The sequence below is a fragment of the Rattus norvegicus genome, chromosome 11 (genome assembly GCF_036323735.1).
Source record: "Rattus norvegicus strain BN/NHsdMcwi chromosome 11, GRCr8, whole genome shotgun sequence".
Lineage (NCBI taxonomy): Eukaryota > Metazoa > Chordata > Mammalia > Rodentia > Muridae > Rattus > Rattus norvegicus.
In genome coordinates this window covers 82,848,480-83,336,356 of record NC_086029.1, presented here as the reverse complement: position 1 = coordinate 83,336,356, position 487,877 = coordinate 82,848,480, and the positions used below count along the sequence as shown (strand labels likewise).

The 487,877-nt window shown below is 46.5% G+C and overlaps 4 protein-coding genes, 5 long non-coding RNA genes and 1 pseudogene across 21 annotated transcripts in view; 3 read left to right on the top strand and 7 right to left on the bottom strand.

Annotated features, from left to right (window-relative positions):
* LOC102553680 (uncharacterized) overlaps positions 1 to 25,912 on the bottom strand; it is a 29,502-nt gene extending 3,590 nt beyond the window's left edge. The window contains exons 1-6 of one of the 6 annotated variants that reach the window (XR_005491397.2): positions 25,563 to 25,911; positions 21,623 to 21,653; positions 21,279 to 21,424; positions 18,481 to 18,659; positions 17,636 to 17,781; positions 171 to 264 (exon numbers count right to left, since the gene is read on the bottom strand). This is a non-coding gene — a long non-coding RNA (uncharacterized LOC102553680). The other 5 variants (XR_005491396.2, XR_005491402.2, XR_010056317.1 and 2 more) reach the window with 5 other exon arrangements.
* A 14,565-nt stretch (positions 25,913 to 40,477) lies between these two features.
* Xxylt1 (xyloside xylosyltransferase 1) lies at positions 40,478 to 172,925 on the bottom strand. Of its 2 annotated transcripts, none has more exons than XM_344027.10 (4): positions 172,322 to 172,925; positions 143,656 to 143,803; positions 100,531 to 100,663; positions 40,478 to 42,473 (listed from the first exon to the last, which is right to left on the bottom strand). In XM_344027.10, the coding sequence occupies exons 1-4, from the start codon at positions 172,820 to 172,822 to the stop codon at positions 42,077 to 42,079; spliced, it is 1,179 nt and encodes a 392-aa protein (XP_344028.5). In that variant the 5' UTR covers positions 172,823 to 172,925; the 3' UTR covers positions 40,478 to 42,076. The 2 variants fall into 2 exon arrangements, with proteins under 2 accessions (XP_344028.5, XP_063127010.1); XM_063270940.1 differs by lacking the exon at positions 40,478 to 42,473 and adding an exon at positions 44,632 to 44,697.
* LOC120095677 (uncharacterized) lies at positions 48,549 to 51,973 on the top strand. Its single transcript, XR_005491394.2, has 3 exons — positions 48,549 to 48,817; positions 49,668 to 49,828; positions 51,461 to 51,973. It is a non-coding gene; the product is annotated as an uncharacterized LOC120095677 (long non-coding RNA).
* LOC120095678 (uncharacterized) lies at positions 71,595 to 77,782 on the top strand. The gene is made up of 3 exons (XR_005491395.2): positions 71,595 to 71,812; positions 72,194 to 72,409; positions 77,606 to 77,782. It is a non-coding gene; the product is annotated as an uncharacterized LOC120095678 (long non-coding RNA).
* A 4,326-nt stretch (positions 172,926 to 177,251) lies between the features above and the next one.
* Acap2 (ArfGAP with coiled-coil, ankyrin repeat and PH domains 2) lies at positions 177,252 to 292,915 on the bottom strand. 4 transcript variants are annotated; one of them, XM_006248487.4, is made up of 25 exons: positions 292,517 to 292,913; positions 244,824 to 244,881; positions 241,925 to 242,044; positions 240,845 to 240,898; positions 229,687 to 229,745; positions 227,254 to 227,437; positions 222,519 to 222,563; positions 219,253 to 219,348; positions 217,013 to 217,087; positions 213,209 to 213,321; positions 208,622 to 208,642; positions 205,292 to 205,343; positions 202,832 to 202,932; positions 201,589 to 201,694; positions 196,248 to 196,456; positions 195,668 to 195,737; positions 194,235 to 194,326; positions 193,278 to 193,438; positions 192,774 to 192,878; positions 192,305 to 192,397; positions 190,735 to 190,922; positions 189,863 to 189,972; positions 188,566 to 188,676; positions 186,556 to 186,617; positions 177,252 to 181,295 (listed from the first exon to the last, which is right to left on the bottom strand). In XM_006248487.4, the coding sequence occupies exons 1-25, from the start codon at positions 292,567 to 292,569 to the stop codon at positions 181,195 to 181,197; spliced, it is 2,439 nt and encodes an 812-aa protein (XP_006248549.1). In that variant the 5' UTR covers positions 292,570 to 292,913; the 3' UTR covers positions 177,252 to 181,194. The 4 variants fall into 4 exon arrangements, with proteins under 4 accessions (XP_006248549.1, XP_006248551.1, XP_006248553.1 ...); XM_006248489.5 differs by lacking the exon at positions 208,622 to 208,642 and having other exon boundaries at positions 292,517 to 292,915; XM_006248491.5 differs by lacking the exon at positions 192,774 to 192,878.
* A 20,649-nt stretch (positions 292,916 to 313,564) lies between these two features.
* Positions 313,565 to 316,966, top strand: LOC134481096 (uncharacterized). Its single transcript, XR_010056318.1, has 2 exons — positions 313,565 to 314,135; positions 316,159 to 316,966. It is a non-coding gene; the product is annotated as an uncharacterized LOC134481096 (long non-coding RNA).
* Positions 316,967 to 336,930: 19,964 nt separating this feature from the next.
* On the bottom strand, positions 336,931 to 358,723 carry Ppp1r2 (protein phosphatase 1, regulatory (inhibitor) subunit 2). The gene is made up of 6 exons (NM_138823.3): positions 358,468 to 358,723; positions 349,442 to 349,549; positions 345,923 to 346,000; positions 345,288 to 345,382; positions 341,365 to 341,532; positions 336,931 to 338,460 (listed from the first exon to the last, which is right to left on the bottom strand). Exons 1-6 carry the CDS (start codon positions 358,587 to 358,589, stop codon positions 338,414 to 338,416), a joined length of 618 nt encoding a protein of 205 aa, NP_620178.1. The 5' UTR covers positions 358,590 to 358,723; the 3' UTR covers positions 336,931 to 338,413.
* Positions 350,244 to 350,700, bottom strand: Chchd2l2-ps3 (coiled-coil-helix-coiled-coil-helix domain containing protein 2-like 2, pseudogene 3; annotated as a pseudogene).
* Positions 358,724 to 379,092: 20,369 nt separating the features above from the next.
* Positions 379,093 to 400,141, bottom strand: Apod (apolipoprotein D). Of its 3 annotated transcripts, none has more exons than XM_039087998.2 (6): positions 400,094 to 400,141; positions 397,648 to 397,746; positions 396,091 to 396,240; positions 387,671 to 387,792; positions 383,297 to 383,385; positions 379,093 to 379,536 (listed from the first exon to the last, which is right to left on the bottom strand). In XM_039087998.2, the coding sequence occupies exons 2-6, from the start codon at positions 397,663 to 397,665 to the stop codon at positions 379,301 to 379,303; spliced, it is 615 nt and encodes a 204-aa protein (XP_038943926.1). In that variant the 5' UTR covers positions 397,666 to 397,746; positions 400,094 to 400,141; the 3' UTR covers positions 379,093 to 379,300. The 3 variants fall into 3 exon arrangements, with proteins under 3 accessions (XP_038943926.1, XP_038943927.1, NP_036909.2); XM_039087999.2 differs by lacking the exon at positions 400,094 to 400,141 and adding an exon at positions 399,940 to 400,005; NM_012777.2 differs by lacking the exon at positions 397,648 to 397,746 and having other exon boundaries at positions 379,094 to 379,536; positions 400,094 to 400,137.
* A 61,286-nt stretch (positions 400,142 to 461,427) lies between these two features.
* Positions 461,428 to 481,855, bottom strand: LOC134481094 (uncharacterized). 2 transcript variants are annotated; one of them, XR_010056314.1, is made up of 2 exons: positions 481,346 to 481,855; positions 461,428 to 467,782 (listed from the first exon to the last, which is right to left on the bottom strand). It is a non-coding gene; the product is annotated as an uncharacterized LOC134481094 (long non-coding RNA). The 2 variants fall into 2 exon arrangements; XR_010056315.1 differs by lacking the exon at positions 461,428 to 467,782 and adding an exon at positions 473,139 to 476,301.
* Positions 481,856 to 487,877: the final 6,022 nt, after the last annotated feature.

The window sequence follows — 487,877 nt, the reverse complement described above, 5'->3', positions numbered from 1 at the left end:
ATGAGCAAGATGCAGGTCCCCAGACATTGACCTTACCAAGCTCTAGCACGGTAATAAATAAACCTCTACAATTTATAAAGAACCCAGTCTTGGACACTTCGTTACAGTATCTCATTATGGTTCTCTCTCTATTTCTCTCATTAGGGACACTGAGCTTTTTTTTAATGTACCTTTGGCCATTCATGTGTCTTCTTTGGGGACTGCAATGATCCTCAGTCTGTCATCAAATTTCACATTCATTTTGCTTAGCTCTGGAGAGATGGCCTGAGTCAAACCATAGAGAAATGCAAGAAGTAGTTCAGAATGGAAATAATTGGTGCTCTGGAACAGGCTGTGCTAAGTGTGGCTAGCCTTTCAGCTTTAATATCCTGACATTCTTACAACAGAACCCCTTTCTTTAAAGTGGGAGCCTCTTCCACAGGGATATAGCCTTCCATACAGGCTGTATACAGGATCCAGGTCTAGCTCAGACAAGGTTCCCCACACCCTACAGAAGTAGCCACGGAGAACACAAAGTAGAAAGTACAAGTGCCTGGAAATTTGAATCCAATCAGCTAACAATGTGCAGTCCTGCAAAGCAGCGGCTTGCTTTTCTAGACAGAACCTTAACTTAGCAAACATAATTAATTCCACCCATTGGCCACAATGTTCCTTTCCAGTTCACTTCAATCCAGGGGTCCTCCACCTTGGATACTTATTAAAGCCATTTGAAACACTGTTTTAAAAACATGGCCCAGGGGTTGGGGATTTAGCTCAGCGGTAGAGCACTTGCCTAGCAAGCACAAGGCCCTGGGTTCGGTCCTCAGCTCCGAAAAAAAGAAAAGAAAAAAAAAAAAAAAAAAACATGGCCCAATCTGAATAAAAATGGGTGGGGGAAGGAGTACAGGTTTCTCCGCAGAGCTAGGAACCATACTTAGGCTACCTAGAGGACTCCTGCTCCAATCCTGTGCCCGCAGCATGGATTCCTCTCCCCAAGCAAGATAAGTCAGAGGCTTTCACTGTGTGTTTAAATGTAATCTTCCCTAGCCTTCTCTTTCCCACACCAACCCAAGGGGAGAAGTGCAGAGATGAGAGAGCAGGGGAACCTGGGAGTCAGAAGGAGGTGGAGGTGGGATTCTGGCAAGCAGAGAAGGCATAATACCAACCCGAGAACTATAAACTAGGGTGCAGCTACCAAATTACCGAAGTGGAACATTTTTGTTACAAGGTTTATGTTAACTTTGCTTGGGATTATTTAAAAACAAAAACAGGGGTTGGGGATTTAGCTCAGTGGTAGAGCGCTTGCCTAGGAAGCACAAGGCCCTGGGTTCGGTCCCCAGCTCCAAAAAAAAAAAAAAAAGAACCAAAAAAATAAAAAAATAACAACAAAAACAAAGACCAGCATGTTAATGGTTTTACAAATCCTGAGAAAACAATGTTTACATTTCAGAAAAGTTTCAAAGAGAGTAAACAAAAACAAGAAAAAGGAGTGGTATTCAGAGAGCAAAGCGAGCCCTGTGATTACATCATTAACTTCTATTGAAAATAGTTTACCTCTTAGCTGTTCTTAAGCACAGTGTCTTTTCCTGGGCAATTCGGTTTTGTTCTCTTTCTCCCTATCACAGACTCAGGTGGCCAGCCTGACTCAAAACAGAGGTTTTGGATAAAACCTTTAGACCAGTGGTTCTTGTAACCCCTTTGACAAACCCCTATCTCCAAAAATATTTCCATTGTGATTCATAACAGGAACAAAATTACAGTTATGAAGTAACAACAAAAATAATTTTATGGTTGTGGGTCACCACAACATGAGGAACTGTATTAAAGGGTCACAGCATTAGTAAGGCTGAGAACCACTGCTTTAGCCAAACATGCTTGGGTCATGTAGGCAGGCCAAATCCCATTTCCAGGGCCAGCTTTTTAGTAGAGTAAAACCTCACATGACCATTTCCCCAACATTACTAAGTCCCCAAAGACATTTGGATCTCTGTAAGACTGAACCCAGAAATCTGAGTGGGGGGACAAGACAGTAAAGAAAGCTTAGTCATAAGGGAGTTTTAGGAGAGGAGAGTGAGCAGAGCTTAGAGATAAGAGATTTTTAGTTCGTTTGCTTGTGCTGTGGTAGAAGTTGTCACAGTATGTGAAGATTGGGAAATCAATGTCCCATTTCTTGGCCATTAAGACTGAATATCAAGCTTATACCAAGGCCAAGCCATAATACAGTGAGAAACCAGACAGTGAGACTCAATGTTATTGGAGTTTGAGGAGGGCAAAATATTTAAGAAGGCAGGTGGGAGAAGACTATAAGTCTAATTTTGAATGGGAAAAGCCCATGATTCATTTGAAGTAGGGGTAAAAAGCCTAGATGGAGCCCTGGGAAGAGAAGGGGTATGATGTGGGGCACAGTGTAACCCAGGATGTCCCCAAAGGGTGAAAGGCTTGTCGGGGAGATGCCCCAAATCACAGTGAAGAGACTTCCTTTTCAACGCGATGGGCACCCAGGAGGGCATAGGGAGGCTTCCTTGTAAGACTGGAAGTAAGTCTTAACTACCAGGAGACTCCCCCAAGTGAGACACGAGAACGGAGTTCGATGCAAACACAAGAGGTTTATTTTCCGACGTGTCAGAGTCGACTTTCAATCAGTCCTTTGTGGCTAGTGACTAGAAGGTGACCCCAAGTGGCTATAACAAGCAGCTCTTATACTTTTTAGGGGTACAGGTTGCATCAGCAAGGTTACAGTTTAAACTGATTGGCTAAGCACATTGACCTTTGAATCTATAGGCTAGCAAGCACATGACATACATTTGAACTCTATCTGGGACCAGAGGGTCAGGTGACTATCGGTCAGTACATTCTGTGGTTTTTCAAGAATGTCCCTGCTCCTCCCGAGAACTGTGGGTGGAGAATGGTACTTGGCCTAATCTTGACCCGAGGTGGTGGGTGTAAAGCTGGCGAAAAGCCCTTAGGGTCCTTCACAGGAACTCCATAACCTATCTTACACTTCGGTAAGAACTAGGGTCCCTCAGCCTGACACACCAGTGTGACTTTTGTGGAGCAGGCTCCATTGAACCAGTGAGGGACGTAGAGAGAGACAGAGCAGGCATCTCTGAGAGAACACTTACGTGTGCAGGCAAGGAGAGACAAGAGGGTAGAGCATGTAGAGGAGAGAACTGGCCGGAGAGGCCATCTCTAAACTTTAGAGTCAGTATGGTAGTGGCAGGAACCAGCACCGGCAATGATCTCTGCCCAGGAAGATCAAAAGGCTTACATTAGGTGGGGCAGAGCCCATGGGTTCCCAGTGTTTTCCTCCCAGTTTTTGGCACCAGATATAAATGAGGGTGCAGCAAAACCACCAAATTGGACCACCCTGTGGGTAGAAAGGTTTATTGGGGATTAAACTGATGAGCCTATCTCTCAGGGGACAGAGAGAAGCAAAGGGGCAGAAAAACAAGCTGGTTTTGTATGGCTGTCAGCAGGGGAGGGGTCTTCGAGCTATTACAGACTGATTGGATTACCCAGGAACTAGATTCCCTTGCCCAGGGTACTGCCCTTCAGGAGGTCCTGGTAAACAGAAACCTACCATGTAAGATTCCCGTTGAAACCTGGTCAGGCTTCTCTTTGTCCAATTCCAGACCTTCTGTTTACCTGGTCAGAGTCTTTCTCTTTAAGATATTGTCACCAACAATACCATTCTAGGAGCCCACTTTGGACTTAATAGGGACATGTCCTGGCAGCAAGGTCCGTCCCTGTGTCAGACTGACACTTGTGAGAAGAGACTAGCCTCGGCTCTCCCAAAGAACTCAGAAGATCAGCCATCAATAGGTAAGCCAGACGGAGTGTGCACAGAGCTCAGGACGGGAGCATGTCAGCAGCTGGCAGACTGGACCCCACCGGCATCTAGACCCCCATCTCTCATACAGAATAGAAAATGAGAAACTTGCCTCAGCAAAACAGAGAATTGCTGGGCATGGGGACACGGGCCTAGAATTCCAGCTACTGTGAAAACAGACAGGGAAATCACTATTCCAAGGGTATTAGGGATACAGTATGAGGTCAAGGCCAGCCAGAGGCACCTGGTAAGACCCTGTCTCAAAAATAAAATAAAATATTGAAATGGCTGAGGTGCAGCTCACAATGGGAGGGGGTTTGCTTAGCACATCTACGGTTCTGATCCCCAGAACCACAAAAAGGGAGAGGTCTCTCCAGCCCATAGACTAGTCCTGCCTCCCCAACAAACACTGGTCTGGGAAGCACAACTATGAAACCATAGCTACAGAAGGAGCCCTAGACTGGACTCAAGGCTGACCTGACCCCTACTCTGGTTCCCTCCAGGTCAGGCCTGGCCTCCCAGCCCTCTAGCTTTCCTCATCTATAGGGCAAGAACTGAACTTCCCTAACTCCAAGGTCTTGCTCTCTGCCCTAGGGCCTTTTCTCTCCAGTCCTCTCTCTCTCATTCTAGAACAAGCAGCTATTTCAGGGATAACTCCCAGAACTAAATACCAGAATCCTGAGGGAGATGGATGCTCTCTATAGGGCAAGTTCACCTTCCATCCCCAGACAGCCCCAGGGATGGGCTGAGCCCTAGTGAGTTCTTTCCTCCTGGCTGCTGAGTGTCTGGACTCCCTCCCCAGACTGAAGCTCCACTTCTTGCCTCACTCAGGAAGCAAGAAGTGCCCTGAGAATTAAGCTAACAAGCATCCACCCCTACTGGCTTAAAACACAGAGAGCATGAAGCACAAAAGAGTATTCAGATTACAGGAGAGTTCTAGAATTCCACTCTCCTCACCCAGGTTCCTTCACATGTTTCCACCTCCTGTGACCACACCCACCCACCCAGCAACAGGGACATCCTACCATCCCTTGTCTGCTCCAGTACCCAGTTCAGGATACCACATTGTTAGGGCACCTTGTGTGCCTCCATCACAACAGTCTTTCAGTGCTGTCATCCTCCATTAGGGCTCTTTAGCATGAGTGTCCACTGGAACTGCCTGGTCAGTCAAGTTGCCAGGGCCAGGGCCAGGGCCAGTGCTAATTGCACCAGACCCAGCCCCAATCTGCTGTGATGGGACCAGCTGTTATTTTCTAAGGCCATTCCGAATCTGATGCTCAGCCACCCAGAGTTGAGAGGGGCAGCTCTTAAAATTCCCATGTGCCCACTCACTCTGTCATGTGTGTCTCTCCGTATGGGGAAGCGGCTATTCGTAAATTAATCTTTAATGACTCATGAATATTGTATACATTTCTTACATCCAGCTCACTGCTTCTTTATCAGTATTTCACCAGAACTCAACAGCATGGCTAAAGGCTAGGCCCCTTTGTAATTAATCCCTCAGTATTACGCTTTCCCCCTTCTCCAGAGCTACAGACGTCTCTTCCTAGAAACATTAGACAATGGGACAGTGTCTGTTGATGATGTCATGGAATGTATGACACTAAGCAGTAAGTTGTTTCTTTAAAGATCTTAAACTGTTTCTTCAGTGACTTGCTAAGCCTCACTTGAATATTTCAGTAGCCTCAAGGTGTCTTATGGAATGGAAATACATGAACTTAGTTACCTATGGTCACATAGGATATTTCAAAGTTTTTGTTCTTGAAAGTCTGGGTCATGTCTATCTTGAGTACAGCCTAGTTAAGCCTCACAAGATAGGCTTTCCATTAATAAACATAGCTCGTTTTTTTTTTCTAGCACATTTTTATATTTAAAAGCGAATGCATTTGAGTGGAAGTAGTCCGTCTCCAAGTGGGAGTGGAGATGTTAGGTTTCATTTTGGTTCACTCTTGTATGCTCATCCCGGACAGCTCCCCTAAGTGGTTCTTCAGACACTCCCCGGCAGCGGGTATGAGGGGACCCATTTCCCTGCATCACTGTCAAAGCCTGACTCACTAAACCTCTGTCTGCCCCTAGAAGTGATGACTGTGGTTTCATTCTTTTCCTTTGTAGTCACATGACAATCTTAATAGAACAGGACATCAAAGTTCAAAGAGATTCCAGCAGTCATGTGCTCTAACCTTGCTGCTTTAAGAATGTTTCTGCTACACAATTTACATGACGTCGTCACAAAAATGTTTTCGTTATGTGTCATCTCTATAGTAATACAGTGAACAGAAGTTAAAATTCCTTTTTTGCATTCTTTTACTTCTCTCTTGCTGAGAGAAGAACTAGGGTTAATAGTTGGCCCATGTAGTAGTATGTGTTCTCATCATGTTACCCCAAATCTGGTTGCAGTGTCCCACACCTAGGACTAAAGGATGCCTGTTCCAGTTGGTTTTTGACTGATCAAATAAAGTTACCATTGGCCAATGGCTGGACAAAGAGACAGAGGCAGGACTTTTAGGATTCCTAGGAAGGGACCAAGAGACCGAGGAAGGAGAAAGAGGGCATAGGAGACAGACCAGGCTGGAAAGGTGCAGGAGGGAGAGACAGTGGACATGTAGGTGCAGGGGGGAAAGTGGCCCCAGGAGGGGCTGCCCATCAGGGTTCAGGGCAGCAAAGAGAAAATATAGATTTAGAGTATTAACTCAGGAATATCAGAGGGGAATGTGTGTTGGCCATGTGGAGTTAGGGAGTGGCCAAGTCACTGAGCTGTTTAAGGTATTTAAAACATAAGGCTGTGTATGTGTGTCTTCCTTTCGGAAATCCAGAGCATTGGGTGTTAGTGAGAGGTGTGCAGGCACCCGCCAGGAAGTTGAGAGCAGATTAATCCAATACCACACCAGACACAGCCAAAGGAGCTATTTACCACAGATTCCTGTATGTAAATACATGAGTACAGTAAGCGGTGGTTTTAAGGTTATTAAATATTTATTTTTAAGGCTTACTTTATGTGCAGGAGAGTTCTGCCTGCATGTATGTCTGGGCACCCCATACATGTTTGGTGCCTGAGAAGGCATAAGGAAGATGTTGAATCCCCTGGAACTGAGTTACAGGGAGCCATGAGCTGCCACAAAGGTGCTAGGAATGGAACCCAGGCCTTCTGGGAGAGAAGCTCTTAACCACTGAGCCACCTCCCTCTGGCAGTAATGGAGTTTTAGATTATTAAGAGATACCTGTGTTTTCCTGAACTTTGTATTTATTTTCTCTTAACAACATGTTTTAGTACCTGCTCCTTATCAGCACACACAGACTTATCCTCTGCTCACACTACTGCATAATTTATAGCCTGAGAGTATTAGTCATCTATCCTGCGTAACAAACTCCCCTCCTGTCTCCAAATTTAGGGGCATGTACAAAAAGAAACAAACCAATGAAAACTCCCTTACCTCACCTAGCTTCGGAAATTGGGAATCCTGGACCAGCTTGTACTGGTCGTTGTGGTCAGGGGCTCTGCAACATTGTAGCTGAGCTGTGAGCAATGGCTACTGTCATCTGAGGCTTCACTGGGGCTAGAGATTGACGTATGAGATAGGATGGCTCACTTGCATGGCTGCAGGCAGTCATCTAAGTTCTGCAGCATGCAGACCCCTTCGGGGCTGCTCAAAGAAAGTTCCCCTACAGCAAGTGACAAGGGAGGGAGATGGAGACAAAGAAAAAAAAAAGAGGAAGCCCCTATCTTTGTGTAACCTAGACCCAGGAATGACCTGTTACTCCCGCCACACACTACTGGTCATGCATAGCAGCTCTGGTTTAGGGTATGAGGGGACCAGGCCTGGGAACACCCTGAGGTGAATGACACTAGAGTCTGCTTGGATGCACACAGGGACTCTGTGCTCTTCTCTCCTTCTCATGGCCGCCTTCAGGCTCTTGTGCTCACAGGCGGCATCACTGTGAGCTCTTGGGCATGTGCCTTGATGCCAGGTTCTTGTAGTACAACTGGTAGGATTGCTGTGAGAAGGGTGACAAGGTCACCCTACTCACTTCCACAAGACCAGGATGGTAACATCAATCACTAGACTTCCAACCTGGTTCAGTTCCAGAGCCACTCCTGTTTGTGGTAAGATAAACAGGAAGTAGATTGTTAGGCTCCCAAACCCAGGATAAGCAGCTGGGGTACCTGTTTAACATATCAAAGCAGACCTAGCTGCCAGGTTTTCCCAGAACCCACCAGTTTCTACCAGTTACAGGGTCCTCCTGGCTGGCATACTGCAATCCATTCCCTGAATGGCTGGGTTGCCCACCCTTCTGTAATCCAGCCATTTCAGTTACTCTGTCTCCCCACCCCTTTTTTAAACCTTTTTTAACCCTTCTTATTTCTTGGTCCCCTGGTCTCCCCTCCCCTCTCTCCTCACATGGCAGGCCCAGGGTGATGTTCGCTCTGGACTCAGATGCCTCTGTCTCTGCCTTTTGCTCGCTCTCTCTCTCTCTCTCTCTCTCTCTCTCTCTCTCTCTCTCTCTCTCTTTCTCTCTCTCTCATCTACCATGAGCTTTCTCCTCCACCTTGGAGCAGTCACGCCCTTCTCTTTAATATCTTTTCTTCATTCAGTGATCTTAACAAGTATCTTAATATGTAGCTGCCAGAAATCCCAATGGTTGGTTCCTAGGCAGGAACTGGCATCAGACAGACTGGGTTCAGCCCCGTGACCATGTGTAAGCCACACCTCTCCTAACACTGTTTCAGCTGTGACACAGAGGCTGCAGACACTCCTGGTGATGTATGCGATCTGGCCAGGGGAGTGCTACTGCTTTTAGTCTCCCTATTGAACACATATTAATAGTTCTTCAAGCTCCTCGAGTGAATGAACTCCATTTTCTAAAAATATATTGTGCCCGCTGAGCTCATTTTGCCCCATTTTACCACATTCCCAGAGCTCTGCTTTTTATGCCAGCCATTATTTTGTGGCCTGGGTTTCTTGTTGTGAATGGTTCAGATGTTTGCTGTGTAGGGTGAAGTGTGAAAGTCTTGTGAGACTGCAGCCCTGCCTAGCCCACCTCCTGTGGCAGGTGTGGGGCTAGTCATAAAGGCTACTGTCCCCGTAGACACAGCTTGAATCCTCTTTATGTCACAATACACAGCTTCAAAGGGATCTGGGATGGCGGGATGGGTGGATGGTGGGATGGTAGATGCATGGTTGGTAGAATGCATGAAAGACAAGGGATCAGTTTAACTGTATCAAATGAAATAGCTTCTTCACAAAGAACATTTCTGGAACATTAGAGAATTGCCTGGTCAGACTCGGATAAGAATCCTCAAAGGCCCATGTGTTAAAGGATTGTCCTTAAGGGGACACTTTTGAGGGATGGTGGGATCTTTAGGAAGTGAGGTCTACTGGGATATCATTGGGTCACTGTGTGTGCCTCAGTGTGGCTTATGGGCCCTCTGCATCTTCTATTTTCCATCTTGCTTCCTGGCTCATAGTGTAAGGAGTTTGCTATGCCCAGTGCTCCCACTATTTCCAGCACCTCCGTCAGAGACCTAAATAACGAGGCCACTCATTTATTGACTGGAGCCTCAAAGCATGAGCCAAAGCAGTTTCTCTCCTCTTTAAGTTCACCGTGTGGTTTTGTTGAGGTGGTTAATATGGTCAGATTGTGATATCCAGGTCGGGAGCTCTGGCCTGAATATCTGTGCCAATCCAAAGTTCATGGGCTAAACCTAACTCTCATTATTCTTGTCTATGACCAAGTGGTGCCTTGGGAGGTGACCGGTTATGAGAGAGGAGCCAGCTCTTGCCAGACAGCCCATCTACTAACTCGTTGTTCTTGAACTCGCAGACCTAGAAGAGTGAGCAATGTGTTGCAGTAAATATTAAAAAACTTGCTAAACCTTTTATCCCGCGCCAGTGCCGGCACCCGTGGGGCTGCATGGCACTGTGGGGTACCTCTCTCTCTGTGGCTCCACACTGCCCCCAAGTACTCGCAGACCCAGGCGGTCCTCGAGCCGTTCCAGCGTGGCACCTTGCCACACTGCTTTCACTCACAGTTCCCTTGGCGGGTTGTTACCACATAGAAGAATTTTGTTACAGCAGCCAACCAGACAGACATAGGTGAGCTGTGCATGATTTGGACATCCAGTAGAAGAAAGGCTGGGGGTGTGGGGCAGCAAAGAGAAGTGGGTTAGTGAGCAAATCAGGGCTCGTCGTGATGAGCTTAAGGTGCCCGGGAGAGCCTCAGAGGAAGTGTCTACTCTTACTAGCTGGCTAGCGCATGCTTTTCCCAAATAGCGTTGGGGTTCCTGAGCTTCCTAAGAGAATGTCTGGGACCTCTGCTGTCCTCTAGAGTCCAAAGGCCAGACAAGAACAAAGACATAAAAGGGCTGTGACAAGCATCTCAGGGAAGAGATGTTTCCCTTTCAAACCTGAAGAGGACTGGCATCCGTTACCCACCTCAAGCTTCCGAGAAGGCAGGGAACACAGCACAGAAGCAGCAAATGTGGGTACCCCTGCACAGCCCCACCGCACGCTGGCCAACAGGTCTAAGAAAGATCGTGCCTCCTGGATAGGGGGAACTTGCTGGCCTCACTAGCCATGATCACTTTCTTCTAAACTTGGGGAGCTGGAGAAAGCTTGGACCTTTGATAGTCCAGAGGGTGGTATAGACCTGGAAGGTCTCGGGGAGAAGGGTAGGGCCCTGGGGTGCCCAGCCTGGCCCAGCGTTGTCCACCATGTGGCTTAGCTTGGGGTTCCATACAGCGTAGCCACACTGATGCAGCAGTCTGTCATTCCAAAGTACTTCACTGCGCTTCCTCAGGAAGCGTCTTGCTGAAAGATAAATGTTGTGTGTGTGTGATCAAACAGAATCATATTTATTTACTTTACTTTCGTCTAGGACCGAGCCAGGCCAGACAGGTCAAAGGGCAAGATTATGAGTATTAAGATGGTCTCCAGAGAAGCCTGGAATTTCCTGTAGGCACAAATCTGATAGAAGAAGTTGGGGTCTCCTGAGGGCTATGACAGGGGTTAGGTACATGGCAGCCTTGGGCCCCTTGGCAGGAGGGGGAACCTCCCACAGTGGGGAGGGCCCTCCAGCTGTTTGGGAAACCTGACCATAATTAAGATCACTTTCAGGGAGCAAAAGTACAAACCCAGGGGCATCCAAATACACTTTACCTGTAGACTGTGCCCAGGAGGAGGTAAGGGGAGGAGAAGGTAAGCCTGTGATTTAGCTATGTCAGAGCCACACTTAGCAGGGTCCTCAGGCTTCCCTTGATATATCTTGAAGAAGAGCGCCTTACAAAGCTGCTGAAAACCCCATAACAGGCACCACTGGGGGAGCAAGAGCATCCATGTAGGGACAATTGGAGACCTTTATTTATTGGAGTGACTTAAATGATTTAGACATAAGACTTTCTACAACTCACAGTGTGTCCAGCCTGGGGTTTTTTGAACAACTCAGTACTAATATCTTGACACTCGGGTTGTACTTGACTTTTCTTTTTGCTTGAAACCGACTTCTTTCTGCCTCCATCTGGTTTTGAGTAGGCCCCAGAAGCCGGACCACCCTCAGAAGACAGTAAGTTGGGCCATTTCTGGTGCTTCAAAATAAATCTACCCAGCATTACACAGCTGAGTCACAGGCTCCTAAATCCATCCACATACGCTGGAACCACCACCATGGTGCCAAGAGCACACATCTTGGATTTGAACTTCTCATTTAGTGGGAGGTCCAGAGTTGGGATAACCTTTGTTCATCGGTGTTCCTTCAGAATATCCCAAGGGATACCTGCTCTGGGCTAGGTCCTCACTGAGGGAAGATGTAAAGATGGCTCCTATGCCTCCAGAGTTTCAGCCCAAATGCAAAAGGGGTTGCAAACACCTACCATGAGGTCTGCCTTAGCGGAGAGGGGAGCTTCATGCACTGGGCTATTTCAGCCCTGCTCACAGGAGCACAGCTCAAGCAAAGTCTGAAGGAGAGATGTGTCCCTTGTGCCCAACAGCCCAGTGCAAGGAGCAATCCCAGGAGTCTAGAAAAGAGAAACTCAGGCAGCAACAGGAACTGAGCTCTGCCTTGGGAACTGTGTGAATCAGCACCTGGACAAAGCAGGTCCTTCCCAGGAAAAGCAAACCTAGAGCGTGAACAACTTCCAGCTGGAGGATAAGCAAGGATCAAAGGCCATCCAGTCCACAGCATCAGCATCATACACCATGTCCCTGTGCCCTGGGGGTCACCATCAGATGAGTTGACTTCCAAGAGAGTGGTTAATGGTTAGACATGTACCATTCCCCAACTCTTAGCCCCTGCACTCAGTGCATAGCCTTCTCCATAGACCCACACTACTGGCAGCCACTCTTTGCTGGCATCCAATATTAGTCCTCCCTATCTTCTACAGAACAGTTAGCTGACCTCATAGTCATTCTGGGCTTTGATTGCCCAGAATTTCCTTCAGCAGATGTGGCTATGTGAGTAAGTTCTAAGCAAGAGATAAGTACAATGAAATGGGAGCTTCTGGTTTCTTTGGGAAGCCAGTTATGTCAAATGATGTTTTGCTGGGGCACAGAGGCAAAAGGATGTTTTGCTAGAGCAGACACAAGAAAGGACATGTGATGTTCAGAAGGAATATAAATATGACCCCATAGACAGTGGGGGTTCGAGAAGTGGTTTGCCTTGCTCCAACTCCCTAGTCTTCAATGACTCATGTATTGGTTCGCCTTACATCACATTGCTTAGCTTCACTTGTGGTGACTTCATAGAGAGGAACTCGCCAACGAACTTCTCGTGAGGTTCCTGAAGCTTCTCCAGATTTGGGCCAGTTGGCTAGCCTCCAGGTTTCTTCTAGATTAAACTGCCCTTGCTGGTTCCTGTGTAGTGTCTGCCAAGTGGACTGGACTGCAGCCGCGGACTCACGTTTGGTGTTTGCTAACGATCTGGGTTGAGAACGAAGAGAGGAATCTCCCAAAGAACTATTTCTAAACCGTTCCACTTCTCCCATATTCTAACAATCTTTCTTTTCTACTACCTCTGGTGAACGGTGGGCTAGAAAGGAGGTTGAACCCCTATTAAAGTAAGCTGATAAAAATAAATGCCTACAATACAAACTCAGGCATTTTCTTGTATATTTTTATAGCCTATATGTGGAGGTTAGGGGACCACACAAAGAAGTCAGTTCTCTTCCTGCTATGGTGTGGTTTCTAGGGATTGAACTCCGGTTTTCAGGTTTGGTGACAAACACCTATACCCACTAAGACATCTTGACAGGCCCTGGGGACATTTTCTTAAAGAGAATTGATGTATCTTTCTCTTTCCTTTTTACTCTTACTGATATTGGAATGACTAAAACTGGGGGAAAACATTTGGGTCATAGAGTAGTCTTGGAGATGAAGTCCTATTTAGAAGAGAAAGAAGACAAATGGCAATTATGTGTCCCTGACCCCACGGAGACAAAGACTTGGTCTGTCTTCTGATATTTCCTTAGGAAGATAGTCTCCTGTCTCATTTGAAAACATTTGTTCCTTGGGACTTCTCTAGTACTTATAGTCAAACTTCTTATACATGGTATCATTTCCCCAGGTATCAAACCTAATTAGCCTGCAGGCGACATGTCCAGAGCACCTCAGTGCAAACCAACCTTCCTGTCCCCTGCACTATCACCACCTCGGTGTGAAGTGCAGTAAGGCTGTGCTAGCTGAGCTCCACACAGGTGTTCCCAAGTGAGGCTGTGCGATCTGAGTGTCTCACAGGTATTCACAGGGGAGGCAGGAACAGCAACTTGGTAGCACAATCGTTCTTGTGCTCATTACTTCTGCAGAACAACCCTAAGACTGCACAAACCACGCAGAGGGGATGCCTCCTAGGGCATGACTAGCTGTATCTGAACTGTGCAGGGATACACGTCCCCTCCTGGATGCATCCCCTCCTGTCAACGTTCTGCTGCACCAGAATTTGCTAATGCACCCTGCTTTCCTCCAGAGCTGAGCTCCACAATAAATGCTTGTGGAATCCTTCGGCTGTTAATGCCTGGAGCTCTTTGCCAGAGGGATCGAACTGAATCTCTGCCGCTGGACATTCTGTAATGCAGAGGCATCACAGAGAAAGAGAGGAGCTTGGCAAGGTCCTTCCAGGGAAGTCGTGGCCTGCAGAGGGCATCAGACCAGGGTGGATAGCACAGAAAGGACCTGTCAGAATCTAGGCTCTACACATTCAGTAGGACATGGAGCTTTAGCAGGACAGGGGATAGGGAAAGCTTTGCAGCCCAAGAGCCTTGGCAGGGAAGCCAGGACTAAGAAGGTACAGGGAAAATTCCTGGCCAGCATTCAGTTCCCACCCCACCCAGAAGCCCAGGCAGTCATCCCAGGGAGTGACTTCAAGGCCCCACTACTCTGCCAGCATTACTCCATTAAGTCTCACAGCACTCCCTTGGGTAAGCAGCAATCTCATTTTTTTTTTTATGATGGAGATGGAGGAGAATTAAAATGATTTCTTGGCTCCCTGCTAGGTAGGAGGAAACCTCATTGCCCCAGATCTACAGGATCCCAGCAGAGAGTGAGGGAAGGATTCTCTTTTGGCTCTAAGATGGCCGTTCTCACTCCCCACATTCACCCAACAGCTTTGCACTGGATTCAAAGGCCACACACGGCGCCTCACGGAGAACAATGGCAGCATTGCCTCTTTCAACTGATGAGGAGCTGGATGACCAGAGAAGGGAAGCAATCTGCCCAGGGTCAGTCAGCATTACAGCTCGAGACCCACATCCTTCCTTCTAGAGCCTGCAGTTCATCGGGACCTTACAGTGATGGGCACATGACTGGTCTCCTATGCTCAGCAGCCCCTTGTTTGTGATGTGTCCAAAAGGGACAAAGAGAGATGGTAACAGGCAGAGTGCTGAGCCAGCCACGGGTGAGACCAGAGCAACAGATGTTGGTATTCTGTCTAAGCTCCAACCCCACAGCTACCTGGGAACAGCCAGGTATGCTCTGCCCCACAGTTGCCTAGCAACAGCCAGCTGTGCCTAACTATAAAGGGGGCTACTTGCCCCCTCCTCTCTCTCTTACCCCCTCTTACTCTTTGTTCTTCTCTGTTCTTGCCCCCTTCCCCCTTCCCACCACGTGCTCATGGCCTTTCCTCTCTTCTCTTCTTCTCTCATTAAACCTCTCCATGTGGAACCCTGTTGTCTGGGTGTGCTCTGTCCAGGCACAGGCTGAGATTTAAAGCCTAACAACAGACCTAACAGGAAAGGAAGACAACTTGGCAGGCAGAGATAGAACTTGACTACAGTCACACAGCCAGAGGAGGAACAGACTATGACATACTTTGAGATTGGAGAAGGTGCTTCCGTAACAGATCTGGGAACTCTGCTCCCCTTCGGCCATCTTCCTTTTGGCAAGGAGTCCCTTTAGGGGGTGGCTTCTTGTAGGACAGTGCTGTTCTTGGCCCCTGAAGGTCCTGGCTGATTTTTCAAGGCACCAAACCTTGATCTAGATTCATCCAATGATGTCCATCTCCACCCCCATCCTACTCAGGCCCTCTGAGGGTCCCTCTGACATCTGTGTCACCTGACTGAACATCACAGAGTCACACAGAATAAATGACTTGTGTCTCATTGGACATAATCTCCAGGGCAGGGGCCATGTCCATGTCCCTGGAGCTCCCTGGGTTGGTTAGAGCAGTAAGAAGCTGGGCTAGAGGGCTCTGTGGGCTGAGCATCTATAGTGATGTGCGTAGTCTTGGGTTCTGGTCCCTGCTAGGCTACCTGCTACCAAGGTCCCTGCCACCCCTTGGATAGCAGATCCAGAGGGGTGTAAGAGTGGGCAGATCCCACCAAAGATTCAGTCTGTGCTATTCCTAAGGGTGAAGTGGGCTTTAAGGAGAGGCTCCTGAAGCAACTTCCAGGCCAGCCTTGGACTGTGGGTCCATAAAAGGCCCTCCCATCCCTTTTCAGGAAGACCAGGTAGGTGCCTGACCCTGCCCAGCCCAGCACTCCTAGATTCCTGAATGGCTCTGGCTGTCGCGGTATGGCTCACTGAAGCCGTCTTGTACGCGGCGCGCTCAGTCTCACAGCCCACACACTCTGCCTGTACTTTCCCAACCCAATTCCCACTCCTACCTCCTAGTCAGAATTCGAGGTCCTTTGGGCCTCCGCCTGCCCACTGTTCTTGACAGATGTGTATTTACGTTATTCAAACAAGAATAAAGCCAGCCACAATAGTAATCCTAAAACCAATGAGACTCACAAGTCACGGAGCGTGGTCTCCCAGCTCCGGTCCTAAACAAGGCTCTTTGCAGGGATAATAGACACGGGCTACATAGCCACAGGGGACCCGGAGAGGGACAAGCCAGAGGCAGTGGGGTGTATGTACCACCTCTGCCCCTGGCCTCTTTCCTTGCTTTCTATTCTTTCTGTCTTCCCAATGTTCCGAAGTGTGGGTCGGGAGGGAAAAGAACCGCTCAGAGCAGTGAGCTGTATCACATACATGAAAGAGATCTCTTATTACTTTTTAATTAACTTCAGCCCACAACTTCCTCAAAAGACAGCTCCCAGGACTCCAGAATCTAAGTGCTTTTGAACATGAAATCTGATTTCTCAGATTTCCTCCTCCTCAGGAAAATAAAATGGCAGCAACAGTAAGCCCGCTGTTCTGCCTCCCCAACCCAGCTCTGCTTGTCTGGAAAGCATCATCGTCTTTATCCCTCCATCCCCGAGCTCTTTAGAGACTCCAGAAAGCTGCCGGTGGCTCACAGATCAGTACAATGTCTATGCAACAGAATCAGGAGCTTTAAACACACTCAAGCTTCACCCAAACCAACAACTCAGCCTGGGGCAGGTACAGCCTTTATACAGCCCTCCTCAGTAATTAACGGTGCAGCCGGGTGGGGTCCAAAAGTCCGAGGGGTAAAGGTGGGAGAAGGAAGTCCTTCTTACAGGAAAGTACCTAGCTGATGGCCCAGAAGGACCCAGAGACCTAGCACCCTACCACATGGCAACCACAGGTGGGGGTAGGGGTGGGGTGTCAACTCATCAAGGATGCTAAAGCCACCAGGAAAGGGGTTACCAGGGAACCAGATATCCACACCAACTCAAACATCCTCCCTTGATTTACAAGACAAAGGGAACTTTTTTTTTTTTTTGTAAGAGAGCTGTGGCCATCTGCCTTGGGTTATTAAATCCAGTACCGCAGAGAAAGGCTGCCTCAAGCCAGCTGCCTCTTGCACTGATCCTATGAAAAGGAGGAGGGTCTCACCATCGAGGTAAAATCCTTGCCTAAATCTTCCACTGGATGAAGTATCTGAGCTGTCAGCCATCCTACAGAGGAGCTGGGGCACAGGGCATGTGAGGAAAGGGTCTCAAAAGTGCCCCTGGGCTTGCAGAAGTGTCATCTTATGGGAAGCATTGGGACCCCGGGGGCTCTCAGGAGTCACAGGCAAAAAGACAATGTTCCCCTGCCCTCGAGGTTGCAGCAGAGGTTTTGGGGATGGGAGTGTGGGGTGTGGAGGAGGGTTGCTAGTGATGTCTATCACTTCCTAGGGCGGTCTCAGGGTTTTCCTATGGGGTGAACAGGGTGAAGAGGGGTGTCTCTGGGCTACTTGGCTCTGCCCTTTGAAACTAGCAGTTTCAGAGACCATCTTGAGTTCCTGAGCAATCATGGGCTCCTCACTTCTCCCTACTCTCCTCAGAGTGGCCAGTCAACCCAGACCCAAGAATTCCAAGGCAAGCCCGCCCACTTGCTGGTATGCTCTAGCTGTCGTTGGAAGTTTCCAGAGCCACCCTTGGTCCCTCCTTCCATCTCCTTGCATTCCTTGCCCCATCTTCATGCCCACACTTTGGGAAGAGCAACAGTCCACACTCACATCCAAGTCAGAAGTACTAGGCCTGCAAGCTTCCTTCTCTGCTCATTCTCGCAGAAGCCTTGGATCGCTTGGGAAGCTTGGAACTTTTCCTATGTGTAGAAGCATGCTAGGTACTTTTCTTATGTTGGAGGGACTTCACGTCATGGCTGTGGACACAGGTGCAGACAAAGGAAAAGGGCTGCTTGAGGAGAATATCGTTAGGAGGCCCTCTTCTAGGACTGGAGAGATGGCTCAGCGATGACTCAGTGGTTAGGAGCACTGGCCATTCTTCCAGAGGTCCTGAGTTCAATTCCCAGAATCCACATGGTGGCTCATGACCATATATAATGGGATTTGATGCCCTCTTCTGCCATACAGGAGTATATGCATATAACAAAGAAGTTTATGTATGTGACAGAGCACTCATATACATAATAAATCTTTAAAAACCTCAATATCCTAAAACCTCAATTATGCCTGACTACCCAGGAAGTGAGGGTCTTCCAGGTCCAAGCAGCTCTGCATTTCCCTCTGAGACCCAGGGAGAGGAAGGATCCTATGGCTGGAAGGAGCCTGCCCATTGACAGGAAGACAAGGAAATGATCCCCAAAAAGCTTCTGAAGTGTCTCCTCATCCCTTGGTCCTCCAAGCCTCACAAGGGGCCAGGGTCAAGCCTACTCTCTCCTCCCTATGATCTCCCCCTGCCTCCCACTGTGCCAGGAGCTCCTGGGTCTGTCTTTCCTCAGGATGACTGGTATCTAGAGTACACAGCGGGGACCTGGAAAGCTGCACCTACAATCAGGGACAGAGACAAGGCTTGGGGACTGAGTCATTCATACTTAACACTCAAAACAGAAAAGTCCTACCTGATGCCGTCTCAGGTGAGAGGTGGGGAGATGGTCTTCCACAGAGGAGGGGTTTCAGGTTAGTTCATCTTTGCCAGTTCACCCCTGACTGCTGGGGCTTTAATTACTCCGTAGGTCTGGCCTCTCTCTGGGTGGTGCTGACCTCTGACCATCTGTGACCTCACCACATGTTTTGCCACCTGCAGAGTGTGAGGGAATTAGTGTAGGACAATCTGTCTCACAGCAGCACCTGGGAACCTATTAGGCACATTTTCAGGCCCACCTGGGACCACGGAACCAGTAACCCTAGAGATCGGGGTCCAACAATCTCTATATCTACACCCCTTCAGAGGACTCCAGCTTGGGTCACACTGTACTAGGCCTCAGACTAGGGCCGTGGTAAGCATTTAGACTCCATCTCACAGTGCTACTGGATATCAGGCCTCTGGTCTCACAATCTTTCTGGGCACTGGAAGGCATGGAGAGACTGTCTTGGGCAAGGCTTCATCTCCTGGTAATTCCTGGAGCATTTGGTAGCTGGCAGCAGGTAAATGTTCTCCTGGGTGTTCACCACGTCACCATATCCCAGGACCACACTGGAAGGTGCTCCAACTGTAGGACTCCTGGGGTGACTGTGTCTCTGACATCCTGTACTCAGGATACATTTGTAGCCCAGAAAAATCAGAGTGGATGATTAAGCTGATGGGGGCTCCATTTCTGGAGAGCAGCTCTCCTTAAAAGTTCTGTAGTCAGAGGATTTTGAGTATGCTAGGAAAAGAAGGAGGAGGGGTTGGAGAAGGAGAGGGAGAGGAAGAGAAGAAGAAGAAAAAGAAGGAGGAGGAGGAAAAGGAGAAGGAAGAGGATCGGCAAAGCACTTAGCAACCTTGGACAAGCTGCACACATACCCCTCTCCCAGGAGGCAATCAGGCCCCTCAAAGCAATGGCTCCCTAGCAAATTAGTCACGCCCGCTTTTCGGCCTGTAATGTCTGACTGAGAACTAGGCATAGTGAACAGAAAGAAAACTGTGTTCTCAAAAATGAACTTTTAGGTGAAAAATCTTATTGGTCACCTTATGACTATGCATAATTGGGTGTGCAAATGATTAAAAGCAGATGCATTCTGGGGAAGGACATTTACAGTAAACAAAGGCTTATATAACTCAAGCCTGTCAATCAAAAAAGGAAACTACCTGTCCCCTGTCCCTTAGCAACCAACTCTTCCTCCTCTTCTTAGCCCAATAAAATAAATTCCCAAATGGTCACCTGGTGCTGGTCACCCAGAGCCCACTCTCTCCTGGGGTTTGTGGCCTATACGTTTGCATTGCTTCTGAGAAAAAAATTCTGCTTGCTTTTAAGTATTTGTGTGTGTGCATGTGTGTGTATGTGGGTTTTCAGTTCTTTAAACAAGACACCAGGCAAGAATCTGGAAACATCTGGCCCCAACAGAGACTAACCGCACCACCACCATGCAGATATAAATTTAACCCCAAGTGCCTGAATAAGCACAAACTATAGTAAATAACTAAAAATAGGTAGGTTTCAAATATTATCTTTGCTTTAAAGGTAAACAGAGGGCAAGGTCTAAGGAAGCAGCACAGTGTAGAACACGCCTAACATCACTGAGACCCAGGACGCGAGCCCCAATACTACATATGTAAGCGATGTGAAGAGACTTAATTGAAGATTTATGCGATTTAATTTTTAATGATGTCGTATCCAGTAAAGAGATGACAAAATTCCTGGGCAAGACACATTTCTCCCTGACAAGAGAACACCCAGGCCACACACCAGAAGGCTCTTCTCCACCGGGGGCAGGAGTTGAAAGGCCACAAGTAACACAATGACAGTCACCCACGGTAAATCCACTCTGCGTGGAAAGGTCAGGGTGGCAAGCTATGTCTAAAGGATATAAAGTTCTATCACATTCATGGCCCCCAAATAATTTCAGTTTTAGTACTTTTGCAGGGTCCACAGTATTAGCTGAGCGCTCCTTCCTGCTTGAACCACAGTCCTCTGGGCTCTTCTGAGCCCCTCTTTCGAGTCCCTGTTAACTAAAGATCAGTACAGAGGTCAGAGGAAATAGCATCTATCCTGAAAACAAAGACTTGCAGTTCCTGTGCATTGAATCAGCTCGACCAAGATCAGTGGCCCATGCTGCAGATGCTGGGGGAGGGCTTTTGTTTTGTTTTGTTGTTTAAACGGGGGATTTCCAAAGCAGATGTTTTTGTAAGCAGCACATTGCCTGGGCAGAAATCCTACATTGTAAACTCATCTGGGAATGGGTTAACAAGCGTATTCCAGCTGTCAATGTTAAGGGCCAAGGCCGCTGACCCAAGGCTCCTGATTCAGCAGTTCATGCTAGCAGGTGTGAGAGCCTTCTGCTCTGAAGCTTCCTGCCTCCTTGAAACTCTTAGCCTGAGTTACTTTCCTCTCACATCCTCTACAATGGTCTCATCCTCAGATCAGCACATCTAAGTGTTGGGGAAGCTGGGACCCGGGACTGATTCTCACTGTTTGCACTCTCTGCTTAGGAACGTTAATCAGTCCTGAAACTTTAAATATCAGTGACTTCTTTTGTCAAATATTTAGTATAAATAGTTTTATTTAAGCCAAAGAGAGAGGCAGGAGGAAGAGAGGGAGGAGGAGGAGAAGAGATAGATAGATAGATAGATAGATAGATAGATAGATAGATAGATAGATAGATACATACATACATACATACATACATACATACATACATAGACTAGATACAGAGATACATAGATAGATAGACACACACACAGACAGACAGATATAGGGAACATAGTTGCAGTACTCACATTGGCCAGTAGAGGGTATCAGCTCCCCTGGAGCTGGAGTTCGACGCAGTTGTGATCCACCTGATATGAGTGCTGGGAACAGAATTCAGGTCCTCTGCATGGGTGGTGCATGCATATTCTTAGCCTCTGAGCCTTTTCTCTAGTCCCTAAATGAGGAATGTCATATATTACCTATTAATTACTTACTGTAGGAAATATGCTATATTATGTATTCATTTATTTGTGTTTGCGTATGTGCATGTGTGTATGTACATGTATGTGTGTTGCACATGCGTGTATGTATATGTGTGTGCACCTGTGTATGTATGCCATAGTATACATGCAGAGAACAGAGGACAACTTACCAATATTGTTCTCTACTTCCGCCGTGTAGTCCTGGGGGATAGAGCATAGGTTATTAACCTTGGTGGCAAAGGCCTCAGTATTTTATTGATATGATTATGTTAATATCTTTCACTCATAGCAAACATCTTTTCTTTCCCTAGTGTTAATGATTCCAGTTTGCTTAGCTTGCTCTTACCATCTGGCTAGGTCAACCCATACCCTGAAAGTCTGTCACCGGAAGGAAGGTTTTGCATGGTTGAACTCATCACTAAACTTTGCCAGTTTTAGTCTCCAGGACTGTCATGCCCAGCTTCCTCCCCCTCCTTCTTCAGCCTTTGCTGCTGTTCTGTCTGCCTGGGAAGCCCCCTTCAGTCTGCCATGACCTCCTGCCCCCTGGACACCCCCTTCAGTTCGCGGTGGCCTCCTGTCTCCTGGGCGCCCCCTTCAGTCCGCAGTGGCCTCCTGTCTCCTGGGCGCCCCCTTCAGTCCGCGGTGGCCTCCTGGGCGCCCCCTTCAGTCCGCAGTGGCCTCCTGCCTCCTGGGCGCCCCCTTCAGTCCGCGGTGGCCTCCTGCCTCCTGGGCGCCCCCTTCAGTCCGCGGTGGCCTCCTGCCTCCTGGGCGCCCCCTTCAGTTCGCAGTGGCCTCCTGTCTCCTGGGCGCCCCCTTCAGTCCGCGGTGGCCTCCTGTCTCCTGGGCGCCCCCTTCAGTCCGCAGTGGCCTCCTGTCTCCTGGGCGCCCCCTTCAGTCCGCGGTGGCCTCCTGTCTCCTGGGCGCCCCCTTCAGTCCGCAGTGGCCTCCTGTCTCCTGGGCGCCCCCTTCAGTCCGCGGTGGCCTCCTGCCTCCTGGGCACCCCCTTCAGTCCGCGGTGGCCTCCTGGGCGCCCCCTTCAGTCCGCGGTGGCCTCCTGCCTCCTGGGCGCCCCCTTCAGTTCGCAGTGGCCTCCTGTCTCCTGGGCGCCCCCTTCAGTCCGCGGTGGCCTCCTGTCTCCTGGGCGCCCCCTTCAGTCCGCAGTGGCCTCCTGCCTCCTGGGCGCCCCCTTCAGTCCGCAGTGGCCTCCTGCCTCTCAGCCCCCCATGCATCCTTTTGTTTTCCTTCCTCATAGGAGCAGTTTCCCTCCAGAAGTTTCCCTGAGATAGCTAATAGGAAACTAATACCCTGGTATTTTCGTCTCTGAAGATGTCTCTAGTCTCTGTTCACCTTCCGTATTCTGAAAGATACTCAACATCCCCTCTCTGGTAGTCTAGTATTTCACGTTAATTTCACGCATGTCATCGTTCCCTGCAAAGCAGGTTCGGCCTCCAGCACTGGGAACTTCTTGTTATTAGTTCTTTGGTAATCGCTTTCCTACTTTCTCGTGTTTCGTTTTCTAGAGTTCCCATTGGACAGAATGTGGAACTCTTTCTTGTCTGGTTTTCAACCGTTGCTTCCCTCTGAATGCTTTCTTGGGGGCCAGGGAGGGTTTCCTTAAACACACTGCCTGATGACCCTTATTTTCTGCCCACTGGATTTTCCATCTCAGCCATCGGTTCTAATTCCCAGGAACCCTTCATGAATCTGACTGTTCTTCATAGGTCCCATTTGTCCCTAATCTTCTTGAGGAAGCCATTCATTCGACATTCTCTTTCCCCTTGTGCATTCTCTTTCCACTTGAGTGAGTTCTCCTCTGACTGTTTGGATCTCTGTCTTCTGTGTGGAAGGTTTTTTCTTGGGTGTCTGATGAACCTTGACCATCCCGTGATGGCCAAATGCTAACAGGAAACCTGGTTGCAAAGACGGCAGGAGACTTGCGGGCCTCTTTGTAGGATGCTAAGTGGGTCCCCTGGTATTTCCACTCAGACCTCCAAATGTCAATCACTACAGGTTTTTCTGGGTGGCTCAGTTCCTACAGAAGGGTGCTTTGAAATACCTGTCAGGGTAAAAGCTTGGCTGTAGTCAAGCTGGACCCCCAGGCGGGACAGCTCTGGTCTTCAGTGTTCATCCTGCGCCAGCTTCTTGCTTAGTCTGACTTCCCTATTCCTATCCAGCTCTCCAACCTCCCAGGGTCATCTTCTTCAGAGAATAAAGTCCCAGTTCCCGGCCTGAGTGGGGACCTCTTCTGTTTGGGGGTGACTTCTAAAGGGTGAAGGGGAAGCCGCGTGGCCTCAGTTCCTGAACCCGACCATACAATTGACTCCCAGAATTAACACATCTTCTGAAGCCTCCCCAGAACCAAGCTTGTTGGGGAGCTGTTTGTACTTGTTCAACAGACACCTCTAATCCCCTCGTCGGTAACAGGACACTCACGAGGCATAGTCACATGTGCCTTTAGTCACAGAACATGAGAGACTGAGGCAGAAGCATCTCAACTTTGAAGCCACCCTGAGCTACATAGTGGGAACCTGTGTCAAAGGGACAGACAGACCAAACCAAAACAGGACACTTGATTTCTTCCCTCCCTCAACATTACTCTTATTCTATTCTTTTCTCTCTTGATAAAGTCACCCTCCAAACTGTCCTAGCCAAAAGCATAAGAGGAGGGGGATGTAGAGAGCCTGGAAGAGCTTCCTCTTCCTGCTTCTATTAGTCAGGGCTAATGGGCTGGGCCCCCCCTTGTCAACACTAATTAAGAAAATACCTACAGACTGCCCTCAGCCCAATCTTCTGGAAACATTTTCTCAATTGAGGTGTCCTTCTCTCAGGTGACTATAGTTTGTGTCAAATTGACAAGTCTAGCCAGCACGATGCTCATCCCAACCCTGCCTACAGCTCTGATCCCAAAAGGCCTGATGCTCCCCTCCAAAATTCTTTCTGCTTTTTCTCTTCCCATCCACCTTAGTCTACCTCTAACCCAAGCCCCTAGCACCTTGACCTAAACTGTTTTATGCCTGCTACCTGGTCTCCATGATGACACTCTCACATTTCCCCTACATAATGACCAGGTCCTTCCTTCCTGCAGCTGAAGAAGCCCTCCAGAACTCAGCTGGGGTGCCCTTCTCTTTATGCCTTGAGCACGCTGGCCTTCTGGTCACCCCCGCAGTATGCTGGAGTTCCTTGTTTTTGTGTCCCTTCTGCCTGTACCCCTCAGACTTGCCAGAACTATCTCCTGTTCATTGCCAGTCCTAAAAAGGCCAGCCCTGACAAGACCATCTAGAACTTTCCAGAACTATCTGTCAAATTGCATTTGGTGTCCTTTGCCACTTCCTGAGATGATCAGTCACCTGCTTCCTTCCTCGTTGTCTCTTCCCAGGAGAGGAAAAGTTGCTGACTGAGCACCATCTCTGCCTTCATGCAGAAGACGTCCATCATGGATGTGGGGGCTGGAGGCAAAGCCACACCCAGAGCCATCCATGTTCGTTTCTCTGTTTACTTTTACTTTTAGAGACAGGGTCTTACTATGTAGTCATTGCTGGCCTGGAACTTGCAGTGTAGACCAGGCTGGCCTCAAACTCATAGGGATCTGCCCTCCTCTGCCTCCTTCCTGAGTGCTGGGATTAAAGAGGCACCCCTCCATGCGTGGCAATGTTTGGTTCTTTTGTTTGGATTTAAACAAAAGGAATGAACATTTCATGTATCTCTAAGTATTTAACATTAGTATCAAAGCATTAGGCTTTGCCAAGGCGTCTTCACACACACATGCCAGGGCTCTCACAGGGCCAGCAGAGCTGGGACTCGGAAGTCCTCTGGCCTAGTGCCAGTTCTACATACGGTGTGAATAACTGCGCCATGGTGAGCCTCAGTTTCCCCTACATGTGCAATGGTGTTAATCATTCCTTTCCTTTCCCTTTTCTTGAGGGACACGGCTGTGAGGCAAAGCGAGGTTAAGAAAATAAAGGGCCCCACCTCCACCAGTGCTTGTTTGTGAATTGTGAGATCCTATGACCCCCGGGGTCAGGAGAAGTTCTCTTCACCATCACCACCCCCACACCAGGAAGGGAACAGGAAGTTTGAAAGGCAGGAGAGCAGTGAGAGTGACCCGCTCACCTCCGTAGTACAAGAAGCAGCCCGGCAGCCTAGAGAGGGCTCGTTCACGGTCACAGATGACATTCTTGGTTTCAAGGAAAGGAAATCACAGCGTGTTCTGGTGCTGGCCCGTGCTGTCACAGCCCCACGGCGACAGCTCCTCCTTTACTTTGCTAAGGTCATAGTCTTCTTCCTCTTTAACAACATCAGCTATAATTTCCCTTTATTTGCTTTCTAAAGCTTTTGTTGATCCCTCAGGATTTTGCCTAACCATGACCACGTGGGAACTGACCAGCACACAAAGCAAACCAGCAGGACTGCCCCTGCGAAGTGTGTCTTCATGGCGCTATTATCTGCTGCTAGCATTGCCAGCATCAGCACAGACCCAGAGGATGCCCCTCCCCAGTCACCTCCCCCTTCCTGGGATGCCCCTCCCTAGTCACCTCCCCCTTCCTGGGATGCCCCTCCCCAGTCACCTCCCCCTTCCGGGATGCCCCTCCCCAGTCACCTTCCCCTTCCTGGGTCTCTGCTCATCTCCATGCTCCACGTGGTCTTCTGTGGTGCTTTCTGTAGGAATCAAGATCACCGGGGTTGGGGATTTAGCTCAGTGGTAGAGCGCTTGCCTAGGAAGCTTCAAGGCCCTGGGTTTGGTCCCCAGCTCCGGAAAAAAAAAAAAAAAGGAATCAAGATCACCATGTGGAAAGGAGAAAGAAGGGCATGGTGGGAGGTCAGAAGCTTTTCCTGACAGCCCAGTCCCCCTCCCAGAAGTGGGCCAGGTACTGGGGCTCAGGAATGGGAGCTGTATGTGAAGGAAAGGCCTGTAGTTCCAGAATCTTGGGACTGTCAGGGGTAAGCAATTGCAGCCAGCACAGGTCCTACCTACTGGTCGTTTCCACCTCATTTCTACTGGCAGGCACCCCACAGCCTTTGCCATGACTTCCCTAGATGGTTCTTCTGCCTTGAATGTATCTCCCCTCGACCGACACTTCAAGATCACCTGTTGCTGTAAAATTATAAAAAATAAAATGCTGTCTTTTACCCCCACTAGGTCCGGCACCGCAGTGCCCCGACATATCTGGTAGATGTCTTCATCTCAGTCAGCAAAGCGTCTCACCTGCTCTGCTCTATCCCCCATCACACTGCCGAAGGCTTCCCTCTGAGCCTGGCAACAATCCCTTTATCCATCCAGTTCCCAAGGCAGGTTGCCGCCATGCCAGACATATATATCTCAATTCTGTGGTGGCCTAGTGTCCCAGCTGCCACATAACTCTCTTAAACTTAATCCGCCACAAGAAAGAACACACAACACAATAACCTCTGATCCCATTGATAAGATATAATTGCCCACCTAGATGTACAAAGCCCTGAACACATCCATCCCTTAAGAACATTCGTAACAACCTGTAAATGTGCAGAGTGGAATCTTAACGTCAGCCTCCATGTTCTCTCGGCCACTTCCTCTCCAGTCTCCTCCTCTTCCCTCAAACTTTTCTCCCGCCCATCCTTCCTTCTCGTCCAATGACAGGCTTTGTTCTATCTTGTACCTGCCTTCACCTGTAGGACATTCTACAACCACCCATTGCCCCAGCAGGGATAATAGAGCATCTTCTAGGTGTGACGGTTTGCATATGCTCGGCCCAGGGAGTGGCACTATTAAAAGGTGTGGCCTTAGGGGCTGGGGATTTAGCTCAGTGGTAGAGCGCTTGCCTAGGAAGTGCAAGGCCCTGGGTTCGGTCCCCAGCTCCGAAAAAAAGAACCAAAAAAAAAAAAAAAAAAAAAGGTGTGGCCTTGTTGGAGGAAGTGTGTCACTATGGAGGTGGACTTGGAGACCCTCCTCCTGGCTGCCGAAGGATGCTCAGTCTGTTCCTGGCTTCCTTCAGGTGAAGATGTAGAGCTCAGCTCCTCCTGCACTGTGCCTGCCTGGATGCTGCCATACTCCCGCCTTGATGATAATGGACTGAACCTCTGAACCTGTAAGCCAGCCCCAATTAAATGTTATCCTTTATTAAACTTACATGGGTCATGGTGTCTGTTCACAGCAATAAGACCCTAACTAAAATACTAGGAATCATAGAACAAATCAATCACTTCATGAAAATAAGTCACTAAGCTTGATGAGAGGACAAATGTGAACAGAGATTCAGCAATGGCCGGGGAACTTGTCTCTCATGGGTGTAGGTTCCTGAGTCTCCCTGGTTGCTCAGACACTCCTATGTCTTCCTCTTCTGCTCCTCACTGGGACCCTCTAGGGCAGGTGGCTTCGGGCCCCCACCAGCTCTTCACACTGTGTTCCACAAATCCATGACTGCCGTTTTCCTCCTAGGAGTGTGTTACGGTTTCCCCTTATTCTTGTGGTCGAACATTTAATCAGCATCCACAGCGTGCCAGGCAGTGTGGTCCAGACACACTATTCCTGCCTTCAAGGTGCCCAAGTGAAGGCAGGCACTGTGGTTGAGGGGAAGGGGGAGAGTTGCCAGTCTCTGTGCAATACTAGATGCCAGTCATGCATCACAACAGTAAGAGAGCACTGGAGAATAAGGCGGACCTCTTTGTGCTGAAAAAAAGTGCAGGTTCCACAGATCATCCTGCTAGCCTCACCTTCCCACACTCCTCCTGTGGCATTTCCAGGGGACACGCCAGGTTAGGATCCCAGTTTAGACAAGGCCCACTTCATCTCTTTGCTTCTCTGCCATTCAGGTTCCACACCTTCTGCAGGGCATACCCAGGACCACAGGACACTGCGAGCCTCCTTCCCAGCCCTCAGGACACGTTCTCCACCACCTACGATAGCTACTTCTTCTTCTTCTTCTTCTTCTTCTTCTTCTTCTTCTTCTTCTTCTTCTTCTTCTTCTTCTTCTTCTTCTTCTTCTTCTTCCAAAATCTGTAAGAAGGCATCCGATACTAACTGGGGTCTAAATAAGCCTTCTTCCACCTCCAGCTGGGGAAGAGGAATGAATATATATATATATATATATATATATATATATATATATATATATATATAGTGGTGAGGCAGGGGAGGAGAGACAGGCCTGTTGCTCTTGACACAAAGGCATGGAGGCACATCCAGGGGAGCCCTCAGACCAGGCCATAAAAGCAGCTTGGAAGATAGCTGTCTCCATGAAAGTATTCCCACCCACTGTGTGGTACCAGGAGCTGTGGGAAGCTGTGACACATGGTGCTTTGGGTGCCAGGAGACTGTGAGATCACCACCCGGGACATTTCAAAGCGTGGGATGACAGAAAGGGGGTGGTGCCTTGGAGGGAGGTTGGGAAGAAAGGTAGGAGAGCCACAGAAACCCAGAAAGAGGGAAGACTAACGTAACAAGCTGTCATGGCTTCCCGGCTTAGAGATAAGGAGAATTTTCCCAGAAGGTTAGAAAGGATGAGATGGATCCACGTTTGCCACAAAGCTGTCTGCCTGGGACCACGAGCGAGCCCCTTCCTATTCCAAAGCCTGTGTTCACTTAGCCTTGGGAGATAACCAACCCTGTTGCCACTGTCTGTTGCCTGAACAAAAGACTACTAACTACCTCCCAACAGCACCCATGTCCTGAAAGCACAGACGTTTTAGTCACCCTGTAGGGACCCAGTCTTCAGCTTTGTGCCTCTGTAAAACCATCCTTACCTGGGCTGGCTGGGGAGTAGTCTCATCCTTTGGAAGACTCCGCTATGATGATGACCCACCTCTGTCTCTACACAAAGACACATGTAAACATGCAGAGGCGTGTAGAGAAGGTAGGGATCCTGCTGGAGAGGGTGAGGGGATTGGAAGGCAACCATGGCCACTGGGTCAAGAATGAAGGTATTGGTGTTGAGGCAATGCTCGGAAGTTAAGAGCACCAGCTGCTCTTTCAGAGAACTGGAGTTCCACTCCTAGCACCCGTGCTGGGCAGCTCGCAACCACCTGCAACTCTAGTGGATTCACCAGTACCCGCATGTGTGCATGCATGCACGTGCACGCACAAGTACATTTCCTTTTTCTTTTTTTAATTGCAAGACCACCGAGGTCTGACGTATCAGCTCTTCCTGATGTGGGGGCTGGGAGTCAAACTCAGGTCCTCTGGAAGCATGTACTCTTTACCACTGAACGTCTCCCCAGCACTCCTAAATGAACACATTTTAAGAAATAAAAGCCTCCTGGGTTTGGTCCCCAGCTCCGAAAAAAAGAACCTAAATAAATAAATAAATAAATAAATAAATAAATAAATAAATAAATGCCTCTGTCTACCTCGTGGTCCCTCCTGGTTTGGTTCCTGGATCTACAACCCAAAGAACTGCTCCCCTGGCCCTCGGGGAACAAGGACAGGGAGGCTGACACAGGCGACTGGATGAGTGTGTGAGATGACACTACACGGGAGTTCCTCAGGGGAAGCACTGTGGGGAGTGAGGAGCAGTGTGTTCAGGGCTGGTGGCAGGCAGACAATCTTCACGTGACTCTGTGGGGTGACAGCAGTGTAGTCATCCTTATTAAACGTTTCCCTCCAGGAAACCCTGCTAATGTTGCAGCACCGGTGGATCTTTGAAGACATTCTGTGGTGAGGAAGCCACCCACAGAGAGGTGACTACAGTAAGATGTCACTTTTGTGGGCGTTTCTAAAGTCATCAAGTTCATAGACACAGGAAGTTATAGTGGTGGTTACCAGGAGTTTCAGGGAGGAGGAGATAGGACGCCATTGAACGGGAATAGAGTTTCCGTTTTGCTAGTTGGTAAGGCTACAGAGAGCGGCACATCATGTGAGAAATGTTTACACCTGCTGAGCTGTGTACTTAAAACTGGCTAAGACGATAAATTTTGCATTCTATTTTTTTTGAGACGGTGGTGTTTTTAATTAATTTAATTAAAAAAGTTTCTTCTAAATTGAAGCATTCCTCCCCAGAGAGAGAAGTTTGGTCCGCTCTGGGCTGTCTCTGGAGACTTGAGAGTCAACACACTTTGTAGGCTCGGAGAGCGGAACCTTTCCAGATGCACATGGAATGGAGGCAGTGAGGTCCTCAGGAGGAAGGCAGAGACTTGGCTCAGCAGCCTGGAGGAGACTCTCCCATCTTGTCTGCAAGTTGTGCTCAACCTTGGTTGCAGCTGTTGTGAGGCTCTCACCCAGGCAGTGTGGGGTTTGTAGCGATGCAGCTTCCTCTGGGTTGTGTGCGCTCCTGGTATGTGCTCTCACCCATACTCCATAAATAACCAATATACTCACCAAGCTGGACGTAGGTTGAATTGTTTCTTTGGTCTGTCATTGGCTTTCTATATACATCTGTCTATTAGAAGTCTCACGCAACATGGAGTGGTGAAAGAGAGGCAGCTATTTCAATTAAGGCCATAGATGCCAAACAAGACGGCCACATCGTGATATCAGAGACACACAGGAAACACTTTGGGATGACTGTCTGTTGGGGAACAGGAGTAGGATATGGTGGTAAAAAAGAGTAAAGCTGAGAAGCCCTACCGGGGCAAGAATGGGTATGGGGCATGAACTGAAGTGTTGGTAACTTGTTTCCTCTGGGTCCTCAGAGAGGCTCCCTGCCATCACGGCCTCACATAGGCTACAGCCAGACATGTTGAGCCCAGGGAGGGCTGGAGCAAACCTTGCACTTCAGCAGGAAGTCTCAGAGGAGCAACTGGCCTTGGTGGTATATGAATCTGACTACCTACCCGGGCTGCCTCTGAGGGTGCAGGGCATTTAGCAAGGTGTGTGTGTGGTGGCACCTTTCCCTCAGGACAGGGTTCAAGATGCTCTGGGATCTGAGACACCCCTCTCCCCCACCACAGCAGCCTTCTTTCTGTGCCCTAGTCTCAGGAAACACCTCACAGCAATAGTTAGGTCTGCCTAGAGTGTCCCCAAGGCAGCTCATCCTGGTCACCTAAGCCGGAACTGAAGCCTCTGTGCTTCCCTCAAGTGTAGGACTAATCTGCTCTATTCCCTAGTGGCAGCTGCGTGATTTCCTCACTGCCTATCCAAATATTCTGGATCCTCAAATGACAGACAGACAGACAGACAGACACACAGAGAGAGAGAGAGAGAGAGACAGACAGACAGACAGACACACACACACACACACACACAGAGAGAGAGAGAGAGAGAGAGAGAGAGAGAGAGAGACTTCTGTTTTAATATGTCTTAAACAGCACAATGGCTGTTTAATGGCTCTCAAACTTCCATGTAGCTAACACCTCCCCTCCCCTCTAATACTCCTGAATTTTTACTTACTAAAATCTATACTCTTCTAAAATCTAAAATCTATATATTGCTACTCAGACCCAATCAGGGGAGTAGTCCCTGGGGTCAATCTTACCTGGATCTTACCTGGCTCTTACAGAGTTCTCTGTCTTCCATAGCTCTCGAGCCTGCATCCTATTACTTTCCTTGTATGGTGATTCTAAATTCTTCTTCTTCCTGTGGTTCCCTCACCCAGGAAATCTAAAGTCCCACCTGTCCAGTCATTGGCCACTGGCAACTTTATTTACTAATCAGCTTGGGGAAGGGACCCTCAGCATCTCACATGCAGACATATGAATTCCTGTGTAATTTTAAGACCCAATTAACATAAGCAATAAACCAAATCTACAACATTTCACCCTTTTCGTCCATTAATAAGGCCTTTTCTCTCAGATATACATTGCATACAGTTATAACAATTATGTAAACTATAAGGTATGATATATACTAATAATGACCAGTCCGTCAATTTTTTCAATTTAGGGATGTTACTGTAACATCTATCCTAACTTAAGAAGTTTACAGTTCTATACCTGAATTTTGTTTTGATTTTAACTGGCATTACCACCTGAAACCCATCCTTTGGAATCTACATCATCTTCCTCAATGCTAATTCCCTGGAGCATCTGTCTTCAGCTTTCTGGCCCAGAACCATCTGACAGACCTTAATTGAAGCAGGAATTATGAAGGACTAGCTTACTCTGTCTTGGCAGAGCTAAGCTGTTGACTATCCAATTGCGTATTCTTTCCTGGACAGTATTTTTTGTCTGTAGATGAATTAGGGCAATTCTTGCCCAGTGGCTACCTTGTCACAACTGGAGCCACTCTTTATGGAGGTTACGATGTTTAGTATCTTCTTTGAACTATGAAGGGGGAACTGTCAGGAGCTGATGTGTCTCTTAGTCAAAAATCTAATAATAATGAAATGATATAAATGTCATATTCTGTGGATTTCTGATGTTTTTGAAGACTATCTATATAAAGTGTATCTGAACTGTTAAACTTTGACTACTCTTAGCTATTTCTATTTGAATAATATTAAAAAAACCTTATTATAATTAAATTGAATCTAATATAACCATGAGTTTAATATCTGGCAAGTTTAATAACTTGCATTACTTAATCATCCCAAACAAAGCTGTAATCGCAGCTACAGAAGGACTGGTTCAAACTTGTATTCTTAAATGAGTTGTATAGGCACAATGCCTATCTTAGAGTAACAATTTTAATTTCAAAATTTATATCATATATAAAGATTTATATCAACAAAAACCTTGAATCTGTATCAGTACATAAGCTCTGTACCAGTGTCAGAAATTATAACTTAAATTTTGTATCATGTATAAAGATTTCTACCAAGGTAAGATTATGACTATACAATGTTTTGTTTAAGAATAAATTTAGTAATCGATTCCATATATTTCCTCCCTGTTCAAAATTATGACGACTTCCAAATTATCCCTTAAAAGGACTACCTATCTATAATTTGTAAAATAGCCATAACCAGACACCCAAACCCAAGGGATTGCGATAATGAGTCTTTATAACTTCTTCCTGCTGAATAGGGGTGACAAAAACATTTTTAAAAGGGGTGGAGAGGTGTTGTGGGAAATAATAAAAAACACACCATCCCACACTACGCCAGGCACCAGTGGGCCACATGGCAGTGGCAACGTGTTCTCATCTCCACAGACTCTCTGACCCTTTCCTCTGAAATCTTTCCACCCAATTCGCTAAGTTCCCATGGATGGTCACTACCATGCCAGCTCCACCCATCTAAAATCCAAAGCTGGCTGGAGTGCCGTGTACTTTCTCTGAAACTCAGTTGAGTCGCCACAAGAAGAAAAACACCACACAATCTTAGTTTAGAATCAACAGGTAACATAATCGCTGGGCACAACAACTAACATCCCAATTAGTAAGCATTCTAAATCAAATCCTCTGGTAGTGGATTCCAGCGGGTCCACCATCTAACAGGGGCTTCTAGTTCATGACAACTTGTACCGCAAGATCACCCTGTTCAAACATCCGCGAGTCCTTTTTTCCTCCCCTCTTCCCGCCTCTGACCTGGAAGTCCCACCTACTCCTCACCCAGTGATTGGTCCTCTGAAATCTTTATTCATTAGGGGAAGGTCCTTGCCACATTTCACTCTTTCTGTCCAATTAAAAAGGAACTTATCTTTCAAATGTAAGCTGAACAGAAACATTACCATTCTGTAATTTATGACGTACACAAAATATACCTAACACCCAGTCCATCATTTTTGTCAATCAAATAGAACACTCTGCTATCTATCCCAACTTAAGAAAGGCTTAAAACCTATATGCTATGTCCTGGCTAGCTTGTATACTATCTGAAAACTATCCAATTAAGTATGTTTTCTCAATGTTAAATAGCCTGGGTAGGCTATGAGACTATAATTAGCCTTCAACCCCGTCAGAAATCCGAGAGTGACTAATATTAACTGACAATAAAGGAAACCTAACACAGCTTCTAGAACTGAGGCACGTTGTAGAGACAGCTGCTTACCTGTACAGTCCCCTGTTAGCAACAGTTGGAGCATCAGTCTTCAGCCTTCTGGCCAGGATCATCAGACAGACATTGTGAAACAGGAATTATTAAGGACTGGCTTATTCTGTCTCAGCAGAACTAAGCTGTCCTATCCCGGAACTTGTGTTCTCTCATGAACAGTATAGGTCTGTAGAAGAAATAGGCAATTTCTGCCCAGTGGCTACCTTGCCACAATGTATAACCTCACCTGGAGGCAGATGATCAGTTTCTTCTTTGAATCCACAAAAGGGGAGCAATTAGGAGCAGATATGTTTCAATAAATGATAAATAACATTAAATGTCACATTTTGCGAATGTCTGATATTTTTGAAAACTATCTATGTAAAGTAATCTGGACTGTTGTTCGTTAACTATTCTCAGCTGTTTTAAATAAAAGATCTAGCAAGCACCCTAGCAATTAACCCAGGGCCAAGAACTTGCTATCTGTCCCTTAACTCATCTTGCTTAATCGTCTAAAGACAGATTGTAATGGCATGAATAGAAGGACTGGGTCCAAGCCTTGTACTTTTAAATTTTTGTAACAGTAGAGGAAATTTATACCAATGAAAACCCTGATTCTGAATCAAAACAAATTCTGTACCAATGTGAGAAATGATAACTTCAACTCAGTCACAATTATAAGGATTTCTACCAAATGAGATTATGGCTGCAAATCAATTCTAGCTAATTCCTCCCTGTTAAATCATGACCGTTTCTAAATTCCCCAGAAAGACAACCGTAGAACAACACCTCCAGACCCCCAAAGTCCAGGGAACCGGGGCGAAGGCACTTCAAAGCTACTTTCAGTTGTATATGGGTGTTGAGATATCTTTGGGGGAGCATAGGGAAATGGGGGAGTTGCTTGGCCTTGAGAAGGCCACACCAACGGTTGTTGCAGTCTCCAATGTCTGTGTCCTGACTGGCTCCCACTGAAAGTCCCTGAGATCATGAGGTCAAGCAGGTCAGTTCAGAGTGTCTGACGATGAGACTCACCAAGGCCGTATGTCCTGTGATATATGAATCTCGACACAAAACAAGATATGCTTTGTTTGAGTCTCTGGAATCTAGTCTTTGGTGGGGGGTCTTCCTTCATCCATATCTGATCCATATAACTCTGGAAAGTGTATAGACCCTATCCCCTTTTCTAAAAATGGAAAACATTTCTCCCAAAATAGCATTCCTTGAGCCAGTAAACAGAAAAACCTTTAGCTTGACCTCTCTCCCAGAGAAACAATATAACCACAAAACTCAAAATCACCCATTTTGAAAATTAAAACAAATCTAAAACAAACGAGGTAAACTGAAACACTGTATAAAACTATTCTTAGGCTTTTCTGATTTGTCATGTCAGGAAATTAACCCAAAATTCCTGTGGAGCACACAAACAAAGAATGAGTTTCCTGCAGAAGTTAATATACCATCTATCTGTCACGCTTTCTATCTGGAGCTATAGAATTCTATTTATTAATAACTTTTTTTGTCTTTTTTTTTTTTTCCGGAGCTGGGAACCGAACCCAGGGCCTTGCGCTTGCTAGGCAAGCGCTCTACCACTGAGCTAAATCCCTAACTTTTATAACAGGCAAATATCACTGCTCTCTACTTGGAGTCAGTGACTAATTTTCCCTATCCTACTTCTGAACTGCAGGCAAAATTCCCCATATGATACGGGCAAAATCTGTCTATAAATCTATCCTAAAAGGAAACAAACCAGCCTTTGAATAAATCATACTCCAATCAACATCTGCTAAGGAAGCAGGCAGCGTCCATTCTCGGCTCTCTGACTTAGAGCAGCCATCTTTTTTTCACAGTAGGTGACCTCAGAGCCTGCAACCAGAGAATCCCCCTTAAGTTTCTTTGTTTAAAGGTTCCCCCTGCTTGAGTCCACTTGACTTGCCTCTCACTTAGAAAATAAAACTCTCTCAGGCTGATAATCTTAAATTTCTAGCGAATTCTTGCCTAACATATTGCATCACCACCTGTTGTGGGAAATAATAAGAAACACACCATCCCACACTACTTAGACAGAAAAGGTGAAATGTGACAAGGACCTTCCCCTAATGAATAAAGATTTCAGGGGACCAATCACTGAGCGAGGAGTAGGTGGGACTTCCAGATCAGAGTAGGAAAGAGAGGAGAAAAGGGACACGGGACTTTTTGGACAGGGTAAGCCTGATATACAATGTAACGAACTAGAAGCCCCTATGTCCACTACCAGAGGATTTAATTTAGAATGGTGGAGAGATTTCAGGGCAAAGGGTCAGAGTCTGCCGAGATGAGAACACACTGCTAGTGCCATCTGTACCACCAGTGACCGGTGCACTGTGGGATGGTGCCTCCGTTTTTTTATTATTTCCCACAACAGGGAGGGGTAGGAAAATTAGAAAACAGATGCTTTAGCATCTGTTATCCAGTCTCTGTATGTTTAGAAGGCTCAGGACTTGACTGAAGTTCTGGCAGGATCTGTCTGAAAAGCTGAACTGAGATCGGGAATCAGCAGCTTTTCCTGAAGCAAGTCTCTGGAAACAGCATCAGGAAGCAGGGAGCTAGAACAGCAGGTCCTTTTAGCATCCCCGCAGATGAATCTTGTCAGAGCTGTATATTCTGCATCCTGTAATATATGAATCTTACAACCAAAGTTTTAGTACTATTAAAATATTTGTATGGGTTGTGCAAGGTGCACAGATCAGCTAAGGATTTTTGTTCCTTGTTTGAGCAGATGAAAGAGGACTGTCATTTTATGAGTTAGTATGATCAGTAGCCAATTGCGATAAATCTTTATTTATTTATTATATGTTGTCTAATTTTAGCTGAAGTTTTGGCTAGAGACATTTTTATGTCTAAGCCAGTTTTGGGACTGTTCCCATGTGGAAGAATCAGCAAATCAAGTTACCTGTCCTGTTCGATCTTCTCGAATTCTTCATTTCTGTAGCGAAGATCTTCAGGGGGTCTTCCCCTGTCATATCTGATCCATGTCATTTAAAGAGGGGTCCAAAGCATTTTCTTCTTTCCTATCATCACAAATACAGAGCCTCTCTCCCAAACTCGCATGGCCTTGGTCCAGTAACCCGAAATCATCAAAGGTATAGATTGATTTAACTTAGCAGCCTCTTTTTTCTTTTTAAAAGGCTTGCCCTATTTTGACCTCTCTCCCAGAGGATTTTTAATATCATGACCACAGCATGCATTTTGAAAATTAAAACAATTGAAGGTAATTAAAGCAATCTAAACGAATATTTGTATCCACTAAGACAGTGCTCTTTAACTATCCCCTGTCCTGTTCTTATACAATTACTTTTTAATAGTGAGATCAAGGCCTAAATTTATTTATTCATCTATGTATAAATTCTCCCTTCTATGGAGATTAGTATCTGTGGGTATATATGTCCCCTTTCTCTTTATATAGCTTGAGTTAACATCCTTTCCTATGTATTTAACTTCAATTAAATTTTCTTCTACTTACCGTATAAGCTTCTTACTTTGTCATACCACGCTTAGCAATCTCAGAATTCCTGTGTAGACCATGTTCTACAAACCCGAGTGCTGCCCTGGTGTAGACTTTTTCAAATTTCTTGTAAAGAATTTTTCTCATTTATTTTATTCGACCTCTGTGCCTTTGTTTCCTACATTTGAGATCAAAGGCCTGGATTTCGCTATCCCATGTTTATTTAAAAACACTTAAATACCTGTGACCTGTCTGTAAAAAGTTGGGCCAGGGAGGCCCTTTGGTAGCTGGGCTCAGAAGCTAAAGACAAAATCTCTTCTGGCACAGCGGTGGGAGAGCACAAGCAGGGGCCTGCGGGCAATTCTTTCTTGATGGCAAACAGCCCTCCACCCTTTGCCTGCATACAGCAGGGATGGAGGAGGACTTTTCTCAGAGATGTGAGTTGTTTGCGTGATAAATGGCTGGGGAAGTCTGCCTTGCACGTGTTAAGCACCGCTGCTCCACACGTGGCTGGGGGCTGAGGTGCTCCTTAGACGCCCTGTGATTTTACACAGGAAGAAATTGAGGCCTGGGTAGAGGTTTATCTGAATGTCGACCAGCAAGTTACCTGTGAGCTGAGGCAGCCCTGGACCGCAGGGTGACGGGAATAACTGAAAGGGGGGCCACCCGCAGCACATGTGACCAACTCCAAACAGCTGGAGTTTATTATGTTCACGAGAATATTTAAGAACTACCAGGCTTTCCTTGTACCGTGTTATGTCACACTTTATCGAATCCTAACACGTCTCTCTCCTGCAAACATCTGTTGCAGACCTCTAGCCCCTGGGTTTAGAAATGAGGGCAGGGGTGGCCTTATTTATCCAAGGTGGTCCAGGGAATGAGGACAACTGTAGTTTCAAGCAGACAGACCTCTCAGTGAAGTTCTCACCACTGTCCCTCCCTACCGACCTCTAGATCCAGGGTTAGCCTTTCCGACTAGCCAGTTACTGTTAAAATGAGAGGTTTGGGTAGGTACCTGCTTACCCGTGGTGTGCTCCGGGCTGAGCACTGCCGAACCGACCTCTCTCTCCTGTGGCTTGGTGATGCGGTGCTGTGGGGGGTGTTCGGTCTGACACACATACAAGACTGAATCTCATCAGTAAGCCGGCGAGCTTTCCGAATGCGAATGCTATCAGCACATGTGGAGTGGGCTTTGTGTGTACACAAGGGCGGCACTGTGCAGGAAATGGAAGCAAGGCTAGCGCTGCTTTTACTAGATTACATTTCTTTAGAGAAGGGGACAGCCATGGGAGAGGTGAGGACCAGAACCCACTTAGCCCAGACTGCTCTCCTATGGAGACATCCATCATGGCTATCCACGAGGTATAAAACGGGAGGATACTTCCTGGCCGCTGCAAAGGAGAGTGGTTAAAAAAATGTATGTCAGGCTGGAGAGGAGGCTCAGCGGGTCCAGGCGCTCGCTGTCAAGGCTAACAATGCAGGTCTCATTGCCGGCACACGCTCGGTGGGTGAGAACTGTCTCCCACAAGTCCTCTGACCCCTACACTGTAGCACAAGGCAATGTGGTGTGTGTGTGTGTGTGTGTGTGTGTGTGTGTGTGTGTGTGTGTATACTGAATAAATGAATATAATTAAAATTATTAAATTTATAGCATATCATGTATGTTGTAAAATAATCAAGGAAATAAGGAATTAACATAAATGAAGATAAAGTTTTTATATTCAGAAATGCTGTCTGGATTTCCACCCTAATTATATGAACAGATGTTCTAGACAGTGAAGGTTCTGTGTACCACATGAAGCGCAGAAATTTAACTCTGTATGCAGAACACAGACCACAGCAGGGCCCTGATCAGAAGGCTCTCCAACATCTGTCAAAGACCACTTGGGGTAAGGAAGGAATTCCCCTGGCTTTTGCCAGTCTGGCTGGGTTTCCTATTGTCTATGATTCTACCATTAGGTCAAAGCTGCTGGTGACAGAGGAGTGGGAACTCCTGAGGGGTGATCTCAAAGTAAATGGCGGGGGTAGAGGGAGATGAGATGGTACAATGGGGTTGTAAGGTAGAAGTGTTGGGGAACCAACTTCACAAACTTGCACTTGTGTTGTCCCACAATAACACATGCACACATACATGTGTGCACAAGTGGGAGAGTCTGTTGTGCTGGGTACCTACCTGGTTTACTGTTTTTCTTGAGTAACAGAAGACACTGTAGCTCTGGAAACACTTTAATTCTTTCTTTCTTTCATCTATCTATCTATCTATCTATCTATCTATCTATCTATCTATCTATTTATTGTATTGTATGTGAGTACACCGACACTCTCTTCAGACACACCAGAAGAGGGCATTGGATCCCATTACAGATGGTTGTGAGCCACCATGTGGTTGTTGGGAATTGAACTCAGGACCTCTGGAAGAGCAGTCAGTGCTCTTAACTGCTGAGTCATCTCTCCAGCTCAAGAAACACTTTAATTCTTGATGAAAAATTCATCTGTTATTGTGAGTTTTAAAAGCTTCCTGTCTCTTAATCCCCTCCCCCATTGGGATAGCTGTCTTGTGACTGGCTGAAGCATGGTCTATGAGGAGTTGAATAAAATACAGAATAGGCCTGTTCTTAACTCTTTCTCTTTTCAGACATACATATGCATTTCATGTATGTACCTGTTTGTACACAAATACATAGAGATGCACACATACATGTGATTAAAAAATAGAAGGACACATATACAATCTTATATTGTGTATTCTTTACTCACTAGCATAAGTATTTCCTGGTACATGAAATATTCCTTCAAATGATTTCTAATATATCCCACCATATGACTGCATTATTTATCTGCTTCCCTAGCAACAGTTTCCAACATTTCTGTAAATAAAAAGCTTCAGTAAACGACACAACAGAGGGCCCGTCCATGTCTGTTTTCATAGCTCAGTTTTAGAGCTGGGGATGAACTTGTTGAGGTTTTCATGATTATTATCCAGGGCACACAGAAATCCTTAAGCCAACGCCTGGTGCACAGCAGGCATCTAAGAACAGACGCTATAAATAGGACGCCAAGTAGCTGGGAGAACAGATGACCTGGGCCCAGCAGAGGGCTGGTGAAGGAGTGTGCCACCTCACCAGGCATGAATGGAACTGGGAGGTCTGGGCTAAGGAGCCAGCGACATCCGGGCTTCTTCCCGGCAGCAGATGAGCCTGCCAAGAGCTAGAATGAGATAGTTCTGCATCTGGAACCAAACAGGACAGTACCACCCAACTGGCAGCCACAGGCAGGCCTTCCGGTTGGTCCTTTTAGGTCTTCTGGTTGATACTGACTCTATTCTTCTTTCAGAGCCCTGTGCCCTGAACACTGCAGCCAGAGAGCAAATGCCATGACTCAAGTGTTCTCAAAGACTAGTGTCTCTCATGGTAATTACAGACTATATAGTAAGAACCTCCCATTTCTTGCCTGAGGGTGCAGACATGGCCTGTGGGGATTTCCTGTGGGCAGTTGACTTACAGAGTCCATCTCAAGCGTACATAGAGAAATGGTACTCACTTCTGGGAAGGGAAATTAGGAGTTTGTTTTCTTTCCTCTCCAGGGACTATGATGAGACTAGGAGGCCACCTCTTCCCAAGCTCACCCAGTTGTACCTGAGACCTGGTTGGCTGCTCCTTGGAGTGAATCTAGTGCACGCCGTGGCATGGGCAATCTCTGTCCTTTGATGATAGATTTGATTCCTTAGTGGTCAGTCCCTGGGGCAGGTAGACGGTTCTGGGATACAGTAGGGGTAGAGCTGCGAGTGGGACAGTAAGCAGATTCTTACATGCTCAGGCCTTATCCAAAAGGGGCTGCCAGTGTAGCCTGCACCAGGCAACATGAATGCCTGGAGGAGGTGCAAAGCCTCCTGGGAAAGGATGTGAGACCATGGCATTCCTTTGGAGGCTTCTGCCCTGGGCTGCTTGTTAAAACTCTCACTCGGCATTCAGTGCTCACTGGGAGCCCAGCAGTCTGTTCTCTCACAAAGCATTAGAGTTTGCTGCTCGGGATGCTTATTCAGTCTAGCAAAGCCAGACCTTTACAAGGATTCTGATTCTATGTAGACAAGGGGCAATTTCCCTTCCTTCCGGATCTTCAACCGCCCGTGTGTGTCCCAGGATGCCCGGAGCGAAACAGTCTGAGTGCCAGGAGGGCTCAGCTGAGCCTCTCTGGATGGCGACCGGCTGGACAGGAACCAGCCAGCTGGGGCATCTGCAGCACCTGGCCCCTGGAGGGCATCCGAGCCGAGTCTCTCTCTCTTCCCAGGCCCGGGAGCCCCACTGGCATAGCGGGCGAGCTGGTGCCTAGTCCTCTGGGATAGGAGTGTTGCAGTTCCCATGGTAGATCTTGACGTGGCCCTCACAGTGAAAGTATGCCGGGAAGACGTCGCTGTAGCCATGGTCCCTCCACCAGGTGCACAGCTGCCGGTTCCAGGTGCAGTCCAGCACGTGGAAGAGTTCCGGGTGCTCCATGCCGATCATGGTGAAGAAGTCCTGGTCCCCCAGGTGGCCCCGGAAGTGGTACTTGTCAGCAAGCTGCTGCACCCAGGCAGGTTCCAGCAGATGGCCGTAGAGCGGAGACTGGCGCATGGCCTCCAGGTTCAGCAGCATCACTCCACTGTTGAAGCCAGGGAGTCCTTCAGGAGGAGGGTCCCCAACTCTGGTCTTGGGGTTCTCGTGGCGGAACTGCCAGAATGTGTGCCTGTGAAGGGAAAGGACACAGAGTTATCCCAGTCTGGGGTGAGTGAGCCGTGGCCCCTGGGCCTTCACAATGACCACTCCTCCCTCGGTCTCTCAGAAACAAAAGCGGGGGGGGGGGGGTTCCGAGGTTCAGAATCTACAGCACCTCGCCAGCCTGAATCCAGGCCCCTAACTCCAGGTCTCGGGCTCTCACGTCCTCGATGACCTCAGGGAGACCATGTTGATGAGATCATCACTGTCACTGTCACTGCCACTGTGTTAGGGTCTGCAGAGATGGCAGGTCCCGGACCACATGCTGAATGGGGGCTACTCCTCCTCAAGTCTGGAGCTCTGTGAGATGACCCGCCACAGAGCTAGGAAAACACTGCCCGGGGAGACTGTGTAACTTGCCCAAAGTCACACAGCTGGTGTGGAGCAGAAGCAGAGACTGAACCCCGGCCTGTGGCTCAAAGTTCACATCCTCCAGACGGCAGCAAGGTAAAATCCTCACCCTGTCTTATGGCCTTGAAGAGGACATGACACGGGGAGGTGGGGGGTTGAGTGACAGATGACGAAGTCATAGGCAGCCAAACTCAGACTGACCCCAGCAGGCTTTCCCCTTTACAACAAGCTTCTTTCATGACCCTATGCCTAGCATTTCTGAGGAGCTAAGAAGAGGCTGGGGTCCAGAGACAGCTCTCAGCAGATGACTGCAAGTTAGGGTGAGAAGCAGCTGTGTGGAACCACGTGGGAATACGGCATTTAGGAGGGAACGCCACCACAGTTTCCACATTTCTCCAGCAGATTCAGAAAAGTCAACCTAGGTTCATGTACTGCGACAGCTGGAGGGACCCTCCTTGGCCTTTATCCAAATACTTGCACTTGGAGGTAGAAGGAAACATCTGGAAATCTTCCTATGGTTGACATGCTTAGAGCGCTGGTCGTTCTGCATTCTAGCCTTGAGCATCAAGATCTTAGGTGCTGTAGCATCTGGGGGATGGGCCCCCAAACCTGTGCTCAAAGACAAGGCCCAGCAGCAGTGCCCGGGCCAGGTTGGGCGAGCCTGGGCCCTCAGGGTAGGGAATACACTGTGGCTACACTGGCTAGAGATGCCTCATAGAGATGCTCACCAAATCAGATGCAGGGGAAGTGTAAGTTGTGGTCCAAAGCAAACCAGAGCCCCGGCATGCAGGAGCTGCACCAGGCCCATCCTCAGTTCTAGCACCTGACTCCAGTAAGGGACAGACAAGCCTTCTTTGTGCTCTCACGTGTCAGAAAGGCAGCCGACAGTTTGATCTTGGTAAGGGAAAAGCATGCCCGTGGGACACCAACCAATGCAGCACACAGGCCCATTGTTAGAGTCCGGTCAGGAATGGCTTGAGAAGAGCTGAGAGCAGGCTTTGATCTGGCGCCTGCCTGCTGATAACAACCTTGGCAAAGATAAGCTTCGAGAGCAAGCTGAGAGGCTGTGGCCCTTCCGGCCACAGAGCCGGCCATGATGGGTTGCTAGCACGTCAACACGTTGCCATCCAACCCTACTGTCAAGTGGTTAATTTCAGAGTCAGGTTACAAGCCAACTACCTCTTCCAATGGTGGGGACAGGACATTTAGCAGGGAGGAAGAGAGATCAATGGAGGCTCCATGCTGCCCGCTGCTTCCTCCCTTCTCTTGCAGGAGACCCCAAAGAGATCAGGGTCTGGCAGGAGGGACGGGGTCCTCAGGCGATTCTACCCCATATGGGCTGCCCAGACGACAGGAACTCGGGAAGGAAGAAAGGACTATGAAAAAGGGAGGAGTGAGTCTTGCCGCCTTTGGTGGTGGGTGGCAGGAGGAGGCAGGCTGAGGTAAGGCTACTGAGTCACTACCCTGAGCAATCTATCCACCATGGATAAGCCTCTGGTGTGCTGAAGGGGTTTTCCCCCTCAGCAAGTAGTCATCGGTCAGGGCTGTGTGGGGTACACCCTTGCTTTGAAGCCCCCAGACCTTCCCTCTCATATCAAGAGTGACAAAAATGAGGCCTGCAAGAGGAAGAGAAGACATGTCCAGGTGGAAACTATAACCCAGGTGGCTCCCTAGGAACACCCACCATAGCACCCACCACAGCGCCTACCACAGCACAGCGCCCACCACAGCACCCACCACAGCGCCTACCACAGCACAGTGCCCACCACAGCACTCACCCCAGCACCATGCAGGAATGGTATCAGGTAGGCAAGCACCAGGCAGAGAAATTCTATAACGAAGAGCTAGAAAGAACCAGATCAACACATTTTTGATATATCATGGGCAAAAAGGGATGGAAACTAGAAATGCAAGTTTCCCAGTGTGTCTGCTGAAGCAGAACCAGCCTGAAAGGGAACTGAACTCCCCCCAACCCAGCCAAGCACAAAATGACCTTTTGTGTGCCCTGGTCAAAGTGCTCCCAATCTCCTAGATGAAGCCAGCACACAGAGGACGCTGGATTGGCTGGTTTCACCCGCCTCCACGGCAACTTCACCAAGATGAGAACCGTACAGGGATGTGGCAAGTTGAGCTCTCTCGTGGGTGCTGGTGGCCCCAGATCTCCCCACCCACCATGAAGGCGGGGTTGGGGGTGGACTGCATGACCCTCTCCTATTCTCCCTACACACTGGGGTCTCTTGTTCTCCTGGGACACCGAGGTCTTTGGTCAGTTAGGCGGAGGCTTCTGACCTCTGCAGTTCCTTTATCTCTGACTTCCTCAGATTCCACAGGCTAATGTTCCAAGGAATGGCACCTGAATTCCAAACTCATTTCTGAATTTGGCCAACACACCTGAAGCCAAGAGCCCTGGAGACCAGACATTGAGACGCAGAGTCACTGCTGTCATGATACTGGCTGTGAGGGCAGACCTAAGAACCACTCTGAATCAGCTCAGTACACAGCCTCAAACCTGCCCTTTCCTCACAGGGGCCTGGGCTGGCTATGTCTGTCCCCGGGACTCCTGATGAATCCAGTTATGTGGTTCTGAGTCCTATCTTCCAGAAGTTTCTTGGGCAGGCTGCCCATGTTCACACCCATCCAATCTGCCCTCTGTGCTCTCGTCCCGTTCCCCATGATAGCTGGGTCCCATGATAGCAGGGATTAGGTTTTCCTTCTCTTGGGAACTCGTTTTCAACTGGAACAAGCCTTGCACGTACAGTCGTTGTAAATAACGAGGCCTTCCAGAAGTCAGCGAGGCCTCTGGAAAAGTACAAATGAAGCCCCTTCCAGAAGTCAGCGAGGCCTCTGGAAAAGTACAAATGAAGCCCCTTCCAGAAGTCAGCGAGGCCTCTGGAAAAGTACGAATGAAGCCCCTTCAAGCCCTTTCTTTCTGATGGTACATTCCCTGGAAGGGGCTGGGTTATCCAAAAGCCAAAACCTTGCATGGGCCATGGAAGGAAAGGAAGCAGGTAGGACACACACCTGCCCTTATTTGGAGGCCCTCGTGGGTTACAAACACCAGCTCTGTTTGTAGGCCAGTAACTGAGTTAGCAAACGCCATAGCATGAGGCAAGGTTGAGCCCTCAGTTTCTCAAGCTAAAGGCCTAAGGGTAGGGGTGGGCCAGTCCTCAGTGGTGGAACCAGGCTACCTGATAGAAGAGGAGGAAGGGACTCCACGGGAAGGAGGCCCAGCAGACCCCGTAGGAGACACAAATGCAGAGCTCTCCTTGAGGAGCAGCAAGTCCTGACATTCCTGCCTCCCCTCCCCAAAGAATAGCCTCCGCTCAGCCCCTCTGGCCAGCATGTTCTGTAGACTTATGGTACCTGTGTCCCTGGCTCAGCCGAGGAGGGTAAGAAAAGCCCTCAGGGACAGAGGGCCTCACAAAAGAAGACCAGGAAGGCGATCTTGGCGAGAAGGCAGGGAGAAGGGAGGTGCTTGCTGGGGGAGCAGCTACCGCATTCCTTATTCTATGGATCAGGACCACTGCTCATCCACTGAGCAGGGGACAGAGCAGACCACATCCAGACTAGGCATCGGCGTGGTTTGAACTTTCATCACTGAAGCCTTCAGCTTGGGAGGGGGGGTCATGCAGGGCACTGGGGTGTTGTTGTAAGAACCATGCCTTCTAGAGACTCGCTTCTGCCACCACCTGCAAAGTGGACCTTTCACTTTCCCTCTGTGTCCCTGAAAATAGGAACACCAGGCAGTGCACCCGCCAGAGACTCAGTCAGTCGGGACTGTTTGTTGAATGTAGGATGTGGTGTAGCGCTGCCTCTGCAGGCTGTGAGGAAGAACATCCTCCATGCTGCCCTGGCTTCTGAAATGTCTTCAGCCCAATATTGACTTTCACCTTCAGGGGTGATCTGTGTGTGCAGCTATCTCTGGAGAGCTACCCTACTCCACCACAAGTCCTTCTTCACAACAGTTACATCTGATGCCTCCATTGGTGGCATTCAACAGTGCTGAGAGCCACACCTCAGCAGATGGAGTTCGGGGGACGCAATCCTGTAGAAGTGAAGATGGGGAACCGATCAGCGCTTGTCCTCATCTCACCCGATCTTCTCCAGGCTCAAAACAGGGGGGAGGGGGGACCTGGAACTCCCAGGTCCCTGATTTTGCTGTTGCCAAGGGGCTGAGAAAATGTTGTCATGGAAGGCTGGAGAGTGGCAAGAGGCTGTTGCCAGTGACTAGACAGTGACAAACGGGAGTCCAGCAATGTGAGTGCTGAGGGCCTGTAGGGACAGACAAAGTCCCAAGTCAAGGAAGTCTTGAGTGTGTCCTGTTGACATGGGCACTGCCATTTCAAAGAGGCCAATGCTTCACCCCACAGTGGCAAAGACTTACTGGGTGAGGTTCAGGAGGGATGGCTGTTTCCCCTGGGAGACTGAGTGCAAACGAGGGACCAGTGTGTGTAGACTGGTAAGTAAAGCTTTGGCCTCCTCCTGGATGTTCACAGAGTCTGCATGTAAGGATAGCCAACCCTCTACCTAATAACCACACTGAGGTTCCGGGTTGCTGGTGTGGGAGCTGTGGCTCTCCCAGTGTGTATGAACCTCACCAGATCCCTGCATTCCTCTATGAGTGTCTGTCCTTTGTTCCCTGGTCGGGGCTTGTGGACTCATAGGACGAGATAAGCAGCAGCATGTGTTAGTCAGCAGGAGACGTCCAAAGCCCCCATTCTCACTGAGATACACTGGGTACCAGAGGATACCCGAGGGCAGCAGCTAGTTATCACTTAAGGAGCATCTACTGAGCTCAGGAGAAGTGAGCAGAACACCCCACACCAAGGCGGAAGCCAACTGTGGGCCACTGTGCTGCTCAGGTTGTGGCCTGCTGGGCAATGACCTAGGCTGGGGACAGGGATAAGTCTCTTGCACGGGACTTCTGGTGGGCTCTGGGAGCAGAGGGGTAAACAGATGGTGCCCAGCAGTGTGCCCAGGAGAAATGGCTTTGTCTGCCAGTGTAGGCACTCAGCCACAGGAGGGCTGACTCTGCAGATGTCTCTCCCTGCCTGCCCAGCTTGCTAGGGGTGTGTACCTCAGCAACCAGCCCTTGTCCACCCAGCCATCTGGGAGTTTCTGTTTCGACATGGCTTCCTGTGCCAGACCTGGGTGTGCTAAAGGTGACCTACATTGCTGTCTGGTCCCCACAGCTGCACAGGCTAAGACCAGTCAATCTCTGTGGGTTACAGAAACAGGTGCCTGCATCCTGGGGGATTCTGATGGCAAGGCCTGGTAAGCCATGAGACAGTTCTCCACACAGCCATAGTCCTCTCAGAGCCCCGAAGAATTACATCACCAGTCTAAGGTTTCCCTTCCTGGCCAGGCCCTGTAGCTCTGACCCCTGAGGCGCTGTGGAGCGCCCACCCACCGCATTGCAGGCTTCGGGTCATGCCACCCGGGAGTGGGTTCTTCAACCTGCACACACCTGCCTGAGCACAATCTCAGTCACCAGGCCTTTCTCCCACACCTGCAGCACTGGAGCTGTGAAGACAGGGGGCGGGGTTAGGAGACGGCCACCAGTCCATCCTACAAAACAACCGCGGAGCATGGCGGATGTGCTCCAGTAGGGCTGGAAGAGCTGCGTGAGGGCCTAGAAAAGGGGAAGGGCAAGCCAGGGAGGTGGGGCCAGTAGCAGCAGTGCAGGCTGGGAGGGGCGGGGATATAAGGAGAGGATACGAAGTTGTATGCAGAGAAGCCCAGCAGGTGGCTGAAGAAGGCACCTCAGACTCCTGAAGATGGCGGCCTAGGAGAACCCCAGCCACCTGTCCCCTACACGAAACCTGAGCCGCTGATACTAACTCAGGCCGTGGGGCTCCTCCTCTGCTGCAGAGATCTCCGAGGAGCCACAGGGCCATACAGCCTCGCTGGGTCTGCACCCACTCTGCCCCTACCAACCACTCATCAGCCAGCCCTGTGACCCAGGTAGGCAGTCCAGGTGTCCCCAGCAGGCCTTCCTTCCATGTCCTCTCCTCACCGCCAGGTCTTCCTCTAGGTTTATCTCCCCATGTGGTGCCTTCCACACTCAAGCCATCATCAGCATCGGGCTCTCATCTTTTTAATTAAAAAAGGGTTTTTTTGTGTGCAGTCACAGAGATATAAAGTCTCAGGGCCTGTTTTCTTTGAGTCTGAGATGTCCCTAAAAGTCTCGTGTGCTTGAACCCTTGGTTTCTAGCTACTGTGCTGTGCTGGGCGGCTGTGTAACCTTTAACGCACAGGGTTGGAGGAGGAAATGGGCCACCTGCGGTGGGCCTTGGGGATAGAGCTTGACCAGTTTCTGACCCTGATCCTTGATGTCTGGTCTGCTGAGATGTGAGCAAGTCTCCTGCTCCTGCTGCCTCAGACAGGAGCCACCCCAGACAGAGATGTTCCTCCATGCCATGTCCTGCCCACCCTGAGACTGAGCCAAAGCCAATCCTTCTCCGAGTTGTTTCACTGGGCACTGTGTGGCAGAGATGAGGGTGCCCATTCTGCCTGTCACTCAGACATGCTGACCTGAATATCATCAGGCCAAGCACCTCGGCGCTCACACCAAAACCCCAGTCTTGCTGCCTCCCGCCTTGGTCCTTCCCGGGACTCATCCTCCACCTCCCACAGCTGCCCCGTCATCATCACAGCCTCGGGCACCTCCTTGCTCATCACTGCTACCACCATCGTCCTTTCTGCTCTACCACTGGGGTACCCTCTGCCCTTCCTCACCTTGGCCATTTGACCTACACACATTACCCTCCACCAACCTTGCCCCGGTGACACTCTGCTCTAATTACTGAAACAGGTCCCTCTATGGAGGCAACACCCTGCTCTTACCGTCCGTCCGGTGCTCTCTGGAACAAGCTATTCACATCCCTGATCAGTAGTCTCTCCGGGCTCTGCCGGGACAGCTCCTCCCCTTTTGAAGCTGGCCCCTGTGTCTCTTAGGGTTGAAAGCTACAGAAGGTAAGAGCTTGACAGTGCACAGGAGGGGACAGTGACCTTTGGGACAAGTGAATGAATACAGGATACCAAGGAGCAGGGCATGCTGGACTGGAGAGGATACAAATGGAACAGACAGAGGGGAGGCAGACGGCGTCTTGTCAGAGAGGTTAGAGGGAGGACAGGAAAGCCAGAGCGAGCCAGACTGAAGGGAGAGGGCAGGGATGAGAAGAGCTTACTGTGTGCTAGACTGTTGAAGCGTTACTAACACTCACACTAGTATCTACATGACTGAGTGAGGAGAGGCTGTCGGCTCCAGCTTCTAGTGAGGGAAGCTGAAGTAGAGACAGGGGGACTAGGCTTGGGGATTTGCCATGAAGAGGGGAGCCCTGGGGCCTATCTAAGGCCAAGGCTATGGGGAAAGTTGAGGAGGGTGGAAGATGAAGTAACCTATAGAGAAGGAGGGGCTGGAGTGAGAACAATTTGATGTCAGCACTAGTTTCCAAGGATCCTTGGGCATTCCTCTCTGGGATACGTAACAGACAGATAAAATGGCTTGCTGGCCTGGAGGGTGTGATTGGAACCAAGCAGGCAGAGGGAGCCTGGACACAGCTCACTGGTGTTTGTGTGGACAGTCACAGAGGCGCTGGCTGAGATGCTGGCCTCAAATGGATGAAGTAATTGGAGGAGGGGAAATCAGACTCTAAAACCCAGTGGCAGGAGTGCACAGCATGCGAGAAGATACTGGAGGCAGAGTTCAGGAAGAGAGGAGACATCTTGGACCACTGAGCTGACAGCTGTGAGGTCTCCCTCCCCCAAGGTTTAGAGGGAGAATGAGTGGGGCTGGACCAAGAGCCAAGGAATCCACGTCAGTCTTGAGATGTCCAGGGACAAAGGTTAGGCAGGCAGAGTCCAGAGAGGCCTGGCCCTCTAGGCCAGGCCCTTCCTACTACTGGCCCAGAAGAGGCCTCACTGATGGCTGGGCACCTCTGTCAGGGATTGGCTCAATTCTGGAGAGAGTTCTGGGACTCCAGTGACCACGAAGATGCAGACTGGACCTTGTGAGCATCCGACTCCTGCTCCCCCACCCCCACCCCTCCCACACACACACACAACACATGGCCTGGTCTAGGCTGTGGCCTTAGCTTAGAACACTAATCTTACCCATTCCCCAAATTTATGCCAAGGGGAGGGATGTTTATCATAGGGGTTGAGGGAATGAGCCAGTGTCACCTTTGGAATTGGCTCACTGCTCCCAATAGCCCCACGGCATTGGAGGTCACAAGAGAAAGGGCCAGGGACACACGATGGGGTGTTTTCCAGGACAGTGAGCAGAATGTGGGTGTGTGTGTGGTAGGACCAGGGGTATGTGTGGAATTTGACCTTGTGTCTCCAGTTAAACTCCCAGCTACAGCAATGCCCTTCACTGAAGGGAGTTCTGATCCAAAAGCCAGAGGTGCAGGGACTGGCCTCACTTAGATGCGAGGGCACAGGTATCAGGGCCTTAGGAGCCTCGACTTGTTAAACCCAGGAGAAATGAGGGCACCTTTCCCACCCACCTAAGCAGACTCCGTCCCGCTCACGTATCTGTGTGTGGGTTTGGTCAAGGTACCAGACAGTGGCAGCACACTGACACGAACACTGGTCACCTCACAGGTCATGCTCAGAGCAAGGCCACTGTGGACTAGAGCCTGTCACAGAGTGGTCCTGCTTAGATACCCTGTGTGGAAGTGGGCTCATCTGATACCCCATTGAGACGCAAGTTCCCCCTCAGAAGCTGTATCACTGACAAGCTCCCAGGGAACGCTGCTGCTGCTGCTGTCACTGCTGCTGGCCCAGGGTCTACTCAGAAGAAAAAGGAGCTGGCTTCTGATTGGTTGGTTTGGGTTTGTTCGTTGTTCTTTTTCTTTTTTTAAAGATTCATTTATTTTTATGTGTATGAATGTTTTACCAGTACATATATCTATGTGCCATGTGTCTGCAGTGGCCACGGAGGCCAGAAGAAACTGTCAGATCCCCGGGAACTGGAGTTACAAATGGCTGTGAGCCACCATGAGGGTGTTGGGAATTGAACCCAGGTCTCATGGAAGAGCAGCCTGTGCTCTTGACCAATGAGACATCTCTCCAGCCACCTTGATCCCTTTGTAATTAAAACATTTTCTTATCGAATGTGTACATGCATGTGTGTATGTGCATGTGTGTGTGCGCGCATGCGTGTGTATGTGTGTGTGGTGTAGTGTATAGAGGCAAGCAGACAGCTCTGTGCAGTTTCCTCCTTCCATGTTCATGTGTTTCCAGGACAGAAGTTGGTGGTCACGTTTGTATGGTATACACTTTACCAGCTGTGCCACCTTACTAGCCCTTTTAAAATTGTTTTTCTAGAGATGAAGACTATAATAGTATCAACATCACTATTTTTTTAATGGCCATAAAATAGACAATATGACAAATTGAAATGTTTTACAAATTCTATATTAACACTTGTTACACCCTCTTACTCTGCTACAGCCTTGCGGGGAGGGGGATCCCAGGAAATGAGTCCTGGAAGGAACAAGCTTATGGCCATGGAACAGATGTGAGTTCAGGGGATATCACCTCCTTCTATGGCCAGCGCATGACCGAGTCAAGAAAGCAGGGCTGGCTGTAGGAGCAGCTGGTCTCAGCTTGGACCTCATTCAAATCCTGGCCCTCTGCTCATCACCCTGGAAAAGGCACGCTATTCTCCACCTCCTGGCTTCTATACAGAAGCCCCTGGCTTCCTGACTATATGCAAGGATGGTGGGAGGACGTCATGGGATAATGCAGGCAGTATTCGACATGTCTGATGAGATCACAGAAGCACAGGTGCAAGTCAAGCTCGCCGAGCAGTGTGGTTGCCAGGCCTACCCCCTTTCTGCGGTTGTCTGCGCTGGTGTGGGCTCTGCACCCATCAGCGGGTGACCTTGGCCGAGCCACTGCCTGTGCTGGGTGGGGGTCTCAATTCCCAGTCTGTTCAGTGGACTCATCAGCTGAAGCCTGGGTGCCGGGCCAAGATTGGGGTCTATGGGCCATGAAGCTTGCAGAAATGAAAGCCACTGCTCTGAGACAATCATCTGTCCTTGGGTGTCGCCAGCTGCGTGTGCTATGGGTTTGGTTACTTGCTTTGCTTCAAACCTGATTCCCATTGGCAGCAAAGCCCCTGGCATGTTCAGGATTGGGGTATGGGTGGTCTCCAGTGGGCAGCATCTCACTGCTTACTGTTTCCCAGGTGTGGCACATGAGGCGGTCACTGACTGGATACACTTCTGCCCAGTCCTTACTTTTCCTTCTTAGTGTCTGTAAGAACAGTGTTCTGGAAACAGGGCGGGGAAGCGACCAGTTTTCTGCCCCCTTCCTTCTCTTCCGGATGGTCTTATGAGATGGTGCTTGGCCTACCTAACCTCCCTTAGGGCCACTGTGTGAGGAGAAGGACTGGGGCAGGAGGAACAGTCAGGGAGGGAGCATTCTCTGTCCCCTGGAACCTCTTCCTTCTTTCATTTTGGTATAGAAACATGGAGTCTTATGGTAGTGGAGTCTTCCCTGAAGGCACCCTTTCCCAACCTAATGGCCTAGTCACAACCAAGGAGCTCAGCGCCCTCTCCCCTAACACGGTCTACAAGGCCTCTACATGGCTCCCTCAACCTGAGTCTGTTTTTTGACCAGCTCTTCAGACTGCAGGATCATGGTCTGAGGTCTGAATGGTGTGACACTCATCACTAGGGGCCATCTCGGTGGCACCCTCATGTGCTCTCCAGCCACTGTACGTGTTCCCAGTCTCAGGACCGGGCAGCTGGTGATGCTGGCCTACAGGGCCCTTTTTTCTAGATGGCCCAAAGGCAAACATGCCTATGCTCTTTCCTGACCGTGGCCAACCTCGCTTCGCCCACGCTCACAGGCTTAGAGGTTCTCTTTGCCGCTTCCCTATGGCCGACTTTCCAGGGAGATGCTTCTCCTTTTAAACCGAGATGTGTTCCTTGGCTCCTCGGTAGCAGTGTTCTGCCCGACTCCATCTGGGCTTCCAGATGATGCTCCTGCGTCTCTGCTGGGTCTGGGGGCCCCACGAAGGTGGAGGAGACTCTGGTGGCTCTCCCAGCCTGCTCCCACCTGTGCTGGAGTCAGGTGTCTACACAGGTGCCAGCCACCGTCTGGAACTGCAGAGCGCATGGGGGACGAAGAATGTGGCCTGGGCTCACCCAGACTAGACAATGATGACGAGTGTGTGAGTGACTGTGAAGTGTGGAACTTAAAACCCAGATCAAAACTGGCAGGAAAATTAGATACCAGCTCCAGCCACTGCCCAAGGAAGGCAGTTCTTCAAAAACAGCCTGTCTTCCTGGACATGAGTCTCCTAACCTTTCTTCTGGAACTCTGTGCCTGTGTAGACCTTTCCTCTTGGGGCCCAGCTGCCCCTTACCTTCTTCCCTGTAGTAATGCAGGCTGCTGAACTGCTGATCAAGGAGAGAGTGTCATCATCAAGCCACGTCCACGTCAGCTGGGCATGCGTCTGCATCTAGCCCACACTGTGGAGACGGCTATAGACCACACACCCGGCTAGAGGAGAGTACAAGCTGCCCCCTCAGGAAGGGCAGCTCTTCACCCACCCCAGAGAAGTTACAGAGCCATCTGGCTGGAAGGCTGTACAACAGAAGGACAGAGTTCTCAATACTGGCTTCCTCTCTGAGGTCTCCATTAGTGGGAGATGTATGAAGAAACCTGGGCTGTGGACACAGCTTGGAAAAGAAGCATTGAAGGAAAAGCCAGCACACCCAGCATGGCCAGGCCAGGCCCCGTAGAAGCCCGGAGCCTCCAGAAGACCCTGACCGGCTGCACGGCTGAATCTATAAGCCCTCAGCTAGCTAGCATCCTCCACTGGTCTCTTCTCCCTGGTTTCTCACTAACCTCCCAGAGATCCCCTGGCCCTTGTCCAAGACCGAGAGATGCCCGCCTCGGGCACAGGACTCTGTTGGGCGCTGCCAGGCCTCCCGGCCTCGCCTGCTGGGGCCAGGGTCAGCCCCCATCTCCCACACAGGTGGGCACCTGTGGGATCCTGGAAATTTTCTGCTGAGCCAAGTTCACAATCCTCTACAGAAGGACAAAGCTCTCATTGAGGGTGCTCCCTGCTGGCCATGAGCCTCACCGTTTTGGGATCCTGGTCTAGATGGGGTGGGGGTCATGGTCCCTGCAGAGGCCAGCTCTTCCCATCTTCAGGTCATCCTTCTTAAGCCCACCACCTGTTCCACCCAGGAAGGAACTAAGTGTGCACGGTGGGGCCCCTCAGCTACCCTGACTATAAAGTGTTTCTCCTTCCCCAACACTCCCCGAGACTCCTCCCTCAAGTCCTCTATCTTAGCAATGTGTACTCGCAGCCTCCCCTGGGCCTCCCCTCCCCTCTCAGGTCCTCTTACATAAGAGCTCCTCTGGTTTCACTGTGCTTGTGAAATGTGTGTCTGGGGAATAGGCTAAATGAGACGCGATCAGCAGTGTTGGCACAGAGTCACGTGACCACACGTTTGCACAGTGGAGGAGCAGAGAGAGGACTCTGAGCAAGTCAAAGTGTGTCCTGCTCCGGCTCCACAAGAACTCAACGTTCTATCCCTGAGGGCTGTGAGGGCTGTGAGGGCTGTGTGTGGGCTGTGAGGGCTGTGTGTGGGATGTGCTGACACCTGGGTACCTACGAGTGCAATCTCTCTTCCTTTAGCTTCAGACGGCTCCCCAGAACAAGAGGAGGTGTAAGGTATTAGAAGACTGGAGAAGGAGATGAAACATCACATGACTCAGCTGCGATGGAGGATGGCCTGCTTCCTTCCTTCACTGGCCAGCACTGGGTGAGACAGAGAGCCAGTTAGCGGTGAGTGGGAAAAGCCTGAGGCCTGGCCTTGGATTCCCAGCACCCGGAGTGCTTTCAGGGATGGATCACCCTGCTAGGTAAATCTTCAAGTGTCCTTGTTACCAGCTCACTGAAGCGTGCACTAGGACCACTGCCAACTCTTGCAGAGAAAAGATCTGCAGAAGGCTGAGGCACCCAGGCATGGCAGCCTTCATTGCAGGGACACGGGGTGCCCAGTGAGTCTGGTTCTCAGGGCAGGCTGGCAGCGCAACAGAAACAAGCCAGGTGCGTCCAGAAGCCACTCACTCAGCTCTGGAAGGAAAAGACACTTGGACAAGCTTCTTCTCTGGAGTATAAAGCTCCATCGGCTTCAGTGAGGGCCTTGCTTGTTGAAGGATGTGGCCCGGTGAGAGTCTAGCTTAACAGGTGACATTCAGCAGAGTTCCTTCTAGGAGCTGAGGCAGAGGTGGGAGAGATGAGCAGCTTCAGCAAACACTCACTCCCCTGAGCCTCTCCTACACCAAGCAGAAGCAGAAGCAACCAATCCCTTCAACCTTAGCCGGAAGCTCAGGCTAATCTCAGATAGGTTCAGAAAGTACCCATGAGTTCATGGTGAGTAGGGGACTAGAGGAGAGCTGTGCTTAGCTGAGTGGGAAGAAATAACACGTTCCTCAGAAGCCACATTCTGTTCTAGTGCATCCTGGCACACGCATATGCACACCTGGCTGCCACACATCTGTGCACACGTATGACACACATGAGTATGCATGCACACTCACAAGGGACACACGCATATAACACTTTCCCTGTAGTCTGAGTCAGTGTCTTTCCCTGGGGCCAGCCATCCCCTCCAGCTTCAACTTGGTAACACTTCCCACCGCTCTTTACCTCCTGTGCAGTTCCTTTCAGCTGGCAACTGAAATTAGGACAAGGAGACAAGTTTGGTAAAGCTCGGTTTTCAATCAGGATACTTTTCCTCTGTGGGTTTAAAATGAATTAATTCTGACTGAAACTATAGGGACCCACACAACAGGAAGGCCACTGACTCATCTGATCTCTGACGGAATGGGATGATATTTTGCTGGAGGTTAGAAAGACTGATCCCAGAAGGAACTGTCTCCAAACTTCAAAAAGAAGGGGTGAAAGCACTAAGGCTGGGCTGTGAAGGCCCCACACCTTCCTCACATTCAGTGCTTCTGATTTTGACTTTGCTATGGTCCTAAATGAACTTCTGCAGTCGGCCGGCCTCCACACCTGGGACTCCTCATTTCTCTGTTGCTTGGAAAGAAAATAGGAAAGGACTGTGGGTCTGCGTGGGGTGGAGCTATCTGCTGTCGGACGAGCATTGACTCTCAGTTGGGAACAGTCACTGAGGCCAGTCTAAGCCTTGCAGGTCGTTGCTTTACAAAGTGATTTTTACTTATGTGCTGCTTTGCTTGTGTGCGTCCTATGCCTTTGCCTGGTGCCTTTGGAAGCCAGAATAGAGCACTGGATGCCCTGGAACTGGAGTAAAGATGGTTGTAGGCCACCATGTGGGTGCTGGGAATTAAAACCACGTTCTCTGGAAGAGCAGCCAATGCTCTTAACCACTGAGACATCTCTCCACCCCCTCATGCTAGTTTTTCTGTAATAACACATGGCATGCATGCACATGGGGAGCTGGCACTTCCTTCAATAATTATTATCTGCCAGGTACTTCATGAAAATAAGCTATTTCACTTAGTCATTATGAAACTTGGAGGCATAGGTTACAAATATGGCAGTGATTTTGACAAACCTGTACATAAGCACCATTTTACACATTTACATATTTGAACTCTGTCTGTGCAAGCTTTGGAGGAGCATATTATTAAACCCCTTTTCTAGATGAGGAACCTAAGGCTTACAGGATGTAAGGATGTCAGTCAAAAATGTCTTCTAGTAATACTGAGACCTCTTCTCAATGCTTCACTGCCTCTCAGGGTACGGACAGGGCCAGGCCACAGCCCTATTCTGAGACAGCATAGCTACCTCTAATTGGCCAGGGGATTGTGTGTGGGGGTAGGTGGTGGGAGAAGGCTCTTCCACACATTAATCACACAAGGAAACCTGAACCCAAAAGCCCTAGATCAGATATTCCAGACAAAGGGCCCTTGGATGGGACATTGGTGATGGGATTTCCCCGCTGGCTCTGGATGGGAGCTGGGGACAGCATGAGTCAGAGGCTTCTAATGGCAACAGAGTGACAGGAGACAGGTATATAACTCCACATGCATGGACTGTGTAAACCAGGCAGATTTATGAGGCAGAGGTAGATGAGAGCTTACCACAGGCTGAGGAGAAAGAATGAAGGGCAGCCAGTACGGAGGATGAGTTCTGCTTTGGAAACAGAGAATAGCGGTGGTGGAACATTGCAGCAGAATTAATGCTACGGACTTAAAGATGTTCCAAATGGCGACTTTTATGCTGCATATATTTTAGCAATTTAAAAATGTGCCAGAGGAAGGCAGGTGTGACTTTAATCCCACCACTAGGGTGGCAGAGGCAGGTGGATCTCTGTTGAGTTTGGAAAAAAAAAAATCTGACAGAAGAGAACAAGACACAGGATGCAGAGAGAGGACCAGATCTCCTGTTACTGTTCCATGGTTGAGATCTCCCTCAGGTCTATAGTCCTTTTCCAGCACAGAATCTTGGATGGCGGCTTCCTCTCATCCTCTGTCCTAGTGCCACACGGGTTCCTCTACAAGCCACTGTCAGCTGTGTTCCTTCGGGATGACTGGGCCTGGTGTGCAGCAGGAACACAGTGTCCTCACCTGAAGCTGACCCCCTTCAGCTCTACTGCAGCCCGCTGTAGGCACAGATGGCCACCAGTTTCCATGTTTTCCGGAGCCGTGGACACCAACAGGAAGCTGTGGCAGCAGCAGCTTGTGTAATTAGCATAGAATGTTCTGAGGCAGGCAAGAGCACGTGGGGTAGAGACAAGGTCTCAAACATGCTCTCTGTGGAAATGGTTGTTTTTCCTCTCTTTGCCCTTCTCAGGAGACGGAAATAACAAACCCTGAGAGGAAACCAAGCATTCTGCACAGCTCCACATGCACAAAGCGGCCTGCAGCAGGTGCATGCGACAGCCGGGCATGCTCCCCGTGTCGTCATCACTTGGCAGCTCTTCCCAGAGACACAGAGGTGTCTCATCACAGAGACTGCCCCAGGGCTGTCCAACTGGGGCCCACACTGTCAGCCCAGGTGCAGTGACTCTGCCGAGGTGACACCCAGTGCTGGCAAGAGTCCGGCACAAACCCCAGGTTACTGAGCCAAGCCACTGCCAGATGATGCACAACCTGATCCCACAGCTGCAGCACTGGGAATCCTCCTCAGTGTAAACGCTGCTTTTTGAAAAAGCTGCTTTTAAGTGTTCCTTGGGTAAATATTTGAGATTTCTTTCTTAAAAAAAAAAGATTTATTTACTTATTTTATGTATATGAGTACACTGTAGCTGTCTTCAGACACACCAGAAGAGGGCATCAGATCCCACTATAGATGGTTGTGAGCCACCGTGTGGTTGCTGGGACTCGGGACCTCTGGAAGAGCAGTCAGTGCTCTTAACCACTGAGCCATCTCTAGCCCTGAGATTTACTTCTTGCTGGGCATAACAAGGAGAGGAAAACAGATGTAAGCTACAGGAATGGACATTGTAGGAGGATCTTAGATGGTGAAAAAAAAAAAGTCCCCGCACTGTTGCTCCCACCAGGTCACGCTGGAGGCCATGCTCTAGCGGTGATGCCCACACTGTCCTGACCTCACCTGGAATTCTGATGGCCACACGGTCAGGGCTGGACCTCCTGTCTACACACCTAGCACCGGTCTTGTCTCCAATGGTGTGACCTACTGGGAATGATGTAGTTGTGACTGTTTTGACTGCCAAGACAACCAGTGTGACCTAGCCGAGAGGCAGGTGTTTGCTGTCCATTTGTCCTGACATCACAGTGACGCTGTACCCCCCCCCCCCACTTTCTGAAGACCCCATCCCAACTTCTTAGCCCAGGCCATGAGAAGCTGGGCAGTCTGGCCACGCCCTGCCCACCTCAGGCTCCTCTGCTCCATCGTCTCACTCATGCTCCACCCACACTGAAGTCCCTGATGACTCTGCATACGCCATTCTCACCAGGGCCTTAGTTGCTGTGCCCTCCTCCCTCCCCACCCACACAACCACCTTTTAACTAAACCACAGCCTAGAGGCCAATTCCTTTGTGGGGTCTGCCAGGACTCCATATGCCACTCTGACCCATTGAGTTATCAGACCATTGGGGATAGAGATGGTGTCGTCGTTCTATATCTGAATCCCTGCTGTTAGCTCAGTGCCTGGCACAAGGCAGGGACCCAGTCTGCACTCACTGAAGTGAGTTCAAGTAGATACACTTTCACCAGCAAAGCAAGGAGTGAACTTGACTTTCCCAAGAAAGGTCTACATTGTATCTACACAGCCAGGACTCCCGCCAGCATCTGTGAAGAGCTGGCACAATGCCAGGAGTGCCCATGACACAGCACATGGCCACCAGGCCTTGACTAGGGAGCAGCATGCTATCTTCAAAGTCGGTTGGGTCACTGCCAGAGCCACACAGGCCTGGCCACCCTGCCACACTGTACATCCTCGGCCTAATCAATTCACAGTCCAGAAATAACAATGGCTCACAGTGCCTTCATTAACCTCCCACATCACACTGGAAAACAGCCTGAGGAGCGCCTCAGGGAACTGCAAAACATCGCCTGCTGCCCAGCCTGCCTGGCCTACGGGGGTTTATTTTATTTGTTTTGTTTTGTTTTTTATTTTGTTTTTTCCTTCAAGAAATGTATACAATTTCTATCTATGTGCGTAGGTAAATATTTAAAAACATTAATTAGTCCCAGTTGTATACTATAGATTTCAGTGCAATCTGAGTAAAGTATGGTGGTTAGAAATGCATCTCTGATTATCATGTTTCCTGACTAGAAATGAGAACATCTGGCCCCTTACTAAGATAAATATATGAAGTTGGGATACATCAAAAAGTGTGTCCTGCATGTCTTAGTTTTTCAACAGTTAGCAAAGAACTGATTTCTAAATTGTATGTGTTTAATGTCTACAGTGTGGCATTTTATATATGCAGAAATGGTTATCATAGTTAAACAATTAACTTTACCCACATTTCTTTCTTCTATTTGGTAACAGTGTGATTGAGAAGGAAGGCTTTTTGATTTGTCTGCTTTTTAAGCATCTGTAGAACTGAAACAATCCCACTGTACTCCCAGGTTGCCTGACGGGGGCTGGCACCCGGACAGTGCTGTGGGAGGTAGGGAGGAGAGAGGGGACACCTGACATGGGAAGGATATCAGACTGGGGTTGGGGACACCAGGCCATGCCTAGCTTCCACATCAAGTGGTTTTATTGGGAGGAAAGGGGAATGCAGAAACATTACCACACCCCAGTGGCCAGCACTGATTGTTTCTGGATCCTTCTGAAGCTGTACAGGGCTGAGTCCTGGGAGCTCAGAGTCCAGAGGACCCTAAGAAAGGTCAGACAGGAACTACATTTAAATCAACAACCAAGCCTGTGCCTTTAGAATGGCTGACTGTGCCTGTGCTTCCAACTTGACTCAAGGGGAAGAGGAAGAGGCCACATTTTGTGTGACCTTTAAAATCTCTCAGGACAGCCAGCCAGAAAGCACTGTGGCATAGGACTTGGGCAATCAAACAAAAAAGGGGAAGAAACAGTAATATTCTGTCAAGCAAGCAATACAAATGGTGCCCAGAATAAACCTGTCCCCAGGCTGCTTAAGAAGACAGGAGCTGACCGACTACCTCCATTCTGGTGGCTGGACAGGCTAACATGCTCATACCTAAGGGTCTTACTCAGCCATGTGACCTTATGTTCTAAGCACTCACTGGTCAAGTGAACGAAGACTAGTATTCCTACAAACTTATCTCCTACTGGTATTTACCTTTTATATATTATTATATGTGTGCTATTTCATATACCACTACATGTGTGTTATTTCATACACTACTACATGTGTGCTATTTCATACATTACTACATGTGTGCTATTTCATGTACTACATGTGTGCTATTTTATACATTACTACATGTGTGCTATTTTATACACTACTACATGTGTGCTATTTTATACATTACTACATGTATGCTATTTTATACACTACTACATGTATGCTATTTCATACATTACTACATGTGTGCTATTTTATACACTACTACATGTGTGCTATTTTATACACTACTATATGTGTGCTATTTTATACACTACTACATGTGTGCTATTTTATACACTACTACATGTATGCTATTTTATACACTACTACATGTATGCTATTTTATACATTACTACATGCGTGCTATTTTATACATTACTACATGTGTGCTATTTTATACATTACTACATGTGTGCTATTTTATACATTACTACATGTGTGCTATTTTATACATTACTACATGTGTGCTATTTTATACATTACTACATGTATGCTATTTTATACATTACTACATGCGTGCTATTTTATACATTACTACCTGTATGCTATAACTATGTCACACCTTAGATTAGTCCTTCTTCTCAATGCTATGGTAAGTAAGTGACAAGGAAGAGCTTAAGGACGGTTACTTGGCTCACGGTCTGAAGGAAAGTCAGTAATGAGGAGGAAGGACTGAGTCCAGTGGTTGAGCTTCCGCACAGCCAGCGGGTCAGAGAGCAGAGAGCGGTGATACTGGCACTAGACTCACTCCCATCTTCTCCCCTCTTCCTGTTTGGTTGGATCCATGGACTGGCACTGCCCACATTCAGGGAGATCATCTTCCCTAACCCTCCAGGACACCTTTACAGGGGGTGTCTCCTAACCTAACCAAGGTGAAATGGCAAGCAAGCACCACAGACAAGCTCACGGATTGAGTGAAGGAAGGCTCATGGTGAATGGACGAGAGGAGCTAGGACCCGGTACTCACCACAGCACCATTCTGGGTATACGGTGCCACTGTGTGTGACGACCTTGAGGAACCATGGTGTGTGAGTGGGATGCAGGGATGCTAGACCAGGGGCCATGGGACTTCAGAACTAGAGGAAGTCACAGCAGGATGCAGCAACTCAGTAGTAAGTGTTACATGGAGTCACAGTGGAGGCACGCATGTCTGTGCGCACTAGAGGTGTGTGAGCCAGGGAGTGACGGGTGACATGAAAGCATTGTCACTTAACAGCTTTAAATGACAATGACGAAAGTGCTCAGTATACCCTTTATGTAACACAGCAGGAAATAGGAAATAGGTTCCCACGTTACACTAGGCCTGCTCTGGGTCGCAAGGGCTACTTCTGCAGGGCCTGACTGCTCTGTGGGGGACGCTGCTGGACGTTTCCAGAAACCAGAGTCTACACAGCAATGGACTGGAGACCTACTTCAGCTGGGGAATGGCAGGATGCACGTGTGCTATTAGACCAGCACCCCAGGGTCATCCTGCTGAGACTTACAGTGTCCCCAGCGACTTGGGCTCACCTTTCCTTTCTTCCTGACACTTGTCACAGCGTTTAAGGGCTTACTGCCTCCCATTTCCTGGCTTTCCTTTACGGTGACAGCATCCCTTTTAGAGGTAGTGTTTGCATGCTCCATAGGAGATTTCTGATGAACACCAGGCAGCACTGCCCCGCTATCGATGTCGTCTTTAGCTGTAGGATAGAACCACACGGGTACCGATTCTAGAGGGGGAAAGAATGCTGTAAGCTAAATATGAGCTCTTTACATCCAGTGTCCAGCCTGTCGTTATTAAATAAAGTGACAGAAAATAACCACGAGCTAATCACTGATAACTCCAAAAGGTAAGAAGGCTTTGGTGGAGACCAAAAAGACCTTCATTTGTTATCCACTAGTGTTCTCTTAGAGAACTGTGATTCAGTGTGCACTCCTTCCCCTCTGCCTCTCCCAGGCGATTAACCATCGATTAACCATCTCCAGTTTGCTGAGCCTCAGAGTGGCATCCAAGTCTGTAGGCTGAACATTTACAGAGCACAGCCAATCAGTCTGTGGTGGGGGGAGGAGCCCATACAAGGTCTGCATAACGACCCAGTGCAACTCAGGAGAGACCCCTGCTGGCAGGGAGTGACACTGCAGTCCTGCTGTGCATAGCCCAGGACGATTAGGGAGGGTTGTCTAAGAAGCTGCTGCAGGGCAGGTGAGCAGCAACCCAGTTTTAATAGAAGCCTCACTTATCTCCCCACTGTTCAGCTACCTCCAAATCAGGACCCAAGTATATGGCCCCCATCCTGAGCTCCCAAGAGAAGGATCCTCTTTGCATTCGCTCTCCTGGGTCAGGTTAGAACCTCCAGGTTCTCCTTTGGAAGGACAGAGAGAATAGTAAGAAGATGCTCAGAGCCCTGGACATCTGGCCAAGCAGCCCACAGACAACGGATAAATGGCTCCAGGATGGTAATAAAGTTAGAGACTCCTTAGGGTCCTTGTCTGTTGGTAACAGGATTAGGGAATAAACAATGGGGGATTCTGCCCTATGCCTTGAGGAACACAGCGCTCTGGTTCTGTCTGCCTAGCCGGGCCTTGAACTTCAGCTTCACTTTAGCAAGACAGCAAGCTGTCTCCTCCAAACTTCAGAGGAGATAAAGTCTATTTATCAAGGGCAGTCAGAACTAAACCTCACCAGTCTTTCTGAGCCTCCCACTTCAGGCTGACCACCAAGGCTTCATAATCTCATGTCCTCATGAGGCACGCATGGTGGGAACACCACCTAGCTTCTTAAATGGGAGAATTTGAACTCTGAAGTGAAAAAATTACCTGCTTCAGCTTCCACAGTGGCTCCCTTCTCCAGTGGGTGCTAGCCAGTGCTGGAGTGGGGGAGACTCCGTGTGCAGCAAATAAAACTAATGCCACATAGCTTTACACACTGAATCACATCAACTTTAATACAAGTTTTAAGGAAGATGGCTCTAAGGGCACTCTGCACACCACTCCCCACGGGGACTCCATAGACACCACTGTCAGGAGATCCTGGAGACCCAGAGGCAGCCCTGGATAGCCAGACATACAAGTGCATCGTCACAGGCCTCTTCTGTCAGTGCGTTTCCCTTCACTAAATGTAATCATGTATTGAAGACAGTTCTACAGAGATGGTAACTGGAAATGCAAAAACTGCAACCAGATTATAGAAATATACAACCAGATATACCCAAGGATTTGGCACGACTGGCGCCTTCCTCAAGTACAACCAGGCTAAATCTCTTTCCCTCCCATCATTTGCAATTTAGCAAAATATTTCTTTGTTTAAAAAAAGAAATATATCTCCTGTTTGTAAAACATATTCAAAGTGAAACTCAATCTCTTCTCCCAGTTCTCTCTATCTGTTCCTGATAAATGCCTAGGCGTGTGTGCCTACAGGAGATGCATGCACACATGCACACACCCATACACACACACACACACACACACACACACACACACACACACACGCGCGCGCGCGCGCGCGCGGCAAAAGTGCTATACCTCGCCCTAGTGATGATATAGAGCTGTGCTACAGCCGGCCCGGCACTGTGACAAGGCTCCTCTGCAGTGGACTCACCACAACCCCTAAGTATATTTCCAAAATACTGACCAGGCAGTGAAGTCTTAACTAAAAATGGGCAGACCTAGAATTAGAAACCGCCCTTGTCCGGTTACTCCCCTAATCCATGTCTGCATTACAGCAGACGCTGCAGTGTTGTAGATCTCGGTCCTGGACAGCAGCCCCATGCAAAAGGCATGTACTCTCTGTGCGCAGAGCAGGGGGACATGTAGGACTCCCTAGGGCTGCAGGACCGAGTGTTACCTGCTGGATGGTTTAAACAATGGAAATCCCTCATTCTCCAGCTCAGGCTCCTCCTGGGATTCTGCTCCAGGTCTCTGGATGTGCCTGCTGGCAATCTTTGCCCTTTCTTTTTTGATAGAGCACTGACCTCTGCCTTCATTTCCACGTGGCATTCTCTCCATGTGAGTGTCTGCTGTAACCTCCTCTCTCTGTGAGGGCAACCGCAGTACTGGATCATGATCTGCCCCACTGATCTCACCTCAGCCAACGGCACTGTCGATGAGCCTGTCCTCCAATAAAGTCACGTTCTGAGGCAGGACATCAACATAGAAGCCATTGGGAGCTGAGGGGGCCGGAAAGGGAGAGAGGAAGAGAGAGAAATGGAAGGCGGGAGAGACAGGCTGGGACTCGACTAACCTTTGGCTGCTGACTGCCACCCAGCTAGCCTAGTTCTCTGGTGGTAGAGGCTTGATGGTAGCAGCATTTCCTATCAGGGGTGCAGCTGCTGTGGAGACTGCCTGGATTTCAGGGAAGAGACATAGTAGTAGTGACCACTCAGGATATTCCTGTATCATTCCCTCCTTACCCGTCCACTGCTTTGGCTGCCAACTTCATAATGATACATTTTTCTGTGTATCATTATGTGTTCGGGCTGGTAAGGTTGACGGACAAGACTAATATATGCTGTCCCCGGAGAGCAGTGGAACTGTATTATCTCAGTTACGACAGAATAGAGTTCTCCAAAATATAGACTCAATTTAAAGTAGAAGTGCAGTGGCCTGACTGCTGCCCCCTGAGGGAAATGTGTAAATGTGGATATTGTTTACCTGCCTACTTGTGTGATTTCTGTTCAAACAGATTGCGCCTGCTACATATGCAGAGAAGCCGCTGGGACTGGCTAGAAATAACTCAGGAACTGACTTCTTGTACATGGACTTGGCATTACAGTTGCTGCAGATGTGTTGTGCAAATGCTCGGTGCTAAGGTGGATCAATAATAAGTACACAGCTCGGCCGGTGTGCAGGAGGAAGCAGTGTGTCTTAACGCCAACGAGACTAGTTCTCACTGAGCAGCGGACGGGAGCTCAAGGTCATCTGGGTGCAACCTGGAAAAAGACTTCCGTGATCTCCTGTAGCTGAACACTGGGCAAACATGGGGTGAGGCTAATTGGATGCTTCAGAGTCTTGGACCGTCAGCCCATACTCCTCAAGCAAGACAAAGCCAGTCCATGGAGCCCGCCCACTTGCCAGGAACACACACACAGGCACGCATGAATGCACGCACGTATGCACCTCTAAGCTCCATTAAGCAGATCATGAGTTTGGGAGTCTGATCCATCATCCTGGAAGAGGGGCTGGTCGCTTTTGGGCCTTGCTTCCGGTATGATGAGAACATATCTAGCGGTGCTGAGAAAAAGCATTTTGCATCAGTATCCCTCACGCAAGGCCTGGCCAAAGCTGGCTCTCGGGCCATGGGACTTCCTGACATTTTCTTTTGCCATAGTAAGGGCAGAATCTTCTCAGGAAAACCTCTGCCTCATTGGCTCACAGGATTTAAACAGAGGTGAATTTACAGCGAGGTCTCTGACGGCTCCACTTCTGGATCACTTCTGAAAAGTATGTAAGAAGTCAACGTAATTTTTCCTGGAGCAGCTGGTCTGCTAGAGACATTAACACTTGCTATGTGCTGGGGCTTGTTCAGAGGAGTTTACACATTTTAATTTTTACTGTAGCTCTACAAGAGGGTACCATCCTGAATTTTACTTGACAGATGTGGAAACTAAGGCACAAAGACCTCCGTCAAGGTCTCAAAGCTACATGGCAGTGGAGTAAGGACTCACGGCCAGGCTGTGACGACCCAGCACCCATGTCTTATCCACGCCACTGTGATGCTGTATTTGTGAAACTCCTCTCTCTTACACTGATTTGGATTCCTGCCACATATGCACTTACCTTTTATTTAGCTTTCTGCTTCACTTTCTAATCATTTACTCAACACACTACAGACCTAGAGTTTCCTTAGAAGACTACACTATGTCCCCAAGACCCAATGACAAGGCAGGAAGGGACCCAGTGATGACCACGTACACTTGAAGAGGACAAGAGGAGCACATGCAGCCCTGAATGCATTCTGAGCTTCCATGAAAGGCAGCCAAGAGCCAGTAAGGAGCCTCAGTGGCAAGAATAGCACAAGCAAAGATAGTAACATGAACACTGGGCACAGCCTAGAAACAGTGAGCGTTTGTCCAACTTGGCTCCAGAGTGCAGAGCCTACGCCAGGCCATGAGGCCTCGAGAGCCAGGCCCAGGGGAGTGAAATTCCACGAACACTCCAAGAGCCAATTAACAGTGAGATAAAAATCTGCTGGGGCTCTCTGCATTCCGTCCTGTAACGGTGGCAACTTATCCTGAAGCAATACCCCCCACCCTAGTTTGAACCTCTCAAGGAAAGCTTTATAGTGGACCCCAGTGCCAGTGGACCCCAGAACTCAGCTGGCCAGACTGGTTCTCCCTAAAATCAGAGCCACATTTGTGCACTCATGATGGAGGGAGGGCCTGAGGTCTCAAGGATGACCTCTGCTTGGAGAGCTGGGAAAGATTCCCGAGTCTCCTGATATCAGATTCAAGTTCTCTTCATATCCTGCATATCATAAACGTGCCAGTGTGGGGCATCTGCTCTGCACACAGTGCTGACTGGGATCTGAGGGAAGGAAGTGGATGGGGCACTCAGCACTGAGCACTCTGTATGAGGCACTCAGCAGTAAGCACTCTGGATGAGGCACTCAGCAGTGAGCACTCTGGGATGGGGCACTCAGCACTGAGCACTCTGGATGGGGCACTCAGCACTGAGCACTCTGGATGGGCACTCAGCATCGAGCACTCTGGATGGGGCACTCAGCAGTGTATTACCCACGGATGAGGTCTCTACTGATGTCTGTTTCAAAATGCTCCCTTCTACCCCCTCTCTATTTCAAAACCAATTCTTGCCCCCAGGCTCTACTCCCCCACCCCAAATGCTGACTCCCCCACCCCAAATGCTGACTAGCAATACCCAAATCATCATTAATTCTCTAGCACTTGAAATGCATTTGTCTCCCAAAGCCCATGTGTTACACACCCATGTCAGAAGCAAGAAACATGTCTGTTAATTACAGTGCTGGGAGAACTTTGCATGCTCATGCATGGAGATGAGATGACAAAACTAGACACAAATCTCAGTGAGTTCAAACAAATGTCACAGGCCCTTAAGGCAGAACAGTATAGAACCTCACATCTGTCACTACACGAGACATAGATTTGTATCTTGACTACATGTTCTTGACTACACACCTTCCTAAGGCTTCTTCTCACCTTAGGAATACCGGGATCTGGAAATCTACAGAGCAATGAGGGATTACTGCCCACACATCAGGCCGGCACAACCAGAAAATGACAGCTGAGCAGGAAAGAGGTGGTTGCATAGACTGCTAATAAAAATGAAAATTATTATGGGCTATGGGCTGAACAATCTGGAAACATCTATCAAAATTATAAATCTTCCTACCCTTCAGCTCAATATCCCTACTCTATGGAATCTACCCCTGGGAAATAAAAACAGTAATTCACAAAGACACACAAACACATTTATAAATAATGGCATTACTTATACATTAAATAAAAAACCGGAGGCGAAGTGAATGCCCACGGAAATAAGAATGACTGAATAAAATATCGACTACCATACTCTAGAATAAATAAGAATGAAATACGAAGTGTACCAGCTGACTCCAGAGATGTTTTATGAAGTATCGATGAGCCGGAAAAGCACCCTCAGGGAAGGTGACTGATGTGGTCCCAGCTGTGTCATTTTAAAGGCGCGTGTGCACGTATGTTGTGTGTATTTAAATAATTGACTGTAGATGGTTTTTATAAGAATAAATAATTGGAGATATTACGATGAGTTATGTGGAAGGGAAGAAGGGAAGGGACTCCAGGCAACAGGAGGCTGAGGCTTCTGCTCCCCATCCCCTCACATTCCACTCACAAAGCTCTTTGCCAACTGTTCCCACTGTCTGCAAGGTTCTCCTGAATCTAGACACGAGATGTCACCCCTCCTTCGTTCTCTCCTCTCTCACATGAGCATCTGGAAGGAACAGCCACGCCCCGACGGAGCAGATGTCCTCAGTCAGCAGTTCCCTTCCAACAGCAACCATTGCACTCCTACATCAGCAGCCTCTGCACATGGAGGACGGCTGAGGCCAAAGCAGCAAACACAGGGGTCCCTCCTTCTTCCGCTCTGAGGTTTCTGCTGGGCCCAGTTCTCCTGGGCAGCCACTGCTGCTGGTCCGAGGGAAAGCACTAATCACAGGCTTCAGTGTATAAGGATGGCCACCCCAGGCACAGGACTCAGGCAGATGCTCTCTAGCCCCTGTCTCCCAAGAGTGTCACTGGGAAATGTCTGTGGGGAGGAGTTTTCTCCAACTGTGCCCTCAAGAGAGTTCCTTCTCTCACTGCTAAACTCCCTCCCCTGATGCCTACTCACGGGGAGTGCTTGCAATGCACCCCACTCTCCCCCCACCCCAACACCAGGCACAGACCCTACTACCTGGGCTTTCTGTCTTAGCCCTACTCTTCCCACAGGCAGGTGCTGGGCGCCTCCTCCTGCGTCTCCTGGTGGCAGGGCAGCTCCTTAGAGAAACAGCAGTTTGGACAGGATGCAGGCAAACTCCCCAAGGAGCTCCTGTCACCCCGAGAAGTGTGCAGGAGTCATGGGACAGTGTGGGGTGAGGCGAGGACAGTCCTAAAGGCCTGTCTGAAACCTCAAGGGAAAAGTCCATCCTTTAAAGAAAGCTGACTGTCCCCCTGCCCCACAACTGCTATCACAGAACATGGATGGACGCAGTTGCATCTAGCCTGGGTTCCCCTCCTACCCTTCTCTGGCACCCAGGACCAAGGCTGTTTTCATCCACAACACAACTCTTCCTAGAGAAATATTAATGCTTTATGGTCCGTGCTACACCGTAACACCACTGAGTCTGCACAGCCTTGGCTTACACAGGAAAGACACATGGAGGAACGGTTTGATGCAAGCATGCTGTCCCCCAGAAGACAAGCAGAACACAGTTTCTTTATAATCACTGCTGAGGCACTGCAGGCCAGCACCAGTACTGGGCAGATGAGTACCTTCATGGACTGGCCTAGGCCTCAGGCCTACTATACTCTGGAGGCTGGGAAGGGAGTTGGGAACCACAGTGACCTAAGCCTCCGAGTGTAACCTGCCCATTCAGAAGTCAAGAGGCCGGGCCTGGAGACTTTCCTAGAGAAAGCTTTCACAGACAAAGACAACAGTGGGTCCCTGGTGGTTCCCAAAGAGGTGGAGATGAGGTGTCTAGTTTTGGTTCCCTCACTTCAGTGGTGTCTGAGGAGTGTAGCTTTTCCTTAAGGTTCTGCTGGCAGCCCCACAATGTCAGTTCCCAGTTCGAGCCTCCAGTTTGTTTTGGTAAAATAGAGACAACTCCTATGTAATAAAAAGAAACAACTGATCCAGCAAGGAGAGACACATCATCACTAGTGGAACCATAGGATTCTCTATAAATCTGATCTCATTATTTCTGCTGAACACAGGCGATGGAAGGTATTCCGTGAGAGCTGGGAGGCTGGAATCAAACAGCTGGGACTGGGCAATGGCATTGACTCTTTCTAGTGAGATGAAGAGAGGGAGGGAGCTGGAAACTGAGGATTAAAGGCATTGAGATGGAAGCCAGTTCCAGCCCTCTCTCCCTGGTAGGTGCCAGGCACCGGGGAAGACAAGCAGTGTCTCTAGCTGCGGTCCACCATCAGCTGGACACTGTGGAGCAAAGCCCATGAGAGGACCTCAAAGGGCTGCTTCATCCTCACTACCCCAGAACAGTGCTGAGTCTCGCAAATGCCTCTTTTGTTCTGTGAGCACAGAACTCACAAACATTTTTTAACTCTCCTGTGTTTTCCTAGCTGTTTGTTCTTTTCTCAAAGGTCCCAAGAGCCCGGGGAAGGTTCCAAGAACAACAGCTGGGGAGACCCTCTGCAGTTGCAACAACAAGGCAAGGGCTGGGCTGGAGGAGAAAAGACAGGAGGGGTCAGTGGGCTGCTTAGGGGCAGCTGTGGCAGCAGGCTCTGTCCCTGGATTGGCAGGCCCTCAGATTGGGAAGTTCCTGCTGTGCCTGCAGGACCCCTGCTGGATGACTGGGGTGTTGGCAGCCTCTCTAGGCTCATGTTCCAGTCAACACTCACATGGTCAGTCTCTCTCCTTTCAGAAAGTGAAAAGTTTAGAGTTCTAAAGCAAACATCGAGGCCGAGGACAGGATGATCTGCTCATAGGAGGACTGAGCCACATCCAGCAAAGGTCAGTCCCATACTCCTGGGGAAGGGAGTCCCAACATCTGCCCCTCTCTGCTGCTCCAGGGCCTCTACCCAGCCTGACGAAAGCTTGGTCCAGAGTTCTGGTCCTGCATGGAGTCCCAGCTCTACCTTATCAGGGTGTATGAATAACCCATGTCTTTATTTTCTCATCAGGAAAATGGGTCGATATTAATATCAGTTCTGTACTAAGTGACATAAGCATGTGACGTGTTGAGCACTGACACCTAATAATGTTACAGATGCTATAGGCATCTGTCACACTACAACCACTATCCCAACAGCATTTCTCCTAATGGGCCTGAGTCCACATGCGGTGCCCATGAAAGCAAACTTGACAGCTACTGCATCATTCTTACTTCCTCAGGACCCTTTGGCTACGCTCGGATCCCCTTGTCTAGGCTCTGGGTACTGAGGGGCAGGATGAAGGCGGTTCTGAACAGCTCTTGTGCTAGGAGAACGTGGAGGGTCAAGCCTCACAGCTCCTACATGCCTCCCTAGCTGAGCTCTGTGAACTAAGAGATCCAGCACTCACCTCTGACCTGCGAATAGACTACAAGCTCCTGTCTGCCGCTGCTCCTAGGTAAGAGCCTGTGGATTTCAGGCAGGTGTGGGGGCTGGGTCACAGCTTTACAGCCTGTGAACTGTTCTTCCTCTGTTGTTGCCTTAGCTCTGAGCTGCTCCTTCAGGGTCTAAAGGCCTAGAGAGCACAGCATCCCAGCTCAGGCCACTTGTGCCTCTTTTATGTTTGTTTGTTTGTTTATTCATGCATTCATTTATTCAAGTGTGTGTGTGTGTGTGTGTGTGTGTGTGTGTGTGTGTGTGTGTGTGTGTGTGTGTGTAGCTGTGTCATAGCACGTGTCCAGAGGTCAGAGATCTTACAAGAGCTGGTTTTGCTCTTCTGCCATGTGGTCCTAGGAATTGAGTTCAAGTTGTCCTTCAGGCTTGGTCATGGGTGTCTTTGTCCACTGAGCCATCGACCTGGCCCCTACCTTTACTTCCAGACTGCTTATATAAGAAGCTCTCCTGGGCCACCAAGGGTCGCCCCTGCTAGGCTCTGAACTGGCCCCATGTGTCTTTCTACCGGCGGATGTAGTCTTCTTGGAGTACAACCTGGGCCTGTGCATTGCAGTTGTGCTGCTGAAGCCTTTTGGACAGAAATACAGCCAAAGACCACCACACTCAGAATTCAAGGACAGCCTAAAGGTAGGGACACGTTCTGCCTGATCAGATGGAACCAGAGAGGCCTGAATCTCTGCATCCAGGGTGGAAGGGAACACACCCATGATCCTGACTGACTCCCACTCCGACATGTGCTTCACGGCTCTCCGTGTTCCTTTTCACACCTCCAGACTGTCAGGAAACAGTCACCCTGAACAGTCTGGTCCTCTGCCACAGGGCTGGCCTTCCCACCCTGCCTGTCTCTGTGCCCACGGTGAAGCTGCAGAGCTCCTCAGTGAAGCTCCAAAGTGAAGCGTCCCCAGAGCACCTTCACCTCTCGTGCTTGCGGAATCCATCCTGTCCCAAAGAACAGTGTCCCAAACTGAAGCAGTGGAGGGCCTGCAGCTGAGCCATCAGCGGGGAGAAGCGAGCTGCATACACAACGGCTCTGCTGTCAACTGGCCCTCTGATGCTGGGCTCTCTAGGCTTGAATCACTCACCAATGAAGAGAGAGTGACCACCAAGGTTGTCCTTCAGTCTTGGAAGCCACCAAGTTCCAGAAGCCAGCTCTGGTAGCGTCAGTATCTGGTGAGGGCCCCTTGCTATGTCCTCAAAGTAGGAAAGTGAGGGAGTTGCCGGGTCTCTTTTCTAAATGCAAATCTCATTGATAAGTGTTCCACCTTATGGCTCAGACTGTCCTCTCAAAAGTTAGGATTTCAACATGAATTGGGGGAGGGGAGCTCAGTCTATTTCCTGTGTTTAAGGAAGCACAAAGGACTGAAACTAAAATGCAGATGAGTTAAGTAAAGCTCTACCCTTTGCTCCCGGGTTCCAGAGAATGGCTGATCCCAGCTCAGTGACTACCCAGAGGCTGCCCCACGCTCAGCACCCTGTAACAGGGGGTGTGATGGCTACAGAGGGAGGAGAAGGGTTGGTTCTACAGTCCTTCCCTAAGGACCAGGCTCAATTCCACAGCGAGGTCAGGAGAGTTTGAAGAGGCAACTGGTACCAAACACCACAAGGTAGCAGGGAACGCTTGAGGAGGGAGTCTCTCTTCCATTACTGACTACTGACAGAGCGTGAGGAGCCTGACTAGCTGCCCCATCGGCATGCTGCCCCATCGGCATGCTGACCCAGGGCAGGCATGCTAACCCGGGGCAGGCATGCTCCCCTGGCATCATGGGGCCATAAGAACAGTCGGTGTCCCGACACCAGTGTATCCAGAAACATTCAGGAATTCAGAAGCAGGGAACCAGGGCTGAGTCGGGAGCCCAGCATCTCCCTAGCTCTACAAAAGACCATGGAGGAAGAGGAGGTGACCTTGTCTTTTTTCTCACTTTTCTCACTCTCGTCTATTGAAAAAGGAGCTGGGTTGGATGTTGTCTATATTCTCGTTTAGAGGTGACGTCCATCATTCTACTGGATGGGAATGAGGGCCAGATCCAGTCAGCTCAAATGAATTCCACCGATAATTTTAGGTATCTTTAATATGTAAGACTCAAACTTTAAAAGCCCTTTCTCAGCAATGCTAAAGAGTACAAGCCTCTACTCTCTAGAACAAAGGCTGGTCTGAAGCTGGCCATGGGCCTCTCCCCAGGACCGCCTCAGTTGAAGGTAGACAAAGGAAGCTAAGATGTTACACATTCAACCATAGACAGGTCACTGGCTGACCAGCTCTCCAAACCCACCATCTTCCAAAGTGGCTAATGCAATTAGAGCGGGACTAGTCTCCATCAGCCATTCCTCTTCCAACTGCCGAGTTTAGGGGACTCTGGGAGAGCAGGGTATATTCCTGCCTGGATCATTAGCGTCTCTGTAACAGAGAACTTTCGCTGTGACTTCTCTGGAGGCAGAGGACGCTGAGTGAGTGCAGAGGCTGGAAGGGCTGTGTCTGAATACACTCGTCCGCTCAATTATTAATGGACTTGCAGCACTGCTCAAGCTTCCAGGGACAGATGGCTTGGCGAGCTAATAGTTCTGAGACCAATTAAGCATGCTAGTAGACTTCAGGGCAGTGCTGCAACTGTGTCTCAAAACACCAGAACCCACAGTAGGAAACCCACAGCCTGGCATGCTCCTTGCTGGAGAGTAAGACGTCTATGTGCTGGTTGCTGGTCTGGACGTAACTAGCAGCACACAGATCAGACAGTCCTTCAAAAGCCTGTGGCCCTTGGACTCCACGGTCCTTGAGTCTTAAGTGTCATGGGCCAGAAGTGATCTATGTCTAAAAATCAATGCATTCCCTACTTTTATGTTACTGTGGTAAAACACATGACCAAAAGGAACTATGGAAGAAAGTGTTGGTTTAAGGCTCCATGGGGATGAGTCTGTCACAGCTGTGGGAGCCATGGCAACCACTGACGAAGACGGTGCCAGAAGCAGGAAGCTGTGAGAAGATCAGTCACATCTTCGACCACAAACATCAAACAGAGAAAATTAGGCCACAGGTTCACCAGATTGTGAACTCTCAAAACACACCCCTACCATGTGCTTCCTCCGGCAAGGCTGCACTACCTCACCAAGTATTCAAATGTCTAAGCCTCTGGGGGACATTCTCTCTCAAACCACCATAGTTCAGAAAAAGGTTATCCTCAATAAATCTAGGCAGGACTGTGTACTTAAGGTTTTCACACACACACACACCACACACACTCACACACAACACACATACACACACACCACACACACCCACACACACATGCCACACACACACACACACACACCACACATACACACACACCACACACACACACACACTACACACATAAACACACCACACACACACAAACAACACACACACAACACACACATACACACACCACACACACATACACACACACAACACACACTCTCACACACACACACTACGCACACGCACACAGACTTCCATGTTCATAGGTTCCACATCTATAGATTCATTTGACTACAGACTAAAAATAGAAAAAACAGCTGTACCTGTATTGAATGCATGAATTTTGCTGTCTTTACTCTGAACAATCTAATAGCAACTACAGACAGAACACTGCTCCCACCTGAGTATTATGTTTCTTCAGATGACTCAGTACGTGGGTGGGGTGGGAGTGGACAGTCACAGGCTTTAGCACTCCTGTGTGTGGTGTGGGGGTAACTGTACACAACCCAAGCCTCCCAGGCTTGTTTGATCAGGAAATTCTATTTTTCTCCCCACAGCAGGATCTGTAATCGGGGTTCCTTGGAACTCACTTCGAGAAGTGTAGGTGTAGACCACAGACTTGTTTGCAGACAGAGAGAGGGCCAAGTACAACACAGACCCTCTCCTAAGTGACAGGGAGAGCAGAAAAGTTGCTTCCTCCTGCATCGATGTGGGGACAGAGCGTGGGGCTGGTGTGTGTCAAGGCTAAGGCCACTGTTGGAACACTCTTGCTGCACCATGGGCGGCCTTCATCCGGCACCTGTACACTGAATGGGTGTCTTAGTCAGGGTTTTACTGCTTTGAAGAGACACCATGACCAGCAACTCTTATAAAGGAAAAAATTTACAGCTTCAGAGGTTCAGTCCTTTACTATCACGGAGGAAGCACGGCAGCATCCAGGCAGATGGTGCTAGGGAGGTCGCTGCGAGTTCTGTCTTGACCCACAGGCAGTAGTAGGTGACCGTGTGCCACACTGGGCCTAGCCTGAGCAAAGGACCTCAAAGGCCCCACCCCTGAAGGGACACACTTCCTCCAACAAGGCCACACCTCCTGACAGTGCCACTCCCTATGGCCAAGCATTCACACACTTGGATCTATGGGGGCCATTCCTAGTCAAACCACCACCGTGGATCACTAGGTACCAGATGTCCTCTGCAGGCTCACAGGTTGAGTATTTGACCCCCCGGCTTGTGTGTGACACTATTTTGAAGGCTGTGGGACCATTACAGGTAGGGACTGGCTGGCAGAAGTCAGGCACTAGGGGTAGGTCATACCTGCCACTGCTTCAGCCTGTTTCCTCTGCTTTCCATCCACCTCAACGTAAACAAGCTGCTAACACTCCTGCAACACAGGGGTTACCTCTGCCATCTTGCCCTCTGTGGAGTGGACTGAAAGCCCTCTGAAGCTGTAAGCCTGTCCTCCCCCGAGTGCTCCTGACAGGTACAGTGTCAGCATGGAGGAAGGCAGACCTAGAAGAGTCTCTGCCTGGGACCAAGGTGGCCAGGGTCTGAAGGCCTGGGTAGTTTTGGGGTCTTTGAACGAGAGCACACTAAGCTGGCTGGTGATTTCATCCTTCTCTAAGCAAATTTCCATCCCCCCCACCATCGATCTTTCTATATTAAAGATGGCCTCCCAGGAGCTGCAGGGTAACAGCCAAATGCCTCTGGCTAGAGGCCTCTGTGCCTGCCTTTTCTAGCCAACCCTCGGACCTGCACATCTGACCCCTGACCTGAACTCTCACAGTTCCAGAATCCCACACTGCCCCCTTTACCCAATATGGCCTTTCTTCCCGACCAACTCTTACCTGCCTTCTAGTTAATCACCTCTCCCTGGTCCTCTCCATCAGCTGTGGCTCAGTGCAAGGTCTTTCCTATGGGCTTAGAGACCTTTACCACACACAGCAGCAGACTGATTTGCTCCTTCATTAATCTCTATCTGCCTCTTCAGGTTAAACCCCGGCACACGATAAACGTTCGTGTGGAAGAATGATTGAATGAACAAATGTACAACACTGAAGGGCTGGTGTGCACCCAGTAGAAGGCCAAGTGCCGGCAGTCATTTCAAGTTCCTTGGGAAGTAAGAAGGCACCTGAATCATAAAAATGGAATAAAAAACTTTAAATGATGGCTTTGTACAGCTCTCTTGGCATTTATGTTCATTCACTCCTGGAGAGAACACTGCGTTGGAAAGGCTCTGACCCCGGGCAGAGAGAAGTAGCATTAAAGCCCATCTCCTTCCATGGACAGCAGAGTTGGGATATGCAGTGAAGGCCTACACTGCACAGCGTATCACCCCTGCCCTTCTTTCTGTTAGAATCTGGGGCTGTTGTTACAGTTTTACTGATGTATAATTCACCTGTGTAAAATGTTTACCTCTGCATCCATGTTGGCCCCTTCTAGGTGGTCCAGAGAGGAAACACAGCCTGGTCCTTCGTGTCTGGCTTAAGGCATCTTAATGATTCCAAGGTTTATCCACGTTGTAAAATGGATTGACTTTCGTGGTCAAATAGTATTCCATTATATGACTCCATCACATTTTGCTTAATTAATTTAAAAAAAACAAGCTTGTTTATTTATTTGTTTTTTGAGACAGTCTCACTGTGTAGCCCTGGCTGTCCTTACTCCTTATGTAAACCATGCTGGCCTTGAACTCACAGAGATCTGCCTGCCTCTGCCTCCTGAGCAGAGATTAAGGAGTGAGCCACTACACCCAGCACACTGTCTCTGTCTAGTCACTGACAGATACAGGACTATTTATTGTTTTGGCTATTATCATGACACGAGTATGAAGGGTTGTGTATGGGCATGTGTTTTTCAGTTCTCTTGGGAGTACACTGTAGGAGAGCAATGGGCCATTCAACAATTCCATGCTTGGGTTTGAGACGTGTAGACTGCTCTCCACAGGAACCCATCTGTACTCCCTCTGCAGTGAGTGGGAGCATCAGTGCCCCACACCCGCACCACACTCACTGTTGCCGTTTCATCACAGCTGTTTGAGGGGTGGAGTTGGCCTCACACAGATTTGATTGACATTTCTCTGGTGACTAATGATGTACCTCTAGCCATGAGCTTTCAGCCATTTGGATGTCTCTCCCGACATCTCTAAACATTCAGTGTAATGTACTCCAGCCCGAGACTTCCATAGATAGATGTATTCTTTCTGAGGGCGCTAGGCACCTGTAGAGACCACTCGATAGCTGACTGAGATGATGGCAACCTCATCAAAGAGGGTGTGTGTGTGTGTGTGTGTGTGTGTGTGTGTGTGTGTGTGTGTATGTGTATGTATGTGTGTGTGTGCGCGCGCAGCCTGTTGTGGTCTGTAAGCTCCCGGCTGCCAGTGAGGCAGAAGACAGAGGAAGCAGTGCAGACAGCAGGTGGGATCAAATGATTGCTTTTTCCGTCAGGAGCAAAGTGCTTCAGGAACTGAGGGCAGGAAAGATGGGCCTGCATCTGAGGGGTGAAGTGCCCGTAATCTGGAGCTGGTGGAGGACATGCCTGGCTAGGAATCCCTGGAGGCAGGAAGATGTGGTACCTCAGGCTGCCTGAAGGAAACATGAAGGTCCGCACCACTGGGAATGTGGACAGATACAATTGTATCCATCACAGCTCTCAGTGAGCACCCTTTCAGGCTGTGGAGAACGGAAATGCAGGGAGAGAAGATGGAGAGACCAGGGCGAAACCAGGCACAGGGGCTTCCACGCTGTGCCAGGTGTGGCTCTGTCCTCCATGCTGCAAGGGTGAGGCAGCATAGAGTCAAATGGCGGCAGAACTGCCGAGGTTTGCTCAACTCAAGAGCCTCCAAATCCAACACCATAGCCACGGTCACGAGGCTGTGTGGGGCCCTCCCTCAGTGTGTGCCTCTACCTGGTTCCCTTAACTACAGCCTAAGTTCAGATGGACAAAGGAACCCCTCCCATTCGGTAACCTGTTACTTCTCCGTGGATCGCTGCGAGACAATGACTGCATATACAGGCATTTAATGCTAACATTGCTCAGTCACCCCAGAACTGGAAACAGGCTAAGAAGATCTTGTAACCGTGCTCCTATTTCTAGCCAGTCCTCTGTGTCACCAAGTGTCTTGCCTTAGTGTCTGCAGGATGGTGGGCAGTTTCAGTCAGTCCTGGCTCCGTATCGTCACTAATACCTCAGAAGCTTGGACAGCTGTGGCGCTGCAGCCAGCTGCCCTGAGCGGAGAGATACACAGCATTTGGCTATTGATAGCACGGCTATTTCTGCAGCAAAACTCACAAATCAGCAGTCACAGAAATGGCTTTGGAATCTGCTGCAGCAGGAAAATGCATCCCTGTGAGCTCCACTCCACACATAAGATTCTCCAGTCATTACCATGCTCTGCCCTCGGCTGTAGCCACACATCAATCATGCAAGGGAGAGATGGGCGCCTCCTCTTTAAAAGGCAGGTGCCCCACCCTGTGAGTGTGAGAATTCTCTATACTGAGTGTTACTAGTGAGCCCTGCACACCCAAACGAGTTTTACCATAAAAGATGTTAACAGGACATCATCGTAGTGGAGAGGAAATGAACTGTGCTGGATGCATGGCCCTCCTTCTAGATTGATGATTTTGAACAAATTCTGTAAAATGGGGACACTATCTCTCCTGCCCATCCTCCATGGGCCTCAGCAAACAGAGGCAGCAATGAAGGACGCCCAGGGAGGGGTCAGCATCAAGCAGGGCCAGGGACATGCTGCTGGAAGCTGGTGGGGTGTGGAAATGCCGCTGCCAGGCTGAGGGCCTCACTCATAAGAAAGCAGGGATCCGGGGGCCAAATGTGCAACCTGCTACAGGGGGTGTGGGGTGGCAGCAGAGGGACAAGGAGAGCAAGGGACAAGAACACGGCTCTGGTCAGAGGGCAACAGGTTCAACCCTGGACACACATTTAGAGGCTGAGACACGTGGATGCCTTATTCTTGTCTTTCTGTATCTCTGCTTCCTCATCTGTGATATGGGGATCGGAACACTGTTGACCTCATGGAGTTGGGCTAACACTGAGTGCTTGGGACAGTGCCTGTCCTGTGTGATGCAGTCATTAAGTACAAGTCGTCATTGCTACAAAGTAGGTTCTGCTCACCATTAGTCTAAGCTGAGCCAGGGAACAGAGGGCTTTGGGGGCACTAATGACATCAGCCTTCACTGGGATGATGCTGTGAGCCTTCTCAAAATAAAAAAGAGCCGAGAGCCAGGGTACTGCCATGTTCTCATTCTTTCTCTACTTAGAGGCTTGGAACTGATACCACCCTGGAAGCCTGGTGGAGTAAGCTCCTTAGACACTACTACTACCAACAGCAATGGTGTTGGGGGAATCCAACGCGGGGATGCAGCACAGAGGCATATGCAAGGTTTATGCAGGTCTGTTCATCACCAAAGGCCAATCGCCAATAGACACAGCAATTAAGAGACTTCTGGGCAGGTGGTGAGCATCAGCTGGGTTTGTTTTATATCCCAACAGTCCTGAAACATACAATAAACCATGACTCTCATCTTACCAAGGAGGAACATAAATGGAGACTCTTTGGTTAGTCTGATTGGTGCAGGACATGATGTCAATCTCGACTGTCAAACTGCTTGGATTGCAGAGCACCTAGGACGCCGGCTATGCACACCTTAGGATGTATAGAGAAGGCCTGCCCCAGATGTGGGCACCACCATCCCACAGGCTGGGGCCCCAGCAGTGTCAGGATCTTTTCCCTCGGCTTCCCAGCCACAGACTAACTTGGCCCCACCCCCTCCCTGATGCGACATGCTGAAGACATGAGCCAGAATAATTCTCTCCTCCCCTAAGTTGCTTCTCTCAGTATTTCGTCACATGCACTACCCTCTTCCTGTCAAAGCTGGGTTTCTCGTCAATGAATGCAGAAGCAGCTACACCCTGCAAACTGAACCTTTCCTTTGAGTTCTAGTGAAAATAATTTTACACTATGTCATCCCAAAGCCCTGCCTGCGGTAAAGAGGAATGCAGATGGCGGTGTGGCACTGTCCCTGGGCCCTGGTAGAACCAGGCAGCTCCCAGAGGAGGAATGTAAGGCAGAGAGCGGAAGCCGGGGCCCTTCCTGCTGAGCTGGCAGACGGCTGCTGGGACAAAAAGGAAAATTAATTTTCCTGAATGGCACAGAGTTACAGCAGCTGACATCTGCAGGAAGAAGGCTTGGCCAGCCCTGGGGAGGGAAGAGGGGCCCTGTGAAGGGCCTTTTCCCCCTACTTAAGAATTCTGTAGGCATCAAAAGATCTGGAAATGCTGTAGGCAAGCATGTGACCAATGCCATCAGGAAAGAGTTTCTTCAGTGGCAGCACCTAGTGGGCTCTAAAACACATCTGTACCAAGAAAGCCGGTTGTTCAGCCTCTGGCGTTAAAGCACTCGTGTGTAAGCAGTAGACAGTGATCACAGCCAATGGCTGCTGTCTTAAAGGCCGGTAGGGATTACAGACAGGCCATCAAGTTGCATTGGCTCTTCTCCAGTACTCATCCAGCATTCATGCCTTTACACACATGACAGATATTAATTCAGCCCAGCATCCTCATGAGAAACCTCCCGGTACAGATAATGTCCAGAGCACACTTGGCTTAAATGGCTAGGGCAAAGCATGCATGTAGATGAGTGGATGGGCTGGGATTCAAGTCCAGGCAGTCTGGCTCCAGCTTCTGCCGTGACTTTTCCACTGGGCTCAGAGCATCCCCTCAGCAGAAGTCTGAGAAAAGAGAGGGAGTAACCCAGCTTCCAAAATGGCAGCCAGGCTCTTCCCCCTATAAATGCCAAGAGGTCTCTCCCTGCCCCAACTCCTAGAACCTCCCAGCAGGCCAGGCTCTGCAAGGCTACTGTAGAACAAAGCCACACCAGAATTCTGTGCAACCAAGTCCAAGGTTTTCAAGATTTGTGTAGATTAGTCTAGACTGGTGGTTCTAACCTTCCCAGAGCTGAAACAGTTCCACATGCTGTGGTGACCCCCAATCATAAAATTATTTTATTGGGGTTGGGGATTTAGCTCAGTGGTAGAGCGCTTGCCTAGCAAGCGCAAGGCCCTGGGTTTGGTCCCCAGCTCCTAAAAAAAAAAAAAAAAAAGAAAGAAAAAGAAAAAAAAACAAATAAACTTATTTTATTGGTACTCCATAACTGTAATTTGGCTACCACTATGAATCATAATGTAAATATATGATATTCGGGATATCTGATATCTAATCTCCGTGAAAGGTGTTTGACCCCAAAGGGGCCCTGACTCACAGGTTGAGAATCACTGGTCTAGACACTCAGGTATCTAGGGTTTTAGTTCATTTCTGTTCCAATATAAAATTCAAGTTAAATGACAGCTGAGGCACTTAGTTGGTCTCAGAGCAGCCACAGCAAACAGGAAGCCCTGGAAGGTACACCAAGTACGCCATGGCCTTGAGTCCCAGCAGTCAGGAAGCTCTGGGGAGCAGAGCGCTGAGAATCAGCACCAATCCGAAGGCACTGCTCATACCTGGTGGGAAACCCAGATGGTGTCTGTCCTGCACAGACAGCGGGGAGGGGAGGAGGCGACACGCTGGGGTTGATGGCTTGGGGAAAGGTGACAGGACTTGCTTTATGGTTCTATGGGGATGGCCAAGTCAGTCATCAACTAGAGAAATGACAGAACCATAGGAAATCTGGTTCTATTTTATCTTTCCAACAGAAAAGAGAATACAAGTGAGGAATGGAAAACAGGAGCTTTGCAGTGGGCATTGGTGTCTTTGTGAGCCTTGACACATCCAAACCTCTCTTCTAATACTGCCAACCTGATGCTTCTTTCCTCTGCCCCTTTCTCCTGACAGCAGCTGACATCATGAAGTCCTTGCTGATCCTTGCACCCAGCACAAGTGCATGACCCTGGCTGCCCACCAGGACCGTGGGTGAGCGACCTTCTCTGGCCAGCAGGGCTCAAGCACAGGCCCATGGAGATGAGCGCTGCTGTGAATGTGTGCACACATTTGTGGGTCAGGAACTGAGCAGGTCAGCCTCCAGGAAGCCAGGACAGGAAATAAACTCAGAGGAGTGGCTATGGGAAGAAGACGATCAACCTGGGAGAGGAGAACCCAGAGAAAGCCTCTCCAGGGAGGAGTGCAGACATGACCCATGTGGCCTTAAGAGAACACAAGAGGACGAAGAGCAGCAGACACAGGAAAGCACACTTCAGGTTTAACAGAGAAATGCATTCCCATGAACTTGTCCAGCAATAAGATAATGGGCTGCTTCAGAAGGGACAGGTCCCCATAGTGGCAGGTCATTAAGCACAGGCCTGATAAATCATGGATGTTGCAGGGAAGTTCTAACATGAGAAACAATGTTCTTAGGTATCCATTCCCAAGACTGTAATTCTATGGAGAGAAGCAGTTAGGCCTGGTGCTCACACTTATAATCCTAGTGCTGAGGCAGGAGAATTGCTGCAAGTTTGAGGCCATCCAGGGATACATAATGAGTTCTTGACTGGCTGTACTACAGAACCTGGGCTACACGCTCTCAAAAGCAATGAGATCCATCAATTCATTTTCTCATTCTAGGAAAAAGGAAAGGAGGCTGAATAGGAAGGAAATTACTTGAGTCACTCTACCCAAATCTACTCCCCACCTCCTCCTCCAACAGCCAGGGAGGAGCATCAGACAGCTCAGTGACAGGAGGGCGGCAGGAAGGCAAAGCACCATCAGTTGCCATCTCCAGAGACGGTGACACACTGGCACCCCCTCCACGGGAAAACCCACGCTGGGTCTGAGCGTACAACCAAACTCAGCACCAGGAGGGAAAGATACAGAAAAGATATTTCACTTTTGGGGAAAACAAGAGAGTCAAGTGGGGTTTCTGAGAGAGGCTTCCTTTCACCTTGGAAGATTGAGGATGGGAGGACAGGCAGATGAAGGGACAGACAGATGGATAAGAAGCAGGTGGATAGACAGACAGACATGTAGATGAGGGGACAATCAGGTAATAATGTGGTGAATGGACAGACAGACAAGTGGATGAAGGGACAAACAAATGTCTAAGACGTGGGTGGATGGACAGACAGATGAGTGGATGGATGTTGGATAAGTTGCAAGCAGAAATTATTATAATGCATCTATTATGCTAAGAGCTGTTTTAATCCAAGGCACACTGCCCTCTGGCAAGACGTACTGTATGCCTACCTGGATACAGTTCTTATTCAAGCCCTCGACACTGAGATTTCTTGATGTTCTGACTCCCAGGAATAAGCGAGACCAGCCATGTACAACTGATCACGACATCACCAGAGAGCAGAGTGAGCTGTGAGGGAAAGCAATCAAAACTGTTTTGCTGTAGAGACATGGGAAGGCTGGAGCAGAAATCTGGCTCTCCCAAATGACCAAGGACAGAGGTGTGAGGTCATTACACAAGGCTCAGACACCAGGGCAAAGGCTAGAATGCTATTAGTCGTTCTAATGAAAGGCCATTACCCTTGCATGTAGCTACATACTACAAATCCCAGAAGGGGCTCACTTCCCCAGGATGCAAGATAACTGGACATGGGGCATCAGGCCTCTCAACTCTAGTCTCCTTGCTCAGGAAACACAGAGAAGAGCCTAGGAATGTCCTCTGCCTAGAGGTCGGGGGCCTAGGACACTCTCAGAGTCAGAGCTGAGCTGGCCCATGTCAGTATACATGTTGGGCATCAATGGCCCAGGCCTGCACGGGCGTCTTTGCGTCAGTGGACGGGAGGGGATGAGAAGCGGAGAGCATATGGCCGCTGCCTTGCTGCACCTGCACTGTGTCTCTCCCCTACATTCTGATCGGATCCCCTCCCTCCCTTCCCATCAGACCCTCAGCGTTCCCAAAGCATCTCCAGACCTCAAGCACAATTGGAAGTGCTCACAGAAGACTAACACAGGCAAGCTCCAACATATGGAGGGTCTGGTGACTTACCCTTTATTTTCTTCTAGAATTATATTCCTGGAAAGGAATTTTGCTTAGTCTGGTGCTTTCTTATTAGTTAAGTCTGAGGTTACTTGGAAAAACATCTAATGAAATATTTAAAACTTATCAATCAGAATCAACAACTATTTCAAGAAATGGGAGAAAACATCTGAAAAGCCAAAACAAGTCAGTATGGCCTCAGAAACCATCAGCATAGAAACTGAGATCAGCTAACTGAGGCTTCCAGGAGCCCAGGCCAAGCGTGGCAGCAAGAGCCAGGTTTATACTAGATCCGCCTGGCAGCGGCCAGGCTCCATCTGGCACACCAGTATGATGTTTGGCTAGTAAATCGCTTGCTTAATTGTTAATATTTAAACATTCCCAACAGAGATTTCTAATCTCCTTAAAAGAAGAATCAGATGTGACAACACTGGGCTAATATTCATGTAAAAATCAAACAACAACAACAACAACTTACTCCAAAATAACACCCAAACAAAAAAAACTTTCATCAACCAGGTCATAGAAAGACTTTCAATCAATTTCTTTCCTCTCCTTCTCCTTTTTTTTTTTTCTTATATCTTCAAAAACCTGCATTACTTCCTGGAGGTATTTTCCTGAAATTACACTGTTCCAGGCTGTATCCTGAGCTATGATTCACAGAAGGCCCCTCCTGCACGTTACAATAAGTTACACTCACCAGATTATCATTTGTTTGGTTTTTGTTTTTTTCTTTGTCTTTTATTTTTTTAATCATGGGCATGAATCAGGTATGCTCTCATTTTATAGCAAGAGCAATAGTTCATGCCCTCTGACCTCTGTGAGGGACTACCTGTGGACTGGGGCCTGGGGATCTTGCAGCCTGGTCTGTGCAGGTGGCCGGGAGGTACCTGTACTCTACAGCCAGTCACACATAGTCCTGCTCTGTGTCCCCACAGAGCTCCCTGGGTTCTGACGAGCAAGGCTGTTCCCAGACATGTCTTCTCCTTGTATGAACAGCACATCGCTCGATCCTATATGATGCTTAAACCTTGGACAAAGGAACATGAGCAATGTCTGGGGTGATGGCTGTAGACGGATCACACTCTAGTCCTCCCAAGCCCTACGAACATCTTGGCACGAGAAACAGTTCAAAGAAATGTGGGTGCCCCTCCTCCGCTATGGTTTTTATTCCTTCTAAACAGTCAGATTCATTTTTAAACCTCTGCCTTGTATCTACCAGTTCTCTGAAGGCTGAATACCAATGAACTACAATTATATCACTATGAACACGAAATTCTCGTTCATTGACAGCCTGAGCAGAGTGCTGGCGCCATGTTGCCTTCCTTATGGTTCCGAGTTCATGAGACTTGGGCCAGTGAGGATAGCGTGGTTCTGGCAGTGGAGAAAGGATTTCCATGCAGACACTGGGCTTCATTTTATTAAGGGAGGCAGTAACTATTTTCACAGGGCCAAGGGGACTGAAGTGGAGGCAGAGAAGCAGTCACATGCACAGCACCTTTCTCCATGGTGACTGACATTAACGAGGTCCCATGAGCGTCTCTGAACTGAGTCCATCAGGATGGGTTCTCATAATGAGGGCTCGTCTGCTAGGCAGGGACACAGCAAGCATCCAGGCCGGATATGCTAAGCAACCCTAGCTCCAGCATGCGGTCCTTCTCTTACATACAGTGACCCAAAAGTTCCAAGGGTGGGGACAGCTGCGAGAGCCAGGTTCCCCCATGAATGCTCTCATATACTCAGCTTCTACATAGGAGGGGAGGGCATGGTGAACTCAGCCTCCTTCAAACACAGGAGGGGCCAGGGACTCTGCGTAATCCATCGTAAAAGGCTTATAGACAGGAGTCACGAGGCACTCAATCAAAACGAAGCGCAGTCTGAACACTCAATGTCACTGCAGTAGCCAATTCTGCTGCTAACCTGGAGGTATAGGGGCTTAGAACTGATCTCCATGTTATTTTGTCACCTGAAGAAACCTGTGTTTGAGGTGGCCATGAAGCCACCAAGAGGCACCTTTTGTACATAGCCCATCACATTGAACTCAGTCCTTTATGCATGCTGTCTGCCACAGGTTTCTTTTACACACAAGACACCGGGATTCAAGTATGTTATCTGCCCCCCTTGGGAGTAGCGACACACACACACACACACACACACACACACACACACACACACACACACACACACACACACACCTCTCTGACCATGTATGCTGCCTAGGTTGCTAATACAGTTCATTCAGTGAGATATTTATTTGACAAATGAAAACAGGCCCTAAGTCAGCTTCTGCTATGCAGAAGTTGTAGCATTTGTCCAGCCCCCTTCCTAGTGAAGCAACCTGGAGAAGGACTTCCCCGCATGGCTATAAGCCTCTGGAGGGCAGGGCCTAATAGCTTTGCCTAGCCAGACCTTCCACAAATGCCTAATAAGTTTTCTATTTGAGCTCAGAGCCCAGCTCTGTAAGTGCATTTCTTGGCTGATACAACCAGCGGAAAGACAGAGGGAGGAAGGAAGAAGTTCACCCAGTTCTTTGCTTTGTGGAAGCAGACTACACAACTGACGGCCACTTGGCAAAGTTTATAGACTCTACAGCAGACTGTCTTTGTGGCTCACCAAGGCACACCTCTGACTCTGGTTCTGACATGCCATAGACACTTGTTTCTGTCTGTTTCTCGAAGCTTTAGCGGGAGATCCGAGGTTGGGTCACACCATAAAGCTTATTTACCTCATGGTACTGGAAACTTAAATCTGGTGAGGGCCTCGTGACAGACAGCATCACAGTAGAGGGTGTGTGTGTGTGTGTGTGTGTGTGTGTGTGTGTGTGTGTGTGTGACATTCCAAAACAGCCAACCAAAGGGGAGGGTCCAAGTCTGTTCATATGTCAGGCACCTCATGAGAACTAAGCACAGAGTCCCACTAGAAGCATTCCAATTTCTTGGCAGGGAGGCACATTAATGAGCTGAAGGCCTCCCTCGAGGCCCTACCTCTAGGTGCCCACTCCCACTCATAAGACCACAGTGGAGAGGGACCAAGGACAGCCTATGAACCCTTAGGGACAAGTCCTATCTAAGCAGCAGGTGGTTGTCCTTTCTTACATTTACCTGCCCTGCCCTCCCTACAATATCACCTAGAAAACCTCAGAATTCCTAATAGCGCTGGCTCCTGTGGCACAAACACATGGGGCCAAAAGAGAAATCGAGAAGAGTGTGTCCCATAGGTGGTCTTTAAAAAGAAAATCTCATGAGAGCGCCATTTCTATAAGAAGACCATGGTGGGACCGGAGAGCCACACAATGGCCAGCCATGCATTGGGTGGCGTCCTCATTACTCAGCACACGTCTTCTGTGGAGCTGGCACTTACTTCCCTGCATAGCAGGACAGAGCATGGACCGCCCATCACTCACTACATTGATCTCAACCTTTGGGCGGTGACTCCTTTCGGGGGGGGGGGGTGTCTCATATCAGACATCCTGCATCTCAGATATTTACATTATGATCCATAACGGTAGCAAGATTATAGTTATGAAGTAGCAACATAAATAATTTTATGGTTGGGGGGGTCAGCACAACATGAGGAGCTGTATTAAAGGATTACAGCTCTAGGAAGCTTGAGGAACACTGGCTTAGAATGTGGTAGATCTTATTTTAGGATTCAGCAAGGCCAAAGCCCTGGTGACCTGATGGGAGAGGACCTTAGGGGCTGTGTCTTCAGACACAGGAAGCCTTCGCATTCTACCCATGCTCACCTCTCAGCAGCACACGCAGACGCCATACTTCCCAGGTCCTGTGACTTTGGATGGCATCTGGATGCTCCCAGCTTACACGGTGGACTCAGGAACCACAGGGTAACAAGCACATCAACAACAGCTTTCACTTGGGTTCTCTTAGATACTACTTTTTCCTTTTAAAATTCCTCTTCCTTAACAACAAAAAATAGCCTCACAATAGATGCAATAGACTTTCAACCTCTCCCGAGACACCTCTATCCCGACCTTACGAAAGTCCTTCCTATAGAACTGCCTCCAGGCAAGATGGGTTGCAAACCAGTTTTCTTTAGAAAGATCTCCATGGAAAAAGACGACAGGTCCCTACTCTTTCACTCAGACTTAATTCTACCAGAAATTGGTTGTGTCATAGAATATCTTGGTTTCTCCATCTATGTTCCATAACAAAACCAAATTTACATAATATCTTTCTATAAATCCAGCCCTACAAAGGATAATAGATGGAAAACTCCAACACAAGGAGAGAAACTACACTGTACAGAAAGCAAGAATATAATCTCCTTACAACAAAAACAAAAGAAGAGAGACACACAAATATAATTCCACCTCTAACAACAAAAATAACAGGAAACAACAATCACTATTACTTAATATCTCTCAACATCAATGGACTCAATTCCCCAATAAAAAGACACAGACTAACAGACTGGATACATAAAGAGGACCCAACATTTTTGCTACATGCAGGAAACACACTTCAGAGACAAAGACAGACACTATTTCAGAGTAGTAGACACACCTTCTCAGCACCTCATGGTACCTTCTCCAAAACTGACCATATAATCTGTCACAAAACAGGCCTCAGCAGATACAAGAAGACTGACATAATCCCATGCATCCTATCAGATCGCCATGAACTAAGGCTGGTCTTCAATAACAACAATAATGACAGAAAATCCACATATACATGGAAGTTGAACAACATTTTACTCAATGATAACTTGGTCAAGGAAGAAAGAAAGAAAGAATTTAAAGACTCCATACAATTTAATGAAAGAAATGTTGGCACAACATACCCAAACTTATGAAATAAAATGAAAGCAGTGCTAAAAGGAATAGTTGTAGCTTTGAGTGCCTGCAAAAATAAATTGAAGAGAGCATTCTCTAACAGCTTGACAGCACATCTGAAAGCTCTAGAACAAAAAGAAGCAAATTCACCCAAGAGGAGTAGAAGGCAGGAAACAATCAAACTCAGGGCTGAAATCAACCAAGTAGAAACAAAAAGGACTATACAAAGAATTAACAAAACCAGGAGCTGGTTCTTGGAGAAAAATCAACAAGATAGATAAACCCTTAGCCACACTAACCAGAGGACACAGAGAGTATATTCAAATTAACAAAATCAGAAATGAAAAGTGAGACATAACAACAGAATCTGAGGAAATAAAAAAATTATCAGATCCAATTACAAAAGCCTATATTCAACAAAACTGGAAAAAGTGAATGAAATGGACAATTTTCTAGACAGATACCAGGTACCAAAGTTAAATCAGAATCAGATAAACCATCTGAAAACAGTCCCATAACTCCTAAAGAAATAGAAGCAGTTATTAAAAGTCTCCCAACCAAAAACAGCCCAGGACCAGATGGGTTTAATGCAGGGTTCTATCAGACCTTCATAGAAGAACTCATACCAATACTGTTCAAACTATTCCACAAAATAGACAGAAGGAACACTGACTAATTCCATCTATGAAGCCACAATTAAGCTTATACCTAAACCACACAAAGACACAACAAAGAAAGAGGACTTCAGACCAACTTCCCTTATGAATATCGATGCAAAAATATTCAGTAAAATTCTCACAAACCAAATCCAAGAACACATCAAAACGATCATCCATCATGATCAAGTAGGCTTCATCCCAGGGACGCAGGGATGATTCAATATACGGAAATCCATCAACGTAATCCACTATGTAAACAAAAAAGAATAAAACCACATGATCATCTCATTAGATGCTGAGACAAAATTCAACACCCCTTCATGTTAAAAGTCTTAGAAAGATTAGGAATTCAAGACCCATACTTAAACATAGTAAAAGCAATATACAGCAAACCAGTAGCCAACATCAAACTAAATGGAGAGAAACTTGAAGCAATCCCACTAAAATCGGGGACTAGACAAGGCTCCACCCTCTCTCCCTACTTATTCAATACAGTACTGGAAGTCCAAGCCAGAGCAATCAGACAACAAAAGGAGGTCAAAGGAATACAAATTGGAAAGGAAGAAGTCAAAATATCATTATTAGCAAACGATATGATAGTATACTTAAGTGACCCCAAAAGTTCCACAAGAGAACTACTAAGCTTGAAAAACAACTTCAGCAAAGTGGCTGGATATAAAATTAACTCAAACAAATCTTCCTCTACTCAAAGGATAAAGAGGCTGAGAAAGAAATTAGGGAAATGACGCCCTTCACAATAATCACAAATAACACAAAATACCTCAGTGTGATTCTGGGGGAATCCCCATCCTTGACCTCAAGCTGGATTAGAGAGCAACAGTGGTAAAAACTGTATGGTATTGGTACAGAGACAGGCAGGTAGATCAGTGGAATAGAACTGAAGACCCAGAAATGAACCCACATAAATAGCAGCCTTATTTATAATAGCCAGAAGCTGGAAAGAACCCAGATGCCCTTCAACAGAGGAATGGATACAGAAAATGTGGTACATGTACACAATGGAGTATTACTCAGCTATCAAAAACATGACTTCATGAAATTCATAGGCAAATGGATTTAACACCTATGGTCACTTGATCTTTGACCAAAGAGTTAAAACCATCATCCAGTGGAAAAAAGATAGCAAATGGTGCTGGTTCAACTGGAGATCAGCATGTAGAAGAATGCAAATTGACCCATTCTTATCACCCTGTACAAAGCTTAAGTCCAAGTGGATCAAGGACCTCCACATCAAACCATAAAACCATAAAACCAGATACACTCAAACTAATAGAAGAAAATGTGGGGAAAAGCCTTGAACACATGGGCACTGGGGAAATTTTCCTGAACAAAATTGCTCATGCTCTAAGATCAAGAATCGACAAATGGGGCTTCTTTTTTTTTTTTTGGAGCTGGGGACCGAACCCAGGGCCTTGCACTTCCTAGGTAAGTGCTCTACCACTGAGCTAAATCCCCAGCCCCGACAAATGGGACTTCTTAAAACTACAAAGCTTCTGTAAGGCAAAAGACACTGTCATTAGGAGAAAATGGCAACCAAGAGGTTGGGAAAAGATCTTTACCAATCCTACATCCGACAGAGGGCTAATATCCAAAATATACAAAGAACTCAAGAAGTTAGACTCCAGAGAGTCAAATAACCCTACTAAAAATGGGGTACAGAGCTAAATAAAGAATTCTTAGCTGAGGAATATCAAATGGCTGAGAAGCACCTAAAGAAATGTTCAGCATCCTTAGTCATCAGGGATATGCAAATCAAAACAACCCTGAGATTCTACCTCACACCAGTCAGAATGGCTAGATCAAAAGCTCAAATGACAGCAGATGCTGGCGAGGATGTGGAGAAAGAGGAACACTCCTCCATTGTTGATGGGATTGCAAGCTGGTACAACAACTCTGGAAATCAGTCTGGCAGTTACTCAGAAAACTGGACACTGCACTACCTGAGGATCCAGCTATACGTCTCCTGTGCATATACCCAAAAGATGCTCCAACTACAACAAGGACACATGCTCCACTATGTTCATAGAAGCCTTATTTATAATAGCCAGAAGCTGGAAAGAACCCAGATGCCCTTCAACAGAGGAATGGATACAGAAAATGTGGTACATGTACACAATGGAGTATTACTCAGCTATCAAAAACATGACTTCATGAAATTCATAGGCAAATGGATTTAACTAGAAACTATTATCTTGAGTGAGGTAATCCAATCACAGAAAAACACATATGGTATGCACTCACTGATAAGTGGTTATTACCCCAAAAGCTCGGATTACCCAAGATACAATCCACAGACCACATGAAGCTCAAGAAACATGACCAAGGTACGGATCCTTCAGTCCTTCTTAAAAGGGGGAACAAAAATATTCGTAGGAGGGAGCACGGCCACATCCTAGGGAACATTAATGTACGTCAGTCAGGAGGCTTCCTGGGAGAAGTGCCAGTCACATTCGTAGGATATGGAGACAAAGTTTGGAGCAGAAACTGAAGGAATGGCCATTCAGACCCTGCCCCACCTGTGGATCCAGCCCATATATATACAGACACCAAAACTAGACAATATTGATGAAGCCAAGAAGTGCATGCTGACAGGAGCCTGATATAGCTAATTCCTGAGAGGCTCAGCAAGAGTGTAACAAATACAGAGGTGAATGCTAGTGGCCAGCCATTGAATTGAGAATGGCATCCCCATTGGAGGAGCTAGAGAAAGTATTGAAGGAGCTAAAGGGATTTGTAACCCCATAAGAACAACAATACCAATACCAAGCAACCAGAGCTCCCAGGGACTAAACTAGACCCATGGCTCCAGCTGCATATGTAGCAGAGGACGGCCTTGTTGGGCACCAATGGAAGGAGAAGCCCTGGGTCCTGCTAAAGCTGGACCCCCCTCCCCGCCCAGTGTAGAGGGATGTCAGGGAGGGGAGGTAGGAAGAAGTGGTTGGGGAGGGGGAACACCCTTATAGAAGAAAGGGAGGGGGATGGGATGGGGGCTTATGGACGGGAAACCAGGAAAGGGAATAACATTTGAAATATAAATAAAAAGTATCCAATTAAAAAAAGAAGAAGAAGAAATTGGTTGGTTCAGGGGCTGGGGATTTAGCTCAGTGGTAGAGCGCTTACCTAGGAAGCGCAAGGCCCTGGGTTCGGTCCCCAGCTCCAAAAAAAAGAACCAAAAAAAAAAAAAAAAAAAAAAAAGAAATTGGTTGGTTCAATCTCGGCTTATTTCTGAAAGACACACAAGGACAAGGGCCCAGAAACTCATCTGCAGGTGTCAGGTAGGGTGTCGAGGACAGGGGAGAACTGGTCTTTATCTTCGTGTCCTAGATTACAAATGCTAAGGAAAGGGGTGAATGGCTGATAGAAAGCACGACCACATCCTAGGGACCATTAATGTACGTCAGTCAGGAGGCTTCCTAGGAGAAGTGCCAGTCACATTAGCATCCCGATACAAGACGATGTAGAGACACAGAGAAGGCCAGCAAGTGAGATGTCTCTTGTCAACTGAGGAACTGGCAGACTGAATGAATGACAGGGAACACGTAACTGCTCTGCTCTAAGCCAGCATAAGCAGGTAACTCTTACAAAGAAAGAGACTGACAATGATATTTTCAGACTCAACAGTATGGTGCCTGGGACTGACTTCGGAAGCCTCTGTGGGAGAAGAAAGTGTGCACAGAAGAGAAGAAACAGGACCAGCTATCATTCTTCATACCTGAGACCCTGTGGTAACCGATGGACTAAGATGTAGTCCATGTCTCTATGTGTTCAAAGTTCACCATGATAAAAAGTGAAAGGGAAAAAAAGAATTGTTCAGGAAATTAGCAATGTTTGATGAACAAAGACTGAGTCTGGCCCAGGGTGCTCATAACACTGCTGTGTGGACACACCTTATTCACAAGAATGTATAAAGCAGGGGTTGGCTGGGTTTGGCTACACATGTCTGTAATGGCAGCACTGGAGAGGCTGAAGCAGGAGGATTACAATTTTGAGGCTAGGATGGGTTTTCTCAAGACTCTGTCTCAAAAAAATAAAATAAAAAAAGAAGAAAGTTCATTTACCCATTGATAAATTTACAGATTAAACAAAGAAAAAGCCAACAACACGATCCTTGTATAAGTAACAAAATGTATTTTATTTCTTTTTAATAATTACCTTTGTTTGTCTGTTGTTTGGTTGGCTTGACCAGAGTCTGTCTACATAACCCAAGCTCACCTCAAACTTGCTTTGTAGCCTTGGCCAGAAATGGACCCACCTTCCTCCGGCCTCAGCCATCCAGGTTCTGAGATAGGCATGCACCACTACAGCACACCAACTTACTCGACTTAGTCCAGGGGGAAGGCGCAGTGTGGTTCAAATCGGAAACTAACATCTCTGTAGGCCAGAGACGGAACCAGGAAAGAGCCATGCTCTGAGCTCTGGAAGCAAGCAGGGTAGCAGCTCATCCACCACAGGGAAACAGGACAGGCATCCAGGCACAGGCAGCAGATGGACGGCAGGCTGGTGTGTGGAGGCAGGGGCTTGCTAGAGTTCCCTTCTCTCCTCCCAGTCTCCTCCACAGAGACCACCCAGGACACTGCCTATTCTATATGCTCTGGGTTTCTGCTCCCCTCTTGGGATATTAAAACTTTTGTGTCCCTGTAGACTGGTCAGTAACATGGTAGGCTTCTGTTCTGCAAATTCCTTGCCTTGTTTAAGGTGTGTAGTAAAGGTGTGTGCAGATGCTACACTGAGAGTGATTGCTTTGGGGAGGAAGGAAAGGGAGGATACAGAATCTACACAATGTCAGTGACCAGGAAGCTAGGAGTCACAGCTTCTCAGTTTCCCTAACGAGGCAGACAGGCTCTTACGGCAGGTAAGAGCTTCCTCAACCCCAGAGGTGTGCACCACTAACATTACCCTGGCCCTACATACATACAAGGAAACAAGGGCTTGGGTGCTAAGTGACTGCTGGCACCGCAGGACTCTCCAGGGGCTCTGCTAGGACTCGGGTGGCTCTAACACTACATTACTGCCACTTCTTATTTGTTCTGTGCCAGGAAGTATAAACACATCATCTAATTTGACCTTCCCTCAAGTGTGCTATGACAGTGTTATAATCAGCTAGAGAACCTAGTTTCAGAGAACGTACCTAACTGTCAAGATCACAGAGTGGAAGAAGTGAGATCTCCACGTCCTCCTCCTACCTAGCAATGCCCCCGACAGCCCTGTACCAGTCTTAGGAAGGGAATAAGGCAAGTGCAGAGAAGCTGGACAGACATGTTCATCCCAGCATCTGGAAGGAGGTGAGGCCGGCACAGGGCTGCTGAGAGAGCAGCCATGCTGCTCTGGCCATGGCTTCATGGTGGGCCTGGGCTTATTCAAGGATGCTAGCCTGAGGGCTGGAGACAAAGCTACATGCCGAGGCTCCTCAGGCAGGCAGCTCCAGGGCAAAGTGACCTTCACTGGCTGCTGCCACTCAGGCTCCAGCCTTCTCTCCCACAACCGCTAGAGTTAGGAGGAGCCCAAGACCTGAAGCTAAGTCATTGCCAGGCTGCCTGGCACTGTGGCCTTCTCAATGAGCTGGGCCAGCTTAGCTCCTAGCTCCGGCAGGGTGGTCTTCTCTGGGCTATGCATTCTGGGGAGGAGCCCACACTCACTCTAGCCCTTGGTACCCTGCATGTTCCCACCCAGGCTCTTGAAGGAAAGCCAGGTCACTCTCTTCTGCTAAAAAAGATCTCTAACTGGGGTGGAGGGCTGGGAATGGGTTACCAGATTTAGGAAAAACAGAATATTCTGTTGAGTGTAACTTTCCAAACTAACAACAAAACAAACTAAACAAATGGTTTAGGTTTGTCCATCTAGAGCACATTTATCATGCAAACCAGTATCTGTTGCTAATGTGAAGGTCCACATCACTGGTGTCCTGTTGTAGGTGGTACCTGATAGAGTCAGGGGTCAGACAGGAGTTCATGAGACACAGATGACAGATGGATGAATGGATGGATGGATGGATGGATGGATGGATGGATGGATGGATGGATGGATGGATGGATGGACGGACAGACGGACGGATGGGTGGATGGATGGGTGGATGGGTGGATGGATAGATAAATAGATGGACGGATGGGTGGACAGATAGACAGACAGATGGACGGATAGACAGACAGGCAGAGCGAGCTCCCTGAGCTCACATGGAAGACCCAGAGGACCCTGTGACTTGCAGCACAGTTAAGGCTTCTGAGCCCAGCCTGAGGCCATCGTGGCCTCTACATCAGCTGCTTTAGCTGTTCTATGACCTCATACTAAATTCTACAGGAAGCACATAAAGAAAGGAGGCCCAACTGCTTCCTGGACTTCTAATGCACTACAGGAAGCCATCCCACATAGCCATGTTTGTAAACTTCAAGTGTGGGTTTGCAGCGCAGGCCTTAGGGCTCTGTTGTTTGATCACTCACCCCAGTCACACAGAGCACCAGAGACGCTCGCCAGGGGTCCAGTTCCTAGCAGAGATGCACAGAAAATCAAAGGGTGGAAGGGCAGTACTCTACCCAAGACGATGGGGTCTCTGACTTTCAGATGAAGAAAGTCATGGTTGGCTTGACCAAACAGTAGCGGGCACCCAGGGAGAAAAGCTGTTTTCTATGTGTACCCCAATACTCCCTGGCCTACAGCACTGTCCAGAAAGTAGTCAGTTTGATGTGTTTGTAGGGAAAAATTGTGAAAAAGCCATTCATCAAATGCATGGTGGGAAATACTCCCCACCCTCTGTAAGCCTGAGACATTTCACAACTCACAATAGAGGGGAAGTCACCATAAAAATGACTTGCTGTGCGTCCTTTGAAGTACAATACTGTGGGACAAGTGACTATAAAACTTACACAGCTGGAGGACTGGAGCCCATTCCTGCCCAGTGAATTTCCAGACCCCAGTATGCTTGCTTAACTAGTCACGGCGTGTCCAGCTACAGCATTTGTTAGCGGATTCCTTCTCCTCATGGACGCTATCAGACTCCACTGACAAGTCCCTGCCACATCGGGATACTTGGGGAGGCCTCTGAGCACCAGCTGCTGGGGAGGGACTCTGTCTGAGCTGTAGGTCCCCCATAAACTGCATGCCTGTGTCTAAAGAGCAGGGGCCATGCCCACTCGGAAGAGCCCAGCTTCACCTGACCTTGTGTCGGTGCCATTAACTAGACTCCTCTTCTTCCCACCTTCTCTTCTATCATCCAACCCTGGCCCCCTCCATGACCCCCAGACAGGTAAGGACTCCAAAGCAGGGATCAACTAGCAACGATCTTTCAGGTCCTTGGGCTTTCCAGTTCCCACATGTCTGAAGTCTATGTGCACACCCCACCCCCAGCCCAGTACACACATGCCATAGTCATTGTCTGCCACCAGCCAGACAGTTCTCAGGCCCAGCAAATACTGAAAGCGCACAGTGTAACAGGTGACCCCTGGATGCAGAGCAGTTCAAGACACTCATTTGCAACCTTATTTATGACGTCTTTAGTGACATTTACGGGGTGTGTGTGTGTGTGTGTGTGTGTGTGTGTGTGTGTGTGTGTGTGTGTGTGTGTGTGTGTAAATGTCTGGTTACTGAGTGGTGTTTTTAAGCCTGCCAGTAGCAGGCTCTCCTGATCCTCATTACACACAATGATAAAGATTCAGAAAGTGAGGGAAACTTCATCAGAATTACCACCTTTCATCTGTTTCCTTTAGGAAAGCCACGTAGTGATTTAAGGTCTACCACTGTAAAAGCCGAGTTTTGCAGAAAACAAAGTTTTGGCCACGATTCTCTGTCACGGACGCGATGCGGTTTTCGTGGATTACGACGAGAAGCTCCAACCCTGTCTCGCAGGTGTTGGTATCTGCTCACCAAGGTCCAAACGTCCTAAGGCCTGAGTCTGAGCAGGAGGGACCTCGTCGTCGCATACAACAGCGGGAAGAGAAGCAGGGGAGAGGAGCTATGAGCACCAAACCTGAGGAGACAAAGTCTGGAGCTCCTCTGCTCTATCTTAAGGGGCGCCAAGGTGACAGGTACGGTGTCAGCTGACTGAAACCCAGGACTTTACACTGAATGCTGCCTGCCCTGGGAGCAGTCTTTGTAGTCAACATTGCAGGTTTCCCCTATCCATCCACAACCCCACTGCCCGTGCAAGTAGAAGGCTGCCCAAGGCTCCAGGAGCAGGGTCAGTATTATGTAATGGGAGCAGCCCACAAAGCCCCAGGAGCTATCGCCCATTCAAGGCCTCCAGGAATTTCCTGTTATGTGATTTGCAAAGAGCCACCACCAAACCCAGCCTGTCTCTTCCCCTCCTTTGTGGGGGGAAACTCATGCTCTGAGTCACTAGATGCCAGGGCCAGCAGCTCTCTGATGACTTCTAGCTTCTCCAGGATTTCCGAAGCACGGGTGGGAGGAGGGTGCGGGGAGGGGGGAGGGCACAGAACAAAGGGCCCCAGGAGCCCAAGGAAGGAGAATTCTAGGTCTTCCAGAGCAAACTTGATCAGCTGGCTTGGGGGAGGATGTCAATCTGTCAGAGGTGGGGGTGGGGAGGGGTGAGTCAGCAACATGGCACACTAGAGCCTCTGCAATGAGACAAGTTTTGAACCAAAACCTACTTCTGCTATTCTTACCTCCTCCTCTCTCTAGACACAATGTATGTGCAACACGCACATAAATCACTTCAGAGGACAAGAACATAAAGCATTACCCCCTTTCTGTCCCCAAGATCTGTGCTGGCTTTGGAGAACTCTCCTTGGTTGTCCCTGTGACTTTTAGCTTGCCTTTGTGCTTGCCTCAGTAAAGACTCATTTTGTTCTGCCTATCAGCATATACAACTACAGTGAGCTTTTGTTTGTTTGTTTAGGGTGTGTGTGTGTGTGTGTGTGTGTGCGCGCGCGCGCGCGCGCGCGCGCGCTCTCGCGCACTATATAGTACTTAATTGGGTAGGTACATTTATTTAACATTCTGATGTCAAGAACATTTCAGGGGCACAGAGAGCAGGAGCCTATCTCCTGGCTTCAAGTACAGGAGCTTCTCTGTGCTATACACTTGACAAGGAAGTGCTGCCTCGGGAACAAAGTGCCGGTCCGCCATGACCAGCACATACCACTTGGGTCTGGAGCTGCTGTGGCTCCTTCTGCACCACTGCCGCCCACTCTCCTTCTGTGTGACGGCACCATGATGACATGAAGTAACAAAGCCCAGAGCTCTGCTCGGGAGGGTCGATCCTAACACTGCTGCCCGCTGAAGCCCAGGGTCTTAATCGTTGGAGCTAAGCCAGAGCCCACAACATGAATAACTGGGCTTCTGGAGGAAGACGTCTCAGAGTCCCCCACTCTAGGGGCAGCCTCTCCTGCTCCAGACCACACCCGCTCCCTGCCCGTGACATCACCTGTCAGCTGTAACATGTTTCCAAGGAGTAAGTGCAGAGAGACCACCACACGGTTCCATCCAAGCGGCCGTGAGTGGCAGAAGAGAGGACAGGATGGGAGGGAGCCCTCAAGCATCCTCCAACAGCCAGCGCCTACCTGTACACAGGCTGCATCTCTCTGGCTATGCCGATAACAGCACCGGGCAGGAAGTTATCAAACTCCTCAAACAGCTCTCGGATGTTGGTCTTATACTTCAGATCAAGGTCCAGCTGAATGATCCTCAGGATCTCTGCAGGAATAAATTAAAAAAAAAAAAAAAGAGGTAAGACTAGGTAGGTATGGCACCGTACCAAAGAGGTAAGACTAGAAGGTATGGCACCGTACCTCACTGGGATCTGGGACAGTCTGCGCTACATAATCACACACACACACACACACACACACACACACACACACACACACACACACACACACACACACACACACAATAAAAATGACATCCTGGGAGGCTTGGCACCTAACACAGTAAAGACAAGAACATAAGACCACCAGCTTCCTGAATCACGTTCAGTGAACAGCAGCTCTAGCTAACTGCAGAATCCATTCTGCTCAAAACCAAGGCCCATACTCATGTCTAGCCTGGGGTCCACAGACCTCTCTGCTGACTGCAGAACCCACTTGGTTCAAATCCAGGTGCCCTGTCTAGATGGCTGGCCATGTGTGGTTCACTCCAAAGTGCCTGTCCTGAATGACCTGCAACATGGAAACCCTAGGTAAAGTTAAGATTCCTAGGTGGGACACAAGTATCAAACAAAGGCTGCCAGAAGAGAGGGGTAAAAGATACTATCCTATCTGGATATATATGTCCTGCAAACCTCTGGAAGACTTCTTGGAGGAGGGCAATTCGGGCTGGGCTCAGTGTGGACAGGAATGGGTGGGTGAGGTAATTATCCGTGCCCCACTGTAGAGTATGGGGTGCTCCCCGCTGCTCTCGGCCATCCTTCCTTGGCTGCTCAGCTGCAGGTGTCACAGCTCTGGAGGCCGTTGTCCCTAGAAGCCCTCTGAGGACAAGACCATCTTGTCCTCTATCAGTGGTGCAGGATTTGGCATTTGGCAAACACTCGGGGGTGTTCAAGGAAGCAATTGGCATTCTCCAAGTCAGTTTATGAAGAAATCACAGCTTACAACGTAAGGGAAACTGATTCATCTGTTCCTTGTCCTAGTTTCCTTTGTGGTGCAGGAACAAAGCCTAAGTTCACATTCTATGTGACTTTTCTACAGCAAAAAAGAGCAAAAGTTACATCAGTGAGTCCAGCTGCTCAGGACACAGCACAGCAGAGTGGCCAGCTGCTCTGCCCTCCTGGGCAGAGGGTTTGGAAAGAGCGGACTGCCCTGGCCAATGAGCACCCATGGCAGTCAGCATCTTACCGCCACCTCCACAACAGGAGCTCAGAGGCTGCCCCCACCAACCCCTCATCCATAAACAATGAGAAAACCAAAGCCCAGCAGTCAGGCCTGACTGCTGACAACCCAGTTTCCTGTGTCTCAAGATCGAAAGCAGACTCAGGCCACAAGGCAGAGACCCTGGTGCTGGCCCCTACGGAAAGGCAATGTTTGCCAGGAAAGAATGTCCTAAGGTGAAAGTTACAGCCCCAGGTTCTTGCACTGAGCTTTCAATGGTTGGCCATCAGGGCCTGGGGAAACCCCACAACACAAACATTTTGCCCAGCCATCTCTCTTTCTCTTGGTTCATTGCCTGTGGCATGAACATTCATACCCAGATCTCAGGTGTCCCTTAAATACAGCAAAGCAGAGCCCTAGTGACACAGGGACAGGACACACCACCATCTCTAGCAGTAAAACCATGTCACCCTGGTTCTGCAAATAAGAGCATTTGGCCCGTGATGCTGACGGTCTGTGAAGGTAGGGAAGGCATCATCTTTGTGGCCCCAAAGAGCACTTCTGTCAACCTCACATTTCATCTGCCCTCCAATGGAAGAATTATTCCCATTTTTACATCCAGAAATACTGCCTTAGAAAGATTGAAAACAAGGGGCTGGGGAGAGTGGTTAATAGCACAGGCTGCTCTTTCAGAAGACACAGGTTCAATTCCCAGCACCCACATGATAGCTCACAGCCATATATAACTCCAGTTCCAGGGGATCTGACCTTTTCTGGACTCTGTGAGCCCCACATGCACATGGCATGCATATATTCATACATACATACATACATACATACAGCCAAAAACATTCATAAAATAAAAATAAATTCGAACAGTAAAACAGACAAGCCAGGCATGGTGGCAGACACCTATAATTCCAACACTTGAAAGGCAGGAAGATCAGGGGCTCACAGCTAGCCTCAGCTACACAGCAAGTTTGAGTCCAGCCTGGGCTACACGAGACCTCTGAAAAATAAAACAAAAGGCTAAAAAGCAGGAGCCCAAGGGCACAGAAGGTGAGTGGTGGAGTGGAAATGGAACTTCGACTTGACTCAGAAGCCCAATACCCCAAGCCCCTTCCAGCCCGAGTCTCCTTCTGACCAGAGGGTCTCAGATGCAGATTCTTGCTCCACTATTCACCTCCCAAGGAGCGTACAGAAGGGCCAAAGACACTGAGAAACGGAAAGAATCCTAGGACAGCTGCCTGGCCAAATGCAGATGTCAATGGAAGACATTAAAGACATTTTCACTTTCTTTTTTTTTTTTTTTTTTTTTGGTTCTTTTTTTCCGGAGCTGGGGACCGAACCCAGGGCCTTGCGCTTCCTAGGCAAGCGCTCTGCCACTGAGCTAAATCCCCAGCCCCACATTTTCACTTTCGATTCCTCGATACTGAAGCCATCGGTATGTCAATGCATAGGAAAGCCAGTCTCCCACAGGATCCTCTGGGTGCCCGGGCAGCACAGTCTGCAGCAGCTCTGGGGAGGTCCTGGTGGGCTATCATGGTCTCATCTGTTCCGCATTGCCAACACCGCCAACCATCCATCACTGCCTCGGCACAGACGTACACTCCTGAAGGACATGTGCACCGGAGGGCAGACCAGACGTGGCTGCTTCTTTGATCAGAAGCTGACTAGCCTTCTGTCTCGGTCCAACTTTAATATTTACATCAGTCAGGGAGCCCTGGAGAGACTTCCTGAAGAGCCCCTTCCCTGTCCCTGGTAGAGCCTCTCTTAATGAGCCCTTCCATGACTTGAGTGCTTTCCCTGCTAGGAGGGGTCCAATATCCCCCACAACACAGGAATCTGAGAGGCCTGAGCACTACTTATAACTCACTCCATCTCAGAGAGGTAGAGCTAGCCATGTCAGCCCTGCATTCAAGCGCAGTAACTAGCTGAAAAGGAAGCAGGTGCAGCTCACCACGGCACCCAGGTGCAGGACACCTGGCTAGGGCTGGGCAAAGGACACCCCCCATCTGCTCAGGGTCGTCCACAGCCCTGGACAGCCCGCACTGTCACATGGGCACCTGACCAAAGGTCTCATTATAAAATGAGGAAACAAGAAGCCAAGGCCTAAATGTCACCGCTGAAAAGAGGCTGATGCTTGGGGTGGGTGGGGGAGGGGGGGGACGGACACTGCAGCTCACCTGCTGATGCTGGGGGGGAGGGGGCATTGCAGCTCACCAGCTGATGCTTAGGGGGGCACTGCAGTTCACCAGCAAGGGCAGCTTTAAGGACCTACTTCCCGGACTCTGGTCTTGGCAGAACTATCCCTCTGTAGGAACTACATCTGGGTGGTTGTATAAAAATGTAAGAAGACACTGCAGGGAAAGAGGTTTCTATGTGGGGACAACCACAGTGACAATCTCAGGCAGTATCCTCACCAGGGATACTGATGAGGACTGGTGACAAAGCCACACAAAACTAAGGACTAAATGAGATGATGGTCCCCAAGGCAAAGAGTAGACAACAGCGGTAATGCACAGGGAAGACCTGGGGAGAAAAAAGCTGAAAGGATGTCTTAAAAGGAAGGGTACCGGTCAGACTGGTTAGACATCTTCCTCCAAACTCTGTGAGAAGACGGCAAAAGAGGAGGGCAGAATAATCTGAGACAACAGTTCTGGAAAGAACTACCCTGAAACACTATTACAGTCCTAGTAATAATGGAGGCCAGCCTACCCATTTTACAGATCAGAAAACTGAGGGTCAAGGGATGTATTAGGACACTCAAACAAGCTAAGAAGCAAGGCTGATTCCAGAAACCCTGACCTCCCTAACTGATGCTCTGGGGATTCAACCTCATCCATGCTCTCCTAACGTGGATAGAGATGCCAAGTGCCACGAGCTCTCTGGTTTGGAGCTTGGTGTTCACTGGGATATCCTGCTCACCTTTACTCTCTTGACTCCAGTGTCAGGCCAAAGACACTGCTCTAACCAGAACTTGGCTCTACTAAGCTTGGAAAAAGGGCAGATGGAACACGCTGGCTATAGCTGTGGCTTTCTAGACCTCTGTGTCCCCGCCACTACCACCACAGCTGGTCCTAGCAGCCCTCTCCGGGGTTTCTGACTGTCTCTGGACTGTGGAAGCCAGCACCTGCTACTAGGGTTCAAGGCCAAGCCAGGCAAGGTGGGACTGTGCCACAGAAGGTCACAGTCATGACATCCAGACTGGCTGGGACAGTCCCAACTCAACATTCCCCTGTGGAAACAGGCTGGGAGCAGGCCATCATCAGTTTCCAATTAAGGCAGCCTCAAGCATGTCATCTGACTGGGGATGGAATTACAAGCCAGACTGAATGCTTAATGGCACCCCAAAACAAACAAGAGAAAAGGTCCCAGAAGGGGTTTTTAAAACAGTCGGAGTTCATGCCTTTCCCTACCCCTGCCTTCCCCTGTCCTCAGAAACAGCTTCTGGTAGACACAAGCTAGCACACACAATCCGTAGCACAATGGGTGGGAAGGGATGAGAAGTGGAGGTGAGCATAATCACCGTGGTAGGAAACACCATGAGAGGAGAGACAGGCCCTCCCAGGGAGCTCTCACTGGCCATGGCTCCAACTGGCTTCCTAGTGCCCACTGACTGTCTGCAGTGAAGGGGAATGATGTCCTGCTCCATGACTCCAGCGTTCGATGGTTCTGGAAGAGGATGTCTGGAGAGTGGCTTGTTTTCCCTGTCCTGAAATACTGTAGCAATTTGCCACCTTATCAGACCTGCTGCTTTTTAGCTGCTGTGGGCAGAACTTCTGACCTGTAGGAGCTAGAGAGCAACTAAAGGGGCAGAGATCCCCCACTGATGAGAAGTCATGAGCCCAGAGGGGAGGTTTGGAGCACAGTCCTTCTGTGTCTTATCAGCCTGGCTTCTCCCTTTGCGGGTGCTGTCCAGGCCTAAGAGAGATGTGTCCCTAGTGGGTTGAGTTAGCACTGCTAGTTTTCACATCCAGTAGGAAACTTGGGTCCTTCCCAACTGGCTCTGGCCCTGACTCTCGGAGCACCCTTCACGATTCCCTCTGCAATGAAAGCCCTAGCTGCAGGGTGGCTAGCTGGCAATGGGAATGGATTCTCTGAAGAAATGCAGCAGAATATGCCAAGCGTCCAGGGCCTTGGACAGATTCCTGGAGCTCCTCCGGCTTGGTCAGATACGCACTTCCTCTGTAGAAACAGGGAGAAGGCCCTGGTGCTACGCCCATGCTGCGGTTCCTACCTTTGCCAACTCCGCTAAGGCACCACATTATTGCAAGGGAGCATCAGTAGCTTCCACTTCCTGAGATGGAAACACAGGCTCAGTGGGATGTGGCGACTTAGCTAAGACAACCCACAAGGAAGCAACTGCACAGGGCCTCCCTTGGCCTCTCAGAAAGGCCTCTATTTCAACCCTATTATTTAAACAAGCAAAGCTCCCATAAAAAGGGTGAGCAGAGGACACCTCCAAGTGACCGAGACTTCTACAGACGAACAGGGTCTGCACTTCCTACAACAGCTCCATCATCACCCTCCTCCCTGAGGACTCCGAAGGCTGGGAATATCCCTTCACTGAGCAGAGACCAGTGGAGAAGCTCCTGGAAAAGGGGACTAATGCTGGCAAAGTTGGAAATCTCCATGGCAACAGACAAGTGCAACTGGAGTGACGGGACATCCAAATGCAGGGGGAGGTTGACAGTATCACTTCTACCTGACAACTGGAGGGGAGGTTGAGTCATGTAACTGAGCTGTAGAGCTAGGAAGTGAATTCACACCAAACACATGGGGCTCCAATGTCTTCCCCCGCCCCAAATCCACATTCGGTCTTCCAGGCCTCTGGATGCCAGGGAAAGGCCAACTCTCAGAAATGCAGGTCTGTGGAAGGCCCAGCCTTTTGAACCTGAATCTATGACTTCCACATTAACAGCTGCTGCTTACACTTCCCAGGAGGGGCACCTAAGAATGATCTATGCACCCTGTGACCATCTCCGGGAAAGGCTTGGGGGCTGAAATTAATGTCCTTAGTCAACTTGATCCATTAGCTTCACAAAACATTCTTCCTCCTAGCCATACTCAGCCTTCTTAGAACCAGGCATGGAAATCTGAGTGCTGCAGCTCAGCCAAGACATGGTCTATAGCTCTCAGCTCCTGATGTGTAGGTCAAACAAGCTTCTACAGAGAGACACAGGGTGTGGTCCTGCATCAGGACCACAAGAGTCTCTCTCCTCAACCCCAGCACTCAAACTGGGTGGAAATCACTGCTTTAGTAAACAACAGAATTGTCTCTGGATTTAGCCAAACAATGCAGACACAGTACCCAGTCTCAGATTTCTTTCACTTCTATCGCTCATATAAAACTATAGCTCACACCCATATTTTGTGATCTGTAAAGCTACCATTTCTATAGTGTGGAGCCCCCATGATACCTGTGAGTCTTTCCATATAGATAGCTTTGTGGTACCTGCCAGAGACACTGGGTGAGTGTAACTGAGTGTGAGTGTGAGTGTGAGTGTGTGTGTGTGTGTGTGTGTGTGTGTGTGTGTGTGTGCATGCTCACAAAAGCTGGAGCTCTCCTTATGTGAGGTGGGAGCACATTTCCCTTGGCTCACAGGGGTTGATGGATTGAGGCCTAGTCTTGCTCTTTGCTACCAAGAGGGTTTTTCATGGACCCTCTGGAGGCAGAAACTATAGAATCCAGTCCTCTTTGGATAGACTTAGCAAATGTTTTCTGAACACAATACCATTGGCTTGCCCAAATCAGCACTGTTTGACTTCCCAGGCTTCTCCTGCCAAGGTTCTCAGAGTCCTGGGACCCTTGTTTCTAACCTGAGCTTTCTTTCTTTCCCTGCCCTGACCACGTCCTCCTCGCTGGCAATGGGGCCTTCGGCACTTTAAAGACTTAGTTTAGACTCGGGAAGCCAGTTAGCAAAGCCTCGCTCTGTCAGCTGCAGCTCCTCACCCTCCCTGGCAGCTGACTTTCTCATGCCTCTGCCCGGGCCATCAGGGTCTGTCTACCTGGCGTGGCTATTTGTTCACGTGACAAAGACAAGCTCTCAGTATTTGCTGTAGCGAGTTGCAATTCTCAAAGTGCAATCCCAGTTCACAAAACTTCCCCTGTGCTTTGGCTGGTTTGCTCCTTACAACAACCCTGGATCAGTGCACCACGGTGACAGGCTCAGAAACATAAACAGAGCGTGTAAGTTACAGTGGTCTGAACACACAGAAGACTCAAGGACGTATGTATGTCAGGCCCGGGCCTTCTCTCTCCCATTCCACTGTCCCAGACATGGCTGCCCCACATTCTGTACACTGCTTGACTGTGCTGGACACAGATGCTTACCCACACAGGCCCCTTACTATGGTGCCAGGGCCTGACACAGTTTGCGTCCCACGTTTTAGCACCTCTGCCTTGCCTGCACCTCTGGTAGCTCTGAGCCTGGGCAGCAGTTCTCCCCGGTGAGCGACCCAGGAGATTCACCCTCCTCCAAGTGTTGCTCCAAGCCCTTACCACTGTCGCCCTCAAGGTGAGAACGGCCAACAGGGCACGCAGACGACTGAGGTATGTCCACCAGAGAAGGACTGGATCAACACGAGCCATTTCTCACCAGTGAACAAGGCGGACTGTTTCTGGCAGTCCTTGACTACTGAGGGGTCCACTCCCTCACTTTCTAAAGCAGGAGAAAACCAGTTTTCATTAGTAAGACGTAAGAACCCGAGGTAGAGAGCTGACCAAGGAGTAGCTACTGGATATAATTCCATACTGTCCACTAAAGCGACAGCTGGGATGAAGTCCTTATGTGCTGGGATCTCGTTCATCCCTCACACAGGGCTTCCTGGCCCATCTCTGTCTCCTCCTCCTCCACTCAGTGATGCCCTGCTGTTTTTGCACTCTCCGTGTCCAACAGGAATGGCGCAGAAGGTAGAAGAGTTCCAGGAATCAATCTTCATTTAAAAATAACTGCTGTCCTCTGAAGCAGGAGCCACACCGGTTTCCGCCGAGAAACCCCATTTACCACTTCCTTTAACACTGTCCATAACTGGAAAGATTCGATGGAACTGTGCTTAAGCATAACGTCATTCATTCCCTGGTTGTAATTAAATTTTAGCTTAGTTTAATTAATTTGGTTTTATTTTACTTTAATTAAAATCTAAGTTACTTGTTTTAATTTTAATGAAGGACTTAATACACAATGCCGAATTGACAAAAGCACAGTTGAAAACGAGAACAAAACAGAAACAAAAAGGATTTGAACTCTTAACTCTTTCGGCACACACTCTAAGAACAAGACACCCAGGCCACAGAGCCGCTGAACTACAGGGATTGACACTGGCAGCGCAGGGCCATCAAGTCCGCCTTTGTCAGCTGTCAAAAAACAAAATAACACTTCTATCAGGGACTGCCGGCAAACAGTCGTCAGAGCTCCATACTCCTTTGGTCTTCCCTTGTCTTTCATGACCTGGAATAACTTAAGGGGTGACTTCCTGAGAGATCCCTGGGTTCAGGACGGCTAAGGCTTCCTTGTGATCAGGACTGGCTTCTGCACCTATGTTGGGAACACTCAGAAGCCACACTGGGTCCCTGCCACTGGGCCTTGTTGTGTCCATTTGTCTCAGCATTAGTGGTGTTACCTTGGATCTCTGAAATGTTACCTTCCTTGTCTTTACAAAAACAGCATTGTGTAGGAGAACACGTTGAGACTGTGATGGGGCTTGTCTAGATACAGCGTTACTCTACAGAGCAGTGGCCTTCTGCCGCCTGCCTCCCTCCCTCCCGCCCTTCTTGGCTGACATTCTCGAGCAGGAGCTAGCCTGTGAGGATGCAGGCTTAGGGCGCCTGTCCTTTCTCTCAGCAGCAGTGTCAGTGTGGGGAAGGTGTGTCGGAAGCACTTTACAAACTAGAGACCATTTTCTTCCCAAGCTTGTCTTTTAAAGACACTATACAGTGAGTTCTGCCTTATTCAGTGAAACAGATACAACGTTGGGAAGAACTACATTGTAGTGTCCTCACTGATGGCCAGCCAAGGCCACAAAGTCACACAGTGTGCTAAGCACTGTGCGGAGCGCAAGGCTCAGAAATGACCAGCGCTATGTCTAACCTCAAGAAACGCAAACCCAAGATTTCTACAACACATTCTCCATCTTGTCCTGGCCTGAAGAGTCATGGCCATCCTCACAACACCCAGCAAGCATGGCACGTGGCTGGTCCTGTTGCTAGGCTGTATGGCAGCCCACTGAAGGGTAATCATGGCCAAGATCAGCCTGCATCCTCTTTATAACTGAGGGGACAGGGTGTGTTCTTGTCACCATACTTCGTGACCATTTAATATCACCAAGTGACAGCTAATATGAACTTAGGACCAACTATGTGCCAGACTGGAATGTTTTTCAAAGTCTCCCTTTCCATTTTACTAATGCTTGAAAACTAAGGTTCACAGCAACCAAGAACCTGCCTATGGCCGCAGAGCAAAACCCCCGGCTCTGCCTAGAGGCCTTTTCTGCCTTGAGCATTCCTTTCACCTGGGCTGTGTCTATCCACGCACGTTTGCTAGGTATCTGTTGCTGTGTAGTGAGCCTCTGACTGAGACGAGAAGAGCAGTGGCTCCAGAGAGCCGTAAGCCGTGTAGATCAACAACAAGGCTTTGCTGTGGATGGTCCTCATGCGATCTCGGTGACTGTGAACAACGGCAGCAGGGCTGGGCCATCAACAGGGTGGCTAGGCTAGGCATCCAAGACAACCATGCATGTTGCCAGAAGTTGATTCAGGGCTCAGTTGTGGCTATGAACCCTAAGTGCTCTTGTGTGGGTTCTCCCAGAGTTCCAGCTTTATCTGGTATGGCTGCTGTGTTCTAAGAGGGGCTTTGTCAAGGACAGGTGTTCCAAGAGACCCAGGTTTAACCACAAGGTCTTACTGCCCTGGGAGTTAAGGAGCACACTTCCACTATATCCTGTTTGTCACAAACAAGTGAGAGGCATCTCAATTCCAAGACTGAGGATAGGGGGTGAACGCTGGGAGGTGCAGATCATGAGGTCATCTGTAGCAACTATCCTTGGCCATAACAGAATATTACATTACTTTAAATTTACCTATTACACTTTTCCAAGTTTCCTACCATATATACTCCCCTCAGTTATAAAAAGGATGCAGGCTGATTTGTTTCTGTGACTTCAATATCAAAAGTAATATACTGTAACACATGATTATCAGCATGTAAAAACATGTTAATATATGTATAATGTGTGGATACATATATTATTCATGCAGCTAAAACATTAGAGTAGAAATGTCTAATTACTTTGTAAATACATTTTCAAGGTGGTTGTATGTTGCCTTTGAATTAGAACATTTTAAAAGACAGTAATTAACTACCACAAAGAAATTTCTGTTTTAGGACATGCTTAACAGATTTGAGGTTTTGACATGACCAGGACTTTATGATTTTGTCTTCAAGTGGCCAGAACTTCTAAAATCATTTTCCTAAGCTAAGACCAGCTAGACGCTCCTGCCTGCTTCAGCTCCGGTTGATGACTGTGATTCTAAAAGCACTTTCTCAGAGCAAATGCCAACATCAGGTGGGAGTGCCTCTCACTGTATTCTTCTCCTGTTGTTGATTTAACCGTGCCCCTTCCACCTCCTGCCACCTCAGCTCCCTGACTGGCACATCTTGAAGTTCAAGGCAATGGCAGCATATTAGGTCTCAGAGCTGGGAAAACGCACATCTGTTAAAACAAGTCTTTCTGGGAAGTGTGAGCTTGTGTCCTCGGTCGGAACTCTGATAAGAGCCCAACACTGAGGAAGCAACCTCAGAGGCAGTGAGAACGCCAGGCCATGACTGAGAAGTTCAGCCAGTTCCTGTGAGGGAGGTCACAGGCCAAGCAACCCGTCCATGAGATGTCAATGAGTTGCCAAGCTCACTTCAGACACGATGGCTGAAGGTGAGAACTAAAGTTGCCACTGTGTAAACATAGACTGACTTAAGTTTAGACACAGCATCTAAAGCAGGCACTGTGAGCCCTGGTCAGATTGTTAAGAGCCAAGCAAGGAGAGAAACTATGCCTGGGCAGGAGATGCCAGGCCATGCCAGCCTTCCCAGAGGAGGGCAGCCTCTAGCCCAGTCTGGTCTCCTCCTGCAGTCCACACACCCATGCTCTGGGAACCCAAGGGGGCAGACGTGGAGCTGGTCCATGCTATTTTTATCCAGTCACTTTCCAACCATAAACCCACACTTCACATTTCATTGTTTTGGGTGGATTAAGAAATTCCACTTGGCCTTTCTTGTGGTTTAATTTCCTGCATGCCTGTCTGAAGGAAAAACTCTGCATTCCTATGGAAACAAACATTTAACCTGTTCTTAGCAGCTGGTGTGTGGTTAATGGTGGCGTTTCTAAGTCTATACTACTCTGATGGGACCCCCCTACCCCCACCCCACTTCTCTTCACACCAAAGCAGGAAGATTCCCACAGGTCTGCATTTAAGGTCTGGCTCCTGAATACAGGGCAGGGCAATTTTGAGACATTCTAGACTTGAGAAGATGGCTCAGCAGGTAAAGTACAAAGCCAAGTACCACATACACCTATGAAACCAGCACGGAGCGGGGAGACAGGCAGATCCTGGGGAACTGCCAGCCAGCATACTGTATGTAGCTAAGACCTGAGTTCTAGGTCATGAAGAGAACATCTCTCAAAAAATAAGATACCTTCCCGATGACCTTCACAGATTAGTGTATTCACACACATATCTACACACACGCGCACACACACACAGGTGTGAACTACTCAAGTGCACAATCACACAAGAGGTCTCTGCGGTGCTGCTGGAGTGAGTGCTCATGGCAGTGCTCAGGTGCAGAGGGTGAGCCTGGTTACGGAGAGCCGCCCATCTTGAAGGCATTCCCTAATGACTGCAGTGACGAGCCAGGAGTACCCTGCGAACACACGACACACTGGACAGACGGACAGGAGGAAAAAAGAGCTGTCTCTCACGGTCACGGGCAGCCTGAGTTTTGTTTTCTCTTTGAAACGCTCACCTCTTTCCTATCTTGCACAGCTAGATGGATACACTGTATTCCTGTAACGTAACCTATCAAAGACTCTGTTCATGCTGAACTGGGATTTTCTGCCCAAGGACAAGCCTTTCCCTTTTCTTTAAGACAAACCCAGAGCTGTGCCCTCCTTCCCTCTGCACCTCATGGGGGGCTCACAATATAATAATGAGCACAGAGAGGAAAGTTAGCAGGAAAATCAGTCTGCTCAGGAAGAAAACCACTCCGTCAGGAAGCTGAGAGCTGGCTGAACCCCTGAGGGGTGGGTAAGTCCATGATTGCCTGGGTGGGGGTGGGGGTCTGGGTTAGACCCTTTGAGTGCACCAACAGCTGCAGTAAGCAGCATGTCTCATGAGACTAGGACACAGAATGCCTTTCCTGGTTAACACTGGGAACTTTGCATTCTTGCAATCAGATAGCATTTATAAACCCTCTCTGTCTGCTTCCTCCGCAGGAAGAAGAGCTGGTGCTCAGGGAAGGGTGGCACTTACTCCAGTGCTGGTGCTGAGAGGCAGCAGAGAGAAGGAAGGTGGCAAACTGCAGGCTCACCACACCCCTACTTGGAAGACCCGATGTCTCCCTACCTGGGTGTAATTCTGGCAGCCTCCCCGGGCACTCTGGCTCTCCAGACTGTCCCCCATTGGTAAGACGAGCAATGTGAGGGATGGGACAGAGCACCCCTACTCAGAGAGCAGCATCTCCATGAATTTTAGGCCAGGACCCAACCTCTCTGCTTAAGGAAGAGCGCTGTCTCCATGCCGACGGCTCGTGCCCTCAGCATTTGTCTGGCGCCACTGCCCTACTTTGTGTTACTAACACACTCTCACCGACAGGGCTGAGCACAGCTGCACACTCAGGCAAACCAGGCATAATGAGGGTAGACAAAGACCACTGGAGCCGCTCTCCACCTCCACCCCACCCACACGCCTATACCCAGCTGGGGTGAGGATGAACAGCCATCTTGAGCAGTGGTAACAGACAAGTGGCCATGGGGTGCCCTTTGCAGCCTCTCAGCCAGCTGGAGAAGAGAGAAGACTGGAGAGGTGGAGACCGGGAAGGACGGGGGAATTACTGAATCAGGTGACAACACATACACTATCCTGCGCTCGACCGTGTGGCATGAAGAGATGAACTGGTTATACACAGTGGGGATTATGAAATGGTAACAATAGCAGGATAATCTGAGAAAGTCTGAATTGAGGCCCAGAGAGGACCAAGCAGTCATGAGCAGTGATGGCAGGCAACCCAGTCAGCCTGGCTGCACTTTGTTCCGGGCTCAAGAAACTCCATTTACCACACGCAGGTGGAAATCCCGGGCACAGCAGGGTTGCAGGTAGGACTGTCACACATGCTGCGCTCTCCTGTCATGTCAGTCATGCACACAGGAGTAGTGCCTGGCTACTGGATGGTGAGCAGAAGCAGTGGGTGCAACTTCTGCAGTGAGGCTCTAAGTTCCATGTTCTAGATGGTGTGGACTGGACTCTGGTTTTGAAAGGTTTTTGAAAGGTACCTAGAAAGTCACTACACCAGAGTAAAATTTGCTTGGAAAAATGCACACATGTACGTGTGCACGCTTATACTCACATATGTATGCATGCACGCATGTGCACACACATAAACATGAACACATGCAATACGTATGTATTTATTAAGGCATTGAGATTTTAGAACTTATTTATCAGTTCAGCACAGCACAGCCTCCCCAATATAGAAATTATTAGCTTATGGTTAGAAGCAAAAATCAAAAAGACCCTTCACCTGCCCACATGCTTAAAAGACGGTATAATTTTAACAGGAACCCCTGTCCTGGAATGATCTGTAAGGGAGGATACATGCCACTGCCCACCCTGGGGTGTGCCTCATAACCTTGGTTAGAAGGGGGCTATGTCAAAGGTTTAAATCCCCTCTGGCAATTCCGATGGCTGTATGTTCCCGTCTAAGCCTACAATCTGGGAATAAGTGGCACAAAATCAGACACAGAGTTGATCTTGATCATAAACTCTATGTCTGTTACCCTATGCGTGTTACACAAACATAACAATTACACTTGTGCTATCAGTAGGCATTGCGTCCCTGACATGCAGTGTTCTTTGATTAATTCCTCTAGGATAGTAAGCTCCCTCTGCTTGTGTAGCTCCTCATGTTCTGATGATGGGCTGCAGAATAGAGAGTATCACATTAATTTACATCTAGACATAGCCTCGCTCTCTGATATGCTGCAGAAGGCTGAAGATTAGGTTGGAGCTGATAGTGGTAATATTTTAATAGATGGGCATAGAAGCCACTCCTCTCACGGAGGGTGGTAGGTCTCACCTGTAATCCTAGCATTGGGGAGACTGAGGCCGGAGAACTGCCACAAACTTGAGGCTGATCCAGGCTACCTAGTGAGTTCCACTAAAGAATAATGTTATCTATTTAAGAAGAGGCACGGTTACCATAGCAACACATCTTACACAGAGCACACGCACCCAGGAGCAGATGGAAATAGAATTTAAGATGAGGACCGGGCCAACTATTCAAAACCAATGCGAGTTTAGAACTCTCATCAGCAGACTCTAACACATTTCATCAAGGAACTGATAAAAGAGAGAGAAACGCATCGCCTAAATGGATCACAAAGCAGAAATGCAGGGTGGTACAGGAGTTTGTCACTGACACAACCTGGTGAGACAGGTCAGGGCCAGACCAAACTTGGTGATGCTTTAATGGGGTGACCAAGGAGCTTTGCTGTGGCACTGTGCTAACCAGCCACACAAATCCAAGGCGAAGAGATCCTCTCCTGTGGCAGGCTCAACAGTAAGGAGATGGGAACCGGACTAGTTCAGTAACCAGAACTAGTTACAGAAATATGAACACACACGCACACACACGCATGTCAAAATTAATTGAACTACACACTTAAGAATCTAGGAATTTCACGTCAGAAGAAAACATGAACAGTCAGTGTTGGCAGTCTGACTCCACCGTTGACACAGGACTGCTTATAGCTTCTAAGGCCTCCCCTGCCTCTTCCTCTTGGACCTACATCCAGGTGCGTGGAAAAGAAAATCTAGATAGTCTCCTCTTTGGTGAAAGCTGTAGATTGAAACCATTCAACCCCAGCTTCTGCAGTACCATTAGCCCAGCCACAAACTCTGCCCCTAAAATCCCTCCTTCCTCTTCTTTCCCTTTTTCTTCTTTTCAGACCAGTGTGAGAGGCCCATCCTGCTTTCCCCAGAAAGCCCACTCCATGGCCTCTACATTCAACCCATAGTCATGAAGAGACCTGCATTAGATCAGCTGGGGAGCATGTTCTTCACACAGGGGGACAATGCTACTACTGCGCTCTCCCAGTGTTCACCCCACATGCAGTGGCAAACCTGGACCTTACATTTTAGGGGGAACAGGACCAAACGACGCAGGCTTCCAGACAGTGAGCGGTCTGGAGAACTTCCAGTGGAGAACACACGGGGAAAATGGAGCTGCTTCTCCTGACTGGATGCTGGTTTTGGATCTAGGAACAAAGGAGCAGGCTTCTCTGCTGAGGTCAGCAGTTGGTATAAGCATCAACATACAAAAGCAGGTTTTAGACAAATAAGAAGAAACTGTCAAAGGTCAAAACATGTGCAAAGATGGAAGGCCCTGCCTCCGGTGGCCTCTGGTGGCCTCTGGTGGCCTCTGGTGGCAGCAGTGACTTGTCTTCAGGACACTGAACGTCCCCTCTCTGAGATCAAAGGTCTTAGAGATGGCACCGCACTCTCCTATGCCTAAAATTCTCTGACCCAACTGCACTCTCCTACGCCTAAAATTCTCTGACCCAATTCAGCAGCCCCCCACCTCTCCACTACAAGTGCAGTACTCAGCCCTGACAGCAGAGCTCGGGGGTCGCAGGCTCGGCTGGGCACGATCTAAACTCGACCCTAATCCCGACTGAAGGAAGAGTCATTAGCAGGAGGGCTCTGTGGACTGTGGGCACCGTGTAAGGTGTACCCATTGGACAGTGAGTAGCTGGGAGAGGTCAGGGATGGAGATGAGAATCAACCCTCAGGATGACGCATTTTTAAGATTATAAATTCATAACAACCACAACAGTTCTGGGAACTAACAGCCCAGTCTATACCTAAGAAGTTTCACCCTTCCTGAAAGGGAAGCAAAAATGGTGATTTTTTTTTCCTCTAAATTTCACATCAACATGTAGCACAGATTTGAAAACAAGCCACAACTCCCAAAAGATTCCCTAGGGGTGTGTGTGGCTTTTGTCAAAAGACCCCTGCAGCTGCACTCCTACAGGGGGGCCTGTGTGAAGCCTTCTCTTCTGCCTTCCCCTTGCTCCCCACCACACAGAGGTAGGCTCCAGGTTGGGAAAGGTGGAGTTAGGTGAAAAGAATATGCAGAGAGAGACAGGAGGAGCTGGGACAACACCAAGCAGTGAGTGAGAGGCCAGGAGGCAGCAGGAAAGGCAGCAGAGGCTACACCTGAGTTACTTGAGCTTTGTGACGCATGCAGCTGCCATTCTAACTCCAGAGCCTTCAAGAAGCCGAGGGTGGGAGGCCACCCACAGTCCTTCAGTAAGAGCAAGGACCGTAGCCTGGCTTCCGGAAGACCAGGAAGAACTGTCAGAGGTTTGCAGGGATGTTCTGTCCTTTAGCCTGCCTGGTTCTCAGGACGGTCCACGCTGCGCCTCCCCCACTGCGCCTCCCCCACTGCAGAGCCACTTCCTGTTTTTTCTCATTTCATCAATTCCTTGAACAATTTCCTGTTTCTTTTTTCCCCCTGCACTGGCCCTGGAGATAAGCAGGCATACGATGATGGTCAGACTTTTTGTGGTCCTGTCTGGCCAAGATCCCCAGCCACTGTCACCAGTGTGGCCAGGCTCGAAAGACCTACAGCATGGTTGCCACTCCAAAGGTCCAGTGGACAGGTGTGCGCACTGGACAGGTGTGCACACTGGACAGGTGTGCTCAGCCTCCTTAGCCAGGGAACAGCCACGGCTACACTCCTCGGGGGACTATAACAACCCTAGCCCATCACAAGATTCTCAAAGCCAAGGGCATTTAAGACTTGAGCTATGAAAAAATAAAATGCTATGGTTCATTCCTACTTGAAAATGAAGGCAGCCCCCAGACAAAATCCTAAAATGCCAAGTGATTTCAATAAAGACACCATGGACAACACTCTTGAGGGTGGAACTCAGGTTCAAGAGAGGAGAAAGAAACAGCATGCTCAGCCATCTGTGGGAGGGGCACATTTTATTCTACAAGTCAACACATTTTGGAAGCTTGCCCCTCCTGAGGGTGCACTGTTTCTTTTCTCAGCTACAGACAGGGGCTAAGTGATGACACCGTTCCCAGCTGGGGTGGTCTGCACAGGAATGGCCGCACAGGTCCTGTGCTGGAATGCCCGGCTTACAGGGAGTGGTGCTATTAGGAGGTGTGGCCTTGTTGGAGGAAGTGTGTAATGTAGGGCGGGCTTTAAGGTCTCCTATGCTCAAGGTCCACCAGGTGTGGTACAGTCTCCTCTTGCTGCCTGTGGATCAAGATGTGGTACTTCAGTTCCTTCTCCAGCACCATGTCTGCCTGTACACTGCCATGTTTCCCACCATGACAATAATGGACCGAACCTCTGAAACTGTTTTCCTTCATAAGAACTGCCCTGGTCATGGTGTCTCTTCACAGCAGTAAAACCCTAACTAAGACACGAGCCAAAGAGCGTCCTTCACGACCGTATGTACTCAAGTGTCTTTTCCTCCCCTGACCTAGTCTCTGCGTGCTGGTTGGTTTGGTTAACTCTGTGTTATTCTAGTGAACGTCTCAGGATTAAGGATGAAAACCAGATGATGAAATAGTGAGTGTTCTATGAGTTCCGTTTGCCTGTTTTCCATGGGCCACCGACCTAGCAGAAGCTTTCTCTACACCCAAGCTCACTTGGTGATCCTGACAGCCTTGAGCTGCTATGCTACTATTGGCCTAATTCCTCCAGGAGGAGGCTGGGGCCCAGTGAGTCAACACCAGAAGTTTAACCCAGTCTGACCTCATAGTCCATTTGTCCTCCCCAGTCTGATGTCATTGTCTATCTGTCCTCCCCAGTCTGACCTCATAGTCCATCTGTCCTCCCCAGTCTGATGTCATTGTCTATTTGTCTTCCTCAGTCTGACCTCATAGTCTATCTGTCCTCGCAGGGCTGGTATCATAGTCTATCTGTCCTCCTCAGTCTGACCTCAGCTGACCTCACAATCTATCTGTCTCCCCTAACTACTGCACCATACACAGCAGCCAGAGGGAGGGCACTACACTCAAAGCATCTAATTAACTCACAGGTACTCAGGCTAAAGTTAGGTCCAAAAGGATGTTAGGGTTTGTCCTGGGAGCCCTGCTTTCACCAAGAGCACCCATAAACGCTATAACATACTATAAGTATATAGTACATAATATATACTTTCCATTTCAAGAGATATCCCACATCTTCTGTCAGGAACTGTGACTATCACATTTGATTAGCTAATTAACTAGTGTCCCTGAAACCTATCCATCATCTTCCCACATAGCCAGATGTGCGCAGGGCAAGCCACTTAGGCTCTTCGTGCTGCTTTTCTCAACTTCCAGATGGGAAAACTCTGAGCCCCTGAAGTCCCACCTTAACTGGGAACAAGTACACAGAAAACAGTACACTGGCTAGCAACACGTGTCAACTGTCATGAGGCTGGCATGGCTTGTCACTGATGGCAACCTGCTCACTGACAAGGTGCTGGTGTGTAGCACTTCCATTCTGAAAGTTCTGAGTCAGTCTCTAGAGAAATCAAGTAACCAATTAATTGAGCAAGTCAATTAGTCAATGCAGCAGTCAAGTCTACAAAGTCAGACTCTAGGTGAGTGCAGGGTACTCCGCCCACTGCCAGTGGTCTCCATTAGTCCTGAGGGGTTCCAGTCTTGTAAACCTGGCAAGAAGCCAAGTCTGCTTTCCCCATCAGGACTGTGAAGAACGCAACCCCCAAAGTCACCAGGAAGGGAAGGAAATGTAAACAAAAGAACAACAGTCGGCCTTGCATTTCACACCCCTTTATGTTAAATATACTTTTTAGACAACAACAACAACTGTTTTTTGACAGACAGCAACAACTACTTCTCCTTAAAAGGTTAGAAGAAAACTGCCAGGGTAGAGCCTGCAAGACAATGCTCTGGACCAGAGAGATGGTGTTTACTGAGAACATACCCATGTGCTAAATGTGCTTCAAGAATGAGGGTTTCAACCTCTGCACATAAAGCAGAAAACAGCAATCATGTTGATGTATGTATAAACATAAAATGTTGATACACACATGCACACGCGCGCACACACGCACACATGCACATGCAGTATTTCCATTTACTGTCTATAAAACTCAATGAAATTCTGATATTGTTTGTGTAAAGTACATAGTCTCGCCTTACAAAGAAACTAGAACCAGGGTAGAACAATGGCTGATGGAGTTCACATAGTCAGTCAGTGGTGAAGCTACCTTCACGTCTGGGAACTCTAGATTCATTTCTCTGTCCTGCTCACCAGGTATCCCCACTCAAGTCTTGTGCTCTCCCAGTGCTGGACTCCCCCAGCGCTGACTTCCATGAATTGTGGCCACTGTATAAAGTCCTGATTCTAGGAATTCAAATAAGACAGATTGTTTCCAGAATCCAGAGAGTTCAGGTCTCTCTAGCCTGGGGTTTGCCAACAAGACAAAGTATCATTGTCAAGGGACCCAGAGCCCAGTCACTACTCACCCTAGACCCAGAAGAGAGTAAGCGCTGGTCAACGTAGACCCTAGGCTCTCCAGACCCAAACACCAGGCAGGAATCAGTATGAGGGTTGGATAGCTAGAAAAAGCTGGAAAGCCCGAGACCTCCCATGGCTGTGGACCTGGGTCATCAGTGAGACATCTTGATTTGGGAGGAGAACGCCATCTTAAATTCTAGAATAAAAAGAATCTTCTATTTAAAAACAGGTTGCATTTATAATCTAGAAAGGAGGGGAAGAAACCCAACAGAAACCTCCAGAGCCCCTTGGGGTGTGTAGCACTTCCCAGTTCCACGAAGCAGTGGGTCTGCAGCTTTGTCCTCTGAGGTCCACCAGGAGCGTCAGAGCAAGAGCTGAAGTGGAGCTCATGTGAAACCTCCCTCACAGAGCTCAGCGGGGGTCCTTCAAGAATGTGTCTCACTGTACCCAACATCCTCCTCTGGCCTCTGTACGTGCATGCATGTGCATAGTCCCTGCCACACATGTGTACACGCCCCACTACACACAACACACACAGGGTGTGTCCGTTCAATGTGAAGGAACAGTCAATGTGGCAACCCCTTTACTCTCACACTGAGTCTCTTCACGTTTCAGATCCTGCTTTCCAAAGCGCTACGAACAGAACGAACGATGGCCTTTACTGCAGTGTGCGCTCCGTTCCACACCTTTGTTTACTCTGCTTTGGATCCAACTTGGTAAGATCAGAAAAGCACAGCCAGAGCTGGGCAAATGGCAGCAGACTTAACTCAGTGAGCAGAAGATGCTTCTTCCTGGCTGCAGCCACAACTGAGGCCTCTTAATAGACCCCCTCCTGATCCTGAAAGTCTAAGAAAATCCTGAAAATGGTTCCAGGTACACACACGCGTGTGCGCGTGCACACACACACACACACACACACACACACACACACACACACACAACCTGTAAATCTCTTCAGTAACAAGGCCACTCCCTCTTCAGACTTCCCCTCTCAATCCTGCAGCAGGTAACCAACCGTCAAGTACCTGGATCTATCCTAGGCAGTCTGAGTGGAGAAAGCGTCCTGAAGCAAGTGTTTACTGCACATGAAGAGATCTGAAGTTTCGTTTCTCTTCAGTCAGAGCACTCTCATTGTCATCAATAAAATGGTCTATGCTAAAGAGACAAGCTTGTCATTTTATCCCAGTGCTAAATCCTTCCAGCACGGTATCCCTGAGAGGCAGAGCTCTATTTTTTATGGTACTTTTCCCCAGACTGTAGAGGTCAGAAGTCCAGGCAACTCTGTGAATAGCTCCCTTTGCAGAGATAGTTTCTCAAATGACCTTTTGGTTACTGATGTAAAAGAGGATTGGTGGGGAAGGAAGAGGAGGAAGAGGGCAAGGAAGCTGTGCCTGGTGGAGCAGGCCTGTGACCCTGGCTGCACTGGAGCTGACATGGCAGTGTCACAAGTCCAGGGTCTGTATGGGTCAGGGAGTGGATTTCAAGTTGGCCTGGGTAACTCAGAACTTGTTCCAACAAGGAAAACAAGAGGTGGGGTACACACGGAGTCCATGCCTGGCTTAAGAGGCACTGGTTCAGTCCCCAGTTCTGTACCAGGGGCAGTGGAAATCCACCCTGTAACCCATAGTGGGTGTACAGGGGCAGGGTATACAGGAATACTGCAGAGAAGGTCTGTTCTGGAAAAAGGAGAGTGGTCAGGGTTTGGAACGGCAGTGTCTTTGACCTTAGAAGAATGAATGGAAAAAGAGCCCAGCTGGGGAACATTCTCCCATGATAATCTGATTAGTGGACGATGAAGCTCCACATCTGCAGTGCAGTGGGGAGGGAACAGATGATGCAGGGCCATGGCCCTCACCAACACCAGGACAGTGGCCAGGGCAGGAGCCACGCCTCTAGTATTTCTGGGTCCTGCTCACAGAGATCTGTTTTTTCCTGTTAGTATCTGAGGACACTCAATGACCATGATAATGAGGTCATTTATGCTACTTGATAAAAATAAGCTTCTGACTTCTGATGCCCTTGGAGCTGAAGGTCTGCTTCGAGGTCTGGTGGTTAGGGGGGCCAGGCCAGCCCAGTCTCCAGGTACTGAGGGAGGCAAAAGAAGAGTTTGGTGTTTCTTCACTCTTGACATTTTCTAACTCTTGCTTCCCTAAGAAGCGCTCACACATTCACCAGGATGACGCTCATGCTCCAAGGCCAAGAGCCCTTCTTGTCCATTTTCTTGCTCTGAGCTTATACTCAGACCCCAATCTCGGCCTCCCTACCAAGTGTAAGGACTCACGGGTCTGTGCTTCCTCCCCAGGCTACCTCAGCTGCCTTCTGCCAAGTGCTCCAGAATTTAAAGTTACTACAGGCTGTTCCCGGGCTACCCACAATTCCGTTCTTCAGGCCCCCCTGACCGCCATCCCACAAATACAACTTACTGAGCTCTGACACATGTCTGGAGATCCTGACAGCCAGAACATCCTTTCAGCTGCAGCCACCACAGGGATGTATGAAAAGCACTACATCCACTATAAATACAAACCACGTCACTCCTTGGGTCCAAATCCATTGAAAGAGGCAAACCCCAGTGTCCCCAGCCCTTAACCTGGTCTCCAGGCCCTGCGTAGTCTACTACACAGCTCCTTCCATCTGCCCCACAGCCCCAGTCTGCAGTTCTCTGTGCTCCGATCGTACTGGTAGGCCTTCTACACTCCCGCAGTTGCAAGCTGCACCTTCCTCCTTCCACTGCCTCCTGGCCCATAGAAGTCACCTCCTCTCTTCCTCTCCCTTAACACCTCCTGCCCGCTTAGGCAGCACTTGCAGCTCTCCCCATTGTTTTCCCCTGGTTACCCACCACCACCTGCTCCAGTCCTTGGATGAGGTCTCTCTTGGTTGCACATGAGGCCCCATCTGTCTCTTTGACCCAGGTGTCCCTAGCACCTCAGCAGAATTTAGCTCCCTGTTGGAACTGAGGACCCGTGCGCGTGCATGGGGTGGGACAACAGGGAGCACTCTGTCACGCACCCGAGTTTTCTCACTGGCAACAGCAACTGCAGTCTGTTCTCCATTTTGGCCTGTTCACTGTCTTAGGAGACTTCAATTTATCCAGAGAGTGAGAAGGAGCCATGAGCACACTGAACCACGCCAACAGTCTCCTAATGACCCGTGTTGGGCTTACTGCTGTAACTCACAAGCTGAAGTAAACAGGAGACAAACATTGGAAGCTTCCCTAGGGATTGTCTAAGCTTCTCTGCTTTTAGCTGCTTTGCTGGTGCACTGAGGTAGAGTCCTGTTGATTTCAACTTTTCATTTGCATCCAGGAACTCATGATGCAGGCTACATTCCAGTGAACATGTTTTTATTAATCTGGAAAGATCTGGAACTGAAGGCATGCCTAGACATGGCTAACAAACGTTGTATCTTAGTAAGATGGGTGTCAGAAAACAGTTAAACATCACTTCCGCTCCGGGCACTTCGAGAGGACTCCTGGTGCAATATCAAACTCTAACTTCCAACTACAATTCTTTCTGCCTGACAATGAAGAAAGCCACTGTGATAGTTCTGGCCAGGAGGGGAAAAGCTACCCAGAGGCAGTGCATTCCAGTGGCAGCTACATCTAATTTGTAAACTTTCTTCTGCTGTCTTATCTCTTCTCCAAAGCAGGGCAAACCGGGACCCAGGTACTATTTCCCCTCAGAAGCCTTCAGAAATGCAAAGTCCTACAGTAGCCTTGCCAGGCACTTTTCAGATCAAGAGCCACTGGCTGCACCCCCAGGCCCCACCGTTACATCCCCAGGAACTGGAAACCCAGTTATCACAAAGGGCCTTTCCAGCTCAGGGTTTAATAGCTCTCACAGTTCTGTGCATCATGTGCGATCTCTGAACCGCAGTCTTAGGCCTGGAAGGACACAAAGTCTTTCAGTGCCCAATGCCATGTTTCATTTGCCTCACAGCACAGCCATCAGTCCATGAGTTAACTTGACAAAGACATATCACTGCCATTAGGTAAGCCCTGTAGAGTAGCACAGGCTGGTCCTGCTGAAATAGAGCGCTTTAGAGTCACTGCATTTCTTTGAGTCTTACCCTCCTCACATCATCACAATAAATGTTATCCTATGGGTCACTATGTTGACTAGGCTGAGCATACTGGTCAGTGTATTCAATCCTCTGAAACCTTTTATATGAGCAAACCTAGTCCAGAGACTTGTGTGGCATTGCCCAATAAGCTGCACAGACACTGACAACTGCTCAGACACCAGGCTGAGAACACAAAACAAAATTAACACTGAACAAAAGCATCTGTGTCCACACACTATAGGCAATACTTTGTAGACCAATAGCATTAAGAGTTGCATACTAGGGCCAGCCAAATGGTTCAATGGGTAAGGGTGTGTGCTGCTAAGTCTGGGACTCAAAACAGTGGGGACTCCCTAAACTGTCCTTTAATGTCCACACACTCGCCGTGGAATGTACATCACACAAACACACATGCACACACACATGTGTACACACGCACACACATGTGTACACACACACACGCATGTACACACCAACACACACACATGCATGTGTACACACACACACACACACGCACGCACGCACGCACGCACGCGCAGCTTCACTGCTTTAACATGGATACTAGGGACAGAACTCGGATACGCATCCTTGTGCAGCAGTACTTCACCAACTGAGTTATCTCCCAACCTGAAATTCATTTTAAATGAAAACTACAGCAGCTGCTGTGACAATGGTCCCAGGTTTGTGGGGAACCAACCCTCTGAGAACAAACTGTTAGCACTTCTCATGAGCATTTCTGGGTTTATTTCTACTGCTCTTCTCGATGTCCTGTTGGCATTATGATTCGAGACGTCCACGCCTTGACATTTTCTGTAAAGATGGCTCTGGGTGCCCACCTCCTCGGGTGGGTGGTAGCCATTATGGACTCCTCCCTGGCTGGACTCTCTCAGGCAGCTACAATTGTTCCCGCTAGGAATCCCACTGAGACATGACCGGATTTTTTCCAAGGACAATGCCTCTTTCAGCTTTTAAACATGAAAACCCATCTTTTTCCTATTTGTTCCTTTTTTTTCCCCCTTAAAAAAGGTCCAGATCCCAGGGAAAGGGCACTTTGTGTGGTAATAAAAGGGATTCACTGAATGACTCTTCTCCTGCCAACCTTCTCAATTCAACACAGAGCTCTCCAGAGCAGCTGTGTAGCAGGGTAACCTGTACTAGGACCCTGTCCTCCCTGCACAGCTAACTCAACCTCTCAGACAGCCATGCCTGCCAGGGCCCAGACTGAGTCCTGATGTTCAGACCACACCCAGAGAGCTTCTAGGAGCCTGGGGCTTGGGAGTTCTAGTTTGTGTTACTTTTGCAGGGGTAAAAACCTCAAACAAAAGCAACTCAGGAAGGAAAGGGCTTATTTCAGCTTGCAGGCAACAGCCCATCATGAGGAGAAGCTAATACAGGAACTGAGGCAGAGACCATGAAGGAACACGGCGGTGGCTTACTGGCTTATTCTCCATAATCTACTCAGTTGCTTCCTTATAGAACCCAGGACTCCTGCCTAGCATGGTACTGCCCACAGAGGGCAGAGGCCTCTCACATCAATTAAGAAGATGCCCACAGGCCAATCTGATGGAGGCATTTCCTCAGCTAACATTCCCAAGTGACTCTGGTCTGTGTCACCAGCACACTAGGCACGATTGCCAGGCTACAGGCCCTCCTTGCCCACCAGGCTACTCTGGAATGTGTCTAAAACCTGTCTGTGTCCTTGCTTGGTACTGCCGTTTCCTCAAGGCTGCCCAGGGCTGTAACCTGTTTGTCTTCCTCGCTTCCTGACTTCAGTCAACAGTCTAGTGGAAGTGCCGGGAGGGGCACCTAAGTGCTGGCTTCTGACACCATCCAGGAAGCCCCCACAGCCCTCCAACAGCACTGTGCAGAGATGGCCTGCCCAGCATCTAAACCATCCAGGGCAGCCGCCAGTAGTCACACACGACCCTCATCCTCTGGGTGCTGAGGGGTCAGACTTGTTTCCTTTACTTTTGATTAAATGGATGTAAATCCACCTGAGGCTAGGGAGTACCTTACCAGACGGCAGCACAGCCATAGAAACTAGCAATCCCTCAGGTGCTGGGGACAGCAGAGAGTGCTCAATGGTCACTGGCCACTCACTGGTCCCATAGCTAAGCTCACAAGGGCCCTAGCTTCCTCTCCATCCCCACAGTACTGCCCTAGATCAGCAATGCTAACACCCAGAGATCCCTCTGAGGGCTCTTCCCTCACATAACGGCAGCAGCTTTTAGTGGGGCACAGCAATGAAGGGCAGGCAGAGACCATATGAAGCAAGTTCTGTGGAAAGGACGAAGCTTTTGTCTTCCGTTTGTGACTCTACACAAACGATATGCTTGAGTCTGTTATATAATTTTATCATTACACTAAAAGTTTTCCCGTACAGAATGGCAATTTTTGGCTTATTATATAGCCGAACTACATACAAAAAAATTAAATTAAACAGACATATCAGACAAGAAAATGAGGATTATTAAAAAGTGCTTTGCAGAAACTAAAATGCCGAAGTAATGAGGAATACTGGGTAAGAGGAGACTAAACAGTCTATAATTGCCGGCTAAGCAAGACATTAACTGTCACTTCATGGAGAAGACGTTTTTAAAGTAGCGTAATTGAAGACAGAGTTAGCAGGGGAAGTGTCTGGTGTAGGGACTGGTATGTCCCTCTTCAGGCCAGTGCTGGTCAACCCTCTCACAGCAGAACCACCTGAGTGGGGACTGTGCAGCACAGCAGTTACTCCCAGGACATCCTGGCCTGGAGCTCGCTCTCAGTCCAATTAGCTTTTAAGTTGAAGCAATAAAGCTCGCTTCCATTTTCTGTTGGAATATGAAAATGCAGTGTTCTATCTGACTGCTTAGAGAGTCTTCGAAGGAAAACAGCACTCGGGAGTCACACGTGTGCAGCTGAAGACGGCCACCAGCACACTGCATCTCAAGACACATCCTTGACACTCCAGGAAGCCGCTGGTCCGTCCACCCTCTACCTGCCAAGTACAGTTCTCACCCCGCCTACCCAGTGTCAGCAACGGCCTGGCTTACGCTATCTCCAAAGAGGCTCAAATCCTCTGCCCAAACCAAGGAGCCGCAGGAAAACAGGCCTGGACTGTGCTCCAGTTTCCTAGTCTGGGGTCTTAGGTTCAATCTTCAGTCCATTTTGATTTGATTTCCATAGGAGATGAGAGGGTGGGTCTAGTTGTCTTCAGTGTGTGTGTCAACAGTGTGAAGCACCATGTATGAAGCAACTGTCTTCACTGAGAAGAGTCGGATGTGTGTGCACTGACTGCTCTGGGCGCCCTCCTGCCCACTGCTCGGTGTCTGGTCCCGGCTATCACTTGGTACTATGCTGTAGAGCCAGGCAGGACAGTGGCCCTGCTTTGTGGCTTTTCATTGTCTGCTTGGTTGGCTTGAGGGCTTTTTGCTCAAGATTAATTTGGCTATTTGTGGTCTTTTGAAGTTCCACACAAATTTTATAACAACATTTGCTTCTGTGGGGAAAAACGGTTTATGTAAGTTCTCCTGCCCCTTGTGTTTCGTCAAGCCCCATAGCCTATGCGCTGCACGCTGTGTCAGGACCTACACAAAGCTCATCAGTATAAGAACAATGGGCTCTGACAATAATCATTTAATCTCTGTATTTTTGAGATATGCATAAGTAAAAAGCATTTTGTGACTAAGGTCATTTGTACCCTCTTCTGATCAGCAGGCACACTGTTTAAATACATTTGAAAGTGGCCAGATAGTTGTGGTGCACACCTTTAATCCCAACACTTGGGAGGTAGAAGCAGGAGGATCTGAGTTTGAGGCCAGCCTGGTCTACAGAGGGAGTTCCAAGACAATCAAGGCTATACAGAAAACAAAACAAAATTGTCTCAAAAAACAAAATTGAAAGTTCTTAATATAGTTCTCCATTTCCCACCACCTTGCCTGTTGACTAACAGGCTTCTATCATGCCAGGACCAGACCAAGACTTTGTTTAGAGATGGTATTTTGATATAGCATTATATTTTTTAATTGCTTTGAATAGTATGGCATCTTAGTAACAGCAACTCTTCCAATCTATGGCTACATTTCTATTTATTTAATATCTCATTGACTTTCATCATAGATATATTTCACCTCCTACATTAGTTAACTTTCTATCACTGTAACAAAATACCAGAAGCAGACTAACTATACAGAACAATAAAGTTTATCTGACCTATAGTTTTAGAGTTGGCTATTGAAATACCATATTATAGATACTTGTGAGCCACCTCCAGCCTCCTTCCCCCTCTCCCTTATTGAGGTTTTGTCTGTTATTGTCTACTGTAATGCTAAGTGCTAGCCCCCACTACCTGGAGTCTGCAACCCTGACCCCATGTCAATTCTGATTGTTGAATAAAGAGGCCAACAGCCAATACTGGGGAGAAAAGACATAGGCAGGGTTGAGATTTTGCTGGCTTGCAGAAGAGAGGATGTTGCATGAGGAAGGAGGAGAGAGAAGCCATCATGGGATAGAAGAAAGTGCAGGAGGGAGGAGGAGAGCCACAATGGGCTAACGTCCAAAAGGACGTGGCCCAGAGGGATGACCACTTGGGTTAGGAGCAGCCCAGATAGAACATAGTAAACAGTAAGTGGTAACTCGGGGTTATCAGTAGGAAAGCAGACTCTAACAGCATGGAGGGTAGACAGCTGCCAAGCTACTGTGTTACCTAAGGCTATTCAAAACTAAAGGCTGTGTGTGTGTTTCATCTGGGAACATAAATGGTCTAAGGTGGGGAAGAAGTCCCAGGCTGGGATTTTTACTACACTCGCCTTCTTTTCCTCTCCACCCAGATACCTCACGTCATTACAGGTACATGTATGGGATCTCAGTTTGTGGTCTCTCTCCCTCTCCTTTTTAAAATCACTCGTATTCAGCCATGGAAGTTTCACCATAATGACCAAGTCTGATCATTTCCACATGCCCCGTACCCTAAACACTGTTACTAGACTGAATTTCTGCCCTTTTAATATCATCAGCAGAAAGCTTTGGTTATTAAATGTCGATGTTAATTTAGAGAGTGTGGTGGTCTGAATAAAAATGGCTCCCATATTCTTGAAGGCTTAGAGAGTGGCACTATTTGAAAGGGTTAGGAGGCGTGGCCTTGTTGGAAGTGTGTCACTGGGGGTGGGCTTTGAGGTTTCGAAAGCCTTAGGCAGGCCCAGTGGATTTCTCTGCCCTTGTTGCCTGTAGATCTAGATGTAGACCTCTCAGGTCCTTCCTTAGCACCATGTCTGCCTGTGAGCTGCCGTGCTTCCTACCCCAGTTAAATGCTTTCCCAATACAAGCCCTAGTCAAACACTTTACTTTATAAGAATTGTCATGGTCATGGTGTCTTTTTACAGCAATAGAACATTGATTAAGACAGGGAGACAGACCATAGTCTAACCATAGCAATTCTTTAGTATTCCATAAAAACTAGACGATTTTTTAATTCTTTACTAGAAAGAAATGATAATTGTATTAAATTATAGGTATGCCAATGACTGAAGTGATCACTACCTAAAAAAACGATGGACCAAATCAACACATCTGTTCCATAAGTAAGTAAGTAAGTTACCATGTGTTAATAACAAACAAAGAAAACAAACTCGGCTCTCCTCCATTGGCCCTCAGAGCAATGCTGGGAGGGCCCCATGCCAGACCCACCCACCATTATCTAGATAATGGAGAGACTGATTTTAGATGGATCACAGGCTTGACTCTCTGCTTCCCCTTATCCATAACATCTGATCGCAGAAGGATGACTAACTCATGACAGAAGATAATCCAGTAACTACTCAACTGAGGTTTGGGAAGATAGTGTGTATCAGATTTACCCAATTCTGCCTGCATTTCCTGAGTGTGGAATAACTGTTGATTAAAACAACAACAACAAAACACCCTGGAAGAACTTTTGGGAAGGAAGGGAGACAAATTCAGGAGTCACAAACTTGCAACAGCAATTCATAAAATGGATAAGTTGGTGGGAGTAGTGGGTAGACCCAAAGGACAATGGTCACGCAAACAGAGCTCTTGCTGTTCATCCTTCTTGGCATTCAAAGAGTTGAAGAGGAGCAAGCTTCCCAGGCTGGAAAGGCCAAGGGCACAAGAAGCTATTGCAGGCCATGCTATACTCAAGAGTAGGAAAGGTTGCTAGGTGTCTGGAGTAGGGACACTAGATGCAGGGAAGTTTCACCTGGACCACATTAGCAAGAGCAATACAAGCATGCACTTACATAGTATCAAACACTTATGTGTCAGATATCATCTAAACCACACACATATGTGTGTGCACACACACAGAAAAACAACCATACACATAGACACACTCACAGACAAGCACAAACACACACTCTTACATAGGCACATACACACAGGCAGACACAGACACACTCACAGACAAGACATATACATATACATACACACACATTCACATACATACACACACTCATAGATAGACACACACTCATAAACAGGCATACACACATTCTTAGACAGGCACACACTCACTGACAGACAGCAGTCTCTCCTTCTCTTTCTGTCTCTCTCTCTCTCTCTCTCTCTCTCTCTCTCTCTCTCTCTCCCCCCCTATCTCTCTCTCTCTCACACACACACACACACATACAGTCTCTTGCACAGACACTCTCTATCTCACATCCACACTCTCTCACACACACACACTCTCTCACACATACACACTCTCTCTCACACACACACACATTCTCTCTCGAACACACACTCTCTCTCTCTCCCTCTCACACACACACACACTCTCTCACACATACACACTCTCTCTCACACACACACTCTCTCTCTCACACACACACATACATACACATACACACACACACACACTCTCTCACACATACACACTCTCTCTCACACACACACTCTCTCTCACACACACACACATACATACACATACACACACACATACACACACACACACTCTCTCACACATACACACTCTCTCTCACACACACACTCTCTCTCTCACACACACACATACATACACATACACACACACACATACACACACACACACACTCTCTCACACATACACACTCTCTCTCACACACACACACATTCTCTCTCGCACACACACTCTCTCTCTCTCCCTCTCACACACACACACACACACTCTCTCACACATACACACTCTCTCTCACACACACACTCTCTCTCTCTCACACACACACATACATACACATACACACACACACATACACACACACACACACTCTCTCACACATACACACTCTCTCTCACACACACACACTCTCTCTCTCACACACACACACATACATACACATACACACACACACACACATACACACACACACACACACACTCTCACACATACACACTCTCTCTCACACACACACTCTCTCTCTCACACACACACACACATACATACACATACACACACACACACACATACACACACACACACACACACACACACACACACACTCCCCAAATTCAAAGTACTATTTTAAGCAGCTCCATGACAAAGTTGCATTAAACACTGGGCTTGCTGCTCCCTTGTTCTCAATCATCGGGCAACACATAGCAGAATCTTAGACACCCGTCACAGGAGCAACAAAGCTCATGTTGTTCACAAGGACGCTGTACCCACAGCTCTTGGTAGTTAACTCGGGTACTGAAGCTTTCACCACGAGGAACAAAACGTTCCCACCCTTGCCTCTAAAAATTGCTCGCCACAGAAAATACAGACAAAATCTACAAAGTCCTCAGATAGCAAGAAAAGAAGAAACACTTCAGGTTAGGAAGTAAATATTGTTTGGCATTTTGCCAAGTACACAGGACAGAACAAACCTCTATCAGAACCAATTGCTACAGACTGGCTGCTGGGAGATGAATTCTATCTGCTTCATTACCAGGGACTGAAATAATGAATATAATGAATTGTTCTGGGAATAATGAAGGGCTGGGAGGTCTGAGTGCTCGGACCAGGCCTGGGCAGTCCACAACACACACTAGGAAGGAGCCTAAAAAGGTCTACAGTTTCAGAGGTTCAGTCCCTTATCTCAGCAGTGTGCAGGCAGGCATGGCACTGGAACAGCCAACAGTTTTATATCTTCATTCAAAGGCAGCCACAGGAGGAGGACGCTCGTCTGCACTGGGCAAAGCTTGAGCACTAGGAGACCTCAAAGCCCACCTACACAGTGACACGTCTTCAAACGAGGTCACACTTAGTCTAACAAGGCCACACCTCCTAATAGTGCCACCTCCCATGGGCCAAGCATTCAAACTACTACAGCATCGTTTAAAAGTAAATCCTGGGCTAGAGAGATGTGCAGCTCAGAGGCAAGAACCTGACTGTCCTTCCAGAGGACCCAAGTTTGATTCCCAGCAACTATGTCAGATGACCCACAACTGCCTGCAACCCCAACTCCTGAGGGATCTTCTCCATTCTCCAGCCTCCGGACACCTGGATTCGTGTGAACAAATGTGTGTGGTCTGACACACCCGCAATTCCCGCACGTGGGAGGTACAGGCTGAAGGAGTTCAGGGCCAATTTGTACCAGGACAGCCTCGCTCAAACAAAAAAACAAACAGACAAAAGCCAAACTGGATATGCTTGACTTGGGGCAATGCTCGTGGCCTGCTGCCCTGAAGAACAGCCCCGCCAGGGAAGGTGGGGCAGAGTTACTAAGTGCCTGCCTCCAGTACTTTTCTGTAGGACTCTGCAACACTATCTCAAATACACCCACAGAAAGGAATCAAACACACGGCCTGGCTGTTGCCAAATAGTTCACACGTGTCACTCATGAGAAGATCAAGACACAGTCCTATCGCCAGCAGTGGGTCAGAGACGGCAGCAGTCCAAGAACCTATAGATGAAAAGAAAGGGAGAACTCATACACTGTGAGGCCAGGGTGCAAACAGTAAGCTACCCTGGGGAAAACTGTTGACTTCCGACAGACATGTAAGTACCACAGAGCCCAGCAAATGCAGTCCTGATCATATGTGCCAAGAAAATAAAACTTATGTTCACACAAAGACCTGTACACAGATGTGTACATAACCACTGAAAGCTGAAGACAGCCGGGTGTTCTTTGGTGGATGAATGGTTAGGCAAACTAAGCTACATCACAGCAGGAAATACTACTAAGCATGGATTACTGAACCATGCACTAACTTGAGAGAATTCTCTGTGTAGTACGTTGAAAGAAAAGAGACCACTCCCCAGAGATGACACAATCCGGCCTCTATAGCACTCTTGCCGTCACAAGAGCCTAGAAATAGTAAAGTCGAATAGTGGATACGGTGAGTTGAAAGACTACCAAGGGGAACAGAAAGTCCCCACCCCACCCCCCGCCCCCAGATCCACCTGTGGTAAGGAAATGCCCCATGCTTGAGGACACCAATGTCTGTATCCTGCTTGTCATGTCTACTGTAGTCTTGCAAGATGCTCCCTCTGGGGTAAGATTCGAGAGCTCAGCTGGATGCTCCAGCCCATAAGCTATATACAGTCAGTCTCAGCCATGACTAAGTGAGGACCCGAGCCCATCAGCCTAGCAACTGTTGCCCTAAGATGCTCTCCGACCATTGACCAGAAACATCAGCTCCTTAGGACCCTCCCTCCACATTTCACTGGACAGCATCTAGTCCTCTGAAGTGCTCCTAGGGAGAAAGGAAAGCCAGGATGGAAGCCGCTGTCTTCAATAAAAACCATGGAATCAATGTCTGTTACACTTGTCATATTCTACTCATCAGAGCCAAACCAAGAAGCCCAGCTCAACACAAAGGAAACGGATGTCACCAGAGGCCAAATACAGGGGTGACAATGACAGGGGCTATCTCAGAGGTTGCCTGTAACACCCTCAAGGAGGGCATTTTTCAGGTAGCCCCTCCTTCCTCCCTCTCCTTATAAACATCTGTATAAACATCTAATGTTCTCACTAGAAATGGAAGTCACGAGGGCAAAACCTACATCTGGTCCACATCTTTCCCCTCCCTGTTCTTCCCATGCCTAGCATGGCATCCAGTCCCATGGCTGCTTTGTGCCAGAGAATGAGTGGTGGCCACTCCCCACATTCTTGCTGGAGAAGCAGCCACACATGGGTGGGTTTGGACCACATGGTCCACCTCCTCTGTCCCACCAACAAAACATAATAAATAAAAGTAAATATGCACTTTGGGACCTAAATAGGCTGGCCAAATGGTTCTCTACCAGGATCTGAACTGAAAATACGGAGAAGTGAGGCTTGCTAAGGGAATGGCACAATGAACCAAAGCCCCCACTCCACTTCTGTTTCACAGAAACAGAAAAATGTTTTAAGCAGAAAGGAAAAATAGAGACATGTGGGTGGAAATAATGTCACAGGGGGCAGGGGAACCACATACCCAAACAGTCAGGTCCCCCGGTGCTCCAGTTACAGCCCCTCCCATAACAATCCTCTTTCTCAGTGACTTTGAAGTTCCTGAGGTGTCAGAGGAGTGCCTGAGCACTTGGGCAGAAGACAGAAGAAGGCATTTCCTTGACACTAACACCAAATCAGCTCCGTGAACATGCATACTCATCACAGGGCCTGTCAATGCGCTCATTTCACAGCTCTGTGATTAAAGCCTACAATGGACAAACCTTACCACATAAATAAAATGTTTTGTTTTGTTTTGCTTTAAAGCAGGGAATAGGCTGGGTGTGATGGTTCATGTCTTTAATCCCAGCACTCCAGAGACAGAGGCCGGTGTATACCTGTGAATTCAAGGCCAGCCCAGTCTGTAAAACAAGTTCCAGGACAACCAGGGTTAACGAGACCCTGCCTCAAACAATCCATCTATCCATCCATCTGTCTGTCCGTCCATCTGTCAATCAGTCAATCAATCAATCAATCAATCAATCAGAGGATAGGAGAATAGCTCAGTCAGTAAAGTGCTTGTTGCATAAGCATGAAGACCTGAATATGATCCCCAGAATTCATGTAAAAAGCCAAGAATGTCGCTTTCATAGCACTAGAAGGTAGGCAAAGGCTGTTAGGGAGAAAAGTGGCCGAAGTCTTCCCAGCTGTGAACCCTGTGGACTGCAATAATGATTAGCATGGCAAAATCTTTACATGGGCGCAATCAGGGCACAGACGTAACGGGCGTAACCGCCTGCTTTCTGGCTGGCTTTAAGGCCCACTCCCCAGGAGGAAACATCTGATAAGGCAAATCTGAGCAAGATCCCATGGCCAAGATGACAGCCCTACTGTGAAAGTACTACTACCACTGTGTTAAGCAGACAAAGCATTGCCTGCCCTCTGTACTCCGAGCACATTGCTGCAGCTCTCAGATTCAGGCATCAGGAAGGTCCTCTGTGCAGTGGGTAGCTAATGTATAAATTTACAACAGGTCGAAGCACAGAGAGCAAATGACTGTCATCTGTATCAAAGCCCTCCCCAGCAGCCAGGGATCACTGTGGAAGTGGGGGCAGAAAATCCAAGAAAGTCAGAGGTCAGAGAGGGCCAGAGCAAACCAGTCCTCTGAAGCCAGAACCAGCACTCACATACTCATAGCAGCTCTGGTTGCCTGGACAACATCTTCACAAGACCAAGCCAATCAACATTCTAGCATGGAGCTGGGATGAGTTCATAGCCTCTACCCCTAACTGAGGAGCCATGACACTCAGTGGCTTTTGGGGGGAGGCAGATCGTGGTCTTACAACCATGACTAATGTGAGCAGCATAAATTGGACTCAAGGGGTCACCCCAGAGGTCAACTACCTCAAGGAAGAACATCTAGTTTCTGGGTCTCAATCCAAACAGCCTACATCAGCTCAAAGACCTCACCCTGTTGAGTCCTCTGAGATCCACTTGCTTTTCTGCCACTTTGCTTCCTCTGTCCCCATCCCCTAAGAGACAGCTTTAGTTTAAACCCCAATAAACTATTCTTGCTACCCATGGAGTGGTCCAACCTTGCTTACACTCATTATTGTACCCAACTCCCCAGCTCAGTGCAGTAGTGAAGACATTTCCCTTTTCCTCTCAAGGCTAAGGTGACTCCCGCACTAAGCAGGCAGGCAGACAGAGGAGATCAAGATAGTATGGCAGACAGAAGGGACCCAGCGAAAAGGAAAAGATGAGTCGGCCTGGAAAGAGGGACAGCAAAGTGTACAGGTGACTAGACTCTATCTTAAGAAGCTACTTTGAAGACGGAGACCATGATGAACGTGGGAAGGTAGAAAGGAACAAACCTGAGGGAAAGGGGCCAGAGCAGAGCAGCTGAGGTACCACATTGCTGCAACGCTCTCCCCGTGTGACCCATGTTTCCAAAATGCATAGAGACCAAGAGAATACACACAGCAAACAATTCCAGAGGTGTGTGGTGACCACACTTGGCAGACTGGAGTTCATCACCACCCCGTTAGAAATAAGTTTGAATGGAGTGTCTGGACAAGGCAGACTTTACTCTGGACCAACAAAGTGTGCTTGAAGAGCTAGCACACGGAGGCAAGGAGTGCACTGGGTTTTCATTGTAAGGAAGGTGGTTATCTGCCTTTTCCCCACCGCCTGGGGTCTGACCTGACAATCTACATCAGCTGGGTAGTTGAGAAAGAACTGGCACACAGGAAATGAAGCAGGAACGGGAAGGACAGCGCTCCAAGGCCACTACATCTGGCCACTGAATTCCTGGATTAGAGCGAAGGTTTCCCTGGGTGGGAGCAGAATATTTGCAAGTCTTACAAGGTGGAGAGGTAAAAGCATCGTAACTCCTTGTCCTAAACACAGTTTATAGCTCTTAACAGAAGAAATTAGGATTTGACATTGCTCACTGTCTGAGGAGGCCATGTGGGGGTAAGCCCAGGCTGCCCATCCAGCACCATGCCCCGGAAGGCCTGCTGTGCAGTCTCTCAGCCTTGTCCTCCCCACTCCTCAAAGCTTGCCTTCAGACTAACTGAACTGGCAGTGTCTGGTCTTGTTCTCCATGAAAATAAGCCCATAGCTTCCTCCAAAGTCCTCCAGGGCAGAGGCTGCTCATGTGACCTCTTGCTGTGACCACACTCACTTGGGTTCTCCTCCGTCCCCACCCCAAGGGCACTCAGTAGCACTGGCCTCCGTGTCCTGCACACCACCAACTGGTTAACCTCAAGTCGATAAAAACAAAATGCTAGCTGGAGCCTTGGAAAGTTAAAAGCAGAAGCCTGTGGAGGAACTAAGGGTGAGAGTCTCCACTCGCCAAGAGTCAGCTTCCAGCCCTGACACAAGAGGACTGGGCCACATCACTATTTTTAGTATTTATGAAAATCTGCTCAGCTGTGCCCCATCAGAGTAAGAGGCACCAAATGGCTCTGCTTTGCTGCAGAGCGGCTGCCAGCAAACAGCGGACACGAGTTCACGCCTCTGCTGTGATCCACACAGATGTTTTCACTCAGGCTGGGGCCCAGTGTCTGTTGTTCCTTTGTCCTCTCCAACGTGAGAATGTCCTCCCTCACGCTATGTTCAACACTGACAGTCGAGGCTCCCCAACTTCACCAGAATCCAGAGTCCAGAGTGTTTCCTCCTGTGGGGCCTCACAGAACCGTGGTCTGAGACATTCAAATCCTGCAGGTGCCCCACCTGCAAGGGCCACCCAGATTGCACAGCTTGCATGTCCAGGTGTGTCTACGGTGGCTCAGGAGACACCCGAGGCTACTGACTGGCCCCTTATCAAAGTATTTCCCAATGTATACCTAACGTAAGTTTACTTCACTTAATTGGCAAGTACCTACTGGGTGCCTACTCTACATCTGGATTGTTCTCAACACTGGAAACACACACGTCCCTGCCCTGGCGGAGCTTCCATATGGGCAGGGCAGACAGATGGTCCAAACAGGGCAACACATATTCCCATAGATTCCTGCCAAGAGGCACGGCACAGCCAGGTAGAAGTGCTCACCCAGGGATGAGCTCTCCAACATACCACTGCTGAGGCAAATCAAGTCAGGAGAGTGGAGAGAGAGAGGCAGAGAGGGATTGAAAGGGAGAGTAGTCACAATGAAGGAATGAGAAAAGCTGGGGTGGCTAGTGTAGGTGATGGCAGGTACCCCAAGAAGTAGAAAGGCCCAGAGATCAGACCCTAATGACTCTAAGGGACTTGACAGGCAACACAAGACAAACCATGAGAACAGAAATCAGGAACACTGCCTAGGGAGACCAGTGCCCCAAATGGCTTCTCATTATCAAGTCAGTGAAATGCAAGGCTATGGTTTGCAGCTAGCCCTACCAGATTCAGAGTCTGAACTAGACAATCTGTGACATGAGCTCCCTTTCCAGCCACTTAGATGCCTAGCTCAGTCCTCCTCACAGACGTGGGGCACAGAAAGCAAAGGAACCCAGATATATCATGGGTTCAACCCATAGGACCACACCATAGGGACACATGTATACAGCCCTTAAGCCTCCGAGCTTCTATCCCACAGCTGGTGGGATTCAAAGCCATACATATATCAGGATACAGGCAGAAGAAACAAGGCTGTCACCATTCATTAACAAGACACACACAGTAACTTCCTTCCTCAGCAGCACATCTAGGAAGCATATGTGCATGCAGGTGCATGGCCTGACTATGCAGAAGTGAGGCAGGCATCCCTGAGGCCTGCTAGTCCCTCCCCGGATTATAGGTTGTTTCTACTGAAGCCACAGTTAGAGGCCGTGGTTAGAGGTAGCAGATTATTGGCTACCATAGAAACAGTAACTCACTTGTAGTTTTTAAAGTGCTCTGTGAGTTCAAAGCCAGGGGCAGGGGACTTGGGGGACTCCTGAGCAGCTGCTTTTGACACAATCAGGATTTTAATCCTCTCAGGAGGTGCTTTCACTGGCATGTCACCCAGAGCTGATGGTTCCTCATAGCCATGTCATGCAGGACAGTGACGACAGCGAGCCCAAAGGAGCTGATCTTCTCTCCCTGCAGCTCCAGTTAGGCACACGTTTTATTTGTTATGGCATAAGGTGTTTTTTAACGGTGACAAAACTAACACGGGAACAGAAAGAAAGAGAGAAAAACAGAGAGTGGCCACAGGTCTGTGGAGGGATAGCAGACATGAACAGCAGGATGGGCTAGCTAGCCACATGTGACCGCTGGAGCAAGCAAAAGCAAAGCATGGGCTGAAAAGAACTGAAGGCAGCATGCACGCCTGGCCTGACTTTTGTTCCTCTGCGGGCACTGCAGGGTCTTAGGACACTGCTTCAAAGGGACAGTTAGTGCACAGAACACGGGGTTGCTTTCCCCGCCCCTATCCCAACCAGACCATTTTGCAGAGTTATAGCAGAGGAAAGGGTGGAATTGAGGGAAGCTTCAAGGAACTGTGCAGAGAGATGTACTAGAACTCAGGTCTGGACAGGAAAATAAAAGTTCAGAAGAGACCCAGCTCACCCAAGCCTCTGTAGGTCTTCCTTGCCAAGTGGGGGAGCAGCTGCCTAGAAGTCTACAGAGCTCCACAAAAAGTCAGCAACTTGGGCTAGAAAGCAGCACAGAAACTACTCATGCCAGGCCACAGTGGGGGCTCTAGAGAGCTGACACACATGGCTTTGTAAAGATCACCTTTGGCTTGGTAATTCCACCCTTGGGAAGACAGTGAAACAATCTTAAAGAAAGAAGATAATCTTTCTGCACGTGCATGTCCGCCATAGTCTAATTTACAATATTAAAAAGCCAGTGGAATGCACTGAGCCAGCCCAGGAGAGGAGACTAACCGGTAAAGTGAGCTAAGCTTCATTTGGTTAACAGACACTCAGGAAGCCTTCACACACAGCATGGGGAGGTGCGACGGTGTGACATTAGTGGCTTTGCTGATATCCTCGAGTGCTTGCGTGTTCTCTGAGTTGAAATGAAATCAGGTTCACGTCCTGACACGCAAGAAGAGGAGTCTGAATGCCAAGTCCAAATCCTTAAAACACACGTAAACACACGTCAGAGACAGAAGAAGAAGAGAGCAGTGACTGGGGAGGCTGATCTTACGTGGTGTAAATACATAACCTTTCCTACTTATTATTGTTCTCAGATATCTTATGAATCCTTTAAAATGGAAGAAGCAGAGACAGGTGTAACTGGAGTGGCAGAGCACTTACGTAGCACACATGAGGACCTGGTTAGGTCACGAGGACAAACACGTTTTTAAAGTTCTTTATGTACTTGGGGTGACCTTATGCTACAAGCATTAAGGAGCGCACACAGTTCACAGAAACGTAACTGGAGTCTCTGGAACTCTGGTCACCAAGTCCGTTCACATGGCTCTGGGGTCACAAGCTTAATCCTGCCTCCCAGGCCCCACCCACTCACTCCCACTGTCCCGAAGGAGGAGGAAACAAACTAAATAACCAAAACAGCAAGAAAGCAGCAGTTAAACAGGAATGAAGCACAGAAGTAACGTCTACGGTGCACACATAAGCACAAAGAAAGCACAGAGGTAAGGAACCAACTCAGGACAGCATCCGTGATGTCCGAAAACCAAGTGTCCCTTGGAGGAGTGCAGGCCTTCCGAACCGCCTGCTCCAGGGGACCGCACAGTGGTATATGGCCACCCTTTCATGCAGCTCCCGACCTCCCGGCAGAGCACAGCCCAGACGCTGCAGGAAGCACAGTGCTGCTTGCTCTCTGTGACCACAGAGATTTAGTAACTCCTAGTAACTGTTCTTGGTGAGTACATCCTGGGTATATGAACGAATAAACCTCTGGAAGCACATTAACACTTAGCTAAAGAAGGCAAGAAAACCCTGGGTATGTGGGTTAAAGGAGCTCCTTCCACTTCCTGTAGGTCCCAGATGGCCTATGTTACCATGAGCCATGTATACAGCTGGCGGCAGAGCAGGGGCCAGCGTGTGACCTTGGAACAGGAGCCACGTCTGTACTGGGCATTCCCATAAAGCTCTCCTCTGGGTCATGAAGAGACAGAAAGCTATCTGGAGAGGCAGGGTTCTAAACCAGACAGCCACGACTTCAACCTCTAGCTCTACCGCTTGAGGGACTATGTAAGCCATAGTAGAAGACAAAGTCTTAGTTTGTGTGTCACTCACAGGACTAGGAGATCAAGCAAGGGGATGTACTGGTTAGTTCCGTGTGTCAACCTGACACAAGCTGGAGCTATCACAGAGAAAGGAGCCTCCCTTGAGGAAATGCCTCCATAAGCCCCAGCTGTAAGGCATTTTCTCAACTAGTGATCAAGGTGGGAAGGCCCAGCCCCTTGTGGGTGGTGCCATCCCTGGGCTGGTAGTCTTGGGTTCTATAAGAGAACAAGCTGAGCAATCCAGGGGAAGCAAACCAGTAAGAAATATCCCTCGATGGCCTCTGCTTCAGCTCCTGCTTCCTGACCTACTTGAGTTCCAGTCCTGACTTCCTTTGGTGATGAACAGCAATGTGGAAGTGTAAGCTGAATAAACCCTTTCCTCCCCAACTTGCTTCTTAGTCATGATGTTTGTGTAGTAATAGAAACCCTGACTAAGACAAATTGGTACCAGGAGTGGGATATTCCTGTGACAACCTGACCATGTTTAGAGGAGGACTGTGGGAAGGACTTTGGAACTTTGAGCTAGAAGAGCTCTGTGGGATGTCCTGTAGGAGCTTGGAAGATAATATTGAGAACAGTGCAGAAGATGGAGGACTGGCTTGTGAAATTTCTGAGGGAAGATAAGGACTCACTTCAGGGCTGTTGCTGTTTGATTGTGAAGATTCTGTGGTTTTGGTTAGCTGGAGCTGAAGAATCAGCTGTAATTAACAAGATACCAGAACTACTAAAGCGAACCTTTGAGTTACTGGGACTGTTGATGCTGGTCAGCTGGAGCTAAGAAATTAGAATTTAGAAGAGACCAGCATCATTGAGGTGAATCTTCTGGGAAGTGTTTCTGAGAGCACAAAGAGGCTGTGTTCCAGAGATAGCCAAGGTTGTACCTTGTGCTGTGGCTGGACTTGTGTAAGAGTTACCCAAGTGGTACTGGTTTTGAAGACATGAAGGGGTCATGAAGAACAGCTGAAGCTGGGCACTGTGAGAGGCCATGGAAGGCCACTGGTGAAGGTGCACCCTCAGTTACAATTGATTGCCCCGGACAGAAGGGATCATGCAAAGGAGTTGAGATTTGGCACCATGAAGAGAGCCTGTGAGAGGCTATTGGTGAAGCCTAGCTGCAGTAGAAGACAGCAGAGTTTTGGAGATGCCAGTACCATGAGATGATCACCAAGAACAGCAGTAGTGGAGTACAGGCATCTGGAGCCTAGAAGACAGGATGTGTGCTACAAAAGGAAGAGCTGGAAAAGTGACCCAAGCCCTTGGAGACAGACATTGGATGGGTAGAGTTTGATTTCACTTTTGATTGTGACTGTGCCCTGATATGTTTTCCTCTCAAAGTAAGAAAGTATTTTAGTGGAGTCCACAGTTAAGAAACTTTGAATTTTAAAAGATATTGGATATTTTAAATGGATTGAACTTTTAGTATGTAAAGACTATGTGACTCTTAAGTTATTTAGATCTTGGGGATGAATAAGAAAATAAGGGTTGAGGCTTAATGTGATGTGTTTGTGTGTCAAGTTGACAAGGGGTCAATTGTACTGGCTGGTTTTATGTATCAACTTGACACAAGCTGGAGTCATCACAGAAAAGGAGCCTCAGTTGCAGAAATGCCTTCATGAGACCCAACTGTAAGGCATTTTCTCAACTAGAGGTCAAGGGGGGAGGACCCAGCCCATTGTGGGTGGTGCTGACCCTGGGCTGGTGGTCTTGGGTTCTATAAGAAAGCAGGCTGAGCAAGCCAGGGGAAGCAAGCCAGTAAGTAACATCCCTCCATGGCCTCTGCTTCAGCTCCTGCTTCCTGACCTGCTTGAGTTCCAGTCCTGACTTCCTTTGGTGATGAACAGCACTGTGGAAGTGTAAGCTGAATAAACCCTTTCCTCCCCAACTTGCTTCTTAGTCATGATATTTGTGCAGAAATACAAACCCTGACTAAGACGGGACAAAGCTGTACCTGGCTCTTTGGAGGCACCTAGCCCGTCTCCCTCAGAAATAGGGGGTTAACCATACTGAGCCCAGAGTGTATATAGAGCCTGACACCACAGGGCCATTGCTCTTGGCCATCCAGGTTACCTTTGGGCATGATCTGATGCATAGCAACCGAGAGGAAGAAGATGGAGTCGCTGTAGTAGGTCCCTGAGCCAGCACTGAAGTACTTCTGCATGGCCTCCACGACAGGGAAGAGCTTGTCTGTCAGCACAGCAACATCATGGAAGATGACCTATAGAGGGAAGCAGGGAAATCCCAACAGTCAGCCAATCGTCTCTCTCTGAGCTCCAAACATCTGACACACACTCGAGCCCAGGAGACAGAAACCGACAGGGTGGAGCTAAGAGGGTGCTGGGAGTGACTGAGGACAAAGGAAGTAGGGAAGGACACTAAAGAGCAGAGCCCAGGCTGGTAAGGACACTTTGGGGATGGGGTAGTGGACATGTGGAAGGAGAGACAAGGAGTGGGCCCAGCTCTCGGGTTGCTTTCTAGTTTCAAACTTCACGACAAAAAGTCTGGCTCCCATGCCAGCAGGAGACAGGGCAGGCGTGGGCAAGCAAGTGAGCTCCACTCCTCACCTTCTCACTGTCCATGACTGCCCAGGTTTATCACACCCTGGACCTCCAGAGCCTGTGGTCATCGTGCCCAGCCTACGTCACTGGCTCCCCACCCAGGGGCTTCTGCTTTTCCGATTTTGCTCTAGATTTCCCATGTTCTTATTTCTCTCCAAACTACCTCTTTTCGTTCATGCTTATGTCTGTCCTTGGTCACTTCCATTTCTAAGCTACTGAGCTTAGTTTAGCCAGGAGTGGTGGCTCACTCCTCTGAGTTCTAACACCCCAGAGGAATAGAACCTTGTCTCCAAACAGCAGGAAACGCAAGGTCTTTACCACCGAGGCTCATTTTGCTCCCTGAAGTCGGCATTCTTCTCTTTAAAGCCACACAGCCCGCAGGCTTTGCTCTTTCCTGACCTTTTGCTCCCAAAGTGCTGCTCTCCTTCATCCCTGTTCAGGCCATTCTTTTTCCTCCGGCCTTCTCTTTCTGTGGCTTGCTATTTCTCAACACCAACCCAAATTACATCTCTCCCACTCCTCTGTAGCCTCTGGCCCTGTCCTGTGGTTTCCCTGACAGTAAACCTCATCCTGAGTGTCCTCTGTCGGACCTCACAGTCACTTTCCAAACACTCAGATTTATATTTTTCTTCTTAGCTTCTAAACCCCCAAAGCTCACTACCGTCAGGTCCAAACCCCCCAGCAGGGACGGGACTGGTGGCTAGAAGTTCCTTCCCCACATGCATGCATGGCTAGAAAAGGGTGAACCTTCACCCTCACCTGTCCCATCGGCTGCCCCTTTATGACCTGTAACCTTGTAAACCTCCACTTGCTCTTCCCATGTGTGGAACTCCCTCTCCAGCCTTCCTTCCAGCTTTCACACCACCTCCCATGATCCTCCAGGCCCCTCCTACTCCCCATCCTTGCATGGGGCTTCACTGGCTATGACTGTCCCCTGCCCTGTAACAGCTGGCTACATCTGTGCCAGGCCATGTACACGGGTCTGTAACCTGAAGAAACGACACTTTGGGCAAGAGCCCGACCCCTTCCTGGGTGACACAGGAATGGCAACACTTACCCTGGTGGTGGCCACGGGGATGACTGAGGATACGCACCCAGCTCATGGCTGCTAAGCTGCTCTCACTCCTTAGCCTCACATCCTACCCCTGCCTGTGTTCTGGCCCCCTCAGTCTCTCTCCTCACAGATCAGCCATCACTTGTGTGATAGCCTTCCCAGCACACCCACATCACACCTCCAAACCATCACCAAGGGCTGGAATAGACATGGCGCTAAAAGCACAGGAGGGTTCTCAGGGGCCAGACATCTCCACATTCATTAAAGAGGAAAGGGAAGGGGTGTGTGCATGTGTGCCTGAGTGTGTGTGCACGCTCAAGTGCGAGTGTGTGTGAGGGGGATGGGCTATACATGAGGGCAGGGCCTGCCTCAGCCACAGCCAAGCCCATAGAAGCAAAGTACTGTCAGCGGCCTGCCTACCCCGCCCCAGCCTCATACCACCCAAGCTTCCCCAGTGACAACTGTAGCCAGTCCGAATTAACAGACTTAGTGAGGACAAACGGACTGTCAGTACATTTGTTCCAATGGCTGTTTAGCCAGCTCCCGTGAATATTTCAGGTAATGAATCTACTTAAAGAAAAATGAATATATCCCAAGGATATATCCATACAGCAGGAAGCAAGCCACAGACACCAAGTGTGAATCAAAATGCCCAGTCTCCAGAGCAGGAAGCCGGCTGGCCTGCAGACTATGACCCCTCCAGCATCATCAAGGCTAGACACCATGGCCCCCAGCCCAGCCCAGGCTCCAGCCTGGCTGCGGGCTGCAGAGCCCCACCTCATGAGCTACAGGAAGAGCTGCCATAGAACCTAGGAAGCCAGCTATAAAGTAGCTGGTTACTGAAGGCAGCCAGCAGTGAGTGGGCCAGAACAGTGTCTTATGCAAACGTAAGAGTGTGATTTACAGGGATACAGACAATAAAATCAGGTCACGACTTGTAACACATCTTAAAACCTTAAAACCTATTACTTATAAAGCATTACCCACACTCAACCTAAGATCTTCCTCCTCAAACCCTTCACACTGACTGAGTCACTAGAGCATCCATCTGTCACATGCAGGACAGAGCCCATTCTGAGCTCATGAAGAAGCTTCTGGAAGTGTACGCCACACGACGCCCTCCCCCACCCCCGCTCCCGCCATGACTTACCAAGCATACAGCAAGACAGTTGGTTTTCTAATCAGCTTATAATCAGACATTTGTAAGCATTCACTAATTTCCTCTTATCAGTGACACTTAAAGGACTTGTTCATAACAGTATTTCATGCCAATGATTACACAGTCTATCAGGGATATTAACTAAGTCTGTAAATCCCTTTGCCTCCTTTTATTTTAAAAGTCTAAATTCGGTAAAGACAAAGTATTCGTATTCTAAGTATCCTCAAAGAGTTTGCTGTTCAAAATAAAGTATGCGCGGAGGACGCTCTGTGCACCATAAAGACAACTAGAAAGGGCGGTTCTCAAGGGGAGGAGGCATCTGGCTTCGTCTCACCAGGCACAACACATTCTTAACTTCAGCCTTAGACACTGGTGCAACCAATCAGAGCTGATCCTGTGCCATGCGGGGGTGGACACTCAGTGGCACAGAGAGGCTGGGAGAGTCTCTGAGGAGCTAAGGCACCCCCAGAGCCCCGCCCCAAGCCCTTAGCTCAGAGTGAGCAAAACTCATTTGTCAAATGACAAGCCCATGGGGAACCAGACATGACCACGCTCCAGGAGCCAAGGCGGCAGGTAATGAGCTGGCTCTGGGCACAGGAAGACACGGTTTCCAGGAAACCCTGAGGCTGCCAGGAGAGCTGCAGCTCCTGCCAGTCAGCCAGGGGGAGGACTGGGGAGGCCATCCTCAACCAAAGGAGAGAAGAACACTGCCAGTACAACCATCTCTGGTGCAGGGATGGCATCCGTCTCCCCAGGAACGACAAACGTTCCTCCGCTTTCCACAGGGTTCATATCCAGCATGGAAGGATGTTGCAGCAACACCCAGACTCAGCCGACAAGCTCACCATCAACAGAACTGTCCAGCGATGGGGACAAGCAAACATCCCTGCCCTCGTTTGCTTCTTGTTGCTGTAATGACACGTGACCAAAAGCAATGTGGGGAGGAGGGTTCCTTCATCTCATAGGTTCTAGTCCATCATCAAGGGAAACCAAGGCAGGAACTCCAGACGGGAGCCTGGAGCAGCGACCGCAGAGGAACGTCCACTTCCGGCTCCCCGTGGGCTGCTCAGCTGCATCTCTGATATGGCCCAGGCCCACAGGCCCTTAGTTACCTTCCTCAGTGGGCTAGGACCTCCTCTATTAATCACCAACCAAGAAGCTGCTCCCACAGACATGCCAATCAGCCAACCAAATGGAGGCAGTTCCTCAACTGAGATTGGTTCTTACCGGGTATGGATAGGTTTATGTTAAGTTGATTAAAAAAAAAAAAAAAAAAAAAACAACAACCACTAACCATTGCAAGTCATTACCATTCATAGGCACCAAGTCTGGCTGGAATCCCTCCAGTGACATGGGATCAACGCCTCCAGAGACTCAGGTATCTGTAAGTCCTGGCCTTAACGGCACGGTGTGCTAGGTGCTGACTTCCCATCTCAGGTGGGCACACAGTCGTGCCCGAGGCGTACAGACAGCCACTGGCACTTTTAGTAAGTTAGAGTGCTTTCCCTTTCGGGATCTCCAGACACAGGATATCTCTAGATATCAGAGCCACACGGCCCTTCTGTGTCCTAGCTGGACTGAAAGAAATTACAGATGCCGTCCTGCATGCTTAGCCACTCAACTGCCAGGCACAGCCAGGAGCCGAGCGCTTATGTGGAGGACTCCTGGGGTTACCGACCACCAACCTAGCAAATCAGTGAGTCTGGGTTCTGTGACTAACCTGGTCTAAAAACAAGGTGAAGTGCCCGAGGAAAACCCCTGACAGCAACCTTGGGTCTTCACACACATGCACACAGATGTGCATATGCCCATGTTGCTCTCTCACACACACACAGAGCAAGAGAGACAGGGACAGGGAGAGAACCAACTCTTTTTTTTTTTAAGATTTATTTATTTATTTCATGTATATGAGTACACTGTTCAGATACATAGGAAGAGGTCATCAGATCCCATTACAGATGGTTGTGAGCCACCATGTGGTTGCTGGGAATTGAACTCAGGACCTCTGGAGGAGCAGTCAGTGCTCTAACCACTGACCCATCTCTCCAGCCCGAGAACCAACTCTTAAAGAGGTCTTAATGGATCAGAAAGTCACTAGAAGGGACATGGACCTCAGCCTGGGAGCTGATTTTCTCCAACCCAGTCCCTGGTCACAGCCTCCCCGTTAAGGCCACCTGGGAAGGCATGGAATAGCAGGTAGGCCTTTCCTGGTGACAAACACTGGACACATTCCCAAAGAGGGGCTGCTCTCCCTCTGAGTGTTAACTTCTCCCGTGGGGAGGTGAGCACCTACTCACCTGATTCGGGTATCAACAACAGACCAAAGTACCGATCTGACCCAAGCTAGTTTGCTGAGCCAGTCACTGTGCTTACTGATGAGAGCACGGTGAGGAGCTACTTAAAGGAGCACGTGCCCTAAAGCAGCCAATTTCCCCAAAGCCAGTATGAAGATGTCCTATAGCTGCATAAACGGGAGTCACGGCAGCACGATGTTTTGTGCATGTGTAAAGGTTATCCTTGTGTTATTCAATGCTGATTTCTCTGCCCTCACATCTGCTTACAACCCAGACCTGGCATTATATATAATGCTTATTCCAAGTATCTCCTGTTTCAAGTTTGTGTAAATAGTGCTTACCTTTATCCTCTGCCTTGTCAATAAAAGCTGACCAACCAATGGCTGGGCAGAAGAGAGAATAGGCAGGACTTCTGCCGGCCAGGTGAGGGAATAGAGAGAAGAGTTGGGAGGATTCAGTCACGAGGAGGTGGAGAGGAGACAGCATAGGAAAATATATCTAAAGCCCAGAGAGCCAGACCAATACTAAAATGTAGTATCTCGTGGATTTTGGCTGGAAGGTTCAGAGGATTAAAATAGATCAATGACTGCCCAGGTATTGTGGAATAAAGCTTGACTAAATAAATCTATCTCATTCATTCGAGAGCCAGCCGGGAGTAGAGAAAAACTAGACAGTTTTAAAAACACCACCACAGAGTCCCCCTTTCAGTCAGCCTTCCACACGAAATAGACTAACAAACACTTTTCCAAACCACTGTGGCAGAACACCCACAGCTGGGAGGGAGGTGCCAGCAAGAGGCTAAAGCTCAGGTAATAGTCTAGGGACCCTCCCCACCGCCACTTCTATAAGGGAATGTCAACAGGCCTGACTTTGAGGGCCGCCTGCAAGTAGTCACAGCTGTTTCTGGTGGAGATGGTAGCGGCCATTATGATGGGGCTGGGCGGGTAAACAGAAGCACTCTACACTAAGAAAAGCAGGGTCTCCATTATCGTCCCGACCCAAAAATACTCTTCAGGACAACTGGGAGGATAAGTAGAGCAAACTGAGTTGTTCTGAGGGTTGTGGGTGAGGAGTGGGCTCCAACATGGGCTGGAGTCCACCCAAGGCTGGCTGGTTTCACAGACACACCACTAACCTGTGAGCTCAGCCATCAAGTCCAACAATTCCCAGGAGGAAAGGTGGCTCCTGAGGAAGCATCCATCTGCGTGACGGATGTGATGCCTGCCTCTGTGCGGAAAGACAAGTAGCAAAGCCTCAACCCTACAGACACGACACACCGCACACCGCAGGGTCTCCCACTGGCTATCTTTCTTTCCATTTAGGTTCCAGGGCACAAGATGTACAGCTAAGAGCCCCAGCCCAGGAACACAGAAGCAAAACACACATTTACACACCACATGCATACAATCTGTTCTGGCCGCCACATCAGCAGCTTCAGTGTTGTCTGTGACACCTCTCTCTCACCAGCTGACACAGAATGTTTTGACATGTTTAGTCAGTCGTTCTCGGCCTGTCTCCAGCTCTTGGCTGGCTGTGAGGTACAGTGAAGGCAGGACCTTGTCTGTCCGCTCGTCACTGCTACACGTGCACCTGTCAGCAGAGCGCATCAAGGCCAGAGGGACTCAGCAACCACTGAGATTCGCTCACAGAGTGCAGAAGACGAGCAGAGTGGGCAGAACTCACCAGTCCAGAAGGGAGTCTGCAGGACCTGCTCCCAGGAGAACCCAAGAAATAATCTAGGAATCCCTCTGGCCCTGAAAGTACCTAAAAACAGAAATTTCTAGTTCACGGGACTTATTCTAAACCTGCAGGAACACAGCCCTTCTTTTACCTTTAACCTACTAGTTAGGGTGCTATAAACATCCAACCAGGAGCTGCTTCACAGTAACCATGTCTGGTTCTTCAAGGTTACTTCTAACATCGTGTCAGAGAAGTCTTCCTAGACCAGGGAGCGACAGACAGACCTGTGAGTGACAGACGGACAGGACAAGAGACCACTGGCCTCTCGGTTTAAACTCTAATGCGTCCCCACAGCAGCACCAGCAATGGGTAGCACATGCTGTCCTCTCCGCTAACTTGAACTTTGGAAAGAACGGCCTCCTGGGATGAGAGGACAAAGCTCCGCCTTGTTAGTTTTAAGTGGAAAAGGTAAAAGTGAGATCTTAGGAGAAAAGAAACTGTGAACACTCCCCACAGCCCCCTGTGTGACTTTTACCACTTTGCAAGATGTCCTTCATGACTGGAACTCAGCCTGACAGAAGTGCAAGCAGCTAGAGAGGAACCAGAGCCCACCCGTCTAATTCCTAAAGGCATTTCAAAGAGCTGCTCTCACAGCTGCTTCGCTCACATTCAGAAGAGAGAGTCCTGTGCCTGGTCCTCACTGTGTTGATTGGGACAGCACACCCTGCCCCTCCACCCATTTCCACAGCTCACCCCGCCCCTCCACCCATCTCCACTCACACTATGCACCATCTGCCACTCCCAGGTACTCCCGTAGGAGTCCCCAGCATTCTAGCTTTTATCACCATTTAGGTTTTATCCTCAAACTCAGAAACCTCTTTTGACAGAGGTAAGGAGAAATACACCCCAAATGAGATGGGCCTCAGGGAGAGTGCATAATGGAAGGCAAAACCAGCACCAGGGGACCTATGCCTCCAGCACGCCTGCCAGCTTCAAATGCTGCCCCAGGGAGTCTTCAGCTTCAGTAGGCACAGGCTCTCACAAAGGAGCCTGGTTAGCCAATAAATGGTGTGCACTGACCCCAGGGAGTCAGAATCAGGATCTGGAATGAGGCTGGGAGTATGGTACGAGGACCTCAGTCACCCTGAGAAGGAAGTGGCAGCTGAGCCTCTCTACTGGATGCCGGGCACAAACCTCCAGGAATCACCCTGCAGGGAGAGCACCCAAAGTCAAGAACGAGGTATCAAAGAGGTCCAGAAACCATTTCCCGTGAGGAGTGCCAGCACCCCGCATCACCCCGCATCTAGCCGTGAGGTCAGATCCTTCCCTCTGCTCAGTGCCATCTCTCAGGAGGCTCCTCTGCTACCCTGCATCCCTTCCTGACCTGCTGGCACTGTGTTGCTCAGCCATTCGCTTTCCCTAGGGCAGTCATAAAGTAAAAGCTAAGCCTTTAGAGCCCCTACCTTGTTCACTTCTCCAGGAAGCAATGTGGACAGCTTTCAGTAGCTCATTAAATCTGCACAGAACGTAAGCTCCACCAGGGCAGGCCACAGTCTTTGTCTGTCTGCCTCTTCCCTTCTCTGAGGAACCCAAGCTCCTTCACAGTACCCGGCACGCCCAGAACCCACAGTAAATACAGGCTGTTGAGTTTTAGAGAGCAGAAAACTCGGCATAGCGCACACTGATCAAGGAAAACAGCGTTTCTTTGTCACGAGTTGGTTGCAGCCCCAGGCTATAAACCTGAGTTCAGCTAATGACAAGGGACTCTGAGCTCACCTCGCAAGCTGCAGGAAAGCAGACCATTTGGCTGAGCACAGGAGTTTAGTAGCTGAGGAGGAGAGAGCTGGTCACAGGGGCCCTCGATACTGCCTCCCCTAGACCAGCTAGCCTCTGAAGGCTCATTCCCAGAAGCCGTGGCTAAATGGAACGGCAAGAAGCAACATGTACACAGCACATCACACGTCACACACAGCACATCACACGTGCCACTGCTGAGATTGGTTCAGGGAGGGCTTGGCGATGCTGCCCTTCAGAAATGAGCTTTACTAGGAGAGAAGGCCTCGTGATCAGGGAAGCAGTCATCAGGCCTTGAGACGCCAAAGTATTAAGGAAAGGTCAGTCCATCACATCAGGGACCATATGACAGAGCCTTCAAGGAAAAACACGTCTCCTCTAAGAAAACCTTAAGGGGAACTTCATTAAGAGGGATAGCAGTCATGTGACAGTCATGTCAGACAGGATGTCACAGGGAGACCTGGAGAAGAATCTTCTTTTACGTTGTCTCTGCAGTGACAAGAAGTTCTAAATTGTGTATTAGTCGGGACAGTCAATGTGACAAGGAGCACAGAGGAGCCAGCAACTGGGTTAGATCAATGGCTATGAAGCCACAGCACAAACAGCGTCGTAACTGCAGGAACCTGTGCTAGCCTGCTTTCGTGTTCCCGTTGAAGGGTTTCTCTCATCTTACAGCTCACAGTCCAACCTGAAGGGAAGCCAGGGCAGGACCTGAAGCAGAGACTCTGGAAGAAGATGGCTTACTGGCTTGCTCACCATGATTTGTTCACCTGCTTTCTTAAATAACTCAGGGCCATCCACACAGGGTGGCACCTCCCACAACAACCATTAATCAAGAAAATGCCCCCACAGAATGGCCCACCGGTCAATCTGACTTCTTCAGGCCATAGGATCAGGCTGCTTGACTCAGCTGGCATCTTAAAGGGGAGGCTTGTGGTTTAACGACACCTTAAAGGGGAGGCCTTTGATTTCACACCACCAATTCGACCCTCTGGATTAAGACAAAAAAACTGGATCCAGTGAAGTGGGCAAGTCAGGTCAAAGGAGGGCCAAAGCCAGGCCCAGGGCCTTTACACCCAGCCCTGGGAGGTGAACAGATAAGGCCCAAGTGAAAGGCTTTGCCCACTAAGACTGGGCACCCCTCTCAATAGGAGAAAATTACACCAAGTGTCTACCCAAAGCCTGCCAGCCATAGTGAACAGCTGTCTCCTACATATGCTGAAGCAAGGTTTGGGTGGCAAAGCGAAAGCCATCTTCTAGGGGAAATGGTAAAGCCAGGTCTGCCCATAATGAACCACTACGTAGCAGCCTAAATGGCCAATGAGACCCACATGTATCCACAGCAGCAGTGAATTTTAACTCCATCAAGTTGAGGGAAAACAAGTATCAAAATGATATATAGGAGCATCTCTATAATTGCTTGGTAACACAAAGCATAACCCCTGGTTTGCTCTCTACTGCAGTGATAAATGCCATGACCCAAAGCAGCCTGGGCTGAGAAGGGTTAATTTCACTTCCACTTCCACATCACAGCCCATCATCCAAGGAAGCCAGGGCAGGAGCTCAAGGCAGGAACTGAAGCAGAGACTAGGGAGGAGCACCGTAGACTGACTTGCTTTCCCGCTGGCTCAGCTGCCTTTCTTACACACACCAGAACCACTTGCCCAGGAATGGCACCACCCACAATGGGCCAACCCTTTCCCTTCACTGTTAATCCAGAAAATGTCCCCATAGACTTGCCCTCAGGTCAATCAGATAGGGGTATTATCTCAACTGAAATCCCCTCTTCCCAAAAAACTCTAGCTTGTGTCAAGTTGACATAAAAACTGACCAGCACACACAGTGAGTATATACCACAAATGTATATGTGAAATGAAAAGTAAAAGTAGACAAATTTACAAGACATGCGACTTCTTTCTCATCTAGGACAAGGAATACCCTACAGGAGCGGGTTGGAAGACACAGGGTGAGATCCAGCTACAACTGTCTTCTACTTCTGTAAAGAGAATCTGACTCACATACGACAAGCGTTGGCGCCCACAGCAGGGCTGTCCTCGGCATCTGGGAAATGTCCCCAGCATTAGTTCTCCTACATCACAGCTGAGCTCTGCCCGGCTGGGCTCCCAACTTGAGTGACGAGTAAATGATCAAAGGTGAGCTGGGAGAGCCTATGGGAGACGTTCTCATCCAAAGCCTGATACATCCTGAGATCCTGTCTCAAAAGGTCAGAAACTCACAGAACAGCTTATAAAATAAAGGTGACAGCATACTACGCGAACACTAAGTCTGAAGCACACAGTGAGATCAGAAGCACCATGACCTGACCTACACATGACATATCGGTCCCATAAGTGAAGTGAACAGAGATTAACTCCACAACCCCAGCCATACCAAAATTACACCAGCAAGTGTCAAAGGGGGACATGGGAATGTGAGGAGGGTTTCTGAGAACATGGCTCTTAGCTTCCTAACCTCTGGGGAGGCAGTCAGGAAGGCTCTCGGGGTCCGCTGCCCACCTCTCTCTAGGCATCCTCTCACATCCTCACAGCCCTTTCTCACCCTGGGCCTGGGGCCAGCCAGGCCTCAGAGCAGAACATTCTCACGGGCCAGCAAGATGTTCCCTCATACTTCCGGCTGTAACAAATCCCTCCACAGTTGTGTGAATCAAGACCACGTGTCACACAAGAAGACGAGAAACCAGCAGTTGTAGAAACCAGGAGGTTAAACAGCAAGAGCTTCCAAATTTAACAAAAGAAACCATTTTGTTTCGCTTGCTCTAAGAAATCTTCCAGCTCTGAGAAAGCCCTGAGAGTGAACAGTTACATTGCTGGTGCTTCTGGTCAGAGCCAAGATTCTGTGAGCCTAGAGGACCAGAAAGGAGGCAAGCCCAACCGGCTTTAGGCCCTTGGCAAGGACTGCTCCCGAAACTTAACTCACCGTTTGGTTATTTACACTTTGCTGGGGTCCAAGGCCCCGGCCAGGTTGAGTTTCCAGCTGTGACAGAGGAAAAGGCTGTCCTCCAAGATGTGCCAGGGATTCCAAGGACAGGCTCTACCCAGGAGGCAGAGACAGGCCACAGGGTGGACAGTGCCCCGGCTGGACTGTGTCTTGTTACCCAGGGACTCTCCACCTTCCATGAGTTCCAGCAAGCATTCCCACAGGGATGCCCTAGTAGATGATGGAGACCCAGGCCTTGGCACACACGTCAACAGTGACCAGCACCACCAGTAACTAGGGAGCAAAGCCCACTGTACACTGCCATCTGTTGGGTATACAAGGAGGGTCATCTCCTAACATAGCCAGCGTCTCGCCTCCCCCAGCGTCTTCTCAACTGCTCCAGAGCCATATCCCACACCTTCAAGCTTGTTCCTTTTCCACTGACAAACTTGTGGACCACAGGGTATGACACTACTCAGATGGCCCCTGGGCTCAGGCAGTCATTCTTTAGCCAGGACACAACTGAACATAGTGTGTGGCTCCGGCTTTCTCTGCACACACGGCCAGGCTTAGGCACAGTGCCTGCTACAGAGCTCGGCTGATGCAGATAAGCCAGTGGCAACCTGGCGGGCAAGGCCATGTGAAGGCATGCCAGGGACAAGCATGGCTACCCCAACACAGGACACGGACTCGAGAGACCTCTCAGGAAACAGGGTAGCCTTACCTATGGGCCCTGCCAAACACCTACTGGGTGCTAGACATGGACAGTCCTTTCCCCACACTACTCATTCACTTGATCTATGTGTCCCTTATGCAGCTGAGGAAGTCACTCATAGAAGGAAAATAACTACCTAAGGCCCCTGGGAGGATGAGGGACAGTCAGAAGCTGAACCACACCCACCTGTGCCAACACCAGAGTTGTTCAGCAAATCCACCCCACTCCCACACAAGGCCACACAGGAGGGAGGAAGAAGCTGACATGGTCTCTACCCCCAAGTCCCCGCATCTGGCACTCTCCCAGTGTGGCAGGCAGAGAGACAGCAGGGTGACAGCAGCGTCAGTCTAAGCATTAGAGGAGCAGGTATTTGAGAGGGCTGTGTGGATGCTCCAGGCGGGTGTTTGAACTGGATAGGAAGCCAGGTTTCATCCTGTTGCTGTGATAAAATAACCTGAAAACCCCAGTGTAGGAGAGAAAGGGTTCATTCGGCATCACAAGTCCAGGTTACCATCCACCACAGCAGGGCAACGGACGTGCCGGCCACAGCTGATCTCATCACAGCCAGGCAAGGGCAGAAAGAGCGACTGCACTCCTAGGACGTTGAGATGTCAAATCCTCCACTTCCTCACTCAGCACCTGGTAAGTTAACTTCACCCTAAAGGGCCTGGGCCTGTGCCTCCAGCTCTGCCACCCACAAACACAGCTGCAGCTCCCCTTATCATCTCCACAGTCCTGGCATCTCCATCTCCTGGGGCCTCCACTGTCACATGGTTCCTCACCTTGGCTGCTCTCCATGACTCCCTCAGTCCTGTGTCTTTCATGTCTTCCAAACCAGTACATTGTGAAGGACACTTACGACGTTGCCAGTCCTGCTGCCAGCCTGAGAGGGAGACCGGCATCCTTGACTACAGCTACGTCGGTTCCAGTGTGGAGAAATACTCTTCTACCTACCAGCAGGGCAGAAGGCCTCCTTACAGTGGTGCTGAACGCTCCATCGACCAGGACATCTGACCTTTGACCAAGCAGCCTAACACCATCCCTCCTCAGCCAAGCAAATCAGTCCATTATCTTTACACTTAACTTCCCTCAGACTCTTGGGACATGAGCAAAATGAAGGTAGGTTCCTAATCAAACAGCATACAATGGCCCCTAGCCCTGTGCCCAGTGGAGTCCTTGCTCCCCTCTGAAACCTAACAAGCTGGACCCCAGTGTCTGTTTCTCTCAGCACCCTCCCAAGCTCCCTACTAGAACGCCTCATTAAGCTCTGCTCCTAGCTTTCAGTGTCTGTCCTAGCCAAATGTACCAAATGTCTCCACGTCACCCTTCCCCCAAACAGTTCTAATTTCTCCACCAATTCACCTCTGTTCTGGGATAAAATACTCTGACTCCAGCTCAGCTCACAGGTTACAGAGTCTCCACCACAGCAGGGAAGTCTTGATGCCGGGGACTTCCCACAGCAGCCATGTCTGGTCAGCAGCAGAGAAAGACGCCCTCATGCCGACTATTCGTCTTTTTTTTTTTTTTAATTTTATTTATTTAGTATATATGAGTATATTGTAGCTGTCTTCAGATGAATCTGTTATAGATGGTTGTGAGCCACCATGTGGTTGCTGGGAATTGAACTCAGGACCTCTGGAAGAGCAGTCGGTGCTCTTAACCACTGAGCCATCTCTCCAGCCCTTTTTAAATGTGTGTGTATCTCTATGAGTGCGTGCTATGTGTTCAGGTGCCCATGGAGGCCAGAAGAGAGTGTCAGAGTCAGAATTACAGCTGATTATAGGCCATGATGTGGGTGCTGGGAACTGAACCTAGGTCTCCTGTAAGAGCAACTGCTGAACCCTCTCTCCACCCCACCTCCATTTTGATACAGTCCAGGACCCAAACCCAGTCCCAGTGCCAGCCACAGTGGGTGAGTTCGCATATCAGTTCATGTAATCAAGCTTGTCTGTCCCCCCCAGTCATACCCAGAGGCCAATCAGATCTAGACAATCCCTCACTCACCAAGACTCCCTTCCCAGGCAGTTCAAGATTGTCTTACGTTGACAGTTTAACCCTCACACCACCAGAGAAGGAAATATCTAGAAATTTCTGGGTGCCATGTGGATCTGCTCACCAGGCCCAGAGACCATGGAAAAGGCACAATGGGACTGCAGCGGACATGCAGGACCAGGCAGGAGGTAGCAATGGATTCTTAGTCCACACAGCTATGCACCACCGGACTCCCCACCTCAGGACCCACAGAGGCCCAGAGCCAGGCAAAAGACATCAGCGCTTGGAGTGGGAAGAGGACAGAACGGCTGAGCCTGCACCTGAGGCAGCCCTGATGGGAGCCACTCCAGGGCACATGTCACAGCTGTCACCTCACACAGAGCACATGAAGAATGGCCACAGGAAAGTGAGATTAAGCAAATGCATCCCACCAGGAAAGAAAACTGAAGATGTAAAGACCTAAAAGTCTGGGAACAAACCAGAGAGAGGGTAGGCAGGGAGACAGGGAACCCACGCAGTCCTGGATCCCCTTGTCCCACAGTGTGATTGCTGTGATTTGATAACAATGGCTACTGTAGGCCCCTGTCTGAATGCTTGGTCCCTAGCTGGTAGAACTGTTTGGGAAGGAGTAGGAGGGATGTGGCCTTGTTTGAGGAGTTGTCAGTGAAATCACTGGGAATGAGGTTACAAAAGATTGTGATTCCCAATGCACCCTGCCCCAGGAACAAAACAAAGAGAAGGTGGGCAGGGGGACATGGATACCCAAGACATACTTCCTATTTGCTGATCCGAAGTGAGCTCTCAGCTATTGGTATTGTCTAAGCTCCACCCCCACAGCTACCTGGGAACAGCCCAGTATGCTCCGCCCCACAGTTGCCTGGCAACAGCCAGCTGTGCCTGACTATAAAATGGGGGCTGCTTGCTCCCTCCTCTCCTTCTTGCTCTCTCTTGCCCTTTGTCTTCCCTGCTCTCTTCCCCTCTTCCCTGTCCCTTCTCTCCCCATCTCCCCCTCCCCCTCCATGTGTCATGGCCCGCTACCTTTCCACTTTTCTACTCTTCTCTCATTAAACCTCTCCACGTGGAACCATGCTGGTTTGGTGCGTTCTGTCTGGTCTTGAGTGGAGACAAACCCCAGCACTAGCTCCCTGCCTCTGCTCTGCCATCTCGGACTCTAACCCTCTGAAACAATAAATGCTTTCTCTTGTTAAGTTAATTTGGTTATGGTGTTTTTATCACAGCAAAGAGAAGTGACTAAAAATGCCTTATGCTAGCCACTTGGATTTTCCTGGGCCCCAGTTTCCTCACAGGTAACTTGAAGGCACTAGACTTCTTCCTGCGACCCAGGGCCAAGTAAACACAGGAGGTACGAGAAGAGGCTCCCCCGCTCCACAGCGCACAGGCTGGCGCAGGAAGGAGGGTACCATGCCCTGGCCCTGGGCCAAGTGTCCTGCTTTTCATAAATCACTTGAGAACGCTCCCCCAACTGGTGAGGGGACGAAGTCACGTGTGTAAGCCCCTGAACAATACAGAGAGCACCCTGGTCACCATTCCCTGGGGCTCCAGATCTCACAGGCCATCCCCTGCTTCAGAAGGGTAAGAAGGAACCACCCAAAGCAACAGCCATTAAGGCTGCAGTGTTCCAAGGTCAGAAGGTCAGAGGTCCAGTCCAGTTCAGGTGCTCATGGCCATTCAGCTCAGGACTCTGCCCTGGGCCAGGGGCAGCTGTAAACTTCTTTTAAGAGAAAAGCATTCTGCAGACCATGGGCAAGACCAAGGCAGGCTCCAATATGATGCCTGCTCCTTGGGGGCTTTCACCTGAGGCCACTGCTGTAATCCTTGCAGGAGAGAGCTGGGGAGTCCACTCCCCTTATCTCCTCAGGAGTGAGGCCAGGAAATCAACCAAATCTCCCCCAAAGAACTGACTGACTCTCTGAAGCTCATTGCAGGAACTACCCCAGGAAAAGCTAAACAATGGCCTCTTCCCTCATCTCCTAGCCTCTGTTCAAAACAAATTCTAGAACATGAGCTTGCAACTTCCTGGTACCCATTTTAGACCCACCAGTAAGAGAACCTCTCATGTGACTCAGGGCTGGAGAGTGCCCACCATTCTGCCAACGTCAGCCTGTAGCACTACAGGGAAGTGACAGGAAGTTTAAGGGCAATGGGAGTTGTGTGTGAGATTTGTACAGGCAGCAGAGGCCAGATTACCACCTGAAGTCATCCACTCCCCAGCCTGACTAGCAACCAGGGGACACTCCTGTCTCTCCGTCCCCAGCACCAGGGGTAAAGGCAAGGACCACACGTTGGTTTTACAGGGCTGTGGGGGACATGGAGTCAGGTCTTCATGTTTGCCCAGTAAACATTTTACCAAATGAGCCATCTCTAGCCCACGTGGGAGTTCTTACGAAGTGGAGGGGAGCCCCTGAAGGGAACACTGACCTTTCTTTTCCTTTCTTTCAATTCCCAACCAAGTGACCTGGGGTCTCCACTGTGTGTTCCTGCTGCTGCCATCTGACGCCCCACCAGAGGCCTATACAATGCCTTTGTTTGACTATGGCTGTTACCTAAAATAACCCTTGGTGGGCTAAGACTATACCTTGATGGTAGAGCATTTGCCTAGTATGCGAGAGGCCCTAGACTCAATTCCAGCACAAACAAACAACCTGACTTTATAGACTGAGAATCGTTAGTGACTGTGATGGAGAGGATACATTGTTACTGTGATGGAGAAGTATCTAACCCATCACTTATGGTGAGAAGCTAAAGCTCAGACACTGAGAAAGCCATGAACTCAGCAGGAGCATCCTGGGCCGACCCTGTCCACCATGTCTGGGGCCAGGGCAGGGGCTGAAGACAGGAACGTGCCAGCAGACGCTCTGGGCAGATTAGGAACGCCTTAGCTCGTACAGTGAGAGAAACAATAGGAGTCTTTCCCAATAGCACTGGGGTTCCTTCACAATGATACAAGGAGGGGCAGTGGTGTTCAAAACCTTAGAAAGACCATCCTGGCTGGTCTCAGGTGGGGCAACCCCTACTGGAGAGCCGATGTCAACTGGGAGCCCTTCTCATTAGCATGATCCCACAGGCCTAGGAACTCCTGGGAGGGGGCACCCTGCAGTCCGCTCACTTCCTGTAGCTGCAGGCCACTGCTCACCCTTACTACCCACATCTACTCCTGCACCCATTCCACCTGCACTGAGCCTCACACTCCACCAGAGCTCGCGCCCGCCATGGAGACAGACAGAAGAGCCGGTCCTGCACTCTAGCAGCTGGTAAAGAGGCCAGAGTCAACACACCAGGGGTAGGCGAAAGGACGGATGGATATGGGGTGCGTAACACAATAAAAAAAAAGCAGCCTGCTGGGGAGTGTAGGACTACAGAGGGCAAAGGGGTGACAGATTCAGGAGAGGAAGTCCCAAGCACACACATGGGTGTGAGGTGAGCCCTCCAGAAGCTGGGCAGGCAAACTGAATGCAAGCCAGGCACCTAGGGCGCAGTCGTGCCTCCCTGTTGCTGGAGGATTTGCTAATCCAGGCAGCAAACATTCCCTCAACCAGGCTCCCCCGCCCCCTGCCTGCTCCACTCTGCCAGGCAGAAGAGTCAGGGGCCTACCATCCCAGTGGCCTCTGTCTCTTTTTTTCCAAATTACTATCAATGTCGTCCTCAAAGGTCCTCGCTCCCCCAGGCAGCCTCTGCATCCTCCTAGGCAGCCCCAAGCACTCCAGGAACCCCCTGCTTTGTCTTCTGGTCCCTCAGACAAGAGGTAGCCTCAGACAAGACGTGAGCATCACGTCTAATCCTGAGCAAGTGTCCAGTGAGTCCCTTCTCGGATTACATCTTGATCAGGACCCCACAAAACTGCCCATTTAAGGCAGGTCTCACTGACCCCCTCCCAACACACACACACACACACACACACACACACACACACACACACACACACTGAAGTGGCAGGAGCTGAGAATGTGAGCCTGCCAGCAAGCTTATGAGAAGTGTGGGTCTTTTGGTGACATGACCTTCTAAGTCACTGGCAGTTTACACTTATCCAATCCTTCAGTATCACAGTCTGTGTGCAATCTGACCAAGAAAACAACCTGAAAGATACTGACAAGAGGTAACCATCACCTGTCAACTGTTAGTTCCCGAGAGTTCCAATGGAGCTCCTAGAAGCTAATCACTCAAGCCTGCCAACTAGGCCTTCGAGTCACAGTAAGCACAGACTCGGGCTCTCCCACTGACTGCAGAATAGCCGGCAGGCATCCACAGAGCCTGCACCCAGGACCAAGTGGACAGCTGCGGGCTCCAAGGGAATGAGGGGAGCGTAATGATTAGAGCCTCTTCCTTCCCACAGCAAAGACACATGTCTATGGCACAGATACAATCTATGGCCTCTCCTCCCCCTCCCCCATCTCTGATCTCATCAGCCTGATTAGTGCTTACAGGAGAAGGCAAGGATACAACAGAGTACCCAGTAAAGCACCGAGTTCCTGCTTCCAGGACAAGCAATCGATGCACTGGAATGGGGGTAGGGAGCAGACCAGGAAGGAACACTGTAGCTTAGAGAACTGTGGACAGCACAGGGGCTCCCTGAGGTAAACCTGGGCAAACACTATTACTGCAAGCTCGCTGCACCACCCTCCCGGTGGGTGAGCCTTCTAGGATGCTGAGAAGGAACCCGCTCTCACACACCTACTCAGGAACGGGAAGCAGCAGCCTCCGACGATGCATTACTCACTCACTCGCTGAGAGCCAGGTGGGCCCTGTGCTATCAGGGCAGCTTTCTCTCACAGACAGCTTGGAAGACCATGAGGGGAAGGGAGTCAAGAGTGGAGGCTCACAAGTGTTACACCCAGGGCAGCCGCTCCCAAATGTCACATACTGGACTGACTTGAACCCAGGTCCCAGGCTCCAAGCCACACATTCTTGCCCTGGGCATTTCCCTGGAGGACCCAGGGCAGACTGTTAGAGGCAGGAAGGGCAGTGAGCAAATGTGAGAAACAGAGTGTTCCCAGCCACAGGACCTGAGAAGACCAAGAAGGGGAGGAGGGGACAGATGGGGGCACCTCTTCTCCCAGCCTGAGGCCTCCCGTGCAGGGTAACAGGTGCCAGACTCCGTGACACTTCATTCCACCAGAGAGGATTGCTTAATTGGGGCTTCTAAACAATAATCACCCCCAATAAATGAAACAAATGGCTTTAATTTGGAGCACATTAAGTTAACAACAAACATGACACCAGCTGACATGGCCTGGCTCAACCGTTCAAAACAGGTAGAGCTGCTTTCTGTGCTGGGCCCTCTAGGTTAAGGACTCTGCAGCCTGAGAGGTGGAATCCCAACACTGTCAGCCAACAACCTGAGTAGGCCACCCAGGGCTACGGGCAGGCCCAGCTCCAGTCACAGTTCCCACATCTGAAGCAGGATCCAGGCTCAGGTGACAAGGAAAGGGTATGTCGGGGGCGGGGGGGGGGGGAGGATACTACAAGGCCTGCTGAACAGCATCACCTAAGCTCCCAGACTTTCTCCCTATCTGCACTCCTACCAGAGAACTGGATCCAGCTGCCCTGGAGGCCCATTAGCCACATTCAGTCAGTCTCATCAACACTGTTTACACTGGACAGGAAGGAAAAGACCCCTCCGAGTTGCCACTTGGCAACCTTTCTTTGGTCCCTCTTTCTAAAGCCGCGTAGTGGGGCCAGTGAAAGCGTACATTCATTGGAGACCCAAAGGCCAGGCGCCGAGCAAACTAACACAGTGCGGCAGCGCCCTCCAGCGGCCAACTAGAGACAGTGGCCCTCCACTACCCAGGCTTTCCAGAAGCTTGTGTGATTGATGTGCCTGGGCTCCTCCTCATGCAGGCCTGGGAGACAGTTTTCCCAAAAGACTGTAGACCCCAAAGTTACACAGAGGTCTCCCCCAGTGTACGTCTCGAAGCAGAAAACAAAAACGTAGGCCACCCAAGGCATAAACGCCCCAGTACTGACCCAGGCACAGAAGAGCAGGAATGCTAGCCCGGGGTAGATAAGGTATCTAAGAGACCAGAGGCCTTCCCAACCCAGAGAGTCAGACACAGAAAAGCCAAAAGCAAGGACTGTGAGGTCCACTAACAATGTTCTTCCAATTACACAGGTTTCTACAGATGCTCTAAAGGTAGGCAGGGGAGAGTCAGAGGAGCTGGGAGGTTGTGTCTGTAAGAGGAGCTTGGGTTGTTATGGTTCGAATATGAAATGCCCCTGACACTCAGCAAAGGAGAATCGTGTTGAATGCTCAATACCTGAAGTGTTGTCCTGAGGCAGGGCTTTTAGGGAGGGAGCACATCTCAGGAGCCCCGAACACTGCACTAACCTTTCGATGGACTCACAGTCTGGTGGCATTATAGGGATGTGGTGGGGACTAGAGCAGAGGTCACTGGGCGGTCGGTGCCCTCCGTGTCTCAATCGGCTGTAAGCAGCCTGGCTACACCCTCCTGTCGTTATGATGTCCCACCTCACCTCAGACTCCAGCGATGGAACTGATGGCCATTAACTACGCCCCACTTGGGCGCTTTGCCAGAGTGACAAAATGTGGCTAAAGGAGAATCAGCACTGAAAATTAGCTGGTGTTGCCCCTGCACTGACCACCAGGCCCACAGGTCTTTGGAAGTGGCTTGTGGGAGAAACTTGAGACTGTCTGGGAGAAGCCCTGGGGCACTGAGAGCAGAGCTTACTGGTGATTCCATGGTCTCATAGCCTGTAGCAAGGCCCCCCAGCTAAGTCCAGAGGCTTCAGACAGGAAAGATGCCCCCAGCCCACCCAAGAGTGAGAGGCGCTACCCCTTACCTTTAGGCCACTCACGGTACACTCTAGAAAAGAATCGCTACATTTTGTCCACGCCCAGAGATTTTTAGTAAAGCTTAACTTTAAAATGGCATAACAATCCAGTGAATGGAGTGACAGACAAAGCAGGGTGTTCTGGGTGCTTTACGGCACCAACTGGAGCAAAAGGCAAGCTTGCTTCTGAAAGAGTTGCCGTTTGGCAATAGATTAAAAGTGTGTAGTAGCCAAAGAAATAAGAACCATTAAAAACAAACAAACAAACAAACAAAAGCAGGGCAGCAAGACGGCTCAGCAGTAAATGAACTAGCTTTCATGGCTGAGTGTGTGATCCCTGAGCTCCACATGGTAAAGAGAATGGATTTCCCAAAGTTGTCCTCTGACTTCCACACAGGCTGCTGTGACGTGTATACACCCAGACCCACACCCCCCACACACAATAAATAAGTTTTCATTTTGTGTGTGTGTGTGTTTGTGAAGAAGCTAACTAAGTCCATCAGGACAACAGGAGAGCTACCTTGAAGGACTCTCGGAAAGCGCCAACCCTATCCTGGGGTTTGAAGGTCTAAGAATACGAAGGACCAGGTGATTGTTTCCCCAAGTTCAGCCGTCCAGAGTCTCAGAAGCGTCTGTGACCTAAGGGGAGAGCCACTATTCCAGCTGAAGGCAAACGCTGGCATACTCCATGTAATGCTAGTTTTGTATACACACCAAATATACAAGTTATAGATTTGGAGGCTGGCAGCCCTTGAGGATCATACATGAAACTGTAAGCTCCAATGGAGACTACAATGGTCCTCAACCTTCCTAACGCTGTAACCCTTTAATACAGTTCCTCATGTTATAATGACCCTCAACCATAAATTATTTTGTTGCTACTTCACAATTATAATTTTGCTACTACTATGAATTAGAATATAAATAGCTGATATGCAAGAAATCTGACATGTGACCCCTGCGAAAACGTCATTGGGCCCCCCAAAGAGATAGAGACCCACAGGTTGAGAACCACTGCTCTAGGACCTTGAGGCTAAAAATCATGAACCATTTGCCAGGCAAAGTCACAGGTAACAGGCACAGGCTGGCCAGGAGAGAGGTCATGTGGCCTGGAGGGTCCCAGGCACTTCCTGCTCACTCTATGCCATGAGCCTAACCTGCTTGAGATGGAAAGGCATGGGTCCTGTGGTCCTGTCCCCCCTGCCCTGTCCACTGTCCTTTCAGAACGGGAACGTTTGCCCTATTCCACAGTATGTTGGAGTATGTAACTTGCTTTTTAATTTTACGGGGGCTCTCAGCTAAGAGTTTGCCTTCAATCTCAGAGAAGACTTTGACACACACACCCTTTTTTTTTCTTTATCAATACTGGAACTGTGCCTATAAAGACTCTTATGGACCGAATGCATTTATTCTGTAGTACGAGCCCACAAGCCTTTGGGGGCTAGGAAGGGAATGCTGGGGGCTGGATATGAAATGCCTCCTCTAAAGCTGGAGGAGGGGGAGGGAAACGTCTAGAATTCCAGCACTCAAGAAGTGGAGGCAGGAGAACCAGTTCAAGGCGTCCTGACTACATAGTGAGTCTGGGGCCAACCTGGTCTGCATGAGATAGAAAGGACGAGAGAAAGGAGCAGAGGGGGAGGGAGGAAATGAGGGAGAAAGAAAGGGAAAAAGAAAAACACTCCTACAGTGGAATATTACTAGGTGCCAAGGTGTCAGGGAAGTGTCAGGGTTCTGACCTAACCAATGGGGCAACGCATAAAGTGTGGGCACTACTGTTAAGTGCGGGGAAACTGGGAGGTGGGACCTAGCTGGAAGAAGTAGATCCCCAGGGATGTGACCTTGAGGGGCTTCCTCTCTGTCTCTGTGCTTCTCTTGTCTCTGTCTCTCCTCTTCCTCTTCTCCTTCCTCCTCCTCCTCCTCTTCCTCTTCTTCCTCTTCCTTCCTCTTCCTTCCTCTTCCTCTTCCTCTTCTTCCTCTTCCCCTCTCCCTTCTCCGTACTCCCTTTCTAACTACCAGAAGAGGAACCACCATACCTCTACAGCATAAAGCTCTCTCTCTTCATGGGCCCACAGGAACAGGGCCAAACAACCATGGGCTGAAACCCCTGGAACTATGAGCCAAAGTAAAGCCTTCTTTCTCCCCACATACCTCTCTTTTCCTGCCTCAGGCATTGTGCCACCATGGAAACACTAACTAGCACACTGAGTGTGCAATCCTGCCAAATGCATTTATCCAACGGCCCTTACCAGCACATGATCACCTCACAGTAACTAAGAAAATGCAAGTCAAAACCAAATCAAACCAAAAGACCAAGATCAAAACCACAGACGAGTGAGAGTGCAGAGCCAGGCCCCACACTGTGCCTGCAGCGGTGAGCGATACGGCTGCCCTGAAACCAACCTGGCAGTTCTGAAGACCTACGTTCTACGCCTAGGTTATATCCAAGACATCTAAAAGCTGGTCCACCCCAAACTTAGAAGCAAGCTTAGCATAACTGCCCCAAAGGGGAAACCAAGAGAACTCATCAAGCTGATCCATACCGTGGAATACCATCCAAGTACAAAAAGGGATGAAGTACTGGTGTGGTACAATGTGGACCTCAAGAACGTTAGGCTCATCCCTGTCGCCCGGTGCCATGTGGAAGAGACCCAGAGACCCCAGGCGCCGCTGAGAGGAGCAAGTGGGAAACGGAAGAGAAACAGAAGATGTGGGCACAGTGGAGAGGCAGAACTGGAGACTGGAGGGCAGTGAGGAATGGCCTGGTGTGAGGGGAGGGCTGTCTGTGTCAGCGTCCTGGCCCGTCCATGTAGGAAGGTAGTGGTTGTTCTCCTTATGTAGCACACGAAGGGGCAGTGGTCATTTCAGACTCAGGAACAGAGGGTGGGTTCCCAAAACCTGACAGATGAAGGTCATATCTGCCTTCCAGGGACATTCTGGATGGGAGAAAAAGACTTCAAACAAGTCCACAGGTCAGTTACGTTCTCAGACATCTGGGCACACTAATAACTCAGTCCCGGGGCTGGGGATTTAGCTCAGTGGTAGAGCGCTTACCTAGGAAGCGCAAGGCCCTGGGTTCGGTCCCCAGCTCCGGGAAAAAAAAAAAACTCAGTCCCCTCTCCTCATCCTCTCTGAAGAAGCTGCTCCTGCAGGGATTTCCTTCTCCCCTCCCCTCAGACTCTGCTCCCTCACCTCCTTACCAGCGAGCCTTCCCAGGCCACCTACACAGGGCAGCCAAGTCCTCACCCAGAACATTTGCACACCCCCAGCTCCTTGTCTTGCTTTGCTTCTCTTCATGGAACCTGCTCTGTTACTTATTTAAAACGTAGCTTCTCACACATATTTCCATGGCGGCCGAGTGTGAGCCCCCAGAGGGCTGTCCTGTGGCTATGGTTCACGGGAACCCAGGGCAGCGCTTATCCAGGGTAAGCATTCAACACCTGCTGGGTGGATAGACGCGAAAATGAGTACGGGCCACAAAAGACATACGCAGGGGACTATGGGAAAGATAGGGCTCAGGACGGAAATGGTGATACCTGAGCAGACAGAATGGTGACAACACAGGACCAGCGGAGGTGACAACACAGGACCAACGGAGGTGTCAACACAGGACCAGCAGAGGTGTCAACAGTGGCTGTGCGGGACTGGGGCTGCTTCTGAGGGCCACTCACTGAACTTAGTTTATCAAGGAGACAGGGGAGGAGGGCCACATTTGATTTTGGACAAAGTCAAAGCCACAGAAACACTGGGCTGAACTACAAGCAACACAGATCTGTTGGTTCGAGCTACAGCAGCCATCCTGGGCCATGACAAGGGCTTACCCTGGGGAGGGTGAGACAGTGATCTAGAAAGAGCCTCCTGGCTGCATGGGGCTCTCACGCCAGCCAGAAATGCTTCCCTCCAGACCATTTAAATGAGAAACCAGTCCAAACGAACGTGTGACATCAGCTTCTTGTCGGGCTTTCTGGGTACACCCTGTTGGATCTGACACAGTAAGAAAAGCTGACGGAAGAGCTAATCTCAGGAAGGCATGAGGGCGCACACTTATAACCCAGCACCAGGATTTCGAGGTCCAGGCCATCCTGGGCTACAAAGCAAAACCATACAGAGGTAGAGGTCAGAGAGTCTACTTGACACAGGGACAAAGGAGGAGCTCGGAAGTGAATCTGCAGAAAGGGACACCCAATCTCAAGCTCTAGGATGACAAGCTAGAGAAGGAAAGCAAGGCTGGATGTGCCAGGAAACACAGGAGACCTAACTGGAAATCATGTGGTACGGTGACAACGGCACCCTCCCAAGTTGGCTGAGACAGAAAGAGAGCCATCACGGGCAGCAGAGGCCAGGGAGCCTGAGCTGGCTCCAGGAGGTCAGTAGGAAAGTCTCAGGCTCATCCCAGAAATGCCTGTGCCTCTCCATCTAAATGCACATCCTAGGCACCACCAGGACAGTGTGGACCAGAGACCGGGGCATGACCCAGGAGGTTTTTAGTATTATTAGGGAGCATGTGATTGGAGTGGAAAGATGGACTATCCAAGCAGCTCCTACATTGGTAACTGGGACACAGCAGGTTCAGACGTTTGGTTACAAAGTACTCCCACGGTCAGGACATAACAAGCTAACACATTTCGAAATTTTCTCTCTAAGAGTCAAAATGAGACTTTTTTCTGGTTCCCTGAATGTTTCTTCTAATATTTAATTAACCGTAACATAACCCAAGGTTACTAAAACGTTCTCTATTTATTTCCGGTGTTTATCACTTGAAGGTGACTTGGGAATGCGACTGTGAGCACAGACACAGTCCTGTGCCAGCTCTATATCTTGTGGACATGACAGAGTGCCAGGCTCTCCCTGGAACAAGCCCCAGGCTGTCTCTAGAAGGCTGGGTACCGAGGAGCCACCTCCAGAGACAGACAGACAGACAGATAGACAGACAGAGACAGAGACACACAGAGAGGTAATCTTCAAAAGGGAGAAACTGTAGTCTGGATGCTGTTTCACCTTGGGTCACCTCGGAGGCAGCCACTCCCCGGTGGCCTTGCAGAGTCTGTTCCTGAAGGTCTTCACGGTGCTTTGACCTGTTCGAGAAGTTCTGATTTCCTAATCAGTGCTGAAAGAAATAAGTTCTTGAACAAAAGATGCTCATACACCAAGAGTGTGGTGTCAGGGGCAGACAGGGCAGCTAAGAGATGCCAGGGGCAGGAGTGTGGTCAGCGTCACAGCACTTTCCTAACCCTGCAGGCAGGACAGAGCTGGAGCACATTCTAGGAAGACTGAAGGCACCGGTGAATGGCTTGTGGTATAGGGACCTTTACAAAGCCCAGCAAGAATCAAATGACAGCAAGTGAAGCAAGCCTTCTTTGGGGAGCAGGGGTACCTTTTACCACAGAAACAGCTTCACAAAATACAAATTTATAATCAAGGGGAGCAATGTGACCCCAAGATTGATAAGCCTTTAGCTGCCTGCTGCTAAAGGTTAGAGAAGTGGTTAGAGAAGTGGTTAGAGAAGTGGCTCTCAACCTTCCTGATGCTGTGACCCTTTAATAATAGTTCCTCATGTTGTGGTGACCTCCAACCATAACATTATTTTTGTTGCTACTTAACTGTAATTTTGCTACCGTTTGTAATGTAAGTATCTGTGTTTTCTGCTGGTCCTGGGTGACCCCTGTGTGAAAGAGTCAGTCAACTCCCAAAAGGGTCTCAACCCACAGGTTAACAACTGTTGAGTTAGAACCACTAGCTTACACCTCAACAGGAAAGGTGACAGTCTCTTCAGGTCATTTGCAGCTGCCACCAAGCTTTGTGTGAGGGCTTGTAGCTGTCAGAGATGGGCTCCACGGAGCAGGAAACACATACTCCAAGACAGCAGTCTGACCTTCAGGCCAACTACAGGGCAGGAACTGTGTAGAGGCAGGTGATATGGCAAAGCACCACAGCGGGAAATTATCAATGGGAAAAACACAGACTCTTCAGCCGTGGGTCCGTCCCCTGCACGCCTCCAAGGAGCTGACGGCATTGGAAGAGCAGCAGGATTTGGGATGGAGACAGTATCCAACACAGGGAATGACATGAGCTTAGTTAGGCACACAGGCTAGGCTACAGTGTGCATACCTGATGAAGGGCAGGAATCTGGAAATGCAGAGCAGGCCCCAGCTGCTCTCCCTGCTGCAGCAGAGCATGCTGGTCTTCAAGGTGACCTGGTGAAACCCAAGACCTGCCTAGACTGGCCCTATGTCTTCTCCCTGGAATAGTAAGGTTTCTCCAATGTTAGAATGCTGGGATCAAACAGGGACAGGCTGAGTTACCTCTGGAGACTGCAGATAAGCAAAGCAGGATAGGCTCTGGAACAAACCCCTGGTGAAAGACACTTCTAGATCCTACAGGGTGAAATTCCAGTCCAGGTACCCTTTCCTGACCATAGCGGTTGTCCTATCTTCAGTGCTATGAGGGGAGCAGGAATGGAAAGGTCCTTCAGGCTACGGTGGGTCAGGCTTGGAAGGTTCCCGAACATAAGGACGTACTCGATATAGTCTGGGAGCCAGGTGTGGTGGCGCACAAAGAGTGGAGCACTCAGGAGCGCTGGCACAAGTTCGAAGCCAGCCTGAGCTACACAATGAGTTCCCAGGTTAGTTTAGACTACAGAGTGAGATCCTTTTAAAATAATAATAATAGTCAATCCAATCAGGGCTATGCATACCTGTGATCCAACACTCGGAGACAAAGGCAGAAAAAGACTGGTCAAGGCCAGTGTGGTCTGGATAGCAAGCCCAAAAAACAAAAGAAACTGAGGGCATAGCCATGAGTCCAGGAAGGAGAGTCAAGGAAGAGCTCTACCAAGCAACAGGGACATCACTCTAGTCAACACAAAACTGCCTTGGACCCCTGAACACAGCATGGTCCCTGGCACCAAGCTAGGTACAGGGACAAGGAATTCTGCTCTTGATTCAATATCTTCCACCAACATCAGATTCCATCCTTAAAGACCATCGGCCCCTCTTTCCCAATAATCAGACTCTGAACCCCCTCCGGACAACCAATGCATCAAAATAGATAGGGCAAGCAAGTTGATGAGAGTAACAAGCTCGTAGGTCAAGAACCCAATCCTGGACAAACAGAGGCAGGTGATAAATCAGAGGCCAGAAGAGGTGGGAGCTGCTGGGAAGTCAGGCTGGTGGGTTCAAATCTGTATCCCTTGGAGCTTTTCCTCTGGAGGAGGAACTTGTGGCTTATCTAACTGGTTCACGTTCTTAAGGGCAAGAGGGAAAAGGACACAGAGAGGACATGAGATCCTCCCCCCCCCCCGCCCCCAGAATACTACTGAGGAATTCCAGTTTAACCCTGATACTTCTAGAGGCCTCCCCAAGATCCTGACTAGAAGACAGCTCAGAGTGATGACTATTGTGTGCCTTCAAAAGGGACAATTCCATTCTCAGAAGTCAAAGAATATGAGGAGTGTAGACTGTAAAGGCACTTCTTATGAATGAACTCTGGGAAACTAGCAAAATAGGGCGGGCTGATCTTTCAGGAAACGGTGCCGGATGAAGCGGGAGAGGGACTAGTTAACGCTGCCGATCCATCCCAGTTAGTCTGACTCTAGGACACGCCCCCAGACCAGATCTCCAGGACGCTGGACAAGCATGTGCAGGACAGGGTAGAGGATATTAGACAGGCTACAGGCACAGGAATCGAACACCGCTCACTGGAGCTACCAGTGACAGCTCAGAGAACAGACGTGGGCCATCCACCTCTCACCTTGCACTTGAAACCGGCGGCGGGCGGCAGGAGCTCCCGCAGCAGGGCCTTGGCCACCTCGCGGCTGGCCTCTTCGCTCACGAAGTGGAGGTTAAGCACCTCGTGCGGCTCGAACTTGGCGAGGCGCAGCAGGGAGCGCAGCGCCACTCGAGCCTTGGCCTGCAGCGCCGCGTTGTGCTCCGCCTTGGTGAACATCATGAGCAGGTGGTAGTCCACCGGGACCGCCAAGCCGCCCTCCAGGTTCTTGGCCTTGGCACCGGAGGCCGGCGCCGCGGAGCCCCGGGCCAGCTCGGGCACGGGCGGCGTGGGCGCGGCGGCCCCGGCGCGGGCCTCCTTCAGCCTCTTGGTGGCGCTGGAGAAGGTCTCCCGGCCCGAGCCCAGGTAGTAGAAGGCGCACACTGCCAGCGCCGCGGCCAGCAGCAGTGCGCAGTAGTGCGAGCGCACCGCGCCCAGGCGCGCCATGGCCCGAGCGCACGCGGCCCCGCCTCGGAGGAGGTCCATGCGCCGGAGCCGGCGGCCCAGCAGCCGGGCCCACTCAAAGCAGCACTCCAGGGCCCGGAGCCCGGCAGCGGGCGGCGGCCATAGCGGGGGCGGGACCGCGCTGCCGGGAGCCAATCGTGACCGTGGACACCTAAAGGGCGGGGCCATCGCAGCCGCTAGGTCCTAGGTTCCGACGGGTTAGACGCCAGCTCTCCTTTGCAGATTTTGGCTGCCAGACTTGAGAGGCTGACACCAGACCCTAGACTGGGTCGGCCTGCTAGAGGGGGAATCTTGGTCTTGAAATAACAAACGCTTCAATATAAGACTTATGTAGATAAAGCTACCTTTTCTGTCTCCACATTTGTCTTCTCTCTCTCCTCCCTCTTCCTCTCCTTCTCCCTGACCTTCTCCCTCCCTCTCCACTAGTTAGGAAACTACCTAGAGTTGAAACATTTAAACCAGAAGGTCCTTCTTGTTTCACACATAGGTTTATTAACACCCCAAATGAAAATGGCTTTCCCCATCTCCCTTCACACCTCTGGGATAACCCGGAGAATATCCATGGCCAGCAGGGGGACTTTACTGTCCAAAACTGTAGTCCCTGCAGAGAGCTCCCAAGAAACACCAAAATTGTTTAATTGGCTTGCAAGACTTGAGGGAAAACATGAGATGTCCCAGAAAGTTTTGAAAAATCTTAACTGGGGCATACTGAAGTGACTTAACAAAGCACTAGCCTGCAGCCATTTAACCATCATCAGTCAACAATGCCAGGCAGACAAAAATTCATTAACTTCAGGTTTTTAAGACTTGGCGATATAACAAAAGTTCTGAAGGAAATTGGTCTGCATGCTTCAAAGCGGTGGAGGTAAGAATGCTCAAATGTTCCCGAGTATACAACGGGCTAGCCTTGCCCCCGAGGATGGCATTCACCTGCCCCAGCATCACGTGCTTCCAACTCTGTCCTTTTCCACGGGAACAACAAATCTGAAAAGCAGCCAACCTCTGAAACAGGCCCGGCGGGTTCAACACATACTACTCACCACCGGCAGGGGGACCCCAAGAGGGCAGAATGATCACAGTTGGTAAAGTCATCTGATCCTTACAATTCCATGATATGCAGATATTTGCAACAGGCCAAAGCATGTGATTTCCAAAGCACAACTCATATTCAGTGAGTAATTCAAGTTCTGAGTTGTATTTTCCATGGACACATGGGACAGGAAGTCCAGGCCAGCTCTACCGCTGCCAACTATTACACACCCAGTGGTTACGTGCTTACTCTGAGAACAATTATGCCCAGATGTAAAAGAAAGGCAACATCACCATCGCAGATAGGAAAGACAATAAGGTGCCTGACATTGAATAACTTAAATCCAGGAGACATTAAACTTACCAAAATAAGTGTAAATATCCAATAGCTATAAAAAAAAATTAGTAACCGCAACTTTTCTGAGGTGTTTATAAATACTACCCCAAATCTCTAAATAATTCTGCAACTTGTACCTTTTAGTCCCCACCCATAACATCGATCAAGTGATCTGTCTCTGTTTCTCTCTCTCTCTCTCTCATTATTCAACAATTTTTCAACTAATGACTTATTTTCAGACATTTAGCCCTTTAATTCATGCCAAAGAAATAAAGCAACTTAAACCAAGGTCAAGAAAATACTCAAATAATTCTCAAAATAATCTGCCTGATGCCTGATATAAAGAATAAACCTCGACCAAACCAGCATTTTTATTTCCAGAATTTAACCCTAAGTTGTAGCTTACCTTGCCTTATTCGCTGCCCGTGGGGAAATTTAATGTTGTGGCTTAAGTATACCACTACGGAAACTGCAGCGGTGGGTTCGTGGCAGCCCCTGAGTACTAAGCTGACCAGGAGCACCTACTGATCCCAAGCACAAGGATACCCAGGACATAGTGAAGAAAGAGAGGCCCTGCTCTTGTCTGGCATGTATTCTCACGGGGAAATCAGCAAGTGAAAACTCAGGTGCGGGTAGGTGACCTTTTCTCAGCTTAAAATCCACATACTTGGGTGTATCACAATATGGCTATGTAGACAAAATCCTGATGTGTACCATTTAGGAATAAGTTTAACTTTGGCCAAAGTATATCATTCCTGACCAGGTATCAGGTTTTTTTCCTGTGGCATGCTTTCCGTATCTACTTCAGACCATGGCTCATGACCTCTAAACTCCTTCCCATATAGTGTGGGGGCTTGAACCATCCCTAGTGATTCTATGACATCCGCCTATATACCACCTAGTCCGTGTTTCCTTGTTGAATAGACTCCAAGAGAACGGTGGATATTTTCTATTTTTTTTTTCATCAAAAATATTTCCAATACTGAACACAGCATCTGATCCACTGAGAAAGCTTCAGAATTCTTACCTATCAAACCAGCATTTCACGTCTAAGAATTTATCCTTGTCCTGAAGAAATAACAATATACCAAAATACTTAGCCCTAACAGATAAAAACGTGGGAGCCTGAGATCACAGCAACTTGGCAAGCTGAAGCAGCACCGTGCTCAGCTCAGAGCGAGCTGGCAGCTTAAGCTACCTATGGCCTGTGTGACTAAGGTCCTGGCTCCTGAAGCTCCATCTCTTGGAGCTCGACCTCTGAGAGCAAAAAGATTGCTATGAAGTAATCACCAGTGAGCTGCTTAAGCAAGCACAGTGCCATCCTTAAAGTGATGATATTCAGAGGCGGGCAGATCTCTGATTTCAAGGCCGGGCTGGTCTGTACAACAAGTTCCAGGCCTGCCAAGGCTAGCGTAAGACCATGTCTCAAAAACAAGAAGACCTGGCTGTTCAGCAACTGCACACAGACAATTGTTTAATGTAGAGAAAACCTATACATTTAAGAGACACATTAGCCAACTGCAGTGTGTGTACATTTGTGGACTGACTTGGGAAAACCGTATTTGAAACAAGTGAAAAAAAATCTGATAATTTTCAGCAGTTTAAGGTGCTGAATCATTACACGCGATCCTTTCAAAGATTCACACTAAATGATCTGGAATTTGGTCCCAAGGGCCTTGGCTTGGTGGGTATGGGGTCCAAGGAAAGAAAAATGTTGCCATGAGCCTGTGACTATGAAAATTACTTTGGTACATCTGAAAATTCTCACGTTTTACAACTATTCCCCCCATCTAAGGAAAAGAAGGTCACAGAGCAACAGTCTGCTATTTTCAGTGCATCCAGACCCAAGGCTCTAGAAGGCCTTCCATACCAAGGCAAGGCAAGCTTCCTACCGGGCATTGGTCAAAAAGAACTTAATCTGTAATCCACCCTCCCTAGAACAAGTCACTAAGTACATGTGGCTACTGAGCTCTCACAGTGTGGATTATGCCTAAAACCTGAACTCACCACTGCCTAGTGTTGATTTTGGACTTGTGCAGACTGGGCAAAAAGCTCAGACTGCCACAAGGCATAAAGAGGATCCACAGGTGGCATCAGAACCCAAGTCAACGTCTGGCACTTTGGCACATACTTATAAACCTGGAATGGCCACTAGGGAGGCAGAGGTAGGATCCTTCGGGCTCACTGGTCATCTGGCCGAACTGACAAGTGCCAAGCCATGGAGAGACCTTTCCTCAAATCAACAGTATAAACTGCCTGAGGAGCGATGCGGAAGGAAGCACACGCACATGTTCACCTGCATGTGAGCATACATGCACCCACAAACACATAAGCATGCACACACGTGCACGTGAAATAAACAAGCAACTCTGTAGCTAGTGGGTTTGATTTTAGACGGCACAGGTAAGTGACAGAATTACAGATGACTTTCTTGATACTCGAGTCTTGTTTTCTGGGTGAGGTTTCTGAGTGCTTGTTTGTTTGTTTGCAGCAGGCTCACGTTATCTAAAACTGCCCTGCCTCTAACTCCTGGAACGCTGAGAGTACAAGCACACACCATCATACGTAGCCCTTTTCTGTGACCCAGACTTTCTTTTGGCAGTGATGATGTACTGTGTTTGCAAAACAAAACAAAAAGAATAAGAAAGAAAAGCAGGCTGTTTGCCTCCATTTGAAACACTTGCTGCAGGTTCTCCTTAGAGACTACTCTGAAATGAAATGCAGGGCTTAAGACTGGTCACTCAGGGTATGGGCCGACTTTGTAGCCTCCGCTGTGGGTCTGCTTTTCAGCCCTCCAATCCTTCCATCCCATTCACACAGAAGCGGGGTCTGTTTACTAAAAGGACGGAGTGTGGCTGGGCTGCAAGATTCAAACTCCAAGAGATGTATCAGCTATTATGGGAGAAACAGAAGAAGAGTCCAAAGTCTCTTTAAAAACCAAAGTCTGTGTTCTTTAGTGCATGAAGTAGGGGCTGCAACGTCTCTGAAATCAGGAAGAACATATTTTAAGTATCAATGTGGATTTCTGAACTGAAGTGATCGAATGCAACATTGTTCGAAAGAAGTTGGAGCATTTACAGTAACTGTGCCAGAAGTGAGATATTTTTATTGACTTAATATTGTAAATTTTCAGCATACAAAGTAGTCAATATATTTACAATTCTTACATAATGTACATTTTAGAATAACTATAAAGATAATGTACTTTGCTTCATTTACAATGACAAACTACAGTAAAACTACATTCATGAATTAGATACAAATCCCCTACATACTAATAAAAAGTAATGGAGTGTTGGTTATACATTCTTAAAATCCTTTCTCAGGTAGCATGAAATAGTACAGATGATCAGCCTTGGCGACCGGAATGATCCAGAAACTTCACAGAGCACAAGTAAACATCTATTTTAAAAGGCGCCCATCATTTCTAAAAGCTAACCTTTAGCCTTCGTGTAAAATGGTGCTAAAACCTTGGAACACAGCAAGCTTTCCCTGTAAGAATTAATTAATACCCAAAATGAGGCTGATGAATGAGACAGAACTAGAAAATAATAGTGGGAAGACCAACTCGAAGAAAAATTGTATTCAATTGAATCTTTCTCTGTGCACATGAGGCCCCCCCCCCCCCCCCCCCCCCCCCGCCACAGCAATCACTCGGAGGTGGCAGGACTCTGCCAGGCAGAACCTAGGTCTCATTAGAAAACATTACAAAAGTAATGAGTGGTGAGTTTAACTTTCTAAGACTTCCCTTTGTTAATGCTTTCCATTGTAAAAAATGTAGACTTTTCTACAATTGATGCTTTCAAATTCCAATCTGTTCCTCTAAACTTCACAAGGAGGTTCTCCACAGTATTGCAAGTTCCTGTCAGACACAGGGAAAGCTCCTGTTTTACAGTGATACTGGATCCATTCACACACACATGCTTTTGAAGCACATGTCAGACCTTGTCACGGGTCGGCTTAGCCTCCAACTAGCAAAGCAAGTGACCATCTCTGCAAAACAAGAGCAGCTGCCTAGGAATGGAGACATGGACAAGGCTGACAGCGACCATGGTCTCAGAAGTCCTCCAAGTGCTCCCGTGACACCAGGAGAGAAAGGGTGATGTGAAAGCCCAGCTGAGTCATAAAGCGTACAAAGGGAGGTTTACGGCTCCCTTTGCTTCATCAATCACTTTGTGTGTCAGAAGCCCTGGGTCCAAGGAAATGAACTCGGTTCTTATGGGTATAGGACATCATTGTAAAAACCACACAGCCCTGGCTAATGGTCAAATCGCAACCACACAAAGAGTTCATTTAAATGGGCAACCTAGGAATGTCTAATTACTCAAAGTGGGTAGCAGTTTAGTTTTAAACACAGCTTGGCTTATAATCATATCTAATATAAAAATAATTTTATTTTTAAATACTCCTAACATGATCACAAATTAAAATTCTGTAAAGTGTGAGTGTATATTTTTTCCCCAAAAATGCACCTTTGCTGTACTAACGTACAAGTCGCAAGCTGTGTTACTTTGGGGGAAGGAAGTACCAGAGTTCAGTAAACTACGGTGGACACCAGCATCAATCAACTAAGCACACTGCAGGGCTGGAATTGACTTTTGAGGGCTGGAAATCTCAGGAATCTTCAGCATGGGTTGCAATGGAGCCTGGTGAACTCATCAGCTCCATCACCGATGTCTACATCCACACTGAAGTTGTGCCTAGGAACCCTTCAGAGCGCCTCTACTGTTCTGGCAGTAACCCAGTTTTCACATCAATGAGAGCATGAAAAAGAACTAAGAATGATGAAGAATGACACCATTACCAGCATGCCTGTCCTGGAGAGACAGCAGGGCATCAGGAGGAGCAGGCTGGGTGTCTGGCCGGCACCGTGTGCGCTCATCTAATGCTCGGAATGCTCCACACACCACAGAAAGCTGTTAGCGAGCACAGCACGACTCCTCTAAGGGGCAGCCGGCCTCCTTATAACTCTCCATTAAAAGCCTCGCTACACTCCAGCCCTTTCTCTCAGCCAGTTTGTCAGTACATTGAGACAATGAAGTAAGCCACAGCAATACAGTTTTGTGGCCAGCCTTTCCACAGTACTAAATGATGGAGCTGAATCTGAACTCTAAAGATATTCAGAACCATGATAATCTTTAAGGCATTACACTTGAATCTTTAAGGCTTTTTTTTTTTTCTTTTCAAAAAACACGCTAGTCATTAAAGGGCAGCAGATACTACTGAGGGCCACAGCCAGGAAGGCAGCGGGTCCAGAGGAACTGCCCCAAGCAGCGGAACCAAAGGGAGCCCCACCTGCACCTTCACAAACAAGGCAGGAGCTCCAGGAGCGGCCAAGGGGCGCTGTGGAGGAGAGGCAGCCGGCTTTCTTCCCTATCCTTAGCCTATTTCTCTTCCTTGAACATGTTTTAGGACAATAAATTTCAAAATACATACCAATTAAAATATCACACACCAGTCCTTTTACTTTATCAAAATGCCTACAAGACCAGATGACCTGAAAGCCTGAGGTGAGACAGCAAGGACAAAATCCTTTCACCCTGTGGGAGTTTACATTTCCCCAGAAACAAATCACAACAGATTCTTAGCCTTGGTGTGATGGCTTACTAAGTACTGCATGTTTGCAAGTTGGCCGAACCAGGGGACCTTATCTGGGTGGCAAATTTATTTCAATAGAATCTCTCCTTAGATTTGATTTTATATTTAATTAAAATAAAGCTCTATATACTGTGGGGAAAATGTTAAAGTGTTTACTTAATTAACTATAATTTTACATACATTTCAAAATGTTCCTGTGACACTGAGTATTGATGCTACTTACAAATACCTTGTAAAGGGTTAAGCGCAGTCAACAGTGCTGGCAATGAGCTACAAGGCGGTTACTCCATCCCGTCCTTCGACAAGACACATCGAGCAGAGCTGGGACCAGACAAACTCACATGTGCATAATTTTGGAACTCTAAAGGACTTATTTTACTTAATTCTAAAGCTATATACAAGATACGATTTAAAAGAATGTATACTGTTGTATAGTACACAAGATAAATGTAGAAAAAAATAAAAGGACTTTATTGCTGGTAAGTTTTAGTATAAACAGGAAAAAAATTAGCTTTCTCTTCCATTACATGGAGATTTTTCTTTCACCAAGAGTAACACTAAAAAATATGTATCTTAAAATGGATTAATTCCAAATATAAAAATGCCCTAAAATATTATCTTTGACATCACCGTGTTTGGATGAAAGCCCGATTTTGCAATAGTCAATTTCTGAAATCCGGTTTTGTTGCACTGATGATCTGTCAAGGTTTCAGGAAGTCAACCTGACAACAGAAGCTGAGCTAGGATTCTTTGGGTGATGGAAGAAAGAAAACAGTAAAAGCTTCTCTTCACTATGAGACAAAATAAATCTAAAGAGTGAAGTGTGGTCTACTCACGCGGCAACCGTGTTGCTGGGGCCTGGAGGACAATGACACCTCTGAACAAACACGGTGCGAACCCACTGGTCATGGCAACTGCACTGCACACTGTGGGTGCCACGGCTAAGCTACCAGAAAGCACGCAGACCTACTTCTGAACCACCAACGATTATGAGGACAGCACATCCTCCAAGCAGGTGAGATAACTGGTTCCACCTGACGCAGACACAATGACTGAATGTTCCCAGGGGAACCAGAGTACCACCATGCATGGCAAAGGATGGAGGGGTCTCCAGTGTAGCACCTCAGAACTTAGAGATGCTTAGATCTGGATACAACTTTATATAAAAGCGCAACCCAGTTTAAAAAAAAAAAAAAAAGGCTTTTCTCTTCTCAAATCAAAGAGGAACTACAGTGGATTTCTCCCTTTCCCAGTTATGAGAGATCGTGTTTTCATTTACAAAAATCCAAAATGAATGGGTACCATTTTTTTCCAAACGATTCAATGCCTACCAAAACTAAGTGGAATTAAAGTAGTAAAAAATGTGTGAGTTTCTGGTTGCACACATTAAGAATTCACCAAATTTCATAGTTTCCCCCTTTTAAAAGGATCAGAACTTCTGTGAATCTTGCTGGAAACGATTGAGTTTCTCTGGATTATTGGATGCCATTTGAGAAAAATCACGGAAGATATCCTGGTAAGTTTCATCACCTGTGTAAAAGGAAAATAAAGAGACTTTTAAATTCTATACAGTTTAGATATTAATAAAACAACATTCACTTCTACTCATACTACTTTAAGATTCATTACACTTCCAGTATCGTTTTTTTTTTTTTCTTTTTTTTGGAGGAAAAAGGCCAGCTAACAATAACACCAGAAAAGTGTGTAGGAAAGGGGAGGCTATACCTGAGAGAAGGGTCTCAGACGCACCGCAGAGGGAAGCTCAGAGTTAGAGAGGAGCGAGACGCAAGCGGTTGAAAGCAAGGTGAAGAAACACAGTCGTTAGCACTCGAAAGAAGGGAGGATACTTGAAATGAAGTAAACAGCACATTTTTATAAGCAAATACTTTCTTGGATAAAAGTTAAAAGAAATGAGTAAAGCCAGATACTGGTGACGGTTCTGATGGCACCCATTACGACGGGCTGCTGACAGGCTGGCTAGACATCAGGTGGGAAAGCTTCGTACACTATCACCAACTAGAAGCACCCGCGCTGAAACAGTTTGTAAAAGGTAGCTCACACACATTTTGAGGTTTAGAACTAATGTATCTCATCTCCTGTTCACTGAACTCAGTAAACAGAAGGCCATAAAGTTGCTATGAAATCAGAGCTCCACAGCGTCTCCTGACTTCTGAGCAAGAATACTATGCAGAACGGAAAAGGAAACAAGAATTTGCTCACACTGTGTGTGCTCAATACTCTTGTGGAGGTGGAGCATATAGACAAAGACAGTATAGCGAGCTGGACGCGGTCCTTTTGCTGAGGAACTATGTACACAAGTGCAGATTAACCCCTTGAAGGAGAAATCTTATTCTGGGACGCTGCACTCATGATAACTTCCTGCTCAGCACTACCTTGGTACAGACTCCTGGCACACTTCTGGTCACTTGAGCATGAGGTACAGTTTGGTGTGATTCTTGTCACCATGCTGTTTTAGTGTTCCCCTACGACACCATGCGTCCTATTTTATGACAATCTTGTTATTAAGTTATTGTTAACAGTAAACTCTGCAAGTCTTTGAAAGCAAGATTGTGGGAGACACAGGCGTCATACTGAAAGCTAGAGAATTAGAAAATGACTGAGGAGCAGATAGAAGTCTAGTAAAAAAGTCTAAAAACATAACAAAGATTTTAATAAAAAGATGTTAGTGCTCTTAACATTTAGTGCTTTTTAACATTTAGTCTCTGTATGAAGCAATTTATTAAAATCCTGGAAATTTAATCATTACATGAAACAATCGCCTGAACCCAATCAATCTACTTTACAAGGGAAGTACAGTGGGAAGAGTCTCGAGGGCTGGCTGGAGGTGGTCATGGCTCACACCATCAGGACTCAGGCACACACACTAAAGGGTACTCCACTGCCCAGTTATACACAGGACAAACTAACCACCCATTTCTGTGCTTGGCCATCCTACTGGACACAAAATAACTGAGAGCAGCGCAACATTAAATAACAATTAACAAACCATACAAAATACTTTAATTTTTTTCTCTTTTTAGATGTTGAATTAAAATATGTAAAATATTTATTGTAAACATTATAAATATTTTAAAATACTATTCAGATAGTCTAGAATTTTACTTTCCAAGAAAGTGTAAAGTGCAGATTATAATACAAAAATACCACATCGATTTTACCAGTCAACACCAGAAATAACATAAAAGGCACACATTACATATTCGGGAAGAAACAGGAGAAGGATCTAGCAGACGCTAACGCCAAGTCGTTCACAGATAGCACCAGATGAGCATTCTCAAGTATTACAACAGTACAATGGCAATATATGGCTTCTACATTCAGTGATGCATATTCTGTATAACGAGCTGTTTTTCTTTATGATTTTCTAGTGTTTGATTTTAAATCACCTAGTATATATTATACAAGTACGTTTTTAGTAAAACCATTGTACCATGCAAAACTAATTCTAAGACCTTTCATTCACTGGAGTAAACACGTCCTTGGAGGAGAGTGTGGTGCTGTAATCATTGGTTTCACAGACTGCAAACATTTAAGAGTTTCATACAATACAAAAGGAAGTTTCTAGTTCCACACACAAAACTCGGTAAATTCAGTTTTTAAAGTTACTAATGCTCTATTAGTATGCTAACTTCCTTAGACCTCAAACTGTGTTGTCAAAAGCAACAACTGTGACTCACTTAAAATATCCAACACAAGGTGAACTTCATTAGCTAAACTTTAAGGGGAATTTTAATCATTTGAAAATTTTCCCGAGGCAAATCTGATTTGTCTGAACTAGAATACATAAACAAGATTCTGGGATACATTATCCTAGACTCTTCCTATTAATACACTGAACAGTTCACTACAAAAATCAGCTAAGCATATTATCTAAGTTACTTAACCACATTTTTTCCTATTCAGAACGTTCGAGTGTTGTATGTGCCTGAACAATTCTGAAGTTTCAATGTATACACTCCTATGTCCCACTGACAAGTGTCAGCTCACTTCTGTTTCCCGTATCCAGAATATTCATCTCAGCAGCAGTTAGCATGACTGAAAGGGTTCAGTGACCTCATTCCTGAGGTGATGTGACACCCACCCTCTGTGACCGCAGCCATCATCCTACTCCACCAGTTGGGAGTATTTTCCTTCTACAAATGATTGGGCAGGTTCCAGAAGCTCCAAGTTCACATGACCAGAAATGGCTCCCTAATGCAGTGATGCCCCACTGGTTGAGAACCTGCTGACCCTGACCCTCGGGAAGGCCCAGAACTGGAACTAGGAAGCACCTAACTGATTCCCACCACTGAGACCAATGTGCGCTATCCCTCACCTGGCCAGGCCTCCTAAGAGTTCTAAGGCTGCTGAAAGAGAAGCCACCTTCCTTTCAGAAGCCGTGTGCTCTTACTACTGCCTTCCATGAAAATGGGAGTCCATGGGGCTGTAAATACTAAAGTTGAGATGGAATTTCTTAGAGGTAAGTCCATGAGTGCCAAGCATCGTAACTGGGTCCTTTAAACAGTAGGCCCGGCACTGTCAAAGGACGGACAATTCCTGTGCCTCCGAACTGCACAGAGTTCTGATGTTTCCTTCCCATGGCTCCGAAGCCGCCAGGCAAAGAGCTGTGGTGGAGCCAAGCACACCTGACGCACCAGGAAGGACAGAGAAGGGAAAGCACCAGGAGCGCAGGCGCTCGCCACATCACACCAAGTGTTCGCCTTCAAACACTGGGCCCTAAAACTGGGCTTAAAAATCTAATTATTTTCAAGATACTTCTCAAATAGTTTCTTTTAATCTTATTTTTTACCTGGCATCGTTGGCAGAGTTAATACTTTTCAACTTCTAAATTAAAATTTAAAGATGGTTCAAAAATGTTTTAAAGTGAGGCCTGTTTTCAGGTTTTCATTAAATTGAAAGAACAATCTTTTCCTACCGATTCCTGGAAGTTCCTACACTTACACACAACTGCACATGGACAATAGTGAAAGGGACATCTGAGCACTTCAGGGTGACACAGAAGAAATTCAAGCAGAACCAGAAGTGAAGCCAACAGGGAGGTCCTGTCCTGGCAAGTCCCCAACTGCAGAGCGAGGGCGCACTGACTGCTGGCCTCTGCCATCTGACTCGCCAGCTGGGCAGGCATAGTTAAGCAACTTAAGGAAGGTGCAGCTGGCTTAACGGTTACCTTTACAATCTCAGGAAAATACAAACGTAACAACTTACAACCTGCAGTTCACTGCTACCTCACAAATGTCAGCTCATCTCTTTGATCAACTTTTATTCAAAGTGCTTAAACTTACAAAGGCCTCAGAAGTGACCTTGTAATACTATCATTTAAAGATATGTTACAAAATTAGAACTTATTTAAGAGCTAACATTCAACTCTGAAACAAATGGGTGAAATCCAGAGTTAATGCTGAGTCTGACCCGTATTAGCGCACTCACCACATATCGGAGTATCCTGACCTGGTGGTACACTGAGCCATAGGACTAAAGTGAAACACCCTAGATAAGCAGTATCTATCTGATCCAGGCCCCTTCTTGTTCCTTATTATATCAGGCCAAAAATAAATAGTAAATACAGTCTCTGAATAGAAAAACCTGGCCTCACACTGACAGATTCCTATATCGGTACTGACACAGTTAGAGATTACTGTAGTTAAACTAAGTGGCTGAAGATAACAGAAAATACAGAAATTTCAGAATATGCTTCAGCAGCGATAAGAGATGCTATCAGCAGGCCACTTCAAAAATAATAATATAAATATTCATTTTCATAAAACAAATATATTTTTATAAAACAAATAGACTCATTGCAAAGTGAATGTCTTTCTGTGGGTACTTCAATCATGAGTTCCTGACATGGTTAGTACTCTGTGTCTGACTGTAAAGCAAATTAGAAACTCATACACTCAAATCCATGAACTGGAATGCGTGTCACTTCCTGTGCAGATGGCTAGCCAGCATGTGTCCATCAGACGGAAGAGTTGTATTAACTCCTCTCCCTTTCCTTATGCCAGGACCCACAGGTGATAAGCACTGAGGTGACCATAAATTGACATTTTTCTAGTAAGTCTACCTCGCCATCAGGTTTACAAAACACTGCTCTAAATATATCTACTGACCCCAAAAAATAGGACACGATTGCCTGGGGCAAAGCTACCATAAACTTTTGCCTTTGAAACTAATTCTATACCCACTGTGGGCGTTTAACTTACTCATAAGTTTTTACTTTAAATCTTCAACTCATTCTCAGACTGGAATGCAAAACGCATCAATAAACCTTTCTTGGCATTTTCTATACTAACTTTTTATGTACAAAACACATGGTGATTTGTTCTTGTTCCCTGAACACAATGTATAGAAATTCCCTGAATAACAAAAAGAAAAGCATTTTGTTATCTTCACTGGACAGCTAACGAGAATCCTTCGGGAAGCTGCTCTCTGCACATTAGAGCCTGTTGGTCAGCGCACTCCCTGTGGAAGGCTCGTGGAAGACATCTATCTGTACAGCAGCCAGGGGCTCTGCAGCCAGAGCTGACTGAATACAGTACAAGTGTACTGAAATAGAAACAGGAGTCTGTGGGAAGGCCCGGGACTAGCCACCCAGGCATTCGGTAAGTACAGTACAGAAGCTAACAGCTCACAATTTACAAGTACATTTTAAAAGCTCTAGAACACCACACCAGTTAGCTAAGGAACTATGAGTCTTCCAATTGTAAACTGATAAATTCCTGAATGCACTTTTTATACTGCATTTCAGTATGATTGTTAGTAGAATATTGACCTGGCTGTCCATAAAGTCCTTCGGATTCCCGCATTTCCTCATTCATTCTTGCTAAGCGTAACCTGGAAGGGAAGAAGAGAGCTCTTAGAGGCAGTCACACAAGTACTCGTGGACAAATGAGCAGATACACAAGCATTAGTACATGTGGGCAGGCACTGGCTCAACTATTCCTGTACTGGCGTCTTTACTGACAGAGAACTCAGGGTGCTGGACCAGCATCTGCAGAACAAAAACAACTGCATCTCGCCTGCCCTCCTATGACCCTCATGAGGGAATAGTGAGTGACCCGTACTTCAGCCGTGTGCCTACAAGACCTTAGGTTGCCTCCTCTGGGCTTCAGGATTCCTGGCTGCTACAGCAACCTGATGAGCATATTGCTTCTACGGTGGGGAGCACAAGCCTGCACGGTTCACTGGCTTACCCTGAGTGAGAGAGTCTCCGGCACATGGGAAACCTGCTCCTTCTAAATATTGGGAATATATTTTGATATACAAGTACTGTAGTGAATAGCTAAGGATTACTAAAATTTTCCTAAGGTTACCATACTGGTCATACACTCTTTGGAGGTTACTAACCCTCAAAATGGAAGACAGGTAACACTGGATTAAAAAACAAGCATTTCTTCTTTTTCTGAAAACAAAACTCTGCTACATGGAAGGTGTTCTCTGTGGTGCCTGCCTGGCCCTAGAGGCTACCACGCCATCTGCAGCCTTGCCAGAGCCTTTGCGCTCTCTTCTGAAAGCTCCATCTGGTGAAAACAGCGTCTGACACTGGCCTTTCAATTCACCTCCTCTAGTAACCGTGTGAACTAAGGATGGCTCCTACGTATTCCCCTGCTACGTGGTTTCTCTGAAAAGGCTCTTGACTACTTGGCTTCAATTATCAACTTAGTATGGGCCAGAGTTATCTGGGGGAATCTCAAATCAGAGGTTGTCTGGAACAGACTAGCCTGCATACATGTTTGTGGGCATTTTCTTGATTGCCAATCAATACAGGCAGCAACAACCTTCACAGTAACAATAACTCCTCCCTGATGGGAGTCTCATTGGCTAGAGGTTGGGTGAGGGGAAACATCACAAGTCCAAATCTCTCAATGTAAGCTTAAAGCAGCCACAGGGTTCTCTGAACTGAGAGCGTCATGGACGGGCATGTTTCTACTCAAGACCAGAGGGATCACCAAGCCTGTTTCCTTTAGCCCAGAATGGAAAGATCACATGACTTAAAACCTGCTTCCATTAGCCTCATGAAATGAAGTACAGCTGACAATATCTCATTTCTAGGTTCTAAGTATAACACACTACTTTGATCTAACATTGCAAACCAACTGAAAATCACCAGACTCTCTATTAGATCATGGTAAAAATAATTCAAATATTCAAAAAGACGCATTTTGTGTTAAAAATAATCATGTGTCCATGTGAACAATTTGTTTAAAAGACTGCTGTCCCTCCAGCTTAATGAGCCTCTATTTCTCAAAGCAATAGAGTCTAATTACCCATTGCTCCACCCGTCCCAAGCCCAGCTCTGTACTCTAAAGAGAGCAGTGGGGGCAATCCTGGCTTCTGTTTCTGCTGCTCTGCAGTGCAGCAGAAGTGGCTGAGAGTCCAGCATTAGAGCAAACACTCCGGTGCAAAGTTGTAGCTTTAACAGTTATTAATTCCTCGAACTGTCGGAGCTGAGCCTCCTTGTCTTGAGAGTGAGGGTGCTAAGAAAACCGCCTGTCAGAGTTACTGTGAGGAACAAAGGAGCCTGTGTGTTTTAGAGGGCGTACACACCCAGTGTACCCAGCAGAGCAGCACAGACAGAACAGGGAGCTGAAAGCTCCCAGAGCTTGGTGTAATGGTGCACGCCTTTAATCTCAAGCACTTGGGAGGCAGAGGCAGGAGGATCTCTGTATTTCAAGGCCAGTATTTCAAGCTTTAGCCAACATACTGAGCTCTAGGACAACCCTGGCATGTACATGAACAAGCAACAGGTAGCACAGGAAGTACGTATGAAGGGGACACTTACAGCGTTACTATGTCAGCATTGGCTGCTTCCACAGCTATACTCAGAGGGTCCTTCCCCTCTTCATCAGTGGCATGTTGATTGGCACCTCGCTTTAGGAATAAACATACCTGCCTGTTTAAAGAAACAGCATTTCTCAGACAGTATGAAGATGAAAAAGATCCTTTTCACCTCCGAACCTAAAACGTTCTACCTAACTTAAACAATGCTGTTAGAAAATTCTTCAAGCGGCCTACAACAGTCAATGAAAGACTTCAATAAAAAATGAGTGAGGTCTTTACAAACCCAAGATAAACTGCTTAGTTCATCTCGTACACTAGCCATACTGGTTAGTTATAAGTATATACTAGCTATTATGGTTAGCTTATAACTGTACACTAGCTATACTGGTTAGTTACATCTGTACACTAGCTAACTGGTTAGATTATAACTACACTAGCTATACTGGCTAGTTATAACTATATACTAGCTCTACTAGTTAGTTGTATCTGTACACTAGCTATACTGGTTAGTTATATCTGTATACTAGCTATACTAGTTAGTTACATGTATACACTAGCTATACTGGTTAGTTTATAACTATGCATTAACTATACTGGCTAGTTGTATCTGTACATTAACTACAGTTGTTAGTTATTATTGTCAACTTGACATAAACTAGAGTCCTGGAATGTGGGAACCTTGGTTGAAACATCACCTCTCTCAGACTGGCCCTGGTTGTTGACTGACATGGAGGAGGCCCGCCCCCTGTGGATGACATTACCATAGGCAGGTAGGCCTGGGCCACAGGAGAAGAAAGCAGCTGAGGGCTTGCTTTAAGAACGCACAATGCTCGTACATCCAGCCCCAGGGGACCTGACACTGTCAGCCTCCTCAGACACTGCACTGGTGCACACACACCCACACACAGACACACAGTAATTAAAAATAAACTAGCTGATTAAGCCGGTAAGCAGCAGTCCTCAGTGGTCTCTGCTTCAGTTCCTACGTCCACATTCCTCCTCAAGTTCCTTCCCTGATTTCCCTCCATAATGAACTGAATGGAAGAATGAGCCAAACGAACCCTTTCCTTGCCCACAGCACTTATGGTCATGCTGTTTATCACCACAGCAAGCGAGAATGCAGATCGTAGTCTCCCTTTTGAATGAGAACCTGTAACTTTCAGATTTCACCATGACATAAGAATGCACTCTTTTTACAAATTCCATATAATAACCTTAACCTGAGAAAAAATAAAAACATATTTTGATGTAGTTCCTAAAGATGAGAGCTTCCTGCCTATCTAAGCGCTACTGCCTACCCTGTGTGTCCTAAGACGGTGGCGTGGTGCAGCGGTCCCCGCCCTTGGACATCTCTTTGGTTCACATTAGCACCATTCTGCAACAGGAACTCACATGTCACCAAAGAGCCCTTGAAGGGAAGAAGATGACAGTGTATAAATACAAACAGGAAAGAGTACATCTGTACGTAAGAAACAGAGAAAGAAGTTAGACTTGTTTCTTCCAATAACTAAGTAATACAAAATTGTTTACAGTTTCAAGTCCAGCAAAACACACTACTCCCCGGCATCATCAGAATTCTCTTCCAACTTCCCCTCCCAGGTCAGAAACAACCACATGATGCTTGGGATTCGCTAGTGAGAGAATTCTTTATTTCTAACCCCTTTAGAACAGTAACATTAATGAAGCTTGGTTTAGAATTTATGCTATTTTCTACTTTGCCAGATCAATGAAAACTTCAATGCATTAATTCATACCCCTCATGCAAACTAAATACATTAATTCACACCCCTGATATAGATTGAATGCATTAATTCATACCCCTAATATAGCCTTAATGTATTGATTCACACCCCTAATACAGCCTGAATGCATTAATTCACACCCCTGATACAGCCTGAATGCATTAACTCACACCCCTAATACAGCCTGAATGCATTAATCCATACCCCTAATACAGCCTGGATGTATTGATTCACACCCCTGATACAGCCTGAATGTATTGATTCACACCCCTGATACAGCCTGAATGCATTGATTCACACCCCTGATACAGCCTGAATGCATTGATTCACACCCCTGATACAGCCTGAATGCATTGATTCACACCCCTGATACAGCCTGAATGCATTGATTCACACCCCTGATACAGCCTGAATGCATTAATCCATACCCCTAATACAGCCTGAATGAGTGGTGTTGCTTGGTTTTCATCTGAATTAGCCCAGTTCACATCTGCACCATGAGCCAAAGCCTCGGCCATTTTGGGAAGGTTTTTTTCATACGAAGCCCTATAAAGCTGAAGTCCTGGATTAAGATGTTTAGAGTCGAGAAACACAGAAGATTCTTGCCTTTCTCCTTCTGGAAAGCAAAGCACAAATACAGTAATAAGAATGTGCTCACACCACAGGATGCTAATAGTGTAAGAAGCATAGAAAGAGCTTGCGAGAAGGAAGGGTTCTGCGGAGTGAACGACAGTGACTGGAAAAGCAAAGTGAAGATGAACTTAGAGATAACTTCGGGACAGTAAGTGACTACTAGGATTCCGTATAGTGTGTGCGTGTGTGTGTGCATGCCTGTGTGCGTGTGTGCCTGTGTGTGCCTGTGCGTGCGTGTGTGTGCCTGTGTGCCTGTGTGTGCCTGTGTGTGCGTGTGTGTACACGTGTGTGTGTGCGCGTGTATGCGTGTGTGTGTGTGTGCGTGTGATGCTCAATTTTGAAAGAGAACTCTTCAGCTCATGATGTCAACATTGTGACATAAGAAATGATGAATGGTTATTCATCTGTACCAATGAGCATATGAGAGATTCATTATTTCTTACAGACTAATCATTATAGTGTTATCTACACTCTGAAGTCACAATTAATTAGACTTGAAACTGGACATGTAGGAGAAATTTTATTACATTTAGCATCCTTGTTTCAGGGTGGGTAGATGTGAGTGTGGAGGTCATCAGACAACCATTGGGACTTGGTTCTCCCCTTCCACCAAGTGGGTCTCTGGCTTGAACTCAGGTCACAAGGACTGGCAGCAGGGACCTTTGCCTGCCGGGCCATCTCACCAGTACATTTTTAAGTATTTGAGAAATTCTTAATGCCTGCTGTGTTCTATTAGGGACTGCTGTGAAATATAATTCCAGACACAGTTCCTCTTATAATTGCAATGCTGCAGGAAATGTTGTGACATTTCTACACATGTAATTCCTTCCCCTGTGTTTCACTCTTATGTTGCCCGGCGCCATTAATATCTCAGAAATTTTCCTTTAGTAGGTCTAAATCTTATAGTAAAAGTTTGGGAAAGGACAATAAAAACACTGGAGAAGTTGATGTAGGAAAATATAATAGCAGAGTTGTTCTTCAAATGAATACAAGAGAAGACAAACCCAGTCCTCTCAACTAAACAAATGCTGCCTTTTGTCATCTGACGGGAGGCAGAGTGGTGGTCAGGGACTGAGATTCTGATGGTCAGGAGAGGCCAGTTACAGAGGTAAGGAGACTGGGTGATGGGAACACCAACACTCCCATGGGCCACAACTCATGCATCAGCCATGTTCTAATATATCAACTACGCTTCCTCCCCTCCCCAACAGGAAGGTGGACAGCACAGAGGAACGACCCCGGATATCGACCTCTGGCCCTCGTGTGAGCACACAGAGGCAAACACACCCGCAGAAGAACTGACATTTGCCACATGCATCTGATGACAAACTCCACCAATCAACACAGGCTTTCATCAGGACTCACCGGGCTCGTATAAGCTATTGGCTGACACGGTGGAAGGTAAAGACTCCCGTCCATCATCAGAGCATTGCTGGATCCCACTGTCATTACTTTTGACTGTGTTTAAAAAAGAAAAAAAAGGCTAGAGATTAAAGTTCCCATCACTTAGAAAAACGTCTCCCACAAGCAGCAAGTTACAAAATGAGCTGGTAAATGGAAACATGGACTTATCGCCACCAGCAACGAACTTACTACAAGCCTAATCCTTTGGTAACTTAGCTAATTGGAACATAAAGAAGTCACAAGGCCTGAAAAGAAACTAACTTTCAGAGTTCTAACACATCTCATTACCCCACAAATGCTGGGAGTAGCGAGGCGCTTAATTTACTGTATGACTGTGGTGATGTCCTGAGACAATGGCAACATTAGAGAAATGGCCACACCGCACAATGACCACTGGCACAGACTGGGAATGCTCCACGACAGTACTTACTACTACGCAGTTTTGAAGAAGTATCAAAGTAGGAGAAGAGTGAATCTAGCTCATCAGGACAGAACAGAGACTCCCGCCTGGCCTCGTCGCTATTTACAGCAGCCACTGGGGACATGCAAGTTAGCAAAGCACAAAGCAGGCCGTAAGAAGGGGAGGCAGGAAAAAACGTTACTGGGGAAGTGTAGGGAGAACATAGGAGGGAAAACAGTAGTTAACCAGATACCCAGGCTTTAGGCGTAATCACCCAAAATCCCATCTCCCCTGGCTACGAAGCAGCCGTACTCTGCAGAGCACAGACTGTACCTAGAAATTCAAACCACGGGACTATCTCAGGTGACAGTCTTAAAGACAAAGAAATCCAGTTTTCCCTTAGAAAGCACAGAAGGAAACAGGCCGCTAGTATTTGTAAAACAAAACAAAAACAAAAACAAAAACCCTACAATGGCCATAACCATGAGATTTAAAAAGTGGTTTCAGCTCAGGGTAATATCACAGGTAAAATACCTGGGGTGTGGACAGACACTCTGGTGTGGCTCAGTCTCTGGTCCTCACAGCTCTTGGAGATGATCCTTTTCTCCTGCTCGGAAGGTGACAGCAATGTAGAGTATTTATCCACGAATTTCCTCTCCACATATTTTGCTCTGATATATGCCTCCTTCTCCTGTCTGGGAAACAGAAGAGAGACAAAATGTTCTATTTAGCCCCTTAGCAGACTTCTACATGTAGGACTAAAAGTCTCATTTCACAGTCAGTCTGCCTTTCTCGTCTTCGGAAGCTGCACAGAGTGTGTGATTAACACTTGCTGAACTAAGTCAAATCATGCAAAACAATTCACAGTAGATGGTAGAAACTTTATCTTTGAGAAATTAATGAACAGACTACTTCTGTGTGGGGGTGTGTGCACGCTCGTGTGTGCACATGTGTGTAAGCTGGCGCGCACACAGGCACATAAGAGCCCAGAGTTCAACACCAGGCACCGTCTTCAATCACTAGCTTTTTTTTTTTTTTTTTTGATATGGCCTTTCATTGAACCTGGAACTGTCTAAGCCATTGAGATTAGCTGGCAGGCAAGCCCAGCAGCTGGGCTCTGCCTCCCCAGCACTGGGGCTACAGGCAAGCTCTGACACACGCCATGCCTTTAACATAAGTGCTAAGTAAGGAACCAAACCAAAGCCTGGGCCTGAGGAGTGCTGTCTCTTAAATGCCTACCACTGACAGGACTCGGAACCACCTGAATGGCAAAGAGCTTTGAGGTTCCTGTGTAGAGTGATTTTATGATTCGTTGTCACCTGAAGACTACAAATGATTGACTGCCCGTAAGGCACATGGATCGAATGAGCACACTGCAGACAGACAGTCACGTGGAAACAGAAGTGACGACTTCTAAACACTCCGCCACAAGGTTTGAAGTCACACTGGATTTCTGACTATTGAGGAAACAGCACATTAAGATAATCATACCTTTGTCCTGGCTGTGGTTTCTTTACTCCCATTTTTTCCAGTTTAGCTTCATAAACACGATTTATAACATCGTTCCCCAGTTCACACATAAGCTATTTGGCAGGAAAACAAAAGCACAAGCTAAATATTCAAACTCCTACAAATAAGTTAAACTTTTAAATTCCTTTAAGAGGGAACGACTAATTCCTCTTTACAGACTGCAACTGTGCATTCCACAGAGGAAGGTTAAAGTTAAAATGAGCCAAAGGCCAAAGTTGGTTAAATAGTTCTTCATCAGAATACTGTAACTCCTATAACAGATAGCATCCAGCCATCCAGCCATCCAGCCATCCAGCCATCCAGCCATCCAGCCATTCATCCATCCATCCATCCAGACATCCAGACATCCATCCAGCCATTCATCCATCCATCCATCCAGCCATCCATCCAGACATCCAGCCATCCAGCCATCCAGCCACCAGCCATCCAGCCATCTATCCATCCATCCATCCAGCCAGCCAGCCAGCCAGCCAGCCATTCATCCATTCATCCATCCATCCATCCAGACATCCATCCATCCAGCCAGCCAGCCAGCCAGCCATCCATCCATCCAGACATCCAGCCATCCAGCCAGACATCCAGCCATCCATCCAGACATCCAGCCATCCAGCCACCAGCCATCCAGCCATCTATCCAGCCATACAGCCATCTATCCAGCCATACAGCCACCAGCCATACAGCCATCTATCCAGCCATACAGCCACCAGCCAGCCAGCCATCTATCCAGCCAGCCAGCCAGCCAGCCAGCCAGCCAGCCAGCCAGCCAGCCAGCCAGCCAGCCATCTAGCCAGCCAGCCAGCCAGCCAGCCAGCCAGCCAGCCAGCCAGTCAGCCAGCCAGCCAGCCAGCCAGCGAGCAAGAGAGCCCACACCTCTGGAGGCACCTGCACTTAGTGTGCACATCCACACAGAGACTCAAACACATACACATAATTAAAAACAGTAACAGTAAACCTCTCAATAAAGCCACATTTATCACATGTCTATCTATATGTCACTGTATATCACAGACTACTGACTGTGCTATGCCCATGCTCGGGCAGGATGTCGGACAGCAGAGCATCACACGCAGTTAGGTGAAGGTTAGCTACTGCCAACTCAAGGACGGTGAATTAAAATGAGACGGGTTTTAAGACGTCCCTCACTCCTACTTTATAGGAATATTAAGATTTACCTGACGGAGTTCGCTGACCTTGCTTACAGACTCACTGGGTATTTGAGTCCCACCACCCAGCAACCACTCACTCCTTGTGCACTGCTACAGAGCTCTTCAGACTCTTCCCCCTGGGCCATCTCCTTCTCTACTTCAGTCTTGACTTCCCCACGGTTAGCTCATCTCAGGGACATGAGATCTACCATCACCCGTGAAATGTTTTCATGCAAATATTTATCTCACCTTTAAGAGCTCAGGCTCCCAAGTGTCTAAAGTTAAAGATCTCACTTTCGAAAAATGAACCCCGAGACTCCTACATAGGAAACAAGATAGCATTATTCTTTTTTTTATTTAAAGATTTATTTATTATATATAAGTACACTGTCTTCAGACACACCAGAAGAGGGCGTCAGATCTCATTACAGATGGTTGTGAGCCACCATGTGGTTGCTGGGATTTGAACTCAGGACCTCTGGAAGACCAGTCAGTGCTCTTAACCGCTGAGCCATCTCTCCAGCCCAAGACAGCATTATTCTTAATATGAAATGATTAAGCCACTCTTTGTGCATTTACCCCCACACACAGATGGCACTCACATATAAATACGGATGGACCCTCTGGTCATTAATGAATGAACCAAAGTCATCAAAACATGTTACAAACTAAAATTACCCACTGTATAAAATGTGCAACTATAAACTAATAAACTAGGGAACTGGGAAAAAGGCCCACTAACAAAAACAGCAACAACAAAAGTACCCACAATAATTTGCAGCAAGTATTTAAGCCAAAGGAACGGTCCACTTTGAGCGATCATACCCACCGATGAATCCCAGAGCACTCAATACACAAGGTAATGCCCAGGTTGATGCTGGCCCAGCGGGGGTCTGCGAGACCACAGTCGCAGCAGCTGGTGTTGCCAGGGATACACTGCACACGCTGCAGAGCACTTTCTCCTTTCAGTAATTTCTCTTTAGACTCACTTCCAGAATCTAGGCTTCCTGTCGATGGAGACGATTTCTTATCCAGTTTCTAAAAGAATCAACAGTTATTTGATCTTTTATTGCTTTTTGTAAAGGACCATAAGAACTTGCTGCATGTTTAATACTACAAACAAAAGCTTCTAGCCCATAAATTAAGCATCTATTTCCACAGGCATTATTCTAGGCACTAGAGACACAGGTTTTATGAACAGACTTCCTCAATGAGGGGGAAATACACACATTTACAGTTGGGTGATGACTGACAGTGAACACATGAACAAGACATGAGGGCAGAGAGAGGGAAAGGCAGGGTGGGAGACGTGCTATTATTAAAACCCAATAATAAGATATAATCCCGGCACTTGCAGACTGAGGCAGGACGATCATAAGCTAAGCCGTAGCTGCCCAGGGCAGCCCTCTCAAAAGAATGAAGCAAGCAAAAGGAAGAGAGTACTCTATGCCTCAGTCCCCCAAAGTGTTAACTACAAGCAAGTTACTCTAATTACCACAGTTAATAAATAGAAAAATTATGCTATGACACAGTAAAATGCTATAAAATGTATCATTTTCATAGTGAACCAAAAACAAAACACGATATGCAGAAAACTAATTTTTGTAAGTACACATCAATAATAAAGACTCTTTAATAAGCAATGGGCTTCACGCAATAATCACCAGCCAGATGTCAAGATGTAGCTCTTGATTTTGAGCACCTAAAGATACAGTCTGAAGACTTCATGCTTAGAACCGCCCCACCGTGTACAAGCCAGTGTGCTAGCCAGAATCACTGGAGACAGAATTTGATTGTCTTTTCTGAAAACAACACAGCATTAGGGAGGCTGAGCAAACATGTAATATGGGGATGTGGAATTCCCGAGGCATGAGAGGAGAGAAAGGAGAGCACCCACTTCAAGAACACAGCCTTGTGCAGGCCGCTGGACCCTACACAGGGTCCACACACTTGCTTGCCTGCGTGGGACACACGTGAGTCGATTTCAGACACAAAAACAATGGCAATAAAGGATTATGACATGCTGAATAAAAGAAAAGAACACAGGAACACAGCTAAAAATTTGTCACAAATTCAAATTCAACTGGGCAAGGAACCGAATATTTACAATTTCAAAGTACTTCCCCCACAAAATACCTATTCCCCACAGGTCAGAAGAGCCTCACAATGGAAAGATGGGACAGATAAAACTATGTGCCACTTCAAAGGGTGGCCTGAGAACACAGTGTTTACATACAATGTTCTTCCCAAATATGTAAAACCCAGCTAAATAATGAGTCTGTGATTTTTCAAAACTTTTGAGGTCAAAGGTCAGACTAACCCTGAAGCCCTAACTACACCCAACTGAGGGAGTCGTGAGGACTACCACACAGTTTTGCTGTAAAGAGCATTACTGAGGCAATCCTTAAACACGATGCTTTTGGGGACTGAACAGTGGAGACGTATCAAGGACAACGTCTCCACTGTGATGTCTGTACCACAACTGTGCAAGAGATCTCATCCTAGGCTCGTGCAAAGTGCTAGCAACTTACTCTCGAGCAGTGAAGGGGAAGGAGTTATCTGTACTGTATGCGGAAATTCTACACATTTGAGGTTTCAAAAATTTTTAAAATACATCTGGTTATCAGAAGATGTTTGAAATGTAAAATTAACAAACAGAATTATCATCTATGGAAAAGGTACCAGTATTTAAAGCATATTGGTTCATTCCCAATTTCTTTGCTAATGTTTCTGTTCCCAATAAGAGAGGCTGAGAGCTAAAAAAGGCATGCTTGCTCTGGAAGCAGAGACGTCCCAGGGTTCTCTCTCTAACCCCAGGCCAGTAAGGGACTAACTCTCACATAACTAAGAACGAATGGAAGCTCTTTCTCTAAAGGAGAAATCAGCTGGGAGGTCAAAGGCAGGAGACAAATGCACACACATTCAGTGCTAAGAGCCCAGCATCCACTTCTCCCAGCCCATTCCTTGTGCCTGTGGAAGAGATCAGGGAATTTTCCTTTGGGAAAGGCACTTTTGCTCAACACATAGTCCAAATTTAAAAAAAAAAAAAAAAAAAAACAAAAACCTTATATTCAACAAAATCTTAGCTATGTGTTCAGTGTACACTCTCAACTTACAACAATTAGCACATTACAAGAAAGCCAAGAAAAACCTCTTATAAAACAATTCTTAATCTAGTTGTTTACAGGATTACCTAAGAAAAAGGTTTTTTGTTTGTTCGTTTGTTTGTTTTTTAATTCATGACTCAGGATACCTCCCTACGAGTCAGGGTGGCCTGGAGGCCCAAATCCCACAGGCTGTGGCCACTGCTCTTGTTTACCCACGGTAACTAGAGGGTTGCTGAAGACATCACTCGCTTTGGATGCAGAACAGAGAGATTAGCCTCAAACTGACCAGGAACCTCTCTCCTTGCGGGCCGCCTTACAGAAATCCAGAAGCTGCTGAGGAGAGAGAAGACTTCACTAGCCTCATCCAGCCCTGGACCCTACATGCTAACAACACCGACCTGCTAGAAAGATGAACCCTCAGGTACAGTAGTGCTGTCATGGTTTGGTGTTCACCAACTGCTTTCTGTAGGAATCTCAGGGCTGTTCCACAGAAGGGATTTTGTGCTTGGTCAGGAGCCTATAACATGGGAGATCATAGGCCGTAGGGGGAGACCATCCTTACTGTACTGCTAAATGGCCGACCGTCAAACTACTCTAAAGGTTTATGCTTGGACTCATGTTTTGTGCTACTCTCAACTTGGTTCGCTAAGTTTCTTTTTGCACAGAGCAGGGGTTAATGCAGAGACTCACAACTGATCAGGTGCAGAATATAAACAACTTTGAGCACTCAACTGTGGATGGCTCATCTGATTCAACCTCCCACCATCCAAGGTTCAGGGGAGAAGAGAGGGCTGAGATAATATCAGAGCTGGCAGACGGGGAGGAGAGCTGCGAAACCCTCAGATTTGGACGGCACATGGTCATTGAAAGCATCACAAGGTCAAGCCAATCAAAGTCCTCCCATGGATGACAGGTGAGACCACGAGGTCCCACCCCTTCCAGAGGACCTACTGGCAGGTGACGGTTGCTAAGGGAACTTCCCTCCTGTGAGGATGTGGCTCATGGTATGTTGTTGCTCATGCCTCAGGAGTCAGCCGCACACCCACATACTCACGGACAGTACTAAATGAACTCAGAATGATGAACAACAAAAACGTGAAAAGATGAGAGAGGTGGGAGCAGGGACACTATGGAGGGCTTGAGGAAGTCCCGGCAGGTGAATGTGATCAATGTACATTATAAAAATGTACAGGATTTCTAAAGAACATGAAAACGATCACTTTCAAAGACAAAGTAAATAATTTTAGGCATGGATGGCACTTAGCAAATGAGAAGTGAAGGTTCAGTACTACCACCATGAGAAAATAACAGAGTCAAGAAACAATGATCAAAAAGGAATTCTTGAAAATTAAATAGGTTCCAGCAGAATGGCAACATGCAAGGAAAAACAATGACACCAGTTCAGAAGTTCCAGAGAGAGAGTTGGAGGAAAGAAATAGGAAAGATGGGTAATAAGAAAAGTGGCCCTGAAAACTAAAAACCAAAAGAGCAGAAGAAACAACGTAACGCTGTCTCCCTCGGCTCCACCCCTGGTAACCACAGGGTTTCTCTATGTAGAGCAGGCTGTTCTGGAACCCTCTCTCTCTCTGTGTAGACCAGGCTAGCCTTGTCTTCCGAGAGTTGGGACTAAAGGAGCACCACCATAAAGCTGTTTCTTAAGAACTGTTTCCAACCTAAGAATTTTATACCTAGCCAAACTACCAAACAAATGTAAAGATGAAAACTCTCTGCTCTGGAGAATGTGAAATCACAAATGCCTCACTTTCTGGAAACTACTGAAGGAAGTCCTCAAGCTTTTAATTCAATAAGGAGAAACATGTGGGTCAACAGAAAGAAAGGAACATTAAAAAAATGACTGTGTAAGAAAGCTGCAGGGTAATAGCTATACTACGCTGAAAGTTTGGGGGTACCTGGCCCAGAGATGATTCAGGTAATAGAAAACACTGAGGGCCTCTTCACTAACGTGTCTTTTTGTCTCATCATCTGTCCAGGTAAGCTGTAGACTGAAGAAATCTCTTCTCTGAGAATGATCAGAACAGTGGTTTTCAACCTGTGGGTCACAACCTCTTTGGGAGTTGAATGACCCTTTCACAGGTCACCTGAGACTATCAAAAAACATGGATATTTACATTATGATCCATAACAGTAGCAAAATTACAGTTAAATAAAGTAGCAGCAAAGACAATTTTATGGTTAGGGGTCACAACTACACAAGGAACTGTATTAAAGGGTCACAGCATTAGGAAAGTTGAGAACCACTAGCTTAGAACAAATTGTTCCATCAATGCCTGCTTAGGAAGTTTCTAGTTTGATCTACTGGGAGCCCCAGGTTTGCCCACAATAACCTTTAAACACTCCTGTTAGCTATCTGTCACTAAGCATATGCCTCAGCCCAAACCTAATGACCCAAGAATGGGTCCATTCCTCAAGGCTTTTCTTCATGGACAACAGGGGCTTTCCTTTTTTTTTTTTTTTTAACTTTTTATTTAGTATTGATTTAAAACTAAAAAACTAAACTCACAAAGTACTCACTATTGACCAAAAAAAAAAAAAAATCAAAATATTCAGGAGAAAAACCGCTAGCATGGGAACACTTTATTTCAATCTGGAATACACACTCAAATATTAAAATAAAGATATATCTAGATACCAAAAGAGAACAGTAGGTAAGGGCTGGAGATGCAGTTCAGGTAGAAGAGTGCTTGTCTATCATGCATCAAGCCCACAGCTTGATCTCAAACAGCCTGAAATCCAGTGTGGAAGTGAACGCCTGTAATCCCAGCCTTCAGGAAGCACAAACAGGAGGATCACAAATTCAATGTCACCTTCACTACACAGTGAGTCCCACGTCAGCCTGTGCTACATGAACCATCAAGAAAGGAAGAATTAAAGAGAGGATGTAAGAAATGGGAAAAGTGAGTAGGGAAAGGAGGGGCACACAGAAAGATAAACAGAACTGAAATCTAAAAACATCTCCATTTATAAAATCATGTTCTCTTAAAAGGGATGCCATAGCCATACATTACAAGTGAGATCTAAAACACTCACGATGCCTCTACTAACCTCTGATTCATCGCCTTTCTCTCTGTAAGCAGTTGCAATACTGGTCTGAACAGCCTTAATCCAGGCCTGGCGAAGCTTTTCGGAATCTGCTTGGAGCATGCAACTTCTAAAAGGAAACAGCATCATTTTGTCAGACAATAAATAACAAGGGGAAATCCGCACACTTCTCCTCACTGTTCAGCACATTTTAAAGGCAGAATGTCTGTGTACTGGTGTCTTCCTGAATGTAAGTCTGTGTACCACTGTGTATGTGACATCCCTGAAGGCCAGAAGACGGTGTAGACCCCAGGCCTGTAGTTACGGACAGGTGTGCCACCACCGTGTGTTCTGGACGTGAACCCTGGTCCTTGGGAAGAGCGGCTCGTGCTCTTAACCCATGAGCCAGCTCTCGAGCTGCCCCGTAATAATTTTTAGCAAAAAGTCACTTTAGTTGAAAGAAGGGTTTCAACGTTCATCTATCTTTTAGGCAAGTATGATTGTGACAAAATCAAGATATAAATAAAAACATTACCTCTTAAAAACAAATTACCTATCCCAAAACTTAAAACATTATAAATAATCCAAATGCAGTGGCACACCTGGACCTCCGCGTCTCAGGGCTGGAAGTGCTGAGTTCCAGGCCTGCCTGGGCTATGACAGAGCAGACTGGACTGTATAAGGAAACGCTCACAAAGGGTGTGTGTGCATACACATGTGCTACGCGTGTGAATGTGTATGTGTATGTGTAAGTGTGTGTGTTCTCTCACATTTTCTCCCCGTCTCTCCCCACAACGTAAGCAGAACATTCCTTTTAAAAAATGGGTATAAATCCCATTTGTCATATGCTCTCAATTCAACATAATATCACAAAAGTTTCCCATGGACCAGGCTTGGTGCTACAGACTTGTAATCTCAGCTACTCAAGAGGCTGACGCAGGAGAATGACAAGTTCAGGTCTTGCTATCATCAAGATATAAACAGTAAAACTTACCAGTTTAAAAGGGCATATAAATGATGCTTACAGAGGGGCAGAGCTCAGTACTCGGTGCTTGCCTAACAGCTCACAGCCCACTGAGTAAATAAGTAAACCCTGCAGGTTTCAAAGAAGACGACTCATGAAGAAAAGCCGGATAAACACGGATAGAACATCTGTATTTGCTACTGGAAGTCATGTTCAAAACATTAATTCTATTGCACTGAAACTGTAAATCAGATTTCTCACAGAAACATAAAAACAGTTCTCAAATTCTTGCCAACATCGTACTTTGTGGGAGAGACGACCTCAAAGCAGAACCGTCGCTCGATGTCTTCACAGTGCTTCACTGTGCAGAGCCTGAGGTCTTCCACCACCACAGTGGGGCTGTCCTGCAGCAAAGAGACAGACCCAGGGTCACCGGCTCAGCCTTCTGCACCACCAGCAGCAACCACAAACTTCAAGCACAGTCCCGGAGACGGTCTCTAATGGATCTCCATTTTATCCTACAGTTGCTGTGCAGAGGTTATTATGCAGCTAAGGGAGGCGACTCCACATCATTCAGTTAATCTGTCTTATCAAAATCTACATGTAAGTTGCGTGCAATCATTCACAGAAGGGACTGGCCTGCAGCGGGCACGTGTAAGTACTCAGGCCTCTCCTTGTAGGTCCTCTGCCCACCCATGCCCACTACACCGCAAGCTACTTTCTCCCCCAGGGAGAAACCTTTCATGAATCCTGTGTTTAACGGCCTGGAGAGAAACAAGATATTGATACATTCTTCTTAAAATCCTTACAAGAAAGAGAAAAGATTTTATCGTTTTCTAATTAAAATACTAGTACAAAAATCAGAAGAAAGCACCCAGGGCAACTTGAGCCTGTGCTTACTGCAGCCGTCTCACAAGTGCTGGGTCCCTGCCGTCTCACAAGTGGTGGGTCCCTGCCGTCTCACAAGTGCTGGGTGCCTGCCGTCTCACAAGTGCTGGGTGCCTGCCGTCTCACAAGTGCTGGGTGCCTGCCGTCTCACAAGTGCTGGGTGCCTGCCGTCTCACAAGTGCTGGGTGCCTGCCGTCTCACAAGTGCTGGGTCCCTGCCGTCTCACAAGTGCTGGGTCCCTGCCGTCTCACAAGTGCTGGCTCAGACCACCGCTCCAAGGCTAACTGTGCAAAGCAAGCTAGCAATAGCAAATGTGCCATTACTCACAGTGTCCAGCATTCTCACAAGCCGTCCCAGTACAGCTCTCCAGTACATAAAATCCCTTCCTCGGAGTAAGGCTCCAGCAAACACACACACAAGCACAGCAGTAACAGAGTGCAGGGTTCCCGTTTACCTTATTAACATATGTATTTTGATTTATGTCACTTTAAGGTGTTCTATACTGTCACCACCTGACCTTAGATAATGTGTATGAAAGACTTACTGTCTGCAGCCTCAGAATAGTACCATAGGACATCAGGTTACCCCTGCTGCCATCTCTGGCTCAGACCACAGCTCCAAGGCTAACTGTGTAATGGAATTAGTAAAATAAAGGGAATTATCGAGCTACACAAAACATCTCAAGTCTAGGAATTAAAATTTCACAGTTGGAGCGGGAAAGATGGCTCAGTGGTTAAGGGTGCGCACAGCCCTTGCAGCAGACACAGGTTTGGTTCAGGCAGCTCACAGCTACCTATTCGATTCCAGCAGACCTGATGCCTGCCCTCTTCTCACCTCCACAGGAACTGCACTCGAGTGTACACATCTACACTCAAGACACACAAATACATGTCATAATTCAGAATAAAAATAAAATCCTAATGAAAAGGGGTGGAGAGATATCGCAGCAGTTAGGGGCACGAGCTGCTCCTTCAGAGGACCCAGGTTTGATTCCCAGCATCTGTAAATCTAGTTTTGGGGGATCAGAGGGCCACTTCTGGCCTTTGTGGACACTGTATACATGATACAAAGACATACATGAAGGCAAAATACTCCTACACATTCAAAGAAGTAAAAAGAAAAAAATGTTTGAAAAGAATTCATGATTGGAGAACTAAAAAGATGGCTCAACCTGGAAGGGCACTTAGTGCACTGAGGACCAGAGCCGGCTCACGGCACTCACATCAGGCGCCCTACAACCATCTGTGACGCCCAGTCAGGTCTCTGTGAGCACCTGCACGCACATGCTGAGATACATACGTACACATAATTAAAACATGACAATGACACACACAGGGCTCAGTGACGAAGGCCTTAATCCTGCATTCTGGAGGCAGAGGCTGCCAGATCTCTGAGTGAGGCCGGGCCAGCGTAATCAGTGAGTTCCAGGCCTGCCAGGGGTGCAGAGGCAGACTGTGCCTTAAAATAATAATCTGGGGGTTGGGGATTTGGCTCAGTGGTAGAGCGCTTGCCTAGGAAGCGCAAGGTCCTGGGTTTAATCCCCAGCCCTGAAAAAAAGAAAAGGAAAAAAAAAAAATAATCTGGTGCCTCTGGGGGAAACTGCAGCCGCACGTACAAACCTGCAGTCAGACATACATGTACACACAGATGAAAATGAATCTATTTTCAAAAAGAATTTAGAATTCAAATCACTATGAAAGTTCGAGGGTTACCAGCTCCCACTCCACTTGTAATATAAACCCAAACATAAAACCAAAAAGCAGTCACTTCAAGAGTTTTGCATGTGGATATTTATGGACTTCAGTGTTCACAGAAACAAAGAGCTAAAACCAGAACTCACCGGCTTTCTGCTTTACTGCTTAACAAAGCACCTACCTTAAACTTTTTCTGGTAAACCAGCTGATTGTTCTGTATGGAGAACCAGCGTCTAGACAGAGAGGAGACAGTGACGATCACACAATCACACACGTGCGGTTGGTTACTCTGAGCTGGGGACGTTTGGAGAACCACTTTGCTGTCACGACTGAGGTGTCTAACTACCGAAAGCTCGGAATACACATCTTAACCTCACGGGTTAGGGAGGCGGACTCGCTGTTTGGGTTCATTTTATGTCATAACTTTATATCATCACAAAAGCTTCTATTTTTCCCTGCTAAGACCATAAAACTGTCTTTAAGGTTCAAACATGATAGTTTTATTTTTGAGGTGTTCAAAATAATTACAATCTTTTTCCTCAAGTATCAACACTGATGATATAGAAAACAGCACTGTGAATAAAATGACCAATTATAAAAGTAAAACATTAAGATAAATGGTAATTTACTTTCAAACCTTCAGAAGTTCAGCAAATGTTTGACTTGATCAGCAAAACAAGAGACTAATACTTTGAACTTTATCAAAGAGGAGATGATCACAAACTTCATTTCAAAATACTTCTCAGGAAAATAATGTCACCACATACAATCCTCCCAACTGCCTAAATGCCTCTCCTCATTGCTATAAAGTTATTTGGAAAACAATTTGCTCACTATGTTCTTTAGAAAAAAAGCTAGGCAACGTAAGCCACAGCCACTAACTCAGTAAAGTAATAAAGGGAACTAAAGACATACCAGATAAAACCAGTCAAAAGCCATTCACAAAGGAAGCGAACTTCTCACCAAGCACGAAGAGTGAACAATATCTGAGCAGTTATTTTTAAATTAGTTTCATATGAGATGATTTTTAATTAGTTATTAATCTATTAGCAGACAGAGATTCTACCTTTTCATTGATACTAATACAAATTACTAGAAATTGTATTTTGGTGTTTTGATTTTCTATTTTAAAACTTTTGGTCATTTCTCCAAAGCTGAGAGACCAGAAGACGCCTCGGCGGTTTTTCGGCCTTGTACGGGGCGGGGGTAGGTTTTCTTGCCACTTGAAGACACAACAAACCTTTTTCATCGAATGAGAGTTTTGTTAAATAAGCATCTAAATAAAACAAGGTAGGGTGCTGCTGAACGCAAATCAACAGACCAGAAAAGGGAGAACTTCCAGGGTCTTGCTCAGGGGTAGGCAGGGGTTAGAGACGTTAGAGAAAACTCCTACATACAGAGCGGATGGCGCAGCCTGGCACATGGATAACGTGCAATGGAAACAATCTCTCCATCTGATCCAGTCTTGTTCTTAGAGCCCACTGAGGAAGGTGACCTACATCAATAACATCTGTACATCACAGGAGTCCTCTTACACAGTTTGGGGAAAACTATTTTTATTGAACAATGGGATGATGTCACATCATCATTGTAAACTTTTCATGCTTCTGAGGGCCACAAAATTATTTTTTCTTTTAACCTTGTCCATATTAGGGCAGTATTTCCTAGAAATAGGAATAATAATAATAATAATAATAATAATAATAATAATAATAATCTAGATTAAACTGTCTCTGTTCCATCAGGAACTATCCCTTCAATTATTAACCTTGTGGAACATGTGTATTTCTGAAGTTCAGTTTCCCTGACATTTATGTGCTTCTGGGTAACATTCTTATAGCATCGGGTTTTGTAACATACTTAGAAAAGGAAGGGGTTGGGGATTTAGCTCAGTGGTAGAGCGCTTGACTAGGAAGCGCAAGGCCCTGGGTTCGGTCCCCAGCTCCGAAAAAAAGAACCAAAAAAAAAAAAAAAAAAGAAAGAAAAGGCAATACAAAGTTCTCTTCATTTGTGACCTCCTTAAAGAAAACATACTATACCCTAGGTAGGGAAGAATGGAATTACAAAGCTGTATCTGTCTGACACAATCCTCCTTTGACCACCACTAAAAACACACATCTGACATCAACCAGAACTCTAGTTAGGTACATAAAGGGCATTCAGTTTATGTGACATGCATGTAATATAGGTATCTGGGCAGTGTAGGCATGTGCTCTGGTGTGCATGCACATGTATGCACATGCACATGGAGTCCAGAGGACAACCCTGGGAGACTGCCTAACTTCTTTGAGACAGTGTCTCTCATGTTCACAAACTGGGCTACACCTGCTGGCCATCAAGCCCGGGGATCTATACATCTCTCCCTTTCAGTGCTGGGATTATGAGCACAGGCCAAACGTGGCAGCCGCACGTGAGTTATAGGAGATCAAATTCAGGTGTCACATTTACAAAGCAAGTATTTTACTGACTGAGCTTCTCTCTAACCCCTGGAATAGAGGTTTTAATTGTTCTATAAAATAATCCTAGTGACTCTGATATTGCTAAGAAAGAAAAAGTGTGGTAAAAAGCTCATAGCCTATGAATTATACACACACGAACACTTAGCACCCAAAGCACTTAGTATAGAAAATCTTACTACAAAACGTGCGACCAGCGCTCAGAGACCAGTTATGGGAATCACCTTGCTATCATAGTGCACCGTCCTCAAGACCAAAACGGGAAGCATAAAGTGTAAGACAGTCTCTGACTTCCTCTGTAAGAAAGACAGACACATTGTGGATCTATATCAAACTGAACTAATTTTGTATAATTTAGACCAACATGTTACATTTATTTTTAAAAAATTAAATACTATCACCTACCAAGGAAAACCTCTAGGTGACAAAATCTGCATCAAAGGGAAAAATATATTTGTAAAAGTCAAATATATTTTACCATGTTTGATCTCAATATCAAAAATATCAGTAAAAGTCACAGTTTGAAAGCAGCTTTATAAATGACCTGACATGAATCCCGGGTTCATGTATATACTCAGGTGCCTGACAGAAAACATGTAATCAGTGCACAGGCCAATGCACTGCTTCATCTTCAACTCAATTTGCTGCTTTCACAGGAAGAACGTGATAGAACAAAGAAGACCCAGGCCGTGACAACAAACTCTTTCAACACAATCAGTGGCTACCTCAGGACTCCTCACAGTTTGCTACTCTGTGTTCCTCATAAAAAACAGAAGCCAGCCATAGTGTGTTCCGACCACTGAGGCTGCATCTATGGGGGTAAATGTAAGCATATCAACTGTCTGTTCCCAGTTCAATCAACTAAGGACATGGGCCATTAAAAGGTGCAATTCTCTTCCTCAAATAAATACTCATACTTCCTTTCCAATTTAGAGTATGAAGAGATGGTTTTATCCATTGCAAGTAATCCAACTGAACGCAGGTTAATTAGGCACTTTCTCGTGCTTACAGAAGAGACTGGGTAAGAAGAGGAAGGGCAGGAAGCCATTTGGTACCTGATGTGATCGGGCTTTTTCCTGTCATGTGAAAAAATGGGGCAGGGTTAAAACAAAAGGGAAAGGCGTAAAAGAAAGAAAACGCAAATGTGCAAATAAGCAAAGGACCAGCATGGTACAAAAATAAGACAAAACTTAAAGAAACCAGCTCAGCTAATACTCAGAATGCGGTCACAAGGACCCACGCGTTCGATTTACTAACATAAAAATATGCAGTTTGTAGTGCTTTGATTCTTAAGAAATGGAAATACTTTGAAAATATCTGAATTATTATATTACTATTACCTTATACATCTATTTGGTTCTCTACCTCTACGGTCCTGACTAGAAAACACAGATGGCATATGCCACACCTGAGCAAGCTGTGCTTGGGGTAAGAGGAAGATCTCTACACGCTTATCACAGAAGCCCTAGGCGAAGACAGACATTTTGGAAGGAAAGCAGGGTTATTAATTAAGAATTTCAATGCCCACCCATCTTCATCAAATGATAACAGAGACTCTAAGGCCACAGATAAATATGATTCTCTGATAGCTTTTAGGGGAGGGTGGGGAGCAGGAAGATGGAGGCAGGCCTGGGCTACACAGTCCAGGCTAACCTTGCCCCCCACAATTCTCCTACCTCCCCACCCCAGGAGCTGGGGCCACTCACCTTTGGTGCATGCACACTCTTCACACTCTTACCCACGCCGGCACTATCCAGAACATTCTGCTTTAAACTCTATGTGATGCATTTTTTGCACTGAACTATATTTTCTGGGCCAGCAAAGGAGTCTGCTTCTTTATTAGCCTTTCTACCTTAGTGCTCAACTATTTTTAAATTATTTTCCTTGTTATTCTTTTCCAAATTCATTATGAAAAGCAAAAAGAGAAACATAGATTCCACTGTTTAAAACCTGAATCGGCACTACCAGAAAAAATTACTTAATAAAAAGCTCAGTGTGCCAGACACTGTGGTTCCTGACTTTAATCCCAGTATTCAGAAGGCAGAGGCAGGAGGATTTCTGAATTTAAGGCCATCCTGGTCTCCCGGTCTAGAGTGAGTTCCAGGCCAGCAAAGACTACACAGAGAAATCCTATCTCGAAATTCTTCATGGTGGCAGACCTTAATGCACCCAAAGAAAACTTAAGCCAGCCCTTCGTGTTAGTGTAGCACTTGGTTCTTGGACCCAATCACACATATTCAGATCTGTAGGTGCTCAAGTTCTCTAAGATAAAATGCAGCGTTTGCACAGAATCATAATGTGTGAGTGTGTGAGTGTGCTAGGAAGACACAGACGAAAGGAAGAAAGGGAAAGGGAAAGGGGGGAGGGGGAAGGAGGAGAGAGGGGAAAGGCAGAAGAGGAGAGACTGTGTGTGTGTGTGTGTGTGTGTGTGTGTGTGTGTGTGTATACGCACATGTGCGGGTGCATATGTGCATGTAACAGAAAGACTCTTCCCGTGCTACCCTCCTCTGGGCTCAGGCGGTTTCCCCCCCTAGGCCTCTTGAATTAACTGAGACAATAAGCCTACATCCAGCTCCATCACCTTACAATTGCTATTATAATGTAAGTGCTAAGTAAATAGTATCATTGCATTGTTTAATCATTACAATAAAAAAAAATCTCTATGTGTTACCTACAGAGTTGCTTTACCCCAATTCTGATTCTCAGTCGGGTGCGTCCGAGGTATAGGACAGAGGCCGGCACTAGAGCGCACGTGTGTGTACAGATGCCTCAGAGGGGACAGGGTGACTGAGCAGGACGGAAAGGGACGTGAACTTCCCACCCTCTTGCCACCTGCTCTCACACAGAAAACAAAAGCTTCATGCTACACTGCGCAATACCAGGCACTGCTTCTAAAGCCGGACTGTGAGTTACGAAGCACAAGGGAGGATTTTTTACTATTTAGGAATTCCTAGTCACTCATCCCTCAGGATGGCGACCCTTAATAGCTGATGGTGAAAATATGACACAACCTCATGAAATTACAGGTAAGATCAAATGCACAGTGCTGTGATTGTGCCTTAGGGTAGCTACAAAAAAGGGAACTTTTCTTGAAAACAATCAAACACTATTTTTGAAAAATCCTTAAGTTGTGAGCAGAAAAGCTTAGCGTCTGCAGAGGCAGCTTCTGAGACGCTTGATTGATTGATTGATTGATTGATTGATTTAATGCATGTGCATACATGGTCACTGTCTTCAGACACCAGAAGAGGGCATCAGATCTCATTACAGATGGTTGTGAGCCACCATGTGGTTGCTGGGAATTGAACTCAGGACCTCTGGAGGAGCAGTCAGTGCTCTTAACCTCTGAGCCATCTCTCTAGTCCCATATTTGCAATTTTTAACATTAACACCACCACAGGAAAGCTCTCACTAATAAAGAACTACTGTTCTTTCTTCTCCCATTTACACGATTCCCTTCTGCTATATTTTGTATATGATCTGTCCCCCAAAGGCTTCACGCTAGATCCGGCTCAGTGTGGGCGTGGTGGCACTCAGGGTGGTGGGACCCTTAGGAGGCAGCCCTTATGCTGGGTGACAACATCATTGAGGCCATGGCCTGTGCAAGGTGCCAGTGTCCTGCAGTAAGTCTATCCCATGAACTGGTCATTTAAAAAGGAGAAGAGACCCTCTCCTGATCTTTGGCTTCCTGTCTCAAGGCCTCAGCCACATACCTCTCCTACTGAAACACTGTCCCTCAACCCAAGCTCCCTCAATGGAGTCTCCCAGTCTGTAATCTCCAGACTATAAATGATGAGAAAAGTAAACCTCTTTCTTTCAGTCGTCTTGGTAAGCCTCTCCCTCCCTGCTGAAGAGGAAGCGTGACCTACGGTAGGTGATTGTACTGGTCCAGGCGGCTCCTCTGAACAGCAGCCTCCTTTCTGAGGGGATGCCTTTCACGCTGCAGACCCTGGCACACCTACCACAGGATCTGCAGCTGGATTTACAGCTCCTCCCTTCTTGATTTTCCCTTTGTTGTAGCATCCATGCCAGTTAATACGGCTCCAAAGACAAATAATAAAAATCCGAAGTTCCTCATCTGATCAGCTACTGATTTTACTCCAGTGCTCTGAGGAGCAATGGAATTCTCCACTAAGACTCGCGTGCTTCAGTACATCTCACACTCCTAGGGATTCACTGCATTTTCATTTTCTTAGACTTTCAGGAGGTAGTTTGTAAGTCTGAAGGTTAAGTCTCAATTCTAACATTATACTATAAACCTATGTTGGCTAAATAACCTTATAAAATCCACTGCATACTAGCCATTTCCACTTTCCTATGCTAACGACAGAGTTTGTAAGGACGGACGTAAAGGGGCGATTAGTTTACATTTTAGCTCATAAACACAATTTTGAGTTTTCATTTTCACAGTATGATAACTGGAAGCATTATTGATAACCTGATCGCTATAGCTGGTCTTCTAGTAGTTATGTCTTAGTCAAAAGTTCTACATAACTCAGAGCGTAATGATAAACATCATTATTGCTTCCAGTGTATACTGACTCTCAGAGAAAGATAAAATATTTCAAATAAAACTACAATATCAAATACTAGAGAAATGCTCAACAAACCGCTGACATTCAGAAATGTCAGGGGATTTTTTTGAACTTCAACACCAAGAGACCTAAGCAGGAAGGACCAGGCCCACTTCCCACGACGCTAAGGTCCCACTTAAGTGAACGAAGTGGGCACCAGATGGACTTAAGAGAAGACCCTCTTCAAGTTGGTAACATCCATCTTAAAGAACAGCCCCTTCCATTATTACAAAATTATCCTTTTTTTACTAAAAAAGGGGAAAAAAGAAAAGGCTTCCTTGAACAGATCAATCACTAAGGTGCAGAAGGAACCCTGCGCCAAGCAGCCCTTCAATGCCATTTGCTATGAAGTTGCTTTGCCTCTCATATTTATATGGTAAAATGTTTTAGATATTCTTTTTTACTATGCAACCCAGGGTGGCTATGAACTCAAATTTCTCCTGCTTCACCTCTGAAAGGATCACAGGTGTCTCCATGACACCTGGCTATAATTCCAGTCTTCTAAGACATCCAATGGCTTTATAGTTTATAAAAATTAATTCAGCAAAAATTCAAAACTTTTCTAGCCCTCGCATTTACAAAAATGAAATAATGGTGGCTGTGACTTACCACGTTCTACGTTAAGTGTGCTATACAGTCAGAGTAGTCAGTGGGTTTAAGACTCACACGTAAAGTCTGTTCTTCCTTCCCTCCTTCCTTCCTTTATTTCTTTCTTTGTTTTTCTTTGTTTTCTGTGTAGCCCTGGCTGTCCTGGAGCTCACAGAGACCCACCCGCCTCTGCCTCCCCAGTGCTGGGAGGTGGCATTGCTGCCACCACACCGACCTGGCCACAAGGAAATTCTTAATAAAAGATGGGACAGACTTCAGTCGTTATAGCCCAAGCATTATAAGGGCTGGCTTTCTCCTTTAAGCCTTAAGTTTCAAATCTAAAAATTTGTGTTTTCATTTTTCACCTGGCCATTTTGTAGAGTTTAGATAGTTCTGAAGGAGAAAACCATGGGTAATTACAGGGAGAGGCCAAAAGTGGCCAACATGTTAGCATCAAGACTAGTGTTGGAAATCCATTACCTGTTCCACGTTTTGAAGGCGTTGCTGGCTCGTTTGAACAGATACCCTTCCATGACAATGCCGTTTGCAGCGTCTACGTTATACTCTAACTTGGAATCATCACTGGAGAAATCCTAGACAAAAATAGCACAGGAGTTCAGATGACTGTGTTCCCAGAAAGAGAAATTTATCTAAGGAAAAGAACTTTTAAAAAAGTTTGGACTAAGCCTTCCGTAAGAAAGGGAAGGAGGTGTGATAATGGAGACATGCCTCGGCACCTTAACGGTTCAGCCACTGCGGTAGAGCGGCTAAGACGATGACAGAGACACACTTACATAAAACATGGCGCAGGAGAGAGACTGTAAGAAAAGACCCCCCCCACACACACACAGACACACACAGACACATAGACACACACAGACACACAGACACACACACACACAGAGCAGCTGGTAATACTGGGTACAGCACTGTTGCTAGAATCTATGTGAGCATCTTCATGACCTGTCTGTCAATTAGGAAGGACACTCAAAGGACACTGGAGAAGAAGAAAACTGGAACTGAAAGGTGGACAGAGCCAGGGCATGTGGTGCTCAGGAAAACCTGTGCTTTACTGCCGACCCCAGACCACTCAGCTAAGCTTGGTGAGTGGCAGGAGCTAAGGAAAGGCCTCCCCACTGAAACTGCAAGTGAGACCAGAACCGTTATCACTACCACCATTCAAGACTGCTCTAAAGGTCCCCGTGGACGAGATAATCTAAAAAGGTGAGGGGCTGGAGGAAAAAGCACACTGCCCTGCTGTTAATCGTGGAGAGGACTCTGTACACAGAATGTTCTGAAGAACTCAGAAAGAAATCACTATCAAGAGCACTAACAAGACTGTTAGGATAAAATCAACCCTAATGTACCAGAGACAGGCAATGACTTTCTAAAGGGAGCATTTACAGAAGCATTTGCCATATAAGTGTCTAGGAATAAACCCAAACACGGATATGTAAGAAAATCACAAAATCTTATGCAGATCATTAAAGGAAATACAAACAGCAGGTAGGATGAGAGTGCGATGTTGTACACAGTATTATAAACCAAGCACCTGCTTTCTCACAGGTCCAACATAACCTCGAAATTAAAAAAAAAAATTACTACTGTGTGTATCTGAGGGGAAGATTAGCAAACCCCATGGTACTCATTGAGGTCCAAGGATAGGCTTGTTTCGGTGACTGAACCAGGCTCCAGGTTTATGTACTGAGCACTTTACCTACTGGGCCATCTTCCCAGTGCCTCAAAAGCTCGTTACAAACAAACTTGCTCCTGACGTTTGTACGTCTACAAAGCTCAGTCTGCGAAAGGAGAAAACAGAGATGGAAGCCTCGCTTCCCAGGCACGTGGAGCTGGAAAGCTGGGGACAATTAGACAACAATGTGTGACATAATTAAGCCAAGAGGACAGTGGGGTAGAAAAGACAGCCCAGAGGCTGGGACAGAAGGTGTCATACGACATCAGAGGAAGAGGCCTATATTAACTTAAAGATAACACGATACTGACACAAGGAAAGTAACTCTCTACCTAGTACCTCACAGGAACCCAGCTACACATGAATTAAAGGGCTAAGGCCTGCCTGTCAGACAGGATGCCTGAGCTCAGTCTCCAGCAAAGACAAGCGTGAGAAGCAAACGTACGTGGGAGAGGTAGTTGTGATCTTGTACTGGGGGAAAAAAGCACCAGACACAGGGCTGAAAACCATGAAAATCTAAACCACACATATCTATGATATATGAAGAACTTGGTCACCAATTAGAAGGCCTGGCAGTAGGAACATGAAAAGCAAATAAACATTAAACAAGTCATGTATAGACACGATTCACTAGTCACTAGTGGTGCATAATTTAAACCAGTGAGATGTCCATGTCCACAGTGTAACAGTGAGGACAACAAGAACCCTTACTGCTGCCCACCAGCATGCTCGCCTCGCAGGGCACGCGCGCACACACACACACACACACACACACACACACACACACACACACACACACACACACTCTGGTACCGAAGCTCGACCCCATTAGCGTGTACATATATCTAAAGACAAGATATGTGAAGGCACAGGCAGGACATAGAGGGGTGCTCATAGCAGCACTGTTCCTCACATTGATCAATGTAATTGTTAGAACACCTTAAAACATATAACAGAAAAGCTTTCCCTTAAACTTTAGTTGACTAGATTTTTTTTTTTTTTTTTTTTTTTTTTACCTGTAATGCAGCCTGGGTCAGCATTTAGGGGCAGAGAAAGTATTTACAATAAGCAAAAACAGCATTATTTTCTTAAAGAAAAACAGTTGTATATTATTTAAAGTCAAATAATCTCAGATTTAATAATTTAGCAGTCTGAGGCTAAATATATATTGAATTTAACCAACAACATATTTCTTTAAGTATAATTTGTCATTTTACCAAAAAATGATTGAATCTACTTTTATCATTCGATAGTAATGCCATTAAAACAAGCTCGTCATCAAAATACTGTGCTGTAGACCCTAAACAGAAAGGGCTAGCTGACACAAAGCAAGACTCTTGGGGAGAGAGAGGGACAGCAGGAGAAAAGAAGCAGGTCATGAAGACCTGAAGCTGGGAAGGTGGCCCACGGGGGTAATCCTAGGCACACAGAGGCAGGGGTGGAAGGGCCATGGGCTGGAAGCTAGGCTGGGCAGTACAAAGAGCATGTCTTTGTTTTAGACAGGGTCTCTCTGTGTAGCCCTGGATGTCTTAGAACTCCTCTGAAGATCAGGCTGGCCTCGAACTCATAGACCTGTCTGCCTCTGCCTCCTGAGTGCTGGGACTAAATGCCTGTGCCACCACTGCGGGCTTGAAAGGACGCATGGCAGTGGCTTCATCCTATAATAACTAAAAGTAACTGATTTAAAGATGGCTGAAGAGCAACTCTTTCCTTTTCTAAATGTTATTTCTCTTTGAGAATGAATAATCCATTAATTATGGTTTTATATACTTGCAACTGATTTTGCTTTCATTTTTTTCCCCATCTTCTATGTCAGATCCAATCTGAGTAATCTGTAATCAAAGATGCCTGGATTCCTTATCATCAGGGGGGCAGATTCTCGCAGCACGCACAAGTTTTATATGAGTATATTCCGTTCCTAATGCGCCTTTCATGCTCGATTACAGCACGGATACACCTCAGACTATCTAAGATAAAATACTATTATCAGGCTATGCTCTGGACATACAAGCTCAACTCCTGCATGAAGAAATGAATACAAATTCACTATTGAATTCTCATTTTAAAAACATTTGTCAAAAAATAGTCTAGCTAGGCTTAGGCAATTCAACAAGCAATGAGGGTTCAAAAGTAAGTGCTGAGCAGCCCTGGAGTGGCTGCAGCAGGGGGTCAGTGAGAGAGAGAGAGACAGACAGACAGAGACAGACAGAAAGAGAGACAGAGGGAGGGAGAAAGAAGAGGAAGGAGAAGGATATGCACGCATTCTCTACATCTCTCTGTCTCTCCCTCTTACTCACACACACGCATACATGTGCAAACACTTTGGCAGGAGGCTGTCAGTATCCTAAGTGAAACCAGGAATAATATTTAAAATGTTAATGGCGCAACCTTTAGTTAAGCTCCTGACAGGTTAAGAATACTTATAAACTGGTTCAGGACCGCAGCCTGCTAATGTTTTGGTCTGAAGACATAATGGAGTGCACACATTAACATCTGAACCACTTCACGGGAGGGAGGGTGCTGGGTAACAAGGCTGGCTGGCCCACACTGCTGTCCCTGCGAGTGGAAATCAATCTATTGCTCTCACGTACCTTCTGCTGGATCGTAGAATGTTTTTGCTCCATTTCTCTTTTCTCCTTTGCTGCATCCACAACCAGTCGATCCAACTAAGGGAAGAAAAAAATTATAGGCTTAAAATTTAAAAAAAAAAAAACAAGGGATTTTTTTTAAACCATATTCCAAGGCATTTTAGAGATAAGCATAAATCACTTGATTAAAGCTAACCTAAAACAGCATTTTAACTAAACCTTCTAGTAGAAGTTCACAGTTTTCTATACTAACTCTTTTTTGAGAAAGCCCGTATCTTAGGGAGAAAAGGCTTCCAAGCAAAAGGCTCGCCTTGAGCATTCCAAGGGTGCGTGTGCCATCCTTGAAGGACTTGAGCCTACAGAGACTATGATCTACTCACAAGATGCTGGCTGCTGCGGACAAGGCAAAAACAAAACAGAAGAACACACACATAAAAACAGGACTTCCCCCTTCTCAACAATACCAAAAGGCAGTGCGGCTGGCTACACTAAACAAGGCGAGGGTCACAAGTGCACATCAACAGCGGCACCCACCAGTAGCCACACATCATGTTTCCAACTTGCCTTCCCTGTGTTATAATCTAATCTAAGAGGTAGACTGAGAAACTGGCCAAATAAGTAAAACACAGCGGGAGCGAGGGAGGTAGCAAGCTTGTTTGAGCCCAGGAATTAAGACCAGACAGGTCAACACAGTGAGGCCCTGCTTATAAAGGTTAAATTAAGAAAAATAATAAAAGAATATCAATCCCACGGTTCTGGAGTGTTTACCTACTAACTCAGCTACTAAGATCATCCTACTTGGCCACAGACTCGTAAGAGAGTAAAGAGGGTCTGACCCTCCCATCAGGCCTGGGTCGCAGGTCTTGGCTGCATGTTTCCACACCATCCTGCCCTCCTGGGGTACAAAAACTTGGCTCCTCCCATTATCTATTTCCTCCTCTTCCCTGACACCTAGTTCTACCAGATCACTTTCTGACACCCAGCCTTGCCATGAGTGAGCAGCTCAGACGGACACGGGATGTGCCTGCCATTCCTAGGGACTGTCGTGCAGCGGACAAGCTGTGTCCTTCTCCTCCCTCTCTTCCTTCTGCTGGCTGGGGTCTGAGATGATGGAAAGTCACCTGGGAGGACACAGCGGGCCCAGGCACGAGGTGCAAATGGCCTAAGACCACGCTTCCGACCTTACGTATGTGTCCTCAGTGTGAGTTGCACACAGATCCAACCTCAACTGACATACACACAGAGCCATCTGGCACAGAGATGAACAGCGGCCCAGTGCAAGGGACAGGAAATCACTGTGCGTGTCATCCCTAGAGCATGCTGCACAGAACCCCACCTTCCATCCCTCTCCTGCCCTCCCCAGACACTTTGATCACTGGATGGTATTCCCAATCCACTCTTACCCTTTCCATCCCCTAAAGTCTGTTTTTTCTTTATCCCTCACCTCAAAACAATTACTGGCCAAGAAAAACTTCCAGATTAATCCTATTGTTTCTAAAGTGAGGTGGTTCATCACTCAGTAAAAAGCAGTCTGGAGGAACCCAGACCACGTTATGGTAAGGCACATGGCACAGCATGTACAGGTCTCTGGGTCTGAGACACAGTTCCACAAAGAGAGGGGGACGGGGAAGACGCCTTTGTGAAATAATGATACCAAATGGTCTTGGGGGCTCCAGGATCCTAAGACACTAGACTTTCATCACCCTAGGAGTCAATAAAAAAAAATTTTTTTTTTGGTTCTTTTTTCCGGAGCTGGGGACCGAACCCAAGGCCTTGCACTTCCTAGGTAAGCGCTCTACCACTGAGCTAAATCCCCAGCCCCATAAATTTTTTGAAAATAAAAAAGAGCAAAGTCCTAAATAAAAGGAGGACAGTGACTCCATTACTCAAGTTTAAAAAGTAAAGGACTAAGTCCTGCTACTTGGACTATAAAAAGCAGATGCGTGTATCTCAGTGTGCCTCAGTGCCCTCCCCGACCCCAGTGCCAGGATCTCAGGTGCGCACCGCTCCTGACAGGAGAGCTGTTTTAAGCCTCTTTCTCAGCTCCCTCACGCTCACTGCGAGCAGCATTTTTACCTTTAAGTTCATTTTTGGTTGAACATTCAATCCACATGTAAATGTCCTGCAGTGTCGAGGTCCTTATGAAGTAAGTGAGAAGCTGGATTCCCGATATGTTAAACATCCTCCAAGACACAAATGTCAGCAAACAGTACAGAACTGAGAGACCCAGGTCGAGAGATTACCTGTGCGCCAAGATCTTTCATGTAGGGCCCAAGCTCACTGAACAGGTCATACCCTTGATGGAAGAAGGCCAGATGTGCATACATGAAGGACAGCATCTAGGGGAGAGAGGGGCTTCAGATCCACTGCAAGAAGCTTCAGAAAGCTTGCATCCACGCCTTTAAAGGCCACTCCACAAGAACCCAAAGCATCAAACCTACTTAAAACTGAGTTTCTTGAGGCCTTCACTAATATTTGCAAAGACAAAGAGAAAACAGTGTCTGTAAGAGAAATGCCCAGTGGTCTCACATTTACACCTAACTTAAGATTACACAGGGAATTTAAGTAATATTCTCAGGGGTATCACTGTCTTACGAGAAATCCTTAAGTCCCTTAGGAAATGTCAGTGTGGTCTTCCCTAAGCATAAAAAGAGGTGAAAAGAGAAAATGTGGAGTCCCCAACAGTAGCAAACACAGCCTGCTGGGGTCCCCAGGCCCCAGTGAGCTGCGGGAACTCTCAGTTGTTCATTTTCCTAAGAAATATAAACCAGTGTGGTCAACATAGACTTTCCTCTTGTTAAAAACATATTTATTTGCTGGTTTATGTGCTGTGTGTGCACATATTTGCAGACGCCTGGGGGCAGGTGGAGGTGGGAGGGCGGCCTGCGGGAAGGATCCGTTCTCTGAGACTGGACTCAGGACACCAGGCTCAGCCAGGGTCTTCATCCGCCGAGACACCTCGCCGGCCCTGGAAATTCTTCACATCTATTCCACAATCCAAAGCTGACATAAGGACTGGGGTGGGTCCCCAACTATATTTTATTAATTCCCAAAAGAAAAGGCACCCTTGCCTTTTTTATTAGTTACATTTTACATGAGAAGGAATTATATAATTAAGTGCGTGCAAAGACTCTCCTAAGACCTGTTTTATTTTTAGCAAGAACAGACATCTGTTTAATATTCTGAAAACTAAAGTAGGCCATAAGACTGTTAACACCAAAGAATCCTCTAAAAAAATTGTTATCAAAATAGAAACCAGTTAAATAAAATTCAAAGATTAATGATTAAAAACTCACTCAGATAAAAATTACTACAGCATTAGAAAACGGTAGTAGTTATACAACTGTGGCAAAGATTTTAAACCACTGAATTATAAGAAGGAAGAAATAGTGATTATATAAAAATGTAAAACATATGGACACATCAAATGCACATCTGGCTTATCAAGGACCAAGTGATAAACAGTAAAGGGTCAGTGATCTGAACCTGTAAACGATACCACAAACCAGTATAAAAATGAAGGCTCCCGAAGTGGCCCGGAAAATTCATGGGGAAATGATCAAACTCCTCACTAACAAAATGCAAATTCAACGAAGAAATCCCATTTTTGCCTATCAGACCACTGGGCAAGTGAGGAGACCGGACAGTAGGGCTCACATCTGTAGAGAACGGCTATTCTCACACACTGTCGATGAGAACGGTCGATAGGCCTTGAAACGTGGTATTGTTTTTAAAAAGCCTTTTCCACATTTGAGAACTTTGATGGGGATGGCAAGACAGCTCAGTAAAGATGGCCACTAGTCCTGACATGCTGAGTTCAAGCCTCTTCTCCCACAGTGGAAAGGAGAACCTACTTCCACAAGTTGTCCTCTGACCCCTACATGTCCACCATAGGGGACACACACACACACACAAAAAAGTAAATAATACCTCTTTAACTAAGTAGTATCTTGTCTATAAACGCAAATAAAGCAATAATCAGGTCATTAGGACAATCATCACTACAAGGAGATGTTTTTAATGTGAAAAACATGAAGAACTGCTTAAATATCCATTAAGGATGATAAACTATAGTATATTCAAGGCCAGCCAGCTTGGACCTGCAAATTTTACACCTCTTTATAGATGGCTCATGAGCCAAGAATCGCTTTCAACTTTTTAAAGAATTGCTTTTAATCTTTTAGATGATGGAATAAAAATTTTAAAACAAAAAAGTAAAAATTATATGAAATTCAAACTTCTGTGCTCGCACATCAAGCCCAGTCATTTGCTTACAGGCAGGCGGGCAGGTTCAGTACAAAGACACGGTGAGTATGACAGGCCACAGGGCTGCAGACCCCCCGCATTCACCAGCAGCGCCCTTTCTTTCTTGTCTATGCAAACGGCAGAGTTCTGGCTGCCCACAGAGGCCATGGTAAGCCATACCAGAAGTCTCCATTACTGGCTGTCTGGAAAACATGGCTGGGGAGAGGTGCCCTCTGCTATAAAACGGGTGCATGATACCACAGAGTAGAATGCAGTGTTAGGACAGGGCAAGGTGGAGACAAGGCCTGGGCAGCTTGAACAGCAACTGAGAACAAAACTGCTCCAGCCAAATGAAGAGAAATCCCCCTGAAGCTTCTCACTGAGAAAGGGCACAAAGTACAGCCTACCCTCCTCAGAGAGCAAGCAAAATCTCACTGTCACCATAGATCAAAAGGTCCGAGGAAGGGCTGGAAAGATGGCTGCACAGTTTAGAGCAGAGGACTTGGCTTAGCTCTCAGCACCCACCTGTTACTCACAAGTGTCCAACAGCACCTTCAGTTCCAGAGGATCTGACGCCCTCGTCTGACCTCCGTGGGCACCAGGCATACACATTATACATATGCATGTGTGTAAAAGGTTCATGTATATAATAAATAAATCTTAAAAAAATATTTTTATAAAAGAAACTTGGGGCCAGACAGATGGCTCAGTGGTTAAAAGCATCACTGCTCTTCTGAAGGTCCTGAGTTCAAATCCCAGCACCTACATGGCAGCTCACAACCGTTTGATGCCATCTTCTGGTGTACAGATGTATATGCAAGCAAAGTACCCATATACATTAAATAAGTAAATAAATCTTTAAAGAAGAAACTTTCAAAAAGCAAATACAATTAAAGAGAAAATTCAAACTGGTAATCATATTTCCTAAGTTTCAAAATAATCCTGAAATATTCTTACTGGTTCCAGCCACCACTTCCACCTACTTTCAAAAAGCAGTAGGTATCTAGAGGTATCTAGTAGGTATCCAGTAGGTATCGATGAAATATTACATTGGAATAACAGAGAGTGGGGAGCACACAGTGGGCATATCTTTGGGAAGCAGGCCATAGGTTAGCAGAACAGACACAGAAAGGGCTGTACCTTGAAGCAGATGGCACAGGAAAGAGAAATGCTAAGAACAAGAGCCCCTGGACAGGGTGTTATACTATGGGGGCTACACGCGCACACAGACAGTCACAGGTAGCAGCATTCATTAACTTCTTACTGATTTCAGGATTTCCGATCTCCTTTTTGATTGAAGCACGTTAATCTGAGGGAAAATACACTTGGTTAGTCATTCACGGATTACACTAATGCAGAATACGAGATTCTAAACACGCTTGTCCTAGCGATCCCAATACAAAGGAAATCAGAGCTGGTGTTTGTCTTCTGGCTTAAAGGAGCTAGGACAAGCAAAGCAGTGAGCACTCAGCCACACTCACGCTCAGTGAATAAACACTGAGCGCTCAGATTACAGCATCCTCACGGAGCGGCTCTGACACCTGAGTGTGCGACACGGCCTCTTCCTCCACCCTCCTCAGCTACTTGAAGATCAAGGTCAACCACAGCGTTGGTGCGAATCCTCACCATTTGCCACTTTCCATCTTCTCTGGACTGCCTCTGCTTCCCTTCCTGGCTTCCTACAGTCCCTTCTCCACACAGGTACCAGAGTGATTTATGGCTAGGGTTAAATTCTGCAACCTCCTACCATTTCCAACACAGGCCCACTGTGCCGCCCTCCGGCAGAAGTCTAGTCTTCTGCTGCTCTGCCCTGAACGTTTTCCCAACAGCACCCATCACTACCCCGCAGATGTCTCTGTATGGCTGGTCCACCTCCATGCGAGGGCTCTGCCCTCACGGCTTAAGACTACCCTTCAGTACTTAGGTCTTCCACTGACGAACACCTTCTTTTACCTGACTCACTATCCAGTGTATCAGTCCTACCTACTGATAGTATTTATAACTACTTCTCTTGGTTTGTTTATTCGTTTAGACAGGGTTTCACCATGTAGCCTGGGTGTCCTGGAACTCACTTTGTAGACCAGGCTCCCTGGAACTCACCAGATCCCCCTGCCTCTGCCTCCCAGCACTTACTTTGTGTTTTCTTCCTCTGCCTTTCCCCCAGCTGAAGCGTAGGCCCTGTGAGACTGGGAGCTTATTCTCAGTCCCCGCCCCAAAGCAGAACACAGACAGCAAACCATAAGTGTATGTAAAGTAAAGCATTTAAGTAGTTTAATTATGATTGACTTATCAAAACAGCAGCGCATTCTGAGATTTCCCAGGAGTAGGGTTGAAGCTCAGTGAGCAGTGTTTGTCTGCAAGCTCAGAGCCCTGCATTCGGTTCCTCCCATTGCCCAAACCAGGGGTCAACAGAGGCAGGAGGATGGGGTGTAAAGTTATCCTTGGCCACGCAGTGAGTTGGAGGTAGGAGGGCAGGCCCTTAACTGTATCTTTTGCAACTGTAGAAATTCCTGACAAGTATTTTCATCGGTTCTTAAAAACAGCTTATTTGCATAAAATGGTGATGCAAAAGAGTCTCTTCATGACTCGTTAAGATTGCCAAAAGATTACAGAACATTTTCCAAATGTCTTCCTCACTGAACTCTTGGTCTACTGTAAGGGAATTTTAAAACGCAGTCTTAAAATCAAGAACAGACCCAGAAAAATCTAAATCCAACTCTCTGGTTTCTTCTGCTGTCCGCTCAGCTCTGAAGAGCACGGGGAACCCCACCCTTGTCCCTCCCTCTTCCCCTCCCCCACTCACGCTCAGACTTAGGCTCATGCTGCCTTCTGTATTTGGAAATTTAAAGAAAATAAAAGTTCACATTCAAGGAGAAGGGTAAATCCAAATACACACAGGAGCCGAAATGCCTTATGCTTTTGGGTAGCTGTTACCTATTATTCTCTAACACAGCCACGTTTGCAAAAAAAAATAAATAAAATGATCCAAGAATTCCCATGAGACATACAAACTCATAGTTAGAAGGGAGTGAGCACAGAAGCCATCTTAGTACTGTCAGATGACCTCTCAGGAAATACATAATTACTATGTTTAAGTTTGAAAATAATGGATATTTTAGCTAAACACCATTACACATAAAATCCATAGCATTACATCATTCACTCTTCAAAAAAACAAAAATCGTGTACCACCTATTGTCCAACCACCGGATAAAAGCTAGAGACATATTCTGTTGTAGAAATAGAGGACTCAGATTACGAGCGTGTGGCGTGCAAGCATGAGGACTTGAGTTCAATCCCCAGAACCCTGGTGGAAAAAGCTAGTATGTTGGCACGTGATTAAAATCTCTGCCCTGGAGGAGGAAAGAGAGCAAGGTCCCTGGGCTTGCCAGTTAGCAGACCTACCCTAGCTCCAGGCACGTGTCAAAGAAAAAAGAAAAGATAGATAGATACGGACATCTCCATGGCAACCAAGTTTGACCTCTTTCTGCCTTCATATGTGCACCTGTGCTGTCCTTCTAGGCACAAGCAGCAGAGCTCAATCCGAGATCTTACACCAGAAATGCATGGTAAGGAGTGTTTGCAATCCCAAAGACAGACAGAAATAAGATCACAGGACCCTGCTGGACAGCCAGGCTGGACCAGCTGGTGAGCTGCAGGACAATGGGGACCCTGTCAGAAGCAGGTGAAGAGCATCCCTGAGGATGACATCTGAGGTCCCCAGCCAGCCTCACACACATGCACACCAACAGCTAAGTAACACATTTACAGGAAATGAGTGTGGTGTTCAGAAGTAAGCGATGGCAGCACAGACATGGGAGAGGAGATGATGATCCGTCCGTCTGTCTGTCTGGAGACAGAAAATGACCTGGTATTGGGGTCAAGAACAGACAGTGTTGAACACCTTGGATAGAGGTAAGGACGGGAGAGGCGGTGTAGGGAGGACAGACTTCAGACACAGGTCAAGAGGGATTCCCCAGATGTCCTGTTGGCTAAACACAACCACTTAAAACGAGGAGACTATCTCAACAGAACTCACATTTTAAGCTGCCACAGACGTGAAGAGATGAGGTCACACAGACAAGGGGCAAAAAGACAGAAACCATTTTGGAGAATGATGTGTGCCTATGTGTGACACGCGACAGTGAGGAATTTCTGTGGAAAACAGGTTCTGTCAAAGGACATGAAGGGAACCGAGCCGAGCACAGCCTGTGAGGGAGTCAGAGAGGAGCAAAGGTGGAGGGACAAGACAACCAAGGGGGAGCCATGGCGGCGGGCATCCCAGGGGGACGGGAAAGGCGTGGGACGGGAAAGGCGTGCAGGCTAACACCTAAACCACAGAGCTGTGTGTGAGCCACTCCAGCGCGGCTCACAGAGGGCTGTGGGCTCACTGCAGTAGGAGGGGGCAGGAACGGGAACAGCAGGGTGCAGGAAACAGAGGACACCATCATGGAAGCCTGAAGAGGGGCAGAGGGAGCATTACTTCTATAGAAAAGGAAAAAAGAAAGAAAGAAAGAAACTTTTTACTTACAACATGAATGTACTTAAAACCAAGACTTCAAATTAACTTCCTGTTCTGCTCGGATCATTTTTAATCACTAATATACGCATTCCATATGCATTATCATGAAGTCAATAATCGCTCAGTGGGACAAGGCACCTGCCTCCCTGGGGATGACATGGTAAAAGAACAAGTTCCCGAAAGCTGTCCTTGGACATCCACACACCCACACACACCCGCACACACACACACACGCACACGCACTCTTACACAAAGAGCAGATAAGTAATACTATTATTATTTGCATCTCTTAAAAGTCCCACTCTCACTTTTTCTGTAGGTCTACCACATGTGTCTAAGCCATGAGACCCCTGTCCCACAGCACTCATGGGAGGCTCTGGTCGTTGGTTGACAGCTGAAATGCTGGCAATGGACTCTGAAGAAAGACGGAATGAATGTTAGGCTTAGGGATCTTCATGACAAATTTCTGTGCAGTTTTAGCTGTGGCTTCTGACTCAATAGCTAGGTCCTTCTAACAAGGACCAGGGCCCTCAGAGGACAATCCAGCACTGGGAGCAGTGGTGTCAGTGGAACCAGCACAGCCTTGTCACTGTGCTTTTGTCTCCAGCCTCCAAAGGCAGTCACCCCTCCAAGGGACTCTGAATTTCACCTTCAAAAGCAGCCGACAAACTCCAGAAACTCACTAACTTGGACAGTTAGTGAGGCAGATACCACTAAAGACAAGTGGAGCACACACGTTCACATTGCCAGGAAAAACTAGCACCATGTAAACCTGATGCTCAGATAGCAACTAAAGAGAAACAGGAACAACGCTTCAGAGTAAGATATGGGAAGATAAGACATCTAAATATACACAGTGTGTGTGCGTGTGTGTGTGTGTGTGTGTGTGTGTGTGTGTGTGTGTGCGCACGCGCGCGCATGTGTACTGCATATGTGCGCTCGCATGGCACCCACAAAAACAGACAGGTGAAAGTGTTCCATAAAATGTCATGTTTCCCACTGGAGGTAAAAACATATACCCAGCACTCTGAAGATTGAGGCAGGAAGATGGTATCAAGTTGAGAGTAGGACAGGCTACACAGTGAGTCTGAAGCTACCCTGGGTCACACAGTGAGTCTGAGGCTCCCTGGGCTACACAGTGAGTCTGAGGCTACCCTGGGCTACACAGTGAGTCTGAGGCTACCCTGGGCTACACAGTGAGTCTGAGGCTACCCTGGGCTACACAGTGAGTCTGAGGCTACCCTGGGCTACACAGTGAGCCTGAGGCTACCCTGGGCTACACAGTGAGTCTGAGGCTAACCTGGGCTACATACATACTGAAGACCAGCAAAGACTACCCAATGAGTTTAAAGGCCAGCCTAAGCTACCTCAAAAAAACATTAAATCAAAGAAAAAGCATACTTTACTCGTTCTAGTACGACCACCCAAAGGAGCCTGCCAGAAAGCAGCCGCCGGAAGCTGTGAGGAGACGGGGTACCTGCAGGACATAGTCGAGCGCTATGTGCCGGAAGCACTTCCGCGTGGCCGTGAGAATGTTTGCAGCCTCTTCAACCTCGTGCTGCTTGTTTCTTTGAACTTGGGCGTTTTTTACTAGAGCGTTTTCCTTTTCTTCACTGACTTTTTCAAATTGTTTCTTGGCATCTTTGAATTTTCTAAGATCTCTAAAATATAAAAATTTAGTGAAATTTTTTTCAAAATAATCTTAGAATTTAACCACGGCCGCTTCCCCTTCCGTGCTCCATCAGACACTGGCAGTCACCGCTAACCCATCCTTCCGAAAGTCCTAGGTGTCACTTACCTGAAAAGTCTGGGCAAAGGAAGTTCAGAGCTAGGATTGTGACTTGGGAATATTTATATAGACTTTGAGTTTCCACCTTAATCCAAAACTCAAAGATAAAAGCTCAAAAGCTTTCAGATTTGGACTATTTTAGACCCTTTTTTTTTTTTTTTTTTTTTTGAGACAGGGTCTCCCTGTTTAGCCTAGGCTGTCCTGGAACTTACTCTGTGGACCAGGTTGGCCTTGAACTCACAGAGATCCATCCTCCTGCTTCTGCCTCTCAGGCACTAGGATTAGAGGTGTACACCACTAGAGCCAGGATGTTTTAGATTTCTAATTTTTGGCTTATAGGACTGATCATTCTGTGTATATAAATCCTTATAAAGTGAGTTAATGTTTCATTATGTAAATCTGTATGACTCAAAATGGAAATAATGATAAAATTAATCTAACAGAAAGATAATTTTCTAAAGATAGATTCAAAACATGCACATGGTTTAACCATGATACTGTTTTTTTTTTTAACACCAGTGGGTATGTGTGTGTGTGACTTCCTACAGAGAAATACAGATTTGAATGGCCTTTCCCGAAGATTAAAATTCATTTACCTTCCAAATAAATCCTACGGCCCTGAGAGGTATTTTAAAACATACTTTTGATTTTAAAAACTCAGCCCACCTCAGGGGCAGCACACCTACACCATAACTCTAGGAGGGAGGGCTGTTAGCGCCAGGCCAGCTGGGCTATAGAGCAGGATTCTGTCTCAAAACACAGATAGATAGATAGATAGATAGATAGATAGATAGATAGATAGATAGATAGAAAGAAAGAAAGAAAGAAAGAAAGAAAGAAAGAAAGAAAGAGAGAGAAAGAAAGAAATGGGAAGAGAAGAGAGGAGAGGAGAGGAGATAAAAGAAGGAAGGAGAAATGATCTCTTGTTAAATGGAATTTGTCAAAACACAAAGAATAAAAATGAAGTCTTTGAGCCCAGTGGAGGCAGAGACAGGCCTTGTCTGAGAAGATGGAGCCCTGGCTCTCGCATCCCCGATCATGTGACACCTCTCTGCCACTCCTTCTACAGGAAGCTCACGAAATAAGCTCAAGACAGAAGGTTTTAATTATAACAGATACATCTTTAAAAACTATAATTTCTAAAACATTCCAAAGTTTTTAATGTGTGTATCTAAGAGTTGAAGCATTGTGAAGTACCTTGTAAAAGCTGCTGGGACACATCTTGTGGGGCAGTCTAACATATGGGCAGGACTGCGGATCCGAAGCAGAGCCCTTGCTTAACACGGAAGGATGGGAGGGGCGGGGAGGGGGATCCACCCACAGTGCTGTCTGAAAAACCCCAAACCCAAAAAACTACCCACAGCAACAGATAATGTGTGACCCTGCTCCTGGTAGTCTAATGCCCTCATTTATCTTTAATATTGTGTCTGAAGTAACCTGATACTTGCATAAACTCTCAGCTGCAACCTGTAGGAGAAAGGCTAGATTACTAACGTGGAAAAGAAGTTTTCCTTAACTTGTCAGGTTTGAACTTAATTTTTTTTTTCAATTTTATTTCATATGTAAACAGGAGGCATCTCTTCCAAAGCATCGCAGGTAGGAACACACTCTCTTATCTATTATACTATCTTCCTTCAAAGAAAACACCACATCGAGACTAGACAACCAAGCTTCAAATACACTAAGTATTTCAACCACCCTTGGGGCTTTCTTTTTTTTTTTTTTTTTTTGGTTCTTTTTTTTTCGGAGCTGGGGACCGAACCCAGGGCCTTGCGCTTCCTAGGTAAGCGCTCTACCACTGAGCTAAATCCCCAGCCCCGGGGCTTTCAAATTACATTTTTATCTGCACTGAGAAAACTTTCTGGACTCCCATATGCTCAAGGTGAATCCGATTCCCTTACAGACGCAGAAATGAAACACGTTTTACGAAGCAAACATGCCAGTATTTCAGAAATTTGAGACCCATAATTTTCTTTTAGCATCTTTAGCCATAGCCGGGCCACGCCCCCACCCTGCCCCATCCCCGCCCCATCCCCGCCCCCCCATCCACGCCCCCCACAGCAGCCGGCTCGTTATTCCCCACCCACCAACCACAGCACCTCTTAATGACAGCTGACTTACTCTTTGACAAAGTTCTGAAGCTGGGCCTTAATTGATCTCTGAGTTTGGTCAAACAGAATCTATAAAGTAAAACACAACAGTGAATGTTAGAGAGGAAATGGAAGGTAAAAACCACATCGCCAAGCCAACACCCCTATTCCGATGACACCTTGTTTCTTATTGACAACCAGGAAACAAAGTGACAACGAACTTGAAGCCAGTTTTAAGCCAATTCTACAAGCCTCAAAAATAACTTGCTTTTCCTCACTACAGAAAAAAAAAACAATTTCAATTCTTCAGACTTTGGGAGACAGCCCAACGGCGATGCAAACTCCTCTCTCTCCACGCCAGCTGAGGACAGCAGCACTGCCAGAGCCCAGCCAAGAGTTTCCACTGGGAAGACTTGGGAACATAAACAATGGATGTATTGAGTTCCAGTCAGCACTACTCAGTCCTGCCGGTCAAAGCACAGCTTTGAGTAGAGAGAAGAAAAAAATCTCATTCCTCAGAACCGCTTCGCCCAGGTGTTACGGTACCCAGCACTGATGCTTCACCACAGAAATTCTTTCAGAGCTCCAAGTGCTTTCAGAATTTTCAGAATGACTTCAAATTCTGGGTTTGAAAATGAGGTTGGGGAAACAATACACAAAACAGACACACACACACACACACACACACACACACACACACACACACAACCTTATGAATAATTCTAATTTAAAACACTACCACACCTGCCTAATTTGCTTCCAGAAGATGTTTTTTTTCCTTGCATCCTATTAAACATAAGCAAAAGAAAAAGACTATAGAAATCAAAATGGAGCTAAATAGACAATTGCTAAAGAAAAAGAAACCAATAAAATGGAAACACGGTTCTTTGAGATTATAAAATGGGAGTGCAGAGCGAAGGCTGGGACCAGAAGATAGAAAGGGAGCGGCCCGTCGGGCGGTTTCCAGACTGCTCAGTAAAGTGTCCCTAAAGCGAGGCAGGTGCAACTGCAGGAGGAGGCCGGGCGCAGTGACTGGATGCAGTCAGTTATCTGACCAGTAGCTGCTGCCCTGAGAGCCCAGGTTCTGCTGGCAACCAAATGCCACCCATGCGGCTTTACAGGGAAGGGATGCTATGATGGAACCTGCAGGTGGCCATTGTCTCAGACCCAGTTCTCTTCAGTGACACGTATGACGCTGTGGCAGGCTCAGAACTCTCTCGTTTCCCTCCGTCTGAAGGAAGAGGGCTGTACAAACAGCTATCCAGCCAACGTGATGAAGGGAAACAAAAAGTCACAGTGCTGGCCACTTAGGAGGCAGGGGATGGCCTTACCATAGGTAGATATTAAAAGGATAGCGTGTGTGATGAGGAACTAATTATACGCCTAAACTCAACAGAAAAAGGAGCACTCTTGCTTTTGAAACATAAAATCCACCAAAGCTCACTAAAAAGAAACCGATAACTAGCAGACTTAGGACATAAAATCTATGATTTAAAATCTTCATTTCTCATAAGGTCCAGCTGGGCTTGGATGGTGTCCAGCAATCCAAACCAATAACAACCGCTTCCTATTTACCTGGACAGGACCTGGGCTTGCAGAAACACCCAGAGGTGAGTTCCTACAGCAGCTGTGCTCACCACTGCTGAAAATGCAAACAACCTGAACGCCCCTCACCATGAAATGGAAAAACATTAAGACAGCAATAAAAGGGAACATCTCGTAATGCACACAAACAAAGAGGAATCTCGGCAACCTTGGCTAGGTAAATAAATCCTACTCACGACACCTCACAGGCTACGGTTTATACGGTGTTTAGGGAAAAGCAAAACTATAGGTATAGAAAAGAGGTCAGCCATTTCCAGTGGAGATGAGAGAGGGCAGCTGACAGGAGCTGGGGAGGGGCTGACAGGGGCTGCAATTATCCTCACCTTAGTGGCAAAACACAAACACACACAGTCAAGACCTCTAAAGCTCTATGCCACAAGAGATCAGCTTTCATACATGTAAATTTAAAATAACAAAACATGGACAGTGTGCCTTCTTAACAACTCAGTGCAATTTCTATAGGTACAAAAGATGCATCTTAACAAAAAAACAAAAAAAAATTAAAGAAAAGCAACTTAAAACTACTGCATTCATACCCGATCTTAGCCCAAAGGCCCAGAAGTGCTGCCTCCAGCAATCTTAAAGAACACACAGACCAAGTGTGTAACATAACTCCAGCTCACGCATACTGGTGGAGACAGGTATGATCAACTTTGGAAAACTGTCTCCAAGTTTTGAAGGTTTTGCTCTCTAATGATAGCCAATTTTTAAAGAATGTCATATTTAAAGGAAATTTTAATATTTAAAATGAACATTTATATTTGCTCAAATTCTTTTTCTATATTTTTCTCTTAGCGCACAACTCCTTTACTATGTAAGTACAAATTCACACACCATCCTGAAATGAGCCTCAAACATTTCTATACACACGACGTTTATCTACAGATATGTGTGTTATATATGTATCATGTGTGTATTTAGCCAGCAACTCTATCAATAATAGCCAAACCTTAAAAAAAAATACCATGGCCCATTGTGATGAACAAAATAGGTCCACAATTTTTTCAAAGATTTTTTTTTTCCTTTTGAGACAGGGTTTCACTGTGTTGCTCCAATGTCCTGGAACTCACTACGTAGATCAGGTTTGCTTCCAAATCAGAGATATGCCAGCCTCTGCCCCCCAAGTGCTGGGATTAGAGTACCACCACACCGTGCACTTTCTTTTTTCTTTCCTGAGATCTGCTGCCCAGGCCTCCAACTGCATGATAACACTCCAACCCTCTGGTTCACCCAAGCAGCTATGACTCAAAGGCCACACTACTTAACCTAGACCATCCACAATCTCTGGCAATCCTTGCTTCAAAAGCAGACCTCCATTCTTTTTTCGGGTGGGAGCTGTCGCCTGCGTCTTTAAACAGTAACAGAGACTTGACAGAGGGACTTCTGGGATTGGGTCACAGCAGGCACCAGCGTCCCCTTTGCCGTTGTCTTGGGTCACATTTGGAGAGTAACAGAGTGTGCCATCAGGACACTCATGTAGCCCTGCAAAGACGGTCCCTGGAAGACGGCAGTGGTGGCACACGACTTTGATCCCAGCACTCAGGAGGCAGAAGCAGGCGGATCTCTGAGTTTGAGGCCAGCCTGGTCTACAGAGTGAGTTCCAGGGCAGCCAGGGCTACACAGAGGAACTGTCTTGAAAAACCAAAAAGAGAGGTGTGGGAGGGTGTGGAGAGGGGTCCTAGGTAAGGAACTTGGGCCCATGTGAGGACTTGAAATGACTACGGTCCCAGCCCCAGTACTTAGGCAGTGTCCAGTGAAAGCCATCAAGCCAGAGCCACCCAAGTGAGTCTCTCCCCAACTCCTAACTCAGAAAACTCTAAGATGCTTGTTATCCTCAGCCTCTAAGTTCAGGCTGAAATACAGGGATAGATGATACAGTCATCGACAAGTGAGCGCTACAGGAAGGGTGGCGTAGTCATACGATGCAATGTCACCGAGTAATTGTACACACTATTTCAATAACTGAGTGAAACTTACTAGGACACCCAAAATCAATCAGACTGCAGATCAGGAACTGACTACGAATGTGGGCTGAGGACAGAGAAGGAATTACAAAGAGTAAAAGAAAACTATGGGTGCACAAAATATGCCAAAGCTTACCACAATGTGTAATTATGCAATATGTATACTGGCCACTGTAAAAAGTGAGTGTATACCAAAGGAAAATGTATTTTGAAACTGTAACATATCATCCACGCCCTCTAAAACACTGCACTTCCAAAATAAAAGTGTATACGCATTTGAACAGCAAGAGAAGTATTTTAAGAAAGTCATTAGTCTTACTGTGTCTTTCTGAAACATGACGCCACTATGTAGTCCAGGCTGGCTGGACACTGGTTATGTTGCCCAGGCTGCCTTCAAGCGTGCGGTCTGCTGCCTCAGCCTCCCAGGCACGCACCACTGCACGTGGCCAGCCTAGGTATCTGTGAGCACGAGGCTACTGACGCATGGGCAACGGAACACAAGCTGTCCCCAGGCCGACGTCAGGTCATACAATTACCCAACGACAAACTTGCCCAGTTCTCAGCTGCTGCACAGAACTGTTTCAACTCGTTCTAGAGGTTCATCTCATTTCCTGGTCTCGGATGTATACCTGCTAAGGTATGCACTTCTTTCCATATGCTGAAAGTAAACAGCTACGACAGCCATCGAGGGAAAGCTAAGGCTCACTTCCATTTCTAGAGATGTAACACAATTGCTGTGAGTAACCACATACGACAAATAACCAACAAAGGTTTCCTGCTAATGAAACCTTGAGCTCAGTCTCACTAAACTGCAGAACAGAGCTCAGGACTGGAGAGCCAGTGCTCACCTCAAGCCATTTCCCCTTCGGGCGTGGGCCTCATCAAAGCAACATTCTCTCTGAGATGCCGAGATGCACATCATAGATGGCAGGCAAACCACTTCAGAAAGTCATCAGGGGAAAGCCAGACAGACAGACAAGACAAACCGGCTACCGATCTACTGTAACACCGGCCCTGCTTCCCATCCCTGCCATTATTTAGGGTTCAATGACTGAGACAATGTGTTGTAAAATCTTGACTGTAGAGAACACATAATCATGCTTTCCAGAACTGAGTAGGGACAACGCGACATTCTGAGTCTGCGGGGGTCACTGGGTCTTTTGAACAATCTCATTAGGTTCGTAATAGAGCTAAAATAACCAGCAGGCGTCTCCGTGACCCTCAGTAGTGACAGTCCTGGTAGTCACTGTCGTTCTTGTGATAAAGAAACTGACAAAGCCAGCTTAAGCAGAGTTTACTTGACTCCAGCACGGCGGGAAAGGCATGGTAGTGGGGGAGGACGTGGCTGTGACAGCAGGAGCTCGAGACAGTTGGTCACACTGCATCTGCAGTCAAGAAGCAGAAAACATAAGCCCCAGTGCTCGCTCCATCCCCCTCTGCCTTTTGTATTATTCTGGACCCCAGCCCATGGGTGGTGCTGTCCACACTCAAGGTGGATCTTCACTCCTTAGTTAAACCAGCCCACAGACATGCCTGCAAGACTGCCTCCTATGTGACTGCATCCTGTGAACGGCACCAAACACAACACTTCTAAGTATAACATTCCACCCTCGCTTCCTAATTCATCTAACTTCCAAAGTCCCCTCAGACTTACCAGATCCAACACTGTTGGAAAGCCCCATGTCACTCATAAGACTCGGAGCATTTCTTAATTTTGAGGCATAAAAATTAATAAACAAGTTAACTATTTCTAATATGTAATGAGACAAAGTAAGTGTTCTCACTCCAAAATGGAGAACTGGGGACCTGGCAAGGATCAGACCAAAACCCCCTTGGAGAAACATAAAATTCTGTGCTGCATGTCTAGGGCTCTGGGCACCGCTGAGGCTCGAATGGCCTTGGGTAGCCCTGCTTCTCCAACTCTCGGTCAGGTTGGCTCCACTTGTCCCTGTGACTTTCTTCTACTGATATACCAGAGTCCTGGCATCTCCAACCTCTGAGGGTCTCAACTGTAACTTAGGGTTCATCTTCAAAGAACCTCCTTGAATGGACTCCAACCTTGCTTCAGCAGTTTTCTAGAATCTTGTAAGATACCACAACCCCAAAACTGATACCACATGAACAGTGCTGGCAGGTTCTGATGTGGTGCCCTCTACCACATCTGGACCTCTATGTACCTTGGCGGCTGAAGCTGGAGAAACAAACACTCCCCTAGAAGATTGTTTCCACACAAGGAAATCCTTCCCAGGCATTCTCAGTTCTTTCTCCTTTTCACATGCTGTATGGTGCCTTTCATGGTGGGGTCTCACCCTTACAGCGCTTCAGCTCTTGTCCCAGGATGAAATGTCAGGACACCCTTAACTGTGCTTATCTCTGTAACAATCATGGGGCTTTCTCTACACTCTGCTCGTCCAGGACTTTAAACTTGCCACTCTGCTCATGTTTTTCCTACTCTTCATTCTATATGTGCCCCTCTAGGTGTACACTTGGCTGAGAGCAATGAGCAGTAGCCATGGCACCGCCTGAACGCTCTGCTGCCTTGAAATGTCTCCAGTCCAGTTAGTTCCCTGCTCCGGCTGTCTCAGGACACAGGCAGAGAATGAATAGACCGTTTCCCGGAATGTAACACGACTGGCTTCTAGCTCAACTCCTAAGACTCCTGAAGAGGGAGTGGGGGGAGCCTACAGACAGATTAGAATGGGCAGAGGATGTAGAAAAAGTGGAACAGGCAAATGTCTGTTTGCCTGTAGAAACTTGTAATTCTCTGAACTCGTATGAGCAGTCCTCAGCGTCCACATTCCCCGCAGTACTCTGAATGCCTATTAAGTTCTCCTTGCAGGGCTTCTGCAGCCTGAAGTTCTAGTTCTAAAACCTACCAACCACATGAACAGGTTTACCACAGCAACAGTCCTGCTTCTTAGAACCAGATTTCTGTCTTTGTAACTTTTCTTATCACTGTGACTGAGGTGACTGAGGAAGGAAAGGTTTATATTTGTCCACAGCGGGAGGCAAGCCACAGCAAGGAGAGTGGCTCTCACAGGTGGCAGGGTTGTGGCTCTCACAGGTGGCAGGGCTGTGGCTCTCACAGGTGGCTGGGCTGTGGGGCACAGGTGGCAGGGCTGTGGGGCACAGGTGGCAGGGCTGGGGCACAGGTGGCAGGGCTGTGGGGCACAGGTGGCTGGGCTGTGGGAAAGTGGAGGACAGATGCTGGTGCATCTGCCTCTTTATTCTGTCCGTGAGAGAGCTGCACCTATACCCGGGGTGCGCCCTCCTTCCTTGGTTAAATCTAGAAATGCCTTTACAGACTCTCCAACAGATTTTACTCAAAATCCAATCGACTGACAATGAAGAGTCGCTACTACAAGTTTCAACAGGCAAACAAATGTCTATTCGCTGTACATCCTCCGCCATGCCAACCTGTCTACAGACCTCTTCTGTCCCTCTGCAGTCAATGGTTCTCTGCTGGACTAGGCATTAATATCAAATTGCTATCAGAAATCAAATTGCGCACACCTGAAATTCCAGCATCTGAAAGGCTGAGACAGAAGGGCCATGAGTTCTAGGCCAGCCTGATCTGCCCGAGAGCTCACCAAACACCTCAGACTAGGAATGCAGAGTCACTGTCCAGCAGGCAGCAGCACACCTGTGGGCAGACAGTGACCAGGAAGCAGAAGTAGGAAGATCACAAACACAGGACAGCCAGGGAATGCAGTGAGCTCTGAGCCAGCCTGGACCATGTGAGACCCTGTCAGGAACAGAGGGAAGGGAAAATGAGATTAGAGGGGAAAGGAAGGAAGAAAAGGGAAAGGCAAGGGAGGGGAGAAGTGAGGAGAGAAGCAGGGAGGGAGGGAAAGAGGAGTGGGAGAGGATCAAAATCCATGTTTACACAAGTCTTCAGGCAGCTTGTTTCTACAGTTACATTAAACTGCAGGTAAGGATGACCTGAGGTGATTTACAGAAAAAGAGGAAAGACAGACAGACAGACAGACAGACAGACAGACAGACAGACAGACAGACAGACCCACCGACCGACCAGCCACGCATTTCTGGATTCCTCATCCTTGTTACCAAAGATTCTGACCTTAATTAGGTCAGTTTACAAAATTGGCTCATACACGTCTGACCACATTGAGAAGAATCTGCCTGCAGCAGCTAAATCACTGACTCACGTCCACTAACTCAGAAAGTAGCCCGTAGTGGCTCTCACAGTCCCCAAAAGAGGCAAACAATTAAGAGGAGCAGAAGTCAGCACACTTCTAGGCGGTAAGGAGAGCCTTACTCCCGAGATATGCACTGACCACCACAATCACGCACCCTTGTCATGAGTACAACACTCAAATGAGTAAAGCTATGTTCCAATAAAATTTGAAATGGAAATAAATGAAAAATAAAAGCAAGGGACTAAATCTGGCCTGTGAGCCATAATGGGCTCTAAGGGTGACTTTCAGACTGGCCGCTGGCCTCTCTGATGATCCTGGGGCTGAGACCCTGCAGGGCCGACAGGTTTACAGCTGATCTGGCGGTGCTGATGTTCCTGGGTCAGGAACCACCATTTAAGCAGCAGACTCTGATGTACACATAAACTCAGAGACTCTTGGCAGCACACCCAGGTCCAAGCCAGATGGGGTCCCAGCACTAAATAAGAGGGGGAAGTGAACCCAAGCTCCCCGTGCTAACCAAGAAGCTAGCTCCAACTGCCCACCACCTGCGGAGGAAAGCTTAGTTCCTCCAGTGGATTCTCCCTGGGCATGCAAACCTTACTTGTGGGCAGGCCCCATGCCCAGCAGTTGAGGGGCGACACAGAACCAACTCAGTGTTATTTCTGTACATTTCTCATCTTAGTGGTCTTTTTCTTGTATATTGTATGGTTTCTAACTGTGTACGTGTGCATGCATGTGTGAGTGTGTACGCGTGTGTGTGCGCGTGCGCCCACATGCACACACACACGCAGGCATCTTTATATACTGTGTTGCTTGTTTGTCTTTGCATTTTTGTTTTCTAAAGAGAGAAAGAGAAGGTGAGGGGTTGGAAGGGTAGGGAGGTGGAGAGGTGGGGAGGGTCTGGAAGGAGATGAGGGAGAGGAACCATGATCAGAATATGCTGCAAGGGAAAAATATTTCCAATTCAAACAAACAAACAAACAAACAAATAAATAAATAAATAAATAAAATCAGAATCTCAAACTTCACTAGTGATTCTCAAAACTGCCCTACGTCAGAATCACCTAGGGTACTTTACAGCGGCCTAAGGTCAGAGTTCTGACATGGGCATCATAAACGCCGGACAGTTTAGTACAGGAAGTTTCCCAGCATACATACAACTAAGCACTATATATTAGTGTTTAAAACTGTGATCAGCGTGAACTGACAGCCACCACAATTCTCCCAAGTCTGCAGAAGCATGTCATTGTACGACCAAGAGTTAAGAGTTAATTCTCTTATCTTCAATTTGACATGACTGTGACTCTTGCTTTGATCAAAAGATTGTAGCCCAGGGGGAAGCAATGTGTCTTCTGGACCTTGGTCTTTAGGAATAAGAGGTGCTAGACACCCAGCCGACTCCAGCCGGCCTTAGCACCAGACACGCTGACAAGCCACCCAGGCAGAACCAAGAGCAAAGGCAGGCTAGCCTCCTCACATCCTCCCAATAAACGGGAGTGGATGTCAAACACTGTAAGACACTGACGGTTATGGTTTGCAAACATTTTAAAGGTGTAAACCAGTCGATACGACTGTGGTTTCGGCTGCTGGGCCCTACTTAGATGCTATGAGATGACTTCCTCTGCTAACTTTCAGTTACAGACGGAATTATTCTTTTGGCAAAGCTATAAACCTCATCCCTTTTTGTCTCCATTTTGAATTACCCAAAACTATCAAGGATTTTAGTCCCACCTTAGGACCACTGCTTGTATTATTCCTAGAACCATCTCTAAGAATGAAAGTGTGCACAGCCAGTGTGACCTTCAGCACAATCATACTGCAGGAGACTGACCTCTGTACCAGTTGTTGCTTCTTGGCAGTTTTACCTGGCTTGTGGTGATGGTTAATCAAAGCCTTTCCCAACAAAATGTTATTCTTCCTTATTTTTAGCTATTTTTTGTTTTATGGGTTTTTTTTTTAAGATTTATTTATTATATATGAGTACACTGAAACTGTCTTCAGACACACCAGAAGAGGGCATGAGATCTCATTACAGATGGTTGAGCCACCATGTGGTTGCTGGGATTTGAACTCAGGACCTCTGGAAGAGCAGTCAGTGCTCTTAACCACTGAGCCACCTCTCCAGCCCCTATTTTTTGTTATTGAAAAGTTATGTATGCAAATGGAACGAAATGCACAGATCTAATTTTTTAGAAAGAGTACAGGTCTACAGAGACTCAAAGTCTCTTTTGAAAAATCCACTTTCTAATCATAAACCTAAGTAACACTAAACTAAAGTGAGCTAGTACTTTGCTTTATTTACTAATTAATTTTAATATATCGATATAATTTAAAATATCATACACAGTATGCACATCCACACAAAAACTATCCCCAACCTCTAAGACTTACAGCATGTACTCATGTGTTTCATTGCTAAGCAGATCTACCTCACCACTGATTTCTGCACATTGAACAATTTTTCATTAATTATACCCAAAAGACAAATATAGTAGTTCAAAATTATCTCCCTCAACCTAAATCTTTTTATCTCAAAAATTATAAATTAATGGTAATAATGACTCACAACACTTAAATCCAAGTGATCATTTCCTACCCAAAAACCACGCGCTCTAAGTCTCGGCAGCATAACAACAACCTCCTTCCACAGGACTGCACGCATCAGAGCAGGTGACCGCTATGTGGTTGCTAACTGCAAGCTAAGGCCAAAATAACCCTTAGGACTGCAGAAATCACACATGAAATCACACTATGTTATGATAATGTTTCCAGGGCCTAGAGAAACGGCTTGGCGGTTAAGAGCACTGGCTGCCTCTCCAGAGGACCCAGGTTTGATTCCCAGCACTCACACAGTGATTTACAACCATTGTAACCCAGTCCTAGGCGGATCTGATGCTTTCTTCTGGCCTTGGTAGGTACCAGGCACATACATGGAGGCAAAACACTAGTACACATAAAATACATATAAAAATAAACACATCTTTTTCAAGGCAGAAGATTATACATGCCAGTTTTTGAAAAAGCTAACTAGAACTAAAAATAAATACTGATATGTAGCTTCAGTTACAATATAACCAGCCCAACCCTCACCTCATCCCCCAAAAATGACACAGAGTCAAAGTGGGAAAATAACTTTAATGGGTATTAATTTATAATACTAAGTTTATTACGGAAAATAGAGTATCATTTTATTTAGTGGAGTAACCATGGGCAAACTATCCATAAAATAAATAAACTGTCCAGGAAATAACCCTTTGACCCACGGCTCAAACACATAAGGTCTATTCTACTAGAACTGGAAATAAAGCCAATCTCTTTCCTTGTTCCCTGCCATCCACACCTATGGAGTATTTTATATCCACCCCAACATAAAACCGATCAGGTCACCAAATGAGTCGTGTCCTAAGACTGATGCTTGAGTTGCCACCAGTCCCAGCATCCCCCACTCACACATACTTACTGTGTGGAAATTGATCATTTCCTGAAGACTGTCAGAAAACTTGGTCAAACTCGTCTGTAGGAAAGAAACCAAAGAAAAAGTAAATCATTTAACAGTTATTAAAGTAAGTCACAAAAATATTACATTAGCATTTCTGACAGAAAATTCAAATTATCCTGTAAGCAGTAACATTTACTTGCAAGGACAATCTCAATGGCTCACTGGACATGCTCTGCAGGGATCATGCCTACTATAAGTCTACATGTGACAACATGTGTCTACATGTGACAACATGTGTCTACATGTGACAACATGTGTCTACATGTGACAACATGCAGAGGCCTAGAAAAATCAAAGAATTCATTAGTACTGACTTATCCAACAGTGTGTATAGCCCTAAAGGTTTGATAGCATTCATAGTGTGCTCTGTGAGCAACAGTGGTCAGATAATTGTCAAAACACACCTGCTACTTCACTATTCAGTTTTCAAGATGGAAAAAACAATCAGTAACACTACAGAACACAGGAAGGGACCCAAGCTAGTCCAGCACAACAGGCCAACCACACGTACATACCAAGCATGCAGTTGGGTCCTGCTCTTAGCATGCTGTTCTGTTCGCCACACTGTCAACTACTGCTGCCCGGTTTGTTCTTGACCACTGGCAGCTACATCAGTTCACCCACCCGAATGTCAACGTGAGTACTGGAAAGCAGGTGAGGGCAGTGGTGCTAACTATGCACCCAACACATCAAACTTCAATGTACAGCTACCTTAAAAAACAGAACTGCAGGCTGGGCCATGGTGGCATCACACCTTTAAAGCTCAACTCTCAGGAGGCACAGGCAGGCAGATCTCTGTGAGTTCAAGGCCAGGCCAATCTACAGATTAAGTTCCAGGACAGCCAAGGCTACACAGAGACGCCCTGTCTCAAAACAAACAAACAAACAAATAATCAAAACCAAACAACAAGAACTGTAGAATATGGCTCCAGGAAATGGCAGCCCTTCTGCTTGCTGTAAGCATCAGTAAGATTAATCAGTGCACAGTCACATGCTGTTCTGTTGCGCCATCTCTATACCTGTAATTTTAGCGATACCAACCTCAACCACAGCGTCATTGCTAGAATACTGGGCCAGGTCTCGGATCCCATTCATGAACTGTTTATTTGCGGCACAAAAGGCTTTGCCGGTATCAATCATCGCGATACAAAGTTTTACCAGCTGAAAAAGGAAAAAGAAGAGATAAGAAAGGATTGATCTTGTAGTGCCTTCACTGAAGAAGAGTTAGCCTTTGCTGTGGGAGAGAGCCTACTCAATACAAATTACATTTCACAAAAAACTAGAAATTACTGTAAGAAAATTTCCTTTGCTTTACATAATAAATTCACAGGAAGAGTTATACCAAAGGTCAACCTTTTAGGACCCAGGGGCTGTCTGACTGCACACCACCTTTTTATCAAATCCATAATGTAGGCTCGTACGTGTTTACTAAATCTAGAGGAGGAGTCGGGATGGAGTCACAGTAGAGCACTTGCCCTCGTGAAAAGCCCTGAGTTCAGTTCCCGGCTCGCACACCCACAACTACGTCTAGAGGAAAGGAGGGGTGAATGGGCAGCAGTGGTGACAACGTAACTAGATGTTTAACTGTGGGACGCTGGGGTAAAGGGACATGGACCAGGTCATAGTCACTCTGCTCAGTGGCTCACCGGCAGACAGATGTCTTGAGACAACTACACAATACTGGAAACCACTAGCAAAAACGTATTTCTTCCCCAGTGCCTGCTTTGGGCACTGAATAAAGCCTCAGAACTGAGCGTGCACCAGCCTCTCTGGCTTCTCCCTCGTTTATACCTCCACTGTGACTCATCCACGTGAAAGCCGTGTGACATATACAAGCAATATAATCCGATACACAGAGCTGGGGGTGCGGCTGTGCTGCAGAGGCTGCCAAGGTCGCCTCAGGCGCAAATCTACTCCCTCACGCCACAAACAAAGACAGCTCTACCACAGGTAAATAACAGCATTCAACGCACAGGGGAAAATCAGATTTTTAAAAGTACTAAAACTTACTGAGATGAAAATCCTTCTGTGTGCTTAGAAAATGTCTGCAAGAAGGCATAGAAAACTAGGACAGAGTGCTTCTCTAGCACAGGAATCAGATTTGAAAAACTTTCACTGGGTCCACCTCTTTTGCCTTTGAATTTTGTCCCATGTAGGTAGTGTTACTCAAGAAATTAAATATCAAAACTAATTAAATTAAAAGGAGAGGCTAATACATAGTATAGCATGATTTAAACAGGATTTTCAGGTCAATCTACTCAGATTCAAATCCTAACTGCCACCTAAGAGGGCCTGGTGACCTTGACAAACCTGCATTTCTTCACCTGTGGATGATAACAAGGGTAATGGTATGAACATACAAGAAGCTTCTATCCAGAGACCAGATGAAAAATCCCTCAGCAAAGCAACTACAGGTGCACGGCCACTGCTCAGCAAAGTGCCGGCCTCCCGGCTTTCTCACCGACGCTCACTCGTTTCTGCTTTGCTTCATAGGAAACAGAGGTGGAGGACAAGGGAAAGGAAGCGGCAGTGGAGGATTTACACAGAAAAGGATACTTTGATTGCTGCAAAAGGACAGGTTGCTTCTGGATCAGGACGGAGAAATAAAAACATTCCCACCAGGCAGCACTGTGCGGTGAGGAGCACTGTGCCAGTCTCACAGAGCGGTTACCCACACAGCCACAGTGCGGGCGAGAGCCTACGATCCCCAGGGAAATGCATCTAGTGTTTGGGCTCTGCAGCCTTACCAAGCACACTGTACCCTTCGTGGTGTAGAGCACATCACGTAAGGAGAATCCTACTGGGCAAGGTGGTGTCTGCACCACAGCTCTAAGAGGCTGAGGCAGGAGAATCACTAGCACGGGGGTTGAAAACCAGCCTAGACAACGAAATGAGACCCTTGCCTTGATAATTAAAAGTGTGAGCATGCTTACTTTTTACTTTTACTTATCTTAAGTGGAAGCAGCTGACTGATATGTTAAGTGGCTAACTGATACACGATCCCAGTTACAACACATCCTCAGAAGACAATCCACAGAGACAGAAACGAGCTTAGGACATGCAGGACAGAGGGAACTGGGAAGCAGCAGCAGGTTCCTCTTTGGAGAAGAGGAAAATAATCTGGGAATGAGACCAGGGTAATGACATCCAACAGGTACAGTGTAGGAGACCACTGTCAGGAGAGGTGTGCTGAGCATACGCCTGTGTCTAAAGCAGGAGATGTCACCGAACAGAGTTAGAAAGCAAAGTCTGAGCGGATGGGCGGAAGCCATGTATTTCCCATTCTGAGGCTTCTGTCTGGCACACAGCAGGCAATGCCTCAGGGACACACATCCAAAAACCACCATCAGTAACAACAGAGAGGATAGGGACCAATGGACGTTTACCCTTACATAAACTCAACTGCAGGACTATAAAGTACTTTAAGTTCTTCTGGAATTAGATTAAAAATGGAATGAGGGGTTGGGGATTTAGCTCAGTGGTAGAGCGCTTGCCTAGCAAGCGCAAGGCCCTGGGTTCAGTCCCCAGCTCCGAAAAAAAGAAAAAAAAAAAAAATGGAATGAGCACTTTAAATTTTACTTGCATTTGAACCTGGCCACACGGAAACTTACACAAGGATCATCCAGGTTATGTATAAAATCCAGTAAGTAACAGAAAAGAAACTGAGATCGTCCGGATGGTGAAGACGTGAACAAACTCCTAACAACGTGAAGGCAGCTCTGAGAGGCTCTGAAAGGAGGCGTGCACTCCAGTTTTGACGATCCATCTTGAACAGGCAGGTACTCAATGTCTCCAGCCTTCCTTTCCTCACGCAGCAAGCTGGGGCAAGAGCAACTCTCCTCACAGAGATCCCAAGTAAATAAACCACCTACTGTGGCAGACGCTAACTGCTTATTGTAGAAAACAGGAGTTACTGATCTCAGCTTAAATGTACACTTACCTTGTCCAGTTTCAGTTCCAGCTCAGCCACATCTCCTTCTACTTCTTCCAAAGCAGCCCTAGAATTGGATAAAAAGCAAGTTAGTTGTCTCTTTAAAGGTACACTTTACTCTTAAAAAACTGTGAGAGCACAGACACGAATGGTTAAAAGTTATCCTTTATGTAAACATGACAGTAACACAGAACCACAGATTGTAAAATTGTCATGCTAGCTTTAACATTCATGTGTAAACATGTATGTAGGTGGGGATGTACACATTACACGAGTGCCCATAGAGGTGGCTCCAGAGGTGTCAGACCTCCTGGAGCAGGAGTTGAGACGTCTGATACAATGTGGGGGACTGAATCTGGATCCTCGAGAGGGGGAAATTGGTCTTAAAACCAAGCCATCCTGCCACCCCAAGGCTAACTTACTTTTAATCACTAACACAGTTCAAATTAGTAACAGTATTCTGAATTGTCGTGGTTTTTTTTTTTTTTTTTTTTTTATTGAATTAAGAATATGTGAGCAGGAGCATAAAGTACAGAAAGGACACCAATCAAATAAAATCAACCAAAAGCCTAATTTCATAAAAAGAAAGAAAGGAAGAAAGAAAGGAAGGAAGGAAGGAAGGAAGGAAGGAAGGAAGGAAGGAAGGAAGAGAGTAAAAATATTTTAATAGTTGAGCCTTAACCAACTCTGATTTGTAGATGACGAAGTCTATACAACCAAAGAGCCAGGCACTGGCAATCAAAGGGGCTTTCACTATGAGAAATAAAAATAAGGGCACTTTGTTTCTTGTCAATATAATTTTAATACAGAAAACTCTACAAAGGTTAAAGGATACAGAAAGAAGTAAGCAGTAAGCAGAGGCTCTTAATGGCAGTGAGAAAGCAACCAATGCTACAGCAGGCTGCATTCCAACACTGGAAACCTCTGGGGAAAACAACTCCAACAGTAACAGTGTGTGTAGCAGAGGGTACGCTACACCTTGAGTATACTCCTGTGTATACTGTGCCTACATCTTGAGTATACTCCTGTGTGTACTGTGCCTACACCTTGAGTATACTCCCTGTGTGTACTGTGCCTACATCTTGAGTATACTCCCTGTGTGTACTGAGCCTACATCTTGAATATACTCCCTGTGTGTACTGTGCCTACATCTTGAGTATATTCCCTGTGTGTACTGAGCCTACATCTTGAGTATACTCCCTGTATGTGCTGTGTCTACATCTTGAGTATACTCCCTGTGTGTACTGAGCCTACATCTTGAGTATACTCCCTGTGTGTGCTGTGCCTACATCTTGAGTATACTCCCTGTGTGTACTGTGCCTACATCTTGAGTATACTCCCTGTGTGTACTGAGCCTACATCTTGAGTATACTCCCTGTGTGTGCTGTGCCTACATCTTGAGTATACTCCCTGTGTGTGGTATGCCTACATCTTGAGTATACTCCCTGTGTGTGCTGTGCCTACATCTTGAGTATACTCCCTGTGTGTGCTGTGCCTACATCTTGAGTATACTCCCTGTGTGTACTGTGCCTACATCTTGAGTATACTTCCTGTGTGTGCTGTGCCTACATCTTGAGTATACTCCTGTGTGTGCTGTGGCTACACCTTGAGTATACTCCCTGTGTGTGCTGTGCCTACATCTTGAGTATACTCCCTGTGTGTACTGAGCCTACATCTTGAGTATACTCCCTGTGTATACTGTGCCTACATCTTGAGTATACTCCCTGTGTGTGCTGTGCCTACACCTTGAGTATACTCCCTGTGTGTACTGTGCCTACATCTTGAGTATACTCCCTGTGTGTGCTGTGCCTACATCTTGAGTATACTCCCTGTGTGTGCTGTGCCTACATCTTGAGTATACTCCCTGTGTGTACTGTGCCTACATCTTGAGTATACTCCCTGTGTGTACTGTGCCTACATCTTGAGTATACTCCCTGTGTGTGCTGTGCCTACATCTTGAGTATACTCCCTGTGTGTACTGTGCCTACATCTTGAGTATACTCCCTGTGTGTACTGTGCCTACATCTTGAATATACTCCCTGTGTGTGCTGTGCCTACATCTTGAGTATACTCCCTGTGTGTACTGTGCCTACATCTTGAGTATACTCCCTGTGTGTGCTGTGCCTACATCTTGAGTATACTCCCTGTGTGTACTGAGCCTACACCTTGAGTATACTCCCTGTGTGTGCTGTGCCTACATCTTGAATATACTTCCTGTGTGTGCTGTGCCTACATCTTGAGTATACTCCCTGTATGTACTGAGCCTACATCTTGAGTATACTCCCTGTGTGTGCTGTGCCTACATCTTGAGTATACTCCCTGTGTGTACTGAGCCTACACCTTGAGTATACTCCCTGTGTGTGCTGTGCCTACATCTTGAATATACTCCCTGTGTGTGCTGTGCCTACATCTTGAGTATACTCCCTGTGTGTACTGAGCCTACATCTTGAGTATACTCCCTGTGTGTGCTGTGCCTACATCTTGAGTATACTCCCTGTGTGTACTGTGTCTACATCTTGAGTATACTCCCTGTGTGTGCTGTGCCTACATCTTGAGTATACTCCCTGTGTGTGCTGTGCCTACATCTTGAGTATACTCCCTGTGTGTACTGTGCCTACATCTTGAATATACTCCCTGTGTGTGCTGTGCCTACATCTTGAGTATACTCCCTGTGTGTGATATGCCTACATCTTGAGTATACTCCCTGTGTGTACTGAGCCTACATCTTGAGTATACTCCCTGTGTGTACTGTGTCTACATCTTGAGTATACTCCCTGTGTGTACTGTGCCTACATCTTGAATATACTCCCTGTGTGTGCTGTGCCTACATCTTGAGTATACTCCCTGTGTGTACTGTGCCTACATCTTGAGTATACTCCCTGTGTGTGCTGTGCCTACATCTTGAGTATACTCCCTGTGTGTACTGTGCCTACATCTTGAATATACTCCCTGTGTGTGCTGTGCCTACATCTTGAATATACTCCCTGTGTGTACTGTGCCTACATCTTGAGTATACTCCCTGTGTGTGCTGAGCCTACACCTTGAGTATACTCCCTGTGTGTACTGTGCCTACATCTTGAGTATACTCCCTGTGTGTACTGAGCCTACATCTTGAGTATACTCCCTGTGTGTGCTGAGCCTACACCTTGAGTATACTCCCTGTGTGTACTGTGCCTACATCTTGAGTATACTCCCTGTGTGTGCTGTGCCTACATCTTGAGTATACTCCCTGTGTGTGCTGTGGCTACACCTTGAGTATACTCCCTGTGTGTGCTGTGCCTACATCTTGAGTATACTCCCTGTGTGTACTGTGCCTACATCTTGAATATACTCCCTGTGTGTGCTGTGCCTACATCTTGAATATACTCCCCGTGTGTGCTGTGGCTACACCTTGAGTATACTCCCTGTGTGTGCTGTGCCTACATCTTGAGTATACTCCCTGTGTGTACTGTGCCTACATCTTGAGTATACTCCCTGTGTGTGCTGTGCCTACATCTTGAGTATACTCCCTGTGTGTGCTGTGCCTACATCTTGAGTATACTCCCTGTGTGTGCTGTGCCTACATCTTGAGTATACTCCCTGTGTGTGCTGTGCCTACATCTTGAGTATACTCCCTGTGTGTGCTGTGCCTACATCTTGAGTATACTCCCTGTGTGTGCTGTGCCTACATCTTGAATATACTTCCTGTGTGTACTGTGCCTACATCTTGAGTATACTCCCTGTGTGTACTGAGCCTACATCTTGAGTATACTCCCTGTGTGTGCTGTGCCTACATCTTGAGTATACTCCTGTGTGTGCTGTGGCTACACCTTGAGTATACTCCCTGTGTGTACTGAGCCTACATCTTGAGTATACTCCCTGTGTGTGCTGTGCCTACATCTTGAGTATACTCCCTGTGTGTACTGAGCCTACATCTTGAGTATACTCCCTGTGTGTGCTGTGCCTACATCTTGAGTATACTCCCTGTGTGTGCTGTGGCTACACCTTGAGTATACTCCCTGTGTGTACTGAGCCTACATCTTGAGTATACTCCCTGTGTGTGCTGTGCCTACATCTTGAGTATACTCCCTGTGTGTACTGAGCCTACATCTTGAGTATACTCCCTGTGTGTGCTGTGCCTACATCTTGAGTATACTCCCTGTGTGTGCTGTGGCTACACCTTGAGTATACTCCCTGTGTGTACTGAGCCTACATCTTGAGTATACTCCCTGTGTGTGCTGTGCCTACATCTTGAGTATACTCCCTGTGTGTACTGAGCCTACATCTTGAGTATACTCCCTGTGTGTGCTGTGCCTACATCTTGAGTATACTCCCTGTGTGTGCTGTGGCTACACCTTGAGTATACTCCCTGTGTGTACTGAGCCTACATCTTGAGTATACTCCCTGTGTGTGCTGTGGCTACATCTTTAGTATACTTCCTGTGTGTGCTGTGCCTACATCTTGAGTATACTCCCTGTGTGTACTGAGCCTACATCTTGAGTATACTCCCTGTGTGTACTGAGCCTACATCTTGAGTATACTCCCTGTGTGTGCTGTGCCTACATCTTGAGTATACTCCCTGTGTGTGCTGTGGCTACACCTTGAGTATACTCCCTGTGTGTACTGAGCCTACATCTTGAGTATACTCCCTGTGTGTGCTGTGCCTACATCTTGAGTATACTCCCTGTGTGTACTGAGCCTACATCTTGAGTATACTCCCTGTGTGTGCTGTGCCTACATCTTGAATATACTTCCTGTGTGTACTGTGCCTACATCTTGAGTATACTCCCTGTGTGTACTGAGCCTACATCTTAAGTATACTCCCTGTGTGTACTGAGCCTACATCTTAAGTATACTCCCTGTGTGTACTGAGCCTACATCTTGAGTATACTCCCTGTGTGTGCTGTGCCTACATCTTGAATATACTTCCTGTGTGTACTGTGCCTACATCTTAAGTATACTCCCTGTGTGTACTGAGCCTACATCTTGAGTATACTCCCTGTGTGTGCTGTGCCTACATCTTGAATATACTTCCTGTGTGTACTGTGCCTACATCTTGAGTATACTCCCTGTGTGTACTGAGCCTACATCTTGAGTATACTCCCTGTGTGTACTGTGCCTACATCTTGAGTATACTCCCTGTGTGTACTGAGCCTACATCTTGAGTATACTCCCTGTGTGTACTGAGCCTACATCTTGAGTATACTCCCTGTGTGTACTGAGCCTACATCTTGAGTATACTCCCTGTGTGTGCTGTGCCTACATCTTGAGTATACTCCCTGTGTGTGCTGTGGCTACACCTTGAGTATACTCCCTGTGTGTACTGAGCCTACATCTTGAGTATACTCCCTGTGTGTGCTGTGGCTACATCTTTAGTATACTTCCTGTGTGTGCTGTGCCTACATCTTGAGTATACTCCCTGTGTGTGCTGTGCCTACATCTTGAATATACTTCCTGTGTGTACTGTGCCTACATCTTGAGTATACTCCCTGTGTGTACTGAGCCTACATCTTGAGTATACTCCCTGTGTGTACTGAGCCTACATCTTAAGTATACTCCCTGTGTGTACTGAGCCTACATCTTGAGTATACTCCCTGTGTGTGCTGTGCCTACATCTTGAATATACTTCCTGTGTGTACTGTGCCTACATCTTGAGTATACTCCCTGTGTGTACTGAGCCTACATCTTGAGTATACTCCCTGTGTGTACTGAGCCTACATCTTAAGTATACTCCCTGTGTGTACTGAGCCTACATCTTGAGTATACTCCCTGTGTGTGCTGTGGCTACACCTTGAGTATACTCCCTGTGTGTACTGAGCCTACATCTTGAGTATACTCCTGTGTGTGCTGTGCCTACATCTTGAGTATACTCCCTGTGTGTGCTGTGCCTACATCTTGAGTATACTCCCTGTGTGTGCTGTGGCTACACCTTGAGTATACTCCCTGTGTGTACTGAGCCTACATCTTGAGTATACTCCTGTGTGTGCTGTGCCTACATCTTGAGTATACTCCCTGTGTGTACTGTGCCTACATCTTGAGTATACTCCCTGTGTGTGCTGTGCCTACATCTTGAGTATACTCCCTGTGTGTGCTGTGGCTACACCTTGAGTATACTCCCTGTGTGTACTGAGCCTACATCTTGAGTATACTCCTGTGTGTGCTGTGCCTACATCTTGAGTATACTCCCTGTGTGTGCTGTGGCTACATCTTGAGTATACTCCCTGTGTGTGCTGTGCCTACATCTTGAGTATACTCCCTGTGTGTACTGTGCCTACATCTTGAATATACTCCCTGTGTGTGCTGTGGCTACATCTTGAGTATACTCCCTGTGTGTGGTATGCCTACATCTTGAGTATACTCCCTGTGTGTGCTGTGCCTACATCTTGAGTATACTCCCTGTGTGTACTGTGCCTACATCTTGAATATACTTCCTGTGTGTACTGTGCATACTACAACAGGATCCAAACCCTCAGGTGTACCAAGTAGGCACTGTGCCACTGCGTACCGACCACAACCAAACACCATTTTCTAACCCCTACTTGATGTCCGAGCAATTTTCTAACAATTATTTTAAGAACTAAACAAAACTTGTTTTGATTGGACAGTAATGGAAGACTACCTTCCCATTCTGAAGCAACACACTAAACAAAAGAAAGGTAGACATTGCTGGTGGGAGAAAGAGGAACACTCCTCCATTGTTGGTGGGAGTGCAAGCTGGTACAACCATTCTGGAAATCAGTCTGGAGGCTCCTCAGAAACCTGGACATTGTACTACCTGAGGACACAGCTATACTCTCCTGGGCATATACCCAAAAGATGCTCCAACATACAACAAAGACACGTGCTCCACTATGTTCATAGCAGCCTTATTTACAATAGCCAGAAGCTGGAAAGAACCCAGATGCCCTTCAACAGAGGAATGGATACAGAAAATGTGGTACATCTACACAATGGAATATTACTCAGCTATCAAAAACAATGACTTCATGAAAGCCATGGATGGAATTGGAAAATATCATCCTGAGTGAGGTAACCCAATCACAAAAGAATACACATGGTATGCACTCATTGATAAGTGTATATTAGCCCAAAAGCTCAGATTACCCAAGATACAATCCCCAGACCACATGAAGCTCAAGAAGGACAACCAATGTCTGGAAGCTTCAGTCCTCCTTAGAAGGGGGAACAAAAATATTCATAGGAGGAAATATGAAGACAAAGTTGGGAGCAGAGACTGAAGGAAAGGCCATCCAGAGACTGTCCCACCTGGAGATCCAGCCCATATACATACAGACATCAAACCCAGACAATATTGCTGATGCCAAGAAGTGCATGCTGACAGGAGCCTGATATAGCTGTCTGCTGAGAGGCTCTGCCAGAGCCGGACAAATACAGAGGCAGACGCTCACAGCCAACCACTGAACTGAGAACGGGGTCCCCACTGGAGGAGTTAGAGAAAGGATTGAAAGAGCTGAAGGGGCTTGCAACCCCATAAGAACAATAATATCAACCAACCAGAGCTCCCAGGGACTAAACCACCACCCAAAGAGTACACATGGGGGTTGGGGATTTAGCTCAGTGGTAGAGCGCTTGCCTAGCAAGCGGAAGGCCCTGGGTTCGGTCCCCAGCTCCGAAAAAAAGAACCCAAAAAAAAAAAAAAAGTCCACATGGACAGACCCATGGCTCCAGTCGCATGTGTAGCAGAGGATGGCTTTGTTGGGCACCAATGGGAGGAGAAGCCCTGGGTCCTGCCAAGACTGACCCTCCCCTCCCCCACCCCCCACCCCCCCGTGTAGGGAATGTCAGGGCAGGGAGGCGAGAGGGGGTGGGTGGATGGGTAGGAGAGCACCCTCATAGAAGAAGGGGGAGGAGGAATGGGATAGGGGGGTTATGGATAGGAAACCGAAAAAGGGGATAACATTTGAAATGTAAATAAATATCTCTAAAAATAAAAAAATTACAAAGAAAGGCAGGATATAACCCCCATTTCCTACTTCTGCTACCTGGATGACCTCTGAATACTCTGTCAGCTCCGTCTGAGGACACACATTTTTAAAGCTTTTAACCCAAGTTTTTCCGTATGCACGCGCCATTATCAATGAGATCTTCTCACACATGTTTCAGGAGCCCTGGGGGCGGCACACACATAGCACAGAGGCAGAGCACTTCTTCCTGACTGACAGCTGCCCGCCCACTGTCTTCGAGTGCCCTTCACACGACACACGCAGCCTTGGAACCATAATCCTCACCCTCGCCCTACACCATTTAAACCCACTTCACACCTGAGAGCAGGATGTGTGTGAGGATACTGTAACTGAGAATGAAGATGTACAATACTCAACACAGTATAGAGATGATGGTGTCTTTACTGTAACTGAGAATGAAGATGTACAATACTCAACACAGTATAGAGATGATGCTGTCTTTACTGTAACTGAGAATGAAGATGTACAATACTCAAGACAGTATAGAGATGATGCTGTCTTTACTGTAACTGAGAATGAAGATGTACAATACTCAACACAGTATAGAGATGATGCTGTCTTTACTGTAACTGAGAATGAAGATGTACAATACTCAAGACAGTATAGAGATGATGCTGTCTTTACTGTAACTGAGAATGAAGATGTACAATACTCAAGACAGTATAGAGATGATGCTGTCTTTACTGTAACTGAGAATGAAGATGTACAATACTCAACACAGTATAGAGATGATGCTGTCTTTTCCTTAGGTAAAAGAGCAAGTGTCTGAATGAGGTCACAAGGCATGCAACCTGGCACTCGGGGCACAGAGGAGAGCAGCCTTGAGCCTGGGAGTTCTAAGACAACCTGGGCAACACCCTCATCTCAAAATAAACACACAAATGAAGTTCATCTTACTCACAGGAGAATATGTGCATGAGATTAAATTATTACACTGAGAGAGAAGAAAATTATACAATAGGATAACATAAGCCAAAACTCGTGGGAAAAAGGCCAAAATTACAGGTTCCATTTCTTCCACAGTTTAAAATTTAACATTCCAAAAAAAAAAAGAAAATCAGGGGGCTCAGTTGGTAACACAGTTGCTCTGTAAGCATAGGCACCCAAGTCTGATCCCAGAGTCCACATGAAAATGCCAGGGGTGATGGTGTGCACTTGTAGTCCCAGCACTGGGTAAGTGAAGACACAGGTGCTGGGACTCTCTGGCCAGCCAGAGAAAGTCTATCTCCAAGGAGGAGGATACCTCTCCTCCAGCCTACACACACACACACACACACACACACACACACAAAACAAGCATGCACAGACACACACACATGAATAAAACACATGCATGCACATGCTTACACATACACATAAATACATGTACATGCCAGCACACACATACATACACACATATATACATGCAAGCACACATGTACGCATATGTTCCTACATAAGACCAAACACACATGCTCACACACACGCATGTATATATATCACACACACGAACAAACATGAACATACACACATGCTCTTATACATGCGTTTGTTTGGGTTTTGTATACTTATTTTGCTTGTCTGAGATGGGGCTTCTCTGTATATCCCTGCTGTCCTGGAACTCACTTTTTAGACCAGACTGGCCTCAAACTCTGAGATCTGTCTGTCTCTGCCTCCCAAGTGCTGGGATTAAAAGCGTGCACCACCACTGGCCACTCACGCATACACTTTTTAAAAAAAAAAATCAAACTCGGTCTGTAGCTCAGGGTAGAATGTTGTTTGGTAGGAAGTGCAGGTAAAAACCCTGGGCTCAGCACAGGTAGGAAGTGCAGGTAAAAACTCCCAAGCACAGACTTTAAAATGTAAGTGCGTTTTTTCAAAAGGCCACTCAGCCTAAAGATGAAAGAAAATAAGACTAAGCATAAAAATAAGCAAGGTTAGTGATAAGGACTACTGATGGTTCATTCGTTCTCTCTCTCTCTCTCTCTCTCTCTCTCCCCCTCCCTCCCTCCCTCTCCTCCCTCCCCCCCCCATCTCATTTAATGTTGCAAGGTCTGGGGAGGATCTCAAGTTCAACATCAGCCTGGCTACTTTTTTCAAGACAAACACCACGACCCTTCACTTCACTCTTGGCAATGTCCTTACAATGGATTAGCCAAACTAGGTCATACAATTGTGCAATAAAAATGCAGGAACGAGATTCAGGATCACTAATAAGCACACAAATGTCCTCCAGCAAAAAAGCAGGCTGAAGACTGAGTCTTGACTGCCTGCTAAGGAGTTATAGAGTAACAATAACTATTCAAAGCGTCACAGAGGGCCGGCTGGGATGCAGCTCACTAAAGTACTTCACGGTTGTGAGCAAGGTCCTGGATGTGAGCCCAACGTCACACAACAAGTCGCACGTGCATATGTGCACGAGTGCATATGATGCATAGATCTGAAACTAACATTTGTAGCTCTTGTTTGGTGAAATGGCACTATTCCAAGAAATTATATACACACAGAATAAGCATTTATACTCAAACTGCTGTGTGTGTCATGGTTAAATACAATCCCTAGCCAACTTCCTCTTCCAGCTCACAGCCTTTTCCAACTTGAGCAATACTGGACTATTCTTTACAAAGAAAGAACAAGGGCCAGACCCAGGACAGCTCACTGATCCAAAGACAGCCAACCCTGTGACTGATGGCCAAAAAGCAATGACAAAAAGTCCCTACAGCAAGCCACGGCCCGCCATGATAGTGAGCATAAACCCTGGAAAGCCGTTTCCTAAAAGAAATCTCTCACTGAATCATTTCTATCACGAATGGCTACTTACTTACCTGGTGAAGTCCGGATCCGTTCTGTCCATCTCTGTGTGGCCTTTATATGGAGGGGCAGGGAAATGCAATTATTATGACCCTGACTTTATACCTCAGTAACCAGATGGACAAATTATTACGCTTCCATTTCATCTACAAAATACAGATAACGGGTCTCCTGGAAGAAGTGGGACTGATTTTGAAGACTTGGAAAACTGTAGCGACGCGCCAGGCCCTTGGCACCAGACGCTGCTGCTGCCGCCGCCCTCCTGTGCTGAGTACACAGCCAAGGTCCCCTAAGCCTGACTCCAGCCCAGGCCATAGGACTAGGAATGACAGCAGGGTGCTGAAACACACTCTTGGTTCCCAGAGTTGTCCTCTCAGAGCCCGTGTAAACACAGGAAAACCCACTGAGATCAGAACAAAAGCAAGCCAAGCCTTAACACACAGGAGTTCATCCCCAGGCACCACAAAATAATAAAAGTTGTTTGTGTTTTTTTAAGTCTCACTGAATGGAATTAAAAGTTCGGCCTTCCCCAATTATCTTAGAAATATTATAGTTACTCCTATTTCCTCAAATTGCAACCAACCAAACTTATAGGCTCCAAGGAGAAACTCTTAAAATGAATAAAAGCAAAAGACAATGGAAAAGGAGTAAATGTGAGAGGCAAATCTTCACTCTTCCGGTCGACTAATATGAATCCCTGGAAATATGGGAAGTTTCTCAGGCCTGCCTCATCACCCACACAAGAGAAGGATCCGACTCAGTGCGCCTACAGTACTGCTTTAAAGGAAACGGTCTATTATAACAGCATTCTAAACAAGCCTGACACCTAAATTTGATTCTCTTTTTCCCAAGCAAGATTTTCTTTAGGCTCTTGCTTTCGAATTAGTTAAAAGCAAACAAACAAGCAACCAAAGAGTGAGCGAACAAACACAAATGATAAATGATGGAGTCTTTTCGGTACCCACCCTCCTTCTCCCTCAGAGTCTCCTCTGTGGACAGCATGTAACATAGGAATATGAAAATGGACGTATTTTTCAAAGCTATTTGAATGACAACATTTAGGAGGAAAAGTTATATATTTCATACAGAGTACAACATACTCTGCCACTCTCCCCAAATAAAAGTAATTTTTCAAAAGAAAGGGTTATAACTTAAGAAACATAGTTCTTTATCTTTCAAGTCCTCCCCTGTCAGTATCATCCACAGTAAAATGACAGGGGGCGGGAAGGAACACAACCAAACATGCAACAGGCCAAAGCACAGGGCTGGACTGCAGGGAGGATGGTCGGGTGACAGCACATCCAAGTCATCACACAAACATCACTCACTCTGTAAATCTCAACTCACAGACACCGTGCCTTGAAAAATGAGACAGAGAGACAGAGAGACAGAGACAGAGAGAGAGACAGAGAGAGAGAGAGAGAGAGGGAGGGAGGCTTGTTTGTTCTGCACACTGAAGCTGGGGCAGGCAGAACTGCACACAAATGAGCGTCTGGCCTAGCACTCACTCCCTCACTCCACTTGTCTCCAGAGAGGTGTGTGACTTCGACAGCCACACCTGGCGTTCCTTCTGCATGGCAGACAGCAGCTATGTCCTGTAAGGTTTATTATGTGCAATGGCAAATATTCTCTATTGATAGGACACCAGCCTAAAGAAATTCCAGAAACATTAATCAGGTGTGAAATCATCTTATTTTCCCCCTCATAAAACTCAATACTACTTCAGAAAGCTATTTGAATATATTCCTCCGCCCCTAACAGCCTGTATTTCCTGTTTAGGGAGTTAGTGAATTCAAGCAGGGGAGATGCCAGGATAATTACCGTGGGAGTTAACGCCATGCCACAGAAGGCCCACTTGTTCCACTGAGATCAATAATCAGCAGTGACAACTGCTAACCCATCCTTCACACCTTCAGGGTTAGGAATGAATGACAGGAGAGGAAAGGGAGTGGTGAAGGCAACACACACGCATAGGCTTCATAAAGCTGCCTTCGACTGAGCCCAGAAGACAAGAGTGGAAAGATTCTTCTGTGTTAAAACCACACGTGTGCACATGCAAGCGCACACACACACTCACACATACACACACACTCTCACACACACACACACACACACACACACACACACACTCACTCAGGCAGGCAAATTTCCTTCAGAAGAAACTTTTAAGGTTAACATTCTACAAGGTCACTCTACTCCCAAAAACTACTTATCAGTGCTGTGGGGTTTGATAGAAAAATTACTAAGTTTGGGGCACCGTATAGAGATAAAATCAAACTTACCCAGGCCAAACTCCAGTGCTTGCATTGCTCCTGGGGGCGTTCATCAAGAGCTTAGAGGTAAGAGCACTGTAAACATCGTGGTTTGTAAACTGTGCGGGAAGGACGCTATGGCTGATGAGACTATGAGGCTGACTGAGCACCTGACAGTAGCGGAGCACAGACTCCAAGAAGAAGGGAGCAAGACGGGGGCTTCTAGAGTCGGGGCTGGTGCTCCGTCTTTCACAGTGTACCCCAAATATCCTTTTTGGGTTAACGGCCAATAAGAACACAGGACCCGCTGGAAACCACAGCAGGTTAGAGAAGCACAAACTCAGCCTTTCAGGGTTCTCTCCTTGACATGGTGGAGGCCACTCTACAACCACCGTTACAACCTTTCCAGGTTCCTCCTTGAACTAAGCATACCCATCGTCAGACCTAAATCAATTAAAACTAAACCAAGAACTGGAATAAATCTTAGGAGACTGCTGGACGACAGCAGCACACCAGGCAAAGCATATCCAGTGCTGTGTCCTAGGAAAAAGCCTGCGGTCTTACGTAACTATAGCATGGACATAGGATGACACACGCTCAAGAGTCTGACAGGTGAGCTTTACGGGCAATTTCATACCGTGAGCAACCTAAGAGAGTAAAATTCCTGAAGCCATGACTCAGGTTAGAGCTACACACTGCTCAGTCCCATGTCCACTCACCCAGAGGCTCGCCCCCATGTCCACTCACCCAGAGGCTCGCCCCCATGTCCACTCACCCAGAGGCTCGCCTCCATGTCCACTCACCCAGAGGCTCGCAGCCAGCTGTAACCCCAGCCTCCATGTCCACTCACTCAGAGGCTCGCAGCCAACTGTAACCCCAGCCTCCATGTCCACTCAGAGGCTCACAGCCAGCTGTAACCCCAGCCCCCATGTCCACTCACTCAGAGGCTCGCAGCCAGCTGTAACTCCAGTTTCAAGGGGTCCAACATCCTCTTCAGACACCTTGGGAACCTGCGCTCACACGTCCCCTTTCCCAGACACAGATTTACACAACTTTAAAAATGAATAAAGTCATACCTGTGCTCACTTCAGATATTGAGCCTGCTAGTCAATAGTTAGGTTTCAAACCAGGGACAAATAGCTGAGGTCCCTATTTAACATCAAAGAGAACCTGGCCACCCGGTTCTCCTAGCATCCCCCAGTCCCCACCAGTTACAGGCCCCTCCTGGCTGGCACACCCTGAACTCTGCAGGCCAGGGGGCGCTGAGCTGCCCTTCTGTGTACAATCTGACCATTTGATTGCCTGGTCTTTTTGTCACTCTCTTTGGGGCCTCCTGGCTGCCACAAAGGTTTCCCTCTCTTCCCTCTCCCCTCCTCCTTCCCCCTCTTCACATGGCCCAATTCTGACTCATGTTCACTCTGGACTCCCCCAATGTCGCCACCACTGGTTCTCTTCTCCCTTTTATCTACAATCAACAACTTTCTCATCCACCATATCTAGGAGCAATCATGTTCCTTTGGTTCTTATTTCTTTTTGTTCATCCAAATATAACCAACTGTAACTGTGATTGCTCAATGTCTAGACTATGAAGTCTAAAGATGGGGACTGTAGCTCTCTTAGCAATCCATCCTAGTTCAGAATGAATGAATGAATGAGGGAAGGAAGGATGGAGAGAGGGGAAAGAAAAAGAAAGGGGTTTAGGTCTGGCCAGTTCCTAAGTATTGCAAAGTTCTGTAAGCTAAATTCTGTATCTGAAGGTCTAGGCCTCCAAGGAAATTCTCCTTGTTGGGCAAACTTTGTTCCTTGATTTAAAACTATTGGTTAAATAAAATTGGCTACAGCCAATTACTGGAGAGATTAGAGGTAGGTGGGTTTGGAATGACCTGGCTTGGGTGGGGAAGATAGGAGAGAAGAGACCAGAAATAGAGGCTGGGAGAATGAGAGAAGAGGAGAAAACCGCAATGAGGGGAGACGAACCAGATGAGCATGTGGCCAGGAGAAACAGCAATATTTGGGGTACACTGCTGGGGAGGTAGCCAGAGCAGCAGAAAAGTAGATTAGGGGTGACCCACCCCCCAGTAATTGTCAAAACCAAGTAAAATGACCAGAGTTTGAGTCTTATTTATTTGTAAGCTAGTCAGGGATAACTTTCAGTTAGCTGTACTACAAAAGGAAAGGAAAGACAAGACATGAAAACTGGGCTATGGATGAAAACAGGAAAGTCAGTCTCCTTCCACACACTGGGATGAGCGTGTACACCTGTACCTGATCATTACCTGATATTTCTAAGACTCGGAGATGAAGGCGGAGTCTCTGTGAGGTTGAGGCCAGCCTGGTCTACAGAGCAAGTTCCAGGATAGCCAGACAAACAAATGAGACGGTGCATGAAGCACTAGGGCATGGGATAGCTCTGGACTTGAAAGCTGACCTTAGTGACTCATTCTGCTCTTACCAAAGACACAGGCTTGGTTCCCAGCACTCACATGGATGTCCCCATGTGCCTGCAACTCCGCCTCCAAGGGACCTGATGCCCTCCTCTGGCCTCAAGAGGCACTGGACTAGTACACTGATTCACACACACACACACAGAATCATGAAAAGGATAAATCTCTTTTGGGTTGGAGGGACAGTTCAATGTTTAACCGCACTTTCTAGTCTAACAGAAGAACCGGGTTCAGTTCCCAACACCCACATGTGGTTCACAACCATCTATGATTCCAACTCTGGGGATCTAACACTCTCTCCTGGCCTCTCTAGGCACTGCACTCACACGTTGTACATGCATACATGCAAGTAAACACTCATAATCCATAAATAAAAATATGTATTTTTTTAGCAAGAAAATAAAAAGCAAACTTTTTTTGGAATGTTTTGAAAGGTCCTGATGGAAGCCTGACAGGGGAAGAGTGTGCAGTCACCCAACTCCTCCTCCAACACCATCATCACCACCACAGAATTGCTTCCATGATCCTCTCAAAGTATTCAACTTAAAATCAAACATTTTAAGCCTTTGAACATTCAAGGGAACTTTAAACATTCAAAACAATAAGGGAGGGGGCAGGGATTTTTTAATGCAGCTGAGGGCTGGGAGGTACCTCAGTCAGTAAAGGGTCTGAGTTTGTTCTCTTGTGCCATAAAAAGCGGAACACAGTCAGGAGGCAGAGGCAGGTAGATGTTAGGGATTGATTTTAAATATTTATTTATTATGTATACATCATACAGCTTTTTGCCTGCATGTATGCCTGCAGGCCAGAAGAGGGCACTAGATCTGATTACAGATGGTTGTGAGCCACCATGTTGCTTCGGGGAATTGAACTCAGGACCTCTGAGAGAGCAGACAATGCTCTTAACCACTGAGTCATCTCTCCAGCCCAAGGATTGATTCTTATGCTGTCATTCAATTCCACTCCCAAAAGGCCAGGTTCCCAGATGTAGAGGGTCTCCGCGCCCAGCTGGATTTGATTGACAATAAAAACTGCCGTACAGCCAATGGCTTGGCAGAGGAAGATGGGCCGGGACCTTTAGGTTTGTGCCGGCCAGGAACTGGGAAAAAAAAAAGAGACAGAGAATCTCCATGACTTAAAGAGAGATGGATCACATTTAGAGCTGCAGAAGGAAAATTGTCTGAAATGTAGGTGACAGGGAATGCAGCCCCCAAAAGACCTGCCCAGAGCGTCTTGGGCAGCAAAGACTAGGGAGCTAGGGCATCAAAGATAAAACATAGAATTACAGGTCATTAAGCCAGGATTACAGGAGGGAAATGTGTGCTAGCCATGGGGAGGAGGGGAAGATTAGCACTGTCCAGCCTTTGAGCTAGCAAAGGCATTTTAAAGTGTGTGTGTGTGTGTGTGTGTGTGTGTGTGTGTGTGTGTGTGTGTTCGTTCCACTGGCAAATCCAGATAGCTCCTAGGAGGATGAATGCCTTAGACCAGCAGAGAGCCAAAGCATTAAGAGACAGGTAGATCTGAGTAAGATGTGAGTTAGAGGCCAAGGCTACGCACAGTAACAATAACAGCTGGGTACATTTGTAATCAGGTAGAGACAGGTAGATCCCTGGACTTGCTAGTCAGCCAACCTAGCCTTGGTGATGACCTCTAGGCCCATGAGAGATGGTATTTCAAAAACAAGGTGGATGGCCTCTACATGCATGCACATACATGAAGCTCCATGTAAAGGAACATGTGAGCACACGCACACTCACACTCTACAACTGGGATGGAGATGTATAATCAGTGCTGACATGAGTAAGACCCGGGTTCAATCCTTATTGCGTCAAATAATTACAAGGTTTTAACAAAAAGATCAGGCATGATGGGACACAAGTGTTACCCCAGCACATGGGAGCTGAGGAGATGAGGGAGCGGGGGAGGAGAAGCTCAGGGCGACATGAACTACAGGATGAGGCTCTGTCTCTAAGAGAGATGAGTGGCTGGCTGGCTGGCTGGCTGGCTGGTAGGTAAGTAGGTAGGTAAGTAGGTAGGTAAGTAGGCAGGCAAAGAGGCACTAGATCAGTAGAACCACTAGAATAATAGTAGAAAGTTGGAGTCCTCCCTTTTCTCTAACAATGAACAGCAGCAGGCATGTGGGCTTTGGGTCTGAAAACGATGACCCCTGCCATCCTACAGCCATCCTCAGGGAGCTTAGGCAGCAAACAACGAACAGAATAAGCAGCCAACGAGATACAGGAAGGGGCTGGGGTAGAGCAAACGGAGTAAAAGAAACTGGCCTGGGTTATGACTTTAAACAGGATAACCTAGATAGTACTTACCAAGAAAGTAGCATTCGACCAAAGGCCTGGGGTAAGGCAGTCTAAGTCATCAAGAAGGGCTGTTAGAAAACCGACCAATGCCCTGGCGTACTGAAGAAGGCATCAGAGCCAGGACAGACGGAAGCAAAGGAAAGAAAGGGCCGAGGAGAGCCAAGGAGACACTATCACACTGAGAGCCATGTAGGCCACAGGAAGGATTCCCGTGACCACTGAGCACTGACCATCTGAGACACGGACACAGTAGGATGGTTTTGCCAGGCTCAATCTGGCTACTTCAGAGTGTAAAGAAACCAAAGAGGAAGCAAAGAGCCCAGCTGGAGGCCACAGCGCCGCCCACTGAAGAGAGGAAGGAAGATGGTGAAAACTTCCCAGGTCCTGGGCACCAATGCAAGAGTTCAGCCCAAAGTCCTTCCTGATGCACGGGGTGTAACATACAAGCACATGCATGTGTACACAGTGCACAGATAATCAAGGGCAATGCCATCCAGAGCACAGAGTGTGGATTTATCTGACAATACTCAGTAGGCATCTAAGTGGTGAGAGCAAACAGGTGGATAAAATAACAGCCCGGAGCCTAAGCCAGAAGTGGAAGATGGAGATGTGAGAGCAGAGCTCCAGGCACAGAGACAGTACCAGCAGACTCCAGAACACACGGCAAGGCTAGCCTTGGCGCACCTCGATGTTAAAAGCCAGAAGTTTAGGGTGGGCCTGGTGGACAGCTGCAACCGGTCCTGAAGGCGCTCACTGGGGCAGAGAGATTACAACCTAGGCATCCTGAGCTACACAGCAAACTCCACTGCGAGTAAAAAGTAAAGACGTTAAAGCTAAGGAAAGGAAGGGTTAAGAGGGGAGGTGGAGATAACTGACAAGGACAGCAGAGAAGCCATGGGTGTGTGGTACAGAAACAGGAAAAGCTGAGCGAGGGGCCACCGAGCTCACACACAAAGCCGTTCACAGTCACCAGGAGGAGCACAAAGACAGGGGTTCCCTGTGTAGTCCTAGTTGTCCTGGAACCATGTAGACCAGGCTGGCCTCAAACAATCTGCCTGCCGAGATTAAAGGCACAAACCACTCTCGGCCCAGATAGGTTTTAAGAGGATTTTAAAAACAGCTTTGCCAGGAATGGTGGAAAATGCCTTTAACCCCAGCACTGGGGAGGCAGAAGCAGGCAACTCTCCAAGTTCGTGGTCAGCCTGGTCTACAAACTCAGCTCCAGGACAGCCTGGTCTACAGACTCAGCTCCAGGACAGCCAGGGCTACACGCAGAAACCCTACCTCAAAAAGACAAAAGGAAAAAACAAAACAAGGAAGAAAAAAAAGCAGCATTCAATATCAAAAACACTTAGTGCCTGTTATTTTGGTAAATCAAAAATGTACTTCTGAGGTGAAGTTATGTGGTTTTAAATAAAGTTTCCAAGAAAACATAGTGATTAAATTATAGGCGGCCCAAGAAACTAAAATGAGAATAAGCCAGGTGTGGCAGAGGATGAGGAAGGCTGGAGAACTACAATGTGTGAGAGTGTGCGTGTGTGTGTGTGTGTGTGTGTGTGTGTGTGTGTGTGTGTGTAGCCAGCCTAGACTACACACTGATTTTATATATATACATATGTGTGTGTGTTTTATTTTCTCAGTATCATACAATCACTTTAACTGTATTGCTGTATTGCTAGAATCAAGAATATTTGTGACTCATAAGATAAAATATTTTGTTTTTAACATAATTCTCAGAGAAAAATGTAAACCACTACACATGCTTTTAAAGACTATTGTCTGGGTTAAATCTTACTGAATAAACTAAGTCCTGAAAAAGATGGAGAGAGAGGGCTGTGTGGCCAGGCGAGTGGGCGAATGACTTTGCTGGAGTCAAGGTCTGACCTGCAACACGGGCTAACTTCTAAGTAGCAACCATTGCTTCTGCGTACCAAATACCAGATTTACAGGCAGGAGCGAACTACCATGTGCAGCCACAGTCTGATTTCTTAACTAAAAAACCTTCACCAGCTTATTAGAAACTATGGTCACAAATAAATACACCTGTCTTCATTTAAAAGTAAATATTTCGGGGTTGGGGATTTAGCTCAGTGGTAGAGCGCTTGCCTAGCAAGCGCAAGGCCCTGGGTTCGGTCCCCAGCTCCAGGGGAAAAAAAAAGAAAAAAAAAAAAAGTAAATATTTCTCAAAAGAACAGGAAGACAAACCATAGTCAGAGAAAAAATATTTACTAAGCATTTATTTGGTAAAGGACTGTTTGCTCTAGGGACACAGCTCAGTGGTAGAGCAACTGCCTAGCATGCTCAAGGCTGTGTGCATGCCCTAGTACAACAGAAGGAGAAAAAAATGCAAACGAATACGAAAGAAATGTTAACCAAAATATAAAAGGAAGTTAAAACTCAGGAATGGGTGAGCAGAAGGTCCGAGACTTTCCCTAAAGACGCTACCAGACAGCAAGTAGGGGGGGGGGGGGCACGCAGCAGCCTCCTATCAGCAAAACCCAACAACACTGAGTTCCTACGCACTGGGAAGGATCAAGACCAGAACACTGCGGCATCAGACTCGGGCCAGACACAGAGCCACACCAAGCTCATTCACAGCAAGGCAGAGACGAAAGGCTGCACACTCGGAAATCCAGTTAGCAGTTTCTAACGAAATCAAGCAAGATCATACAACCCTGCAACAAGTTCCACGGAGTTAAAAACTCATCCACACAATCAAAGGCTGCACATGGCTGCTCTAGCAGCTTTGTTCAAAGTGACAGACGGCAAAGCAGCCATGCTGTCTTTCAGTAGGTGAATGGAAAGGTGTGGAGCCCACCCAGGCAGTGGGCTATGGTTCACAGTAAGAAGAAATGAGCTACCAAACAACAAACACGGGAGCCAGGCCTGGTGGCACAGTCCTATAATCTTTACTACTTGGGTGGCAAAGGCAACAAGAGCATGAATTCAAATACTGTTTGGGCTACAGAGCAAGTTCAAGACCACAATGAGTAAGTCAGTGAGACCCTATATCAAAAGACAAAGCCAAAAGAGGGCTAAGGACACAGCTGAGAGGACCTGCCTAGCACATGCAGGGTCATAGGTCCAAACCCAAGAGACATGGAGAAACCTTTGGTATAAGTGGAAGAAGTCAGGACGCACGCTTTCAGATTCTAAATGTTTCCCTTAAAAAGTAAAATTATGGACACAGTAAAAGGACCAGCGGCTACCAAAGGGTGGGGGAGAAGATCAAGAAGAGGCAGAAAGAGGATTTTTTTTCCCACTCAGTAAAATTAGCAAAACTGTTCTGTATGGTTCTACAACAGTAGACGCACGCCACTTTCACATTACCCAAACCCTGAGTGAACCTGACCGGAAGTACAGACTTTGGGGAAGGACACTGATGTGTTCATGGCTTTAACAGGCACCTCTCTCTGGTGCAGGATATGTTTGTTGGGGCACTGGGTCTATAGTAATTTTTTTCCTTTGTACTGTTTGCTTGATTTTGCCGAGCACCCAAAAGAAATTGCCAGATACCCGAGTCCATTATTTAAGCAGTAAGTCTGCCTTCAGCAGACAAAGGTAAGTATGCTGACAGGGTAAGGAGCATTCAGAAAACACATCTGCCGACGTCAGCAACATGATGGTTAAACATTTTCAAATTTAGAGCTTTAATACTACTCACTTGACAGCTTTTAATACATAAAAGAAAAATTTGCTTAGAAACATAAGACATGCAAAAACTATTTTCTATGCAGCAGTAGAATTTAAATTTTTTCAAGACATGAAAGATGAAATCTTTTAGTTTTAAAAAAAATCTATAAAAATGAACACAAAGGGGCTGGAGAGATGGCTCAGTGGTTAAGAGCACTGGCTGCTCTTCCAGAGGTCCTGAGTTCAAATCCCAGCAACCACATGGTGGCTCACAACCATCTGTAATGGGATCTGATGCCCTCTTCTGGTGTGTCTGAAGACAGCTGCAGTGTACTCGCATAAAAAAAATGAACACAAAATGTAGATTAGGAGAGGTTTTTGACAGAACATTATAACACTTGAAGAGTACAAATCACAGAGAAAAGAACAAGCAGGCCAAGAGAGGCACGCGTGACAATACCAACTAAGCCAACGAAGAGGGAACTTGAAGGAAGCACGACATGACAGATACCCACTCTTACTATCAGTTAAGAGGACTGGTGACCACCGCTCTACCGCCTTTGTCACGCTAGCACATGTCACGTCCCATCACACTCTGACAGGACGCCACTCGTCCTGAGAAAGGGACAAACAGTGTAAAAGGCAGCAGGAGAACGGATTGGACAGGCAGGACAGACTCCCAGAGTTGAGTGTGATCGCACAGGATTGCCACCCGGGCTCCGGAGGCTGAGGCAGGAGGACTGTGAGTTCAACAGTGAATGGGCTTTATTAAGGCCAACCCCAGAGGAAAAGAAAGGAATGGAAAGATGTCTAACCAGTACAGAAACAGGTCAGCTGAAAACTTACCAATTTTGTCACCCATCACTATTTTAACGTAGAGGCAAAAACGTCCAACAAAGCAGTTCTCCCAGGAAAGATTTAGCACGTGCCCCTCTTAAAACACGAAAGGAGATTACACTCATCTGCAAGGAAGGCAGCACTAACATCCCTCTCCCACAGCATCAGGACCTAAAGCTGGCCCATCTTCTGCAGATGCTCAAGACACAAAGACGGACCACCCTCAACTCTCTGCCGTGCCAGCCAATGCCCATGACTGCACAGCAGAGCAGCTTCTCTTCTTCCCACACACTCCAGTGCTGCCCCGCTTCGGATGCTAACCAGCATTTCCTCCAGCCGACCCGCAGCAGCCAGTCTGAGCTCTCCTGTCCGCCGCAGCCTAACCTCCCAGCACACCACAGTCAGGCATCACGATTCCGGGTTTTTGTAATTTTCTTTTACATTATTTCTGTGTAAGCGGACACCATGGTGCACACATAGAAGCCAGAGGGAGGTGAAGGTGGCTTTCTTCTCCCACCGTGTGGACCCTTCAGGCCTATCTGCTGAGCTTCCTTGCCAACCCCAACCAACATGTTCTCTAACGAGCACAAATAAGAGTACACCCACAACCCCAGCACTTCGGGGGCTGAGGAGGGAAGATCAAGAACTCAAAACTAGTCTAGGCTACACAGTGAAACTGTCTTAAAAAGAGAGAAATTAAAAAAAGAAAGCATTGCTGGCCTAGATTTAACATTCCTCAGTGGTTTCCACTCTCCTCAGGTGACAGACTGAACACGACTCAAAAGGCCCGTGAGCTTCTCATTGTTGCCCCTCCATCTACACCCTTTCCCTATATCTGGCCGCTTTGAATTCACTGTCCTCCCAAGCAGAAGCCTACCCCTTGGTAATTCACAATCATCCTGCTAAATACACCTTACAGTAAGAGTGCCCACTATCCACACAGCACAGGAGTCTCTCCATCTGCTCCAACATTACTCAGATTTCTATGTCAATTTTATTCATTTAATGCCATTTTAAATTCCATTTCCATAACTCTTATTAGATGAAAAATTGCATAAGAGCAGGATCAGAGCCTGGCTCAACACTGGAGGGCTAAACCCCAGCTTCATGGGCTAACCGACTGAATTTTCTTCAAAAAGCAAGAATTACAATTTTTAGCAATTTTCTTTTCCTTTTCTTTCAAAAAATCCATTTAACATATTGTCCTCAGAGAACATACCAGACATTGAACTGATGCACAGAGCCACCACACTTGTTTTATTTGACAACTGTAGTTGACCTGTGTGTGGTTGTTGCCCAGCTTGCCTGAAGAAACATCTTCAGGGTAGCTTTAAACAACTTCTTAACCAAGGGACAACGCTGAGGCACTGCTACTGCTCAAACAGCACTTTCCCATTACTGGTAAGGTTCTAGATTTGATCCTCAGAACCATCAAAATTGTAGTAATAATGATAAAATAAATAAATTTCTATGAAGTGGTTTATAATGAGAATCAGTCCTTAACTGATGTGCAGGGCAGGCCTACAGTATTGAGAAGACAAATAGTAACTCGGAGAAACATGTAGCAGACCTAAGTGAAAGCAGCCTTGAGGGTGTTCTTACTGCTCAAACAAATGCTTTGTGAATGCAGATACTGAGGTTTGTTACACAGTAACAGTGTCCTTCCTCCCTTCCTGCCTCTCTAAGCGCAATGAATCAACTCACACTTGCGTCACCTACATAAGAACAGACACACCTCCTTACACTAAGGTCTTAGACTTTTGATATTCAAGATTTTTTTTTTAATTCAGTGCTGGGGAGAGAACCCAGAGCCACACATGCTAGGCAAGTGTTTTAGAGACCAACAAACCTACAAACACAGTCCTACTCTTCTGAAACAGTCTCCATGCTGCCCAACTAGCCTAAAACTTTCCACCTCCACCTCCTGCCTAGCCAGAAACATGGGCTGGGATTACAAACCATCACACACCCACCAGTTTCTCAATGTCTGTCAAATGCAAGAGTTTAAACAATGGCACCTCGATGTCAGCTTACTTTGCATTTATTTACTTAATACAAGAAGTGAACATTTTTAAGTTTACTAGTCATTCACCTTTGTCTCTTTTTCAACTATTTATTAGTCCATTGTTTACTGTATCAATCCATCCTGAGAATTTTTTCCAGTAAAAAAAAAAAAAAAAACAGATGTTTTATTGAGACATAATTCAAATAACACACCCAGTAACTGAGTGTATTCACCTACCATCACCTAACTTCAGGGTATTCTCATAACCTTAAAAAGATCCCCCAGCTCCATCAGTGATTCCTTCCCTTCCCTCTTCTGCCCCAAGACCAAAGCACCCTTAAGCTTGCTGTCTTGATAGATTGGCCTTTTCTAGATATTTAACTGGAAGTACAAGCCTTTTTTTTTTTTTTTTTTAATAGCTCTTGGCTGTTCTAGAACTCTGTTCTGTAGACAAGGCTGACCTCTAACTCAGAGATCCACCTGCCTCTGCCTCCCCACACGTGCCACTACTCCTGGCTTACAAGACTTTTAAAAATACCTTTAAAATATAGAATTTTAAAACTTTCACTTTCCAAATTCCCATAGGAAAGGGTTAATACTTTGATATGGCCAAATCCATTTCAAGGCCATCTCTGGTGTCATGCTTCGCAAAGCTGACACAAGCACCCTCCTCGCATGTATTTTCCAGGAGCACACAGTTTAGATTTTAACACAAAACTCATTGCAACATCTCAACCCCATTCGCCCGGTCAGTTGTCTCTCGCATACTTACCAATCCTTTTCTTTTTGACTTATTTTCACCACTCTCTACACTTATCTACATTTTTTTGTCTACTCTGGATCTTTAAAGAATTCTTTCATCTGTTCCATGACGAAGTCCTGTCCTTTACAGCAAGCTTTAAAGTCTGGTTAAGGACTCTGCTAACTGCTATGGTTTTAATGTTTGGGACGCTGTGTTCATTGGTATTGACTTTTAGGGCTTTTCACTCACATATTTATTTAGTCTTTATTACACTTATTATAAATTAATCTAGGAAGAATGTATACTTGCACAGGGGAGTCGACATTCCTAGTTACATTTCTCTCTGGTAACACAAGCTTACTTTTAGGGCTGCTTTGGAAGTGTCATTTGTTGTATGCTAATTAGCTGCTATTTACTTGCTGCCGTTTGTTATTAAGTGGGGTTCCACCTTACATCTTTCGTTTACTGACAAAGAACAAAGTCACTACCTTTATCTCATACACACATATTCAAAGGTCTTTTTATTACTCTATTTATTAGATCTGCCTTATATTTAATTAACACAAGCTGTCAGAATGTACATCCACCTCTGTCTGATTACACTCCACAAGCTAAGTATCCCAGAAACACAGTAGCCATTTCCACACCACAGCAGACAGATTTCCAGAGCCACCAACACAGGAGAGGAGAGCGGCAGGCCAGTGTGAAAGGGAAACAAATCCACTCCTCACAGCCACTCTCTGACAGGATACTGTTGACCAAACTCCAAACACTAAATTTGTCTTACAAGTCAACATGCCCACTTTCCCGAAAACTGTATTTCAAAAGAGGCATATCAAACTAACTCTAGAATAAATTATAATATGCGAATGTGTTGTGATGAACTCTCTGAAAAGATTTTTGCTACAATGTTAAAAGGAGACAGCTGTCCTGCCTCTCTTTTCTAAGGCATTCAATACTCTTTCCAGGACTCAACATGGAAATAACAGTGAAACTGTTACTGCAGTCGCTCTGATACTCAGGCCTCCCTCCTGAGCCGCAGAGAGCTGTTTGCTCTCTCCTTTCCTGTTTAAGTACTCCAGAGGACCTGCTTTCTCCAGTTAGGTGGAAGAGTTACAAGACTTATTTTTAGGAGGCCTATAGAGTTTGTTTGTTTGTTTGTTTGTTTGTTTGTTTGTTTGTTTGTTAAGTGTGCTCACACTCACTGGGTGTGGTGGTACATGCCTTTAATTCCATCACTCTGGAGACAAAGGCTGGTGGAGTTTGAAGACAGCCTGGTCTGTATAATTAATCCCAGGCCAGTCAGGACTACAGAGAGAGATACTGTCTCAAAAAAAAAAAAAAAAAAAAAAAAATTAACTCTATTAGCCTGGGGTTCCTATAAATTTACTAACAATATGGTATGTCGTTATTTCTGATGAATGTATTACTGAGGGCTCTTATTACAAGATATAAAGCCAAGAATATAAATATAACTATCTAATACATGGTTAATGAATGTATGTTCACTCCTGCATTTCCTGCCCCAGTGAGAATACGTCAGTGGTATTCCTCAGGAGAACAGCGAAGCTTAAGCGTCTAGTGCCCAGACCACAGAATGGATTGGGACAGCCTGAGTTCTGACTCTGCCATGGATCAGTCACATGGGACCACTCATTTACATTTGACTGACTTATCCGTAACTACAAATGTTAGTTAGCCAATTTCTCTCAAGGGCGCTTCGAAAATCCCAAACTCTCTGAGCTGTAAGGCGTCCTAAAAAATAAGCCTTGGCACTCTTCCATCTAACTGGAGAAAGCAGGTCCTCTAAAAACTGTTTTTAAAAAAGAAAAAGGAAAGAAAAAAAGAAAGCTTTACAGATAAAGAACAACTGCTACTAAGAAATAAGTTCTATGGAAATTTAGGGAGAAAGAAGCATAAAGTGAGCCAGGCTGCACAGACTTTAAAAGAGGGAGCAAGAACCAAGAGTAATAAAGACCGAAGTGAGAGCACAGCAGAAGCCGCCTCCCAGGAACCGAGGAGCTGGCTACGGTCCTGCCCTGCAAGAAGGGAACAATGACCTGTACCACAGTTAAGTAAAAAAACCAACAGGGGCTCTCACAACTGTAGGGATTCCAAATATAGCACAAATCTTTAAATTAAATCAGAGTCAGGAAGGTTCCATCAACACCAACATTATATGCTACTGGCTAGAAAGATGACTCAGCAGGTAAGAGCACTGGCTGCTTGTCCAGAGGACCCAGGTTCAATTCCCAGCACCCGTATGGCAGCTCACAACTGTCTATAACTTCAGATCCAGGGGGTCCAACATACACACAGGCAAAACACCGATGCACATAAAATAAAAATATTTTTTAAAAAAATGTTTACTGAAAGCCTCTCTGTTTTACTTATTAGCCAAGGTTCCAAAGACATCTCTACCTACTATGGCCATAAAACCAAATGAGATGCTAAACTATGAAGACAAGGTCCTCAACTGATAAGATTATGAGAAGGAAGCAAAGTTTCTTGTTATCTTAGGGCTCCCAAGGCTGGGTTGAAACACCAAGACAAAAAACAAATTAGTTTACAGCCTGCAGACCATCATCCAGAGACGTCAGGCAGGATTCTGGAGCCAGAGGCTGATGCAGAGGCCATGGAGGGTGCAGCTTACTGGCTTGCCCGGCCTGCTTTCTTACACCACCCAGGACCACCTGCCCAGGGGTGACACCACCTGCCCAGGGGTGACACCACCCACAATGAGCTGGGCCCTCCCCCATCATCATCAAGAAAATGCACCACGGGTTTACCCACAGGCCAATCTGACAGGGGCATTTTCTCAGCTAAGGCTCCCTCATCTAAAAGGACCCCAGCCTGTATCAAGTTGGCATAAAACTAGTTGCACACCAGAACTTAACAAACTTCCCATCTTTAACTGTTTTTACCAAGGATGAAAACAGGAAAAGTTTGAAAAGTTCAAAGATGAGTTAGAAGTTTGGATGAAGCCATTTCTTTTTCCTTTTTTTTTTTTTTTAAGGACTATTTATTTTATGTCTGTGAGTACACTGCCTCTGTCTTCAGACACACCAGACGGGAACACTGGATCCCCATTACAGATGGTTGTGAGCCACCATGTGGTTGTTGGGAATTGAACTCAGGACCTCTGGAAGAGCAGTCAGTGTTCTTAACTGCTGAGCCACCTCTCCAGCCTGTGAAGCCATTTCTTAACGTAGAACTTTCAGGACCACTCCCAAATTGGACAGCAGACAAGGTTCCTTCCTCCTTTCACCTTCAGGCTTTCATCTTGTGGATGTCACAGGCTGATGGCTGCTCCCAGAGATTACTCTGTGGGTTGACTGTGAAAATCCAGACTTCCACCTGACTGGAGTCGTCCACAGGAGCAGCAAAGATGGCTCCAAACACAAGTGTGCGTTGTCACAACTGCAGAGCCAGCCTAGCGCTGCCTCAGGCTGATTTGTACGGTGGACGGCAGATACTTCTACAGAGATTCTGGAAACGTCTTACCCCCGGAAGCTGAGGAATTGGCAGGAATACTGCAGACAACCAACCAAAGAGCATTTACCCCAACAAGCAAAGGTCAGCGACTCCACACTGAAGGCCACAGCAGCCACAGTCTGACACTCTTTAAGGGGTTTTTATTTTTCCTTTAATAGCTTTGCTGGGGTATAACTGACATAAACTGAACATATTTAAAGTATACAATTTGGTAATCTTTTAAATATATATATACATCCACAATCCACAGAATTCAGTAAAATAAACCTACTAGAACACTCCAGAGTCCTCATGCCCTTCTGCAATCTTCGCTTTCCACCTCTGCCTGGGATACGTAAACTTAAGTTGCGGACAAGCTCAGGAAGGAAATTAACATACACTCTTGGTGGCTGGAGTTCTCCCACCCTGCACACTTACTGGACTCGTGGACTCTGTAGACAGTACAATTCCATTTTGGAGACACACATTTCCTTTATACGTTCATCACACACACCAGAGCGGGTTCTTTCCAGTTAGCTATTATAAATAATCTGCTAAGGAACATTCACACAGAAACCTTTGCATGGATGTATGACTTCTGGGGGAGGTGTACTTGTTTATGGATGTACACATGTACATATAAGGTGTGTGCACGCACGCATGCCTGCACAGGCTTGTGTGCATGCGTTGAGGGGCAGGGGTGGGTATGGGTGCAAGCTGTGAAGGCCAATGTCAGGTGTCTTCCTCTATCACGCCAACCTTATCTCTTCAGCCAGGGTCTCTTCACTGAGCCTGGAGCTCACCAGTTCTAATAGGCCAGCTGGCCGGTGAGCTGCAGAGACCTGCCAGGCTCTGCTTCCCTGAGATTACAGGAGAGCACTACTGTACCTAGCCACTCCACCAGAGCCAAATGCTCAGACCCGGCTCTAACTTTTCAGGAACGTGTCAACTGTTTTTCTGACGTGTGTACACACTCTCAAACACTACACCACCTGTGTCTCCCAGGTGTCCCTCCTGTCCACTCTCTAAAACTACACCACCTGTGTCTCCCAGGTGTCCCTCCTGTCCACTAACACTACACCACCTGTGTCTCCCAGGTGTCCCTCCTGTCCACTCTCTAACACTACACCACCTGTGTCTCCCAGGTGTCCCTCCTGTCCACTCTCTAACACTACACCACCTGTGTCTCCCAGGTGTCCCTCCTGTCCACTCTCTAAAACTACACCACCTGTGTCTCCCAGGTGTCCCTCCTGTCCACTAACACTACACCACCTGTGTCTCCCAGGTGTCCCTCCTGTCCACTCTCTAACACTACACCACCTGTGTCTCCCAGGTGTCCCTCCTGCCTGCCAACACCTGGCACAGGAGGTTGAGTTCATTTTTTGTCATTCCTCTTGGGGTTGTTTCAATTGTACATCACTAATAACTAATAAAATTGATGGATATTTTTCACCATCATATAAAGGTGCTACCTGAATAGGAAATTTCCACCAAAAGGTCATGCAGTAAAAGCTGATCTGCCATTGACAGTCTCAGGGATGTGACTTCATCATGAATGGACTGTTGCCCTGGCCAATTCACTGCCTGACAGCATTACTGAGGTGTGGCCCCAGGGGCACTAGATGTAGGGGGAAGCAGGTCAGTGAGCATGTGACTGTGAAGGACACACATTATCCCAGTCACCATGAGGTGAGCAGCTCTGCTCTTCCTCGGGCCCCTGACACAATGCTCTGCATCATCATGCAACCCACCAACGGCCACAGACTGGAACCTCTGAAACCATAAACCAAATTCAATGTTTCCCCTTGTTTTTCAGGTATTTTGTATAGTGACGAAAAGCTAAGTAACATAAAAGACTTTTACATTTCAATTTCTAATTATTTGATACCAGTACACATAAATTATTACAAACTCTTGGGAGTTTGTTGTCAGTTTAGTCAATTCTATCAAACGTATTACATCTAAGACCATGTTGTCTGCTAGCAAAACTACTTCCTCCCTCCCTCCCCTTCCTCCCAGCCCCCACTGACTTGGCTAGAATCTGTAACGTGTTGAATTCAGGGGAGAAGCACACACACACCTTATCCCACATTTAGGACTACAGCATCTAGCTGCTGCCCAGGTGTATGTGAGCTGTGGCACTGTCACAGATGCCCTTAACAAGTTAGCATTTCCTTTTCATTCTTCGTTTGCTAGAAACTTCTGCCTGAGCTATGGAATAGTCGGTTTGTCAAAGGTATTTTCCTGAGCATATGAGATGACTGTCTGGGTCTGGTTCTGCTAATGTAGCCAATTACATCAGTTGCCTTTGAACTTTACACCCAACTCTCACTCCTGAAATAAACTGCACTTGACATGCCATTTCTTTTCATATTGCTGGATGTAATTTCCAAGGCTGTGAGGGCAGGGTTCCTGCCTGAACTGGACCGGGGGAATGCTGCAGTTCTCAAGGACAGGGCGGGGAGAGGCTCCCAGCTTATCTGCTTTCTGAAGGAATTTGTGTGCAACTGACATCACTGCACCATTAAATGTTTGATTAGAATTAGCCCATAAAGAAACATCTGGACCAGGTATTACTTTCTTGCTTGCTAATTTTTAAACTACAAAGGCTATTTTTAAAAGGATATAGAACTATCAATAAATCTATTTCCTTATGACTGAGCTCTCTCAAGTTACAACTTGCAGGAACATTTTAATTTCATCCAAGGTACCAAATTTTAAGGCATTAAATCCTTTATATTATGAACATAAATATAAGAATATAGTATATCAAATATATGGATACAAAATAATATCACATTATATTGTTAATATCTGTAGAATCTGAAGTGACAGCCAATATTAATAATTCACAACCCTAAAAGATCAAAGCTTTCCCATGCCAATGAACTGAATCCCAAGGCAAACTTCAAAGACACAGAAGACTCCTCTATCTAGGACCCAAGGTGAGGGGTGGGGAGTGCACAGCTACAGCAGAGCCACCGGATCCCAACACTTAGCGGGGGTTGGGGGAGCTGGGGTGACAATGGATTATTACAACTGTAAGGCTGGCCTGGGCTACCACGTATGGCCCTGGGCTTCTGTATGTACACGAGGCAGTGGAGAGACATTTGCCAAACACAGTGTCTTCCCAGCACTTGACTGCTAGAAGCATTCTGATTTACAATTTGAAAACATTTGTTCTGCAGTGACCTAATAAGGAAGAGAGTTACAGACAGGCAGCAGGTAGAGAAGTATGCTGTGCTGGTAAATATCAGGCTAAACAGAAAGAGATATGTGCCTTGGGATTTACGTCGGAATCGACCCACAAATACTTTTCAGGGTATCTATGCCCAAGACTCTTGCCCACCCCCCATATTCTAATTCAGTAGGCCTAAACTGCTCTGGAAAAAGCTTCCCATGTGATTCTGACCACACTTCTGATTCAGAACTGCCTATGTAGTCACATGGATGACTTCTCAAGTGACCCATTAAACATTAAAATCAGAGAAAAGTATGATGACACATGCCTTCAATCCTAGGACACAAGAAGCAGGGCCAGGAGGAGCTCATGTCCTGGGCCATCATGAAGTACAGAGTAAAAGCCTTTCTCAAAAATGATAGATAGACAGGCCAACACCAAAACATTCTTAATATTGGAGTGAGGTTCCTAGGCAGATACCAGATCATGTGTTAATGTCTCTTAGGATCTAATCTACCTCCCCACACGTCACACATGACTTCAGTAACTATTTCTAGCCCTGTGGTCAGAGTACAGCTGCTGGATCCCAATCAAAAGAGAGGCCATTGTTTGCATCTGCTAGAATCATAGCAAGGCAGCGGCAGCCATGCATCTGGGCTGTAATCATAGAAAAGATTACATACTGCTCACACAAGAGCTGACTGACAAGCAAGATCCACTCCCATACTGTTCTGCGATTCTGAGTGGAATTTTGATTTACACGGGTTTGTAACTCAAACAGAACATTTCTTTTGCAATAACTAGATTTCCACCATACTTAAAAGGGTGTGGATTGGGGGTGGGGTTTTTTTTAAATAAATACTATAAGAATATAACTATTTTTTGTTAGTTTTTTTTTTCTTTCAGAGCTGGGGACCGAACCCAGGGCCTAGCAAGCGCTCTACCACTGAGCTAAATCCCCAACCCCGAATATAACTATTTTTAAACTTCCGATGTTGGGCTTCTTTTCACTTCTGAAACATAGTTTTTGCTAAAAATTCTTTGTATAACAAATATTTAGAAAGAATGTCTTTAGTATAAAAATCTTGACAATCTTATATAAAGAATTCCTTGAAAAGTAAGAAACATTTGGGAAAATCTTCACATACAACTCAACATTCCGGTTGGTGTGTGTGTGTATGTAACATGAACTATCAGAGTTATGCCTTTTATAAACTTACAAAGTGAGTCAAGGACACCAAAGGAGAGAACAATGTGTTCCTCTGTGTCCCATGAATTAACAATTATCAGAAGGTGGTACACTTGCTTCCTATGGTCCCATACTGTTGCTATACTTTAAAGGGAATCTCACACACTGTATTACTTTTTGGATTTAACAAATGAATTGTAACAATCCCTTCATTATTATCAAATACCTTAGTTTTGCTTCTTTGTTGCTATGACCAAAAGCTACTTAGAAAGGAAAGGCTTTATTTGGTTCACAGGTTACATATAGTCCATCATTAAGGGAAGCCACCCAACTGAAGCGAAGACCATAGAGGTATGGTACTCAGTGGCTTGTTCCCCATGGCTTGCTCAGCCCTGCTTTCTTGTACAACTCAAGACTACCTACCAGCCCATGGGTGGCACCACCTACAGAGGGCTGTGGCCTCCCATATCAATCATCAATCAAGGAAATGCCCAGACAGGCCCACAGACCAATCTGATGGTGACTATTTGTCAACTGAAGCTCCTTCTTCCCGATGAAGCTATAGTTTGTGTCAAGCTGATAAAAACCAACCAGCAAACCGTATACATAAGAAACTTAATGTCTCATACCCATCTCAGGATTAACTTTCCCAGACTGTTTCAGAATGTTTGTACAACTCATTTTATCCAAGGTTGTATCTTTTTGTTCCATAGTGTAATACGCTAAAATAACTTGTCTGAAATCTTCAGCATGTGGCTGGGGAAATGGTTTAGTGAGTTAAGTAAGTGCTTGCCCCACAAGCATTGAGAATCTGAATCCAGAACCCCAGCACCCACAGAAAGGAAAGGACACCTTTCCCAAGTAAGTTTTTTTTACTGGTTTTTACTGATTGTGCTGATTCCTGTAAAGAATACTGGAAAATTGGGGTGGGTAAGGTGGCTGCAGGCATGTGTAAGCCCAGGGTTCAATCCCACCAAGAAAAGAACGACTAAGGACAGGACGGAAAGCACAACACAGCCAGAAACGAAATGTCAGCAGTCTTTCCTTTTTAGGACAGTGTCCTACCAAGATCAAACCTAGGGCACCAGAAGCTCCTGTGTGCCGGCCGGTCGCCTACCACAAAGCTACAGGCGAGCCTTGCAAAGGTGTTTTCACTGACACACAAAAAACAACTGTCGCTGTTTCTCGGCTGCTGGAGGAGAGACGCCATCACCAACCACACACTGATCACCAGACCAGGAAGCCATGAACAACCCAGCTGCATCAGAGGAACAAGCAGTCACCAACGTCCTCCACTGGAAAAAAGCACTAAGACAGACTTTCGGGGAAACTAGCCAAACTGTGCAAGACTCCACCAGGTGTCACCTGTATACACAATGGGAGCAGATCTCATCTGGTGGCAGCAGGACAACCTGTGTGATTTAGGGTTCCTAGGACCACGCAAAGAAAAATGAGCCCAAACACACTGGAAACACATAGCCCGTGGGAGAGAAGACCTCAAGGAAACAGTGGGGAAAAATCAAAATGGAAGCGGGGTGCAAAGGACATCGCTGGAGCTGGACAGAGACAAGAATGGCAATCTGCAGTCACTTCATCTGACAGGACCACGCCAGGTTCAAGAGAGAGGGCTGATAAACTAAAAACTATGAACGCCACTGTGCAAAACAGGGTTCCAAGTTCTCCTTTACATTTAAACAGTTTAATGTTCAAATCAAGTCCAACATACCCAACTCAAACATCTGCCATTTTTCTATCCTGAAAACATTCAAATATTTCCTAACTTTGTTAACATAAAGTACATAAACACAAAACTGTACACAGCCACTCCACTGTGCAAAGGCACAGTCACTTTAGTCACTGTGAGGCACGCAGTGGGCCCTGATCAGCATCTCTCCATCGCTCCCTCCCTCAGGTCTGTGTAACATGTGTGTGTGAAGCCGCGTCATATCATGCATCCTATTATTTCATCTACGTGCTGATCTTGTCATCTACATACATCCTCCATATAAACCGAGCTCATGTCCTCAGGCTTCCGGGAAAGGCACAATAATGTATGGCTTAGAGCGCGGCCAGTAAGAACGATGCCAAGGACCAAAAGCAAACAAAGTCTCCTCCTCATGTACGCAGATTCCAAATTCTGCAGATGCTCCAGACAGACGGACAGACAGACACTGATATAAAATGATGGCCTATTTATATATAGCATACACTCTTAGGTGTATGTAAATAGTTGTCATATTATTTGACAAGAAAAGTACTCATACATATTCACTTCACACACAGTCTTTCTCTTCTAATTATCTTCCCTGTGTTGGCTGAGCTGCAGATACAGAACCCACAGACACCGAGAACTAACTGTACTCAACACTACAGTTACAGGGCCGAGGGCACAGAGAGGAAAAGAGACGGCAGGGAGGGGGCTACCTGTACGCAACTTTACGGACGCTGAAATCTAAATAATGTTCCTAGATCATAGGATCTCTTTTTTAACTTTTAAAATGTAAAAGCTGAGCTCACAGGCAGAAATTAAGGGTAACATAATTTTTTTTAAAAAAATACGAAAAGAAAACAGAAACAGGTGTGACCTCTTATTTAAGATTATTCAAAATTGGACAGAAGAGTATTAAGCTGAGCACAGGCTCTTCTGCAAATGAGTCCCATGTGACTTCTGCACTTCTGTCAGGCACAGAGGCCACAGCTGGCCAGGTCCTGACTTAAGATCACTCAGAAGCAGGGGCAAACTGAAATCAAAATTGCTTCCTACCACTTAATACCCCTGTGTCACATCTGTTCCTTTGTTTCATGTCTCTAAACTGGGCTGACAAACAGACACCTCGTCTGCTTGTTGTGAGGAATAAACATGGATTTAGGAAGGGCTTAGTATATGTGAAAAGATTCAAGCGTGTTAGCCATCTTTTTTGGCCTTTGCCTTTGCAGTGCTGGAATCAAATCAGGGGCCTTGCACATACCTGGCAAGCATCCTACTCCTGAGTCATCCCAGGCCCTGACAATTCTATCTTAATTGCTAAATAGCATTCTACTTGGCCAACGTTCTAGGTTATTTTGCAGAATTCCTCCTCTACCTTAATAAACAATGCTCCCATAAATATTCTTGTTTGCATTAACTCCACTGCCACACTCGCCCTATTATTGCTTAGGAAGCAGAAGCAAATGTAAAACTATCAATCAAAATTTCTCTTTTTGTTTTTAAAATCTGTATGTTCATGAGGTTGGAGGATGGATGTGGAGGTCAAGAGGACAACCTGTACAGAGGTGGCTTCTCATTCCACCATGTGGTTCCCAGGGATCAAACACGTGTTTGTCAGGCTTGGTGGCACACACCTCTTCCCACTGAGCCATCTTTCCAGGACCCAACATAGATGGTTTTTAAATTGTGAGGTATGAGTCAGCAAAATTCAAGACCAGTCTGGGCAAATTAGACTCTATTTCAGGATAAAAAGTAAAAACTGTTCTCTAAAGTACTTGCCAGACATACACGAGACAGGAAGTTCAAACCCCAACCACACACACACACACACACACACACACACACACACACACACACACAGTGACTTTTCTCTATCCTTTGAGCTGGGTATTAAGAGAATATGATAGCATTGCTAGTCCAGGCATAACTCTCATCTGCTTAACTTTCGTGTACTTTGAACACACGGCTGTGCTAACCATGACAAGCTATAAGACACCCAGGGTACACAGAAAGAGACAAATGAGATACGAGGTGGAAAGGACAGAGAGATCCAACAATTCCAGGGCCTCGGATGCACGAAATGGAGGAGCCGTGCTAGAAGGGGGTCTTCCAACCTCAGCCTTCTGGGGGGGTGCGGTGTGGGGATGAGTCAGAGATGAACCATCCAGCCAGGCTCTTTTCCAAACTTGTGACTCCTGAATCATAAGCAAAATAAAAGGGCTGTTTTAACTCACTTTAAGTTGATTTGTTACACACAGCATCTGATAACCAGGTGACAATTTAACGTGCATACTAATCTTTAAGATTATAAATCTCCAACTCACTGTGTGCCTCACAAGGATCCCTTACAACAGCACTACCCCTGTGACACAGGGACTGCTAAAAGCAGCACCTCCCTCAGACACAGTCAGGAACTTGCTATGAAGCTCAGGATAGACTTTAATCCTGCTCTTCTTGCCTCCACCTCTCTAGTGCTATGATTGCAAATGTGTGATACCGAAGCCAGCAAGTCTTAAGAGATCACTGATGAGCACAATGTTCACTGGGTGATTGTTCATAAGGTTCGTAGGGGTGTTTGGGGCACGGCTGAGTTAGGTCTTTTGAGACAAAACTTAGAGGAAGGGCTTTTCAGCTGTTAAAGCTTCTTATGGAACAGAACACTAATTAAAGTAACTCTGAACACCTGTAAGTTAAAAGCCATCTTAAAAAGAAGGAGGAAATGTCAACAGGAAAAGTTTTATTTATTTATGTACACCTATTTCTGGTTAACACTACAAAAATCAAAATGGTTAGTCCTGTCAAATTTAGCTTCCTATGAGTAAACAAGCCACACACACACACACACACACACACACACACACACACACACACACACACACACACACACACACGCTCGTGCGTGCGCGCACACACCATAATTTGTAAAATACATGATTAAATTCCACTATTATTCCTCTTAGTGTTCTAGCAGTAAAAGCACTTGCTGATCTTGCAGAGGACCCACATGGCAGCTCCCTACCACCTGTGCCAGGTGACCGATGTCCTCTCCTGCCTCCTCGGGTACCAGGCACACACATGGTGCACATACACACATGCAGGCAAACACTCATGCACATAAAATAAAAATAAACAAATCTTCACAATCAAGGGATATGAATGTGTCTCTCACAATACCTACTGCAGCCACGAGTGTCTCGTGATGTGAGGTCATCCAACGCCCATGTGCCAAGGTGGGTGAGATGAACAGCACTGGCACTGTGACGTGGCATCAGGCACAGTGACCTTCAGGCTGTCCTGGATTGCGAGCCCAGTGGTGTTGGTAATGAATATGAGGAACAAATGTCTAGAATGTAGAATCCCCGACACTTGTGTCTACTAAGTTCTTCCTGATCAGTCTAGACTTGCTTTAGACAGGATCGGAATCTTGCTTCTTCAATATGACTGAAAATGTGTCAGTCAGCAGTTTCTTCATCAGTAGAAGCAACCGCTGGGAATGTTACAGTTTCAGCCTCAACGCACACCTATATCTGCATGACTGTCCCTTACTTGCAATCGAATGGCTGAAGTCTTCGTGCATGCTGAACACTGCCTGCCCCGGCACACTGCAACCCATTAGAAAGCATACTCTGTTCAAGTTCTACCACAAGGCTTCTCCCATCCTGACTAGGTCTTGCTACATGTTATGTCCGTAGCTGTAACATTTGTTACATCTACTTGTTTGTGCACAGTACTCATATGGAGGGGCACAGGACAGCTCAGTAGAGCCAGTTCTCAGGAATCAAACAGGTTGTCAGGCCTGGTGACAAGTGCCTATACTTACTTACTGAGCCATCTCACCAGCCCAGTGTCTGTAACTTCTGCTGGACAGCAAAACTCACAAAAGCTTATTTTGTAACCAGATGTGGTAGCTCACATCTATAATCCTAGCAAAAGAGGCTGAGGCAGGATTGCTATGGTTCTATGTAGCATAAACTACAGAGTGAGACCGCCAAAACCCAAAGCAGGTGCCAGCAAGACTTCTCATCGGGGAGATCAGCTGCCGCCACACCTGACTGCCTGACAACCTCGGTGCGAACCAGAACCCACGGGACAGAGAGAAATGACTCGTAGGTTGTGTTCTGACCCATGCTCGTGCGCACACGCGCGCACACACACACACACACACACACACACACACACACACACACACACACACACACACGGTTTTTACATTCATTCATTTCAGAGTAAAGCTATTTTAAATATTTTTAAAAGCATTCTGGAAACTTGACACAGTTCTGTGCCTATCGTCCAGACAGTTTCAAGGAAGCCTCACTGCCTCTTCTACGTGACATCAAGTAAGTTAGAGGTAGGGGACTCAGTCACACCGCTCGCTTACCGCTGCTATGACCTAAGCAGAACCCACTTAAAGAGGGAGGAACTTATTTAAGCTCTGCCTACCACAGCAGGAAGCTACAAACAGCTCAGGGTGGCAGAGGCAAAGCGAGAGGAGGAACTGGGGACTCCAAAGCCTGGAAGTTACAGCACTGATCCCTACTCCTCCAGCCAGGCTCCACGCCGCAAAGCGTCTACACTCTCCCAAAACACTGCCACCAGTGAGGGACCGAACATTCAACACAAGCTTATAGAGGCCATATCATGTTAAAAGCATTAACACTTTATACCTTCCATGCTGCAAAATAAACTTAGCTACCTCTGAGAGTCATAATGGTTCCTACATTGCACAGAAGAGCAAATGCAAAATGCTATGTCCAACATCCTGGAGCCCACAGGGCAGTGTCACCCTCAGACTGCCATACAGTCTGCCTCCGTGGACCTGCCGCATACCTCCCACCTCTCCCTCTGAAACCCTTCCAGAAGTCTCCATGATCCTGCAACCAGGATCACACGGATGATGACCCGGTCGGTACCCCCTTGGACCATCACATGGTTGCACTGGCTTCTGAGTTCCTGGGCAGCAGGGTACAGTGAAATGAATCCTGGGAAATCACTTTCCTGGGCTGCAGTTTGCAAACCATGTACCAGGGCAATGCTACCATCTCAAGTGAAAGTTTCTTAATGAGCTTACTTATCTATACCCTTGAGCCTGCTGTGGTTGAAGCCCTATTCAATTCTGGAAAGCACTTAGGGTTAAAAGTAGTCAGTGATACTAAGCCACAGTTGAATGCTAGAGTACCCTAAAAATACTCCCTCTACCACAACTAACCCACAACAACCTTATTAATCACCTCTTGCCAAGTCTCAGGCCATGAACAGAATGTATAAAGGATCTTCAACAGCTGATTCCCCACGGAATCCTTCAACCTGAAGCCTGGTGAGCCTGGCTTCAGCGTCTGCGGTGTTCTCAGCTTTCTGGTCTGAGCTCGCACCAAGGTCATCCGCTAACCTGTTTATAGCACTAGAGCCCCCCGTAGCACACTTCACCAAACTTTTCCACAGCCCTTCCACAAACCAGTTCCCACAGGCTTCTGAACCACATCCCAAGGTAGTCATGGCAATGGACCTACTTCTCTAGTACCAATACTCTGTCACATCACTGGGACTAAAATCTCTGATATAAACAACGTAGGAGTGGAGGGATTTATTTGTGCTTATGGTTTCATAGGATTCACCCATGGTTGCTCTGCCTCAGGTCTGTGGGCAGAGCATCTCAGTGACAGAAAGACACAGAGGATGCTATTTGCCCTGAGGTAGGTAGACATGAAGAAGAGCTAAAAGGGGAAACCAGGGCCAGGCCTTTCATAAGGGTAACATGAGGATTCTACTTGCAACCAGCCCCAATCTCCAAAGTTTCCTAACTCCCCTTAACAGCACTGCTGCTGGCGTCCAGACATCCAACATGATGAGCTCCCGAGAGCGGCTCACACTCACACAGAATGCTGGCACATCTCCGCAATCTCAGCTTAAGATCACCGCGTTTTCTCCCCTCGTGGACGAAGCACTCTATGGTTTCTTTTGGGCATTTGTAGATTACCAGCACCACTATTCCTACACTTTCAGACACTTTGGGCCACTAATAAGTACAATGAAAGTTGCTTGAACCCAGAACTACAATACCACCCAGTCCACACACGTGATAATTAAGACAGCCAAGTAGCAGACACTGTAAACATACACTGGGAAAGGAGGAAGTTACATCCCGGCTGGATAGCGCAGGATAATGGATTTCTTTCACCGTGCTACTTGGGAGGGCAAAATTTTAAAACAGAGTTTCAGGGCTGGGGACATGGCTCAGATCGGCATTAACTCCCAGCTGCAGACTCATGAGGACCTGAGTTCAGATCTCTAATACTAAAGTAAAAGGTGGGCACCCAGACAAGCCACCTATAACCAGGGCTGGGAGCATAAAGACGGGCAAAGCCCTGGGGCTCGTTAGCTCCAGGTTCATCGAGACTCACCTCCGAACAAGGCAGACCAGACCCCAGTCACAAAACAGAGACCAAGCTCTACGTCCTGGAAGTCTCCTTGTTGGCCAGCGCTCTCCTCCAACCAGGACATTCTATGCAGGCTGCTGAGGAAGAACTGCCATCAACAGTGCCACTCAGCTGTGAACCAGTCTCCAAACCCACCAGCCAGCCAGGCAAGCTGTGTCCACCGGTGCCTAACGGCAAGTCTGCTGCGGAGCCATTTTCTGACTGGACATGGGCGCTCACAGCTGCAGGGAGGGAAGCTACTGCTGCTGCTCTGCTAAGTGGACGTGATGTATCCATCAGATTATCATCTAAACAACTGTTGATGCCTGCAGATAGCACTGCTGTCAGCCCTGGTTAGGGAAGCAGCTCCCTTTTTTTGCAGGTCTGTGGTAACTGCAGAGGTATATAACTGGTCGGAGTGATGAAAACAGGCAGCTGTTGCAGAAGCCAGGCACCTGTACCTTCCCCGTGAAGGCTCAAGGGAGCGGCAGCAGAGAGAATGTCAGAGTCAGAGGAAAGAGAGAGACAGCAGTGTGGAACGCTGACTTCCAGACATGCATGGCGTCGCACTTAGACGAGGAGCAGCTGCAATCACCTGCACACGGTGTGCACAAGAGTGGGACTGTCAACACCCGGTCACAGAGAACAGAGGGGCTCAAGGGGCCCCACCACTCCCTGAGGGTGTATGTACAGTTAATGGCTGAGGGGGAAGGAGAGACACTTTCTTCACTGGCGTGACCACTGGAAAGGGCCTGTGCTCCTGCAGGCATCCCGAAGGATCACCAAGCATGAAGGTAGAGAAGAGCAGAAGTGAAAAGAGAGGAGGTGAGTGGCGGGGGATACTGAAGGGTAACAGTGGATGAGTAGGGCCATATGCTGCGTACATGGACGACAGTAGTGAAAACCATTAACCCATTATTAGATATAACGGATAGGTACTAAGAAAACACAGTAAGGGAGAGAGCAATCCAGGAAAACGCCAACCTCATGGCCTCCAATGTACACACATGCACACGCCTCTGTGAATGTATGTACACAACACTCATACACACACAAAGAAAAAAATCAAAAAAGCAGCATGAGCGCTCTGGTTTATATTTTCCAGATCTTTCCATCTACTGTTTTCTATCTTATTATTTCTATTGTGTTTACACAATGGGGAGTTATTGTGTGCCGTGGCACAGATGTGGAGGTCAGGACACAACTCTGCAGTTGCCTTCTCTCCTTCCCATGGGCTCCAAGAATCCAAGTCAAGCCATCAGACTCGTGCACCTCTAACTGCTGGGCCATCAAGCTGGCCCCATTCGGTATTCCCCAGACCAGGATTCATCGATGACTGAATCCTTGAGACAACTTTTTAAATTATTTTTATCAGCATACAGAGCTATCATTTTAAGTCTATACTATTAAGAAAATCAAAATATTCAGTTAGCTTTTAATATTTAATGTATTTTAACATTAATATCTAGTGTTAATATGTTTACATTTTTCTTTCTTTTTTTTATTAAAGATTTATTTATTATATAAAAGTACACTGTAGCTGCCTTCAGGCATATCAGAAGAGGGCATCAGATCGCATTACAGATGGTTGTGAGCCACCATGTGGTTGCTGGGAATTGAACTCAGAACCTCTGGAAGAACAGTCAGCCGCTCTTAACCACTGAGCCATCTCTCCAGCCCTACATTTTTCTAGTAGAGATGATTCCTAGCTTAGCCAGGTTCCTGTAATCTCAACACGTGAAAGGCAGGAGCGGCAGAATGTCAGTCTGAGCTATACAGTGAGACCCTGCCTGAAAAAACATAATGATAGTAATATTTCTATTTCACAAAATGTTAACTATGAGAAGATCCAGAATGAGGTCTGGCGCACCAGAAAAGTTTGCACACATTTCTGTCAACTTAAATTGATTAAATTGAATGAAAAATTAGAAACTTCAGTAAGAAACATCAGGACTCATGACTTTGGTACATGTTAAGTTCATTCTATCACTTCTACGATAAAAGCACATTTCCTGTTATCCTTCTGCCCGCTCTTTTTTTTAGCATAGAGAGTACCAGTTGTCAAGGAGTTTGTCTGTTAAAAAGAAGGGATATAAAATGGCAAACCGGCCAGGCCTGAGGCCAGCTTCACGGCAGAACACAACTAAGGCGTGCATAGCCATGTTTTGTTGCAATGTGTTTCACCGCTAAAACTTCTCATCCAAAACATCTGTTAAAAGATGATTTATTCTATGGCAGGTGGTGTGGTGAACGTCTTTAATTCTCGAACTGGGGAAGCAGAGGCAGGTGGCTCTCTGAGTTCCGGGCAAGCATTGTCCACTGAGTTCCAGGACAGCCAAAGCTACACAGAGAAACAACTCTGTCTCAAAAACAAACAAAACAAACGAACAAAACAAAGTATCACTACATCACCCTAGGTGGCCTCAAACTCACAAGCTTTTTACCCCTGGCAAGGGCGACTGTAGTGATGACCCAACACTCCCAGCTTAGAAATGATTTGGATTACAAGTCCTGAAAATTCAAACAAAGGACTACTTATAGCTCCAGCACAAATCCAAACTTCAGTAAATACTAATTAAAATGTCTCTGTCTCCCAAACATTCCCTCTGGAAAACAGTGCACTTAGATACATGTGCATTCCTCCAGACTTTTATAACAAGACTTTGACCTTTAAGTTTTTAAACTGGTATTTTTAAAAACTAAAGATAGAGCCCAAAGTTACACAATGAAATGTGTCCCCCCAATCTACTAGCAAAATCCAGAATGCCCAGCCCTGGAATGCAAGAGAAAGCACTGAGTTTATTCAAATGACCAAAAGTCGCTGTTTCAACTGCAACATCCTTTTCTCCCCATTTCAGCCGGGGCCCTCCCACTCCCTCATCAGTTTAACAGGAGAATGAATGCTTTAACCTAGACTCTCCCGGTGAACCTTACCCTCAGCATAATCTGAGTTTGGTAGTAAGTCTACAGCACCCAATGTAGTTACATGAAAATGCTATATTTAAATGGCTTAAGATTCACCTCGTGAAGAAAAATTTTTATTTGATAAGGTTCATTATTTAAAAGCATGGAAATAAATAAAATATCAATTAATTGGCCTAAAGTCTACATAACTCAATGAATGTCTATACAGTTCAAATTCACATTAATGGTAGATAAGTGCACACAGTCAATACGGATAGTATAAAAGCCCCACTGCTTCTGTTCTGGTTTTTCTTAATTTTTCTTATTTTTATGTGTACGCATGTATGTCTGCATGTATGCTTGTGCACCACATGTATGCCTTGTGCCCAGAAGAGGTCATTGGATCCCTGGAACTGAAGTTACAGACAGTTCTGAGTGGACATGTAGGTGGCAGGAATCCAGCCCAGGTCCACTGGAGGGGCAGCCAGTGCTCTTAACAGCTGAGCTATCTCTCCAGTCCCAAAGTGAATAAGGGCGTTGGGGCAAAGGCAGTAAAGTCAGAGACCAGTTCTTAGGATTTCTTCTGTTTTCTTATTTTTCTTGGCAACAGCAAATAACAAAGTTTGGCTTTGTCTGCGTGTGTCTATGTGCATGGTATGCATGTATGTGTGTGTATTTATATGGGGGGTGTTCATGCGCACATGTGTATGTACATATAGAGGCCAGTGGTAGATGCTCCTCCGTCATTCTCCACTTGATCCCAGAGCTCTCTGATTCAGTGTCTAGCAATCCGGCTTGTTAATCTAGCTGGCCAGCTTGCTCCAGCGGACCCACCTCTGCCTCCCAAGGGCTGATACTGCCAGCCCAGCATTTACAAGTGGGCTGAGGATCCACGCTCCAATCCTCAATGTCTACAGTCAAGGCTCTACCCACTGAGCAATCTCGGCCCATGTGACAGGGCTCTTGTGAGCTGGCCAGACTAGCCTCCAACTCACAATCCTCCTGCCTCGCCCTCTGAAGTAGATGGCTTATAGGTCTCACTCATTCCCACAGCTCACAGATTCTCTATTTGGATAGTTTCAATATAGCATCCAAAATCCACCTAGTCACTTAAATTACCTTCATCTAATATATACATGATGTGAACGAATAGTGGTAAAATATCCTATTCGGATACAAGTCAAATCCATATAGTGGCAGTCACAGGAAAATTACAATTACTGAGAATGTGAACAATGGGGTGTCGATTTCTTGGCACTGTTCTCTACTGTAAATCTAATCTAGGCCCCAAAATGAATACAAGATGCGGGAGCTCTTGGAGCTATAATGTCCGTTCCCAGTTTGCAGCTGACAATAATTGGAATGCCAGAAGTTTAAATCTTTACCTTCTTAAAATAGAGCAAATATTACAATCAAGTTGAACAAAAAAGTTCACCATATCACACCATCACTGGTATCTCTAATTTTTTTAAAGATTTATTTATTTATTATATATAAATACACTGTAACTGTCTTCAGTGTAAATACACACAGAAGAGGGCATCGGATCCCATTACAGGTGGTTGTGAGCCACCATGTGGTTGCTGGGATTCGAACTCAGGACCTCTGGAAGAGCAGTCAGTGCTCTTAACCATTGAGCCATCTCCCCAGCCCAGTATCTCTAATTCTGTGTCCAATGGTTTACTTTAAAAGTTAAAGTGTCGGGGTTGGGGGTTTAGCTCAGTGGTAGAGCGCTTGCCTAGCAAACGCAAGGCCCTGGGTTCGGTCCCCAGCTCCGAAAAAAAAAAAAAAAAAAGAAAAGTTAAAGTGTCACAACAGGAAAGGCTAGACGCCTATTCAAGGCTCTTCCCTTAGCTTGACTTTTTTCTTTCTCTCTCTCTATTTTTTTTTCTCTCTATTTTCAAATCAAATTTATCCAAACCAGGAGAACACAAAGCAAACTACTGTGGTTACTTGGCGTGAAGACACACAGCTGACGGATGGGAAGATGTCTCAGTTGTTACTGCTTGCCACACAAACCTAAGGAACTGGGTTTGATTCCCCCGAAACATATGTTTAAAAAAAAAAGAAAAAACAAACCGGGTACATCAGCATACCTATAATCCCAGAGCCTGGAGACAAAGATGGGAGGGTCCCTGAGTACACACACACACACACACACACACACACACAGAGAGAGAGAGAGAGAGAGAGAGAGAGAGAAACAGCTGAAATCACATAAGCAAAGTTTTCACAATAAGCAGAACTTTCTATGGTATTGTTTTAAAATTACTTCATTTGCAGCCCCGAGAGTAAAGCAAGCCTCCAAGGCTGCCCTAAACAGTCTGTGTCACTGGGGGCCCTTCAATTCACCAGGGCATAAAACTGTCAAAATCTAATGGCAACAACAGTAACGAAATAAAGTACAGAGCTGTGTTTTGTTTACAAAGTTCTAACTTCAAATAAAACTTGCACCTAGAAAGAAACAAAAGGCAAAGACAATTTGTCCTTAAGTTTCCTCCAAGTTCCTCCCTCTGCACTTCTCCTCCTTCCTCTTCTTGGAGAGGAGAATGGGATGCCAAATTAACAGTCAGAAGGCTGAGTACAGTTAGTTCCTGGAGGGTGCAAGAATTTGCAATGCGTGCCTGGCAGGGAGCTCGGTGGGCGCACTGGAGGTTGGGCGCACGCAGGCGCGCCAGACAGACAGACAGACAGACAGACACACACACACACACACACACACACACACACACACACACACACACACACACACTGCTCAAAGGAAGCTTTCAAGAAATGTCACTATGTAACAAGTTTTAAGGTCTTATTTAGGCCTCAGGCCAGCCCTATCCAGAACACTGTAAAACACAACCTAGAAAAGCTCCATTCTCCAAACCAAGAGTTTGCTGTAACACTCAAAAGGGAAAGAACACAGATTCTGGACCCCCTCAGCACTGCCGCCTCTCACGTGGAAGGCTGGCCAACCCATGTGAATCCAAATGCCACCACATCAGTTTTGTGACAGATCCACTGGGAGCATCCGACTGTGATCCAGGGCTCTCCAGGCCGCGGGAAGAGGAACACAAATGCAATCTTCGGGGCCCTCCTACTTCCGTTCTCAAAACAGAAATGCCGTCTCGCCCACTCAGCCCTGCACCTCTTCCAAAAGCTTCGACAGAAAGCAGAGTAGACCATGGCGGCGGTCAAGGGTGGCTAGAATAGGTGGTTCAAAGCCCCCCACCCCCACCCCCAGTCCGGACTCCATCGACTCTGCCTCCAGCGCTGCCCCCTCCTCCCGAGCCCGAGGCCGCGGAGTAGCGGGAAGAGGAACTAAGTGACCCGCAAGGATGCCCAGAAAGCTTGCGCGCGGAGGGGGTGGGGAGGTGGGCTCCAACGCGCAGCGGAAGGAAAGGGAGAGGAAGAGCGCTAGAGAGGGACGCGACTTTTGGGATTCGGCGGTGCCCTGGCTCGGGGAGAAGCGGCGGCGAGCCAGGGCTGAGGAGGCGACGTCCCCCCTCGGCCACGCCTCGGACTGCGGGCAAAAGGCTGCGGCCCGCCCCGTCGGAAGGCGCGGACTGCGGGTCCCCGGTACTGCCGGGATGGCTGGTGCTCCCGGGGTGGGCGGTGCACACAGATCTGCCGGTGTACCCTGGAGCCGACGGTGCACCCGAGGTCGGTGGGTGCTGCCAGCGGCTGGAGGGTGTTCCCTGATCATACGATGCTCCCGCAGCCGGCGGGCGCTACCGGGGCTAGCGACTGCTCCCCGGGTCGACCAGTGATCCTGGGGTCAGCGGCCGCTCCCCAAGACCGGCTCTCACGCCCCGCCGCGGGCATAGGCGGCTCCGGGAGGCACTAGCAGACACAGTGGTTACCTGAAACGGGGCGAGTCCTTCAGACACTCCTCGAAATCCACCGTCATCTTCATCTTGCCTCCGTCTGGCCTCGCAAGCAGCGCCGGAGAATCCACGGGAGCTGCGGGACCGGGGTAGCGGTGGCACCGGTGATCCGGGCGGCGTCGGCGGGCGCTCGGCTGCCTCTAGGGCTGCGCGGAGCTGCGGAGGGCGCTGCGCTCCCTGAGCATAGCAGCCGCGAAGACTGCAACGGCTCGGCAGGCCCTGGCCGCCTCTTCCTCCGCCCCAGCTGAGCACCGGCCCGGGGAAAACGCCCGGGAGTGACAGCCGCGGTCAGCCAGCCACCGAGCCGCGGCCCCGGGAGGGGCTTCCGGCAGCACCGCCCGCGGGTGGTGCACGACCACTGCGACAGCCAACTGCAATGCGCGGGCGTCGTTAGGCGGGATGCACGGGTTGCTAGGAGGCCGACCACGCAGGCGCCCTTGGAAGGAAGGAAGTCACGTGGCCCGCCTCGCTCTCTCCACCCCTCGCCCCGCCCTCGGGTCTAAAGGGAAGAAGTTCTCTTTAAAGCAGTTTTGGCAGCAGTGTACAGAAGTCTGGAAGCAGGAATTATGACAAGGAAAAGACTAGACTAAGCCTTTCAGTTTAGAGAAACTGAGAGCAGGAGATAACCTTTTGCTTATTGGTTCCACCGCTTAGTAATTTGGAAATTGTTCCTACATACATCTTTTCATGTAATCAGAGGCCATTTCCTGAAAGTGCAATGGCTAAATCATATTAAAATCACCTTTAAAAGGTTGGGAGTATCCGTGAAAATGCATAGGTGGGATGTTTTAACCCAGAGGCTGTGAAAACCTGCAGGCAAACTTCTAGGGTTATCGTCTAGCTTTCCCACTTTAAAATAACAGCCCTGATCTGATAGGAAGGGTTTAGTTGACAGAAGTACTACATAGTAATCATCCTGTAAGTGTCGGTGCATTTCTTTACAGGTTAGTCAAAGGTCAGGCCTCAGCCAGCTCACGTTTGCTATCTAAAGTCTATATAACCTTTGACCATTTGCCTGTATTAGAGTCATCACCACTTGCTATCTTTTCCTAACCTCCAGCTATACCTTGATCTCTTCTGCTCATTTAGAAGGTACCAGGGTAATGCTGAAACTTGTCAAAGAAAACACAGACATTATACATGTCTCTTCTTTCTTTAGAAACTTGATTTCATTTTTCAATTTAATTTTACATGTCTATGATAGACGTAGGTCCTCTCCATAGCTACTAACTACATACTGTTAAATGCTCAGTGTTCTCCAGTGTACCAGCTGGTCAGGCTGATCTTTTCAAGGACTGTAACTTTACCAAGAGAATTAGCCATTTATACTACATCGAATTGCATTGATGATTTGCCATAACTAATCAGCATACACAATAGTTTATTGTGTCTTTTAAGGCAAGAGCCTTAAAAGTGGTACTGGGAGTGGGGGCAGTCAAATAAAAATTCAACTGTGGGAGTATATCTTAAATATGAGGCCAATGTAGGCTACATAGTGACATCCCATCTCAAAACCATAAACAGTAACAAAAACCCCGGGCTACTGGCACAAAACCAAGCGGGGAGAGCATTGGGATAGCACTGAGAATCAGAATGAAAACCACACACTTACACCACCAAATCTTTGACAGAGATGTCCAAAACCCGGGAAGACACCCAACATCCACCTCTATACAACAATCACTTGAACCACCTATGAGCACAGACATGTGCATATACCGCAAATCTACACCCCAAAAAAGCTTCGACATAGGATTTTTTATTTTAAAAAAAATTGTTTTAATCTATGTAAAGAGACAGACTATAGACTGGAAGGACGGCGTCTATAATCTGTAACAAAAAAGGGGGGTTTGTGGGAGCATCCAGGGTAAGTATACTGGCAAAGGCTCTCAAACCTGAGCTTAGTCCTGAATTCCAGGTGATCGAGGTCGTGCTCTGACCTCCATTCATGCAGTGGCCCATTCATGTCCACACTCGCACACTAATTCTTATTTATTTTTCTTTATTTTTTTTTCCAGAGCTGGGAACCAAACCTCGGGCCTTGTGCTTGCTAGTCAAGCGCTCTACCACTGAGCTAAGTCCCCAACCCCTTATTTATTTTTCTACATATGTGTGTTTGTCTGTGTAAATATATACCACCTGTGTCCCGGTACCCACAATGACCAGATGGGAGCGTCCAACCCCCTGAAGCTGGAGTTATGATCAGTTGAGATCTACCTGACGCAGGTGCTGGGAACTGAACTCAAGTCCTCCGACAGAACAAGTTTTCTTAAGCATTGAGCCATCTCTTCAGCCCCAACACACACACACACACACACACACACACAAACACATTATAAAAAGAAGAAATGCAAATTTTGACTAATGGGGAAAAAACCTCCAAAAGTTAAATACTAAAACGAAAAAAAAATCTAGTAATAAATGGAATAATGGGTTGAATAGACAGTTCTCAAAAAATAAAATAAAATAAAGTAAGCGCTCAGCACCCTTAGTCATCAAGGAAATGCAAATTAAAACAATGCTGAGATTATATTTCAGAATGACTATCAGGAAAACCAAACGTGAGAAATGCTACCGAGGGTCTGGAAAGAGCAGAAGACTCCTATACCACTGGTAAGAATGGAAACTTGAAGTCAGCATAGAAATCAGTACAGAGTTACCTCAAATACTGCATTAGAGCTATCATCTGGTCACCTATATATAAGAAGCCCTCTAAGTCAGCGTACCACAGACGGAGTTGCACTTCGGTGTCTATAGAGGCACTGTTTAACATAACCAAGAAAATGAAACTACCCTTGAGGTCTAACAGCAGATGAATAGATATTGTGATATTTGCAGGTAAATGGATTGAACTTGAGGTCATTAGATTAAAAGTGAAGTTAGACCTGTACCCATCACTTTACACAATAACCAGTTGCAAATGGACCAAAGACCTCCATGTGAGACCTGCAACAGCGCATGCCCTACATGACATGGGTGAAGAAGGATGCTCTGGATAGGACTCCATTTGCCCGGGAATTGGTGCCAACAATAAACAAGTAGAACTTAAAAAAAAAAAAAAACCTGAAAGGCTCCTGCACAGCTAAAGAAACAACTGAGTCAAGAGGAAATGCACAGAATAGGAGGAAATCTTTGCCGTCTGTCAGCTAAACGTCGGGCAGAGGCTTAGCATCCTTAATATATAAAGAACTCAGAAAACAAACAACCCAATTAAAAAAGTAGACCGTGCATCTGAACAGAGAATTTTCAAAGGAAGAAATAAAAATGTCTAAGAAATATCTTTTTTTTTAAAAAAAAAAATGCTCATCCTTAGCAATTGAGAAAATGCAAATCAGAACAACTGAGATTGTAGTTAGAGTGGCTGAGGTCAACAAGCAACAAATGCACGAAAGAATGTGGAGAAAGGAGAACTCTGGCTCACTGCTTCGGAGGTTGCAAAACTATGCAAGCACTCTGGAAGTCAGCATGGAGAATTCTCAAAAAAGCTAAAAATAAACCTGCCACATGCCCAACTACAACATCCTTGGCTTATGCCCGAAGGACTAGACATCGTACTCCACAGATACTTGCTGAGGGATATAGAAATGAAATAATCTAGACTCATAAAGACAAATACAATATTTTCTCTCCTGGGCAGAATCTACATCCAGACTTCTATGTTCATGTATGAAAGTAGAAAGCGGAAGGAAGAGGTCTGAAGAGAAGGGGAGGGAAGAACAAGAGAAGGTAATGTTTTTGTTTTGTTTTGTTTTGGTAACTCGACACGAGATGACATCATCTGAGAAGGACTGTCAATTGAGGAGTTGCCGCCATCAAACTGGCCTATGGGGAAGGGGGTGGGGCTTTTTCTTGACTAATGATTGACGGATGCGAGAGTGCCCAGCCCCACTGTGACTGGGCAACCCATAGACAAGTGATCCTGGGCTGTATAAGAAAGCTAGCTGGGCGAGCCGTAAAAAGCAAGCTGGTAAGCCAAGGTTCTCTATTCTCTCTGCTCCAGCTCCTGCCTCCAGGTTCCTGCCTTGGTTTTCATTACTAATAGGTTGTAACCTGTAAGCCACATAAATCTGTTCCTCTCTAAACTGTGGTGTTTTCTCACAGCGACAAAGCAAACTGAGCAGAAATTGGTTCCGGAGAATGGGCTCTTCTTCCTGGGTCAGACACGGCCATGTTGTTTTGCTGAGGACTGTGGGAGTGTATGGAACTTTGGGCTGGGAAAGTCATTAGTACTCAGAGCTCAATGGGCCACTCTATGAGACCTTAGAAGATTAGGTGTTGAGAGAAATGCAGATGACAAGGCCTGGGCTTGTGAAGCTTCAGAGGGAAACAGAGACTCTAGTTAGGACTGTTTATGTGATATATCTTAAGAATCTGTGGTTTCTGGTCAGCTGAGGCTGAAGAATCAGCTGTGGTTAAAAAGAGACCAGTATCACCATAGTTAACTTCGCTTTATTGCAGTGGTTCTCAACCTGTGGGTCGTGACCCCTTTGGGACTCAAAGGAGCCTTTCATGTGTTTGCCTAAACCCATCGCGATATTTATATGATGACTTATGTAAGTAGCAAACTTACAGTTACGAAGGAGCAACAAAAAATAATTTTACAGCTGAGGACCACCACGAGATGAGGAACTGTGTGAAAGGTGCGAGGCCTGAGAAAGATTGAAAACTAGGGCTTTATTGGGATAATGGATGGTGGTTAGGTTGGGCTGGAAAATTAGCCGTGGTTATTAAGGAACCAGCATCACTGAGGCAAAAATCTTCTGGGAAGTATTTCCTCGGGGTCAGCATCCAGAGACTATGTAGAGGAAGGCCGGTGGAGGCAAGGAAGTACCTCGAACTGGCAGCCAAACTTGGTAATACGTAAGAGTCTCCTATATGCCGTTGGGCCTTCTCCTCTAAGACACCCGCAGTAGGTCTTAGAATAGAAGAAATTCAACAATTTTCATCTCCTAATAATGGAAAGTGAGGGCCCCTGTATATGAAAATAGCATTGCAGGTGACTCAGGTTAGGCACAAGCTCCATGATGCTGGTCTCTTAACTGCACACTGCCCACCCCAGTATTTGCTTGTGCAGTATGAAGCTGACTGTACACTACCACGCTGGCCTAGTATGCACCTGACCCCAGGTAAGAGGCTCATTGCTACCACTAATAAAATCACATGGCTCAAATGTCACCTCCTTGGGAGTCTTTTTAACTCTCTTTTTGACGCAGTTAAAGTTAGTCACCCAATCCATACTATACCAATATAAGTTGGTGGACTTGGTGGTGCATGATTATAACCCAAGCACTTGGGAGTCTGAGGAAGATAGTGAGTTTCAAGCCAATCTGGGTGCGTAGACAGTTCCAGGATAGCCTGGGCTACATAGAGAGTTCCTGGATAGCCTGGGCTACATAGAGAGTTCCTGGATAGCCTGGGCTACATAGAGAGTTCCTGGGTAGTCTGGGCTACATAGAGAGTTCCTGGATAGCCTGGATTATAGTATAGTATTGTCTTTTTAAACTTTTTTTAAAATTTAATGTATGTGAGGACACTGTCACTGTCTTCAGGCACACCAGAAAAGGGCATCTGATCCCATTACAGATGGTTGTGAGGCACATGTGGTTGCTGGGAATTGAACTCAGGTCCTTTGGAAGAGCAATTGGTGCTCTTAACCACACATATTATGGGATTTTATCTCAAAATATCATTATAATAATAATGAGACCAATAATAAAATTATGTAAATGGTCAATTAAACCTTTCCCAAATTTATTCTTGTAGCGTTCTCAGACTTTCTCCCTCCCAAACCTCTAGAACCCTGAACACTTGTAGCCTTTCTTTCCCAGAATGCCCTGGGATTCCTTTGAGGGTCCTTTTGACTACGCATCTGCTTGAGCGGAGGTTGCTTAGTGTCCCTTCCCTGGTGTGTTCCTGGTTTGGGATGTGTGGTCAGCATTTTATAACTTACAGTTTCTATCCCATCTTCATGCAAGAATCGTCATCTGAGGTTGTGTCATTTAAGCATATTGCCTTCTTGCTTTTCTCACTGCCGTCACCCTCCCATTCCCTTGGAATTCATTGTCTTTGCTTAGCTGATTGCATTGATTTATCTAAAGAAAATGGGTTATGGTAGAGGGTTTTTGTGGTCAGACAATGGCACTGGGAAGCACAAGACTCCAGGGCCTCTAGGAACTGTTCTCCCTCTCCTAGAATCTCCCACTCACCCACCCGGCCCGTTGCATGTGTGTGTGTGTGTGTGTGTGTGTGTGTGTGTGTGTGTGTGTGTGTGTGTGCACCACATGTGTACCTGGTGCCTTTGGAGGCCAGAAAGGGCATCATATCTCCTGCAATTGAAATAGCAGATGGTTGGGCTCCCATGTGGGTGCTCAGAACAGAATCCTGGTTCTCTACAAAAGCAGCAGGTGTTTGTAACTACCGAACCATGTCTCTAGGACCTTCTTTTCTGTTCTTTGTGGGCCTAGTACCTGCCTGGAACTTCTGTTTTCCATAATACAGCACCGATCCTAGAGTCTCTGCAGACCAGGTACCAGCCAGCCAGCAGGTAATGCGGATGAATGAAGTTCACTTCACAGAAGCAGTTCAGAGTGGAGGAAGCTCCGAGTCTGCAGACAGCATGGTCCCTATGGAAGGTCAGCTCTGGGCAGTGTTTAGTACACCAGACCTTCCAGTTTCTAATCTGACTCTTCACATAGCTAGATTTCAACGGAAAATCTCCCAGCTTTCAAATGTCGGCAGCACCTTTAAGTCATCGCATTGCACTGACCATTAAAAAGAAGTCTCGGGGTTGGGGATTTAGCTCAGTGGTAGAGCGCTTGCCTAGGAAGCGCAAGGCCTTGGGTTCGGTCCCCAGCTCCGAAAAAAAAAAAAAAAAAAAAAAAAAAGTCTCAGGGACACTTAGCAGCTTCTATGGGTTTTGGGTCCTGATGGGGCTTCTTGCTCCCGGAGCCGTACAGCACTTCTGTCTGTTGCTAGGTCCCTGGCAAACAAAGAGAGGGTGGGATCACTTAGATGTAATTAATCCTTTGTCTGGGGGTGGGGTTAGGGCTGTGGACAGCTAAGTAGCTAACAGGGCAATTTCTCTGTTGACAGCTGTGTCTTATAAAACAGCTTGTAAACACGCCTGTTCGGGACTTGGGCCCCTGACTCACAGAGTTCCACCTCAGCTCCTACGGTCAGCAAGTGCCCCTGCTTTGTTTCATTCTGTAACATCCCTGGGCTCTACTTTATCTTAAGCTCTGGGGATTTGTTTTTTTTTTTTTAAGAATTATTTTTATTATTTTAAATTACGTGTAGTTTATGTGTGCCTGCACATGGGTGAGTCCAGGTGTGTGCAGGATCCAGGGGAATCAACTGGAGCTGGAATGACAGATGGCTGTGAGCCATCTGATGTGGGGACTGGGAACTGAGCACCGGTCCTCTGGAAGAGCAGCAAGTGCTTCGTTCACTGTCGAGCCCTCTCTCCAGCCCCAAGCTCTGGGTTTTCTGAATGAAAGAAACAGTTTCTTCCCCCAAGAGTTTTCAGGCCTTGGTGAGTTCAATGCCAAGAGCATACAGGAGGCTACTTAGACACTGAGACCAAAGTCTCCTCCGGAAGGGAACGAGGGTTCTCACATCTGGAGATAAAAGGAATCCTGCACAAGTAAGAACAAGGAAAGGACAAGAAGGTCCCTCAAGGACTTCTAGTCCCCAGAACTACATGACTGAAGCACAGGAGAGGGGGTGCCCATGGTCCTCAGGAACTAGAAACAGAGCAGTCGCCTTTGGGGAAGACGGCAGCTGGAGAGGGAAAGGAGCCAAGTTGGGAAAGGTCTTGTTTTTGGGTAAGTGAGGAGACAAGGACTGACATAATGTGATCCTCAGCTTAAAGGGGAATGAGTTGAAGGGACAGAGATGAAAATGCTGTAAGCCATTTTGAGTCTTTTCAGCCAATAGCAGTTACAGTCAGGAGCCATTTGGGAGAGACAACCAAAGACGTCTAATGGACAACTGAGTTCAAGAGAGGAGGCCAGAAGAGAAGAGAGCTCTGGGTTTCCGGTTTGGTCGAGGAAGTGGGAGATGGCTTATAGGAAGAGGAAGTCTGTCTGTCCCGGTATGTGTACTACAGGCAAGCCTTAAATGTTCCCACCTCAAGCCTTACTAAAACGTTCCACACAGAGACTCGATCTTCTCTGCCTCAAGTTCTTTATTCCATTCTGAGCCTCTCCCACTCTGCCCCCATCCCTACCCCACCAGTGCTCTTTTCCATCCCCTGGGCAGTTGGTGTACCCTCTAGATTTGCCTTCCTATACTCTGCCTCATTTTCCTGGGTCATTTCCCACACCCAGCACTGCATCAATCCATTTTCCTTTGGCTTTTTCCATTTCTGGTCAGAGAAAACAAAACTGGAAGCTGTGTGTGTGTGTGTGTGTGCACGTGTGTGTGCATGTGTGTGTGCATGCATGTGTGTGTTGTGTGTATATGTATGTAGTGTGTGTTGTGTGTTGTGTGTGTATGTGTGTGTGGTATGTGTGTGTTGTGTGTGGTGTGTGTATGTGTGTGTGTGGTGTGTGTATATGTGTGTGGTATGTGTGGTGTGTGTGTATGTGTGTGTGGTGTGTGTGTGTGGTATGTGTGTGTGTGGTGTGTATATGTGTGTGTGGTGTGTGTGTATGTGTGTGTGTGTATGTGTGTGTGTGGTATGTGTGTGGTGTGTGTATATGTGTGTGGTATGTGTGTGGTGTGTGTGTGTATGTGTGTGTGGTATGTATATGTGTGTGTGTGGTGTGTGTATGTGTGTGTGGTGTGTATATGTGTGTGTGGTGTGTATGTGTGCGTGTGTATGTGTGTGTGTGGTGTGTATGTGTGCGTGTGTATGTGTGTGTGTGGTGTGTGTGGTGTGTGTGTGTATGTGTGTGTGTGTATGTGTGTGTGTGGTGTGTGTGGTGTGTGTGTGTATGTGTGTGTGGTGTGTATATGTGTGTGTGGTGTGTGTGTATGTGTGTGTGGTGGGTGTGTGTGGTGTGTGTATGTGTGTGTGGTATGTGTGTGGTGTATGTGTGTATGTGTGTGTGTGGTGTGTATGTGTGTGTGTGTGGTGTGTATGTGTGTGTGTGTGTGTGTGTGTGTGCCCACACGCGCATGCGTGCCCTCTCTACCACTGAGATATACACCCCAGGTATTTATACAGTTGCTTTGACTGTATTTTAAGAGTGGCTAGGCAGGGCAGCTACTGTGGGAGGTGCATCTGCGCTGTTTTCACCGGTAGGAACAGGATGCTGGGTGCTGTGGCTATCTCTGATCTGTGGCTAGATCGGGGATATACTGGGGAAGTGGCTGTTCTCAAAAGTCATCATTCTCCTCAAACCTCGTGTGAACTATGGCTCGCTCCTCTTGTGGTCTGTAGAGACCTGTGACTTGTCACTGGGAGCCTTCTGTGGTCCCCCTAGCTCCCGTGACTATTTACATTCCCGTCTTCGTCTTCCGTCCTTGTAGCCCAGCTGTCTAGGAGGAAGTTGCACATCTTCCTGCTGCTCCTAAGTCACGGCACCACACCCTCCGTTCTCCTCTGAGAAGAGCTGTCAGCTATCCCCTCTTGTCCTTGTCTCTCAATTTGCACTTTAACTGGCCATTTTTATGTGAAGACAGGAGAAACTAAATCATACGTCTATATCAGAAGGGCTTTATTTCATTCTGAGTTACCCCAAAACATAGGGCCTATGGTAGGTGGGGTATAACCCAGAACAGGGAAGGCAGGCTTTCCGTGGACCCTGAGCAGGATTGAGAAATAAGGCTTGTCAAGCCAGCCTGGGTGCTCCCTCCTGACTGCCTTTTCCACACGGATGCTTGCTTCACCTGCACACGCAGGCAGGTTCAGTGCATCTGACTTTGCAGGAGCCAGCTCCCACAATTACCCAACCAACCAGAGGGAACAGGTTTATCTCTCGGCCTAAATTCCGAATTTTTCTGGGGCAAGTATTAGCCATCAGTTTAGTCAAGGTTGGGTGTGGTGGCACAGGCTAGTAATTCCAGTACTGAGAGGTCTGAGGCAAGAAGGTTGAAAATTCAAGGCCAACTGGGTTCTATAGGGGATTCAAACTAGCCTGAGCTCCATAATGTCGCAAACTTGCCTGGTCCCGGTTGTTTGTGTTGTTGTTGTTGTTGTTGTTGTTGTTGTTTGCTTTGACACATACTAGAGTCGTCGGGAAAAAGGAACCTCAATTAAGACAATAACTGCATCCAAGTGGTGGCGCACACTTTTAATCCCAGCACACAGGAGGCAGGCAGATCTCTGAGTTTGAAGCCAGCCTGGTCTACAGAGTGAGTTCTAGGACAGCCAGGGCCACAGAGAAACCCTGTTTGGGAAAAAACAAAAGGAAAGAGAAGGAAGGGAGGAAGGGAGGGAGGAAGACGGAGGGGGGAAGGGAGACAATACCTCCATCAGAATGCCTGTGGACAAGTCTGTGAAATATTTTTTTTAAGATTTATTTATTGTATGAGTACACCATATCTGTCTTCACACACACCAGAAGAGGGCATCAGATCCCATTGCAGATGGTTGCGAGCCACCATGTGGTCGCTGGGATTTGAACTCAGGACCTCAGGAAGAGCAGTCAGTGCTCTTCACCACTGAGCCAGTGGTCTCCAGTCCCGTGAAATACTTTCTTGATTGATATAGTGACCCAGTCCACTGTGGGAGGTGACAAACTTGGGCGGGTGGTCTAGGGGTACCTAAGATAGCAAACCAAGCAAGCCAGGGAGAGCAAGCCAGTAAGCAGTATTCCTCCATGGCCTCTGCTTTAATATCTGCCTCCAAGTTCCTGCTTTGTCTTCAATCAATGGATTGTGACCCAGGATCCACAACCCAAATAACCCTTTACTTACCCAGGAACTGTAAGATGTGAATATGTATGCCCCACATGCTCTGGGCTTGTAGTGTGGTCTTTACATTCTTTTGACTTTAAGCTCTTGAACCTTGCCAACCCTTGGGTTCCACTTACCAGGGACATAGTAAACAATGAAAGAATTGAATGATCAGATAGAGTCCTCCCCAGAGCGATGTCCTCCTCATCCACATCCCCATTGTCCACGCAGCAGATCATGAGCTCAGCTAATGAGGCTAGTCTTCTAGGAAGAGAGAGAAAATTAACTAAGATACAAGAATCAATGTTATTCATTTGCCGAGCATAACCCTGTAACAGAACCGTCCTCGCTGTTTACTGGACCTACTCTTCCTTTGTCTTAATTTGAATGTGAGAGCCTGACCTCCAGAATCAGGGTTTCCAGGACTAGAGTTTAGGTGTGAGTCTTGGTGTGAACTGTGATAAACGGCCTTCGAGCTGAAACCCAAGGGCTGACTAGGGTTCATCTAGGACTTGGTAGAAGCCCAAAGCATAGTAGGTGCTCACTAACTACAGGTAGAGTTAGAACTGAAAGAAACAGCCTGTGTTTAAGATGTGGAGGCCAGGTGGCTTCCATAGGCTTAGATCTTAGACTGAACACTGAACAACTATGGATCTCTTACTGTGGGGACCATAATTAACAAACATAATTGTTCCTACTCCTGCTCAAAACACCTTCCTGCTAGTACATTGGAAAGAAATTCCCTCTCTGCTCACCTGTGATTCTACAGCTCTGAGGTACCCATTTTCCAAGGATTTGTTCCCTAATTTCCTTCTTTGTTTGCTCTTGTGACGCTGGAAACAGAACTATATCCATTCACTTCCTCAGCCCTTGACCTAGCTGTAGTCGGTCTGCTTGCTCTCTGGGTGTCTTCCTCACACATGACTGTCCCCATTTAACTGGCCTTCAGATCCTGGTAACTTTTTCCCATGTACCAGCTCTGAGTTTGTCTCTGCGTTCCAACTTCAGGAGCCTTGCCTTGGGTCACACCTTCATTATTTCTTCTTTAGATTGTTCCATCGCCCTGCCCCAGATATCGTCTTAGTTAGTCTGAGTGCCAGTTTCACACATTCCAACTTAGCCTCTCCGCTCTGCTACTAAAAACTCTCTTAAAAGTTAACTAGGTCACATCACTCCAAAGCTCACCATGGGATCATCCCACTAAGTTTTCCTGGCAGGGCACACAGCAATTGTCTGACCTGTCTCGCTACCCCACTTTCATTCTTGTATGATCAATTCCAGCCAATAGACCTCACACCCTTGTGGCCATGGCTTACAGACTTAGCAAACAATCAAAGCAAAGACTGAGATTTCTATAGGAAAGGAACTACCTAGTATGAGTAGGAGTCCACAGAAGCATTACTCATAGTAGACAGAAACTAGCAACAACTCATGTCCTCATCTGCAGACAAGGAGATGTACAAATTATGGTATGTCTATACAATGGAATACTATAGAGCCATTAAATGGGATAATTAAGATAGATGAATTACAAACTAAGCTGGGCTGTGGTGGCATATGCCTTTATTCCCGGAACTCAGAAGGCAGGGGCTGGTGGATCTCTATGAGTTCAAGGCCAGCCTGGTCTATAAAGCCAGCTCCAGGACATACAAAGCTACATAGAGAAACCCTGTCTCAAAAAAAACAAAAAACAAAGCAAACGTTTTGCTGAATTAAATAAGCCATTAGCAACAGTATATACTTTAGGCTTCTATTTCTATGAAGCTCTAAAAAACACCAAACGCATCTATAGCAACTGAAAATGCATCAGAGGTTGTCTAGACAGAGAGTGAAGAAAGACTGACTATAAGGAAAGTGTTAAAGAAAACTGACTGCTCTTCCAGAGGTCCTGAGTTCAAATCCCAGCAACCACATGGTGGCTCACAACCATCTGTAATGGGATCCGATGCCCTCTTCTGGTGTGTCTGAAGACAGAGACAGTGTACTCACACACATAAAATAAATAAATAAATCTTTTTTTTTAAAGGCACAAGACAATGTTTGGCTAATGGGGATGCCCTATATCTTGGTTGTGGTGGTAAATACACAAGTGTGGGTATTTGTCAAGACTCACAGACCGTGCACCTCCAATAGATACATCTTAACTTATATGAGTCATTAATTCATGTAAATGTTTAAAACATTACGAACGACTGTCAGTGTAGAGATCCTGGTTTGAGTTCCACAGAAGCAGTGACAGGCCTGTAACTAAAGACCAGAATTATTCCACAGAAGGCACTGTGTCTCTGCCACTCCAGATGTCACCACCTGCCCAGTACTGTCACTGCTCCAGAAAATGAAACGCAGCTCCCATGGCTGCCACTCCTGCCCCAGTGGGATCCTGCATAGCTGCAGCTGCTCTTCTCATGGTTCAAGTACAGGTCTAGGAAAGTGCTTCACCCTGTGTCTGAGGCTGGGAGGGAGAATGGCAGCCATGTCCTAGCTTTGACGGTGTCAAGGCAAATGTGCTGTGTGACCTGAAAAGCTCCTTTGATATTCAGAACATTCAAAGGACGTTTGTTGGCTGGCAGTTGAAGATGGGTGGCTTCAACAACAGAAATTGTTGCCTCATAATTCTGCAGGTGAGAAGTTCAAAATCAAGGTTTTGGTAACCTTGGTTTCTTCTGAGCCTCTCCCTTTGGCTTACAATGGCCTCCTTGCTGCTGACTCCTCAAGCAGTCTTTCCTGTATGCTTGCCTCTGTGGCATGGCCCTTCCTCCTCTCATAAGGACACCAGTCATTTTGGATTAGGACGCCACCCTATAATCTCATTCAACCTATAGTCTCTTTTTAAAAGCCCGCCTCTGGCCTGCAGGGTAGAGGTCAGTGAGTGACTGCCTGGCATGTTGAACGCCCTAGGTTTATTTCCCAGCATTGCCAACCTCGGTCTGCAGCAGGATACGTGCTACTCATCCTCAAGCCACTTCAGTGCCTTCTCCAAGAGACTGCCACTCTGGGTTTGAGCCTCCGACATGCCCTTCTAATGTCCCTGTGTGAGCTTCCACCATGATGCTGACCACACTGTCTGCCTTGACTGTAAATTCAAGGGCAGAAGCTGACGCTTGCCTCTGTGCCCTGTGTGTAGACAGGGCCTGGTTGCAAATAGATGTGCCATACATGGAACATGTGTTAGGATTTCCTGCCACTCTTTTTATCAAGAAATGATAATTGTCTAGAACAGTGGTTCTCAACCTGTAGGTATCCACCCCTTGGGGGGGGGGGTGTCAAATGACCCTTCACAGGGGTTGTACATCATATGTCCTCCATATCAGATGTTTTCTCTGTTATTCATTTTGGGGTTTTTTGGTTTAGTTTTTCAAGGTAGGGTTTTCTATGTAGCCCTGGCTATCTTAGAACTCTGTAGGCTGGCCTCGAACTCACAGAGATCCATCTGTCTCTGCTTCCCATGTGCCAGAATTAAAAGTGTGTGCCACCACTTCCTGGCTACATTACAATTTATAACCATAGCAAAATTACAGTTATGAAGTAGCAATGAAATAATGTTATGGTTGGGGGGGGGTCACCACAGCATGAACTATAATAAAGGGTCACAGCATTAGGAAGGTTGAGACCCATTGGTCTAGAGGTGCCCACATGTACTGCCTTGTTTCCATCTTCTGGCTGTCCCCAGCATGCACATGTGTGTGTGTGCATGTGCTTGTGAGCGAGTGTGTGTGTGTGTGTGTGTGTGTGTGTGTGTGTGCGCGCGTGCATTCGTGTGTGTGTTGTATATAGGAATCATGTAGTGTGCGTGCCTTGTACCCAGGTTGTGCAATAGAACCCTCCCAAGTATTGAGCTTCACCAAAGAACTAACTATTTGACTGTCTCCTATTCATCCTTCTCCCTTTTACTTCCTTGACTTTCAAATTTTACATTTTTTTTTACATGGGGTAGGGGAGTCACGCTGTGGTTTGCACCTGCAGAAGTCAGAGGACAAGTTGTGGAAGTCAGTCCTTTCCTACCACCATGTTAGTCATCAAGCTTGGTGGCAAGCACCTACTTCTGCTGAGCCCTCTCTCTGGTGGCAGTGATTCAGATGAGAATGACCCTCATAGGCTCAGAGGCCTGAATCCCTGGTCTCCAGTTGGTGGAACTACTTGGGAAGGATTAGGCGATGTGGCCTTATTGGAGGAGGTATATCACTTGGGGGCTAGCTTTGAGGTTTCAAAAGCCCATGCTAGTCCTAGTGTCTCTCTATCTGTTTCATGTTCGTAGATCAAGATGTGAGCTCCCGGCTTCTACTCCAACACTATGCCTGCCTGCCTGACTTCCTACCATGCACCCTGCCATTATGGTCTTGGACTTGCCCTCTGACACTATAAGCCCAAATAAATACTTTTCTACGTTTCCTTGGTCATAGTGTCTCATCACAGCAATAGAAAAGTTAACAAAGCAGCTTTTCCTTTTCTCTCTTTTCTTCTCCCTCACCCTCCTCCTTTATGCCCTCTCCTCACTTACACCAACCCCCCAGCTCTACAGAGCTACATCTCCAGCCCTTGTTTTTACGTTTATGTGTGCATCAACGATATCTATGTATCCTTTATTTCTTCTCATTTCTCCACTTTGTATGAGGGAGACAGAGCTTCATGATTCTCCCAAAACCTTCTGCTCTGTAGTCGAAATCGTGTTGGTGAGATTCACTCATTAATGAGTTCATACTCCTCTCCACTGCTATTTCATTATATTTCAGTTTTAGTTTTCTTTTCAGAAACCATTCTGCTGCTATCAGTCTGATCCGTGTCTCCCGTGCACATTTGCAAAAGTCTCCCCAGGTAGCATCCTTAAGAGCAGAAATGCCAGGCTGAAGGCAGCTTGTCTGCTGAGCAGTTAACAAATATGCACTCAGGCCACCTTCTGTGAGTTCACACCCCACACGCGCCCACCAGTGTTCGATGCTGTCAGACGCTTTGATTCTTGCTAATCTGACGTATAGAAAGCAAAGTTCTGAGTTTCGTCTTATAACATTATCACAGATACTGACTTTATAATGTATGTTCCTTAAATGTCAATGAGATTGAAACCATTTCCACATGCTTTTTGGCCATTTGTGTTGCTTCCTCTGTGAAATGGGTATTTCTGTTTTCAGGTGTGTGTGCACCTGTGTGAGTCTGTGTGAATGTGTTTGTGCGTGCTTGAGGGTGTGTGTGTGTGTGTGTGTGTGTGTGAGTGTGAGACACATATCACATGGAGGCCAGAGGTCAACCTCAGGTATTCTCAGGAGCCATCTATATTTCTTTTTTTAAAGACAGGGCCACCCACTGAGATGTGGGGCTCCCAGATTAGGCCAGGCCGCTGGCTTTTGAGTTCCATGAATCCTTCTGTCTCTGCCCTCCCAGCTCTGGGATTACAGACACAGCCCTGCCCTGCTTCTTATGTGAGTGCTGGGGCCCACACTCAGGTCCATAGGCTCAGTACTTTCCTGACTGAGCTCTCTGCCTTGTCCCTTTTCTTCCTTTTTCTCTTGCTTGATTGCTTCGCCTTCTCCTCCCTCCACCCCGCCCCGCCAGACAGGGTCTTTATGACTCTCCGGCTGGCCTTAAACTTGCTACATATCTGAGGATGACTTGAAGTCAAGGTCCCCCACAACCCCTTAGTGTTTTAGTGCTGGGATTAAAGGCATGTGCTACCCCTACATCCCTTTTAGCAACCAACAGGCACGTCTGCCACACACACGCTCCTCCTTTTGCAAAGCAGAGCAGATAATTCGACCCCCAAACTTCCTTCCCACCTGCACAGAAAACAGGTAACGAAGGTCTTGGCTTAGGAAGAGGAGCCCGGCTTCTAGGCAGCCCTGAAAGCTTAAGACGTGAGAAGATAAATAACATTCCAGAAGGAAACAGCAAAAACATTAACCACTGGTAAGGCTGTGCAGGCAGAGAGGCTCTGTACACTCACGGCTGGCTGGACAAGACCCTAGGAGCAAATTGGCAATAGACGTCATAACTTCAAAATATGTGTCTGTGTATTCTGAGTTTACCCTAAGAAAAAGATATGCGAACATATGTGAGTGCATGCTACGATGTTGTTAGCAAAGTAGAAAATGGGGATATACTAAACTTCTAATCCAGTGGCTAACCCAGCATCTCAGGGCCAGGACTAGCACAGTGGTAGAGACCACAGGCATAAGGCTTTGGATTCAGCCCCAAAGGCAAATCACAGCACAGCTACAGAGTAGCCCGCAGTGTATTATTATTTCTAGGTAAGGAATAAGAAGCAGGGTCTGTGTTGATGTCCATGGCCCATGCTGCCACCAAGGGTCAAGCGGATGTCCATGGTCTGTGCTGCCAAAGCTGTGGTAGAGCCCATAGGCCCTGCACTGCTGATGGGGGAATGATGACCTGAGTGGCCTGCTGCCCAAGGCCATGATGATATCTGTGGTCCAGGCTGCCTCCGAGGGCCTTGTCTGGGTCTGTAGTCCCGCTGTAGCTGGGAGCCATGTTTCAGGTCTGTGCTGCAGAAAACAAGAAGGCTGCGTTCGCTATGATACGGGATGTGACCTGTGTGCAGGGTGAGAGGAGGTGATGTGGAAGGCTTCTGGGAGCCCCTCTCCCTAGCCAATCTCCCCTTCCCCTACACACACACACACACACACACACACACACACACACACACACAGTAACAGCCTAGGCAGCAAAGAGAACTCACAAGAAGTGTTCTGGGGATACTGAAGTGTGGCTCTCCCAGTTGACAACCTTCTATGCACAAACAGGATGGGAAGAATCACTGAGCGTTTGACCATGCTCCTATATAGATAACACAAATGAGTTCTCTCCCCCCCCCCCCTCTCTCTCTCTCTCATTTTTACTTTGCCTTTTTTTTTTCCCCGAGGGGGTCACAAGGATGGGCACAGACATGGAAGGACTGGGAGGTGAGTATGATTGGGACATATGATGTGAAATTCCCAGAGAATCAATATAAATGTTACATTAAAAAAGTGAAGAAATGATATCTCTCATGTAGAAGGCAGTGTGAAGGACTTATTACAGGTCTGATTATGTAGCCCAAATTGGCCTCAAATTCATGATCGACCTGCCTTTCCCTATAGAATGGCAAGATTACAGGCATGAGGTACTGTGCCCGGCATGTCTCTGTGCTACTATGCATGTCTCTTTGGGTTTGGTTTTTTTTTTTTTTTTCCACTTTGCTTTTTAGCACATACATTGCTTTTTATAATAGGAACAAGTATTTTCAGCTTAAAATTTTGGGAACTATTATTCTCATACCTGTGGATCACAGAGTTTTGTTTTGTTTTGTTTTGTTTTTCTTTTTCTTTTTTCGGAGCTGGGGACCAAACCCAGGGCCTTGTGCTTGCTAGGCAAGCGCTCTACCACTGAGCTAAATCCCCAACCCCGATCACAGAGTTTTGAATTAGTCTCTTTTCATCATGTATACTCTGCACCTGTCCTGAAATTTAAAATACCAAACAAGGACAGTCTGGTAGTTGAGGGTACATTCTGTCTTCTGAGGGTCCCAGGTTCAGTCTGAGCACCTACAAGGCAGCTCAAAGCTCTCTGTGACGCTAATCCCAGGGCATCCGTCTCAGTCAGGGCTCTATTGCTGTGAAGAGACATCATGACCAAGGCGACTCTTACTAAAGAAAACATTTAGTTGAAGGCTTGTGTACAGTTTTAGAACTATATCCCATTATCATCACAGCACAGAGCATAGTTGCATGCAGGGCTGCACTCGAGCAGTAGCTGGGAGGTCCATCCGGAACTGGACGGGGTGGGGGAGAACTTGGGCTTTTGAACCCTCAAAGCCAACTCCCAGTGTCAAAGCCCATCCCAGTGACACATTCATCCAAGACCTGGGATGGTTTGTATAAAATCAGCCTCCACAGGTTCATAGACGGTGGCACGGTTAGGAGATGTGGCCTCGCAAACACCAATCCACGACACTGTTAATGATACTCCATGATGCTTGCAGACCGGAGTCTAACATGGCTGTCCTCTGAGAGGCTCAACCCAACAGCTGACTCGGATGCAGATACTCATAGCCAAACAGTTGACGGAGCTTGGGGACTCTCACAGAAGAACAGGAGGAAGGACTGTGGGCTCTGAGAGGATAGAAACCCCACTGGAAGACCAAGAATCAGCTAACCTAGATCCTTGGGGCTCTCAGAGACAAAGAGCACACATGGGCTGGACCTAGGCCTCTCTGCATATGTAGCACATGTTCAGCTCTAGCTTCATGTGGGCCCTGAAGAAATGTATCCTGGGCTGTCCCGAAAGCTGCTGCCTGTCTGTGGGATATGTCATTTCAGATGGGCTGTCTTGTCTGGACTCAGTGGGAGAGGATGTGCCTAGCCTCACAGAGACTTGATGTGCCAGGGTGAGGGGGATACCCAGATGGCCCCACCCACACAGAGTTGGGCAGAAGGGTAGAGGGAAGGATTGTAGGAGGAGGTAACTATGAGGGGGGCAGTGAGGAGAATTAAAATAAGTATAATATACATGTAAAATTAAAAAATACATATAACTTGTAGGATTGTGGGTCCCTTGTTCCCTCCATCACAGGGCTCTGCTGATTGGTGAGGTGGGACACAGGGAGTTTGACTACACTTACCCCATGCTGTCACCAGGCTGGTGTTGGGCCATAGGGAAGACCCAGAGCACTGCTTGGGAGCAGGGAAAGCACAGTCTGAGGCAAGGGACAATGGTGCTGGTTCTGGGGGTCCGCCAGCCTGCGAGGAGCCAGGCCGTCTGGTTCTGAGGCTCTTGGACATGCAGGCACCACTGGGAGCCACGGAAGAGGTGAGAACAGAGTGGTGGCCCACAGGCTGGATCTAGCCCAGGGCTGGGGGGGGAGCTCTGGCTGGTCCCAAGGTGAGAGTCCTCGGCTTGACAACGGCAGTCTTAGGCTTGGTGTCAGTCACCCCTGAGAGCACAGAGAGGCCTTCCACAGGAGAAGGCAGCTCTATAGGCAAAGGCCTTCTTCATGGTTCCCCACAGCAGATCCTGATGAAAAGAGACAATCTGCGGCTCCAAATCAATTATTGCCATGGTGGAAAGTGGATGTGTAAAACCATGCCCCATTTCTCAGGGTGCACCTGAGATTAAATACCTTTTGCAGGGAGGAATGTCTGGGAAGGACAGGTTATCGGCTAAGCCTCCAGGCCTTCAGGTACCTCATTGTAATGGAGATCTGTCTTGAGTCTACAAGACCTGTGGTCACGGTGTCCTCTACCTGTGGAGGGGCTTGGGGTGTTGCCCTTAAGTGACTGATGGCCACAAATCTATGGGAGGCTGCAGCTAGCAACAGCAGCCTGGTGCCCATGAGCAGGCGAAGCTCCTACCATCCCTTCAAGGTTTCTGGGGCTTGTAGTTTTAGTTCAACTGGAGGCCAACCTACTATTCAGAGTCCCTCAATAACCCACTGAATAAACTAAGTAAGGCTCATAGGAGTTCACAGAGAGTGAACAAACAATCCAGGAGCCTGCATGGGTCTGTGCTGGGTCCTCTGCTTATAGTTCCGGTTGTGTAGCTTGATTTTATGGGACTCCTACCAGTGGGAGCAGTGACTGTCTCTGACCCTTTTGCCTGCTCTTGGGACATTCGACCTCCTATTGGGATGCCTTGATAAGCAATCCTGCCTAGTCTTGTTTATGACCATCTTGTCCTATGTTCTTAGGCTGTTATTTCTGGGAGGCCTGCTCATTTCAGAAGAGGCAGCAGGGGAGGGTGGGAGGAGGGAAAGAGTGGTCTGGATGCATTGTACAAGAGAAGCATAAATTGGGGAGAAAAAGGAGGTGTGGTCTTGTTGAAGGAAGTGTGTCACAGGGATGGGCTTTGAAGTTTCAGATGCTCGAGCCAGGCCCAGTGTCACTCTCTCTCTTCCTGCTGTCTGCAGATCCGGATATAGAACCGTCAGCTACCTCTGCAGCACCATGTCTGCCTGCGTGCCTCCATGCTTCCTGCCACAGTGGCAGTGGAGTGACGGAGTAAGCATCTGAGCTCTAAGCCAGCCCCCAATTCAATGTTTTCCTTTATAAGAGTTACAGTGATCATAGTGTCTCTTCACAGGACTAGAACACTAAGAAGAGGCCACACTTCCTAATCTTTTTAAATAGCGCCATTCCCTAGTGACTAAGCATTCAAATAAATGAGCCTATGGGAGGGAGGGGGGGCTCTTATTCAAACTACCACAGCATTCCGCGTTTTCTTCTGGCTCTGACGCCGCCAGACTTGCACATGGTATGCAGACATACATGCATGTAAAACACTCATACACGTAAAAATAAAAAGTCTTTGAAAAATTTAAAAGGGTTAGGTGTGGCAGAGCACTCCAATCCCAACATTCGGGAGGCAAAGGCAGATGGCGTTCAAGGCCAGCCTGTCTACACTGTGAGTTCTAAGATAGCCAGGGACACATAGAAAGACCCTGTCCCAAACACAAAACAAACAAATAAAATAATTTTTTTTTTAAAATCTAAGAATAAGAAGTTTAAAAGAGTAATATAGAGGAATCATTAATAGTACGCCAAGACACGAGGCTTGTTTCCATCTTTGTTTGGAACAAGGAGAAGACAAAAAGTGGCCGTGATTCCCCTCAACAGATGAAAGCCCTCATAGCAGCATGTTGGATGGAAGAGAACACATTTTTGAATTCCAGTTCTTCAGACAGCCCGCCACCGGAAGCCCAGCTCTCGTGCTAAATCCGCGGCCTTGAGCATGTTCCTGGAAGAGCAGGCAGTGTCATCACAGGGACGTTTGGGTATGTATTTGTCCTGAGTGGACACCAAATGCTTGTCCTTCCTTCCTTCCTTCCTTCCTTCTGAGGTGCTGGGGATGGCAAGCAAGAGTTGGTGTCTGCCGAGCAGACGCTGTAGCGCCGAGCTCTGTATCCAGTTCCATACTCTATGTTCTAACGTCTACTGCGTTGTTTATGGTGTGTGTCAGCTGTGGGGGCGACACTGAAGCAGACCCCATGTGTGAAGCACATACTCTGCTACTGAACTAGCTAAAGCCTCCGTCCCTTGCTTTTGCAGTTTTCAAATGAAATCTGGTGTTTCCAAATGTCCAGGTAATAGCGTGGGAGGGGGACGGTTTTGCTGCATCGCATATGCTCCTGACACTTTATTGTACACACAGAGCGGGATGTGATGGAAGGTAAGCCCCTCCCCCGCCACACACACACACACACACACACACACACACACACACACACGCACGCACGCACACATGCACACATACACACATGCATACACACACACGCACACACATGCACACATACACACACGCATACACACACACACACACACACACACACACACACGCACGCACGCACGCACACACAAACTGCTACAGATCCCAGCAGGGCTCAAGCCTTAGACTTGGAGCTTCTTTTCTCAGCTGCCAGAGACCACCACCGCAGTCAGTGTGGACGCTTCCAAATCATTGTTCCGTTCTCTTGCCTCTGAATCCTTAGGCTGCTTGTGTGTATGAGCATGTAGAAGTAACCTGTCTTTTTTTCATGTGAAGAACTTGCTTCTACTAGATAAAGCCAAGCTCTTCACTTTCTGGATTAAAATTTAAAATGCACTAGTTCTTTTCTTTATCAACAAGGATAAAGTCAAAGTGCTGCCTATTAGGGAACACTGAACTTGGTCCACCCAACCCCCTGCCAACAATGACCTGGAAACGCCTCCTTCCTTAATCTCTCAAGACAAAGTGCCTACTTACTGCTGTCCTCCCTTTAAATGTGTTCAGAGTCCCCTAAGAAAGGGCCTTTAAAAAAAAAGTTTCAGCTCACCAGAGAAAAAAAACACTCATTTAAAAACATTCTAATATTGACATTTCTAATGTTGACCTTACCAAAATGCATACTTGCCAAAATACTTTGAGTCCCAAGCCACACATCTGGAAAAACAGATGTGTGCGCACTGGGATGTAGTGGGAAGGGAGATGTTTCTAGTTAGTGACAACAGAGCACACAGAGTAAACTGTTAGAGAAAATGTGGTCATAAGTGCAGGGCTCACCCTATCAACCTCCATGCCTCCAAGTGTCCTGAATCTCCTCACTCGTACCTTCCTCAAAGCTGGCCACACTGGAGCTGCAATGGCATCAGCCTGAAATGGCCCCTATAGGCTCATGCTTTGGACATTTGGTCCCTATCTGGTGGCTGTGTTTTGGGAGGCTGTGAAACCTATAAGAGGTAAGGCCTGGCTGGTGTGTGTGTGTGTGTGTGTGTGTGTGTGTGTGTGTGTGTGTGTGTGTGTTGGGCACTTTGAAGGTTATATCCCAGCTCTGCTCCCAGCATGTTCTTGGATTCCCCCTCTGCAATTGGTTTCCACCTCTGTGAACTCCGCCATGCATTTCCCACCGTAATGGGCAGCATAGCCTTGAGCCAAAATAAACCCCTTTGTCTCAAAGGTTTCTGGCAGGTATTTGACCAGAATGACAAGGAAAGTACTAGATTCAAACAATACAAGTTCATCCTGGCTTCTCTGGTCCCTGTACCACAGCTTTGGGGCCTCATAATCATACTCCTGGTTCTCTCACCTTTCTCTGGGAACTGGAAGATGTATGTGAGGGAAATTAACAGGCAACACAGGGTTAGTGGTGTGGCTGCCCCAAATAAACAGGTGTGTGGCACTGTTGGCACTAAACTGCAAATGATGCGCCAGCAGCACCCCTCCTCCATGCTGGGTACAGGATGAGCAGTTCAGCAGAGGTGACTGCAGAATGCGGGAGCCTCCCCTTTCTGACGGACATTGCAACTTCTTTTCCTTTCCAGATGATTCCATGATTGGCAGCTGAAGACACAACGAGCTTGCAGGACAAGAAGCAGAACAGGTTCCCTGAAGCAGTGTTTCTCACACTTGTGAAACCAGGGTTTGTGGCCAGAAGTGCACATCCCGGTGACCCACGAGAGAGGAAGCAGTAGACACATATTGGTGAGGTAGTCAGGGGCATTGCCAATGAGCGGTGGGCAGCTTGTCAACTGCGTGACTCTCAGAGGCAGTGCGGTAGGCGGCACTATGGAGATCACCAATTCACACCTCCTCATCCCTCCTCCTACTCCCTGGCTTTGGAAACACTAAGTACTTTGGGATCTGGAGTCGCCTCCCGCAGCTGCTGAGCTGTGTGGCTGTGCTGTGCCAGTTATCCCCACCCCCCTAACCCCCCCCCCCATGGCTAACCCTTGAGGAATGGTTTTAGTCTCTTCACTCACTGTAGCCCTGGAAAGACATCTGACCACAATGCCCAAATGGGGAAGATTTCCTTTAACTTCCTCGTAACTTCACAGAAAGGCAAGAATGTCAGAGATCCTGGAAAAGGCTCACCCCGTGACCAACCAGCTTGCAGGACAAGAAGCAGAGCGAGTTCCCTCAAGCAGTGTTTCTCACACTTGTGAAACCAGAACTTCTGGTCAGAAATGCGCATCCTGGTGACCCAAGGGAGAGGGTGCAGCGTATGCTCATGCGCAAGGATAAATGTGAGCTTGAAAAAAACGGGACAGGAATGTCAGAGGCATGACTTTCCCTTTCCAAAGCATGCATTCTGTTTTCTATTATTGCTTTTGCAAAGCTGTTTTTGACCTATCAAGTTGGTCTGTGGCCCATTAATGAGTCACAACCTGTAGTTTTTAAAGCGCCATTCACAGCAGCAAAAACTCGTTGTGTTCTTCGACACAGAACCATCGGTCCTCTAGCTGTGTAGTGAAACTTTCTGAAAATAGGACTAATCATTCTTTATTCAAAGACGAACTCGTAGTCTTTGCAAAGCTCTTTTCAGGCACCAATTATTTTTCCCTCCTTGTCATTCTCTGGTCTGAAACTATATTAAGACTTTAAAATGAAAGCTCAGCGCTCTGGGTCTGGGGGCAGGATTGGGAATTTGAAACCAGCCTTGGCTTCAGAGCAGAACCCTGTCTCAAAAACCAACAACACACACACATACACACACACACACAAACACACACACGCACGGACACACACACCACATGCACACCTCACACATGCACACATAACTCATGCTTGCACATACATCGCCCCCAAACACACACACACACACACACACACACACACACACACACACACACACATGAAACAAGATAGGTCCTATCATGTTATCTTCCCCATTAACCTTATCGACATCTCGGTTGCCAATAACCATCATAGTAAACCCACACACACTACAGCACTGTCCTGGCATGCATCTAAGACCTACGTGAGTCACACATTCAGGGTCACCAGCATCTCCACCTTACTGAGACGGTAAGGTAAGTGCTGAAGGCCCACAGCATGGGATGGGGCAGGGACAAGGTTGAGCCCAAGCAGCTGTCAGGATCCAGAGCCTGCCCTGGTGGCCATGAAGTCACTCTTCCACCCATACTCCAGCTTTTTGTAATAGTGTGGTGGCCTCATGGAACTGCCCCTGTGTAGTGCAGCCTTCTGGACACATCATGACCTTGCACATGCAGCTCCCTTTGTCTGCAACGTCACCGCCTTCATTTCACTCTGACTTTTTTGGTCTTCCTCCTGGGTCTCTCACCCTCCCTTAAGCTGTCTGGTGTTCCCACAGAGCTCTTTCTTTTCTTCCTGCCTGTTTCTCAACTGCCCATTCAAGCCGCCTAATAAATTATTTACTGATCACTTATGATGCAAGGATTGAGTATCACCGGGGGAGGGGAGGAATCTCTGCCTCCAAAAGCTTGGGGACTATAAAGGGGGAGATGGAGATGACCAGGCAGCCACAGAGGGTGAGGTGGCAGGATGCATCACAGAACAAGGTACAAGTGACTATTTCTGTTACGCAGGGGATAGACTCATAGAAGTGACACCCCAGCAGGGACCAAGGGGAGTGCTGGGACAGCCCTGTGGATTCCTAGGGGTGAATCAGTCCAGGAAGAGGAAGCTGTACACGGAGCCTGAATGGAAACTGTAAGAACAGCCAGGGGCCAGTGCGGCTGGAGCAGAAGGAACAAGGATGCGTTGGTAAAAATGAACTCAGGCACTCGGGCAGAGCGGGTCACCATCTTAAAACCTGATATGACCTGGCAAGCCACTGCGGGGTTCTGAGAGGGGACCGGTATATCAGCTTCCTGTCCAACATCCTGTCCCTACTGTTACCACAGATTTCGTTAATTAAAGCAGTGCGAGTTTATTCTCTGATTCCAGAGGTCAGAAGCTAACAGATAGAAATCAGCATGCTGACAGGGCTGTGTTCCTCAGGACTCACAAGGGGAAGATTTGCCTCCCTGCCTTTTCGGCTTCTAGAGGTTCTTTCCTTCCATCTTCAAAGGCAGCCACAAAGCAGCTGGCTCAGAGTTACCCCTAACCACAGCCAGGAAGCCTTCTCCCTTTGAAGGACCACTTGAAAAGAACCAGAATAGTCTCTCTGTGCCCAGACACTCATTCACATCTGTAAGGTGTTTCAGTTATGTAAGGTAATACACTCAGGGGCAGGGCATGTCTAACATACACAATGTCTAAATAACACATTTGTGGTATCCAGAGATTAGGGCATGTGCATCTTTGGGTGCAGGGTTCTATTACTTTGCCTGTAACTAGGAGGAGTGATTTTTGTTTCTGAGCTAAGAGCTGACTATATAGCCCAGGCTAGCCTGAAACTCGAGATCCCCCTACCTCAGCATCTTGGCTTCACGTGCCTGACCCCACAACAGTCTGACATCAGCTTTAAGAGGTCCACTTGTTCCTTTGTGAGAAATAAACAGTAGGAGACAGGGTGGTCATGAGGAGACCAGTTTGGAAATATGGGTAACCCAGGTGGGAGTTGGTCCAGGTTAGACCAGGTACCAACAGAAATGGAGGTATCCCCAGTTCAGAGCTACTGTGTTGAGTCATATGGGTCAGGTGCTTCCCACAGTCTCTCTAGCCATCAGAACGGTCTTCTGAAGCAATGAGTATCCTCACAAAATAAAGCCGAGGCCCGGAAAAATGAAATCATTTGTAAGAGAAGACCAGATCTTCAACCCATCGTGAAAAATGAATTCATTCTGAAGAAGTAAACATTTGGGTTTCGCTGAATATTCTAGCTACATGGGGAATGAGGAAAGAACGGGTTTATAAATATTTCAAGGTTTAGCCATGGATAAAAACATGTTGGTCTCTGACACAAGAGTTAGAGCCACTACTAATTTTAAAAAATCCAAACTATAAGGTCCGTCGTGGCTGAGGCTTGCTTGCTATGATTTCTGTAGCAGAGAGCAATTTCAGAAAGATTCTCATCACCACAAAGGCAAGGAAGAAATAAACAGATGACATCAGGCAAACCAGGCTGGCCCCGAGTTCTGAGGGGGAGGGGATCTGGGTTTTCCTTTAGTCCCAACCATCTATGAGTCAATACATTTCAAGTATTGATTTCAGAGACTAGCTCGACTATAAAAAGTGTACTACACTGTTTTGTCTAACTCTAAATTCCTTTTAAAGAAAAGCTAAATTGATTCATTTGATTGACACCTGTGAGAGGCCCAGTTCTATTCTAGTCACATGAGGAAGACAACACACACACACACACACACACACACACACACACACACACACACACACACACACCCCTGCTGGCTTTGCCTTCCAGCAGAGGTGAAACAAACAGTAAATGGTTTCAAGAACAGGACACAGCTCCGGTTGGTAGAGTACTGGTCTTCATCCCCAGAACCAAAGAAACTGGGCATGGTGAGCGGTGTGTGCCCCGCACTCTGGCACTTGGAGGTGGAGAAGGAGAGTCAGAAGTTCAAGCTCAGCCTTGGCTACATAGAAAAACAGCAAGAGGCAGACGATGAGAGTGGTGAAGGACAGCTAAGGCAGGGCAAATGAGACAGAAACTGGAGAGAAGGGCAGCTCAGGCAGAGGGCTTCCACTGCTGAGGAAGGAATGAGCTTGGGATGTGGGAGGAAGAGAAGGGGGAAGGTGGGAGGGAGGGGGAGGGGAAGGGAAAGGGGGAGGAGAGAAGGAAAGGAGGAAGGAGAAAGAGGGGGCGGGGAAAGAGAGAAGGAGAGGGGGAGGAGGAAGGGGAGCTGGAGGAGGAGAGCAAAAGGAAGCATGGTGGGTGACAGCGGCATATGGCAGATGCTGCTGACAGACACGTCAAGTGGAGAGCTTGGGGTATGTTCTCGGTAAGAACATAGCGTGCACAAATGGCCATGTAGAAGGGACAGCTGTAGCGATGACTTGGTACCCTAGGCTCTATCTGGGTTGGATTATTGGATGTGTTACTGACTGCATGGCCTTGACATTCTCAGCGTCACTGTTTGTAAAATAGTGGTAATAACAGAACCTACTCTCTTTCTGTTGTTTTGGGGAGAGAGAGAGAGAGATCCTTTAGGACACATTCTGGAACTAATGGCTCAGTGTTAGCCATTGGCTATTAGTAATTGAGATGTTCATGCCGTGGGCTTATTTCAGGGGATGCAATTCATTTTGAAGTGCAAATCTTACTTATGGCCCTAAAGAAAAGAGCCAGGTTTTTATGTATCTGTTTCTGGTGTTTGGGTTGAATGCCTTTGGAAGCCAGAAGAGGGCATCGGAACCCCTGGAGCTAGAGTTACAGATGGCTGTGGATAGCTATGTTGGCGCTGGGAAGTGAGGCTGGGTGCCCTGGTAGAGCAGCCAGTGCTCCTTCCGACTACGCCATCTCTCCACCCCTTACTCACTTCTATCTTCTTTATGTCTATGAGTGCGTTGCTAGAATGGATGTCTGCGCTGTGTGTGTGCCTAGGGCCTGTGGACGGTAGAGAAGAGCACTGGATCCTCTGCAACTGGACTTACAGAAACCTGTGAGCTGCCACGTGGCAGTGGGAATCGAGTCTAGACCCTCCCGTCTGCAAGGGTAAGTGTTATTTTGAAACTCTGAACCATCTCTCCAGCAACCCCTTATGTGTAGCTTTAGCTGGGCCTAGAACTCACTGTGTAGACCAGGCTGGCCTCCAATTTAACCTGCCTCTGCCTCTGAGGTCCTGGAGTTAAAGATGTGTGCGCCACCAGGCCTGGCCCAAGACAATGCTTTTTAAACTGAAAGGCTAGTGTATGGGTCTGGGTCGTGTCGTAGAATTTGGATATTCAGCAGGCGAAGCCACCCCAGAGTTTCAAACAGCAAGGTGCTTACTTGGAAGGAGCTACTGGATGGAGCCTTCTTCTCGAGGAGTGGAGTCCTCCCCGTTCTTTCTTAATTCATGGCGTCTGGGTAAGAAGTGAAGATGGGGTCCCGGTTCCTTTGGCTCCCTACTGACGGCCTGTGCGTGGCACACTTGCATTGTGTTGGTTTTCAGGGACTGTTGCGTGTGATGACATGGCAGCCACGGTCTTCCGTCACTGTCAGATGAGTCCATATCCGCAATCCACCGCAGTCCGTTTTCAGACATTTTTTTTCCTTCACACTGTTTAACAGTGACACTGTGGCTATTTCAATATAGGATGGAAATTAATGTACAACAGTTAGAGTAGGGCACACCTCTGCAGAAGGCCAACCACGCCACCACCTTTCTTAATATGTTCTCTCTCTCTTTTTAAAAAAGATTTATTTATTATATATGAGTACACTGTCGCTGTCTTCAGACACACCAGAAGAGGGCATCGGATCTCATTACAGATGGTTGTGAGCCACCATGTGGTTGCTGGGAATTGAACTCAGCGTCTCTGGAAGAGCAGTCAGTGCTCTTAACCGCTGAGCCATCTCTCCAGCCTCCTTAAAGTTGTTTTTTGTTTGTTTTGTTTTTGTTTTTGAGACAGGGTTTCTCTGTGAAACTTTGGCTGCCCTGAAACTCACTCTGTAGACCAGGCTGGCCTCAGGGTGGTTTGCCTACCTCTGCCCCTCTGTCTCCCTGCCTCCCTGCCTCCCTGCCTCCCTGCCCCTGCCCCTGCCCCTGCCCCTGCCCCTGCCCCTGCCCCTGCCCCTGCCCCTGCCCCTGCCCCTGCCCCTGCCCCTGCCCCTGCCCCTGCCCCTGCCCCTGCCCCTGCCTGTCTCCCTAGTGCTGGGATTAAAGGTGGGCAACCTGCCCAACCTGTTCTCTTAAACCTGAATAGCAGCCAAAACCAAATTCTCTCCAGAAGCAGCAGGTGCATGTGATTAAGGAAATGCTGCTAATCAAGCCTTCCGACATCGAGAAAGGAAGGGGGAGATCCCCGGGGATTTATGAAAAGTTGACAGAAACATTGCTGGTTTGGCTTATACAAGAAGCTATCCTGACCAGTGGGCAAAGCAGAACCCTCCAAGCCCCTCCTCCCATGGTTTTGTCAAGACAGGGTTTCTCTGTGTAACAGCCCTGGCTATCCTGAAACTTGCTGTGTGGACCAGGCTGGCCTCAAACTGACAGAGATGTGCCTGCTTCTGCGTCCTGAGTACTGGGATCCAAGGCGAGAACCACCATACCTGGCACAAGTCTCTTTCTTTTTCACAGGGTCTCACTCTGTATCCCCAGCTGGCCTGGAACCGGTGGGTGATCGTCTTGCCCCTCCTCAGTCCTGAGATTACAGGCTTGAGCCACTGCGCTCAGCCTCCTACTGTAGCCTGTTCTAACCACTGTTTGAGAAAGATGTAAAAATGTTTTGTTTTTATTTTTAACCTTTCTAAATCCAGGCACCCAGTGCCTCCAGAAAGCTATTTTGGGGTGAAGATACAGTGTTCTGACACCTCTCTCTCTCTCTGAAAATTCCCCACATCTACTGAAGTGAGCATTTTCATCTCCATGGGCTCACACTCTCTGAGCAACAGAAACCACCGCTGTATTTCTGCTGACCAGCATTGGGAAGCAGCCAGCCCTTCGAGCCAAACCTACTGCAGTCATCCTTGAGGGAAGAGCCCCGATCACTCACTAGTCCCTGTCTTCCTCTGACTACGGTAAGGTCTTGCCCAGGGAGGAGAAGCTCAGCTGGAATCACACTGCTGCTGTTTCTCTTGGATCCGAGGTGACTTTACATCGATTGGCCACCCAGCAGTTAGTGTCTGGTGCCCATCTCTAGAGATGAGAAAGAACAATGATAACTTCTTTTTCCAAATATTTTTATGCGTGTGGGTATTTTGCCTGAATGCACGTATCTGGACTGTGTGCAAAGTCTGGTGCCCACAGAGGCTAACAGAGGAACATCTGATCTCCTGGAACTTGAGCTGCAGATGGTTGTGAGCTGACATTTGGGACTCAATTCCTCTGTAAGTGCCCCTAACCACTGAGCCATCTTCCCAATCCCTGGAATTTTTTTTTTTGTTTGTTTGGTTTTTTTTGTTTTTTGAATAATAGGTCCAAAGCACAAGAATCTTTGCAAACTGTTTTCTTGGTACTCCCACCTGTATCCAGTTGTAAACTGCTAACAAGGTTCCATCATTTCAGATCAGAACCACATGTTAATGCTTTAATCAGGAAAGAGGCCTCAACTTGAGAAACCCAGCACTCCCTGTGTTCTTTCGCGTGTGTTAGAGAGGATGAGAAAGACATGGTAGCTCAGGAAAAGGGCGGCGGGAGCAACATGACATAGGAGGAATAGATGTAACGTAGCAGAAGCTCGAAGGAGCAGAAAAGCACATGTGGGAAGGCGGACTGTAGGAGGCGGAATGTGACTTCCGCGAGCAGAACGGTAGAGTTGGGTTCAGACACAGAAGGCTTGGGCTAGGCTCGAGAGAAGAAGAACAGCTTTTACCCAACCCAGGGGACACAGAGAATAGAAACGATCGACTAGAAAGATGGACCAGAGCCAGGCAGAATGGACTTCAATTATACCCTGCTGGCCAAGGGAGCCAGGAGCTTTTAGCCTGGGAATAATTTAATGTATGATAGCTACTCTTAAGGGGTCATTATCATCCAGGAGTAGACAGGCATAGACTAGCAGGAGAGGGAAAGAGGAGACATAGTATTGGAAGGGTAGAAAGCTCAGAGGAGCTACAGAGAAGCTAGACAAGATTAAGGAGACCAACTTCCCCCCCAAAACAAACAAACAAACAAACAAACAAACAAACAAACCCTGTGTCTGTATGGCACACACCAGAGTGTGTGTGTATTTGGAGGTGAAAGGGCCACAACGGGCATCTTACTTGACGAGCCACTTCGATGGGCTCTTGGGTGAGACTTTAAAGGGAACTGAGTTTCCCTGGGTTTGTAGATAGTGGGGTCAAGGGAGAGCATCAAGGGGTTGCTATGCAGCATGGGGGCGGGGCGTCATCCCCCCCCCCCAGACAGCATTGTGTGCTGGGGAACATTGGGAGTTTTATACACACTGTTAAACAGAAGAATGTGAACTCCAGACCTGCTTTTTCTCAGACCCCCCTTTGGACAGCTTGCTTTGACTGCTGAGTTCCAAAATTAGTCCTGAGCTGTGCGGTTCTGTGCTCCAGTGTTCTGGAGGACAGCGCTGGGATCGAGCCTTGCAATCCTGCCGTCAAAAATTTAACATAAAGGGGGTGGTAATTTTGAATGTTTTTCTAAGTAGCTTTTTTTTTTTTGACAACAGTAGACATTTTAATTTGTGTTGCAACTAAAATTAGAGCGCAGGGACTTGGTAATAAGATGTGTGAACAAAGAACTCCAAAGTTTGAGGCTCTAACACAACACACACCAAAGCCTGTGACTGAGAAAATTTTCTTGGCCATCATGCCATCTGCCTGGAGACTAATTAAAGGCTTAAAAATAGATGATCTTTGCAAGGCAAACAAAATGAAAATAATGGGGAGTATTAATATAAATCACCTAAGCCCACACACAGAAAACAGCGTTGTGTTTTAGGTGCTCTGTTAAGATGAGAGAGTGAGAAGACGCCTCAGTGAGAGATTCAGTACAGAGGCCGCACAGAACGGGAGGGCCAGGCTACCGAGAGGCACCTCCACAGGTCTCCTCTCAAATGGTTACGGCTGTGATTAATATTTAAACAGTCTCTTATAACCACACACAAGACACGAGCCTCTTCCCAAGGCAATGCTACAGGATAACTGTAAACATACAAGTCCCCCAGTCCACGCTGCTCCCATATTTATTTTACAGCTGAATTTCTTGAAAAGCTGCCACACTCGCAGTCTTCATATCCTCATTCTACGTGCTTCCTCGGGCCTGCAGTTCAGCTACTTGACCATTTTAATGCCAACAAAGCCCTCCTCACAAGGTCACAGATGGCCTGTGTCACCCTAAGTGTGCCGAGGACTAGTGGGACCCCCTTGTCATGGCAATTAAGTTGCTTCACTTGATAGACATGCGCCCCTCAGGTCTGAGCCCTGTGCCCGATTCCCATCTTCATCGCCTAAGTATATCGTCTGGCTAGAAGTCCAACAGCTGATCTTTTTTATCATTTACAGCAATTTGCAAAGTCCACATGTTTTTACTTTCACCTTTATATAACAAATTCAGAAGGATAAAAAATAAGGTAAAATGTCCTTTATTTTTAAGCTAACAAAACCATGTATATTTATGATGGACATGATTTTGATCCATGTATCCATTGTGGAGGTGACATCAAACTGCTTGACATAGCCATTCCTTCGTGTGTGTGTGTGTGTGTGTGTGTGTGTGTGTGTGTATGTATGTGTATGTGTGTATGTGTGTGTATGTGTGTATATGTGTGTATGTATATGTATATGTATATGTATATGTATATGTATATGTGTGTATGTGTGTATATGTGTGTATGTATATGTATATGTATATGTATATGTGTGTATGTGTGTGTATGTGTGTATGTGTGTATATGTGTATGTGTATGTGTGTATATGTGTATGTGTATGTGTGTGTATGTGTATGTGTGTATGTGTGTATACGTGTATGTATATGTGTGTATGTGTGTCGTATATGTGTGTATGTGTATGTGTGTATGTGTGTGTAGGTGTATGTGTGTATGTTCATGTGTGTGTATGTGTGTGTATGTGTATGTTTGTGTGTGTATGTATGTGTTTGTGTGTATGTATGTGTATGTGTGTATGTATGTGTATGTGTGTGCATGTGTGTGTATGTATGTGTGTGTATGTGTGCATGTGTGTGTATGTGGGTATGTGTATGTGTGTGCATGTGTGTGTATGTATGTGTGTGTATGTGTGCATGTGTGTGTATGTGGGTATGTGTATGTGGGTGTATGTGTGTGTATGTGTGTATGTGTATGTGTGTGTATGTGTATGTGTGTATGTGTATGTGTGTGTATGTGTGTGTATGTGTGTGTGCATGTGTGTGTATGTATGTGTGTGTATGTGTGCATGTGTGTGTATGTGGGTATGTGTATGTGGGTGTATGTGTGTGTATGTGTGTATGTGTATGTGTGTGTATGTGTATGTGTGTATGTGTATGTGTGTGTATGTGTGTGTATGTGTATGTGTGTATGTGTATGTGTGTGCGCGCACATGTGTGCACACACACACATTGAGGACACTGCTAAAATCCCTTGGTAATTTCAAGCACACGAAACATTATTAAGGTTAGTCATGTTCTATATTAGACTCCCTGAACTTACTCCTCCATCTGATTAAGATCTGTACGCAAGCCAGGTTTGGCGGGATGCACCTGCAGCACCAGGTACGCAGGAGGCTGCAGCGGTTCCAGAAAACCCTGGGAGACATAGTCAGACCCGCTTTTAAAAGGAGGGCGAGGGAGAGGTGGCAAGGCGCTTTAGCAGGTAAAGGTGACTAAGTTCGATGGCCAACATTCAATCCCCAAGGACCCATACAATGTACAGGTTCTCTCTGACCTCCACACATGTGCTGGGTGACAACATGTGCAGAGTGGAAAGGAAGACGGGAGGGGAAGACGACCTTACGCCCTCTGATAAACAACCTCCAAGGTTTCACCCCCTGTTCTTTGTAAGAGCCATTCTAACTGCTCTCTGCTCCTCTTGACGTTTTTATAGACGTGCGGTCGTGGCCTATTTGCCTGTGCTTGGCTAATTTCATTTTGCACACTTCAAGTTTGTTCATGGTCTTGCCCCCACGAACCCCAGCAGTGGAGACAGAACTAATGACTGTCCTTTACTTCTCCACTGAACCACACTCCCGGCTCCAGAGTTCCTTTTTTAAAAGGCTGATGGCTCCGTTGTATGTACCCACCACTCTCTCTTTATCCATTCTTCCGTTCACAGACACATAGGTTGATTCTGTATCTTGACTACTGGGAAAGATGTGTTATGATGAACACCAGAGGGCAGGTTTTTCTTTTAAGTTTTAAATTTACATTTACTCATTTGGTCTATGTATAGCACACACCTCCACTCGAACCTTCGGAGGTCAGAGGACATGGTAGGGGGATTATTCACCTCCCATACACCAGTGGGTCTTGGGGCACAAACTCAAGTTGTCAGGCCTGCCAGCCAGCTCCTTCACTGGCGGAGACATGCTTTTCTTCACCGTAGGGATTCCATTCCCTTTGGATATACAATCCGAAGAGGAGCCGCTGAATTATGTGGTAGCCCTGCTTTGTCATCTGGAAGGATCCTTTTGTTTTCCATAATGGCTATGTTAATTATCAGTTCCATCAACAGCCTGCGATGGTCCCACATCACCACCACCACTTGTGACGTCTTTACCACTTCTGCAGGATCATTAATACATGTACTGCTATGTTCAGGTATTTGGGCAAAAGAGAAAGCTAGTGTTCGAGATAATAGTCCTCAAATTCAAGAAGAAAAGACAACCTGGACTAGGAGAATGTATCTGGAAAAACACCGTTACTTAAATATATAAGGAATTCTTGAAACTCTACACTAAGAAGATCTGATTTTAAAGATCGGTCAAAGCTATGAAGATACACATCTCACTGATAATTCCTATGTGGATGATGCTAAGCATAAAGACGCTGCAAAACCCCATAGAAAGAACAACAATTATCAACCAACCGGACCCCCAGAGCTCCCGGGGACTCAACCACCATCCAAAGAGTACACAGGGAGGGACCCATGGCTCCAGCTGCACATGTGGCAGAGGATGAGCCTTGCCAGGCATCAGTGGGAGGGAGGCCCTTGGTCCTGTGGAGGCTCGATGCCCCAGTGTAAGGGAATGTCAGGGTGTGGAGGCAGGAATGGGTGGGTGGGAGGGGGAGCACCCTCATAGAAACAGGGGCAGGGGGATGGGATAGGGGATAACATTTGAAATGTAAATAAATAAAATAACCAATAAAAAAAGAGAAAAAAAAAACAAGATGCTTCGAGACAAAAACAAAATTTGACAAGATGGCCCATAGGATGTTCTCAGAAAGATACCAACTAGGAAATATCACCATGCAGTCACAGAACAGTCGAAATCCAGAACACTGTCGGCGGCAGTGCTGACAAGGATCCGGTGATTGTGCCCCTTGCCTCTGACCCGAAGGAATTCAAAACTTGCATCCATGCAACCCTGCAGAGACGTTTCTTAGCAGCTTCGCTCCTAAGCACCCAAACTTGGGAGCAGCTAGGATGCTATTAGTAGATAAATTAATAAACAGTGGTCCATCCAGCCAATGAGATATTCAGCACCAAGGAGAAATGAGCTACTGTACCTCGGAACACAGAGGTGCCTCCCTGCCTGAGCATTAGACCAGCCCCAGCATGGTGTGGAACAGAGCTCTGGGGTCAAAATGCATCAATGAAAAAAAATGTGTGATTTAAATAGACTTTAGGCCCACAGCAAGCTTGAATAGCAAAAGCAGAGAATTCCCATATTCTCTGTAGCCCTCCCCACCATAACTACCTCTGCCTACTACCAATGCCCTACACCAAAGTCTATACTTTACATTCGGGCTTCCTTTTGGGTTTGGACACAAAACCAACATGGATCTACTCCCATGGTATCATGCAGCATGGTCTCATGGCCCTAGAAATCCTCGGAGCATCATTAACTCCTCCTCCCCTGAACTTCTGTGACCCCTCACCTTCAATTGCTGGCATGATTTTGATTTTCCTAGAATGCCCTACTTGGTACCATTATAGTATTTAGAATTTTCCTCAAGTACCCATGTAAAAGCCGGGCAGCTAGAATTCCAGTACTGTGGTGGGGGTGGGGAGACATGTAGAACCTGGAGCTCTCTGGCCAGCCAGTGGAGCTAAATGGATAAGGCTCAGTGAGAAACGTGGTCTCAAAGAACAAAACAACAACAAAAACAACAACAACCACAAAAAATAAAACAAAACAAAAAAAACCAACAACCACAAAAAGCAAAACAAAACAAATAAACAACCACAAAAACCAAAACAAAACAAAAAAACGAGGGCAACTGAGAGACACATCTGACACACTTCTGGGCTCCACATGTATGTGTCTTATGTGTGTAGGTACAGCTACAAACACATATGACACACAAAAAGGCATACATATAACACACACACACACACACACAATTTTAAAGTGCTAAATGCTAAAGGCCTTCAAAAGACAGGCAGATTGAATAAAAGTCCAGGAGTATTAGATGTTGAGTAACAATCCTTCACCCACATGTAAGGTCTGGCAATTTCTAACAGCCAAAAAAGCCAGGTGTGAGGAAAAATATCCCGAAAGGCCATAGACAAAAACCAGTGCCTAACCTCAGCGCTTGCATCTGGAAAATACCTTCAGTGAGCTCTTGAGAGCAGGACTGCATCTCATATAGGAAATGATGCTCCTTAGGACACACCGGGGTCAACAAGAAATGCCGTCATCTCTGGTTCTAGGCTTGCAAGTACCAAGAAACACTATACCGCGTCCTACAAACACCTCACAGTCAAGTTTTGGCACTGGGTCTCAGTTGTTCTGAGAAACTTTAACCAGGTAGAATGAACTGGAATGAGCTAATTCTTACTAACACAGGACTGTCTGATATAGTCCGGCCTGGCCCTGAACTTGTGATCCTCCTGTCTGCTTCTGGAATATTAATTTCAGGTATACACAACTACCCCCAGTTCATAACCCCCTACCCTCAATCCATAGCACAGTGGTTCATCACTGAGAGAGTAAGAGGACCGAGATTCTAGTCTTTCTTCTGCCAACAACCAGCAGGCTAATTTTTTTTTTTTTTTTTTTTTGCCTGAGCTGCCTTCTGTAAAGATTACAAAATCCTTCCAAGTTGTAAACTTCAAACATCAAAAGTGTAGTGGGAAGGGAAAGGAGAACCACACCATGAACCAAAACATCTTCATCACGCAGCATTTACTGCTCCATTTTCCCAGGCCGATCCAGGCAAAGCTTGGGGCGTACAGAACAGAGAAAGTCAATGAACCAATCCTCGCCTCTGGGGGACTCTCCACCTGGTGAGGAGGTCAGGCAGCAAGCGCACAAATCAGAGGAAAGGGTTTTTAGGGGGAAGGTAGGTAATAGGGCATGGTCCCCTCTTGGGAAGCTACATTGAAACCTCAGGAAGAAAAGTGTTAGGAGTTAGAGAATATCTCAGGCAAGGGAACTTTAAAGTTCCTAAAACAGGGAAGACTTGGGAGGAGCTGGGGAAACTAAAAGACAAAAGCAGCAATCATTACTAAATAGAACACACGTCTTGAAGGGGTCGGAAGGCCGGTAATGTCAGAGCAATCTTAAGTCTTAAGAATGCCAGTTCTGAAGGGCTTTAAGTAGGTTGGCAACACATGCTATGTGAACTACAAGACTAGGGAGTGGGGAGGTGAGAAAGTTATCATGGGAATGGAGACAAGTATGGCAGCTTAACTGAGACCGCCAGGGCAGACTGGGAGGAGAGACCAAGGCATCCGAGTGGATGCCTCTCTAGTGGCCTTAGTGAGGCTTACTCATTTCATTTGCATATCTGAGGGGGAGATGGATCAAGGGCTCAGAATTAATGTAGTCCGAGTTGCTAACTCTGAGGCTCAGTGCAGGACAGAGGAATTAAGAATAATCTGAAAGAAAAGCTCATTGAGACAGGGCGCCAGTGTAGGAAGCGGACACTTATGGAAGAACTGACATCCTAGCCTTCTGTTCTATGTTGCTAGCATGTGATTTGCCTTCACTCACAATAATTATGCTATACATGTGTGTATGTTTTTCCCTAAGAACCAGCCTTTCCACCATTGTGTGCACAACGCCTAGCAAAATTCCTGGGCACACACTGTGTTCAAAACATAAAATTCCACTGACTTTAGTCTAGCTCCGAATTTGAAGTGTAGAATCAAAATGAGGCTGGAGAAATGGCTCAGTGGTTAGGAGCTTGTGTTGTTGTTCTTCTTACAGAGGACTGACTCCAGTTCAGTTCCCGGCACCTCTAGGGCTGTTTCTGTCAACTCCACCTCCAGGAGACTTGAAACACTCTTCTCCTATCTCCAAGCACACCTGCACTCACTGGTACATACACGGACACACATACACACAACTAAAACACACATGCACACACACACACACACACATGCACACAACTTTAATTACTACTTTAGATTTAACTTACTCTGAAATTTGGTCACCTGTCATCCCCACCATCCCTGGCTACTTTTAGATTGAAGACAGGGTGACAGTCAACTTATGACACTGGATTACAGACTTCGCAATTTGCCTTGAAAAATGCAGAGAAGAGTAATACTTACTTGCTTTTCAAATCACCTTAGGAAAATTAGCCAGAGTGGGATTCCCATGCTGTATTCCTATGACTCTTTCCTCGCTTCCTAGACCTCAATAACCCAACCTAAAGATTAAAGGGACTGAGAAATTTACTGTCAACACCCTTCCCTCCCCCCTCCCCCGATGTGTTTTAACCGATGAAATCCAAATGCCTTACTATTTCTGATTTTTATGGTAGTTGACTAAAAGTATCTTAATTCGGTTTTAAGGAAATCTGCAAGAAAATCTGCTAATTTTAAAATACTCATTTTGGTGAGATGTGGTGTCGTGGGCCTTTAATCCCAGCTCTCAGAAGGCAGAGGCAGGGGGATCTAGATGAGTGAGGCCAGCTTGGTCTATATAGCAAGTTCCAGGGCAGCCGAGATTACTCGAGACTTTATCTCAAAAGACAAACAACAAACCAACAAAAGAATGCATCTTCCTCCAGTTGTCCCTACCAGGAAGCAAGCATCAGATGGCTGGAAAGAGTGAGCAAATGCTCACACCGCCCTTGCTCTCCCAAGGCAATTCTCCCTTCCTTAGCGAAGCACAGAGAAGCTTGAAAATCTTTATAGATGAGAAAGAATCTTAAAGCCTTATTTCTCCATTTAGCTTGGCATGGTGCAGTACAACAGAAGAAGTGCTTAGCTTTCAACCGAGTGTCTCATTTATGGAGGGAGATGAGAAGAAAATACACTCTAAGTAATTGCTTATGCACGAAATACTTGAGAGAGCAATGAAAACCACTCTGGTCGCTCGCGTGTGTTAGCTCGTCACTAGTAACATTTGCTGAGCGAATAATTTTATTTAAATACTGCAAAGTTTTTAGTAATCTGTTTTTGCTTAAAGTCAGGTCAAGTGATATAGATACAAAAAAAAAATCAGCTTGCACAGTCTATTTCTAGTCAACGCTGTCATCAATCCAGAAAGAACTAAATAGGGGAATAATAGTTTATCCACTTCCAATTTCAGTAACTCCCATTACTAACATCTGAAATGCTTGGCAGACTCACACTGACAATAATTTGCGGTTGGGCAGCTGTGATAAAATCATGACTAAACAGTTGCCAAATCCACCTTCACTGACCTAGTCTCATCATTACCTCCCCCGATGATGCCTCAAATAAGAACCTAGATGAGTCAAATACATTTCAAATGGAGAAGCTAAAAGTCAAAGTAGCCAGGCTGAGGAACACCAGCTGCAGACACTGGCCGCGTAATGCCTCCCCAGTGAGCAGCATGTATGCCATCAACTGGTTAGGAAAGAGTTGACCAGTATGGGCAGGTATGGGCAGGGCATCTTGGAAACCACTGAAGCAATAGTCACCAGGCACTAAGCTACAGTGGCTTATAAACACCCAGTGACCACCCCTCCTGCCTAGAAACTCATTTTACAGTTTCTTGCCCAAGATATAGAAAAATTAATCTTACACTTGTCAAATTACATATAAGCCAACTCTTCCTCTCCAGTTCATGTTCATCTTCTATAAAGCCTCGTCTAGCCCCGCCCTTTGCTTGGAATGTTATGGTAGAAAAGGTTGAGTGGCTTTTGTAAAATTAATTTGAAAGGTGCTATGTTAATTATTTGAAACAATTTCCTTTAATCAAGGTTTATAACTGGTGGGTATGTACGCCTTTAATCCTAGGTTTAATCAAGGTTTATAACTGGTGGGTATGTACGCCTTTAATCCTAGGTTTAATCAAGGTTTATAACTGGTGGGTATGTACGCCTTTAATCCTAGGTTTAATCAAGGTTTATAACTGGTGGGTATGTATGCCTTTAATCCTAGTACTCAGGTAGAAGTAGGTAGATCTCGGAGTTTGAGGGCAGCTTGGTCTAGAGTTCCAGGACAGGACAGAGAAATCCTCACTAGCATCAGAGCTGGGCAACGCCATGAATGCAGTCTCGTGGACCCTCTTTGCTTGCCTTCTTGGTTCTAGGTATGAAGTCAGGGCTTTAAACAGGAGTCCTGCCGTTACGCTCTCCCCAACCCGCACACCATGGATATGATCTCCCTAAAGGGAGAGGAGAAAGTACTCAGCATGTGCAAAGCTAGGGACATTGTGTGGGATGAGAATGTGGTGGAGCACACAGAGAACTGACGGTTCAGGTACCTGTTGGTTTTTTTGTTTTTTTTTTTTTTTCTTTTCTTTTCTTCGGAGCTGGGGACCGAACCCAGGGCCTTTCGCTTGCTAGGCAAGCAACTACCACTGAGCTAAATCCCCAACCCCGTACCTGTTGTTTTGAATGTTTATTTTACATGTATGGAGATTTTGTCTGCAAACCATGTGTCCCCGCTAGGAGGGTGTTAAAAGCTCCTGGAACTGGAACTATAGATGGTTGTGAGCCATCATGTGGGTGCTGAGAATTGAACCTGGCTGCTCTGCACAAACTCTCAGTGCTTGCCCTTATCTCTGAGCCATCTCTCCATCCCACACTGGTTTTTGTAAACCAGCATAGTACCTGACTTTACAATACTGATTCTATGAAGGAAAAACAAATCAAAACAAACAAAAAACCCCCTGGTTCTGAGTGATCTTACAATATGTTGAAGACAACCAGTCAGCACACATGCTTCTGATTTTTCTAAATATTCCTATACATACACCTATTAAGGCAATTTTCCATTTTTCAGATTAAAAAAAAAACAAAACAGGGAGATAGCTCAGTGGGTGAAATGCTTGTGTAACCACAAGCACCCAGGTTTGAACTATAGAATCCTTATTTAAAAAAACAAATAAATAACAAAACCCCTGGCTTGCTGGCCAGGAAACCCTACTCTGAGACCCAGCTTAGTGATGTGGATGGGTCCTGAGCAATGGCACGGTTGGCCTCTGCTCTCTACATATGCACATGCCCCAGGGAATGAGCATCTGGACACATCAAGAACACATTCACCTACCCAAACAGTCAGAACTACTTGAGCAACATTCCTCCTAAAGGGGACAGCATGCACCCATGATCTACAGTTACTCGGAAGGTACAAGTGCTAAAACTGCAGTCTGCATCTAAAAATGCATGAATCAAAGATTATAAAGTTTTGGCTAGTTCTGTAGCAGAAACCTGCCATTTTGCAGGCACAAAGGGTCCAAAGTTGAAGAGCTTTAATGAGAACATTTTCCTTACTTGCCTGCTTTCTGTTATTTTGAGGATTAGAAATAAGAAGCCTATACCATGCTGAGCAAGAGTAAACAGGGTCTCGATAAGCGGTAGTTGTCATTTCACTTTTTTTTCCTTCATGAGAGACATCACTGGGTTACCCTAAGTGAGTCTTGAACTTGTGATACTCCAGCTCAAACTTTTAAGTAGTTGAAATTATAGACAAATACCACCATACCCAGGTTCTGGTATCAGTTCCAACACTGCCCAAGATCTAGCCTGGTGTCCACCACACTTGACTTATGGAATATGCTGATAACGAATTAAAAGAAAACAAAATTTAGCCAGGTAACGGTGACACATGTCTTTAATCTCAGTGCTTGGGATCTCTTGGGGAGGGGGGGTGAGTCTGATTTTATAAATGGATCAATTTCAGATTATATATGTGATACTATGCTTAGTGCATGCCAAAAAAGGGGAAATACTTAACATTTTGCTATACTCACCAACATAAAAGTTACTAAAAATGGGTCATGTTTTAAACTATTTTCCCTACTGATTTTGTGATGGGTTAATGATTAAACTGAGGTGATATGATAGTGTTGATAGTATGATAGGTTGATAGTAAGATTCCATCTACTGTGGCTAGAACTGACCAGTAATAGTTAACTTTCTCCAAAGGGGGGGGAAATAAAGTTAAAAAAAATTTACAGAAGTGCACACCACAAAGCACTCATCTCTGTCACAGACACACACACTCACTCACACACACACACCCCCCACAGAGAGACGTCATGCCATGTCTCGTGTGTGGAGTTGGTTTCCTCCTCCCACAATGTCTCTGGGGATCAAATTTAGGCTATTTGGCAAACTTTTTGACCCACTAGTGTCATGTTACAGGCTTAGCGCCCACCTCCGTGGTTATGGGGAACCAAACCCAGGACTGTAAAAATTCATCTTGTTTTCCACAGTCTGGCACAAGGTCAACTAGAGTAATTCAATGAAAGTATTTAATGCTATGTCTTCATGCTCCTGGAGTCCGCAGATGGAGGCTGTGTGTCCTCTTCAATTACTCTCAAGCTTACTTGCTGAGACAGGGTCTCCCACTGATTCTGCAAGGGTGGCTGGCTCGCAAGTTCCAGGGAGCCAGTGCTCTCTGCCTCTTTAGCTCTCCAATTAGAGATGTATGAAATATATGGCTTTTGGGGTGCTGGGAAGCCAAAACCAGGCCCTCATGCTTGCACAGCAAGCACCAGACTGAGCAGGCCATCACCACAATGCCCTGGAGGAAATACTTTTTTTAGTTGCATTTGACTACCTAACATGCTACAGACATGCTATTAGGCCTATGTCATTCCTCTGAAGTAATTATCTACTTTGTGAAACCAAAAATCTTACTTGGGACTTTAAGTTTTAGGAAACAACTTACAGAAAACACGAAGAATCAGATGTTTAAGTCGTACTCTTTGTCCCACTGTACAATAGGCCACTTCTCAAATATAAAGAGTAGGTGGAACTTCCCAAGTACACAGTCAGAGGGAGGGGCTGGAGGGATGGCTCAGCAAATAAGAGCTCTGGCTGCTCTTCCAGAGGACCTGGGTTCAACTCCTATTACCCATAGGGGAGATCACAACTGTCTGTAACTCTGGCTCCAGGGGATTTGACAGTCACCTTCCTTGGGCTTCCACAGGTACTGCATACGTACAAGCAGTGCAGACACATGCTGTCGGCAAAACCCCATACACACACAATAATAAAAAACAATTTGAAAAGAACACAGAAAGAGCACATGTCTGGGTACATGAACATATTCACATACATATACACAGTCAGTTTCCACATCCCACAAACAGGCTGGATTACAAAGATGAGGTATACACTGCTGATGTGTACATCAGAGGTTCATGGCTAAAGTGTTTGGTTAGAATACTGCACTAACATTTCAGAGCTTCTCTGGTAAAAAAAAAATCCCATTAAAAAAAGACATTCAAAATAAGCACATTCTTCTAACAGTAAAGACTCTTCCCACTTTTTTTATTTTGACATCATGATAGTTCCATAAATTTAAAGTGGAAGATAGCTGTTCAATAAAAGCCATTTCATATATATAATATACATAAGTTATTTTAAAAGTCTGTCATATAACAGATTGATTTGGTGCTACCAAAAACTTACGATACAAATAAATGACTACAAAGGAAACCATCACTAAACTAAGACACACGGGAACAACGTTGCATTTCAGGGGGAAAAAAACCCAAATAATTTCTATCATGTTAAAGGAATCACGTTCATTTGTCATTGTGTGCATAATCATATTCCTTTAAAGCAGACTCCTCAGAACCTTTAAATTTAAAAATGTTCAGGTATAAGTCTTTCTGTACATTCAAAAACAATCATATTCTGATTACATACAATGCTTTCATCGTGCAAAAAAAGCCTTAGTCAATTGTTTTCTAAGGTCTAACGTCAAATGAACCAATATCAGCCATTTACTGAGCAGGCTGTCAGTCAGAGAAGTCCAGAGATCAAGCTGCTGAGATGCCCTTCCTGCCACAATACGGCTACTACTAGCTCTGGTTCCTTCGTGTGTTAGAACTAGCAGCTGTCAAAGTAAGAATTCAGTGCTGCAGCAGATGACAGACTACTTGAGAAGAGTCCCTCACGTCCAATAGCCTTTGCCATCCTATAATACAATTTTCACACCTCTATGTGTATAGGCAGAGAAAGTAGGAAATCAGAGCAGGCTAAGCCAGGAATATAAATGACAAAGGGACACTAAGATAGCCATGGTATTAAAATCCTCGTCTGAAGCCTGCACAACACCAAAACAGCAGGGCAGGTACCAGTGCAACTTTAACCTGGTCGTTTATTTCAGTGTGGATGGGAATGGGGGAAACCAGATTGGATGAAAAGATTTTATTCCTTTCAAGCACAAAGAAAATCAACAGGAATTTTAAAGGTCATTGATCAGAAAATGAACAATACCTCTTAGAAACCTCAATTAGCCAAAACAAGCTAAAGATAAATGCTTAAAAAAATCTTTCAGCCTAAATATTTATCCATCTACATATCCCACTTTATGAATAGGCTTTAGATTAAAAGAAGAAAAAACATCAAACTACCCCCAAACATTTTATAAGAGGTACCACCATCTAGAAGTGACAAAAATAAATAGTTTCCCCCATATTATTTAATCTCTAAAGCATAAAAAGCTATATAACATCTTATACAAATTAACCAGTGTTCTTACAAAAGTAAAGCAGTTTTGGACTACTAACATTACACTGTATTTGTGGTGAAATATGAGGCACAAGAATATATGCATTAATTAGGCATTTTCCATCTACTCAGTCTCTATGGTCTTAATTCTTGGCAATATATAACTGGTGTGTATTTTGGTACATAGTCACGAGTCGTAGAGAACAAGAAGCAGTGTGGTATAAGTAACAAGGTTTGTATTTGACAACGACTGCACTGATGAACACGTTTATGAACTTTGTGATTTGTGCTGCAGATGGTCGCCTGCAGTAGATCCTGCAAAGATAAAGGGAGGAAGAAAGTCAGTACCTTGCCATTATGGTTTGAATATGACATGCCCACAGGATCATGTGCTGAGGGCTTGATCTACTTGAGAGGCACTAAAAACTCTAGGTGGTAGAGCTACCCCAGTGGCCCTCCATGCTCACCATGATGCTCTCTGCCTCACTACAGACCCACAGTGAGAGACCTGAGCACACGTGGACTGAAACCTCAGCCCCTGTGAGGCCCTCTGCCCCAATCCTCCTCTTAGGTTGCTTCCTCCGGTATTTATCAAAGCAAAACCAAAGCACCCCAAAGACACGATCAACCCTGAGATGAAATGCCTACATTAAAAACTTCCCCTGGCATGGTAATATGCAAATAGAAAACAACAAACCAGTATGTATGTTTGATGTAGGCTAAATTAGACTAATTTCAAAGGATCTAGAAATACTACTAAATATTCTAAAAGTAGGAATATCTTGTGTAGACAGAGTGAATGGGACAGTGTGAGAATCACAGGAGAAAAGTTAAGTGTTACAGCTCCAGTTATCTGATACTCAACAAATTCACTTCAACTGATAACTGTAAAATACTGACTTCAGACTCTACACACTTCTCCATTTATGGAAACAAATAAACAGGGATGGAGCAAAAAGAAGGGAGCAGAGGGAAAAGAGGGAGGAGGAGATTAAGGGAAGCAGTGAGTTTTACTGAACATAGGAGCTTTGGAGGCTGGTTAAGAAGACCCCATGAGTAGACGAGAAAAAACCTGTCTTACGCCTTACTGCACAGTTCCCAGCCTTATGTATAGTTCTGAGGCCATGACAGTTAAACTCTTATGTGAGAGTACTTTAATTCCCACTTCAGAAGACTAAGAAACTGGCTAATACAAAACTTTATACTCTACTTACCTGGGGAAACACATCTATATATACAGTTTATGGAGTTCAATGTCTTAGAGGCAGAGATGAACAAAAAATCAGTTATGTATTTCAGGAGTTATTTATTAAGCACAGATTAGTGCACCCCTCAGACCTCATCACAGAAGCTTCTTATACAGCAGAGACTGCCTAATACAGAGACTCCCAATTGGTTAATGTGCAGAGTAAGTGGTCATGGATGCTTAGCCAAGATTCCCCCAAGCCCTAGCAGGGGAGCTCCTGGCAGCTCATGGCTACTGGGGGAGAGTCAGTTTTCTTCAGAGATGTGGGCCCTGATTTGCCCATGCTCCAGGGGATGGCACCACACCTATGCACACGCAGGCAGCAGTCGCTGGATTCAGTGGGTTAAGAGAACATTATAGGAGATGTGGTTGGAAGTGATCTGAGAGGAGTTAAGACTTGGGGAGTGGGCATGACCAAAATACATGTAAAATTCTCAAATAACAAAGAAAAATATTTTTTCTGGAAAAAAAAAAGGTATTAAGAGAAGGGGAGAGATTTTTTTTCCCTTTACTCTTTATCATTGTGTTGAATTGGGTAAATAAATTTCAGCAGCAAATGAGGAATGTTCCTAATTTATCACCATACTCTAAGAGCTGCTAGCAAAAGGGAAAGTCTGAATCCAGCAGATGAGAAGTTACTTGAGTACTTGGGGTGGGGTGGGACCAAACACTTCAGGGCAATTAGGAGACAGTATGTTAGTGAGTGGTCTACCACTGGAGCATACCCCGGTCCATAGTTTTGATCAATTAAAATAGAGGAAGACTTAACAATTACTAGGATGAAGCTTACTCAAGTTAAATATTATAATCTAACACTATAATGAGATAACTTACTATCTCATATCATCAAATTATTATTTCACAGTATGCATGCAAATATAACAACTATTTATTTGAACCAGTTTAGGCCCCAAGGATAAATCATACTGCCACACACACAAAAAAAAATCAGCGTACAAGTATAAAATATATGTAGTGACTATACATTCCATCTCCCACAGTGGAGTAGAATAACCACTGCATTTTTGAGACAGGCCTTGCTCTATAGGCCAGGCTAGTGCTGGATTACAGATGTACACTACTGTACCTGGCTCACCTTTGTTAAGCACAATAGCTGAACAAAAATGGGGGCTGGGGTATACACGTCAGTGGTAGACATATACAAGGCCCTGGGTTTGATCCTTTACCTCAAAATCAAATGAAAGAAAATATAGTTCCTGAGAGTACCATGTGTTAGGCTTCGGGAAATAATTGTCTTAGACTTAAAAAATAGAAAAAAATAACGAAGGAGAAGTTGGACATGACGGTGGGTGCCTGAAGCCCCAGCACTCGGAGCGGAGGGAGGTGGAATGAAGTTCTTATAGGCTACACAGCGTGGCTTTATCTCAATTTAAATAAAAAAAGGAAAAAGAAAAAGGAAATCAAAATTCAAAATAACTGTATAGAACATGCGGTATAGAAATGTCATGGTGGCTCGTGTTTTCCATGCCAGTTCTTGGGCGGCTGAGACAGGAGAACTGCTGTGATTTCTAGTCCGTGTTATGGTATAATACCATCTCACCAAAACCAAAACCCACATTAAAAAAAACAAAAACAAAAACAAAAAGTATATGTGAAGTTTAATCTTCAGCTGCAAAAACAAACAACAGAAAAACGGGTAAAAAGTTTTAAGCTTTAATTTAGATTTTCTTGTTAAATAAAATATGACTTCATACAATCAAACCAAATATCCTTACTTAAAACTAAAGGACGAGAAAAAACAAAACAACAATCCACTATATAGCATATGGTCTTATTAAATTAATTTTAGGCAATTTATTTTGAAACTGGTCCCAAGGATGAAATTGTAGAAACACCGACACAATAAAGTAAATCAGCAAAATGTCCTGAGGGATTTTCCAGAAGTTTAAGCAGAGTGAACTATCTCAGGCACAGAGAAGCACAGCCCCAGGGACACTGTTAAGACATCTGACCTTGATTTGACTCTTCAATATTCATGCTGTCTGCATCTGCAGTCTCTGACATTTCTTCATCTTCGTCATCATCATGTAGGTCTTTTGAAATTAACTGTCTGGCTAATTTAATATTCAGTCCTTCGTTGTAATGAAGCTTCCTTTTCATTTCAAACTGCCGCTTCTTTTCTATAAAAGATTTTAAAGCTTAGAAGGTCTCACTTAAATGTTTCTATCAGCTAACAACTGGTCTTGTGTGGCAGTCAGGTAGTTTGTAATAAGACCATACAGTCTGCAAAATCTAAAATATTTACCTTATAAAAACTTGTGCTGGTTCTACTTTATTTAAATGACTCAAGTATACATCTCAATCAATGAACAGGACTGGATAAAACCATTAGAAATTTTGGGAGAGGGGTTGGGGATTTGGCTCAGTGGTAGAGCGCTTGCCTAGCAAGCGCAAGGCCCTGGGTTCGGTCCCCAGCTCCGAAAAAAAAGAAAAAGAAAAAAAAAAAAGAAATTTTGGGAGAAAAATTTAAAGACAGAAGAAAACTCTCCAGTAATAGTTGAATGGGAGGCAAAAGGTAAATCATAATCGTTTGTATGAAGAATGCACACAGCCCACAGACATATACACAATACAAACAAGATGCAACAACTAGCAGTGGGTAATTCTGGGCCAAGAGTTCTGAGTAATGTACTTGCAGTCCGATGCACCATCCCCCTGTACCCCAGGGTACTTTATGCAGCCCAGGATGACCTACATCTCCCAGTGCTTCCGCCTCCCAAATGCTAATTAATATTACAGGAATGCACCAGGGCTGGAACATGGTGGAAGGGGGTTGTCCTCTGCCCTCCACTGGAGCATGCACACACATTGGGGCACAGAATGAATAATGTGCAAACAGATGAAACAGGCCTACATGCCGCTTCACTAAGAAACAATCCTCACGATTAAAAAACTGCCATGACTTAGAAACATAATTAGTAGCAATTCAGCACAACTGCTACATTGTACTAAAATAACTTTATGGCTCAATGGTTAAGGGCACTGACAGAGGTCCTGAGTTCAATTCTGGGCAACCATATGGCGACTCATCACCATCTATAAAGGGATCTGATGCCCTCTTCTAACATGCAGATGTACATGCAGAGAGAATACTCATACATAAAAAATATATAAATTTCTAAAAAAAATGAAGAAATACAAAAGGATTCTAAGATTTGAATCCAAGCACCCATCTAAAAAGCCAAACACCCAGTATCAGGCACATGCACTTTCTTTGAAACAAGAAATAAAGGGACTGGAAGGATGGCTCATATAATTTTGTGAAGTGATTTCCTACTGGTAGAATTACTAAATCACACAGAAGTTACGTATAAAACACACACATAAAAAGCACTTGGCAGCCTCTTGCAGAGGATCTAGGTTGAGTTCCCAGCACCCACGTTTGAGCTCACAGCCATCGCTTACTTCAGAGAAGCATGAGTTTGATCTCCAGCACCAAATACACGAGTCACAGTGTTGCACATCTGTAACCAGGGAGGCTGTCATAAGCTCAGCCTAATCAGTCTGTCCCAGTCCCAGTAAGAAATCCTCTCAAAACATAAGGCGGACAGCTCCTGAGGAGTGACACTTCCCCAGACACACGAAATGTGCACACACAACCTATGAAATCTGATTTCACAGAAAGCTGACACAAGTCATTTCAATCTCTCTTTTTTAAAAAACAGGTTTCACACATCCCAAGCTAGCCTCAAATATTCAAGGGAGCCAAAGATGACCTTGGCGTCTGACCCTTTCTTCTGCCTCACACTGAGCTTAGAGCATGGGCCACTGGGCCCACGTTATGCAGTGCCATGGATGGAATTCATGGCTTCTTGAATGTTAGGCAAGTAGTATTATAACAACTGAGTCATTCCCAATCCCATAATCCTTTGATTATTAATATTCACTTTGCAATTAAACAACATAATACAACATTATGCAATAAATAAAAGCACAGGTTTTTATGAAACCCAACAAGGCTATTAATTTTCTTTTTTGTATTTGTGCAGTAAAATTTTAAAAAGGCACATGTCCTGATTCCTGCAAGTTCCCACTCTGTGCAGATTCATAACATCTGTATAATTTAGTAATTCTACCAGTAGGAAATCACTTCATAAAATTATATTAATAGGCCAAAGTTACCCCTGCAGGTTGACTCGTGGAGCTACAAATTGATGGATAATTACCCTTAATGAGAACTAATAAGTAAGTCAATAAAATCCCATCCTTAACAGATAAAAGTTGGGGGAGAATAATGTGGAAAACACTAGAGACAACTTTTATTGAACACCCCCTTCCCCCTTCAGTGGCCGCTGTGCTGTCAGGTCTCGCTAATGCTGACAATGGGCTTGGGCTGAGAACCTGTCAAACAAGCTCAGAGTGCTACCCAGGTGTTCTATCGCTGAGCTACAAGCTTTTGATTATTTCCTTTTAAAAGAGAACAGGACAACTATGGGTAAGTCATCCCTCAGTACCTGAGGGATTGGCTCCTGGACACTATGGATGTTCAAATACTTCCTGTATAAGGTATAGTATGTGCAAATAACCTACACACAGGATGTATTTGTTCAGTCATTTCTAGGTTAAATTCTATGTAAATAGTTGCTATGCTATATTATTAGGGAATAATGACAAGAAAAATATGTCCATCATTGACACATGGACTCATTTTTCTTCCCTCAATATTTCTAAACCATTGTTGCCTGAACCTACAGGTTCAATACCTACAGATACTAATCAACTGGGTATTTTATATACTTGTAAAGATATTTTTTGGTCAGGCAGTGGTGGCACTTGACTTTAATCCCAGCACGCAGGATGCAGAGGCAGGTGGATGTCTGAGTTCTAGTCACAGAGCGAGTTCGTATGTGTGCACACACAAGCCTGTGCAAGTGCCCGAGGCTAGAGGTATCAGCAGCTGTGACCCATATGACATGGATTGTGAGATCTGAACCCAGGTCTCCCAGAAAAGGACTCTGACCTAATTTTATCTTAAAAAGATAATACATTCACATGGCTCAAAAAGTATAAAAAACAGCAAGATAGAACATATTCCTGTATGAGCAGTATTCCATGTAAACAAAGTCTGCATAAGCAGCAGTGTCTTAGCTATGCATGTTCTGTCTGACCACAAGAGCCTCTTCATCCTGTAATGAGAACTTCCCTAGCTTTTCTTCGAAGACTCGGTGTTCCACAAGACTATACAGATTTCATCCTATATTTTACCATCTTGTTTCACTGGATAAATTTCCTTGTTTTTGTTTGTTTTGTTTTGTTTTCTTCAACACAGGGTCTCAAGTGCTCAGGATGACCCTAATCAAGAACGAGGGTGAACTTCTGATTTTCCTGCTTCCATGTCTCTAGGCGGAGATTCTAGACAACATAGTTTATTTGAAGCTGGGGCTCAAATTCAGGGCTCTGTGCATGCTAGGTAAGCATTTTCCCAACCGAACTTAATCTCCAGCCATGCATTACTACCTTAAAACAGAAAAGGCACAAGCAGCAAGACAATCTACCCACTTGAAGATCATTCAAATACTAAATGATACTAAAAAGCATTAATTTTATAAGTATTTACCAAATATCTACATTTTATCAGTCACTAAAAAATACAAAGAAAGGGATATTTGCAGAATACTTGGAATATGGTTACTATATTTCGTCCAAGTCCTTCAAATCAGGGGAGAAATACTATTATATAAGAAACTCACATTCAGTCCTCAGCTCCAAAAAAAAAAAAAAAAAAAAAAAAAAAAAGAAACTCACATGTGTAGAATCTATTTTCTATTGTTTCCTACTTTCCTGCCCACTACTTCCCCAATATGAAAGTAATTTTTCAATCTTCCAAATAAAAATGGCTAGCATCACTCTAAGAGCAGCTGAATGAGTAACCTACCTCGCTCTTCAGGGGAGAGGTCATTGTCTTCCTCTCCACTGCTTTCTTGTTCCCGAGTCCGAAACTTTGGCTCGGAGCCCTCAGCAGCAGCTAACCTACACAGTATTTAGGAAGATATTAGAAACTGAGACACTCAATCTAGTTAGATGACTCATTCAACTTGAGTCATGATAACATCCCCACGATCAACAGCCTAGCTCTAATTGATAAGACGACATGAGAAAAAGTAGGAAGGGATGCAGAGACAGTGAACAGTAAGGACAGCAGAGTGGGTGCGAGGAATCAATGAACAGCAGTAACTTATATTTGCTGCTCTCACACCTTTACCATGCAGGTAGTAGGATATTTACCAATAGCACCATCACACAGGGAAAAACAGATTCAAGTTTTCAGGTAATCTTCACCTTCCCACTTCCTGTGTGCATTGATACTAACTGCACACTGTAATTTAGTTAAGGGCTGGGGATCTTACTCGGTGGTAGAGCACGTATTTAACATGCAACTCTGGGTTCAATTATAAGTAAACCCCCAAAACCAAGATAGGTTTAGCCCTTCACTTACAAATGTACAGGCAGCACACTATCAAATGTCTTGACATGGAAAACTAAAACTCCCTATGGGAAATGCATACTTACTTTTTCGCTAAGATCTCTGGAGTCATGACTTCATTGCCTTCTGAATCACTACAGACATCTTCATCATCACCTATCATACTAGGACAAGAAACATGTTGCTATTAACAAGCACATTACTAAAATGGATACATAAAAGAAAACTGAATAGCTAGAAAATCGATTGGAAATACAATTGTACTATTTAATTAAAATTACAATTTATTTAGAGATTTGATGTCATCTTTGAAATTTAACTTTAAAACACTTTCTACTCAATATACATAGTTAGAGACATAGCATTGGGCTGGGACTATAACTCAGTGGAGTGGCAGGAGTCCTTGCCTGACTGCATAAGGTCCTAGAGTTCAATCCCCAGCAATAAAAAGAAAGTAAGTTTAACAAGAGGGGGTAAAAAATAAAGAAAGAAAAAGAAAGAAAGGAAGGAAGGAAGACAATCCCAAAGTACCGAAAACTCAAATTATCTACAGAAAAATAAACTAAAAATGCAAATTTTTGTATCCAATGAGAAAAATAGACAAATAATGCAAAATAACCCTTTTGTTGGTCTTAGTATTATTTTTCGAAGAACTGTCTTGCTATGTAGCCTGTCTGGCCTCAACTTCGTGATGACTGGAATTACAATTGTGCACTGAGAATACTGAGATGGTTTTAGAATTTGTGTTTATGTATGACCATTAAGAAAGAAACGGTCTACATGGACATACACTAGGAAAAATAAACTTAGATCCTGTGGAGGTTAATTCTGACTGCCAACTTCACTGGATTAAGAAATGCATAGAAAACAGAGCCAAGTGACACCCCCCTCCCGCCTCCTAAGAGCTTCCTGGGCAGGATGCAGGACTAATCCGTACACGCAGTGACAGAATCCGGAGTGCTCACTGCACGCTCACTTCTCTTTCCTCTGCTGAGATTTCTGGTGGGCTTATGTGCAGTTTTGTCATATTCCTCTGACTGTCTCACTAAACAGCTGATACACTAATGAATCTACGGGAGAAAAGAAAAGGAAAGAAAAAGTGCCCAGAGAATTAGCCAAGCACAGTTATTGGTGTGTCTGTGATTGCACTCCCAGAGTATCTGATCAAATCAACAGATTCATTCCTTGCCGGATTCAGGATGGCATTCTTAGAAACTTGTGCAAGGAAGAAGGTACGACCTAGTTGAAGAAAAAAGGTCAGTGAACTCCACTGATTTGTTTCTTGTTTTTAAAGAAAGAACATGCAACTGATGAGTGGGGAGGTGGGGGATCTGGGAGGACTTAAGGGAGAGATTATGATCAAAATAAATGGAATTCTCAAAAAACAAAAATATTTTTAAAAATTCTAGGGGCTGAGGATTTAGCTCAGTGGTAGAGCACTTACCTAGGAAGCGCAAGGCCCTGGGTTCGGTCCCCAGCTCCGAAAAAAAGAACCAAAAAAAAAAAAAAAAAAAAAAAAAAATTCTCTACCACACAACATTCCCTCTGTGATGGTGTTCTACCCCAAAGTCATGGGGTCAGGCAACCATGGACAGACACCATGAACCTTTGAAACCATAAGTCAAGAAAAGTAGAAATCCTTCTCATGTTTTTGGTGTCAGGAACTTGGTCACAACAATATAAAAGCAAACTAATACAGGCCCTAAAGCCCTAATTAATAAGATTTAAAGGTTAATCATCTTTCCTACAAATAGCTAATAAAAACTTTGCTCTCAATTTTCAAGCCACTGAAGGAATTTTATGCAGAACTCAACTACATATAAACAAGAACCTGCCGGTTTATACATTTATCCATGGAAATGTGAACTAAACCCAAGAACATTTAGGATCTGAGTAGAGCAGGGTATAAGAAATATAATTTTTTTACTTTTTAAAAAGATTTATTTTTTAAGTATGAGGACACTGTAGCTGTCTTCAGATACACCAAGAGAGGGCATCAGATCATATATTACAGACTGTTGTGAGCCACCATGTGGTTGCTGGGAATTGAACCCAGGACTTCTGGAAGAGCAGTAGTCAATGGTCTTAACTATTGAGCTATCTCTCCAGCCCATTTTTTGACTTTTGTAGTACTGTTCAACAGAAAAGTCTAGGTTACAAATGAATTGTATGCACATATTAGAGAATATAAACTAATATGTACACTAACAGCATGAGACTCTTAGTTTAACATGATCTTTTCATAAAAAGTATTTTTGTTATTGTTAAATAAAATGTTTTAAAACAAAACCAATCTCACGCAAGCTATGATAAAAGCTAACTGATAAAAGCTGATTTTCTTTAATAAGAAAGTCCTGACTCTGCATTCTGGTTTGATAAAGGGTTTGAGACATGTATCTCAATCACTCTGTAATGAATGGGAAAAGGGTAGAACACTTCACTTATTCCTTCCTCAAAGTTCATTACTATTTAGTTCCATTATCTGTATCTTCTGTTTCACTTTCTTTCTGGCAAGGACATTAGCATTTTTATGTGTATTTGCACGTTTTTACTAGCATCGCACTGTCCCATTAATTGAAAAGATAGCCTTTTTTGTTGATGTAACTCACACCCGACCTTCACAAAGCCCCTGGTAACATATGAAGTGGGCGTGGTCATATAACTCCAGGACCACAGATGTAGGCGGGAGATCAGAAAATCACAATCATCCTCAGCTACACAGCAAATGCAAGGCTAGCCTGGGCTTCATGATATCCTGCCCACAAAATCTCCACTAAGTGTCCTACCTCTTTAGAGTCTGTCCTGTCTCGTGGTGTCCATGAGTACACTATTTTTACCTCTTGCTTACTGCTCTACAGTATCACTTCATGATTATTTTTAACTGGACAGAGGGGCTCATGCCCTTAGCATGAAGGAGGAGGATGCTAGAGGACTACAAGGACTTCAAGGAAAGCTTGGGCTTGACAGTGAATTCCAGACCAGCCCAAACTAAGTGTGATCAGATCTCAAAATAAATAAAAAAGAAAAATCCTGAGACTTAACATAAATCAGAACTACATACAGCATCAATAAAAATAAGAACACAAAACTGCCTATTACATAGCTTCCCCCTCACCCCTTTTTAAACAAAGAAAGCCTCGCTTTCTACTTGGGGAACTAAAAACCTCAACTTCCTTTCAAAAAGACAAAACTTGGAGCTGGAAAGACGGCTCAGCAGTCAAAAGCACTTGCTGCTCACCAGGGCCTGAGACCTGAGACCGGTCAGCACTCAACCAAGCAGCTCACGCCATCTCTACTCCACGTGACCTGACTTTGGCTTGTAGCCTTCTCAGGCACCTTCATACATGATAACATACATAACAGCAATGGGAAAAAAGGGAGGGACATTGGTGTGTATCAGCAGCTGACAACCATCTAGGTGCAGTAAATACTCACTACAGCAACAATGTAATGATGTGAAGTTACACATTATTAGCAAAAATGTATTCAGGCAGACCATTAACTAGCACTCTGGTAAGAAAGTAAGAGAGATCTGAAGTATCTGTTACTTAGTATCAATATGCAAATGAACTGGCCACAAGAGAAAGGGTGTCTGTGTCACACACTTGTGGTATGGAGTGTCTGGCTCGTCTATCTTCATCAAGCCGTAGTCTTTGTCAGCTGGATGATATGTTGCCAGGATGTTCATTTCATCCCACTTCTGAGACTTTTTACTGAAATTAAGAAAAAAAGAGAGGCATTTAGTATCCATATTACATACATTTAGTATCCAAAGTTACATAATTTCTATCAGATCCTCCAAACACTATTATGCTATGATGCTATGACATACTTAGATTAACTTACTACAAAAATAAAAACAATTGAAATATCTTACTGTCCTATCTTAATAGTTACGTGCTTTTACACACACATACACACACATACGCATACACGAGCACACACAGAGATACAGTGTCTCATTCTGTAGGAGTGGCTGACCCAGAACTTGCTATGTAGAAAAGTCTGGCCTTCAACTCATTGAGCTGTCTGCCTCTGCTGGAATAACAGGTATACAACACCATACCCTGCTATGAAATTTTCCTTAATAAAGAAAACCTTACTAAATTCAGATACTGCTAAGATCACAAAAATTAGAGATGGGTTAGGTTTTTTGTTTGTTTTTTGTTTTCTTTTATCAGAATAAATCACTTTATTTTAACTCAGTCGCAATAGTTAGTTCAAGGAAGCCAAACACTTGCCCAGTACCCAACACTACAAGGCTCAGTAAACATCTACAGTTAGATCTCTTTCACGGCCATTCTGAAGCAATGGAGCTGTTAGAAATAAGGGTCCACACGTGTAACTATCACTTATATAGAACCAAGTTTACATTTCTCCAGCTTGAATTTCTTGATTAGATTAAACCATTTGCAATCCTTCACTGCCGCAGCACCTCATTGAAGCCCTCACAGAGCTTGACATCGCTCTGGTTCTGAGCACACTCCAGAAAGTGCTTGATCTCTAGAGAGCAAGGGCCATGAGACTGCTGGTCCTGCAGCGGGGCGCCCTGAGGCTCCTGAGAAGTGATGTCAGGCTTCGCAGGCTCAGCATTAGCCCCTCTGCTGAAGCCCCCAGTGATGGTGTGACCCAGGGTGTGTCCACTGCAGAGCCCACAGCCACACTGGCTGCAGTGGAAGCCATCTGGGCCGTAAGACCTGGCTGCTGAGGGGCAGCAGCAGGTGAGCCAACTGCAGATGGGGCAGCGGCTGCGGCTGGAGGCTGAGCTGCAGCTGCTCTTCTGGGAGAAGCCCTCACCTGAGGGGCCCGGCTGGCTGGAGGAGTCACCCGGGAAGTGGGCCTTCGGCTTCCACGCAGCATCCTAACTGCTTGCAGTCTCAGTGTTCAGAGAAGACAAACTACCTTTGTTTTATTTTAAAAAGTTTTGAGACAGTGTTTCTGTGTGGCCCTGGCTGTCCTGGAACTGAAGAGATCTGCCTGCCTCTGCCTCCTGAGCACTTGAATTAAAAGTGTGGGCCAATCACACCTGGCTTATAGCTTGTTTTTTTAATCTACAAAATAACTTTGCTAAGAAATAGCATGTTCAGGTTTACTTAAATGGAAATAGATGTGACTCGGGGATATCTTGTTACTATCCACTCAATAAAGTCATGTAGCTCGTGTGCTCCGTTTTCGGAATCCTTTAGGCATTTCCATGTATTAATTCCACACATATTTAACAGTAAGACCCAGGCCCTGGCAACCATCATCCTCTTTTTCTGGGAATCTGACTACTCTAGGTACTTCATTTAAATGGAATCATACAATGTTTATCCTGGCTTAGTTCACTTAAGACAGTGTCTTAAAGGTCTGTCTATGGTGTAGCATGTGCCAAAATCTTTTTTTCTAAGGCCAGTTAGGAGTTAAGCTAACTAAACATTTAGAGTGCAACTTTTCAGTCTCACCCTTAATTTCTTTAATAGGTATAAACTGGCACAGATACTCACAAGTAAGTTTGAAACTACAGCTCAGAATCTCTTCACTCAGGAAAGTCAAAATCTTACAAGCTTGTAATAAACCAAAATGTGACACATGACCTTTAGGCATAGAAAAACAGTTCAAATGCTTTGTTATTACGAATCCAGCTCATATGGAGATTTATCTGAATTTTCAGCAAAGAAATTAAAATGCCACCAATACTCATTTAATCGGGTTAGAGCTGAGTTAGCTGGGTATGCAGAACTTGATTTAACAGTACTCGTCTTCTCAGACAGCTAACCAACCTATCACGTTATTTTATTTTTTTGGTTTTCTGTGTAACAGCCCTATCTGTCCTGGAACTCACTTTGTAGACTAGGCTAGCCTCAAACTCACAGAGACCCACCTGCTTCTGCCTCCTGAGTGCTGCTGGGATTACCAGGCATGTGCGCTACATTAATAGTGACCTCAGGACAGAAAAACAAGAGATTTCAGTGTTATCCTAGTCCTACAATAAGACTGTCCACAAACAACCTCAGTAATAGTCCTTATGGAGTTGCTGATGTGATGTGTCAACTGATGTGATGTCCATGAAACAAACTACAAAACAGCATGCAAATACAAAGTTTATGATGGGGAACAGGGTTCAAGAGATAACCCTGTAATTACAAGCACTTGTTCTTGTGAAGGACTCAAGTTTAGTTCCCGTCATCCACATGGTGGCTCACAACCATCTCTAACTCCAGCTCCAGAGGATTCAATGCAGTCTCCTGGCCTCCAAGAATACTGTATGCAGTACACACAAGTACACACACAAAATAAAAATGCTTAAGATTTTAAAATCTAGGGGTTGGGGATTTAGCTCAGTGGTAGAACGCTTGCCTAGGAAGCGCAAGGCCCTGGGTTCGGTCCCCAGCTCCGAAAAAATGAACAAAAAAAAAAAAAAAAAACAACTCATGTCAGGAGAGTTTAAGTGACTTATCTATTTTTCCATGCATCATTGGTGTGTGTGTGTGTCTGTGTGTGTGTGAATATATATATATATGCGCCATGTATGTGTGTGTGAGGGTGTCAGATCACCTGGAACTGGAGTTAGTCGTGAACTGCTATGTGCATGTGCTGGGAATTGAACCTAGGCTCTCTGGAATAGCAGCCAGTGCTCTTAACCACAGAGCCTCCCTCTAGCCCCAAATTACATTTTCTTAAATTTAAGAATAAAATTTAGTAAGTATAATACTAGTACCCTAAACCATTAATAACTTGAATTTTTCACATTTTCGCTCTACTCTGTATCTTAAATGATATATAAATATAAAGTAGTATATTTAAAAGCACATCTGTACTGTATATAAGCTATATACACTGTATCATAAGATACTTCCCCGGAGCTGGGGACCGAACCCAGGGCCTTGTGTTTGCTATGCAAGCGCTCTACCACTGAGCTAAATCCTCAACCCATTCTTTTTGCCTTCTTAATAACTGAATATGATAGAAGTTAACTAATGTTAGGTATTTAGATGTAATCTAACACATTTATGACAGGCAGAAATATATTCATATATGCTACTTGCTGATGATTTTAGGATAACTTGCTATAATAGCCTTCTTTTCAGAAGGGTTCTTACTATGCTATTCACACTGCTCTTAAACTTACAGATTCAAGTAGCCGTCCTGTGTTAGCCTCCCAGACAGCTGCAATTCGAGGTAGGTGGCCATTATTATATTTGGCATCCAAAATATTTTATATCAACACCACGTATAATGCCACCAATAATTATCAAAACATGGCTGGGTATTTTTCCTTTCCAACTGCGGAGTATAAAGCAGTATGTAAAGCTCTTCTGCACTTATCCCTCGCTATCTAATAACATGGCAACTACTTACTTTACACGACTGAACTGTTTACATCCTTTGCACAGCAAATGCAAGTTCTTCAGATTAAGAAAAGCAAAGCACATTACACATAAAAGTTGAATTTACCTAATCTATAACTACAATATATCTGAATTTTAACTTTTTCCTGTTTTGTATTTATTATGTTCTACTTTAAATGAAATTTAAAGTCCTACATATTCAAAGTTATACTAACCTTCATTTCCTCAGTACAAACTAAAGGGAAAAGAAATCCTAGAAATGTTCACGTTCAAATCCAAGAAAGATTATCTTCAAAATGGGGAAGCAGGGCACAAAAATTAAGAATACAGGCTACTAAATTGCTAATTCTTAGGTAGAAAGCAAATGAAGAGAAGAAACTGTCAATAGAGACAATGTACCTGGACATTAGCATCCCTAACATTTTAATGTAATTAGTGGCAGAGTAACAAAACCCAAGGAGCAAACATGAATTCAATTAAAATATCATCATGAACTACACGACACTATCATCTGGGTCACAAACTCCAGACAAAAATAAGGGTACCAGGAAATGACAGATCTGCTGTGATAGCTACCACACTTGCTGATTTGATTTCAGTTCACCCTGGGATGACAGGTTTGCAGACTGTTTAAATCTTGTCCTGGGCAGTCACTTCTGACTTTCACTTTGTTGGTTCAATGTTGCCATCTCAAGGGCCTCCCAGTACTTTTTGCTGCTTCTCCTGGCATATTTGATACTTTTGGCTGTGCTCAGAGTGGCCAGCCAAGTTTTGCTTCAAAGTATTAACTTTAATTTCCTACTTCAATAAACAATTGTCTTTTTAAATAAAGATTCAAGGGCTGGAGATATGGCTCAGGACTGCTCTCCTAAAGGTCCTGAGTTCAAATCCCAGCAACCACATGGTGGCTTACAACCCTCTTCTGGTATATCTGAAGACAGCTGCAGTGTACTTGTATATGATAAATAAATAAATCTTTAAATAAAGATTCAAGACTTTGAAGTCTGAAATCACAATTAAAATTAAACCAAACTTAACAATAAAGCAAACAAATGATAACTTTTAGGAAATAACCTTTTTATTTTAATTGGCTTTGACTTTTAACACTCCACATTCTTGAACAGACAGAGACAATATTAGAGCATAGTTGTATCTTAAATTATATCAGTGGAATTCAAGCATCTTGGGAAGAGGGGTGTGTGTGTGTGTGTGTGTGTGTGTGTGTGTGTGTGTGTGTGTGTCACACAGCCAGACTGGCCTTGAACTGGCTATGTAGCTAAGGATGACCCTGAACGTTCATATCTCCTTACCCCCCAAGTGCTGAGATTATATGTGAGGGCCACTGTCCTCCCTCAGGCACAGTTTTTGTTTTTTTGTTTTTTTTAATTTTTTGGATTATCTGTGGAACACCCCTGGCTGTCCTAGAACTCACTCTGCAGACCAGGCTGACCTCTAACTCACAGAGATCCACCTGTCTCTGTCTCTGGAATGCCGGGACTAAAAGTGTGCACCACTATGCCCAGCTTCAAGCACAATTTTTAAAAGTTGAATTTACCTGATCTACAACTATAATAGAATCTGGTTAGCAAACTCTGATGTAGACTATATAAACTAACCTGAGAGGTATAAAAAAATTAGATGTCTAAATTTTGTATAACAAGACAGTTAAGAATAAAGTACTGGGCTCAGTATTTTGACTCGTTGAAGACTTATACTACGGTACAGGTACACACATAAATCACTGGCAGCCAGACTAATAAAATCAGTGAGTAGTACAGACAGGATTCAGATTAAGCACTAAACTACAATTTCTAAGACAGAATTTAGTAACATTTAACATATTTCTGATAACTGCAAACAAACATTTTCACTCCAAATCTAAAATATACCTTAAAATGGATAGCATTTTATAATCAGTTTGCAACTTTTTTCTTTTTCTGGTGACAGTATCTTAGAATCTTAGAAGCAAAGGGCGATGTTTTCAATGAACAGCACATGCATCACTCAAGATGCTAGGCTATGACCTCGTAGGATGTACATTTCACGGGCAGTATCCTGAAACAGCCATGAGAAATCCACAATCATAGGAGAGAACAACGGCTTTTGAAAGTGTTGAGAGTGGGCACCAGGCTGCAATGTGTAACTGCCCAAATATGGTTTGTGGAATCTTTTGTTTGTTTGTTCATTCATTTGTTTAAGACTGGGTAGCTCTGGCTGTCCTGGAACTTCCTCTGCAGACCAGGCTGACCTTGAACTCAGAGATCTACCTGCCTCTGCCTCTTGAAAACTGGGGTTAAAGGTATGCACCACTACACCTAGCTTGAGTCTATCTTTTTTTTTTTTTTTTTGTCCTTTTTTTTTTTTTTTCCGGAGCTGAGAACCGAACCCAGGGCCTAGCGTTCTACCACTGAGCTAAATCCCCAACCCTGAGTCTATCTATTTTTAATTAACCCCCTAAAACTAATACTTGACAAATGTCATCTGAGAAAACTACTCAGTGGACCTGACATTATCAGTGCAATCAGAAGAAGAAAACAGCATATGTTAAAGATTGGCATGTGCCTGCTTCTTTTTATCTCTAGAGGTCAAGGTGGGGGAACTGCAATTTCAAGGGTATCCTGGGTTATATAGTAAGATATTTTTTAATGCAATAAATCACTAAAAACAAACACATCTCCAAATAATTTGTACCTGTGTGTATGGGGTTGTGGGGAAGAACCACCCTAGGTGTAAGTCCTTGCCTTCCTTGTTTGAGACTGCATCCTATCTTTTTCCAGATGTGCTGGGCGAGCTGAAGCTCAAGCTTCTGTGGATTCAAGGATTCTCCTGTCTCTGCCTCCCATCACCCTGTGTAACCACTGGGATTACAGATGTGCACGCTATCCTCTGGTTTTACATGGGTTCTCTATTTAAACCTAGGTCCTCACACATGGCCAGCAAGTGCTTTACCGAATTCTGAGCCATCTTCCTCAGCTCCTCCGTTCAGGTTTAAGTACTACAACCAACAGTATGCATGAAAGTATGAACTATGAAGATAGATTGGAAGTGTTTCAATTTTTCCTTTAGAAAGCTCTCTGTAAATAATCACTACAGACAGTATCTCCAGTAAGAGCAGGCAGGAGAGAGAGAACAAAGAAGCAACTACATTGTATAGATAAATCCTATTTACAGGTTTTCTATTTGGGAATTTCCTTATTGGAATCCTTCTATAATCTTAACATCATTACTGAAGGGAGTTTAGTGGATGCTCAAAGACATCAGGGGGTAGGAGAATTTTTAACTGTCCGCAGGGAACATGTTGCCAGCTGGGGCCAAACATGGCGAGGCCCTGCTTGCTGTTTTTGGCTCTCACATTATTAAAAGTGTTCTTTGACTTTTCTGTTATAACTATTAACATACATTCCGGAACTCCTTGTACAAAAGGATGAGTTTCATTGACCTTTTGATACATGAACATCACATACTTTATACAGTGTGTGTCTTCCTTTCCCTTCCCTTTCCATGTTGAGGATCAAACCCGAGGACTTGTATATGCAACTATATGTATACAATAATGTAGTTTTATTGCTATAATTTCTTTGTTTTACCATTTTTCAATAGTTGATTATGGAAAAGCTTATCTTTTACCAGTTGGGACCATACACACATCATGAACTTCAATGAACTATGTTTGATGGGGCCTGCTGAACTTGGGCTACAACTACAGTCAAGGCAGTCGGTCAACTAGCTTATAAAATCCTTTTTAAGTGAATCTGTCCTGCCAGGAACTCTTTCAGAAGGAGCAATTTATCTAGTGGAGTCAGTCTCATTTAGTGGTATGGGGGGTGGGGGGTAAATCTTGGGCAAGCATGGGAGTCAGAGATCTAACTGATAGAACAGTGCTCTAGATCATAGAGCATCAAATCTGAGGATGTGAGTTAAGGGTGCTGAGAACTGAGATATTTGATAGTTGGACAAGTCAATGAGGACCTATCCTGCTGCTTGACAGTCAAGCTGTGGTGAGCGAGTGCCTTCTGGACTTCCTGCTACTATGCTGTGGCATTCAGTTTTCCCATGACCCACAACCTGTCAAAGCACTTTAAAGCAGCTTATTCCAAGTACAGCTTGGAAAACTATGAAGGCACGCAGTTCTCTTCAAACTCAAAGAATGGGGGGAGGTGGTGTTGCTGGACAATGCTAAATCCTTTCCCTGTCTCTGCGGGACACAATTCTAAGTTGAATCCACAAAAGGGGTTTTCTCCAAATTTCCCATAAAATTGTTTCCAGCTAGTTACTCTAAAAATTCCAAATTAGATCCTTAATATAGGAGTGCCCTACTTCTAAAAGTCTAAGACTTCACAGCATTCTCACTGCTACCTCCACGGACTTCAGTAATCTTTCTTAAGCCTTGTTTCTGAATGCAAGAGTTCCTATTATAATTTTAGTAACTTAGACTATTCGAGGCCCCCTTAGAGTCTGACCCGGTGGTATAATTAGTTATACCCTAGACGCTGTACTACTGTCACACTATTTTCATTGAGCACTGAAGCCTGGGTAGTTTTCTCTGTAGCCAGAACACCTCTCTGTTTTTTCAGGCTGGAATATCTTTCCATTATACAAATGTACCATAATTAATATTTCACCAGTTCTCACTAATGGACCTTGGGCGGTTTCCAGGTATTTACTAATACACACAATGCTTTACGTCAATATCTCAAGTTGCTTCTCTCTGAAGAACTGCGTTTAGATATGCAAAACAGGACCCAAAACTAGATAGAAAGCACCCAAACCTCTAGCTCCAGGTACAAAAATATTTAGCAACAGTAACTTTCCATTAAATGCAGATGACTGATTTTAAAATTTTGGTTTCATTTAGTGCAGAGATAATGACAGACCAGGAACTGAGAGACGAACGCAGTAAAGTGCTTAATGGAGAAATAAATGTGTTTGTGCTTCTGGTTGTTTTTTTTAAAGTGTTGATCTCATTAGCCTGAACCTAGATTGAAATTGAAGGGCAAAAAAGAAACTCCTTTGCCTTAGAATTTTAGCTACCTTGGCTTAGGCTAGGGGCATAATAAAAGCTTAACAGTTAAAGCTTTGAAACTTCAATCTGATTCCTTAGCGTTCCGAAGGACACGAAGTTCAAAAGCCAGGCTTAAAATGTGCGTGTACTTAGAAAATAAACGAGACAAACGCCACCGCCTCTGGCGGCTCCGGTCCCACTCCACCCCGCGGCCGGAGGGGCAAGGCTAAGGCCGGCTCCCCGTAGCCGCCTGTCAGCCGGGAAGGCGAGGCTTCCAGGCCGGCCTCCCGGCTCTCACCTCAGCTCCTCTTCGACGGTCCGGCGGGGCTGTTCGGCCGAGGCCACCACCGAGGAAGTCGTAGAGGTCTTGTTCTTCAGGATTCCCTTGATGGGCCGGTGCGAGGCCGTCGAGGCCGCCATTGCCGGTCGCTCCGGCTGCTGGCTCAGGGTCGCTGCTGGCGTGGGGTCCCGGAGGAGAAGGGGTGGGCACTGCAGAGACCCTCCAGGCAGCCGTGGAGCCCAGGCCGGGCTAAAGCAGTCGCACCTGCTGTCGCGGAAACCACTACCAGCGTCTCCCGCACGACACAATGACCGCAACGCCACAGCTGACGCCGCGCGGCTGGCGGCCCTTCGCCGCCGGCAAAGCAGCCCGCGGCCCGCGGAGGAGGCCGGCCTAGTGGCCCAGCGCGGGAGCGACGCGGATGCCAAAGCCAAGCCCGGCCCGCCCTCTCGCGATATCTAGAGCGGGGCGGGGCGAGAACAAAGCCGGCCTTCTTGCCCCGCCCCTTCCCGCCCGCCCGCCCGCCCCGCCCCTCCTCTGTGTTAGGTCAGCTGAGTCCTGACCCAGCAATCGTGTCAGTGAGAGACCCGCTGTCTGCCTTAGAGATCTACTTCCTAGCACTCTCCCATCGCCGTATGAAACCTTGTTGCTATTTCTGTCTTATGACAGAAAACTGAGGCTCACGGGTGACTCACTCCACAAAGATAAGAGATGTTAGCTGACTGAACGATATAGCTCCCGTTTCTATTTAATCTTTGTAATCATCTTCTTTTTCCTTTTCTTTTCTTTTCTTTTCTTTCTTTTTTTATTTGAGACAGGTCTTTCTATGCAGACCAAGCTAGTTTCGAACTCACAGAGATCGACCTGCCTCTGCCTCCTGAGTGCTAAAGGTCTGTGCCACCACACCCAGTCCTTCGCGATTTAACTTCCTACTATAAAATCATAGAATACCAGTATTGGAATGGTCCTCAAAGATCTATTATGAAGCCACAGAATAGTCATTTTTGTGATATCACAAAAAAGCCTGCCTTGGGATAATAGAACCTCTTCTTACCATTGGAGAAGCAGACGGACAGAAAAGAGCCACCACTTCCACACAGTCCATCCATAGTATATGATGGCCACAAGGCAAAGTCGGTGTGGCACTGGAGGACCGGAGTGGTGCCCCTACAAACCAAGGATCAACAAGACATCAAAAGTCCGGGGAGCCATTTTCAACAGATCCAAATTCTCAGTGCTCTTAGAGGGAGCCAAGTCCCCTGCTCTCAATTTGGGAATTCAAGCCCCCAGTACATTTTCTGTTGCTTAAAGTTTCTCGGGTGTGAAACTTCGTTGTCCCACCTCCTTCAGCCTTCAAGTCCGTCACACAGTTGTGTTTGTTCCACTACTCTGTCCTGATCAGACCTCTCAGAAACCTATGACAGGCCAGAGCAGACTACGGCACATGGGAATGCCATTGCCATCGGATCGACCCCAGTCCTCTGGGACCTTAGACAGCTAGGTGTCTGGTAAGAAGATTGTCACAGGGATACCCACCCATACCATGAAAGGGTTATCCAGCCACAGCGATGCCAGAACTTCCTCCCTTCCCGGGCTCTGACTCAGGAAGCCTAGATGGAGGAGATTCCCAGCAACTTGTTTGCTGGGGAGAGGAAGGCAAAGTGCAACTATTTTTAAGCAGTAATCTCACTCAAATAAGAGTCTTCTGCCTCGGTGCCTAGCAGACAATACTGTTTGGTGTCTTTAGGGCTCTGTTCCTGGGAACAGCGTCCGGTTTCCTGAAACGGTCAGATTTTCCAGACTGGCCCCTGGCTGAGTTCCTGCCAGAGGAAAGCCTCACTAAGGGACAGGATGCTGGTGGAGGTAATGGAGGGGAAGTGCACAGGAAGGTGAGAAGGGAAGCAGCTTTGCAGCTCATCTTGCTGAATGTGCTCTCCTGGGATTTCTGAGGCAAAGCTATAGAGCCACGTCCTTGGCTTGGGGCCCACCTCTGTTCCCAGTCAAATGTTTCATCCTCCCTCCTTGGCTGGGACCTTCCAGTAGATCCTGTTAGAACCTGGCCGCCAGGTCTAAACCAGAGGCATGGGAGCCCAGGGAATCAACAAGCTGCCTCTTCTCACTCTGCTTCCTGTCAGAGCCTAGCTCAGCAACGATAATCTTGTTTTGAAGAGAAGACACAAGACTTTCCTTCATGTTGATAATTACTGGGTCACTCGCTTTGTTCCTGCTTGGCCAAACTGAGCTGTGACTGGGCTCATAATTGAGCACCGCCTTGCTTGGCGAAAGGGAGCCTTCTAATGAACGTTGAGGCCACAGCATGACATAATGTGTTTTATTACAGGAAGCTGAAAGACGCTGGGTTAGAAGGTTGTTTCTCTGAGAAGCCTTGGAAAATGTTTCCCTCATCAAAGTTAGACTTTTGCTTCATTCTTTTCTATGCTTGATTCTATAAAAAGTGAATAGAGAGGAAAATTCCTTAGAAACCAGCATGGGGGGGTTGGGGATTTAGCTCAGTGGTAGAGCGCTTGCCTAGGAAGCACAAGGCCCTGGGTTCGGTCCCCAGCTCCGAAAAAAAAGAACCAAAAAAAAAAAGAAAAGAAAAGAAAAGAAAAGAAACCAGCATGGGAGTTTGGCTGCAAGCTTTTGAGTACCAATCAGGTTATCCTCGCAATTTAGAATAATCGACTCACTTTATACCTCAATGTAGCCAGAAGATCTCTAACTGCCTCCAAACAGAAGCTCTCTCCCCATCCCTCTGTGAGGCTGGCCTCGGGAGGGAGGAGGTCTCCTGGAGCAAACAGCGCAAGCACCACCTTTGATCACGCGGGTGCCACGTTTCCAGAGTGACCGCTTCGAGATGGAATCTTCCAGTTTGGATTCTGTTTCTGAAAGTAGCTTTTAAACTCAAGGCAAATCACGAGCATCATTTTAAAAGAAATTAGGGCAGGTGAGATGGTTCAGCGAGGCAGAGTGTCTGCTGTCAAAACTGACCAGAGGTGGATCCCTAGGACCCACACAGTAAAAGGAGAGAACCTCTATGACCTCTACACGTGTACATGCACGCACTCACACACACAAATGTAATTGAAGAATGAACATTGAACAAAATGGTCTGCCAGGCGTTCTTTCAAGATTTATTTTTTATTTATTTGAGGTATATGAGTGCTCTATCTGCCCAGGCAGGCATCAGACCTCACTGTAGATGGCTGTGAGCCTCCATGTGCTTGCTGGGAATTGAACTCAGGACCTCTGGAAGAGCAGTCAGTGCTCTAACCACTGAGCCACCTCTCCGGTCCCCACCTGTGTTTGAACATTTTGTGGTGATTGCCTGACCCAGTGCAGCATATGGAACAGGAAGAGAGATGCTTTTAATGCACCCTTAGCATGCGGCTTAGTCAGTTGTCTTTCTGTCCCTCTGTGGGTGGACTGACTGACTGTTAGAGTTCCCACCCAGAGCAGGATTCTAAATTCCAGAGCTGGTAGTGGCTTCAGCAGCTGGGTCCGTCCTGCAAGGCTAAGCTAGCTCTCTCTCTACCTCATGAGCGTGCCCCACCCCAACCTCCGGAAAATACCCAGAGGTTATGACTTAATGCCCACCGAATCAGCAGAATAGCCAGAATAGCAGAGTGTCCTTTTCAGGTAATTCCTCCCTGGGCAGGAAGATCACAGATTTTGCAGGGGCAACATTATCTGATCAAAATACAAAAAGTCTTAGAAAGGGAGACCGAGCCCCAAAGGGTGCTAAGAACAAAGATGAATTATTCTCTGCTTGAAAAGTAGCTTTGATGTGCGTCCCTAGAACTCTCTTCTGTTGCTCTTCAAAGATGGTGTGGCAGAAGCTTGGGAGTGACCAGGACAGCTTCTACGAGACAGAGTACAGGCCCTTCTCAGGACACAGAGCTTTCACTGGTCTAAATGTTTTAAAAATGAGTTACTCCTGGAGAATCTGGACAAGCAGTCCCTTTCAAAGCCTGTGAGACCAAAACTGGAACGAGACGGAAAAAGCTGCTGCGATGTGGGGAGTGGTTAGCAAGAGAGGTGAATTTGTGCTTTGGCTAAATTCTGAGTTTATCTTGGGTCGGGTCACTCCTGCACCTTTGTTTGTTTGCTTGTTTTGTGGCTGAAAGTTTTCCACATGTGGTCACTGGTTTGGTTTGTAAATCATTGAAGAAAACAACAAACAAACATACTGTAATTTCATTGTGTCAATTTGGCCAGATTAGATGACAATTTATTATTTTATAAACTCATAATGGGATAAGGAGCAGACTTTGATTTCAAATGCAGAGGCTGCTGGAGGGAGGGCGTGTTCTGATCACAGACCAGGCCCTGGGTTTCACCCCAGCACCTTCCTCACCTACTCAGCACCTCCCCCACTTACTCACACAAAAGTGAAATGGCTCAGTGAGGTAAGGCACTTGCCACCAAGCCTGGCAACCAGAGCTGACTCCGGAGACCCACATGGAAAAAGGAGAGAATGGACTCTCACTGGTTGTTCTCTGACCTCCACACACGTGTGACATATATGTATGTGTGCATTAGAACACGAGTGGGGTTGGGGATTTAGCTCAGTGGTAGAGTGTTTGCCTAGCAAGCACAAGGCCCTGGGTTTGGTCCTCAGCTCCGGGAGGGGGGGGAGTTTAAAAAAAAGGGGGGGAGGGTTGGGGATTTAGCTCAGTGGTAGAGCGCTTGCCTAGCAAGCACAAGGCCCTGGGTTCGGTTCCCAGCTCCGAAAAAAAAAAGGAAGAAAAAGAGAGAAAGAAAAAAAAAAACACACGTGTGCACACACAATCCGATGTACATAAAATAAGTAGCAGCAAGTCCCGGACTACGTGAGATGGATGTGGGTATAAATACTTCACGGAGGACGTTAAATGCTTTAAAGCTAGTATAGTCGTTCTTTATAGCGGGAAGCCTTTTCAACTGGGTTTGCATTTGTGCTACTTGGAGATGTCTCAGATTTTTCTTTTATTCTTTTATTTTTTCTTTTATTTGATCATTTGTTATGTCTGGGCGCTCTGCTTCTCTGTCTATTTGTCCCTATGCTACTCTCATACTTCCTGAGAAATTGGGTTGCAAAATGATTTCGATGAGTTAATGGCTTCGCCGTGCACAGTGTTAAAGATCAGGACAACGGTCAGTGTATGTAAAGATGTGTATGTCTCTCCTCTGTTTACCTAAGGAGCCAAGTATCTAGTGGCTGCTTGTCACGTAGGCCAAAGTCAAAATCCCATGAGCCTTTGCAAATTGGCAACATCTGTTCCGCTTGATTCAGATTCTGTCTTTTCAATAATACTTTTATTAATTTTGAGAATAGTACATAATGTATTCGATCATATTTACCCCCCCATCCCCCCAACTCCTTCCAGATCCACCCCCAACTCCCTACCTGCCCAACTTCCTGTTTTTCTCTTTTTCTCTCCTTTGTTTTAAACCTTCAAAGACTCCTTTATTTTCATGCACACTTCCTTTCCCTGTGTTCTTTGCACTAGTTACACTGTCTTTTAAAAGGTGCCACTGTGCCCCGAAACACTGAGGGTCTGGCATCGAACATAGAGCGCATCATAATTTAAATAACACCCGATACAGACAGATGTGACAGATGCTTAGAGGCCTAAATATGGGGGAAGCTGAGATGTTAGGACCACTTAATCTAGGGTTAACTACTAGGCCAGCCTGAGTAGTTATGAAGTAAGATCCCACTTCTCAAAACAAACAAAATGAAACAAAAATCCCACCTGGTTAGCTAAGTAGGAAAATACACTTGTGAAAACAGTGTACGCGCGCGCGCACGTGTGTGTGTGTGTGTGTGTGTGTGTGTGTGTGTGTGTGTGTTGCCTTTCAAATAAGACCTTTATAGAAAGGGTTTCGAACCTAAAATAACACGAATAGGAAATGCCACCCCACCACTTTTTCATGAAGGAGCACACTTAGTTTGTATGAAATGTTATCCTCAGCTCCTACCCTAAGGTCACTCCCTTTCAAACATTACTTCTTTCTCTGACTCCTCGGAAGCAAAGCTGGTTCTGTCTCTGTGAGATCCCCAGGAACTGTTCTTGTTTCTCCATCTCGTGTACTAGCATTCTTTGGGAGTCCATCGCTCTCACAATGGCCTCTCTGTCTTCTATTCTTTTCTAGTGGGCAAGCTTCCTGACCATGATGTCCAACACAGAAATTCTCAACAAGCATTGGGTAAATTGGGAAATAAATGAATGAATTGTATCAACGGTCCTCCTCCATAATGGCTTCTGATACTTTTTTTTTTCATATCTCTAATCTAGAACATTCCAGGGCACAAAAGAACTGACTGTTCACTGGTTCTCATATTTGGGAGTGTTGTGGTATCTTACATGAAAAGTGAGGCCAAAAGAGGCTGAGGATGTGTCTCAGTATCATCATAACACCCTGAGTTTAATATTTAGCACCTCTCCTGAAAAAGAAGCCCATGTGAAAACCAACTTTTTCTTTCAACATGGCACCTGTATGATTGTTCCATAGGCAATCAATTAGATTATTTCTTCTAACCGTCTGTCATTAATTGTGTTCCTACTTGGAAGCCAAACTCTGTCCAAGATAGACATGTAGTCAATATTAATTTTGCCCTAATTTTATAAAAGTCTACCCCTAATACTCTGACAAGCATTTGTGTATGTAGTGTGTATATGTATGTGTCCATGTCAGTATATATGAATACATAAGTACATGTATGATGCCTGTGGAGGCCAGATGTTGACACTGGTTGTCTTTCTCAATTACTTCCTGTTTCACATTTTGAGACATGGTCTGTCCCGGCTAGTTTTATGTCAACTTGACACAAGCTAAAGTCACCTGACAGGAGGGTATCTACATTGAGAAAACGTCTACATGGGATCAAACTTGAAGGGAAGCCTACAGGGCATTTTCTTAATTAGTGGTTGATAGGAGAGGGTCCAGCCTACTGTGGGTGGTGCCATCCCTGGGCTGGCAGTTCTGGGGTCTATAAGGAAGCAGGTTAATCAAGCCATGAGGAGCAAGACAGTTAGCAGCACCCCTCTATACCTGTGCCTCTCCACAGGCATCATACATGTATGTGCTTATGTATTCATACATACTGACATGGACACATACATATAACACACATACCTATACCTCTGCTGCTCCCAGGTTCATACCTGGTTTGAGTTCTTGTCGTGGCATCCCTCAGTAGACTGTGACTCTAGATATGTAAGCAAAATAAACCCTTCCCTCCCCAAGTTGCTTTTGGTCTTGTGTTTCATCACAGCAATGGCAGCACCTCACTGATCCCGGAGCTCATTGGTTATGCTAAGCTAGCTGACCCATGAGCTCCAGGAATCTGCCTGTCTCAACTCCCCACCCCAGTTGTTGGGTTATGGACAGTAGTTGCTATCGTTAATGGAGGTTAAGCACCCAAAATCAGGTCTGCATCCTTGTGTGGAACACACATCACTAACGTCTCCTCAGCACCGTTCAGCTGCACTGGCTAATGGCAAGTCCGTCTGCCACATTTCAGAAGAACTGAGTGTCAAGTTAGCATCCTTAAGTGTGAGATTACATTCTGTGAAGAATTAGAATGTAACTCAATTAAATCAGTGCTCTGATAGCTTGAAGCAGAGTTTTAGCCACAAATGTTTTGGCTCCCTCACAGCCCTCATTGAACCTCTTCTTTCAATCTTTCCAGGCCCTGGGACCCAGCCAAGCCCTTCCTTCCTGGGACAGCAGGAACTAATTAGGCCAGGCTGGCCAGCTCTTAGGAGTCAGGTGGTGCACAGAGACAAGTCTTTTCATTCCTCAGGGAGGCTCACTCACTAGTCTTGCCATCCTGTCAAACTCAACACACCTTGGACGATAGCCTCTGTCAGGACCATCATCCTGAGATATCTCCACGTTCTTCTGCCCTTTTGGCTATACATTTCACCTCCATTCCTCAACACCAAACTGCTTCTACTGGATTCTGTGCAGAGCTCTTGGTAACAAAAGTAGTATGGACTGGCCTCAACCAATCAGATAAAGGGCGGCCATCATATAAATATGGGGTTGCGTGAGTCACATTGGCCTCTACTAAGAATTAGCCTTTTATTTGGGAGATTTAATGGGAGGTTCAGGAGTCGTTAATGGTGGGGAACATTTAGAAGGTAACAGAAGACCGAATTCTAGGGCTAGAGAGATGACTCAGTAGCTAAGAGCACTTGTTGCTCTTTCAGAGGACCAGAATCAGTTCCTAGCTCCCATATTGAGTGGCTCACAATACCCTGTAATTCCAGTTCCAGCGCATTCTGACGTCTGCACGCATATGCACACACACACACACACACACACACACCACCACCACCACCACCACCACCACCACCAGCAGCAGCAGCAGCAGCAGCAGCAGCATTTTGAGGAACATGTCTTTAATTCTAGCACTCAGGAGGCAGAGGGAGAGAGGCAGAGAGGGAGAGGCAGAGGCAGAGGCAGAGGCAAAGGCAGACAGAGACAGATGGGTGAATCTGAAGCTAGCCTTGTCTACACAGAGAGTTCCAGAACAGCTGGGGCTACGTAGAGAGGCCCCATCTCAAAACAAAAACAGAGGACTGAATGCCTACCAAGTGGTGCTATTTTCTAGCGTACGTCCACTAATGATCAGCCCAGGTGTTCCAAAGTCTTCCAATCATTGCCTACCTTTCTCTGTTGGCACTACCCTATGTTTAACTTCCTATGCTGTCCGCGAAAACAGCAACTGGCAGTTTATCCATGAGCCATTGTAAGAAACTGAGGTGTCTCCTGGCCTCCCAAGATTGTTTCAGTCATTGTACCTCAAGACAAGTCCCTCCTCCTTCGTTAGTACCTACATATTCTCTTATAATTGTTGTCATTTGGAAAGTTCCTGTCAGTCTCTAAATTTCATCAAGAACTTTGGTTCAGTCTTTTCTTTGATGGTTGGTTGGTTGGTTTGCTTTGGTTTGGCATTTAAGAAACATTTATTGACTATCCGCTGTATCAGATGATTTCCTACAAGGCAGAAGTATTGTTCTTGTCCAGGGACAAGTTACACTTTGTTTTGTCACCAGTTACAGACTTAAAAGACAGGAACAATCTCAGGTCCAGCAGGCTGCAACAGGTGACAAACTTATTACAGATGAAGAAACATAAATTTTGATCGGTTGTTTCTAAAAATATCAGAAGTTGTGCCTCTAAAGTCTCACCAACATGGATGCCTAAACATGGGCTGAACAAGAATGACAATAGAAAATGCTAAAGGAGTGGGGAAGCCCGAGAGGCCTCAACCTGATACAAAGAACTGCAGACAACTAAGGAATGCTGAGAGTGGGAGAAAGTCTTCCCCAGGGAAGAGCATGTCAGCTGTTATTCAATAGCAAATGCTCACCCTGAAAACACACATGCACACACACACATGTACATACATGCACGAACACGTGCATGCACACACATACATACATACACACATGTGCACACATGCACACACACATACATACGCACACATGTGCACATGCACACACATGTACACACACAGTTACATACACACACATGTGTGCACATGCACAAAGGGAAGGGAGAAATGATATAATGATAATAACATCACCAAATATTATTACATATTATCAAATTTTTATATAAAGTATAAAAACAAATATATATTGTATACACATTAATAAATATATAAGTATATACTATATATAATTGTATATATTATATACAATATTGTATATGTTCATAAATGCAATATATAAATATATATGTGTCAACATTATATATTTATGTACTTATCAAATATATAAAATTATCAACTATTTTATATATTATTTTTAAGTCACATGTACTTTCTCTCATAGTTCTGAAGGCTTTTCTGAAATCAAGGTTGCAGGTAGGACACATTCCTGGATGGAGTTTTTGTTTTGTTTTTGTTTTTGTTTTCTGGTTTTTGAGAAGAAGTCTTACTATGTAACCAAGCTATTCTGCAACTCACTGTGTAGACCAGGTTGGCCTTAAATCTTTGGAAATCTTTATGTCCCAGCCACCCAAGTGCTGATAGGTGTCACCATGTCCAGACTTCTTGTTTCCTCCCAACTTCTTTTTTTTTTTTTTTTTTTGGTTCTTTTTTTCGGAGCTGGGGACCGAACCCAGGGCCTTGCGCTTCCTAGGCAAGCGCTCTACCACTGAGCTAAATCCCCAACCCCCTCCCAACTTCTTCTGGTGGTGACCACAGCTGTCTTTCCTTAACTCACAGATGCCTTGCCCTAATCTCTGCCTTTGTCCTGTAAAATTCTCTCTGTGTGTTTCTGGCTTTTTGTGGTGTTTTCTCCTCTTCTGAGGACATCAGTCAGACAGAATTTGGGCATATTCTAACATCCTCATCACAACTTGATTCCGTATTCCAAGACCCTAGTGAGGTCACATTTACAGGAGCTGAAGATTAAGGCTACAATGTATCTTTTAGGAAGACACTGTCCATCCCTAACAGTCGGACAGGAAGTGAGGACTAGGTACAATCAACGGAAAAATGGAAACCATCAGGTAGCACTGAGGAGATGTGCCATCTAGACACACACAGGGAAATTTTGAATTAGTGATGTCTGAGAGGGTTGCTCCTTTGGGAACTGCAAGCAGCCGGCTGAGTCTCAGTTTGATGGCTATAGAGGATCTTGATTCAACAGCAGTATCAATGCGTCCAAGTCCGTCTGAAGCTAGCTACCTCCCCACATGAATGCCTGCATTCTTTGGAATCTCACTCGTGATTGGTGGCAAGTTGTCATTTCAGATTCCAAATCCCCACCACTTCCCACACGAAGTTCATCACTAAATCCACATAACTCTGTCTCCTGAAAATCTCCTCCGTCTGTCTTTGCTTTTTCAGGTCCCCATTGTAACAAATCAGTGTCTGGACAAGCGGTGAGTGGCTCCTCATTGCGTGACAAATGAGGTGAATTGTCTGCTGAGTACCACCAGCCTTTCCTCTTCAGACTCTACCATCCATCTCTGGTCCACACTGTGGGCAAGTGTTTGCTTCCCAGAGGACACCAGCCTCTGACCTGCTGAGTAGGAATGGGATGTTTTTTCTATTTTTTAGTGTAAATTCATAAATTAGTATGTCTGGTTTTTCAGTCCTAGTTAATTTTGTTTTTGAGGTTTATAATTTTTTTTTTTTTTTTTTTTTTTTTTGGAGCTGGGGACCGAACCCAGGGCCTTGCGCTTCCTAGGTAAGCGCTCTACCACTGAGCTAAATCCCCAGCCCTGTTTTTGAGGTTTAAATCCTTCAACCACTCTCTACCTTCAGATCAAAATCTGAACTCCTTTTTGTAATATATGGTGATTCTATTTTTCTTTCTATCTATCTATCTATCTATCTATCTTCTATCTATCTACTTACCTACCTATCCATATAATCATCCATTTATCTATTTATTGATCTGTCATTGATTGATCAATCTATACTCTATCACTTATCATCTACTTGTCTATCTATCCATATAATCATCTATCTATCCATCTATCCATTTGTCTATTGATCTATCATTGACTGATCGATCTATCCTCTATCACTTATCATCTACTTGCCTATCTATCTATTATCTATCTATTATCTATCTATCTACATATCCATATAATCATCTATATATCCATCTGTCATCATCTATCACCCATCTATTCATTTGTCTATTGATCTATCATTGATTGATCAATCTATCATCTATCACTTATCATCTACTTGTCTGTCTGTCTGTCTGCCTATCTATCCACCCACCCATCCACCTATCTGTTCACGATCTGACCCTTATCCACCTAGCCATTCCTCTGTCTCCCACTGCTGTTTCCCAGGCCCACACACTTGAGTCCCTTCCTGAGGTAGTCTTTCTTTTGCTTTTCTTGTGAAAACAGCTTTGGACATGTTTCTGGAGGAGTCCTTGCCCACCTCATCTCACAATGCCCTGTTGCGCCCTGATTACAACCTTCTAATCATATGTGATCTTCAAGTCCTATGTTGTGAAGCTTGATTTCTTGTTTGCCTTTTCCTTTAGATGGTGAGCAAACCCAGATGTGTCCAGATCAATTCTCTTAAAAGCAGAACGTCAGAAACACTGTCCTTTTTAGCATCTATGGGGTATTGAAGTTTGCTCTTTCACACCCTTCCTTCCTTCCTTCCTTCCTTCTTCCTTCCTTCCTTCTTTCCTTCTTCCCTTCCTTCCTTCCTTCTTCTTTCCTTCCTTCCTTCCTTCTTTCCTTCTTCCATTCCTTCCTTCCTCTTTCCTTCCTTCCTTCCTTCCTTCTTTCCTTCCTTCTTCTTTCCTTCCTTCCTTCCTTCTTCCTTCCTTCCTTCCTTCTTTCCTTCTTCCCTTCCTTCCTTCCTTCTTCTTTCCTTCCTTCCTTCCTTCTTTCCTTCTTCCTTCCTTCCTTCCTTCTTTCTTCCTTCCTTCCTCTTTCCTTCCTTCCTTCCTTCTTTCCTTCTTTCTTCCTTCCTTCCTTCTTTCCTTCTTCCCTTCCTTCCTTCTTCTTTCCTTCCTTCCTTCCTTCTTTCCTTCTTCCCTTCCTTCCTTCCTCTTTCCTTCCTTCCTTCTTTCCTTCTTTCCTTCCTTCTTCTTTCCTTCCTTCTTTCCTTCTTTCCTTCCTCCCTTCCTTCTTCTTTCCTTCCTTCCTTCCTTCTTCTTTCCTTCCTTCCTTCTTTCCTTCTTCCCTTCCTTCCTTCCTCTTTCCTTCCTTCCTTCTTTCCTTCTTTCCTTCCTTCTTCTTTCCTTCCTTCTTTCCTTCTTTCCTTCCTCCCTTCCTTCTTCTTTCCTTCCTTCCTTCCTTCCTTCCTTCCTTCTTTCCTTCTTTCCTTCCTTCTTTCCTTCCTTCCTTCCTTCTTTCCTTCCTTCCTTCCTTCCTTCTTTCCTTCTTTCCTTCCTTCTTCTTTCCTTCCTTCCTTCCTTCCTTCTTTCCTTCCTTCCTTCTTTCCTTTCTCTCTGTTCCTCTTTCTCTCCCCTCCCTTCCTCTTTTCTTTCTCCTTCTTGTTCATACTTTATTTTTATTTTTATTTTTTATTTCTTTATTCACTTTGACCGTTTGTATTTTGTGTTCTTGAAAAAATTGCTGATTTCCAGAGCCATTAGACATGAACTTTTTGTTCCCTGTCCCTTCCAGGAATAGGTTACTTCCGTAGGAGGGGGCAGGGGTCTTCAAAACAATGGGACTCTCTTCAGTCCTCTTGCTTACTTATAGAGCTAGAGGGTAAGAACCTGATGCTGAAGACACCATACACCTCGGTTTAAAGGTAGAGAGAAAGCAAGCTGACTGAACTAGAAGCTCTTCCTTGCTCATGAGCTTTCAAAGTGCTGGAAGGTGCTGCACAGGCTGCTGGGGGAGGGAAGACAACAATTGTTTTCCCCAGCAGTGAAACCTACAAACTTACAGGGTAAGGTGCGCCTACCTGTGCAACAGTGGCATGGCTGCTATGGAGTAACCAACCTCTCACTGATTGGAACTGCCTCGTGCGTACTGTAAGCCTGTACAATGGTGCCTGGGCATGTCATAAGCCCAAGGCGGGGAACTTACACTATTGGGTAATACAGCGTCTAACTACCATCTAAATGTATATGTAAGAAAGAGATTTGTAGAGAGGAGAGGGAGGACACAGGCAGTCCTGGGAAATATCAGAGAGTGATGGGTGATAGTGGATAGAATGTATCATGTGCACGTATAAAATCGTCAAAGAACAATGAATAAAAATTAGAAATAAGAAAGTATAAATATTTTTAAAAGAAATGAGATACCCAAATTAATTTTCATGTATTCTACCTCCCCAGTCCGCAAACTAAAATAAATTAGCATGATATCTGAATACATCTCCAAAATCCAAGACACTCAGGAAACTCTACCCTTATTAGAGGGGAAAAAAAACATATGTTAAATTTGTATCAAAACATCTGTTATTATATAAAAAAAAAGGGGGGGTGGTCAAGGAGATAAACCATTTGAGGTCAAAGAACTCAGGTCTTACGCAAGATAGGCAAACAAGTCCTCAATCATTAATTTATATCCCCAGCAGGAAGTGATATACCCCATCCCCCACCCCAGTGCCAGAGATCTGGCCTAGGGCCTTCTGTGGCTACGTAAGCACTCTACCACGGAGCTACATCACTAACTAATGTAGTACGCAACTCGGAGTTGACATACATACATGGGTTTATTTTGGGAGTTGGTAATTCTGAAAACAAGGACCAGCTACCTCCCTGCCAACCTAACATGGGTGTTAGGGTTTGTAGGCATAATTCACAGTCAAAAGAATCCTCATAGCAGAAGGCCGAAACCATTGTGCCTTAAGCAGAAAACCCCCATAATTGGTTGTATCGAACTGAGTAATTTAATGCTGTCTTTTCTGGAATGTTCTATAGATCCTATTTTTAGAGTTGTGCTTCTTTCCCTTGCAGTTTTTGTTTTTTGAAGGCAATCATTATTCTCCGTGCTAATTGCTTTTCTCTGCGGTTTCTTCTGTTTAACATTTAAGAAATACCATCCTGCTATGTTGAGACATACTTCTTAGGGTGCCTATTAGTTGAGCCTAAGTTTTTTTGTTGGTGGTGTTCGCTTTGTTTTGTTTTTATCAGAAATAAGATTTTCCCAAAGAGTCCAGAATTCCCAATTCCCTTGGCCTCAGCCTTCAGAATGCTGGGATTATCCTGTGCGAGCTGCGGTACTCAGTTGGGAAATGACTTTCCTTCCTCAGGGGCCGTGGTGTTCAAAACAGGGTTTCTCTGTGTAACTGCCCTGGCTGTCCTGGAACTTGCTATGTATACTTAACTGGCCTCGAACTCACAGAGATCCGACTGCCTCTGCCTCTCAAGTACTGGGACTAAAGGCGGGGCCAACAAGCCTGGCAGGGGATGGCTGTCTTCAATGTGCTGTGATAGTGGCTTTGGCCATGCTGCACACTGTAAATCAATAACATCAATTATTGATGAATTATGAAAAGACTTGTTACTGCCAGGTACTCTTTATTCCCTGCACTCAGGAGGCAGAGACAGGTAGATCTCTGAGTTTGAGGGTAGCCTGGGCTACAGAGTTCCTGGATAGCCTAGACTACACAAAGAAACCTTGCCTTGGGGGAAAAAAAAAGAGTTGTTAGAGCTCTAAGACAAGATCCATCACTGTTAGGGATAAATCAGTTTTCTCATAAAAGTATGTAATAATCTCTCCCTACCTCCCCCTCAGTGAAATTAATTATGACAAAAAGGATAGCTTGTGGTTTTTATTTGTTAGAAATTTTTTTAAAGTTTTCTTCTTTCACTAATGAACCATATTTCCCCCTTATATTTCAAAACAGGTTTCTGACGTTGCTCTTGGTCGAAATGTTTTACTGCAGCAATAGAGGCCCTCAGACAGCTTCTCAGCGATTGTTCCCCGAGACTGACACGTAGGGAGCATCGATCTGCCAGACACAACTGACGTTCTGCTATCCAGTTAGGTTTTTGTCTCATGAATACAAATCGTTTCATAATTATATTTTATTCCTAGAGTTTGTTTTGGTCGTGGGGGAAAGGAAAAAACAAAACCATTCTTTTTTTTTAATGAAAGAAAATCCATACCATCCTATGAGCAAAACGCTTCTTTAGTAGAAACCAGGGTCCAAGCTCGAGTCCTATGACGAACGGCACGGTTCTATCCAAGTCACTTCGCCTGGCTGAGCGCCAGCTTCTGCATTTGGAAAGTGGGAGAGCCTGAGAGGGAGCTGGTAATTTTCCAGTGGTCAGTTGTGGGAACACACCAGAAATAGACACCGGGAAGCTCTCAGCTGGACATGTCCAGGCAAGTGGACACAGACATTTCATGTCTAGGTCCCGCCTTCCACTTCTGTCACTGGTTTTGTTCTGGGTCGTGGGACACCTCTTAAGCCTCTGCATCTGCTCATGCATCTGTCCACTCACTCATTCATTCAATAAACATTCACCAAGCGTCTCGGTCCTAGGCACTGAGATTACACGAGCACCATGGGGTTGCTGCTTGCAGAATCCGAGTTCCAGTAGAAGACGTGAACAATAAGCAAACAATAACTCCAGGGGCAAGGCCTCTGAGAAGGGCTAAGAAAGAAAGCAAAAGGAGGACGTGCTGGGAAGTCCCCAGGTCAACTGCTTTAAGGAGGTGTTTCCTGAGGCGTCTGTCATCCTAGCCGAGACTTAGCAAAATGCGGACAACCTCGGCTTCCAGCCTTCCAAAGCAATTATTAGGAATTTGCAAACCTGACTCATCTAGGCTGCTTCCAACACATAGTATCATCTGTTGACAGAACGCCTCTAAGAAAAATGCATTACATCAGCCTCAGTTTGGAGGTCCCCATAGCATCTCCCAGTGGGCTGGTCCTGAGCATTACCAACCACTCCCTCAATTTGGAGAGAGGATGCGGGGAGTCCTTTGACTCCGTGGTTTGCACACTGGCTTTTGTTCCAGACCAGGCTGCAGGCAAGGAAGAAACTCCCACTGAGTCACAGCTAGAGTGCCCTGGCAAAGAATAGCCACCTGCTTCTTCCAGTTCTGCCCAAGCTGGCCAGGGAGCTCCTGAACCCATTTGTCTCCTCCTGGAGATGGAGCTGACTCAGAACACTTGACCTGGGATGGGTGGGAAACAGGAGGCTTGGAGGGCAAGCAGGTGGAGCTAGTGACTGTCTGTGTAAGGTGTTTGGAATGTTTCTCTACTGACTGGTTCACAATGCTAGGAATTCTACTAAAGGTTAGCAAGCACTCCATTTTGGCCTTTAAATTCCTTCTGCGTTTTCTTTTTGGCGGGCGGGGTGCTCTGTTCTTCCATTAGTGTTTGGCTTTGGAGGAGACCACATTTTAGCACCGGGACTGTTATTATATATATTGTTACACGTAGTCCAAGATAGACTCACGAGCTGGGGGTGGAGGCATATCCCAGAGAGGGTAGGAAAAGAGGGTACTGTGAGCTGGAAGTCAGTTTGCGTTACATAGTGAGTAGGCTAGAGAGTGGGACCCCATCTCAGACAAAACAAAACAGAACAAACGAACAAGCAAAACAAACCCAAGCTACTTACAGAGCTTTAAAATGGCAAGAGTCAGGTTGTAGCTTTTCTGGCATTAGACTGAATCTTATCCAGAACTGCCTGCTGCAATCCAAAGGACTTAAGACAGTACAACAGAAATGTAAGCCAAGGTAGAAAGCACTCTCTCTCTCTCTCTCTCTCTCTCTCTCTCTCTCCCTCTTCTTCTTCTCCCTCTCCCTCTCCCTCTCTCCCTCTCCGTCTCTCCTTTACTCCCTCTCCCACCCCGGCCCTCTGTACATGTGTCTGCTTACACACTCATACACACCTGTGCACACACACATGTAATTTAGTAGCTATCTGATAATCAGTGGTGTTCTAGTTTCAATCTTTGCTTTGGCAAACACTATAAAGCAGATGCTATGACCCAAAGCAACTTCAGGCAGAAAAGGTTTCATTTGGCCTGCAGTCTCACCATGGAGGAAGTTGAGGCAGGAGCTCAAACAGGAGCCTGAAGCAGAAACAACAGAGCAATGCTACTGGCTGGGTTCCTCAAAGCATCATGGTCTCTAGTTTCCCTAGACAGCCTAGGACTGCCTGCCCAGAGAGCTGTGCTACACTTGGAGGGCTGAGTCCTGCCGTATCCATTAATAATCTAGACACTCTCGCCCCTGCCCACACACACCCCTAGGCCAATCTGATCTATGCAGTTCCTTAATTGAGAGTTTCCTCTCCGGTGACTCTAGGCTGTGCCAAGTTGACAATGAGTGCCGACTTAGATAAGTGGGTTACTTCTTTTAAATGGTCACAGGTAGCTGTGTAATCAGTGCTTGCTCAGATCTTCATCCGTATGTTTTTCTGGACAAGCCACACATGAGTACGGTAGGGGACATTTTTTATTCCTTTAGCCCAAAGCTAGCTCCATTGAGCCTGGTATTTACACACACACCTGCAGGCCCAAGGTATTTATGAAAGATGTCCCAGTTCCTTAGACTACTCTCAGCGGCACACTTCTTGACGCCTTCTGTAGGCATATCCTGATGAAGGTTGACGGTGTGCTCTTGGGTCACCGCCTTGTGCATCCCCCTTCTCTCTGAGGAAGAGATTTGTGGATGAAGTTTCCATTCTTGACCACATGGCATCATTGACCTCTAGCATCTGGCAGCTCTGATCTTCAGTCCTGTTTTACCTTTACTGACAGTCGTTTCAGAGCTGAATGAACCACAGCTGTCGCTGGGTTTCTGGGTTCACTGGAGATGCTGAAGAGTTGGCTCGGTGGTTAAGAGTCTTTGCTGTGCAAACCCTGAGGCCCTGAGTTCAGATCTTGGCACCCATGCAGCAACCCCAGTACTGAGAGGACAGTGACAGGAGCATTGCTGGGGCTTGCAGGCTGCCAGCCTGGGTGAAGAACAGGAGCTTCAGGGGAAGATCTGCCTCGGTGGGAAACAGCAGAGAATAATGTTTCCTGAGACAAAGTCTTACTACGTAGCCTAGGCTAGCCTTGATCCACCCTGGTATAACAGGTATATGACTGGCAGTTGTTTTTATAAATATGTTGGGATCATTTTTTTCTACCCAAAGTATAGATATTCCCTCAGTAACAATAATTTTCTTATTATTCTTGTGCAAACCCATAATACTGTCAGAGAAACCTTAGAGAATATGTTGGACTAACGGGTTAAGTCCGGTGATCCCCATTCCTTACTCCCACACACCCACGATCACCCCTGCCCAGGGACTTCTGCCATTTCACATCACCTTTTCTGTGGGAAGATATTATATAACCCTCAAGTCTATTTCACAACACAACTAAGCAAGATAGTGACCTTAAGCATAAAAACTGAACAGAGTTAACAAATATTGAAAACCTCCAGTTACTCATAATTATCAAGGTAAGATGGTTCTTTTGGGGGAAAGTTCATCACAAAAACTAACTAAAACAAAACAAAAAACAGTGCTTAACCACCTTATGGGATTAAAAACTGTTTAAATTACTTGATAACTCCACTTAGGTCTTCTAGAATCAAACAGGGATCCTTGGTAGTACTAGATAGTAATTGCTCTAATAAATAAAAAATTAAATATAACATATCCTATACTGATGAATAATGCCCTTAGAAACAGGAGGATAGTTCTGGAAATCCTCCGAGTATGAGGCACCTCTGGAAAGAGGAGGCCCATTTGGGGCTTTGACTATACTTCCCAGAGGGTCAGGTTAAACTACGAGTCTTAGGGTTTGTATATATCTTAGGGCTTCCACTACAAAAAGCAGCTGCAAAAACAAGAACAGGAGAATCACCCCATAATTCCACCACCCCAACACGGTAGTTAATTGCTTTCATTGTCTTTGTTCTTTTAGTACTTGTTTTAATGCCATTATCCGTGCAGCTATAAATACAACATAGTTAAAATGCTATGTTCTTTTTTTCCCCACTCAACATTATATTATGAACTCTTTTGTCTTCAGGCTATTTTGGTTGCAAGGAACATTTACTCAGTTAAGTCAAATTATCTCAGAATAAAAAAGGTAGGGGAGTGTGTGTGTGTGTGTGTGTGTGTGTGTCTGGGTGTGTGTCTCTGTGTGTTTACATGTGTATGTGTGTGTTTCTGTGAGTTTGTGTGTTGCTGTGTGTGTGTGTTCGGGCGTGTGTGTCTGGGTGTGTGTGTGTGTGTGTCTGGGTGTGTGTGTCTGGGTGTGTGTGTTTCTGTGTATCTGAGTATGTCTGTGTGTATGTGTGTGTATCTATGCGTCCACTCAGGTGGATACTCTTTGGCTCATCTGGGTGTGGTGACAGAGTTAGAGTCACATGCTCTGTCATCAGGGACCTCCCAACACCCACACAGAGAGTAGCAACTCCCTTATGACTTTGTAGCTTTCACAGCTTCATGAACACAAGGCATGGTACCAAGCAGGTATTCCAGAACCCGGGATCTTGTGCTCTAGCTTTCCATCTGGGGCTGCCACAGATAAAGTCATAGTGAACATTTCCGTACATACACCTTCCATTTCACCTAAATTCTGTAAAATCTGGGGCTGCCACACATAAAGCCTCAGGAAACATTTATGAATATATATCTTCCCTGTCACCTAGATTACGTAAAATATTTTTTAAACTGCATAGAGATGACATTTTCTGAATACCTCCAGGACATAAGCTGTAACTTGCAGTGTTTTTGTTTTGCACACACCTACATCTACCAGAGATGTCTAGTTAGGTAGTTATAGGCCAAGTAATGATCTGTGATATCGGGTATTTGCTTTATAGACACTCCGGGGGTGGGGAAGGCATGCACTAAATTGTTGCCCTGTCGTTTTCAGACTTTTTGAATTGTAAATTGGAAGCTACATTTTGAGTTTATTTTTGTTTAATTAAGTTAAAACTGTATAGATTAACAGATATCATATCTATAATATCTGGATACTCGTTCTTCGTCCTGTTCTGATGACTTCCCAATGCGAAAGTCAAAGCTTCAAGGAAGCCTCCAGACAGAAATGAAAAATGTCCCAGAGTTCCCTCCAGAGATACACCTGCTGTGGGGTGGGACCCTGGATCCGAGTCACCGCGGTTTGACTTGGCTTTCTCCTGTCTTTAAACTACAGCCGAAGGGTTTCCACCCATCTGCCGATCATGACTCTTGTCAATAAACCTGGCTCAGAATCCACAGGAAACACAGCTGATCAGCAAAATGTTTATTATTGGGCTGGCGAGTAACAATGTGGGGTCTTGGGTTTGGGCCACCTTCCCATGAGTCCCCTCCATTGGCTTCTATAGCAATACTTTCCCTCTAGTGCCTGGCGGGGTTGCTCGGTCCTTATGAGGAGTGGGGGTGGGGCCAGGGAGCGCAAAGCGAAGAAATAACCTGGAGCGGTTGTCCACCCCCCTTTACAGGAAGTCCGGGCAGTTTGCTTGGTCTGTTGTTGTTATTTTGGCGATGTCGATGTCATTAGAAGTAAGGATATATTTTAGGTAGGTTATTGTTTCTGGAGGGAGGTAAGGATTTCTTCCCAGGATCCAAACATAGTCCACGTGGAAGAACCAGAAGAAGGTGGTGCAGGAATACACGAGGGCATAGCTCTCGTAATCCGTGGCCAGGATCCAGTAGGGTGCCGGTGGCATCACTGAGAAGCAGAAGCAGCCGCGTGAGGAAGGACCAGGGCAAGGGAAGCCTTCTGTCCAGGACTCTGGGGACCCAATCTCTAAATCGATGCTGAAACGTGGGTGGCCTGAGAGACACTAAGCACCCCTTCCCCACCCTTCCTCTGCTTCAACCTTCAGGTGGTTGGCTGCTTTTTTTTAAAGTATTTATTTGTCGTGAATGCGTGCATGCGTGTGCGTGCATGCGCGCGCGCGCCCAGTGGCACGTGTCATAGCATATATTAGAGGTCGGAGGACAACATTGTGGAATCAGTTCTCTCCAGCTTCTGGTGGGTTCTAGGGTTCAAACTCAGATCCTTAGACTCGGAGGGCAAATCCTTTATCCAGGAGGAGTTACGTCACCAGCCACCTTTTAATCTTGAGATGGAGCGTCACTCTGTAACTCTGGTTGACCCATAACTAACATTCTTCCTGCCTTAGTCTCCTCAGTGTTGTCCCACAGCGTTTGGTATTTAAAACCAACAACAAAACTCCCTGGTGATTATAGTGTGTCAATAGCCAAGACCCATTTTTATGTCCCCCCTCTTTAACAGCAACAGGGGAAAGGTGCCCTGGATGGCTGGTGATTCAGACACCTCCTTGGGCTGACTGGGTGCACTAGCACCAATGTGCACAGAAGCATTGCTTAGCAAGGAGCATGGAGAATGCACAGCAAGGGGCCGGAGCCCACAATTCCTCAACAGCCTGCCCGTGTGAAGAAGCAGAGGCTGACGGGTTGAGCGTTTCCTCCTTTGCAACCTCAGATAACCACTGAGCTTGAAGAATGAGGTCTGGTAAACCAGATGTTCACAGCTTTAATCCCAGCACTCGGGAAGCAAAGGAAGGCAGATCTCTATGAGTTCAAGGCCAGCCTGACCTACAGAGTGAGTTCCATGCCAGCCAAGGCTACCACAGAAGAACCCCGTCTTGAGACAGCACCCCTCCAAAATGATGTGGTGTGACAGATGGTTGTGGCTTGTGAGCTTTTCTTTCTTTCTTTTTTTTTGTCTTTCTTTCTCTCTTTCTTTTTTAAATTTGTTTATTTATGATATGCTTGCCTGCCAGAAGAGAGCATCTGACTCCATTACAGATGGTTGTGAGCTACCAGGTGGTTGCTGGGAATTGAACTCAGGACCTCAGGAAGAGCAGCCAGTGCTCTAACCATTGAGTCGTCTCTCCAGCCTAGAGGTTTAAGCTTTTCCTACAAAAGGCTCATAAAAGTCCAGTGACAGGCATCTGCAGACTGAAGGGGCCTGATTTAAAGAGGTTCTTCAGAGGAATGATTGAGGCTTTAGCCTCCCCATCTGGATCTTGAAACTCCGTCTGTGACCTTACTTCCACAGCTAGGACCCAGGCCAAAGAAAACTTACAGCCCAGCCGTCAGGGAGGATGCATCAAGTGGGGGAAGCTGTGTGCAGACCTCAGAAATATGAAAATAATGGGCACACATGCTCCCATGAGTGATACTTCTATAGACACCAGAGAGCCCCACTCCCTCCACTCAAAAATATTAATGATTCCTGTTAATATTGCCAGGTCTGCCCAAGAAGCTGTGTGATAAAGAAGGATGGGGGGTTTGCCTAGGTGTCAAGGGTCCAGATAATTATATGAAAACCTGGGCCGAGAGTCCAGCCTCCAAGGTTCTTCCTACCTTTGAGTCTCTTTTTATAAATATGAATGTAGAGGGGTACTGAGAAGAAAGTGGACGGAAGCCTGGAGTGACAGTTGGTGCTGACTTGCCATTTGACACTCGGGATCCTTACACGTGACACATACATGTGTATGCACATACACACGCATACACATGCATACGCACACGCACACGAGTGGGGATATCAGGTGTGCTCTGTCTGTGAAGTTAATCACTCTGCATTTGTGTTTTGGAAAAATGTGTCTCCCACCTCTTCCACATCCAAGGGTCTTAAATCCACTCAGACATAACCATTCTGCCTTTCCCATGCATTGTCTCTCAAGGATAAACTTACCCAGCATTTCCTCTTAGCACAGACAACTTCCACATCTCTCTCTATTGGAAAGTGTTGCCATTGCTCCAGTGCTCAAGGAAACTATGGTGCGACCTCCATTTGGGGGCCTCCTTAAGTCCGCCCTGCACTGGAGGTGCCTTCCCGTGCTCTAGACATTTATGCTGGCTCCTCCCATGCCATTCTTGCCATCTGGAGCATCCACCTTTTCCATAACCTCCCAAATATCCTAGAAAGTCCCCCATAACCGCTTAACCTCTCTGTGCTTGCCGGTTAGTTTTCTTTGATAACATGACACGAGTTAGAGTCATCTTGGAAGGAGAGACCTTCATTTGAGGAACGGCCTCTGTTAGATTGGCCTGTGGGGCATTTTCTTGATTAAGGATGAATGGGGGTCTGCACCGCCCACCGTGGGCAGTGCTAGCCTTAGCAGGTGGTCCCGAGTTATATAAAACACATCAAGCTACGGGGAGCAAGCCCGTAATGGCTGTCCCTGCATGATCTCGACTTCAGACCCTACCCTGGCTTCCCTCAGTGATGGACTATAACCTATAAGCCGAACACCTCCACCCTCCATAGCAACAGAAAGCAAACTAGAACACTCTGTATTCCAAATGAGCCTCTTGGTCCTCAACTTCCCCCAGGAAATAGTTCCTGCCTCTAGTCCCAGGGCTCCTTCTGTAGCCTGTGCATAGGATACTTCACACAGTGAAGCTACAGCCTCGGTTGCCATGGAGACCCCAGAATGAAGGACTGATAGAAACTAAGGCTTTTCACCTTCACTCCCATCCCCATGCCTTTCCCATCCATGCCATGGGGAAAATTCTCGCATGAGGGTTCAGAGAGTCAGGCTCCAATGAGCTCAGCATCTCTCCATCTTCCTCAGATTTCCTGCAGTCCAACTCCCTTGTTTGTAAAGATGCGGAGGGAAGCACACACAGAGCCCTCGACACTGCGCGGAGCACGTCTAGTCTAGTTTCACAACGCTGGGCAGCTTGTTCACCTGGAGGCATTTGCTCCCAGTCCCATGTGCAGGAAGAACTGCATTCTCCTTACAGCGTTCCTCTCAGTTTCTAAGTGAGAACATCCTCTCTGCCCTACTCTAGGGACTGACTGGCTGGGGACTGGGGGCTGGGGGTAGAAGCAGGGAGATGTTGGCAGGAAGGAGGATGGTGACTTCTTTTGCAGGGAGTTGAGTGACTTTAGTGTCTACCCTAAAGGTAGGGAGAGGAGCTCCTAAACATTTCTAGCAAGAGAAAACCTCACAGGTCTGAGTTGAATTCTCCGATATATCTACAGTGCAAATAAAGCGCTTTTCTCCGCAGCCTGCGTGCATTCCTAAGGTCGCCCAGAACTCGGAGGGCAGTCAGAGAGCAGCAGAGCCAGGCCTCTGAAGTGCCTTCACTCTTGTCTCTTGCCTGAAAGCTATTACGTAGGCCAACTGTTCTCCTAATACCTAGTAATTTCCCAGGAGATCGGGATTTCCTGTGAGTCTTGTCTGGTGAAATGCTGATAGGTCTCCTGGTTCCTCCTCAATGCTGTCAGCCTGTAAGGACCCAGCTGGCCCTTTCTTGCCCATCATTGTATCCCTGTGCATCCCAGTGCCTAGCCCAGGGGAGAGCACACAGTAGGTGCACAGAAAATAATGGTGCATGGAATTGAACCTTGATGACAGGGCTCAGATGTGTTTGGGCACGGGACTCCTGTTTTCCATCTACGTGTCTCCCATCCCCGCGGCTTCCTGAAGGAAGTGGATACTTACACGAGAAGAACTGGACTTCCAGCTTGGCTGGCTCTGACATGTTGCTCTGTTTGGCTTCACCCTCAACTTGGTTCAGGGTTCCGTCAGGACTGCGGTGAGTGGGGGAAAAGAGGGAAAAGAAACAAGGAGAGGAAAGGAAAACAGATGTGGAAGAGACATAGGATGAATTAAAAACCAAAGATCAATGAAATTCAAGCTTTGTGTTCTAAGAGCTCCAGTGGCCAGCATGGTGGTGTCTGGTGTGGGTGGCTCTTCAAACCAGCCAGACCTGGCTCCTCCTGCTGTGACTGAGACTCAACCGGAAAAAGACGGCATCGGTGGACAAGAAGCAGCTATGGCAGTGCCCGGGTTCTGTGCTAGACCCTTGCATTTTGCCCACCATTTGCCTTACAGATTCTTGCTCCTAGGCCTCAAAAAGAGGGAATAAAGAGGGATGGGAAATTCACAAAACACCCCTCCTGCTCCCTCCACCCCAAGGTTCATCTCTTTACAGAGGAGAGGAAGACAAGGGAACAGAGGAAGGAGGAAGTAGATCACTGGAAGCAGTGCAGAGCCTCGAGGGGTCTGGAGACACTCCCCATCCCCCTGTGTCCCACCTAGGGGCCCGAGTTCTAACCCCTCCTCCAGTTTGGATAATGTCCGAGTGAGGGTGGGAGATTTTGAAGCAGAACAAGTTGGCACAGAGGCAATGAGGAGACCCGGCCACTGTGATTCGGTCTGGTTCTAAGAGACAAATTGTGAAGAACAACGAATCTTATGACTGATATCCCAACACTTACTGATTTTTCACGGTGGGGTATGAAATGGTGGCCAACCTTAAGTGTGCTGGTCTTAGTACTAAGGAAGTTCTCCGACCCTCCACAAGGATCTGGCCCACTTCTGGCTAACCCGGCAAAGATCCCTTTGTCTCAAACCTGGGACAAAAGGCTAAGGTGCCTACTTAACATAGCAACAGGGACCTGGCCTCCGGGTTCTCCCAGCATCCCTCAGTCCCTACCTGTTCCGGAGCCCTCCTGGCAGGCACACCCTGCTCCCTATCCTAAACTTCTCCAGCCCAGTGGACAAGAGTCCTTTCTCCAGCTGCTTCCTTACGTAATACAGCCATTCTGGTTACCCACCTCTCTTGGGCCTCCTCTCCTGGGCATCTGGTTCCCATCTATCTCCTCTCCCTGCCCTCCTCAGGAGGCTCAGGGTCCTGCCCACAGTGGACTCTCCCACACTTCTCCATGTCCCTGCCTCTGGCTACGGTCTCCCTTTTTATCTACAATAAGCTTTCTCCACCATACCTAGGAGCAGTTTTCTTCCTTCCTTCCTTCCTTCCTTCCTTCCTTTCTTATTCAACTGGTGCCAAAACCTGGGGCAACTCATGTCCTTTCCTTTTTCCTTCCTCCCTTCCTCCCTTCCTTTCTTTCTCTTTTTTTCATTTACCCATGAACACAGGACAGGGGAAGGCCTCAGAGAAGAGGACAGAGAAGGGAGGTGCCTGGACGTCAGAATGCTTCTCTTCCAGAGGTGGCAAAATAGCTGCCTGCCCATCAGTCCTCACGCGGGGCAACCATGAGACCTAAGTCCGTGTGAGGCGTTCGGTAGGCTGGTGCTGTGCGGTTGGCGGTGAGGGATGCTGTACATCCAGTTCCTCTGCAGCAGGTAAGGGAGGCAGGGAAGGCACTCTCGCACTCCTGACTGCATTGTGTTTGTCACCACCGAGGGACAGGCACCGTGCCCTACTGTCTCCCTGGAAGATGGTCTGTTTCTATCTGCAAATGGTAACTTAGCAACAAGCTAGGCTCTTCTCAACACTATCACTTCTGTCTTGTTCCAGAATAATCATCAAAACACTGGTCTCTGGACATAAATGCACAATGTGTCATGGTGAAATGCATGGGTATTTTCCTTTGAATATTACTTTATTACGTTCATTTCGTGTGTGTGTGTGTGTGTGTGTGTGTGTGTGTGTGTGTGTGTGTGTGTGTATGTGTGTACTTATCATATGTGTAGATCAGAGGCTAACTTGTGAGAATCCCTGCTTGGTGGCAGGCCCATCTACCCACTGAGCCATCTCACCAGCTCCCACCTGTGTTTTCAGGTAACAGGAGTTCAGCCATTAAAAGGTCATGTTTAATTAGATGCTTACTCACTTGCCAAACACTGCTGTAAGAGCCTTTACCTCACTTGCTCCACAGACAGCCTCAGGGATGTGAGTTCTATTGCTACTGGCTACAGAACATCCTAGCTAACCTAAGAGCACATTCTAATATCTGACTGAAACCAAGCAGCCAAGCACCAAAGCCTGATTCCTTCTCTCTTCCAGCTCCAGGAAAGATCACTTGGGTCCTAAATTCATGAGCACGGACAGGCTGAGAAAATTTCCTTGTTTAGCTCCCTTGGTGTGGGCATCGTGGGTTTGGGATCTCATGGACATAGTATTTCATTGAAAACAGGTGCTAGGCACTGGCGGCACACGCCTTCAGTCCCAGAACTCAGGAAGCAGAGGCAAATGGATCTCTCAGTTTAAGACCAGCCTGGTCTACAGAGGGAGTCCCAGCACAGCCAGGGCTACACAGAGAGATCCTGTCTCGAAACACCAAAATAAAATAAAGAAAGAAAAATAAAGAAAAGAAGTCATTACAACTCTCCTGACTGCTCTGACCTGGATATAAGTGTTCCCCCCAGGGCATAGTAAAGGTTTGGTCCCCAGGCTGCTGCTGTTATGGTCCTCAGGAGATGAGAGAGAGGTTTGTAGGTCCTGGGAGTGAGCCTCCAAAGAGGATTGTGGGAGTCTATCCTACTCCTGTTTCTCTTTCTTCCCTCCTGGGATGAATTGTTTTTTCTACCTCCCACCTTCACCAGAGGCTCAGGGAATGAGGCGCCTTGATTCCAGATAGGAACTTCCTGAACTTAGGCCCCCATGAATCTTTTCTCTGGATTCCATTGGGAGGAGACACAGCTGACTAATACAGGCCTGTAAAATTCCTGGGAGATTCCTGGCAAAGACATTTCAATTCCTGCCCTTCCTGCAGCCTGGGGCCCCAAAGGAAGCAGATGCATGCTGGGAGCCAGCTTTGTGCTTTGCCCACAGGGGAGTTGGTGGATGGCCTGAAGGCACCCAGCGCTTCTGGGAACCTAGTAAATGGGGCACTGAGTGCAGTTGTTTTCTTGCGGTTGAATACCACCCTTAGATCTTGCAGAGGCTGGAAAGAACAGCCCTTTATCCCCAACCCTTTTCCACTTGTCTCCTCTTCATTTCCCCTCTCCCGGGTTCGAAGCTAGGCTTCATCCTGTGTCAGTTGTATGGCCCTTGAGCAAGCTGCCTAACTTCTGTTTCTGTACGGACATTTTCCCAGCCACGAGATTTATAACAGTATCTACTTTTGTTACATCATGGGATTAAGTAAGTATATTTTCAGAGAGGCGGGAGTCTGGGGGTGATGAGTGCCTTGCACATAGGAAATACTTAGTTGGTGCCACAACCTTTGTTGGTAGAGGTTAAGCTTTCCAGACTATAACAATGTGGACCCACTATCAATGTTCAGTGTACTTAGCGACAGAAGTGCAGACTTCTAGAAGGGATCCTGTTGAACGTAAGCTAGACGGTACATGTATCTGTTCGGATGCATGATGCTTGCTTGCTTAGTAAAAAAAAAAAAAGAAGGAGCCTGGGTCTGGAGATGTGTCTCAGTTGGTAGAGACTTGCTTAGCATGCAAAAGGCTCTGGGTTCGGGGCTGGGGATTTAGCTCAGTGGTAGAGCGCTTACCTAGGAAGCGCAAGGCCCTGGGTTCGGACCCCAGCTCCGGAAAAAAGAACCAAAAAAAAAAAAAAAGGCTCTGGGTTCAACCAATCCCAGCACTGAGAAATTCTAGTACCTTGGCTATACAGTGCGTTGGAAGCCAGCCTGGGCTACACACTGCGTTGGAAGCCAGCCTGGGCTACACACGATCCTGTCTCAAAAGAAGAGAGAAAACAAACAGAAGGCGGCGGAGTTCCTAACCCGGATGCTGGCTGGAGGTGGGACAAATTGCCGAGAGGGGCATGGTGAGCCGGAAGTTCACAGAGTATTCGACAAAACTTGATGGCCTCTGTGAGTAAATGGACAGAAAGGGGTTCTCTCTTGGTTTAGAGGCCAAAGTAGTCTAATGTCCTTTGCTACAAGAGTCTCCATCTTGGAATGAGAGTAGGGGCACTGACCGCTACTCTCCACTCGCTATTGCCTCTCTCCGTGTCTGGTATTTAGTAGGTGCCCAGCAGAGGTTAAAGAAGGGATCACAAGCATTCGGATCATCCTGCCTAGCTTGAGTAGCACACACCCTCTCGGTGCCCCTGCCTCCTGGAGCACAGAACAAGGTCACCCCAGGTAGGCATGCGCAGTCACTCACCGCAGCTCCTTGTTTAGCACTTTGATGTTTCCGTTCTCCATCAGCGAGTAGTTGGCTTGAATGCAGTTTCCTTTCTCAAAGCTCACCGGGATCTTCTCGATTTCGTACCATCTTCCAAGATACTGCACAGACAACAACAAGCAGAGGCAAAACCCAAGGGCTCTCTGGGGACCTGCTGACTCGTCCCCATTGTTGCCTTAGAAGCAGAGCCCTTTCCAAGGGAAACCAGGCCAAATGGACTGCACCATTCCCAGCCAACTGGGCAAGATAGTGTTTCAAATGAGAATAAATGATACGGATGTGCGGGCAATGGTTGCATGCCACGCTCTATTCCTAAAGGGCTCTTTATTTGGATATGTTCTCAGAGTTCTCTTTAGTCAGAGCGCGTGTGAAATTCCAGCCTGTGTGAAAGGAAAGGCTTGTCTGGTTGATGGAAAATACCTTTTACCTCCAACAGCTGATAATTCTACAGGGCATCTTGAATTTTGTGAAACCCAGATATGCTGACCGCAGGGCACTTCTGCTTGGAGTTGGTTTACTGTACCAATTCATAACCTCTGCAGAGGGCAGTCTGGTCATATTGAGCAAGACTAAAGATATACGTTCTTTTAGCCCAGCAATTTAACTTCTGGGAATGTCCTCCTGTCGTAAAGAAATGATGTATAGATGTAAGGTTGTTTGTTGCAGGTCGGTCTGTAACAATAAAAGGCAGGAAACAGTGTAGAGAGGGACTGGAGAAATAAACTATGGTGGACCTCTCTGGTGACATTTTATACACCTCCTGTTAAAAAGTTATATGCAATTATCTCAAAGGTTATCTAGAGCATAAAGAACATTTAAGAGTGTCCCGGGTTGAGTTGGGGGAAGGGGGCTATCTGGGTCTTGGACTCTGTTGCCTGCCTTTAGATCCCTTTTCCCTGGCTGAGCTGCCTCATCTGGCCTCAGTGGGAAAGGATGTGCTTAGTTCTGACGAGACTCCATGTGCCAGGGTGGGTTGTTGTTATTGGTGGTGTGGTGGTGGGGTGGTGGGGTGCTCCCCTTCTCTAGGGAGAAGGGGAGGGGGAATAAAAGAAAGAAGGTGGGACTGGACAGAGGGGAGGGAGAGGAGCTGGGACTGGGAATGTAGGGTAAATAATAAATAAAAAAAAATTTTTAAGAAAGAATAAACAGCAAAGAGCCAGGTTCATGTTAAGCTGCCTGTGGCGGAACAACAAGGAAAAGCTTATCGTACAGGGTTTCTATTGCTGCTGTGATGGGCTATAAGCTTTAACCAGCAAAGTTTTTTTTTTTTATTAATTTATGGTTTTATACGTCGGACTCTGATCCTAACATCATGAGGCTAAAACTGAAATTCAGGCTTCTTCCCTTTCCAGAGGCTCTGAGGAAGAGTGGGTGTCTCTGTTTCCCTGTGTTATATAGGACACCTGCTTTCTGGGCTCAAGTTGTCCGCGTGGTCATCAAGCGCTGAGCGGGCTCTTGACAGCACCACCACAGCACCTCTCTGACTCTCATTTCTCCGTCAAACCTCTCTCTCTCTGACCACAGCTAGGGTTTTCTGCTTCTAACAATTTCTTTATGTGGTTCAATTGGGTCAGCCTGGAAAACCAGGTTAATCTAACCATCTCAGGTCACCTCTGTAGAATACCTTTACTCGTTGGAAGGCAGTATGTTCACATGTCAGAAAACAGGCTGTGGACATCTGGAAGCTTTTATTTTGGCTCCCACGGCCTTATACATATTTGTTTATATATGTGTACATTGTCTTTAAAAAGATATACAATATGTTGTTTTTACCGGCTGCTCCTGGGATAGGAAACTGAGGAGACTAAAGGAAACGTCACTGAATGCTCTGTTAGACCTTTGGAGTTTGGGTTTTGTCCTCTCCACCCCCACTCTCTGTACTGCTAAGGATGGGACAAAGATTTTACACTAGGCAGATACACTATCACTGAGCCATGTGCGTAATTCTTTTCCTTCCTTCCTTTCTTTTCTTTTCTTTTTTTTTTTGCACCATCAGCATTTTAAACTACTTGAGTATCTGCCTAGTCAAGATATCAATTATAGTTGTTTTACAGATTTGAAAATCTGTCACCTAACAGAGCAAGTAAAGCACACATTCACCTCCAAGCCCTCAGAAGCATCCTGAAAACCAAGTGACAGCACCCGTTCCCATCACTGACTACTTAAGCACACACTCACATCTTTGACCATCCTTTGAGTAAGCTCCAGCAGTCACTTAAAAACACTGAAGTTGGGGTTGGGGATTTAGCTCAGTGGAGAGCGCTTGCCTAGGAAGCGCAAGGCCCTGGGTTGGGTCCCCAGCTCCAGGAAAAACAAACAAACAAACAAACAAAAAAAAAACCACTGAAGTTGGGGTTGGGGATTTGGCTCAGTGGTAGAGCACTCGCCCAGCAAGCACAAGGCCCTGGGTTCGGTCCTCAGCTCCAAAAACAAAAACAAAAACAAAAAACATTGAAGTTTAGCAGAGGCCTCCAATCCTAGAACCTGGGATGTGCACAAAGCAGGGAACTCAGGAATTCAAGGTCAGCATTAGACACATGGAGAGTTCAAGGTCATCCTGGGTTACAGTGAGAACAAAACAAACAAAACAAAACACTAACAAAAACCAAAAACCCCCAAATCTGTTAAATATGACCTTCATTAAAAGTACCAAAGAATGAGGGTAAAAGGTTTCATAAGTATGCTTGGAAATTTTTCCATTTTATAATATGTTTAAAAGAGTTCTTAACTATGTGGCCTTAGTGATCCACCGTTAAGATCAAGGAAGTCTGACTTTCCAGAAACAAGGAAACGCAGAGGTGAGGGTGACTTGCTCTGTTTCCTTGCAATCCCATGTTCCTCTGTAAATCTTTCTCAATGAAGTTTCCATACAAGGACAACTCTGTCTAAAGGAGAAAACTGAAAAGAGGCAAAGTCCCTCTTATGTGCAGATGATATTATATTCCTCCATTCAGAAAGTCCTAAGGAACTGGTTTTGAGTGGCTTTGAAAGGATTCTCTCGCCGTCACTTGCCCTCATCTAGTAGTAGAGATGTGTCTGGCCATGCTTACTTTATTTGGTAACGGGAATCAAACTTGATTTTGTGCACGGTATGCGAGCATATTCTACCAACTGAACTATAACTTCAGCCTTCCTAGGGGATCTTAAACACACACACACACACACACAAACACACACACACACACACACACACACACACACACACTATTGATGTTATGTCAATTTAAAAGATGCAAGATCAATATACAAGAATATTTCTACACATGTGATAAAAATCTGCCAATGGAATTAAGAAAATTCCCATTACTGATAACATAAAAAGAATAAAAATACCTAGTAATAAACTTGGCTAAAGACATGTAGGAACTTATATTTTGAAAACTACAAAATACTGGTAAGACAAGAAGGTACACGGAAAGTAAATAGGTACTTTTCTGTTTATGGACAAGAAGGGTTAAGGTGGTGATATTCTTCAAAATTTTCTTTATATTCTCTGCAGAAATGGGCAAACTAATCACAACATTCATAGGAAAATACAAGGGACGCTGAATAAGTAGAAGGATAAAGCTGGAGGATGCCTACATTTTGATTCAAAACTGTGGTGATTTGAATACGCTTGTCCCAGGGAGAGGCACCATTAGGAGGTGTGGCCTTGTTGAAGTAGGTACCATTAGGAGGTGTGGCCTTGTTGAAGTAGGTGTTGGAGGAAGTGTGCCCCTGTGGGGTGGACTTTGAGACTCTCCTCCTAACTGTCTGGAAGAGAGTATATTCTCTGGCTGCCTTTGGAACAAGATGCTAAACTCTCAGGTCCTCCGGCACCAGGCCTGTCTGGATGCTGCCATGCTCCCCACCATGATGATAGTGGACTGAACCTCAGAATCTGTAAGCCAGACCCCATAGAACGTTGCCCTTTATAAGAGTTGCCGTAGTCATGGTGTCTCTTTATAGCAATGGAAACCCTAACTTGGATTAAAAACTTGAGACAAATTTGTATTAATCAAAACTGAAGTTAAATATAGACCTATAGGTAGAATAGAATCGAGATTTAGAAAATAAGACCCCTTCTACATGGTCAATAGATTTTCACTACAGCTATCAAGACTATCGTCAGACAACCAGTTTTTTAAACAAACGGTGCTGGGACAACTGGAAAGTCTCATTTAGATGGAGTTGGGGGCTGGAGAGATGGCTCAGCGGTTGGGAGCACTGACTGCTCTTTCAGAGGTCCTGAGTTCAGTTCCCAGCAACCACATGGTGGCTCACAACCATCTGCAACACAATCTGATTCCCTCTTCTGGTGTGTCTGAGGAGAGTGACAGGGTACTCACTTATATAAAATAAATAAAATCTTTAAAAAAAAAAAAGATGGAGTTGGATCCTGGTGGGACACAATTTTTAACTTAAAACGAATCAAAAAGCTTAAATGCAAGAGCTTACCCTAGAAAACTCTGAGAAGAACAGAGAGGTGAAAATCATTATCGTCTCGGATTGGGCTCTGGATCTCTAGGTATGAGACGGAGCGTTATCTACTGCACTAATGAGATACTCACTTCTCAGGTACTTCAGTCTGTACGCCTGACACCAGAAGAACAAGTAACATTAGAAAATATGGTATTTTAAAAAAATTTCATGTTTCAAAGGGTCTACCAATAAAGGGGGAAAAAATCCACCAAATGAGGGAAAATATTTTAAGATATCTGAGCAGAGATTTTGTATCTTGCATAGAGGAAGAACATGTGGGTGTCAACAATTAAAAGATAAATAACCCATTTTCATAAAGGCAAAGAGTTGGACGGAAGAGTCACGCACGGGTCATAAGTCTGAGAGATGACACTGAACTCAGCCATTAGGGAATGGAGATGATGTCATTTAACAGCTCTGTGACACCCGTGATGACAGGAAACATGGCAACAACTGCTAGAGAAGATGCAGAGAAATTAGAGTCAGGGGCTGTTTGTGAGACTTCGGAGTGATGCGACTCTTCTAACACAACTTGTCAAAAATTAAACGTGGCTGTGGGAGTGGCTCAGCAGTTAGGAGCACTGGCTCCCCTTCCAGAGGCCCTGAGTTCAATTCCCAGCAACCACATGGTGGCTCACAACTATCTGTGATCGTATCTGATTCCCATGTCTGATGTGCATAAAGACAGACCCGTGAAAACACTGTCTTAGGCTTAAATGCAAGAGCTTACCCTAGAAAACTCTGAGAAGGCCAGTGTAGTGTGTTCCATAGACAAATTCATATCGACAGGAAGTAAATATTGGATTAGAGTCCAGGCCATCCCTAGCCATAGAGCTGCCAAGTTTTGACATCTAATATCTGTCCGTTTCTGCGACTGCCTTTGCCTGATTCCAGGAAGAAAAAGCACTTATGAGGAGTTAGTTATGTTGTAGGTAACAAGAAAGCACCCCTGGGGACTTCTGGCTTTTCCTAGGTCCTGTCTTGTAGGAGCCGTATTGCTAGGAAGCCTAGTTTTGAACCCTGTGTGCATGTTCTAGCTGTGTCACCTGAGGGACACCCAACTTCTGTCTCTGTTGACAACAGTAGTGAATCAGCCATAGTTAACGCCCCTGCCTATATTCCCTAACCTCACCCTCACCTCCCCGTGGCTTTGGGAGTGTTCTGGTTTGGAGGTAAAGCTCCCCATGCTTGGTCTTGATGCAACTGGAGTTCAGAGGTGGGACTTTAAAGATTGGATTCTAACAGCTCTGACCTAATCAGCAGATTGATCCCTTGGCAAATTCACAATATGGTGTGTTTGGAGGTGGTAAGAGTAGGAGGGTCTAGCTAGGGAATGAAGGCCAGTGAAAACATGCCTGGGAGAGATGTGTTTTGTACACGATCTCTTTCCTCCCTCTCCACTCACCAGCTGTGCTAAGCTCAGGGGCCTCCTGTGCCACACCTCCTAAGATGTTCTGCCTCCCCATTAGCCAATGGGCCGTATGAACTAAACCGTGGACTAAAAGCACTGAAACCAGGAGCTAGAATAGATCTCCCCTCTTTTAAGTTGTCTCTTTCAGACGTTTGTCACAGCCACGAAAAGCCTGAGCAATGCAGATGGAGAGACGGTTAGTGGGTTTGTGGTTTCTTCCTGAGATAATGAAAATGTTCTAAAATTGATTTAATGATGGTTGCATAACAGTGAATATATTAGAAATCCTTGAAATAAAATCTTTTTGAATAAGCCAGTAATATGATATATAAACTAATCCTAACTTTTTTAAAAATTCCTTTTTAGGGCTGGAGAGATGGCTCTGCAGTTAAGAGTGCTTGCAGATCTGGAAAAGGACTGGGGTTGGACTCCCGGAATACACATTGGACAGCTCACGGCTCTGGGAGACTCAACACTCTCCCCACTGGGTACCTGCACACCTATGCACATGCGCACACAGGCACACAGAAAAGAAAATGATCCTTTAAAGACATTCTTGGGGTTGGGGATTTAGCTCAGTGGTAGAGCACTTGCCTAGCAAGCGCAAGGCCCTGGGTTTGATCCCCAGCTCCGGGAAAAAAAAAAAAAAAAAGAAGCTGCTAAGACATTCTCCTTCTGTTCTCAAAGAACTTCTTCAAGCGAAGATACCAGTTGTAATTTCCAAGATATTTCGGAATTTTTACTCCTAAACTAAATCTAAATCAAATTCCCCATCCGTGAAGTGCTTGTTTGTTTAGTTGGTTGATTTTTTTGTTTGTTTGTTTGTGGTTCTTCGTGTTTACTCAACTAAAGGGAATCCTTAAAACGTTAATAAGGAATGTCAGTGTGGCCATAGTGTGTGGCTTCTCCTTCCTCACCTCTGGCACTGTCTACTCTCTTTCCCACCCCTCCCTAAGAATCTAGAAGCTCTCTCCTCCCCTGCTTTGCCTAACTCAGCCTCTAACATCCCCCACACTCACTCAAAGGTCAGTGTTTTTCAAACCAACTGTGCTGTTTCCTAAAAGCAATCAAAACCTTTTAAGGAGAAGGGGCTTTGGATTAGAGTCCAGGCCATCCCTGGCCGTAGAGCCGTCAAATTCTGACATCTAATATCTGACATCTAATGTCCCTTTCTGCTGCCACTTTTGCCTGATTCCAGGAAGAAGAAGCATCTATGAGGAGCTACTTATATTGTAGGGAACAAGAAAGCACCCCTGGGAGGCTTCTGGTTCTTCCTAGGTCCTGTTGAGTTTTCTGTACTGACAGGAGGCCTAGTTTTGAACCCTATGTGCCTGTTCTAGCTGTGTCACCTGAGGGACACCTGGCTTCTGTCTCTGTTGACAACAGTAGCGAACCAGCCATAGTTAATGCCCCTACCCATATCCTCCCTCACCCTCACCTCCCCATAGCTGTGGGAGGCCAGTTCTTTTTTTTTTTTTTTTTTTTTTTTGGAGCTGAGGACCGAACCCAGGGCCTTGTGCTTGCTAGGCAAGTGCTCTACCCTGAGCTAAATCCCCAACCCCTACACTGACAGTTCTTACCACTGTGTGTTGTCCCTGCCAGGAATATGAGAGTTCCCACAACTTGTTAGCATTCATGTATGGGACAAGCTGAGGTACCAAAGACTTTCCTTATCCCCTTTCTAGCCTCAGAGACTGCTTCAGGGAAAACCGAAAATAAGACAAAGGCTCTCCCTGTTGGGAGCAAAGGTCCTTGAGCTCACAGATAGCACTAGAGTAGCTGTGCAGTTTTAAACACCCAGGGTTGTCCTTTTTTAGGGAAAAGATATATAACCTGTCCTCCGCCCAGAAGGCTGGGAATGGAGGTGGCTGATTGCCTAGGTAACCAACCCTGTGCTATCTGCAGAGCCATGCTCTACCTCACTTCTTCCAAGCTCCCACAACCAGGACCAGAGGTGATTAATAGTCAAGGTGACCTCTGTGCTATCTGTATGACCTGGACCACAGCAGATCCTCCCCTGGGCCCTTATGATAGCACATGTAGCCTAGCTATAGAACCCACCTTCATGGAAGAGGTGACACGTGCTTTGAGAGAGCTTCAATGTCATTGTGCTTCCGTGTGCACAGGGGATTGTGTTACACCAGAAAAACTCGCCCCCCACACCAAATTACACTGTACTTAAATGTTCCTAAACTAAACTGCCCAGTGTCGGACTCTCGAAATTTGAATGAGCTACCGAGTCGAGCTGGATTGGATTTCCTTCTCACGCATCAGTTCCTCGGCTGTCTCTGATGTCTGCAGAGACCCCTACACTTCCCCAAGTGCGAAGAGATTTGCTTTGGAGATTAAAAAAAGAACAAAATGCGGGGCTGGGGATGTAGCTCAGTGGTAGAGCGCTTGCCTAGGAAGCGCAAGGCCCTGGGTTCGGTCCCCAGCTCCGGAAAAAGAGAACCAAAAAAAAAAAAAAGAACAAAATGAACCTCTCGGCGTTTTGTTCAAAACAAAGGGGAAGTTTGAGTCACCAAACCTTTTTCACATCGAAATTCTCTTGCACCGGAGGAGATGGGCATTTCCCAAGATGGAAGCTTTGTCCTTCGGTTGTGGTGAAGAGACCTGCCAGTGTGGCCAGGAGCAACAGCATGGTCGCCATCTTGGGGTTGGCGGCTGCAGGAGAGGCCTGGAGAGAAAACAATGCAAACGGAGGTGTCTGGGTCTCCTGAGGACACAGTGACTCATGACCCACACTGATGGAGAGTCTGTGGACTTGGTCTTTCGGTCAGCATTCTCCTCAGCACTGAGGAGCTGCATCCTGCAGCTGCTGTCGGCCTGGCTGTCAGAGCCTTGGTACCTCGTTTAGAGCATCTCTCCTTGGATTAACTTCCTTCATGGATCCACACCCTCCCCTGCCTCATTGCATATTTCTCCAGGGTGGGAACCCTGTCTGATTCTCCTCAGACCATTCCTTGTAAATGCCAGGCTCAGGAGGGACTTGTTTCTGGAATAAGAATAGTATGTATGCAGGGAATAGGCAAAGAGGGGCACTGAAAAGTCAAAAGGTTTGTGAATGAAGAAAACAGAGCCCAAATCCAAATCCGGCACCACATTGAGTGACCTGGAAGGTTCCTAGGGGAAGGCTCCCCAGAGTCTCTATTGTTCCCTTGTCAATGCCCTGCTGGGCTGTCCTACCAACCGGGGCTTGGTCTGAGACCTTAACAAAAAGCAGCATATCGGGGAGGGGAAGGGGGAGAGCCAAGCATTACTCAGATGGCGTTCCAAATCTGGCTCTGTCACCTACTAAGTGTAACCGGGCAAAGGTGCAAAGTCGGTTGTCCCTTCTTGGCCTATAAAGTAGGACTAAGAGTCCTGCCTATCTCATGAATCTGTGTGAAAATGAGACTGGGTAAAATAAAGCCAGGGGTGGCGGTGAAGGGGGCTACGAGGGGAGCTTAGGTGGGATGACACTGGACTCCACCAATTCAAGACCAGCTACAATGACATAAGAAGAACCCCCCCAGGGGGCTGGAGAGATCGCTCAGTGGTTAAGAGCACCAACTGTTCTTCCAGAGGTCCTGAGTTCAAATCCCAGCAACCATATGGTGGCTCACAACCATCTGTAATGAGATCTGATGCCCTCTTCTGGTGTGTCTGAAGACAGCTACAGTGTACTCATACAATAAAATAAAATCTTAAAAAATAAATTAAAAAAAAGAAGAAGAACCCCCCCCCCCAAAGAGAGAGAGACAATAGGAATACTCAGAGTAGCATCTGACACCAAGCTCGGTAAATATCAGCTTTTTGTTTATTTTGTTTATTTATTTCTTTCTCTCTCTCTTTTTTTTTTTTTTTTTTTTGGTTCTTTTTTTCGGAGCTGGGGACCGAACCCAGGGCCTTGCGCTTCCTAGGCAAGCGCTCTACCACTGAGCTAAATCCCCAACCCCCTATTTTGTTTACTTTTGAAATAGCATCTCACCATTAGTCCCGACTAGACAACATGCTCTGTAGACTAGGGTGGTCTTGAACTCACAGAGATCTTCCTGTTTCTGCCTCCCAAGTGCTAGGGGCTAAAGGCACAATGCCAACTTACCCAGCTAAATATTAGCATTGGTGTTATGGAAAGCAGAACCAGGGCTGTAGTTCCCAAGTGATTTCCCCATTTGCTGGTGGTGTTTTTCAGAGGATGTGCCTTTAACCAGAGAAGAGTTGTCACTGTGTGTATGGGTCCAGCATTCATCCCATACAGAAATCCTCTGGGGGTCACAACGCTGGGGACAGGGGTGGATGAGGGAGTGAGATGCGGTCTGTTCGGGCTGTGGATGGAGACTTTGGGCTCCTCTCTCCCTGACTCTGTTCCCTTTTTGTGACTCCTTGCCTCTCACTATACATGAGCTATTTCCAGCTCGCTGCCTTTCTTTCTCCCTGTGATGACTGAGTCAATGCAAGCAAAATGTTCTCAGATCTGAGCATTTAAAAGGATGTGTCATAAGAAGAACAATTATAACCACTTCATTATAAGTCTCCGAACCTCCAAATAACTTTAATAATCAACAGCCTTTTCTTCTGAAGGTTTTGTTGCCTGGTTTTCAAAGAGAACGGTTATGTAAGGAGTTTGAGCTGCCAGCAGGGGAGGGCTGGGGAAGGGGGTGGCTGTGAAGTTCTCTGGATCAAATCTGTGGTGGGACCACCATCTTTACGCCTGGAGGCCTATAAACGACACCCATCTTTTGACATTTCCAAGGGTGGAGTGTTTGTAGAAGCCTAGCCTAAACTCATAAAAACTTTGCACCCATTTTCAAAGGCTCCTGGAATCTCCATAGTGCTACACAACAGGCCTAAGCCAATGGCCTTTCACACACTGAACTTTACAGTGTGGCACAGAGGATGTACACTCTATGCACTGTGGAAGTAGACAGGACCTCAGAGGCCATCCATTCAGCCCCCACCCCAGCTCCTGCCAGGTGTGCAGCTGAGGAACTGAGGCCTGGAAGAGAACAGGACTATGACCGGGCCAGCTCTCCACCCACAGCCTCTTGGCCATGTCCCGCCTGTGTCCATCTTTGGGACTATGAGACCCGATGAGCTCTGTCTCACCACGCGCCAGCGATAACAAGTCGGCCCATGTCTAACTCTGACAAATGTCTCATTACAAGATGTTCTCTTGTGGGCTGAAACATACCCTTGAGTTCTGTGGGAGGATTCAGAACAAGGCTAACTCCCCTTGACTGCATGGCTTCCAGAGACACTGTCTGGCTGTTCGAGTTTTCTTCCTATAGCTAAAAGTCCTGGAGAGGGGAGAGGCTGATACCATCACATTCTCCATGTTCTGTCCATTTGGATTCATTTAATGCTGACAGAACATTGCTACTGATAGGCATGTATAACTCCGGGGAAAAAGATACGTGCTTTATGACGCATTATTTCCTGCCCTCTAATACCACAGGAAGGTCACTGAGGTGAATTTACTTTCCAAACTAAGCTTAACTATAATTTTAACCAAATAACTTAAAGGTAATTCTCCAAGGCTGGTGCATCCTGGACCAGGCAGTGATCGAAGGCACACTGAGGGTCCAGCTCACTGAGGGTCCAGCTTCCCTTGGGAAGCACTGGTCTGGGTACCCCCTGTGTGCTCTACATTGAGGCTCTCATCTGGAAGTCACCTGTGCTGAGATTGACCCTGTGCTCTGCTGTGTTCAGTTTGCTCAACGTTAGCCCAAGTCTGCAAGAGCACATGTGTCACTTTAGCCACAGTCCCTAACCTCAAGAAGCCGTCCAACATTGAGCAGATGCCACTTGGCAAAATAAAATGTTTGCACCAGTGAATAGATCTTAAAATCAAACCAATGCATGTAGCCTTTGAATGAACAGAAACAATGTCTTTTTAATTTCTTTCTTTTTTTTCTTTTTTCCTACATAGTCCTCATGCTTGCTACTAGTTCAGGCTGTCCTACAGTTTGGGATCTCTGTTCCCCAGTGCTAGGGCTAAACGATGACACCGCTATGCCCAGGAAACCGCATATGCTAAACAAAATCGTTTTGTGTCCAGCCGTTCACTACTCTGCTCAAACAAATAATTCCAGTTTCCGGTTGATCTTAGTGTCAGGTGTAGTTGAGTCATACTAGAAAACTCATCTGGCGCTGTCTCGCTGCACAGACAATTGTCTCACAGTCTCCTTTTGATAGGGGGAGGATGTGGAGCAGAAGCCACCATCAGGGCAAGCATAGGTTTTGGTTCTTTTTTTCCGGAGCTGGGGACCGAACCCAGGGCCTTGCGCTTCCTAGGCAAGCGCTCTACCACTGAGCTAAATCCCCAACCCCGGCAAGCATAGGTTTAACTACCTTTCCGCCTCCTCACCTGAAAACCGGTGCCAATAGCGCTTACCTTGAAAGTCTGAGGAAAAGGAGGTGGAGCTTGTAAAAGCCCTCAGTCCGGCGCTCACTGAAAGTTTCTAACTGAAAGGAGAGCAGTGGGAAACAGGGCAGTCTCTGCTTTAACCATCGTTTATCCTAAGGGCGAGCTCAAAGTATGGACGTACCTCTCAGATACGATGAAGGCAGTTTCCACACAGAATCCTGCGAGTGAGGCGCCTGGCTTCTCCCAAGTCACTTTATAGGCTCCCATCCGTCCATGGCCCTTTGATAGTCAGGCGTGCCACACCCCCCACAGCGCAGGGAGCCTGGCCTCAAAGCTGAGCTCTGTATGAGGCACAAAGATGGGATGCTGTGTCTGTCCCCTCCCTTAATTTCCTTCACAGCTGCTCCCTGAGGAAGAAACAATGAGATATTGTTTGTGTGTGTGTGTGAGAGAGAGAGAAAGACAAAGTTGCATTTTCGTTCAAAACATCTTTTTTCTTTTCCTTTGCGGGTTTTCTATTTAAATTATTTTTTCTCTTAGAATGACTCCCAAGTTCCAGTAAGATGGGCCTGTACTGTGTTTCCAAACATCTGGTATTTATTTATTTTTTTATTTTTGTGTAAATGAAAAGTCAACAGTTTAATTTCCTGAAGTGGAGCAGGAACACTGCACCCCATGTAGCCCTGGCCTGGGATGTGGGGATCAGAATCATGAGATCCAGGGTGCCTCCCTACCTCGGTGAGCTTCAGTTGCCCCATTGTGAAGTAAAGTCAGACATGTTGGCCGGCCAGAAAGGGGCATGTAAGGGACGTAGCAGGTGGGGTCAAAGCATCCCAGCTTCTTCTGCAGTCCCTCTCTGCACCCTCTGCAACACCCCCACCTCCCTTGCACGGCTTGGAGCTGGAAAGTGGGGTACAAATTTACAACAGGGACTTTTGGCTCAGTCACATCAGGGCATACCACAGGCCCCCCCCGCCCCCCCCCAGATGACTACAGACTTGGAAACCCGATGAATAGATAGTAGTTTCTAATGTTTTCCCTGCAGCGTGGACTGCTGAATGAACGAAGAGGCATGCTGAACATTCCAGTGTAAAGTCTACAGCTTAGCTGCTGTGTAAATTCATCCTCAGATCTTCAGCCTCAAAGATGCCCGTAGACGGAGCCGTGGAGGGGAGGCTGCCTCAGACCAGCCTCTGCTTTTAATGGTCAGAGTTGATAGGGCGGCCGCATGCTCCTTAAGGACCTTCCCTCCCAGCTTATCTATAATTTTATAATAATGGTGCTGGAGAGAAATCTTATTGGAGATGGTGGGGGTGAACAGTAGAAGGAAGAGCTCAGAAGACTGGACAAATCCACGGGGTCCTAAACACTGTCCGGACCACCTAAGACCTCAGAGATGAGGCACTGAGTGACATCTATGTTGATCCAGCCGGGTGGGACGTGTGTAACCTCTGTGGTTGATGCGCCATCACTATTCACATACAGGGACTGAAACTGTGACGGTAAGGAATGAAGCTCAGGAGGCCTCTTGCCTTTTGTGTGTGAGAAGAGCACAAGGTTGTGAACCAAGGCAAGAGGTCTATCTACAGCAGACATTGTTACTACCTTGCCTCAGGCCGTGGTCATGCTGGTTCCAGATGTACTCTTTCTATGTGAGCATCCTTTGGCCAGATGATGGTTCTTCCTCCAGGAGGGGAAGACAGGACCAAGCAAGGCAGATGTGAGAAAGGAAGTTAGAGGAGGGTCCTACCAGCTCGGGGACCATTAAACCCCTTGGGTCCCTCACAGCTCAGCTGACATCAGCCGGTGCCAGGAGACCCCTGGCTGCTCCCTGCCTCCCACACTACCAGCTTCCACCAGGCCCTGGGGCCTTCTGGGGAGCAGCAGGACTCACAGGTCATGACTTCTCACTGTGTGTCCTCACCACAGAGACAGAGAGCCAGTGTGCTCAGTGAGCAAGGAGGGCAGGAAGGGGAGCTTCTGCCTGCAGCTGTCACTACAGGTCCTCAGCCTCAGGATGCAGAGGGACCACATCCTGGGTGCAGGACGTCAGGGGCTGTGCTCAGATGAGGCTGTCCACCCTGAATCGGGAAATGGTGAACACAGGTTCTCTTCTGTGCTCTGATGGGAACGACATGAGCTGTGCTGCCCAGCTCGCAGTTATGAATCCATCTTCTGGTCACAAAAAAAGGAGCTGCAAAGAAGCCAAGAAGCGTGCGCTCCCCCAGGGCAGAATTTGGAGTCTTTTCAGGACCCAAACAATTTCCTGGTGAACGATGGTAACCCAGACCCAGGCAAAGGAGGCAGTCACCTCCAACTGCATCCTGTCCTCACAGCTTGTTTTGATACAAGAATTTCATCTGTGTTGTTTTCAGGCTCTGTCCTCAAGGGCTCACCCGCACTCAGCTGAGTGGACATTGATGGCTAGGAAGGCCGTCTTCCAACAGAAGATTACTGGGTTAGGAAAGAACATTGTCTGGTTTTTCCTTGACAGTTTAATTACCTGACTCAAGCGGTCTGCTGAACCTTCCAAGAAACTGCCCTACTATATTTACATATTCTCTCTCTCTCTCTCTCTCTCTCTCTCTCTCTCCCCTCCCCCACATGTGTGTATGTGCATGAGAGAGAGAGAGAGAGCGAGATGTGTGATGTGTGTATGCATGTAAGAGAGATGTGTGTGATGTGTGACTATTTTTCTGTGTGATGTGTGTCTATATACATGTAGGGTGTAGATGAGTGTTGTGTGTGTATTGGATGTGTGTTGTATTGTGTGTGATGTGTATGGTGTGTGTATGTGTTTGTGTTGAGTGTGTATATGTGGTGTGTGTGTCTATATGTGTGTGGGGTGTGTGTGTGTGTGTAGTATGTATGATGTGTATATGTTGTGTGTGTTGTGTGTTGCATATGTGTATGTATGTGTTGTATGTGTGTGTGTGGTGTATGTATGTGTGTGGTATATGTGTATGGTGTACATGTATGTGGTGTGTGTATATGGTGGGTGTGTATGTGTGTGGTGTGTATGTGTATGTGTGTGTGGTGTATGTATGTGTGTGGTATATGTGTATGGTGTACATGTATGTGGTGTGTGTATATGGTGGGTGTGTATGTGTGTGGTGTGTATGTGTATGTGTGTGTGGTGTATGTATGTGTGTGGTATATGTGTATGGTGTACATGTATGTGGTGTGTGTATATGGTGGGTGTGTATGTGTGTGGTGTGTATGTGTATGTGTGTGTGGTGTATGTATGTGTGTGTTATATGTGTATGGTATACATGTATGTGGTGTACGTATATGGTGTGGTGTGTGTGTGTGTGTGTGTGTGTGTGTGTGTGCTGGAAAGTCCGTTGGTCAGCTGAGATCTGAATCCCTTGGGCCTCTGGAGAGAAGCACCCTTTTATATTAGTTTTATTGGTTGGGTCAGCCTCTCCTTAGATTTTAGTGCTGATTCCAGTCCCAAGCCAGTTAGAAGAAGGAAAAGAGAAGGGCCTGGTGGTCTGGGCCAGCGGATGATACTTTCATGAAGTTCAAGATAGACTCAGTTACCTTCCACAATGGCCAGGGGACTCTTTCCTTCTTCTCGTCCTCCTGTATCGAAAGGGTCGTCCATATTCCTGCCCCAGCTTCCTCTGTTCACTGCTCACTCCTCCACAAGGCTATTCCAGTGCTCATCACCGACTGTTGCCTGGATACCAAGAGTGAGAGGCAGCAAGTGAGAGGTCCCTGTTGGAGCCTCCCCCGCCACAGGTAGGATATGGCAGGTCGGCTTATCACTAACTCACTGGCTCAGCCAACTGAACTAAAGCAGAAAGCAAGGAAAACAGCCAGGAGAAGAGAAGCAGAGAAAAGCCTGGGCTGTAACTGGGAGACAGAGGACACTTGCCTCTCTCTCTGAGCCCCTTCCTTGGGAAGCCTCTTCTTTCTTCCCATCATAACCCCTCAGTGCCTGTGCCTGGTGAACTCCATCCTCTGTCCTCACAGGTGAGGTAGCACCTCGGTAGATTCCTGAGTAACAATCCAGTTTGCCAACAGTAGAGTGAAATTTATAGCTCTACACTATAAACAGTGGAATTGCTGCCGGAATCCCAGTGAACCTTACAAACACCAGAGGCCAGAGGTTGTTCTGTGATTCTTTTCTTAGAACAATGAGGCATTCTCTATCCTGCAGGGCCTTCTTCTGCAATACCCCTGCCACGATGTCCCCATCCCTTCCTCATCCCGTGACCTTTCTCAGATGCAACTTTTCTTTAAAATGCCTTCCTGATCTTTCAAAAATAACGCTCACACCACTTGCACCACATCCTTATTAGATCCTCACTTGACGGTAACTGCATTCATGTTTTTTTGCTTACTGTGTTCCCCTGATAAACTGTATACTCTAAAAGTACAGGGCGTTTGTCTCATTGGCCCGTGGCTACATAGCACATAGTGGGTGCTTCATAAAAACTTCCTTGAATGGATACTACCTCCAAGATTTTAATGCACATTCAAAGATATAAAACAAAGAGCTAGAGGCAATATTCTAGAAGCTTCTATCATAATTAATTTGTCAGAAAAGCACTAACCTCATGGTTTCCATCCAAATCGTATTTTTTCTAGGAATTGCTGATCATCGAACGATTCATAATTAGCTTTTCTCCAGCATCACAGAAAGAATATCTCCTTCTACTCTTTCGAAGGTCGAAATTGCAACAAGCCTAAAGACCTCAGTGGCTTTTAACTGCAATTCTACTGCACAGGAAGGGGCTTCAGGATGCTGGGCAGGGTAGAGGTTAGCTTTCTCCACAGAGAAGGTCAGATAAAAGTAGAAACAAAACACAAAGCTGCCGGTTCAAAGTGACTTTCTGAGGCAAGAAGGCAGGGGAAATTAAGGAGACAGAAAGAAATCTGGTTAGGTCTCTCCCTGGCCCAGAGTCAAAAAAATGTCCACACACTGACCAAGCCATTGTGAGACTGCCTGCAAGATGGCTGCTCCTTTTCTGTTTTGAGGAGGATCTCTAGCAAACGTATTACAACAGTGGGTGGGCCGTGTGGAGGCTTGAATGCGCTTGGCCCAGGGAGTGGCACTGTTACGAGATGTGGCCTTGTGTGTCGCTGTGGCGGTGGGCTTTGTGGTTTCTATGTCAGACTCTGCCGAGTGTGGAATGAAAGTCTTCTCCTGGCCGCCTTCTTATCAAGACAGAACCCTCAGCTCCTTCCCCACCATGCCTGCCTGGATGCCGTCCTGCTTCCTGCCGTGATGATAATGGACTGAACCTCTGAAACTGTAAGCCAGCCCCAATTTAGTGTTGTCCTTATAAGAGTTGCCTTGGTCATGGTGTCTGTTCACAGCAATGAAGCCCTAACTAGGACAGGCCATGCTTAAGGTCGGGCATGTGGTTTAATTTCATAACCTTTGATTTTTAATCTTCTAGTACTTCCTCATTTATAAACCTATACAACACGTCTAATCAAATCACCTTGATCCTCTATTCAAGAGAAATGAACAAGCCAGATAATCTTTACTCAATTTTAAAACTTTACTTGTTCCTTGAACTTAGTTATAAACAACATCCTTGGAATAGTATAATTTCAGATGCTACAAATCATGTATATAGTACTGCTAAGTGCGCATCCTGTTTTATACCCACCGTGTCCCTGCATGTCTGCCCCTTGCTTAATAAATTCCAACTTAGCATCATTCTCACTCATCCTGAAGCTCTTTCCCCTGTGATAAGATCACGGCTTCCCCGTAGGCTTTGGGCTACACAGTTAACAGTGTAGAGTTGTGTCTCCTGCTGCTTTGACATTTTCCCTGTCAACGTTTTAGCTGTGGCATTTCCTCATGCTAAAACTGGCCATTTGTGGGGGAGGAGGGGAGGGCATTGCGCTTTGCTCTAACTCTTGCTTGCCCTGGCTCTCTTGCTTTTAGATAAACTTAGTTCATCCTGTTGGGCCAGCGTAGGAGCTGAGTCCAAACCAGAGCTTCCGATCTGATTTTGATAACGTGAATGTAGGTCATCGTGTATCTCTCCACTTCACTCATGATTGTTGAGGGAACTGAAGGTTAGCCGAGTCCTGGATTTTCCTCCTGTAGGCAGTCCCAAGCCATTCTTCCTCAACAGTCAAAGGTTTTTAAAACCAAAGGACACATACTTTTAAAATATGTATTTGAACGTTTTAAATTTATTCAGTCAAAATTTAAATGTATAGTTATGTAATATAATATATAATATATATAATGTACTCTGTTCAGGTTCCCCTGACTATCCTCTCTTTTCCACCTCCTTCCCTCACCAAACCATTCTTACCTTCACGCCCCTTCCTGCTTTCATTATTTCCTCCCTGTTAGTGAATAAGTGTGTTGTAGTTTCTCTCTTATATCCAATCAGTTCCCAAATTATTAAGACTGGACTATTATATTTATTTAACAAGCTTTAAGGGCATAACAACTGAGCAGTGTTACTCTGTTTTAATCCTCTATGCTAATCTGGCTGCCTCCCAGCCCTAATCCCTGAGACACTTGCATTTCATGGCTTTCTCTGCTCTGTTTTCTCCTAATGTCTCCTGGATTCTCTCCTTGTGGCTAATCTCACCCCCTACCCACCCACCGCACCCCCATCTCCTGTCCCCTCCCCTGGCTTGGAAGAAGTCCAATCCCCTTCTGTTCCTTGCTCAGTCATTGAAGGATCAGCTAGCTTTATTGTCCAATGAGGCAATAGTTGGGGAGCGATGTTTACATAACACTGACACAGGACATTGTTAGAATAAGGATTGTAATCAGATATGGGGGCACAGAAGTCAGTATTTGTGTAATAAAAGGATAATCATTGCCCAATGCATAATAACATTTTGCCTATACCTCTGTCCCTTCCTCTTCCCCTCCCTCCTGTTCTTCCATTGAATAGTTAGGGCTGTCTGCGTGAGCATGGGTGAGAGGTTATTTACTTGAGTGAGGATAACTTACCATTGGCTACACCACTGAAAAAGACTATTCATCCTTCTGGCCACCATTAGCTTCCTAGAGCTCCTCAGGGAGGGGGCTGGAGCTTTGTGAACCTTGTCTCCTCCCAAGATGAAAAGCTGAAGGTCCCAGTTCCCTATCTGTCTAACTCCTAATCTCTCATAAGTGCCTCAGAATCCCACAGCTTAGATCTAAGCATTGCTGTGTCATTTCCTTTCCTAGGTCTTTCTGTGTAAAGCCTACCGCTGTCTGGAGTTCTGAAACATGCCTCATTAAGGTCTCTGCAGACTCTACACTAATGCTCAACTCACCTGCTGCAAATGCCGGTGCATTCCCCACCACACCCATCCCCTACACCCCCAGCCCTCAACCCCACTCCCTTACCCCAGCACATTTCTTTACAGAAATGTGGTTTTAAAGGAAAACAGTTCTCTGGTTGAGTGGTCATTCATCGCACAGGTGATTGCCTTAGTGTTCCCAGTATAAAATCCTCAGCAAAAATACGAAATTATATTCGGCGAAAACTTTGTGGCCAAAAATAAAGAGCCATCTTATCCCTTGAACAGAATGTCTCCCTGATGAAAATATCTTTGTTTCTTAATAAGTGGGTAAGCGGCTTCCTCAGTAGCAGAGTCTCCCTGTTTGTCCTGCTTGAGTGATTTTTCTTTCACCAGTTAAAATGTAGGCGTAGTTGTACTGCTCCTGTGAAAGCCAGTCTGAGAGGTTCCTTTGTCGTCTTGGGTCCCAACCCGCCCCACGCAGTGTCACTTTCTGCTTTGTGTTTTCACAGCTCACCTTACTGTACCCTCACGCTTTGTCAGGCATCACCTTCATGTCCCTCTCCTCCTGAAGTGTGCCCTGTCCCTCAAACAGGGGCACCTGGCACATGCCTTGTGTGTGCTAAGTGTTACTGCATACACGATAGAATGGATGATGGAATATTTAACTCAGTACTTGCAGGGTTTTTTTTTTTTTTTTTTTTTTTTGGAAAGACAATTGTAACATGTCATACAGGTGAAGGCAGGTACAAGATAGAACGAAGCCTGTCATTGGATGAGAAGGAAGGATGGGCGGGAGAAAAGTTTGAGGGAAGAGGAGGAGACTGGAAAGGGAAGAAGAAGGGGCTGGGGATTTAGCTCAGTGGTAGAGCGCTTACCTAGGAAGCACAAGGCCCTGGGTTCGGTCCCCAGCTCCGAAAAAAAAAAACCAAAAAAAAAAAAAAAAGAAAGGGAAGAAGAAAAAGCCACAGAGAGAACATGGAGGCGGATGTTAAGATTCCACTCTGCACATTTACAGGTTGTTATGGATGTTCTTAAGGGATGGATGTGTACAGGACTTTGTACATCTAGGTGGGCAATTATATCTTATCAATTGGATCAGAGGTTATTGTGTTGTGTGTTCTTTCTTGTGGCGAATTAAGTTTAAGAGAATATGTGGTGGCTGGGACACTACACTAAGTCGCCACAGAATTGAGATACATAAATCTGACACGGCAGTGTGATAGGGGTGGAGCAGAGCAGGTGAGACGCTTTGCTGACTGAGGTGAAGATGTCTACCAGATATCTTGGGGCTCGGCGGTGTCGGACCTAGCGGGGTAAAAGAAAGCCATTTTCTATAACTTTACAACAACAGACAATGGAGTAATAAGCCAGATGTGATGATACAGTCCTAGCTACTCAGGAGGCTGAGGCAGGAGGATCTCTTGAACCCCAAAGTTCAAGATCGGCATGAGGAATATAGGGAGATCTGGTCTTAAGAAGAAGAGAAGGGGCTGGGGATTTAGCTCAGTGGTAGAGCGCTTACCTAGGAAGCGCAAGGCCCTGGGTTCGGTCCCCAGCTCCAAAAAAAAAAAAAGAAGAAGAGAAAGCATGATAAGAAGAATAGGGGGAAGAGGAAGAAGAGAAAGAAAGAAAGAAAGAAAGAAAGGAAGGAAGGAAGAAAGGAAGAAAGAAAGGAAGGAAGGAAGAAAGAAAGGAAGGAAGAAAGGAAGGAAGGAAGAAAGGAAGGAAGAAAGGAAGGAAAGAAGGAAGGACAGAAGGAAAGAAAGAAGGAAGAGAAGAAACAATGGCTAAGTGTTTCCAAGTGAAGTTGGAAAGTTGGAAGATGACACTCATACCTGCTATGGTTAAACACTTTCACAAACAATTAAAGCCAGTGTCCTCTGGCTTCAAGTTCTCTTGGCTAGAGTGTCATCATCACCTGCTGCCTATGTCCTGGACTACCCACTGCCCGACCCTACCTGCCCTTGGGGGTTGGAGGTCAGGTGGTGCGGAGTCAATGACACAGACTTGGGGAGCAGGTGAGACACACCACATCTAACTCCACTCATCTAACACTACTGCAGCTCCTTTAATACCCTCCATCCATGCCCCATTGGTCCCAAAAAAGCACCTCTTCTAAACGGCCATTCCTGATTGGCTGGTATTGCCTGTGCCAGCAATCCTTGATCTCTCAGGCAGTCCTCAGTTGGATCCTCCTGCAGGAGATGCTTTTGCAGCAGTGTAGACCCCGGTGTTTACATAGAGGTGACCCCACCATTCCTGCTACAATTGCCAAGTCCACCTCTCCCCCAACACACCCCAAATGGCAGTGCTGGTAACATTGTTCTAGATGGAAGGACTCTGGCAGAGTAAACTGAGGAATTGCTACTGGGTGATCAAGCCTAAAGGTTTTCGGTTACTTGACAAGGCCCAGAGATGGCTTTAGGAGTTTGATCCCCAATAAATCTTTCTTTTTGCCCACGGAGTGGTCTAGCCCAGCAGTCTCTCTATGCTATCGATTATAAACAATCCTTACCTCAGTGATGGAATGGGTTTGCAATTTAGGTCTTCGCAGCCAATGAACACCAACTGTGCCTCCGAAAACACCGACTGTGCGAGTCTCCTACTGAAACCCAACCCCATGTTTGCCGTGCTCGGCACAGGGCTGCCCCAATTAAGTGCACTACAACTGCAGTTTTCTGCTTCCCAGACCCCTGTCACACTGACATTTGATGGTGTCAATCCTGGTCTGTTAGGATGCTTTCCTTAGATACTTCATGATTTATTCATGACGTCTTTTCCCTTTCCTTTCTACCCCTCTGGTCATTTCCTTTCTGTGAAGGAGTTGGGACCGGTTGGTACCACGGATATAAAGTGTGAACAAAGACTTCTTTGTGTGTGTGTGTGTGTGTGTGTGTGTGTGTGTGTGTGTTTCAAGATGGGGGTTCTCTGTATAGCTCCGGCTGACCTGGAACTCCCTCTGTAGGCCAGGCTAGCCTCAAACTCAGAGAGCCACCTGCCTTTGCTTCCCAGGGCTACGATTAAAGGCACGAGCCGTCACCGCCCAAAAAGTTCTTAGAATCAATGTTTGCAGAAGGGATTAGACTCTTAGTGCTGTGCAGAGGTTGGAATGTTGCGGATCTAACAGGGATGTTGCCTTATCCCGGGCTGTCTCAGCCCTCAGAACAGCGGTTCCTTGCTCACCTCTGTGTCAGAAACAATGTCCTATGACTCATAGGTAGACACTGTTCCGTATCTACTAACTTAGCAAACTGTTAGCTCCCCCCAGTCTAAACTATCACCAGAAAGTGATGTGAACCTATAGAAAAGCCTTCCTAGTCTCAGCGTATGCATCCTCCAGCGTATTTTAAGTTTGCCTTGATCAATGGCATTTTTGTTCTTTAAAACTATAGAAACATGGACTGCTCCACATGGGAACATGGAGTTTATGAAGACCTAAATCTGTGTTTCTGGGGCCACAGCCCCTCACAACGGCTCCAGCAGTAACTGATTCTCATTCCCTTAAGGCAAAAACACCTGGCAAAGCATGAGGAAGCCATGAGTCTCCAGCTCTCTGTAAGGCAGGAGGCCTGAGTTTGGTCCTAGCTTTCTTCCTATTAAATTCTCTATTCACTTAGCCACATGTTCTGCAGCCCACACTAACGGGTGGAACACACAACACACCCAGGAACTGTACTAGTCCCCCGTGGGCTTGGCCCCTAGCTCATGACATTGTTTGAAGGCCATGGAGCCTTTAGGAGCTAGTGCCTGGATGGTTGTGCCCATGTGACCTGTAATGGCTAATCTTGGTTAGCAACTTATTTGTATGTAGAATCAGTCAAACTCTAAGCTGCTGGGTACTCCAGGGAGGGATTTTCCTTTATCAGGTTATAGGGAACAGAAAGACCCACCCTAAATTTAGAACACGTCTTTTGCTAGCACTCCACATAAAAGGGCATAGAGGGAAACTTTGCTTTTGCCCCCTTGCCCTCAGTCTTGCTGGAAGTCCACCCATCCTGTTGCCGAGACAGGCCTTACGTCCAACTCATTCTGCATTTCAACCTGAACCAGCAGCTCTCTCAGAATTCTCCAGAACTCCAGCCCCAGATTGGGACGGAACAACTACTGAATCTGTGTTTTTTTTCGTTTTTTTTTTTTTTTTTTCCATCCCAAGACAGCCATTGTTGGTCTACACAGGCCACCATATTCTATGACGTAATCTAATAGTTTGTTTAGTCTGTAAGTTCTGTTCTGAACCCCATCTAATACATTCTCATAGCCACAGATGGAGCTCCTCCACCAAGCCTTCCCTCAGCAATGGACTGAGCTTCTAAAACTATGAGACAGGACAAATATTTCCTCCCTTGCGTCTGCCGGGTACTTTATCAAAGTGATCCGGAAAGCGACTAGAGTATCTGCCTTGCTCGGATGTGTTGGAGACCCATAGACTTCTAGAGAAGCAGATGCGCTCTGCTCAAGCTCACGGCTGCTCTGAGCACATCCCCTGGCTGGGAGCACCTGCTGGCACTCGGGTTTGGCTCCTTGAACGCTGCACTAGTTAGAGTAATAGCCCTTGACTACAGGCTGCTGCACTTCAGCATATGCTGAATGTTGTCTCTAAGCATGACACATCCCGAAAGCAGGTGTGACTACCAACGTCCTGAGAGAAGTGAACAATTGTGAAGCAGCGGGGTGGCTTGATCACTTTGCTTTTATAAAGCGAAGAAGTGAGAATCCAAACCTGGGTCCACACTCGTATAGCTAACCATGTTCTGCAGGGAGAGAAAGAAAGAAAGAAAGGAGACGCAGTGGTCAGAATTCATCACCCTCAGGTTGTATTTTTCTCCCAGTCTTTCTTTTTCTAAATACTACTTTACTACTTTGAGGGTTTCCTATAATGTATTTTGACCATATTCATCTATTACCCTAACTCTTCTAGGATCCCCCTCTCCATCCTCACCTCACCTACTCACCCATCTTTGAATCCCATCCCATCAGGTCCAGTTTGTGTTACCATAACTACTCCCAGAAGTGTGGTTGACCTACCAGATGGTATCAGATATCAATGGTTCCTCAGCTAGTGGCATGATTTTGAGCCCACTTCCTGCCTCCTGCTGGAGTTTTGTTGGGCTTACCACTTCTTTCTCAGCAGAGTAAGGATGACACCAATCGCTTACTAAGTCAGGGCCCTTTCTCTAATGGGAGCCAGGACCCTTCCAACAGCTAAATAAGTGCTTGCCTCTGAGCTATGTCTCCTGGCCCTACCAGCTCCCAAGAGAGCTGAGCGGTCTGTGACAGACATTCAGGGCTTCCACCCTGCCCAGATTCAAGCTCCAAGAGCCACTACTCCTGGAGCAGGCTACTGGTGTGCTGGCTGAATCCTCCATTCAGTTACCAGGGCTCTGAGTTTTTCCAGATGTTTTCTGGGAAATAATACTTCTCTGTTTTTGCAATCCTCTATGAAGCAAGGTCACTTCCTGCGCAAACACAGCTTCATGGTGGGTTACCGCCCACCTTCCCACATGGAAACCAGTGAAGGCTTTGGCAGTGCAGGAGCGGTCAGGTGTGAGTTTAGTTTTGTTTTTCTGAACTTTCCTAAAAGAGTAGAGCTGCTGCTTCCTGATATGCCCAGGAGTAAGGGGATGTCTTGTTCAGGCTTTTACTTATCTGGGCGACCCGAGAGATACTCTTAAGATTTCTGCGAAAGATTTCATTATCGTGTATTTATGATCTGGAACTCACGATCCCCACAGGGAGTCAGGTAGAGCTACAGTTTTGATCCTGTGTCATTGTTCTCAACGTCGTCTTCCTTATCGTCCTTGTTGTCATCATCACCATGGATGCCAGATGAGCTCCTGGCACAGGAAGCATAGGAACCCTGCCAGAGGGTATTTAGGGTCCTGGTAGATTTGGCAATTTGTGATGGCCATTGTTCCAGAACCTCACTTTCTTTTTTAAGATTTATTTATTTATTATATGAGTACATTGTAGCTGTCTTCAGATACACCAGGAGAGGGCATCAGATCCCATTACAGATGGTTGTGAGCCACCATGTGGTTGCTGGGATTTGAACTCAGGACCTCTGGAAGAGCAGTCAGTGCTCTTAACCACTGAGCCATCTCTCCAGCCCAGAACCTCACCTGTTTTTGAAACCCAAGTTCTTCTGAGTGTGGAACTTCCCTTTGTCCAAAATCATGGACTGGGACATAAATTTCCATTCAGGCATCCTAGAAAGCCCAGAGATAAACACAGGATTATGGACTTGGAACTCTACTCGAGGAGCTGAGTGAAGAGTACAGCACTGTGGGAGCCGTGGAGGGTTGGTGTGAGGGCTACTTTAATGTTAACCTGACACAAGTTAGAGTCATCTGGAAGAGGGAGCCTCAGCTGAGAAAGTGTCTCCCTAAGATCCAGCTAAGGCAAGCCTGTAAGGCATTGTCTTAATTAGTGATTGATGGAGGAGGGCCCAGCCCATTGAGGGTGGGGCCACGCAGGGGCTAGTGGTCCTGGATTCTATAAAAAAGCAAGCTGAGCAAGCCAAGAGGAGCAAGCCAGTAAGCAGCACCCCTCCAGGGCCTCTGCATCAGCTCCTGTCTCCTGGTTCCTGCCCTGTTTGAGTTCCTGTCCTGACTTGCTTTGAGGATGAACGGTGATATAGAAATGTAAGCCAAATAAACCCTCCCTCCCCAAGTTGCTTATTGGTTTCATCACCAAAGTAGTAACTCTAAATAATACAGCTGAAGTATTTTCCCATCGGCTCAGCTAAAGCGTCTTCCTTTTAGGACTTGTAGAAACATGCAGAGCTGTGAACCAGGATACAGTGGGTCTCAGCCAAGCATTGCTACCACCTTGTCACTGCCCTGGACAATGCTGTCTTCCTGTACCAGTTGCACTCTCCTTCCATGTTGGCATCCTGAGGTATAGTAGGAACCTGGTTCCTACTTCAGGAGGGGAAGAGAGGACCAAGCAAGGCAGATATGAGATAGGAAGCTAGAGGAGGGTCCTACCAGCTCGGGGACCATTAAACCCCTTGGGTCCCGCACAGCTCAGCTGACATCAGCCGGTGCCAGGGCCTCCCACACTACCAGCTTCCACCAGGCCCTGGGGCCTCCTGGGGAGCAGCAGGACTCACAGGTCATGACTTCTCACTGTGTGTCCTCACCACAGAGACAGAGAGCCAGTGAGCTCAGTGAGCAAGGAAGGCAGGAAGGGGAGCTTCTGTCTGCAGCTGTCACTACAGGTCCTCAGCCTCAGGATGCAGAGGGACCACATCCTGGGTGCAGGACGTCAGGGGCTGTGCTCAGATGAGGCTGTCCATCCTGAGTCCGGAAATGATGAACACAGGTTCTCTTCTGTGCTCTGATGGGAACGGCATGAGCTGTGCTGCCCAGCACGCGGTTATGAAATCCAAAGAAGCCAAGAAGTACACGCTCCCCCAAGGCAAGATTTGGAGCCTTTTCAGAATCCAAACAATTCCTAGTGAACGATGGTAACCCAGACCCATGCAAAGGAGGCAGTCGCCTCCAACTGCATCCTGTCCTCACAGCTTGTTTTGATACAAGAAGAATTTCATCTGTGTTGTTTTTGGGCTCTGTCCTCAAGGGCTCACCCGCACTCAGCCCAGCTTACCGTTAGATGACTGAAAAATACCCCATGATTCTATCAAATGGCATAATTACCTGATCCAAGTGGTCTGTTTGGTCTGATGAGCCTAAGTCTAACCCTAACCTTAACCCAACCCAATTCTGTATGACCCGGGACCAAGGCCTGTAAAATCCAATCATATCGAAAGGGAACCTCTTCCTTTGAGTTCATTTAACTGTTGTTAGTGATTAGGGTCTAGCCAAGTAAAAATGTGCTGAAATTGGTTCTTCTTAATTAGACAAATCCAAAGTTTTTAGAATTTTATTTTAAATTAACAAATAATTATATATTTATTGGGTACAACATAGTATTTTGGTATATGTTTATGATGTAAGATGATTAAATTAGGCTGGTTAACAAATCCATTATCCCCCATATAATTATAATTTGCGGTAAAACATTTAAAACCTGATCTTTTGGCAATTTTGAAGTATAAATCACATTTCTATTTATTATAGTCCTGTTTTATGCTGAATCATATAAACTTATTCCTCCTAACTGCAACTTTGTGCCCTTACTCAACTGTTACCCTCTCTTTCCATGTGTGCCCCCCTCCCCACCAATTATTGTTCTGAATTGGTTATTGTATTGAATTTACCAAAATTCACCACTACATTTAAAGAAATCCAGTGGCTATCCCTAAAATTATGGTAGAGTAATGTCCTGGCTAGTTTTCTGTCAACTTGACAGAAGCTAGAGTCATCTGAGAGGAAGGAATCTCAACTGAGAAAATGTCTCCAGGAGATCCAGCTGTAGGATATTTTCACATGATTGATGGGGGAGGGCCCAGGCCACTGTGGGCGGGGCCATCCCTGCACTGGTGGTCCTGGGTTCTATGAGAAAGCAGGCTGAGCAAGCCAGGAGGAGCAAGTCAGTAAGCAGCATCCCTCAGTGGCCCCTGCATCAGCTCCTGCCTCTGAGTTTCCAACCTGCTTGAGTTCCTGTCCTCACTTCTTTTGGTGATCAACAGAGATGTGGAAGTGTAAGCCAAATAAACCCTTTCCTCCTTTTTGGTCATGGCGTTTCATCACAGCAGTGGTGACTCTAACTGAGAAATGCTACGATTTCATTAGGTTCCTTGGAGAAACATAAGACATGAGATAGCGGAGTTAGCTAAGCCTAGAGACTGAGTTCAAGGACATGGGCTTTCTAACCACACAGTCTGGCTTTAATGGTTTTCTGGTTCTAGAGTACCTTGTCCATCCAGATGTCCCAGAAGTCAATGCCCTCTAAACAGTTACTTTGTTGTGTATTCCCCACTTCAACCTTGATCTCCCCTCTTACTCCCTCAGCTAGGAGTTATGGCTACAAATGCTCCTCTTAATAGCTGAGCTTCTCTGCGATTGATCTATTATTCATAATTGTTAAGGCCTAGGTAACAGTGGCCTGGCTAGACTGCCATTATAAGGAAACTTTCTGGTATGTTTCTGCCATTACTAGGAAACTTTCTTTTCTTTTTAAAGATTTATTTATTTATTATATATGAGTACACTGTATCTGTCTTCAGACACACCAGAAGAGGGCATCAGATCCCATTACAGATGGTTGTGAGCCACCATGTGGTTGCTGAGAATTGAACTCAGGACCTCTGAAAGCGCAGTCAGTGCTCTTAACTGCAGAGCCATCTCTCCAGCCCCCTTGTTCTGTCTCTTAATGATCTCATTTAGGTTCCCCTGACTTTGGACAAGATCCGTCAGTATTTACTCTATGAAAGTCATATAAACACTTACAGCAGGCACCATGCATCTCTGTGCTGGGAATGCAGCAACATCCCAGACGACCCTCATGCAGCTCCCACGTGAGGGAATGGTTAGATAGTAGCGATCCTTGCAGTTGGTCCAGTGTAGCCATGTATTTTCGGATGCATTCGTTAAGCAGTACTGGATTTCTACTGGAGTGGCTTTGTCAGGTGTCCCCGAGGACAAGGTGGACATTGTCATCGGGCTGCTGATCTGCTTTGTTAGCATGAAGCATTGGCCGGAAGCTGCTCTGGATGTAGACCACCCTGGCCAGCTGTGGGCGGTCACGTGTATCATAGAGGACGCTGTTGATTGGTTAGCTAAGCCCATTGACTCCTTCCCCTTCTGTTCTCTTATCCCATCTTGCTGCACTGTGCTTTTCAGTTAGAATTAGGCAAGGCCACCACAATATACCACCTATCGTGAATATCCACTAAATGCCTGGTTTAACAGTGTCCCCTCTACGGCATGTAGTCTGCTATGTGCTACAGACACTGTGGAGCAGCCACGGTTTCTCCTTGAATGCACCTCACAGTCTGAAGGGGTATAACAGGTAAAAACCCAAACAAAGTCTGTGACTGAATAAACCCAGAAACAAATGCAGAATTTAAAACGCAAGCGGGACTGGGGCTATGGTTAAGACCACGCACTGCTCTTGCAAGAGAACCTGATACCTCTGTCCTCTGTGCTGGAGCGTGCGTGCACACACACACCTTAAAATAATAAAGAATAAACAAACAAGTGGGGTGGGGAGAAATTCAAAGTGAGGCAGGGTGAGAGAATGGTAGAACCTAGATAGAGAAGCTAGTCGAGAGAGGCCTTCCTCTCCAAATGCATTCTTAATTATTAGTGTATTTAATGGACCCATTCAGAAGTTGTGTTTTCAAAAGAAACGTTCATCTGTTTAGGAAACGCTCTAGGGAATGTCTTAAAAGAAAATATGAGAAGAAGTGGAAGCTAGCAGACTGAGAGATCTGTACTCGAGGGGAAAGAGTCGATTAGACAACACTCAGCAAAGCGGGCCAAGGCACACGCCTGTGATCTCATACTCTCAGGAGGCTGAGAGTGAAGCATTGCTGAGCCTGGGAGCTCAGGGCCGCTGGCCCCGTGAGAATGGGAGCAGGTTACTCTGATTTTGAAAGGGAAATGTATAGAAATCCGCTCCTTGGTGCTTACAGAGCCTAATGAGCTCTTTGAGAGGGAGCCCAGATAGTCCCACTGAAACCTTTCAGTGAGGGGCAGGCAGCAGGGTCAAGTGAAAAGGGTGGGTTTCCCAGTTACCATTACCGGAGGACTCTTGTGAGCTCTCTCTCTGTCTCTCTCTCTGTCTGTCTCTGTCTCTCTGTCTGTCTCTGTCTCTCTGTCTCTGTCTGTCTCTCTGTCTCTGTCTGTCTCTGTCTCTGTCTTTCTCTCTCTCCATCTGTCTGTCTGTCTCTCTCCCCCCCCCCCGTGAATGTGTGCATGTGCGCGCACGCACACACATGTGTGTTTATGAGTGCATGTGGAGGACAAAGGTGAACTCTGGAAGTCGTTCCTCAGGTGCTAGTCATCTTAGTTTTGGAGACAAGGTCTCTTGCTGATCTGAGGCTCGCAGAGTAGGCTAGATTGGCCAGCAAGCCTGAATTCTGCTTGTCTCTACCTCTCCAGCACTGAGATTACAAACAAGCACATGCTACTGTGTGTAGCTGTGTAAGCATGTGTGTGAGCATGTGTGTGAGCATACATGCAGAGGCCAGAGGAGAGTATACTGCTCTATCACACTCTGCCTTAATGAGACAAAAATCTCTCAATAAACATGGCGCTTATAGACTTTGGCTGGACTGACGGCTCTGTAAGCCCCTACCATCCTTCTGTCCCCACCATTTCCTCTACAGTTCCAAGGTTCGCCACAGCCCCACCTGGCTTTTCACACAGGGTGCCAGGGAGCAAGTGCTCTTTCTCTGACCCACTAACCCAGCTCCCCAGCCCTATGCCCAACTTTTTATATGGGTTGTGGGGACTCAACTCAGGTCTTCAATTTTCAAACCAAGCACTTCAACTATTTCCCCAGCCCTTTTACCAGAGTTTTAAAGGCAAAAGCCAGGGCTCCAGCAGCCTCCAGAGACTAGATTCAGTTACTCATCCCCATGGCAATTAAAGAGTCAGGTAATGGTGAGAAGCAGAAAAGGGACACTTATTCAACATGGTCACCTTCAAAAGAGGAGAAAATAAAAGAGTCCAGTGACTTCAAGTCCGTCCCTGGGTCTGAAGTTAGCTGAACTTCAAAGCGCCTCTCCCTCAAGGTGTTGTCCCTGCATAAATGATTGGTCTTCGTCTGTCAATCTCTGATGTGATAACCTCTTCCTCATGGATAATTGTTCTCCTGAGGGAATGGAGGTGGGAGGGACCTGTCCTGCTCAGGCTTGCTCTTTCTAGAAGTCATGTGACTCAAGAGAAAAGATTAAAGGCAGTAACTTATCTGTGCCTTCAACCACAGCATGGTCACAAAGTAACGACTAGGTGACAGCCTCTGCTCCCACTTTTAGCTGCCTTGCTAGCTCAAGTTGGGAGTGAGTGCTTTGTCTATGTGCCAATTTTAGAGGGTCACGCTGAGCAGGGCTAGAACAAATATCTTTATGCATGGGAGAGCATGAGTGTATGTATGTGAGAAAAACAAGGGACTGGAGAGATGGCTCAGAGGTTAAGAGCACTGGCTGCTCTTCCAGAGGTCCTGAGTTCAAATCCCAGCAACCACATGGTGGCTCGCAGCCATCTGTAATGAGATCTGATGCCCTCTTCTGGTGTGTCTGAAGACAGCGACAGTGTACTATGTATATACAATAAAAAGATCTTTAAAAACAAAAAAATAAATAAATAAAACCAAAAAGAAACAAAACCAAAAACATTAGACCAGCCTCTTTGGGGGAATAGTTAGGGTGACTGCTCTGTGGACTCCATTATGTGACACTAGAAACCAGGGTTAATCTACCCAGATATAAGATCTCCTGAATATGAATTGGAACCACTCTTCCATGAAGCCAGGTCCTGATGAGGTTTTCCTGCTGACATTGGAATATTCTGTATCTGTCGCTAGACTGTAAGGACAGTAGACCCATTCTTTTTGGGTCAACTAAGAGGGCCAAGAGAATGGCTGTGCACCCAGACTTATGTAGCGCATCCATAGAACCTTCTACTTAAGCTCACTTCTGATGCTTCCAGGGTTGGACTAAAACATGTCTTGGGACAGAGACCAGACAGGAAACAGTGATTCTTCTAATGTTTCTTAAAATGGTCTGGCTCCATTTACTGGTCTTGGATGTTGAGGAATTATGATCCTCAAGCTTTCTCCAGAGGAAGAATTGAAACAGCCAGGACAGAGTCAGTGTGACGAGGATAATTACAGGACTTTGCAGGGAAGGACGTCACCTTCAGAACAAACGTGAACACTGTTTTGAAAACTCTGAGTTCTTGCTATTTCCCTTGATACAAAGTATCAGTTAAAAAGACGGCCTGCACCTGTTGTCTTCTCCCAGTTTCTCTAAGTCCTTTTATCCAGGTACTGCTATGTTTATAGGCTGTAAGACAATCACAGGAGAGATATGCAAGTTTAACATTTTGAAAGTTTGTGACTATCTAAGAACCTTCCCTCCATGGGTCAGCACACTTAAGAGTTCTCATGGTCCACTTCCTCCAGGGAGACTATATTCCCAAGATTTCATAGCCTCTAATTATACAGGATTTCACACACTGGAACCCTGGCAAAAGGCACAGTCTTTAACAGCGGTGTTGCTGAAGTCTTCGGTAGGTCAAGGTCAGTAAAGACTGAAATGTCCTGTCTCCGGTATGATAGTATTACAATATATTCATCAAAGTGGCCTTTATTTACCTAATAAAAAGTTGCCTGTTATAGGTTGACAGAAGAAGTAACAGATTCAAACAAAAGAGAAACAAGCAGGTACCTGTGTGAAGGCTTAACAAAGCCTACTCAGTAAGTCCACAGCCAGAGGCGTGGTAGAATCGTTGCCCTCCCGCACCCACCACTGGCTCGGCTGATGGTACTTGGGTGTTTTCCACCCAGTTAAATCAGTCCAGGAGAGCCTTCCCACAATTCCATTGCAGAAGACCCTCTTAAAACCAAGCCACCAGCTCTGAGGTAAACCTGTGATCTAGCCTCTAGTGGTCATGGCCAGTAGCTCCCTGGATGTGCCACACTTCCCTCTGTGTAACAGGAGCTGAGGGAGGGTTTAGTCAGAAGCTCAAGGTTCATTGCTAAAAGCACTTTAAACTTTCTTTGTTATCTAAATCCCTTGAGACCTGGAGGGGATTACAGGGCAAGGCATTTCTGTTCCAGCTTACCTCTTAGCAATCACTCCAGCTCTGCCTAGATCTCAGAGCACGGAGGCTTCAGGGCTTCCTTGGTGCCTCCAGGATGGGCATTTAGATTTCCCAGGTGCGTTCTTCCTCTTCCATTTCCTAAGGCGGAAATGGAAGCTCTGAGAAAGAGAGGCAGCCTTCCCTGGCCCCTTGATTACCTTAATGGAAAGGCATTAATCTACAGTTCCAGGAACACAGCGTAGGGCTGTGAGCAGACCCTCCACCGGTCTGCCCCCCTTCCACCTTCTCACTTCATGGCCCCCTGACCAGTCCCCACATCCCCTGATGGCCACAGACACACACTATCCCTGTGCTTTGCTTGCTGTCCAGACATTCTGCTGTCACTTTTACTAGCTCGCTTTTCCTCTTCTTCCTGTCTTTCTTCCATCCATCTACCATATATTCATTCTTTAGCTGCCATTCATCCATCTGTCCGACTAGCCATCTAACCGACAGGTCATCCTTGTGCCCATTCATCCATAAGCGATCACCAAATTCTTTATCAGAGACTGACATTCAAGGTGAGCGATCCTGGGGGAAGTGCCAGGGAAGTAGATTGAAATGTTATAGGGTTTATTTGGTTTTTGTTTGTTTTATTTATTTATTTATTTATTTATTTTGCTGGTTTGGATTTCTAGCCCAGAGCTTTATGCATCCGAGGCTATGTTTCTAGCAGGCAATCAGGATGGGTAATTTAGTCCATCTCATGTGACTGTAAAAAGTACCAGAGACCAGGTTGATGAAGAACAGCAATTTATTCCTCTCAGATCTGTAGGTTAGGATGTCCAAGATCCTGGTGCTGCAGATATGATTGTCTTGCAAGGACAGTTCTCTGCTTCCAAAATGGTGCCTGAGGGACAACTACTTGCCTTCTGTCCCCACTTGGCAGCGGGGAGAGAGGACAAGAGAAAGACTAGGTACTTTGCTTAAGCTCTTCTATAAGGCAATAATCCGTCGTTTCTCATGGCCAACTCATTTTCTAAGGGTCTTGCCCCTTAAAACTGTCACACGGTGGATTAAACATAAGGACACCGCCGGGACAGGGTGTGCACGTCCAACCCGCAGGAACGGGGCCTGCCTGAAGAGACTTCACAAGAGCAGAACTTGAAAGCGGGGAACAAATATTACACAGGCCACTCCAGGCATCCTTGAGGCACACGAGGTATAACGCAGAGCATCAAAGTCTGAACGGGTCCGGGGAATGTGGGAGGACCGCAGGACAGTGGTCCCTTCCAATCTCGTCTTTGCTGTGACCCTTCTGCTGTATCCTCAGCTCCAAAGAACCACCCCTCCCCCACACAGACTCTCTGCCAGAACATTCTTTATGTTCACCGGAAAAAAATGTCCTCCCGGTTCTCCTCGACAGTTACGCCCCCTCGGACTGCCCTCCGTGCTCTCCTCCGTGCTCCCTCCAGCACTCTATGTTTTACCGTGAGCTTCTGCGCGCGTTACAGCCACTGACTTGTCTGTCTGCTGGGGACAGAGTAGGGTCACTGGCACAGGGTCCTTGACATTTTTTTTTTCCCGGAGTTGGGGACTGAACCCAGGACCTTGCGTTTGCTAGGCAAGCGCTCTACCACTGAGCTAAATCCCCAACCCCGGTCCTTGACATTTTTATGACCGAATTTCCAGACTCTGGCAAAACATAAGTGGCATTTAAAATGTTTTAGTTGGGGTCAGGCATGTTAGCACACACCTTTTGTCAGGGAGCTTGGGAGGCAGAGGCAGGACGGTCTCTGTGAATTTGAGGTGAGCCCGGTCTACATAGAGAGTTTCAGGCCAGTTCACACAGGCAGTCCCTGAACACACTTTACTTTTCCTTTTCGTTGGACAGTGTGCTTGTTCATTTTGTCAACTTGATACAAGCTAGGGTCACTAAGAAAGAGGGACCTTTACATGAGAAATCATCTTCATCAGGATGTCCTGTGGGCATGCCTGTGGGACGTTTTCTTGCCTAATGGTGACCTATTGTGAGTGGTGCCATCCCTGGGCATTGCTCCTGAGTTGTATAAGAAGGCAGGCTGAGCCACTGTGGGAAACAATCCAGTAAGTGGCATTCCTCCATGGTCTCTGCTTCAGTTCCTGCCTCCAGGTTCCTGCCCTAAGTTCCTTCCACGATGGACTGTGATCAGGCTGGGGAAGCCAGGGCTGGAGAGATGGCTCAGAGGTTAAGAGCACTGGCTGCTCTTCCAGAGGACCTGAGTTCAAGTCCCAGCAACCACGTGGTGGCTCGCAACCATCTGTAATGGGGTCAGATGCCCTCTTCTGGTGTGTCTGAAGACAGTGACAGTGTATTCATGTATATAAATAAATAAATCTTTAAAAAAAATAATAAAATAAAAAAAGGATGGGGAAGCCAAATATGCCCTTTTCTTCCAAAGTTGCTTTGGTCACTGGGTTAGGTGACAGCCCTCTGTTTTTTTCTTTTCCTTTCTTTTTTGTCTTTCTTTCTCCCTCTCCCCACCTTTTCTCTTTCCTCCCTCTTCTCTTCATCCCTTTCTTTTTCCTTCCTTCCTTTTTGTCCATCTGTCCTCTCATTTTTCTGTCCATTTGTCCTCTCATCCTTCTGTGCATCTTGGAGTCTTCCTTCTGTTTCTCAGTCTCCTCTTGCTTACACACACACTTACCACACACAAGTGCTCTCTAAAGTGCACAGAAAACTTTCTACTGAGTCTTTGTCTTTGCAGAGCAGTGGGAGGGGTCAAGAAAGAAAGTTAAGGTCAGATGGAGGTGGGGCAGGGGTAGAGGAGGAGGAGCCTTCCTTTACCTCAAGGGAAAAATATAAACCTGTAGGTGGCTCCCTCCTCACAAATTAACAACCATGCTACTATCTAGATGTCAAGCAATTAAAGAACAACCAATCAAAGACACTATATTTAGAGTGTTTGGCCGTGTGTGTGTGTGTGTGTGTGTGTGTGTGTGTGTGTGTGTGTATGGTGTATGTATGTGTGTATGGGGGGTAGGGGGTCAGGGTCTCATTCTGTAGCCCAGGCTAGAATAGAACCTACTGTGTACCGAGGGGCCTCAAACTCCCAGCAATCTTTTGGCCTCAGACCCACCGTCCAAGTATTAACGTAAGAGGCATAGGCGGCCATGTCAACTGCTGTGTTAAATAAAATCTTTAGCTGGAGAACATCCCATGACTGTAGGCTGATGAGGAGCACCCCGGGTCTCTTCCTGACTAATAGTAGCCCTCATGGCAGGGACAATGTCCCCAGATATCCTTTTGGAAACGAGTCCTCCTTTTACCCATCCAGGGTCACAGCCCTGGTGGAGCCCAGTTCTCCCAGGGTCTGACAACTCTCTCTGATTTTCAGGCAGCATGTCAACCCTCACAGTCTGTCATGACACGGCAGAGCATGTCTTATGCAGCTTGATCCTGACCCCTGCTCACCTCGTGCAGCCAGCCAGAGAGTAATGGCATAGGTGGGAGACTTTCGAGCAGGATATAGAAATTTGAAAGGTCATAGGAGACAGTTACGCCATTTCTCTTTAGTTTATTGCTGAGAAAGAGAGTATCTGAATAAGGTTTTGTTTTCCAGACTCTACTTTGGGGCCAGTGACTTCCCTGGTGCACCCGATTCCTCACAGGATCACAGTTGCAGCCTCGGACGCTGATATAAAGGACATGGGTAGCATCCATCGTTCCTCCATGAGGAAGACAGGATGATAGCAGCTGTGAAAGAATCCAAAAACCCTAAGGAGAGAATGGAGCCACGCCCTTCTTCGGTATCACCCAAGTAGGGTAATATCCAAGTTTTATTAGTGACTGAAACTAAAAATAAAGCAAGCTCTAAGGTCTTGCCGAGGGCGGTTCCCTCGTGCTCACAGCTCCATGCCAGCCAAGGAGGAAACAGTTTACCCCGGGTTACCTGTGATTGTGATCAGTGATGACAACGGGCAAGGTAGAAAGGTCAGAGGATACCTGTGGGAAGCTCTGTGGAGGGCTTGGGAACTGTTTTCAACAGAGGATGTGTAGATGGGAAAGCCAGATAAAAGGCAAAGTGCCTGAACTCAGTCATGGGGCAGTGCACATCAAAACAACAAAGAGCCCACTGGAGCAAGATCAGGAAGCAGAAAGATGCTACGTGTAGGCGGAGGGACCCAGGAAACCCCCTGAACTGTGTTCAGACGGAGTAGAACTGCAGCAGTTCTGGAGAAGCTAAGGAGAGATCACACGGTCCAGCAATCTGTGCTATGTCTCATGAGGCACATTTGACAGAGGAGCTTGTGACCAGGGGAGCTGTCCACAGCATACACTGCAGCGTTCTTGGCTGGCATTGGAGATCTGCTATCCATCACAGGAGTAATGAAAGGAGGAATCACAGCGAACACACAGCAGGAAGTGGTGCGTAGCAGTTAGAAGTAAAAGATTGAGCAGTGGTGTGGATGGACCTTTAAAATACAGTGCTGAGTGAGTGTGTGTGTGTGTGTATGTGTGTGTGTGTGTGTGTGTGTGTGTGTGTGTGCGCGTGTTGAAGATTAATTTATTTTTATTTTATGTGTATGTGTGAGTGCACCCCGTGTATGCCTGGTGGTGTTCTCGGAGGTCAGAACATGTCAGACCCACAGCAACTGGAGTTATGGGCAGCTGTGGGACGCTAGGACCCGAAACAGGGTCCTTTGCAAGAGCAGCGAGTGCCCTTAACCACTGAGCCAGCCTTTCTCCAGCTCCCAGTGCTGAGCTAAAGGAGTAAGAAAGAGGAGAGAGATATAAACCACAATGCTTCTCATGTAAAGTATGTGTCTGTCAAGTAACAAAGCACATTTGTAACAGGTGCACGCACGAAAGGGCCCACAGAGAACACTTTAGGGTGTTTGTTTACCTAGAGGAAGACACAGATACAAGACTTGGAATTAAAGGGAAGACATAAATAAAGAGAACTCACATACACCACTAGTGACTATTCTATGAACTGAAGGGAGTCTAGCCCTGCAGACACCTCAGTCTTTATCCCCATAAGACCTAATTCAGATCAGTGACTGCCAGAAGTATAAGATAATAACGTTATGCTGTTTCAGGTTATTAAGCTTATAGTGATCTGTTGTGATGACAACTACAAGCTAGCATGTAACTATAACTATTATCTCAAAGCAAACCTAAGAAAAATGGCCACAGCACGGAAGAAGAATTTTAGCAATGAGATAGACTGTTAAAGTTACTCAATTAGAAATGTTTAGGCAAACCTCTGCCCCTGTCCTTTCCGACTTGGGTCTGAAAGATTGGCTCCCACAAAGAAGGGTGGCGGGAAGGGCCATCCTACCATCGAGGAGATGGTGACTCAGAGGAAATTATCAACATTCACAAGCACATCCGAGGAGTACGCTTCCAGGAGCATACCCCCTTGGGCACTCAGAGAAGTCTGGAAATTTGCCATGAAGGAGATGGGGACTCCAGATGTGCCTGTTGATACCAAGCTCAATAAAACTGTCTGGGCCCAAGGAATACGGAATGTTTCCGATTACATCTGAGTACGTCTGTCCAGAAAACGTAACGAGGATGAGGATTCAGCAAACACGCTTTACACATTGGTAACTTATCCACCTGTTACCACATTCCAAAGCCTACAGACAGTCAATGAGGATGAGAACTAATCTTCCACATGTCAAATAGAGATGCAGAACTGCCAAAGGAAAGAAATCTCGTGAAGGAAATCAGAGAAAGAGCATAACAAATGCAGAAAGAAGGCGACAACGGGTTTCTCACCATGGATGTTGCAGCCCAGAAACTAGGAAGTTGAACCTTTAGTAATTAAAGAAAAGCCTGTTAACCAAGACTATTTACCCAATGCTGACACTTTAAAATGTACGTCTAGGTTTGACTGCAGTTAAATCTTCTAACTGCTTCTTATCTGGTCTTCATTCCGGTCTCTCTTCCTGGCTTCCTGTTTTCTGTTGTATTGCATCTTTAATTTTTTTTTTCAGAGCTGAGGATCGAACCCAGGGCCTTGCGCTTGCTAGGCAGGTGCTCTACCACTGAGCTAAATCCCCAACCCCTAATTTTTTTATTATTTACATACTTATTTAATCTGAATGTATAGCTCAAGCTAACCTGGAACTCATGATGCCCTTGCCTCTATCAGCTGAGTTCTGGGATTATAGGCATTTTCCCCCATGCCTGACTTCTTAGTGTCTTCTTTTAGATAAAATATTTTTTAAAATTCCATTGTATTGGTTTATCATATTGAAAATTACATTAACTATAAATTGCCTTAAACACTAATTAAAATCCAAAGGTTGCAAAATTGTATTTAGATTGTTTTTTTAATAAGAAATTAATTATATTTATTTAATTGTGTGCAGAGGTCAGAGGATGCCCAACTTTCAGGAGTTGTTTCTCTCCTTCTGTCATTTGTCCTGAGAGATTGAATTCTGGCCCTTAGAACTGCCAAAAATGCCTCTACCTATTTAGTCATTTAATGTTCTCCCCCCACACACACACCTTTTATGGGACAGGGTTTCTTGCATAGCTCTTGCTGTCCTGGAACTCACTCTGTAGGCCAGGCTGGCCTCAAACTCAAAGACCTGCCTCCCAGATGCTGGGATTAAAGGCGTTCAGCCCCCACACCTGACTTCCAGATAATGTTTTAAAAGTATGACATCTAGGGGTTGGGGATTTAGCTCAGTGGTAGAGCGCTTGCCTAGCAAAGGCAAGGCCCTGGGTTCGGTCCCCAGCTCCGAAAAAAAGAAAAGAAAAAAAAAAAGTATGACATCTAAATGCTACCTATAAAACAATGAAATCTTCAAAAGAAAAAAGATAAGAAAGGGCTGGAGAGATGGCTCCGCAGTTAAGATCAGGAGCTCTACCAGAGGTCCTGAGTTCAAATCCACATGGTGGCTCACAACCATCTGTAATGGGATCCGATGCCCTCTTCTGGTGTGTCTGAAGACAGCAACAGTGTACTCACACACATTAAATAAATAAATAAATCTTTTTAAAACAGAAAAAAAGGAAAAATATAGCACATTAATAATAATCAGAAGAGTCAATAAAATTTATTTATCAGTCCCTCTATATTAAGCTATAGAAAGAGTTAGACTTTCCAGTGTACTTAAGACTACCATAGACATGCTAGTAGCATAAAGGATAGATATGCAGACAAAAGAACAAATAAATCAGGTATATCATGTATATATATGTATATGTGTATATACATATATATGTATATATATATGTGTATATATATATATATATATATATATATATATATATATTGAGCTAGATGAGTTTTGACTAAAGTTCTAAAATCCTATGGGAGAAGAATAGCTGACGGTGGTCCTCTTCCTCCTCCTCCTCTTCCTCCCCCTCCTTCTTTTCATCCTCTTCTTGCCAGGATCAGATTATATAACCCACTCAAGAGGCAGAGGCAGGTGGATCTCTGTGAAGGAAGGAAGGAAGGAAGGAAGGAAAGAAAGAGAGAGAGAAAGAAAGAAAGAAAGGAAGGAAGGAAGAAAGAAAGAGGGGCCTAAAGAGACAGGTTGGCAGTAAAGACCACTGGCTGCTCTTCCAGAGAACCTGGGTTCAGTTCTCAGAACCCACATGGTGGCTCACAACCATCTATAACTCAGCTTCCAAACAACCAGGGTGTCTTAGTTTCCATTGCTGTGAAGAGTCACCATGACCAAGGCAATTCTTATAAAGGACAACATTTAATTGGGGCTGGCTTATACGTTCTGAGATTCAGTCCATTAACATCATGGCAGGAAGCACGGCAGCATCCAGGCAGGCCTGGCGCTCGCTGGAGGAGCTCACAGAGTTCTGCATCTTGTTCTGAAGGCAAATGGTTGAAGAGTAACTCCCAGTCAGCTCGGAGAAGGATCTCGAAGCCCGCCCCCACAGTGACACACTTCCTCCAACAAGGCCACACCCACTCCAACAAGGCCACACCTTCTAATAATGTCACTCACTGGGCCAAGTGTATTCAAACCACCACAGAGGGTAAGATATCACTCTCCTTCCACTGATAGTAGAAGTTGGAAAAGATTGACCATTCAACATGTCAGTCAGGATTTATTCAACAGGGTGATCATGAATTGCTGGGTGGAAACGCAAAGTAGTTTAACAATTCCTTCTAAAGGTAAACACACGTGAACTGTATAACATAGCAACTCTACTCCCTTGGTATTTGCCCAAGAGAAATAAAAATGTGTCTATTTAAAGATCTGTTCTGCACTATTCTTACTGATCCAAATGAGAATATCCACCAATCAGTGCCTGGATAAAACAAACAAGTTGTGTGTAACCCACCAGCAAGTGGCAAGCTTACTACCCAGTAGGAAACGGTGTTAAGGGAAGGACGTTAGCATAATAACGATTAACATCAAAAAACGTGATCGGCTGATGTTAAGGGAAAAGACAACACAGATGAGCTTACAGTTTGTAATGATGTTCTAGAAAAGTCCAAATGGTAGGAATCAAACACACGTGTGGTTGTGGAATGACCAAAGATGGAGAGGGGCCCCGAGGCAGGAAGGTGACATTTAGAATGACTGAGACACTACACTGGTCATGCTTTTGGCCCCTGTGTGAACACATTTTGTCTTTAAAGTGGGTGCATCTTATGCTGTGTAAATAACGCCTCCCTCTGTAAAGTTGATCACCCATGTTTCTGTGTGACGCCCGTCGTCTATCTCAACTCTGGCTGTGCAGTTCATCTTGAAATCTGGTAAATATAAACTGTCCAGCTTGGTCCCTTTTTTCAAAATTATTTTAATTATTTGTGATATCTAGCAAGCACTGAGGTGCTTGTTACTTAACAATTTTTTTTCTTTTTTTCGGAGCTGGGGACCGAACCCAGTTACTTAACAATTTTAACCAAAAAGATAAACAAAACAAACAGCAACAAAACCTAAAAAGTAAGAAACAAACAAACAAACAAACAGAAAGCCCTTTAGGATTTTGAAGTTGTGTCAACCTATAGGTGGATTTTGGGGAGAACCTCCTGATGAGAGCTCATGAGACCTACTGAACTCCGTCACCGTCACCGTCACCGGCAAGCATCCTTTGGCCTGCAGCCGGGGCCAGCAGCCCCTTCCTCCCTGCTTTGGGGACAGGAGCGCAGGACTTGCTGAGAAGCTGCCCCATTAGAAGAGGGTGTTTGGGTCGGCGGCTTTCACCGCCACCTTCCTACCGGGACCACACTGCCCTGCTGTAGATGTCCCGAGACTGTTTTCATTTGCCCTTCGGAACTCTCTCTCCCAAGTTTTTCCGTGTCCTGTGGCAAAAACTGGTTGCTCAGCTCTCCAGCATCTGCCTGCGCCACCCAGAGGCTCCCTGCGGTACATGGCGCCACCCAGCGGTCTCAGCTCTTGAGGACCCGGCTTTTCTAACGCAGCCCAAGCTTCTTTGAAAACTTTTTTTTTTTTTTTAAGTTTTCTCCTTGTTAAAACAAAGAACTTTCAAATTTGTGGTAACGTCAAATATCTAGCAAGCACTGAGGAGAAACGATTTCCCTAAGAATCCAGTCGGTTCTTACAGTAAAACGTGATTCCACGCTTTTTTACAATTACATTTGAGGGTCTGTCCCCCACTCCACCTCACCCCCATCTCCTCCATGCTACCCCACCCTGAGCTCCCTTTACACTCCCCCATTCCTCCATACTCCCTCCACCTCATTTCACTCCCTCGGGTTCGCATTTCCACATTTCCTCCATCCCTCCCTATTTCCCTTATTCCCTCCATTGCTTCCCGGAACAATAGTATCTTAAGTTTGGAGTGTTATCCTTGCTTGTGGACATTTTTGTCTAAATGTTTGAGCTGGAAAACAAAAGCTAGCATTGATTTACATGCTTTAAACTTCGTGGGAATTGTGACATTCTGACTGTATCTTTCTATAACACCCATATTTTAGATTTACCCCTTCTGAAGGTCTACAATGTGTTTACTCATACTCTGTGACAGTTGGTTAACTTGTATCAGCTTTCCCTACTGGAGACATTGTTGCAATGATTTCTCTGTCATAACTCGAGGGTCAGGAGCTATACAGATAATGGCTAAGTGAGTTTATCTTCTTGGCACAAGTACTTTCAGACCATCTGGCTATGCAATGCCTGTGGCCATCTAATGTTATCCTATCCATCCATAAATAAGTTCTCCCCAGGGTGCCCTATTTCTAAAACACCAGTTATGTACTTATGGGATAGCTCCTATATGTGACAGGCACCATGACCATAGAGAAACATGGCAGTCCTTTACCCCTGAGGAACTGAAAAGGTAGAAGGTAACTGAGGGGTGGAGTAGAGTCTGCAAACAAGTGTCCATGCTGAGCCTCCATAGTGACTTATCAATGTCCTATGTGGGATGCTTGCTCTGCTACTTGGAAAAGGAAGCAGGAAGTGAGACATGAAGGCCATATATTACAGGCCAGATAACATCTTCCCTTTAGGGATCACTGCCCCAGCATGGGCATTATTTATACCTAGTGCTTCATAGCTCATTGCCTGATTTGAACATGTATTCCCGTGCATTCCCCTCCCCCTCTCTCTCCCTCCTTGTCCTTCTCCCTCTCCCTCACTCTGACTTACTTTCACTCTCTTTTGAGTGATGTGTGTGTGTGTGTGTGTGCGCGCGTGCACTCGTGCAAGCATATGTGCTGGTGCAAGTACACATATGTGCACTTCCCTGTAGATATTGACATCAGGCGCTCCCTCAGCTGTTCTCTGTCAACAGTTTTTTAGATGGGCTTTCTCATGGAACCTGGAGTCCATCTATTCAGCTATACTGGCTGCCAGTGAGCTTCAGGAACACACCTGTCTCTGCTTACCCAGTGCCAAGACTCAGATCTTCATGGTTGCCCAGCAGCTACTTTATGAGTAAGCCCTCTCCCCAGCTGCAGATTGCTTTTTGTACTGTCTCCCATTGGAGCCAAGAAGGAGTGTCCTAGATGCCATTCTCACTGTTGGAATGAAGGAGCCAAGGCTTAGAGGACTGGAAAGCATTGTACCATGTAGAGCTCAATGTGGCCTAGTTGAAGCTAGAACTCCAGCCAGGGCCTTTCCAACCTATCACTGGCTTCCTAGTTGGAGACTTCTGCAGCTCTAAGTCAAGCTGAGAGACAGACGTGCAATTGACAAAAACCTCACGCCTCCCAACTACTGTGGCTGAAAATGGGGTCAACAGCTAGATCATTATTTTTCCTTTTTCTTTCCTTGCCTTTTTCTTACTCTACAGTCCTGGGTACTCACAAACCTCGTGGGAAAGAATAATTGCATCTGTGGTTAGAAGCATCTATGTTCTCTAAAACAATCTTGTGACATTTCCAGAGCAGAATGCATAGGGAGGAAGTGATATATGGTCCGGGAGGCATTGCCCTTCTCTGGGGAACTTGCCCTGAGCAATCTCCTTACCACTTCTGCCTTACAAAGGTGTAGGAGCAGTTGTGATGTTAAGGTCCTGTTTTCCAATTGGTTCTTGATCTGCTTGTAAAGAAAGCCACGGGCAGAAGGTACAGGCGGGACTTCTGGGTCCCTGGAGGAAAAGGGGACACAAGGGAGGAGAGAGGAAGTTCTCCGTGCTTTGGAGAGATGAGAACCAGGCAACCATGTGAGGTCTCTAGAGGAGAGGTAGGCTGTGGCTACTTCTCTAGGCAGGTGGTCAGGGATATTTACAGGGACTAGATTCACCTGACCAACTAAAGTTAGGGCAGGTGGGAGGAGCGGTGTTAAGAGTATTGATAAGGACATGCTTTTCTAGGCAGAAGATAGAAGCTCCCAGCAATTGTGCCCAGAAGGCAAGTTGAAAATTAACAACTGTGTGTGTGTGTGTTTTACCCATGGATTCAAGGGAAGCTGGCAAGGATCTGGCAGTACCACCCAACTCCAGAACTAAGGAAGGGTATCAAAAAGCTATCTGCAGGATTGGAGAGATGGCTCAGTGGTTAAGAGCACTAACTGGGGCTGGGGATTTAGCTCAGTGGTAGAGCGCTTACCTAGGAAGCGCAAGGCCCTGGGTTCGGTCCCCAGCTCCGGAAAAAAAGAACCAAAAAAAAAAAAAAAAAAAAGAGCACTAACTGCTCTTCTAGAGGTCCTGAGTTCAATTCCCAGCAACCACATGGTGGCTCACAACCATCTGTAATGGGATCTGATGTCCTCTTCTGGTGTGTCTGAAGACAGCTACAGTGTACTTGCATATGATAAATAAATATTTTTTTTTAAAAAAAGGCTATCTACACCCGAGGATCCCAGCCCGCAGCAGCTCTCTGCCCCCAGACCCTGTGAGAGAGAGACCCAACCGCCTGGTCAGGTGGGCACTCCTGAGGCTGCAGAGCGGAAGAGACCACCAACACTGCTCACCCCTGCCCACATCCCTGGCCCAAGAGGAAACTGTATAAGGCCTCTGGGCTCCCGTGGGGGAGGGCCCAGGAGCGGCAGGACCCCTGTGCCTGAGACACCACCAGAACCAGAAGGAAACAGACCGGATAAACAGTTCTCTGCACCCAAATCCCGTGGGAGGGAGAGCTGAACCTTCAGTGAGGCAGACAAGCCTGGGAAACCAGAAGAGACTGCTCTCTGCACACACATCTCGGACGCCAGAGGAAAAAGCCAAAGACCATCTGGAACCCTGGTGCACTGAAGCTCCCAGAAACGGTGGCACAGGTCTTCCTGGTTGCTGCCGCTGCAGAGAGCCCGTGGGTAGCACCCCACGAGCGAACTTGAGCCTCGGGACCACAGGTAAGACCAACTTTTCTGCTGCAAGAAAGCTGCCTGGTGAACTCAAGACACAGGCCCACAGGAACAGCTGAAGACCTGTAGAGAGGAAAACTACACGCCCGAAAGCAGAACACTCTGTCCCCATAACTGACTGAAAGAGAGGAAAACAAGTCTACAGCACTCCTGACACACAGGCTTATAGGACAGTCTAGCCACTGTCAGAAATAGCAGAACAAAGTAACACTAGAGATAATCTGATGGCGAGAGGCAAGCGCAGAAACCCAAGCAACAGAAACCAAGACTACATGGCACCATCGGAGCCCAATTCTCCCATCAAAACAAACATGGAATATCCAAACACACCAGAAAAGCAAGATCTAGTTCCAAAATCATTTTTGATCATGATGCTGGAGGACTTCAAGAAAGACGTGAAGAACTCCCTTAGAGAACAAGTAGAAGCCTACAGAGAGGAATCGCAAAAATGCCTGAAAGAATCGCAAAAATCCCTGAAAGAATTCCAGGAAAACATAAATAAACAAGTAGAAGCCCATAGAGAGGAGACACAAAAATCCCTGAAAGAATTCCAGGAAAACATAAATAAACAAGTAGAAGCCCATAGAGAGGAGACACAAAAATCCCTGAAAGAATTCCAGGAAAACACAATCAAACAGTTGAAGGAATTAAAAATGGAAATAGAAGCAATCAAGAAAGAACACATGGAAACAACCCTGGATATAGAAAACCAAAAGAAGAGACAAGGAGCTGTAGATACAAGCTTCACCAACAGAATACAAGAGATGGAAGAGAGAATCTCAGGAGCAGAAGATTCCATAGAAATCATTGACTCAACTGTCAAAGATAATGTAAAGCGGAAAAAGCTACTGGTCCAAAACATACAGGAAATCCAGGACTCAATGAGAAGATCAAACCTAAGGATAATAGGTATAGAAGAGAGTGAAGACTCCCAGCTCAAAGGACCAGTAAATATCTTCAACAAAATCATAGAAGAAAACTTCCCTAACCTAAAAAAAGAGATACCCATAGACATACAAGAAGCCTACAGAACTCCAAATAGATTGGACCAGAAAAGAAACACCTCCCGTCACATAATTGTCAAAACACCAAACGCACAAAATAAAGAAAGAATATTAAAAGCAGTAAGGGAAAAAGGTCAAGTAACATATAAAGGGAGACCTATCAGAATCACACCAGACTTCTTGCCAGAAACTATGAAGGCCAGAAGATCCTGGACTGATGTTATACAGACCCTAAGAGAACACAAATGCCAGCCCAGGTTACTGTATCCAGCAAAACTCTCAATTAACATTGATGGAGAAACCAAGATATTCCATGACAAAACCAAATTTACACAATATCTTTCCACAAATCCAGCACTACAAAGGATAATAAATGGTAAAGCCCAACATAAGGAGGCAAGCTATACCCTAGAAGAAGCAAGAAACTAATCGTCTTGGCAACAAAACAAAGAGAATGAAAGCACACAAACATCCAAATATGAATATAATGGGAAGCAATAATCACTATTCCTTAATATCTCTCAATATCAATGGCCTCAACTCCCCAATAAAAAGACATAGATTAACAAACTGGATACACAACGAGGACCCTGCATTCTGCTGCCTACAGGAAACACACCTCAGAGACAAAGACAGACACTACCTCAGAGTGAAAGGCTGGAAAACAACTTTCCAAGCAAATGGTCAGAAGAAGCAAGCTGGAGTAGCCATTCTAATATCAAATAAAATCAATTTCCAACTAAAAGTCATCAAAAAAGATAAGGAAGGACACTTCATATTCATCAAAGGAAAAATCCACCAAGATGAACTCTCAATCCTAAATATCTATGCCCCAAATACAAGGGCACCTACATACGTAAAAGAAACCTTACTAAAGCTCAAAGCACACATTGCACCTCACACAATAATAGTGGGAGATTTCAACACACCACTCTCATCAATGGACAGATCATGGAAACAGAAATTAAACAGTGATGTCGACAGACTAAGAGAAGTCATGAGCCAAATGGACTTAACGGATATTTATAGAACATTCTATCCTAAAGCAAAAGGATATACCTTCTTCTCAGCTCCTCATGGTACTTTCTCCAAAATTGACCATATAATTGGTCAAAAAACGGGCCTCAACAGGTACAGAAAGATAGAAATAATCCCATGCGTGCTATCGGACCACCATGGCCTAAAACTGGTCTTCAATAACAATAAGGGAAGAATGCCCACATATACGTGGAAATTGAACAATGCTCTACTCAATGATAACCTGGTCAAGGAAGAAATAAAGAAAGAAATTAAAAACTTTTTAGAATTTAATGAAAATGAAGATACAACATACCCAAACTTATGGGACACAATGAAAGCTGTGCTAAGAGGAAAACTCATAGCTCTAAGTGCCTGCAGAAAGAAACAGGAGAGAGCATATGTCAGCAGCTTGACAGCACACCTAAAAGCTCTAGAACAAAAAGAAGCAAATACACCCAGGAGGAGTAGAAGGCAGGAAATAATCAAACTCAGAGCTGAAATCAACCAAGTAGAAACAAAAAGGACCATAGAAAGAATCAACAGAACCAAAAGTTGGTTCTTTGAGAAAATCAACAAGATAGATAAACCCTTAGCCAGACTAACGAGAGGACACAGAGAGTGCGTCCAAATTAACAAAATCAGAAATGAAAAGGGAGACATAACTACAGATTCAGAGGAAATTCAAAAAATCATCAGATCTTACTATAAAAACCTATATTCAACAAAACTTGAAAATCTTCAGGAAATGGACAATTTCCTAGACAGATACCAGGTATCGAAGTTAAATCAGGAACAGATAAACCAGTTAAACAACCCCATAACTCCTAAGGAAATAGAAGCAGTCATTAAAGGTCTCCCAACCAAAAAGAGCCCAGGTCCAGATGGGTTTAGTGCAGAATTCTATCAAACCTTCATAGAAGACCTCATACCAATATTATCCAAACTATTCCACAAAATTGAAACAGATGGAGCACTACCGAATTCCTTCTACGAAGCCACAATTACTCTTATACCTAAACCACACAAAGACACAACAAAGAAAGAGAACTTCAGACCAATTTCCCTTATGAATATCGATGCAAAAATACTCAATAAAATTCTGGCAAACCGAATTCAAGAGCACATCAAAACAATCATCCACCATGATCAAGTAGGCTTCATCCCAGGCATGCAGGGATGGTTTAATATACGGAAAACCATCAACGTGATCCATTATATAAACAAACTGAAAGAACAGAATCACATGATCATTTCATTAGATGCTGAGAAAGCATTTGACAAAATTCAACACCCCTTCATGATAAAAGTCCTGGAAAGAATAGGAATTCAAGGCCCATACCTAAACATAGTAAAAGCCATATACAGCAAACCAGTTGCTAACCTTAAACTAAATGGAGAGAAACTTGAAGCAATCCCACTAAAATCAGGGACTAGACAAGGCTGCCCACTCTCTCCCTACTTATTCAATATAGTTCTTGAAGTTCTAGCCAGAGCAATCAGACAACAAAAGGAGATCAAGGGGATACAGATCGGAAAAGAAGAGGTCAAAATATCACTATTTGCAGATGACATGATAGTATATTTAAGTGATCCCAAAAGTTCCACCAGAGAACTACTAAAGCTGATAAACAACTTCAGCAAAATGGCTGGGTATAAAATTAACTCAAATAAATCAGTTGCCTTCCTCTATACAAAAGAGAAACAAGCCGAGAAAGAAATTAGGGAAACGACACCCTTCATAATAGACCCAAATAATATAAAGTACCTTGGTGTGACTTTAACCAAGCAAGTAAAAGATCTGTACAATAAGAACTTCAAGACACTGAGGAAAGAAATTGAAGAAGACCTCAGAAGATGGAAAGATCTCCCATGCTCATGCATTGGCAGGATTAATATAGTAAAAATGGCCATTTTACCAAAAGCAATCTACAGATTCAATGCAATCCCCATCAAAATACCAATGCAATTCTTCAAAGAGTTAGACAGAACAATTTGCAAATTCATCTGGAATTACAAAAAACCCAGGATAGCTAAAGCTATCCTCAACAATAAAAGGACTTCAGGGGGAATCACTATCCCTGAACTCAAGCAGTATTACAGAGCAATAGTGATAAAAACTGCATGGTATTGTTACAGAGACAGACAGATAGACCAATGGAATAGAATTGAAGACCCAGAAATGAACCCACACACCTATGGTCACTTGATTTTTGACAAAGGAGCCAAAACCATCCAATGGAAAAAAGATAGCATTTTCAGCAAATGGTGCTGGTTCAACTGGAGGGCAACATGTAGAAGAATGCAGATCGATACATCCTTATCACCCTGTACAAAGCTTAAGTCCAAGTGGATCAAGGACCTCCACATCAAACCAGACACACTCAAACTAATAGAAGAAAAACTAGGGAAGCATCTGGAACACATGGGCACTGGAAAAAATTTCCTGAACAAAACACCAATGGCTTATACTCTAAGATCAAGAATCGACAAATGGGGGGCTGGGGATTTAGCTCAGTGGTAGAGCGCTTACCTAGGAAGCGCAAGGCCCTGGGTTCGGTCCCCAGCTCCGAAAAAAAGAACCAAAAAAAAAAAAAAAAAAAAAAGAATCGACAAATGGGATCTCATAAAACTGCAAAGCTTCTGTAAGGCAAAGGACACTGTGGTTAGGACAAAACGGCAACCAACAGATTGGGAAAAGATCTTTACCAATCCTACAACAGATAGAGGCCTTATATCCAAAATATACAAAGAACTCAAGAAGTTAGACCGCAGGGAAACAAATAACCCTATTAAAAAATGGGGTTCAGAGCTAAACAAAGAATTCACAGCTGAGGAATGCCGAATGGCTGAGAAACACCTAAAGAAATGTTCAACATCTTTAGTCATAAGGGAAATGCAAATCAAAACAACCCTGAGATTTCACCTCACACCAGTGAGAATGGCTAAGATCAAAAACTCAGGTGACAGCAGATGCTGGCGAGGATGTGGAGAAAGAGGAACACTCCTCCATTGTTGGTGGGATTGCAGACTGGTAAAACCATTCTGGAAATCAGTCTGGAGGTTCCTCAGAAAATTGGACATTGAACTGCCTGAGGATCCAGCTATACCTCTCTTGGGCATATACCCAAAAGATGCCTCAACATATAAAAGAGACACGTGCTCCACTATGTTCATCGCAGCCTTATTTATAATAGCCAGAAAATGGAAAGAACCCAGATGCCCTTCAACAGAGGAATGGATACAGAAAATGTGGTACATCTACACAATGGAATATTACTCAGCTATCAAAAACAACGAGTTTATGAAATTCGTAGGCAAATGGTTGGAACTGGAAAATATCATCCTGAGTGAGCTAACCCGATCACAGAAAGACATACATGGTATGCACTCATTGATAAGTGGCTATTAGCCCAAATGCTTGAATTACCCTAGGTCCCTAGAACAAACGAAACTCAAGACGGATGATCAAAATGTGAATGCTTCACTCCTTCTTTAAATGAGGAAAAAGAATACCCTTGGCAGGGAAGGGAGAGGCAAAGATTAAAACAGAGACTGAAGGAACACCCATTCAGAGCCTGCCCCACATGTGGCCCATACATATACAGCCACCCAATTGGACAAGATGGATGAAGCAAAGAAGTGCAGACCGACAGGAGCCGGATGTAGATAGCTCCTGAGAGACACAGCCAGAATACAGCAAATACAGAGGCGAATGCCAGCAGCAAACCACTGAACTGAGAATAGGTCCCCTATTGAAGGAATCAGAGAAAGAACTGGAAGAGCTTGAAGGGGCTCGAGACCCCATATGTACAACAATGCCAAGCAACCAGAGCTTCCAGGGACTAAGCCACTACCTAAAGACTATACATGGACTGACCCTGGACTCTGACCTCATAGGTAGCAATGAATATCCTTGTAAGAGCACCAGTGGAAGGGGAAGCCCTGGGTCCTGCTAAGACTGAACCCCCAGTGAACTAGACTATGGGGGGAGGTTGGCAATGGGGGGAGGGTTGGGAGGGGGACACACATAAGGAAGGGGAGGGGGGAGGGGGATGTTTGCCCGGAAACCAGGAAAGGGAATAACACTTGAAATGTATATAAGAAATACTCAAGTTAAAAAAAAAAAAAAGGCTATCTACAACACAAAACCTTACCTGTGCCCAGAATAACCTAGAGGAAAAAAATCCCATTTTGGACGAGTGGGGGTGGAAATAACGGGGATAAGCTGTGCAACTCCAGCAAGTGCATCATCTAAAGTTTCTCTGCAGGCTTCATGGCCACATGTCCTTCGACCTGATAGACATGTCTTTAAAGTAATTGTGAAGACAGCAAGAGAATTTTTGAAAAGTAGCACAGACTCCAACCAAGGAGCTCTCAAGAAGATCCATGTGTGTTGGGAACAAAGTGATTACCGTGCTGATCCCATGCATGTGACCCTCAAATGAGCCTTCCCACACACAGAGAACCTGGAGGAAAACAGAAAGCTCAGTCAGCTCTGAAATGGCAACTGCTAATAGAGGGGGAAATAAAAGAACAAAGGGAGAAAGAAAAGGGCAAAGGGAAGAAAAGGAAATGTAATCACCCCAGAGTCTGTGTCTCCCAAATTCAGCTGATTTCCTGAGTGTCCTGGTTGGTGTTTGTCACCTTGACATGACATAAACCAGAGCCATTTGAGCAGAGGGAACCTCAAATGAAAAAATACCTCCATCAGATTGGCCGGTAGACACGTCTGTGGGTGTGTTCTTAATTGATGATTGACACGGGAGGGTCCAGCCCACTGTGGGTGGGGCCACTCCTGGGCAGGTGGCCTTGGGTGGCATAAGAAAGCAGGCTGAGCAAGCCATGGGGAGCAAGTCAGTAGGCAGCATCCCTCCATGGCCTTTGCTTCAGTTCCTGCCTCCAGGATCATGCTTGAATTCCTGTTCTGACTTCCCTTCATGATGAACTGTAAACTTACAATGAAACATCCCAGCACCACCACCCAGCAACACACACACACACACACACACACACACACACACACACACACACACACACACACTTCCTTCTGGACATGATGTTTTATTATAGCAAACGCATCAAAAACACTGAGTTCTCCCGTATAATTTTACTTACCTAAGTTTATAGCACAGAGACCTATTTGTTCAATCAATTTTGGCTACTTAAAAAGATTCGCATTGTCGACTGAGAAGCAATATACTGAAGACGTTAAAATTCAGTAGTGTAAAAGTAGAAACACTTTAGTATCACAATTAAGTACAAAACAAATAAGAACACTGCTCGTTTTGGGCGGTGGTGGCCAATGCCTTTGATCTTAGTACTTGGGAGGCAAAGGCAGATGGATCTCTGTAAGTTTGAGGCCAGCCTGGTCTATAGAGAGAGAACAGCTGAAGCTACACAGAGAAACCCTGTCTTGGAAAAACAAAAACAAAACAAAAGAACAAGTAAGTACATGTGTAGTGATTTCTTTGAAAGCCTGTCTTCCCTAGTGTCTTAGGGTTTTACTGCTGTGAACAGACACCATGACCAAGGCAACTCTTATAAGGACAACCTTCAATTGGGGCAGGCTTACAGGTTCAGAGGTTCACTCCATTATCATCAAGGTGGGAACATGGTGGCATCCAGGCAGGCATGGTGCAGGAGGAGCTGAGAGTTCTACATCTTTATCTAAAGGCTGCTAGCAGAATACTGGTTTCCAGGAAGCTAGGATGAGGTTCTGGAAGCCCACACCCACAGTGACACACCTACTCCAACAGGGCCACACCCTCTAATAGTGCCACTCTCTGAAGCCGAGCATATACAAACCATCAGAACTACCCTTACTCCTAACCGTACTCTCAAAGTTCTTCCCACCTGCAGCCTTCTTAGGTGGAAACCTTTTTTATTGTTTTGTTTTGAGACAGGATCTCAAAATGTAGCTCTGGCTGGACTAGAATTCACTCTGTAGATCAGACTGGTCTTAAACTCATAGAAACCCATGTGTCTCTGCTTCCTGAATGCTGGGATTAAAGGTGTGCCTCATCACACCCGGTGACTACTTTATTTTTTAATTATGTGTATATTTGTGTGTCTACTCATGGGTATGTGCACATGAATACAGGTTCCTGCCAAGGACAAAGGGATCTGATGCCTCGAGGGCTAGAGTTCCAGGCACTCACAAGCCACCCAGTGTGGGTGCTGGGAACCAGGCTCCAGCCCTCTCCAACAGCAGTCCAGCCTCTTAATTGCTAAGCTGTGTCTTCAGCCCCTGGGAAGCCATTACTTATTGAGTGCTATTAAATAAGGTTCTCATCTCGTCACAGCTACCACAGGAAAGATGTGTTGTTGATGCAGCCTTTAACTGACACACAGACAAAGGCTCCAAAATTAAATTTTTCCAGTCGATCAGCTGCTGGACATGCAGTTCTGATGTCCTCCCTTGCTTGCCACTTGCACATTGTCATAAGATCACACTGACCTGTGGTCCTGGTGTTATAGTCGCTGCTTATCCAACATGGGACTTGTAGTTATGCACACAGCTTTCCTAGAAGCAGGTTTTGATAAAGTTATCTGACAAGGCTGAGTGAGTTTTTTACTAGGCAGAAAATGCCTGTAGAAGCCAGGCTAAGACTATGTTAGGCAAGCGAGGTATGCGGCATGCAGCATGTGGCAGGCAAAACTTAGGAACACCGTCTCGCTCAGGCTGGCCCTGACCTTGCATGATGCTACCCTTAAGAAGCCAGGGTTGCAGTGGGAGCTTTCAATACTTCTTTTCCTTCAGCTCAGGCCCGAGAAGAGACTTGTTCTGGGGCTGAGCGCCTTGGCGTAGCAGAGTGGAGAGAAGCCGAGGGAGCAGACACAGAGCATGTCTAAGATGCTCTTGGGGTCCCAGAAATAAATAGAATGATGGGAGACATTGGGCAGGGACACCAAGATCCTGAATCTACCGCAGACGGTAGTGAAAATAAAACCTTTTTTCAGTTCAAGTTTCATACATGCGATGGTTTGAAAATGGCTCTCAAAGGCTCCTATGTTTGGATACCCGGTTCCCAGTTAGTGGAACTATTTGGGAAGGATTAGGAGGTACAGCCTTGTTAGAGGAGGGGTGCCACTGAGGAGGGTGGACTTTGAGGTTTAAAAAGTCCTTGCCGAGGGGTTGGGGATTTAGCTCAGTGGTAGAGCGATTGCTTAGGAAGCGCAAGGCCCTGGGTGGTCCCCAGCTCCGAAAAAAAGAACCAAAAAAAAAAAGTCCTTGCCGAGACCATTCTCTCTCTCTCTCTCTCTCTCTCTCTCTCTCTCTCTCTCTCTCTCTCTCTGCCCCTCCCCTCTCTCTCTGCCTGCAATGCCTGTGAATCAGAAGCTCCCAGGTACTGTTCAAACTCCATGTCTGTCTGTTTCTTGCCTTGATGATCATGAACAAACCCTTTAAAACTGTAAACAAGCCCACAATTAAATGCTGTCTTTTATAAGATTACCTCGGTCATTGCCTCTCTTCACAGTAACAGAACACTGACTAAGACAATACCTCAGGTATTTTGTTATAGAAACAGAAAGATGACTGGCAAGGCCAACAAAGACGGGCATTGCTTCTGGTTGTGTAAGCCCTTGGTCCCTTAGGCAGAGCCACCTACTAGTCCTCTTGCCCTGGCTTTTGGGAAGAGGCCAGCACCCTGACCCTTAACACTTCAAGATTTTCAGTTTGTCAGATGTCAGGGGGTGGCTACACACCAGTGATCCACATGCCCCAAGTGAAGTGCAGCCGCCTGTATCTTCAGCAGAACATGGAGTTCTATCTGCACGGAAAGCCTCCTCTCCCCACCGGAAGGAAACAACACAGGAGCTGTCCCTCAGCAAACCATAAAAGCCAGGTACCAGAAGTCACAGTGTGGAAGCGTAGATCATAAAACCACGGTGCTTCACGGAATTGGTGCCGGAAGTGCTCTCCCAGCGGTGTGCTAGCTAGAAGACACAGTGGCTAGAAGACACCCTGGCCAGGGTCAGGGACATGACTGGCTCCTCCCAGGACCCCCACAAACCTAGGAGTGGTGACAGAGGAAAACTGCTCACACCATATGCCAGGAAACAGAAGGGACTGGAGTGCCACAATCCCTTTGGGAAGCACACCCACGGTGGCTTGAGATCTTGCACCAAAATGCTACACAATAGTTCATGACAGTGTCATGGTAGGGACCTCCCTTTATCTCACCAGCCTCTGAACGACGCTGAGCATCCAAACCGAAGCAGGGCCTGTGCCTTGCTGCAATTTCTCCCCTTTGTGACAGTTGTCTTTCCAGCCCTGAGTGGTTTGCTGAGGGAAGCAGGTAGCTCTCCTGTGTGAAGCAGGCATCCTGGCCATATGGCCACTGCTGGGAGTGAGCAGCCTACCTCAGTCTACAGGGCTTAGTGACTTGGATGATTATTCGTGTTTGACCTGTAAACCTCAACGTTCGTGTCAGTCCACAGACAAGCCCTTCCGGCTTCCTGCAGAGAAGAGCATCTGGCTAGAGAACTAAAGGTTACAGTGTTATTTTCTGAAAGTACCCTTGTGTTTACACAGACTAGCAGGCTCCCATGAGAAAAGTTTGGCCGAGATTTGGAGACTGACACAAAAAAGACCGACAGACAAGCCAGGTTCTATCCTATGAGATCCCTGAACCTCCTTCACACAATGTCTGTGTCTGCAGAGACTATCAGGTCAGTGAAAAGTGGGGGCAGGTCCAGCTGTCTGTGCAGTGCTTCGGGGTGATGCACGCACCAGGGTATGCTCTGCAGAGAGCCTGGCCTTTCATGCTCTTGCCAGATTATTACTATGGAAACGATCTTATCTTTTCCAACCTGCCCCACACCAGAGTCCCAGCTCACCATGGAGGTATTTGCTTAGGAGAAGTTGGGCGTAGCGAAGATGTGCGCAGGGTAGGGGAAGGGGGGCGGCAGACGACCCACGATAGGACCGACCAAGTGTCGTGCTTGCCATTGCGTTTCCTCAGCAGTCTAGGATGTCCTTGGAGATTGGACAACTCCGTCCCACAGCAGCAACTTCCCACATACAAAGGCTCTCCTCCCAGGTATCTTTTGAACAGACTATAGCCTTCAGCAGAATTTTATCTAATGTTAGGGAAGGACGACCCCTAGTGTTGGTTCTTGGGAGCAGCGTGGTCTTTTCCTTCCGTTTCTGTGAAGTACTCTGAGTTTTTGTCCTGCTCAGTGCAAGCAAGATTGCTCAACTGATAACTGTCTAGAGAGAGGTGAGGAAGTCAGTCTTGTTCTGTAGATTAGAGAGAGAGCTTAGTGGAGTGTGAGCAAACTGTATAGCATGCTGGGAATCTGCATCAACACCATCTCACAGTCACTGTGTTGGGTTTTGTTTTCTTTTGTTTTTAAGATTTATTTTATTTTTAGTTACCTGTATGCATGTCTGTGCTGAGTGAGTACAAGTGCCCATGAGGCCTGTGTGGAGCTGATGTTTGTGACCTTTTGGGTGCTAGGAGTCAAACTGGGGTCTGAGGTGGAACTGGGCCACCTCCCCTCCCCTTTTGAATCAGGGTCTTACTCTGTAGCACAGATAGGACTAGAATTCATCACACACACACACACACACACACACACACACACACACACACACACACACACAGAGAGAGAGAGAGAGAGAGAGAGAGAGAGAGAGAGAGAGAGAGCCCTGCCTCAGCCTGTGGGTGCTGAGATTATAGACCATGCCTTTCTTAGATGGTTCTCTGACTTACACCTCCCCTCCTGTAAGGGACCGGGCCATCAGACATGACATGGATGCTGGTTGTGAGGTCCTGCTTTGGGAAGGGAAGCAGTCTGGGTATGCACGACAGGAGAGGGACACACCCTTGCCCTTTCTGGATCTGCACATACTCTGAGAGTCTTTGCAGTGGTTGTTCTCTGTGAATTCGTCTTGCTCCAGTTCTGTGCAGACTCACTGGGTTTAATCAGCCCTCAGTACCCCTGCAGTAACAGGCTGGTGCCCACCTGTCTTGGGTTGCCTGGGACAGTCCCATTTTGCACCTGCCACCTTGATATGATTGTTTAGTGTTCTCCTCTGAAAGGGGGAGGGTCAGTGGCACGGTCACTCTGTAAACAAGTTCTCTCTCCAAGCTTAAGGATCACAGGCTAAAGAGAATGCTGCCAAGAGCCCAAGGTTTAAATGGTTTTCATAAACTTGTAATTAGCCCCAAGCTTCCTGGGAGTCCAGACAAAAGTAAAGGATTAGAAAGTTAGTTCTGCCTGGCGTGATGGCGCGTAGTATAGCTTCCGAGGGCACAGTTACCAGGCACCAATGTTTAGGAGGAAATTTTCACTTTACCTATTACATAAGAGACACTAAGTAACATAAGAAGCTATGTCCCTGTCTGCAGAAGTTTCTGAATGGCCATTACAAAATTGGTGTGTGTGTGTGTGTGTGTGTGTGTGTGTGTGTGTGCATGTGGGTGTATGTTCATGCATGTGCATATATGTGTGTGAATTCATATATTGCAAATTGTAGTGTACATGTTAGCTCATGTTTGTGCATGTTCATGTATGCTAGTGCATGTGTGTAGAGGCCAGAGGGCAAGCTCCAGAATCCTCGAAAAGGTTATCCATGTCCTGTGAGACAGACTATACTAGGTTGGCTGGCACGACTGACATTTTTTTTTTAAAGATTTATTTATTTATTATATATAAGTACACTGTAGCTGTCTTCAGATACACCAGAAGAGGGAATCGGATCTCTTTATAGATGGTTGTGAGCCACCATGTGGTTGCTGGGAATTGAACTCATGACCTCTGAAAGAGCAGTCGGGTGCTCTTAACCGCTGAGCCATCTCTCCAGCCCACGACTGACATTTTTACAGATTCTGGACATCAAACTCAGGACCTCATGCTCGTGAGTCAAACATTTTATTGAGTTCTCTCCCGATGACCTCTGTGTGAACCTTTTTTTATATTAGTCCTCTAAAATGACTGATCTTCCATTTCTTTTTCCTTGCAATAAATGAGGGTAGGGTAAAAATTATTTCACAGGGACTAACAGAAAGAATGTGTCCAGGTGACAGGGTAAGTGTGATTCTTTACAGGGCAGTCATCGTTTTCATCAATCTTAATCTTACCTCCTTCAGACCTTGCCTTTACTGATGAGGGAGTCAAGAGAAAGAGAATGGCCCTCTCCTGTCGTGCATACCCAGACTGCTTCCGTTCCCAGAGCAGGACCTCACAACCGGCATCCATGTCATGTCTGGTGGCCTGGTCCCTTATAGGAGGGGAGGTGTAGGTCAGAAAGCCATTTAAGAAAGGCATGGTCTATAATCTCAGCACCAAGAGGCCAAGGCAGGGCCTCTCTCCTCTCTCTCTCTCTCTCTCTCTCTCTCTCTCTGTGTGTGTGTGTGTGTGTGTGTGTGTGTGTGTGTGTGTGCTCAAGAGAGACAGAGAGACAGAGAGAAACAGAGACAGAGACAGAGAGGCAAAGAGACAGAGATAGAGAGGCAGAGAGACAGAGAGACAGAGACAGAGAGACAGAGACAGAGAGACAGAAAGTTCCAGTCCTATCTGTGCTACAGAGCAAGACCCTGATTCAAAAGGGGAGGGAAGGTTGCTCAGTTCCACCTCGGACCCCAGTTTGGCTCCTAGCACTCACAAAGATCGCAAACATCAACTCCACAGGATCTGAAGTATTTTTCAGGCCTCATGGGCGCTTGCACTCACATACTCAGCGTGGCATCGCTAGCTATGGACAAAATAGGAATCAGGTAAGTTAAGCGAGTAGAGTTTAGTCTCAAAGCTCAGAGACAGGCATTCACCTCTTTATGTGAGAGCCCTGGTTCTGTCCCACCTGGTTGGGTGTGGAGAGCTTCTGTATAACTCTCAATGCTAATGAGAGCTGCTGTGGACACTGGTGATGCTAGCAAAAGTCGTGGGAGGTGGGAAGCTGAAGCAGACAGAAATTCAGAGGCCTTGGCCTAGCATGCGGGAGCTAGAAATGGTATCTGTAGTCATTAGCATAATTTTACTTTAGCAAAACACACAGCTTCTTTTGATGTTTGCTGAATCACCGGAGACTGGAAAGAACAAAGTATCTGAGTTTTTGTCCTGGTCGGTTTCCAGGGACGCAGGCCTTCAGGCTAGTTCAGCAAGGCATAATATTCTTTTCAACTTTGCTCTCTCCTGGCTGGTGGACCTCACAAAGGGTGGGGCCTGGTGCCTGAGCTGCTCCCAGAAACTCCTTAGATAAGTAAACGCCCTCCCTGTGGGAAAGAGAGTGAGTCTGTAGCTTTCTGGCGGTTCTTTGGGGCCCCTGCCTGACCTGGAAGAAAAGCAAACTCAGGACTTGGTTCTCCGTGGCTCCGCCTCCCTTCCCCGGTGAGGTTGTTGGACTTGCACTTTCTCTGAATGAAAAATAAATAAATGGGGGTTGGGGATTTAGCTCAGTGGTAGAGCGCTTGCCTAGGAAGTGCAAGGCCCTGGGTTCGGTCCTCAGCTCCGAAAAAAAGAACCAAATAAATAAATAAACAAACAAACAAACAAATAAACAAATAGGAACGGAAAGGACATGGCTGTTCCTAGGTATGGTGGAGAAAAACGTTTATTACAGATCTGTGGGAGAGCACAGCCAGAGGCAAGGACATCTGGGAGAGTGCAGAATGGACATGACCCTGAACCATGTGGGGAGAAGGGGAGGAGAGAGAGAGAGAGAGAGAGAGAGAGAGAGAGAGAGAGAGAGAGAGAGAGGGAGAGGGAGAGGGAGAGGGAGAGGGAGAGGGAGAGGGAGAGGGAGAGGGAGAGGGAGAGGGAGAGGGAGAGGGAGAGGGAGAGGGAGAGGGAGAGGGAGAGGGAGAGGGAGAGGGAGAGAGAGAGAGAGAGAGAGAGAGAAGCCAAGTACAACAGTCAGGAAGACAAAGAAGACAAAGATACAAAAGGGGAGTCGGGAGAAGCAAGTATAGGGAGGCGCCTCTGGGGAAGAGCAGTCCAGCCCCTGGGCAGCAGAGTTTAGGTAGCATGATATACCAGCCATACCTTGTAACAGGTAGGGACTGCGGGGTGCTGGGAGAACCTGGAGGCTAGGTCCGATTTGATGTATTTAGACACTTCAGCCACTTGTCCCGGGTTTGAAACTTAACAGTCTTATCTTTGAGAGGCAGAGGCAGGAAGATTAGGCCAGCCTAGGCTATATATTGAAAGCCTGTTTTAAAAAGACAGACAGGCACAGACAGACGGACTTGCTTAAAAACGAAGATGCAGCATGACTTTAAAAAATAGTGCATAATAATCGGAAATATTTATGCAAACGGGGCAGCAATTTAGTGCATGCGCAGAAGGAGGCATCACAAGAGAAACTGCGCGCCTCTCCCCTTCGGTGCCTCTTCTAACTCTGTATAAAATATGTGATAAACTGCTGTGCACCAGTCTCCTGCTGACCTGGGAAACAGAACTGCTGACTCCTGGAAGCTGTGTTTTGGACCTGGAGAGATGGTTCAATACTCACCAGCACCGGCTGCTTTTCCAGGGGACGCCGGCTCAGCACCCACATATCTAACAAACAACATCACGCCACTCTTCCAAAACACTGAGCCAAACAAAGTGCCCGAAGGTGGGTGAAGAGAGATGTTTAAGAGAATGGTGGATATTCCTCACTCCTAAAAATGAAATCTTGCCATTTGGAGCAACACGGTGGACAGGATGTTGTGTGGATGTCATAGAAAGGCAAGTGCTGCATGGTGTCAAACTCAGGCATGGATTTGTAGATGTGGAGAGTATGTGGTGGAGATGAGGAACGGGAGGGGAAGGGGAAGGGAAGGGGAGGGAAAGGGAAGGGAGGGGAAAGGGAAGGGAGGGGGAGGGAAAGGGAAGGGAGGGGAAAGGGGAGGGGGGAGGGGAAGGGGAAGGAAAGAGAAGGGGAGGGGAAGGGGAAGAGGAGGGGAGAGGGGGGAGGGAAGGAGAGGGAGGGGAAGGGAGGGGAAGGGAGGGGAGAGGAAGGAAGGGGAGAGAAGGGAAAGGGAGGGGAGGGGAAAGGGAAGGGGAGGGGAAAAGGGAGGGGAGGGGAAAAGGGAGGGGAGGGGAAGGGAGGGGAGAGGAAGGAAGGGGAGAGAAGGGAAAGGGAGGGGAGGGGAGGGGAAAAGGGAGGGGAAGGGAGGGGAGGGGAGGGGAGGGGAGGGGAGGGGAGGGGGAAGAGGAAGGTAAACTGGAGAGAGGGCAGCAACTTGAAGTTTCTTTTTCTTTGTTTTGTAATTTTATGTGCATTGGTGTTTTGCTTGCATAAATGTCTGTGTGAGGGCTTTGGATCTTCTGGAACTGGAGCTGCAGACGCCATCTTCCTGTGATGTTTACTTCACTTAACATGGTGTCCTCCGGTATTGCTCTAGATGACAAGATTTCATATTTAGGGTTAAATAGTATCCCACTGTGAATATTCATATCCTTCGAAACCTCCTCACCCGCCGACCGGGCGTTTAATTGGTTTGGCTCACTGTTTTGGACGACTGGCAAGGCTTTTGTTTGTTGTTTGTTTGCGTGGTTTGGTGGGCTTTTGTTGTTGAGGTGCTTGTTTTATTTTGTACTGTTTTTGAGACAGGCTCTCTCCATGTAGTTCTACGTCAGCAATCCTCCTGCCTCAGCCCCTCAAGTGCTGGGGTGACAGCCGTGAGCCACCACCCTCCTGTGGTAAACCTTTTCTTCAGTGGTGTCCCTAGCCAGTGCCAACGCTGACAGCAAGAGCTACTTCCAAAAGCGCTTCTTAGTGCTAGATCCTAAAACCCCTTGCCACAGTCCCACGGTCCTCGTCCGTTTGACTTTTAAAGGAAGAAAAACAGTTAGCCCTGTGCCTATGACATCTCTGACTGTTTTCAATGAAAACAGACTAAAAGCACCCATTCAATCTTCCAAAGGGCAATGGGGTGGGTGTGGAGGTTGGAGGTTATGCTCCTGAGACTTCCCAAGGAACAAAGCCACTACTGAGAATTGGCTAGGGCCACGTGTCACATTCGAGAAGAATCGGGCTGCATTCTGCGTTCTGAAAACTCGATTGAGACTAGATTTAAAAATAATGAGCTTTAAATAATGACATTTAAAGGGTTAAATGTCAAGACAGCACAGCCTGCAGCTGGTTACAGCTCACTGCTCTGAGCTACATTTAGACTGAGAGAGCGGAAAGATGTGGTCAAAGGGGGTCCGGAGGCCGGTAAAGCGGAGAACGGGTTGAAATCAGGGAGGATTTGAGCAAAGAGCTGCACTTGCCAAAGGAATTAGTGCAGTCTTAATTGATTGATTAGTTATTAATTAGTTCAATTAATAAAAAAAACCCTTAAACTTTCTGCTGGGACTATAAGGTGCCCGAGAAAGACCCGGGGAAACAATGCAAACCCGTTTGAAAACATTTCATTTGGGAAGAGAACGTTTGAAGAGAGGGCCTCTAGGAAGCTCTGCCCTGAAGGACCCCCAGAGAGGACCTTTCCCTCAGGAGGAGTCCCAAGCGCCCAATGACCGAGCCGAGTCCACTCGGATGCAATCAGCAAGAGGGTTTATTGGAAAACACAGGTACCTGCGGGCACACAGTCTCTTCTTCCAGCATGGGGCTTTTATAGGGATTGGGGAAGCAGAAGCGGGCGTACAGAAGCAGATGCATAGTCACGGGGATTGGTGGATTCAAACGAGGCACATAGACATGTTCACATATGATTGGCTATTTCACATGATGAGGTAATAAGGTATAGCTACACACATTGGCAGGTTTGGGGCGTCCTGGATGTCGGGGGCTGGGGGCTTATCTCTTCCTGCCAGGTGGCCTGTGAGTCAGATCCGGTACTCCTGGTCTGTTCTGCATTCCTTTCCTTTTATGGTCTGTTAGTTCTAGCGGCAGGGCGGGGCTGCCTGGACTTGCTTTTCACAGTGTTTAGTCCTGAGTTGAAACATACTCTTTTAACTTCATATTTTTAAACCTTAAATCTGTATAATTTTCCTTTCATGCCCTAGCAGGCTCCCTTGGGAGGGAGGTGCTTCTTCCGGTTCAGTCAGGAAGACACGTGGACCTGCGGAGCTGTGGTGCTGGGTAGCAGCACTGACTTCTGCCTGTGCTGCTTTTGTAGGGGCCGAGAATGTGGCACTTATGGGGTGTGGACGTTTCTATGGCGGTTCTAGGATATGTGTAGCAGAGTGGGATTCCCTGCCCAGAAGCTGTGATTAGACTGTGTAAAGATGAAGCGGAGACCCCGAGAAAGGGGAGATGAGAGAAACGTGGGATCTTTACAGCAGAAATCCGCATGTACTCAAGCCCACTTTTCTTTGCTATGTCCGCATTTCTCCCTTTTGCAACAAGAATATTTATCTCGTAGCATAGTATTTTGAAGGTAAACTGTTTTTTATTTTAATTTTTAGTAGCATATATTAATTATACAGAGCGAGTATTATTGTAACATTTTCATACATATAGGTAATGTACTTCGGTCACATTTTTACACTCTCTTGCCCCCCCCCACTCCATTGATCCCCCTTTCCCGAGTCCCTCTTCTACTTCATTTCGGTTTTTTAAATGACGCAATGCATTTCATTAGAATTATTTACAGGCGCAGGAGCGAGGAGTTGCTTACAGGAGCACAGGCACCTTACCAGTGACTACACCATTGAAGAAAATCTTTCCTTTTCCCAGCAGTCATTAACTACTTCTAGATCCCTAAAGGGGGTGGGGGAGGGCTGTGACGCCATCAGTTCCTCCCACTGCCATGGCCGTGGTATTAATCTATAGTCAGAAACCGGTCTTAGAAACCAATTTGGTGAGTGCATTACGGCCATTTAGCAAAACACCAGCGCCTTTCTTACTAGGGCATATGACTTCCCTAGCTGTGGGCTTTTGACAGTGTTAAAGGTGACTCCCAGTGTGCAGCTAGTCTCAAATCCAGTGACAGACCGGTTGGCTACCCGCTTAATAGACTCGACACTAATGTGCCCATGCATGCATATTGCCTGGCTTGTTTTTTTCAGTTTTGTAGAAGCTCACAGTTAAAAGATTGCCGTGGGTCTCAGATGAGAATTCAGACTATGTTAGCATTGTTGATTTTTAATTAGTTAATTACTAATAAAGTAGTATTAATATTGATAAGACTGTGTAGACTTTAGCGGTAGGGCTGATGTGTTTTACATTATGAGATGGTGATGATCCTGTGGGGAGTTGGGAGTGGAATGTTTTAGCTTGGATGTGAAATATTTCCCAGAGGCTCATGTGCTAAAATGCTTGGTCCCTAGCTGGGTGCACTACTGTGGGAAGACAGGGAGACATGCTACACAGTGTTTGCTAGAAAAGACCGATACTTTAAAAATGTCCCGTACATTATGACCACAGCCCTGCCTTTCTTGGGATGGAGGGTCTTCCTATTGCCTCTGACCGTATGCAGGAACTGTTAGGGATAACTGCCAGTGTTTTCCAGGGTAGGGATGGGGTCTTCAGCCCCTCTAAATTTAAAATTGTTAATTTTCCTTCAAAGTTGCCTGCTCCCCAGGTAGGCCCCTCCAAGGAACCAAAATCTGCTGAGTCACTGTAATAGCCACAGGCATGCTCTCTTTTTAAGTGACCTTGAATGTATTTTGTTTCTTATAATACCAAATTCCCTATGCATCAGAAGCTCCTACTGCCATTTTTTTTTTCTTTTTTTTGGAGCTGGGGACCGAACCCAGGGCCTTGTGCTTGCTAGGCAAGTGCTCTACCACTGAGCTAAATCCCCAACCCCACCATTTTGTTTTTGTTTTGTTTTTATTTTGTTTTGTTTTTGTTTTGTTTTGGGGGGCCGGTGTTACTTTGAACAAAGCATGTTCAAAGTTATGTCTATCTTTACATATGGTGGTGACCGGATTTTCTATGCTGCATTTAACAGTTTCCTCAATAAAAGCCCTTTGACTCCTCTACTCAGAAGTTGATCCAACATGTTCCCTACTTGCCTGGAATAACAAACATTTCTTCTCTGTTTCTTGGTTACGTTTATTGTGAGCCCATTACATTCTGTTACACCATAACAAGGCCCCTCCTTTCCTGGTGACAAACCATTTTCAGAACGGTCTGGACCTGAGTTTGTGTGCAAAGAAAGGCTCTGACTTTGAACTTTGAAAAATTCTGGATGTAGTAGTCAGTATATTAATGCTTTTTTCTTTTTTCTTTAATGTATTTCTTCTGAATTCTGAAGCTCTTTCAGTGTTCAGAACCGGTTTATCAGCTTCCCCGCCTTCTACTCTCGGCAGAATCTGGAACATTATGGACTGTGAGATACACAAAAGTGAACCCCAGGTTCTGAATCAAATAAGTGTCTGGTGACCCCTTAGTCCCCCACTCTGCTTCCTAGAGACACATCCTAGCTCCGGCCCAATCAGTTTTCAGGGAAAACATATGTCATTTTGGGAGGTGGAGGGTGTGTGGTTTTTAACCTTCTAAATGTCTACTTAGCTTTTATGGTATCGATCATAACCCTTTACTACAGATCTTTCCCTAAAAGTTAGTTTTGTGTTTTCATCTGTCGACTGGATGGATTTGTTCCCAGCACACACAAATATAAGAGTCAGAAACACAGCTCTGTCATTAGGATCTCTGTAAGTGGCTCACCCAGGAAACAGCCTGAGAGGCGCCTGCTTGTTGAATCTTTACTGGGGTGGTGGGTTGTTCTAGGAAAGTAAGGGTGAGAGTAAAAAGGAACCACGTGGTAATGAAAATATAAGGCCTTGCATCAGCAAGTAGTCTGGAATTCTTCAGCAAACATAGCTGGTTGCTTAGATCCAGGAGGTTGGGGTGGAAGGCCTGAGAGCAAAGACTTGGCCGAGAAGAGCTTCCTCCGGACGTTGGCTCTAGCACCCCAGCAGAGACTTCACAGTGATGGACGCCAGCTCTGTTTTAGAGTAGGGGTCTTAGAAGCCTGGAGACAGTGTCAAAGGCCTAAACTGCAACTACCTAGTTTAGAAATCATTTTTTTATTTAAAGAAGAATAAGAAGAGGAGGAGGAGGAGGAAGAAGAGGAGGAGGAGGAAAAAGAAGAAGAAGAAGAAGAAGAAGAAGAAGAAGAAGAAGAAGAAGAAGAAGAAGAAGAAGAAGAAGAAGAAGAAGAAAAGAAGAAGAAGAAGTTGGGGCTGGGGATTTAGCTCAGTGGTAGAGCGCTTACCTAGGAAGCGCAAGGCCCTGGGTTCGGTCCCCAGCTCCGAAAAAAAGAACCAAAAAAAAAAAAAAAAGAAGAAGAAGAAGAAGAAGAAGCAGCAGCTGTTTTGTTGTTGTTCTTTGAGACAGGGTTTTTTTTTGTGTGTGTGTAGCCCAGGCTGTTCTAGAACTAGGTTTATATACCAGGCTAGTCTTGATGTCATAGAGATGTGCCTCCCAAGTGCTGGGAATAAAGTTTGTATGCCACTGCTGTCTGGCAAAAAAAAAAAAAAAAAAAAAAAAAATTAATAAAAGAAAAACTGTGACTGAACTAAATAAATGTTGACAACTGCTTCAATAAAAAATTAGATTTATTTTATTTTATGTGTATGAGTGTTTTGCCCATGTGTTCATGTGTGTACTACATGCGTGTCTGGTGTCAGTGGAAGGTAGAAGGCATCGCATACGCATATAATTGGAGTTATAAATTGATATATATCCACATATATTGATTTGGATCTGGGAACCAAACTGAGGTCCTCTGAAAGGGCTACAAGTGCTCTTAACAGATGCGGCGTCACCAGTCTCTGAGTTATGGCTCTTAATTGACTTTTATTCTAGAATTTGTCAGTTCTAGAATTAGATGATATATCCTTCCTTAAAAGGGAGTACTGATGAACTGAACAAAGAAACTTTTCTTTTATTAAAAATTATAATGGAAAGTAAAAAATTAAGTAAAGTAAGTAAAAATTATAATGGGGCTGGGGGATTTAGCTCAGTGGTAGAGTGCTTGCCTAGCAACCACAAGGTCCTGGGTTTGGTCCCCAGCTCAAAAAAAAAATTATAATGTGTTTATGTGTGTATATGTGTATGTGTGTACGTGTGTATATATGTGTACATGTGTGTACATGTATGTACAAGTGTACATTGTGTACGTATGTATATATGGGTATATGTATGTTTATGTTTGTATGTATATATGTGTGTATAGTGTATACATGTGTGTATGCCTGCATGTATATGTATGTGTGTATGTATATATGTGCATATATGTGTGTATGTGTATGTAAATGTATGTGCTTATATATGTGTATATATGTATATGCATATGTGTATATATATGCATATGTATGTGTGTACATTTATGTATGTGTGTATATGTGTGTATGAATGTGTACATGCATGCCACAGAACACATATGAAAGTTAGAGGTAAGTATGTATATATATGTATGTTTGTATATGTGTGTATATATGTGGGTATAGGTGTATACATGCATATGTATGTATATATGTGTATTGTGTATATGTGTGTATTTGTATGCATATGTGTGAACCTTTTGGAATCGGTTCTCTCCTTCCACCTTTACGTAGGTTTCAGGGTTCTAGTTGAGGATCTTAGGTTTCTACTCGTATCTTTACTCACTGAGCCATCTGTGAGAAGGGCTGAAAACAAACCAGACTCAGACCCAAAACCGTGATTAGTCAATTCAAAGTTATTCTCCTTCTCAGGAGCAGGGACAGTGTCAAAACAGGAAACTGGTGGGTAATTTCAGGTTACCTGTGTGCATAAGGAATCAGACAGAAGCACATTCACCATCACGTGACTGAAACGCCCTAACCCCTGTAATCTTGGTTGTGTGGAAGATCAGATGCATAGCTTAGTTTCAGATTGGTGGTATCAATGTCAGCACAGGACAGCCTGTTCTGATGTAGCCAAATCTTTTAGAAGCTTACTGAGAAACAGGGACTTGTCCTTTCTGTTTAAGAACGGTGTCAACTGGTTCCTAGTCCTGAAACAGAAATGCCAACATTGCCCTGACAGATGTTAGAGAAGACTAAAAAGGTTGAGAAATTGGTGACACTGGAGTAGACAGTCAAGATAGGACCAGAAGAAACCAGGAAGTACGCACAAGAGGTAGGCCCAGAGGACATGTGATGATTGAAGGCCATCAGGGGTGATTGGGAAAATGGCAGTAATATTTCTAGACAGGAGAAATGATCACAAAGCCGGGCTTATTAATATTGGTCAATATTGAAGGACATTTATTTGGAAAAACAGGAAAGGGCACCAGAACTCCTGCCCTCTGCTTCTTGGCTTTCTGAGAAGCGAGAAGTCCCAGCTTCATGTTCCTGATGTCAGGAGCTCTCCTTTGTCCAAAACTGAGCCAAAGCCAATCGTTCTTCCTTTTAAGTTGCTTCCTGTAAAGTGTTTTGTCATAGCAACAAGAAGAGTAATAAAACTCAACAGCAAAGATACCCACTGTTCAGCTTCCATGGTGGAACAGACAAGAATGGGACAGCAGGGAGTGGGTCCCCAAGTCAGAGTCACCATCCCTTGCCTGCTATTTCAGTCAGAGCCACTATTCAGAATTGGGCCGCACCGACTATGAGTCAGCTACAGGAAGAAGAGGCCTGTGATGCTGTGGCAAGAATAGAGTGGGTGACCACTCACCGCCACCCCGCGTACCCCCTAGCTTTAGCACATAGCGTTTCCTTGGGTGTCTGGATACTGAGGACAAGAGGACACCAAGGCATCTCAAGGGTCCGTGGGTTAAAGCTGATAAGGATGACACCAACAATCACTGGCTTCTCCTTAGACTGGGAGTAAAGGAGGCCAGGGAGTCAGAGAAGCACTGCCTAAACACTGGCTCACACTGGAGAGAGAATAGTCTGGAAGCAGTCAAAAGTGAGGAGGCGCCAAGCGTGGTGGCACACACCTTTAATCCCAGTGCTCCGGAAGCAGGGACTGGTGGGAGTTCCAGACCAGCTAGTGTGGAGCTGTGAGGAGTGGGCCTGGACTAAGTGTGGGTGAAGGCATGTCCAAAGCCCAGAAATCTCAGTCTGAGATTAGCAGGAGTGGGATCACTCACCCCCACCCCCACACCCAGGGCCTGCCTGTCCTGGAGCCTGTAACCCTGTGCCCCAACCTTTGCCCACCATAGGAGACCCTGAAGCCCAGTATCAAGCTCTAGCTTACTTTCCCCTTATCAGGTCACGTGCACGGGCACCTGGAATCTCTTTCATGCAAATGAGCCATCCTGAGCACCCAGGCCCTACTCACTCCCAAAGGGTCTGTTTTCATCATGAGTACTCACAGCTTGAGGTCCATCCCCAGACCATTCCTGCCTTGCTCCCCACCAGGATCCAGGTCTCCACCCCCCAATAAGCAAGAACTACATAGACAGACCCTGTCTCACCAACACCCCCCCACCCAAAGAGTGAGGAAGACTTCCCTCTAAGGACCCGAACCATCACAGAGAGGGCTGCCAGGGGGGCATTCAGCTTCCACTGGAGCAGGAAAGCAAGGAAAATTAATTTTGTAAAACTCTTACAGTGCTAGTTTTGTGCAACTGGAGCAGAATACTTCATGGAGTAACTTAAGCGAGGAAGGCTTACCGTGGACAGCTGCAGGCAGCTCTGTCCCTCATGGCTGGGAAGAGAACAGCAGAGTAGCAAACACCATGGTGGACAGGGAGAAGAGCGGGAAGCAGAGGACCCAGTATCATCTTCAGAAGCAACTTTTCTAAGATTGTCTCCTCTAGCCAGTTTCTGTCTCTCATCCTCAAAAATAGTGGGGATCAGGCGTTCAACACACGGGCCTGTGGGAGACATCTACTATCCTAACAATAGCATTCCACCCAAGTCTGTCTGATGACACGGAGGTAACTAGCCCACAGACATGACTCAAGTATTCTGGGCTAGGTGGCCGAATTTACTCAGATGAGCTAGTGAGAGACGGTCAAGCTAAGGCAAATCTCTCCTAATTAATAAAAAGTCTCTATGTCATTACTTGGTGGCTGGCAGGTCAAGACAGTCCAGCGATACTGTTCAAAAGCTCAAGTTAAGTTCTTCTCTAAGACTCAAGGCAAATTCTTAGCTGTGGGACTCTCTTAAGACAAAAAGTAGGTCATGGGGAAGGGAGTGGGGAGGAGGGAACTGGGAGAAATGAAGGGAGGGGAATCTGCAGTTGGGATGGATTGTATGAGGGAAGAATAAATAAAAAGAAAAGAGAAAGAAAATCAATCCACGTGCTTCTAACATACAGTGAGACAAAGTGTACACTCCTATTAAAAAGGGAGAGCACAGGAAAGACTGGGTCAAAGAAAGGTCAAACCCCAACATGGAGAGCGCACGATCCAGTTGACTGCTTATGAACATTCAAGGCATTTGGTATGGGGCGGGAGCTCCAACAAGCTTGGGCAACGACAGCCTTAAGGTCTTACCCTTTGCAGCTCACACAGACTCTTCCTTGGTCCAGTGCCACCTGATGCCTGTGGCAGTCCATGGTCTTGACATCTCCAACATCCTTGATTCTCCATTGCATCTTGAATGTCACCCTGATAGCTTTACACAGCCCCTTCTCCGGCATCAGCTAAAGAAGACTACTGACCCTGTCATATATTCCTCTACATCCAGGCCTTCCTTTTAAATCTTGGTTGACTCCTGCACAACTCCATGACTTTTGCATTCTACATGCCTGAAAAACCAGCTTCATGTGGACAGTGCTGTCTTAGTTAAGGTTACTATTGTGGTGATGAAACACCATGACCAATAAGCAACTTGGGGAGCAAAGGGCTTCTTTGAATTACACTTCCATGTCGCTGTTCATCATAGAAGGAAGTCAGGACAGGAACTCAGACAGGGCAGGAACCTGGAGGCAGGAACTGATGCAGAGGCCCTGGAGGAGTGCTGCTTACTGACTTCTTTCCCCTGGCTTGCTTAGCCTTTCTTAGAGAACGCAGGACCACCAGCCTAGGAATGGCACCACCCATAATGGGCTGGGCCCTCCCCCCATCAGTCACTAATTAAGAAAACGTTTTCAGCTGGATCTTATAGAGGCATTTTCTCAAGGGAGGTTCCCTCTTTTCAGATGACTCTACCTTGTATCAAGTTGATATAAAGCTATCCAACACAGATGCCAAGATCTGCCACCAGCTTCATCAGTATATGACACCTGGGACCATATAACTCTAGTCCCTTTGACTAACTGAATCTGAGAAAGCTTTCTCTAGGCAGCTTCATGCGAGGCAGGGTGCTCCTGCAGCTCTTCTCAAGGAAAAGTTTAATTAAGTCGTCAATTTTCCACCCTGCAGACTATGTCTGGCTAACTCCTGGAAAGGTTTCAGAACGTGTTTCCTAGTACCACAGTGAGAACCATGTTGTTTTCCCTTTCTTTTTTCCTTTCTTCTTCTTCTTCCTCCTCCTATTCTTCTTCTCTTCCTTCCTTATGCATGTGTATATGCTTGTGTGCCCGTGTGTGTGTGTGTGTGTGTGTGTGTGTGTGTGTGTGTGTGTGTGATTATGTGTATGTGCCAGTATGTGTATGTGCCAGTGTGAACAGATGCACACAGGCCACAGCTCATTATTTGAGGGAGTCAGCTTTCTCCTTTCACTGTGGGATGGTTATTGCCCTCAGGTCATCAGGCTTGTGCAATGAGCACCTTTACCCAGAGTCATCTTGCCAGATGACACTAATCTTTTTCTGATGTCACTGATCTCTTTCTCACCCACTCTGTCCAGAGATTTAAGTCTGCACCTTCTCTAGCCAACATTCACATCCTCAAATATTTTCCACTCTGCTTTTAGTCTTCCTGTAAACCTGGCTATGAACAATGAGCAACACCTACGACACAATCTGAATGCCAAGCTATGTCGAAATTTCTTCCACCTAATTACTGATCTCTTGTATTAAAACTTAGCCTCTGTGGTGATTTAAGAGAAAACGGCCCTATCGGCTCATATGTTGGAAGGCTTGGTCCCCAGTTAATGGAACTACTTGGGAAGGATTGGGAGGTGTGGCCTTGTTGGAGGAGCTGGAGCTGGAGCTGATACAGAAGCCATGGAGGGGTGCTACTTACTGGCTTGCTCCACATGGGTTGCTCAGCCTGCTTTCTTATAGAGCTCAGGACCTCCAGTCCAGGGATGATACTACCCACAATGTGCTGGGAACCTCCCCCATTGATCACTGGTTGGGACAATGCCTTTCAGCTGGATCTCATGGAGTCCTTTTCTCAACTGAGACCTCTTCTCTGATGACTCTACCTTGTGTCAGGTTGACACACAAAACCAGACAGTGCAGTGTCTCTTCCCAGCAATATAATAGTAGCTAAGACAGTTTCCTATAATGTTCCAGACCATACACAAAACGTAGATAAATTCTTTGTCATAATGTTGTCTGAATGGTGTATAGCCAGATTTCTTTTTTTTTTTTTTTTTTGGTTCTTTTTTTTCGGAGCTGGGGACCGAACCCAGGGCCTTGTGCTTCCTAGGTAAGCGCTCTACCACTGAGCTAAATCCCCAGCCCCGTATAGCCAGATTTCTAATGAAAACCCCCTTCCCATATGAAACCTAATGAGTTGTCTTTTATTGTTCACATTTAGAAACATTTTTATTTTATTTTACACATATGAGTATTGTACCTACATGTATGTATGTGCATGATGATATGCCCAGTGCCTGGAGAGATGTGAGCTGTCATGTGGAGGCTGAGATGGAACCTGGATCCTCTGGAAGAGCAGCCAGCACTCTTAACTGGTGAGCCATCTCTCCAGCTCCTATTGTTCACATCTTAATTGTCATCCTGGTTTTCCAAACACCTACCAGAATTACTTAGTAATCTCTGCTTAGAATATTTTAGGCCTTCTCTAACATGCGTCTCCATTTTCTTCTGGCAAAACAGTTCCAAAGGCCTCAGAACCACAAGGTAAGGTTTAGTTCCAGGCACATCCCCACTCCTGATACCAATTTTCTGTATTGAATACTTTTGCACTGCTGAGACAAACTGTACAATTTAAAACTGTATGGAGAAAAAGGTTTATTTTAGTTCACAGTTTCAAAGGCTTCAGTGCATCCCAACGAAGGAGGAGCAGAAGAGCAGCTCACAGTGTGATGGACAGGAGGCAGAGGGAAGAGCAGACTGGGGACCTAGTGTTATTTTCAAAGGCACAACCCCAGTAACTTACTTTCCCAGTTAGATCCATCCACCTTCCAAAGTTTCTACAACTCCCTAAAATAGTTAGAGACTGTCTTAGTCAAGGTTTGCATTACTGCACAAAACATCATGACCAAGAAGCGAGCTGGGGAGGAAAGGGTTTATTCAGCTTACACTTCCACATTGCTGTTCATCACCAAAGAAAGTCAGGACAGGAACTCACACAGGGCAGGAACTTGGAGCTGATGCAGAGGCCATGAAAGGGTGCTAGGTTGCACATTCATCAATAGCCTCTCAAAGTCTCTTTTCATGGTGCTACGTCTCAACTTCTCTGCGTGGCCCCTTCAGTCCTGCCTTCAACTGTCACTGAGGCTGCATCTTCACCAATGACCTCTCCTAGCCTCTCATGCTACCAAGCATCAGCTGCTACCCCTTCATGCTTTAAAACCAGTACCACCTAGGTGACTCTTACACCAAGTCTGGCTGCCAACACGAGGTACAACTATGGCTGCCTTTGGAACACAGCTTCTCTTTGCTCTCAGGAAACACTTCCCAGAAGATTTCACCTTAGTGATGCTGGTATCTTCTTTTTTTTTTTTTTAAAGTTTTTTTTTTTTTTAAGATTTATTCATTTATTATATACAAGCACACTGTAGCTGTCCTCAGACACACCAGAAGAGGGCATCGGATCTCTTTACAGATGGTTGTGAGCCACCATGTGGTTGCTGGGAATTGAACTCATGACCTCTGGAAGAGCAGTCAGATGCTCTTAACCGCTGAGCCATCTCTCCAGCCCTGATGCTGGTATCTTCTTAATCACTGCTAATTTCTTAGCTGCAGCTAACAAGCATCAATTGTCCCAGTAATGCAAAGGTTTCACTTTTTTTTTTTTTTTCGGAGCTGGGGACCGAACCCAGGGCCTTGCACTTTCTAGGCAAGCGCTCTACCACTGAGCTAAATCCCCAACCCCACAAAGGTTTCACTTTAATCTTGTTAATCACAGCTGATTCTTCAGCCCCAGCTAACCAAAACCACAGAATCTTCACAATCAAAACAGCAATGGCCCTGAAAGAGTCTTTAATTTTCCCTCTGAAATTTCACAAGCCAGGCCTCCATCTTCTGCACTATTCTCAGCATTATCTTCCAAGCTCCTACAGAACATACCACAGAGCTCTTAACATCCCAATGGCTCTGTTAGCTCAAAGTTCCAAAGTTCTTCCACAGTCATCCCAAAAACATGGCGAGGCTGTCACAGGAATACCCCACTTCTGGTACCAACTTCTGTATTAGTTAGGATTCTCTAGAGTCACAGAACTTATGGAATGTTTCTCTATATTGAGGGAGTTTATTGTAATGGCTTACAGTCTGTAGCCTAACTAACCCAACAATAATCAGTTGTGAATGGGAAGTCCAAGAATTGAGTAGTTGCTCAGTCCCATGAGGCTAATTGTTTCAGCTGTTCTTCTGTAGAAGTAGGTTCCAACAGATGTGCTGGCAAGTAAGTTCAAGCAGCTGAAGAAGAGTGAATCTTCCTTCTTCCAATGACCTTATGTAGGCCTCCAGCAGAAGGTGTGGCCAAGATTAAAGGTGTGTACCATCACACCTAGATCGGCACTTACTTTGTTCCAGGCTGATCTTGAACTCAGAGATCTCCTTGTATCAGTCTCCTGAGATTTATGGCACGTACTACCTTGCCTGGGCCTAAGCTTTTCGTGGCCACTACGCCTCAAGATCTCCATGCCAGAATTCAGGTCAGAAACTTGTGTCTTCCAGCCTCAAGATCTGGATCACGGGTGAGCCCTCCAATTCTGGATTGTAGTTCATTCCAAATATAGTCAAGTTGACAACCAGGAATAGCCGTCACAGAGACCAAGTGTTCAAACCACAAGCTCATAAGGGACAGCTCATATTCAAACCATATTACTTATTTTTTATTAGCACTCTTGATTTTTCTAGATTTCCTAGAATGGATGAAGGAAGCAACTGAAGCAGTTGCTGCCTTGTCAATTTTCCTGGATGCAGATTCTGCAAAACTCACCTTCGGAGAGTTGAATGTTCAAAATTCAAGAGGAAGCCACCAAGAGATGTGGCAGAGGAATAGCAGCTCTGATGTCATATCGACAAACATTTGTACAACATCGCCCTACATTCAAGGAGCTGTGCCAAGTGCCAGGTATACAGAGATGAAGCCAGTCCGGCCTCTGAGGTCTGCGAGCTCCCAGACAAACAGACAAGAACCAGCTGTGGTAGACTTTAAACTAGGATATAGGTCATCTGTAGGCTCCTCCCCAAACTGGGGATATTGATATTTACTTATGATTGGGTAGCCCTGACCTTTGAGTTGTTTTCCTAGTAAGAGAGAAATTCTCTGATCTACTGCCCACACCCACAAGACCAGCATGGATCAGATCTGCCTCAGGGCTGCTGGGCGTGGGCCAGTCCTATAAGAACCCAACAGTCTGAAGGGCTCATGCCCCCTAAAATCACCCATGAAGAAAATATACTTCAATGCATGTCATGCTTTAATCATGAGTCCCTTCTTATTTTAAATGAATTGAAACAAAATTTGTGGGTTTTTTTTTGTTTTGTTTTTAGACAGGGTCTCTCTACATAGTCCTAGCTGTCCTGGAATTCATGATATAGACCAGACTGGCCTTGAACTCACAAGAGATCCTCCTGCCTTTGCTTCCCAAGTACTGGAACTAAAGGTGTGCGTGCACTACCATGCACAGTTTATTTTCTTTTTAATTAAAGTTTTATTTGTTAATTTATATTTTGTACATAGGTATTTTCCTTACATGTGTGTCTGTGTACCATGTGAGCATCTGGCGGCCCATGGAAGCCAGAAAAGGGTGTTCGATCCCCTGGAACTGGAGTTACAGGCATTTGTGAACCACAATGTGGGTCCTGGGAATTAGACGCCAGACCTCTGGAGGAGCAGTCAGTGTTCTTAACTGCTGAGCCATCTCTCCAGCCCCCTAATGTCTTTAAGTTGTGTTGTGTGTATAGTGTGTAGGTACATGCACATATACATGAAGATTCTCACAGACAGGGCCAGGGTGTTGGAACCCCTAGAGCTGGAGTGACCCTTGTGAGCTGCCTTGATGGTTGGTACTGGGCATTGAACTTGGGTCCTGTGGAATAGTAGAAGATGGACGTAATGCCTGAACCATCTCTCCAGCCTGAAGGTAAGTTGTCATCAGATGTACATGATGTTACAAGAACACATTTTTGTTATTTTAATTATGAAAATACTAAATGCTTTGATGACAAATCTCGACAGAAGCATAAAGTAAAAAATAATAAATAAAATTTTTTAAAAATCTCATGTCTGGAGAGTTGGTTCAGCAGTTAAGAGCACGGACTGCTCTTCCAGAGGACCCAGGTTCAATTCCAAGCACCCAGATGGTGGCTCACAACTGTCTGTAACTCTTATTCTAGGGGATCTGATACCCTCACACAGAATACATGTAGTCAAAACACCGATGTACATAAAATAAAAATAAATTAATTATTAAAAACTGCCCTTCCGTGTCTCCTCTTACCAACCATAATACAAAAGTTTCTCGTGGTTACTTCTAGTAAATTCTTAGCAAATTTGAGCACCAATTTATATGTCTACAGATACATGGAGTTACATACCTTCTCACATTTCAGATCCCTAATTTTCTTTTCTTATTTAAAAGTGTACATTACAGAATTTTCCCATCAGCCTCGGCCTGGGTAGTGACTGCAAAGATTCACTTCTCAGCGCGAGTATACTATAATTTAGTTAATTACCCATTCACCATTTGGTAGCTATTTATACTTTCTGCCATTTTCCTTGATAATGCTATGTTGTAGTGAACATAATTATACACCCCATACTGGGCACTTCTACAAGTAAATCAGATCATGGATTTCTAAAAGTAGAACCACCAGGCTTAATTTGGGAAGATACAGCCAAATCGCTGGGCACCTCCCTCCGCTTATTTGGAACTACTGGTATATAAACATGCAGGTTCTCTTAGATCTAGAACCACACTTAGGGGCAGGCGCCATGCTGTAGGAAGCCCATTTGTAGCTCCTCTGGCTGGATGTGTCCTTCTTGTAGGGGCTCCGTGAGGTCAAGGAGATATAAATGCCCACAGCCCAGACCCTGTCATACGTGTGTAGCACGCGGGAATTTTTTTTCCCCCGATACCCTACAAGTCTACGTCCGCCTATGCCTCTTCTCAGGTCCATCCTCCTGAGTGGACGTGACTGGGACACTCACTCAGACTCCAGGGGTAATGAAATGTCTTAGCAATGGTAAGTCGTACACTCTGAAGAGGCAAAGTCAGGGCATAGTCATTGGCTGAGAACTGGGTCTTCGTGTCCTACCAAGATCTGAGGAGCCTAAGAGGCTTTAGAGTATTTAGTTCTGTGAAATGGGGTGTGTTTCTGCTGCTGTATTCACCACCCCTCCCCCACCCGACTCACAGATCGTTTTTCAACTTTAATTTTTTGTTTGGTTTCTGAGATAGGGTCTCTCTGTGTAGTCTCTGTTGGTCTGGAATTTGCTAGGTAGGCCACATAGAGATCTTTAGTCTCTTCCTTGTTAATGCAGTCCAGATTTAAAACACTAACTCTTCCTGCCCTGATCCTCCCCGTGGATGTATTAGTATTTCTAATTAACATGTTCAAACTGACCTCTACTATAGTCCTTAAAGTCTACGGCTGTCAATCACCACCGTCAACTTCCTAAATGACTCCAGCTGGCTTCTAACTGCCCTGCTGCTTGCAGCTTTGACCTGCCTCAGTCTACTCTCAAAACAGCAGCCACATCTCTCCAGTCTTTCCACACCAAGGACAGAACATGGTGCTTGTCTGCTCAAAACCCTCCAGCAGCTCCCATCGGAGTAGTAAGGCCAAATCTCAACAGCGGGAGTCCTTGTCCCAGCTACCCGACTCCTCCCACTCCTCCTCCTCTCATTCCCTCTCCTCTAGCGACACGGCTTCTGGTGGGCCTCTAACTTACTGCACGTGCTCCCACCTTCCTGTTCCCTCTGCGTTAGATGATCTACGTGAAGGAAGGTTGAGTTACCCATAAGGCAATGTGCCAGTCCATGTCCGCTTCTCCCTGGGGGAAGTCAGGCCCTTTCCGCACTTTGCTGGATTAGAGGGAGGGAAGCTTAGCAAGGCGGGTGGGTGCAGGTAGGATTTTGGTCTGCAAAGAACACACAGCCAGGAACAGCTTCGGAGAACTGGTTTATTTACGGGGAGGGAGAAGGGGAGAGGCATTTATGCCCCTGGGGAGGTGGCTAGAATCTCTGGGGCAAGGCTTGTGTGGCTGTGCGCCATTGGCCAGGGCTCCTGTGAGTGTTCTAGGATGCTTCATCCACATACTCTGGGGCTGTCCGGTGGGGATGGGGGGAACTTATAAGCTCAAAGAAGGAGTGAAGCCTGATCACTGTCAGGATAATAAATTCTTTTTTTTTTTTTTTTTTTCGGAGCTGGGGACCTAACCTAGGGCCAAGAGCTCTATCACTGAGCTAAATCCCCGACCCCAGGATAATAAATTCTTACTAGGGTTGATGGTAGGGCAGCCAATTTTACAGCACCAGGTTGGGAGGGAGCCAACCGCCACTGCAGTCCCATAGCAATGGAAGTAAGCTTCCTCCCTTCGATTATATGATTCCTCGCCAAGGACCTGTATCTAATTTATGTTAGGACTTTAATATTCCCCTTTCATTAAAAAATTTCTTAAAACTAGATACAGAATCTACGTCTGTTCTCCAGGTCTAGGCGTGGCCCTCTGCTCCTTCTCCAAATCTTTATCTAAAATGGCGTCTCCATCTTTCATCTGTGGCAGTTAACTCACTATTCTAGCTTTAGTTTAGCAGGTGGGTGTGGGATTGAACCCAGAGCCTCGGCCATGCTAAGTCAAGCACTGGGCTTCACCTCCCTGCCCCGCCCCTCAGTTTTATTCATAGAACTTATAAATCTTTTTTAAAAAATTGTTTTTGCTGTAATACTAATCACCTTTATTTATTTATTATGTTTATTTTCCGTCTCCCTCACTAGAGTTTCCGCTGCAGGAAGCCGGGCTTGGAGTGTTTCCTTTTGCTGTATCACCAACATTTGAAGCAATGCCAGCAAATTGGCAGGTGCCGGATGAATTTCTGTGGACTGGGTGAAGCTCCATTTAGGATTCAGTAAGAGGACTTGTATTTGTAGAGCCCCAAGGAAGGACAGCAGGCCTAGGGGAGACCGGGATGGAAGAAACAGAAAAGGCAGGTGATTGTGCATCCTCCAAGGATTCCCAGCATACAAGGCAAGTCCACAGCTAGAGTTTGGCCAAGAGCACATTCTGCTGGTACAGGATGGATACCGTGAAATGGGCAACTGGGGCCACTAAGCGTAGTGGTAGGCTATTTTAGCAACAGATAAAGTGGGGGCTGGATTCCGCCAAACAGCATAGTTAAGACATGAGCCAGGAAGTGCCAGGTAGACCAAACAGACTTCCAGATGCGCTGAGATGTGTGATCTACTGAGCACAGTGGCTCACATCTATAATTCTGGCTACCTGGAAGGTAGAGACTGAGAATCACTTAAGCAGGGCCAGCCTGGGCTATATAGAAGACCACCCCCATTCCTGCAACTCAAAACAAATGGATGTGTCACTCTGGATGCCAGCCACCAGCAGTGTTTGAAGGCACTCAAAGCTCATTGGCAATGGTACAGGCTGTGAGGTTCCGGGGACCAGGGAGTTAAGGCCTGAGTCACCTGTCAGCTGATCTTACCAACAAAGGCTACTGTCATCAGTCAACCTAGATCTTAGTGTCCCTGCCTTTCCAGGGCAAACTTTTGAGCTGGGTCTCAGTCAAAGATTTTAAAGGTGTGTGTGTGTGTGTGTGTGTGTGTGTGTGTGTGTGTGTGCATAGCTGTGTGTGTGGCTGTATATCTGTGTCTATGTGTCTGTGTGTGTGTGTGTGTGTGTGTGTGTGTGTGTGTCTGTGTGTGGCTGTCTGTACCTTTCTAATATCTGTTGCTAAAACAGCCTACCACGACATCAGCTTTCCATTTCTTTTTTAAAAATTTATTTATTATATATAAGCACACTGCAGCTGTCTTCAGACACACCAGAAGAGGGCATCAGGTCCCATTACAGATGATTGAGAGCCACCATGTGGTTGCTGGGATTTGAACTCAGGACCTCTGGAAGAGCAGTTGGTGCTCTTAACCACTGAGCCATCTCCCCAGCCCTGGTTTTCCATTTCTTATCCTCTTGCCTCCACCTCCCTGACGGCTTGAGGGCTTAGATTACAAGCATGTTACCGTGTGCTCAGTTTATGGGGTACTAGGGTTGAACTCAGGGCCCTGTGTATGTGAAGAAACACTCAACAAATTGAATCACATCCTCAACACTCAGAGATTTAAAAAACTTCCCCTAGAGGGCTGGAGACATGACTCACTGGTTAAGAGAACTTGCAGGTGATCCAGGTTCAGTTCCTAGATCCCCGCAACAGCTCGCAGTCATCTGTAACTCCAGGTCCAGGTGACCCGGTGCCCTTTGCTGGCCTCCATGTGCCCAGGACATCTGGTCCTTTGCAAGAGCAGCCTTGCAATATACTTGAGTGCTTGCCTGCATGAGTGTTCACAGTGTATGTACCTTGTATGTCTGGAGGTCAGAGACGGCATCGTATTCCCCAGAATTAGTTACCTTCCTTTCAGGTCCAAAGGAAGTCGCCACACTCAGACCCTCACATGGAAATTTACTAGTATTTTAAGCAACTACTGATAATTGACAGAATATTATTTGTTTAAAATGTTCAGCAGTATACTTTTGGGTGATATTTAATCAGGCTACTAACTCAATATATAGAATTATTTCTCAGTTAATGGACAGCTCCACTCCACCGTCTGGTCACTTTGGTTCACTACAGTTTCTCTTGAGTGTGGGAGCCTTTTGGAAAGGGCACTGGGCCCTTTCCCTCCCGACTCTCCTGTCTCCAGACTCTGGCTATGCAGCTCTTGAGAACCTGAACAAAGCAACAGACTTGATTTTTAAAATAGGGAATCAGGCTGGAGAGATGGTTTAGCGGTTTAAAGCACGAGCTGCTCTTCCAGATGACCTGGGTTCGGTTCCCAGCACCCACACGTCAGCTCACAACCATCTGTAACTCCTGCTCCAGGCAACCTGATACCCTCACATAGACACACATGCCGTCAAAACACCAATGTGCATAAAATAGAGTGTGTGTGTGTGTGTAATATGAGTCCTTTAATTAAAAAGAAACCAGGGGGGGTTGGGGATTTAGCTCAGTGGTAGAACGCTTACCTAGGAAGCGCAAGGCCGGGGCTGGGGATTTAGCTCAGTGGTAGAGCGCTTACCTAGGAAGCGCAAGGCCCTGGGTTCGGTCCCCAGCTCCGGAAAAAAAAAAAAAAAAAAAAAAAAAAAAGGAAGCGCAAGGCCCTGGGTTCGGTCCCCAGCTCCGAAAAAAAGAACCAAAAAAAAAAAAAAAAAAAAAAAAAAAAAAGAAACCAGGGAAAATCCTTTTAAAAGGAGAACCAGAAGAGTAAGCAATCTCCCTTACTACTCATGCCTCCTCTGTGCTTCTCTGTCATCTGTAGGAAGAAGCAGGGGAAAGGGCAAAACCATTACAGCACCTGGTGTTGTTGTCCTTGACCCTGGGAAGTTCAGGTCACCTGCCCAAGGAGGAGAGAGTTCCTCTGATATGGGTGTCAGGTAAATCCTCTCCCTCAAAGAACTTAAGAACAGTGTGGGACAGAATGGAAGAGAGGCTCCACAGCTTCCCTGCCCCACCCCCAATGCCCTCAGGACTAAGGGTAAGAAGTGGACGTGTAGGGGGAGGATGGGGAGGGGAAGCCCATATAGAAAGGGAGGGGAGGGGTTAGGGGGATGTTGGCCCGGAAACCGGGAAGGGGAATAATAATCAAAATGTAAATAAGAAATACTCAGGTTAATAAAGATAAAAAAAAAAAGTGGGCGTGTGCTCCTTATCCCATCACCTCAAGGAGATGACATCGGAGAGAACTGAAATTGGGCATCTGGAAGTGGCTCTCCCCAGGGACCGATTATAGCATGAGTGTTGAGGCAGGAGAGAAGATGTTGAACTGTAGTGGTGGTTGAATAATTCGCTCTAATCTCTCTGTTGGCGCTGCATAAGTTCCTCGATACCTATCCCAATGCTCTGGATTCTCGAATGAAAGACACACACACACACACACACACACACACACACACACACACACACACACACGACTTACATTTAATATGCCTTAAACAGCTCAATGGCTGGGCCCCATCAAATCCTCCATGTTGCTAGCACGCTCTCCCCTCTGATATCCCTACATCATTGCTTACTAAAACCTATATTTCATCCCGGCTGCCCCATTCCCAGGCCTGCAGCCCTCCTGGGCCACAGTCCCTGAGTCTTACATGTGGGCAGTCTCTCTCTGTCCCACAGCTCTCAAACCTGATCCTTCTGCTTCCTGGCATGGTAATACTACCTCTTCCTCCATCCCTTTGCCTGGGAATCCTAAAGTCCCACCTCTGTCTCTCTGCCCAGCCATTGGCTGATGGCCATTTTATTTACCAATTGGGGGGCAGTGACCCTCGTCGTCTCGCATGGAGGATTCTCTTGCAATTCCCAAATGACATAATGCAAACAAAAAACCAAATCCACAACATTACATTTTGATCAATCAATTACTTTTTGGAACAGTCTGGCTAATACAGGTTGGTCTCAAACTTACTACGTAGTTGAGGATGGCCTTGAGCTCCTGATCCTCCTGCTTCTGACTCTGGAGCTGGAACTACAGGCATGTACCGCCACACTTTACACAGTGCTCATGATGAAACGCTGGGCTTTGTGCACGCGAGGCCCCCACTCTACCAGCTGTGCTCCATCCCCGAGATGACAGCTTTTACGTGATATTCTTATTTATACTTGGAGGATTTTATACATACATTCTAGTAAGTTATTTCTCCACCAGTGAAACGAGCTAATTCAAGGCAGGTTTACTGGGAAACTGCTCTCAGGTGAATTCACTGATTCCCCCAGGAACAAGGCCAGGGATGTCTCCATGGGGAGGAAGACAGAGAGGAAGAGGAAGAGAGAAAGCTCAAGAGCAGAGAGATGGGGGAACCAAAATGTCTGAATTATATAGGAAAAGTCTCCAGAGGAGGGGATGGAAATTTTAGGGTAGAGAGTCAGGTATGCCAGGTAAAGACTGGTTTCTGGGAACCTGGAGGCCAGACCCACTTTGGTATGTTAGGTGTGCACCTCAGCAGTGTGTCTAGAAGCCAACACATACAGTGTATTTGGATTATAGTCACTTCCCCCACTCCTTCCCTTACCTCCCAGGTCCTCTCACCTCCCTACGCCCGCCCGCCATCTTCACGTCCTCGGCTCTTACAATCCTTCTGGTCCCTGTCTCTGGGTTTGAGTTCACTTGGCCCAGGGAGTGGTATGATTAGGAGGTGCTTGCTGGGGAAAGTGTCGTCTTGTTGGAGAAAGCGAGTCACTGCGAAGACAGGCTTTGAGGTCTCCTGGTACTCAAGCTCCGCCGAGTGTGGAATGAAAACACCTCCTCCTGGCTACTTTTAGATCAAGATATAGAACTCCAGGCTCCCCCAGCACCATGTCTGCCTGCACACTGGCAGGCTTCCTCCCGACATGATGAAAATGGACTGAATTTGAAACTGCAAGTCAGCCCCGATGAAATGTTTGTTTTTATAAGAGTTGCCTTGGTCATGGCATCTTTTCACAGCCATGAAACCCAAACTAAGCCACTCTTCTAAAATGGTTCTTCGTCTTGCGGAGAATAAATGTGGCAGAAATACTCCATTTGGGGCTGCATTCCACAGACACTTACTGCTCACTCTTTGATCGATTGTGAGCGTCTGTGTTAGCTGCCATCCAGTGTGGTGGGAGAAACTCCTCAGATGAGGTCTGAGAGCTACATCTATCTATGGTGTCTTAGGGTTTTACTGCTGTGAACAGACACCATGACCAAGGCAACTCTTTTATGAGGACAACATTCAATTGGGGCTGGCTTACAGGTTCAGAGGTTCAGTCCATTATCATCAAGGTGGGAACATGGCAGCGTCTAGGCAGGCATGGTGCAAGAGAAACTGAGAGTTCTATATTTTGTCCCAAAAGCAAACAGATGAAGACTGGCTTCCAGGAAGCTAAGATGAGGGTCTTAAATCCTATGCCCAACAAGGTCATACCTATTCCAACAAGGCCACACCTCCTAATAGTGTCATGCCCTGGACCAAGCACATACAAACCATCACATATGGCTATAGAGATATGAATTTGGAGAGTGGTTTGACACTATGGTCATTTAGCAGAATAATAGTAGTAGGTGTGCCCTTGTAGGGCGGCTATGAACTCCCCACTATTGGGTTCTTGGCTGGATTTACAGTGCTAGGCATATGTCTCCTCCTGTGAGATAGGCCTTAAATCTGATCAGAAAGCAGTTGGTTACCCCTACAGGGCTTGTCATGACAGTCATTGTTTTGGCTCTCGGTATTCACATTGGGTAATGACCTCCTCACCCCTGTAACTTGCAGGGCACCTTCTAGGACTATGAAATCTAGCCAGCAAGGAGGAAACCTCCTGGTCAGTATCAACTTGATTTCTCAATGGCCTGTGACCAAGGTGTGTGGTGTCTTCAGCAAGAGGCTCCTACGATCAAGTGAGAAAATATATATTTTTAAAGCCATTCACTTATGCTATAAGACTACTAAAACAATGGTCCTCAAAGAGTTAACATTTCCATAAGAATCTCATGCTGCAAGAAAGGAAAGCTGAAACTTTGGTGCCAGCCAGAGGCGAAATTCGTGATGGTCGTGGGCATTGTTCTATTGCTCTGAAGAGACGGCCACAACCCAGGTAACGCCTTTAAAAGAAGCTTAGGGTTTCAGAGACTAGTCTGTTATCATATGGCAGGGAGCATGGTGGTGTGCGGGCAGGTGTTGGAGCAGTAGCTGAGAGCTACATCCTGATCTGTAGGCAGAGGACAAAGAACACTGAGCCTGGCACCGGCTTTTGAAACCCCAAAGCACACCTCCTCCACCATCATGCCTCCTCATCCTTTAATCCTTTCAGACCCCATCACGCCCTGATGGTTAAGCATTCAAATATGTGAGCCTATGGAGGCCATTCACACGATAAGTAAAAAAAGACAAGAACTTTCAGGGACACACCCTGTGCTGGTGCAACCTTTACACCCCTCTATTTTCCTTTCTTTCTTTCTTTTTTTAGATGAACTCATTTATTTGACATATTAAGTTATGCAAAGAAAAATATGTGCAACTGCATAAAAAGAACCACTTTTTCATACTATTAAACACAGCAGTGGCCAAAATTGTAGAATGGACCCCAGGATTTAATGCAAAAAAACAAAAAAAAAAAAAAACAAAAAACAAAAAACAACAAAAAAAAAAAACCCAGAAAAAAAACAAAAAGTACAGAAACATGTCAGGCTTCTAATGTCACGGAACCCAGCACTACACCGGCTTCTTGGCTTCTCCCAAGTCTTTTTCACTTTCTAATATCTGCTGGAGATCAGTATATGCAGCTTCTAACCGGCGATGGCGATCTGGGATCATCATCGGAACTCTTGGATCTCTGCCTGCTTCTTTTTGTTATTTTGTACAAACGTAGGCTCAAGATAGATCCCCATTATAATGAGGTACCTAAAAGCCTAGAGGGCTTAGCTAATAACCTGTCTTTCCCAGACACTTCTCCCTACAAAAGGTATTTAATTTCAGGCGCACCCTGAGAAGTGGGGGCTACATATCCACTTTCCAACATGACAGTAAATGTCTTAAAACCATGGACTGCCTCTTGTCATCGAGATCTGCTGTGGGGGCGCCATAGAGAAGGCCTTTGCCTATGGAGCCACCACTTAACCTCCTGTAGAAGGCCTCTCTGCACTCCCAGCCAAGGGCCACCAAGCCAAGCTCAAGCCAACTGCAGACAAACCAAACTCTCCCCTGTGGTGCCAGCTGGAGCTCCCCCACTTTACCCCGGCCCTGGGCTAGATCCAGCCCTCAGACTCCCCACTCTGTTCTCATCTCTCCCGGGGAACCTGGGGGTCTGAAAGCCTGAGAACCAGACAGCCCTGGCTTTGTCACAGGCCTGGGGACCCCTGAGCCAGCTCCGGCTGTCCAGGGCCTCAGAATGCATTCCCCCCAACCCCTGGAGAGGTGTCCCTATGGGCCCACACTCACCTGGTGATGTCATGGGGTAAACACAGTTCAACTCCTGCATCCTGCCTGCAGCGGCTGTGCCCTGTGGCAGAGTGGATGTGGGACCCACTAACCCTACACAGTACATAAGATAAATAAATCTTTTTTTAAAAAAAAACGATGGTCCAGAGTTAGTTCCACCTTTGCCAGGCCATGATAATGGTTATAGAGGATGTCACTGTCAGGGAAACTGGTTAAGGAGTATATGGGACTTGTCTCTGCAATCTTCCTTCTTCCTCCTTCCTTTCCTTTCCTCCTTTGTAGTAATTTTTTGTTTGTTTGTTGTTTTTTGAGGTACCATCTCCTGAATTACAGGCTGGTCTTAAATCAAAGTCAGCCAAATGTGGTCTTCCCTTCTCTCCCCGGTCCTTGGCCACTGGCCCACGAGGACAAAAGGGACAGAATCAATTTGAACAGGGTTTCAGAGGGCCTGCAACTGTGACAGAGATGACAGATAGAGACAGCTCGACTTCATTCAGGATGAATCAAGGGCTATATCAGTTTTGGGGAGTGGGTGGGGATTTCTATGGTGGGTACATGTCATTGGCCACAGTTTGGGGTACCAAATGCCTCATTTGCATGGAGCGGCATTCCAGGAATTCCAGGTTCTTATTGGGAGAAAGGAAGCTGACCCTGTAATCTCACCAAGGCTATGTGACATTCCCCAGGTAGAGGGTGTTGGGTTTTGAGCTCCTCAGACAAGGTTAGAGAAGGAGATGCCCTACTGGTAAAGGGAGTCCTCTGTTTTCCCAGGAGTCCTCCATTTTGCCTCCAGTCCAAAAACACTGACTGGTTAGTGGTATGCTACGACCTTAATTAGCAGGGTTTTCTTCAGCCAAGGGTAGCCTTGAATTTCTAACACTCTTCCCTTCACCTCCCAAGTACACGAGCTCCAGGTGTGGGTCACCACGCTGGACTCTATGCAGGGTTAGGGATAGAGGCTGGGCTTCATGCAAGCCAGCAAGCACTCCACCAACTAGGTCCCATCCTAGCCACTCTCTCTGTAACCTTCCTACAAATATACGATTATTTCAAAGTAAAAGCCTCTTGAAAGAATAAACCAGAGGACAGAGGTTGGCTCTGCAGTAGATCACAGGCTTAGTATGTCTGAAGTCAAGCCCCAATAATATTTTTTTTTCTTTTCTTTTTTTTCGGAGCTGGGGACCGAACCCAGGGCCTTGCGCTTGCTAGGCAAGCGCTCTACCACTGAGCTAAATCCACAGCCCCCCCCCAATAATATTTTTTAAATCACAAGTAATGTAAAAAATAATAAATCCTGTAACACTTATATCACTGTCACTTTATTCAGAGATAACAGCTGCTGGGAATTTGGTGCCTAACTTTCTTCATCTTTTTTGTGTTTAAAATGTTATAATTTTGGATATTATATCATTTTTTTCTTAAAATTAAAATAAAATTTGGATTAGTGGTACAGTTTAGCAGGAGAACACTTGCCTGGCATACATGAAGACCTCAGTTTGTTCACCAGCACTGCCAAAATAAAATAAAATATTTTTAAATTATTAAAATTATATATATATATGGCCACAGTGTAGTGCCCCTCCACATCTACAGTCCGGCAGCTTGTGATGTTTTCCCATCGATTGTACCTCGGGGGCCTTTCTTTGTCTCTGTTTGAATTCTCTTTCTGATGGCTACACGGTGTTCATGGGGGACGACTTATTAGTCAGGACTTGTTTGGTAGTAAGAAACTCAGTGCCAGCTTGAACTAGTCTAGACAAGAAGGGGATCTGGGCATAAAGTAAATGGGAAGGCATCTGGCGGGGGCCCGGGGGACCACTGGGGCAAGGCGGGATTTCCAAGTTCTCTGACTCTTGGCCTCACCGCAGTCTGTCCTCCGGACCCGCGTTACACTTTTAGATGGGCTCTCTGTCTCAATTCTAGTTGCAAAGTTTTCGAAAGGCTCCGAGTGGCCCGCTGTGGGATCAGTGAACGCACTGACTCGATCAACTGCGTGTCAGGAAGGCGGGCTTCGGACAAGAGCCAGGTGAAGAGGGTTGGGAGATAAAGCTTTAACTACGGGGAAGATCCCCGCCCCCTTGCAAAGGATCTGTCCTGGGCAGATGGTGTTTGGGGTATGGATGGAACATAACTAATTTAAGCGCCCCATCACTGGGGTGTTTTGACTTTTTACTCTTAAATAATGCTGCCTCACACAGCCACGTGTGCACACCGTCGCTAAGGCATCAGGGTTTTCTGGGCGGTAGTACTAGGACGGAATCGCTGAGCCCCCAGGACTGTGCTGAAGGCCAATTTTACTTCATCCCCGCCAGCCACTCGAGGGTTACCACTTCCTCATTTTCTCCCCAGAGCTTTTTAAATTTCCAATTGGGGGGGCGGGTGGGGGGCGGCAGCGTGTGTGTGTGTGTGTGTGTGTGTGTGTGTGTGTGTGTGTGTATAGTTTGCATTTTTAAAACGATTCATCATGGTAACTGAGTGTATTTTTCTTGCAGTGCTTAGTCATTCATGTTTCCTTCTTGTGATTTCTCTACCCCTTGTGTAATGGTTTTCAATAAGATTCATATATATTGGAGCTTCAACTTCCGTGGATTTTTTTTAATCCTTTCTCTTATATATGTTGCAAATGTCTTCTCCCCCAACGATTTGATACAAAAGTGTCCAATTGTGTGTGTGGGGGTGGGGGGTATTGGGTGTCAAACCTGTGGCCTCTGTGTATGTAGACGTGTGTATCTGTGTACACTCCTGTTGCAGGGTAGTGATGGACCAGGACTATAATCCCATCACTCAGGAGGCAAGGTAGGTGGATCTCTCTGAGTTTAAGGCTAGCCTGGTCTACAGAGTGAGTTCCAGGACAGGCGGGGCTACACAGAGAAGCCTTGTCTCAAACAACAAGAACAACAAATGTGTAAGTCCCTGTGTAGGCCAGAGGTTGTTACCAATTGTCTCGCTCTATCAGGATGCGGGGCATCCTCCTCCTGTACTCCTCTCTACTGTGCTCCCTTGCGGCAGGGTCTCCCACTGAGCCTGAAATGTGCATCTTCCTGCCAGGCTCTCACCTGCTTCTCCTGCCCCTGCTTAGTTTTGCTTGTTTTCGCCTTTGGGATCTTTCCAAGTTGTACTGAACTCTAGATAAATAAGGTAGGAGGAAATCTTGTATAATATTGACTTCCTTTCTAAGGTAGCATATCATTTTATTCTTTAATCCATCTGTCCTGTGTAGGATGATGTCATTATGCAGCAAGGCGGGTCCAGGATAAAATGAAGCCTATCATTGGATGAGAAGGGCGGGTAGGCGGGGAAAATGTCTAGGAAGGAGGGAGGAGGAGGAGGAGGAGCGAGAGATCAAGATGGAGTCACGGAGGAGGATGGTTCAGATTTAAATGAACTAGATCGATTTTATCTCATCTAGGTGGATGGTTTACATCTTAACCAATTGGCAGAGAATTTATTGTGTGGATGAATTGTGGATTGAGAATTTAACATGTAAATCTAATTGCTAAATTATTATAAGTTTCTGGAACTTTGAATTTACCCAGCTAAAAAGGATGGTGTGAAAGAAATGACTGAGGCAGTTGGAGCGCACGGATCTGGTTCTGTTGCCCTCACGGAGTGAGAACTCGTAGTGCCCACGGAACAAGAGGTGTGTGTTTGTGTCAGGTGTGGCAACTACTGCCTAGGGGACCTCGTGGAGGGGGCAGCTAAAAGGGAGACAGCTGGGAGAGGGTGGCTTGCGGACTGGACCACGTGGCAGAGCAGCAGCGGGATAGAGCGGATTCGGCTCATGGGAACTGATAGAAAAACGTTCCTTTCTTAATTTTTACTGCAACAATCATGCTTTCAACAAAGAGAATTTTCTTTCTTCATTTCTTTGGGTTTTTTTGAGACAGCTGAAGAATGATAAAGCAAGAAAATTGATACAACCTCTGGCCTTCACAGATACATCATGTTTGGCGGTGCTGGTGGTGCTGGTGGAGTTTTTTGAGACAGGGTTTCCCTGTATAGCTCGGGCTATCTTGGAACTCACTCTGCACACCAGGCTGGCCTTAAACTCAGAGATCCAGCCACCTCTGCCTCCCAATGCTGGGATTAAAGGGTCGCTACCACCCAGCGACCGTACATTTTATTCTTCATTTAGTTTCTATTTATAATAATAAATTTAACTCTGACTTGGAAAAAATAAGGAAATATAGACCTTAAAGGAATGCAATGAGAGCTCAGAGGTTGTGGGGTATCGTGCTCCTGAGCTCCCGTAGGAATGGTCTGCTGAAGTATTAGAGCTGTCCACAGTCAGCAGTGATGGCTTTCTTGCTGGTCTTGCTATTCCCGGACCCAAAGTGCTTCATGGCTTCCACAATGCTTCTGCCGTGGTTCATTGTTCCAAAGACCCAGGCTTGTCATCCAACCACTTGGCAGCGCAGATTAAAAACTAGAAACCGGGTTGGGGATTTAGCTCAGTGGTAGAGCGCTTGCCTAGCAAGCTCAAGGCCCTGGGTTCGGTCCCCAGCTCTGAAGTAAAAAAAAAAAAAAATACACAAAAACAAAACAAAACAAAAACCTAGAAACCGTTTGTGGTTTGGTCCAGCTTTTTCCATGGAAAAGATACCAGAACCTGCATGCTTCAGGATGAAGCTCTCATCCTTATTTCTCCCTGTCGGTGAACTTGCCACCAAGGCTACCCTGGTGCATGAAGTTGCCACCTTGGCACAATCGTCCTGCAATAATTCAATCAAAGAAGGAACCCTTGTGACCAAACACTGTCTCCAGAGCTCGAGGAAAAACTTCTCTGTTCTCTTAGGAACTCTGCGTTCAGACATCACAAAGGAAACACTGCGGTGCGGAAGACTTGGCGAGGCCAGTAGTGCATGGCTACAGGGGCCAAGGCCATCTGTAGACCCGACTTTTTAAAAAAATCTCTAGATAGTTTATAATTTTTGGTCACTATTGTATTATGATTTCTTTACCATTGTGTTTTCTAACTGTGAAAACTATTGATTGTGCCTTGTAATCAACCAAATTACTGAACTCCATTAGTGTTTTAAGGGTTATATGCTAAAGTCCCAAATATTCTAGGTTAATAATAAAAGACCTATAATAATGGTCCTCTTGACTCGTTGGTGCTTTTTCCCTTGACTTTGACATCAACACTGTGGTATCTGCAAGTGGAATGTCTCTTTGGTGCCCTCTGGGACATGACTTAGCTTTGTTTCCTACTGGAAGGAAGCCTCTTGACCACAGGTGTAGCTTTGCCACTTTGTGCTGATGTAGGGCAGCAATCTCTTGAGGTTGCCTCTACTCGTTGGAATACGGTCTCCCTCCGAGTGTGGCTTTCAAACTTTTCATGGGCATCTCCCATCATGAGGCAAATGGGCAGTGATTGAAGGAAAACCCTATGGCATGCCCTGACTGTCAGCAAACAACTGAGCCCACCCCAGCCTACATCTTCCCACACAGCCCCTCTGTTCTGCCACTACTGGAAGACTGGGCTACTCGGTAGTCTTCTGTTTCCGACTCGACACACAATACCCTCATCCCCAACGCCATTTGTTTTCCTTGGCTTTAGCGTAATTGGTCAAAGACCTGAATTAGTGTCCTGTGGCCCTTATCACCCTAGATCTGACCAAGAGAGATCTACCTACAGAGAGCAAACACGGCATGGAGAGAGGCTAGCCACTTATCTTGATACCAGCCACTTATCTTGATGCCACCTGGGATTATGTTCTGGTCCAAAGGCTGCACAGAGCTGACCCCACCTCTGCCTGGCTGAGGCATTTGGGAGAGCAGACCCTGGCAGACCCTGCACCATGCTTACGCAGTGCAGTAGAGCTGGCCCTAGTGGTAGAGGCACCAATGAGTCAGCACTGAGGGCATGAGCAAGGGAGACCTGGCCCCGCCCCTCATCTGCTGTGAGGTGGCTTGGGTGAACTAGCCAGGACAGTTCTGGAGAGAGCTGGCCCTGGCGGCCTGTGTGCAGGAGAGCTGGTGGGCTGACCAACTCAGCTACCACTCAGATCCAGGCTTTTCCTTGGCCTACCCCAACATGTACCCCATATACGAGTTCCTGTTTGTGAGGGGGCTGGTCCTGCTGTTCCAGTGCTTCAGGATCTCCATGACACAGGGCAACAGCAGGATAGCCAAGAGGATCCAATGTTGATAGAGTAGCAGAAGCCAGAGGCCTCGAGCCAGACCAATGACTCACTGCAACGAACATTTGCAAGTAAAGATGTGTGGACAAAAGGGCATACTGTGTGACACACTGTGGCACTCTACAGCTTCCGAGTTGAGATGTGTGTTGTTTTAATTTTTTAAATTTTTATTTATTTTCTTTTTGAGGGGGAGGTTGCAAAGGTAGGGGTAGATGCAAAGGGAAGGGAGAAGAATGGGACTGGGGTGCATAATGTGAAATACAGAGAGAGTCAATACAAAGTTTCTAAAAACCGCACTTAGCTAGGCACCTTAATCGCAACTCTTGAGTGCTAAAAGCAGAAAGAGCAGAAGTGTAAGGTCCATCCTGGGCTACGTGAAATCCTATCTCAAAACAAACAGAAGAACATACCATCATCACCCCGTCTAGCTGCCAAGGCTTTAAGTGAGACAGATGCCATTCCAGGCACAGGAATTCAGGACAGAGATCGGTCTCTCTTCAGACTCTCTCTTGGCTCCTCCTCCTAGTTTGACCACTGGCCTGGGCTACAGCCTCCGTCCAGCTCTCAACTGGCATCCTCCTCCGGAGTCAGGGCCTTTTAAAGCGATTTGCCTTTGTCCCAAGCCTGGCTTCTGAGCTGCCAGAGAGGAAGGTCCCAACAGCCACGCCCCGCTGACCTGGCCCTGCCCTCTTCCCTTTGTCCCCCACCCCCACCCCCCAACGCTGTGCTGGGTTGGGTGGGGGATCCAGGCAGCTGGATACATGGAGTCAAGGGGAGGCCAATTTGGTGATTAGAAAAAAAAAAAAGAGAGGAAGGGGAAAGTGTTTTATAAAAAGATAAGGAGAGATGGAATGTATTTGGTGGATGTGAAGTCAGGTGTGGGGGAAGGGAGTTACTCTTCCGGCCAGTGCTAAGGCATCTCTTTCCCATGAGGGACATGCATTGGTGGGAGGGGATTTGAGGGAGGGGAGGGGGAGGGGAAGGGAGAGGGAGGGAGGGGAAAGGGAGGAGGGCAGAGGACAGGAGAGGAGGAGAGGGGAGGGGGAGGGAGGGGAAAGGGAGGAGACCGGAGGGGAGAGAAGAGGGGAGGACAGGAGAGGGGAGGGGAGGGGAGGGGAGGGGAGGGGAGGGGAGGGGAGGGGAGAGGAGAGGAGAGGAGAGGAGAGGAAAGGTGTAGAGGCGGGCCATGAGCACATGGAGAGAGAGAGGGAGGGAATGGGGCGAGAGGGTAAGGAGTGGGAGCAAAGGCAAGAGAGAGAGGGGAGGAGAGGAGGGAAGGGCAGGGGAGTGGAGTGGGGAAAGAGGAGAGGAGGGGGAGAGAGAAGGGGGAGGGGTCGAGCAGTCCCTTTATAGAGTCAGGCACATCTGGCTGTTGCCAGGTAACTGTGGGGCGGAGCCTAGACTAAATGCCAACAGAAAGGACCTCTAAGTAAAATGACTGGGGCAGAGATGATGATGAAAGAGAGGGAGAGGGCAATAAAACAAGCATTCTTTTTTATTTAAGATTGTCGGGGCTGGAGAGATGGCTCGGCGGTTAAGAGCACTGACTGCTCTTCCAGAGGTCCTGAGTTCAAATCCCAGCAACCACATGGTGGCTCACAACCATCTGTAATGAGATCCGATGCCCTCTTCTGGTGTGTCTGAAGATAGCTACAGTGAACTCACATATATAAAATTAATAAATCTTAAAAAAAAAGATTGTCTTTCCCTCTTTATGCAAGTTAAAAATATATTGGAATCTGGGAGATGCTTCTTTGGACATAGTTCCAAACATCCCATCCCAGGGCTGAAACCTAACCATTTGAGACCACTTGGCATCTTGAAACTTTTTTTAAAGGATTTATTTTAATTTATGTGTTTCTACTTGTGCACACGTAGGTGCAGGTACCCATGGGTGCCTGAGGAAGGTGTTAAATAGGTTAGAATTGTGTTTGCAGGAGGTCGTGTGTCACTTGGGATGCCGGGAACCAGAATCTGGTGTTCTGGCAGAAGACCAGCCAAGCGCTGTAAACTGCTGAGTCATTCCTCTGCCTCCTGCGCCCTCTGAACAACAGTCAACAAGCATGGCTTCCTCATCTGCTGTTTCCCTTCCTCTTCCCCAGACCTCAGGGCGTCCAGAAGCTCCTGGGTTACATAGTTCACACAGATTTCCCTATAGTACGCCTTAAATCCACCTCAGCCCCGTGCAGGTGGTGATCCTGCACCACATATCTGACCCAGTAAAGACGACTTTTCTGTGTATGTTTTGCCTGTATGGGCTTCAGTGCATCACATGCTAACAGCACTGTATTGGGAGTCTGTGGGACCTTCAGGACCAAGTGGGCTCCCACTCGGTACAGCGCCACCTTATTTCTAGCCCGAGCTTCCTGATTCAGACCCAAGAAGATCTGAGGAGCCGCCATGCTCCTGCCTCACCAACTCCACTCTGACTACCCGTGATGGATTTCAGTTGCTTCACTAAGGAGTTTTGCCAGTGATGAAAAAAGAATCTAAAAGAACACACTTCATGTTCTAGACTAAGACACTGAAGAACCATGTTAAGTCATGATCGCTGAGTGGAATCTTGAGAAAGTGATGTGTGATTTTTGCAACTACTCAATGGACTTAACAATATACATGCATCTACATACATGCACATACATGTACACTGTATGTGTGCATATATACTTGCTGAGTTAAAGTAAGTCTGATAAATTGTTAATGACTGGTAACTCTTCTTTTAAAGATGTATTTATTTATTCTATATAAGTACACTGTAGCTGTCTTCAGACACACCAGAAGAGGGTATCAGAGCCCGTTACAGATGTTGTGAACCACCATGTGGTTGCTGGGATTTGAACTCAGGACCTCTGGGAGAGCAGTCAGTGTTCTTAATCTTAACTGCTGAGCCATCTCTCCAGCCTGGCTGGTAACACCTGATTGCAGGTGTTTGCAGACGTGACCTTGTGGGGTCTGAGGAGACAGCTCAGTCAGTGAGGTGCTTTCTATGTCCGGAGTTTGATTCCCTGCAACCATGTGGGATGTGTACCATGTGGTGGTACCCGCTTGACATCTCAGCACTGGGGAGGTGGCAATGAGACAGGTGGGTCCCAGGGTTCACGGGACAGCCAGTGTAGCCTACATGCTGGTTTCCAGGCTAGCGAGAGGCTCTGTCTCAAACGCACATGCACGCACACACGTACACATGTATGTAAACAGCTTTTTAAATGCAAGTTAGGCATGTGCTTTACCACAGAGCTATATCACCCACCTCAACTTCTTTTCAAAATAATGAGTTGGAGGAAAATAACCGCTCATCTCTACATCTGAGCTCTAAGGTGACCGTCGTTTCCGTTGAGACCACTCCTTGATCTCAACCTGAAGGAATGCTCCGTCTGCTCTCTCCTCCATCATCCTGCCACTGACGACCTGGGGCTCTTGCAGGTAAAAGGAATTTAAATGGACTCAGAAGGAAATTCGAGGACACCATTATTGGACTGTTGGCAGGGGAGGGAGATGGTTAGGAGAAAGGGAAGTTAGACATTCTGAGCGAGAAGCAAATAAAGGGTTCAGACTTAGCAGTGGAAGTCAGTGAGCAGCCGCATGGGGGTAGAAGGAAAGAGAGCGTTAGGAAGTGGGAGGGGAGAGGGAGGGGAGGAGGGAAAGTCCAGCGAGGGGGGGGGGAGAGGAAAAGCTACATCTTGTAAGTTAGAATACAGAAAGCATGCAAGCTTTACAGCAAGGGTGTGACATCAGTTGCCACACGGAGGAGCTTCTGAGGATGGGTACGTACATGCTAAGGGGGCAGTTACTATTCCTGTGTTGTGTTGTTGCTTTTGATTTTGTTTTTTTGTTTTGTTTTTGAGTTAGGGTCTCTCTACAAAGCCCTGGCTAGCCTGGAACTCACAGAGATCTGCCTGCCTCTGCTTCCTGAGTGCTGGGATTAAAGGTATGTGCTACGATGCCTGGTAACGCCCATGTTCTTACATATTCAAACATAGCATGTCTTTTTTCCATGCTCTGGCTCTATGCTGATCCTCTTTGGATTGTAAAATTTGATTTTCTTTTTTCCATACTAGGGCTCTCTCCTTGCCTGACATAGGAAACTCCTGCTGTCTACAGCAAAGGGTACCATTGATCAAACTGTTTATAAAGGGATTACTGACCATCAATCAATCTTGCTCTTTGAATCAGAGGCTGTGATTGAGTTAGTATTCAGAAAAATATATATATATATATATGTATGTATGTATATTAAAGAGGTGCCCAACATGCTAGCCCCTGCTGTCCATATCGGAAAGAATACTTTTGGCCATGGATCATGGAGTGCGCCTGTAGAAGCTGATGTAGATAATGTATTATGCCTCAGATGGCAAACAGCTGGCTGCAAATGGCCCTTTCTATTTCCTTTCCCTGGTCCAGGATTCCCTGCCTGTCCTGGTCCCCCCACCTCATCACATCTTCCTGTATCACCTGGCCCAGGCTGTCCTAGAATAGAGTGAGCTATCCCCTCCACAGGCAGGGAACACCTGCAGGGCAGTGACCACAGAGACTTCAGAGGATAGACAGGGTTAAAGTCAGCACTGCCACGTCCAGGGTTGGCTTGAGACCAACCCTCCTACCTTTGGCCTGTCCCCTAGGCCCCAGGATAAGGTCCTTCAGTGCCACTCTCAAAGAGAAAGCGTGATTATTCCAGAGAGGAGTCTGTTTCAAGTTTCAGGGTCCAACTGGGAGGTCAGATCACTTTCAGTGGGTATTTTTGTAGTGTTGTCCATTCATAAAAAATATATACTATGCATATATGTATGCTATAAATATAAACTATGCATATAGAATATATACTGTGTATATACAAATATATACTGTGTATATACATATATACATATAATATATACATATAGTACAAAACTTATCAAACTATCAATGTTATGAATGGCCCCTGTGTATTCCACCCTCTAAAAAACAAGTATTATGGTTTGAAGGTTAAATGGCCCATACAGGGGAGAAATTTAAAACATTTATTTGTGAGTGTGTATGTGTGTATGGATGTAAATGTATGGGTGTGTACGTGTGTGTGTATGTATGTGCATGTGTGTCTATGTGTGTATCCTTATGCATGTATGTGTGTATGTATTTATGTGTGTATGTTTATGTATGTATGTATGTGTGTATGGATGTGAATGTGTATGTATGTATGTGCACACACTCATGTACATATTTGAGGTCAAAAAACAGTTTGTGGGAATCGAATCTCTCCTTTCACCATGTGGGTTCCAGGGACTAAGTTCAGGTGACTGTGTTTGATGGCAAGCACCCTTACCTGCTGAACCATCTCACTGAGCTCAAAAATGCTATTTTTCCCCCGTTTCTGGAGACTGAACTCAACTTCAGCTAGTCCCAGAAGCCCTCTAACCACTGAGCTACCTCCTCAGTCCAGTGGAGACATTTATTTATTTATTTATTTATTTATTTATTTATTTATTTATTTATTTATTTAAAGTACACTATAGCTATCTGCAGACACACCAGAAGAAGGCATCAGATCTCATTACAGATGGTTGTGATCCACCCTGTAGTTGCTGGGAATTGAACTCAGGACCTCTGGAAGAACAATCAGTGCTCTTAACCACTGAGTCATCTCTCCAGCTCCAGTGGAGACATTTTAAAGGATTTGGCTCAAGTGTCTGGCATCTCAAAAAGTCCACTCTGTAGAGGGGACCAGCTGGTAATATTAAGGAGACTAAATTTTTTTATTTAATTTTATCTATTTATGATTAATTTATTTAAATATTAGGAGACACAACTTTTTCTAAGATTTTTTAAAAATTTCTTATTTATTTTGGTCTTTTGAGACAGAGTCTCTCTGGTCTCTCTGGAGATCTGAATGCCTCTGCCTTCTGAGTTTTGGGATTAAATGTTCATATAACCCACAAATGGCTCTATATTTTAGTGTGTGTGTGTGTGTGTGTGTGTGTGTGTGCGTGCATGTGCATGTGTGTATATGTGTATATGTGTGTGCATGTGTATATGTGTTTATGTGTGTGGTGTATATGTATGTGTGTGGCTCACGTGTGTGTGCATATGTGCATATGTGTATTGTGAGATGTGTATGTGGGTAGTGTGCATGTGTGAGTGTGTGAGTTTATGTATGGGTGATGGGGTGCACATGAGTGGAAGTTCCCTTGTAGGCCAGTAGGCCGTGTCAGATCCTCTGAAGCCGACATTACAGACAGTTCTGAGTTGCCTGACATGCATGCTGGAAACTAAACTCTGGTCCTCTTCAAGAGTGCCATGCACTCTTTTTTTTTTTTTTTTTTTCCAGAGCTGGGGACCGAACCCAGGGCCTTGTGCTTGCTAGGCAAGCGCTCTACCACTGAGCTAAATCCCCAACCCTGTGCCATGCACTCTTAAATACTGAGTGTCTCTCCAGCCCCCAACTCAACACATCTTACATTACACAACAGAAGGATAAGAAACAGAAGGAGGGCCTGGAGAGATGGCACAGCGGTTAAGAGCACTGAATTCTCTTCCAGAGGATCCAGGTTAAATTCCTAGCACCTACAAGTGTCCTATGGCTTTTCCCGAGACACTCAAAGGGTAGAAAGTTTGGCCTGGTCTCCTTGTAAGTGACTCTGTACAAAGTTCCTGAAACTTTTGAAGCCCTTCCTCAGGTTGTGCTTCTTGGCCTTGCTCTGGCAGTCCCCATCCTGTTCAGGCTTGTGCTGACTCCTGCCCACAGATGCCTGGCAGGGAGCTCTAGGTGGAGCCAAGTAGAGATGTCCTTTGCGTGTGTGTGTGTGTGTGTGTGTGTGTGTGTGTGAGTGAGTGTGTGTGAGTGTGTGTGTATGAGTGAGTGTGTGTGAGTGTGTGAGTGTGAGTGTGTGTGAGTGAGTGTGTGTGAGTGTGAGTGTGTGAGTGTGAGTGAGTGTGTGAGTGAGTGTGTGAGTGTGTGAGTGAGTGTGT

Coding starts and splice junctions, on each gene's coding strand:
- Acap2 (XM_006248487.4), bottom strand. CDS start 292,569: ATGAAGATGACGGTGGATTTCGAGGAGTGTCTGAAGGACTCGCCCCGT. Junction 242,045..244,823: donor TGGAACTGAAACTGGACAAG/GTAAGTGTACAT, acceptor TTCCTTTTTCAG/CTGGTAAAACTTTGTATCGC. Junction 189,973..190,734: donor TCATTCAGGCTGTATTAGGG/GTATGGATTAAT, acceptor CTTCCCTTCAAG/GGCTCTTTGGTGACATGTGA.
- Xxylt1 (XM_344027.10), bottom strand. CDS start 172,822: ATGGACCTCCTCCGAGGCGGGGCCGCGTGCGCTCGGGCCATGGCGCGC. Junction 100,664..143,655: donor GCATCAGATCATGCCCAAAG/GTAACCTGGATG, acceptor TTATTCCTGCAG/AGATCCTGAGGATCATTCAG. Junction 42,474..100,530: donor GAGATGCAGCCTGTGTACAG/GTAGGCGCTGGC, acceptor TTCCCTTCACAG/GCACACATTCTGGCAGTTCC.
- Ppp1r2 (NM_138823.3), bottom strand. CDS start 358,589: ATGGCGGCCTCGACGGCCTCGCACCGGCCCATCAAGGGAATCCTGAAG. Junction 341,533..345,287: donor CCTCTCCCCTGAAGAGCGAG/GTAGGTTACTCA, acceptor AATCTTTTATAG/AAAAGAAGCGGCAGTTTGAA. Junction 338,461..341,364: donor TATTGAAGAGTCAAATCAAG/GTCAGATGTCTT, acceptor TTATCTTTGCAG/GATCTACTGCAGGCGACCAT.
- Apod (XM_039087998.2), bottom strand. Junction 387,793..396,090: donor AGAATTTCGATGTGAAAAAG/GTTTGGTGACTC, acceptor TTGTCTGTGCAG/TATCTTGGAAGATGGTACGA. Junction 379,537..383,296: donor GGAAGTCCAGTTCTTCTCGT/GTAAGTATCCAC, acceptor TCTGCTTCTCAG/TGATGCCACCGGCACCCTAC.